Consider the following 576,716-nt stretch of genomic DNA (forward strand, 5'->3'; position numbering starts at 1 on the left):
TCGTGAGGTTGAGCTTTCCATGTCAGACTCTGCACTCAGTGTGCAGTCTGCTTGAGATCCTCTCCCTTGGCCCCCGCCCACTCTGTGCACACATGCGCACTCTCTCTCTCTCAAACAAAAAAAAACAATTTAAGTCAATATAATGGCTTTGAGGTAATTTTTTTTCCTTTTAAAATGTCTGCATATTACTCAAGTTTGAGAAACACTGCTTTATCCCATTCTGGCTTTCATATGCTATTAGCAAATCTCACTTTCAGTGTAATGTGTCTTGTTAAGAAGTGACGCTCCTGCTGAGGGTATTTGGAGTCCAACGGTGTGTATCTAGAGACCAACACTCTAGAACACTCAAAAAGAGGTGTACTGGGGAGAGGGTAGTTTGGGGCCTTCTGCCCTCCCTGACAGCATTTTAAACCACAGAGGAGCAGCACCAGCTTCCTTGTACATTGTTCGCTGGAGTCTTGTGAGGTCTGGTAAATGGAGAATCTTAGGCTGAGCCTGCACATTACCAAAACAACTCTTAGGAAAGATAAAAAGTAGAACCAAAACCATCTAAAGCAGTCTTCTCCAACTTTACTGTGCTGATGAATTACCTGGGGATTTTGTTAAAATGCAGATTCTGACTCAGTAGATCAAGGGTGGGACTGGAGAAGCTACAGTTCTAACCCTCCCAGGTGGTACTGCTAGCCTTTACCCAGTATATTAACTGTTTTGTTTCTATGTCATGGTCATTTTACTTGATTTTTCCATGAGGGAATGCATATGAGGTTCTCAGTACAGTATTTGAGATAGAGCCCAGCATTCAGCAAATGATTCTTGTTATGTTGGTACCACTAGCTTTTGAGGCCTGGAGGGCAGAAATGATGGGAAAGAGGATGGCGATTAGAGGTGGATCGGCTTGAGTCAAGATTCCAGTTCTTCTGTTGACAAGTTTTTTGACTTGGGCGGGTTAGCTTTTCAAGTCTCTGTCCTGTTAAACGTGAAATGGGGAGGAAAAGACTACCTCATGGAATTGAGAGGACTTTAAATGGCTCTGAGAGGGGTGGATGCTCTAAATGGTCATTTTTCTTCCTTTGTCCCTTTTGGACATAGACTTGGGGTTGAGTCTTGGGTCCGGTCATGACACTGTTGTGAGTCTCATTACAATTCTTGCGAAATGCACCTCTTTATTATTATCTCTAACATGGGGATAATAATTATGGTGGTTAAATTAATTGGTGTGTGTCAGGAGTGTTGGCACATAATAGGAACGCAGTCACTGTGAGCCTTTCCCTCCCCTCCCTTCACGTTGCAGTTGGTGAGAATGACTAACCTAGGTCAGTCAGCGTAAGAGAAGGAAGGGCCCGGTACTTCCAACTCTGGCTAACTAGAATCATCTGGAGAGTTTACAAAAGGAAAAAAAAAAAAGAAGGAAGGAAAGAAAGAAAGATTCTCAGGCCTCGCTCCCAGAGATTCTGATTTAATTGGTCTGGATGGGGGGCGGGGAACCAGACACTCTAAGTGTTCTTATGGCTCCCAGATGTTTTGCAGTGTTAGCCATACGGAGAACCACTGCCCTAGTAGACAGTGAAACCTTGATCACTATCACACAGCCCTTAGCATTCCTCCTATTTTTCAAGGCCCTGCCACACCTCATCCACCCCCGCTCCAGCTTTTCTGGTTGTTTCTTCTTATTCACTTGTCTAATTTGCACGCATTCCTTTGCAACTCAACTCCTCGTCCCACTTGATCTTTCAGCTCAGCTCAGCCCAACCCAGCTCAGAACTTCAGCAGTAGAACCTCTGTCCCCACCAACCCAAGCTGAGCCTGAGTGCTCTCTCATTGCTCTGTGTTATTTTATCAGTAGCTGAAATGATCTTGTTTCTTTCTTTTTTTTAAATATATTTAATTGACAGAGAGAGAGAGAGAGAGACACCGAGAGAGGGAACACAAGCAGGGGAAGTGGGAGAGGGAGAAGCAGCCTTCTCCCTTGGCACACTGGGGTTAGCACTTCCGGAGCCCATTACAATCAGGCAGGGCAGGGGAGATTGGGCGCGCAGTGCCTCCCAATTCCACTCTTCACATCCTAGACACACACAGAAGTCACACCCGTGCTAGCCTGAGGAGTTCCCAGAGGGCCCTCTGGAGAGCTTTGAGATATTTATGCAATGCCTACTATGTGGCAGGAATTTTACTAGTACAATGTCAGTTTATCCTCAGCTTTATAAGGTGGTTCTATGAATAGCATCATTCCCATTTTATAGAAGAAACTGAGGCAAAGTTAAATAATATGCTTCAGGTCAAGCACAGAGTGGTGGATCTGGCCTTTGGATGCAAGCAGTTTGATTCTAGAATTTGGGTTCTTAATCCGTTAGGGGGAATTTTATTTTTATTTATTTAATTTTTAAAGATCTATTTATTTATTTTAGAAATAGGGGGAGGGGCAGAGGGAGAAAGGGAGAGAAACCCAAGCAGACTGTGCGGAGCCTCATGACGCCAAGATCAGAGTCCAACCCTCAACATGCTGTGCCAGCCAGGTGCTCTGCCCTATGGGGAATTTTGAGATGTTGATGCCTGTGTTTACCCAGACTAACTAAAGCAGAATCTCTAGGGTTTGCAGCCCAGGCACTGGTTGTTTTTTCAAGGGATTCTATGTACAGCCAGGATCAGAAGTAGACAGCACTACGCTCTTGAGCCTCTCTCAATGACATGGAACCTGAGAGTCTGTTGAAGGCTCCTTCTATTCCTGTTCTCTTCTTCCCCACTGTAAGCGATTTTTAAAAATTTTTATTTCTATGATTGTCAGAAGCCCTTCTTGTGACTGGCATTCCTAAGGGGGTGTGGTAAGCTTTGGCCTCCCAGAGAGGTCCACCCCCTAATCTCTAGAAACCTGGACGATAATTACCTTACGTGTGTCAGGGTAGCAAAAGCTGACCTCTACCCATGTTAGGTTTTCAGCTGGGACTCTTTAACAGAAAGATAGATAACAAGAGAAAAAATAGTTTTTTAAACATGTGCAGTGCACATCACTCAGGAGAAACCTTAATGAAAAGTAACTCCAAGCAGCAGCTTAGAATTCTGGCTCCTAGAGCATTTTTAGCAAAGAACAAGAAATTTGTAGAGAAAGGACAGGACAAAGTCCAGCAGTTTTAAGCTTCCAAGGACAGCAAACTGTAGGAAGATAAATATATGGGAGGGAACTAATGGAGTAAGGTTTGTTTGTAGATTTCTCTGGTGCCATCTCTGGGCTGATAAGGATCTGCCTCCAGTGAAAAGGGCATTTATTTCCTGGGTTAGTCAGTAAAAGGGAGGTTAAAGAAAGCTTTTCCTGCGTTCCTAATTGCCTTCAGCTCAAATTAATTTTTATGTCAAAGAGACGTATTTTGAGGTGACATATTCTGGTTTCCTTCCCATGGTGAAGGATACTTGGAAGATTTGATTAAGTTAAAGATTTAGGAGTGAGGAGACAACTATGGATTATCCAGTCCAGCCCAATGTAATCACAAGGGTCCTTGTAATGGTGAGGCAGGGGAAGCTGAGTTAGAAGGATGAGTGGCAACAGAAGAATGGGGTCATCGTCAGCAAGAGAGAATGAGATCTGAGTGAGACCCATTTCAGACTTCAGACTTCCAGGATGCTAAGATGTTCAATTTGATTGTAACGTGCAGTAATTTGTTAAAGCAACAACAGGAGATGAAAACAGGGGTATTTAGTGTAGTATTAGTATTTAGCAGAAAGGAAATGACCAACTTGTATCACAGAGATCTGGGTTCCTTTTTTGCCTTCTACCACTTACTGGCGGTAGACGTTCAGTCAAGCTGCCGAATATCTAATGCCTCTTCTGTGAAATGGAACCAGTAAAAATGGATGTGTTTGAGGGCAGGACTGGGCCAATGGCCTCATCCACTTCACATGTGTTCCCTGCTGTAGCCTTGATCTTTCAGCTCCGCTCAGCCCAGCCCAGCTCAGAACTTCAGCAGTGGAACCTCTGTCCCCACCATCCCAAGCTGAGCCTGAGCGCGCTCTCATTGCTCTGTGTTATTTTATCAGTAGCTGAAATGATCTTGTTTCTTTCTTTCTTTCTTTTTATTTATTTATTTAATTGACAGAGAGAGAGAGAGAGAGAGAGAGAGAGAGAGACCGAGAGAGGGAACACAAGCAGGGGGAATGGGAGAGGGAGAAGCAGGCTTCCCGCCGAGCAGGGAGCCCGATGCGGGGCTCGATCCCAGGACCCTGGGACCATGCCCTGAGCCGAAGGCAGACGCTTAACCAACTGAGCCACCCAGGTGCCCCTTATTTCTTTCTTTACTTGTCAGAGGCACTTGCCAAAATCAGGAGTCATTATTTCCTAGATTGGGCCTATTTAAAAAAAAAAAAAATTAAACAGTGAGACATAAATTTCTTGACACCAAGAGACAGAAAGACCAAAGAGTGATTCTGCTGACATTTCCTCCCGTAGGCCAACTAAAATTGTACAATATTCAGATAGCGCCATACTGGTTTCAGCTTCGGCTTATTTTATTCATTTATTTTTCCTTAAACTGGATTTGAACATAACTTCTCCTCCTTTGCCACCATTTCCATTATTTGAGGGTGGACACAGAGCATTATGACCACAATAACTGTCTTTTTCAAGATGGGAAGGTGTTCTATACAGACCTTTATTTGTTTATACCTGATCCACATATAATTGGCAGTGATGACATCCAATGCCAAGTCCTTGACCTCATGGATATCGTATTTAATGTCAGGCTCCTCTTTCTCCTTAATAGTACTATTAAACAGCAAACTTGAAAGATTTTTGTCTAAAAAAGTCATGGGAATCTTGCAAACATTATTTTTTCCAAATGATGGTTTTTTGTTTTATTAGTTACAATAAAGTGTACTTTATCTTTCCGAAAAAGGTGTACCTAATCTTGGTTGGACTTATTTTGATACAATAGTTAACAGTTAAATTTGTTATATTTCCCTTTTTCTTAGAGAGAAGAAAAAAAATCCTTTTTATGTTTAAGGGGATTTGACGCAGGGTCTTCTAACCAGTACTTCTTAATTGGGGAAGGGGATATGATTTTGCCCCTCAGGGGACCTTTATTAAAACCTGTAGATATTTTTGACTGTCACAACTGGGGGAAAAGTACTGCCAGGATCTAGTAGGCAGAGGCCAGGAATGTTGCTAAATAAACATCCTACACAGCACAAGATGGCTCCACACACAAAGAATTATCTGGCCTGGAATGTCAGTTAGTGCTGTTGTTGAGAAACACTGCCCTAGACCAGTGTTTCTCAAACTTTAATGTGCATGCGAATCACCTGGGGATCTGATTAACATGAGGGTTCTGATTCCATCACACGTCCCCAATAGATAGAGCTGGACCTGGCACACTGTAGTTGTTCCATAAATATTTGTTGAAAGCATGAGCAAAAAGATGGAGCACTAAGGGAATGAATGGATAAGCAGGTAGCCAAGAAACTAGAGATCATTCTCATACATATATCTGAGCATCCTTAGAGGCGCTTATTCCAAAGAAAACTGAATTTCTTTTCCACAAAGCCAACAATTTATCAAAAGCTCAGGGCATGACAGATTTCCTCAGATTAAAAACTTCTTTTCTCCGATGTCTCACACTGTCCCTTCTGACACAGGGTGAAGGTTACTTGGGTGGTTGCCAAGGCTGAATGTGTGTTGGCTACAATGGAAAAAAACTGGAGGCCCCAGCCTTGGCCCCACACCTGAACCTGCCCTAAGGGAAAAGGATCCAGATCAAATCATATTTATGTGTGTGTTGGCAGCAGGGAGAAAGGAGGAAGTGGATAACTAAAATAGGTTTTTAGAGGAAAATCAGGTTAGAATGAATTTCATAGAATTGCCTGGTGAGGAATGGACATCCACCAGGGGGCAACTCATGGTTGAAGTGTGGAGAATGGGATGACTGTGTAGTTTGTAAGACTGTGAACTTCAAGAACTCAGAGATTCATTAGCCTGAACTGGCAAATCATTTCCTCTTTACATATTCTTGGCTCTCTGGGCTCCTACTGATTACCTTCTGTCTGCTACCCCTCCACACACAGAAATCCAAACCAAGCCAAAATTTGGAATCTGATCCTGGAGTGCCTCTCCTTCTCAAGATGGTTCCCATGCCCTGGAAGGCAATTTGCTTAGAATTCAGACACATCTCTGCTGCCCTTCTGAGAACTGGTTGTGATAGGCAGAAGGGAGAAAAGGAAGGGAAGGGCAGGATGCAGGAAGGTGGGTAAAAAAGAAGTGAGGCAGCCAAGGCCATGAGAATTGGGCGACAAGGTGTTCTCTGTAGATATGCCAAAGATTCATCCAGATGTCATTATCAATAGAGCCTCTGACAACAACAGCAACTCCCCTGGTAGAAGGTGTGATGCAAAGGAATATGTCAACATTGTTGATTCAGGTGTGGTCATTGCATTTTATCCATATATGCTTAATACTGAGTCTCGGCCACTGGGTGCCTGTGCCTCTACCCTGAACCACAGTGTCATAGTTTTCTTTTGTGGGGGGCGGGGTAGCTGAATACTGGGTGTTGGGAGTCATGTCTTTGCTGAAACAGTTCATCAAGACTGGTAAATGTTCTGCATCCTCCTTGAGGCTCCAAGAGATTAAAGTTTGTTACGAAGCAGGGTTAATGGAGACTGAGATTTGTATTTCACCAGAATGGGTTAGTGAAGGAGTTGGAGGAGTCATCTTTTCTGGACATCTTTAAACAAAACTAGAACATCTTTAAATAAAACTTCTAAACCGTTTAATAGTTTTATGTTCTGATGCTCAAAACATTAAAAGTTTAAAAGCTCTGATACTCAAAACATTCAGTTGCTTCTTATTGCCCATAGAATAAATTTTAAACTTTTTAACCTGGCATTTAAAGTCTTGTTTATCTGGCTCTAAACCACCTTCTCAGGTTTTTTGTTGTCATTGTTTTTTTTAAGAAGAAAAAAAATTAAACATGGAAAGCAGCAAAGTAGGAATAGAGGGGAACATCTACAGTTTGATACAGAATATCTACATAAAACTTACAGTTAACATCATGCTTAATGGTGAGACCTTGGGTAGGATGATGAGTTTTTAAATGCAATATCAAGTACACAATTATTCTTTTTTATTATTTATTATTTTATTTTTTTAAAGATTTTTATTTATTTGACAGAGAGAGAAACAGTGAGAGAGGGAACAAAAGTAGGGGGAGTGGGAGAGGGAGAAGCAGGCTTCCCGTTGAGCAGGGAGCCGGATGCGGGGCTCAATGCCAGGACCCTGGGATCATGACCTGAGCCGAAGGGAGACGCTTAACGACTGAGCCACCCAGGCGTCCCCACAATTATTCTTTTTTTTTTTAATTAATTAATTTATTTATTTGAGAGAGCGAGAATGAGAGAGAGAGAGAGAGAGAGAGCACATGAGAGGGGGGAGGGTCAGAGGGAGAAGCAGACTCCCCGCTGAGCAGGGAGCCCATGCGGGACTCCAGGATCATGACCTGAGTTGAAGGCAGTCGCTTAACCAACTGAGCCACCCAGGCGCCCTCCCCACAATTACTCTTGAAAGAAAATATGTGTTAGATCACATGAAAATTAAAAATTTCCGCTCTGTGAAAGCACTTTAAAAAAAAAGATTTATTTATTTTAGAGAGAGAGAGAAAGAGAGAGAGACATAAGCATAAGGGGCAGAGGCAGAAGGACAGAGAGTCTCAAGCAGACTCCGTGCTGACCGCAGAGCCCAACACGGGGCTGGATCTCATGACCCTGGCATCAAGACCTGAGCTGAGATCAAGAGTTCAGTGCTTCACTGACTAAACCACCCAGGCACCCCTGAAAGGCACTTTTAAAAGAAGGAAAAGGCAAGTCACAGACTGGGAGAAAATATTTGCAAACCATACATCTGGCATCTGGTGTAGAACTAATACCTGAAGTATATAAAGAACCCTTAAAAGTCAACAATGAATAAATGAACAATGCAATTACAAAGTGAGCAAAAGATCTGACTGGATTACTCATCAAATAAGATATCCAGATAGCACATTATCATATGAAAATCTCCTCAATATCATATATCATTAGGGAACTGCAAATTAAAATAGCAATAACACTACACACCTATTAGAATGGTCAGAATCCAGAACACTGACAATAGCAAATGCTAGAGACAATATGGAAAAATAAGAACTCTGTCATTCGTTGCTGGTGTCTCTCTCACTGTGTCTCTCTCTGTCAAATAAATAAATAAAAATCTTTAAAAAAATAATTAAAAAAGAATAATTGTGTACTTGATATTGCATTTAGAAGACAATTTGACAGGGGTGCCTGGGTGACTCAGTCGGTTAAGCATCTGACTCTTGATTTTGGGTCAGGTAAAAAAAAAAGACAATTTGGCAGTTTCTTACAAAGCTAAACATAGTCTTACCATATAATCCAGGATTATGGTCCTAGATATTTACTCAAATGAATTGTGACTACTCAGTGTTTATCAGTTATCTTTATTACAAATACCTTCTATGTCTGCCATGTGTAGTTTAATTTTATTTATGATACATTGTGGTAGAGGCACTATAGACCCAGGGCTGGATATCGACCCCAGCTCCATTACTTATCATCTCCATGACCTTGGACATTTTAGTTCATCTCTAACTTTGTCTCAGTTTCTTCCTCTGTAAAATTTAGAGGTGAATTTTACTGCATTTAATTATACTTCAATAAAACTCATTGAAAAGCAGGGCGCCTGGGTGGCTCATTTGGTTAAGTGACTGCCTTTGGCTCAGGTCATGATCCTGGAGTCCCAGGATCAAGTCCCACGTCAGGCTTCCTGCTCGGCAGGGAGTCTGCTTCTCCCTCTGACCCTCTTCCCTCTCGTGCTTTCTATCTCTCATTCTCTCTCTCTCAAATAAATAAATGAAAAATCTTAAAAATAAAAAACTCATTGAAAAGCAGACACAGAGACTCCTTCTGCCCTTTCTCCTGCAGCCTGGAACATGATTGTGATGGCTGGAACTTTGGCAGCTATCTTAGATTATTAAGATAAAGCCCATGTTGAAGGGGAGGAGCAGGGAAACTGAAAGAGGCCTTTACACATGATAGAATTTCATTTCCGTATCACATAAAACAGTTATGAAAATGGAGTATTCAGGGATGGGACAGTAGATCCACAAAGTTGTCAGCAAAAAATATTTAAATCTATTTTGTGTAACAACAGAAAAATCTTAAAACTTCTAGATGTCAAAATAATAGCTAACATTTATTGATTGTTTTTTGTTTACCAGTTTCCATTCATGTACTTTGCATTATACTTATTTAATCTTCACAAAGACCTCTGAAATAGATAATTTTATCACTCTGATTTTACAAATGAAGAAATTTATTTAGGGATGTATCAGTTTGTTCATGCATTCACTAGTTGATGGGCATTTGGGCTGTTTCTGGGTTTTTGGTTATTATGAATAAAGCTACTATAAGCATCCATGTACAAATCTTTGTGTGGACATAATTTTAATTTCTCTTGGGTAAATACCTAGGAGTGGAGTTGTTGAGTCAAATGATAACTGCATGTTTAACTTTATAAAAAGTGACAAACTTCTTTTGAATGGGGCTGTACAATTTTGTGTTCCCACTTAGAGTGCATAAGAGGTCCAGTTGGTCCACATCCTTGCCAATATCATCAGTATTGTCAGTCTTTTTAAATTTAGCCATTCTGGTGGATGAGTATTGGTATTTGTTATTTTAATTAACATTTTCCAATTGACTAGTGATATCGAGCATCTTTTCTTATGCTTTTTTGCAATTCACATATAAAAGCTTTAGTTTTTTTAAAAAAATATTTTATTTATTTATTTGTCAGGGAGAGAGGGAGAGAGAGAGAGCACAAGCAGGGGGAGCGGCAAGCAGAAGGAGAAGCAGGGCCCCGCCCCTACTGAGCAAGGAGCCCGATGTGGGACTCAATTCTAGGACCCTGCGATCATGACCTGAGCCAAGACAGACACTTAACCGACTGAACCACCCAGGCATCCCTAAAAGCTTTACTTTTTGAAGAGGTCAAATTTATCAGTTCTGTCCTTCATTACTTTACTTTTTTTGTATTTTGTTTAAAAAATCTTTTCCTATCCCAAGGTCATAGGGATATTTTCAAATATTTCCTACTAAAAATTTTATTTTCACAATTAAGTCTTCAATCCACCTGGAATTTATTATTTATTTATTTTTTTTTTTTTTAAAGATTTTATTTATTTGAGAGAGAGAGGAGAGACAGTGAGAGAGTACGAGTGGGAAGGAGAGGGAGAAGCAGGTTCCCTGCAGAGCAAGGAGCCCAATACGGGGCTCGATCTCAGGACCCTGGGATCATGACCTGAGCCGAAGGCAGATGCTTAATGACTGAGCCACCCAGGTGCCCCTGGAATTTATTTTTTAATCTGGTGTGAGGTAGGGATCTAGTTTGATTTTTATTCATTACTAGAGACTCAACTGTAAAAACACTATTAATTTTTTTTACTGATTGGTAATTTGTATTGTTACTTTTGCCATTTACCAACTTCCCATATATGTAGGTGTTCCAGGTGCATTTTCTGTTGTGTTCTACTCCTATGGTATAAATGGCTTCAATATCTCCTATAAGTTTCTGCCACAAAGAGTTTATTCATGCTGTTTCTTATGTCTAGAGTGCTCTTCCCTGTCAGCTCCCCCTTTCTTTCCTTTTTCTTTTTATTAACATATAATGTATTATTTGTTTCAAGGTCACAGGTCTGTGATTCATCAGTCTTAGACAATTTGCAGTACTCACCATAGCACATAACCTCCCCAATTCAGCTCCCCTTTCAAAATCCTAATGATTCTTCAAAGTCCAGCTCAAATGGTCCTTATAGTCTTACAGGATCCTGCCGTATGCCTTTCTTACTCCTCTAAATCAAATGAAGGGACTCAGCATACCTTTAGTAATTTATTCCTTTACCACAAATCTTGGCTCATCTCCTTGGTATCATAGTCACATGTTTTTGCCTTCTTTGTTCTGCCAATCTGTAAACGTGTATGTGTTGCTCTTGTAGACAGAATAATGTCCTCATCCCACCACTTTGATTCCTGGAACATGTGAATAAATTACTTTACATGGCAAAAAAGAATTTTGCAGAGGTGATAAAACTAATGACCCTGAAATGAAGAGATATTCGGGCAGGCTCAGTATAATCATCTGGGTCTTTAAAATTGGAGAACATTTGCCAGCTGAGCTGTAGCAGCAATGAAAAATAGGTATATTTGCTCACCATGGAGTTCCCAATAACCTGAAGCAGATTGTTAGATGTGTATGTAGTACTCAGAAATTGTTCATTGACTTGAATTGTGAAGCAGCATGAAGCTGGGAACCATAGAATGATTTCTTTAGGTTCTTACCACATCACTGATACTTATCTCTAGCATCTTCATTTTGTCAAGTGAAGTCATTGTAGATTACTCAGACCAGCTTTCTTTTGGTTGGCATCCCTTTGCAGTCTGACTCTGACTATAACAGTGATAAATAAATATTCAGGTTACATGCAGAGCTTCACTTCCTTTACATGCACAGACAACTCAATGGTAGAAAGTCCTAGAAGAAGGAACTCTTTCCTTACGGTGTTTAACCTAGTCAAAGAACTTGATGAGTACTGTTGGGTTCATCTGCAAACCTCTTCTGGTCTTTGCCCTTTTCTAGGGGAATAGTCTGAGATTTGGAATCATATATAAGGACCTTGAAACCCTGGCTCTGGTCTTAACTAACTCTTTGACTTAAAGTAGGTCAGTAAATCTCTTGGAGTCTCAGTTTCCTCATACCTGTGGTGGAAGTAATAATACTTCCTTGAGTTGTCTCAAAAATAGAATAAACAGATGCATGAGAAGTTATTAGCATGAAGTGGATGTTCCACTACAAACAGAAACAGTCCAGGCCTCTATTTACTTTGAGGAGTTCGTTACAGCAGGTGATTTAACATGACATTTGTTCTTATTTTCTGTTTGTTGGTTTTATGTTTTTAACACATATGTCTTTGGATTGGCTCATCCTGTGTCTTTTTTTTTTTTAAATGTAGAGTTCTATTTGTCATTCTGGATGTTTGGTTAAGAATAGCCCATGTGGGGCGCCTGGGTGGCTCAGTTGGTTAAGCGACTGCCTTCGGCTCAGGTCATGATCCTGGAGTCCCGGGATCGAGTCCCACATCGGGCTCCCTGCTCAGCAGGGAGTCTGCTTCTCCCTCTGACCCTCTTCCTCTCGTGCTCTCTATCTCTCATTCTCTCTCTCTCAAATAAATAAATAAAATCTTTAAAAAAAAAAGAATAGCCCATGTGACATGGGTGGTTTCAGTATTTAAAGATTGATAGGGGTATGGGTGTAAGAGACTGGGGTATAAAAGAGATCAAAATAAAATAAAATATCTTAATAATGTATGATAAAATAAAACAAAACAGAATGGCAGGGCTCTAGTATTGTTGTTGTCTCTTCTGGAGCCGGATTATCATTCTGGCCTCAGGAGCAGTTGTTGAGCCACCCACCTCTGCTCAATATGAAGCCTGATGTGAACAAGCCCATCAGAGTTTATGACACTGATAAGAGACAAATGGCCTCTGGGGTATGGTGATAGGGAAGTCACATTTAAATCTCAGTGTCTTGGTGTCATTCTGCTTGTCTCCACATAGCCTAAGTCTTTGGTTCTCAAAATTTAAGAATATAAAAAAATAACTGATGAGCACTTATTAAAAGTGCAGATTCATGGGTCTCCCCCCTGATGATTGATTCAGTAGATCTGAAGTGGGTCCCAAGAATCTGCATTTAATTAACCACGTCCACTGTTTCTGATACTGGTTGTCAGCCAGGTCAGTGTTTCAGGGGGATGGGGTTCCAGAAAGAAACCCATCATTCATTGGCGATTTATTGAGTGCTAATTAGGTGCAAAGCATGATAGAGGATATGGCCCTTGCTCACCATGGGTTTATCATTGAAAGGGGAAGTAAGACTTGTATACAGACAGGATAACAGCTGCTAGCTCTTCAGGTTAGAGTCAAACTGCTGCTGCTTCTTCCCATTTCACTCTGTGTAAACCTCATGTTGGTTTAGAATGCACTTGTCTCTCTAGTAGTTTGTGTATTCCTTGAGGGCAGGTGAGCTTCACTGATGAACTGCAGCAATTTTGTTTCATCATCTTTTCTTATTCTTATAACTTTGGTTTTGGCTATGACTCCAACCCTAGCCCCTGTGACAATCTCTCCTGAGGCACTGCATAGTAGGAAATGGTTTGTCTTCATAGGACTTATTGGACCTGCTCTGTTATGTTACTGCAGCCATACCATTTTGCTTGTCTTCTGTCCATCTTGATGACCTGGAAGAGATAGCAAAGATCACACATGCTCTACTGGGCTTTGGTTCTCACAGCAGGGAACACAAGTCTGAGGCTAGTGGTCATGTGGGTGGGTGGCAAGGTGAGTCTTCTTGGGAGCTATGGCACAATGTTTGGACATGAAGTAGGGTTTCAAAAGGGTGTGGCCCCAAGATTTACATTTATGAAGGCATTGTGACATATTCTGAAAGTTTATCTGCTGCCTTCATGCTGGAAAAACATAAGCACATTGGTTTAGTCTCTAAGAAGGAGAGTAATTAGATTTAGACCAGTCAGTATCTGCTTTTCCTTCTTGAAGCTGGAACCATTATAAGTTCTTGGGAGAAGAGAACTGAGTTGGACTTGACATTGAGGACCGTGTGAAGGTAAGGATAATTTAACTAAGAAAACTTTTTTGAAATAGTTGAAATTTGGGAGATAACATACTGGTATGGAATGATGGAGAACTTTAAAGCTACAAATGCTTGTATATATTTTGCTTTGAGTGTTCAAGCAAATGGTAAAGTGAAGTTCAAGAAATAGTTAAAATTTGTTTAGTGTATGGGGATTTATAAATGTGCCTTGAAAGGAGTCACTAAGATTTAGGAATACTTTATTTTGGTGGTGGCTCAAGATGAAATTTTAATTTAAGTTTCCCCCATGGCATTCATTTTATACTGAAGTTAGTATTTGGTTGAGATTCCACCAAGAAAACTGTAGGATCTCTTTCTGTGAGCTAGTTTGAGTTCTCTCCTCTTTTTGTGTGCAGATCTGGTCTGTGGTTTATGTGGCTTTTAACACTGGGAATTAACACTTGACACGTAAGTTAGATCTTGGGAGTTGTCCAATATTATCTCTAAGTATTAGAGTGCAAAAATATTTCCCTTTAGGGTGGTGGGTGAGTGTGTAAATTTGGAGGACAGTGAGGAAAAAAAGAGGCCAACAAGGGTATCAGGAGTCATTGCTTGTCATTAGCCCAGAGGATGATGTTTGGTGTCATTAGGAGTAGAGGGTTTATTTATTTATTTTGTTTGGATTGGGGAGGAGTATGAATTTTTAGGATAAATTGCAGCTGGAAGCTGGTGACTGAATCTTGCAGCCCACTATTTCAGGCTTGAATGAACTACTTTCCCCATGAGATTATTTTAAGTGGCAAGATCAGGCAAGGAAGATATTGAAGAAGGACTTTTTTTGTTTCCTATTCTGGTGATTTTTCTGAAGTTTCTGCTGGTTGTCTGACAAGTATGATTTGCTTTGTGGGTGAGAAAAGCCCTGTATTCTTCTTCCAAGGGGAATGTGTCTGCTCTTTGGATTTGGATTGAATCAAACTCTGGACTACTTGACTTTTAAGAGCAGTAAATTGCAACCTCAGGTAATAGTAAAGCAGGGAACAAAAGATAGATTTATGGATAATGGTGTTCTAGGAGATCACAGTGAAGTGACATTTGAAGATCTGAGCAGTTTTTTCTTCCACAATGGAAGTGAAAAAAAAAAAATACCATTTTCATTGCCAGGAGCAACTGGGTCTTTTGGGTCGCTTAGCCAGGCAAATATAGCAAGCCTGCTTTGACTTCGTTTTGTTTGAGTTTTTTAAACAGAGAACAATTGAGCCATCACGTTGTTTCAGATTAAAAGGCTTGAGGCAGAAGTTCTGTAACTGAGGTAGGAGAAATGCCTCATTTCTTTCCCTACTCCGATCTCCTCATATTCCTCTTCAGAAACTTTCATCTACTCCCCATTGCCTCCGTATCATGTCCCAGTGGCTATGCTGAGGTATATTGGTTCACTCAGCTTTTGGGGCAGCAGGAACCTATTATAATGTTGGTCATGGAGGTGGATCAGGAAGATTATTTGGCCAGAGCCGCACATTTCGGAAGGGTCCCAAATTTAAATTTTCATGTTAGCTCCAACATAGGCAGTATGTTTTGCATCTCTGCTGAAGGTATTTATTAGGTAAACCTAAACATTGAAAAGCAACCATGGTTTCTGTAACTCCATTTTGGCATTTTCTTCCTTTCTTAATTTATCAGGGCATAAAAAAATGGAGGATAGCCCAGGCTCCTAACCTCTGAGGCCCCAGTTGACCACTACATAGGCTCTCAATAGTGATGGACATAGAGGCTAATGAAGAGGTCAGACCTTCAATAACTAATCACACAAAGAATTCATTAAAATAAGAACTGGGTACCTTGAGAAGGTATAAGGGGGCCTTCTCTTTGGGCCATCAGGGAGGATTTCCCTAGGCAGATGAAATTGAAAGTGCAAGGGGAGTCAGCCAGATTTGGGGCAGGGGAGTGTTGATATAAGGTCTTAATAATCAATTAGTTTTCAGAGACGAGGTGGCCTCTACAATGATTTTCGTATTTTGAGTTCGGGCAAGTAAGTGAATGGTGGTGGTGGTAACAAAATCAATGACTATGGGAAAATGATTTTCTGGTAGTGGGTGGGTAGATAACATGATTAGTTCAATTTGTGGGTATGTTGAGTATGAGTGAGCTTTGAGACATCAGAGTAGAGATGTTTTATAACTATATGATCTTTTAAGAAGGGCTTAGTTACTCTTGTTAATTTAGAACTTCATAGTGTATAAGATGCTATCCAGGTTCAATGGAGGGGGTAGAAAGAATAGATTTATGGCCCCTGCTTTCAAGAAGTTTATTCTTTAAATGCAGTCAAGGAATTAAATAACTACAGAAGATTCCAGTAACCCTCTAAGACAATAGCAGGAGAAATGTTACACGCAGTACATGAATGATTGCCAAGGGAAGTATATAGATGCTTGTTGCTTTTCAGCAGTAATTGTCCAAGTAGAATTTCTCATTTGATTTTACTTTTGTTCTACTTCGGTAGTTTGAGGTGGGTTGAGGATAACATGAGCTTGCTTAAAACTACTGTGGGTTATTTGCTTTGGACAAAACGCGTTTTGATTTTAGGAGGTAGGTATTTTTCTTTGTCTCATTTTACAGAAGAGGAGAACAGAGGCACTGAGAAGTGAAATAATTTGCCCAAGTCACATAGCTAGTAAATAGTAGAGTTGGGATTCACATCTAGTCCACCTGAATCCAAAGCCCCTTCTCAGGTTTGAAAAATGCTGTTCTTTTCACTAAATATATCCCCTATCACTTAAGTTATTTGAAAACTTTATTTTAAGTGACTGCAAAAAATTTTCAATCATTCTTCTGATTTAAACAATGTATCTTTTTAATTTGGTGCTTGTATTTCCAGTTATAACTTTAGGATGGTTCCTGGAAATGGGTTTCCTGTACCAAGGAATATAAAACCGTTAAGGCTTCTTAAAACATATCAAATTCTTCTCCAGAAATGTACAAATAATTTACAGTCTGGATGTATTTTTCAATCCCACATAAAAGCATTTTCCAATACTATGTGACTTCTTAAGCCAAGACAAACAGAAGAGCTCAGTAACACTGTTACAGATGGTGGTTAGGATGATGAATCACAGAATGAGCAGAGAAGAACTTCAGGTGTCACCTAGGCCACCTCCTTCTTTTATTAAGAACTAAGGCTCAGAGAGGTTAAGGGGCATGTCCCAAATCACAGCACTAATTAGGGTCAGAGTTAGGACAAGAATGGTCACTTAGCACTATGTGATATACAATTGACCCTTGAACAACATGGGAGTTAGGGGCGCCAACCCCCTGCATGGTCGAAAACCCATGTATTATCCTTGACTCCCCCCAAACTAAACAACCAGTAACCTACTGTTGACTGGAAGCCTTACTGATACTATAAACAGTCACTTAACACATATTTTGTATGCTACATATATTATATATAGTATTATTATGACAAAGTAAGCTAGAGGAAAGAATATGTTATAAAGAAAATTGTAAGGAAGAGAAAATACATTTCCAGTACATACTGCAAAAAAATCTGCATCTAAGTGGACCCAAGCAGTTCAACCCTGTGTTGTTCAGAGTCAACTATATTTAGTCAGATTCTATTTGAAGGTTTGGATGATTCAGGGATGTGCCAAAATGTCCACCTGGGGACTCGACTGAAAATTTAAGAGACTCTTACTGTTTGAGTTAACTTCACAGTTCCCCCTTGAAATTTCACCATTGTGAAGGATGTGGAAGTCACCCAAAATGGTCTCCCCTGAACTGAAATGCCCAGTACCCACTCAAGGAGATAAAGTCCTCTGCTGGGCCAGGGGAAACCTGAAATCTCCTTTATCAGTGCTCCTACATCTGGCCTACTGTGAGATTCATAAAGAGGATTCTGCAATTCTCTTTTCATTATTCTGTTGATGGTACAGGACATTTGAACAAAGGGCTGCTCACATAATTCAAGACTGATTTTCTATAGCACTGACCAAAAATGGAAGCTATTTCTTTTTATTATTTATTATTTTATATTGTGTCCCAACTGAAAATGGGTATGTTGTAAAAATTAGGGTAGAGATTGTGTGTAAAACATTTGACATAGTGCCTAGCACAAGCTAAGTTTTCAATGAATATGAATTTTTTTCTTGTTGGTGTTGTTGATATTGCAGTGATTGACAGTAACATCGACTCCTCTTAAATCAATGGTATATCCATAATCATCAGAAAATATCATATTTTATGAGAATGAGTGATATTTTGGCTAAGTTCGGGAAACAAAATGTCTTCATCTTCTGTATGTTCTAATCTTGGTAGACATGGGGAGTTTCAAAGGTCATGCCCTCCCCGGAACCTTCTTCATTATGATGGGTATTTGGTGGACCACCAGGTGCATTCTGAAGTATGCCTGCAAAAAGCACAAACGGACTTCCTACCTTGGCTCCAAAGTATTATTCCATCGAATAGAAATTTTTGAGGGAATCATGATAATCAGCATGGCTATCACTGGTGAGTGGACCATTTCTGTGTTCTGTTTTCTCCTTTTGGGTATTTCTACATGCAAAGAGAAAATTAAATATCAAATCAACAAATCACTAAAGTGAATTTTTATTAAAAAATATCTCTGAACACATATTCTAACTATAATTTTTATCTGATATAATTTGTTAGAAGGTGACACTTCATGTTTATACAAAGGCCTATTCCTTAATGAGTCAGTGATGGATATTAACTTGCCTGCCCACTCAAGGTGAATTTCCTTTATTGAATTAGTTGGAACCTTGAAATAATTTTATGTCATTTATTCTGATGCCTGAACGAGGAAACTCTATCAGAAGCCATTTCTCAAAATGATGCCAAAATAATCAAGTTATTGTGGGAAAGCCTCAGTCATAAGTTGTTGCTGATGGACTGTACAGAGGGGTCAGGCTGCAGAAGACCTTGCTTTATGCATTCATCCTTTTTGCGTGATTCCTAAATTGAAAAGGGAAGTTAGGCCAGATGACTTCTAAGGCCTTTTCATTGACTATAAGATTCTGTGAAAATTTTCTGTGGTTTTAGAATTCCACTGTAGCCTCTCCTTTGTGAAAGGCAGAACTTTTTCATTTCCCTTTGGATTTCCTCCTGCTTTATTCATGGCAATTGATCTTTGCTGTGGACATGAAATTACAGAGCAACCATTTCCAAAGAGAGGGATTGCCTTGCCAAATTCCATAGATTGACACATAAAGCAGCATTTTAAAGAAAGTTTTACTGTTTCTGTAATTGACTAGACCAGGTGCTATAATCTGTGTTTTCTGTAAACTTGACTTGGGGAAAAGCTGAACTCTAGTATTTTGATTCTGAATCAAGCACAACTCGCTACTTCTTGGCAGCCACCCAGAGATGCAGGATGTGTCAGAAGCAAGTAATCAGCCTCTGTAGGATTTATCTAGTCATTAGATGAAAATGGGAACTAAGACCATCAGTGGAACTGATCAGGGAACTATGAAGAACTGAAATGATCAGCTTCAATGATCTGAAATAACTAGATGTTTGACTAAATTGGTTTATCTTTGACTAAAAGTTGATCATCCAAACCAGTATTTGAACTTCTAAAACCAGCCTAAAGCCCCAGTACTTAGCTGTTAGGGAACAGCCCAGAGAGAAAAATCAGCATCGTAGAAGGACATTAGATTAGACTAAGGCCTGGGTTAATCCTGCGTCTTCCTGCTTTCTTCACGAAGTTGTGGGGAGGGTTACTAAAACTGTGATATATTCCTTTGCAGGCATGCTTGGGGAGCAGTTTATCACTGGAGGGCCCCACTTGGCCTTATATAACTATAAAGAGGGCCAGTGGGTCGAACTCCTGAGCTGGCACCATTTCACCATGTATTTCTTCTTTGGGCTGCTGGGTGTGACAAACATCTTAGGCTTTTTCATCAATTCACTTCCCGCCTCCTTAACCAAGTTAATGTTGTCAAATGCCTTATTTGTGGAGGGTAAGTATAAGTGAGTATGTTCCCGTACCTTTCACTATCCTTGGACACTTGTCTAGCCCTGTACAATAATATTCCTTTAGTGTCCTGGTGCTGTCTTGATCAATTGGGCCATCTATTTGGGCCACGGGGAGATAATCAGATGTATTAGGACGCCAAGGATTTTCCCTCCCTACTGACTCGTACAGTAAACTGGGACAAGCAGCATCCTTTGATGTGCTTTATTCACATTTCACATCATTCTTAAATAACCACCTACCCTGGTTATTTATCTCTGGGTTATCCTGGAGAGAATTATGATTTCCATTTTTAACAAGTGAAACTGAGCTCAGGGTAGTGAAGCATGAGTATCCTGAAACAAGGAGACCACTCACAGCAAACTACTAACCTGCTAACTAGCTTTTTTCATATTGATGTAGTGCAACTCCATCATTACGTGAGAAGTAGGGTCAAAAAATCAGTCACTAAAAAGAGGAGATCCTATTTTTGAGAGGTTAATGAAAAACACTTCTTTCCCCCCAAAGATTTTACTTATTTATTTGACAGAGAGAGACACAGCGAGAGAGGGAACATAAGCAGGGGGAATGAGAGAGGGAGAAGCAGGCTTCCCGCGGAGCAGGGAGCTCGATGTGGGGCTCGATCCCAGGACCCTGGGATCATGACCTGAGCCGAAGGCAGACGCTTAATGACTGAGCCACCCAGGTGCCCCAATGAAAAACACTTTTTGTTCAGCTGATGTCCCTGTTACTATGTAGGGAAAACAGGTGTTTAGTAATTTGTTTTCATTTATTGTATTTGTAAGGAATAGATTGATGATAGAACTAAAAAAGCCCCAAAGGATCAGGAGGCAGTCATTTCCTAACTGTCCACCTTCCTTCCCCCATCTGAAGATAAGGACTTTTGCCAACCCCATTCTGAGAACAAAGGCTAGCTAAAAGATGGGCATCAACAACCAAGAGCAAGATTCTCAGTATCTCAGGATGTTAACCATATTTTGAGTGAACATCTTTTCCTCTTCATCTACATGAAAAGGTTGAAGATAAAGCTGGAATCTGCTCATGGGATTAAATAACATAGGTAGTTACTATTTCTTGGGAGCTTCCAGAGCATCTTGTCATAGCCATCAAAGTCTGCTGTTATGATTTGTATATATATATTTCCTTACTCCAATGGACCGAATTCCTTATCTCATTCATCTGTGTATTCATCCTAAGTCTTCCTCCCTTGCCCCCATCACACTTACTATTCATCCTCCTTCATAGAAGACGTTTGAAATATCGTTAGTTGAAAATGTCATGATATGTTAGACAAGAAAATAAAGGTTGGGAAAGGGAAAAGGAGAGATAGATCTCTATTCTTAAGAGGTAGTGATGATGGGACGCCTGGGTGGCTCAGTCGGTGAAGCGTCTGCTTTCGGCTCAGGTCATGATCCCAGGGTGCTGGGATGGAGTTCTGCATCGGGCTCCTTGCTCAGCAGGGAGCCTGCTTCTCCCTCTGCTTGTGCTCACAGTCTCTCTCTCTCTGACAAATAAATAAAATCTAAAAAATAAAAGAGGTAGTGATGACTCCAAAAATGCTAGAAGTTTCCATTATTGTGGGAAGCAGAGAGCACTTGATATTTTGGACAAATTGGTGTGTGTGCGTGTGTGTGTGTGTGTGTGTGTGTGTGTGTGTATAAAATTATGTGGGGTGGGGAAGAGAGAGAGAGAGGGAGGGGGAGAGAGGGAGGGAGAGAAATGGTGGATGTCCCTTGGTTTCACTGAAAAAGAGAAACTATTTTTTCCCTCTCTATCAGCTTTTATCATGTATAATCACACTCATGGCCGGGAAATGCTGGACATCTTTGTGCACCAGCTGCTGGTCTTGGCCATCTTTGTGACAGGCCTGATTGCCTTCTTGGAGCTCTTCATACGGACCAATATCACTGTGGAACTTCTTCGGACAAGCTTTATCCTGCTTCAGGGGAGCTGGTTTTGGCAGGTGAGTCGAGGCCTCCTGTGAAGGGATCTGATGTCTCCATCCGTATCCATCTCTCTTTGGTGGGGTATTTTGATCCAGAATTGGACACTTCCTTCTGATGTGCTGCCTGTAGAGAGAATGTGGGTCTTTTAGAGGTGATGTTGCTTTAAGTAGCCCAGAGGCCCTGGGGGGAGTACTGACAGAGCATCCGGGAAGGAAGTGGGGTGTGTTCATCTTCCTCACACACCTGAATATCCATAATGTAGGAATTCTGAGCCATTGTTTTTGCTAAAGCAGCTTACAACCTAATGAGTGATGAGCTTGAGAAATATATGAAAGGCAGGAAGGAGAGGAAATGATTAATTATTGAGAAACAACAATGTGCCAGCCACTCTACAGGTCTATTACATACATGTTGTTTCATTATGTCCCCACAGCGACTTGGAAGTTAGGTATTATCATCCCAAATTTACTGATAGGACTCAGCGAGACCCCGTGACTATCCCAGACTCACACAGTAATGCAACTAGAATCTAAATGTGGGTCTGTCTGACCACAAGTCCCAGGCTCTTTCCATTTTACTCTCTTGACTACCTAACCTTGGCATGTTGTCAAAAACATGTATTCCAATTAGTGAACTTAGATTTTATAGAGACTGGTAAATCATACTCTAATATGCACATATAGATGTAAGGAAAGTCTGAGATAAAAGGTGAATGTGGTTTAATAGGGGATGACTTCTTAGAGGAGATGTTTCATCACCAGAAAGCAGGAACTTGGGATGAGGTTATTGCAGAGATTTGCAAACTAATTAGTGTTCCATTAATAATTAATGATTAAGAATCTGAGGGAAGAAACATGGGCTGTCACAACTGAGAATAGGTTCACCTAATGTTGTCCCCTCTGGCAGAGAAATAATGTTTTTATATTTTACCAAAAGCTTTTCTAGGAAAGAGCTATGAGGTTAAAAATCGTTGGGCATTGGGGCACCTGGGTGGCTCAGTCGTTAAGCGTCTGCCTTCAGCTCAGGTCATGATCCTGGGGTCCTGGGATCGAGCCCCGCATCTGGCTCCCTGCTCCGCGGGAAGCCTGCTTCCTCCCTCTCCCACACCCCCTGCTTGTGTTCCCTCTCTCGCTGTGTCTCTCTCTGTCAAATAAATAAATAAAATCTAAAAAAAAAAAAAATCTTTGGGCATAAATCTGTGACTATTTAAAAATCTTTTCCATCTATCAGTATGTCTAGACTAGTTTCTTTTTTTACCTGGTGGCTAGACAAAATAACGTTTGGAGGCTTAAAGAAAAATGAACATTTAATACCAATGCAAACACACACACTGGCAGGAAATGAAGGTTTAACTGTAGTACGTCTCTCCACCCTCAGATCCTCTGAAACAAAAATGTCTAGAGACGTAGGTGAATTTATTCCGCTTTTATTTTGGTGCTATGTGTGGTATATGAATGTTTATGGTCAAAACTCTGTCTTAAGTTGATAATATGACATTGTGATTTGCTTTTCATCATATTTTTTCTCTTTCTACTTGTCCATAGGTGGTTAATACTAGTGCATAAAGAATATGTAGACAGATTAGCACACCCAGACTCTTGGAACTATAAATAAGGAGATGCAAAATGAATGAGGCAAATGTTCAGATTGGCCTTTTTTTTATAACTCATATGTAAATGATGGGAAATGAGTGGGGGAAGGGACAGATGGAGAGGGAGAGAGAGAATCTCAAGCAGATTCCCCATTGAGCACAGAGCCCCCACTGGGAGTGGTAAGGGGATGGAAGGCTCAGTCTTACAGCCCTGGGATCATGACCTGAGCCGAAATCAAGAGTCAGATGCTTAACCGACTGAGCCACCCAGTCACCCCTGTAGGAGAATATTTCTAAAGCTCACTTCCGCACTTTGTCATTTCCAAGTTCCCTCCTATCATTGTCAGAGTTGAGGCAGTGACCATCAGGGGAGGAGGAAGACACTTCTGCTGTCTTTGCTTCCCATTACTTTGAACAGTAACTTCTGCTTCATCACCCTCCCCAACTAATTGCTCCCAGGACCCCTCCCATGACTTCCCAGATTGTTGAACCCAAAGTAAAGTGCAGCCTTATTTTGTCTTTATGAAAGATGAAAGTTCATTCAAAGATGTCAAAAAGACCCAACTAAGCAGGAGTGGTCTGAGTCTGATATGGTAGATCAAATACTTGTTTAAGGCTGATAGTGTTGAGATAAGTGATTGGAGAATAAGACATAAAACACTAGGAAATTCAAACTCTAACCTATAGGAAATGAGCCCCTGGCTTGCTGTATATTAGAGAAGATAATTATTTACATTTTAAATGTGATATTAATGAAGCTTAAACTATTCAAAAACAGATGTTCAGGAGTGGCATAGAAGATACAGCAAGAAAAATTCTTTTTCAGACTTTTATTTGGTTGGAATTTTACATTAGGAAGCAAATTAGAATAACTAATGAGAGAGTAGTGGCTGATTCTATATATCAAGGAGGATTTAATGAGTTGTGGCATTTTGTGGCCCTTGGTTTTCAGCTTTCCTAATTCACTTGCTTTTATCCTGAAATGACTTGGAATGTTTCTATGACTTTCACAATAATCACATCAGTTAACGCTGTTCATAGGCTTCACAGTGGCCTTCAGTTAAGTCTTTAGCTTTCAGTGTCAGGCTTGAGGGTCTCAAGGAGATGAGTAGTGAGAGGTGCTCAAAGTTTCTCTTTTCTTGGTATAAAACAGTAAACATTTGGTTGGTAGAATTGGTAACGACCAATGAAGGTGACTTAAGAGATATTTTATTTTGGAAGCTCCAGAAAACGATTGTGACTATGGCATGGAGGGAGAAGTCCATGAGACTCTAGGTCAGGCAGACCTGGATCTGAAGTCTGGTTCTACCATATTAATCACATGAGTGTACACTATTTATTCTATGCTTTACCAGGAGAAGGTAAAGTTAAGTTGGGATTTGAAAGATGGAGAAGAGCCACCAAAGTGTCCAGACTTGAGGTTTAGGATAAGTGATATTCCTTGCTTATTTTGGTCTTAGCTCTTGTATTAGTATCCTAGGGCTCCAATAACAAAGTCCCACAAACTGGATGGCTTAAAACAACGGAAATTTATTCTTTCACTGTTTTGGAGGCCAGAAATCAAGAAATCAAGGTGTCAGCATGTTGGTTCCTTCCTGGGGGCCCAAAGGGAGAATCTGTCCTATGCCACTCTCCTAGAGAGCTGCCAGCAATCCTTGACATTCCTTGGCTTATGGCAGCATAACCTCAACCTCTGCCGCCATAGGTACACCTGTGGGTTTCTGTGTACCTGTGTCTTCACCTGGCCTTCCATAATAAGGACACTAGTCATTGGATTTGGGCCAGGTCTAATCCACTATGACCTCATCTCAAGTTGATGACATCAGCAAAGACATTATTTCCAAATAAGGTCACATTCACAGGCACCAAGTGTTAGGACATCAACATATCCTTTTGGAGGTACACATTATAAGCCACAAAACTCAACAACTAAAAGACAAAAAATAACTATTTTTAAATGAACAACGGAGTTGAAGAGATATTCCTCCAAAGATGGTATACAAATGGTAAATAAACTCATGAAAAGATGAAGAACATTGCTACTTGTTAGAGAAATGCAAATCCAAACCACAGGAGATACCACTTCACACCCACTAGGATGGTAAAAATAATAAATAACAAGTGTTAGTAAGAATAAAGAGAAATTGAGGGCGCCTGGGTGGCTCAGTCGTTAAGCGTCTGCCTTCAGCTCAGGTCACGATCCCGGGCTGCTGGGATCGAGCCCTGCATCAGGTTCCCTGCTCGGCGGGAAGCCTGCTTCTCCCTCTCCCACTCCCCCTGCTTGTGTTCTCTCTCTCTCGCTGTGTCTCTCTCTGTCAAATAAATAAACAAAATCTTAAAAAAAAAAGGAATAAAAAGAAATTGGAATCCTTGTAAATTGCTGGTAGGAATATAAGATGGTGCAGTCACTGTGGAAAACAATTAGACAGTTTTTCAACAAGTTAAATGCAGCTTTAATTATCACATGCCCTGGCAATGTCATTCCTAAGTATATACCCAAAAGAACTGAAAACAAGTATTCAAACAAAAACTTGTAAACAAATTGTTCATAGCAGCATTATTCACAATAGTCAAAAGTTGAAAACAACCCAATGTCTGTCAACTGATGATGAATAAACAAAATGTGGTATATCAATACAATGGACTATTGAACCATAAAGTCATGACGCACTAATGCATGACCATTGGAATTTTTTTAAAATTTAAATTCAATTAGCCAGCATATACTACATCATTAGTTTTTAATTTATTTATTATTTTTTTAAAATTTTTAAAGATTTTATTTATTTATTTGACAGAGAGAGACACAGCGAGAGAGGGAACACAAGCAGGGGAAGTGGGAGAGGGAGAAGCAGGCTTCCCACCGGGCATGGAGCCAGATGTGGGGCTTGATCCCAGGATCCTGGGATCATAACCTGAGCCAAAGGCAGACGCTTAACGCCTGAGCCACCCAGGCGCCCCATACATCATTAGTTTTTGATGTAGTGTTCAATGATTCATCAGTTGCATATAACACCCAGTGCTCATCACATCATGTGCCCTCTGAGGGTTGTGGAAGGGGAGGTGGGTGGGTGGGGTAACTGGGTGATGGGCATTAAGGAGACCATTGGGATTTTGATAGAGATTGCACTGAATTTGTAGATTTCTTTGGGTGTTATTGCCATCTTAACAATATTAAATCATCCAGTCCATGAACATGAGATGTATTTCCATTTATTTAGGTTTTTGATTTCTTTCAACAATGTTTTGTAGTTTTCAGTGTACAAGTCTTGAACCCCTTTGATTCAATTTATTTCTAAGTATTTTATTTTTCTCAATGCTATTGTAAGTAACATTGTTTTCTTAATTCAATTTTTGGATTGTTCATTGCATGAATATAGAAATACAACTGAATTTGTTTGTTGATTTTGTGTCCTGCAAGTATGCTGAATTCATTGATTAGCTCTAATAGTTTTTTTGTGTGTGGATTCTTTAGGATTTTCTATATATAAGATTATATAACCTGTGAATATGGATAGTTTCACTTTTTCCTTTAGAATCTGGATACCCTTTATTTATTTTACTTGACTAATTTTTGGCTAGAAATTCCTGGTGAATAGAAGTGGTGAATCCAACACCCTCCTCTTGTTGCTGATCTTAGGGGCAAAGCTTTCAGTCTTTGATCATTGAATATAATGTTAGCTGTGAACATTTATTTATTTTAAAACCTCTTTGTACTCTAATTTCGAAATAACTGCGTGAAACTGCACAACTTAGAAACCTGGCACATTCTCTGAAAGTCCACTAATCCACAGAGATGATTCCTATTCATATTTTGAAAATTGCTCTTCAATGTCCTTAACATTTTTTTTTAAAAATATGACCTGGTAGATACTATCTGATGTCTTATCTGTAGCATCTCAGATATTTGGAGTTACTTTGGTTAAGATTAATCTTAGAACCAAACATTTTGAAATGTACTATCTTTGGGAATGTGGCTGATTATTTTAATGTGTGCTTTTTGTTTTAAATTACAGATTGGTTTTGTCCTTTATCCCCCCGGTGGAGGTCCTGCGTGGGATGCAATGGATCATGACAACATTATGTTTCTTACCATATGCTTTTGTTGGCATTATGCATTAAGCATTATCGTCGTTGGAATGATTTATGCCTTTGTCACTTGGTAAGTTAGTGATTTTTTGTTCACGTAAGTTCTCTTCCTTGGTATATGATCATCAAGACTCGAAAGTATTGAACTTGAAATTCAAAGGGGAACTTCATTCCTTAGTATTCCACAAGACAGTGTAATGTAGCAGAAAATGATCTGCAAACCCAGAAAGTCCCCCTCGAAAGAATAAATGCTGGCTTACAGTTAGACTCCCTCAACAGTGTCTCAGCTCTGTCTCTAACCTGTGTGTCACCCTTCAACACCCTTTTCTGTGCCTTCATGTCCTTGCATATGCTGTCTCCTTTTCCAGATGGTCCTCTCCATACTCGCAGTGAGCCCTCCATTTGCCCACATGTATATCAGTCATAGCAATTCACAAGCTTGCTGTCATTTTTTGACCAATATTTATATCTCCCATCAAATTTGAGTACATGATTAATTTGACATTTACTTTAATATTTCTAAAAGTAAGATTCAGTTGAAAAATCATGTTTTTAGACCCTGATACAATGTTTCACAGGATTGATAAAGCACATATTCCTAGTTCTGCTACCTATCAGCTGTATGACTTTGGGCAAATTATGTAATCACATTAAGTCTCGGTTTTATTGTTTACAAAATGGGAATAATAATAGTACCTAAATGAGATATGTATTTAAACTGTTTAGGACATAATAAGGGCACAGCGGAAGTTCTTCTTCTCGTTGTTCTTGTTCTTGTTAGTTTTCTTGTTCTCCTTCTCCTCCTTCTGTATCACAAAATGCATAAGGTATAGACCCTAAGGGGGAGAGATAGACAATTGAAATACAATGCAATAGGTGGAAATAGTAGAACAAAGCACTATTGGAGCCCAGAGGAGGCTTCCTCGCAGTTGAGAATTAAGCTTCAGCTTGAAGGATAAAAAGGAATAGAAAGAGCTGAACATGGTTCCTGTCTTTAAGGTAGCTAATACCAAACCACAGTGGGTCTGGCTGGTCCCAACTACTAGGCATGCAGGCTCCCACACTTAATTCTTCAGATTTCAGTACTGACCTAAATGTTCTATATCTGCAGTCTTCATTTTGGTGGCCATGAGCTACTTGACTATATGGTTATTGAGCACTTGACATGTGCCTGGTGCCACAATAATTTTAATTAATTTAAATATCTGTAAATGCATAGCAACTACCATATTGGGCAGTATGCATCTAGCAGGTTCTCTAGATTCCTAAAATGTGGTAACTGCTTCTAGGCCCAGTGGGGTCTCATCCTCTTCAAAAACTAGCTTTCTACTCTTCTCTTTTGCTTTGTGCTTCTCTGAGCTTCACTGCTGAAGCAGCTTTGGTGCTGGGTCTCTAAGTAAGAGAACAATTTCCTTGTCTAGCTCCTGATGTCTCTGCTAGGCTTTGGGTCAGCTTACTTTGATCTGTAGTTACCTCCTTCTAGGGGTCTAAGTGCTTTGGGTACTGGGAGATTCTAGCTTCTCATTGACTGATTTCTATTAGTCCTATTTCATTCCTCCAAAGCATGCACATGGCTGTTAAAACTGGCTCTGCCATTGAGTGAAACTTGGCTTCTTCCTCTGTTGTTCTAGGCTGACATCTGGGCCTCACCTCCTTAGGGGCTGGACAGCCTCCAAGAATAATGGCAACCTTCAAGGAGCCTCTCTAGCTCATGTCGGCTCTCTTCCAGAGCCGAAAGAAGACTACTGTCTCTTCCTGTTTCAAAAAGCTTCAGACCTCTCTTATCCACTTACAGTTTTCTAGAAACCAGAAAGTCCATGTTGTCTTTTTCAACCTTTACCTTTTGGGCCACTTAGTCCACTCTACCTGACATATCCAAATTAAATGCCCATCTCTTCTATGAAAACTTCTGTGACAATTCTAGCCCTCATCTCCCTTCAGGAGTTTGTGTAGTACTTTAGTCACTACTACCCATTTTAGCAATTGTGATCTCTTTACTATTAGCTTACATCAGCCTGATCCGCTAGCTAGATTGTATCACCCTGAGGAAAATACCCTTTTTATATTTGTACAGCTCCTGGCATACCGTCAAACATATAGGGGGTACTCAATAAACACTTATTTACTGTTTTAATAGATCTGCTTCAGAGTTACGTGAATATGGGCTTTGTTTGTTTGGAAATCATGTTTCAGATGCTTTTCAGTCTTGCTCTCATAGTGCTCTTGGAAATATAAGAACAAGAGCTCATGATGTGAGGTATGTTGATATAAACTTAAGCAATAGCTTAAAAAATGTCATGAAGATTCAGTACTGACTTTCAGTGAGGTCACATGGCAGGCTAATTCAGTTCTATAATCATAAGGAGTTTTGACAATCTATTTTTCAGGGTTTGACTGGAGTAGTTTGTAATTCAGTCACAGGTGATGGATTTTCAGGACATTATATCTGAAAGTGCAAAGATCACCATGGAAACAAAACTGGATTATGGAACCACAACCCCCCAAATCTTAGAAAAGTGAAGTTCTACTTCCCAGCTTTCCAGAATAATGGTGCAAAGATTGCCTCATTCAGCCTCATAACTTTCCAGAATAATGGTTCAAAGATTGCCTCTTTCAGACCCATACCTGCAGTTCTGAAATGACAATTCATAGGAGAGACTTAGCTGTTTGGAAATCTTATTAGATGTTCTGTATTACATATTTAAAATACCACTATTCATAGAATTATTTCAAAAGCTCCTCTCTATGGGTCGAGAAATATGTCCACTTTCAGGTTGGTTTCCTAAGCAATAATTCGGGTGACTCATTTCGAAGAACAAAATAGAGATGACCAAATTCCAGGAAAATGATGGTTTGCCTTCTGGAAGTTTGATTTCCAGATGCACTGTGGAAGTACACCCAGAGTCTCAGTTCTGCTCTTTTTCTTATTAATCGAAGAAAATCTATGAGAGCAAAACCTCAGACACATCCTAACCTTAGTATCCTGGACAAACATCATTCCAGGAACTAGCAATTATTTGCACTTCTTTATCATTCCAGCCTTTAATCTGTCTCCAGCGCCCATTTATGCACGTGCCAATACCTAGGGCTACAGGGTGCAGATAGAGCCTGAACATGCCTCATCTTGGTAGCTTGTAGCAACAGCAGACACAGCCCAGGAAAGAGGAGTGGGAACAGGAAGAGTCACTAGGATCTGGGTTAACAATTAATTTGTAATAAGTACCCATGGGTTTGTTTTATTTTCCACATGAGCCACGAAGAATAAATCTAACTAATGAATTAACAGTTAATCCATTTCATTTAGCATGTATTGAAGCTGTGCAATGTAGAGATAATTGTGTGGATCTAAAATATGACACAAACACTGTCCCAGCCTTTAAATTATTTAAGCCTATTAGTCTTTCACAAGAATAGTGCCTTGAAGAGCTGAGGACATTGGGAGCAACATCAATAGTCAATTAATAATCAAGGCAAATTATTTTGATTGGTTTCCTTGATCTTGATGAGTCAATAGTTGTTATTGGTACTACTCAGTTGTTGTATATTGGAGGAGTTAATGCTGAGTTGAAAGTGACCGAAGAATTAACCTCTATGAATAAGTGAGTATTATGGACTCCTGGCAGATTGCTCTGAAGAACATTGATTCATCAGATGTGTGTTGAGCCACTGTTATGCACCAGATGCTGTTCTAGGCTCTGGCTAGCGTTAGGCACTAAATAAGGTAAGGTCTTTGCTTTTATGAAGCTTTTATTCTAGTGGGATCCAGAGCACAAGTAAAGTCATTGCATATTTATGGAGGCAGGCCTTCACTGGAAGAAGAAGAGAGGCAGAAAATAGGGGATGCAGATAGGCTGGTGACGTTTTTCACAAAATGAGAATGATTTTGAAGATTTGGTGTATCAAATTTGTTTGTGTATTCCTATGTATTTTTGGAATTTAACTATGTTTTATTGATATAGTCATAGTACAATGTCTTTATGAATAATCATGCTTTGCTTAGTTTTTATTACATCGGGGAAGTGGAGAGTCTGCTGAGTTTCTGCCACTAAGAACCTTCATATCTTCCAGCATCAAAAATTATATTGCTGCTTACCCCCAGACCTACAGATCTCTTAATCTATGAAAACAATCACAAAGGTGGAGGGCACTTCTTCCAACTTCTTATTTCATCATGGATCACTACATGGACCATCACATGCAGTTGAGCAGTTCATGGCCTGCACAAAAGCACCCCTCTGAAGGCACAAGTTGGGACAGACTTGACATGGGGCTTGACACGGGGAAGGAGATGCCTTTATGCACTTCCTTTACAAGAGAGGGCTCCTTTTTGCAATACATAGCTAGGTGTATACTTGATGGAAAAGCTCTAGGCTGAGCTTGGTTTCATCTGGGCTTGCTGCAGCCCAGAGATTCTCTTGTTTGTTTTAGAAATGATCAAAGCTATGAATAATTAGGCATTCTCTGATGCCTAATTAAACAATCACGTTATACATTTAAAAACTGTATTGTATCTGTTTACTTATACCCTGCTTTAATCCACAAAAATTTTTCAGGTAGCTCCAAAGCCAAATAAAAGTGATTTTCTTTTTTTGGATTGCCTCTCCCATTTGCACAGATAATTCGGAGTTTGTTGAATTATAGATACACGTTGTTCTGGGTTTTTATTAAACAGCATAACGTGAGATGCCTTTCATTCTCCTCAGGTTGGTTAAATCTCGACTTCAGAGGTTCTGCCCCTCAGAAGTTGGACTCCTGAAAAATGCTGAACGAGAACAAGAATCAGAAGAAGAGATGTGATTTTGATGGACATTTAGTCTTTCTGGATGAACTTCTCTTTTTTAGATTATTTTTGTTCATGGCTTTGTTTTTTGACCTTTTGCTTGGAGAACAGGCGGCTGAGGATGATTCTTGGTATATTGTTTGTATTTCCAATTTGGTTAAAGTATTTTAATTCAAATATGTTATTTTTAGGTTTGTAAGTACTTCGGGTGATAAATGCATTTTGCGCATCAGTCATGTTATTTGGGGCCTGGAGCAACTATTCCCAGATCATCTAAAGTTAACATCCATGCTAAGAAAAATGTTTTGTTTGCCTTACTTATGCTCAAGGTGTCTGGGCTTACTACCATTTGTAACTCATTAAACATCGAATTACACTTGTTTATTTTGTTGCTGCAATGAGAAATAAATGAATGCAGGAAACTTGGTACAGACACCTCAAGTCTTTTTTTTGTTTTGTTTTGTTTTGTTTTACATTCTCATTATTTGTTTTCTTTCTTTATTTAAATTCAATTAGCCAACATATAGTACATAATTAGTTTCAGATGTAGCGTTCAATAATGCATCAATTGCATATAACACCCAGTGCTCATCACATCACATGACCTCCTTAATGCCCATCACCCAATTACCCCATCCCCTCACCTAACCCCCCTCCAGCAACCCTCAGTTTGTTTCCTGTAGTTAAGAGTCTCTCATGGTTTGTCTTCCTCTCTGATGACTTCCGATTCAGTTTTCCCTCCCTTCCCCTATGATCCTCTGCACTGTTTTTAGCAGCAATGTCCACAATAGCCAAACTGTGGAAAGAGCCAAGATGTCCATCAACAAATGAATGGATAAAGATGTGGTCCATATATACAATGGATTATTACTCAGCCATCAGGAAGAATGAATACTTACTGTTTACATCAATGTGGATGGAACTGGAGGGTATTATGCTAAGTGAAATAAGTCAATCAGAGAAAGACAATTATCATATGGTTTCACTCATATGTTTTTTTAATTCAACTGCACCTCACCCTTGCATCATGAAGAAGGAGCAGTGTGACAAATTCCTTTTTGTGAGACATCTCCTTCTGTTGTACCTGAGTTGTCCCCTGAGATAAGTAAGCCAGCAGTCGTCCTGAGTTGTGCAGTCTTTTAGAGAAGACAAAGAAATGATCCCTAGGACACATGGATGCAAAGCCATGAGAGATTAGGAAGGGGGAGTTATGATGTCATCTATAGAGTAAAAAGTCATCACCATACCATAGCATGGCCACCATACTGTCCCCTCTTTCACCATACTGCTGAAATAATGGAGGGGTTAAAATAAGGAAAAGTATTTTACAGATTACCTGGGTAAAAAGTCAGAGCTCTTACCTAGTCTTGCACTAAGTAGCCCTTAGTGGGGAGTCAAGAAATCTTATTTCTAATTCTGGCTCTACAATTAACCAGCCTCTAGGACTTTAGCAATCACCGTGTCCTCTCTAAACTAAGGGAATTGAACTGGATGAGGAAGTTTCTGGCTGTCACATTTTATGAATCTAGAATCTCTGAGACAAAGTGAAGCCAATGTCAGCCGATTTAGTACCATGTTAGTTGGAAGGGCCTGTCTCTGTTGTGACAGCAAAGGTAAGGAGGGCTTCAGGAATCCTCGAGGGCTGATTGACTATAGAAGAAAGGAAGCAGCCTCATGGGCAGCTGGAGGTGAAATGTGGGCAATTAAATCTTGAAGCTCCATGGCATCCCAGAAGCACTGACAAATCCAGAAGCCTAACACAGTCTGGTATTATCACGGTGATACTGGAGAGGGAAGTGAGTAGATTCTTTAGGCCAAAGAACTAGACACATTCATTATATATATATGTTGGAAAGAACTGATGTGGGTGCCTAAAGGCCTCTATGTGAATAATACAATAAACCTGAGTGCACTTCTGGCATATGAAATGCCCACATGCATGTGATGTTGGCATGGATTATGGCATTCTGCCCCATGTGTGTCCCATATCTTTTCTAGTCCAGCAAGCTTCTATAACTTTGGCAAGTTTGTGTTTCAAAAGAGTGAGCTGTCAGCTGCAGTTCATGAAAATGGCATTGCTGGTACATAGGCCTGAGACTCAGAATAATAAGCCGAAACCAGATCAGGGTTGGAATTTTGAAAACTGATATAAGTGCAAATATTTTAGCAGTCTTTATGAGAAAGCAGAAACGTCCGTTCCTCCAGTCTCTGGACAGAAAGAATGCAAGTGAGATGCAACTCAGTGAGTTCTCAGTGAAGGAACATTTGGTTCAGGTCTAAAGCCACAGTCTGAGGCTTTCTGCCTCTAGTCCCTGAAATTAACAATACATTTGAACACCATTGTAACTTTATGGAAGCCTTCACGAAGGAAGGAGTGGGAGAGGGTGCCCTTCCTTATTTTTATTTGTATTTTATCTCAACTCTTCCAAAACCCTGGGGTCTCAATTCCTGAGCCTTTGTCAAACTTCCTTTTGTGGGTATCTCATGCTTCATTTGCCATAAACAAAGTAAAGAAACTCTTACATAACTCAGCCCAATATCAACATTGGATGTTGATGGGACACCAACTCTTCAGTGATTTCTGTAACTTCCAGTCTCCTTTGCTTGGGAAATGCGCAGTGCAGCCTCAACTACATTACCTTCCAGCTCATTATTGAAATGGGAGGTTGGTTCCTGACCATTATCCCTGAGATCATGACCTGAGCTGAAATCAAGAGTTGGAGGCCCACCCTGACTGAGCCACCCAGGGGCCCTGAAACATAAGGTGCTCTTAAATGTTCTGCCACAGTGCGTAAACTTAGTGAGATTTCAACTTAAAAATCACAAGCGTAAATCTGTTACTCAATTAAACATTTATAAATCAGACCTACAAGACTAATCAGCATAGACAAAATTATTTTCAAAATTATAGATATCTAAAATGTTACACATGTATAATTTCTTAACACAAAAATATCATTATGAGTTGGATTCTCTTAAACATTACTGTACTTAATTTTAAGTCTTCCCATGATAAAATAGGCTTACTGTTAAGGAATTGATTTATTTATGACAGGCAATGTTGGGAAATACCTAGTCTGCTCCTTGAGCTCTTGGACCCAGATACTGAATGGAACAGGATTCTTGACAGTGACCCTAATGGCACATGCTGAATCCTGTTATTTACGGTCACTCTATCAGACTCTCCACACAAGCTGTCTCCTGGCCTTTTAAAGCACAGGGAAGGCACCATCCTGAGCTGGAGTCCCCCTTAAAATTATCTGTCTTTTCCACGTACTCATGAAAATCTGCCGCCCTCGGCTAGGCTGTTATGCCATTTGATGGAATTTCATTATTCTTTCGCTCTAAAGATATTTAAATATATTTCCTTCTAAGTATAAAGACTTCTGAACTTGATGTTATCCTGCACTTTTTTTTTTCATATATTTCCTATTGGATAAGACTCCTCAATATTTACAGATATTAAGGTGATAGTCTAATGAATTCCAGGTCACTTTCTTTTAAAGGTAATTCCAAGTAACAGCTCTGAGATTAGATGTCAGTATTTCTTTGTGTCTGAAGCTAAAATACATACAGGTTGCAAAATATATAGACATAAGCTCACCTGACTATACAAGGGGCTTAGCAATTTAAAATGGAACTCTCTCCTCTGGTGAGAAACTGCCCCGGGTTCCTTTGCCTCTTAGATCCATTCTAAGTTAATTAGCATTATGTTTTAATTAAATTAATGACTATTTAATCATTTCACTTGAGTGTAATTCACTATGCAGTTATGCTGTCATACTGTCCAATAAAACCCTTGGACCAGTCAGGTTGACTTGTTTTCTGTTCCCCCAAATATGTTTAATTTCCATATCTATGTTGTATTAACTACGCTACCTCCCTGGCTCCTTGCAGCCTAACTTCTGGAGATTCTTTAAGGCTCAGTTCAAAACCTTTCTTTTCTACTACTTCATCCCACTCTTCTCTGCCTGTGAACTCACACAGCACTAAATCCAGAGTGACATCGGATCATATGCCATCCAGTCCTGTAGTTACCTTTTTTTAAAAGATTTTATTTATTTATTTGACAGAGAGAGAGAGAGAGGGAGAGACAGAGAGAGAGCGAGCACAAGTAGGGGGAGCAGCAGAGGGAGAAGCAGGCTTCCGCCGAGCAGGGAGCCTGATGCAGGGCTCAATCCCAGGACCCTGGGATCATGACCTGAGCCGAAGGCAGATGCTTAACTGACTGAGCCACCCAGGCGCCCCAGCTGTAGTTATCTTTATAGATAAATTCTTCCTTCTTAGTATTTACAATCCCCTAAAGACAATTAATTTTTTGTGTATTTAAAAACATGGACATTTATTATTATAAAATCAACTGGCTTAAGAAAAAGCATTATATATCTATTGGGACTTCATCAATATAAAAAGCTTTTGCACAGCAAAAGAAACAGTCCACAAAACCAAAAGACAACAGACAGAATGTGAGAAGATATTTGCAAATGACATATCAGATAAAGGGCTAGTATCCAAAATCTATAAAGAACTTATCAAACTCAACACCCAAAGAACAAATGATCCAATCAAGAAATGGGCAGAAGACATGAACAGACATTTTTCCAAAGAAGACATCCAAATGGCCAACAGACACATGAAAAAGTGCTCAACGTGTCTCGGCATCAGGGAAATCCAAATCAAAACCTCAATGAGATACCACCTCACACCAGTCAGAATGGCTAAAATTAACAAGTCAGGTAACAACAGATGTTAGCGGGGTTGCGGAGAAAGGGGAACCCTCCTACACTGTTGGTGGGAATGCAAGCTGGTGCAGCCACTCTGGAAATCAGTATGAAGGTTCCTCAAAAAGTTGAAAATAGAGCTACCGTACGACCCAGCAATTGCACTACTGGGTATTTACCCCAAAGATACAAATGTAGGGATCCAAAGGGGTACGTGCACCCCAATGTTTATAGCAGCAGTGTCCACAATAGCCAAACTATGGAAAGAGCCAAGATGTCCATCGACAGATGAATGGATAAAGAAGATGTGGTGTATATATATATATATATATATACAATGGAATATTATGCAGCCACCAAAAGGAATGAAATCTTGCCATTTGCAATCACGTGGATGGAACTGGAGGGTATTATGCTGAGTGAAATAAGTCAATCAGAGAAAGACATGTATCATATGACCTCACTGATATGAGGAATTCTTAATCTCAGGAAATAAACTGAGGGTTGCGGGAGTGGTGGGGGGTGGGAGGCATGGGGTGGCTGGGTGATAGACATTGGGAGGGTATGTGCTATGGTGAGCATTGTGAATTGTGTAAGACTGTTGAATCATAGACCTGTACCTCTGAAACAAATGATATACGTTAAAAAAAAAACAACAACAACATAGTAGGAAGGTAAAAATGAAGGGGGGAAATCGGAGGGGGAGATAAACCATGAGAGACTATGGACTCTGAGAAACAAACTGGGGGTTCTAGAGGGGAGGGGGGTGGGGGATGGGTTAGCCTGGTGATGGGTATTAAAGAGGGCACATACTGAATGGAGCACTGGGTGTTATGCACAAACAATGAATCATGGAACACTACATCAAAAACTAATGATGTAATGTATGGTGATTAACATAACATAACAAAATAAAAAATAAAGTAAAAAAAGCATTATATTTACGGATAATTTAATATACATGCATGCTAAAATAAACATAAATTATGATTCTTTTGAGTGCAAACAAGTGGTTACCCAAAGGAGAACAAGACCTCCTTAATAGTTGTAATAAAACCTATCCCTACAAAGTTAGGAGGTATTACACAGAAGTATTTATATTGTGTTCTTCTACTACTCCTCCTGCTTGCTTTTAAAGAATCAGAATTTAAACAGAATATGAAAAAATCAATTATAAATAAATATAAAAATTTGCCTGTATAAGATTTTTATTGAAGGCATGATTATCATTGTATAAATGCCTAAATGTGAGACTATAAATAAAGTAAAATGTTGAAGGACTCTGTTTTCTCAATTTTAGAAAAGGGTAGTTTTCTGAAGACAAATGTTTGAAGTTAAAGTACAAGGACGTCACTAATTTCACACACTGCTATCATCAACAGATTGTGATGAATCCAACAGATTGGATTTCATCACAAGAATCCAGCTTTCTTGATTCCAGGAGACAAACCATACAGAAGGTTTTACTCATTCAATATGTCTGTGAAGATCTGACACCCTGCAACTGGTATATTTCTTCTAACCATAAAGGTGCAGGCAAGGTAGAGATTATGGAGTCAGCCTGACTGATTTGGTGATCTTTACTAAAGGCATCTGAAAACATCTGATTGAGCCTTCAGGTAGGAATGTGAACATTTGCTAGTGTATATAGAGGTGTTAGGCTTGACACAAGATAAGGCACTTCAGGAAAAGAAACTCAATTCATGCGGATTTCATCCATATTAAGGGACCCTTTAAGTCTTGCAGAGCTTCTTAGTTTCAGCAGCAAATTTGCCACAATGGGGTTCATTGCATCCAAGGGCTTCTGGTGCCACTTTTCAAAAAGCCCCGGCACTTGAAGTAACCAGACTCTTTGGCTTTATTGTTGTACTCAGCTTTCCAGAATTCACCATGAGGTCAATCTTGCTAATGATGTCAGATAAAGATTAGTTGTTAGTGGGCACCACACAGTCTGCATGCTCATTAAGTCCCTTCATTGCCGAGATGCTATTATAAGGCAAGGTTATGACATCATCCTCTTCAGAAGGATAAATTGAAGTCATGAATCTGTATAGTTCTGGGAATTCACCCTCAAGCACCTTCAAGAGAAATGTGCCAAGTCCAGATCCTGTTCCTCCTCCCGTGGAATATATAATAAAAAAACACTGCAAACAATCACAGCGCTCTGCCAACTTTCTGAGTTTCTCTAGAATCTGTTCTTCATAAAGACTGCCAAAAACTTGGTGACCCACAGCCCAATTATTCCTTGAGCCAGAAATATCGGTGATGAACTGCTTGCTATCAAACACATCTCTCAATGGGCCCTGCAGCATTTCATTTACTACTCTTTGCTCCATGTCAGTCAAGACAGCTGATGCATTCAAAGAACAAATTTTCCCCTTGGAAATACTGTCACTGTCACCAACCACTCTGATATCCACATTTCTAAGGAAGCTGTTTATTGCCTCATTATAAATTCCTGTCTGGTTGACCTTGGCATGCTCCCTTAGTGCCAGATCCCGGAAGCAGCAGCCCATCTGGTTTCCACACACCGGCTGACCAGTACAACCACCACCGACTGGGTCACACTGCAGCGTGGTGAGATCAGGGCACTGGGGAGCCCACGCCTGGTTTCCTACTTCCAGCCTGGCCCGGCCCACCAGCAGCAACCCTACTTCTTTTGTCTCTACTGTAACTCCGAAGGAATCCTTCTCAACTTGTAGCATTGGAAAGTGAGCCATAGGAACAGAAAAATGAGAGAAAAATCAAAGGAAGATATTATTTAGAGAAAAGAGGTTGTCTATAGGTGAGGACTTGGAGACCAGAGAGTTAGTGATTTGTCCGAGATCATGCAGTCAATTTGTGCTGAGCCCATGACAGAATATAAGTCTTCTGACACCAAAAGTTGGGGCTCTTTCCACTTTAGAGGTGACACTACTGCATAATGAATAGCTCAGTTCCTTCTTAGATGGACCTGCCTCATTCCAAAGACCATCTGCCCCCATCCCTGCTCCCCACACAGCTTCTGTTCAAATATCTGGCCAGACATTGTCTTAGTCAGTTTGGGCTGCTATCACAGAGTACCATAGACTGCGTGGTGTGAACAGCAAATATTTATTTCTTATGGTTCTGGAGGGTGGGAAGTCCAAGATCAAGAAACCAGCAGACCTGGTGTTTGGTGAAGGCCTTTCTGGTTTGCAGACTGTCTTGTATCCTCACGTGCAGAGACAGATTGTCTCCCTCCAGTATCTTCTTTATAAGGAAATTAATCCCAGCATGAGGGCCCTTCTCTGATTACCTGATTACCTTCCAAAGGCCTCACTTCCAAATACAATCACATTGGGGATTAGACTGGATGAATGGCTAAGTACTGAATATAAATGAACAGCAGAAATGACAATAGCAACGATGCTACCTCCTAGTGGCAGAGCGTGGCAACACAACTCATAAGACAAAGTACCAGGGTCACATCCTAGAAGAACGAGTCAGACCACAAACATTGTTAGAGGTAGAGTTTGGGTTATTTTTTAAAATCTTAATTTTTAAAATCTTTAAAATTTTTATTTTTTTTAAAGATTTTATTTATTTATTTGAGAGAGAGAATGAGATAGAGAGAGCACGAGAGGGAAGAGGGTCAGAGGGAGAAGCAGACTCCCTGCTGAGCAGGGAGCCCGATGCGGGACTCGATCCCGGGACTCCAGGATCATGACCTGAGCCAAAGGCAGTTGCTTAACCAACTGAGCCACCCAGGCGCCCCATAAAATCTTAAAATTTTTAAAAAGCTAATATATCCATGACCTTAACTGGCACTTAAGCTGAACATCAGTTTGAAGCTTAATGTTTTAGTTTTCAAAATAAGGCATGTATTTGAACTGGAAAATGTACGCTGAGCATAATATGGCAAATGCCAGGGATGAAAATATTCTCTCTCCCAAGTTCTATTACCAGCTATAAAATATAGTCACCTTATTGAGAAACAAGCTGATAACGTGGCTTAGTTAATACATTTTTGCTGTTTTATGGCCCCACACAGGTTGGCAAGTTTCTGTAACTGGCCTTTTTGTCAAACATTCCAATATTCCTCAGATAGGAATGTAGAGTAAACACTCGTGGAGTAAATCATTTACCAACTAGTGACTTCTGCATTATTATCTTTGATGTGCTTTAACATCTTATATGCCTGTTCTCTAACTAGATCACAAACTCCTTGAGTATCATACACTATTATTAAGCTTTCTGGGGATTATGGGTCTTATCTAGAAAATGCATGGTGTCTGTTGCAAAGTGGTTCCTGTATAATTCAGGATTCTCCAGAAACAAAACAAAAAAAGGTATATCGGCCAATTAATTTAACAATTAATTAGTAATCAATTAAATATTAACAATAAAATAATTATACTAAATGGAGAGATTTAGGATCCAGAATACTATCTTGTCAAGATAAAAATAGTGGGATTTGGGTGCCAGTCAGTTAAGCGTTTGCCTTCGGCTCAGGTCATGATCCCAGAGTCCTGGGACAGAGTCCCACATCAGGTTCCCTGCTCCGCGGTGAGTCTGCTTCTCTTCCCTCTGCCCCTCCCTTGTGCTTTTTCTCTCCCTCTCCCTCTCAAATAAATAAATAAAATCTTTTAAAAAAATAAAAATATTATATGCAAACAATGAATCATGGAACACTACATCAAAAACTAATGATGTAATGTATGGTGATTAACATAACATAAAATTAAAAAAAATAATAATAAAAATAGTGGGATTTTATGTAGGACATCGAAAATACCAAGTCATCTCACCTCAGACAAGCTTATGATTTCATACTACTATTTTCAGAAGGACTAGTGTTCATACGGGACTAGCGTTTCTTGGCTGAGGCTCTTTTTTATTTACTGTAAATTTTGGGTCCTGCATTTCACCTGAATGAGGCTTTTTAGAAAGGAAAGGAGAAAATTAAACTACTTCCTACACTACGTCTCTCAACCGCCCCATAATTGACCAATTCTCTCTTCTTTCAATCTTACTCACACACCTGTGGTTATCAGTTCAGATTCGGGGGATATAAATGGGAAGGAATAGAAGAGGAGAAAATGGAAAAAGAAAGATAAGGGAACAAGTCAGAAGAGATGAAGAGAGGAATTGAAGTTCTCTGGAGCATGATGCAGAAGTAAACTTCAAACGAGAAAAGAATTTGAGGGCTCCTTTTCTTTCACCTCCTGTAGCACAGAGAGATTAATTCAGAGTTACATTAATCAGAGTCCAGCATCTTCTGTGGACACATATTTTAGTTTCATAGGCACCAAACTTCTGCTAGTGTTAAGTGAATTACTTCCGCAAAATGGTGCTGGTTTTTCCTCTCTGGAGCAATCAGTCCTCCAGACCCTCAAGAGCCTCAAGAGATAGAACACCTGCGTCTAGAGAACATAGGAGGCACCTGAAGAACCAAGGCATCTAGAGGAGAGGAAAGTGGAAAGGCACAAAGAAAGGTCAGTGAGTGAGTGACTTCCCCTTGGCCCGGGAAAGCTTTTTCGGTACCTCTCTCCCTGCCCTCCATTGACCACCAGGTAGAAATAGAGGTGGGGGGGGTTGTATAGATAAAAAGGTGAACTCAAGGGTTTCTCTGTTAGCAGTGGCTCAGAGTTTTCACTAACGAAGGGGCAGCAAATGCCATTGGGAGGTTTTCTAATGGAGAAACTCAGGCTCATCGCTAAGGAATAACAGGTGGGAAAGATGAGATTGGCCTTTGTCATTAGTGTCATAGGAGGTAAGGTAAGCAGGTTTCTGTGTAATTAACTCTCTATTGGGGTCATAGTTCAAATGGTAGGGAAAGAAAAGGGATTTCAGAACTTCTTGATGCTTCTGGGTATAAGCTCATTAAGAGTCTGGTTAAATAAATGAATAAGATAAAATGAAGAATAGTGGTTTCACAGATGACAGAAATACAGGCTCCTTGTGAATTTGAGCAGGCTTATTTGAAAATCTGGCAAGACTTCCATAAACATTAACAAAAGAATGTCCTAGGACACAAAAAGGCCATTTAATCTCTTGCCATTTGCTGGTTTACTGCAAGCTTGATTCACTTCCTTTGGGAAAATTACCATTGAACAGTGATTATAAACTTCAGCGGGCATCAAGATGGAGGACTAGTTAAAACACAGATTGCTGGCCCCACCCCCAGAGTTTTGGATTCAGTAATTTCCTATTTTATTTAATGGGTTATAATTAGAACATTATTTTGATGCTCAAATTGCTAGAGGTGTTGGAAGAAAGCTGTCCTCACTTTGGGGGCAAGAGAAAACGGAACTAGACACCTGATTCTCATTTTTATTTTTTTAATTCAATTAGCCAACATATAGTTCACTAATTTTTGACGTAGTATTCAATGATTCATTAGTTGCCTATAACACCCAGTGCCCATCACATCATGTGCCCTTCTTAATGCCCATCACCTGGTTACCCCCCTCCCCCCACCCACCTCCCTTTCCGCAACCCTCAGTTTGTTTCCCGGAGTTAAGAGTCTCTCATGGTTTGTCTCCCGGTCTGATTTTTTTCCATTCAGTTTTCCCTCCCTTCCCCTATGATCCTCTGCACTGTTCCTTATGTTCCACATATGAGTGAAACCATATGATAATTATTTTTCTCTCCTTGACTTATTTCATTTAGCATAATATCCTCCAGTTCCATCCATGTCAATATAAATGGTAGGTATTCATCCTTTCTGACGGCTGAGTAATATTCCATTGTATATATGGACCACATCTTCTTTATCCATTCATCTGTTGAAGGACATCTCAGCTCCTTCCGCAGTCTGGCTATTGCGGACATTGCTGCCATGAACACTGGGATGCATGTGCCCCCTTCTTTTCACTGCATCTGTATCTTTGGGGTAAACACCCAGTAGTGCAATTGCTGGGTCATAGGGCAGTTCTATTTTTTAACTTCTTGAGGAACCTCCATACTGTTTTCCAGAGTGGCTGTTCCAGCTTACATTCCCACCAACACAGTGTAAGAGGGTTCCCCTTTTTCCACAACCTCTCCAACATTTGTTGTTCCCTGACTTGTCAATTTTGGCCATTCTAACTGGTGTAAGGTGGTATGTCATTGTGGTTTTGATTTGTATTTCCCTGATGGCAAGTGATGTGGAGCCTTTTTTCATGTGTCTATTGGCCATTTGTATGTCTTCTTTGGAAAAGTGTCTGTTCATGTCTTTTGCCCATTTATTGACTGGATTATTAGTTTTTTGGGTGTTGAGTTTGTTAAGTTCTTTATAAATTCTGGATACCAGACCTTTATCTGTTACGTCATTTGCAAATATCTTCTCCCATTCCATAGGTTGCCTTTTAGTTTTGTTGACTGTTTTCTTTTCTTTTTTTTTTTTAAGATTTTATTTATTTGACAGAGAGACAGCGAGAGAGGGAACACAAGCAGGGGGAGTGGGAGAGGGAGAAGCAGGCTTCCCGCTGAGCAGGGAGCCTGATGCGGGGCTCGATCCCAGGACCCTGGGATCATGACCTGAGCCGAAGGCAGCCGCTTAACGACTGAGCCACTCAGGTGCCCCTTGACTGTTTTCTTGATACTCAGTTTTATCCAATTCTCATGTGGAGTGAAAAACTTTGGCCTTCAGTGTAGGCATTCCCATCCCCTTGCTGTATTTCTAATTATTTCCAGAGTCCCAGAAAGGGGAGATGGTGCTCTCATTCACACAGAGAAAACCCAGGGATAGGTGGGGAGCTCTGACCATGGTTCTAGTGTTAACCTAGAACCAACAGATTCTGTTACACTGAAGGAATGACTGCAGTCCTGCCACTGAGGGCTTGGTGCCTGGCTTGCTGGAGTAAGCACCGTAATGGTTGGCTAGCTTGCCTCCCTCCCCTGGCTGATTGAGATACCTTCATTCCAAAGGGCAGACTGCTCACGCATGTGCAGTATGCTCCAGGAGCTGGCCTGTATCCAAAGACTACTGCACAACAGCCCTGTTCCAAACACTTGAGCATCAGCCCTGAACCTGTACCAGCTACACCTGAATCATTGCTTCTTCTATCCACTGATGGGAAAGGAAGGAAAAAGAGCCCAAACCAGCAGCTTTCACTCTCTTTCTAAAGGAGGAATTCTAGCTTCTTCCCCCCTACCCCGTTTTTAAAAATTTTAATTCCACTACAGTTAACACACAGTATTATATTTGTTTCAGGTGTACAATATGTGTGTTTAAGACTAATGGGATGTCATTGTTTCAGGGCCTATGAATGGCCAGAACTAGAGAATATATGTATGTTAATGTATGATATATATCATAAACATGCACACATATATATTTGTGTATATATTCACAGTTTTGCATCTATTTATTTTTATATAAAATGTATTTATTAAATATATATTGAAATATATATTATTATTAATATATATAGAAAACCATGAGTTTGTATTGATACATACATCCATTTCCAATCCAACATTCTAAGTTTCTATTTTTTTAAGTCATACTGGAAATTATTTAGTTCAAATATTAGAAATAAGAAGTAATATCACACCCCTTCCTTCCCTTGAAATACTTGACTTTATTGCAGCCATCAGTTTTCCTCTTTTGGATAAGAAGTTCATAACTGCATTCATGCATTTATCTGATAGCCATTTCCTTTAAAGGATATTGCTTCCTCCAGAATTAGCCTCCTGTAGCTTTTCTTTCTCCATTTTTCTCATGACCTGTTTTGAAATTCTTGTGGAATTCAAGTTTTGTTCCTTTCCAAATTTGTAATTCCCTTCTCTTAGAGTAAGGAACTTGGCTCTCCTTATTCTTATATGTTTACCTATTTGACTGGTCATCCTATATATAACTAATCTCTGATCTTCAGCCCCACCTTACCTATGTTTCCATACCTATGATGGAAAAATTCCATCACCCTATGGCGTGGACACTCTTCTTTCTTTGCTTGGGGTCTGACTCCTTATGCTAGGCTGCCACTCCATGTGGACACCCTCCTCAACGCTGGCTCTGAATTCCCACACCAACCAGCCCACGCATGCAGATGCCCTGTGACCTTTTTTGGTCTCTAAAGGAATGCACTCCTCTCCCTGCTCTGGCTTTGATTTCCCACAATTGGGCTGCCTTTTGCCTGAAGGCTTTCCTCACCCCTTCGTTGTGAGGCTGTCCCTCCCCATCACATGAATGCCTTAGTCACTCTGCTTGTAACCTGACATCTCATGCCAGGCTCTCTTGCACCCTTTGCCCTCCCCTAGTCTCATTTCCTCATTCATACAATGGGCTCTGACATCTGCTCTGGTCTATTGCTCATCTCTACTCCCACTATAGACACCTGCCTTGTTCTTCAACTAATAACTTTAGGACTAAAATTTTCAGGAAGGGAAGGCCTCAACTAGGTTGTTTAAAATATGAAAAAATGGAGTTTCAGATGCTTATGTGGCTTGTCTAGGGTCACCAAGCAAACTAGAGACATTGTCAGTACAAATTCAGGTATCCCTGAGTATAAGCTGTGTGAAGGCAGGGACTTTGCCTCTCTTGTTTACTCTATCATCCTCAGCACCTAGCACAATGTTTGCATTGAGTAGAACAAATGAATAAATGAATTATTCCCTGTTTAGTTTTTTTCCTTTTCCTGTTCCTTTTTGTGATCTTGATATGTGTGTGTGTGTGTATAAAATTGATGTCTATATATTTGTCTATAACCAACAGAAATTCATGCTCTAATATAAGTGTCAACATCTAAATATCTGTGCCTAGGAATTTCTTCTATTCCATAAATTTCTAGAGTTCCTAGCTGGATAGTTGGCATATAAATGAAAATATGAAAGTACTAAGAAGCTATAGCCATTATAACATCCCAGGATTCCAGCATTTCCATCGAGTGTGGAGGAGAAAATATCTGAGAACCACCCAAGTCAATTTTTCAGTCACCAGACTACAGCCCCTTCAAAATGTTTGAAATACAACAAGGGAAAAATTCCATCACGCTATGGCAAACATGGGCCCCATGATCAGTTCCTTTAGTCACTCTGCTCAACTAAGTAAGACCTTTCTGCAGATGATCATGCAGGGCAGTGTCTCCAAAGCACATTCTGAAAGTTTGCTATCTCTGAGAAATTCTTCTTGAGAAGAGGATTCTGTGGTCAACACTGGGAACTTGACAATTCACAATGTATGTGACATATTAAAAGCTCTAAGAGGGGTGCCTGGGTGGCTCAGTCTGTTGGGCATCTGCCTTCAGCTTGGGTCATGGTCCCAGGGTCCTGGGATCTAGCCCTGCATTGGGCTTCCCACTCAGCAGGGAGTTTGCTTCTCCCTCCCCGCCCCCACTCATGATTGTGCTCAATCTCTCTCTCTCTCTCTGAAATAAATAAATAAAATCTTTTTTAAAAAATAAAGGCTCTAAGAAATCCTAGAGTTGAAGAAAAGTATTACCTTTGTGTAACCTAATGTCACTCAAAGTTCCTTAACCAGAGAGCTCCTGTTTAGTGTGATACCTGCCCAAGTCTCATCTCCTCATTCATACAATGGGCAAAAAATACCTGTTGCAGAATAAATGAGATAAAGATACATAAAGTGCATAGCACAGTGCTTGGTATATTCTAGGCACTTCGTAAGTGCTACTTCCTTTTCTTAGACATTATTTATTTAAAATGATCCCTTTTATTATTGAAAGAATAATAGATATATTCATTATTGTTATAATTGAAAAAATATTAAATGAGAAAGTTAAAAACTTCAAATCATAAAGGGTGTAAAATGAAAAATGAGTTCCTTAGATCTCTCAGATTCCCAAGAAGAATTATTTTTAATGTACCCTTCCCGACATTTTCTGTGCATATACATGCAGACATCTCAGAAACAGATTTTTAAAAATATATTTACAGCAAATGAAACAGTGGATTCACATTCATTTATGCTGTGCTGCTGCAGCGTTACTTCTAAGTTCTTCCATTTTGGGGTACATCGATGTGTTTTTCTGAAATCCTTGGGTGGGGTAAAGGTTAGAGCCCTATGTTCATGTCCCCTAAAGCTGTATTTTGATAAAGTGAGTATTAGAGAGAATAGGGGAAACATATAGTTGTTTTGGGGGTTGAAAAAGTCAGCTTAAATGTGTCCTCTTTTGTAAAATCTTTCCGAATCCCCCAGGAACAGGACTCTGATTGAGGTGAATATTCATTCCTCCAGTCTTTCAGTTGATGATGGAGTGGGGATGGGGGGAAAGAACATGAGAGCCTGGGCAGGAGAGGGTCAGAGCTGCAGCTGCAGACACCAGCTTACATTGATCCAGATGGTGGCTTCATCTGCTAGGGTTGCTGCAACAAAGTACTACAACTGAGCGGCTTAAAGCAACAAAAATTTATTGTCTCACAGTTCTGGAGGCTAGAAATCCAAAATAAAGGTGCCAGCAGTGTTGGTTCCTTCTGAGGGCTCAGAGGAAGGCTCTGTCCCAGGTCTCTTTCCTTGGTCTGTGGACAACCATCTTCTCCCTGTGTTTCTTCCTAAATTCTTGCCTCTGCATATCTCTGTGCAAATTTCCTCTTATAAGGACACTGGTTTTACTGGTTTAGAGCCCGCTCCAATGACCTCATTTAAGCTTGCTTACCTCTGTGATGACCCTATCTCCAAATAACGTCACATTCTGAGGTACTGGGGGTTAGAACTTCAACATAGGAATTTTTAGGGAGACGCAATTCAGCACATAACAGGTGGGTTGTAGTACTGGGATTTTGTGCTTTGCAAAACTCACCCTGTGCTAATAAAGCCCACTCACCCACTGCAGCTTTCAAAATGTGGGCTCCTTTAAAAAAGTGCAAGGACTAGAATTGTGTGTGTGTGTCACTCCCCCTTGTTGACAAGAGGGAGTCTGTGTGGCCTGAAGCACCTGTTAGTCTACCTCAGCTAGATCCCCCTAAAACCGAAGTGTAAGAAGATGACTTTTATTTTTTTGCTCCCTTCCCCACCTTCTTGCTTATCTGGACATTTATACTTTGACCCTGTTAACTATTCCCTCCTTTTCTTCTTTATGACCCTCAGTTATCTTCTCTTCCCATAATTCCAACCTTTTTTTTCATGCTCTCATTCAGTGAAGGACGAGGAAATTGCAGTGAGAGCATGTACCTTTCATCAGATGATTCAAACTGCGTCCTGTCTGATTAACCTAAAAAGTCCTGAAAAATGAGGACTTCTGCCTGATAGATCACTGAAAGGAGGAATTATTTTTATATTTTAGAATAGTTTCTGAGTAAGCTTCTTGGCTCAAGAAGAAAGACACTAGTTGTTTTTCAGCCAGGAGTGGATTTGTGGCTTGGCTTCTCCATGGCTTCCTGCCGTGCGTGTGACCTCAGGGTGCTGACAGCCATTGTGTGTGGACTGCTGACGACCATCGTTTTGGGACTGGGCATCTGGATGACTGTGCTTAAGATCCAGAGAGGTAATATTGTTTATGGTTAACTATGTTATGTTTATCTTTTAACTTTCTATGTTTAACTCAAATCAGGAGAAGGTATTGAGCCTCTGTCCCTGACACCTAACACACCAGTACTGCAAATAGCCATGTCTGGGCTGAGGTTGCCCACCAAGGTGTCATGTGTGAAATGCAAGAGGCAAGGGTCAGTCGATGGCTAGCATATGGTTGCACACACGTGAATCTGAATATGTGAGTGTGAGTGGGCATGGTGATGAATTACCTAGTTTGATTAGCCTCTTGCTCTTTTTAACTCCTGACTGGGTAACAGCTTAATTAAAATCATTACTAACACACGTTTGGGTCTGTTTAGCTAAATCCACAAAAGATAACTCAGTATGGACACACGCATACATACCCACATAATCAAACATGTGCAGAATGGAATTTCATCTCAAGAAGAAAGTCTAGGGATGTTCTCACCAGGATTGTAAATAAAATCGTACGGTTTGTGCACAAAGTTCTCACTTTCCACGTGTTAACTACTCAAAAATGAAGATTACCTAGAAGATGATTTTTCTGGTTGTTCAGCAAATGTTTGTTAGTAAACTGCTGTGTGCCAGAGCTGACACTGGAAGGTGGGAGGGGGAGCGATGGTGTGTAAAACAATGATGTTAGAGGACCCCCCCCCAAACTCACAACAAAGACTTTCTATAACCCCAGCGCTGGTTCCCTTGGGCTGCCAGACGTTCTCCATAAAGGGATTCAAAGCTGGATGTGCTGAGTATTCCCTTTTGTAACAAACAGAGAAGGATTCTAATAAAATTGAGTAAATAAGTGTAAATAAAACCAGTCCAAAGAGCCGCAGGAGGGGTGATCTGCCCTCTGAGAAGATAGTTAACTGAGGAGGATAGAAGGTTTGGGGAACCGGCAGAAGCACAATGCATGGCTGCAAAGATCCACTGTTGGGAACAAGAGAAATCAAATATATTAGCTGTTGTTGGAGTGGTAGCTGAGAAGGGGTCTGATCGCCCTCCCCTCCTCCCCACCCTTCAGAACATTATCTAGAAAACATGGAACTAACTAACATTTGGATAATCAGCATGAGAAAATTTGCCAGAACAAAAACAATAGAATTTAAACTTGAGAAAAATGTGTTTTTATTTGTTTTGTTTATTTATTTGTTGGTTTAAGTTTTGTTTAAAGTTAGAAAAATTATGAACTATAGGCTTCACCCTATTAAGGCTGCTAAATTTATGAGACTTTATTTAAAGAGTGCACTTTTAAGGTATCGTTCTTTCCTTCCTCCCTCCCTCTTCTCCTTCTTTCCATTACATGACATCTACTTTAAAAGGGAAATTTGTGGTGAGTTATAAAGGACCCAGGCACAATAGAACCATTAAAATGAGGACCAAAGTATAAAACATTATAAGGAAGAAAACAGGGAGTTGCTAAAAATAAATACAAAACATAGTCCCTGAGACATATCCCTGAACTTCCTGAGGGCTAAGACCCCAGATGAAGCATAATAGGCAACAAAAAACCCTTGTTCAACAGTAAAAGCATACCAGCTCCTCAAAAAAAAGAGACAAATGTGTCCTTGCTCTGAATTTTTCTTAAAAAAATGTTTTAATCGAATGCAGTTGACACACAATGTTACATTATTACATTAGCTTCAGGTGTACAAATGATTTGACAAGTTTATGATGTATGCTTATCTCATTTAATCCAAACAACTACCTTTGAGGCAGTTATTATTATATCCATGATACTGATGGGGAAACTCAGGCTCAGAAAATATCAAGCTTACTTACTTAGCTAGAGAGTGTTGGGTCTGGATTTAAATCTAGATTATTCTGACTTTAGTTTCTTTCTCTTCACTCCCACATATTCTGCCTTCTAGAGGGAAGACGAGGTTAACTCAATTAATTCATCTCTCTTTTTTTTTTTTTTTTGAGGCAACCATGCCCCAAATCCCTAACTCACAAAGATAAGCAGTAACCAGTAGAATGTTTTGCTAGGCAAGGTTAGGCACTTTGGTAAGTCACCTTGTTTGTGAGATCTACAATTATTAATTAATTGAGATCGACATTATTAATGCTGCTTATAGAGTGTAGATTAGTATGTTCACTTTTAAGGTTTTCTGAGTCTTCAAATGGTGTTTACAGACTTTTGGAGTAACTGCTATAGCTTTGCCACAGTCTTCTAGGTCTTGCCAAAGTACTTCCTTCAGTTTCACAAAGTTATGTGATTGTCTGCTGTTAAACTTCTAGTCTAGAACAGCTAAAGAGATTACATTCAGACTGCATTGCCTGGAAAACTGCTCATGTTCTATCAGCTTTCCTCCCGGTGACTGCCTTTAATGGAAAGATTTCTCACATTCACATAAGCCCCAATATCTACTGGCCATCAAACAAGCCATGAATGAGCTTATGTCTAATTATTCTAAGTGTAATTATTCATTTTTTTTCAATGAATCATTGGTTTAAATATCAAACAAGTGCTTCAAGGCATGGCTTCTAGAATGCCAGGGATCTGTGTTGTATAGAAAAGCTTTTTATTCTGCTCCTACTGCTTAATAAGGCCTCTTGTAAAAGGTCATGGTTTAAAGCCCTAGTCCAGATGAAGTTGATAGCATTTCATGGAAGTAGACACGACTTCTTTCAGAATTGCTAGAATAGTCTTTGGCATTTTTATGCCACTGATGAAAACATTAAATAATAATAATCTTTTTTTTTCCACCAAAGCATCACAGTGAGATACATTGTTAAGCGTAACATCTTCTCCATCTAGGCTTTCCGGAATAAGATATCCTATGCTTTTGAAGTTTTGTTTGGTAAAGAAATTTTTCAAAACTATTGATGACTCTTGCAATTTCCAAAAGGAGCTCAAGACTTGGAGATCTCCTATGATGATGTCAGTTTACTGGAACACTCTTTATCCAGAATTTCACATGGCTGTCTCTTTGATGACTTAGACCTTTTCTGTCCACTCAGTCTAAGGTTATCATTCTATTTGCTCTCTTTCACGTGTATTTTGCTCATGGCTTTTATCATCTGATAATCTCTCACTTATTGCTGTCTCCCCATTCCAAGAATGAAAGCCCCAAGAGAGCAGGGAACTAACTTATTAATCTGCATTCCCTGCACCTAGAAGAGTAATTGGAATATAGTTGCCAACATAGCTGATGAGCAAATGAAAGAATCACATGAAAACCAGAAACTGGACTAAAAGTTGTCAAATAGTTGTATTCAGAGGTAAAAGAATATAGCTACCAATTCTTTGTAATTTGCCTCAAGATATTAAGATAAATGATATTATGGATTTATTTTCAGCAGTTAAGCAGACACCATTTTAGTTTTCTTCCTCTGCTCCAAGCCATGCAACACTCTAACCATTTCCAGAACTTTGGCTTCATTAGATCTCTCCAGTTGTGTATGGCCTCTTTTGTTTGGCTGTGTGATCAGCAATCTTAAGTGGTTTCATGTTGGAGCAAATCAAAGTTTTGTCAGACCTCTAACCTTTTCACATTAGGAATTTTATCAAATAATATGAACCCTATCGAATGTGTTTTCAGAGTGAATGACAATAAGGTGTTCTATCTCTGTAGGATTTGTGCTCCCAGTAGCAATGAATCTTGTAATACAAGAAGCAGCGTGGCGTTTTGGTCCAATCACATTTGATGAAAGTAAAATGAAATATAACCAAGTTTTATTGTGCATCTTTCCCTTGACATTTTCCAACTTGAGCTAGACCTGATGTAAACATAGACAGATGTCCATAATCATAATAGTAGGGGATGTTTTCTGAACTCTTAGGGAGAATATCTTAACCTTATAACATATTAGCATCAATGATAATGCCTTATTGAACGTTCTTGAATCTTCTAGATTATAAAATTCCTCCTCTCTGCCATCCTGAGTGCCTTTCCCACTCATCTCCAGGTGCTCTGTCCTTCACTTCCTATCATAGGATTCACTTATGCCTCTGGCCAGCAAGAGACTTTAGTAGGTTGCAATATTCCCAACCCCGAGGTCAAATTTCATAGAATTGAAATTCTTGCACAGTAAGAAACGTGGATTGTGGGGAAAGGTCAATGAGAGTTTATTGATTCTCAGAAAATAATTTGTACACGATGCTTGACTTTCATTTTACCCAATTACAGTACTTCCTCAAGAGGCAAACTTGATAATAAATCAAATTCATGGGACTGCTCCTGGAGGACAGGTTGCATTTGGGGGTTCAAAAAAAGGTCCAGATGGAAAAGGTTGGGTTTTAGATAGCTATAGTGTTATTTAGTCTTAATCTCTATTCTGCTCCTTTACCAGTCTCCCTTCTTACTTCCTCATGTAACCACTCTCTAAATCAAGAAAACAATTATTATGAAAGGGAAGGGATTTGTTTGGGAGGAATAAATTTTGTTATGTAATTGGCTGAGGGGTATGAATTATTTTAACATCAGTGATGTTTAAATTGCTGATCCCATTTTCAAAGTCAGTTTCTTTAATTAAGAGGCTAGAACCTTGGCTTAGTGGATTTTTCCTTGATTTCCACGTATTAGATTTACTTAAAATTCTGAATACAACCACTATCCATAGATCTTTTGATATCATATGTTATTGAAGAACGTCAAGTATAAAATATGGTGGTTAGGAGTGTGCACATGAGACTAAGGGGGTGGGGGAAAGTACCTGAGTAGAAAAAAAGAAAAAGTTCTGGAGCCGGACTGCCTTGTTGAAATGCCAATGTCACCACTTACTAACTGAGTAAACTTGAGCAAGTTATTCAACATTTCAGTGCCTCAGTTTTCCTATTATGGGAGTAATAATAAATCTACCTTACAGAGCTGTCATTAAATGATTAAACGAGTTTTAACACACTTACAGGTTTAAGATGACATCTAGGACAATATAAGCATTCAACAAATGCTAAATCCTATTTTTAACTTATGAATTTTTAGATAATTTAGTGCATAGTTTTCTCCACTCCCTGAATTATACCTTGAATAGATGCCATTGACCTAGATTGGATCTTTGGATTGAAATTTAGTTTTTCAAACTGAAGGTCTACTATAGGTATAATCATTAAGTTCAACTGATTAATTTATTTAAAAAATTTTTTTAAAGATTTATTTTTATTTGAGAGATAGAGAGAGTGAGAGAGGGAAAGGGAAAGGGGAAGCAGACTCCCCTTTTAGCATGCCCAGTGTGGAGTCTGAGGTGGGGCTGGATCTCTCCACTCTGAGATCATGACCGGAGCTGGCCTGACCTGAGCCGAAACCAAGAGTCAGATGCTCCACCGAGTGATCCACCCAGGTGCCCCTCAACAGATTAGTTTAAAACAGAAACAGAGGGGCACCTGGGTGGCTCAGTTGTTAAGCCTCTGCCTTTGGCTCAGGTCATGGTCCCAGGGTCCTGGGATTGAGCCCTGCATCAGGCTCCCTGCTGGGTGGGAAGCCTGCTTCTCCCTCTCCCGCTCCCCCTGCTTGTGTTCCCTCTCTCACTGCGTCTCTCTCTATCAAATAAATAAATAAAATCTTTAAAAAAAAATAAAACAGAAACAGAAACCGTTCTAAGAGTTGCTATATCTTCCTGCATTTAAAAAAATATTTGTACTATGCTACACCATCAGGGAAAATTTTATTAAAATATGCAACCAGTTTATTGAAATATGCAACCAGATTTTCTTCTTGAATAACTTTTACCTTAAGAAAAAACTATACCTTATGTATTTTATTTGTTTAAATTTTTTAGGGTTTCTTTTCACAATGGAATAAACTTTTCTCATTTAAAAGGAATCTTCATCCTCATCCAAATATTTCAAATTCCTAGTCTGGGACAAATGACAGATGCCAAGATGTTAAAACCATAAGAATTGGAGCCAGACACTAGAGGCTTCTGATGGAATTTCTTTGACTAAGGAAAGATATTTTTATTCCTGCACTTAATTAAACTAGACTTTTCAAAACAGATTCTAATTTTGCCTAGTTTAGGAGAGGAAATGAAATTCATGTTTTCCATTTGGAAGTTTTAATATTTTATGCTAGTTTCTCAGGCAGCATGAGTGTTTTACATATGCTTTGCATTTAATTGTCCATGTTGTGTGGTAAAGATATTGAAAATAGGGCTACTATTTCTGGAAATATTAATTGTTATAATTTAAGAAAATGTAGGGAAATATACTGGTGTAATTTTTTTTTTGAAGATTTTATTTATTTATTTATTTATTTATTTATTTATTTATTTGACACAGAGAGAGAGAGAGAGAGAGAGAGAGAGAGATCACAAGCTGGCTGGGGCAGAGGGAGAGGGAGAGGGAGAAGCAGGCTTCCCGTGGAGCAGGGAGCCCAATGTGGGGCTGGATCCCAGGACCCTGGGATCATGACCCGAGCCAAAAGCAGATGCTTAACCCACTGAGCCACCCAGGTGCCCCTTATACTGGTGTTATAAAAGAAAACTACTACTGTTAAACATATTCCAGTGTATTAATCCTCAAGTAACTTGAAGCTGATGCTTACCCTCCCTGTTTTCCCTGTGGTAAAGGCAGCACTGTTAGGAGAGGGCAGGAGAACTTGATTAGTAACCAAGAGATCTGAGTTAACTCCACTCAGCTATCAATTAATTACTAATCTGGAACAAGGTACTCTTTATATAGGAGGTACTCTTTATGTAGAATGGGGATGTTGGGCTAATGAATAGCTAATGTCATTTTTATGAGTCCATACGTTTAAAAACCAGTTAAATGAAGAAACAAAGCACTTAATCTTTTTGGGTCTGATTTTCTTTACTTAAAATACGGAGGTTTAAAAATACCAATACTACCTTTATTATATTTTGTGGGTAATTTAGGACAGGGTCTTGAACTGCAGAGCAAAAGGTGTTAAAATTGTGATTATGACAGAGGAGTGGTAGCTCAGCTTCAGCTTGATATCCTCAACCAAAATGCAAATGCCAAAGAGGCAGGTCAGCAAACATTTGTTGCGTACCATTTATGCATTTGTCATTGAGCTGGACCCGGAGATAAAAGAAATTAAAAAAATAAATATAAATAATGGGGCACCTGGGTGGCTCAGTTGTCAAGCCTCTGGCTTCAGCTCAGGTCATGATCCCAGGGTCCTGGGTTCGAGCCCCACATCGGGCTCTGAGCTCGTCGGGAAGGCTGCTTCTCCCTCTCCCACTCCCCCTGCTCGTGTTCCCTCTCTCGTTGTGTCTCTCTGTCAAATAAACAAATAAAATCTTTAAAAATAAATAAATAAATACATAAATACATAAATACATAAATAAAAAAGAAAGTCAATTCTAAGGAAGGTTGTTTGGCAGTAATGAAAAGAACAAAGCAATGGAATGGAAATTAAAAACAAAACAAAACAGGAGCAGATATCAACGAAACCAAAAGCTAGGGACGCCTGGGTGGCTTAGCTGGTTAAGTGTTTGCCTTCAGCTCAGGTCATGGTACTAGGGTCCTGGGATTGAGCCCTGCATCGGGCTCCCTGCTCAGCGGGGAGTCTGCTTCTCCCTCTCCCTCTGACTCTCCCCCTGCTTGTGCTTTTTTTCTCTCTCTGACAAATAAGTAAAATCTTAAAAAAAAAAAAAGAAAAGAAACCAAAAGCTAGTTTTTTGAAAAGATGAATTTAAATAGATAAATATCTGGTGAGATTTGTCAAGACAAAAAGCCATAATTAAGCGATATGTACAAAAATAAAGGGAGCCACAACAAAAGTAGGAAAACAGACAAGATTTAAGCAAAAGTCAAGTGGGAATACCAACTCCATGTTTTTATTTTCCAACCTGTGAATGTATTACCTATTAAAATATATAATAAAGCAGTGATTATAAAAACATAATAAAATCATAACAAATACCATGGAAAACCTTATCCTGGCTAATATAAAAACTTTGGCCAGGTGGCAATTTTCTAAAAAAATATAAATGACCAAATTTACCCCCAAAGGAAGGAAAAAAACCTAAATAGAACTATAACCATTAAAATAATTGAATTAATTGTAAAAAAAAAAACCAAAAAACAAAACAAAACGAAAACTGCCTGCAAATGCTATGCATTCATTACCTTACATATAATAATAGTATAAAATAGGTCGCAGATGTACCATCTCCAGGTGGCCCCGGGAACCTGTTTTTCCCGGGAACAGCTACGAGCAAGCGGAACCAGGTTTCGTACGTGCGGCCGGCCGAACCGGCGTTCCCGGCTCGCTTCAAGGAACGGGTCGGCTACAGGGAAGGGCGTACCGTGAAACTGAGAGAATCCAGCCTCAGCTCCCAGATGAAGATGGTGATCACAGTGACAAAGAAGATGAACAGCCCCAAGTGGTGGTTTTAAAAAAGGGAGACCTGTCAGTTGAAGAAGTCACGAAAATTAAAGCAGAAATAAAGGCTGCGGAAGCAGATGAAGAACCGGCTATAGTTGATGGAAGAATCATGTATCGAAAACCAGTCAAACGTTCCTCGGATGAAATATATTCAGGTTTAAGAGCAAGCTCAAAAAAGAGGAAGGCAAATGAAGATGAAATAAATAAGCAGGACTCAGTTAAAAAGAACTCACAAAAGCAAATCAAAAACAGTTGCCTCCTTTCTTTTGACAATGAAGATGAAACTGAATAAGTGTAAATATTTTGGACTTGGTCTTCCTTAAGAGTATATGGGGTGTTTTTTTAAAGTGACAATTTTTTTTTCTATTTAAAGATAATACAAGTTCATTATAGAAAATTCAGAAAAAATTTAGTATGATAAAAATTTTGTCTATCAATACCCCTTTGATGTGAGGCTAACTCTATAGATATTAACTACTATGAACATTTTGGAACTCCCACATGTAGGGTATGTATGTATGTAAATTATATTTTTTAAACAAAATTGAGATTATATTGTATATGTTTTCTGTGCTGCTTTTCACGTGACATTATATTCTGAGCATTTTTCCAGATCAGTAAAATTAAAAATTCAACATAATTGCTGCAGAGGATTCTGTCATTAAACAGATCGCCTATTGCATCTTCTTCATTAGCAGAAGCCCACTTTGGAGGAAGATGATAATGTGCCTATTTAAGAATACTTCCCTAGCTCCTGCTAAAGGTAGCCATATAATAGCTCTAGCAATTTTAGAGATAAAAGTGGATCTTGTACAAGTGAGCTTCTAATAGAAGAGATCTTGGTAGAAGAGAGGATCTAATGTATAACATGGAGACTGTAGTTAATAACACTATAAAAAAGAGAGATACAAATAGAAGTCTGCTTAATAAAGCTACCAGGTGTTTGATACAAGAAAGCAGATCTGTCAAGCATGAACCATTGTCCTCGTTACATCCTGCTACATCCAGGAGCACATACATGAAACCTAGGAGTATTGGAGCCATTTTTTGGCCTAAGGAAGGCAGATCCTTTCTCTGGGTGGTACCGTGGAAAGACTCAAGGCACTTGGATCCTAGGTAGGATCCTGATAGCATGCCTTGAGAGCTGTTGCACCAGCCACGGACTGCCAACCACTGGACTTCTTGTTACATGAGAAGAATAAACCAAAAGTTGTTGGTCAGTAGTACCACTTGCTGACACCTGAGAATTCAATGTCTCCTGCCCTCCTTTTCCTTTGAGAGGCCCCCTTTAGTGTTGTGTTCCTAGAATTTGTCAACCTTAAAAATAAAAGTCAATTATTTTACCAGCAAAAAAAAAAAAAAAAGTATAAAATAAGATGCAAAAGACAAATGACAATTTCAATATAGAGTTACCTCTGGGTATGGAGGGAAAGGAATGTTGCTAGAAAGGAGTACAAAGAGTTTCAATTCTTTCTGTAAAGTTTTATTATTTTTAAAAAACTCTGAAGCAAATCTGAGAGAAAGTTACTATCTTTTATAACTGGCTTTGGGTAGTGGGGGATGTTTTATCCTCTGTATGTTGAGTATTTGAAGCATTCTACAATTTAAAAAAATTCAGGTATTCCCCTGGTTACACAGAGAAGTTTGTCATATAACAATTACGATTAAATCTCTCTTGGTAGAACCTCGCCCTTTGAGGTCTGGATCTGTTTCTTATTTTTTTACACTAATACATTTTATTTATTTATGTATGTATGTGTGTATGTATGTATTTTGTAAAGATTTTATTTATTTATTTATTTGACAGAGAGAGACAGTGAGAGAGGGAACACAAGCAGCAAGGCAGAGGGAGAGGGAGAAGCAGGCTTCCCGCTGAGCAGGGAGCTCGACGAGGGGCTCGATCCCAGGACCCTGGGATCATGACCTGAGCCGAAGGCGGATGCTTAACGACTGAGCCCCCCAGGCGCCACCATACTAATAGATTTTATTTTTCAAGAAGTTTCAGGCTACAGTAAAATTAAGCAGAAGTATAGAGTTCCCATTAATTCCCTCTTCCATCACCCCTTTTTTTGATATCCTCAAAATAATTTGCTGGGATTTTGATTGGAATTTCATTAAGTTTATAAATCAAGCTGTGAAAAATTGATAATCTAAGCAATAAGTTTTCCTATCTATGAGCATGGAATATCTCTCTACTTATTTAGAATTTCTTTGATTTCTTTTATTAGAAGTTTGTGGTTTTCCTCATACAGATTCTGTACATATTTTGATAGATTTATATTCATGTATTTCTTTTTTTTTTGGTGCTAATGTAAATGGTATTGTGCTTTAAAATCCAAATCCAGTTTACTTTTGCATATTGACCTTTTATCTCAAAATCTTGCTATAACTGTTTATTAGTTCCAGAAGTTTTTTTGGTGAATCTTTGGGATTTTTTACGTAGATAATCATTATCTTCGATATGTGTGTACCTAACAATATAGTGTCAAAATAAGTGAGGCAAAAACTGAGAGAACTGCAAGAAAAATAAATAAATCTGCTATGATAGTTGGAGACTTAAACATCCCTTATTAGTAATTGACAGATCCAGCAAACAGAAAATCAGTAAAGATAAAGTTGAACTGAAAACACCATCAACTAACTAGATCTATTTGACAATAATCTATAGTATACTTCATCCAATGATGTTAGAATACACATTCTTCTCAAGCACCCATGGAGTATTCACTGAGATAAACTACACTCTGGGCCATAGGATACACCTAAACAAATTTAAAAGAATAGAAATCATTCAAAGCATGTTTTTAAACCAAGATGGAATTAAACTAGAAATCAATAACAGAAAGATAGCTGGAAAATCCCCCAAATATTTGGAGATTTAACAACACACTTCTAAATGGCAAGTGGGTTAAAGAAGTCTCAAGAGAGTTTTTTAAATATTTTAAACTAAATTATTGTCTATATAAGAAATCATCGAGATTGTTAGTTCTTAGAGAATGGGTCCATTTATCATTATGAAACGTCCTTTATCTCTAATGACTTTTGTTGCTCTGAAATCTGCTTTGTGTGAAGTTAATATAGCTTCTTTAACTTTCCCTTAATTAGTGTTGTCATGGTATATCTTTCTCCATCACTTTACTTTTGATTTGAGGTGAGTTTCTTATAGACAACATATAGTTGGGTCTTGTTTTTTAATCCACTCTTATAGTATCTGTTTTGTAATTGGTGTAGTTACAGAATTGCCATTTAAAGTGATTATTGATATATTGGAATAATATCTACCATAGTTGTGTTTTTATTGTTCTTTTCTTTGTTTCTTCCATTGCTATTGTATTTTTCTGCCTTATCGGGTTTTAATTGAGCATTTTATATGATTCTGCTTTCTCTCTTCTCTTAGCATATCATTTATACTTAAAAAAACATTTTGGTGGTTAACCTAGAGTTTGCAATATACATTTACAACTAATCTAAGTCTGGGGTGCCTGGGTGGCTCAGTTGGTTGGCTTCCAACTCGATTTCGGTTCAGGTCATGATCTCAGGGTCGTGAGGTTGAGCCCAGCACTGGCCCCGCACTCAGCATGGAGTCTGCTTGAGATTCTCTCTCTTCCTCTGTCCCTCCCCTCACTTCCGTGCTCTCTCTCTTTCAGTAAATAAAAAATAAATAAATCTTTAAAAAGACCCAGCTAATCTAAGTCCACTTTTTAGTAACAATGTACGGCCTAATGAATAGTGCCAGAACATCATTACACAGTATTCCCAATTCCTCCTTCTCTTCCCTTACAACATTTTTTGGTCATTTATTTCATTTTTCCATAAGCTATAATCACCTCATAATCATTGCTATTATTATCTTGAATAAACTTATCTGTTAGGTCAAGAAAAAGATTTTATTTTACTTTCATTTATTCCTTCTCTAATGCTCTTCTTTTCTTATGTACATTCAAGTTTCTAGCCTATATCATTTCCTTCTCTTTGAAGAATTTTAAAATTTCTTGCAAACTCTCTCAATTTTTGTTTGTTTCTGTGTCTTTATTTCTCATTTACTTTTAAAGGATAATTCTTTGGATACAGAATTCTTTATTGGTGGTTTTTTCTTTCAACACTAAATATTTCACTATACTCTTATTGGTTGCATGGCTTCTGAGGAGAATTCCAATGTAATTCTTATACTTGTTTTTCTACAGATAAGGTTTCTCCCCCATCACCCTTCTGGCTTCTTTTGAAATTTTCTCTTTGTCATTGATTTTCTGAAGTTTGGATAGAATGTGCCTAAGTGTAGTTTTTGTTTGGTTTTGTTTGGTTTTGACATTTATACTGGTTGGTGTTCTCTGAGATTCCTAGATCTGTGATTTGGTGTCTGCCATTTATTTTGGAATATTTCCAGACATTAAAACTTCAAATATTCCGGGGCACCTGGGTGGCTCAGTAAGGTACGTGGCTGCCTTTGGCTCAGGTCATGATCTCAGGGTCCTGAGATTGAGCCCCACATCGGGCTCCCTGCTCAGTAGGGAGTCTGCTTCTCCTTCTCCCTCTGCTGCTCCCCTCCTGCTTGTGGTCTCTTGCTCACGTTCATGCTCTCTCTCTCTCAAATAACTAAATAAAATCTTAAAAGAAAAAAAAACAAACCAAACAAACAAACAAAAAAAAACTTCGAATATTTCTTCTATTCTTTCTTCCCTTTCCTGTCCTTCTGGTATTCCCATTAGATGTATGTTACAATTTTTGTCCCATAGTTCTTAGATATTCTGTTATAATTTTCATTCTTTTTTTCTCCTTGTTTTTATTTTTTAAATTTTATTTATTTAAATTCAAGTAGTTAACATATAATGTATTATTAGTTTCAGATGTAGAGGTCAGTGATTCACCAGTCTTATATAACACCCAGTGCTCATTACATCACGTGCCCTCCTTAATGCCCATCACCCAGTTACCCCATTCCCCCACCCCTCCTCCCCTCCAGCAACCCTCAGTTTGTTTCCTGTGATTAAGAATCTCTTATGGTTTGTCTCCCTCTCTGATTTTGTCTTTGTTTTTAGTTTAGAAAGTTTCTACTGACATTTTTTCAAGCTCAGTGATTCTTTTCTTGGATCTGTCCAGTCTACTGATGAACCTGTCAAAGACAATCTTCACTTCTGTTACAGTGTGTTTTGTTTCTAACATTTCTTTTGATTCTTTCTTAGAGTTTGCATCTCTTTTCTTATATCACTCACTTGTTCTTGCATGTTATCTACCTTTTTCATTAGAGCTCTTAGCATATTAATCATCATCATTTCAAATTCCTGGTCTGATAATTCCAAAATATCTGCCATATTTAAGTCTGTTCTGATGCTTGGTTTGTCTCTTCAGGCCATGTTTTTGCCTTTTAGTGTGCTTTGTACTTTTTTGGTTTAAAGTCAGACATTATGTATTAGGCAAAAGGAACTGAGGTACAGGACTTTACTGTGAGGTTTTATGTTTATCTGGCTAAAGTTAGGCTGTATTCACTGTTTACTGTAGCTACAGGTGTTCTTTGCCAATCTCCCCACCTCTACTTCCTCCCTCTTGGGCAAGCACTGTTCTGATTTTATCACCATAGATTAGTTTTGCTATTCTTGAACCTTATATTAAAAATATTATATAGTATTTACTCTTGTATGTCTGAATACTTTTGTTAATGTAATATTTTCCAGATTCATTTATGTTGTTGTGTTTATTTATTGCTAAATAATCAATAATCCATTATATGAATACGCATAATTTGTTTATTCAGTTGATAGACTATTTTTTTAAAGATTTATTTATTTATTTTTAGAGAGAGAGTGTGTGAGAGGGGGGAGTGTCAGAGGGAGAGGGAGAGAGAGGGAGGGAGAGAAGCAAACTCCCCACTGAGGGCAGAGCCCAATGTTGGGCTCAATCCCACGACGCTGAGATCATAACCTGAGCCAAAATCAAGAGTTGGACACTTAACCGACTGAGCCGCCAAGGTGCCCCCACCCTCCTTTTTTGCTAACATGAATAAAACTGCCAGGATTGGGTTCCCTGGAAGACAAATTCTGAATTGAAGATTTATCTGCATGAAAGTTTCAACAAGTGCTCTTGGGATCAATACTTGTGGAGTGGTGGGGGTGGTTAAGGAGTCAGAACTGGGTAGAAGGAGAAATTGAACTACAAGACAGCTGAAGTTGGGATAGCCCTCCAGAGTTGATGTCTGTATTAGTTATCTATTGCTGCAGAACAAATTACCCCAAAGCTTAGTGACTTAAATGATAATCGTTTATTATCTTTCATGGTTTCTCTGGGCCCAGAATTTGGAAGCACCATGCTTGGGTGGTTCTGGATTAGGATCTCTCATAAAGTTGACCTCAGACTGTAGCTGGAGCTGGGGTCATCTTGAAGCTTTCTTCAGTCATGTGTGGTGTCCGGGCAAAGGAGACTCAAAATCTTGGAACAGCTGAAACTCCTTAGTCTTCTCTCTCTCTGTGTAATTTCTCCCCTTGATGTCTCTAGCACAGAGGCTTCAGGGTAGCTGGATTTCTTACATGTTACCTGTAGGTTCAGGTCTCCCAAGGCATATATCCTGAGTGAGAGTTAGGTAGAAGACAAATCATCTTTTGTGATCTAGCCTGGTAGTCACATAATTTCTGCCACTCTGTTAGTCAAGGCAGATACAAAAGTCCACTCAAGTCAAGGAGAGGAAACATAAACTCCACCTTGCAGTGGAGAAGAGTTATCATATTATAAGAAGAGTAAGAGAGATGGGATGTATAGTGTAGCTGTCTTTAGAAAATATACTCTTTGAGGTCTTGAGTCTGAGGGATGAAACTTTATTCCCTGGCTTTGACCGGCCATGGCACATGTCACCAGTATCTTGGATGAACTGATTCTCTTTAGTTGAGAGCAGTTCTAGAAAAGGACTCAGCTAAGTGTTCTCAGTTGCCAACATTCACAAAAGCTAGAGGAATGAGTGCTTCAAACCTGAAGGGAAGGATCCAAGTGACATACAATAGCAATGTTTCTAACACCTGCATTCTTGTATGAATCGGTTTGTGGACATGTATTTCCATTTATTTTGCATATTTATCTAGAAGTAGAATTTCTGTGTCATAGGTAGGTATATCTTTAGCTTTCTTTTCCAATGGAATTGCCTTGGCGTTCTCTTGTTTTTTGTTTTTTTTGTTTGTTTAAAGCTTTTATTTATTTATTTATTTGACAGAGAGAGAAAGAGAGAGAGGGAGAGAGCACAAGCAGGGGGAGCAGCAGGCAGAAGGAGAAGCAGGCTTCCTGCTGAGCAGGTTGCTGATGCAGGGCTGGATCCCAGAACACTTGGGATCATGACCTGAGCTGAAGGCAGATGCTTAACTGACTGAGCCACCCAGGTGCCCCGGCCTTGGTGTTTTTAAAAATCAACTGACTAGGTATGTTCTATCTACAGTTAAGCCTTGAACCACATGAAGGTGGGAGGTGCTAACCCATTGCACTGTTAAAAATCTGTGAATAACTTTTAACTCCTCCCAAACTTAACTACTAACAGCATACTGCAGGCCAGAACCCTTACTAATAACAAATGCGAAGGTTAACACATATTTTATGTGTTATATGTATTATATACTGTGTTCTTACCATAAAGTAATCTAGAGAAAAGAAAATCTTAAGAAAATCATTAGGAAAAGATCAGTTTGTTCTTTATAGTTAAGTCTGTTTCTTGGTTTGCCTTTCTCTCTTTTTTTTTTTTCCCACTTCTCTCATTTCTTTTGTTTCTTTTTTTTTAAGATTTTATTTATTTATTTCAGAGAGAGCAAGAGAGCACAAGCAGGGGGAGTGGTAGAGGGAGCGGCACATGGAGGAGAAGCAGACTCCCTGCTGAGCAGGGAAACTGATGTGGGGCTTGATCCCAGGATCCTGGGATCATGACCCCAGCCGAAGGCAGATGCTTAACTGATTGGGCCACCCAGGCACCCCTTGTTCATCTTGTTTCTTAAATTCCATATATGAGTAAAAAATCTTAAGTGGAGATTAAGGAGGGCATTTTTGTGATGAGCACCAGGTGTTGTATGGAAGTGCTAAATCAATATATTTTACACCTGAAAACTAATATTATACTTTATGTTAAATAACTGGAATTTAAATAAAAACTTAAAAAAATACAAAAACAACAACAATGAAAAACTATAATATGTATAAACCAAAAAAAAAAAAAACAGAAGAAGAAAATCATTAGGAAAAGGAAATACATTTGCTGTATGTACTGTATTCATTGACAAAAATTCATGTGTAAATGAATGTGCACAACAACCTGTGTTATTCGAGGGTCCACTGTATTTCTAAACTCTTTATTCTACTTCACTGATGTATTTGTGTGTCATTATGCAGAGGTCATACTGTCTTGACTGCTCTGGCTGTATAGTAAGTCATAATATTAGTGATATGAATTAGCCAAGTCTCTTCTTTTAAAACTCTGCTTGGGCTTTTCTAGGTCTTTTATTTTTCCATAAAAATTTTAAACCAGTTTGTCAATTTCTACAAAAAATGGTCTTTTGTTTTAGGATTTTGGCTGTATCAATTTGGGGAAAATAGATACTTCAACAACTTTGAGCCTTCCATACATACGTGGTATATAGCTCTACTTATTTAGGTCTTTTAAATTTTCTCTTAATAATGAGCACTTGTACATATTTTATTAAATTTATTTCCACAACAATTTTATGATTTTTTTGCTAATTTAATGGAAATGATTTTCAAATTATTTGCTGCTAATATGTGGAAATGAATTTCATTTTGCGTATCTATTTCGTATCATTCGGTCTTGCTAAATTCACTTTTTTTGAGACATTAAGATTTTCAGTCTTTGGTGATGTCATCTGCAACAAAAAATGAACATTCTATTTCTTCCTTTCTTAACTTTATGCTTTTGTTTTGTTTTGCCTTTAGCACTGACCTCTTCAGTACAATGTTGAATAAAAGTGGTTACAGAAATTAGATCAAACTTTTTTCTATCAATCTTAGGGGGGAAAGCATTCAGTATTACACTATTAAGTATGATGTTATTGATAGGTTCTTCATAGAAGATTTTTATTAGCTTGAGGAAGTTTCCTTTTATTTCTTATTTGCTGAGAGTTAAAAAAAAGTCAGATGCTTTTTGGCCCCTGCACTTGTTGAAATAATCATACAGTCTTCCCCCATTTTTCTGTCATTTGGTGAATTAAATTAATTGATTTTTCTATTGTTAAACCAACTTTGCACTCCTGGTGTAAACCTTACTTGGTCATGATATATTATCAGTTCTATATATTGCTGGATTTGGTATGCTACTTTTAAAGAATTTTTACATCTGTGTAATTGAGGTTTATTGGTCTGTACTTTTCTGTTTTTGTAATGTTTTTGTCAGATTCTGGTATCAGGGTTATCCTGGCCTTTTGTAATATATAAGAAGCTTCTCTCTTTCTCTATTTTCTGAAAGAATTTATATGAGGCTGGTATTATTTCTTCCCTAATTCACCAGTAAAAGTGTCTGGGCTAATAGTTGGTTGCTTTCAAGATTTTTTCCTTATCTTTGAGATTTAGCAGTTTGACCATGATATTATGTCTAAGTGTCATTTTCCTTGTATTTATTTTGCTTGGGTTTTATTGAACTTCTTGGATCTCCAGGTTAAAGTTTGTAGCCAGATTTGAGAAATTTTGACCATAATTTCTTCTGATATATTATATGTCCCATTCCTTCTCTCTTTCTGAGACTCCAGTTGCATACATATTAGACTTCTCTATATTGTCTCACATGCCCCTCAAACTCTATTTTTTTTTTCTATCTTATTTTTCTCCCCAGATTTGAGGGGAATTTACACATAGACTTTGAGCCACCTTTCTATATGGCATCTCTTCTTGGATATCTCCCTTCAATTTCCAGCTGTTGTGGTAGCCCCAAACAAGTTACTTCATACCTTAATCCATTAAGATGGTGGCTTTCTGCTGGAGTTCCAGTCACTCCTGCTATACAGACTAGGTAGTGCCCTTAGGGAAATACTGTGTAAACTTGGAATAGCCTTCAGCTTCTGTCTGCTTTTCATTGCCATCCAATGTCCCCAAGTAGTTTCCTTTCTTCGTTTTCTTCTTCATCTTCTTTTTAACTTTTGTCCAGAATTTAAAAGTGTTATCTGTGGGAGGGTTAAGTTATACAATCTACTCTATCATTATTGGAGCAGGAGATCTGCCTTATGTATTCTTTTTTTGTTTTGTTTTTAGGTAAGTAATCAGGCACTTTATTTCTCCAGAAAGTTCAAGTGTTTGCAAATTGCATCAGGTGGTGACAGGTTAAAAGAAAGAAAAGAAAAGAAAAAACAAACCAACAAAAAAACCAAAAACAAACAAAAAGAATAAAAAAAATAAAGAAAACAGCTTTTCTCAGCCTTTTATGTAAAAGGCACTCTCATAATCTTTGCATAAATTTAGAATTACCATATCTAAGCTCAGCTGAGGAGGATCTTGTGAATGTCCAGAGCCACATAGCTGATGGCTCTGTATTCAGAGTTCCACATTTTACTGCCCAGAGATTTTGCAGATGTTGGCCCTGACAGTGATTCACAAAGAATAATTGCTTCTGGGACCCCTTAGTGTTTGAGTTGCAAAATGGCCCTCTTCCTCTAATGCCCACAGCTCATGAAGAAACAATAGGAGAAGCTGGCATTGTAGTAAGTCAGGAAGAGTAAGTCTTCAGCTAGTTCAGCCATGTATCAGCTGAACCTTTCCTTTATTTATTGATTTTTTCACTTTCTTTTTTCAATTATGTTATTAAAGAGGGCACGTTCTGCATGGAGCACTGGGTGTTATACGCAAACAATGAATCATGGAACACTACATCAAAAACTAATGATGTAATGTATGGTGATTAACATAACATAATAAAATTAAAAAAAAGTGAAAAAAATGCCTTCTGTATTCTTAAGCTTAGTTAATTTGTTCACCATCCACCCTATCTTCAATGTGGAGACCCCATGTGCCCAGCTCAGAATAACTAGTCGCGAGATCCTTACAGTCCTGTTTCAGGCATGCTTCCTGAATCTGTTGACACCTAACTTCCTTAGAGCTACTGCTCTAGATTTGATCCCCATTTAACTGGCCTTCCTTGTCTCCTGGCCTCAGTCACTTCCCGTATCACTTGAGGTATCTTTTTAAAACACATACCTTAACACGTAACTACCTTGTTTTAATATCTCTCTAGACTCTTGCAGGATTAAATCTCCTTAGCTTGGTCTATAAACCCACTCACAATCTAGTCTGTGTCCTGCTGTTCTACGTAGAACCATGTTCCTGATTTGTTAAACTTTGCTATGTTCCTCAGACACATCAGAACTTTCCATGTTTTTGTGGTTTTGCACTTTGTATACTGCCTATTTGGGGCCATCCTTTTTTATCTGGCTTTTCTAGATTTAGTCTTGAAATCTGATTCAAATACCACCTCTTCTGGAAAGTCCTCCCTGAAGAAATTACCTCTGTCCTCAACATCGCTCTTCTATGTTCTTATAGCACTTAAAAATCTGCATATTGACTTAGTTGGCCAGCCTATCTATCTATCTATCCATCCATCCATCTATCTCATCTGTATAATCTCCTATTTTCCCCAGTAGATTCTAATCTCCTTGATTAAGGTATTATGTCTTTTAAATGTAGTTTTTTGGTCTTTATAACCTCTTGTAAGCGTTGTGTATCCTGTGTAGGTTCTCGATGTATATTTTTGTTGAGGATGATATTACAAACCATATTTCTCCAGAGGTACTCAAAGTAATTGTTTTACATATAGAAATTAAAGGCCACAGACCCAAAAGGAGAAATTGATCAGCTAGTTTGTGTACTATTCTATTTTTATTGTTTTTTTTTTTTTTTAGAACAATCAACCTCCTCACCAAGCATCCCTGTAGGGTTCTGCAGGAATGGTGGAACCTGGGAAAATGGCAGATGCATTTGTCCAGAGTTATGGAAAGGACGGAGATGTACAATCGGTAAGTTATTTGGGATGGTACTAGGGTATGAGATTTAGGTGACTTGTGTTAATAAGGACAGCAACAAAGCTTCTTGAAGTTTCTGTTAATGATTTAGTAACAGTGGGTATAGTGATGGTGGCTTTAAGGTGTGTTTGTTAGCTTAATAGCAGAATATTCTTTTGGGGCTATTTACCTATATGTTCAATATACCTACTATGTTTCCCAACTCTCAAGTTTCTCTGTAAACTGACAGATGCTTTTCCTTCCGGTTGCAGTGTCTACTTCAGGGCAGTGGGCAGTATGATTTCCTCAGGTCCTTTTAAGGTGATGATACACTATAGTACCCCATTTCAGAGATCACAAATCTAACATATTCAACTTTTCTGAAATCAAGGTACATCTTCCTATCCAAGTATATATTTAGATGAAGTTTCTGTCTTTTCATCCTTTCTCTGGATGAGATGTTATTAAATTAGTGGTTTGAATTCAGGCTGTGCTCTCTCAGAATCAATGTTCGAAGCTACTCCTTTTTTTAATTGAAGTATAGTTGACACACAATGTTCCATTAGTTTCAGGTGCCCAGCATAGTGATTCAGCAACTCTATCCATTATGCTATGCCCACCACAAGTGTAGCTACCATCTGTCACCAGACAACATTATTATAGTACCATTGACTCCATTCCCTATGCAGTACCTTTCATTCCCATGACATATTCATTCCATAACTAGAAGCCTAAACCTCCCACTCCCCTTCACCCAATTCACGAATTCCCCCACCCTCTTACCTCTGGCAACCACCAATCCGTTCTTTGTATTTATGAAACTGTTTCTGTTTTTTGCTGATTCATTTTGTGTTTTAGATTCCACATGTAAGTGAAATAATATGGTATTTTTCTTTTTCTGTCTGACTTATTTCACTTAGCATAATACCCTCTAAGTCTATCCATGTTGTCGCAAATGGCATGCTTTTTTTATGGCTGAGTAATAATCATATATATATATATATATATATATATATATATATATATATAGGCACTTAGGTTGCTTTCATGTCTTGGATATTATAAATAATGTTCCAAAGCCGCATCTTCATCTGTAGCATGCTTCTCAATACTCTGTACAATGGACACTGCCTGCTTAGGATCCAGAGCCTTAGGAATGCACTCCTATAATTTCCTATACTCCTAAAACCTAGTGTATCTCACATGCTCCATGACTTTGGTTTTTTTGTTTTGACCCACATCCTCATGATGCCCTTTGGTACTACGGTTTCTTTATCTTTAATTTTCAAGATTTCAACTAATCTGATTTCGCTGTCCTTTCTGATGTGTCAGTGACCACATTCTACCTCTACCAGGTTATATACTGTGCACATTTTAACTAGAACCTATTATCTAACATATTAGTTTTTCTAATGGTATTAACCAGATAAAAAAAGTATGAAGTTCCAGGTGGGTCAGTGAGTCCTAAAGTCTTCTATTAGCCTTCAAATTATACTGAATAGGTTTTGAACTTTGATTTTTATCTGGTTTGAAATCTTAAAAAAGAAAATTATAATTTATGATGAAAAAATTTATTTTCTTTTCATTGTAGCTAATTTCTGTGAAAAGAGTACCTATGAGAATTTAACTTTTGATAAAATTCCAGTGGGAAAATATGGATCTTCCCAGCAAAGATGCGATAAGGACACTTTGAATGGTATGTGTTTTTCCAAACATCTCCTGTTTAAGCATATGAATCACTACGCTGGGTCATGCCTATCTTCCCTCCAACTAGTATTAAATCCCTGGAAGAGGCACCAAAGAAGATTTTGTGGAAGGACTTGGCTCCCTTTCATGATGCCCACGTTCAAAGTTTAGGATGTAACCTCACATAATTCTAATTCCCCTAACAACTGTAATATGGGTCAGTTATAAATTCCTTCTAATCCTTCTTCTATTGGTTTATTTTCCCAGGTTCATTTATGTCCTGGAATTTGAACATATTAATATCTGCTCATTGAGTTATATAATTGGTTATATAAATTTTTTTATATATAAAATTCTATAAAATATAATTGGTCTGAATTTTAAACATTAGCTATAGATTTGTACCATATCTACTTTCAGACATCTTCTTTCCAGGTAAAGATGCTCAGTTAAGTCTGTCCACAGTTGGTAGTTCTTCATCTCCTTGGTCATTTTAGTTATCCATCTTGGAACATTCTCCAGCTTCATCATACCTTCCTTGAAGCATGACAACCTTGCTTCCACAGAGACATTCCAAGAATAAAGGAGCAAATAACATTTTTTAACTTCTAATATGCTTCCTGGTGATATCCAGGATTTTGATAACTTATTTCAATGCTGTATTTGGTAATCCCTTCCAAGAGTAGCCCTTAAAAATGCATGGATTCCTTTTATGACAGTTTAGAGCCCATTATGCTGTATGATTTTCCCTTAGTGTTTTATCTGAACTTTGTTTGCATTGACTTTCTTTCTTTTTTTTTTAAGATTTTTTTATTTTATTTATTTGACAGAGAGACAGCGAGAAAGGAAACACAAGCAGGGGGAGTGGGAGAGGGAGAAGTAGGCTTCCCGCCGAGGAGGAAGCTTGATGTGGGCCTCAATCCCAGGACCCTGTGATCATGACCTGAGCCGAAGGCAGATGCTTAGCCAACTGAGCCACCCAGGCGCCCCTGCATTGACTTTCCTTTGACCAGGCCTCATATTTCTCACATTTTCCTGCAGGATATCATCATTTCCTGCAGAACTGGATATCTCAGTAATACTGCCAAGTCTAGATCATTTATGAAAATGTTTGATAGAACTTCTGTCAGTAATAACCCTGGGGAGAATTTCACATTTTATTTAGGTATTTATTTTTGTGTGTGTCAAGGGCTCTTTGAAATATTGTAGTACTTACAGGTACTGGTCTTTCCTGTGTGTTTCTTTATCTTATTTATTCTAAGAGATTATGTAGACCAGTGTTCCATTTGCAGAATTCAAGTTGCTTCTGCCCATATATATCATGCCTACTCAAATATTCATGATCCTATTCTTTACATAGGTCCTTCTAGACTCTTGCTTAAAAGCTCAGAAGGTAAAAGGCATGGGGGCTTCATGTTATTGGTACTTACTTCTTATACTCTATGGTATGTCTATGGATACCTATTGTCTTAATTTTTCATTTTTTGTATATCTTAACTCTTTCATTATAATTTATAAAAGAGATACAGCTACAAAAAATAACTGTGTGCTACCAAATCAGAAACAGTAAAAAAAAAAAAAAGTGTCAGTAATATGTTCATCAAGGGACATCACACTTGTTTGATATATATTACATTTTTGGCTCTTAAGCATTAGTCACAGGAGGACACTGAGGGAGGATGGCTCGGTGATAATTACAGGAAATAAACCCAATGATTCAAAAAGGGTTTATTGAGAGCCAACCAAATATCAAATAAGTGCTACAATACAATGGAACTCTTTGCCTTTCAGGTGTTACTCAGATTTGGATAGAGAACGAAAGTTCAATAGATAATTTAATATCTAGTAGGAATTTTTTTTTAAAGATTTTATTTATTTATTCTTTATTTGACACAGAGAGAGAGACAGCAAGAGAGGGAACACAAGCAGGGGGAGTGGGAGAGGGAGAAGCAGGCTTCCCGCTGAGCAGGGAGCCCAATGTGGAGCTTGATCCCAGGATCCTGGGATCATGACCTGAGCTGAAGGCAGACTGAGCCACCCAGGGGCCTGCTCTAGTAGGAATTTTTCATATTACTTCTGCTCTCTCAACCCTCATCACATCCAATTCAAAGCCCTATGTCCCTAGTTGTTGGAAGGCACATCTTCCTTGTAGACTTCGAAGGTAGGAAATTTCAGATTTAAAAATCAAGACAAGTGACATCTGCCTAAAAGTTTCCCGTAATGACTGCCTGATTCACTTTTTCATTGCCGTATATTAAACCATCCCAAATTTTGTGGCTTCAGTGAAAAATGATTTAGATTTTTCATAGTTCTGTGGGTTGATGGACTGCTTGAATGTCCAAGACACCCTCACTCACATGACGCTTTGGTGCTGGCTGGATGGACTCAGTTCTCTTTCACATAGCCTCTCATCCTCCAGTAGGTCAGAGCCGCTTCCTAGTACAATAGTTTCCGGACAGTGTTCCAAGAGGGCAAAGCCTGAAACTTCAAGTCTTCTGGAGGCCCAAGGTCTGGAACTCTCACAGAACATTCTGTTGGCCAGTGCAAGTTTAAGTCTAGCCCAGATTCAGAAAATGGAGGCATAGACTGTACCCCTCGGTGGGAGGAGCGGGATAGTCCCCCTGAGAAGGGGGTGTGTACCCAAGCAGGCAGTTAGTTGCTAGTGGCCATCTTTGCAAACACTGTCTTTTTTTCTTCTTTTTTTTTAAAGCGGGCAATCCAATAGCAACCCGGCTATGCAATATTACCATATATGGAGAGATAGAATTACAAAATGTGACAAAAGGAAATTGCAATGAAACTCTGGAAACGCTGGAAAAGCAGGTATGCCATGTGGCCCGTGTGCTGGGCAACTGGAAAACGTTCTGACTCTGTGTGAAGTCTCTGTTCTTTAGATACCTAGTAGTCAACTCTAAAATTAGGAATAACAAAAACTGGTAACTGAATCCACTCTTTTTTTTTTTTTAAGTTTACATCTGTTTGTGAAAAAGGACTGTTGGACCTGTTGGTTCAGCAAATTTTAGCAAATGATAGTCTACAACACATTTTAAACGGCCTCATCTTTTTAGAGCAGTGAAAATATATCAGAAAATAGATCACTGACATTTGAGACCAAAAGGAAGGTATTTTGATGGTTGACTGAATCAGAATAAAGAGAAACAACAACAACAAGCATCAAAGACCTTTTGAGGAAGGAACCCTAGGACCTAATGCTGGTCCCAGGGCTGTGTCCATGAGCCAGTGAAGTGGGAAATATATATGACTAGATATTTTTTCATGCAGATTAAATTATTTTATTTTATTATTTTTTAAAGATTTTATTTATTTATTTGACAGAGAGAGAGCGAGGGAGAGCAGGAACACAAGCAGGGGGAGTGGGAGAGGGAGAAGCATGCTCCCCGCCGAGCAGGGAGCCCGATGCGGGGCTCGATCCCAGGACCCTGGGACCAGGGCCTGAGCCGAAGGCAGACGCCTAACAACTGAGCCACCCAGGCGCTCCAAGATTAAAATTATTTTAACCTAGTGTATACCTATATGCAAATGCATAGAATTGCTAATATCTGGGGCCAAGAAAGGGGAGGAAAAGGAAACTTTAAGTGGTCCTTCTAAGTGCAGGGCATGTTAAATATGTTATCTCATTTAGTCTTTATAGAACCTCAGTTATTCTCATAGATAACTAGAGTGAGTATACTAATTATTGAGCCACTTACTGTGTGCCAAATACTGTGCTAACATTTTACATATGTTATTTTATCATATTTAATTCTTAAAACAACTATATAGAGATAGACATTTATGTACCTATTTTATAGATGAGGAAGCTACCTCTGAGAGGTGTAGTGAACCACAGCCAAAAAGTGATGGAGTTACTTTTTATTTTAAAGCCTACACTGTATCACTCCGGGTCCCTAATTGTAGATGGGCAGGGATAGGGGTAGAGATGGGGTTGGGAGTGGAGAGTGGAGATGGCTGCCAACTCCATCATTTGTGCCAACTACACAGACTGGGGGAAAGATCTTATGTTCTGGAGTCTGACTACCCAGTTTCTGGCTGTGAGCTCTGACACTTGTAAGCTGCGTGGACTCCTTTACCTCTCCAAACCTTTAAACAGGGATGAGGATGCTCCACTCACAGTGTTGTTTTTTGTACTAAATGTGATAACTCCGGTAAAACATCCAGCAAAGTGCCTAGCACAGAGCAGGAACCTAGCTATTGAATGAGAGCTTTCGTTGTTTTTATTGATTGAATTACTGTTTTCAACTCTCCCCTAAGTGTGAATGAATGGCCTGTGACCTCGGTTTGATTTTTGAAGTAATGCTGCCATCTAGTGAAAAACAAAGCCACATATACACACGTTAGCACCTGGCTCCACTAAAGGCAATACAGATTAACATGTTTTAGCCTCACAACACCAGAGCCAGGAGGCCAGTTGGTACCTGGAGATATGGCCTAGGTCAGTGTTTCTCAAACTGTGCTGAAAAGCCTGTTTTAAAAATTTCCAATCCCTTGCAGACCTATAATTTTGTAAAATGTAATAACAATGAATTCCTAGGAAAATGGAATAAAAAAAGATAAATCCTTTTTTCCTCTTTAAAAAAGGTTTTAAATTATTTATTATTGACGTGTAGTTGATACCCAGTGTTACATTAGTTTCAGGTGTACAACATAGCGATTAGAACAAGTCCATATGTTATGCTATGTTCACGCAAGTGTAGCTCCCATCCAAATATAAATCACTGAAAAAAATAACTAGATTCAACAGGATACAATTGTTGTGTAAGTTTCTGACCAGTTATAGTCAGTTTCTATGCTTATCTCCCTGAGCCCTGTAACAGTTACAGGGTTCATGGATCCCACGTTGAGTAGCATTGGTCTATATAAGGCAGCCTCAGTTAATGGATCCCAGCAGATGGTAAAGGCTGGAAAAGCCACCAGCCTGCATGTACTTTGTCCTTTACACAACGAAAGAAGCAAACATGAAAAACTGAGTAGATGCAGGAGATCGAGGGTCAGCTAAATTCCAGTTTATTGACCTGCAATTGCTTGCAAAGTGTTTAGACATAGTTGTATACAGTTAGAGTTGTTTTTTTTTTAAACAGATAGTCAATATTTCAACACAGTCTCTGAATATTTCGACTGAAGCTCAGATTTTAACATCTGATGTCGATAGAATAACTCCAGAGGGCATCATTTCTGCCACTAGAGTGGTCGGGCAGATCTTCAACTCAAGCAGAAATGCTCTACCTGAGGTAAAACTCACAAGGTTTTTAAAAAGGGGGAGGGGAAGAAAAAACAGACGCAGAAAGAAAGACAAAACTGGAAACCGCTTTACTTAGTTCAATAGTAAGAATGATAGTTATACTAAGTATTATGGGCTGTAATATTTCCACAATCAGAGCCCTTCAGTCTTATTTTGTTTCTGCTTCTGAATCGAAGCATCTGCTATTGTGTTCTTGGGGGTGGGGTAGAGGTTCTGGGAAAGACCTTGCCTGGAGGCCAGATTCAGAAGCCTAAGCTTTCTGATGGACTGAATTTAAATTTTCCCCATGCCTTATCTTTAGTCTCTCTGCCGTCTAAAACTAAACCTTCAAGTTTGAAAACTACTCGCCTCTAGATTACCATACTCGTGGTGCCACTTGACACCGTAATAATGCATGATAATGATGGCGATGAGGATGTCTGATACATGTCTTCTTTGATGATCATTTGCTGCCTTCTTCCTGGCAGGCAAAAGTAATTGCTGTAACAACAGTGAGTCAACTTCTAGATGCCGGGGAAGAAGTTTTTCAGGAAGCTGCTGCTACTGCTTCTGATAATGATGACACCTTTACGACGTAAGCCCAATTCCAATTGGGAAAGAAAACATTACAAAGTGCTATCTAGTTTCCTAGGTTAAAGCAGGAAGAGAGGTGACTTTACTTCTCTCCTGGCTGCACTAACTGGCTGAGTCCTCTGGAATGCCGACTGAAGTCTTGACTTTCCACCCAATCTTCATTTACTGGACAGAGTGTTGTATGTTAACTCCTGCTTCCTGGGGTGGCCATGGTCTGGGAGATAGAGAGCAACTGGGATGATTTGGACTAGAACTTATTTTCCTAGCCTTCGTTTGGCATGGCCAAGCTTGGGTCAGCCTGCATGCACAAAAGGAGCTCTTCCAACTCTTCTCAATGTACAGAGCTGAAAATAATAGCATAACTTTGCAGGACATGTTGCCCGCTCCCTACGCACAACTCAGCTATCCCCAAGATCCTGGTGTATCTTTGTTAAGCTTTCTTTAGCTTTCCCAAGGCTACACTGAAAAAAAAATCCAACTCTACCTGCTTTCTCTCTTTTTGATTCCTATGTTTTGACATACTTTTGGTTGTATATTTATAATAAGACTTACGTACTTTATTACAGCGGTCTCTTAACTAGGATTCATTGTGCTTTTACCTTATATATAATTTTCTTGATTTTTAAAAAATTTAAGTAAATTTATATGCTCATTATAGAAAAATAAGAAAATATACAGGTGAGCAAAATTTAAAAAATTGTCCCACTTTTATTAACCTGTTGGTATATATTCTTCCAGATCTTTCTCTGTGTTTGTATCATATTACATACTCTACTGATTTATAGCTTATTTTTGTCACTTAGTAATAACTTATGAACATCTTTTCAATATAAATATCTATATATATACAACATAAATTTTAGATACTGCATAATGTGAGTGAACTTTTATTTAAGCAATTCCTGTTGAAAGACATTTAGATTGCTTCAAGTCTTTTAATATTTTGAGCAATCAACATTCTTATACATAATCTCTGTTTGCCTGGCCCATTATTTTTTTAGGAGAAATTCCTAGAAGTAGTTCTCAGTTTTCTCATTTTTACTGTGTTGAGCCCTCAAAGTAGAAAAAGTACAAAAGCATGAAATGGATAAGACATTCAAATATTGTAATTCTGAGAGATGGTGGTAGAGGTTGTTGTTTCAGCAGTTTAACTGGCGTATTTTATGACTTCAGATTTCAATAGGAGTCTGGGCCCTTCTCACTGGGAGTGTGGAGACTCCCATTTTTTTTTTTTTTTAAGATTTTATTTATTTATTTGACAGAGAGAGACACAGTGAGAGAGGGAACACAAGCAGGGGGAGTGGGAGATGGAGAAGCAGGCTTCCTGTGGAGCATGGAGCCGGATGCAGGGCTCGATCCCAGGACCCTAGGATCATGATCTGAGCCGAAGGCAGACGCTTAACGACTGAGCCACCCAGGCACCCCTAGACTCCCATTTTTCTTGAAACTGGAGAAGGAAGTGGCCATGGGATTCAGAGTCTCTGTTCAGTGAACATGGAGCTTGAGAGCCAGAGTGGGCTCCCTTCAGAGCTGGAGGCTCTGTGCTTGCAGTCTTGCTAGAGGGAAGGGAGAAGTGTGGATGTTTTTGGTGAGAAAGCTGAGGAGAGAGCAACTATAAGATTTGGCTGAGAAAGTCACACATCATGATATAGATGAAAATACAGTCCTGACAATAAGCAATTAGGAATTTTACTGGCTTAAGACATGGAGAAAAACTCGATTCTGTGTGATTTATGTGCAATATCCCAATGGCATCGAAATAGGTGATTAGAGGATGAATAAAAATTTTAAATATGGGATACACTGAAATATGAAATGTTACAACCACACTCGTAGTAATTCCTCCCACTGTGGATTTCTAGTCTGCTTACTTTTCTAATCCTGGTCTGTCAGTTGACTCTCCCAGGTGGTCTTATGCATAAGCCCTCGTGGACTCGGAGCCTCATTCACTTAGATAAGGCTGTTGCCTCAGGCTCCCACCCCCCAGATCAGGTCACCAAGCCCTTAGTACTCCTCAGGAACTGCCAGCAGAGGTGATGCTAAAGCTCCTCTCTCCCTGGAGAAGAAAATTAATTGCTGCTCTGGGGAACTCTTCCTTTCCAAACTCTGTCCCCTGAACCTGGGCCTACCTGCAGGGTCTCCTGGCAGACACTGGGCCTTCGTGGCCCATCTCACTTTGGCTTCTCCCTTCTTTCATTCACAATTTCCTGTTTGCATCCCTAAGCTACTGGACTCCCCTTCTCCACTCATGGGGAGAAGTGGAAGTGTGAGAGTAAAACAGGAGGGTGACAGGAAGAAAAAAACCTGCCCAGCTCCAGCTGGCTCAAGTTGTCTTAGTGAAGTTCTCTAGCATCCATTCATCCATTCTCTTGGTCTAAGTTGGGAGGAGCCAGGGGCAAGGTCTCTGCTGTTAAGAGCATCCTACTGCAATCAGTGAATCTAAGACCTCTTTTCTCCATTTTGACCATTTGTCACAAAGACTGAGCTATCACCCTGAGACTTTGCTGTCAAATTCAGGGCTCATAATTGTCCTTGTTTACCTATCCTTGGGAATGCAAAACTGCTTCCCTAATACTGACCACCTTGTACGTTTACATTTCACATTTCTATTTGTATTTTTGTTCCAGCCAGCCTTCTTTGGTTAAAAGATGCCTGCTTAAATTATCTTGACCAGAGATCTATTGTAAAGAGGCTTATGGAATCTCATGGGAACCTAAAAACAGTATCATAATATGGCGGGGCTTTATGGCTTCTGGAGTAGGAAGATGGCAGGGCATCCAAGGCAGCTCTGAAGGTCCCCGTACAGGAGTTTGTGGGCCTTCCTTCTGGGATAATATAATGGTTGCGGCCACAGCCTTTGGAGTCAGACAGTCCTGGGTTCAAATCTTAGCAATGTTATTTAGTCGGTACATGATGTTGGACAAATTCATTTCTCTTGGAAGAGCGTCAGATTATTCAGTATAATATGGGAATAACTTTGAGACTCACTTCAGAAGGACTCTTGTGAGGCTCAACTGAGTTAATATATGTAAATCACTAGCATGATACTTGACTTTTATATATTTGGTCTTGAAAAAAAGTTAGCAGTTGGTCTTTATAATTAACATGACTCAATAAACATGTATGTTTCATCTTCTAGTTTCTGCTCTATCATAAATTAACCCTGTTCATGACATTGGGGAAATATAATTAAAAACAAAATCTTTTCTCGACCCAGAAATGCTCTCCTCAAACATAGTAGAGAAAGAAAACACTTTTTATTGCATAAACGTTAAACCAGAATGTGATGTGTATCACAGGCAAATACTAAGAGATTGCAGACAGAGAGGAATCTCACCTCTTTATATAGCCAAGCAGATATAACTAGTAATCAATAACCAGTCCTCAATTAAGAGAACTTGACAACACCAACACACATAGTTTATCTTACATTAACCCAGTAATTGAGGTGATCATCTGTGTTAGCTAACTGACTTTATCCAGAGGAAGAACAAACTTCTCATATCTTTATGACAAGAGGTAGCTTTGCAACTTGGAGCAAGGTACCCACCCACTAAAATTAGGCTCCTACCCTCACAGGAACTGGGAAATAGGGAATCCCTTGATGTTTACATTTCAAAGAGATGGCTTCTATGTCCTTGAGAAAGACATTCCTAGGTCATAAAGTGGACAAAATGCCAATCTAGTTCTCAAAAGAATTTATATATATATATGTGCACACACACATATATATATAAATTTTTTTTACAATTTTATTTATTTATTTGACAGAGAGAGAGAGACAGTGAGAGAGGGAATACAAGCAGAAGGAGTGAGAGAGGGAGACGCAGGCTCCCTGCTGAGCAGGGAGCCCAATGAGGGACCAGATCCCTGGACCCTGGGATTATGACCTGAGCAGAAGGCAGACACTTAACCTACTGAGCCACCCAGGCATCCCATCTTTTATTTTCAACAGGAAAAATTAAGCCTCTTATTTTAAGTTTGTATTTGTCCTTACAATGACAGAATGACCTCTCTGGTTGCCTCTAAACCATGACTTTCCTGATATAACTATGGCACTAACTTGAAAATTCCTGAGTGAAAATAATCTGATTTCTTCTTCCAGTCACTTATACTGGCCAATGGCAATTCTCTGCATTGGGTAGTCCGAGGCAAGCACTCATCTCTAATCAAATCAGTATGGCAAGAGCAGGGAAGAATCATATGGAAGGAAAAAATGGCCTTAAAAGTGGCTGTGGCTAGAGCAACCCTTTAAAAGTGGTTGTGAGGGGCACCTGGGTGGCTCAGTCAGTTAAGCATCTGCTTTTGCCTCAGGTCATGATCCCAGGGTCCTGGGATCAAGCCCTGCATCGGGCTCCCTCCTCCCCGGGAAGCCTGCTTCTCCTTCTCCCAGTCCCCCCTCTTGCGTTCCCTCTCTTGCTGTGTCTCTCTCTGTCAAATAAATAAAATCTTTAAAAAAAAATAAAAATAAAAAACAAAAGTGGTTGTGAACCCTGCAGTCACTCTCAGATATCTAGTACATCCTTCCCTTTAGACTTCCAATGCCTGAGGGAGTGCCTTTTGCTATCTCCGGTGTTTCATAGGGTATGACCGCTTAGTTGGTGCTCAACAGATATTGTTTGGTTGACAAATGTATGAAATATGTTCTTATAAGATTAAAATTTTGTTATGTAGTCTTCCTGTCGAAAGCAGCTCTGGAGTATGATCGTTATTCATTAAGTGGGAAATGTATAGTGTGAATTGCTAAAAATTCAGAAAATGGTGTTACGAAAGGAAAACATTCAAAACAGAGAAGCCAACTCAAATGTTTCCATATAAATGATTATCATACTCTCTTTATGAAAGCAATTTTTAATTATTTTAAAATTTGTCTATTATGTCAGTTGGGGAAAGGGAAAAATACTTTAATGGCCAAAATAGAGATTTAGAATATGGAACAACTACATTTTAATGAAATCCCTTCGTTTCTGGGAAAACTAGATTGAATCAGTTATCTTAGCTGAAGAGATTTTGTTTTGTCAAGTACAGAAATAGTGCAAGTATTTCTTACAGGAAACAAGGAAAAGAAAAGGTCTTATGACTTTTCTCTGGAAAACACCAAATTGACAGTTTCCCCCACTCCCTCCCACCTTCCATCTAATCTGTCTTTAAAGTCATCCAAAGTAGAAAAGAACATTGTGGAAACCTGCAATGTAGAGTTAATAACCGAGGCAGTGAGCTCAGAGCTCTATTCTTGCATGGTTCCAAATGAACTGTTGCCTCTGGAACCAACAACTAACAAGAGATGCTTTAGACCCCAAGGGGTTTGGGTGAGAGGAGGGAGTTGAATAAGTGGAAATTGGTTCTCATCACTGGAGAAACAAGAAGCACATGTCTGGCCAATGATGGGTAGCAACACCATCCTTTATGTGAAGGGCAACACAGTAAAGACTACTTCTGTGGGAAACTTTGTCATTGTTCAGTTCCAACTTTCTGGCATCTATACATAAGGTATCCTTCAGTGGAAACAGTCCATCAGAACTTTAGAAAAAGTATATACATAACAAAGCAAGATTCTGGTGAAGACAATAAGTTATTTTAAGTAGATTGTGCCAGTGTTCACATGAGTTCTATGGTCGTGCCTTTCTACTGGAATGTGGGAGAGAGCACACACCTTTGATTTTATGACAAATCTCTAGAATATTACGTTGTTATGTTTTATCTTGTACAGACTTATTAAGCAAATGGAGATTTATTCTACGTCTTCGGGTAACCTGTCAGTGGTGAAACCTAATGTGGCGGTAGAGTCTATGGCTTTCTCTTCAGAAAGCACTATGGAGTCTCTAAACGTTCGCTTCTCTGTGAAGAAAGGTGAGTGGTTTGTCTCATGTACTTATAATATCAGACAGCATTCTTCTATCAACCATGAGTAATGCTCTATCTATGAAAATGTAGACTTTTAAAATTCTACTTTTTTCTTTCTGACAGGAACTAGTGATTATCTCCTTCCTGGTTCCACAGCTGTGGAGAGAGATGTGGACAAACTTAATCCAGATGGGGAGACTGAACTTCAAATATTGCTCAGTACCTCAAAAAGTAGGTCTCAAACTTTGTTACACTAAAAAATACACTCAAATTGGGGGCACCTGGGTGGCTCAGTTGGTAAGCCTCTGACTTCCGGCTCATGTCATGATCTCAGGATCTTGGGATTGAGCCCCCATATGCAGCTCCCCACTCAGCGGGGAGTCTACTTCTCCCTCTGCCCCTCACCCCACTCATGCACACCACGTGCTCTCTCTCTCTCTCAAATAAATAAATAAAATCTTAAAATTATGGTAATCTCAACTCTACTGTTCTAGATGATAGAGATGTTTTCTTTTCTTTTTTCCTTTTCAAAAACCTTTGTAGCAGAATTGAAATGCTCTGGTCATGGACACAAGTATGTTTTCTAAGAAAAATCTAGCTAATGCAGGTCAGTTTTACACTTAAAAATATATTTAAAAATATTCAGTCACAAACTTTGCCCATATTTACTCTTGGCATGGCACTCACAGGCTCAGATTCATCCTATGGACCTGCCTTGGGATATTTTATGTAATTGGTACAGTCATCATCTTGTAGCAACAGATTTTAGTTATCTCCGCTAATATGGTGCTCACCACGGTCTCCCTATATCTTGCATATAGCCCTTCAGAAAATTTAACGTCTAACATGAAATGTTTGTACTTTTCAAAGTCTAAAATAATGATTACTTTGACAATAATAATAAGGAAAGCAAGCACACACATTTACTTTTATTCTCCCCCCAGATAAAACAAATCCCATGCGGGGTGCCTGGGTGGCTCAGTTGGTTAAGCATCTGACTCTTGATTTCAGTGTAGGTCATGATCTCAGGGCTGTGAGATCAAGCTCACGTCAGCTCTGTGCTGAATGTGGAGCCTGCTTAAGATTCTCTCTCTCTCCCTCTCCTTCTGCCCCTCCCCCCCAAAAGAATAAAATTTAAAAAGCATCCATTTTTAGAAAGTGCATATTTTAGAATTCATAATAGCCCTGATAAAGAAAAGGGGTATTCATGGATCTGGCATGTTGTGGAATTTTGCTCCCATTTGCTTTGGCTCCATGCTTTGTGAAGGTAGAGATTAAATCTAAGTCTTTTATGTTCTTTTCTGTGTTTTTCTTTTAATTTAAAAAATATTTCATGCATATAGAAAAGAATAGCTAATAACACATGTAGCACTGTGTACCCACCAGCAAGGTAAGCAGATGTCAAATTTTGCTATGTTTGCTTCAGACCTCTTAAAAAAAAAGGGAGTACCTGAAGTCCTGTGTCCTGTTCCCCCCCACAGAACTTATATCTTTCTTTTTTTTTTTAAAGATTTTTAAAAATTTATTTATTTGAGAGAGAGCATGAGAAGGGGGAGGGTCAGAGGGAGAAGCAGGCTCCCTGCTCAGCAGGGAGCCCGATGCAGACTCGATCCCGGGACTCCAGGATCATGACCTGAGCTGAAGGCAGTCGCTTAACCAACTGAGCCACCCAGGCGCCCCAACTTATATCTTTCTTAAGTCGGTGTGTTTCATTTTTATGGTTGCCTTTAAACTTTTGCTACATGTTTATATATCCATATATAAAGTATTCTATTTTGTGGGTTTTAAATATTTACCTAAGTGGTATCATAGTGTATGGAACTTACTTTTTTTAAACTAAGCATCGCTTTTGGGAGATTTATTAATACATTATTGAGCTTATTAACTTTTGTCTATCTGATAAATAGGTTGCAAGTATTGTTATATTCCTTTTGCAGCTTGGAAATTCAATGATATGTTAGATTTTTTTTCTTCCTTTATTTGTGTATCTTTTCATGTATTTATTAGACGTTCTGATATTCTACTCTGTGACCTGCTTATTCAGACACTATGATCATTTCTGTACTGGATTGTTTGTCTTTTTCTTATTGGTCATTAGAAGTTCTTTATGTACTCTGGACACTAATTCTTTATTGGTTATAAAGTTGCAAATATCTTTCCTCCAGTCTGTGGCTTTCTTTTGCTTGGCTTTTGACATCTTTTGTCATACCCAAATTTTAATTTTTAGGGCAGTCCAATGTATCGATATTTTCCTCTATAATTGGTACTTTTTATTTTATTTATTATTTTTAAAGATTTTATTTATTTATTTGACACAGAGAGACAGAGCATGAGAGGGAACACAAGCAGGGGGAGTGAGAGAGTGAGAGGGAGAAGCAGGTTTCCTGCTGAGCAGGGAGCCTGATGTGGGGCTCGATGCGGGGCTTGATCCCAGGACCCTGGGATCATGACCTGAACCGAAGGCAGACGCTCAACGACTGAGCCACCCAGGTGCCCCTATAATCAGTACTTTTTAAAAGAAATCCTTCCCTATGTTTAAGTCACAACAATAGTCTCCTATATTTTCTTCTGCATGTTTTTAGTGTTTGTGTATGCATTTAGGTCTTCAGTGAACCTAGAATTTATGTGTTTGGTGAAAGATAAGGATCTAACTTTTTTTTTAAGATTTTATTTATTTATTTGACAGAGAGAGAGCAAGCACAAGCAGGGGGGGCGGCAGAGGGAGAGGGGAAAGCAGGCTCCCCACTGAGCAGGGAGTCTGACGTGGGGCTTGATCCCAGGACCCTGAGATCAATGACTGGAGCTGAAGGCAGACACTTAACGACTGAGCCACCCAGGCATCCCCGGGATCTAACTTCTTATTCCTTATAAATTATTCTTTTCAAATAAGCTAAAACACACTATTAAGAGACACAGACTCAGGCTGGACTGAAAGCGACTTTTTTTTTTTTTAAGATTTTATTAATTTGACAGAGAGAGACACAGCGAGAGAGGGAACACAAGCAGGGGGAGTGGGAGAGGGAGAAGCAGGCTTCCCGCTGAGCAGAGAGCCTGATGCGGGGCTCGATCCCAGGACCCTGGGATTATGACCTGAGCTGAAGGCAGACGCTTAACCAACTGAGCCACCCAGGCACCCCTGAAAGGGACATATTTTATATGATTTTTAGAAACCAAACCCCCAAATTACCTGTTTTAATTCTTTGTTCTAAAAGGACATCATTGACATATATAAGAAAAAATTATTGACAAACCATTCTTCTAAAGAAAGATTTTAGTGCAACTATTCCAGAAATTAAAGCTCAAGTAGACAAAAAAATTAATAAACTTGACATTTATATACATTTGAGTGTATATATAGTTTTGTTTGTAGGCAGAAAAGGGATAACAAAAGTTCTTTTCATATATCCATCAAGCGGTTCAAAAACTGACCATTTAATTACTCACGACGTGGTCATTTTCTACTGACCATGTAGACAAGCTTATGCATTTTTTAAAAAAAAATTTATTGTTATGTTAATCACCATACATTACATCATTAGTTTTTGATGTAGTGTTCCATGATTCATTGTTTGTGCATAACACCCAGTGCTCCACACAGAACGTGCCCTCCTTAATACCCATCACCAGGCTAACCCATCCCCCCACCCCCTCCCCTCTAGAACCCTCAGTTTGTTTTTCAGAGTCCATCGTCTCTCATGGTTCATCTCCCCCTCCGATTTTCCCCCCTTCATTCTTCCCCTCCTGCTATCTTCTTTTTTTTTTCTTAACATATATTGCATTATTTGTTTCAGAGGTACAGGTCTGTGATTCAACAGTCTTACACAATTCACAGCACTCACCATAGCACATACCCTCCCCAGTGTCTATCACCCAGCCACCCAACCCTCCCACCCCCCCCACCCCAGCAACCCTCAGTTTGTTTCCTGAGATTAAGAATTCCTCATATCAGTGAGGTCATATGATATATGACATGTATCAAAGCTTATGCATTTTGTAAAACAAAAGTTACATAAGACATAGTTCCTGACCACAATGCAATAAAACTAGAAATGTACCATAAAAGCATAGCCAAAATTTTATCCAGTTAGAAATTAAAAATAAACGTTGTTAGAAAGGAAATTAAACTGTACATTACAAAGTACTTGAAAATTAATGGTGATGAGAATACCACATATCAACACCTATGGGTTGTGGACAAAGAGTTATTTGAATTCTTCCCTATGTTAAAGTCATAATGATAGTCTCCTATATTTTCCTCTGCATGTTTTTAGTGTTTAAAGTAAATTATTTAAAGTAAGTTATTTAAATTATTTAAAGTAAAATGTATGTGCTTTAATAAATTTATTAGAAAATAAGTGAAATTGTTAAAAAATGAACTGAGCATTCAACTAAAGAATCATAAAAATAAAGTAAATCTGAAGAAACTAGAAAGAAGGAATTAGTAAATGTAATAGAGAAACTTAATAAAAATAGAAGTTAACAAGATTTGATCAACAAAATAAAATATCAGTTCCCGGAAAAGACTAATAAAATAGGCAAGATTCTAACAAATTTGATTAAGAAAAGGGAGAGAGTGAAAGAATATAAATAAACATCAAGAAGGTATATCTAGAAATATGGAGATTTAACAAAAATTATAACGGTAAATAGAATTTTTTCTGATGAATCTGAATATCTAGATGAAAGTGATTATTTTCTAATAAATGACCAAAATACTGTAGGAATGAGAAGAGGGGTAAGAAGGGACTTTCATTTTTTAACTTTTATTTATTTATTATTTATTTCTTTATATTTTTGAAAAGATTTATTTATTTCTTTGAGAGAGAGAACACATGCCTGTGCGTGCACAAACACGAGCAGGGGGAGAGGCAGGGGGAGAGGCAGGGGGAGAGGGAGAGAGAGAATGTCAAGCCGATCTGCTGAACACAGAGCCTGACATGGGGCTCGGTCTCACAATCCTGAGGTCATGACCTGAGCCAAAGTCAAGAGCCCGGTGCTTAACCAACTGAGCCGCCCAGCCACCCCTGGATTTGACTTTTACATCAAGCATGTCATTCTTTTATAAAAACAAAAACAAAACAAAACAATAATAATGAAAAGAAGCCTTACTGCAATTTTAGGGTTCACTTTGTCATCTAGTGTCCAGAAGGAACAATTTAGCAAGGTTAATGTGCCATGAAAACGCTCCGTAAACCAATGTCTTTCTTTCTAAGTAGAGGCTAGAACATGGCTGGCTGGGGAGGACATTTAGGGGCTGTCAGGGCCTTGTCTGCCTATCTCTCCAATCACACTGAAGAGGCTCGTCTCACTGCCACTGTTTTAGTTTTCTTGATATTACTGGTAAAAGCAGAGTTTAAAAAATTAATTCAGTTCAAACTTGTAATTATTCTGGTTGCTTCTGTCTTAAATACGGCCAACAGTTGTATAAAGTGTTAGGGGCATTCCTTAGGTCATTCTGTTTGACAACTGCTGTGGCCGGCTTCCACGAAAAACCCTCTGCTGTGGCCATGCTTTCCTAGGATCTCTGAGGAACAGCTGACCACTTTTTCCCAATGTTCTGAAGAAATATGTCACAATAGCCTTCCAGCCTTGGGAAAAACCCATGATCATCATGAAGTAGCAGAGACCAGTAGTTCAAGAGATGATGGAAAGTATCTGGCTCCCTTGAAACAGTCCCTGATATGCACAACGTGAACTCCTGGCTCTGTGACTGAGTAGACTGGTTTCTGCTCAGTCCCTCTTAACAGGAAACAGGTCTCATAGAGCACTTTCCTAGGCACTGCCAACCCGCTATTCACCATTTACTCATTGCTGTTTCTTGTCTGATGTCTTATCAGCCGGGGGGAAGAGACATGGCCTTGGGCTACCTGAATGCCATGTTCACTCTGTTTCACTGCCTAGAAAGCAAGATGTTTATTTTATACATGAGATCCTTACAATACCTCCTTGAGGTGGATTAGGCAGAAATTTTTGTTGCCATTTTAGAAGGTAAGGAATCTGAACCTCAGGAAAAAAATTAATGTTAGTGGAACGGCCAGGCACAGGTTATATATGTTAATTACACATTGCAATTAACTAAAGATTCAGTTAGCAAACCATTTTTACTGTACTTTACTCAAATATTAGGCAGACACGGGACTTTGTTTTTTGTTTGCCCTAGGGTTCATTTGTTGATTTTTTTTTTTTTTTTGTCTCATAGGTAACACAACGGCATGCGGCTTTGTAGTGTATCAAAACAACAAGCTTTTCCAATCAAAAAGTTTCAAAGCCAAATCAAATTTTAGTCAAAAAGTTATCTCAAGCAGTACTGATAAAAATAACAGTCAGGGAGCTTCTGTTGACATTGTCCTTAAGCCAAAGGTGAGTTTTTCTAACCAAAAAAACAAAAAAAAATTGTTTTCAGGCCACTTTTGATTACAAAAGCTGGGTTGGTTGGGCAAAAGAAATCCACAGGAAGACTCTATATTTTTTAAGTTTTTATTTAAATTCCAGTTAGTTAACATACAGTGTAATATTCATTTTAGGCATACAATTATTGATTTAACAGTAAAACTCTTTATAAGATTCTTTGAAGATATTCATTGAAACATTCCCCACACCCATTTTTTTTGGTCAGACTAGCTAAATGCAAAATGAACTAATTTGAGTTTTATATCCCTTCCCCCCTCCCTAATCTATAATGAAGATGTTGTACTTAGTACATACCTAATTTTCTCATATGCTTATTTTATCCTATTCAGTTTTTTTCTACCTGATTCAGCATTTAAAAAAAATCAGTTGCAATTGTCTTTTCAATTTCTAGTACGACTTAAAAGAATTCCAGCTCCATTCCTATGCCTGTGTCTATTGGAATCTGTTAACAAAGGATTGGGACACAGATGGGTGTCACAAAAATGGGAGCACGGATGAATTCTTGTACTGCCACTGCAACCATACTACTAATTTTGCTGTATTAATGGTAAGGATGTACATAGTCATCTCTTTCTAGACAAGAATTTCCCTTTTAGGGGCACCTGGGTGGCTCAGTCCTTAAGCATCTGCCTTCGGCTCAGGTCATGATCCCGGAGTCCTGGGATGGAGCCCCACCTCAGGCTTCCTGCTCAGCGGGGAGTCTGCTTCTCCCTCTCCCGCTCCCCCTGCTTGTGTTCCCTCTCTCGCTGTGTCTCTCTGTTAAATAAATGAATAAAATTAAAATAAATAAATAAATAAATCCTTCTTAAAAAAAAAAGAATTTCCCTTATACATAATTCTGGCATGTGCTAATTGGAAATAACTTTGGGGCTTAGTTTGCATATTCAACCTAGATTAAATGGATAAACAGGGAATGGAGTGGTAAGACTAAAAAAGGAAGTGTTGGTGAAAGCAAGTAAATAAGAGCTTTCCACTGTATGGTCTCAGGGTAGATGAGGTGAGCACCGTGTATTTAATGATGAGAAGGGAGCCAGTGTGCAAAAGAGCAGCTGGTAGACTCCATTCAACTAACTCACATGTTGTGAAGCTTGAAGGTGTCATAGCCAGAGGTAAAGCTGTATGGCTGTGTGTTGGGGACAGGTTCAATACACACTTACCTGTGGATGGGCAGTTTGAATCAGTTACCCAAAGCTTTTTCCATTGGAATAATCTAAGTTGCTAAGTTTATGATAGAAGATAAAAGAGGAAAAGCTCTTGAATTCATCCAATTTGTCCCATAGTTCCTTTATGTATTCCTTATATCTTTTTTTTCTAGAGAGGGAAGGGCAAAGGGAGAGGGAGAGAGAGAATCTTAAGCAGGCTCCACACCCAGTGTAGATCTCATGACCCTGAGATCATGATCTGAGCCAAAATCAACTAAGCCACCCAGGTGTCCCTCCTTATATCTTTTAACTCCAAAGCTACCCTGTACAAATAACTGATAACACTTAACTCTGGTGTGTAGCTATATGTGAACCTCTGAAAGTCCTTGGGCTGACTCTTTTAAGAGAGGGACCTGTTTATTCTATTCTATTCCAGAAACGTATTATTCTTGTAAAACTGAAAGCGTTAGTTTTTATGCTTGATGGAATGTTTTTGTATGCAGTAGAATGGGGAGGGATGTAGTATCTTACACTTATTAATATTATGAGTCTTCCTGAGAAAAGCAGATGTTTTCATTCCCTAGTAGCTGTGAGGTAGCCATCTTTGGGAAGCCAATGGAGATCAGAACATACTGGTACAACATATAATATCAAATTATAGCACCTTGGTTTTGTTTGTTTGTTTCATTTTTGTTGTTGTTGTTGTTTTGAGAGGGGTTAGGGAGGGGCAGAAGGAGAGGGAGAGAGAGAATCTGAAGCAGGAGCAGGGTCCACGCCCAGTGTGGAGCATGACACAGGACTTGATCTCACAACCCTGAGATCATGACCTGAGACAAAATCAAAAGTTGTATGCTTAACCGACTGAGACACCCAGGTGCCCCAATATAGAACGATGTTTTATAAAAAATTTTTTTGAAATAACTATAATTTTCTCTCTCTCTTCCTTTCTTTCTTTCTTTCTCTTTCTTTCTTTCTTTTTCTTTCTTTCTTTCTTTTTTCTTTCTTTCTTTCTTTCTTTCTTTCTTTCTTTCTTTCTTTCTTTCATTTATTTCCTTTTCTTACTTTAATGCATTGGATTTAACTTCCAGTACAATTTTTTTGGTTGTTTCAAGTTTGTGTATATATTCTAGTTAGTTAACATATAGTGTCATATTGGTTTCAGGAGTAGAATTTAGTGATTCATCACTTATATATAACACCCAGTGCTCATCACAACTAGTGCCCTCCTTAATGCCCATCATCCGTTTAGCCCATTCCCCCATCCGCCTCTCCTCCAGCAACCCTCAGTTTGTTTCCTGTAGTTAAGAGTCTCCTATGGTTTGTCTCCCTCTCATTTTTTTCCTTCCCCTATTTTCATCTGTTATGTTTCTTAAATCCATGTATGAGTGAAATCATATGGTATTTGTCTTTTTCTGACTGACTTATTTTTCTTAGCATCATACACTCTAGCTCTATCCACATCATTGCACATGGCAAAATTTTATTCTTTTTGATGGCTGAGTAATATTGCATTTTATATATATATATATATATAAGTATATATATACACACCACTTATTCTTTATCCATTCATCAGTGGATGGACATTTGGGCTCTTTCCATAATTTGGCTATTGTTGATAATGCTGTTATAAACATCAGTTTTTATACCCCTTTGAATCAGTATATTTGTATCCTTTAAATACCTAGTAGTGTAATTGCTGGATGGTAGGGTAGTTGTATTTTTAACTTTTTGAGGAACCTCCATACTGTTTTCCAGAGTGGTTGCACCAGTTTGCATTCCCACCAACAATGTAAGAGGGTTCCCCTTTCTTCTCATTGTCGCCAACATCTGTTGTTAATTTTAGCCGTTCTGACAAGTGTGAGGTTATAGTTTTCTTATTTTAATGATTAAAGCCTTTCTTATTTTAATTGATTTTGATTCTTTTCTAACATATTACAGAGAGATCTACTTTTTAAAAAATTTATTTATTTATTTGAGAGAGAGAGTGAGCAGGAGGAGGGGGCAGGGCAGAGGGAGAAGAAGCAGACTCCCTACTGAGTGTGGAGGCTAACGTGGGGCTTGATTCCAGGACCCTGGGATCATGACCTTAACGGAAGGCAGATGCTTAACAGACCAAGCCACCCTGGCGCCCCCAGAGATCTGCTTTCTTAATTAGAAAATAGTAAAGATAAAATTTTAACTTTTTGGTATTTTAAAGATCATTAGTATCATTCACTAGTTGTGTAAAGCTTGGTTGTTATATATATTAAATGATACAGACTACATTGTCATAGTTATTTTTCTTCTTTCCTGAGGTCAAACTTTCAGCTATTCTCATTAATGTATGAGCCTGCCTCTCAATGCCTACCGCTCACATTTGTAATTAGTTTTGGGTTGCCAAAGTTTTTAGAAGACTGATTAGGATTGTACGTAAAGTAGGAGCAGACAAACTCTAAGCGAATAGATGATTTTTAAGGTCTGACGATCTATGTATAGTCTATAATTCTTTGGTATTTACTCAGTATACTGTACATAGGAACTAATGTGAAATCTTTGTTTTTCAAATGAAATTTATTTTATTTTTGTTTTCTTCCTATAAAAGCAATACATACTTATTGTATAAGGTATGGAAGTTTATTTATTAAACAGAAATACACTAATATGGAAAAATATTTATGACATCTTTAAATTAAAATAGCAATTCAAATTAAAATATGTTAACAAACTGCTATGTATTTGTACAAGAGACATAGGTAATATTTGTAGGTACATTAAAAAAAAGGTCACCTCTGGAGAAGAGAGAGGATTTCAAGATGTAGGGTGGTATGATGTGGGGTAGCTGGTAGGTAAGAGAAATCTATGGGTTTTTTTATGCTTCTATATTACTTTCATGTTATGTAAATATTACTTTCTAATTTTTTAAATTATTAAAATAAAGACAGGCAAAAAAATTATATATATCCTGCTCAGTGGCCACCATTATTACCTCTCCAAGTTCTAAGACTACATACTCACATGGAATACGCTTATCTATGAATATACACTAAAATACTGGCATAGATAGAGATACATTAGACAAAACTGAGATCTCCTTTTAAAAATATTTACAGGATCGGGGCGCCTGGGTGGCTCAGTGGTTAAGCCTCTGCCTTCGGCTCAGGTCATGATCCCAGTGTCCTGGGATTGATCCCCGCATTGGGCTCCCTGCTCCACAGGAAGCCTGCTTCTCTCTCTCCCACTCCCCCGCTTGTGTTCTCTCTCTCATTGTGTCTCTCTCTGTCAAATAAATAAATAAAATCCTTAAAAAAAATATTTACAGGATCATATGAACATCTTTTCCATGTCCAAAAAATATGTCTGCAACTTTACTTTTAGAGCATTAGCTTAGATATGCAGATTTCCTCTTGGATTATAATTATACATAAAAATAATGTAAAGGGTAAAATAGCCAATTTAGATCTAATCCAAACAACTTTGATTTTAGACATTGAGGAAAAGTATATATGTTTTCCCTAACTGACAGTTAGATAACCGTTCCCAACACTACTTCATATAAACTGCTTCGAGATAAGGGGTTCATTTATTTCCTTTTAAAACTTATCAACAGTTTTATAAAAAGATATATTTGGCAACTATCTGGCTATTTGGATCAATGTAACTTTTTATGATGTTGACTTTCATAGACATTTCAGGAATGGTTATTTAAAAATATAAGTCTTAACTTATTTTCCAGAGTTTCAAAAAGAAATATAAATATCCTGAATCACTAAACACGTTATCCAGCGTTGGATGTGCGCTATCCATTACCGGTCTGGCTCTCACAATTATATTTCAGATTGTCACCAGGTAAGAAAGCAAGCAGGCTCTTCTTACAAGAGAAATTGCTATTCTCATCAGAATACAGTCTTTTGGAACTACAAGGGAAATCAGATTTAGTTCAATAAGCTCATTTTATAGAAGAGGACACTCAGTTCTGGAGAAGCTAAGAAATACATACAAATAAATATATAATTAAAACTGTGGTAAGTGCCTTGAAAAAAAATAGCCTACCATGTAATTACAAGCTTGTCATGTAAAACTAGTATGGTTCCAAAGCTCATTAATGCTATAGTTCCTTTGTGTTAAACAGAACCATACCTACCAATTTTCATTTGCAAAAGAATAAAACATTGTTAAGCAGCAAGTGTTTGAAAATTAAACTAGTTTAAAACATATATTAAGTTTTCAAATGGTGAAACTTTTTAAAAGTCTTTGAATTCCATAGTTCAAAAAAATCTAATTTAAAAAATTACTTATAAAAACAGATTTCTTTCCACCTTGACCTCCTCACTAAAGGAATGCTTGTGTTTTTTTTATATGCTATATTTTTAATAATCTGTAAATATCAGCTTGTTATTTATTAGATTATTTGTGTACTATCTGTTTTCCCCATCACCATGAAAATTGATGAGGACAGTGACCTTCTCTGATTTTGTTGTTGCTGTTGTTTGTTTTGATCACTGTATCCCCAGGACTGAGCATAGTACCTGGCCCATAGTAGGGTAAGTGGGTCTCTTGTGCATTCCTACCTGGTTCTCTTCTTAAACTCAAGATGTCTCAAGATGAACTCATCTTTCCTTCAGAATTGTTTCTCCCTACTAAATTCCTTCATAAATGTTTTCTGAGATGTATACATTCAGAATTTTTTTTTATTTTAAAGGCATTGCTGTTTAAAAATCTTTCCTGAAGTTTTATTTAAAAAATTAAGAACTGACAGAAAGGTCAAGAGAACACTGAACAATCATACCCTTCACCTGGATTCATTAATTATTAATATTTTGCTTTATCTTTCTATTTTTTGCTGTGAAATTTTGAAAGTAATTTGTAGGCATCATGACTGTCATGTCTAAATTCTTCAAGTATTTCCTAAGAACATGGGTATTCTCCTCTATAGTATAATACCATTCTTCACTCAGGAAATTCAGCTCAAGCAATTGACCATTAATATAATACCATCATGTTAATATATAACCCATATTAAAATTTCTCCAGTTGTCCCAGTAATATTCATTATAGCTGGGTATTTTTTTTCTCCAATTCATTTAGTTGTCATGTCTCTTTAGTTTCATTTAGCCTAAAATAATTCCTCTGCTTTTTTGTTTGTTTTGGTCTGTTAGGACATTAAACCTTTTGAGATGTTGGGGGGGTCAATTATGCTGTAGAAGGTAGAATGTTCTACAGTTTAGGATTTGTCTGAAAAGTTCCTCATGATCAGATACAGATTAAATATTTTTGATGAGAATACTAAAACATTAAGTCTTTTTCAGTGTGATGGAGCAAGAAGCACATAATGTCACTTTGTCCCATTATTGGTTCTATTTCGTTTGATCCTTTGTTTACAGTAGTGTCCACTGGACTTCTACACGGTAGAGGTTCATGTTTCTCCCTTTGTACGTAATAGAAAATCCATGGGATGAGACTTTATGATTGTGTGACTATCCTGTTCCTCAACTCTTACTCAGTGGTTTTGGTGTCCACCAATGATCCTTACTGTATTACATTTCTACATTGATAGTTGAAAATGATGATTTTTCTTATCTGTTATTCTTTCTACATTTAGTTACTGTATTCTTTTGTAAAGACGTGTACTCTCCACTGTAACCAGAGGGAATCTCTCCTGTTGTTTTGGCATGTCCCTATCGGCACTTTTTTAATTCAGATACAGCAAAATGACCCAGGCACATTTATCACTTTCTCTGTCTCATACTTAGAATCAGCCATTTGTTCAAAGAGCCAGAATTCCATTTGATTCCTCTTCTTTACCTATTACACTTAATGAGTCTCGTGCCATTCATTTAAAGTTTTTATACTGAATGCTAACTATAGGCCAAGCACCATGAGCAGACTGAGTACAAAATTATGAATGAGACAAGTAAACTCCATCTCTCGTGGTATTTACATTCTTGGGGGAAGACAGATGTTATATAAATATATACAGAATTAAGTATATAATTACAAATAGTGGTAAGTGCCTTGAAGGAAAATTCTATGCCATGTAATTACAGGTCTGTCATGTAAAAGGAAATGGCTCTTATATTTGTTCTTTCATTTGCATTTCTATCATAATCACTCTTGAACAATTATTTGGTCCCATGTGAATAAGTTGCAGTAGCTGCAAAACTAGTTTCTTTGCCTAAAATTTCAGTCCTTCCAGTCATCATCAGATTTTTTTTTTTTATTCTCTATCAGTATGTTTCTTAGCAGTTTTGCTACCATAGACGTCACTAAAAACTCATCAGGAAACAAAGACAAAACTTTAAAAAATGACATTGATTTTTAAATTGTGAATCAAATAGTTTTCTTTGTTCATACACAGGGTCCCACATAATTATATATAATTTATATATAATGTGTATAAGTTATAATAAATTATACATAATTTAAATATATAAAATATATACATTAATACATAAATTATAATATATGTTATATGTAAAAATAATATAATATAATATTAATGCACAGAAGATAGTAATGTACAGAAGAGCAAGGGTATCTGAAAATAGCCCATTCTCCCTGTGGATTATAATTTATGTTTGAAATTGGAAAAAAATTAGAAACTAACTTTGTTCTTATATAAAAGGATTCTTTTGAGTACTTTTTTCAGTTCTGGTCATTAAAGTTTTCAAAAGACTGAATGAAATTTTGGATTGTCCAGAAAATCTCAACTAAAACATCAAAAGAATGGACAGAGGTCTGTTTAAATATATACTTTTTATGCATTAAATATATGCTTTTTATGTACCTTCCCAAAGACTGAGAAGTTTCATGATGGAAGGTTATAAAATCATAAAGGATATGTAATTAGCAAAAAGAGTTATTCATCAGATTCTGGGACATTAAAAATGGATACTTGAAGACATTAGAATTTTAAGCACAGTAATAAACTTAGGGAAAGAGCTATTCCAAGAGACCTCGTAGTCTGAAAAACCCAGAAGGGCTTGGTACTGAATGGAGATTCTATAACTTTCATTAATATAAAACTGCATCGCATAGTATACAGAGAATTATAATATGTCATTAGAGGGAACTTAAGGATATATCTGCTTTTACCCACTAAGGAAAATAATACATGCACAGAAAAGGGGATATGAAACCTCACATTTGAGATCAACCATATTTAGGGCAACCTTGAATTCTCGCCAATCTGAAAATACACAGGTGGGCCACCAGAGGACACACACATGAGCAGGAGCACACACACATACACTCTCTCTCTCTCTCTCTTTCTCTCTTGTGCTTGCTACCTTCTAAAGACTACTGGTAAACAATGCCATCTTGCAGACAAAATGAGAAAATGCTGTTCTTTTCTAGCAAAGATCTTAGGTAGAGATGAGAAGAAGAAAAAAAACCTCAAAGTTTTAAAGAGCACTTTGTTCTATACCCAGAAATTACATCTTCAAATGAAGGAACAGTGTCCAAGCATGTTTTATATTAACTGGCTCATTAGAACATCTTGACCATTTGACTGTCAGCAAGTATTTCCTGAAGTATGGTCCTTGGGACACTAGTTCCTTGGGAGGTACTCCATGGAAAAAGGGTTATGAAACATCTTATGGAAAAGACACACATGAAATTTTGTTGAGTGTAAGTCTTTCAGAGAGATAGTAATCATCAGTCTGCTCAAAATATCTTTAGTAACAGCAATGGGCCACAAAAGAAATTTTAAATATTTTTACTTAATTGAAAATGTGCATGGGAACCTTACTCTTTAAATATAACATAAGCTAAATATTATACCATTTTGTTTTAAACTTATAAAAGTTGTTTAAAATTATATTTGGCCTATTGTTTTGTAGTAGAGTCCAACTCTACCCACCATCTGATTGCAGCCTCACGGGGGACCCTAAGAGAGATCATACTTGATTTTTTTTTTTTATGTAAAATACTCTTTAAAGTGCAAGAGACTTTTTCTCTACCTTTGAACAGGGATTCATCTACTAATGTGCAATAGTTTCTCATTTTGAAATTTAAAAAAAATCCATTTAGAGCCTTTCTATAGATAGCCTTTGTATATGTTTGCAAATCTAGAGTAGAACCTATTGTCTATTGTGGTAGAAGAGACTGCCCTGAAAGTTAGTGGCTTAAAACATTAATTTCTTATCTCTCACAATTCTGTGGCTTGACTGGGCTCAGCTGTAGGGCTTTTCTATTGGTCTCTCTTAGGGTCTCCTGTGAGGCTGCAGTCAGATGGGGTAGCGTTGGACTCCTTGGGGCTCATCTGGGATGTTGGGACCGCTGGGTCTTTCTCCGACTCTGTATAGTGCCAGAGCATTCCTATGTGGTTTCTTCAGCAGGTTAGCTAAACATTTTACCTGGTGGCTCAGAACTCCCAGGAGAACCAAAGGGAAATCTTATTATGACTTTTATGGGCAAAGTGCCTTTATGGGATCCTTCCTCCATAAAAAAAGATTTAAAAACTGTGTTTTACAACTGTATTGGTATAAAGGTGGATATATTAATATTATATGCTCACATTTGTACTTTGACCTATAAAAGTTCATTCTTTTCCCTTCTGGTTTTAAAAGGAGTTAAAACTTTGCTGCAGGCCATAAAAGTATCATTGGCCCTAAGCACTGCTTTATCTGCTGAATAAGTTGGCCCTAGCTGCCAGGCCTTCTGGTGCATTTCATTAGTTAGATCAAGTCACAGGTTGGCCCTGGGAGGGGACTACATGAGGTATGAATACCAGAAAGTAGCACTCGGTGGGGGTCCTCTCTGAAGAATAGCTGTCACCTTTGATTACAACACCGTTTCAAGGAAGGGATGTATCAACCTGTTTTCTCTAACTCACCCCTTTGTGGAAATGCAACGACAGCTTGCTCTTCTGGTGTACTTGGGAAGGTAGACTTACCAGCTGGCCCACTGGGCTATGAACTGGATTTCCATTGGGTAATAGTATTTCTTTGTTCACTCGCAATTTCACTAGAGTTTATTTCTTGCAGCTGTTTTGATTATTTGTTTAATTATATTTACTTCTTTGTTTTCAGGAACGTCAGAAAAACTTCAGTAACCTGGGTGTTGGTCAGTCTGTGCACATCAATGTTGATTTTTAACCTCCTCTTTGTGTTTGGAATTGAAAACTCCAATAAGAACCTAAAGAAAAGCAATAGTAGCACCAATAAGCCTGACTCTGGTAGAAACGAAATGCTCATGCAAGACACTGTTGACATCCAGAATCCCACGTGCACTGTGGTTGCTGCCTTCTTGCACTACTTCCTGTTAGTGACATTTACCTGGACTGGACTCAGTGCTGCCCAGCTCTATTTCCTTCTTATTAGGACCATGAAGCCTCTTCCTCAACATTTCATTCTGTTCATCTCTTTAATCGGATGGGGTAAGTATCTGCCTTTCCACTTACTCAGAAATTTAGTTTTGTTGAAATAACTTAATTTCAACAACCTAATGGTACAAGGCCTTCAGGTGGGGGAGATGGAAATCCAGCAGTCAATGGAAATGCGCCTTCTGCCTGGTTGCTCACACTCCTGGGAAGGAGGCAGATGTGATCGGGCAGCTGTTCTAGTCACGTCCTGAGCTAAACTCAAGTTGTTAATTTCCTTTAACATCTCTGTTAGTTTCATCTGAAAGTTAGACCACATATGATTAACTTCCTAGCTACCTTAAAAGAAATGTTTTGAGAACATCAAGAGTGACTCTAAGAAAAATAATTTGAAAAATTTATTGGGTTCCAGCAAAGAATTGTGTGAGTGATATCTAAATTTAAATTTATTCAAGGGAAAGAGGAATTAGGCCTTTTAAGAATGGAAATTGTGGTGAGAGTTACAAAGAAATCAGAAATGTGTAAGATTAGTAGGTAGAGCCAACAATAAAAGAAAGAGGCAAGCCGTTACCAAAAAATGATGTCTTCCATTGACCCACATCTGTAGATCGTTTGGTACATTGTCTACAGTAGAAGAACAGTACACAGTCTTGAAAAGGGTCAGACATATAATTCATTCATGTTCTGTTATAATTAATTCCAGTCTTGAGTAAATTATTAATTCAATGCCTCTCTTTTACCACAGGAGTCCCGGCTGTGGTGGTGGTTGTGACAGTGGGAATTATTTTTTCTCAGAGGGGTTCACAATGGGAGTTAGCCTACCGACAAGAAGAAATGTGAGTTTATATATTTTTCTAAATGTCCATTTATTTGATATAAGAGTGTAACTGTTCAGTGATCTTGAGTCCAAGTGTCACCATATATATGCATCTCACTTTATAAGTATCATAAGTGGGTATTTCAAATTCTCAAACCACACATTATATTTTAAATATAGTGACATGAAAGTTGCCTATAATAAATCCTTTTGTAAATCAAGTTATTACCTTCCAAATTTATAATCTAAACTTTGTTAGATTTGTCTCCTTTTATTAAGCCTAAAAATCATAGGACACAATATGTGTGCTCCTTAATAACCCTTTATCTTAGTTTTCTTATCTAGGAAACAGGAATAACAATGACAGTAATACCCACTCTGAGGTGAGGGGTCAAGAAAGTAGGAAGATGTTTTATATTTGAAGAGCATTTTCTGTGTTTATGACCAGTTTTATACTGATATGATTAGAATGAATATTTTATGATGACTTATCACACATAAAAAGTTCTCCCTGAGATTATAGTATGCATAGTTGTTACTAATGGAAATACCTGACTGTGGTGTTTGTTTTTTCTGTGAGCTGGGAGAAAAGAATTTTGAGCCGAGGGGCACCTGGGTGGCTCAGTGGGTTAAGCATCTGCCTTTGGCTCAGGTCATCATCTCAGAGTCCTGGGATCGAGCCCCACATCGGGCTCCCTGCTCAGTGAGGAGTCTGTTTCTCCCTTTCCCTCTGCTCCTTCCCCCTGCTCTCTCTCTCTCTCCTTCTCTCTCAAATAAATAAATAATTAATTAAAAAAAAAAAAGAAATCTGGGCTGTCTTTGTGTGTATTTCTCTCTTTTTTAAACGATTTTATTTATTTGTCAGAGAGAGAGAAAGAGAGAGAGAGAGCGTGCACAAGCTGGGGGAGGGGCAGTCAGAGGGGAAAAGCAGGCTCCCAGCTGTCACGAAGAAGAAATTTGGGGGCTTTTTTGTTGTTCACTGCTAATATCTGATACCTAGAACTAGATATTACATAGCATGTATCCCATAAATACTTATTAAATAAATGAATTCATTTTTGCCACAATGCCAGGAAGTGATTACTATACCTCACAAATGAGGAAAAAAAAAAAAACCCACCAAAACCATTTGCAACAATAACAACAACAAAAACCTCAAAACAGATGCAGTGAGGTTAAATAACTATTAAAATATTTTAAAAAAATAAAATATTTTAAACATCAAACTTTTAGAATGTCCACTAATAAGTGACTATGTAAATAACTCTATTACAAAATAATGGAGTAGTATGCAGCTATAAAAAATGGCAGTCTTTATAATCTCATCTGGAGTGATCTCCAAGATATGTTGTTAAGGAAGTTATAGAGGTACCATGTGTTATTATTTGTTTAAAAATCAGAAAAAAACTTTATTTGCTGACATATGCATAACCTAAATCTGGAAGAATACACAACAAACATTGATTAGCACTGGAGACTAACCTAGGTGACTAAGGATAGTTGTAGGAGGGATAATTGTAGGAACAGTTGTCTCTCCATGATGACTTGTACCTTTAAAATTTTGACCCACCTAGATGTGCTCCATGTTCAAAAATGAACTAAAAGAATAACTTGCCGAAAGTCAGACACCTAGTAAGTGATAGAGTGACTTTTTAATTTGGGACTGCCTGATTTAAAAGCTGTTTCCTTTCCACTGACCCATACATCAAGAAATATGGCAGAACTAATGTTTTTCATTTTTTTTCCTAGTGGTTGAATTCTTGAAAGTCATTTCAAATATGCCAAGGGATATTGGCTTTTAGCAATTCTCTTAGTAAAGTGAATGTCAGTAATGTTAATAGCATAGAGAACCAGTATGTATAACATTTTTAATCTACTAAAATCATTTTTTTCCTCCCCATAGCTGCTGGCTGGCAGTTTCAGAAAACAATAGTCTTATAACAAGTCCGTTGTTGTGGTCATTCATGATACCTATCACCATTATCCTCATCAACAATATTGTTATATTTATTATCATTATAGTCAAAGTGATATGGAATACTAACCAGAATCTGACAAGGTAAGATTACCCATTAGTGGGGTGCTTCCAGGCATGACTCATGTAGTACATAATACAGCTCCACAATACATCCACAGAGCCTAAGAGTTTCAGACTTCTGGGACAATGGCAAGGGTATGTGGTTTGCAGGGCAGATTTTCTTTTAAACTTTGTCTCAGAAAGTAAATCTTCTCCTCCTCTCCCAACAATATGGAACTGCATTACATAACATACTTTCATGCTGTATGAGCCCAACTAAAAACTAAACACAAAGACTTCAAAAAAAGAAAATTTCTCTCCCAACCACAAATATTCAAGAAATCAGATTTGAATCATTAAAGAAATGAGAAGATTGTGAGGAGATGCTAGTAACTGTATTTCATTTTACAAACTAGTATCTACAGGCTATATTTTACATGTGTTTCTTGAATCTGATAGTGGCTTTAAGTTTTTAAAATTAGTTTAAAACATATACAAATTGGGAGATTTCACTTAAAAATTATATTTTCTCTTGAAAAAACTGGAACATCTGGCAACATTGCGTCCACATTTCCTGCAGGCGGCCATGTGCGCTCTGGTTGATCAGTTCCCATGTGTGCCGCTTCTCTCCTTACTGGAACCTTCCTACCTCAATAAGCATTTTCATTGTTGTCCCTGTAAACAAAAAAGCTTTCAGTTGGAGAGGTAAAGAATAGAAACTATTAAGCAGATCTACACTCTCCTTAACCACACCTCCACATCACAACTGGTTAGAAAACAGTGCTAATGAGCCCATGAATTCAGGTTTAATTTTACAAGACAGTGTTTATCCCCAGTATATTTATTATAAGCACATTTGTGAGCTTTGTTGGTCACCAAATGGATCCATTTAGTATGAACAGATGGGTGAAAACAACTGTCATTAGTGGGAATACCATCTTTAATATGTGCTTTACTGATCAAGAGTAAGTATCATCTTTCCTATATGAATGATAATCCATATTGTGGGGAAATGTGGGGGAAAAGACTATCATTGATAATCATTCAAACCTTTGTTTTAATAGCAATGCAGAAACATCTTGGTAAAATTTTCTTAGCTTAATTGCAGAGTAGGTTATATTTCCTTTATACAAAACAGTATCATTTTGGCCACAGACAGCAACAAATTTGACTTTCTAGATTTTGGCTGACAGTTCATGGTTCTTAAATTGGCTTAGTCACAGTGAAAAGCAGGTTACAATTTAATTGTTTAACAAATTATCTTTCATGTATCAGTTAGCTTTTGCAGCATAACAAACCACCCCAGAACTTATTGGCTTAGAGTGACAAATATTTATTATTTGTCATAAGTTTGAATGTTGGTCAGGTACTTGTTCTGGTCTTCTTGAAAACGGATGGATGACCTGAGATGACTTATTTCTGTGCCTGGTGGTGGGTGGGTGGTTGGTTTTGAGTGGGAGCTGCTCAGTTGGGAAAGCTAATCTCTGTTCTGTGTAGTCTTTCATCATCAGTTAGGCCAGTCCAGGCTTCTCAGTATAGTGGTGTCAGGGTTCCAAAGAACAATAAAAAAAGGTCAGCAAAATGCTTTCAAGCTTCTGCTTATGGAATAATTGCTAACATCCCACTGGTAAGTCATATGGCTGAGTTCAGATTCCTTCATTTTTACATTTTAATGACCTTTCATTCTCATATCACCCTACATTGTGGGAAGGTCCCAGATGCCCAGAAAAGGAATTTCTCACCGGCTGATCCACAAAATAATCACCAAGATAAAATTCCTTTCCAAAGAAAACATTTATTTTTGTGTGTGTGTGTGGTACTTGCCTGCAGTAGTATATAAAGGACTGTTTATTCCTAAGCTTTTAGGCAAGTTTCACTGTATTCCTTAATGAAGCTTGCTAAATCAGATTTTACCCAGATATAGGTCTAACATGGTTTTCTACCTAATGCATAATATTGTTAAATAGTATATATGGGCACCTGAATATGTATTCTCAATTAGAGGGTAACAATGATATTAATAAGTAAAATGGTATTAAGAAATAAAATCATGTTTTCTTTCTTGCTTTCTCTTACCTAGCACAAAAAAGGTTTCATCCCTAAAGAAGATTCTTAGTACATTATCTATCACAGTTGTTTTTGGAGTTACCTGGATTCTGGCGTACTTTATGCTAATTGGTAATGATGACATCAGGCATATCTTCAACTACATGTTCTGCCTTTTCAACACTACTCAGGTATGGTGTGGATTACTCTGAAGGTAGCAGATCATGCAGTGGTGGGGATGATATCACTCTGGACTAAACTAAAGGTGACCTTGAAAGTCATTGCTTAGTTACCTTTAGGAGACTCTATTTTCAATACATTTTGAAGGAAGAGGGAAGAAAGCTCTTTATGACTTACCTACTATGTCCTTTCCTGGGCACAGTTCATAGAATATAATTGCAGTAAGGTTAGACCACATTAATCCCTCTTCTCTTAGCAGAAGAGATTGTGTCCAGCAACTGGCTTGGCAAACACCCCCTGATTCCTTTTCTCCCATGTAATAGGTTCACGGCAGCTCCTCACCAGGGTTCATATGGTTGATATGGTTGATATGGACAATGTTACAGTTACTATTGGAGCTTAGACCACAGTGGGGTTGGCTGAATTTTGTCTTTCTTTTCCTTTTTAAAATTTCTATCCTTACCAATATTTTTGTCTGGTTCTCTCCATTGCTGAAAGAGGAGTATTAAGATCTCCAACTGTAATTGTGAATTTGTTTATTTTCCCTATAATTCTGTCAATTTTTGCTTCACACATTTTGAAATTCTGCTATTCGATGCATATACATTTATGATTGTGATATCTTCTGAGTCAATTAACTATTTATCCTTTGGAAATGTCCCTCTTTAACTTTTATAGTACTCTTTGTCATGAAGTCTGTTTTATCTGATCTCCAGCCTTCTTGTGTATATTGGTTGAATGGTATGTATTTTTTAATCCATTCACTTTCAACCTATCTGTGCTTTTACATTTAAAGTATGTATCTTGTATGTAACAAGTAGATACATACATTTAAAGTATGTATCTTGTACATAGCAAACAAAAGGGTAAGACCTTTTATTCATTCTGACAATCTCCATCTTTTAATTAGTGTTTAGTCCATTTAGAGCTGATGTAATTATTAATAGGGGTGAATTTATATCTACCATTTTACTATTTGTTTTCTGTTGCCATTCCAGTTCTTTATTCCTCTGTTTACTTTCATTTTTGAAGGATATCATCCTTGAATATAGAATAATGGGTTGATAGATTTTTTTCCCCTTTTAGTATTATGAAGAAGTCATTTCACAAACTTGCTCCAGTTTCTAATGAGACATCCTCAGTGTTTCATATTCTTCCCCCCCCCCCCCGTATGTACTGTATTATTTACTTTGGTTGCTTTCAGGAACTTCTCTTTATCTTTGATTTTTAGCATTTTCACCAAGATATGCCCAGATATTATTTTTTTTGCATTTATTCGGCTTGGGATTACTGAGCTCCCAGAATCTGTTTATTTATATCTTTCACCAAATTAGAGGAATTTTTTATCTTTGTTTTTTCAAATAGTTTTTCTATCCTGTTCTTTTACCTTTCTTTTTTGGGGGAATTTAATTATATGTAGGTTGGACCATTTGATATTGTTCCACAGGTCCCTGAGCTGTTTATTCTTTCTCATTCCTTCTTCTTGCTATTCATCAGATTCTTTCTCATTCCTTCTTCTTGCTTTTCATCACATTCATCTTAGCGATCCATCTTCAAGGACTTTGATTTTACCTTTAATCATTTCCAGTCTGCTGTTTACTCTCTAGTGATTTTTTTTTCAGATATTGTACTTTTTTTAGTTTCAGAGTTTTTTTCTTATCATTTTTCAGAGATTTTATTTTGCTGATATTTCCTAATTTCGGGTTCATTATGAGTACATTTTCTTTTACCACCCTATGCATATCATAGTAACATTTAAAATCCTTGTCTGCTCACTCTAGTAATTTTGGTTGTCTCCTGGACATTGTAGATAATACAGGTAGCAACTCTTCATTCTGTATTATTCCTACCAAGAATGGAGTTAGCGTATAATTAACTTAGCTGGACTAAAACTGAAAACTATCTCCTCTAGGGAGGACAACATTGGAAACCTCTGTTTAGTCTTTTTAGCTTCAGACAGGCTTCTTAGAGTTCACTCCATGCATTTATAGTTCAGAGGTCAATTAGAGATTTGGGCAGAATTTATAAACAGAATCTGGACCTCCCGCTCTCTGTTTCCTCCTGGATAGTCTGAATATTCTTCCTTATTTTTCAGATTCTGTAGTTGCCCTAAACCCTGTCTTCCAGTTTTTCAACCTAGTAAGACTGCCTATTTAAACTCCAGGTTTAGTCACCCTGTGTGGGCTAATCAGACTGTGCCTTCTGGCTAAAAGATATTAAAAACAAAACAAAACAGGAATCCTACCCAGTTACAGTTCCCTTTTTCCCAACTGTAGATTCTCCTTCCAGTTTCAGACTGCTTTTAGTTGTCATTCAGTATCTTCAGGTAGGTTTTTAAAAACTATTTGGTCCAGAGTTAATAGTTGCTATATGCAAGAGTTTGGTTTGAAGAGCAGAACCTTATGAAGTTGTTTTTATAACATAATTATACATAAGACTGAAGGTGCTTTTTATTCCTTGAGTCTTATCTCAAGATATTTAATTATAAATCTTTAAAAAATATTCCATTCATATTTTGTTTTAAAATTGGCAATGAAGACTTATATTCTTTTTCATTTTTGTAACCCATTCTATTAATATATTGGGGGCATCTACTCTAAGAAGCAGAACATTTAGACTAAGGATTATAGTCACCTTTTAATTTTTATCATGGCAAAAATAGTGACATGAATGAACAAAAATGTTAGATTAAAAATGAAGATAATTCTGTTTGACCTTAGAGGATTTTTGTTTGTGTATATGCATGGAGAATGTCAACCTCTAAGATAAAACAAATATGCATTATTGAAAGACTTATCTTGAAATTGGAATTTCTCTCTGTGCTTAACTCTGTGCCTCCTCTCATAGTGAACAGTGGCTTTTACTCTGATGAAAAATACTACAAAGACTTTTCCCTCTGTATATGGAGTCTTACTATTTGTCTCTATACAATTTAATGCTGTATTATCATGTTCCTAGAAATTTATGGATATTGCATATTTCTGGTACATTGTATCTTTCATCATTATAACAAGTCACTCTCAGTTCCATTTTGTCTTAAATTTGATTTTCCATATATTAATGTAGCAACTTCTAATTTGTTTTTCTTTGATCTTATCTATTTATACAGTTTTTTTTATCTTTAAGCTTTCTGTGGCACTGTGATTTTGACTTACCTCATTTTAGATCCCATATATTTAGATTTGTGTTTTTTAATTTTTTATTTATTTTTTAATTTTTATTATTATTTTTAAGATTTTATTTATTTATTTGAGAGAGAGACAGAGACAGAGACAGAGAGAGCACGAGCAGGGGGAGAGGCAGAGGAAGGGGAAGAAGCAGACTCCCTGCTGAGCTGGGAGCCCAACATGGGGCTCCATCCCAGGACCTGAGCTGAAGGCAGATGCTTAACCATCTGAGCCACCCAGGTGCTCCTAGATTTGTTTTTTTTTGAATCATTTTCTCATTGTTTTTCCATTTTATTAAAAAAGTTAACCTTTTAGCTATTTAGCTGAATGTTAGCTGTCAAACTAATATGTTTGATCTTATTCTGTCATCTTATTCTTTTTTCACATCAATCCATTTCTTCCTAAGTTTTATATATATTGTGCTCAAAAATTATGCATTCTTTTACTTAGCCTTCTTTAATTATTGGGACATTTTCATTCTGTTAATTATTATCTTTGTTTATTAAACATTACTACAGCTTTGTAAGATACAATTTTCAATTTCCAGAATAAAACAATATATATTGACTCCTCCCTTTTTGAGGTAAAAACATTAACACAGTGTAGCTGTTGCTTCTGGTCTCTCGGTTTATTGGTACAACTTAAAATTTACTCTGCAATTATTGTTGTTAAATTAGAGTGTCTACGTTATTTTCTTTCAAGAGATTGGATTATATTTGATAATTATCTCAATTGCATTTTCTTTTCTTTAAAAAATTCTTTTTATTGAAGTATAGTTGACATGCCTACAATTTCTTATGCTTAAATAGTCTCAATGCCTTTTGCTAGTCCTTTTATATTGAAATGTCCTGTTATTTTGACTTTTTAATTTTAATGAATCTCTCATTAGTATATTTTTGAGTAATTGTTTAATAGGTAGCTGATAAATATGAATGAGGACTTTCCTACCTGGTAATTTTTCTTTAGGTATCATGACACATGAACCACCAATTAGCTTGGCATTTAATTCTTGGCAGTAATCTTTTTTTTAATTGAAATTCTATAGACTTACTAAGATTTTGTGTTGTGCAAAAAGGTCAAAATTCTCCTTTTGTTTTTTATGCCCATTCTTATGCAATTCCTTAAAATTAAAAAAAATAGTTTTGGACTCCTAGGAAGTTACAAAAATAGTACAGAGAGTTCTTATGTACCCTTCACCCAGCTATTTCAATGATAACATCTTATGTAACTATAATACATTGTCAAACCTAGGAAACTGACATTGGTATAATCCACATAGATTATTTACTTAGAGGCTTTAAACTCTTGAAGTGATGACTTTAATTCTAACTTTATTAATTTTACTATGAATTAAATTAATAAATATAATTTATCAAATTAAGTAGAATTATTGTAATTTTCTAAGTTCATTTGTCCCTTTTCTTCTTGTACTCAAAAATTAACTTTTTATACATTCAAGTCTCATCTCCTTAACTAGATTTCCAGTTTTCTCATGCAAGAAACATGCTCATGTGTATCTTTCATTGTAGATAATCAGGATGTTTGATATCAGGATGGGCTATACTTGTCTAATATTTTGTGAAGCAACTGCAGTGTTTGATGATTGTCTTGTTGTCACTGGGAGTAGTAACCACTGTGGGAAGTTGGTATCATGTTGGTTGTTTTGGGCTCTGGTCAAATATCACTGAGGAGACAAGTCTTTGATACAAAATGGAAACTATTGGAAAGAGCATTAGATGAATTTGGACCACAAATGTCGAGGAGTCTGTATAGTGCAGCACGGGGAGCTGCTTGGCTGTTTAAATTGAAACTACCAGGGTGCCTGGGTGGCTCAGTTGCTTAAGCGACTGCCTTCGGCTCAGGTCATGATCCTGGAGTCCCACATTAGGCTCCCTGCTCAGCAGGGAGTCTGCTTCTCCCTCTGACCCAACCCCCTCTCATGCTCTCTCTCTCTCTCTCTCAAATAAATAAATAAAATCTTTAAAAAAAAAAAAGAAATAGTTTATAAAAAAAATAAATTGTAACTACCACATTTAATGTTTGTAAGCACCTCACCCTCTATTCCTGGTGGCCCTCTCCAGTGTCTTTTGAGAATTATTGCCTCAAGCAATGGAAATGTGCCTGCCACTAAATTTAAATGAATATAAGGCAGTTTTTCACTGTTGTTAACACCCAACTGAAACTCCCCAGAAGGGAAATAAATAGGATAATCTTAGTCTGGATTGCCAGTTGACCCATGAGTTTGTTGCCTAGAGTGATGAGGAATATGGAAAAGTACCTGGAGGAGGTATAATCAAGGATACTCTCTCCTCTATGCATGTGAGGGGCACATTATAAAATAGAGGCTCATTACAAAATGTTAATACTATCTGGTAAAATTGAGGGTGGCCAAATGGCAAGAGCACTGGGCTAAAAGGAGATTTAGGCTGTCTTCCAGCTTTACCATTAATGATCATATGATTTTAGAAAAGTCATACAATCTGTCTGAGTGAGGTATGTAAAATATAAAATGGAGGGGGGGGGTGTTAAAATTGGTGCTGTGTTTTTCAAAGTGGGTCTGACTATTATTGCCTATGTGAGAATTTACATAGTATTTTAAAATGCTTATTCCTGGGTTTCATCCCTTTCCTACTCAGTCAGAATCTATGTGGTAAGAGCTAGAAATCTTCACTTTAAACAAGGATTTGATTTTCATGTACACTAAAGTGACTAGTTTACACATAAGGCTCCTTCTAGATTTAGAATGCTATAATTCTAACAGACATTTACTAAATGCTATAGATATTACTTAAAAAGCAAAATTTGATATTTGTACTAGTGAGAATTAGTTTGATCCATACATTTTGTGTTTTTCAATAACATCTTTGGGATTTTAGGGAGTATAGAAGTACACAGTTTCACAGGATGGTGTCTTTATGAATTCTCCATGGTCTAGGTCTTTTCCTAATAGTCGCACAACCGGAGATTTTATCCAGTCTGTCTTTGCCATAGAATTAAATATGAAAGAGTGTACTCCACAAAGAGGACCAGATTTCTCACGTCCTCAAAATAAATCTCTCTCCTTTGAACATCAGGATGGCCAGTGACCAGTTTTGCCCTTCTGAAACCTATGTCCCTATGCATCCTTCCTTGTGTCATCAAGGCCTTCATCAGAGGAGTAAATACCACCTGTTGGATAATGATCAAGTTAATCTTCCTGTTTTTGGTCAGAGAACTGGTCCGTCTCTTGCCAATATGTATTGATTTTATTAGTTAAAGTCTCAGGGTCTTTGGGTGATCTTACCAGAGCACCAGAGTATCCTACAATAGTATTCATAGGATATGATTCTAGAAATAGATCCTTATAAGGCTTGGGCCCTAGAGATGCTAATCTGGAGATATCATGGATTTTTTAAAGTAACTTTTTATTTCTAAATAGTTTAAAACAAGAAGTTGCAAAAATAGTATAGAGTTCCCAGGTAGTCTTTTCCCAGCTCTCCCAATGATAATATCTTTTTAAAAAAATTTTATTTATTTATTTATTTTTAAAGATTTTATTTATTTATTTGAGAGAGAAAGAGAGCGAGCACAAGTAGGGGGAGCAGCAGGCAGAGAGAGAGGGAGAAGCAGGCTCCCCACTGAGCAAGGAGCCTGATGGGGACTCGATCCTCAGACCCTGGGATCATGACCTAAGCCAAAGGCAACTGCTTAACCGTCTGAGCCACCCAGGCACACCCCTAATGATAGTATCTTCTATAACCCTTGTACATCATCAAAATCAAGAAGTGAACATTGGCGGGGCGCCTGGGTGTCTCAGTTGGTTAAGCGACTGCCTTCAGCTCAGGTCATGATCCTGGAGTCCCGGGATCGAGTCCCGCATCAGGCTCCCTGCTCGGCGGGGAGTCTGCTTCTCCCTCTGCCCCTCTTCCCTCTCGTGCTCTCTGTCTCTCATTCTCTCTCTCGCAAATAAGTAAATAAAATCTTAAAAAAAAAAAAAAGAAGTGAACATTGGCACAATACTGTTACTCAACTACAGATGTCATTTAGTCTGTTATTTCCAACAAAGGATGTTAATGAGAAATTAATGGGGGACTCTTAGATGCTGTCATATACTTTATAATATCCTTCTATTGCAGTTCAAGCAAGAGGCAGAGTAGGATGTTGGCTGGAAGAGTTTTGGAACCAAATGGAGTTGAGTCCAACTCCAGACTCCGGTGATTCCTGGTTGGGTAATCTTAGGCAAGTTACTTAATTTAGCTGAGCTATAGTTTTCTCATTTGTAACATGGGGATAGTAAGGCTTATTATAGGGTTGGTGTTAGGATCAAATGATGAGGATTAAATGAAAAGCAGTGTCTGATACCAACAGGACTTCATTAAGGGGCAGTTTTCATTTTAAAAGTGTACAGAAAATGTATTCAGTCTTTTGTGGATTAATTTCTCATGCACATCTGATCTTTGTATCAGAATCAAAAGGACAGAAAAGCAATGAATAGAAGTGCTTACAATTTTTTTTTCTTAAATGCACGAAATTTTTAGTTATGTTACTAAAATGCCAAGAACTGTACAATCAGAGAATGTTAGAACTGGAAGAAGAATTAAGTGACCCACAGTGCATCTACCTCTTTCAGAAACTGAAGAAAGGAAGGGGAGAGGGGCAAGAGATTGAGTCAGTCACCAATGGCTAATGATATAATTACCAAACCCATATAATGGAACCTCCGTAAAAACCCCTAAATGAAGGGGTTTGGAGAGCTTCCAGGTTGGTGAACATATTGAAGAGCCAGGAAGGTGGTGCACCTTCCTCCATACGTTGTTCCAGGATCTCTTCCATTTGGCAGTCCCTGAGTTGTATCCTCTATAATAAACAGGTAACAGTAGGTAAAGATAAAGATCTTTTCTGAGTTCTGTTAGTAGTTCTAGCAAATTATCAAACCTGAAGCAGGGAGGTGGGTTGTGGGAACTCCCGACTTTGCTGTCAAGTCAAACAGAAGTAGGGGTAATGTGGGGACCCAATATTTCTGACTAGCATCTGAAGTGAAGGCAGTCATAGGACTGAGACTTAACCTGTGGAATCTGACACTAACTCTCGGGTTGTTAGTATCAGAATTCAGTTGAATTGTAGGGACACCCCATTGGTGTCAGCAAGAGAGAGCGCCTCTCGGTGATAACAGCCAACATGTGGTGAACTGGGATCTGAATTCAGGTCTTCAAACTCTACTGCTTACATGTAGCACTTTCCATAGTAGAATAACGTCACCTCAGCCCTCTGAGACAACAAAGTGCTCAGCTGCTGCAGATGTAAACTCGAGTTGGGGAGTTGTTGTGCATGATGAGAAGGGTGGGTGGCAAAGTAAAATAAATCTCTTCCCTGATTCTGTATCTCAATGCTGATCTAACATTAAACTTTTATTCTATCTGCCAGGGATTACAAATTTTTATCCTCTACACTGTCAAAACAAAAATCTTCCAGAGAGAAGTTTCCAAAATGTTGAAGTCGCTGTCGCAGTCCAAGGGGAGAGTGAGGTTGCTGCCCTCAGTGGCTTGCCTGAGGCTGCGTGTAAGGATGTATAACATGCTCAGGTCGTTTCCAGCCCTAAGTGAACGCTTCAGGCTGCTGGAGACATCTGTAATTGTAGAAGAGACGACATTCTCTGAAAGTGACCAAGCAGACTCAAGCATCTAGACAGTGAAACCATTACCTTTTGTAATCCTCTTTTTGTACAACTCACGTTAAGTTTTGCTTATTCTGTTTCTTTCCTCTATTACTCAGTCCTCCCAGAAAGTCTCCCTCACTATATTTTGCTCAAGACTAAGAATCAGGTAAAACCTGTTGTTTATCATCATCAGGGGTAATGGATTTGATAGTTTTTCTATGATTCAATAGATTCTCACCTGAATGAAGTGAAGAATTCCACCCAGCATTCAAGATAACTCAAGATATCATTGTTACTTATATCATAAATGTGACAAACTTTGGTAAAACAAATTCTTTTACAATTTACTAAAAAGAACATGAGGAGAAAAATGTATCTTCCAGAACAAAATGGCTCCTAATGAACCCTGCAGGGAATTGCTTATATATAATAATACTTTTGATCTGTAAATATTTTCATTTGTATGTGCTTATACTTTTATTTCTACTTCAGGATTTTGCACCAGTTTAACCTCTGGAAAGGGATTTTTTTTTTTTTTTTCTGTTCAAAAAAAGAGCATGTTTTAGTGACCGGAGGATTTAGCTGTATAAGAAATGGGCAGTGAGACACAAAAGGATGAGCTGGTTACTGAAGCCTCTGTATATTTCCTTCTGGTTCTTGATACATCTCTCCTTTTATTGATGAAGTGACATCGAGACTCTTTAAAGTGAAAAGAAAGATCACCAAAGAGCCTCCTTTAGCCTGAGAGTGGAGTATATATGTGTTCCCTTGGTGATTTTAGTTTTCTTTGCACTTTTTCAATCTTCTTGGGAGTACAGCCACCAAAATTCCCTATAATTTTCCTGGAATGGCTATACCAAAATGTGCAAACTTTACATACATATTGTGGGGGATAAGAAAGCAGACGTTGATGCTTGTCTGCCTACCCTGAAATTCTACCACTTAGGAAGTAATTCTTATTGATTGAAACCTTTGCCTCATGCAGTGGTCAAGAAGTTTAGTGATAGAGATCAACTCAAAGTAGGTTAAGGGTCAAAGAGAATTTAATGGCTCAATTAATTATAAAGTCCAAAGGCTGAGTTGATTTTACATAGGGTAACTATATGTTCTAGTTCGCCTGAACCAGTTCTAATTTGTACCTGTTATCCTGACTTATGTATTACTAGCAGCCCCTTTTACTCTCAAGTGTCCTAGTTTAGGACATAAAATATAGGATAATAATACTAATATGATAATATATGATAATACATAAGATATATGATAATAAAAATTGGTTCTCATGATATTACATGGAGCGAACTTTAGGTCTAGAATTCAAAAGCAAGGAATTCAAAGAATGTGTTAGGATTCTTTATCTCTCCCTGTATCCTGGGTCTTTGTCCTTCTGTGTTTGGCTCCATCCTCAAATTGGATTACATGGCTGAATATTGGCCATTGACATCCCCTTTCTCCTGCCCTGCAACCTCCTTTCAGTGAAGGCCAGCTGAGCCTGGAAACTGTGGGGCTCAGTTCCTTGTGATAAAGGGTAAAGCAGGGGCAGGAAGAGCAAAGAACCAAAGAACTGGCCACCTTCCTTGGTCATGTGCCCACATGTGCCCACATGTGGCCACATGTGCCCACAGGCTTTGTGTTCAGGGAATACTGGGTCAGCCTGAGTCCCATGCCCACTCTGAAGTGGAGGATGGGGAATGGCCTCGTTGACAAGATATCTTAGAGTGGAGCTTGGACGGTTACATTGAAGATGGGCTCATCAATCATTTCCCTTACTCTGAATAAGCCAGTTAGATCCTTGTCTGAGCAGAGTTTGAATGGGGTGGGTAAGGAAAGCAGTAATTAATTATTTGGTGCTTTGGAAGTTGAAGAGCAGGTACAGGGGTGATAGGAGCCAAACAGTGACTTAAAAAGAAAATTTCAGGAAAGGGAGACTCAGAGTATTGGTTCTCATGATATTACATGGAGCCAATTTTCCATGTTTCTGATTTATTCTGTATGGTAACAGTGCCCTGTAGCCTTTCTGCTTGTGGCAGTGCATGAAGTTTCTTTGGGGGAACAAACTATCCTGACCTTTACGTTTTTCTTTCCTGGGTCTAAACTGACAGTTCAGAGCTGCTTGTTTAATTGTTGGAGTTTTGGATTGCTTTTTCTCTTACCCTTCCCATTTTGAAGTTTACCTTTCCTCTTTTTTTTTTTTTCTGTTACCAACCAAGGGAGATTATTCTCAAACTCATTGCCTTATTCAAAAGAACTTGGCATTCTTTGCAAATGTTTGGGAAACCTGGACCAAAAGTGCCAATTTTATCATACCCACCTGACAGTCACTAGAGCTCTCTGGCTCTGTGGAACCCCCTTAATATGTCTCCCTGGGACCTCTGGTACCTGGCTCCTCAGATGAGGTCCAAGACGGAGATACCAGGATTAGGTTTCATTCCTGGGGCAAGCATGGGGGGTGGGGGGACAGTTACTGAGAAAGGAAATGGCTTCCTCCTTGATTTTTAAAACATTGCTGACTATGTAATGACAATTTTGGAAGATATTTATAAAGTATATTTTTCAAAAAAAGCAAAATTCATAATTACCTAAACTATCAAAGATGGCTGTTTTTCCATGTTTTCTTATGCTTTTTTTTGAAACATAAGAATTTAAATAACTGTAATTACAGTAAGTGAAATTTTATCCTGATTTTCATTTAAATTACCCAGTAATGCTGTCCTTACGATAACTGGTTGCATAATATAGCATAAGTTACTAAGTTCTATTGGATTTCCAGCTTATTTAAATTTTTAATATTGTAGTGACACATGATTAATAAACTGGTATATATACATATTTTTTCCTTTCTTTTTTATTATTTCCTTAAGGTAAACTCTAATGATTAGGATAAATGTGTTAAAAGTTATGGACATTTGTTTACATTCCTTGTATTTATTATTATATTGCCTTGAAAATGTTGCACTAATTGATAATGTCACCAACATTTGGAGTACCATAAACATTTTTTATATACTTGTTTACTTTGGTATTTTATTTTTTAGTTATTTGTGTTGTCCATTTATCAATTGAACTATTGTTATTTTTCTTATAAATTTGTATGAATTCATTATAGTTATTAGCCTTTCAATGATTACATTTGGTGAAAATATTTTCCCCTAGTTTATCATTGTTCTCTCTTTTTAATATAATGAAATGCTCACTCTGCATTTGATTCAAAATGTGCAAAAGATTTATGGAGCATTTAGCAATTTTTGAGTTTATATGTCCTCATACAGGCAGAGTATTTTTCATTTTGTGTTAAGGGATATGTTAGGGACAATGTAGAAACTTTTAAAATGAAGAACAGGGACATAAATATGTCAACCAAGGCCAAATGAATCATGTATGACAGACACATGACGTCTTTAACTCTTCATTATATTGTACAGCAGGCAGGTGGCCTTCCATGACAACATTATTTTTTCCTCTCAAACATATTATCTGTCTCTGTGTCCATCCACCTTTTCTTAAAGGTAAAACACTAAATCTTGGGAGAGGAGTTTTATTAGCAATTAATTATTAAAACACACATACAAAACTCAGATTCAAAGTAGTGTTACATATGCATCATCTATTACTTCATTTACATATATGTAATCTATTAAATGTGTATTTGGAAAAAGATATACAAAAGCTGCTGAAAAACTGATTAAGTAAGGAGATCAGTGGGAAGGGAAAATAATCACAGGAGCAAAGAAGGTAATCCCCAAGTAACAAGTCAGATGGTCTTGTATTTTTGCTAGGAGTGGGTCTCAGATTAGACCATAAGCTTCCTGACACCCAGCATAAATAGGGAAACATGATCACACAAGTCACATACTTCTTAACAAACAAACCAATAAACCTATCTTGGCCAAAACACAGCTATTCTGACACTACTTGAAATTGGCATTGCATTTTCTTTAAAGTGTCCACCTGGGTATATTACCAAATGAGAGGGCATACTATTTTGAATGAACAAAAGGCCTATTGCATTTGGAAATGCAGCATGTTCACATCCATGCCAGTTTGCTACAGGCACACACTAAAGAGTCATGTGTAATGTTCAGTGTTGCTCCACAGTTATACAATGCTGTGTATATGTAAAGACATGCACTGGACCACAGGAAACTTCAGTATCACCAGTGGATCACTAAAGATGGTGAGCATGGAACCAGAAGTGGGCCCAATTCCAGGACCCTGAGATCACGACCAAGAGCCAGTCACTTAACTGACTGCACCACCCAGATGTCCCCAAAACTGATATAAATATTTTTATATAAGTCTCTGTGTTGTCTTTTCTCTTGAAATACCTAGTAGTGGAATTGCTGAGTCATAGAATAAGTGTATATTTAACATTATAAGAAACCAGTAAACAGTTTTCTGAAGTGGTTGTACCATTTTATAGCCCCCAGAGCAATATATGAACTTGGAAATTAGTTTTTAAAGTCCTTATTTGTGAAGTATTTTCAAAGTAGAAATAGGATATAAATCTTTGTTTGCAAGCAACTGATCATGTTTCTGAAAAGTCCCATTGCTTAATATGTTAACCCCCTATTTTAACAAAGAAGAAAAAAAATAAAAGCAAAGCAGAGTGGTATGATTTAATGCTGTTATCGCTTACAAAACTACATTTCCCAGAGAACTGTAGTCCACTTCTTATCTTCTTCCAGTACAGCTCTTGTTACACGTGGAAGTATGACTTTGATAATTTGCTGAACTTTGATAGAAGCTGCTATGCAACCATGTTGTAACAGTTGAGACTTCTGGACTTTGCAATAACAAAGAAAGAAGACTGGCTCTTCTGGCCACAATACTTACCAAGCAGGTGCAGATTAGGGAAGCATTCTGGACTGGGAGTTGTGGTCCCAGCTACAAGCTATGTGACTCAAGGCAATATGTGCCTCTCAGGGTAAAAGCCCGAGGCTCTACATTTTTAAAGGTATGGTTAGGACTAGGTGAACTCTAAAGTCCCCACCAGCTCTAAAATTTTGTGACCCTGCATGCAGGCTGAAATTATTTTTAAATTAACTTAAAAATATTTTCCCATCTAGGTATTGCATGAATATATTTTTCTCAAAAAAAGGAAATAAAATATAGCACGCCGGATAGAGCCAAAGTGCCCTTTGACTAATTTCTGTCAAACCCAGGCCCCTGTTCTCTTCCTTCCCTGTCTCTTCACACTTAACCACTGTAATAAGTTTGGTGTGTACCTTCCAGGTTTCGAGAAATATGTATACATAAAATTATATACCCGCAGAAATTCACAGTCTCGTGCTTCTTTTTCTTTTTTTTTTTTTTATATAAATGGTTTAGGGAACTAATTCAGTAGTCCCCAAGACCACCCCAAGTTTCAGTGATTCAGCAGGAGCACTCACAGGATTCAGCATAGAATTGTATTCATGGCTCTGATTTATTATAGCAGAACACTATATAGTGAAATTAGCAAAGAGAAAAGTCACATGGGCTGAAATCAGGAGGACATCAGGTACAAGCTCCCAAAAGATCTCTTCCAGTGCAATCACATGGCATGTGTTTAATTCCTCCACAGTGATTTGGGACAACACTTGTGAAATGTTGAGACTCAGTGCCCAGGGTGTTTATTCGGAGCTGGTCACAAAGGCACCCTCTGACTGGCATATCCCCAAATTCCAGACTCCCAGAAAGCAAGCAGGTGTTCAACATAAACCACATTGGTTGTACAGTTTAGGTTCAGTGCACCATTCTTATCAAAGAATAGTGGGACTGCTCCTGAAATCCAAGTTCCTAGACACTAGTCATAGGCCAACCTTACAAGCTGTTCTTTCTAAGGATAGCAGTTTCAGTTAGTACGTTAACTCTTTCCTACACAGTAACATAACTTTCTGAAACTTGCTCTTTTCGTTTAATGTTTTTGAGATCTAACTGTACGTGTATATTTCTTTTTATTGCTGTATAGTCTTTTATCTGAAAATAACACAGTAGGGGATATCTGTGTTCTCACGTGCAAGGGTTTCTCTGGTACCCTAGAAATAGAATTGCTGGGTCATATAGGGTTGGCTATTCTGGATGTTGATAAATGTTACCATACCACTCTTTAAATAGTTTGTATCAATTTATGCCCCCACAACAAAGGGTGAATGTCTATGTTGCTATACCGTATTCTCTAAAGTGTTATGAAACTTCTTTTAATCGAACTAATATGTGAAAATTGGCATCTCATTGTTGTATTTTGCACCTTTTATAGTAAGTGGGTTTTTATTGAAATGACTTTTTAAAAATGCCCTGTTTAATTATACATTTATATGGAGGGACTGAAAGCAAGATTGTTGGCATAAATGTTAGATTAGAGATGTGAGAGCCTCTCAGCACCCAGACTATGGGTATTTGACAATGCATGATTTCTGGAATCTGACATCTGGGTTTCTTAATGGAGCTGAAAAAAAACAAAAACAAAAACAAAAAACCTACTCTTTGTCAAATGAAAAGTTGTGAGATCTCCTTGTAGGTCTTGAGGCATTAGTCTTTCAACCAAAGCTCTGACAGAATGCACAGATGTAACTCAGCTCTGTCTCCGGGAGACATAAATGAAGAAAAGTGAACACTTCCAAATTTCTCAGAGATAAAATCCTATACTGCTAGGGAGCTAGGAACTCACCAGTGATGGCTGCTCTGTGTTTCTGGAAGCTTACCCCTTAGAATGATGGGGAACTTAGTATTCTTTTATTCAATAATATACATTGAATACCTAGGAGGTGCCAGCCTCTAGGTATATAAAATCTAGGAAGAACTGCCTACAAGGAAGCAATTTCTCTAAATAGGGGTTGGATATAGAACCCCATGATAAGGACAAACATTTTAAGGTCTCACTGGATTATGCAGCTGGTAGGACAGACTAAAGTATTTTCCTTAGCTAGTGCTAAGAATGATTCCCTCAAAGTTACAGAGTAAAAATATCATTCTTTTCTCCTTCATCATCTCTGCATGGAGTGGTAGCTTCATTTGTGCACACAAACAGATCTTTATGTTTGGTCAATGGAAGGGAGGCTGACCTGACCAATTGGCTCCCATTTGGTCGTCATGAGTCTTCCCTTCTGTTTGGAGTCCTTTATTTAGCAAATGCTGCTACAACACAGCTGATTCTCAGGGAGGGACCGAACTTCTCTTTTGAAATTCTCACCCAAGGAGGAACTTATATCCTTTCTTTTGTTCCCCTGAGGGTAGCAGAGATGACTGAAACTTTCAAAATGATTTGTACTACTAAAGGACAACATGATGAAACACAGGCTTTATCCAACTTGCTTCAAGGCTCATTGTCTCTGTCCCATTTCCCGTCCAGTCTGAGAATCTACCTTTTTCATTCGTGGGATTTTCCCTTCTCATTGAAGCATTCTAGCCACAGACTTTCAGGGAGAAAGAGAAGGTGGTATGTAAGTGAGTGGACTCTCAAAACCACGGTTCAAATCTAACCCTTCTTCAGAAGTCCATGAACAAGGAAAGTAACCTTTGAACTAGTGCCTCAATTCTCCCCTTGCTACAGGTGGGTCAAAGGTATTTCCTTACACTGCTTTGCCTTTCTTCACGTTTCCAGCATTTCTGATTCAAGACTATTCTTGGTATTCTTTTAAGACCAGATTCATCTGCACAGCTGAGCATGAAATTCAATTTTCTGACTCAGAACCTTTCTAAACTCTCCACTAAAAAAGGGGGTAAGATGTTTTCTAATAGCATTTTTAAGGTGTAAATACTTATAGAATCCCTAGAACAATATTCTTAATGTTTTGATTAATGCCTATACCAATAAATGTGACCATAAGTGTTTAAAACATGATAATTATATGATAACTTAGCCTTTTTGGCTTCACTAATGAAAGGCAGCAGTGACTAAAATCAGTGTCTACACATACAGTGGGAGAAGCCATGTTCTTGGTAAATGTGGTAACTAGTTCAATTCAGGTTATCATTCCCTGGCCAGTTATCACCTGCATTTATTGGGAGCCTAAGTACAGAGAACTGTATCATCAGGAACTGTGGTAACAGTAATAACTATTTCACTGACTCAACAGTTACTCATCGAGTGCCTCTTATTCACTCAGGCAATCAATGCCAGATACTGGGAAGGATAGAGAGAATATAATCAACAACCTTCAAGTTGGGGGGAGGCAGGGATGGTGGTGAACAATATACTCAAAGGCAGAATTATAAGTAAGGATACAGAACAATCACGTGAGATTTCAAAAGGGACCAAAAGTCTAACTGTCAAATGTTTGGTACAAAAAGTCAGGGTTATAATGTAATCTTTATGGTCTTCAATAAGACCACAAAAAGATACCATTTACACTCCCTCCCCCCCAAAAAGTCTTCGTCATACCAAGAGTTGGCATTATTTATACAACTAAATATTTGCATAATCTACTATTCAATAATCCATGTAACAAGAGATACTCTTGTACAAGAAACACACTAAAGGATGTTTATGGAGGCACACAGCAGAAACTGGAAACAATCTAAATACATTTTGATAGAACAGATTTTAAAAATTGGTGGTATACTCTCCCAAAGGAATATTATTCAGCAATGAAAATAAACGAATTCCAGCTACATGTAGCAATATGGATATCTTAGTAACATAACATTTAGTGCAAAAATTGTTCCAGAAAACCACAGAGATGATACTCTACATAATGCCTATAAAAGGTAAAACTGACAACACATCCCATAGGCATATATATACATATACATATATATGTATATGGTTAAACTATATAGAAGATTTAAAAACAAACAAAGCAATGTTTAAAAATTCAGGAGAGAGGCACAGGGACCACCTCCGGGAGAAGCACACAGGGCGACATAATTTATTGGTAATTTTTTTTAGAAAATTTTATTTATTTATTTATTTGAAAGAGCGAAAGAGGGAACACAAGCAGCAGGGCAGGGGGAGAGGGAGAAGCGGGCTTCCCACTGAGCAGGGAGCTCGATGTGGGGCTTGATCCCAGGACCCTGGGATCATGACCTGAGCCGAAGGCAGATGCTTAACAACTGAGCTACCCAGGTGCCCCTTTATTGGTAATGTTTTAATACTTGGGTTAGGTAATGAGTTCCAGCTGTTCATTATGCTCTTATTTTTAAAAATGTAATTGTTCTATAGGATCAGGAAGAGGAAAGGTTACTGAAGTATTGTGGACAATTTAGTATTAAGCTGAAACAAGAAAATGAACAGGATATGGTTTTGGTTATTAAGGTGTTTATAACTTAAAGGGGCAATTTGACACACTCAACTGATAATTTTGTGTGCTTCTCTAAACCTGCTCTATGACATAAATAAACTCAAATGTCCTTGATTTCATGCTTAATCACATTGTAGGCCTGCAACCGGGATAGCAGGAGGTGAAATCCTTCATAAAGTTCATTATTAAAAATTTAAAAAATGTGTATTTCTGGAGAATCTTGGCTAAATGCTTTAATGTTGCATACACATCCTTCTTGCCTCATGTCACCCGAGTCTCTGATCTGGCTTCCAAATGATGCTTTACTCTCCCATTTCTCACTTCTTGCCTTGTGCAGATCCTACTGTTGCTTTGACCTGAGGAAACATCACTACCTCATCTCTCAATTTCCACAGTGGTAGCTGGGAATAGGTTTTAACATTTAAAAAGATTTCTAATTGTTTGGGGATGAAGCATGAAATAACTATAAAGAACCTCAAGCTGCTTTCAGAGTCCAAATGCACCAACCCCTCCACAAGACCACACCATGGGTGCCTCTTTTCCTAGCTTCTAGCTGGTCCCAGTGCAACAAGGATCGGTGTATTTCTCCTCAATGGCAGGACTCAAGTGAGTGCCTCTTTCCTGGGAGCCTAAAGAGAGGAAATTGTTTCCCCTTATTCCAGGATAAAGTTCATCTCCTTATCTCATGCCCCAGGATCTATCCTCCTTTTAGGAAAATTGACAGTGGTATAATTCACTTCCTTCAGGAATATTTTACCTCTGTTCATATTTGTGTGGTTTTACCCAATCTCAAACCATCTCAATGACATTAGAATATTATTACTGGACAGTTGTGCATTTCCCCAAATCTGGATTACTCAGTTCTAAATAACAAGTAATGAAGAACAGTCTTGGAGGAAGTCGGGAACTTTTTTTCACTCCTTTATTCCTCTGCTCCTCAATCTCTGCAAAAAATTGATCAAAGAGCAATACACGCAGTGTTGGAAAATACAATTCAGAGGCAAAAAGCATTCTAAAGTCACATATTTCACTCTCAAATGGAATTTTTCAGACTTCTACCTGCAGAAAGATCACACTATTTACAGTACTAAAAGAACATACCTTCTCACCCTGAATTCACCTTACCCCAGGTCCTTCAGGAATATCTGGTGAACTGGGGACCACGTGAGTTCGACTTGCATTTTGCTTAGTCTCCGCCATTTAAGGCAAAAGTTGCTTGCAACTTTTTAAAATAGCACTCCCTCATCCCTAGATTTCAACACTTCCCTCCACAAAATGTTGAGTTCAGTCTGAGCCAGGGCATTTATTACATAAAAACGCTTATTTAAAACCAATGCTTTAGGTAAGAGAGAAGGAAAGAGTATATAGGGCAACGCTACCTTATCCCCCAAAAAGGCTTCCGGAATTTAGTAGCCTTTTCCTTTTACACACTCTCAGGTTCGTCCTGTCTCATAAACGCTATTAGGAACTCCTTGCTCACAAACTGATCCATCCCCATTCCCAGCACAGTGCTTGGAAGAAGCGTAGGCTCCCAATAATGAATGAATGAGTTTGTGGAAGGAAGGCGGGAAAAAAGGATTCGTTTCTTCGAGACACGGCTAGGAGAATTACAATGGTCGCAAAACACCCAAAATTGGACAAATGCCCACTTTCGACCGGCTCTCAAGAGTCCACAGCAGCAAACCACGCCCCGCCCACGGGCGACAGACACAAATCTCAAGCTTTCAGGAAAACCGGAAGTGCCTGGTCACGCCTTGCGCATGCGTGCATCCGTTCGGCTCACACTGCTACACTCCGTCATCCAGTGAGAAAGCAGAGACTTCGGCCCACGCAGGCCCGGGCACAGTCAGCCCCGTGCCCTTGCCGCTGCGCATGCGTCGTGGGTTGGCCTCCCGCTGTGAGGCGGAGCGAAAGGACAGATTTTTTTTTTTTCTTGTTCCCGCCCCTCTTCTTCCCCCACCTGCCACGTACTGGCCCCGAGATCTCGCTAGGCTTGGTGGGTCCGTGCGATTGGCCGGGGCCCGCGCGAGCTTACTAGCGAGGTGCGGCAGCGCCGGCGGAGGGCACCGGAGTGGGCCGTGACCGCAGCCACCCCACGACGCCCCGGAGCCAGCCCGGCGTCGGCCTCGCACCGGTCAGGTCAGCGGAGATCCGCGGGGAGGCGGCCGCGGCAGCCTCGGCAAGCCGGTATGGCGGCTGGGGACGGGGGCGCGGCCGCTCTCTCGGCAAGGCGGGCCGGCAGACGAGGAAGCGCTGGGAGGGCCTTGTTCGAACCGGCGGGTACCGGGCGGGGGGCCGTGGGAAGGGACTGGGGCCCGGGAGGGCCGTCGAGGGGGAAAGGGAAGCTGTGGAGGGGGAGGGGATGGGAGTCCCGCAGGCCACGGTGGCAGGGAGGGGGGTCTCTTGGGGTTGTTTGGGCCAGCAAGTGCTCTCTCCGAGTGCCTGGCTCCATGGGGTTGGACTGCCAGATGGAGAGGAGAGGAGAGGTGCTTTGTGAGGCCTGGGGGGGTCGAGCACTTAGCCCCCCAGAGGGGCTTGAGAGGTGAGAAGGTTGAAGAATAGCGCCTATGGGAATAAGTTTATTGGGGTCACCTAAGAGGAACCTTGTTCCTTAGCTCTGTCAGGGCTTAAGCGCCGTCTGGAGGCCCAACCCAGTTTTATAGTGATGATGATAGCGAACTTTGTTTACTTTACTATGAACCGTACTAAGTATTTTAGGTGCATAATATCATTTACTCATCACAAAGATCCTTTAAGTTTAGATACTCTTATTTTGCATATGATGAAAGTGAGGCTTGGAGAGGTACTTGCCTAAGGTCACAGGGCTGGTAGTGGGAATCTTCCATCTTACTAGTCAGGCAGGATTTATGACTCCTTTGATTCTTTGGAATAATCAAGGGTTGATTTTGCTTGAATTTCTTAAAATTGCTACGCTGTGAAGGTGCCTAAGCAGGCCCCTCTGAATTCGTGCGGGACTTTACCCACAGGGTTAGTGGAACTGGAGGTTTGGCCACTGAACCTAGATTCTGGTTCCGGAGACAGGCTTTTTATGTGCCTCTGGGCATGTCGCTTTATTCTTCAGTGCTAAAAACAGTGTTCCTGTTGGAGGGTTTGGTAAATTAGTGGCTGTGTCATTTCTGGACTTCAGAGGGAGTGGGATATGGACAAGATGGGAGAAGAAAATGCTCTAAGGATCTCCCCAGCAGTCCTGGCAACTAGTAGTTCATACCAGTCTCTACCTGGTGACTGGAGTTAGAGAAAAAGGGGACCTGAATTCTGTTACATAAGAAAATGTGGGAATGGGATTTCTCCAGGAAAGGAAATTTTGTGGTGTCCTTAGTTTTGTGATGATTGCGTGCATGTCTTGAGGAGATGTCTCTACAAACTGGGGACAGCCTTCTCAAAGAAGCCCTGGTTTCTGGCCACAGGGAGTTTACAGTGCATGGGAAACACCAAGGAACAAGTGAATTTGCAGGCAAATGTGGCAGATTCAAAGTAAAACAGACTAATGTTTTCAGATCCATTGGAACTGAGCAGTGAACAGTCCTCCCACAATCAAAAGGACGTACTATTCATTACATCTGATGTTGGAAATTTCTCTTAATTAGGAGTGTGTTTGTTGGGGATCACTTCTGGCTACATAAAAAAGGTACAATGTGAAGGTCTGACTTAGAAACTGACCCTAACAGTACAGCTTTCTTCTCCCAGTCCCTTATCAGAACTTTATTATTTCTCATTCATCTTTTGTTCAGGGAACAAAAACAAGTCTTTAAATACCTACTATATGCCAGGCACTATTCTAGGTGCTTTTAAGAGTAGATAATAACATCTTGCTGAAGCTAAGCTGTGGTCCTTAACTATGTTATTGCTGGTTTACACATCCTGTGGGTAGGAGGAATAACATATTGATTTACTGAAGTTCTTTATTTCTTTCAGACTGGAAGGTAAACAAGGTGGAATCTTTACCATTTTGTTGAAGTGATTATACTTCAGAGCTTGGCGCATAGTAGGTATTAAGTAAATGTTTTCTGAATGAAGAGGGTAGTTTGGCTAACAGGTGAAGAGGTTTTATGGAGGTTTCAGTTAATCACAGTGTTCATGAGAAGTCCATTGTGAGCATTGGCAGGTAAAAAACTTCTATTTTACTTTAAGACAAGCTTAACATCGCTGTGTAGGAACACAATCCACTTTGCTCTGAACTGACCTTAGAGTGTTAGATATAGTATTTAATGCCCCATTTTAAAATATATTATTACCAAAGCTCTGAAATACAAGTATTAAAAAAAAAGGAAGAGTAGAAAGAAGCAAGGGGAAGGACAAATTGTGGAGGGTATTTAATATTAGGCTAAAGGGAGCTTGAATTTCATCCTGCTGAAAAAGGGAAAATCTGAGGATATAGGCCTTCAGGTTTGACTTTGGATCCTCACTAAATGTCAAAATTTTTAAAAATCTGTTATAACAACTGGGAAGTTTATTTCCAAGCTATCAGTATGTGATTTGTGGGTCAGTGCATCATGGAAAAAGAGTATACTTTTCTAAGATAAAAAGGAAAGAAAAATATTATTAATAAATGTAATCTCTTCAAAATAATGGCAAGGAGGACTAGAGACATTCATTTAAGGAATAGTTAGAAGGACATAAATATGGAATCTAATCTTATACACCCACTAAGGTTTGGGGAGGGGTGAGTTACAGAATATTAAGAGACAATAGTGCGCAGTCTTACTAGAAAGCTCAGGAGGCTGTCACTCATTTGCCTTTTCTCCTTAAGTTCCCCAAATAGGAAAACTAGGGAAAATATTAGTGTAGTCTTTTTTACTTTAGAGAGAAAAATGTGAGACTCTATTTTAGTGTTCACACATGCTTTTCAGGGTTGTCATTTAGTTATAGGCTAATAGAGTGTGGAAGCCAGTGTTTATTTGTCCTTCATGTAACAAAATTGAATGACTACCATGTGCTAGGTACAGTTCTAGACTCAGGAATACAGTGAACAAAACCATTTACTTTTTTATTTTTTAGTAGGAAAGGCAATACAAAATTAATAAATTCTTAATGTCTGGTAGTGATAAGTGCTTTGAAGAAAATAGAAGCAGGGTAAGAAAGTGAAAGAGGATCCATTTTAGTTTAGGTGGTCAGGACAAACCTCTGAGAAGTAAACATTTGATCAGAGATCTGAATCATATGGGAGTTGTGAAAAAGGCTCGTGACAAAGGGAACAGCAAGTGCAAAGCCTTGAGTTGAGAAGGATAACTTAAAAGTATGGGTGCAGCAGTGTAACCGGGGAGAAAAGTAGGAAATGAGGTGAAATACTTGCCTAGGGGCCAGAGGCCAGATCCTGACCTTGTAGTTCTGTCCTTTACTAAAAGTGAGCTGTGACTCTATTGGAAGATTTTAAGCAGAGTGACATTAGATTTTATTTTAACAGGATAACCCTGATGTTACCAGAGTGGATTAAAAGTAGGCAAAGGTAAAAAAGCAGGCAGACCAGTTAGGAGTCTTTTGCAGTAATGCAGGCGAGAAATGATAGTGGCTTGGATCAAGTTGGTAGAGGTAAAGGTACTGAAGGGATTGGAATATAGAGATATTTTAAAAGTAGTGGCAACTAGATTTTTGGCTATTTGATGGACTTTTTTTTTTAAAAATCATGAATAGCTAGAAGGAAGAAATTGTTACTGAGATAGAGACTACAGGAGAAGCAGATTTTGCAGGGAAGATCAGGAGTTTGTTTTTGGACATCTTAAGTTAGAAATCTAAATGGTAATGTCAGATAAGCAGTTAGGTATGTGGGTAAAATAATAATAGGCAAAAACAATAAAACTTGTTTTTTTAGGCACATAATAGAGTTATCTCTGGACCGTTTTAACCTGGTAATGTTCGAACGGTGACTCTATTTTGAAGGGCAGAATTTCTTAGATTCTAATAGTAGTGTTGCTTTTCAGCTTTTAAGATAAGTTTGTATAGCTGTTTAATCATCAAAACGATTTTATCAGTCTTTCCGTAGAGTTGTATGTACAGAACATCCTGGAGTCCACCATGAATGGACAGTTGGACCTAAGTGGGAAGCTAATCATCAAAGCTCAACTTGGGGAGGATATTCGACGAATTCCAATTCATAATGAAGATATTACTTACGATGAATTAGTGCTAATGATGCAGCGAGTTTTCAGAGGAAAACTCCTGAGTAATGATGAAGTTACAATAAAGTATAAAGATGAAGGTAAGATTGTTTCTAAAATTAGTCATTAGAAGTCTAGGTATGTGGGGGTTTTTTTTCCCTATCTTTTATTGAACTATCTCAATAAAAATTTTCTTCCCTTCTGTAGTAATTGAGTACCACTTAACTTAATTGGATGTTTATGTAGTTAATTATAATTCTTTTATAAGTTAAATAGGTAAGTGATTTATTATTAGAAATGGGGTTTTAAGTGATAGAACTTTCATATATATTTTTACAAGCATTTTTTTTTTTCTTTTTTGCTCATGCAATTCTGGTTTCCTTTTTGCTTTTAAAACCAAACTTTAACTCATCAGTAGGTATTGAATGAAAAAGATTTTCATGACCCACTAAGTGTGGGAAAGCTGGTTGAAACAGAAATGTGTTTCTTTACTGCAGGAATTTTCAGAACATATAATATGCTGACGTACATTGTCAGTTTATGGTATGCAATGTCCCTAGACTCATCTTAACCACAAAACCATTTTTATGGTAATGGATTTTACATGACAAATGTTGCATGAAACACACAGAATTTTAATAGGAGATTATCTTTATTTCATTTTCTTTAAACCTGTTTTCTTTATAAACACCTTTACTGAAATTGTGCTTTAGGTGGTTACTAGTTTCTTTCTTACCACTGAATTTATTTTCAGTCTGTTTCACCTCGATCTCAGTACTTGGCACTGCTACCCATACCATCTTTTTAAAAGTACTCTTATCCCTTAACATCTCTGCCACTGCTGCCCTAGTTTTCTTATCACTTACAGCTGCTTCCCTGTGTCTCTGTGTGCTGGCTTAAAGTAATACCAGCTGTTGATAATAGAAATGTTAAAATTTCAGTGGTTTAACACTCAAGGAATCATTTAGAGACCCAGGTTGCCAGAAGCTCTCTAGTGTTCAGCACATGGCTTACAAGCTCACCTTGAGCATTAACATCCAGCAGGCAGATGGAGGAAGACAAAGTGTAGAGGATTACATGGGGGATTGTAGTCTCTCGGCCTTAAGGTAATGTATATCATTTCTGCTCACATCACATTGGCCAGACCCTAGTCACATGGCTCTGCTGAGAGGTCAGTGGCTTTGGGTATGTCTCTGGTTGGCCCACTTTCCAACAACCTACACTGTGGAAGGAGAGTATAAATCACTGAGGATCAGCTAAACTGGCCATTTAGCTGCAGGTATAATTCTTTTTTTATAAAGTATGATCAAACGGTACCCAAAACTCATTTTTAGTTAACCTGTTTTAAAGGATGGAAAAGGAGAGCAATTTCTTCCTCTTCTCTTCCCTAGTATAATCTCATCTACTTAAAATACATTGGCTTTCACTTCTGACTTCCAAATGTGTGTCTTAATTTACCTCAAACTTGGTATAACTTAAACTGACCTCATTATTTATCTGGCTTTCTCTTAACTCCCTTATTTTTGTTTAGGGCAAAGGTTGGCAAACTTTGCTTTAAAAGATCAGGTAATATCTTAGCACTGTGGGTCATTGAAGGCCTCTATTTTTCTTTAAAACCTTTTAAAAAATGTAAAAACCATGCTTGGTTCACAGTCCTATAAACAAGGATTTTGACCATTGTTCTCAGTTTATGGACCCCTCGCTGAGGGTGTTCTCATTGTTGAAAGTTTGTCGTCCATCCACATCCAGTTACCACATTGAATTTCTTTTTCCATGGTGTTTCTAAGTGTTTTGAATTGCACAGATTTGTGTTCCATAGACTGTTGGGTACTAGGGTGGAGGACTGGCTTAGGTAAAGTTTTTGCTATATATATTCTAGTTCTGTTGTGAAATTCAGAAAATAAAAAAGGTAGTTAGAGAAGGTTTCCTTTTACATATATACTTTATTAAAAATAATGTTTAGAATTCCTGAAGTTGAACATTAGATATGTTCTAAGAAGTGGGTCTGGTTATAAAGATCTAAAAACAATGGTAAAATTCTCAGTTATGGCTTTTGTTGCCACCTTTGTTCAAAATAAATCTGTCTAATCAGTGTTAAAATTGGTGTAGCAGAGCAGCCTGGGAGCAGCCTCCCCAGGACAGAACTGTCATCCTCACGCCCCGAACCCACCTGTGTCTGTGAAGATACCTGGCAGAGGCCCCTGATCAACTCCTTGCATGTGGCTGCTTTTCTGTTCTTGTTCTCTCTAGAGAACATTTTCCCCCTAGCCTTTGAAAGCTTTTGAAACAGGCAGCTGATTATAATATTCTTTAACCTTGATCTAGGAGATTACAGAATCTTGTGTATATGAATATTTTTTCTAAGGAGAGTTAATAGTTTTCATCTTAGTATCAAAATGGTCAGTAATCCTTTTAGTTACTGTTATAATAGCTTCCCCTCCCTTTGTATCAGTGGTGTTTTACCGTACTTAGGATTAAAATTTGAATCTTGAGAATCTGTATTTCTTTAACTTTTGATAAATATATTTAAATTTTTTGGAATGGAAAGATTTTAGTCTAAACCAGTAATTTATTATATTGCTACCATGAATATCCTGGTGACTTGTTAAAGGTCACTTAATACAGCAGTCTTAGTCATGTTTTGGTTCTTCTTATGAGAATATGACAAATAACCTTGATATAAAAGTGATAAGCAAAATTGATAGAGTATTCTTTTGAACAAATACATCTTTCCTAGATCCTTTAATGTTTGCCTAAAGTTTTTATGGGAGATTCTAATTATGCTCTGTGATCTACATTTAGATTTTAAGTTAATGTATATCCTGGTTTACTACTGACACACAAATCTGAAACTTCTTTTTTTTGAATTCCAGATGGAGATCTTATAACAATTTTTGATAGTTCTGACCTTTCTTTTGCAATTCAGTGTAGTAGAATACTGAAACTGACATTATTTGGTAAGTGGTAAACCTTCTAATAAATTTACTATATTGTCCATTGTATTTTTCTTGAAGACTTTTTAGCTTTTCTCCTTTTATTTTTTTAAAGATTTTATTTATTTGAAAGAGAGAGCACGAGTGGTGGGGAGGAGCCGAGGGAGAGGGAGAAGCAGACTCCCCTATGAGCAGGGAGCCCAATGTGGGGCACTGTCTCTGGACTCCAGGATCATGACCTGAGCTGAAGGCAGATGCTTAACTGGCTGAGCCACCCAGGCACCCAGCTTTACTCCTTTTAAAGACTCAGAATTAAGTAATAACTTTTTCAGCTATATCTGAAATTTTGAGTTATCAGGCCTAATTATATATATATATTTTTGAAGATTAATAGGAAGTAGGCATGTTTAAATTCTCCATCTGCTCAGTGCCTTATGTAGCAATGGATGCCACATATAGAAGTATTTCCAGGATTGGAAATAATTACAGGGTTAAAACTACTTTTATTAAATTTTAGTTTTAAGTTTATTCATTTTGTTAAGTTCTTAGTATATATAATTATCTTCTATAACATGTTTTTATTTCTCAGAGCTTAACATATAGGCCTCATACTGTAGACATTATTTTTTGAGGAGTACTTAAAGACTAAATTAGAGGTAGATTTGATAAAAAAATGAATATAAGCTTAAGTATAATCTTTAGATTTTGTTTTCTTATTGACATTAACAAATTTGTGAGGTGTAACTCTTAAGGGATAAAATAGAAATGATTACAGAGTTAAAGTGGTAGTATGATTATGTAAAAGATAAAACCTGGGCTTTTTTTCTGGATGTTTTGTTTAACATTTTTAAAAAGTTACATGGCACTGAACCTTACAGTTCCGTGAAACATGATGTTGGCCAGTTGGTTTAATTTGTATTTATTTCATGTCCATCTAGGAAGGATGAATGTGAATCAGATTTTAAAATGCTAATAACAAATAAAAACTGCTTAAAGTTTTTTTAGATAAAAGATACTGTTTTACAATAATTAATCTGAGATACTTAACCACTATTGCCCTGAAGGTTTGATAAACTGAAAACCTTCCTTCCAGAAATACTGAGGACAAGCTAGATCAACTATTACAAATGTATTTTTTGATATATATACCTGAACTTGCTCAGGAGAGTAAGAGAAATGTCCAGGGACCAAAAGATAGGTGAAATTAAAAACCAGGACTAGAAGGACCAAGGGCTGAGACTTGGTATACTTTTGGTGGTGATGGTCAAGGTTTTATTCTGCATAATCTAAGGACTAATGATCTGGTGTTTACATGGTAGAGACCTTGGGTCCTAGACCCTCAGTGAACTATACTCTAAAAAAGAATATTATAAAAGGAAAATACCTCTTCATTGATACAGGAAAAGTCAAGGAATTGATACAGGAAACTCTTGTACCCTGGGGCTGTTGGGTTTGTGAAGGCTTCTTTAAGGATTTATAACTGTGGCCCCTAGGTGGGCTGGGTTTAAGTTTAAACTATCTGCATAGTTTGGGAGCTTGCAAGCCCAGATACTACCATAAAAAAATGCTAAGAAACAGAGGCAGAAAACTCTTAGAAGGAGTGTGTTCTCAATCCAGGTCACAGGCTTCTCCTAGACAGAATCCTGTTGGTAAATTTAGAGTTCAAGTAAGACATGTGAAACAGTCCATGTAAGCAAGAAACAATGGCCACAACTAGTAGTAGGAGGAGACTTCTAAGAACTTTAGTTTATAGAAGTGTTCATCTATAAAATATGCACTAAAAGTTATTAGATATAAAAGAAAAAAGAAATGTAAGAATAAGGCACTATGAAAAAAGAAACAGATTTTAAAAACAAATCAAGGTAACTTTTGGAAATGAAAAATATTAAAATTAAATACAAAGTGGAAAGGTAGAACAACAGATTAGTCACAGTTGAAGAGAGAATTAGTGAACTGGAAGGTAAGCTAAAGAAATTACAGAATCAAGCACAAAAACAGAGATGAAGAATATGAGATAGAATTTGAGAATGAGAAAGTCCAGCCTATTTCCATTAAGACTTTAAAGAAGGAGATAATAGGGAATGGAAATATTTGAGGAGGTAATGGCTAAAGAAATTTTCAGAATTATATAAAAGAAATAAGCTACCAGATTCAGGAGGCACAGTGAGTCCTGAGCAGGATAAGTAAAAATTCCACTGGACATGCTGTCTTGAAAGTGGGAAATATGTAAGGCAAAGAGATCTTAAAAAGTAGCCTGAGAGAATAAGAATGATCACCTACAAAGCAATTAGGGTAGACTTCTTCATAGTAATAATAGAAGCTAGAGATAGTAAAGTAACATATTCAGACTGTTCAGAAAAAAAATAACTGGGAAAGTACCTTTCTGTATTCTGCTAAGCTCGAGGAATAAGGGGAGATAAAAAACATTCTCCGGGCACTTGGGTGGCTCAGTTGGTTAAGTGTCTGACTCGATTTTGGCTCAGGTCATGAACTCAGGGTCATGAGATCAGCCCCTCATTGGGCTCTGTGCTGGGCGTGGAGCCTGCTTAAGATTCTCTCTCTCCCTCTCCCCTGCTTCTGCACCCCTTGTGTGGTCGCTGTCAAAAAAATAAAAATAAAAATTTAAAAAATTTTTCAAATAAAGACTGAGATTTACCACTCATGGGCCCTGTTAAAAGAATTTTTTAAAAATAGTTCTTCCGCAAGAAGGAAATTGAGTCCAGAAGAATGGTGAAACATGCAAGAGATTGTGAGCAAATAAACTTGTTAACATGTACATTTAAATGAGCACTGATATAAAAAAATAGCTTTAGGAATATAAAAACAAGATGGGACAAAAATGCTGATTATATGCAAGACAGGAGGGGATGATAGGAATTAAAATATTTTAAAAACTTGTATTGTTTGGGAAGAGGATACTAATTAACTTTAGATTTTAAAAAATTGAAGTATACATGTCTGAAATGTAAGAGTGATTTGAAAAAGACTAGAAATAACCACTAGAGGGAAAAGGAGGAAACAAAGAGTACCTACGTGGTTCACTAGACGTTGAGGAAAAGAAGCAGAGAGAAAGTTTGATAAGTAGAAAGCACAAAGTACTAACTACAATACACATAAATGGACAAAATGTACATGTTAAAAGATAGCCTCTCCCTGGAGTTAAACAAAATCTAGTTACACGCTGATTATAACTGGGTGATGGACATTAAAGAGGGCATGTGCTTTTATGAGCAGTGGGTGTTATATGCAGTTGATGAATTACTGAACACTACATCTGAAACTAATGCACTATATGTTGGCTAATTGAATTTAAATAAAAAAAAAGAGACGTAGTAAAATATTATGCAAAGTTTGAAAACGGCTAAAAAATATACTAGACAAACTCAAAGCTAGCTGGTAATACTAATAGAATGGACTCTAAGTGAAAAATTCATTAATAATAGTCACTTCATAATGATAAAAAGTATAATTCACTGGGAATATGTAACAATTCTGAACACTAATGCAACATAGCCTTAGATTTTCCCCTAAGGAAAAATAAATTCACAATCATGGGAGAGCTTTTAAGACTCTTCTTAGAAACTGGTAGATCAAGCAGGTTCCAAATTAGTAGGGATAGAGAAATTTTGAACAAATCAAATACTGGCTTGGTCTTACACATCTAGCAATCAGGAAGGAGTATAGTTTTTTGGAGTACATATGGGCATTTGTAAAAGTTGACCATATAGTGGTTTTTCCAACAAATTTCAATAAATATCGGAGAAGAGATATCCTAGAGGTTATATTCTCTGGCCTCATTAGAAACCACTGGACAAAAATAACACACATTATGGACTTCTTAAGATAAAAATACACTTTTAATTAACAAGTCAAAGAAGAAATTATAATGGGAATTAGAAGTAATTAGTTACGACTTTATATAACAAAATTTTTAGAGTGTGCAAAGGTAAACTTGATTATTTGTAGCATTCAATACAAGGACAAATAACTTAGAAGGAAAAAATAATAAAGAGCAGAAGTGAGCTAGAAGTCAGGGAATTGATAGGATCAACAATTTTGAGAAGATACAAAGCAGCAAACCTCTATTAAGGTTAAAGTGAAGAAAGAAGAAGACACTAAGCAATGTGAGGGATGAAAAGGGGCATACCACAAATACATTGCAGTGAGGCAGAATGAACACCATGAACAATGGGATGTCTCAGGAAAAGTATTAGAAAGGATTTTTCATAGGCTTGTGTTTATGTTAGATAATTTTTGGATAAAATTCAAGGAAGTGGGACTTGCCCTAGATTGGATGCTGTTGGGAGGTGGGGATGGTCCTATGATTTGAGTATCTTACTAAGTCTTAGGCAGAAGGTGGAGGAATTAATTGAGGCTAAAGCTTCAGTTGGTAAAACAGCAGTAGTCACTCATTTTAGCCAGGGATGTTGGTCATTTTTGTGGTTTGGTCATTGTTCTTGTTTTGTCTGAGTTCTCACATGATTATGCAGTGGCTCTGTTTTTGTCTTCCTCTATCACACAGAGTGATCTTTCATTGTTGGTGTTGTTTGAAGTTGTTCATGTTGACCAAGAGAACACCACAGCTTACTTGTGAGTGCCAGCCAGGCCAGCTTCTGGCAGCACTAAGGCCTGTCTTACAGGACTAGGCCAGTTCCTGCTTGTCAGGAGCTGCTTTTCTCCTTTTTAGATAGAGAAAACCCAGTAGTACCCTAAAAAGTGAGTAATTAATTAATGTAGGTAGGAGATTGTATTGAACTTCCTCATAACTATATAGGGAGTGCGTAAAATAGGGTCGTCTTCACAAAACTTATATCGATGGTTTGATATTTGCAACTTACCTAACAACTTACCTAACAAAAAACTTCCTGAGCCTTTATCTTCAAATGGATTTCCTTTTTTAATTTGTTTCCTTGGGAATTTGTATATATGTGTACCAGCAATGCAAAAAGCCTTTTAGTTGAGTTCAATTTTTGGACTCCTATCTTGAAGCTTGCACTCAGAGCCTTGTCGTACTTTTTTTTTTTTTTTTTAAGTAACCTTAGTGATGATAGTCTTTGTTGCTGGATGAAGGATTTCTTTTATTTTTTTCCTTTTTTTATTTTTAAGTCAGCTGAAAGTCATTTCCACAAAATATTTAAATGAGGTAATGTTACCTTCATTAAAAAAAACCCAATGATTATTAAATAATCTCTGACTTTTTGTGGTTAATATACTGCTTTTGGAAGTAACTACTTTGAAGGACAGTGGTGATTTGGATTCATGAATTCTGCATTTTTTTTTTAATAGGTTACTTTTTAGGTCAGTTATTTTAGGTGGCTGTTTTTTTCCTTTTTTAGGTCAAAAGGCAAGAGGGATAACAGCTGTCAGTCATGTTGCACATTTTAACACATGTATAGAATAAGGTGTTTAGGTGTTTATAATACTACTTAATATAAAAGAATAGTGTGAAAAAATGAGCTTTTGAAGGTACATAGTTTCTGTTAAAAATACATTAAAACCTTAATTTAGTTTACTGTAGTTTATCCTAATAAAACTTTTTTTTAATCATTATGATCATGGGTCATAGATGTGCATCAACCAAGACTGAGGAATATTTATTTTTTCCAAAAAATAAATTATTAGTAATAAAGAATCCTTAAAAAGTTATTTAAATGACATCATTAGGTATCTTGTTTGATTTTGTTTCACTTTTTAAAGAAATCACATTTGTTTTTCCTTATTGCTGTTATTGTGTTGCTATATTATTTAAGAACATTGCCTAATTTTAAGCAAATTAATGCTTTTATTGCAGTTAATGGCCAACCAAGACCCCTTGAATCGAGTCAAGTGAAATATCTCCGTCGAGAGCTAATAGAACTGCGAAATAAAGTGAATCGCTTGTTGGATAGTTTGGAACCACCTGGAGAACCAGGACCTTCCACCAGTATTCCTGAAAATGGTAGACTGTGAATCCATTTTATTCTGCTTTTTCTTATGTCTTTTTAACAAAATTTATTAAGTTATTATTTTAATTCCAGTATAGTTTACAGTATTATATTAGTGTCTGGTGTACAATATAGTGATTCAGCAATTCCATATATCACCCAGTGCTCATGAGACAAGTACACTCCTTAATCTCCATCACCTTAAGAATCTTTGTCTTGTCTTTTTTTTTTCCCCTTTGCTCATTTGTGTTCTTTCTTAAATTCCAAATATGAGTGAAATCATATGGTATTGTCACTTTGACTTTTTTTTGCCTAGCATTATACTCTCTATATACTCATACCTTTTTGCAGATTTTTTTTTTTAACTTTTTAAGTAGGAGTAGGTTGGCACTCCTGTTGTTACCTTTTCTTATTCTTGTCTCTGCTAGTATTCAAACCTGCCGTCCTTTAGGATTACCAGGAAATTTTATTTTACCAGTTCCTGGATCTCATTATAGACCTATTAGAAGGCAGGGATCAGGAATCCCATTTTTAAAGTGCGCTCTGGTTGATTCTTTACAACTAGTCTTAAACCCCTGGATTTATGAATAGGTTAGTTTTCAAACCCCTTTGACTCTTTTGGACCCATTTCATTTTAATAATTAATGCACCTTAGGAATTGCAATTATTTCATGAGTTTTATGTGGCATATGAAGTAGTTTTAAATAAAATAAGATTACTACGTTCAAATGGTATATTGTAAAGTTTATCTTAAACACAATTTTTAATCATATGCAAAGAGAAACTTATTTTTTTTCCATTTTATAGATGACATGTACTGTTTATATTAAAGCAAGGTTTATTGACAAATTTGGAACTGATGTAAAGTTTTTGGACCAAATATATTTAACAGTGTAGACTGAGGTTTATGTATTAGGGCTTGAAAGTAGATTTTAAAAAAACTGCTTTCTTCAACTTTTTTTTTTTTTTTTAAGATTTTATTTATTTGTCAGAGAGTGTGCACACAAGCAGGGAGAGGGGCAGGCAGAGGGAGAAGCAGGCTCCCCATGGAGCAAGGCACCTGGGTCGCAGGATGCTGGGATCTGAAGCTGAAGGCAGATACTTAACTGACTGAGCCACCCAGGTTTCCCAAGCTCTCTTCAATTTTTAATATTCTTAGATCTGGCACTTAAAAAACTTACGTGGTTTCTTTCTTTTTTTTTTTTTTTTTTTTTTTACAATTTTTGTGTTTGCATTTAAATTACATGCTTAAAACCGTCTATATTATGAAATAGTAATCTTTTTATAGAGTTATCCAGACTATAACGGGCTTAATAGAAGATGATTTTGTGGGAGGAGCGTCTCGGTGGCTCAGTCGTTAAGCATCTGCCTTCGGCTCAGGTCATGATCCCAGGGTCCTGGGATCGAGCCTCTGCTCGGCGGGAAGCCTGCTTCTCCCTCTCCCTCTGCTGCTCCCCCTGCTTGTGTTCCCTCTCTTGCTGTGTCTCTCTCTGTCAAATAAATAAATAAAATCTTAAAAAAAAAAGATTTTGTAGGGAAGTGGCATTTTATAATCCCTTGCAGCCATTAGAGTCTCAGAAATTGTATTTTTGGCTCCATTTAAAGTTTGGAGTTTTCTTTCTTTAGTTTAGATATAGTGTAAATAAAACTGCATTTTCTTTAATTTGCCTCTTCCTCTCTTCCTCCAGCTATGTGGAATTTTATTAATAGTAGATTCTCAATAAATATTTGCTGATTAGTAATTTCTAGTTCCACCTCTGTATTTCAGAACATATTGGAGATTGGCTGAACTACTATAATAAGATCTAACTGGCCTTTTTAAGATGAAACTTTTTATATTTCAGGTCAAAGCAAATGGCCTGGCAAAAAGCTCCAACTTTAGGTCAAGAATCTGAAAAAAACTTTTGACCATTTTGTCAGAAGAATTCATAGATGCTGACACAACAATATTTGCTGATAATTTCAGGGGATTTAAGCATCTGTAGAATGTTACGAAAATTCAGCAAGTGTAGCCAGTACTGTGCAGAAATAACCTATAGTAGCCTGTGTTCTGCTATAAGGAATAGAATTACAAGCTTTCAGGTTTGGTGAAACAACCTTTCTGTTCTATTTCTTGCCACTATATTTACTACATCTCTTTATTAACCTTTTATTTTCATATGTTTTATTATTGACTTCTCACCGATGTTAATGTAGAAGATGTTAAAACTGGTTTCTTCTCTGCATCTTGGAAATTAAATCACATATTGTTTCTTTGTGTGGCCTCCCTTCTTGTCAGGTACCCTATCCCAGTTATCTAATGAGTTGAATAATACATTCTGTGCTTTAGTTTTACAGACGGTTGTAATTTATTTTTTGTTTCCTCTCCTGTACTTAGCAAGATCACTTACCTCTTGACCACCTGCCTTCTATGAAATTGCCTAAGCTTCTAAGCTTTTAGAACATATCCGGACTTAATAATCAGGAAAATAGCATAAAATAAACCAAAAATATCCTACACCAGAAACTGAAAGTCTGGTCTACAAAACAGTGTTGCCAGTCAGCTGTCAATACTCTTTAGAACAATATGGCTTGCCCTCACCCAGAAATATGTGGTTACCTATGTTCTTCAGTGGTCTACCTCTGCAGTCAATTCTTGGTTCTTGGACACTTGCTTCCTCTCTGAGGAACATGATATAGGCTATCTTGGATACTGGATTGACCTGTTGCAGTAGCTGTAGCAGCTAATGGGCTAGTAGGAGCAACTAGCAGGCTAGTGGGCATATAGTATTGTGTTTCCTGATGGATTTAGTTTGTAGTAAGTAGAAGGATGCACAGGTAGTGGAAGGTAGTAGTGTGAGAGGGAATAACTTACAAGATTGGTGTGATATGCTTTTGGGGTGTAGCCTTGGAATTAGGAATTAGGAAGAAAATTGGTGGGGAATATGAATACCTTATTTTAAAGGAGTACCTGTAGGAGTTTTCTTCCAGAAATGGAGGAAATATTAGTGTAACCAGAGGAATGATAGGGATGAATAGGAGCTGCAAGCCCATGTGTGCTTATATTCTATTTAGTACTTCCTGTTTTTCACAAGATACATTTTGTCTTGATCACAGAGATAATCTAATAACTGGGGTTTATTCTGTTACCAAGTAAATGTTCATTTACTTGGTAACAGAAAAAAGTAATTGTTAATTGAGTAAATGGTTAGCAGCATTCTTTTTTGTTTACTTATTTTGTTTTTGATATCTTTTTTTAATTTTTGTTAGCTTTTTGGTTTCAGGTTCCTATTTGTAAAATGTGGGTTATTTTTGAATCCCTTTTCTTTCACAGTGTAGTGGTAAAATGCCTGTTGAGTACTTTAGTATCCTTAGAAGAAAAGCATGGTTTTAAATTTACATGCTCATATTTAAAATTTTATTTTTCTATTTAAAAAAAATAATTCATTATGGAAAGATATACAAAAGTAGACATAGTACTCTAATGAATCTTGTGAACCCACCCCAATTTCAGTAATTATCAACTCATAGTATCATATCATCTAGACTCCCATACATTTCCACCCCTATTATTTTGAGCAAATCTCAGACGCATCATGATTTTCAACTGTAATAAAGTATTTTAAGGGAGACATAGCAAATTAAAAGGATGTGTTTCATGTATTAGTTGGTTTGAGATTTCTATGTAATTAATAATAAACAAATAGACAAGTAGAAATAAAACATAAGAGTTGATCTCGTAACTTCAGTTAAGCTTCTTTATCCTTTTGTAAAATGAAGCGTTAGTGTTCAGTAAATATCTGATTGTAGGCTATATGTCGGTCATGGGGCTCCAGAAAAGGGGGCAAAGTGTTTTTCTCTGTTAAGGAGCTCGTATTTTTTTTTTCCTTATGTAATAATTCTTAGGGAAGGAGATAGACAAAACTTTTTTGAAAAAGTTGGTTTTTAAAATTTCTTTTTAATCCTTTTTTCTGATTTTAAAAAATCCAAGTATAAAGAGGAAAGTAGAATTAACAGTTATCCTGTGTTCAGAGATACTTCTGAACATTTCAGACTATATGCACATATATTTTTCCCTATTTTGTATTTTTTAGGCCTCACTAAGTATAGATAAAATGGAAACAAGTTTTTGTTTATTCCTCTCATAGATACTGTGGATGGTAGGGATGAAAAGCCTGCTGCTTCTGATTCTTCTGGAAAACAGTCTACTCAGGTTATGGCAGCAAGTATGTCAGCTTTTGATCCTTTAAAAAACCAAGATGAAATCAATAAAAATGTCATGTCAGCGTTTGGCTTAACAGATGATCAGGTTTCAGGTAAGTGAATTCCCCCCTCCCATCCTTCATTCCCTCTCTCCTTCCTTCCTTCTCCTTTCCTTCTTTAATAGAAGAATAACAGATACAGTGATGTGCACAAATCTTAAAGGTTCAGTTTAATAAATTTTTACTTTTGTATATACCTGTATAAAACACAAAGATCTAGATGATTTCCAGCACCTGGAAAGCTTTCTTAAGCACTCTTCCTGTCGTAGAACCCTACCCTATAAAGAATAACCACTGTTTGGTGTAGGTAAATTTTATCAAAAGTGGAATTCAGAAAGTTTATATTTTTTAAAAGAATCTGAACCATTTTATAATCTTATTTCAGATTTGTTGTAGGATTTAAATTATATTTGATGTCTTCTCTCTTTGGATGTTAAACTAGAGAAATTGAAATTTAAATGTAGATTTTTGGTTAAAGTGCTTTTGTGTGGAAACTGCTGTTGTATGAATGGTTTTAACCTTAAAACAGCACCTATACTATGATTTCTTCTTTTTACTTTTGGCTATCATTTCTTCAATATTTTTTTCTGCTTTCTCTCTCTTTGTATTCTAATTACACATACAGCTCTAGAATTTTCATTTGATTCTTTGTATAGTTTATTTTTTTCTTTTGAGATTCCTTACCTTTGCATTAAGACTGTATTTTCCTTTAACTCATTGATGCATTTTTAATTCTTTAAAAATACTTATAATTTTTAAAAATAAAAATATAATAGCTGCTCAATGTTTGTCTGCTTCATCCAACATCTGGGCCTATTTGGAGTCCACTTTCTTTTGCCTGCCTTTTTACTCTGAGTGTGGGTCACATTTTCCTGTTTCTTTGCATATCTGATAATTTTTTATTGAAAACTGGACATTACAGTTAATGTGTTGTAGTGACTGGCTTTTTGTTACTATTTCTCTGGCAAGGAGTTAACTTGTTTGGATTCAGACTATTCATTCTTTGTTCCCATGGAATATAGCAGCTAATATCTCTGCTCGGCCCTTTGAACTCTTGGTGCTGCTTTTTTTCCTGAGCCCTCTTACGTGTCCGCCTCTTAATTCTGTGGCCCACTGAGGATTTTAGGCAGAGCTTATACTTAGTTTTTAGGTCTCATTCCTTTGGTAGCTCTCTTAATGCAGGGATTTTCCCCTTCAGATTTCCAGCTAGTTGGCCAGCCATGAAGTTCACACTATGGCTTTCTTCTGTTGGGGCTGCAGAGGTCAGGGCTTGCAATTCTTAGCCACTGTAATTCCATTGGGGGTAAACTTTTCTGGTTTCTTGCTGATATTTGGTTGGCTTCCAGTGATTTCAAATAGTTGTTTTCTACTATTTTGTCCAGGGTTTTGGTTGTTACCTCTGACCATTTACTTTGCCATCATTCATAACTGGAAATATAGGATTCAGTCTATTGATTTTATTTTTCTTTGAGACTTCTATGGGACTATTCACTAAGGAGAATTGTGTGAAATTCTGGAAAGACAAATATGTGTATATGATGTATGTTCTTGGCAAACGAAGACATCACACAAGTGATACATCTGAAAAACCCTTTGTAGAGCAACTGAAATTTGAGTTAATAGTACAGCTTCTTCATATTTAAGACTTCAAGAAATGGCAGATAGAGGAGTCAATAGTTATATATAGGGGTCAGGCTTAAAATTTTGATTAGAATATAGTATATGCCACACCAGAATAACATGATTAATATGATTCACGTTATTTGAAGGCCATTTTTCTGTTAGCCTTGTATGTTGAAGAAAAACTGTACATATAGAAAATGCCAGGATACTTTGTAATTATTCAGGTCTGCTGTTGTGAAAGCTTGACTGCAATAGTGAATGTGGACATGGGAAGGAGGAATAGAATATTACAAAGATAGGATGGACAACATTAATAGGTTACATACAAGAGGAAGAGAGGGATCAAAATAACACTATTTTAGGTCAGTAACAGTGTCTTTTGTAGGAGAGTAGATGTATTTATCTACATTATGTAAATATCAGTAACATGAGCACTTGACCATTTTACTCTGGTAACCATCCATTTCTCTTTCATTACCACTATGTTATCCTAGTTTAGTTCTCATCAGTACCTGGACTACCGTTTGGTCAGCTACAAAGTTGCCTAATAACAGTGCTGAGTTCTGGGATGCACCAGTGCAGAGGATAGAGGTTTGCCCTCAGGGAACTTAGCTAGTAATAGCAAGTCCCTATGTGGAACTTTCTAAATGATTATCACTTTCATAAGCTCTTAGGATATAAGACTTTTATAAGTATTTGCTATAAGCTCTTGTTAACTCCTGATCCTTACAGTAACCTTAATGAAGTAGAAGTTATTTCTTTTGTACAGATGAGGAAACTGAGGCACAGAAGGAGATGAAGTAGTGTGTCCAGGATTAGAGAGCTACTAAGTGGCAACACTGGCATTTGAACCTAGGCAGTCTGGCTACATAATTTGTGCTTTTAAGCACTCTTCTGTATTGCCCAACAGAAAGAACTTAAAGGAGTAAACCTATCTATAGTTGTCTTTGGAGTGTCTTTTTTGACTGTCACAGGATTGGAACTGTAGCGAATTTTTTCCATTTACTTCTTCATTACTTTAGAAGAATTTGAGTGGCTCCAAGAATTTGAGAGGTAGTCTTTGAAAGGCAGACAAAAAGAAACAGAAAGGAGCCTGGCCCAGAGAGCTTGTATAACCTAAGAGGAAGATGGGAACTGTTCAGAAATGCAAAGTAGAAGTGGGTAAGGGTCATAATAAAAGTATACTTTATAGAAGTTCACAAATGGAAGAAAGGATTCATGGGTGAAGAAGCCTCCCTGGAAATGTGGAGTAGTACCTGGGATTTAAAGAATATTATATTTAGATACATGAAAGTGGGACTGGAGGGAACAGTGATACATGCAGAGAGAAAAAATATTAGATACATTGTGGCACTAGGAAATAGGTTAGTTTCGGCTGAAGGGGGCTTGTGGGAGGAGGAATTGTGAGAAAATAATGTTTGGACCCTTGAACACCAAACTAGAGGGTTGAACTTGATTTATGGGCAGTGGAAACCCAATGAAGAATGAAATATTTTTGGTTGATCTACAACATAAATTAGATAGCATGAGGTAGAGGATAGTGGTATTGCAGAGATGAGTTTTGATTTTTGCAGGGGGAGGTTAGGACTTAGGAATATAACAGTGTACACTTTATAGGGAAGGATTTCCAGTCGTCGCTTTGGATTCTTAAGAGAGTGCTTGCAAAGGGAAAAATGAAGTAGACACATTCACTGTAAAAGACTGCTTTTGTGGTTATGCTTATTCTGTAGTATTTTTCATTTTTAGGATCTTTTTAAGCAGACTTACTAACTGAGCTTGCTGGGGAAAGGGCTTGTATTAGAGACTGAACTGACTTGTCATGACCATTTAGGGCCACCCAGTGCTCCTGCAGAAGACCGTTCAGGAACCCCCGACAGCATTGCTTCCTCCTCCTCTGCAGCTCATCCGCCAGGAGTTCAGCCACAGCAGCCCCCGTATACAGGAGCTCAGACACAAGCAGGTCAGAGTGAAGGTAAAATAGAAATAAGAGCACCTATTTGGGGAGGTAAATGTGCAGAGATGTTTATGGCAGCATTGTTGGTGATGGTAAAGAGCTTACATAAGCATTCATGCTATGAATACAGTTGCAGAAATTTTTGATCTGGTACGGTATGCTTTTGGGTTAGAAGTCAGGTATGCTTCTGATTATTGAAAAGAAAAAAAAACGCTGAAAAAGTGCTTATGGGAATATAAATACATGGTAAAAGATCAGGAAGGATTCATATCAGTCACCAGTCAGTGGTAACCAGGGGGGCAGAGGTGACCCACTGAGGTGGCATTTCATTTTGCATTACACTTAAGGTGCCATTCTGTTTCCGTCTCCTTTCCCTTCTTGCATCTATGTATTATTTTTGTAATTGGAAAGATTTTTAAAATAGAGGTAAAGCATAACTTTAGTTTTTTGAAAGATAAATAGCCCTTTAAATTTTTGCGCAGTTAGCGGTATGTCTTTTGTGGAAAAAAGCAGTGTGTTTTAAATCAAACTTCTCTTCTCTAAATGATGTGTCCTTGGATGAACAATTTAATCTCTCTGGGTTTTGATATTCTGTCACTGTAAATTATGAAAATTGGACAAAACTAGTGGTTTTAAAAGAATGTCTCTAGTGCCGAATAAAACATAACTTGAATGCTGAGTATTTAAACAGATAAAAGGCTCATTACCTGGTTGAAGGGGATTGAGAGGCCACAAGCTCGGGACAGCAGGCACTGAAGTTTAAGAACTATACACATTCCACTTTAAAACAAACACCAGGTGGTGCTCTGACTTTTTATAAAGGGGCCGAGTGGTGGTATGGTGCATTTTCAGCACCAGAAGTAAGTGACTGAGTTTATCAATCATACTTAAAAAAAAAAAAAAATTCATAGCCTCAAAGGAATGGAGCACTTAGGTAATAGAGTCCTATTCGTCTTGTGGCTTTATTTTAGAGTCGTCCTTTTGGATGAATTCTAGGCCTTAGGGTCTAGCAGGTGGCAGTTTGCTGATGAGTGGGTAGTTTGGGAAGAATTTCTTACCGCTTCAGCCTCTTCTCAGCCAACTTTAGTTATAGTTTAACTTCACTTTGTATTAAGCTGAAACTGCCCAAACTGGAACAAACTGGAACAGAAGCGGGTGTGGTCTGAAACAGGGAGGCAAACGCCAGCGTTTGGATATGATGGGAGTTTAGTGGTTACTTAAATTCCATAGAAGGGGCCTTGGAATTGTAAATAGTTTTCCTAAGGATTTTAGGTTTTTTTTTTTAAGATTTTATTTATTTATTTGACAGAGAGATCACAAGTGGGCAGACGGGCAGGCAGAGGTAGAGGGAGAAGCAGACTCCCTGCTGAGCAGGGAGCCCGATGTGCGGCTCGATCCCAGGACCCTGGGATCATGACCTGAGCCGAAGGCAGACGCTTAACCAACTGTGCCACCTAGGCGCCACAAGGATTTTAGTCTTAATATGTTCTTCAGTTCAGGTGAACTGACATCGGCTTTTTTTTTTTTTTTTTTTTAATCCCATCTTAAGCAGTGTATACTGTTGTAGAACAACAGTTGGAAGGATAATTGTACCAAATAATGTTCGCTTGTTCACTTATAAAGGAATGAGATTTAATGCTCTCTTAATGTCTCTCACATTATTTTATGTTTATTTTAATTGAAAAATTGTAAGTAGGTAAAAATTTTAAAATATAAAAAGATAAACAGTGAAAATTCAAATATTCTCTCCCACCTCTGACCCCTAGCAACCAAGTTCCTTTTTCCAGAGGCATCAGGTTAACACTGTTTGATATGCACTGAATTCCTTTAGGGTGGCATTGACTGTGTGCCTTACTGAAACTGTTTTGTTTGTTTTGTTTTTTTTTTAGTTTACATTAAAACATATACTATAAAAATTGTACAGTTGTTAGTATGTGACATCAATCACTAGTATTCTGGAGGTGAATCTCTAGATCAGTGCTGTCCAGAAGAAATACAGTGGAAGTCATAAGTAATTTTTTTTAATTCATCACATTTAAGAAAGTTTTTAAAAAGGTAAAGCTAATGTTAATTATACATTTTATTTAATGCAGTATCTGGTGTATCAACATGTAATTATCATTAAGTTACTAATGTTTTATATTCTGTTTTTTTGTATTGCACATTGGAAATCTAGGGTGTGACACCACTTAGAAACACTTCAAAAACACTTACAGGATGTTTAGTTAAGACTAGCTGCATTTCAGGGCGCCTGGGTGGCTCAGTTGGTTAAGCGACTGCCTTCGGCTCAGGTCATGATCCTGGAGTCCCGGGATCAAGTCCCGCATCAGGCTCCCTGCTCAGCAGGGAGTCTGCTTCTCCCTCTGACCCTCCCCCCTCTCATGCTCGCTCGCTCTCTATCTCATTCTGTCAAATAAATAAATAAATCTTAAAAAAAAAAATTGTCTTTAAAAAAAAAAAAAAAGACTAGCTGCATTTCAGGTGCTTTAGTAGCCTGGCTACTGCCTGTTTTATTGGATAGCACAGCTCTGGGTTAAGATGTCAGTTATTTATAGGATAAATTGTAGGCTATTTTAATGAACACTTTTTGACATGTTGATGTACAATAAGTCCCTGACATCACCAGTTAGTTAGATCAGCTGCTGGTTAGAATTTGAATAGAATATTCATCAAAAATCTATTACTAATAATAGGTTAACATAGCAGTCTCTTATAATAGAATATGAAATAATCTAAAAACAAATCTGAGTTGTTTTACTTAAGTACCTTAAAAGGGATCTTGGAATTGTAACTTTTACCCCCAAGGATTTCAGTCTTAGTATGTTTGATTAAAAAGATCAACAAAATGTTGAGCGTCATGAAAAGAAATGAAGTGGACAGTATTATCCTTTTTCATATAAAGCAGGTGCCTCTGTTATTGGAAAACTATGCAGTTGAGTAGTTGCCAAAAATATGGAGATAAGTGGTGAGGTTACAGAGAAGAGCATTAAAAATCATCAGAGACCAGGAGGTATTGCTGTTTGACAAACCAAAAAGGTGAAAAGAATATAATTAAAATATATAAAATCCTGTGATGAGATAATATGACCTAAATAGTCTTTTAAAATCACTTTTATTATAAAATTTTGAAACCTAAACAGTAGAGCTAGAATAATGGACTCCTCATGGATCCATCATGCAGCCTCAACACTTACCAGTGTTTTAAATTTCTTTTTTCATCTATCCTTCCTGCCCCTCCCTCCTTTTTTAATTTGCTGGGGTATTTTAAATCTAATCCTACCTGTTATTTCACTCAATTATTTCAGTATGCATGTCTACTGATAAGCTTTTCTTTTAACATAACAACTATGCTGTTACACCTAACAAAATTAAGTGATTCTTAATGTCATTACATACTAGTCTATATTTGAATTTCCTTAATTGTCTCATAATTATCTATTACAGCAGTGGCTTGTTCAAATTAGAAGTATAACTAGATTCACATTTTTCATTTGAGTATGTGTCTTATTTTTCAATAGCTGTCACCCCTACATGTTTCCAAAGTTAAAAACTACGTATTTTAATTATCAGCTGCTGTGTAACAATTTATCCCAAAACAGGTGCTTAAAACCACAAACATTTATTATCTCATGCAGTTTGAAAGAGTCAGGGATCTAGGAGCAGCTTAGGTAGGTGGTTTGTCTCTGAGTCTTTCGTGAGGTTGTGGTCCTTGGAAGCTTAATCTGAGCTAGAGGATCCTCTTCTAAGATGACTCTCATGTAGTTGTTGCCAGGAGGCTTCGGTTCCTCACATGGACCTCTCCTAGGCTGCTTAGGTGACCTCATGCCACGGCAGCTCCCAGCAGAGAGTGAATGAATGATCAGGAGAAAGTTAAGGTAGAAAGTGGCTGTCTTTTATAACCTGTCCTCAGAAATGTCGTGATTTCTGCGCTCTTCTTTTGATATATACAGGTCAGCCCTATTGAGTGTGAGAAGGGGACTGCACAGGAGAGTAAATACTCATGTGTTTATGGCTTACTCTTTGCTCTTTTTGTATTGTGAAGTTAATCTTATTTCTAAAAATGTAAAGGATACGAGGAGCTCATGGACAGGAGTCCCATGTGAGTGCTCTGTGTGCAGGGGCTAGTCCCGGAGGCTGGCTACCACTCTGTGTAACAAAGTGCAGTCCCAGGAGGTTCACAGTGACACTCTACTTCATCCTCATCTCTTTCTTCCCCGCGGTAGTAGATTTTATGACGTTTACTTTAATCTGGTGATTCTTCCTGAAAATATAATTCACAAAACTTATATATATATATATGTATTTTACTCAAAACACAGCTTACTCTAAACTCTGTCTCTACCTTGCGTTCTCACTTAGTAATATATCCCATAGTTCTCTTCTTAATGAGTATGTGAAGTTATTCCTCATTTTTTACAACTAAACACAGACTCCTTAATTACATTTTTAGGATATTGTAACAGTCTGTTTTGGACTTGAATGAAGTAAGTAAAAGGAATACTTTGTGTGGAGATAGTAATAAACCTCTGAAACTTTTAACTCCAGAGGTGACATTTTCATAATGGGTTTATAGCAGCTTAGGGAAAAAATAGAATATGTGCTTGCTTTAAGAATAGTTATTATACCTGTCAGTTTTTATTGAGGAAAACAATTATGCTGTAAAATCACTGATGGCAACAGCCTATTTTTTTTTTTTAAGATTTTATTTGTTTGACAGAGAGCGCAAGCAGGGGGAGTGGCAGGCAGAGGGAGAGGGAGAAGCAGGCCCTCCCGCTGAGCAGGGAACCCAGTGTGGGGCTTGATCCCAGGACCTGGGAACATGACCTGAGCTGAAGGCAGTTGCTTAACCTACTGAGCCACCCAGGTGCCCCGATGGCAACAGCCTGTTACATGGAGTCTTAATCTCCGCTTTTTTGATGATACCTAAGCTAATATTTATATTAAATGAGGTAATGTATACAGAACTTCTTTTAAACTAAAGCTCTAGAGTTTTGCCTGCATTCCAGTGATGGTTCATATTAGCTGTATTGACCTCAGGTAAATTGCTTAATTTTTCTGTATCTGAAATAGGGATTGCTAATAAGGTTTACTCCCCCTGCCATGTATTTATTGCCTCTTTTTTTTGTATTGTAGAGTTAATTATTCTAATTTCTCAGAATTAGAACCTATTATCATAATGCTGTACATATTTTTCTCTTTTGATTATATTTCTGTACCAGATTCTGATTACTTCTGTTCTGAAATTTAGTTATGAAATACAATCTGGGATTAAGGTGGTATCTTCCAGGGTAGTTAACTCCTGTACTACCTTTTGTACTACCTGTAAGTCTTAAACCATTAGGAAAGCATTTAAGAAACTTTTGTCAGGTTTTTTTGTTTTATTTGGGAAGAGGATTAATAGTTTAAAAATAGTTAAGTAGATTTTATTTCTATCATAAAATGCAGATGACTGCTTGCTAGGAAATAAGCTGGCTGTAAATACAGGCATATCTCATTCAGTGCTGCAGTACATAGGGCTGAGTGGGGAGCCCAGTGGAGTGGGCTCTATTCCTCGATTTCAGGCTGTGAGTGCTAGCTGCCAATTGTACCTCAGTTTGAGTGGTGGCACTAAGATAATGTGACTTTTTCACTTGTCCCTTTCTGCCAGAAATATGCTAATACTCATAATCTTTTGATTAACAGCAGGTAGTTTGAATATTTTTGAAAGACTTAGCCAGTATATAATTAAAGATTTAAATATTAACTAGATATTAAAATGCACATTTTATTGCTACTCTAGGTATTAGAGTCTATAATACCAATAATACCACCATTAGAACAAGAGTAGAGATGAGAAAGATGTGAACCAGTAAATCCTCATTTAGAAATCAATAGTATTAAGTGTGTCCAAAAGGTTTTTCTGTAGGAACTGTGATCTCCTGACCCGAAACAGGACTCTCATTTCCCAGTATACATCCCCAATGTTAAACAGGTCTGCCATTTTCAAAAAAGTGTGCAGTGAGGGACCATTTAGGCTTTATCAGATTGCGCATGATGGGTGAGGATATTCGTAAGATGGAAAAACAAACTGTTGGAAGATGCCACAGGTGTCTTTGAGGTCTGCCATGAAAGGTGTCGCATAGTTCCTTGTTACCAGAGAGTCCATTCAGATGGTAACAAAGGTTCAGACCGTTAGAATAAATACAGTGCTTTGGGAGAGATTTAGGAGCTGCCGGTTGTATTTGTTCCTTTTCTCAGATTTTTATTTCTTGATTTTTGACTTGGTTGATTTTTTACTGAGCATTAGCAGTACCTATCTGTTGGTAGTTGGGTTCGAAAGCATTTGTTTTTCCAGAATTTATGAAGTGACCGCACTAGTGGTGTTTGCTGCAGCTGAGAGTTCTCTGCCGCTAATCCACAGCAGAGCAGCTACATTTGTTCAGTTGTTCATGCTTCTCTATTTCGCAGCACTTAAAGGGGAACAAACACATTCTTGTGTCTTGTTACTAAGTGTACTTATGTGTTTGGGTGGGGAGAGAATTAAATTGTGCTTTGAAAGTATTTCTCTCTGCCAAATTAAACCTGCCTCTTTTCCTTGTCTTGTATTTTTTAGGTCAGATGTACCAGCAGTACCCGCAGCAGGCCGGCTATGGTGCTCAGCAGCCACCCCAGCCGCCCCAGCCACCCCAGCCACCCCAGCAGTACGGTATCCAGTATTCAGGTGAGCGCGTGTCCAGAGGGAGGTGACTTATTGATTGTGAGCTGTTCCTGTACTCATTAAACTTGAATCCTTTCCTCTTAACTCCTTGGTTTGTAATACTTACTTACATTGTCATAGGAGGTGTTAAGTATTTATTTGTGGGAGGAAATAATATTTGCTTATTTTTAAGTATTTTGCATGAATATTTTATTATAAATCAACATTTCAGTCAACAGTCATAGATGATTTTGTAATAACTTATAGTTTGAAAACATTTTTAACGCAAGCTATCTCATACTGATATGATCTCCTTATCTCTCGGGTGATTTAGAACAGCAAAAATGCAAGATTTTTTCACCCATTATATGTCACATATAATTCCAGTGTACTGTAAAAATATTAACATTTTCCTCCTACATGAAAAGGCAGTCTTAATAAATAACCAAATTAAGCTACTTAGGTGTTTAAATCTCCCAGAGTATGTAGGAATACCAAAAATAGGCCAAAAAAATAGACGTGTGTCAAATGTAATCCAGGCAGCTAAGAACATTGAATATAGTTGTTTTAAATAGGCATTCTGGGTATTTTCTTTTACCTTCTGTCCACTGAAGATTATCCATATTTAAATATGAAATCTCTCTAATGTAGCTTTGACCATGATGATTATAAATCACGTAATTTTACATTTGTTAGAGAGTTTACGTTTAACTTACGTTTCACAGCCAAAGATTTAAGTATCAAAAGTTCATGTAATTAAAAATAATTTATCTAAGTTGAATCTTGCCAGAATTTTGTTTTACAGAGTTTTATAGTTCAACTGGAGCAGGAATTAGCAAACTGTAGCCACGGGCCAAATGTGGCACGTCACCAGTTTTTGTGAATTAAGTTTTATTGGAGCACATCTACACCTGTTCATTTTTGTGCTGTCTGTTGCTCTGTTGTGGCAGAGCTGAGTAGTTGCAGCAGAGACTGGCCCACAAAACCTAGAATATTTACTCTCAGGCTCTTCACAGAAAAAAGTAGGTCATGACTCCTGCACTAGACCATAAAATTCTATCTTTAGTTGGAGTTTTGACATACTTTCACGCATATGGCAATTTTTATTTGGATTATATTTGCTATAGAGTGATTTAACCTATAGCTGCTAGTTTATGTAAAGTAAGTGGGATGAATTTAAACTTGGATTATAATATTAGGATTATTTTAGGTTTGCAGTCCTTTAAGGTCAGAGTGTTATAAATTATATAATTTATAGAAATAATATCAGAACTGAAAAGGCCTAGTCATCATTCTAATCCAGGGGATTTCAACTCCCTCTGTGCTTCAGAATCACCTGGAGAGTTTTTTTTTTTTTTTTTTTTTTAATGAAAGTTACAGGTGCCTAGGCTCTACTCCCAGAAATTTTGTTTGATTTGATTAGAAGTGGGACTCAGGCTTTGATATTTTAAAAGCATTGCAGGTCATTCTAAAGTGCAGGCAGGGTTGGAAACCATTTGTCTTTGTGTCACCCACTCATTTTATAAATGAGGCAGTTAGGGTTCAAAGAGGTTGTGACACTTGGAAGGACACAACAGCCATTCAGTGGGGGAACTCAGTCAGAGCCAGTGTACTTGACTTTGCTGTTAATTATTTATATCATTCTGCATTCTCCAGCCTAGACCAGTGGTAGCAGACTTACCTGCCATAAAAGGCTAGGTAGTAAATATTTTAGACTTTGTGGATCATAACGATCCCTTGTCCTACACTACTCATTAATTTTTTTAAAAAGCCCGTAATTTCCATTTCTTGAGATTTTTGTTCACCAAAGTTTTTCAAGGGAGAGGGTGGGGCTATACACATAATAGAAGCATTGCCACATTATGATCAAAGACTAATAGGTTGCTAATGAAATGGCATTAGGCCCATAGGAGTTATTCCCTCTGTTGAGAAATAATTAAGGATCTGGTTGTTCCCAGACTTAGTTAAAAATCCAGTCTAGATTTCAGCTGCCAGGATGAAAAGGCAGCAGCATTTTGCTCATAGTCTTAACTTGTATAGACATTTTCAGTGTAAGAGCTGAGTCCTTCTGTTTCTCCAAAAACTTACAGTAAAAAAATGAAGCGGATAAATTTTATGTAGAAGATAGAAGTTGTATGACATTCAAGATTTTATCATGAATTGACTTCAATATTTGGATGCTACCATAAGTAAAATGCCTTAGATACTTGATTTACTTATTAAAAGTTAAGCTTGTTAATGATTTTAGTCAGTCTTCACTGGAGTAAAATTTAGTTTTCAAATCATCATCTTTGTATTTCTGATCCCACTAGTCCTATTAACTTGAATTTGATTGGGAGATGTGGAAATAGTCAACTAAATACTCTGCTTGGAGACTGTAAGTGGTGGTGGTAACATTGGACCATTTTTGACACTGTTGGTTTGGCAGTTTCCCTCTGACCTTTTCCAGTTTTACTCATGGACTATGTCAAAAAGGTTTCTTTCATGAGTAAATTTTGAACCCAGGTTCAAGGTGAGTTCAGAATATACTCAAATTCATTCAATCCTTTTTTTGTTTTTTAAATGCAGGGTTGTACATATTTTAATTATTTTCTTATGTATCTGGTATTTAATGCTGACAGGATTCCAGTCATTGGAGAGGTTTCATTGCAAGTAGCTGCAGGTGTGTTTCATGGTAGAGATAAAAGTTTTCAGTGAAGCCGACTTGTTCTTTTAAAAAAATTGAAAAAAAAAAATCCTAGTTAATAATGAATGTAGATGTTGATATTGTGGGGCAATATCATATGCTTTTTATGTGTTATGCTGTTACTTCTAAGTCAGAATTCTGAGCTGTAAAGGCAAAAGATCAGATACCGAATCTAAAAGATTTTAAGGATTGTGAAAATGGGTACTTAATATTTATTCTTAAGTGGCTTAGTTTTTATAGAAAGTGAACCTTAAAGCATCTCATTAGCACAGTAAGATGTATTTGTTAGCACCATTGCTTCATTTAAAAATATTGTCTCAGTGTGTTTTTACTTGGTACAGTTGTTAAATAGGCCTCTCCTCCACACCAGGTTAATGACTAGCTTTATGTTAATTCCTGCATTTATCATTTGAGCATCTGTTCTGTACTAGGAATTATGCTACAACAGGTATTTGCTCTTAGGGATTATGTAGTATAGAAGCATTTGTAATGAAATATAGAGTGGTTTCAGTTTAGATTAGAGGGTTTAAAAGAACTATTTAGAAAATATCTTTTTTTGATACTATTTGGTTTTGAAGTGATATTATAGGATGGACTATACTACTCTATTTGTTATATAAATACTTAGGAATAAGTTTAAATTTCTCATCTTTTTTGGTCCATAACAGTAAGACTAATTCTCTGGAAAGCCTTTCACCAAAAGAAAAATAAGATCTATATGTACTTTATTTTGCCTTTTCAGCAGGCTATAGTCAGCAGACTGGACCCCAACAACCTCAGCAGTTCCAGGGATATGGCCAGCAACCAGCTTCCCAGGCACCGGCTCCTGCCTTTGCTGGCCAGCCTCAACAGCTGCCTGCTCAACCACCACAGCAGTACCAGGCGAGCAGTTACCCTCCACAAACTTACACTACCCAAACTTCTCAGCCTACCAGTTATACTGTGGCCCCTGCCTCACAACCTGGAATGGCTCCAAGCCAACCCGGGGCCTATCAACCGAGACCAGGTTTTACTCCACCTCCTGGAAGTACTATGACTCCACCTCCAAGTGGGCCTAACCCTTATGCACGCACCCGCCCTCCCTTTGGTCAGGGCTATACCCAGCCTGGACCTGGTTATCGATAAAGAGGCTCAGCTACACTGATGAATGTAGCTGATAGCGGTTTGCCTCCCAAAAGACTCCAGTACTACTATTTTAATTTGTATTGAAGTTCAGAAATTTAAAAAGCAGAGCATTTTTTATGGTATCATTGTTGCTGTTAATTGAAAGTATAATTTGCTGGAACACAAAAAGAGCAAAATGAGAGTTTTTTTCTTCCCTTGCTTAAAAGTGTAGCAGCTGCCTAGTTATTTTGGAACACTACTCTGATGTGCGTAAAGTGATTGACTTTCTAGCTTGCCTTGTCCGGAGGATATTAAAACGCTAGGCTGAAGTTTAGCCATCTGAACTTGGCTTTTTATTATTAACATGATGTACTAAAATATAGATCCCTTTGAGAAAACAACTAGGTATTATGTATAAAATGTAACATTGATAGGTTAATAAAGATAATTGAATCCATTAGTGGTCTTGTATATGTTAATGACTAAATTACATGAGAAAAAAAATTTTTTGCTGTTTGGTCTCAAAATGAAGTATAGGCGTTTTAACTTACAGTTTTCTGTTCCAAGAAACATGGTGCCATTTGATTTTTTGTCCTGACTTTGAAAGAAATGCATTTAATCTATCATTGGTTTAAAACAATGAAACTTTTTAAAAATAGATTTCAGAGGAAGACAAATTAACATTACATAAAAACACAACAGATATGGGGGGGGTTGGGTAGATCCTAATAACTTAGAGATGAATCATTGAGAAATGAAGAACTCAGTCTTAAAAAAACTACATCTCTTTATTGCAGAGTTTATACTTGCTTGAAAAATACAAAATGTAGCATCGATAAACTTGAAGCATGTTGAAGCAGAGGAAAGGTCCTTTCAGAAAGAGGGCAACAATGCAGCATTCCCATGTCCCTCCGCAAATGAAGGACTTTTTTTTAAAAAATAAATGAGATTTTCATTACAAGTTGAGTTAGACAGAATTATGAAAACATTCTCTGATACATTCATTCCTAGAGGTCTAAAAACAGTACATGGCCTGTAAAGTGGTAGGGATGTCATGCATTACTTCTTGTGCTCAGACTTCACATTCAGTCTCTATGTACAGCTTCATTAGAATTCTATTAACAACAGTATGAAGACAAATCCCTGCTTAAAGGGATAGTTTGATAAAGTACATTCAGACATTGTAACATATTTATGGGTAGAGAAAGAACAAAATGTGTATTTTGAAATTGAGTAGATCAGATATTCTAACAGTTTTCAGTAATTTGCAAAGATTTAAGGAAATGTGTATCGGCATGAATGGTTAACTATTGATTGAAATGCGTCAGGAAAGCTATTTAGCTATTGCTAAAAATTTGAAGTTTATATAAACATGAATATTAGGACCTTTTTTCCCCCAGATACAAATGCTCAGATAATTTGATCTAATAAGTTAAACCAAGTTGAGATTTATGGAATTAACTCACCAGTAAGAATACACTTTAATAAAATATTTTTTTAAAAGTATATTAGTTTTTGATGTTAAATTTGTTATAAAAGTATCTCAAAACATCATTACAACAGTGATAAATAATATACAAATGATCTCTTAAAATACCATGGATAGGGAGCCAGCTTCCCTAAAAATGTTATCCTGTTAATGTCAATATCTTGTTTTCTTAAAAGGATTTTGTAAAACCTGATAAATATTCTCAGCAACATTTCTAATAAACATCTACTATGGCTATTAAACTTTAATACATAGTAAACATAACAGCTTTAAATGAATGTGACAAATACTATAGTGCTTCCAATTATTTTTTTTGCCATGATAAACAGAAGGCACTTTTGATCCTGATTGCAGCATCTACCATTTTCCAGGAATTGTGGTCCCACATTCATACCACTGGACATAATTGATTTGGGTGTGACCACCTATTTCTCCAAATTGGACAGGTTCCTGACGAACTGCTCTGAAATAGCCTAAGAAGGGAAATAATTTTATTTTAATAGCTGCTATATTTTTGCCCTCACCACTCACAGATTGAAGGGTGTCCTTGAATGGCTGAATGTTACTCTAGGTGAAGTGTTTTAGAAAATGGATAGCAACAGAGAGCCTGGTGTCTTCCCTGAGGTTGTAATGGCTGGCTAAACATGAGGGGCACCTGAAACTCCTCTGACCTGCGCTTTAACAAGGTGGGATGAGCCGGTTGGTAGTGTCTGAGAGACAAAGCTGAAAAGGGGCAGAGTCGGAGGGGTTTTGTGTTTCGAGTGTGATTGAGCACATTCATTATAGTCTACACACAGTACGGACTGGTCGTGGTCTATGAAGGTGCTATTTACTAGTGTTAGGAAACAAAAGGGTAGTTCTAAGAACGCTAAATTTCTAAAAATTAAACAGGTGAAATCTTCCTTCGAGGACTCTACACTAAATGATTAAAATTTTTGTGCGAATGTAAAATGTTTTGGCAATATACACAATTTTACAGTATGTTTTATATCCAATTCCTGAGAAGCAGCAGTTGCAACTTCCTGTTAATGGGTTCACAGATAAAAACACCAACATAGTAAAGAGGACTTAAATGCCATTGAACAAAATGTGTTGCTGAAAAGACGAGTCAAATAATGCAGAAACCTCTTAGTGACTGCTGAGTAATATGGACAATAATTTACTCCTGCCCTGCCTAAGGATTAAATTTCAGTCTTTTAAATCCTCATGGAGCAGCTTAGTGCTAATAATGTCTTTAGCAAGTTACAGTGGTTATTCATTACTCACCAGAATTGCTCAGTTTTAATTATATTTATGTGGCAAATAATAAGGGAATAAAAAATGCCTGTGTGCTCTGTATAACTATAAGGTAATACAGGAATGATTAAAGTTGGGAAACACTACTCTTCTATAGCTGTTTTTGCAAATTGAAGTGTTCCTGAAGTAGAATGTCTTTATAGATGTCTGTGTGTAATTTCCCTTAGCTCTAAAATAGAGTCTTAAGGACTGGGAGGAAAGTTGAAACACTTCTATTAAGGTCTTAACATGAAAGTCTTTTTTTCTAGTCAGATAATTAGAGCAGTAGTCCTGCAGAATTATTTTTAAAGTGATTGCTTTCTAAGCTTAGCTTGAATTCTGTGTTAATTTGTAAAATCCTCTTGCTTAAGAGGAGGCTCAGAAGACATACCTTCTTTGGTGGGTAACTGGTCAGAACTGAGTTGCTGTCCTGTGCGTCCATCTAAAAACGAGTCCACAAACTGGCAGTGGTCTTCTCCATGGCCTCTCTGATCGCCTATGTTATAAAATTTTCCTAAGGAACGAGAAATTAAAAGGATCATGAAGTATTACTTTTTGATAGAGGACAATTCTGAAATATTCAAAGTTTTTCAGATGGAGTCTTTTCCGTTTTTGTACTCCCCCCCGCCCCCTTCACCGTAGCTCCAGCCACCAGTGTCTCGACTGAACTATGGAAGTCTTCCAGCTGCCACCACTGCTTTTATTCCTTCCTCTCTCTAACTCCTTCCCTCCCCCCGCTCCCAGAGATCAGTCATCTTTTTATTTTCTATTTTTGTATTTTATTTCATTTTTTTAAAAAGATTTTATTTATTTATTAGAGAGAATGAGATAGAGAGCATGAGAGGGGAGAGGGTCAGAGGGAGCCCGATGCGGGACCCGATCCCGGGACTCCGGGATCATGACCTGAGCGAAGGCAGTCGCTTAACCAACTGAGCCACCCAGGCGCCCCAAAATCAGTCATCTTTTTAAAATGCAGCTCAGATAATGTTACTCTTCATAAATCTCTCCTGCAGTCTCCTATTATAGTCAAAAGAAAACCCCAAATCCTTACCTGGTGTCAGAGCTCCTCATGATTCAACGCCTGCCTGCCTGACCTTCTGCTTACTAAGCCTCAGCCACACTAGTAGCACTCGCCGGGCACGTGCCGGCAGGGACCTTTGCCTTTCTCTGTCTACCTCTAATGCTTCATCCCTGGATTTTTGCTGGGGTGGTTCCTTCTCAGTTTTCTTCTTAGCACAAACCTTAGCTGTTCAGAGAGGCCATTCTAACTAAAGCTTCCACTCGGCCATTTTCTCTCACCCTTTCTAATTTTTCTTCAAAGCACTACATGCAATTTTTATTTACATATTTGTGGTCTGTCTCTACTAAAATATAAGCTGCAAGAAAGCAGAATATGTTTTGTGTACTGCTTTGTCCTTAGCACCTAGAAAACCTCTGAACAGAGCAGCTGTTTGAATGACTGACCAAATGTCTACCTTTCCATGTTGGGGCCAGCCTTGTTTAAAATTTTTACTGCATGAATGCAAAAGAAAAAATAACAGCGCCACTGAGTCTGGAGCAAGGAGTTATCACTCTTTGGTCAGGTGTTTTGATCTTGTCTCTGGGAGACTTGAAATCTTAAGTATGCCCTATTCCTTCCGTGATGATTGTTACATACACTCATTTTATTATCAGTAGGTTCTCTGTCCCTGACGGCTGTAACAAAATTGAGCTTCAGTGGGGCAAGTGCCTTTACATTCAAGTTTTCCTTGATTTTGTTTCATATTGCATTTTCATTATTTACATTCTAATAGCATGCCTCAAATCCCAGGCTAAGTATTTCAGTAACATCTTGCTCAGAAGGAAGAACGGTGTTTGTATCACACCCTTAGTGTCTGGAGCTAGCCACAGAAAAGGCCATGTTACAGAATGCTGTAAAGCATTCCCAGAAGGCTTGAAACAGAGCTGGTAGTGTTACTTACCTGTGAGGGAGTCACTCAGATAAATCTTGTATCGGAGAGAGTTGCACAGCTGCACCCCTACAAATTTTTTATACCACGTCCGTTTGACATACTGTTTGCCCTTACATTCTGAGTAAGAGTCTGAGTTAAAGGGTCTTTCAGTCCAGATGGCATCTCTCCCTGCTGCATAAGGAAAACACATGCTTTGAGTTTAGCATTCAACTTTGGGTATTGAAGAGCTGTCCTAAATGTTTTATAAAAAGCTGTTTGCAAAGTTCATTGTCAACCTGCTGATACCTTGTTTTCTCCAGTGCTGAATATTGGAGCCAAAATAATGTATGAGTTTGAACATAAACTCCCACCTAAGTTCCTGTCAATAGTGAAATAAGCAGTATGTTTAGGTTTCAAATAACCTATGCAGGGCTAGATGTAGATAGCATCCCCTTATGAGCAAATTTAATTTTTTGTTTTTGTTTTTGCTTTTGTTTTTTTTGGTGGGTTTTTTTGGTAGCATAGTATATAATTTAAACAGATGCTTTAATGTGACTTGTCATTAAAAATGGACATGAGGATGTTATATCTTGACTTCAATTTTGAGCTGCCCTGGCATATGAATGAAAGCAAGTTTCAAAATACCCAACTTGTTCCCCAAACATTATAGGTTCCTCAATGTTAGGGAATGTTTTAGGTAAGCATTCCCACCTGGCTGATAGTCTAAGACTAAATGGACTAAAATGAAATCATGACCAAAATTCTGCCATGCTTATTTAGTTGAATCAGTTTAGAAAAGCATGTAGTTGTGTTCATGCTGAGACAGGTACTTACCAGAAACTGGCTCGCTCACTCTTGGGTCCGCTAAGAGAAATAGCAAACAGAGAGATGTTACTTTAGGTAAGTAAGCCCAGTGTGCCAATGGCATAGGGAAGAAGATGGATGCTTACGGTTAAGTCTGACTTGCAGAGTGGTACACTCTTGCTAAAGACTGAATTTGAAAGTGTATTTTGTTTTAGAATTATTTTCCATTGAACAGTCTCCTGCCAGGTACTCAGCTTTATCTTTTGGAATCTTTGTTGCTCTTCAGGCTCTCACTCCATTTTAAGGCTTCCTCTTTCAGACTCAGAAACTATTGGTGGTAAAATCACCAATATGCCATGAAGTACAGTTGGTTTAAAAATGACACAAATAATGCTGTGAGTACAGATGTCTCTTTTAAAGGAATTGGAGTGTACAAGGTCAGCAAATTGCACAGCTGCTCATCAAAAACCTACCAAATGAATTCCCTTTCTGGACGTCCTATGACTGTGTCTGATATTTTGATTCTAGGCATTGATTCTAAGCATACAGAGAAGCATTCATTCACTAGTTTTTTGAGTATACTGATAAGTTTTTATCTTTTAAACTGATATGCCTTTTTTTCTGACATCAAAAGAAATGAGAAAAGATGTATGTAGTTTCCTTAAGGCTACCTTTACCAATTTGCTTTTTCAAAATTCAAGAAACGCTTTATTTATAAACTGTTTATTTAGCTGGGTTTCAAAGAAGCTTGTTAGGCAAAACATTGTTGCCCTTTACATTACTGTTGATGTGATTACCTGATTCAGTACTGAATGCCACTGTGTTGCTGGGTGGGCCTTCTCCAAGTGGGTTTTTGGGTTTCACCTGGAATTCATAGCTGTGTAGGAGAGAAATTTTTTTTGTTTTAAATTGTAATATATTCTCCAGGAGTAGGAAACAACCTTCCTTTGTTATACTGAAATCCTTCCTAATTCTATTTTGAAATCATGAGGACAGTGAGTACACATATATTTGAGAAGCAGCATGGGGAAATAAACTCTTTACTTTCCAAACACCTTGTCTAATGTTTTGTATAAGGATTAAGTTAATAAAAAAGATTGGAGTTTTTAAAAAGACAGCTAACTAGTAGAAACAACTAGGCAAGTTGGTAAGGAACATACAGGAAAGAGGTATGTGGTGGACCCAGGCTAATTCCAGCAACAAGGAGTCTTTCCTTCAAATGTTTTAGCTACTTAGCTTCTTAATGGAAAGGTTGCCTTTTATTTATTATCCCAACCCTGGGCATGGTGTCAGTCTTAGGCACTATTTTTCCTTGTGGGGCTTGAACTACCTATGTCAGGATCACATGACAGAGGGGCATTTGGGAAAGTTTGTTTAACACGCAGATTTCTTGCTTCATCTTGGCTACTGAATCAATTTTTTGAGGGGGTCTAAGTAGGCATTTATAACAAGTTCCTGAGGTGAATCATATACCCACTGACATTTGAGAACCGCTAGGCTAAGCTAGGGGAACAGATGCACATGAAAGTATTTCTTTGCAAGGACTTCCTGTTTCTGTCTCCTGGAATTCTGGTGTTCTGTCCATCACAGGAAGCCACATCTCCACAATAGGGAAATGGTAGTATCACCATGAAGAGCATGGGCAAATACTGACTTTTCCTGTATAAAGCAGATTCATATAGGCTAGGCCTTAACTCTTTACATTAAAAAACAAAACACAAAATAAACCTAGATGCCTTGGCATTCTAAGTATGTTTGAGTCTTAAGAATTATGCATTAACTCGCTATGCAATATGACACATTTCATTCATAGAATACTTAAACAGAGCAAATCCTCTTAAGAAATTCAGGAAATGGGGCACCTGGGTGGCTCAGTCATTAAGCGTCTGCCTTCGGCTCAGGTCATGATCTCAAGGTCCTGGGATCAAGCCCTGCATTGGGCTCCCTGCCTGGCAGGAAGCCTGCTTCTCCCTCTCCCACTCCCCCTGCTTGTGTTCCCTCTCTCACTGTGTCTCTCTCTGTCAAATAAATAAATAAAATCTTAAAAGAAAAAAAAAAAAGGAAAATTCAGGCATTAAAGCTGTTTGCATTTGCCTGAAACTAATGAGTTCTTTTCAACAGCAGACTTAGCAGGAAAATATTTTGAGTGTAAAATCAACTTGAGTCAGCTGATAGTATTTCGAGTCTCAAATTTGTACAAGGCTTTTGGGAGATAATTCCCATTTTTGAGAAGTTTGTAATTGAATAAGAATGCAGAACACATAAAAGATGGAAATACGTTTTATAAATGAGTGAAAAACAGAAGGAAGACAGCTCCATTTGAAGTAACAGCTTTCTGGAGCTCCAGGAAATCAGATTCTTGACTACTGAAGCATTGCATTACAATACAGCTAGAATCTAAGATGACAGATTCTGGCATTACAACAAAGGCAACCACTGTTTGCTATATATCAGACACATTAATTGTACATATATAAAGTAATACACACATAAATGCTACAAGATCAGAATTACCCTATTTTTTGGTTAAGAACAATGAGACTCTTAATCATTGTACTATTACTGTCTGCTTTTGCAAACTGCAATGAGGATTAAAGCTTCCAGGGTTTTTAGTGAGACTACACATCAAAGCATTTTGTAAACTTAATCAACTGATATTAGGTGCCATTATCACTTGCAATAACAATGCTGATAGAAAACCATGTCACTCATTTAAATAAATTGCATGCACATAAGATATTTGGGCATGGAACATTTTCTAAAGATTAAATTCTTGCTCAGAGGCCTGAGGACCTTAAAAAAACACACACACCATTATGGTGAATGGAAACTGGAAAAAAGAAATTACAAGCATCTGGACCTTGATTTAAGCGGGCAGTGCATTCCACATTCCAGGCCATTGCCAAAAACCCTGTGCTTGGGCCAAGTCTGATTGCTGGAATCATCTCTATGTCTTTTCATTTCACTGTTTAATTTAGACTTCAGCTCCCCAGATGTTCATATGCTACTTTTAATGTTTTCTTGCCAACACTTTATGATAGTTGACAAGTTTTGAAGAAACCATTTAAAACTAAGTCTAATTAACAGTAGGGAAACTAAAAGGCCTACATTGTTGGGTGATCAAACCCTACACAAAGGAAATATTTGAAGTGGCAAAATCTTTCTCAGCACATTCTATCACGAGATTTAGAACACTCAAGGTCTAAGAGTAATGTCTCAGAAAATACTGATTTCACATAGGGAATAAGCATAGGATGCTATTAAAAGTTTTCATAAAAGATGTTTTTAATATTTTATTTATTTATTTGAGAGAGAGAGCACAAGAGGGGGGAGGGCCAGAGGGAGAAGCAGACTCCCTGCTGAGCAGGGAGCCCAATGCGGGACTCGATCCCGGGACTCCAGGATCATGACCTGAGCTGAAGGCAGTCGCCTAACCAACTGAGCCACCCAGGCGCCCCAAAGATGTTATTTTTGAATGTAGAACAAAACATTGAATAGAAGTTTTGGAAGATCAAGTTATACAAATACTAGGACAAAAACTCAGATGAAAAATAAGCAAAAATAAGGAAATCTGATTGTTCTAGGGAATATAACACCTAACTAGTAGATTCCAGAAGGGAGAGATGGGGAAAAGGGGCACAATTATCCCAGAAAGTAATTTCTCAGAGTTGAAAAACATGGGTTTCCAGATTTAAAAGGTCTATATCCTCAGCAAATGTTAAAAAAAGAAAAAAGACTAACCAAAGCAGACAAGTTGAAAAATTTTAGAGCACTGGGATAAAGACAAGATCTTAAAAGTTTGAGAAGAAAATTGGTCCCATTGAAAGGATCCAGACTCAGAATAACATTTGACTTCTTAGCGCTGGAAGTTAGAAAACAATGAACAGGGGCACCTGGGTGGCTCAGTCGGTTAAGCAAGCGTCTTTTGATTTCAGCTCAGGTCATGATCTCAGGGTTGTGAGACTGAGCCCCACGTTAGGCTCTGCACTCAGTGTGGAGTCTGCTTGTCCCTCTCCCTCTGGTCCTCCCCCTGGCTTCCCCCTATCTATCTCTAAAATAAATACTCAAAACAAAACAAAACAAAAAAACCAAAACAAAACAGTCGAACAATACCTTCAAAAGTCTTCATTTTATTCTAAAATCTGCCTAAACAACAGTATCAGGAAAACAAGGATATTTCTGGACATATAAGAACTCAAAAATATTATCTTCCATATAATAATCTATTCTAAAGATGTATTTCTCAAGGAATGCCACAAAGGAAGGGAGTAAAATTAGACAAAGGTTATAGGAGATAGGGGCAAAAGGATGGTGACGGAGTCTAGGAGATAGTGCCATAAACAAACACATGGAACAAAGAAATGATGTATTTTGCCTTCTTGAGAAATGGTCAGTCTAGAAATATGGATTTAATTAACAGAAGGAATAGTGAAAATAATTGAAAATGCAAGAGAGTTGACTAAGATGGTGAAATAGAAGGCTCCTGAGCACCTCTCCTCCCACAGGCAAATCATATATACAGCTGCACATGGAGTAGTTCTCTCTGAAAGATCTAGAAACTAGCCAAGCAGCTCATACACATTGGGCAAATGAAAGAATTCCCACATTGAAACGGGTAGGAAGGGCTGAGACACACTCTTGCCATAAACCCTGCTCCTGGCACAGTATCGTATAATTGGGAGCAAATTCCCAACTCCTAGCTTCTCCATGAGGAGCAAAGGGTTTGGACCTCACATCTAGTACCCCAACTTTTAAGACTCCCACCTGAGGGATGAGGCCCATAAACACCTAGTTCTAAAAGCCAATAGGGCTTCCATTCACAAGTCCCACAGGACTGTAGCCAAGAAGCAGTTCTTAACCAGCTAAACCACCAGGACTCAGGACAGAGGGAATAGGCAAAACTATCCATATACCAGTCGTCCCCAAAAGAGGTTTATTTGCATACTTTAAAAGCTGCTGATGAACATAGGGGAAGGGAAGGAAAAATAAAATAAGATAAAAACAGAGAGGGAGGCAAGCCATAAGAGACTCTTAACTATAGGGAAACAAACTCAGGTTTGCTGGAGGGGAGGTGGGGGGGGGATGGGGTAATTGGGTGATGGACATTAGAAGGGGACTTGATGTAATGAGCAGTGGGTGTAATATGCAATTGATGAATCACTAAATTCTACTCCTGAGACTAAGAATACACTTTATGTTAACTAAATAGAACTTATATTAAAAAAAATTTTAAAAACCTGCTATCTGAGGGTGAGCCTTCTAATTATAACATATATGTACTGGCTGGCTGCAATCTTCACCAGAGACTGGGAAACTGGTGGACGCCTTTCTTGTCCCCTCCCTCCAGCCTGCTGCAACAGTAAAACTAAGTCACCAGTGTCTCCCTGCAAGGAGTGTACAAATGTCTGGCACCCCAGCTTTTGGAGCTGCTGTTCAAGGGATGTCCCCTGTTGCCTGGCTCTGAGAACCAATGGGGCTTGCATCCTTGAGTCCCATAATCCTGTAGCACACAAAGCAGTTTTTAACAGGTACAGGAGCACTCCTACTGGCTATATCCTGGGCCTAGCACAGAGAGAGCAGGCAAAAATGCCCATCTTCCAGTGTCTCTCTGGAGGGGGGATTAAGTACATAGTATCCTAGCTGCTCTCTGAGGGTCCAGTTTATATTAGCCTGCATCCAGGTGCTGATTGCAATTCTCACCTTTGGGACAATGATGGGTTTTGGAGCACCCTCAGCTATGGGGAGCCACTAACAATGAAGCAGGTGGCTGGAACAACCTCAGAGGTTTGAGGGACAACTAGGAACTTGGGCTGGCCTGATTCAAGAGATCCATTTCCTACACAAGACCATTCTATCAAGACTGGGAGAGGTGGCTGTTTTATCTAATGTGCAGAAATGAACAAAGAATCGAGGAAATTGAAGAAACAGAGGAATATGTTCTAAACAAAACAAGGAAAATCTACAGAAACAGATCTCAATGAAATAGATAGTGCTTTACCTGTGAATTCAAAGTAATAGTCATAAAGATGCTTACCAAGGTCAAGAGACAAATGCATGAACACAGCGAGAATTTCAACAAAGAGAAACTATTTAAAAAATACCAAACAGAGGGCACCTGGGTGGCTCAGTTGGTGCCTTCGGCTCAGGTCATGATCCTGGAGTCCTGGATTGAGTCCCGCATTGGGCTCCCTGCTGAGCGAGGAGCCTGCTTCTCCCTCTAACCCTCCCCCCTCTCATGTACTCTCTCTTTCTCACTCTCTCAAATAAATAAATAAATCTTAAAAAAAAAAAATACCAAACAGAGATCACTTAGCTGAAGAATACAATAACTGAACTGAAAAATTCATTAGCGGAGTTCAACAGCAGACTAGGTGAAGCGGGCCAAAGGATCAACAAACTTGAAGACAGGGCAGAGGAAGCCAAATCTAATCATCTAATCAGAGGAACCAAAAGATAAAAGAATGAAAATGAGTGAAAATAGCTAAGAGACATATGGGACACCATCAAATAGACCAAGATAGGCATTACAGGGATCCCAGAAGGAGGAGAGAGAAAAGGGCAGAAAGCGCATGTAAAGAAATTTACTGGCTAAAAACTTCCTTAACCTGGGGGAAAGAAACAGATATCCAGATCCAGGAAGTCCAAGGAGTTCCATATAGGATAATCTAAAGATATCCACACTGAGACACATTATAATTAAACTGTCAAAAGTCCAAGACAAAGAATCTAAAAGAAGCAAGAGAAAAGCACCTTATTTCATACAAAGGAATTTCCATAATACTACCAGCAGATTTTTCAGCAGGAACATTCAGGCCAGAAGAGAGTGGACCTGATATATTCAACATGCTAAAGTTAAAACAAACAAACTACCCAGCAAAAATGTCCTTCAGAATTGAAGGAGAGGTAAAGAGTTTCCCAAACAAAAGCTGAGAATTCATCACCACTACACTGGCCTTACAAGAAATGTTAAGAGAGTTCTGGCTGAAACTAAAGGATACCAATTAGTCACAAGAAAACATATAAAAGTATAAAACTCACTGGTAAAGACAAATGCATATTTATATTCAGAATATTCTAATGTGATCATGGTGGGGCAAATCACTTATAACTCTCATGTGAAGGTTAAAATAGGAAAGTATTAAAAATAACTATGCTGCAACAATTTGTTAATGATAACAACAATGTAAAAAAAGTAAATTGTGATATCAAAAACAATGTGGAGGGGAGAGTGTAAAAATGTAGAGCTTTTGTATGTGTTTGAAGTTGTTGTTATTAGCTTAAAATAGACTCATAAATGGTCTAAGCCTCATGGTAACAAAAACAATAACCTATAGTAGATACACAGAAGATAAAGAGAAAGCAATCAAAGCAAACCTCTACAGAAAATCATCAAATCACAAGGGAAGAGAGCAAAAGAGGAAATAAAGGAACAAAAGAATTACAAAACAACCAGAAAACAATGAACAAAATAGCCATACTAAGTCCAAACCTACCAATAATGACTTTAAATGTCAATAGGCGAAATTCTCCAATCCAAGTACAGAGAGTGGCTTAATGGACAAAAAACAAGAACCGAGTAAATGCTGCTTATAAGAGACTCACTTCAGCTTTAAGGACACACATAGACAAAGTGAAGGGGTGGAAAAAGACACACCATTCAGATGGAAAGCAAAGGAAGCAGGGGTACCATCCACACAGAAAATAATAATGAAACATTGGACTTAAACAATACCTTGGACTGGAAAGATCTAACAGACATTTACAGAACATTCCATCTGAATACATATTCTCAAGCACACATGTAACATTCTTTGGGATGGATATATTTTAGGCCACAAAACAAGTCTTGAAAAACTAAAGAAAACAAATCATATCAAGCATTTTTTTTCTAACCCTCATGGTGAGAAACTAGAAACTACACGAAGAAAACTGGAAAATTCACAAATATGTGGAGTTTAAACAACATGCTCCTGAACAACCAATAGGTCCAAGAAGAAACCAAAAGAGTAATCAAAAATATCTTGAGACAAATGAAAATGGAAATATATCAAAACTTATGAGATTGCTTATCAAAAGCAATATGAAAAGGGAAATAATGATAAATACATAAAGAAAAAAAGATATCAAATAAACAACCTAACTTTACAGCTCAAAGAACTACAAAAAGAACAAACTAAGCCCAAAGTTGTTAGAAGAAAGGGAATAACAAAGATCAGAATAGAAATAAATGAAATAATAGACCAGAAAAACAACAGAAAGATCAATGAGGCTAAGAGCTGGTTTTCCAAAAGATAAACAAAATTGACAAAACTGTAGAGTAGTTAAGAAAAAAGACTCAAATAAAATCAGAAATGAAAGAAAAGACATTACAACTGATTCCCCCCAAGAGACTACTATAATATAGTTATGTTATATATAATATATAGTTTATATATAGTATATAGTATATATAATATAATAATATAGTTATATTCCAACAAATTGCATAATGTAAAAAAAATGGATACATTCCTAGAAACATACAACCTACCAAGACTGAATGATAAAGAAATAGATAATCCAAACAGAACATGATCAAGTGGGATTCAGTCCAGGGATACGAAGATGGTTCAACATCCACAAATCAATCAATGTGATATACCACCTCAACAAGATGAGGTATAATCTATGCGATCTCAGTAGATGCAGAAAAGCATTAGATGAAATTCAACATACTTTCATGACAAAAACTCTCAACAAAGTGGTATGGAAGCAACATATCTACATAATAAAGGCCATAAATGACAAGCCCACAGCTAACATATTCAACAGTGAAATGCTGAAATTTTACCCTCTCAATCAGGAAAAAGACAAGGATGCCCACTCTCACCACTTTTATTTGACATAATACTGGAAATCCTAGCCAGAACAATTAGGCAAAAAAACAAATACTGGCATCCAAATCAGAAAGGAACAAGTACAAATATCTCTATTTGTGGATGACATGGTATTATATATGGAGAACCCTAAAGACTCTACCAAAACACTGTTAGAATAAACAAATTTGGTCAAGTTGCAGGGTACAAAATCCGTATACAAAAATCAGTTGTGTTTTTATATACCAACAATGAACTTTCAGAAAGAGAAATTAAGAAAACAACCCCATTTATAATAGCATCAAAAAGCATAAAATACTTAGGAATAAATTTATCCAAGGAGGTAAGAGATCTGCACACTGAAAACTCTAAGAAATATGAAAGGAATTGAGGAAAACACACATGGAAAGACATTCCATGTTAATGGATTAGAAGAATTAATATTGTTAAAATTTCCCTGCTTTCCAAAGAAATCTATAGTTTCAGTGCATTTTTCTATCAAAATTTCAAAGGCATCACAAAAATACAAGAATGAATCCTGTAATTTGTATGGAACCACAGAAGACCCACAATGGCCCAAGCAATCTTGAAAAAGAACAGAGCTGAAGGCATCATGATCCTGGATTTCCAACTATATTACAAAGCTTTAGTAACCAAAAAAAGAGTATGGTGTTGGCATAAAAACAGATACATAAATCCCAATGGAACATAAAAGCACAGAAATAAACTCACCCATATACGGTGAATTTATGACAAAGGAGACAATTGGGGAAAAGGACAGTCTCTTCAAATAAATGGTGTTGGGAAAACTGGACAGCTACGTGCAAGAGAAAGAAACTGGACCACTGTCTAATACCATACACAAAATTAACTCAAAATGGATTATATACTTGAATATAAGATCTGCAACCACAAAACTAATGGAAGAACACATAGGGGGTAATCTCCTTGGCCTCAGACTCGGCAATAATTTTTTTTGATTTGATACCAAAAATAAAGGCAACAGAAGGTAAAATAAGTGGGACTACATAAAACTAAAAGGCTTCTGCACAGCAAAGGAAACCATCAACACAAAGAAAAGACAACCTATAGAATGGGAGAAAATATTTGTAAAACATGTATGTGTTAAGGGTCTAATATAAAAATATATAGGGAACATATGCAACTCAATAGCAAAAAAGTACCTGAATTAAAAAATGGGCAACAGACTTAAATAGACATTTTTTCCAAAGAAGATATACAGATGGCCAACAGATACATGAAGGACATCACTAGTTGTCTGGGAGAGGCAATTCAAAAGCACAACGAAGTATCATCTCACACCTGTTAGGCTATCTATTAACAAAAAGACAAGAGGCTAACAGATGCTGGTGAGGATGTGGAGTAATGGGAATGCTTGCATGGTATCCCTTATATGTTCAATCTCAAAAAAAGTCAAACTCACAGAAATAGAGTAGAAAAGTGGTTTCCAGGGCCTGGGGGAAAATAGATCTTGGTCAAAGGGAACAAACTTTCAGTTATAAGATGAATGAGATCTGAGGATCTAATGTGTAATATGGTGACTACAGTTGATAACATTGCATTGTATGATTGAAATGTGCTGAGAGTAGACTTTAAAATTTCTCACCCTCAACCCCCATATATGTAAATATACAAGGTGGATGGTTCTGTTAATTAACCGTTGGGGGGGGATCATTTCACAATGTGTATGTTTATCAAATCATCATGTTGTATATACTTTAAATATCTTACAGTTTGGTCAATTATAGCATGATAAAGCTGAAAAAATTGAAAATGGTTGCTTCTGGGAAGCAGAATTTCGGAAGAGGAATGAACGCCTTTGTAGCATGTGACTTTTAAAGCCATATACATATATTTCAGATAAAAATGAAAATTAAATTTGGGGCAGCTGGCTGGCTCAGTCGATTAAGTGCTGACTCTTGATTTGGGCTCAGGTCATGATTTCAGGGTTGTGAGGTCAGGCTCTGCACTAAGCATGGAGTCTGCTTAAGATTCTCTCTCCCCGACTCTCTCTGCCCCTCCCCTCTCTCGTGCTCTCTCTCTCTCTCAAAAAAAAAAAAAGGAAAATTAAATTTTAAAAAGCCATTTATAAAGACCCATTTCATCAAAACCAGTATCTAAATGGAGTACAGTCCGGATGATGACTGTAATCAAGCCTCTGGATCTCCAAGGACAAGCCAAGTGAATAACAGCACTGGCAGAATGCCATGTCAGGTTCTGCCCCGGTGGGAATAGATCCAAACAAAACCAATCGTCCTGAGCCTCCCTCTCAGGAGGCAGCAAGGTGCTGTGGCTAAGTTCATGGGCTATGGAGCCACAAAGACCTGGGTTCACAGCTCACTAATATGTGACTTTAAGGTAAGTTCCTTAAACTCTGTGAGCCTCAATTTTTTCATATATAAAAAGGAGGATAATGTTATTTAAGGGTATAAAAATACCTTTTGAGTTTTTTTGTGAGGAAGAAATGAGATAACACATATAAAAGCAAGGTGCCTGGTACATAGTAAGTGATTATAAATATTCTCCAGTATTAAACTTATATCTCTAGAAAATTTTTTAAAAGGTGATTTTATTATTGGGGAACTTTACAAACACTGCCATAGAACTCGGAAGGCAGAACTCTTCTATATCTACATACTTGCTTTTGGGGTTGTAAAGTTTATAATAAGGATATAGCCAGTGAGTTATTGGGAGGAACAAAAATTCAGCAGATGAATCTTTCTGCCTGCCATCAAAATAGCTTCATAGGTTAAGAAAAACAGGATCAAAAAGTTCTAAAATTTCAATAAAGAGCCTAGAAAGTGCTAAAACATTATTCCAGAAGAGTGGGATAATAAAGGGTAGAGTTTGAGAACAACTGTGAAAATCAGCATAAGAATTAAATACCAAATCATAGAAAAGTGAAAAACCAGGGTTACAAACAGTAAGATCTGTAGTTCATGGTCAAAACTGTCAGAGATGGGGACACTCCAACCTGTAGGATCAAATCTGAACTAACCTTCAGGTTTGGTTAGGGTGGAGACTTTTTTCTGTTATTTCCTGCCTTCCCTTCCTTTGTTTCTCTCTATAACTGTTTCCCTCTATTTTTGCCGATAATAGAGCTAAATTATAGTGTTCATTATTTGATGAATTTTTACTTATATACTCCCATTGATTTTAAAAATGTTGGTTTTCACCAACAGAAGTCTCAAACTTCAAGCAACCTGCTTTTATATAGAAAGGCCACCCTGTAACTGCTTGTTGGTCTGACTGGTTTGGTTAGCTAATTTTACCCTGATGTAGTCTTGAAATATTTGAACCCTATTCAGGTAGGGCTTCAATCAGGGGGAGAGAAACGGAAGAGGAGGATATGAAAAATGAGTAATGGGCCCTCCAAGAGGGAAAGAGAAATCCAATCAATCAGTTCTCCAGGCATTTCTGGATACCTGCCACATGTAGACCTTGTATTGACCTGGGAATACAGATAAGGAGCAAAAGGGCAGAGCTGCAGGGACACTTATTAGAGGATAAAATAAGTCCTGATCAGGGCCAGAGGGCAGAGGAGCAGGGCAACAACAGGTGCCCGGTATCATCAACCAGCTGCCCAGCATGTCCTCAGGGACCTTCTTGTATCTCCCATTTCTATGGGGACAAGAAATTCCAGATCTGGGCGGCACTCCAAGTCTATAGTGATGCTATGTGTTTCTGGCACCCCCCCCCCATACTAGGGAATTCTAAGTGAAAAGTGATGAAAAGGATATATTCATGTGAAAGAATAATTGCTCTTTTTATAGACTAGTGGAGTTCCATGCTCTTAGCTATACTTTCGCCAGAAGAAAAGTTGCAAAACTGAGCAATCCCCTAAATTTCTTTCTTCTTTAATGATCAAGCAATTGCCCTGCTACCCACACCTACAAGGAAACTCAATAAAGTGCCTAATGCTCTGGTAGCTTATTTCACTCCTTTCTACAAAGCCCATGAGAAAAGATGTTGAAAAGTTAATACAGAATCTGCAGAGACCAGACTTTCACAAAAACACTATGAATAAGGGAATAATGGCTATTCCACATGCCTGCTTTGTTCAGCTAGAATTATAGTTTATGAGAAGTTGCTGCCTCTATTCCAGTGTACTTTTAGTGCCAAGATTTTATTAAATCAAACAACATAAACAATAGTCCCAAACTGTCTTTGCTGTCAGCTATAGGAAACTTCAGTTTGTATTAGTTTTAGAGGAAGAACTGTTCTCCAGAAACCTGCCAGGTTACAGAGGACAGTGGAAGTACTTGAATATGTTAAGTGAACTTGATTTATATCTTAATTACCAGACAGAATACATTTTCCATAGGAAATTGCTGGGCCACATGTATATCTGGCACACACAACGGATTCTTCAGTTTTTTAGGCAAGTTAGGAGAGAAGGGCTCATGTGCAGGGATTATGGGGCTTCTTGTTTTTTTTTTTCTACATAGCAATTGTGTGTGTCCAGCTATATAGTCCAACCTGTTCATCAGGAAGAACCTAGCCTATCAATGGATTATCCAAATGTGTGCTAGAAATAGTCTGAAAACAAATTGTAGACCACAGATATAGATTCAAAGAAAAATGGTTTATCAGGACAATTCTACCTGCTGTAAGACTTAACCCAGATTTGGGGTTTATTTTCAGTTCCAGTTTCCCACTGATTCTGTGATGTCTTTGGATATCATAAGACTGTATCATTTTAGAAGTGGGACAGACTTTGAGATCAATTCGTTACTCCAAACTGCCTGTCCCCTTAAGCAGCGGTACAAGACTTATTATTTGACAGATACTTTATCAGTTCTTCTGTTCACAGAACTAAAAATCATCATAGTGGTCTTTGCACACAAAGTGGTTGGCTGCAGATAAGAGAGGCTCTTCTTAGTATTTTTCTTTTTCTTTCAGCTCAAGAGCCACACACTGAGGTTTCATGGGGGAAATAAATGGAAAATAAATATTGGGGAGTGGGCTAGTTGGGTACTGATTCAACATATCGATATTTTCTTTGTATTTTAGGGGTAGGGGGTGAGAGAGGGGTCATGGAAAGAAAGAGATGGAGTTGTGGCATAGTGTGCCTCTGTTAGCTCATCTTTCCTGCTTCATCTGACTAAAACAGTTATGACTCCACACCATAGCCCCTCTTCCCCGAGCAGAGATATGAATGACCAAAGCCCACCGTAGCTGCAAGCATTTGTTGGCAAGGCTGGGGTAGTCCCTACTGTGTCACCTTTGGTACTGCAGCCAGGTGCCCCAGAGCAGCCATGGGGCTCCACTCTCTATAGACGGAAACATCTCACACTGTAGCCAAACTCTCCTGCAGCAAGACAGCTGCTGGCTGGTCCCTCCCTGTGGGCATTTTTTTTGAGCTTCTGCAGAGGAAATAAAAACCTGGCAACATCATAACAACAGGCAGGGAGAAAGTTAACACAGTCCACTGTGCTTTTGGTTCTAGGCTATTTGGAATTTTTAACCTACAAAGCTCTGGAGATTTATTTTCTCTGCATTGATTCTTTTGGGTTAAATGTCACCAAACTCTACTCCTCCCATTCCGGTGTGTAACAAATGGTCAGTAATTATCACCTTTTCTCAGATCTCATGTTTTTCAGTCGAGAGGAACGATGGAAAATGCTACTAAAATAAATTATACACATGTGTCTTCTGAAATTGGAACACAGCTACAGTAATTCTTTCAAAAGTTATTATCTCCTAGGTTTTCAGATAGGGAATTCCAGAACCTCACGGAGGGGTGGTGGTGGTGGTGTGGCGGTGGTGGTAGATTTTAACAACTATAATTCAAAGTTTGCCTATTGGGAATACAATTTTCCCCAGGCACTGAAATGTGACTAAAGTCATTCTTTATAGGTAATAAAAACAACCTGGTGGCTGCATCCTGTACATACTTCCTCTTTATTTTATAATGTGTCTTTTATTAGCAATTAATGGTTGGGGCAGAAAAGATATAATGGAAAGAAATCTTGCCTTAACAACATAAGATAGTATGGAAAAAGCTTGCATAAAAAAAAAAAAAAAACAAGAAAAAGCCAACAAACCTATACTTGGCACTTATAATTTTATTATTCTGACTGTAACCCTGTCAGTAGTAACTCAGAGGACTACTTGTAATTCACCCAAGTCACACACGTGGCCTTAATCTGAAAGAACAATACTGTTTGTTGTTGCTCATTCTTTTCTTGCCAATCTGTTCCGTTCAATTATAGCCTTTACCATCAACATGTAGTCTCATTCTGTGAGGTTTTCTCTCCTCTTTTAAACTGCAAGACTTCAGTGTAGGTCCACGTGATCTTGTACGCTGTCTTTCCATGCTTTCCAGCTGTTTCATGGGTATTACTTTTGTTTCCCCAGGTGTTTCTAGGCTTCAGAAATCTCAAATTCAATGAAATAATTCAACTTCACTTTGTTCTTCCTTAATTCATTATTTTGATTAATAGGGGTTTCAGCACATAATATTTCAGCCTAAAAACATTTTTTTTTGCCTATTAAGTGAGCAAATTAATCTCTAGCATACTTTTAAGAGAGCAGAGAATGCATTCCCACTTACTGGGGACTGGGCTCTACTGAACTACTTGACCACCAGAAAGTCCGACAAACTGTAGACTAGACAATTCTCATTAGAGCCCCTTTATATCCAGTGTATCGTATCTGTCACCAATGAGGAAATGTTTTCAAACTGCTGATATACAACTTTTACATCATGACCCATCAGAGACTATCAGCATAGTCCTGGTCAAATCATAGATACGAATATTAACAGTCCTTTCTTTCTTTTGTTAACAGTCTTTCCATCTGAATGGATTTCATTCAGTTATACCAAACTCTAAAAATAACATAAAATAAGCCAAATAGAAACACTGGATGGCCCCAAATTTATGCCAAGTTGCAAAACTTGGCATGGGATTCTGATTTCAGGGATTCCTAAATTTAATATTACTTTTTCCCAAAGACAAATCCAGAAAGAGCCTCCTTTGGGCTTTGCTCATCTTCAGATTTGGGTAGTTGTAGGGGTCCCTCCTTAGATGGTCCATCAGGCCTTCATCAGGACAGGAGTGACAAGCAAGGCACATGCCTTGGGGCAGGACAAAAGGGACAAGGCTATGAACTCCAGAAACGATTACCATAAGTCCTACAACAACTACGACTGGAAGCTAGACATGAACTCCACGACTAAGTATTCCTGTGATTCCAGAATGAAATGCAGCTTAGCCCAGAGGTACTTTTCTCTTATGCACCTATTTGGCCAATTAGGCAAGATGCCAAAATGGCACTCTTGCAAGACATTAACAAAAAGTTTCTGGGCGCCTGGGTGGCTCCGTTGGTTAAGGGTCTGCCTTCGACTCAGGTCATGACTGGGATCAAGCCCCGCATCGGGCTCCCTGCTCAGCCGGAAGCCTGCTTCTCCCTCTCCCACTCCCCCTGCTTGTGTTCCTGCTCTCGCTTTGTCTCTCTCTGTCAAATAAATAAATAAAATCTTAAAAAGATAAAAAAAGGTTTTGTTCGATTTATTCTACCAACCGTTACTCATTATAAGTGACTCTAGTATCACAAGTGATTGTTCCAACTAAATCAAAGTCATAACAATACTAAAATGAAACTTGGAGCAAGTCATTCCCAGTTACCATCTTTCTGGGTCTCCCCCTCTATTGACCAAGTTCCCTGATCTAGCACAGAAGGCCCTCCACAGCCTCGCCTCCACCTCTTGCTTTCACTGTCTCTGTCCACTTTTCACCCCTTTCACTGGTGAAAGTAGCTGACTCTTACCTGCACACAACCATGCCATTTGGGACTCTGTGTGGACATGGACTATTCTCTCTGGTATTTCTTTCCCCTACTACAGTTACCCAGCTAGCTCCTTCCTATGCATTCTTCAAGCCTCAGCCCAGTTATCATCTCCTCCAGGAAGTCTTCCCAACTTCCCCAGACTTTGTAAAGTGCCACCCAATCTGGGCTCCCCTTGCAACTTGTATATATTTTTACCAGAGCTCTCACCACTTTGTGTAGAATAATTGGTTACTAACTGCATATCCCCCTACCTCAAGCTCCTCAAGGGCAGGCACCACATTTATTCATGTTTGCAGTCACAACATCAACCACACTGTTGGCACTTAACAAATGTTAGCTGAATGGAAACACAAATCTTTTATAAGCAAATCAGGCTTAAAAATGTCACTGAAATAATTATTTTCTACTTCTGATCATGACTAAGAGGTGAACTCTGAGAAGATTTGAGGATCGCCTAATTCAGAAAAGGAACATAATCAACATTTAGAAATTAGATGCTTTTAAATATCACCTTCAATGTATTAAATGGAATAAAAAGCAAGAAACTGTAAACCATCCACATTCTGTAAGCCCAAATCCACCTACTAAAAAGTCCAAATTAAATAACTTTTTCTTTTTTACTCTTTCCTTAAAATAATTATGTTAAAAATAGTCTCTCTCTCCCTGTTAATCTCACTAAGGAAACAGAATCAAAATCATCAAATGGGCTTTTACTGAAATACATGCTTATTTTGGCTAACTTAAATCCTTTAAAAAAATTAGCAGTTGTAAAATTTTCCATATTACAGCTCACAATAGAGAACTTTAAAGAAAAAAATGCTTGTGGAAAGTATATTTGCAGTATAGGACTACAGTTTATACACAGCAAACCTTCTAGAATGAACTAGATGCTTCCATTTTCCTGAAAACATTAGAAGAGGTTCTTTGCTATCAGAACTAAAATAGGCTCTTTTGATATTCAATATCTGATTCAATTCAATCAATTGATGACAATGAAAGATGTAAGTAAAACTTATGAAAAAAAAATTTCTAATGCTGGAGTTCCAGTCTTTGCCTCTGCTGATCTTTTTCAATACCAAGAAACTTTACCAAGTTATGAAATATTCAATCTGGAAAAACTCCTGATTGTGTCTTTCTGAAAATTGATCTATGTTGCTTGGTGTATTATAACTTAAGATGTGAAGATGTTTTCATTTTAACTGAAAGCATAGACAGCTTATCAAACAGTGTTCTGGAGTTTGAGAAAAGAAATTGATTTTCCATAGAGAGTAATATTTAGTCCCCAAATGAATTTAGTACACTGGCTTTACTAAGGAAATGCTTGGCTGTATCCATTCGAGAATCTCCTTGAGCAATAAATTTGATGATTTAGCCACGTAAAGCAAAACAAAACAAAAAAACCTTCTCTATTACATTTATAGAAATGTATAAGGCCCTTATTTTTCTTGCAGTACAATGAGCTGATAAAATATTGGGTATTTTAGATTTAAAAAGAAATGACAAAACCACACAGTAACATAAACAACCTGGTACCAATGTGTAATAAGAGATGCCAAGGAAAGTTTTTTATTGTAGAGCATTGCTCTTCGCATATATTTCTATTTTCAAAAATTGATTCTCATTTGTTTGTGATAAAAAGACCCCAAAAGCAAAGGACTGCTATGCCTGGGAATGGTCTGTAGTTATTTGAAGCCTTAACTATCACAAATTGTCATCTGTATCTGTTACATAGTTTGTATTTCCTTGCCCTCCTCTTGCCAGCAAGCCAGCCAAATTCTTCTGTTTTCAAAATGAGTTTACATCATACACACTCCAGTTGTGTCTGGTCTACAGACCTTTCCTTCTCTAAATTTTGGTACTTAACATCAACATTTGGTATTAACGACCTTCTATTGTTCAATGTTCTCCCCTACAGTGCTAACTTACAAGATCACCTTGTCCGCTCTTGTGTCCCCACCAATAACTTGCATATTTGCAAAACATGACCTAGAGGTATCCATTGCTATGTCCGGTAAGCCAAAGAATGAAATGCAGACTACACCGTCCCTTAAGACAAAGACAGATGATGTCATTTCATGCCTTTGTTAAGACTTTTGCACTCTGAGAATTCACCTGTAATAGCACAGGTGGCTTACCTTGTATCTGGTTTTAGATTTTCTACTGTGGAGAAGGTTTGATTTGTAATTTGTATGGACTTGTTCTTCCCACTGAATGACCCATTTTCTCTGGATATAACTTCATATTCTGAAAAGCGAAAAAGCCAACAAATACTTGTCTTTACCTCTCAGCTGATTTAATTGTTCTTAAGGTTAACAGCATCATAAAGTCACTCTCATAAAAGTGAGCAATTTAGATTGCAGTTCTGGAAGTATACTGATCTTACACATTAGCAATTCCCAGATGGGGATGGTCAGTGGATGACGAAGGTCCCAAAGCATTTTGGGAGTTGCTCATTGACCATTTCTGCTTTCCCTTTACTGGAATACGGAAGGCCTGGTAACTGTGAAGACTGATGGTGCTCCTGTGGTAGCTTTGGACTGGTAACCAAAGATTCTGCTAGGCAAGTCAGATAGTCTGCTCTTGTTGGAATGCTCAGTATGGGGAAAGCACCGTGTGAGAAGTGGTACTTGAGTAGAAGCCATGTTTCTTTCTCCATGGAGCTTCATTATATAGCTGGGGAAAAGGCCACCGCATTCATGGTGCTGCTCCAAAAATCTTTGGGTTTAAAATCATGCTGCAAATAACAGTTAACCAAATAGTGAATGACAGTTCATTATTTTGAACTATAGAATTATGGGATTTTTGTCTCTACTGCTTATGTAAGTTACGAAAGTTTTGTACCTATTGCTTACATGTGCCTTCTTGATAATTATCCTTTTTAAAAAAATTATGACCTTAAAGTTTGCATAGAGATCTCCATAAATTTCACTTAAAGGCATGTTTCTTTGAATTTGCAGGACTAATCAAGAGAAAGTCTTTCAGATTAAGAACATAATTTATAAATTTGTTAGTTGGTTTTCCCTGCTGTCAATTGGGGTTCAGTTTAATGTATGTCCCAAGATCATGCAGAGGATTAAAAACTCAAAAAACAAGAAACAACAACAAACCCCATTCAAACTCATTGACTGTAATATTCTTTTTAATATTACCCCAGGCTCTTAGTACTAGAAACTCTTACTGCATATCTTCTCTAATTTTCCTTTGAGTCAATGCTCATTTAATACGATTTTTATCCTAAATGACTCAAGTTTTCAAAATGGATATAGAAGTTACCTTCATAAATAAAAAAATTCAGAGAAACAAACTGAGGGTTCTAGAGGGGAGGGGGTAGGGGGATGGGCTAGCCTGGTGATGGGTATTAAAGAGGGCACATACTGAATGGAGCACTGGGTGTTACAGGCAAACAATGAATCATGGAACACTACATCAAAAACTAATGATGTAATTTATGGTGATTAGCATAACAATAAAAATTAGAATTTCTCTCAGAATTCTAGCTTTTGAATGTATATTTTTGGGCTCTGTAAATATATCTTTCATTTGTAGTGCTTTAAAGCAATCATAGCTTTTTCATAAGTCCACCAACACCATAAAAATAGAATATTAATGTCTGGAATGAACATCTATAGATACATTCTGAGTATATTTCAGAAGGCAAAGACAGCCACTTAGTATGTGTCCATATTTCTTACTTTAAAATATGGAAAAAAATTAAAATATGGGATTTATAAATTCCTTAACAGTAAAGATATAAGGAATCTATAAAGAACTAACACTGAATAATTGGTATTTTCCCCCCTCAGAGGGTATTGCCCTATTAAGAGAAAATTTACTTAACAAAACAAAACCTATTTATTAGAAAGATTGGAAAATTAGAATCTGGTCATGAAAACAGAGCACAGTACATGTATTGGGAGTTTGGGACTTTTTAATCCATGTAGATAATCAATGCTTAGAGATTGTTTTTTAGATATTGGGATGGTAGCACCTACTGGCATAGTCCCAAGTAAAGAAGCAGGACTAGGCAAATCCCCAAGGAATATGAGCAATGGCTGGTTCTTTCTTAAAACAAAAGCAAGGTCTGCATGAAAAATGAAATTCACAAAATATGGGTAAATAAAAAAAGGCTAGCTAAGCAAAAATAAGCTGTTTATAGCAGAAGTTGCCCAGACCAAACAGTTCTGTCTGAGGAGAAATAACTGCTGTTTTCCTCTTTATTCACAGAAAATCTTTTTGTCAGATGCTGAATCTCCCACTCCCCACTTCCCCTGTGTACTTCCCTCTTTCCATCCTGACAGCCTCTCAGTGGGTCCCTCTAGACCCTGTCTACCTGTCCCAGGCATAGCAGGACATGGATAGCAGGGGCTTTGTGTAATCACCCTATTTGCTGTATTCCTGTAGCTGATTCAGCCTCGTAGTCATTTCTCCCTCCTCTCTAGTTTGAATAACCTGTTCATTATGAATAAATAAATTCCCATATAATAAACTCAAAGAATGACTCATTTCTTATTTTTCACAGTCATTTTTAGAGGGATTAGGTGAGTGATAGCAGAATTAAAATTTCCTGAGATGAGCAGAAAATTGACCAGGATTAGAATTCTAAAAAAATTTCTCCAAAAAAATAATTGAATACCTTTCAGCCTAGGTCAATCTAGAAATTGGGTTGGTGAAATGACACTGGTTTAAATATCATCAGTACTGCCAACTGCTCCTATGTTATCTGTAATTTTCTTGATAAGGAAAAGATCAGATCTATCTTTATACCGTGAAAAAGAATTCTGAGAGGACATGGAAGGGATGCAACCTAAAGTGATCTGTTAAATTAACAGGAAGCCCATCACTGGGACACAGATGAACTTTTCTCATCATATGACACTTTTGGCAATACCGCTCTGCTAGGACTTTCTACCCGAGATATACCTCATAGGACATAGTTTGACCCAGGTACCACACTTACATATCAATGCTTCCCACCAGAGTATCAGTCCTTATGCCATGATCTTACCAGTGACGGTATCATTTAGTGGCTTATCCCAGTCCAGGATGACAAATGAGGGACATCCTTCCACAGTGACCACAGTGAGGTTGGTAGGTGGGTTCTGCGGTGGGCTGGTGGCATTCCCCTCGGTGGCATCCTCTTTGGGGAACCGTTTGACAGAATCAGTGATGGAGCAGGGTCTGTTGTCAGGTTTTTGGATGTATCGCACATGAGGACCTAAGAGAGAAAGGACTCTGACATTTAGCCTTGTTTGAGCTTGTACAGAAGGTGGAGGTAAACTCAAATATATTTATCTGTATTAAGACATTTGGTCTCACATTATAAACAGATAGATGAAAGCAGTGATGTGGGTTGTTCAAACTTGTGAAAATCTAGAATTCCTGTCTCTGAGATACCTGATATGGATGTTGTAGCTGGCTTACTTTTCTAAATAGGTTTAACTTATGCTAATATCCAAAAGTAATTTGGTTCCCTGAGCATGTTTTAAACTGCATAATTTATGGGGCAGTGGAAAGAGTACTCAAGAGGGTGTTGCATTAGAAGTGGGGAATAATTAGCCCTGTACTAAACACAGTTCTGGTCTCACCTAATAAATTTTAAAAGCCAGACTCAAAAGGGTCAAGTGGTTTCAAGTAAATTAACTACATCCAGGACAAAATTCAAGAATATTTTAGATTAAAAAAACATATCCAGCAACAAGGTGAAATTACAGAAAAATATGTATGTCTCCCCATAATGAGGAGAAAATAAATCCTTTGAAATCAATCTAGAACTTGCATGGATGTTAGTCATCAGACAAGGACAATAAAACCATTATTATCACTATAACCCATGTAGTAAAAAAATTAAGATTTAAGAGATATAAAAAAGACTGAAATCAAATTTCTAGAGGTGAAAACTAAAACGTGTAAGATGAAAAACATACAGGGTGATAGTGGTACAGAGATGATATTGCAGAAAAAGATTAGTGAACTTGAAGACATAGGAATAAAAACTACCCAAAATAAAAGTGGAAAGAAAAAAAGAATAAAAAATAATGAACAGAGCATCAGTGAGTTGTGGGACAATTTCAGGCAGTATAATATACGTGTAATTGTAGTATCTGAGTAGAAAACAGGCAGAAAAAATATGTGAAGAAATAATGGTCAAAAATTTCCAAATTTGATAAAATCTCTAACCCACAGATCCAAAAAATTTCAAAGAAACCTAAGCACAGCAAACACAAAGAAACTATACCAATACAATTGTTTTGCAAAACCCATGATAAAGAGAAAAGCTTTTAAAGGAGGCAGAAAAAACACATCGTATGTAGAACAATAGAGATAAGGATTATGGCAGATCTCTCATTGGAAAGAATGAGTGTGAGAAGGCAGTGGAGCAACATCTTTAAATATTGGGAAAAAAACCTTATCATCTAGGATTTTATAACTAGTGAAAATATCCCTTTTTAATAAAAGTGAAATACCTTTTAGACATACAAAGATAGACAGAATTCATAACCAGCAGACCCACACTACAAGAAAGATTAAAGGATATTCAGGCAGAAGGAAAATGATGCCATATGGAAATATGAATCCACTCTCTTTGTTCCAGGACAAAGAGCACTGGAAATGGTCAATATATGTGTAAATATGAACAATATTTTTATTATTTCTTTCTAAAAGATAATTTACTATTTAAACATAAAAAAATTGCAATTTAGTGTGATGTATTAACATGTAAAAGTAAAATGTATAACAACGATAGGCCAGGAGGAGAGAAAAGTTGCTATACTAATATAAAGTTCTTGCACATTTGTGAAGTTGTAGAAGCAAGAATACACAATAGGGAAGACAGTCTCTTCAATAAATAGTGTTGGGCAAACTAGACAGCTACATGCAAAAGAATGAAACTGGACCACTTGCTTACACCATACACACACAAAAAAAAAACTCAAAGTGGATTAAAGATCTAAATGTGAGATCTGAAACCATAAAACTCCTAGAAGTAAACATAGGCAGTAATTTCTTTGACATCAGCCTTAGCAACATTTTTCTAGACATGTGTCCTCAGGCAACTTAAACAAAAATAATCAGGACTACATCAAAGTAAAAAACTTTTGCAGAGCAAAAGAAATTATCAATAAAATAAAAAGACAACCTACTGAATGGGAGAAGATACTTGCAAATGATATATCTGATAAGGGTTTAATATCCAAAATATATAAAGAATTTATACATCATGACACCAAAACCCACAAATACTCCAATTAAAAAATGGACTCAAGACCTAAATAGACGTTTTTCCAAAGGAAGATATTCAAATGGCCAACAGACACATGAAAAGATGCTCAACAACACTAATCATCAGGGAAATGCAAATCTAAACTACAATGAGATGTCACCTTACACCTGTCAGAATAGCTAGAGTAAACAAACAAACAAACAAACAAACAAGAAATAATAAATGTTGGAGAGAATATGGAGAAAACCCTTGTGCCCTACTGCTGGGAATGTAAATTTGTGCAGCCACTGTGGAAAAGAGTATGAAGTTTCCTCAAAAAATTAAAAACAGAAAACAGAAATATGTATGATCCAGTAATTCCACTACTAGGTATTCACCCAATGAAGATGAAAGCACTAATTTGAAAAGATACATGCAACCCCATATTTATTGCAGCATTATTTACAATAGCTAAGATATGGGGACAACCCCAGTGTCCATTGACAAATGAATGGATAAAGAAAAATGGTACACATATATAATGGAATATTCCTCAGCCATAAAAAAGAATGAGATCTTGCCATTTGCAACAACATAGATAGACCTAGAGGGTATTATGCTAAGTGAAATAAGTCAGACTGAGAAAGATAAGTACTGTATGATTTCACTTCTATGTAGAATCTAAAAAACAAAACAAAAAAACCCCTCACAAATGAACAAACAAAAAGCAGAAACAAATCTATAAATACAGAAAACAAACTGATGGTTGCCAAAGGAGAGGGGGTGAGAGGATGGGCAAAATGGATGAAGGGGAGTGGGAGATACAGGCCTCCAGTTATGGAATCAATACAACATGAGGATAAAAGGTCCAGCATTGGGAATATAGTCAATGGTATTGTCATAATATTGTATGGTGACAGATGGCAACTACATTTGTAGTGAACATAGCATAATGTATAGAAAAGTTGAATCACTATGTTGGCACACCTGAAACTAATGTTACATTGTGTGTCAACTATACTTCAACTAAAAAAAAAAAATTCAAATTTTTTTTGGAAAAAAAAATTTTTTTGGAAAAAAATCCAAAAGGAGGCTGGAAAAGAGGAAAAAGGGGACAAAGGGTAGAGGGGACAAATAGAAAACAAATAGCAAGATGAGATAGATTTAAACCTAACTATATCATTGGTCATGTTAAATATAAGGTTCTAAACACCCAAAATAAAATGAAGAGATTATTAGATAGGATAACAAAGCAAGAACCAACTATATGCTTTATGATGCTGATGAGAAGCACACTTTAAATATACAGAGACTAATAGATTCAGACTAAAAGGATGAAAAGAAGAGATACATGGTAACATTTACCAAAAGAAAGCTTGAGTGTATATTTAATATTAACAAAGTAGATTTCAGAGCAAATAGTATTACCATAAACAGAAAAGATAATTTTATAATGAAAAAGGATCCATTTATCAATTTATTAGAATCCTAAGCAGTTTAAGTCTATATCTAAATATAGACCTTTAATATAAATGTAGCAAAAACTGATAGAAATGTAAGTAGAAATAAATCCACAATTATAGTCAGAGATTTCAATTTCTTCTGTCTTTAATTGATAGAATAGAAAATCACTAAGGATATAAAAGAATTGCACAATACAACCAAACAATTGGACCCGACACCTATATAATACTTGTTATGTAAATTGTTTCCCAAAAATTCCTGTGTTGAAGCCCTAATTCCCAATGTGACTCTATTTGGAGTTAGAGTCTTTAGAAATGTAAATGAAATTAAATGAGGTAATTCGGGTGGGATTCTAATTCGTGGTGCCTGGTGTCCTTTATAAGAGGAAGAGACACCAAGGATGTGTGCACCCAGAGGGAAAGGCCATAGGAGGACATAGTGAGAAGGTGGCCATCTGCAGTCAAGGAAAGAGGCCTCAAAAGAACCCAAATCTGATGATACCTTGATTTCAGACTTCTGGCTTCCAGAACTGTGAGAAAATAAACTTTTGTTGGGTAAACCACCACATTTGTGGCATTTTGTAATGGAAGCCCTAGCAAACAAATACAACATTACTCTTAAGAATAGCAGAATACACATTCTTTTCAAGTACACACAGAACATACCCCAAATAGACCATATTCTGGGCCATAAAAAAGTCTCAATAAATTTAAAAGGATTTAAGTATCTGAGAGCATGTGATAACAATGGAGTTACATTGGAAATCAGTAACAGAATAATCTCTAGAAAAATCTCAAAATATTTAGAAATTAAATTACATACTTCTAAATAATCAATGAGTCAAAGAACAAATCAAAAGGGAAATTAAAAAGTATTCTGAATAGAGTAAAAACGAATATAGAGCATAACAAAAATTTTTGGATGCTGCTTAAATAATATGTAGGGGAAAATCTGTAGCAGTAAATGCCATATTCAAGAAGAGAGGAATCAAATCAATGAAGAAATATTTTACTTTCAGGAATTAGAAGAGTAAATTAAACCACAATTAAGCAGAAGAAAAAATGATAAAGATCAGAGTAAGTAGATAAAATCAATGAAACAAAAAGTTGACTTTTTCAGAAGTCAAAAAAATTAATAAACCTACAGCCAGACTTATTAGGCAAAAGAGAAAACTTACACATTATCAATAACAGGAATGAGAGAGGTGACATCACTACAGATTCTACAGATATTAAAATAATAAGAGAATATTAAGGACAACTTTATGTCAATAAATTTGACAACTTGGATGAAATGGACCAATAAATTGAAGACAAAAATTACCAAAACTCACTAGGGAAGAAAAATACTCTTCTTCCCTACTAAACGTTTAAGGAAGAAGCAATACCAATTCTAAACTCTGAAACTGAGGGAGGAGAGTTCAGCATTATTCTGAGACTAAAACTTGACTTAGATGTTACAGAAAAAGAAAACTATAGACCAATATCCTTCACTGAATACAATTCTAAACAAAATTTTACCAAATTAAACCCAACAACATATTAAAATGAGAATATATTGTGACCTAGTGGAGTTTGTCCCTGGAATGAAAAGTTGAAAATTCAAAAACAATTACCTCATTACATTAAGAAACTAGTAAAAACATTATCATCTTCATAAAGGCAGAAAAATCATTAAACATAATCTAGCACTCATTTCTGATAACAGTTACCACCAAAGCAGACACAGAAGGGAATTTTCTCAATCCAATAAAGGGCATCTATGAAAAACCTATGAGGTAACATCATACTTAATTACATTTAGGTGAGAGGATGAATGCTTCTTCCATAAAGTCAGGAATAAGAAAAGGATATCCAGCCTCACTGTAACTATTCAGTATTTTACTGGATGGTCTTGCTAGTACAATAAGGCAAGAAAAAAGCCACCCAAGTTAGAAAGGAAGAAGTAAAACTTTACTCTCAGATGACATGATTCTGCATGTAGAAACTCCAATGGATCTACAGAAAAGGTACAGAGTTTTACAAGGTTTTGGGAATTTAAAAATTAATTTTTCTATATATTAGCAATGAATAATTAGAAATTGAAATAAAAATACTATTTTTATGGTTTTCTGTACACTGAAAACTAAAAACATTGGTGAGAAAAATTGAAGAGCCAAATAAATGGTAAAATACACCACTGTTCATAGGTAGGAAGACTTAACTGTTGTATAGCTGTCAATTTTTCCCAATTCACCCATACCTTCAATGCAATTCTAATAAAAATATAACCAGGCTATTTTTTAGACATTGATAAGCTGATTCTAAAATTCAGATGTAGATACAGAGGACCCAGAATCATCAATACAATACCAATACCACAATAATACAAACATGGTGGTACTGATGTAAAGGCAGATAAATAGATCCATAGAACAGACTAGAGAGCTAAAACAGTTCCACAAATATATGGACAACTCATTTTTGACAAAGGTACAAATGAAATTCCATGGAAAGAATAGTTTTTTTCAACAAATGATGCTGGAACAATTTTATACACACAAGCAAGGAAACTGATTTGTTTCACACCTTGTATCATATACAAAATTTGACACAATATGGATCATAGACCTAAATGTAAAAGCAGAAAACGTCTAGAAGGAAACAGCAGATAAACTTCTAGAAGGAAATGGAAGAGGTCTCTATGACCTCTGATTGGTCAATGATTTCTTAAATACAACACCAAAAATATAGTATATAAAAAAACCAAATTAATAAACTGAGATTTATTAAAATTAAAAAACAGAAGCCACACACTGGGAGAAAATATTTGTAAAGCATGTATCTGAAAAAGGTCTTCTACCAAAAAATACAAAGAATCTCAGGTAGCCTGGGTGGCTCAGTCAGTTAAGTGTCTTACTCTTGATTTGCACTCAGGTCATGATCTCAGGATCCTGGGATCAAGTGTTGGCAAAGATGTGGAGGAATTGGAACTCTCATACACTGCTGACAGAAAGGTTAACAGCACAACTACTGTGAAAATCAGTTTGTAGTTTCTTAAAATGTTAAATATACACTCAAATGATCTAGTCACTGCTCTTGTAGGCATTTACATCCAAATGGAATGAAGGCATATGACTATACAAACACTTGTACATGAATGGTCATAGTAGCTTTATTGGTAATGTAAAAAAATTAGAAAAAACCCAAATGTCATAAACAGGTTTAATAAATAATTATATATTCATATAATAGGATACCAGTCAGCAATAAAAGAAATGAACTATTGATACATGTTGCAACATGGATGAATCTCAAAATAATTATGCTGAATGAAAGAAACCAGACCAAAAAAAGTTCATACTGTATTTTTTCATGTGCATAAAAATCCACAAAATGCATACACATTTATAGTAAAGCAGATCTGTGATTATCTAGGAACTAAAGATTTGGTGGGAGGAGTGAGATGGAGGAATTATAAAAGTACATGATGACACTTTTGGAGGTGGTGCATGTATTTATTATCTTGATTGTGATGATGGGTTCATGGGTGTACACATATGTTAAGATTTATCAAATTCTACACTTCAGAAAAAAATATTACAAAAAGGAAATACTGGGCTCTATATCATAGCTCTCTTACTGTGGTAGACTTGATACTGTTCAAAAATATTCTCTATATACATGGAAGGAGTATACTTCCCCAATCTTTGATTTGAGGTGGGCTATGGGACTTTCTTTGGCCAATGGATATTGGCAGATATAAAACAAGGAGGAGCTTGAAATGCTGTTGTGTTTCTGAACTCCCCACTCTTGACTTTGTATTGTCATTAAAATGGCTCCTGAGTCACTGTTGGTCCTTCATCCTTAGGACCAGAGTGAAAAAATGTGGAGCGTAGCTGAACCCAAGCCACGGGAGGTCCAGCTGTACCTGCTGCTGGAAGCAGAACCATCTAGTAAAGCACAACCTACTGACCCTCAGGTGACTTGGAAACACATGAGAAATAAATCCTTATTAGACTATGCTACTAAGATTTCGCAGTTATTACACAGCAAAAGCTAATGGATAGTTCAATCTAAGACAGCCTGGCTAAAATTCAGATTTGGAGCCAATCATACCTACCTTTGAATCTGGGCTTCCCAAGAGGATCAGTTTCTCTTGTTGGACTTGAGCTAAAGTCAGTTATATTACCTGAGAATAGAAGATAATAAATGATTTTAGCAAAATATAAAAAAGCTTCTCAAGAAAATGAAGTATTAAAAACTATAAATATTTAATATGCCTCCTGGTCAACTGCTTGCGTATAATTATAATATCTGTCCACAATAAAAGGCCTTTAATTGTGTCCTGCTGCAGGTGTGCTGAGTATACCAAATAATGACTTAAAGATTAAAGTAGGCAATACTCATTAATAAATTAATATATAATTTATTTTTTAATTAGGTTCCACACCCAACGTGGGGCTTGAACTCATGACCTTGAGATCAAGAGTGGCATGCTCTACTGACCGAGCCAGCCAGGCACCCCAAGATATGTATGATTAATAATGACATCTGATTTAGTGAGAAACTTTGGGTAATCTAGATCTTTTCAGGAAGACTTCTCTAAAAAACTTGGGTACCTTCTTCTCTGTCTATGAAGGGAAGGACTATTCTATCTCAAAGCTTTAAACATGAGTATAGTTTTAAAATTTCAAAGGACTGATATTAATCACAAAATTGAATAAAACAGATAATCCAGAACTGAGACTCTATTCCCCTTAACTTGAAATCTTTTAGTACTTCATAGCTAGGCATCCAGTGTGAAGTGACTGACATACTAACCAAGATCTTCTCCTGAGGCAGGAGCTGTTGGTTGCTTTTCATCTGTCTCTGTTCTTTCTGAAGGGGCTTCAGTAGGCCTAAGTGTGGCCCTCAGGGGTGGAGAAGTTACTCGGCCTGATGAAATGATTCCTGTAATGGAGAGCCAAAGCAGTCAGGCTTTATAGGAGCACTGGCAAGTTCCCCATTTATTTATTCCATAAATATTTATTCAGCACTTATACTATATGACAGGCTTGGAGAGAAGACAAAACCTGTGTCTTTGATCAAAATAGATGTGTGAGCCAAATATGTTGAAGCGCTGTAGATATTGTGAAAGAACTGGATAAGGTCACAGAGAAAGTAAGCAGACAGAGTAGTAATGTCTCTGGGGAAAGATGAAGGGTGGGTGAGGGGAGGGTATGAATGTCTTCACAGAGGTTGTGCCAATAAAGAAGTGAAATAATCAGCAGGTAGGTATGAGAGCTATATTGGGGCAGAGGCTGCAGGAAGAGACAAGCCAGGGAAGCACAAGACTACTTGTGGTGTGAGAGCCAAGAGTACTCTGGGGTACTGTGAGAGCTGACTGTGGAAGGACAGGAAAGGCCAGATCATGAAAGGCCTTCCATACCATAGATTTGGACATTGTTTTTAGGTGACAAGGACCCACTGAAAGATTTTCACTAGGAAAGTAATGAGATGAGAAGGGGATGAATGGTCAGGTTGCAAGTCTGGTGGCCAAGAAGGACGTCAAAAGACAAAAGCAGCTGTTGTGGGCAAAGGCAGAGCAGGTGAAGTACGTAGGGGGCAGTGGGATTAGATGGAAGGTGTTTTACAGGAAAGATATCAAGGAGGTGGAATGGCTTGACCTGGAGAGTAACTGGCAGGCATGGATCATGGCTGAAGAAGAAGGAAAAAGTTGCTTAATATAACATCTGTTCTGTTGCCTTCTACAGTATATATTCTTGCCCTGTTGCACAGGCTAGAGCTGCTCATGTTTTAGCCCTCAGTCTCTCCGCTAGTACTGTAATACGGGGGCCAGCATGAAGGCTGGTGAACAGGGGAGATTTCAGTGAGATGTACAGGATTTCATTTCAGGAGATAATGGTAAAGAGACGACGGGATATCACATTTTCCGTTACCCCCTATAGGTTGGCAATGTACAGTACTTCATCCAAAATAATGCGCTTGCTGCAAGGCCTGAGTGAGCTTCTGTCTCACAATGTTTAAAAAGCAAACTGGCCTAGATAGATACACAGGGATAGTTTCCGGGACCACACCCACCCAGAATCAGGAGAGAAGCCCAGTGTCCAGTGGACTCACAGGGTCCGGTTTTGGGGGCCAACACAGGCACATGTCGCATGCACCAAGGACTTGTCTATCGCCTGAGCTAGCATGCCAAGAAGGGCTTGTGGTTGTCTAGGCAAATGAGCATCATGGAGGGAGAAGGTACATGACCGACATACCTGCACTTCCTGGCTTGCCAGTGACATTATTTGGTGGTAAAGGTTTTCTTCGTGGGGGCACAGGTCTAGGTGGCAAGGGTGGGCGGCGAGTGCCTGGGACTGCAGCTACGAGATTATATTACAGATAAAGTTGCCATAAGGATTCATGCCATAAACATGTCAGGTTTTAAAAAATATAACATTTGATAAGTACTGAGTGGATGACAGAGGACAGATTCCATAGAAGAGTATCTATGAGTAATAAATTCTGATATTCCTCTAAATTAATGTTGGTAATATACCCAGGAATAATGAAGTCCATTAACATATGGAAAAAATATCCTCTAATTATAGGTCTATCTGCCTTTTAAAACTGTACAGATATAGAGAATTTAACATCTTTAGTTTGTTATATAGGCACGACAGTATTTCTGAGTTTCACTGTCCCCCATTGCCTTTGATTTTCAGACTACAATTTCTTAGGTCATTTTAGCTTTAAATTGTTAAAGGATATAATTTCTCCTTTAGTGGATGCTCCACCCCACCACCCAAATCTATTATATAATTATAATTGAATAAACGCTTTCAGAACTTCTCAAAAGATTACAACAAAGCAGCCTTGATGGCAGAAGCAATAAGCCTGTGCCTGTGGAGAGCAGGGTCAGTATGAACAGTTGTGCACTGCACAAGGGCCCTGGCAAGGGATATGTGAGTGGGCGGTGAAGTTTAACACGCACTCTGCTCACCCATCTGTGAGCCCTGGTGCAAGCCTGCCCACCCAGAGGAAGGGCACATTTTACTAAGGAGTCTGCCTAAAGGGCAGAGGGAAGAGATACCTGTTTATACCATGCACAAATTATCTTTTCATACTTTGCACAAATGCTGGCGAGGCTAGAGGTGCCTAGAGCAATCCACCTTAACCTAAATTTTAAGTCTTGTGTTCTAGCTTAAAAATTCACCTCTTTCTTTGCATGATATATGTTGGTTAAAAAAATCTTCAAGTAGAAGTGGCAACCTAGGAAAATGCCCTGTGACTTTAAGTGCTTCTTGGGAGACTAGCGAGTGTGCACTTGTGCACGTGCAGGGGAGTGAGTGTGATAACAGAATATGGCTCTGTAGCCCAGGCATTAATACACTAGAGTAGGTTTCATAGCAACCTTTGAAAGAATAGAATTCTTACTCAACGCAAACCTTTCCAAGTCACCAGCTTCATAATTTTGGCCTAGTAAATAGAGCACAGTCTTAAATTAGGAACATAAATCCTATCAGGCTAAAGGATATTACAGTAAATCACACAAGAACAAAACTTGAACATGATGAAAACTAGAACCCACAGTGACTCTTCAGCATTTGTCGCCTGAGACCCGTCAGAACATTATACAAAGTGATTCTTGAATTAGTACCCCATTGGAGGTTCTTATTAATATTTGATGTGTGCACAGAGCACTATTTATTCCCCCAAAGATAATATTTTATTTTTAAATTTTTGGGGGGGGCGGAGATCGAGAGTGAGCATGCACAGGGTGGGGGAGGGGCAGAGGGAGAGGAAAATCTTAAGCAGACTCCACCCCTGACGCTTGACGCAGGGCTCCATCTCACCACCCTGAGATCATGACCTGAGCTGAAATCCAGAGTCGGATGCTTGACCAACTGAGCCACCCAGGCGCCCCAAAGATAATATTTTAGAATGTTTCTTTAGCAGTACCCATGTACTGTTGGCATGGTTCTTTGAGAGCTGTGAGGATGCTGTTTTTTCTACAACATTTGACACTGCAGTTACTGCCCAAGTAGCAGAGAAGAGCAAAGTAAGGGAGTTAGTATCTTATTCCTTACCTGGTTTTTTGGTGGAGTGGGTAGAGTCCACTGACATATTTTTACCAGCACTTGATGGCTTTGGTGCTTGCTTGACCCCTATGAGCAGACATAATGAAAGGGAGTAAGTAGACAGCAAAAACGTGTTGGATGTTTTTTTCACAGAAACTTGGTAATCAGTGATAATGCGCATTCAATGAGGAACAGTGGCACTGGTGTTTTTGTGCCCAGGCCATTTTAATTGGCTTCTCCTGTCTGCATATAGAAAATATTCAAAGCCCTATATTCATTAGCTGTAATAGTTTTTCTGAAGAGTTAGTGTTTGATTATGGATCATGGTTTTGTCTTAGTTTTCCATGATGCCCACACTGTACTGCCTTTCTGGGTGGTATGGTCTCACTAGGCAGAGTTCACCTTCAGTGATTGGCCATTTTTTGCCAATATTCATGAGTACATTCTGTGGTTTTAAAAAAAGTTTTCCTCCAACCCTTTCAATACCCCCTAAAACCTCTTAAAATTCCAATGTGTTTGGATTTATCCTTGGTAAATTGACTTTAAAAATATTCCTGAAGAAGCCTTGGCTATTACGCTGATTTGGCCACAAACTGGATCTGTACCTTTGAGACTTGTAAATTAGTCCTGGGCAGGCACAGAGCTCCAAATTGCTATTTGGAAGAAATTGATCTGAAAATTGTTTTGTGTGATATTTTATCTCCTAAGTCTCTCAAATATAATCTGGTGGTTATTAGTCATTCACCTAAATACCCATGCTTGGAGTTTGAATATCTATCCTAAGGATACGGGAACCAATTTAGATTTTGTCTTATTTTTTGAATTATTATGCTTTTACATTACAAAATGATCTTCCCCGATGTGGCTGACAGTCATCATTAAGAAAGAATAGAAACAGATGTTATTCATATAAACAGACAAGAATCTATGGACTCTGGGAAACAAACAGAGGGTTTCAGAGGGGAGAGGGTTGGGGGAATGGATTAGCCCGGTGATAGGTATTAAGGAGGGACATATTGCAATGAGCAATGGGTATTATATGCAAACAATTAATCATGGAACACTACATCAAAAACTAATGAAGTACTTTATGGTGACCAACATAAAAAAAAAATCCATACTCTGAGGACCTGACTATAATTCACATACCTAAAAAATAAGAATATTTAGTATACTAGTCTGTACATTAACAAGGACAACCAAAATCACAAGTTTATTCACTGTGTTCTAGGGACCATGTAGTGACATTACACACTCGATCTTGTTTAATGTGCAGGCAGATACATTAAAATAATATTGATTAAAATACAGGAGAAGCTTTACTTGCCAAAAATCAGGTATTAGCACATTAAATGATGAAATTAAATTATTATTATAAATCAACATTTTAAACAACACAGTAATAACATTATAATTATTATTATAATTATTATTAATACTATAATTATAATTAACATTAATTTATAAACCCCGGTATTGCAATCCCATACTCTGTGCTGCTTGGTTAAGAGAGAATATATAAAATCATGGAGAATGTTTGTATGGAGCCATGAATTAAATGTTGCTTATTTGTAGTAGGAAGAATATGTTTTGGGGGTCAATGACTATTTTGTGGCTAATCCCACAGGCATGGTGAAAACAAAGGGCTCATTAGTCTTCTTCCTGTGCTCACTCTCAGTGTAATGTGGTCAGAGAAAGGACTCACTTGGGTGTTTTGGTTGGAAAAGGACTCATTTGTTCATGGCACAGAGGAAGGAAGTACTTCCATTTGTGTCACTGGGATAACCTGGCATAGTAAGCCTGATTTACCACTACTCCTTTGAGAGTAAAAAATGTATTGTGTATTCTAGAAGGCTCCAGATGGCTAGTAGACTGTGTGTGCCTTTAGTGATTCTTCTTCATAGCATTTTCCCAAATCTTTTTAACTGGAAAACAAAAACAAAGTATTTTGGTTCAAAGCACCTTCCATATTCATTGCCTTATTTGATCCATACAACCCTTCTGTGTGGGAGATACCATTCAGGTCCCACAGATGAAGAAACCCAAGGCAAGGGAAGAGTAAGCAACCCACAGCTAGGAAGTGTTGGGACTTAGACCGACATGTGCCCAGCTTAAAGCCTAGCTCTTAACCACGAAGTGACATAGCAGAGTGTACTGTCTTCCTCTTGTCAGCTTCTTGCTTCTGCTATTCCTCACAAAGACGCTAAGTGACTTTAGCTTTAGAGTCCTACCTTCTGCATTTTGGGTGGTTTGAGGCATCACCACTGTGTGTGGTCTAAATGGCCCTGGCTGGTAAACATATGTCATCCAACCATGCCACTAATATGTGGGACTCAGAGAATAGCAGATCCTGACAGTGGACAAGTCCTCCAAGCCACAGGGGCTAGTCAATTGGAGATACGGGAGAGAATCCAGAATTCTGCAAGCCTACTTTATGAGTAAGACCAAAGATACAATTTCCCTGGCTTCTTTTCTAATTAAGAGAAAAATCAGAAACCAGCTATTGTGTCACTTTCTTTATAGATAGAGACAGAAGCATCTTACTATTATGATCCTTAAATGTATGTACCCAAATCAATCAGCAGCTAACCTGGACTTTCTTCAGCCTTCAGAAACAGATAAAAGTTGACAGGGTAGATAAATGTTGGTAAGAACCCTGCCAAAGTTATCCATGGGACAGGGCATTGAACTGGGACAGGGGGATGAACTCTGGTTCTGGCCATGCCTACACCATGCTGTGGTCTGCATGTCAGCCAGGCAGCAATGTGAGCACCAGAGCCCAGACACCAGTGAACTTCTTTTGCTCTGAATCAGAGAGCAAGTGAAGGCCAGAGGTAGCAGAGAGGCAATGGGAAGGCAAAGGACAAAGCCAGGAAGAGAGGTGCTCTGGAGAAAGAATTCTCAGGAATTGGCATTTAATCAGCCAATCTGGCCCAGGCTGTGACCTGAATTCTTTTTCCCTCAGGCAGGATTAATCAACATATTTTTGAAAGGGCAGTGTTGGCTCTGGAAGCACCTAGTGGAGCTTTAGTATGAGCCTCCCAATTGCCATATGGGAGTTCTCCAAAAATCTCTGGATTTTCATAGTTTATCCCTTAGCAATTTATTTTCAAAAGTGAAGTAATGATTTGGGTATTTTTAACCATGGTAACAAAAATGTTGCAAACAAACACAGTAAACTGAAAATCCATTTCCAAATGTATTAGACACTATTCCCTGGGACCAAAAAGAGGTGGTATTTATGCATGATTGGTCTCTGTGTCTTTGTCTCCAAATCTTAACACCTTGCTACAAAGCCAGGAGTGATGAGCCAGCAGACTGGAAGGTTTAGCCACAGCCCAGAAAAACACATTCCTCATCTTGGAGGAGTCTGGTTTCTGGTTGTCAAGCACACTCTGTGGGGGCAGGCAAGTGTGGATTCCTCATTAGGAGGCAGGGAGAGGAGTCTCAGGTTCAAGTATTTAACGTATGTGCTAAACCACATGTGTCAGGTTGGTTTCCAGACTACATTTTGCCTGAAACCTAATGGGCCTTCAATAAATGTTGGTTGGATGGAAGAGTACCTGTACAACTCAGGAGCTTCCTTCTACAAGGAAAAGTTGGAGACTGACCATTGATGGAAGAATTTAGCCTCCTCTGTGCTGGGCAGACAGTAAACATTTTCAGCTTTGTGGACCATACTCTCTCTGTCACAATTGTTCCACTCTACCATTCTATTTTGAAAGCAGGCTATGTTTCAACAAAACTTTATTCATGAAAATATGCCGTGAGCCAGATTTGGCCTGTGTGATCTCCTGGTCTAGTGCATGCCTCTTGCCTCTCTGCAGTGTAGATCTCAAGTTGGCTGTAATTTTTAGAACACATCAGTGAAGTCTAAACACATCTCTGGAAAACCTCTAAAAGCAGAGCACTGGAAAAATGACCTACGTACAACCTCAAACTTTGTAGGCTAATTTCAGACTTTGAAATGGAGGCATATTTACAAATATAGCTAAGAAATGCATATAAAGCTGGGCAAATATCTGTAATGATGACATGAAATAAGAAACTTGGCTCAAGATGGTTTAAAGATTCCTGGGGTTTATGAAATCATTGCAAGATTTTTATAGAGGTCTAAATAATCAAAGGTCCACTGTTTTGAGGCCTCAGAATCTCTTTTTGACTCTTCCAAAGGCACAATCTTAAGTGGCCTAAAACCATGAAGAATATGTCCTATAAATCCTAAACACTTCCTTTATCAACTGATTTTTCTTTTTAATGTAAAATATCTGGGCTAAAAATTTTAGCAAGAAAAACTGCAGGAAAATGTCTGTGAGATGGATGAATAATAAAGATAAATACAAGACGTCAAAGTTGATTAGGAATCAGGTGACACAAAAATTAAGTCTCATTAAGACTCGATAGAAGTGAGAAGTAAGTGTGGATGAGATAGTGGGACTGGGTCAGAGGAGAAAATAAACTTTATGTAAATACCTGCATTTCTGGTAAACAAGCCAGAACAAAACTATGAAGAGTCAAAGTAAGGTGGACTCATGTAAGTCAGTAATCTGGAGAGAATAGATTTTAAGACACTCTTTTTCTCATGAATTCCTAAAGACCTTATTCCCTAAGCAAATAGTCTGAGAGCTATTAAATTTTCCATTCATTATATCCTACATGTCATCTATGATTCCCAATTTTTATACCACCTACTTCCTTTTTTGCCTTATTGCATTGGCTGAATACCCCACTACTCTTTTCAGCACAAGTGGCAAAAATAGGAATCCTTGTGTTCTTGATGTGAAGAGAAAAACATTCAGACTGTCATTATTAAGTATGATGTTCGTTGCAGGTTTTTCACAGATATCCTTTATCAGAGTGAGGAAAATTCCTTCTATTCCTAGTTTTCTGAGAGTTTTCATCATGAATGGATTTTGAATTTTGTCTAACGATGGTTTTTTGTATTTATTCAGGTGATGGTATGATTTTTCTCCTTTTCTCTGTTAATGTGGTGAATTATACAAATCTGTTTGAATGTTGAGCCAACCTTGCATTCTTGAAGCAAATACCATTTCGTTGTTATGTGATCTGTAGTAGACCTGGAGATGTATCACCCTGACCCCCAGTCAAAGCTCTCTCAGCTGAGGCTGATTCTGAAGGAGCTGAAAGAGGATGCTGTCTGCTGACTTCATTCCCCACAGATGGGCAGCATTCCCCAAAGGGGAATCTCGACAGACAATAGAATGGGTACAATGCATTTTGGTTGGGGGATGGAAGTAGAGCAAAGGAGGCAGAAACTGAGCTCTGCTTTGTCTGCCTGTGCTCACCAGCCCATTTCTACTAGCCACCAACTAATTAAAATGAAGCTCCATTAAGAGGACTTTCTTCCACAGTTTAACTAGATGAGTTAATGCTACAAAGTTGATTTCATTTACACAAAAGGGTCATAGATGTCAGTTGGTGTTACAAGGGGCTCTGGAAAAAAATGTTTATATTGCAGATAAACTTATAATAATGCTGTTTTCCTTCTGGAAGACAATTAGCATTTTCCTAGTGAGAATCAGTACTTGGTTACACTGAAAGTTAATCACTTTCAAGTTTGATCATAGCTACCTGTTCTTTCATTTGCTTTGTTGACACAAATGCTTTCTTCTATTTTTACTTGGACAAACTCCAGGGAAGTGCTTTGACTATTAACAAGGTGGTTCTGTTTAGAGCCAGACTGTTTATGTCAATCCAAGAAACTATGCATTGCCTAATCCCACAGTTGGGAATAATAAAAAGAATAGCTAAGCACAAATAAATATTGGAATGCTTTCTTACTTTTCATGAGTCAGGGATTTATAGTAATTGCCACATTAATTGGTTTGAAGGAAAATGGATTCCTAGGACTTCACACACTGTAAAAACCTAGTAGAAAAAACATTTTAAAACAAATCTAAATGATTTTTAGACCAAATATCTTCAGGTATTATTCACATCTCACTCTCATTAGGGAACCATCATGGATTAAATATGCATTAACGAAATTCTAATTTCCATGCTCTTTTCATAAGCAAGCACATGATTTGTATTATTTAAAAAAATATTGCAGGGTGCCTGAGTGGCTCAGTTGGTTAAGTGTCCAACTCTTGATTTTGGCTCAAGTCATGATCTCAGGGTCATGAGATCGAGACCTGCATGGGGCTCCATACTGGGCATTAAGCCTGCTTAAGATTCTCTCTCTCTCTCCCTCTGTCCCTCCCCTCTTCTCCTTCTCTCATAAATAAATAAATAAATAAATAAATAAAGCAAGGAAATGATGCAATCCCATATTAGGGCATCTCATAACTACCATTTATCCACTTAGTAAGTGAGATGTTTGAACTTTTGTCAGATGATTGTCTTAGTTATCTGTATGATTCCTACTCCCACTGATCTGGCAGGATTAAGGCAATGTCATTTAATTCCTGAATTAAGCTGAATGATTTGGAAATGTTACTATGCCTGTAGCCAGTATGATCAACTGCTAGCTTCTCTTGTTAGAATATCATGTTCCACATTGCCAACAAATTCAGGTCTTATAAAAAAACTGTAATGGTACTCGCGAAATTACCAACTTAAAGTGATTACAGTCTTGAAGACTGAGCCTATGTATGGAAAGTGTTTCTGAAATTAGAGAAAACAGCTATTTTGATATTTTCATTCAATAATGCATATTATACATTATATAGTTAATATATTTATAATAAATATATACCAAAATATATATTTAATCAGGATGTTTTCAAGAATCAAGACTATATATGATTTAGTGGACTGAGTTTAGAAAAGAAAAATTCTTTTTCAGTGTTTTCAGAGACACTGCAAATTTTGGTTTTGGAATGAGTTACAATTTCCAATTCCAGTTCTATTAAGAACTTCCAAAACTGGTAAAAAGAAATTGAAGTGTGAATTCAACAAACGTACAAATTTTGAATGAAAACACTTATAGTTTGGAGAGGATCAAAAGGAAATAAATTTGTGATCATTACCTGTTCCCATTCCATTCTCTTTGGGAGTCCTACTGGGTTTGAGTCTACTAGGTCTTATAGTTGTCTTATTCAGAACTACAATAAAGTGGGAAATAAATAGGTTAGAAATGTTCTTGTTAAAACTTTGTAGCCAAGGCAAACAAAAGTTCCCAAAGAATTGGAAGTCATTTAAGTAGGCAACAGAAAAATTATCACTCATCAAAAACTACTGTTTAGAATATGGAAACCACAATTTTGGTTTAAAAATCATAGACTTGATTTTGGGAAGAGAGACCTGATTTTTTACTCTGAGGTGATCACTGGCTTGAAGAACCAACTGGCAAGGGGATTTATATGTCTAAATGGGAAATCCCTCACTTAATTTCTAAGCACTAGATACATTCCAAAACAGAACTGAAGAAAGATCAGGACTACCTATACACCCAATGAAAAACCAAAACTTGAAGTGTCTTTATGTGCCAAGCTCTTAATTCATAACTCATAAGTTGGTGGGTCTTTTGCAGGGGTCTCCACATAAGGGTGTTCCCTCTTAACCTGGTACAAGTCCATTGTTGAACATAGAGTATGATGAAATCATTTTAATTTCTCTCCCACTCTATGGAGAGCCAGAGCATTACTAGCACTTTAAGAGGTCACCTGCCTTAGCCTCTGGAAGACTCTTCCAGAAAAAGCACGAAGTATATTGTGGTTGAGAGAGCAAGCTCTGGACCAGATTGCTTGCCTTCAAATCTACTTCCTAGCTGTTCTCATGCCTTGGCTTCCTTAACTGTACCCCACAAGACACATGGCAAGCCCTCAATGTTAGCCATTGTTGTTACGGTTTCATTATTTTGTAGAAACCTTTAATATAACCAGCCACACATTAAGCTCTCAACAGCTATCATGGTACAGAGGGCACATGGAGATACATTTGTTTATAAAAGATGTCTGTGCCTAATTACCTTTAGGTCTTGGAAAAATTACTGCAAAAAGCCTCCAAAAACAAAAGACAAAAAACACATGGACTATCCATAAACCAAAGGATAAAAACAATTATTTGTTTCTTTTCCCACATGCCTGGAGAGATGGTACACAAAGAACATTAATTTATAATGCAGCTTCATTATTTAGAACTTTAAGAAGACTTAGAACTGCAGCAACAAAAGGACAGGAAACGTCAGTGTCTTTGGTCCAACTTGTGCTTTAGCATAGGAGCAATTTACATGAACCAAATCAACCTGTCCAAGTTAACTTTTCACTAACAAGCTCCAGTGAGGGAGATGCTAGAATTTTTGGAGAATCCAATAAACGTAAAGTATTTTCCACTTCTTAATTATCATTTTTACTGTATATGACCTGTAAAATGTGTGTATGTGTGTGTGTTTTATCATCTGAAGGAATCAAGGAAAAAGTTCTCCCAGAACAAGGGTCTTTTATACTAGAAGAGACCATCTCTTCTTCAATAACATTTGAGAGCTAGTAGTATCTAAATAGCTAACTCTAATGCTATTCCTATAACTGCCATGGAAAACTGAAGGAGTATGTGTGAGATTTACACACAAATGCTATTCTAAAAATACTTTCTCTATTGATAAAGTTCCAAGGGAGTCTTTATATCTGGTCACATCTTATCATTACTATGGATTCATCATTTCCTCTCCACTTATCCACAAGGATCTGAATTTCTGCACATCCTTTATTGCCATTTAGAGATATATATCCCTCCCTTGGTGTATGTTGCTGTTTCAACACATTTTATACCTTCTCAGGTGTGCTGATTATTTAGGTCGCCAGAAAGAGAAACAACTTACTGGGTCTGATGTGTGCTTTGTCCGGTATTCTGGGCCTCACAGGAGTAGTATACAATCTGTGTGGTGCTGAAACAGAGGAAAGGCTTCATATTTAATAACCAACATTCCATTAAATGGGATTTAGCATCCCAGGGACCAGCAACTCATACATATTGCATGGAAGTGGAAAGGATGTTCTGAAACCTGTAATTATGCATTACAGCATTGCTGCTGAAGGAAAATAAAACAAGCAAACACATTCATGACTGGAAATAAAGGCACACAGAGTGGGATGTCATTTGTAATGTATGTCAAGGATTAGTCTCCATTTAGTCCATGTTTCTCAAGGGCATTTATTTTACCGAACGGTTGCTTAACATGGTAAACATATAAGCCAACTAGCCATCCATCCATCCACATCTCTCAATTAGGAAGTCAGAGTGGAACATTATTTTGCCAAAGAAGACAGGTAATCTCAAAGATTAAAAAAAAAAAGTATATATTTTTAGGTAGTTTGAAAGAGTGGGAACATGTGGTCTCTATCAAACTGTCCCAGCTCATGAACCCTGAAATGAATACTCGATTAGTCCTATCCATTAAAGCTTTAGGAGTGGGAGACAATGACTTCTGTTGCCCTGCCTATCAAGAGAGGGAGAGCAAAGAGCAAGAACTGGGACAGGCCCTGGGAGCAACATACCACCTTGTCATTTCCTGCTCCTGTTACTCAGCGCCTGGCACAGTGAGGACACCTAATGAAGACTTGCTAAATAAATTTAAAAAATGAGCGACCATTGTAGGCAGGCAAATTCGTGAGAAACTAAGGTGAAATACTTTTGCTTCCTAAGATTTTAAAGTGTGTGTTCATCCTGGAATTCCTCCATCTTTCCCTTCCCTCTTCTCTGCGCCGCACCCCCCCAACATACCATACTCACTGCCTCCTTACCACTAACTCTCCTGGTAATGCTTTAGCTAAGACTGGAAAAAATTTTTCTTGCAAAGTCTGTAAGTAGATTACATCATTTTGATGATTTTGTTCACATCCTGAGTATTTATATAATCATAAGTCAGCAATGCTTTGCCTACCAAGTTAAAAAAAATACACCTGTGAAACAGATTATAACGTAGCTCATTTATAAGCTTCCAATGTGAAGACTGATGAGCAGAATTTTGCCATACTTCAGGCCAAAAACAGCAGATGCATACTGAAATTCTCTGTAGGTTCAGTGTGGACCTTTCAAAGTGTAGCAGCTAGAGTGAACAGAGGTACTGATGTTATAAAAAATTAATTCTCATTATACCCTCAAATGGTGTAATGATGATTTGCAAATGTTTTTCTTCAAAATTCTCTTTGACGGTGGTAGGAGTCCCTGTGAATTGAATCTATTTCAGTTTTTCATCTTAATTTCTTCAATGTTTGATTGTTTTAGCTTAAAGAAATACAAGGGTCATGGTTCTTATTAGTCTCCTTCTAGGACAAATATGAATTTTAAAACTTTGGACAGGAAAGGGATATAAAGCAGAACAGAGAAAATAAATAACACAGAAATAATCAGGACTATACTCAGTATTTCAAAGCCATAGGATAAGAATTTTTGCTTTATTTTTCCCCACAATCTTTACTTAAATCTAGACAGAATTTTTCATACAAGCACTGGAGTATAACTTAAGTTTAGACTATGAGGTACTCATATAGTTCATCACTGAATAACACATGGCCTTGAGAAAACTGCCCTAGGGCTTTAATTTTAAACTGAAAGAAAAAAAAAGAAAAGGAGCTTTGTGAACATATGTCTACATAGTTTTTATTGACTAGTAATTTTAAAAGATGCTTTTGTACCTAGTTTTATAAAAATCTGTTTAAGAGCATTAAAAAATACTATGAAGTATTAACTTGTATGAAGCATGAAGATAACTCCAAAACGAAACAAACAGGGTTATAGGAGAAACACCTTGAAGTTGTCATGTTCTACCCAGCACAGGGAGAGGGTAAGAAAGATATAACTTTCCCTGGGGTGGGGCAGGGATAAGGGAGCAGAAATAAGTAAAATAAACAGTGTCCCCATAGTATGTCTAGTCAAGTGGATTTCTATTACAGTGTGAGAAAGGCAAAGAAGAGTTTGACTATTTCAGGTTTTGGGTTATGGCGTGCTGCAGGGAATTGTCTTAGTAGACAACGGAGCAAGGCTGTCCCTGAGAACAGGGGTTGGAGATTCTACTACCAGGCTCTATGTCGGAGGTTTTAGGCACAAAATTTCTTTGGAGCACTTGGCTCCCATCGTGGAGGGTTTAGAGATCAAAAAGCCACACAGGTCATGGTCCATGCATGGGGAGAATGCAAAGACCAAGAGGAGTCATTTCACCCCCTAGCACCTCTCTCAAATTGCTGTGTGCTGTCTTAGGCCTCTGATGCCTGATGCTAAAAACACAACAAAACAGATGACCGACTTCCTCTTCCACAGAGCTCAGGCACACATTCATGAGGGTTTGATGAGGGTGATCCTAGGGACGCACAGCATGCCTTTGTGAAAGTGGACCCTCTTGGTAATGAAGGCCCATTGGGCCGGACCAGATGGCTAATGCTAACCCCACCCTTAAGAAAGGTTCTTTCCTAGGGTGTTCTTTGTCGCCTCATACCAGCGAATCCCTGGTAAGCTCACTCTAAAGATCCTTGGTCCAAGCCTAGAAAAGTATGAATCCTAGGGCAGCACAGTTCAGGCTCAAGCTAACAATCCTCAGAACATAGAGTATGTTGTATAGATATATTAAGACATTTCATATAATGAAATCAGATCCTGGATATACACCCCACCAACTATAAAATTCATATCTAGTAGAACCATATTCTAGAAAGAATTTGATAAAAATTCCACATACACTAATAATGGTGACACAGTACTGACATTCCCATTATAGTAAGAAAAAGCAAAGCAAGGAAAAAACAGGCCTCTAATCTTTTATTCTCAATTCTGAAATCTATAAAGCTTTAAAAAGTTGAAATCTTTTCTTCATCTGGCAACACAACCTGAACTGAATAGTCTTTTTTATGTTGCTTGTTATAAATGTTTATATATTTTGCTGCAAAAACAATGTATTTCATTATGAGAATCAACTATCTTCTGTTAAGACATTAATTGCTTCTATTAAGCAAAAACATAAAAAAAAAAAACCATACAAAAATTAGGGTGTGTTATGGATGTAACATGATTGACCATCTGTTGTTAATGGTTGAAGCTGGTCATGAAGACATGGGAGCGCTGCCATTATGTTGGGTTTCTTCTGTGTGGATTCATAAAGAAATAAAAAGTTAATAAATAGAAAGGTAACAATGTAAGTAATAAACATTTAACACATAATAAAAAATGAAACCAAACAAGTAAAAAAAGATTGAGAAAATTTACAAGAACTATCCTATGCCATGAAGTGTTCTAGTCATGTTTATTTAGAATATGTACTGTTTTACTTATTATAAAATACCTTAAAATTATATTTTTTAAACAATTTTCTTATTATTTCAAATTTCTTACACCAGATTTTCTCTACAAATTATAACTGACAATAAGTAAAATAAATGTGTCTTCCAACTCCTTAAAAAAATGTTTACTTTTGTGTTTTAGACTTCCTACCATATGAAAGATGTAGAGATGAACAAAAGGGATCATTTAGAACAGAAAGAAAAAAAAATCCACAAAAATCCCGGAAATCCACAAATGGTTATAACCTAAGTAGGATAGAAAAATACAAAAAGGATAGACTATTGAGAACATGGAGATAGAGCTTTGTGTAAGCAAGTTCATTTCCCAAGAAGTAGGAAGAAAGAAATAAAAGGAAATCTCCCCCAAACCCTCCCTCGATGTTTAAATATTAAGTCATCTTTAAAAATTGATTCTTCTCCTTACAAGTTTCCTTCCTCAGGCTACAGTATCAATGTCGTTGTGGAGTAGAGGAGATGGGACAGAGGGAGGCAGAGAGGGAGTGCGAGGGGGTAGGAGAGAGGGAGGAGAATGGGGAGGAGAAAAAGGCTAACACAGATTCTTATTTATCAGATGTGGAAAATGAGGCAAATGAAGGTTAAACAAACTAAAAAAGCATGGTGAGAGGAGGCTTTCATTCTTAGTTCTCAGCATCAAATGGTCAACCCTACATTCAAAAGCAAAGTTCTAACTAAAGAACCGGTCTTCCCTACATTCAAGTGATGTACACATAAATATTCCTATTCGGCGGATGTCCTGCACCTATAAAGTGAAGAAAACTATTTCACTGTGATGAAAACTGACATTCTGAAAAGAAAATTTCTTTCATGATTAAAAATGAAAATAAATGGTTTAAACATAATAATAATAATAAAAAAAAAGAAATGGTTTACTACGCAGAAGTGGGGAAGCAGCATTACCCTGAGTTGTCTTTGCCAATTCAGTTGTTAGCGGAATCTTAGTTGTGAAGAATCCTTGGGTGGATTGGTCTGTTTCTGCTGGGGAAAAACACAGTAAGATGGCTGGCTTTCAGTAATTATCATCATGAACATGTCAAAAAAACCTCACATTTTTTTTCCACCTCATGGGAAACTGCATTTATAAGTAATCCTTGTCATCACAAAATTTCAAAGTTAAAGGTACATTTTAATAACTCATTTATTATATTTGCTATCTTCTTGCTCTATTATTTTCATGATTATCATAAGGATTTCCAAAAGCTTTTAGTTCACGATTACTGTTTCATGATCCTGGACATGGCTGTTCTCAAACTCTGTCTCTTAACTGTTTTCATACATTACTGTCTTCATGCTTCCCTTCTATTCCATAAACTCAAGTTATTTATAGGAGCTGGAAAAGAAATACATTGTATGAAGACAGGTGCATTTAGACTGTATAAGGATAAATATTCTTCTATTTATGTGATGTGAGAGTCAAAGTTTATTGACATAGACACATTTTTCCTGGCAAAATAAAAAAAAAATAAGTGTGGCACTACTTCTACTCCCATATTATCTCGAAGTCATCACAGCATCATATAAACATAGCAAATTATACTTTGCCACTTTACCATACCCTGTAGCCAAGAAAATACTTGGGGCATAGAATACACTGTCACCTTTTTTTTCTGCCCTGCTTTATAATCAGGATTTTGCTCATAACAGACATACTTGTTTTTTTTAAGATTTTATTTATTTCTTTGACAGAGAGAGACACAGTGAGAGAGGGAACACAAGCAGAGGGAGAAGCAGGCTCCCCGCCGAGCAGGGAGCCCGATGTGGGGCTCGATCCCAGGACCCTGGGATCATGACCTGAGCCGAAGGCAGACGCTTAACGACTGAGCCACCCAGGCGCCCAACAGACATACTTGTGACCGTTGGCAGGCGATGGTTCTTGCTTCAATAAACCAAGGTACATTAAAATAAATAGGGAGTAGAAGTTAGTATATCTAGCAGTGGTTCTTGAAAAGTACTTTTGACTTCGCTGTCATGGGTGATGTTCACTTGGTGGAGAATGGCTAGAATAGATGAATATTTGGAAATTAGGGTGTACTTGCTCAGTTTTAAATTTGTCCCTTTAAAGAGGATTTCATTTTGAAATGTGATCAGTAACTGCATCTCAGTAGACACACACAAAGCATAGATTTATTTGAAAAGGGATGAAAGGAGGAAAATAAGGCCACTGATTTAAACACAGCCATGGGAGATGCATTGTGGACAGGGCAAAGGAACCAAGGAACCAACAAACACAAGCTGGAAATTCTTGTTTTCTGATTCATTTTCAATCGAGGGTCAGGCAAACTGAGGTTTTCCAGGCTGTGAATGTATCGGTACTGAACTCCTGAAAGCATGGACCACTCATCCCCACCAACCTTCCTGATGCATCTAGCCATCCTCGTTTTTCCAGGCAAGTCATGTGCTCATCAGGTTAGCCTGACCACCATTCTCTGAACTGCCTCTCTCCCAACTGTCTTTAACCTGAAAGAACCTTTCACATCTTTAACTTCAACTCTCACTCCAGCTTGAAAATTCAGGGTAAATATCACCTCCTCTGTAAAGCGTCCCCTGATATACCCAGTAGTTGGCTTCTTTAACAAATTGCTCATTTCTCTATCACACTCGTTTGTTCAACACTGAGGTGAATCCCAGGAGCTCAGGTGACTGAATACGTGGGTTCCAATCCAGCTTTGACATTAACTGTGTGACTTGGCCCAATTTTTAAACCTCTTTATGCCTCAATTTTCTAATCTGTAAAATGGGCAATTGTTGTGTGGCTTAAATGAAACATCACACATAGCACACTGGGGGGCACTGAGGAAGCACTACTATCACTGATCCTGTTTCTTTATATTAGATGCTGAGCTCTCCAGAGTCAGGACTCACCCTTAAAACAGTTTCTTTTCTGGAACTCCCATTGCTTAGCATTTCACTTAGCACCCATAAAATATTCAATGAATTCAAAATGAAATTTTTCTTCCCAAAGGCAGTTTCAAATATGGAAAAAAAAACAACCAAAAAGTATAGCGCTGATACACTTTGGGAATATTCTTCTTTTGAGAAAAGTTAAAATTTTGTCAAGATGTTTTAAAATATTCTCATTTTCTATTGAAAACCAGCATAAATATTAGAAGGACAAATATACAGTTAATGTAAAAGAATCAAGTGAAATGGATGTCTTTTAGTAACGGTAAAAAGAGACCCTCTATTGTTTGGAAACATTCCATAAACACAATGCACGCATAGCTACCTCAAGAGCAATCCCTAAAAGGTAGGTCCTCATTGGACTGAAACATGAAAACAAAATACCCAGAGTGGCTTGCAGTTCCTCTTCACTAGTAGTACTTGGTGGAATCATGGGTATGAAAGGGCTGCCTCGTGTCTCTAAAGGAGCTGCAAAAGAAAAGCACCAGCATTGTCAATCTTCAGATGCAAAAGCCAGCACCCGGCCAGAATAATATTACACGAGATTCCTTCATTTGAAACAGGAAAAGGTAAACATTAGGTGGGTCATGAAGAAGAAAGTTAGATGTACACAGAACCTTCAGGAAAATGACTGTGGATTATAAGAATAATGGTTCTCAACTGTTTTTTTTTTTTTCCCCCACCAGGACAGATAAAAAATGATTCAGGGCTTGACACTCTTCATGACCATCCCTGGTTAAGATGGGGTATGAGTTAGAAACAGTCCTGGTCTGTCAGCTGTAGCTCTGTCTCTCTCTCTCCCATCCACAAGGACACACAGAATTACAAAGTGAGTGAAAATATTGATTCTTGTAGCGGTCATCTGGAGTCTCCTCAAGTTTATTTTTAAAAATAAACCATGGGCAAAGTTCAGTATTTTGACCAATATTGATAATAATTACTTGCTAGAACCTTTCATAACTTGTCACATGCTAGTGTGTTGTAACACTACAGCTGAGAACCACTAAACTTGCAGAAGATGTTAACTAGATGGGCATGAGCGCATGGAATTGTTCTGAACACGGAAGTAATGAGGTAGGTAATGAGTTGTCTTAAGTTGGTCTTCAGAGCAAAGCCTTTACAACAGTGAAGCCATTGCTTTTCTATTTTGGAAAGAGTAAGAGTAATGAGAATGAGATGATGAGGTGGACTGAGAAGAGATGATGTTTCAATATGGTAAGGTGAGAAAGACCTGCAATTGGACTGTAGCAAAGAAAACTATTAGAGTTGGTTGGTAGGGGAAAACCATTACCTATTGTTGTCTCTGGTGGATCAATTCTAAAGGTAACAGGTTGCAGAACTAGGCCAAAAGCAAATCAAGGAAATATATTTATGAAAATTACTACCTGGTGAAGTAAACATCATTTGTGTGTTTCTATATGCTTCTATTTGAACATTTAAACATTATCGAAGAATCATAATAAATATGAGAAAATTCTATATATTAGATGCCACTTAGGAAACTTAGTTTAGCTAAAACTTTAAAGATCTCATTCACTGTGACTTTGAGGAAAATTTTTGAGTAGGCATGCACATTTTTGACTTAAAGTACACCCACAGTTGGAATGTAGTTCTATTTACATTCTGAAAGAAGGTAAAAATGGTTGGCTCAGTTAATAAGCATGTCTTATAATTTTAGCATGATCTCCTTTTCGATGGAAACACTTCCATGGAAAACTAATTCTATACTATTCCTCCATTCTAACCAGAGAAAAAAAATTCAAGCAGATGATAAGGTTAAATCTTCACAAAAAGGAAATACACATTCAATATCTATAATTTTCTCCAAACTTCTTCCATATCACAATGATTACAAAATGTATTTATCTCAAGAACACTTTTTGAAAAACACACTTCCTAACTGGGAAAATAAAATTATTTATTTACCAGGCTCGCTCTGGGAGACTTCAGGGTCTGGTTTAGGGGGAAGGAGCACATCTCTTGGAACTGAAAGAAAAAAGATTATAAAACATTGTACTCCAAATGCCACATCTGGCGTGAAACCTAACTCACAGATAAAATATCCTGGAAAACATGAATAAAGCAAAGGTATTTTCACAATGGCTAAAGAGTAAATCCAAGAAGATGACTGTTTTCTTCAAAATGGAAAAAGTCACTGTGTAAGGAAGGTTCTGTGGCAGTTAAACAAAATTGGTGACGGTTCTTTATGAAGCCTCCCTTGAGAGGGAAAAAAGAGGAAATAACTAATGTCATTAAACACAAGAAGGTGGCTCAAGTCAGTAGCGCATGCAACTCTTGATCTCAGGGTTGTGCCAAGCCCCATACTAGGTGTAGAGGTTACTTAAAAATAAAATCTTAAAAAAAAAAAAAAAAAAACGAAAAAGAAAGAAAACCAGAAAATCAGTTTTTTCCTGAGGTGGTTAGCTGCCATTTGATATTCAGACTAAAAGTCCATTGAGAGCAATGGAAAATATATTATCCCAGATAATGTAGGCATAAATGGCCTATAAATTAAGGGAGACCACAAGAAAGGCTAATTCTTGAATATCTAAGAGGAGAACAAAGTTATAGTCTAAAAGGCACTCATAGTTATTCTGGGGGGGAAAATGGAGCAAGAATAATCTACCCATCATTAGAAGTTACCACATGTAAAGTTTATGAGAGTGCTTGTTACTAGTAAATGCTAGATAAATGCTACCATTTTGTCATTCTTAGTGATGTGGCTTCCGGTAGATTAGGTTTCAGGGCCTCCTGACATATAAGAGCATGAAAACTAGGGACAAAAATGTCAGCTAAAAGAGACCTACTTACAGTCGGTCCCTGATACCCAGTACATTTTTAGAATTTATTTTGGCAAAATAAAACAGTAGGCTGCAAATCTGACACCTCATTTCTCACTGAGGAAAATACCAAGGTAATTCGCTTATTATTAGCACCAGATTTCTATGACAAAGTCTCCTTGCAGGAGCAAGGTAAAGTGCTTCTTTGGCTCAGTTTCCCCATAAAGAGGTCCTTCTCAGTCCTACTGTCTTGCTGAAAGGTTTTCCTAGCACAATGAAGGTGTGGTAAGTACCAGAATCCCTTTGATAGACACTGTAATTTTCTTGCATCTTAAATGATGCTGGGGAAAAAAATTAGGATTCAGGCTAGAGTTCTACCTCAGAAAAAGACAAGGAAAGCTTTTGCTTTTGACCAAGCATTACTTTCCCATTAGTGTATAGTTTATATAGAACTGACACTCTCTTTGTACTGCTTTTGGAGATCAGATTTAACTTGCATATCACATGTGTTCTTAGTCTAGACCTCTAAGTCCCAATGAAGTTATAGTTGTGGAATTTGGTACAGAGAGTAGGATCTTGACTCAATTTGAACTTTTATGAGCTAAAAGGTAACATCCACAGGAACTTGAACATTTGAATTTTTATAAGAAAAAAAAAAAAACTTCGGGGCACCTGGGTGGCTCAGTCATTGAGTGTCTGTCTTCCGCTCAGGTCATGATCCCAGGGTCCTGGGATGGAGCCCCGCATCGGGCTCCCTGCTCTGCGGGAAGCCTGCTTCTCCCTCTCCCACTCCCCCTGCTTGTGTTCCCTCTCTCGCTGTGTCTCTTTCTGCCAAATAAATAAAATCTTAAAAAAAAAAAAACTCAAAAAGATCAGTGGTCCACAAAAATTAGAGAAAACTTAACCTAATAGTGAACATTTGCCCTTTGCTATGTAGTGTTTTGGGGGATTCGAAGGGTAAAATACAAGAAATTTCCAGTTGTAAATCAAACTAAACGTTTATCTGGAGGGTGAAAAACTTTGATTTGGCTGTGTGAAGATCATGGCCATACAAAGCAGCCTGTAGTTTTAAATACCCTAAAAGGCTGCAGTTCTCAACTATACAGACAGGAGCTGGGATTAAGGAGAGGCAGAGAAAAAATGTGCTACCCATAAATCTGCCATGCTGTCAATACATTACTTGTTGCCTGTTTTCGTTTACTGTGGCATGTAGGCCAGGGTAATGTGGATTCCTGCTGCTTCAATTGGCACTTTTTAACCATGAAGTGATGATTTAATAAACTGTCACTGCAGACTTTCTAAAGCAGGTAAAATCAGTGGAAAGGAAAGAAACAGAAATATTCACAGGAAAGGGATATGAATCATTCTCTTACTTCGTCAAGAGCAGCTCCAAGAAATGAAACTTTTTTTTCTTTTTCCCTGTGTAGCATTCCTCCATATATTAAATTGAATAAAAGCATGATTCCTAAACTCTAAATCTTCCATGTGGGGAGAGACTTTGTGTATTAATAATGACAATTTATATGAGAAGGCAGTTTTGATTTCCTTATAAGAATATCTTTATAATAAATATATGTAATTAATATATAATATTGGTATATTTTTAGACTCAATTATATTAGCCAACTTACCATTTATATTAACCAACCAATTATATTACTGTCTTTTTGAATAAAGTGCACCAAGCCAAAGAAAAATTCAACTAAGACAATTATGAATGGAAATGTCTAATATGGACCAATGTAAATGCATGAACATGAATGTTTTGCTAGAGTAAATGAGAGAAATTAATCTGTTATTCTATGATAAAGATGGTGGAATATGAAGTTTTCAATGAGGTTTACTCCTGCAATAACCTACAAAGAGACCGATTATCTTGGAAAAGTAATACACATGGACTATACACAATTTTCATCTCTGAATTCCCTGTTTCTTTATTCTAACCTTGTACCTTTAGGTCCAGTCTAGGACGAAGCATGTCTCCCACCTGTTTGGAGGCCACATTCCAAGCTTTACCTGTGTCATTGGGCCACCCTCTCTTCTAGAGTCTTTTACCTTCCATTATTTCTATTACATGTTTCTCCATTAGTCCGTATTTCCATTTATCCATGATTTCCTTCCTCTTCACCTATAGAACAGTTCAAATGCTCCAACACCCTAAAAATAATCATCATTTCCTCGATGTGGCTTCCCCTTCAAACCATCCTTCCCTTGCTCTCATTCCTATAATCAAAAAACATTATCTGCCTTTGCTTCTGGTCTCTCAATTGTATCTTCATCTGCTGTGGTCTGGCTTCCTCTTCATTGACCTCCTGCAACAGTGGATCCGCAATGCTTTATCCATAGCTCTCAAGTCCAAATGCTCCGAAAACTTAGCTTTTTTTCTTCACTTATTAGGCAGCAAAACCTGACTAGACCTGACCTAAGTCTAATTACAATTTTTATTCATCTGGTATGGTACAACTATTCATACTTCTTACTGCAGACGTATTAATATATTTGGTATATGTTCTGTTTTACCTTTCTAACATCTAGAAACTGCTGGATTTTGAAGCATGGGCCCATAGGATTCAGATATGGCTTTCTGGGTCTACACTGTCAAGTCCAGCAGCTCCTCTGATCCCGCTCTACTGGTCATTGTTGACCACACTTCCCTGCCTTACCTCCGGAGGCCCTCCTTCCTGGTTCTCTCTTAATTTTTGACAGCAACTTCTTCTGGTTCCTCATCTCCTATCCATTTCCTAAATGTAGCTGTGTCCCCCAAGTTTTTGACCTCTAACCTCTTATTTTTCTCAGTCTATACTTTCTATTGGATGATTTCATTCACACATGAGATTTAATAACCTGCTAGATGTGGACAGGTGACTCCCAAATCTATATCCCATATTTTCAGTTTAGAAATCCTGAAATACATTTTGACCACCAGTTCGACATTCCCACTTGGAAATCCTACTGGCCCTCCAAACCCAGTGTGCACAAACACGGTGCTTATTACCACCCCCCTCACCCCTGTGTTCCCTGCCTTAGTGGCATTGTCATCCACCACTTGCCCAAGCTAGAAACAATGGTGTCATCCTCCTCTCCATAGCAAGAGTCATTGCCTACATCCTAGTGATTCTATTTCCAAAGGCATTTCAGCATTCTTCCCTCATTTCCTAACTGCAAAAATGCTTACATGTGCCTGCAAATTGGAATTTACCAAAGACAGTAGTCACAAAGAACATTTGTGAGGATTGTATAACTTGCCAAAATCTAGATTTTCTTTCTGGTTCACTTCCAATGACAGGTCTATCCAGATACCCACGGGCCAGAAGAGTCACCACAAAGCCAGGACAGCTCTTGGTTTAGAAATACATCTACTGGGGCGCCTGGCTGGCTCAGTCATTAAGCGTCTGCCTTTGGCTCAGGTCATGATTGGGATTGAGCCCTGCATCGGGCTCCCCGCTCTGCGGGAAGCCTGCTTCTCCCTCTCCCCCTGCTGTGTTCCCTCTCTGTGTGTCAAATAAATAAATAATTAAAAAAAAATAGAAATACATCTACAAAGAAAGCACAGCTCTGTTGAGCCAGGTATCAGGGCAAGTCCTTTTCTCTGAATTTGAAATCATTCCTCTGAGGCAGATCTGAAGAAAAATCACTTCTGTGTTGGTTCTGGACATGGCGTGTGGGCTCAATTTGTCTAGATTCCTTATTAAATGGTATAGAGAGAACTCAACTGAGTGGCTGGAAGATACTTTTTAAAAGCCTAGGTGGATGAGACCTGTGTTATATCTAGGAATCTACAGAATGGAAGAGCTGTGTGGCCAATCCCAGACTGACTTATTTGATACAGATCAAAAAATTCAAGTTCGTTACTTCTGATATCTCTCAGAATAAAATTTGAGATAAATCTTGTAACTCTGTCTTGATTTCAGCACTACATTTTACATTTTCAGATTTGGCAGAGCATCTACTTCTCTAGGACACCAGTACATATTAAACCTATGTGTAAGTTCCCCTCTGCTTTCTGAGATAGAACCTATAGGAGCTGGTAAACAAGGTCTTGGGTTCATTAGGACGCAAACCTGTGCCTAGTTATGACCCGGAAACTAAACCTAAGAGAACCTAGTCTGTTTGAACACTCATGAGAAAATTGAAGATTATTCCCACAGGCACCACACCCCTGGAGCAACAGGGGAGCCCCTGATGAATAAATGGTGGGACCAGCACCAGGTTTAGAGATTGAACTCTAATCGAACATGTGGAACTGGAGAGTCAATAGAATAAGCCCAGTGGAGGTGCCAGGGGGCAGTTTGGGCTGTTGTTACCGTGCTCAAACTTAAGGTTCGAGTTTCTGTGAAAAAATAAGGCGGAATTAAGGCAAATATTAGATATTTAAAAAGAAAAAAATACTTAATTATTAGATATAGTTTAGTATTAGATATGGTTTAAGGAGATTAAGTCACCTTAGGACCAACAGTATTACTTTCTCTAACAAAAAGGAAAAGCACACAAAATCACTCAAACCTACTGTTGTTATCATTAATGACTCAATTTTTGTGACATTTTTTTCCTGCAACTGAAAAATGAGAAACTGACCTTTTGCAAGTGAAAAGATCAACTTTTTTTCTTGTTGGTGGCTATTATACTGGCTGTTGTGTTTAGTGGTACAAATTGACATTCTAGATTTCAGAGCTAAGGAGCTTCTCTCTGGCCTACTGCTACCTGCAGCAACCAGACTATCCCACAGCAGCAGTAATACACCCCTCCACCCCCCACTTACAAATCTGGAAAACATTTATAGCAAGTGAATTCAGGCTTGCTTCCAAAATGCCATCATTTCATGCTACAACTTAGAAATCCTTTCGTTCTGGGAATGTTCCATAGGCTTCTAGGAGCATCTAGAAATTTATAATAATTAGACCATTTAAAAGAAATAAAAAATATCATTTTCCAGATACTCTAGTTAAAAATTAGCTTTGTTTGGTTTATTAGAGAACTGTTCCTCTTACAGTGGATTCTTAAGGTCACTTGAGCATCTAGAGCACTGGTGGCAAGATTCAGGAAATGTCTGGGTCCTTGCGGTTCCCATACCAACCACTCCCACAGATATAAAATTATTCCCCCCATAAATGGACAAAAGGCCTTCTCAGATGATAGGTAAGAGATAGATTTGTAGCTAAAGAAATCCTTTGTGTATGGGAAATTTCTTATTTCTCTACCTAAGCTGTTGCTCCATGAACTGGTAAAGTAGAAATTGACTGAGAAAAACCCTCAGTGCTAGGTAGTGTAAAATTACTGAACCAAAGATAATGGGTAAAGATCATTTCCTCTGTTTGCAAAACATTTTATCACTTTTGTGGAGAAAAAAACCCCATCAAATTCTTTATTTTATCTTATTTTGGTGAACAATTTGAACATAATCTAGTTAGCAATGACAGGTTTATTTTATTTTTTTATAAGTCAGAATATATGAGAACTTTAGTTCTAAAGGAAAGGTCTACCCTTGGCATAATTCTTTACCTTTTGATTGAATCAATAGCTTACTATATGGGCAACTAGATAACCTATGGAACCTCAGAGATGATCATACCATGGATGATTCAACATGGTGTCGGAACATGAGTGAAATATTGCCCTCTTATCTATCAGTTCTCAGGTGTCATTGCAGCAGAATGTAACAGGAGAATGCATTTGGCTTAAACATGAAATAAATTATTTACCAGGTGGAGTATATGATACTTCTGGACTTGGTAATGCTTTTGGCTTTGAAGTAACATGCTGGGACACCTTGAGGGCTGAAAGAGAGAACTCAGATCGTGAGTCATTTTGTTTCAGCATCTCCCAGTCCTGCTAAACATGGATGATATGACAAAGTGTAAGCCTGATCACTGATTTAAAAAGAAAAGCATTGAAATGGGAATTAGATAGAAAAATAAACTTTAAGCTCTGAACATTTATCAGAATTCCAGATGCTTTTAGAAAAATGATGTCTGAGAAACCACAAAATATGACTAAGCATAAGGGTAGGAGGGAGAATTTTTTTTTTTTTTGAAATCTTCTTTTCAGAAGAGATAACTATTTTATTTTCTTTTTTTGAAGAGATAACAATTAAATTAATGCAGAAGTGTTCGTCCTTTCTGGATGTTTGCTTGACTCCTCAAACCCAGCTTTATGTCTTTCTGTGAAGATGAATTTAGCAAAGTCAGAGTAGAAGGCAATGAAGCATGAATAAGACAAGCTTAAAGTCAGCTCAGGCAACAGCAGAAAGGGAAGCAGGAGGGACTAGAGCATGTAGGCTCACATTCTACACCCCCTGAAATTCTTAGGCCCCACCTAAATCTTTAAATGAGCATGTTCATAAACTAAAATGGTCTTCCCACAACTGTTCCTTTGGAGTAATGAGTTGTTAATGAAACAGATACCAGAAAAAAAAAGGTCTAATTTATTTATAGCTCATTTTACAATTTCAAAAGTGGTTTTGTAAGGAGTGTGCTCTTTGATTCTCACCATAATGATGGAAGGAAGGAATTATGAGCTTTACTTTAATGGCCTGGGTTAGTGACTGTCTGCCTGAAGTTACATAGTAATTAAGTACTGGAGATGAGACTTGAACTGAATGCTGAGGTCTAGACATGGGCACTAGGTCCTAAAACTTGGGCTTTCTAGATCCCAGCACTGAGGTCACATTTTAACTTGTTTCTTATTTTTTTAGTTGGAAATAATAAACCTGCCCTAACCCAAAGGGTGGTTATGAGAATTAAATGTGTAATGTCAAATTGATGTGAAAACTATACAACTGTAATAAAAATTACTTCTAGAAGATTTTTACAAATTTGACATTGATTTTTACAAATTTTACAAATTTTACAAATTTAACACCCGAGTATATTCTGATTCTCATGTTGTTTGCCCCCACATGAGCCAGAGGCACCCACAGTTTTGATAGTTATAAGATTTCTAGATATGAAATTAATTGGGTTGTTGACTATTACCTATGAACACAGGAATCTAAAAATCAAGCCTTTATGCAATGACAAAGTATTCCTGATGATTTGTTCCAAACTTTTTATTCCACTTTGCCCCTTAAATGCCGAATACAGATTTAAATCTTGCTATCTAAGTTAAATAGGAAGAAAGTTGGTATGCCCGATTACGGAATTTCATTCTGAGAAAAGTAGTGGATGGGCACACTGTGTTGCACTTGAAATTGTACACACTACTCTCAGGGATCCCCCTAAAGTCTAACAATAATAATTTGCATTTGGTATTGTATGTATGCATAGGACATTCTCTCACCCAGATGGCCTTTTGAAATTACAAGAGCTAGCCAAATTTGAAATGTAGAATATACTATAATAATGGGAAATTAGAGTAAGATCCTGATGGATGATAAATATTTTTATAAGTACAGAATATATAGCTGAAAAAGAAAATGATGAATGTTTTTTTTTGTTATCTCATATCTCCTTTACTTTAAAAATTTTACTAACCAGGAATTTATTTTTTTATTATGTTATATTAATCACCATACATTACATCATTAGTTTTTGATGTGGTGTTCCATGATTCATTGTTTGCATATAACACACAGTGCTCCCTTCAATACGTGCCCTCTTTAATACCCATCACCAGGCTAACCCATCCCCCCACCCCCTCCCCTCTAGAACCCTTAGTTTGTTTCTCAAGAGTCCATAGTCTCTCATGGTTCGTCTCCCCCTCCAATTTCCCCCCCTTCATTTTTCCCTTCCTGCTATCTTTTTTTTTTTTAACATATAATGTATTATTTGTTTCAGAGGTACAGGTCTGTGATTCAACAGTCTTACACAATTCACAGGCAAGAATTTATATTCCCAATGTCTTAATTCTCACCACTTCATTTCTTATTTTCTGAACATTCAACAAGTTTTCATGCTTTCTTACTTCTCTCGATTTCTCCTTTCTCTGCTACTTATGTTTTATGCCTTATATTTAAATAAAAAGCTGAGAGATTTTATCTGTTGAGTTTCTAAAATCAGATTTTAATTTTCTATCAACTTAATATACTTGCTTTGCTTTTTTAATTCCTATTCATTAATCATTACTTATTCTCTAATAATTGTTTTTCAAACCATTTCTTAAGGATTAATGTTTCAAGTGTATTTATTGTTATTTTAACTTTCTTATTCTTTCAGGGGATTTTTGCCTTGGTACCTTTATATACTAGGTATCATACCCATATTATTTTCATAGCAAAGCCTTACTAATTAAATAAAACACATTTAAAAATACATTAAAGCAGATTTAAAATCATTAGCTAGATGTGGAACATAGAACTGTCTTTTAAGGAATTTTCCTTTAAAGAAAAAAATGACAGGCAAAATTTCTCTCAGAATCAGATATTAAAGACTATGCCCAAATCTTCAGTTTTTTCTTTCAGTAGGAATACTGAGATATGATTAAAGAATTAGTGGTAGGAATTCAGAACTACTACCTTGATCGAGCATAATTTTGATGCTCCTAACATTTTTCTTTTTCCAGACTGTAAGCAGTAGTAAAGGCTCCTTTTCTACCAAACTGGGGAGGTGTACCCTTATCCTTTTTGGAAGCAGACCATGTATAAATGATATTTTTTTAATTTATGTAGTAGGGCTAGCCTGTAAATTCCTTGACCATGGAAAGATACAATTTTGTCTCACATCCCCAATGTCTGGCACATAGTCAGCATGCAATAAATATTTGTTGAGTGACTACCTTATGAAATGAATTAATTGCTTAAACATTGAGGGGTGATATAATTTGGAATTAGAGAAGAGAGTTAAGAGATCAATGACAACAGACAAGGCATGACCAAGTACATGCTTGGCATAGGCACCAATGCTAGAAATGTTTGGAAGAACTGAATGCATCATACTTATTAGCAAATGGACTGCAGAGGCTGGATGAGGAAGAGGAGTAAAAGTTAGTTGTAAAATACTGAGAAACTGCCAGAGATGTAAATGAGAAATTGAAAGGAGCAAAAGATGATGAACTTTTTTTGGGACATGTCAAATTCATGATATCCCCCAACAGAGATCCTCCAAGGCAGTTGGAGAAATTGGACAAGATCTTGGTTGAGAAGTTAGGGTTCAATTTAATCATTCAAATAAAAGCCTCTTGAAAAGAATGCAAAATAGTTTATAATGACTCTTGTTTGGTCCTTACCAAAATTTTACAGCAAAACCACCAGAGCCATATTATATAATCATTGTTATAGGAGAGAATAGATATACATATAAAACAGATTTCCATGACATACTGTTAAATAAAATCTACTGAAAGTTAAAAAAAAAAGAAGTGATTGGCAGGAGGAGGCACATTCAAGGACCATGGAAGGGACAGGTATTCTCAAGCTCAGAGAGGCAATGGGGGTAGGCAGTCTACTCTTTTAAGAAATTCCATTCTTCTCCAGCTCCCTCTTCAAATAATGTAACCATAGGGAAGCTTTCTGGAATAAGCTATTCCAATAACATACTTCTTAATAAAGTTCAAAAATAAACAAATATTTTTAAGGTTTCAAAGGAAGACTCATTTTACAAGAGTTAAAAACCCGACTCGCTACAATTCAGTAGAATAATTCCACTAATATCAAACTCTTCAGAATATAAAATATGTATTTACCTGGCTGTGTTTGTGGGATTCTTGGACGTGGAGATGTTTTTGGTTTGGGAGGAGCACGCGGTGTCTGCTTGGGAGCTAAAAGAAAGAACATAGATTTGGAGGGCTTGGAGCTCTTGAGTGCTTCAAGAATCACAGTATCTAAGCTTCTAGGATCTCAAAGATGAAGACCTAAATACACAGCAATTAATGCAATTAAAGCTCCTAAAGAACCACAAAATATAGGAAGATAAATTTATTATTATTGGAAAACAAAACAAGAAAGTACATTAAATGATGTCTAAGATATTCAGCTGGCAAATGAAACTGTTGGAATTTCAGAAATATCTACTTCAAATACCTTGTAAATAGATTTAAAATAAATTTCATAATAACAAGAATTCATCCTTATTACAAGTTTACACTATTTTACCAGAATATCCCAGTATAATATTTTAAGTGCAGAGGAGTACAATTTCTTCTAAAAACAGAGTTAGCATGTTACATTCCAAATATACCTAGAAAATAAGTGCATTTTAATAGCAGTGCTAATGGAAAAATCTTATTAAACAAAACACAGTTTTCATTGGTCATACTGGGGAAGAAAAACTGAACAGAAATTGAAAGGATACATTCCTGAGAAAGTTATTCCTTTCTTGGGCAATTCCTAAAGTAGTTCTAGGACATTCACTGTAAAAACCCAATTGCATCTTTACCAAGAAAATTTGAAGTATATCCTGCTGGAGGAAAGGAATAATCAAACGTGATGTTGCAGCTTGTAGAAACACCTCATTTGGACTGTCTCAAGTGTGTTTGGTATAAACAGCTTAGGAGAAACAAAATGGTTTTCAAGTCCACCAAGTTTCAGGCACGTTAAGGAAAGCTTGCTGAAAATAAGAGTTTTTAGATACTAGAAGTTTCTAAAGAGTCTGCATGCAGAGTGGTTTCAGTGGACTCTTCAGTGGAATCGCCTGTAGAGAAATGAACACCAAGATATGCAGGAGATTGTACTAGTCTAGGAACCTGAATATTTAGAACTCCCTTTGCTAATCACTCAGTCTATTGCCTCATGTTCTCCATCAAAAGTAACAGGACTCTTAAGGGCCCTTCCAATCCTGAAATTCTGATTCTAGAGTTTCTTTCAATCTTGCAATTTTTTTCACTCTCAACTTCCTTGCTTGCTGAAGTTCCTGATAGGCTATTTTCTTCTCCCAGGGTATGAGGTAGGTATCACTAAGAGTACTTTCAATTAAACATTTCCATCATATCCATTAATACAGCTATTTAAGAAACTTGGGAAAGTTAGAGATAACTGGCAGATTCAGTTAATGCAGTTAGTGTGAAATTTCAGTAAAAATAAACTGTAGAGTTTAAAAGGCAAAATTTAATAAGAGATTTTAGAGGATAATGTATAAAGTTAATATTCATATCTCCTTTGGAAATAGACCCATGTGAAATAGTTTAATGATAATCAAAACACCAGTTTGGGTTTATTTTTGATAAACTATCAGTCCAAGAAAACCTATAGATATTGAGAGGATTTTTCCTCGTAAGAAGCAGCACATTTAGTTATTCATGTTGGTGATTTATTTTCCTGTATTTCAAATTCCACCATTAAGTAAGCCAACTAGCTGGTTTGACTCAGTTTCTCTTATTTACATGCAGAAAGGCCAAACTGCTGCAAGAAGAGGAGTAAAAAGAAGTAAAGGACTTGAGTTATGATAATGTGATTGGCCAGTTGTACCCTTTTATGTGTTTCGCACAGTGAAATCTGTTTCTGGAGGTTTCTGTTAATCTCAAACACAACTTAAATACCTTAAGATATTTTGTACATGACCACAGAACTTGTAAAAGTTCTAGTCAAGATGATAAAATATTTTAAATTAGGATATTTATATTTTAAAATGGAATATAAATGTTCTTCCCCAGAAACATTACTATGTCCTGTTTGAAACACTTGCCAAGTAGCTGAGAATGGTTTTTCAGCCAGAATACTCACAACGCTGTCATGTGAATGGCTGTAGCTTATGGATAGAAGTGGGGCATCAGAAAAGTAGGATTGCCCAGCAAAGAATGTAAGCAGAGTGATTAACTTAGGCTTTCTGATGTCTATAGTGCCCATACTGTCTTTCCATTCTTATGAAGTCTGCAAACACTCACCTTCTACATGAAATACAAAATAATATTTACCCGGCTCGGTCGAAGGCTCATCTGGGCTGGGTAGGATTATAGTTTGGGAAGGCAGAGGAGATGTCTCTATGGCAATTGAAGGAAAGTATCTGGGGTTACGATAGTGCTTCACAAATTTTGAGTACAGATAGATGACAGAAAGGATGGTTGCAATTAAAAAAAAAAAGGAAAGAAAATTACAGCTCTGCAGCAAAATAGCATTCCTACTTCTTCATAATGCATTTAGTTTAAAAAATCCTTAGATGCCAGATTCCAAAATACTTTCAAAGTAAGCAATATCCTTACTTTTTAAATCCTCACTTCAAACTAATACCTCCTCAACAATCCTAGAAAGATATATTTAGTAGTAACCTTAAGGGGAAAACCAAAGTAATAAAAAATGTTAAAGCATGAGCCAGTGAAGAAACATTGGATTTCACTTAAAATTAGAGCAAAAAAAAAAAAATCAAACATGTAAATGAATGTGATGGAATGACTATTAATGGAAAATATGTTGCTAGAGCAGAAAGTAAAAATGGATCACCATACAAAAAGAAAATTGAAATATTCAACACAATACAAGCTGGCAGAATGTTCAATGTTAGGAAAAAGATGCTTTAGGTTTGACAGTTTCATTGACTTAAGTAGAGAAAGAGACCAACATCTAGGTACAAAACAGAAGAGACTTTTTGGACAATGGTTATGAATAGAAGCACCTAGAAAGAAAATTAACTGCCATGACGAAGAATGAATGATGTTGCAACATGAATTCACAATGAAAGAGAACCTGAGGTTCTCAGGTGACGGTGGCAATGAGGACAAAAGCTGCTGAGGTGTGTCATTACCTAGCGTGGTCTCGGGTGGTTCAGACACATTTGTAATAGATTCCACAACTGTATCAAAACAAAGGAGAACAATTTTAGAAAACTTTAAGATGATAAGCTATAGTCAACCCTTTCCTTCTTGAATATCAACACCCCTCATTCTCAGAAATTTGCATCATATTTTTACAGATAGGACAATGGGTTTAGAGAAGAAGAGAGAGAGAACCAAGGGGGAAATCCTCTTCTGTCATACTAATTCTCCAACTAATTTTAATATTTTAACTGTCATTAACTGGCTGTCTAATGCTATTATGCCTCAATATTTTGATACCATAGAGAAACCAAAATTTCTGTATTCAGAGATCAATTATCATTGTAGTTTGAAGACCCCAAGGATTTGGGAAGCTACTGCTCTTCAAATGAATTCCATTGTAGAACAAGTACTACAGCTTGAACTTTCACATTCCATGGACATAACAGATGTTAATTAAAAATTTGTTGAATGAATGAATCAAAGCATGAAAACCTTTACCACCTCCAGTCTTTGGTTCCTCTGGACTGAGTGGTGCTTTGGCAGAGGGGTACAGATAATCTGTTACAGTTGGTGCTATGGAATAAACAGGGAGTGGCTGGTTAGTGGTGGGCAGGGCATCACACACTGTCATAGGACACTGTATTTAATTTGAAAACAGCGGTTTGTTATCTTAAGTTGGTACATTCATCAGAATACATAACATTTAGGTAGATTAGGAAGATGACTGCAATTTAAGAGGGCAGAGATGAAGGTGGAAAATCAAGGCAAGTGTTCAGTGTGGGCATGTGTACACACACCACAACCAGCAGTGTCTTCAGCAACTTCTACCTGGAGCAAAGCAGGTAATGTCACTTCCTTACATGTTTTAAGGATTCTAGTAAGAAAAAGACAAAGAGTGAGTCCTTGAAAAGCATAAGGATGAATACTAAAAACAATAGAAACATGAAAACTAGGATGTGCATATTCATATTTAAAGAATGATCAGAATATTAAAAAATTAAATCTCACATTCAGAGTGAAAGGGAGCTAAGGCAATTGTGAAACTTGCATAGCAATATACCAGGCACCAGCACAATGTGCTGTATGTAACATGTGACTTTTAAGATTCACTGGACGAACACAGACAAGATGTGAGGAGCTACGAAATGTCACAAAGCGTGAGGACATCCAAAGATGACTTCGGAAATGAGATGGAAATGCACATATATCTGTGCATTGGGAAACATTTTTACCTAGAGCTTCCTTTGATGACTCAGTGCTTAATGTAACTGATTCCAGGACTTCAGAAACTAGCAAAGAACACAAAATGATATAGTTGATCAAGGATGGGTTGTCGGCAGCATCAAATGAATGCATACAAACTAAGTATTTAGAAAAGCATCTTGTGGGGTGCCTGGGTGGCTCAGTTGGTTAAGTAACTGCCTTCGGCTCAGGTCATGATCCTGGAGTCCTGGGATCGAGTCCCGCATTGGGCTCCCTGCTGAGCAGGGAGTCTGCTTCTCCCTCTGACCCTCTCATGCTCTCTCTATCTCATTCTCTCTCTCAAATAAATAAATAAAATCTTTAAAAAAAGTGTCTTGCACCTATAGAAGCTCAATGTTGGCTGTTAGGATAACAACAATATTATTAATGACACTAAGGGAAGCTCCAATAACTGAATTGAAGTCACAATTTTCTAACTGTTGTAAGTAACTATTAACAAGTAGACGTTTACCGTCATGAGCACCAAAATGTCATTTAGCTAATTACAAGATGCACAAAGGAGATGAAAAGAAATTATAATCCTAAACTAGAAAAAAAGTAAGATCTTGTGTTTCAAAATATATGTCAGGGTTAGCAACCACAATGCTAACTTAAAATATTTGTTTTCAATTTTGAAGGGCAATACTGTATAGGGTGGTTTTGTTATCTTTACTGAAGTGAGCACTTTCTCCTTCCTTGATGGTCACAACTGAACTAGCATTCTTTTCACATAGCAGAGCACAAATTTAACTTATTACTAAAGAGAACTACAAGCTTGTAGTGAAAAATAAGAATAATGAATAAAATCAGTTCTTCTAAGTGGTTTTATTGACTACTTAATCACATACTTGATTATTCTCTATGTGATACAGAGTAAACACAATGAAATGAAGTATGTTTATCAGTGAATAGCAATTACTATGAATAAATTACCAAGTTAATACCAGTATGCAATCATGGAAAGAGCATGTACATATATAGAGTTATTAAATGTGTATTATTTGCTTTTTTTATATTTAGAAATCAACACTTGGAATAATTGGAATATGTCCCTTGAAGCTCACATTGTACCCAGACAGTTAAAACAGTCTAATTACCAGGTTGACTCTGTGTCATTTCTAGGCTTGGTGATGTCACTGGTTTCAAAATAAGAGTTTGCAGTTCAGTGGGAGCTGAAAGAAGAGCATCTAAGTTGTCAAAGTAATTATGGATATTTCACAGATTTTAGATAAAGGTAGCAATGAACTGAAATGCATAGATCTTCAAAATCACAGGGCTATGGAGAGCCATGCAGAGTATACATTATTTAAAGCAGCCATTGGCAAACTATGGTCCTCGCAATCCAGCCCTTTGCCTGACCTGTGAGCTAAGAATGGCTTTTGTATTTTTCTGTGATGGAAAAAAATTAAAAGTAATATTTTATGACATGTGAAAATGGTATAAAATCCAAGTAACGCTTTATTGGAACACAACCACACCCACAAACTAAGATGATTCAAGGCATATTTACATATCATTTACATGTTGGTTTTGGTTGCCTTCAATTGAGATACTACATTAGAATCAAGTATTTGTACTTCTGAAACAAATAACGCAACATACTTTAAGAAAAAAGAAAAAGAAGAAGATAGCAGGAGAGGAAGAATGAAGGGGAGTAAGTCAGAAGGGGAGACGAACCATGAGAGACTATGGATTCTGAGAAAAAACTGAGGGTTCTAGAGGGGAGGAGGGTAGGGGGATGGGTTAGCCTGGTGATGGGTATTAAAGAGGGCACATTCTGCATGGAGCACTTGGTGTTATGAACAAACAATGAATCATGGAACACTACATCAAAAACAAATGATGTAATATATGGTGATTAACATAACAATAAAAAATTTTAAAAAAAGAATCAAGTATTTGTGACAGAGACTGAATGGCCTACAAAGTATAAAATATTTACCATCTGACATTGTTATATAAAAAATTTGGGAAAAAAAATAGGTTCTCACTGACTTTTATATCTGAATCTGAATTCCCACAAGGGCTTTCTAAGAGCTTCCTACCACTGATTTTATGAGCTTATCATTACCAAAATGTTTAGTACCATCTAGGAGTGCTTTGTTCTGTGTTCTAGTTTGAGTTTTCATTTTATTTTTGCTATTCCTACCCTTCCATCTACTAATAGGTATTGAGTTTTTGTTTTATTTTTGCTATTCCTACCCTTCCATCTACTCAATAGGTACTAAGTTTTCATTTTATTTTTGCTATTCCTACCCTTCCATCTACTAATGCAAAAAACTGAAGTTATTTCAAAGTCCAACTGTTATCTATCAGTCCACATAAATCTTTGACTTGTTTAAATATTTTCTCTACATATTTTTAACCACTCAATAAGCTGCTTCTATATGAGCAAATTGCCTTATATCTAAAACAACAACAAAAACCCCTTGAAAACAGGGTTTCCTCACAATTCTATTGTACTCTTTTCAAGAAGTAAAACATGTTCTTACTTTTGATCTCTACCTCTGTTCCTCACCTCACCCCATCCACTCAACTGTTAATATGGGGCTGGGAACACAGAAGGCAAGGAAATTTTTATTTACTAAGCCAAAGAAGTACTGCTAACTTTTAAAAAGATAAATGGAATGGTAAGAGAGCTGAATAAGATGCAACTTTTGTTGGAGACAATCCTTATGCAGGACACATGATGACTTTGGCTACCCTAGATCTCTCCCAACCATGAACCTTCTGGTCAATATGCGATTGTAAAGATGCCAACCACAATTTGTGCCTCCTCTCTCTTAGAGGGCATAGAGGTGGGAAGTGAAAGTTAACAAGCCACATCATTGTCACTCCTGGGACCCAACTGCAATAAGCCAGAAGGACTCAAACTAGGAAATCATTGAGTTTCTTGGTTTCAACTGTGAAACTTTGGGAAGTTTAAAGTTTGGGAGGAGAATGGATTTTTTCCCACATGTTTTTGAAACTCCAGGAAGAAAATCTTGGGTTGCTATTGTGTTTATAGGTCTAGAAACCTCAAAAGCATTGTACATAGACCTATGTTTTCTAAGACATATTAGGTTTTCTTGAGTTTATTACCTAAGTTTGAAAATTTTTACTTTATGAATCTAATTTGCTTATCACCACTAAGGGTGTTTTGAAAATGAAAATAACAAAATTTATTAATTAAAGGAATAGGAAGAGATATCAATATAATTAGATGCTCAGAGATTCTTACTTGGCAAAGATTAAGAACCAATACTAAACTGTGGTGGAAGATAAAGAATAACCAAATTCATCCATGGTGAGGAAATCCTGTAACTTAGATTTACTAGGATTGGCACACGCAGGAAGCAATTTTTTTTGGTATTTAATAATTTAAAGGGGGGAAATCATCTTTTAAATTAGGAAGAGAATAATGAGAATGTCTCAAAAATCTTATAGAAAGTAAGTTGCTCAGAAAAATTTCATGGTATTTAATTATCATCATTTTATAGCTCTAAATACCAAATAGATGGGTTGTAATTTGGACTTTAGACACTTCCCTGCATCAGATAATGAAATTTTAAATGGGGTTTCATGGCAGATAGATTTCCTCACCTGGGTCCAGGGACATCTGTTAAAAACAAGAGGTAGCACTTCAATTAAGAATCTTGACTAAGATTCTTAATCTTAAGATGAAGATTAAGATGAAGTATGAAACAAAACAACAGCAGTCTAAGGAAGCAGGGGCAACTCTGGCCGTGACAGTGATCGACTATCATATGAATAAAAAAGCATATGATGAGGTCACAAAAATCATTACCTAATGTTGTTTCTGGAGCCTCAGAACTATGAATAACAGGTTCAAAGCTTGTAGCAGGAACTAACCAAAAGCAACAACATGAACATGAGAAAGTTTAAACACATGTAGAAAATCTTAATTTTTCTTTCAAAACTTTAGCTTCAAATGACAAGTTTTTTAAACTTTTGAATTGACAGGAAGCAGTTTCTTTTTGAGGATTTGGTCACACTAGTTAGGAACTATTCATTGTAGAAGGTAGTCACAAACTTTAAATTCTGCATGAGGTTTTTCTAGGTGTTTGATTTTCTGATTCTAACCAATATAAAAGTTTGCTTTGGAAATTCTGTTTAGGCAATAGATATATGAAAATATGTATGAAAGTAACTTGTTGCAGTTTTTGAAAGCTGAAAAAAACCCCCTATGTTTATGTAATCATGACCACAATAAATAGACCATGTGTTTAAATGCAGATATAGCAATAAATAGCTATGAGTAACTATGCCAATCTTGCTTTAAACACATCTTTAAAGAGACCAAAAATTTCACTCAAAAATTACTTGCTAACCATACCTCATGCTTTGACTTTTAGAGAACATGAAGGCTGTTACTTCCCATCAGAGGCATTTCCCTGAGACCCCACTGGGACGGACTGCTAGGGTTCACCCCTCAAACCATGGAATAACATATTTACCCTGTTTGGTCTGAGGTGTCTCAGGGCTTGATGTGGTTTTAGGTCTGGGACGTGGACGACGGGTTCGTTGTACTGTTTTAGGAGCTGAAGGATGAAACTTCGGATTACTCCAGTGAAGGTGGTTTTGGAAATAAGGCCCTAGATTTTCTAAAATGCATCATATTGCCTTGAAGTTCAAGGCATATGTATCTCAAGATTGAAATATTTTCTCCTATTTTGTTAACTATTTTTTTTAATCACCAAAGATTCTTGAGAGAGAAAACTCACACATAAAGTTAAGTCAAGGAGTGAGGAAACTCATAAATCTCTAGCTTTAAAAGAAGGTAATTACGGACTCTAGCCATGCTGTAGGTAGCGGGGTTATAGGTTTCACACCAAGAAATAGAACTTTTCCAAAGAATCTATGATACCATGCGAATTGTTATCATTTGCTTGGTCAAGAGAAGATACAGACATTACCGACTTTAAAACTCAGCTTTAAATTTGAGCCCTGTTTAGACAAAAATAAATAAAACAGGTTCAAGATTACATAGTTGACAGATATTCCTAGGTCCATGCATAGCTTTTAAAAACAATAGATAACTTCTTTTAAGAGTTTTCAGTGCCCTTGGGGCACCTGGGTGGCTCAGTCGTTAAGTATCTGCCTTTGGCTCAGGTCATGATCCCAGGATCCTGGGATCCAGCCCCGCATCAGGCTCCCTCCTTGGCATGAAGCCTGCTTCTCCCTCTCCCACTCTCCCTGCTTGTGTTCCCTCTCTCGCTGTGTCTCTGTCAAATAAATAAATAAAATCTTAAAAAAAAAAAAAAGTTTTCAATGCCCTTAAGAAGAAAAAAAAAAATGAAGTTGAAGGACAGCAGATTACAAAACAGTTTTATAAAGCTGGTGACGAAGTGATTATGATTATGATAGAATGGGTTGATGATGAGCAGGAAAAAACTGTTGAGGAATGCAGAATATCATTACCTAATGTTTCTGGAGCCTTGGTTCTAAGAGTGACAGGTTCAAGGGCTGTAGGAAGAACTGGTAAAAAATAATAAACCAAAGAGATTTTAAAAATTCACTTGAAGACTAACCACGCAAAAGTCAATTTTTAAGCTTTAGGACTGACAGAAAAGAAACACTTACTCTGAAGATTTGACCATACTCTGGCAAAGTACCCATTAATCTCATAAAATAGATACAGCATTGTACTCTGTGAAATATCACTGTGATCCATAAGAAGTTCTCCTAGATGTTTGAATATCTGATCATTGCTAATATGTAAAACTTCGCTAGACTAACTTTTTTACACATTTATATATATTTATACTTTGCTAACTCTACTGGAAAAAGCATTTGTCATTCTACTAGTACTTCTGTACAAGTTGAGACAAATGCTTATTACTTAAATAATCATGGGTATAATAATGAGCTTATTTATTTGAAAGCATGAGGATCAATACATAAAGCAGTGTGCTCATCAATGTTTCAGAGTAGTCTTTGACTCAAGAAAAGTTAAGAAACACTGTTAAATTCTCTTAGCAAAGAAGAAAGAATCATCCTACTCTATCACGAAAGCCTATTATTTAAACTTTCAAGACTTAGACACATTTAAAATTTTGACAATTAACTAAAAACATTGTTTTTTGAAACAATAGATCCATCAGTATAATCACACAGATCCTAATGCAATAAAAAATGATTCAAGAACATGGTATTTCTGCAATCGATGAAGGGTAAGCAGTGCAAATAAGGGATGGAAATTCATGTTTGAAACAAAGCTTGAAGTAGTCAGTGCTGTTTTGGCACATACACATGATCACATGAAACAACAATGAACAAGTTACATGGCACTTTGATGCCTTGAAATTAGCATATTCACAGTTTTCTTAAGTTTAACAGATGATATAGAGCTTAGCATAATTTCAAGGTGAAGACTGCAATGGAAGACAACAGAGGGTGTTAAAATGGTTTTAAGGTGCCACAGGACCTGTGGCCACACTGGTATGACAATGGGCAGGAAAAGCACTATCTGAAGGACACACATTCTCATTACCCACGATTTCTGGAGCTTTAGTTCTAAGAGGGCCAGGTTCAAAATCTGTAGTAGGAACTAATGAAAAGCAATGAAATAAACACTTGTGAAAAGTCAGCAAATTAAATCTAACCAGTATAACATTGCTTCAATAAATGTATAGCAACTAAATTTTTTTCTGAAATTAAATACTTAAAGATTTGGCCATCCTATAACCAGGTAAACATTCTTTTAGGAAATAGTCAGTGATAGCCTACATAGTCTGCTAAGCATCTCAAAGTCAACACAATATTCTCTTAGGTGTTTAAGTACCCAATTCCAACTATTGCCCTAGGAAACTTGTTTAAACATTTTACCAGATATATACTAATAAAAGTGTTCTGGCAATTGTTGCTTTTTCTGTGGAAGCTTTAAGAAGATAGGATGTCTAAATAAGATGGACACAGTAAATGGCCTTTATGTTTGAAAGGAGGCATAGAAAAGAACAAAGCAAAGCTAACCATGCTCATCTTGTTGAGAACTCATGAGTAGAAATGGGCTGAGAACTCACATGATGCAAAGGCATTCAACTAATTAGGATAAGGAACAACCACTCAGTGTGTGGTGCCCAGTAGAGCAGCTCTCTGCTCTAAACACAAAAATGTGGTACCTATACATGTGGAAGAGGTTGCAGGAAAGACCATGAATGCTTCTAGGTTCAGATCCAAACTTCTGAGTCATACCTTCAAGAACTTTCTTCAACTGCCCTTAGGGACCCTTCCAAACTCACTACTATCATTACCACTTAAAAGCAGTACTTCCCTTGTTCCAGGAGGCCTGTGCCCTCAGGCTGGCCTCAATACCTACTTTTTGCCTCTGTTCAATTCTAAGATTTCCTGCTTTCTTCCTAACTCCTCATTCCTGGCCTTCACAAACTTCTCTCTAATTGCATAGGGGTTTATAACACTTGCAAAAAAATAATCTTGATTGGCACGACACATTGCCTTGGTTCAATCTTTGAATGTTTCCTATTGGGGCAGGTTTTGACTTTGACTATAGTATAGACTGAGAAGTAAAAACAAGCTACCTACATCTGTGATATCCTCACAGCTGTTGATGTAGCTCTGGGGGGAAATAAAAGGCACTTAATGTTTCTTAAAATAAAGATAATTGGTTCTATTTAAGACATTTTGTCTTCTAGAGAAGTATGGAATGAAATAAGCAAGAGTAACAAAATACATATTAAAATAGACGATCTTTATGCACAAAGCATGAGGAACCCAGTTGCCATAGATATCTCCCCAAACAATGTTTTCCTTTGCTAAGTCAATGGTGGGATCAGTGTACATCATCTTGTGCCTTCACCAGTTACTGGGCTCACATGGGCTATCACTCCTCCCACCAGCATCAATCCCAGACTCCCAAGAGCTGGTAAGATTCACTCCTTTAACCAGAAACCCACAATTACCCAGTTTTGTTTGAGGTGCTTCAGAAGTTGGTGTAGTTTTATGTTTGGGATGTGGACGACGGGTCCGTTTTGATGTTTTAGGAGCTGAAGAAAGAAAACCTTTGGTTACTACAGAGTCCATAGTTTAGAAGCTAAGGGTAGCATGACACATGACTCCAGATTTTCTAAAGTTACATTAGTAAATTTGTCTTATCAACCTTTTAATTTGAAACTTTCACCCTTAATATAGTAATATATATTCTTTTATAAATGCAAGTTCATTGAGAATGAGTCATACAGCATTAAGTTATTAATTCAAGAAGTGAAATAGTGTTCATAGTTCTCTTCTATTGAACAAAAGGGGTAAGTCCCACTGCAGAAATATTATGGGGCAGCCATAGTCAGATACAAACTCTGACAGCTTACTAAGATAAGGCCATATAATTAAAATATTTATCAAAGGACAGATATTAGAGAGTTAAAAAAAAAAAAAGAACTTCAGAGGCACAAAGAAATTTCCTGATACCATAACAGTCAGTAGCATCAAAGGAACTGCTTTTTAAACCCAGCTTTAACAAAACATGGTTAAAAAGCACATGAGATGACAGAACAATTTCAGGTGGTTACTTGTACAACAGATGACCTGAGTTAGGTTTACGCATGACTCTCTTAAAAACAAGGGATAACTTGTTTTAAGAGTCAGAGTCCTCAAAATTTTAGGATGAAGAATTTCATGGAGTGACAACAGAGGATGATGTAGTCCTTATGAAGTAAAAGAACCTGTAGCTATGATGTTGATGGAATGAGTGTGACAATCAGAAGGGAAGGTACTTACTGAGGAGCATGTGTTATTACCTTGTGTTGTTACCCATGTCTCAGTTCTGAACACAACAGGTTCAAGGTCTGCAGTAGGAACTGACCAAAAGTATTAAAAATAAACAAAATGATTGCTTAAAAATTTAAAAACCCTCAAAACATTTACTTCAAAATGAATCTTATTCATATACTTTCTAGAACTATGTAGCAACTTCTAAAAACTGTTCAACTAAAAAAGTAGACCACCGATTTCCTAAAATTTGGCCATACCTAAGTGAGGTAACTATTTCCTTATTCCTCCTTTGATGATCTGATTCTAACTAATGAGTCAAAGCGGGATGTGTGGGTATTACTAACAACTTAACTTTGGAAAGAATGGGAGGCTGCAGCATGATGAACTGAGCAGGTTATCCCTTCATTCTAAGCAAAGAAGGAACATGCCTTCATGTGCAACAAAGAGCTTACTAATGTCCACTTGATCAAATCTCAATGGCTCCATCAAATGCCTAAGAATCTCTATCATGAGAATCCATGGACCAATCAAGATTCAGAAAGATTTGACTATCACTGTCTAGTGAGACATCTTTTATACTAGTACTACAGTTAGACTTTCTCCTTTGGTTGGTCTCACTTATATCCACTCTTTCTGATTTTATTCCTACCTCTCTACTTATCTGTGTACTACGGTGGTTTCAAGGCTCCACTGTTTATCTTTTCCAGATCTACATATTTATGTACCTAGCACATTTTGTTGATAGCACCCAGAAATCAATCTTGATCTTGTCTTTGCATACATGCTGTCTAATGCCATCTATCTTATCTTTTGTTCTCACCTTTCTTGCAGGTTTGAGGACTAAAACATGTCTCCCACACCTAATTTATACCCCCAAAGGTGCTAATATGACCTGGGGATACTGAAGATACTATTTGTTAATTTGAACTGAATATGCCTAATTTTTCTAAAGAAGTTTTATTTTCAAGACATAAATGGAAATTAATAAAATGTACAGTGACAGAATAAGATTTCACTCAAGAAGCATGAGGCATTCAGTTGCCCCACAGATTTCCCCATACTGTGTTCCTCTTGCCATCTCTATAGTGGGAACTGCTGTTTAACACAAGTTATATCTTTACTTTTATGGGGCCTATTCATTACTTCCAAACACTGGAATTACTCTTGAGACCCTGCTGGGTTAGGCTGCTGAAACTCTAAACCAGGAACACTTGTTTACCTGGTTTGAACTCAGAAGCTTCAAGACTTGGTGTGGTTTTTGGTCTGGGACGTGGACGACGTGTCTGTTGTGATGTTTCAGAGGCTGAAGGAAGAAATTGTAGGGTTACTACACAACCACATTACTTCGGTTCTGGAAGCAATGAGAGGTGAAAATATGATTCTAGATTTTCTACAACTTGTTAGACATGTGCCTTTTTAGTTTGAGATTTTTGTCATGTATACTTCTTATATAATTTCTTTTACCATAGAAGATTCTTTGAAAAAAAAATCCCTCTTTAATTCAAGAAATAAAGATTAGTAATTATAATCGAGGTGTCATAGAGTGGGTTGATTGGGCAACATAAAGGTTAAGAACCATTGCTAAATTTTAATGTATTATGAAGGATGGTCATATTATATCTGAGATTTATAATTCCAATTTTTTCATCTTTCCACACTTTCTATGTAACTACTAAAACAAGAACAAACATCATTACCTAAATAGAAATAAAACAAAACAATATCACACAAATAGAAAAATAAAAGGTAGAAACATAGATGTGAGATAAATGGATCCTCTTGGCCCCATGATAGCTATTATTTGGCTTTATCTGCCTTTATAGATAAGAGGTAGAAACCCATAGTATGTTTGAAAATGAGTTTTTGTTTTTTTTTTTACCACCAAGATGGCTTAAATAAAACACAAAATAACGTGAAAAAATTTCAAATAGGTTACATGGCAAATAAATGTCCTGAAGTACGTTCATGTATGACTGGTTCTCTTAAAAATGGCAGATAGTTTTAAGAGTTTTCATAATTTTAAGAATGTAAATGAATGTCCAAAAAGAATGACATATGGTCACATAAAACAAGATGAAACTCTAGGTTTGACAAAAGCAGAGTAAGTCTTGTTGAAAAGATAATATATTATTACCTAATGTTGTTCCTGGGGCCTCAGGTTCAAGAACTGTAGCAGGAACTGCCCCCAAAATACAGTAAATTAAAGAAATTTTAAAACACATGAAAAGTCAGAACATTCACATCTAAGCAAATCTACTTGTGTATCAATCCTTCTACAAAAACAAACAAAAAAAATTAACCTCCTAACTGAAGGAAAGAGTAGGTGATTATTCTTTGAAGATTTGGCCAAACTATAGTCATTGTCTTAGGCTTAGCCTTTGAACTATCTTGGTTGTCTTAAAGAAGTCAACATGAAATTCTGCTAGGTTTTAGCTAATGGATTCTGATAAACTCTGCACTAGAACATATTCTTATTCATTGACCTAACATACAGTTAGAAAAGAAATTGTCTTTTAAAAAATCTGATCAATCTGTATTTCTATGGAAGCTGAAAATGTACACTTACTATGTTTAAGTAAACATGGATACAATAAACAGTTTATAAGTTTGAAACAGATATAAAAGCTAATCATTGAAGTGGACTATGTTGATCATTCTGAGAACTCATCCAAACCATGGCACATAAGAGAGAATAAAGATGGTCACTCAGTCTGTAATACTCAGGAGAGCATCTGTCTGGCTTTATCTGAAGCCCAGATAAAGCAGAAATCAAAGACAGTTGATGTCTCTGTATCAAAACTAAGCTCCTGAATTAGGTCCTCAAAATTCTCTTTCAGTTGGCTGTCTGGACTCTTCCAAATGCAGCATCATCAATAACCTTGTTTTGGCCATCTGGAAGTAGGACAGTCTGTTTTAGGCACACTGGACTGCCATTGTGGCTAACCCTCTACCACCTTACATGTCTAGCCCTTCTGCCTTGGTTCACTTTTCCCTCCATTTATTGAAATCCTTTAGTAGGCCCAACGTCCAAGTCTAGTCAACCTTGATCTTTTCCTCTTTGCAACGTCAATATTTAATGTATCATGCAAACATATACCCAACTCTACTGTTTTAGAAAGTCTCCCACTGCTGGCATATCACCCACAATTGTCAATATTGGTCCAAAAATATACAAGGGACTTATAATTTTTTGTTTACTTGAACTGAATATATTAGCTCTGCTAAGGAAGATGTATAATAAAATTTGAATGGAAGTTGATAGCAAGAAATATACTAAATGCATATCAAAGAAGACTCTCACATAGAGTAAGATATTCTGGTACCAAATATATTGCACCCAGCCACATTCTCTGACACCCAGGCAAAGCAGACATTACTGATCATGGCTCATGACCTCACACTTAGAGCCACTAACAGCTTGGCACTGTTTTGGGTTCCTACTGGGACTACTTGGGCTCACCCTTAAACCAAGGAATCACACATTTACCGGATTTGGTCTGAGGTACTTGAAGGCTTGGTGTGGTTTTAGGTCTGGGACGTGGACGACGGGGTCTTTGTGATGTTTTAGTAGCTGAAGAAAGAAAAGCTTTGCGTTACTCTAGGTCTTAAGGCTCTGGATTCTGAGGAGAGGTTTTTCCAAGAGCTGTTAAGATTTTCAAAAGTTACAGGACATTTTCTGTAATTTAATATTTTTAATCCTTTTATGGCAATGTGTCTTCTTTTTATCATTGGTGGTATTTTGCCCGCAAGCTCATGTATGTAGCTCAGTTTCTCATTCAAGGCATAAAGATTAGCACTTGTAATTAAACACTCACAGAATTTCCTCATTGGGGAAAAAATGGGAAGGAGGGCTCAACTCTGGTGCTAGGGAGGGGAGGTTAGGGTCACACTGAGGGCTTGTAATTTAAAATTTTGGGTTTAGGTAATTTCCTATTTGTCAAGTTAGTAATAAAACATGTCATTACTTAAAGCACCAACAAAGAAACAAACATATCATGCAAATAATTTTTTAAAAACTTAGCAACCTAGACAGGCAAAGGAGCGTAAGAATAGCTATTACTGTTGATCAGCCTAGATAAGAAACAGATCCCAATTTGTTTTAAATTTGACTTTAACACAGAACACTGTTCAGTGAAGCACGAGATAACATGACAATGACAAACATACCAAATGGAACCAATGTTTTGGATTAAGCTAATGTCTGCTCTCATAAAAACAATAGGAAACTTGTTTTTAAGAGGCTTCAGGATTCTTCAGATGAAGTGACTGAATGGTAACAGAGGATGATGGTGGCTGTCTCATGAAGGAGGAAAAGCCAGGAAATGGAGACTGAACGGAATGTACAATGAGCAGCAAAAGCATTTGGGAATTGCACAGAATCGTTACCTAATTTTGTCCCAGATGTCTCAGTTCTAAGAGTAATAGGTTCAAGGTCTGTAACAGGAACTGAAGTAATAAAATAAGCAAAAGAGGTTTTTAAAAAATGTATAAGGAGCTATGAAATTCACTTCAAAATGTATTTGGTCAGTATAGTATTTCATCTAGAATTATTACTTTATTTCTAGATGAAGTAGACTGTGGAGTGAACTGTATCTCCCCCAAATTCCTATGTTGAAGCCTTAACTCCCAAATGTGACTGTATTTGAAGATAGGAGCTTTGAAGAGGCAATTAAGATTAGATGGGGTTTTAAGAGTAGGTCCCTAATCCAGTATGACTGATGACTTTATAAGAATAGAGAGACACATAAGGGATGCTCACACATAGAGGAAAGGCCATGTGAGGACACAGCAAATGAGGCCATCTACAAGCCAAGGAGAAAGGCCTCAGGAGCCATTAAAACTGCTAATACCATCATCTTAAATTTCCAGCCTCCAGAGCTGTGAGAAATCGATTTCTATTGTTTAAGCCAACCGGTCTATGTTGTTATGGCAGCCTTAGCAAGCTAATACAAAAGGAAGTCAATTGTTTTGTCCAGACTTTGCTAAACTACAGTTCAGGACTTCTTCATCTCATGAGATAGTCATTACTTGTAGTCTCTGTTTAGCACCACAAGAGGGAAACAGTTCTACTAGTTAGTACTAGACTCTAGGACATTTTTAGGCTTTTACCTAATACATTCCTAACCATCTTGAAAAGCATGTAAAAGACTAACTTGCACTTTAGTGGGTGCTGAATAAAGAAGACATCTACTATGTTTATCAAATTATGGTTGCAGAAAGAATTCCTACAGATCCAAGCAGCCATCACACAAATAACCAAAAATGGCTACGATGATCTTGCTGAGAACTCAACTTTGGAAAGATCTTGTGACTTGTGTCCAAAGAAGGGTATTCAAGAGGACCAAGTCAGGGGCACCACTCGGTCTTTGGCATCCAGTAAAGCAGCCATCCACTCTCGGTACAGGGAAAACTTCATCCAGTGTGGAAAGAAAATGTTTCTGATGCTTGTGACAACAACATCAGACTCCTGAATGGAACATTCAAGCCCTCCTTCAATTTCTTGTGGTTTTATCCAAATGTGGAATCACCAATGAGAAGTTTTGACTGACTCTCCAAAGAAGAACCTCTGCCCCTCTGGTTCCCGCTAGATATATCCTTTTTTTTTTTTTTTTTTTTGTCTTTGTTCACTCTCACCTGTCCACTTGTACAAATTCTGATGTGACTTCAAGACTTAAACTCCTTTCCTGACCTACTGAGGTCCAAAATGATGCTTTACTTCTTTAAGACCTTATATGATGAGCCTAACACTTAATGTTGAAATACCCCCCAAAATCTTCAATTTGCAAAAACACCCTGCCTTATTTTCCTTCTGTAGGCTTTGTATGCAGAAAAAGGTTCTGTGTTCAGCTAGCCTGAAGATGAAGTAAAACGTGTTTCCTACTACCCTGAGCTAGAGGAAACATTATGTATCTTCCGAACATGTACTACTCGCCAACCCTGAAGGCAGAAGGACTCTTCATGATTCCCTCACTAGAGGGTATGTGGGTTTACACTTTCAGCCAGTAACAGGCTCTCAGGCTCCGAAACCAAGGACTGAGGTTTCATCTGGTGTAGTCCCAGGTTCATCTGGACTTGGGGTGGTTTTAAGTTTGGTTTGTGAATGAAGTGTCCATTGGGATGTTTTTGGAAGTGGAAAAAGATAAGGTTTATGGTTCTGCAAATTATGAGGTTTAAAAAAATTCTTTGTTTTCTACGGCTTGACAGATTTTTCTTGAGTTTCATAAAATTTATGTTTCTAGTGTGAAAAATTTGCCCCTACTATGCTACTGTATCTTCTTCTGTTATTGATACTTTGGGGGGCAAAATTGACATAAAAATGAAGTTATTAATTCAGAGAGTCAAGATTGGTATTTTTTATCATTTTTTTAAAGATTTTATTTTTTAAAGTAATCTCTACACTCAGCGTGGGGCTCAAACCTGTGACCCCAAGATCAAGAGTCACATACTCCACTGACTGAGCTAGGCAAGCACCCCTTTATCATATCATCATACCATATCATGCAGTCCCCCCACTGTATTAAAAAGGTTAAAAATCATTTCTAAACTATGGTGGAGAGTAAGGGGTAGTCAGATTTACCCTAAGGATGGGGCTTACTATTTAAACTTACTATGTTTGACTACAGTATCTGTTAGACAATTTACTAAAAACATGTTACTCAAAAGTTAACAAAAAAACAGGTAGATAAAAAAGATATATGTACAAAGGATATATTAAGAAACTTCCCTGTCACAGCTTGGTTAGCATAGATCAGGATCAGGTGCTCACATGAATATATGAAATTTGCCTTAACAGAGAATTCAGATTAAGCTGAAAATAGAAGGTGGCATGAAAAAAATTTAAAGTAAGTTACAGGGCGGGAAGATATCCCAAACTAGATTCAGGCATGGATTTCTTAAGAATAAGAAGTAATTTGTTTTATGCATGTTCAACTCAAAAGATAAAGAATGTAAGTGAATGGCAATGAGTGGAATGGGTTTGACAATGAGCAGGAAAAGCTCTTCCTGAAGGTTAGAAAGTGGCATTACCAAATGCAGTCCCTGGAGCCCCTTTCTTAGGAGTGACTGGTTTAAGGACTATAGCAGGAACTGACCGAAAATAGTAAAAAAAAAAAAAAAGAAAAGAAATGTTAAACATTTACACAATCTCAGAACTGCAAAAATAATTGCACCTAAGTAATAATTCATCTGGAGTACAAAGCAAAATCTATTAACTTTCTGAGTTGAGGGATATGGAGTCTCTCTGCACTTGGGTACCAATTTATCACTTAGTAGGGGTTATCTTTGTAGTAGACAATTGTCCCTGTGAAGTGCCCGTGAAGTGTCTCACTCTTTCATGATCCTAGTGTCAGTGTACCAAATACCTAGTGTACCAAAATAGACCATACCAGTCTTGCTGGAAACTCATCTTTGGAAAGAGACAACAAACTTTGCCTCATAGGATTAGGCTTTTAGGATTAGGATTAGGCTCTTAAGAGAGCAGGATAAGGGGCAGGCTCTCAGTCTAAGCTTTAGCAGGGTAAGCGGGGAAAGCATGACCATATACAGATACTGATGATTCTCACATGAAATTCAAACTCCTAAGTCCAACATTCAAAATACCTTTTCAGCTGGTCCTTTGGGCCCATTTAGCTGCAGCAGCCTCAGTGAAATGTTCTGATCAACACTTAGAAACCTGACAGCCTCAACTGCTCAGAGAAGCCTCTGTCCCTCCTCACTGGCCCTGCCCACGTGTCCGTCTCTTGCGTACTTCTCCATCCTCCTACTCCCCAGTCATCCAGATCTACGGTGATTTCAACGCTCAATCCTTCCCTTATTGTTTCTTTAAATCAAGGGTTGACAAATGATGGCCCATAGGCCAAATCTCACCCATGGCTTATTTTCATATAGCCCATGAGAGCTAAGGATGATTTTTTTCCATTCTTTAAGTGGTTGTAAAAAAAAAAAAAGGAAAAATATGCAAAATATGCTCACAAAGCCCCAAATATTGACTATCTAGCCCTTTATAGAAAATGTTTGCCAACTTCTGCCCTAGACCTTCATTATGCCTTAACTTTGTAGTTAACAAGAAATAATCTCTACCTCTTAAACCAATAATTCATTATATGTTAATTGAATTCAAGTTAAAAAAAATGGAAAAAATGGAAAAAAATGAAGTACTAACAATAGTGCCTGGCACATAACAACAACAACTTCTTATTTACCCAAACATACATTCGTTCTGTAGCTATTTCATTCTACCACATATGTTCAATATTTAAAGGATGAATAGAATTGAATGAGAAATCAAACATTTAGAGAGAAGATTCTAATTCACAAGCGTAAGTAATTCAGCTACCACCTAAAGCCCCCCAACCACGTTCTCACTGGCTACTCTAGAGTAGAAAAAGCTGCTAACCCTGACTTGCTCCCTCATTTTCTCTGGACCCCACGGGATGGGCTTAGTCAGGATTTACACATTTACACAGTTCAGTCTGAAGGGCTTCAGGACTCCCTGTGGTTTCAGGTTTGGGACGCAGATGATGAGTTTGTTGAGGCACTTTGGGAGCTGAAGGAAGTAAACCTCAGGTTAACAGAGTGTTCTGAGGGCTAGAAGCTGTGAATAGGAGTATACTAGTTCTAATTACTGAAGTGTCAGAAAATTTTTCCTCTGAGCTTAAGATATTTGCTTCCACTTCAATAACTGTCTCTTTATGTCATTCACACTACTCTGGAAGACAAAAGTCACGCAGAAACATGAGTTTATATGTCAAGGATATTTTCATAAGGATCTCTAAATGAAAAAAAGTTCCAAAACTTCAGAGTTATGGCGGTGGCAGTGAAGGTGTAGGGTAAATTTAAACTAATGATGGCACTTTAAATTAGCATTGAGCATATTTTCTATTTCGGCCTTTACTGAAAGAAGACCACATCATTACCTAAAATGGCAAAACAAAACCAAAATCATGCACAAAATAAAAATGTAGGAATTTAGATCTGCTCAAGAATTATGTCACACTGTAACAGCTGTGACAATACTCAGCCTAGATCAAGGATAGATATCTTCACCCCCAACCCCCATATGTTTGAAACTCAGAAAAATAGGTTACATGGAGGTGAGATGCCATAAATTCACACGAATTACGTTGCAGACGCATAATCTAGACTAAGTTTGTATTTGGCTCTTTTGAAAACAAATGAGTGATTTTCATACTCTCCAATAGATTAAGGAGTAACTGAATGACAATAGAGGATGACATGCGAGTCTTGTGAAGCAGAAGCAGCTATGGTTATGACGGTGATGGAATGGGTTTCAAATGAGCAGGGAAAGCAGATGCTGATGGACATAATGTGTCATTACCTAGTGTGGTCACTGGAGCCTCCGTTCTAAGTATAACTGGTTCAAAGATTGTGGTAGGAACGGATCAAAATCAATGAGAGAAACCAAAGAGATTTTTATGAACACATGAAATGTCAGAAACTTCATTTTACCAGTAAAAATAATGCTTCTATGCCTTCTAAGGGGGAAAGAGCAGGGGAAAGATGGCTTACACTCTGTTTAATACCAAGAAGCAGGAAGCATGGGAATGGGACGAAGCAGGGGTGGGGAGAAGGGGGTCACCCTAAGGTCTGTTTACCGCACATACTACAGATAGCCAAAAGGAAGCTGATACCACACTCACTGAGAGACTAAACCCTTAGCAAAAAGAGTGGCATTTGATATAAAAAGATAAGGAAGAACCTCTGTTTGTGATACTATATTACACTAGGTATCCTCAGAATTTAGGGTCCCAACTGGGGTAGACTGCTTGAATTCCTTAAACTGGAAACCACATATTTACCCAGTTTGGTCTGAGGTACTTCTGGATGGGATGTGGTTTTAGCTTTGGGGCGTGGACGACGAGGTCTCTTTGTTGTTGTAGCTGAAGGAAGAAAATTTAGGATTAATATAGTGTTGATGGCTCCATAAACTCTAAATAAGATGATATCACATAGTTAAGCTTTCTAAAATTTGTCAGTTTGAGTGGTGAGAGCTTTGCTACTTTGGTTTGATATTTTCTCCTTTAGTATATTAATAAGTTTCCTTTTAAAATTGAGAGTTCGCCAAAGATTAAAAATTATAATACAATTATGTTTAAGAAATGAAGATGGGGAATTGTCATTTCTTTGAAAGTGTCCCTAATCCAAAATTGGTTACAAATTGCTCCTAAAATATGATGACGTGAGAGAAGTTCAAACCACCCTAGGGTATTCACTTCTAACTGTGATTTAAAGTGACAAGGCTTGGGCAAATTTTCCACTTGGTAATTTACTAGAATAAGCATAAAAAATTTGCTGAAACATCCACGAAGTGAAAAAAAGTTAGGGAGAACTTCAAATATAGAAAGTAAGATGGCCTAAAGAAAATTCATGGTATCGTAATCGATACTGTATTGGTGGTCTAAGGAGGGGATATATGGAGAATCATATTCGGACCTTAGCTCTAACAACAGTACTGTTTAAACAGAGACTCAGATTGACATGATGCAGTCTGAAGCTGGGATGTGGGGCAGATAGTGGTCTTTATTAAGTCCATACACATTTCTGTTAGAAAGAAAGCCTTTACACTGTAAGCTGAATACTGTAATAGGATGATGACAAATTATGACATCATCATCTATATAGCACCACAGAGAACCTTGATAATAAGAAAAAGCACTTGCTAACGGACATAAATGATCATTACCTAAATATGTCCCAGGAGTAATAGGCTTAGAGTCTGTAGCAAGCAATGATCAAAAGTAATTGAAAAAAGAAATGTCAGACACATGAGAAAAGTCATCAAACTCTCTTGAAAATGAACTTCACCTGGTGGCACAGGTTCTACAACTAAAAAGCAAAAATTTTAAAGTTCTGAGGTGAGGGTACAAAGATATTTGTTCTTATGAAACGGTTATATCCTTAGTATCTCCACATGGCTCCAAGTTTTGCTTGTTTTTATATTATCTGATAACACAACAACAATAAAAAAAAATGCTGCTTAGAAAAATCTCTAGGCATCTGTCTAGGAACATTAAGATTAAAAATTATGAGAAAAGAATGTGAAACTATAATTTATTGGAAAACAAGGCCCTAGGTCATGACAGATGAAACAGTTGATATATTTAAGCAGATACTGTAATGAATAACCAAAACAGATTTGTTGTTGTTGTTGAGAGTCCACTTTGGAAGAAGACCAAGACTTCTGTCCAAACAAAGTCATATAAAAGAACAAGATACAGAGGAGCAGTGTCAAAACTTGTCAGTGCATTTCTCTGTTACCAGGACAGAAAAGGCCTGACCCCAGGAGGAAAAGAGAGTGTGCTGTAGCCAACTGGCTTAAATCCTATCATTGAAATTAGGCATTCAAGGTCCTCTTCATGGACCCATCTCAAAGTGGCATCACGGACCAAAATTTCTTGGCAGAAGCTAGGCGAACATTGTCTTTCCCCTTTCTCCCAATCAGGTTGCCCTTCTAATTCCTACCCTTCTACTCTCACCCACACATATGGTACCTCCCCGCCTCCGTTGATTCCTGCCTATCCCTGCAACCCATCTACAAGCTCTATACATTTCAAGGTCCACATCACATTTACCGGCTTGCGGACCTTTTACTTCTCTAAGAATTAACTGTGTGCCTGACAGTTGGTCAAACTCAATAAATATGTTGCTTCTGCCCATATTCTTTTATATCTATTTATGAACAGTGTCTACATAAGAAATTTCTTTCCTCAACCAAGTGAAGTCATTTGTTATTTCTAAACTATTTTTCACAGATGCTAATGTAGCCCTTAAAATGTGTGACTAAGTGAGCTAAATACGCTAGTTAGATCCTTAACTAGGTAAGTTTTTGATAAACCAGAATCAAAGAGGAAAAATATAATTTTTCAGAGAAAGCAAATAAAATACAAAGGTTCCAAGAAGATACCAAGCAGCACAAGGAAATCAGTTATTTAAATAGAGCTCTTGTTACTTAGGCTTTCACACCGAAGGGTCCCGAGAGCTATTAGGTGGCAAGTTAAACTGCCACACAAGAATCACATCCACAGGGTTCCACAGGTACCAGGAACCACATATTTACCTAGTTTGCTCTGAGATGCAGCTGGGCTCGGTGTGGTTTTATGTTTGGGACGTGGACGGCGTGTTCTTGGTCGTTGTGATGTTTTTGGAGCTGAAGAAAGGAAACTGGTTAATGTTGTCTTATAACTCCAGAAACTCAAGAAGGATGATACGTGGGTCTAGGTTTTCTAAAATTTTGCTAGATTCTTTTAAGCCTTAATAATTTATCTCTTTGGTTTTGGAATTTTATCATCTATATGCAAGAAATTTTGGGGCGTCCACTGACGGTTCTTTTGATAAAGAGTGTATAACACTATTCTAATAATCCAAAAAGTTTATTATTATTGGTGTCAGATTTTCAAAAGGGATCCTGACCCCAGAAACACAGCACGTCCATATCAGAGAGGGACCCAGGCTCACCTGCTTTTGGGAGATCGTACTTAGAAATTATTTACCTTAGACATACCTCCCATTAAACATTAGAATAAGCACATTTCTTTTCTTAAAATCATTGGTAGACAATAAAAATGCCCTGCCTATCTTAACACAACCTTCTATCCGTGTCCATAGAATTAAAATTGATGTTTTAGAGTAGCGACTCCTAATTGTATTTGAAATTTAGCTTTGCCACAGAACACTGAGCAGAATCACAGGCTCTGTAAAGCACCAATAAAGCTGGATAATATGGAAGATAGATGCTCTATACTAGCTGCATACAGGCTTAACCAAGTAACTAACTGAATAACTTCTTTTAAACATCCTCAACATTCAAAATGAAGAATAGAGTTGAGTGACAAGAGAGGGAGATGAGAAAATCTTAGAAAAAGAAAACCGCTTAACCAAAATAGCAACAAGACTAGACAATGGGCAGAAAATGCACTTGCTTAGAGATAAAAAGTCATTACCTAACGTTGTCGTGGGAGTCTCAGTTCTCAGAGTTACAGGTTCAAGGTCTGTGGCAGGAACTGACCAAAAGCAATAAACAACAGAGATTTAAGAAATATACAAAAAGAAGGAAAATATCTTGAAAATGAATCTTCTTTACCCTGTAATATTTAAAACGCATTTCTGAACACTGTAAAATAGTATTTGGTCTCTAATAACAGGCTGTACTCTGGTATCCATTTATCTCATAAAATAGACAAACCTTTTGTATTTTGCATCCCTATGAGGCCAATGAAAAGCTTTTTTCTGTATTTAATTATCCGATTCCAACTACATTGGAAACTTGGTTCTAAAAACATCTCAGTTGTCTAATATGTATTTTAAATTACTCTGAAAAACTGCAAAAGCTTCTGTTAGTATTTGGAAGGCTTTCACCACCATTGTTACTTGTTTTGAGCAACTGTGGTAGTGAGGAGAATCTTTAAAAATGTTCTCAATTAGCCTGTTTATTGGAGATGTGTGACAGTTATGCAAAAGATAAACTTGTGCCTTTTCTCCATAATAAATGGGGTACTCTTTCTTATTATTTTTTTATTTCAAATGAAAAATTTGGGGATAATTCTTCAAGTGGGCAATAGAGATGATTAAGAAAAAAGTCTGAAGAGTAATAATTCAACTTTTTGTCTATATAAACAGGATTCCTGTAATTCTATAATATTCTGAAATGATTGAATTATGCATAGATATTAAACTAATCGTGATGTGTAATTCCTCGGATTTAAAAACTGGCGTCTCTATTTTTCATTAAGTCCAGAAGACTAAATGTAACATTTAACATCTTATCATGAAAACACTGTGAGCATTTGTATGGAGATTGCCTTTCACTGACTAATATGTCACAGCAGTTGGTTTAAGCCACATCTGACAACATCTTATAGGGAATTAATGGAAAACATGGCCCACAGAAGAGATGGAAAAAGCGAGCGCAACAGGATGCAACGATATCCAAAACTGATTGCCTTCAAACAAAAAAGAGGATACCTGTTTTGCTTGGAAATCAGTGTCACAAGATGAATTTGTCAGCAGAAACGTCCTGGTGCATTTGAATAGTACAGAATCAAAGAGGAATGGACTTTTGCGAGAAAGGGACAATTAGGTATTGTCTCAAGCCCCAACCAGCTTTTTAACTGCTTCTCTCCCATAACCATATACTATAGACACATAAAAGCAGAAATCTCAAAGATTTCCTGGATTGCAGGATGGATGTGCTCTCAGCCCCTGCGACTCTTGACAGCGTCAGTTGCTGCAAGCAATCTGAATCCTCTGAACGTGATCAAAGGAAGAATGTCATTCAGGGGTTATAAACTGAGCAGCAGAAGTAAGAATGTCTTTTGATGTTGAAAAGTTCCCTGTTGAAAATAATGAATGAAAAAGATGATGAATGACCATCGTATACATAAGAGAATGCAGTTCATGACAGAGATGAGAGGGGCGAGCTCAGAGAAACGTCAACCAAGAAGGAAGACATCATTACCTATGGTTGGAGAGGGAGCTTCCGTCTCAAATGTAACAGGCTTAAAGACTGCATCATAAAAAATAAACAGATACAAGTAAGCAAAATAAAGAGGTCTAAACTTTCAGGTGCTCACTGATGCTTAATTCATAGGATACAGAACCTGGTTTATTCTAAGTTGATATAAATTGCCTTCTTCATAAGCTTATTATGAGAGATACTCTTACTAAATCAGAATTTTGTACTAATTGGAACCTTAGGAGAAAATTTCAATTGCAAAACAGTTGAATTTTTAGAACTGTTATATAAATATCTTATTTCAAAGGAAATCACTTAGGTAATAGCTGCTGTTTAAAATGTCATTAAGGTATTTTAGAGAAAGTCAGTCTCTGATTATGTGCCTATAAAGCATGAACACAGTGTCAGCCTTCCCAGTCTTACCTAGTGGTGAATGCTAAAATCACTTTCAAATATGTTTCAGGTACAGAAAAATCAGGTTTCTATTACATACCCAAATTCAGAAAACAAAGTCTAAAAATGTTAAGAAAGTGGAACCTGTCAGACTATCAGATGTGAAATTCACTAACTTCCTACACATTGGTTTGTTCATTTAACAATTGATGTAGTTACTTTGAAAAGATAATGAACAAAATAATATTTTGTTTTCTATGCTTTATATAGTATGGCAAATTGTAAACATTTTCAACAACATTCCCAAAGAAAAAGCTTCTTAAACTAAAGCACTGGAAATCGTGTTTACCAGGTTTAGTTGGTGGCGTATCTGGTTGTACTGGGGTTTGGGGTTTAGGAAGTAATTGCTTTGGTGGTTTTGAATCTGAAGGAAGTTCCTATAATTAGTGTCATAGCAGAGCTGTGAATGTCGAGATTAGTGTTACTTACACACCATTTTCCTAGTTATAGATCAAGGCAATGAAAGTAGTGATTACCAGGCTGGATTTGAGATGCATCTGGTCTATGTGTGGTTTTAGGTCTTTTGGATGGTTTTGATGCTAAAGAGAAAGGTATTAAAAATTAGCATAATGATCATAGCCGTAACTGTCATAATTAAAGACACATATGCTTGAGCAAAGATCCTATATAAATTCACTGGATATACAACAAAATTGATTCCTGGGGTATGGGAAGGATGGGAAATGTGTCCATTTCTCCTGCTTTTTCAGAAAGGAAAATCTTTAGGAAATGCTCAAAATGTGCCTTTGAGCAAAGTAACAGAACGATAATAAGACTTTTTTTCTATAAAAGTAATTTCAGAGATGACAAGTGCAATAGTTTTCTTTCTTAATTCTAAGGTTTTATAGCATAAAAATATTAAGTAGAAATTTGAAACTTGCTTATTAGTAGGAGACCTGGAAAATAATCCACAAACACTTTAAATTATACAGAAGGTGACATGGCTACAGATTTCTGGAATTTTCCAAAGTAAAGCAGATTTATTGTGAATGCTGAGAAATTATAATGAAATAATAACAGTCAAATAGCATTAGTACCCAAAACAATAAAACAAGTTTGGGACTTCTAATGTTCTCAAGTTACAAAGACCACACTATTTTCATATTTGACCCCAGAACAAGAACGGTGTTTATGTCTCTAGTTATCAAAATATACTCAAAAACATTCTTCAAAGAAACAGAAAGCTGAAGAAGCCATTATTTCATGCAGCTTTTTAAGAGGGAAAAGATCTTACAAGTTGAATGAGTAAAGCAATGAAATGATAATCATGGCACTGGAATAAAATTTTACCCTTTGTCAAGTCCAGGATGAGCACAGAAGTCCCTGCCTGAGAAAGAGTAGAAGGTTTTCCCGACAGAAGGACATGGAAGGAGAAAGGGTTTGTGGGGAACCAAGAAGTTGCATCTAAGACCACAGACCTTCCTTAAAGGAGCACACAGGTAGGATTCTTCTAGAAGTCTCCTATCTTCAGGCTCTTCAGACCCAGATAGGAAACGTGAGGAAAAGCATGGAATGAAATTGTGATGGAGTGGTGGAACTGCAGTCATGCCTGGGTGGAGAGTAGGAAAAGCAAAAGTGACATTCCGTGAAAGCAACTGGAGGAGAGTAGAATTACCGATTGTGGGCACCAAGAGCTCCAGAGGTACTGTAGCAGGTTCCAGAGCTAGGGAAGCAAAAAGCAAGAACACTAATTATATCAAGCAGCAGCATCTTGAGGAAGGAAATATTACTCCTCATTCTTAAGCCCTATGTTTTCTGAATGTGATTTTCCCTTCTACTTTTCCCATTTACCCCCTCTTCCTCTTGCTTTCCCACACCCCATTTGCCATAAACCCGCATCCTATGTGAGATTTTTAGGGTGCCCTACTTTAATAATCCACTTGGTGGGCAGCCTACTCCTGTGTGTACCTAATAGTTGCAAGTAAAAAATAACAATATATCATAAACATAGGAAGGATATATGCTTAAATATAAAAATCAACTATACTGGTTCTTAAAGCCCAGCTATTTCGGTAATAGGAAGCTAACATATCAAAAACTACCATGTTCCATTTTCTATGCTAACTGGAACCCTGAACGTCACATTTACCAGGTTTGGACTTGGGCACATCTGGACTAGGTGTGGTTTTAGGGCGGGGGCGACGACCTGGTCGTTTGGTCTTTGGTGGAGCTGAAGAAAGAAAATTAGCTAGTTAGTACAAGAGCAGTAGCTCTAAAAACTGACAACAATACTACATATACCTTAGAAGCGCATTTAAGTCCTTTGGCTTATTGTGGGTATATACCCTTCTGTTTTGCAACTTCCTATCCTCATTTACCCAGTTAAATGAGGTCTTTAACGTACGTAAGTACGTACGTACGTTAAAGAGCTCCCTATTCTTCCATTTTGAGATGGAAAACTCAAAACTTTGTAGACCTTAGAGAAGACAGTCTCCTGAAAGTTTTGATGGTGTATGTTTAACAGGAACATGAGAAAGGCACCTTTAAGGAGCCACTAGGGATACAAATTAAAATTTATTTGTCCTAAGATTCAAAAGGAGAAGTTTTTCATTTAGCATTAAAAAGTTTACAAGTTAACACAGCATGTATAAAAAGGCTTTGAATTCAGAAGTTATTTCAGGCAAGACAACTTTTTAAAGATGAGATACAGTTTATAAAACTAAAGAATTAAAATGTTTTTTCTCTGCAAGTCAGAACAAAGAACACACGCACACAAATGGATATCAATGGATGATTCCATTGATGTGAGCCTGGTCCTAAGATACCAGCAGACAGGAAAAGAGGAAACAAAGCTCACTGAATAACTGTATTATCGAATGTTGAAGGTTTGGTTTCCAGAGTTCCAGGTCCTAAGAGTGCATGAAAACCATCAGGGAAAGAATCAAAATCAAAGGAAAAATGATAAAACCTATTTAGATATGAAAAATCCTTGATTTCTCATTACAAAGTTGAGCGATTATAAATGGTGAAACTTTTACCCATGTGAGATAGTCCTTTTTTATTTAAATAGATTCCTGTGTTATTAGACGAAATGAACAAAAATGTAGTCTTGTCAGTTAAGTTTGGAAGGAGAAATGGAGAAAACAAACAAACGAAAGCATGATTCTCATTTGGAGGACATGAATGCAATAAAGTGACCAAAAGTTTGTGTTATGAAGGAAAATATGGGTAATTGGCTGAGATGGCACCAGCAGAACACATTTTTTGCTCTCTTGAAGAAAAAGAAGCTATAAATATTGGGGTTAGGTTTTCTATTTCTCTTAATGAATTGTCTAGTGACACATCAGGATGTTTAGATCTGGAAAGATCCTACTACTTTTCAAGAAAATCTGCGAATGTTAGTTTTGAAAGTAAGATAAACACCTCTGAATGTGAAAACACAAAAATGTCTACAAAAAGAAGTAAGCCAAGGTCCTCCCCTGGAAACAGCTAGGTTAAGATAAGCTCAGGACACAGTACTCAAATACAAGAAGGATGACACAGAATGTGTCCGATCAAAATCAGTACGGTTTTCAGAACCTCTGCTTAGTAAAGCACAAGCGAAGATTGTATCTTCTGACCAAAATGGCTTAAATAAAGACCTGAAGGACAATTAAGAAATTTTTAAAAAGCCCAAGCTAAGGACAAAATTGAACATAAAGGGTACTAAAGGAAGAGGTTTCTTTTTCACTCATCAAAGGCAATTTGATTCATTGCCTCGAGTTGACTGTGATGGTGGTAGAGTCTGAGGTTCTGAGGCTGCAATAAAACAGTTATTATCAAAGGCCATGCTGAAGATCACCATTTAAGACAGAAATTAAATGTCCTTTACTCTAAAAGCTGTTCTTTCACTGGTGAACAATCAGATGCTATGGCTTATTACACTAACGATCAATCAACCCACATCCTTTCCACAAACCACAATAAAACTAAGAAATGAGAATTCGGTTTTTTGTTGATTTTTAGCTATTTTCTCCACTACCCAACATTCTGAAGTTTCCTCCTAGTGCCTGAGGAGATATTGCTCTAAGGGGAGCTCAGGATAGCCTCTCCAAGGTTGGCCAGAGTGTCCAATTACCTGCCATTTTGTTTTCACGTAGGATGGTGAGGTTCATCCAAGGAAGTGGGAAGAGGCAACAAAAACATCAGACCTATAAGCAGGTCTGAGATCTGTTAGTTTTGGATGATTTTCAACCTGGCTGGACCTGATACTCTTTCACACACACACACACACACACACACACACACACACACACACACACACACACAAAGGAATTGAACATGTGGTTTAAAAAGGTATAAAGGGCCTCAAGTATTCCTATGTTGTTCCTCATATTAACTAGCACTTATTGCTGGTGAACAAATTGGTTTACATATGAAAATTAGTCCATTCTAGTTAGCAAATCAAAGTCAAAAAGTAATCTCAGATTTCGTCACTTAATAAAATAACAATATTATTTAAATATTCTGAAAGATAACAATCCTTCCAAAGTTTTTCAAATTGGCAGTAATTAAATGATACTTCATGCTAAATACAGTTTGGTTACAATATCTGTTTGTGCTTTTAAAATGATCATCTAATAGATTTCTTATTCTACAGAAAAGAATTCTTCTCTTTCAAGAAGAATATAAAAAAGGAATTCAATTTTTGAAAAAGAAAAAGTGAAGATTCTTCGCCGTTTTTTTCTTACAGAAGGAATTAACATAGCACCCACCAACAAGCTTAAAAGAACTTAAATCATTTTGTCACTTATTTTTTTTTTTAAAGATTTATTTATTTGTCAGAGAGAGACACAGCGAGAGCAGGAACACAAGCAGGGAGAGTGGGAGAGGGAGAAGCAGGCTTCCCGCGGAGCAGGGAGCCTGATGTGGGGCTCGATCCCAGGACCCTGGGATCATGACCTGAGCCGAAGGCAGACGCTTAACAACTGAGCCACCCAGGCGCCCCACTTATATTTTTTATACTACATTTACCAGGATGATGTTTCTGGACTAGGGGCTGTGGAAAGATTTGGGGAAGTAAGTAGAGACTCTTTAGTATCTAGAAAATAGAAAATATACCAACAAATATTGCAGGTAGAGAATTTTCGTTTATTCTGAAAGCAATGTATAATAGGTACAAGGTGTTACTGAAAGGTGGCATTAGCATGTCTGTGGCCAAAAATAAATTTTTTTTATTTCTCAAGAATTTATCCAGAAATAGATTAAAATAGATAAATGGCAAAGCCGAAGTGATATATCAGATTGAAGTACACATAGCAAGGCAAAAATCGTGTGTGTGTGTGTGTGTGTGTGTGTGTGTGTGTGTGTGTGTGTGTTGTGTGTAAGAGAAAAAGAGAAAAAGAGAGAGGGTGGAAGGAGTCTGGGTGTCTCAGATTCTACAGGAGATAGGGTAAATAAATAGTAAGTGTCAATACATTAAATATAATAACTATCAAAAAAGTCCATATCTGAAAATAGCAACAAAAATTCTTTTTGAAATTTTGAGGCTGTAATTCATGTCTTAATTTCTACCAAGTTGCCTTCTAAAACTGTGAAAAAGTAAGATTTGCTACTTGTAGCATCTTTTAGAATTTCCAGAGATTAAAGAATGTGGTCTTATGAATTTTCTAAAGAAAAATCTGCATTTTTGAGCTCCTGACTGAAACGGAGATCAAATAGGTATGGGGCCCTCAGTTAAGCTTCCAATTCACCTGTACAGAGAAATACTAAAGTCAGCGTTTATTAAAAGCAAATACATCTTCTGACAAGATTTCCTCTATTTTATAATTTTAAGGTATTGTGGATAAAGGAATAAAAATGTTAAGCGGCAAGCAAATAACTACACCACTCACCTCAGCACAAAAGAAAAATACACCTGGCTCATGATTTGTGACTAGCAATGAGAAAAATTTACAATTCTATCCACTGTGTCAGAGAACTGTGTAAAAAAAAACATCTATAATTGGAAGTCTCTCCTTTTTTTTTTTCCTAGTCTGTTAAAAGCCTGAAGAGCTGAATGTCCCTGCCATCTTAAAGGTTAACTATGAAGGAAGCAGTTTTCATTGGAGGCAGACAAGTTGGGACATGGTAGATGGTGGGATTTTCAAGAAAGGGGTGGATTATGTTATAAAACAAGCCAAACCCAATGTGGGTTTTTACTTGTTAGTTTAACCACAAAGGAAAACCAAAGGAAAAGCAATCTGCATGGAAAGTGAGATGGAAAAATAACAGCGTGTGAGGAGAGGGCGGGGAAAAACAATGAATCACTCAAGTGAAAAAAGCTTCTGGTGGTTTCTTTGCTCTCCTGAACCTTGGCTAGCAACAGAAATCTTCCACAGAGCTATAATGGTGGCCTGCCTTAAAGTAAAAATAAATACATTTTAAAGAGCTAGAACCCAAGTACTGGTTTGCAGAGATTAGTTACTCTGTGTTGCCTCAGACCACCAGAGGTCAACTAAAGTGGATGTAAATTTAGGTGCAGATTTGAAGTCATAATACTTCATGCGAGGGGGAAAAGCGAGGCTTTTCTTAGGTGATCAGAAGGTAGAAATCAGAGGAATATAAACTCATTAGCTTTCAAATGATTTGCCACATGGTAAAAGGAAATGTCAAATTAAGAAGTCTCTTTGCTCAAACAGCTTAGAATGATAAGAACACATCCTCTCCCCTTATTTGTATGAATGAATTTCTTCTAAACATTTCTTTAGAAACCAGTGAAATTACTAATGTAACTAATCATGTTTAAACTGTTAGGAATATCTGAAGGCTTTTTTTTTTTTTTTTTTTTTCTCTTTTCAAATTTTATCTTGGTGTAATAACAGAAATACTTAGATTGGAGAGACATTTATTTATATTTGGTGGTCTAAACACTCGGTAATAGGTCTCAATCTGCTTGGTAATAGCCCTCTCTTCAAAGTACAGCCTAAGTATAACAGTTATGACCTTTTTCCAAAGCCCTCTAAGCATTATTTTTAAATAAACATACATTAAACCCTTCTCTCATACAGCTGTTAAAGTTCTTTGATTTAAACTGTTAAGGTTCTTGAGTTTCATTAGCTATGCTTCTTTCTCCAAATAACCCCTCTGAGTAAGAATACTTCATTCCATTTCTCTGACTTGTAGACCTCACCCATGGTCACAGAGTCAACTACACTCCCTTTGCCTAATCCCCAATTTCCTCCAGTCTGACACCTACACCTGGAAATCTCACTGCCTCTTTAAAAGGAGTCTTGAGATTTCTTTTTCTGAGCAGTTACATTCTTCTTCCTTACCCATTTCACTGCAAAAAAAATAAATCATACCCATTTAAGTAGAAAATCTTTTGTTTTAATGATCCAACTTTGTAAACACCCACTAATGAAAAATCCATAGAATGTGATAGTGAGAAAAACCCTGGAGATAAGGGTTTAAAATTTGGAGGAAAATGATTTGTATTGACAGAGTTCTTGTATATAAGGGGATACTTAGAAGTCAATATTTAAACTGCTGTATAGATTCTGAATAGATAGAAAAAAATGAAAAGTTTTGTCATTCAATATGTCCGGCCATCTATATGCAGGGGACTGTCTCTGTTATTAATTACGTAAATGAAATAACCTCTCCCTGCGAAAGAGCCTTCTTTTCTTCAGCAAAACATCATTATCTCCTGAGAAGTAAACAAAAGTCAGTGTTCAGAAATCAGCTTCATCTCAGAAAGAAGTCATGGAGCATTAGGAGAATCCGACTTTTTCTAATCTTGCAGCTAGAGAACTGAGAAGCCCTAAAACAAAGGCAGAGTTTTTAGGGGATGGAAACACTTCTCCCCTTTCATGCTGAAAGGCTATTGTTCAGTGTGATCGGAATTCCAGTCCACTCTGGTATTGGAAACTATTTCTTGGTCCTAGACAATGGAGTCCTCAATCACTCACATCCCTCTATTTCTATATTTTCTGTGATAGTCATGAACAGAAAGATCCACCCAACAGCTCAGAACAACACTGTGATAATATCAGAGGGGCTGGTTATAATGAGATCATTTCAATGCATTTTTGCACTTTCCACGGAAAAATTGTATCAAATAACAAAATACAAATCAGAAGTCATTGCTCCAAAGAGTGGCATGAAACAATTTTTCAACCCTACTTTTGGAATTAAAAAAAAAAAGTTCAGGGTAATTACCAGGTTTGGTGGGTGTCCCTTCTGGGGTGAGAGGAATTTTAGGTTTCAAAGAAATAAATTGTGTTTTACTGGGAGCTGGAAAAGTAAAGAAAATAATCAACAAATCAATATTTAAGCATTTCAGTGTCTAAAACCACAAAAGGAAAACCTATACTTTAAATGGAATGAACCCATCATCTTGGAAGGTTTTTGGAAATATTCCATTTGAAAGACTATTTCACAGACCAGCATTTAATGGAAAAACAGTGATAAATTTTCATCTGGTTTGGAAAAAAACATTTCAAGAATATATTTGAACTGACAGAAACAGCATTGCTATAAATAGCCACAGTAACTACACAAAAAAAATTATTCTATTGCATTATTTTAAAAAAAATCAATATAATCATCTTGTACCCTTACTTCACATTTCTCAGCCACATCCAAATCTTTAGGCATGTTTTAAAATGAATAATCACTGGTAGGTAAAATGCCATGGTCTGCGGTATAAAGAAATTCTACTAACATCATAATAGAATACTGTTCCTCCAAAGGAAGTCTGAGGTTGAACTTGAGGGCCTCCCTCAAAAAAAGTGGAGGACTGTGTTTAAGACTCCGCTTCACATACAATGGTGGATGGAAGAGGAGGCGGCCATGGTGGTTTGCCAGCGTTCCAAGGAACGGGATGATAGCTGGATGCGGAGTTCACATGTACTGACTGTGGGGCCACCTACCGAAAACCATGAAAGCCACCAAGCTGCTGTAATTTATGAGATTCTCAATATTGTTAAAATGAATCAATTAGAACAGAGACTGAGACATTACACAAAAGCTAAAGCACTGGATTTTCATGGTCAAATGAAGTAACGCATCTACCAAGGACATATCATTACCCAGCGTTGTCCATGTAGGTTCAGGGCTTTTAGGAATTTTAGGTGTAATTGTTCCAGGACTTGTGGTTCTTTCTGGTGATGGAAAGGAAAAAAAAAATTAAGATATCCTAGAGACAATAAAAAGCTATCATGCCAAGAAGAACTAAATGACCCTTTCGAAATCCTGTCATATTTAGCTGTCAGGGTTTACAAATGCAGTGAGTATAAGTTTTGGCAAATAATTTATAAGTTCAGTCATAGTAGTAAAGGCTATAAAAAACTGTATTTATCCTACCATGGAATAAGCAAAACTTGATTTGTTGAGCATGATTCTGAGTGTACTATTTGACAATGAAAAATATTACTTCCAGAGAAGCTAGCTGTCCCATGCAAATTCTGTGCCATAATGTATGTTTATGTTGTTCCCTCTGCCTTCTAATTTGTCTGAACCCTACACATATTTTGAGACTTACATCCTCAACTCTTTTTTTCTCTGAGCTTCCATACAAGTATTATAGTCTCATAAGAAGATTGTATAGTTTTATGTTGATCTCATTCTTTATGCCATAAGATCTTTCTGAGATTATAAGCAATTGGACAGAGGGAGTCATGGTCTCTCCTGTTAGCCACTGCCCCTGTTCGAAGCTGAAAACATAGCAGGCACCCAAAACAAGGACTGTCAACCTAATAAACACCTAAATATACACACATACCAAGGAAATGAATTTCACTATATATCTTACTCTCTAGCACTGTGACATTAGGACTTGTTTCTGGGTTTATACCAAAATTCACACGCAAGAACATCACTGACATAATTTTCAATAAAGTCTTCTTGAAAAATTGACTTCTGTTATTTTGAATTATTCATCTTCAGTAATTTTCAAATTTTGTAAAGAAAATTTGACCTATAGAATCATATAACCTCTTCCTATGATAAGGAGATGGACATTCTCTACTTGGATTTAAATACCCTGAGAGGTTAAAGAGGCAGTTATTTACCAGGTTTGGTTCTTGGTGGTTTGGGCCTGATGCGTCGTTTAGGTGTAGAAGGGATAGATGTAGTTTGCTGGGCAGCTGAAAGAAGATTTAATATAGCTTTGATAAGAAATATTTTTCAGGGGCCAATCAGGTTATAACTGTAAATTTGTAAACTTCTTGAATACAAGAACTACTTTTTATTTCTTTGTATCCCCAAAATGCCCAGCACTGTGCTTTATACACAGTAGATGCTCAATAAATGTGTGTGGGGCCAAAATGAATTGTCTATATAAAAACTGAAGGTACATTGTTGAGCTACAAGTACTGGGAAGTGGGCACTCTTAAGGGATTTAAGAACACAAGGTAGAATTAAGAATGCAAAAGATAATTTACTGAACAACTGGGGAGAAGCACAAATATGTGGAATTTGAGAATGGAACTTCCGAACTGCTTTAATTCTGTAGCTCATGACTAGCCTCTGCAGGAGTTAATGGACTTCATTATTCAAATAATTTTCTATTAGAGAATATAGGCTGTGTTAGTTCTTTTACCCATATTTCCTCATTGCAGAACCTACTTGGTGCTCTTTATATTTAGACGACTTTGAGAAAAATACTCTGACCAGGTGGTATCTAATTGTGCTAAAGAGAAGGGACTATATCCCAAAATAATTATCGTCTGTAATTCCATTGCAATTTTCTGGTGAGCAAAGTTGAAAGGATTACAGAAAGAAAATATCTCTTTAAATATATGGACACCAAGATTATGGGAATTCTTTGAGAATTATCCCAAGGCAAAGTTTGACAGATAACCCAGTTCTTGGAAGAATTTCATGGTAGAGAATGAAGGGAAATGTTTACTATTGAAAATATTCTGGAGGTCCAACAACACTTTCTCTGTTCTTTCAAAGTACACAACCATAAAAATGTCATTAGTTACCAGATGTTGTAGGTGGCATTGCAGGACTGGTAAAGATTTCCAGTTTTTGAGGGACAAATGGTGTTTCACTTGGAGCTGAAAACACAAACACCCCACCCACCAAGTAATTCCAGTTACAATGAGGTATTTTAGGAGTTTTAACATGCTTTTAGATGGTATTACAAAGCACATGCTACACGTACATGATTAAGTATGAAAAATGCATGTAGTCTTAAAAGCTGGTGGATGAAATCATGATTTAAAGAAGAAAAAAAGGTCAGAATGACAACTGTTCAGTGGCTGACTCCAGGCAGGCTCAGTGCATGGAAGAGAGATGATACAGGCCACAAACACATGAATGAAATGAGATGATATGGATGACGAAGAGGTCCATGCAGTTTTCAAAGCTTTTCATTCCTTTAAAGATGGAAAAAATGATCATCTATTACAGTTCAAAAGAGAGAGAGAGAGAATGCCCAAAATGGAACGTAAGTTGCCTGCATTACAGCAAAAAAAAAAAAAAAAAAAAATACATTCAGAAGTAAGAACAAAATAAATGATTAGATGTGATGGAATGAAATGGTCATTTGGAAGAATGGCATTCACATGGATTTTCTTTTGATGGAAAATAAAGTAGGGTTTTTCTGTTAAAAACATTACCCAGTGTTGCCCTTGGCTGTTCAAGAGTTCTAGAAGTTTTAGGTGGGACAGAGTCCAGAAATGGATCACTTGTTGCTGTTGGAATAAATGTCAACATTTATAAAAGCAGAAGGCCCCAAGAATAAAACACAAATTCATGAGTAATAAATTATGCCTCAGATGGGGAAAAGTATCATGAAGACTTGAAGGAGAGGTGACCAACATTTTTAAACTAGTGATTCATTAGGAGCTGAAGATGAACTCACTTTTCAAAACATACATACTTTAAACATTAAAAACCATGATAAAAACAATGTTGCATATATTTAACTTGTTTTCAACTGGTTTTTCTGGTTTCTCACTTTTGTTTCTTAACTACTAGCCAAACCCACTGTTAGCATTCTATTTCATTTTTTCCCCTTATTTTCTGCTGCTATTTAAAATTATTTGCCTTTATCAGGGCACAAATAATGCCAAGATAAGGATAAATATACAAAAAATATAAGATATATATGTCTAGCAGAGACCAGTCATATTTTTTTTAAAGATTTTATTTACTTACTTACTTGAGAGAGCAAGAATGAGAGAGAGAGAGAGAGCACATGGAGGGGGGAGGGTCAGAGGGAGAAGCAGACTCCCCGCTGAGCAGGGAGCCTGATGTGGGACCCGATCCCAGGACTCCAGGATCATGACCTGAGCCGAAGGCAGTCGCTTAACCAATTGAGCCACCCAGGTGCCCGAGACCAGTCATATTTACTCTGAATCTCTCACGGTACCTAGTTTAGTAGGTGCTTAATAAATTCTTGCCAAAAGGAACTATTAGATTGAGTTAAACTCATTTGTAGAAGGATCAGTGAGTGAATGTTAAAGATTAGACCCAACTGGACTTCAGTAGACAAATGAATGACATGATTGCTCTAGGGCAGGATTTTTCACCTCAGTACCACTGCCATTTAGGGATGGATAATTCCTTGTTGGGTAGGGGGAGAGGGCCTGTCCTGTATATTTGCAGGGGTTTGGCAGTATCCCTGGTCTCTACCCACTTGATGTCATTACCACCTTCCCCAGTTGTGACAATCGAAAATGTCTCTAGGCATTGAGACATTTGAGAACCACTGCTCTACAGAAAACTCTCTAAGAACCTAAAACCTTCTTCGAATGCTATTGATAATAGAGCAATAGGCCATTACATGACTTTGGCTCAGTGGCAACCAAATCTATCTGCATCTCGCACATGTGGCAGAGATTATTACTGATGGATATAAAGAAATAACCACTCAACAGAGAAATGGGTGGAATTCATCTCCCTGACACAGACAACCATTTCCCTCCCGCAGAGCTCTAAAGGCTGTGCTTTCTCACTCTGCAAAGATCAAAGCGAGAAGTAGGTGCAGTGCTGTCAGAATTATCTGGCATCCAAAGAAAGCCTTGAGAAGCTGGATGTACCTGTGTGGGGTTCTGACATTTCAGGCTCATCTGATGTCGCAGGGCTTGAGAAAACATCGTAAGCGGCTTTTAAAAAGAAAAGGTAAAACAAAAGAGAAGATGTTAATTTTGATTAATTTTAAAAGGTTTCATGACATAATTTAATGCTAGTTACAAGAGAATCTTGTGTAGGTGCCTAGTGAATGTCGGCTCTGGGCTACTGGTCTTGTCACTAACGCGTGAGCAATCACTAAGACTTGCCTCCAGTCTTTTTCTCCTGAACTAAAGCTTTTTCTACAGTGAGCTGGACACTGGCCTCGAGGGTGATGTGCACATAGTGCTATATATTTACAATGAAGTGGTTCCAGCTCTAAATCAAAGAGCTTCGAAGACTATAAACATATATGAGTCAGACGCAGTTTGAGGAGAGATTTCCAAAGAAGGAAAGAGTGGTCGCACTGAAGCTTTTTGCACAGAGTCTACTGCTTAGTCTTCCTACCTGGTAAAAAGTTACCACCGTGGAATCTGATGTTTGGACCGCACTTTTCAGTTTGCACAGCACTTTCTCACCTATTGGCTTATTTAACCCTCTCAACATCCCTGAGAAATAGGTGAGGTAGACATCCTCCCCATTTTCCAGATAATGGGGTATTATCTCCGTTTTCTAGGCAACAAAGTTGAGATTCACAGCGGTGAAGACAGTTGCCAGTGGTCCCACACTGGGATTGTCAAGTTCAGCGTATTTTCCATCCCATTAACAGGGCCAGGAAGAGCCGAGTTAAGACCAGTGCTCTCCTCTTGCACCACAGCTCCTGCCTCTTTACCTAGAAGCAGCTTTCTTTTCTATATTCCCTGTAGCCCTTTTACAGACTAGGTGGATTTCAGGATCAATTTCATATACTACCTAAAATAAAGAAAGCAGGGCAACCTTAAAAATAACGGTTGATTTCAACACAGGGATACATTTCATGTCCATGTAAGAGTTGAATCTGTAAGCAAGAACAGCATCAAAATAAAAATGTTCTGTTTTCCGCACAAAGAGCGGTCACTACGGTAATGGGAGGTGTAGACAAGGCATTGTTATGAGGTAGATGTTACTTTCCATACCCATTCAAAATGGCTGTACAGAAATAAACTAAAAAGGCAGGAATTCACAGGAAAATTTACTTAGCAATTACTTGTAGTCCAGTGACACTGTCGTGATTTTGAGCCCGTGCTAGGTGAAGGTGGAAGAAAGAGAATATCGCACCGCGAGACACAGAGAGGCAGTTCATAGTGCACCACACACGAAAGAAGCAGGAAATAGATTTCAATTCCCATGAAGGGGAATCTACTGCTTTGCAAAATCTTCAAAAACAGAAAGAACATCATGAGTCATGCAAATGTTCTAAGAGTAGATCCATTACATTGTGATGCAAAGTTTTCTTGAGCCTTGCTACAATTTTAAAGGATCAGATAAGAATGCTTAACTTTTTTTTTTTTTAAGATTTTATTTATTTGAGAGAGAGGACATGAGCCGGGCAGGGCGGGGGGGGGGGGGGGGGGTGCTGTTGCAGAGGGAGAGGGAGAAGCAGGCTCTCCAGGACCCCAGGACTGTGACCTCAGCCAAAGGCAGACGCTTAACCAACTGAGTCACCCAGGCGCCCCAGTGACTGACCTTTTAAAGTACAAAAATGCTGACAGTTGTTGATCTGAGGCTTGTGTTAAGCCAACTTCAAGTCATGGATGTTGCAGAGTCAGCTCTATCTGATTCTAAACAAGTTAGGAAAACTTTACCAACTTGTATTTAAACTTCTCATACCAGAAATTATAAAATGTTTGACTTTTATTTATATCGCTGTTTGCTTTTGAAAAATGCCACAACTGTCTCTTACCCTAAGTCCCACATTTCCCTTTTATCTAGTAATGTTGAACCATCTTTCCTAGATTCTGTACTTTTTGTCCCAAGAGATATTTATTTACCCTCTTTCTACTTTTATTCTGGAGGTTCCAAGCTAGGCTGCCTTCTTCCCTCATGTTATTCCTAGAAGGCATATACTGGAGAAAGAAGCCCTCCTTGCATCATCCAATGGCCACTGTGGCTCATGTCAGGGACCTCTAACTTCCAAACATTTTCTCAAATATACTTAAGATTAGGGGCACCTGGGGGCTCGGTCATTAAGCGTCTACCTTCGGCTTGGGTGACGATCCCAGGGTCCTGGGATGGAGCCCCGCCTCAGGTTCCCTACTCGGCAGGAGGCCTGCTTCTCCCTCTCCCGCTCCCCTGCTTGTGTTCCCTCTCTCATTGTCTGTCTAATAAATAAATCTTTAAAAAAAAAAAAAGATTAAAATAACACATCTGCCAGGAGGCTTGGTCCCTGCTATTTCTGTTTCTGGAGTTTCTGAGAGTTGAGTGAGTTAAGAACAAGAGGGCTAACAACTCACAAACCCCTCTTGTTAGCAGTTTTATGTTGTTTGGGCAGCTTTGAGAGACACCCCACCACCTTGCTTGGCTCATAGGTTAAACATGCTTTTTTGACTTTGAAGTAATAGATGTTGGAGGAAAAAAGAGTGTCAGAAATGGACTTCTCTAAAAATCAACAGCTCTTGATTTCTTTACAAAATTCCAGAGTATTTCTATACCAGAGTAAAATGTGTGAAATGGTTAGACATCCCTGGCTTTTTAAAAGGCTACTCCAGCTATGAAAGTGATAGCTAAGAGTTTAGAGCAAACCCTTATATTTGTTAGACACTCTACATGCTATGATGCATTATTGTTTAGAGGCAAACATCTTCTATCACCAATGTTTACTTCAGTGGATGAAATGCTCCCATGTGACGTTAAGCACATTCTCTAATCTTGCATTCACAGAACATAAATGGGACCAAAAGTTGCAGAACCAATCTAATGTAAGTAAAGTAGGTAGTTCAATTCAAAGGTTAGAAAAAGCAATTATTAACTTTCTTTCAAAAAACAGTAATGACTAATAACCAAGTTTTACTTTTGTATTTTTCAGAAAAAGTATTAGTATGAAATAAGGCATACTACCATTTGCTCATTTGCTCACAACTTCCTAAAACCACATTGTTAGAGTACATGTTGTTGGCTGTATATTTCTAGTTTGTAAAAACTGATTAGATGCAAATTCCATCATAAAAATGCTCTGGTATTGCTCTGGAAACATATGATGGCACACAGATAAGGCATTTCCAATTACCAAGAATTTATCAACTTATTTTCGTCAAATTCCATGAATATTGGTAACCATGTGAAAGACTTTCCTTTTTAAACAAATTCTTAGATGAACAATCTCATTAGGACAGAAATTGCATCAGTCATGCTCATTAAACACCCCAAGCTTTATTTTACCCCAGAGTCTGGTACATGGTAGAAACACGATAAAATTAATAAAAATAATTATTTTATTAATTAATAGAATTAATAGAGTTGATCTGCAAGATGGCCATTATAGTGAACAAATAACAGTGGGTTTGACAGCTGGGTAGTTTATGCTCTTAGGACAAATGGAAAATAAATGAATAGGTCCCTTTAATTATCTTACGATACACATATGTATGCACACAGATCTCTTCCTCCGCTACACAATTAATCACCTGCCACATGCTTATGTGGCCATCCCCTGCCATGGAAATAGAATCCTAAAAACATATATGAAGGAGCAATGGGAAAATACCACAGGACTATCAATAAATAGGTAGATGAGAAAAGCATTTATGAACACCACACACAGAGTTCTCAGTACCACTGAAATAAATAAATAATGCTTTCTTCAGTTCGTGGAAAAATAAAATACCTCTCTGGTTGGCCTTGAAATTTGTGAAAACAGTGCCTACAAGAAAATGCTCCTGAAGCAAAACCAAAGGCTGAGGCTGTAAATCTCAAAGTGAATCTGTAAACCATCTGCTGCCCTTGAATCCTATTTTCCGACTCTCAAAGCATCAACAACACAACTCATCCCTACTTCTTCTCCTCTCTAGGGCTTCATCCAGTTGGGTGGGCCAGATCTGCACTCATCAACACCTCACAAGGAGGCAGTAAGATCCAGATGCAGATAGAGTTCAATCTCTTTTCAACCACTCCGAGCAAACCACCTGTGGCCACAACTTTCCAACCAGTATACCACTCCTCGGGTGTGCTGGTCATTCAGCTTTCAGCTCTTTAAATGATGTAGAGAGCTTATGTGCATATTGTAATTTACTGAAGATCTACAAAGTACTGAAAATAATTAGTGGATTCCCAAAGTGGATTCGAATGAGGAGACTGAGGCGGACCGTTCTCAGTTCAGACTCCCTTGTTAAGGGCAAGCCTCTAAAGAGAACTGTTTATCGTTCAAGGGGAAGGAATTATGTCAGAAGAAGGAGTCTTCTTAGTAATAAGTCACAGTGCATTTGGAGGGAAAAATCGGTTATTCTGGACACACTGGGGAAAGAACAGGCAGGAGAGTTTTCTAAGGATGAAAGTAAACATGTCGAATCATCTTGGGTTATAAAAAGAAACCATTTTCTTTGCTTGAATTGGACTTTAAATCTTCCTGGGACTAAGTGATGGTCTTTTTAAGGGGATGATCAAGGAAGTCAAGGAGGCTTAACACCAATGACATTATGAAACCAGAAACAAAATGCTGATTTCCATCCCCCCCCCCGCCATGATATAAAGGGAGTTAGAAATCATGCATGTGCCCCAGCTATGGGATGATATAGACGCAGCATTTATGCTGCTTCTCCCTCCTCTGATGTCCATGGAAAAACACAGCCCATTGGTCACGCATCATTTTACTTCCTGAGCCTAGAAAGGGTCTCAGAGTTTATAGAATGATTAAGGCTGCCACTCTAACTCCACAGTGTGGCTGTGTGATACATTCGTGCCATGGGGTGAATAGGACATCAGACCATTCCATGGGGGGCAGGGTCTCTTTAAATAACAATGCACATACCCTTTCCATTCTTCATAAAAAAATGTTTAAATAAGTCAAATGAAGACCCAAGAATCATTTGATACACTCATATATATGTGAGCTTAGTCTTTTTATTTTCTCTCTTCCTTCTTTCTTCCTTCCTTTCTTTTTAGTAATTTGTTGTTATACTATATATTATAAATAATATATTATTTCCATTTTATAGGTGGGGAGACTGGGGCTCTAAGAGGTTAAATCACTTGTCTACATCACATAACTGCTAAATAGTTGAGTTGGTTATTAGCCCAGCTTTGTCTCACTCTATAGTTCACAGATTAGTGATCACATTTGCAATAAGATTGAACTTCAGAAACTGGCCAGCCTTTCTCATAGACCACTTAATATTTCTTAAAAATCTAGAAAGTACCTGACCCTAATAACATTTAATTAACTGTTGGGAAGCTGTTCAACAAAAAATTTCAAAGCAAGCTGTATGATATTGTTTCACTCTAGGAGTGGTTTGTTAGAGAGAAGCTTAGGAAAGAAATGAATGCGGATCTAGTTTTTGCTCCTCTGCCCATTCACGGGCAAGCAACTTACTTATCTCCTTAAAAGAAAATGATAGCTCTCTTTACTTCCAGGGACTTCTGGAGGATCAATATGATGGCATATATACAACCCTTTGAATCTCTTAATAGAAAAAAAATACAAATTTGTCCAAATACAAAACTGTATTATTCCGGTAAAGAGGTAATCCAACCAGTACATGTACATGCATGCAAATGCAGAATTCTTTGTGGGGAGTGGAAGGTACTGAGAGCTCTTCCAGAACTCACTCTATAGTAACACAGAAATCAGTCAACTGGCTACTTACCAATAGAACTTAAGACCAATTCTATTGCATCATCAGAAAAATGTACTTTTCTTAACGATTGTTAAAAGCACTTAAGTATTTCTAAAATGTGGGCAACTTTCTTTTAATATAGAACTTATTTTAGGAAGTATGGGGTCTTTGTCTGGTTTTGGGATCAAGGTAATGGTGGCCTCATAAAACGAGTTTGGAAGTTTTCCTTCCATTTCTATTTTTTGGAACAGTTTCAAAAGAATAGATATTAGTTCCTCTTTAAATGTTTGGTAGAATTCCCCTGGGAAGCCATCTGGCCCTGGGCTTTTGTTTGTTGGGAGATTTTTGATTACTGCTTCAGTTTCCTTAGTGGTTATAGGTCTACTCAGGTTTTCTATTTCTTCCTGGTTCAGTTTTGGTAGTTTATACATCTCTAGGAATGCAGCCATTTCTTCCAGATTATCTAATTTGCTGGCATATAGTTGCTCATAATATGTTCTTATAATTGTATTTCTTTGGTGTTAGTTGTAATCTCTCCTCTTTCATTTATGATTTTATTTATTTGGGTCATTTCTCTTTTCTTTTTGATAAGTCTGGCCAGGGGTTTATCAATCTTGTTAATTCTTTCAAAGAACCAGTTCCTAGTTTCATTGATCTGTTCTACTGTTCTTTTGGTTTCTATTTCATTGATATCTGCTCTGATCTTTATTATTTCTCTTCTCCTGCTGGGTTTAGCCTTTATTTGATGTTCTTTCAGAAAAAGACCTCATCAAAAAGGAGAATTACAGACCAATATCCTTGATGAACATGGATGCAAAAATTCTCACCAAAATACTAGCCAATAAGATCCAACAGTACATTAAAAGGATTATTCACCATGACCAAGTGGGATTTATCTCTGGGCTGCAAGGTTGGTTCAACATCCACAAATCAATGTGATACAATACATTAATAAAAGAAAGAACAAGAACCATATGATCCTCTCAATAGATGCAGAAAAAGCATTTGACAAAGTACAGCATCCTTTCTTGATCAAAACTCTTCAGAGTATAGGGATAGAGGGTACATACCGCAATATCATAAAAGCCATCTATGAAAAACCTACAGCGAATATCATTCTCAATGGGGAAAAACTGAGAGCTTTCCTCCTAATATCAGGAACATGGCAGGGATGTCCACTATCACCACTGCTATTCAACATAGTATTAGAAGTCCTAGCCACAGCAATCAGACAATAAAAAGAAATAAAAGGCATCCAAATCAGCAAAGAAGTCAAACTCTCACTCTTTGCAGATGATATGATACTTTATGTGGAAAACCCAGAAGACTCCACCCCAAAACTGCTAGAACTCATACAGGAATTCAGTAAAGTGGCAGGATATAAAATCAATGCCCAGAAATCAGTGGCATTCCTATACACCAACAACAAGACAGGAGAGAGAGCAATTAAGGAGTCGATCCCATTTACAATTGCACCCAAAACCATAAGATACCTAGGAATAAATGTAACCAAAGAGGCAAAGAACCTGTACTCAGAAAACTATAAAATACTCATGAAAGAAATTGAGGAAGACACAAAGAAACGTTCCATGCTCATGGATTGAAAGAACAAATATTGTGAAGATGTCAATGCTACCTAGAACAATCCACACACTTAATGCAATCCCTATCAAAATATCATCCACTTTTTTCAAAGAAATGGAACAAATAATCCTAAAATTTGTATGGAACCAGAAGAGACCCCAAATAGCCAGAGGAATATTGAAAAAGAAAAGCAAAGCTGGTGGCATCACAATTCCAGACTTCAAGCTCTATTACAAAGCTGTAATCATCAAGACAGTATGGTACTGGCACAAAAACCGACACATAGATCAATGGAACAGAATAGAGAGCCCAGAAATGGACCCTCAACTCTATGGTCAACTAATCTTCGACAAAGCAGGAAAGAATGTCCAATGGAAAAAAGGCAGTCTCTTCCACAAATGGTGTTGGGAAAATTGGACAGCCACAGGTAGAAGAAGGAAACTGGACCATTTCCTTACACCACACACAAAAATAGACTCCAAATGGTTGAAAGACCTCAATGTGAGACAGGAGTCCATCAAAATCCTAAAGGAGAACACAGGCAGCAACCTCTTTGACCTCAGCTGTAGCAACTTCTTCCTAGAAACATCGCCAAGGGCAAAAATGAACTATTGGCACTTCATCAAGATCAAAAGCTTTTGCACAGCAAAAGAAACAGTCAACAAAAGACAACCTACAAAATGGGAGAAGATATTTGCAAATGACATATCAGATAAAGGGCTAGTATCCAAAATGTATAAAGAATTTATCAAACTCAACACCCAAAGAACAAATAATCCAATCAAGAAATAGGCAGAAGACATGAACAGACATTTTTCCAAAGAAGACATCCAAATGGCCAACAGACACATGAAAAAGTGCACAACATAGCTTGGCATCAGGGAAATCCAAATCAAATCCTCAATGAGATACCACCTCACACCAGCCAGAATGGCTAAAATTAACAAGTCAGGAAATGACAGATGTTGGCAGGGATGTGGAGAAAGGGGAACCCTCCTATACTGTTGGTGGGACTGCAAGCTGGTGCAGCCACTCTGCAAAACAGTATGAAGGTTCCTCAAAAAGTTGAAAATAGAGCTACCATATGATCCAGCAATTGCACTACTGGGTATTTACCCCAAAGATACATATGGAGGGATCCGAAGGGATACGTGCACCCCTATGTTTATAGCAGCAATGTCCACCATAGCCAAACTATGGAAAGAGCCAAGATGTCCTTCAACAGATGAATGGGTAAAGAAAATGTGGTTATATATATACAATGGAATATTATTCAGCCATCAAAAGGAATGAGATCTTGCCATTTGCAACAATGTGGATGGAACTGGAGGGTATTATGCTGAGCGAAATAAGTCAATCAGAGAAAGACATGTATCATATGATCTCACTGATATGAGGAATTCTTAACCTCAGGAAAAAAAACTGAGGATTGCTGGAGTGGTGGGGAGTTGGAGGGATGAGGTGGCTGGGTGATAGACATTGGGGAGGGTATGTGCTATCATGAGTGCTGTGAATTGTGTGAGACTGTTGAATCACAGACCTGTACCTCTGAAACAAGTAATACATTATATGTAAAAAAAAAAAAAAAAAAAAAAGATAGCAGGAAGGGAAAAATGAAGGGGGGGTGGAAATCGGAGGGGGAGACAAACCATGAGAGACTATGGACTCTGAGAAACAAACTGAGGGTTCTAGAGGGGAGGGGGTGGGGGGATGGGTTAGCCTGGTGATGGGTATTAAGGAGGGCACGTACTGCATAGAGCACTGGGTGTTATATGCAAACAATGAATCATGGAACACTACATCAAAAACTAATGATGTAATGTATGATGATTAACATAACATAAAATAAAATAAAATAAAATAAAAAAAAGAAGAAGTGTATATATATATTCCAGGGGCACTTGGGTGGCTCTGTTGGTTAAGTGTCCGACTCTTCATTTTGGCTCAGGTCATGATCTCAGGGTTGTGGGATCCACACTCAGCACGGAATCTGCTTATCCCTCTTCTTCTGCTCCTCCCCCCACTCATGCTCAATCTCTCTCTCTCTCAAATAAACAAAATCTTTTTAAAAAATCTTTAAAGTAGTATATATTCTGGTATATAATTATAGAGCAGATTTTTATGATCTCCTTTCTAAACTTTAAGAAAAATTTGATTTGCTAAGGGAATAAAAAAATCAATCGATCCTACTTAAACATACTTTAGAGAAGGCTTAATACAAAATATAATATCAAATAATGAGATCACAAAATGCAGCACTAATGAAAGATTAGGGCAAGTAGGCTAAAAGTGGGGAAGAGTATTTTTGATGGCTACACTTCTCAGATTTTCTGGGATATTCCAAATTCCAAATACCCTGTCCCACTCTTTCATCAACTGTTGAGATGACCTAGGGATTTCAATAATCAGCATGCAAGTTAGAATTTCCATATAGCTTTTTATAACCCAAAGTAACACAGACATCTTTTTGAGAGCATGAATTCTGATGATTTGATACAAAATATGAAGTAAATGTGGAAAACACAAATCCAGCAGTGCTGAAGCAAAATGAGTTTTACAAGAGGTATTGATAAATCGCACTTAATGGTTGACAAAGAAAAGCAGTCCCTGGCATCCAGGAGCTGGCCTGGCATCCACAGCTAGGTTGTGGTGTTCTCCTGCTGAGCATTAACAATTTGAAAGAACACCAACATCAGACAAGACCACTTAGTGACCAAGATGGATCAAGACAAAAACAATACCATTCTGTAATTGTGTGGAACACAAATGCATGAACACAAAAATTACTGTCCCCACATTCTGGCTAATATGAATTTACCAATCACAACTTTGCTTCACTCTGTTCTTCTTCACTTCTAGTTAAGAATTACGATATTCAGTTATAGAATTACTCCTACTTTCTGGGAGCAGCCATTCCAGAGCAAAGCACCACTTCCTTGGACCCTCCCCAGAATCACCTAAAACAGGGCCACATCCCACAATAAGTCCTCTCCAGCACCCTTTTACCAAGAGATCCCACAGTTTCTCATGCTCTGCATTCTCTCTTGTTGCAATAAGTAAATACTAACTTTGTTCAAAAACAGGTGTGGTTCTAGAGGTCTTTGGCTGAAGGGAATTGATATAATAAGTCTAGATACACTGTATCCCAACAGAGAAAACAAAATGTGTTCATTTTGTTCATTCATACCAGCTAAATATATCATTTCTTCAAAGGATACAACAACTAAAAATGGGACCAATAGTTTTATGGAACAGCTTTCCAGACTATCTCTACCTCTCTCTCTTCTTAATTTCTAAAAACAGTTGCATTAGGAAACCATGGTAAGTGGAAAGTAAAATAATCATACACACTAAAACTAGGAAATAGAAACTTAGTCCATGTATAAATTCACACAAAATCAATCACAAGAAACAGGAAAGGCTGAAATGAATGAAAGGATGGCATGAACATATCAATTTATCAAACCACAGTATATAGGATAAGTTTTAATTTGAAATTTAACAAGTAAGAAGAGGCCACAGAACACTTATGTAAGAGATAGAAGCATTGTGTGTATTAGTAGAAACAAGAGATACTTAATCACCCACTTTGAGAAACTAATCTTATATTGACTTGAGGCCTCTCATCCTATAATTGACCACATTTGATGATTCTTACCTACACCATGTGAACTATTATAGACTAAAGTAGTGCTTCTCAAACTTTACTGTTCATAGCAATTACCTGGAAATCTTGTTTAAAAAGCAGATCCTGATTCAATAGATTTGGAGTAGAGCCCAAGATTCTGCCTTTTTAACAAGTTCCCCAGGGATACCAATGCTTCTGGTCTAAGGGATCATACTTAGTAGCAGAAGTATAAAATTTAAATGTTTGTGAAGGAAGGCTAGGAAGTTTCTAGGGCCAATGTTCATGCCTGAAATCATTACCTCCTGAACTGTTACAGCCCATAACAAGCCCCAATGCTTCATCCTGAGGGGGTTGGCAGTCAATAGTTGCAAGTTCTCTGGAAGCCTAAGTTTGCTCCGGCAGTAGTGAGGTAACTGAATAATGCAAGTGCTTCCTGCTGTATGAGCCACTATTCATACTCCATCAGAGCAAGACAAGAATATTCCTTTTCTGGAATTGGAGGCAAAAGGAACCTTCCCTTTATGAAGATCTTTAATCTCCTCCAACTTTGTCTCTTTGTAACCCTACAGTCCTCACTTCCCAACATATTCTCACTCCCCAAAGCTTGGTTCAACTCAGCCATTAACATTTCATAAATGGTTTCCTTGAGGTTTTGGTCAGTTCACTCTTGAATAATCATAGACATCAAAAAACTATAGGCTGCTCAGGGGAAACCTAGCTGACCCTATGCCCCCAAGGTTAATAACCCAAAAGCTAAGAGATGAAAGGGACCTAAGAGTTCATCTAGTTTAGTTTGGAGAGCTGTAACCCTCACGAATGATATGGGAGTCAGGCCAGGCACGCCACAGTGCAGCAGATAAGCCATCACACAGGTCCACAGACGAGTTGTTGCCCTGTAATCACATCCCACGCTGTGCCTGTGGGATGGCTCAGTATGAAACTCTACCCCAAACCCAGATTTTACATTCAGGTGACCTGGAATGCTGAAGATATTTTTGCACCCACATTAAGTAATTGCATTTGGGTTTCAGGGTCAGTGACTAGGGGAATGGAGCCTTAGAAAGACCCAATTTGAGACTTCTCTGGATTGGTTGACAACCACAGCCAACTTTCAAGTGTTTTCCCACTTGAGAGGAGAGACTCTAATAGACATGCTTACTTCATGGGGTGCCACCCTTTTATCTTTTGCTGAGATCTGAGCCCATCACATGTAACAGAGAAAGAAAAATTTGACTAAAATCTGAAGGCACATTCTCACTCTTTCTCAAACCAGTTCTCTGCTGGAATCCATTCTGGGGAATACCACCAAATGTCAGTGTTCTTAACTTCATTACATGAACTTCCAACCACATTACATACTACATAATTTTTATTCAAAACATCACAACTAGAAGTTCACAAAAATTAAAATGCAAACAAGTAAAACAAAAGTCATAGAAGTAATCACCCGAAGTGGTTTCTGAGGTTTTCTTATAATTCTCACATGCTGATCATTCTTTTTAGTTGTCTGCTAGACAGCAAAGATGTATAAAAGAGGGCTTTTTAAGTAAGGAAATAGGTTTCAGGGGAAGTTGTCTCCCTCATCAGTTTTAGTGGTGGAACATGGAATTCTCAGGAGAAAAAAAGCCAATTGCCACAGTTTACAAAAGAACAAACTAAGACCCAGGACAGTAGAGAAAAAGAGCTCAAATATATTGTTAATGGGAAAGCCAGAACTAGAATGAAGGTCCATTATTAATGCCAGGACCTGTGGTCTTTCCTCTGTATCACAATATGCTTACAGATTTTAGGATTTAGCAATAACTTGCACATAGTGAGCTCTCAAATGTTCACTGAATATTTTTGTTGGAGAAAAATCAAATATCTATCTACAAGGGAGACATTAAGCTGATACCGCTAAGTCAGACACATGGTATGTTATTTTTGTTGCTGTTCTCAATGTCATAAAAGAGGTCTCTAGAAAACCCATGAAACAATTCACAGTTTATCTTCTAGCCACACTTCCAATTATCTATCCAGACATTAAAACACAGATTTTTGAAACAAATACAAAACCATTTTGCTTTTGCATTGAGAAAAACATGATATTCCCCTAAGTATCAAGAATGGATTATAGCTTAACCATTTACTACAATTATTTTGATAATCAACTAGGGAAACTATAAAAATAAAAACAAGTTATTCAATACTGTTGGTCCAATCTATTTTTAAAAAAGAATGAAATTACCAGTTTGAGGTGGGAGAAGTTTGGAATCTTCAGATGTTTTACTTGTAGGCACAATCCATGGCTTTTCACTCGAAGCTACAGCAAAAAGAAATGGAATTCATTGAAGGTTTTTGTTTTGTTTTTTGCTCTGTTTTGCTTTTTTGAAGAAAAGGACAGAAATAGGTTGCCGGTATGGTTAAATGGCTACCAGAAGCTTGCAATAAAAAAGCACATGCTAATCCAATCCAAAGTCATTTTATATCAAGAAATCAATATGCATCTATCCAGAGAGCATTTGATTAGTGATCAGAACGAGACCAGATTTTGGGGGTGCCTGGGTGGTGAAGTCGGTTAAGTGCCTAACTCCTGGTTTCGGTTGAGGCCTGATTTCTTTTAAAAAAAGAGAAACCAGAGTTCAGTGTCATACTTCCAACATTTTTCAGGATAAACCCCAAACCTGTATAAAATTAACATACTTATGATTGTTACATAAGTATAAAAATCAAATAGGTTTTTTCTGTTTGTTTTTAAATCAACCCCTTGTTTGGCTGAAGTTAATGGAATTCATCAGTTCATTGAGGTTTGCTAAGATAGGGTCCAGTAAGCGTTTCCTACAGAATTAAGCCATCACCCCTGCTATCTTAACGCCAGCTTTAAGGTGTTACTATTACCCAGAGTGCCCTCAGGCTTCTCAAAGGGAAAGGGTGTGTTTGCCTGAGGAAATTCTGGAAGCCTTTTTGGAGCTGTAATGAAACACATAACAAATGTTATAACCTGAGGTACAAGTAACGGAAAAGATTTTTCAAAATCTCAAGCTTGCAAAAACAAAAAACAAACACAAAAAGGCAAATTACTTATGTCAAGTAAGGTATTGTTAGTAGTATTTCTTACTCTTGTGGTTTTGACGCTGGATACTATAATAAACTTCTTTTTCTATTTTTTATAATCAAGCTACTAAATTTGAAGAATTTGGATTGTTCTTTTCACCCTTACTACTTTCCTAATTTCTTTAGTCATGTGTATGTGTGCCCTTACATATATTTTCTTTGAACTTAAATCAAGCACCAAACACATCTGAACTAAAAAATGTCCATCTAATGGAAAATAGAATTTCAGTAATTACATACCATTATACTTAAGCTCCCACTCCAACAATTTTTGATATTGCACTCAAATTCTAATAAACAGTCTGCCAAAATAACATAGACATATCTTCTCCATCTGGAGAAACAACTGAGTAAAAAGATATTTAGGAAAAGTATAGAAAATAGTTTATTCAGTGACACAATGATTTTGAATAAAAAGAATCAAATATAATATCAAAATACAATCACCAAAAAGAAAACCCCCCAAAAGATTTGTGTTAAGGACTCTTTAGGATTCTAAATTATAAAATATTTAAAAACAGTTAAGGCCTTAGTGTTGGGGAGCTTATTGTTCTATAAACCATGTGTCCCTTCTTTCCTATAAGGAGATCAATTTGAATGAATTAGCCTAAGGATTTCTTTAAAGCATGCATAAAATTTCCAAGGTAATAACACACTGTAATGTTTAATAATTTTTACCTAGAGTGCTCAGTGGCAATTCAAACCTAGGTATTAGAATAGTTTGCAGGGTTTCCGGGGTCCTTTCGCTGAGAACTAAAATAAAGAAGAATTCGGTCAGCAACTCCCCAAGGCAGGATTTGACATTGTGGCTCACACTTAATCATGGGAAGCATGCTCATAACACAGTGTGCACAGGGTAGCTGATGCCTTCATGGAAGTAGCTGGCTTCCCCGGGGAAAAGCTTCACATAGCTGTTAAAATGTGAAGGTATAGTTTCAAAGTGCGTGATGTGGCATGGAGGATCAACATCACGAGTACACAACAAAACGCATGCTACTTTTTTTTTTTTTCAACAGAAGACAACAAAGCAAGACTCTTTTGGGCCAAGATGCAGTTAACTTGCATGACATGAAATTCTTATTAAAAAGCAGGATACTTTGGGGTATTCTCCTCAAGTTCAGTGCACACAAGACTTGGGAAGCCTACTGCAATAAACAGAAAGCACAAACACAGTCCAGACTTCCAGGTTTCCCCCACCCCTCCAAGATTTGTGGGTTAAAAGGCTGGCATTCTGAGTTTTTTCTATACATCCCAAGAGACTAGTAAAAGCTGTGCGTAGTCAGCATCTAGCATCCCGGCTGCCTAGAATATCAGTCACCAGGATCAAGGCCTGTTGTTAACTCTGTAATGGAATTGGTCCAAGAAATAGGAAAGTTAACGACTGCTAGTAAAGGGGGGAAATAAAAGGTAGGGGGGAACTAAGGCATTGGGGTTACTTTTTGTTTCTATGAGCATTGGGAGTTATTTAAGAAAAAAGAAAAAGAATTACCCAGTGTTTTTTCTGAAAATTCTAATGCGCTAGACACAGTGGGTTTCGTGGTCCTTGGCACTGACTCAGCAGTCACTGGAAGGTAAAAAAAGACAACTTTACAAATTCAGGTACAAATAATGAAGGAACCAAAGATCATAAGGTGTTTCTGTTGCCCTTTAGAATTAGGAACTGACGCTTAAATTGACCAATTCTTTTCAAGTTAATTCAGGACTCCCTGGCTTGCCCCAGATGCCTGAGCCGACACTTCCTCCAACCCTTCCTCGATGAGCTTGGTCCACTTCCCATGTGTTCCAAAAAGCACAGTGAGCTGATCTTGGTGAGAAAGCCCTTATTAATCATAATTTTTTCCTTGCCTGCCTTTTTCTTCCTTATTATCTCCAGGACTCAGCACAATGTCTGAGGTATAGTAAGCAAGCATATGACAAATATTAAATGAACTAATAAATGGGCAGATAAAATAATGACCCAAGGCAAAAAGGTTTATTTAGAATGATTTACATAAAAGATTTCTCTCTTCCAAACTGCAGTCAACATACAAAGCTTGGAACTGGATTGTAATTATGGTAAGGACTCAAATGCTCAGCTGTGAGACACAAACACAACACTGAATAATAAGGCATGGAGTTTGCCTAAGTGTTTCTGTATAGGAAAATTCTGAAGAAGCTTTGGCAGAGAATGAAGAGATCTGTAGACTCTCCCGTCAGATGCTGTGCCAAGAGAGGAAAGTATAAACGGGAAAAATGGGTAGGATCTTTGGGGCAGAAAATAACTTGGAATCTACTGGATCATGCCTATGCTTTTCTTGGTATTGACAAATTATACTGAAATTAGAAAAATTACCTAGGAATTTTATTTGAATAAAGTATTCCAGTATCTTAGTTTGTTCCTTTGTCCCAACACCCATGAAGGTGGGGGATGGAAGGTCCATCTCCCATGTAGGTAGGAGCCTATATGTCTTACTCTGTCAGAAATATTCCTACTTGAATAGGTTTCTTGAAATCAAGTTATTTTATTTCCCTGCCAATCTTTAGCTCTTCTGGACTGGCTATGAATCCAAGAGTTTAGTGCAAGGTAAATATCACTGATATTTCAATTTGTGGAAATTTTGTGGATTACAAAATTCACTTTAGATTGGAGATATTTTGCTAAATGAAGATTTGGGGAAATTCTTGCCAGATGTTTGTTTTACTGGGTTCTGGATGAGGTGGTACTGCTCTGGCAAAAACTCTGTTGTTCATAGGGTAATATGTCCCCGGTAGGCAGGACTTAGGCAGTTCATTCAGACAAGAAATCCTGAATGTTTGTTAGTAAAGGCTAATAAACTATGGGGAAAATGTATCCCGCAACTATTCTTTAAAGGATTTTCAACAAACTATTATATATTTCTTTGTACTAGGATTATTAATCTTCCATAGAACAATTAATTCTAATTGTTCTAAATGATTCTAGGGGACTTTCATAGTTATCAAGCTGTGGATTTGGGAGGGAATATTGGCATTTTGCTAAAATGACCACTTGTGAAAGAAATGAAAAATGAGCTCATATCTTCATATAAAAGGAAAGCACATAAACCATAGTATTATATTTTAGTATAAAAATATCTCAGAATGTTGAGATGACAACTTTCACTTAGCATGAAAAATACAGCTTTTCCATATTACACATCAGGTCATATGAGTCCATAGTTCTTCTGCATTAGCTGTTTTTCTGAATGTTAAATTAAGGATCTACAATGTCTTATTGTTTGTGCTTATGATGAAAATTAATCTCCTAGTGGCCCTTCACTGAAAACAAGTACAAACTCATCAATCATTTACCATTTCAAAAAATATTTATTCTCTCGAAGTTAACGACATATGGATCTCATTACCTGTTACGGGTTGTGCTGGGATTTTTTCTACCTCTGGTGTTTTAGATTCAGCAGGTAATGCCAACGTTTCATTCTTAGCTAAAAAGTCAGAGAACAAACAATTCACCTTACTTCTTCATAACACAGTGCCCAAATATAATTCATTCAAACATCATCAAGTAACAGATTATTTCAAGAAATCTATTTTGCTCTTAATTCTTCCCACCAGGCAGTCAACAAATTTATTGTGCATTTCCACCAGGGATTCTTCAGAATTCCATCTCATGAACCCTAGGTAATTCTTTAAGATTTAAATTGGCATTGGAATGAAGAAAAAAGTCACAACTCAATACTTGGAAAACTCTCAAATCATTCTCACTCATAAATAAGAGTTTCTGGAAAGCAGAGGTTGTATTGCAAATATTCCCTAGAATTTTGTATTCAAGTGCTCCTAATTAAAAATAACAACAACAATGCATAGAGATTTTTCCATTATTATACACAGTAAAAAAAAAAAAAACAAACAATAGGTTATGACAGTGAACCTTTAGAAAAACAAATAACTCACATAGGAAACTAAGATACTTAAAAACATTTGTGGCCAAAAAATAGCAACAGCTATTCATTTGAGCCACACATTAACACTGATCTTTTCTTTTGGTCTCTGTGTGAATTCGGCATAGTGAATGAAATTGATTTTTTTCCATATTTTTTAACCTCTTCAGAAAACTACTTAGGAAACTTTCTTCTAAAATTTAGGTATTCTTTTCAAAGAAAGTACATTCCTATACTGGAAATCCCCAATGATTAAGATATTTCCCATTTCAAAAACACACTCAGGATGAACTTGGTTCAGCTAGTTAGCCACTTGTAATATTTTGAAAGTCTAGGGGCATGAAAGAATTCATTCATCTTTAAGATACCCTGATCATGTCAACTTGAAATAATTATAATCAGATGGGATTTTTTTAGAGTCCTAGAACTATACGGGACTTCTTGGGTTTCTCAACTTTGGCACTAGGGACATTTTGGGCTGGATTTTTTTTTTTGTTTTTTTGTTAGGTTGGAGGTCGGGGGACTTTCCTGTGTACTACAGAACACTTAGCAGGATTTCTGGTCTTTATCCACAGGATTCCATTAGCACTTCCACAGCTGTGACAACCAAAAATGTCTCCAGATACTGTCGCATATCCCCCCGGGGACAAAGCTGCCCTCTGCTGAGATTAGATCAATATCTAATCAATTCTCTCAAAGTTCTTAAAGGATGAACATCTTTTAACTTCCTTCTGTAGTTCACATCACTGTTGTAAAGACCATTTTCTTATCAGTTAACATGGGCTACAAAATATTTATTTACTTCTGAAGGATGTAAAGACAACTATAAAGTCATCCCTTTCACAATGATAATAGAAGCAAATCAGTTTTCCGTCTGTTTATGGAAGTCTACAATAGATTCTTCCATAGAGCTAATTATTTTCAAGAGTGTTTTAAGATGCTAGACACAGGTGTCAGAAGTGCTACTGTGCTTGCCATATCTAATGGTCAAGTGCGTGTTTTGGATTCATGTGTACATGATGTTGCACAGCATTTTTACACAACAGAAATGTTAAATACCAGTGTTCAAATTAATTTAGCAGGGCATAAAGAGAAGGGACTCTCTGAAATAACTACACAGCAGTCCAGTAGAAATTTATGGTAACTTCCATTCTTAAAATTTCTAAATTTAATCAACATTTTTCTGTTGCAGTCACAGCTTTAGTTTAGAACCACTGTGATTGTTAGCATAGGAAAAAAGACATGTAGATTACAGATTTTTATGAACTCTGGGCTTCTTATTTTCAAGGTGTACCATGAGAAACTTTTTTTTTTTTTAAGTGTGAGATTATAAAGTTTTTCTTTAGTGCTCTTTTCTTTTTCAGGGTCCTCTTCTCCCTCAAGACACCCTTGCTAATCCTCTCCTTCCTGTGTAATAGCCTACATTCTCAGTGGTTTCCTCTGCTGACTAGGACTGTTTATTTATTTTAACATACAGATCCTATACTTTCAAACAATGCTCTGAATTACTTTGCTTTAGCTCCTTATATTAAAAACATGCCCTCAGCTGGCAATCACATTAACCTAAAATTAGGCTGTTAATGGGGGGGGGGGAAACGGTAAACCACCTTCCCAAGAGACATTTGTATTCTTCACACATCACTAATTCCTTACAAAGGCATACTGTATTTCTAAACATGGCATTTCAGATGTCAGAAAAAACGGTAGACAGGGAAGATAATTTGCTTGAGAGCACCTTTATGTCTCTTACCAACCCACGAGCACTCACCTACACTATCTATGGACAACTGCAGTCTTGGCAAGAGCAGAGTAAAATGTCACCAGAACATGGCCTAAAACCCAGGAAATTTCCTTTCCTCTTGGATTCTTCTGTACCTTTTTTCAACACAGTTGTTTCCTTTCATTTTTGGCAGGCTAAGTCTTGGCTTTGGCCAACCCTTTGTATGCCCCAGGGAGGGGTGTAATACTAGCTTTCTTGTTTATTTCTTTCATTATTCACACCATGTGTTCTTAGAACAAAAGCTATTAATTTCTTGATGTCCCATGATGGGCCCCACTGGAATGAGGATATTATTTTTAGGATTCGCCCCCTCAAAAAAATAGTACTTTTCTGAATTGCGGTGTTAACTTCAGGAAAGTTTATTTCTCCCTTGCTAGTATAAAGAACTATTAAAGCAGTATCTCGGGGCCCCTGGGTGGCTTAGTTGTTAAGCGGCTGCCTTCGGCTCAGGTCATGGTCCCAGGGTCCTGGGATCGAGCCCCGCATCGGGCTCCCTGCTCTGCGGGGGAGCCTGTTTCTCCCTCTACAAACCCCCCCCCCCCCGCTTGTATTCCCTCTCTCGCTGTCTCTCTCTCTCTGTCAAATAAATAAATAAAATCTTAAAAAAAAAGCAGTATCTCCATTAAAAACAGTAAACTTAAAATGTAATTTTGAAATACAGTCTGCCAAGGTGGTATATTTGATGGATTTGCTGGGCATTTTCAAAGATACTAGCTATCAAGCTCTTCAATGCATAAGAAATTTGTCACGTGTTGAATTTAAGATAGTGTTTCGTCAAAAAAGATACTTACTGTTTGCATACAACTTTTCTTTATTGAAATCACACTCAATCCTGAAAGCTTTTAGTGAATCATATCAGAAAGATAAAAGCAAAAACAAAACAAATGCACTGTTTTATTCTCTAAAGAAAACAAAGATTGAATGGGTATTAAGATAGTGTGGAGAACTTTGCAAAAACCAAAAAGTTTAGGAAATATCACTCAAGACTAAAGAACAAAACATGCTTCAGTTCAAAACTGACAGTAGTGGTCTGGGGAAAACTGCTCATTTTCAACCTCCTTCACAAATTCTGTATTTTGTAGTTTCGCTGGATGGATTAGGGATCACATCAGTAAGAGAATGGCCAGTTCCTTTTATTTCCCTCCTTCCAAACAAGGTTTACCCAAGGGCAGGGGGAGGCACATAGGCTCTGGGCAGAGAAGAGGTGAGCACAAGAAAAGGGAGCACTGGATTCCAAACAGGTTCGGTGAGGAAAGTTAATTTGGAAGGTTCCTGGATTTTAGCACAGCATTTAGATGTTGCAGGGTTTAGTCACAGTTTTATAGCTAAAAAAGAGGTGATCGAGTCTGATGTACAAATTAAAGAAATGATGTCTACAGTCACTTGTCTACATTCTCGGAGGAACTCACTCTGGGACTAAGAGGTATGAATATTTCATAATAAAAATGGAAGGATGCACAAAATCACAAAGACTGGCAAATATTTGCACATCTTAATAAAATGATGTGTAAGTTCTGAGAATTTTTCTACAATTGGTGGGACTGTTAAGTCTATCCATTAAGTGCTCTTCTACTTGCTTAAGGTTTTGTTCCTCTTTCTTCCAGTAAATTCTCAAATTAACAGCTAAAGAGAACTTAAGAGTTCACATTTTGAAACTGCTCCAATCTGATTGCCAAGGAGTGAGTCACAACAAGTGTACTCCTTAATCCCTATCACCCATGTAACCCATCCCCCCCCCCACCCACATCTCGTAACCATCAAACAAGCAAACAGGTAGGAGAAATTAAGTCTGATGTCCCGGTATGGGCAGGTCCTGTGCCTGTGTAACTCACCTGTACAGTACCAGCGACTTGCAGTTATGCCAGAGAGTAACACTTGGTAATTACATGTTGACTGAATGTTGCCACATAGGGGCCCAGGGGTCCATTTCTGCACCCACACAAGGTGAACATTCATTTATGTAAGTGTGAAAGTTCTTTGCTAGTGCCTAATTCGGAGAAAACATTCTGCAGTTTTTAGTTTTGTTCAATTTCTACCACATCATGCCATCTCCTTCCATATTTATCAATAGCTCAAGACTATCTCCGGAGACTGTGGAGGGGTGGTTCTCAAAGTAGGGTGCCCAGGCAAGTGGCTTCAGTATCTCCTGGGTGCTAGTTAAAAAGGCAAATTCTCAGGTCCCTCACCTCATCTACTGAATCAGGAACTCTGCGGGTGGGTCCAGCAGTCTGGGCTCACAAGCCCACCAGGCTTCTCATGCTCCATCAAGCTGGAGATGCTGTGCTATACAGAGGGTCCTGACTGATATGATACTCAAATGCAGCAACTAATTTATCCCAGTGAGCACTGCAATTTTTCCCTGGGCTCCTTTTAAAGGGTTTTGTTGGGATTGTCTCCCCATAAATTGTTATGTTTTTAAAACACTGAAATTATATCAAGTTCTTTCTACAAGTAGGAGGCAGTATCAATCTCAAGTAAATAATAATTCTAACACATCTGACCTCTACATCAGCTCTCACTGAAAACATCTCATGGCCCCTCGACAGTATAACAATTTTCTAACAATCACTCTATTTGAAAATTTTACCTAAATAAATGTATGTATCTTGGATAATTTGATAAATGTTCACTTTTTAAAATAAATATATGTTTTATATAATATATAATAACTATTTACCTATAGAATGTAATTTATATAAATACTTCCAACTCTCCAATCTCTCTGGCCCTCACTGCTTTTTTTCCAATTTTTTTTATCATGGTAAAATATACATAACATAAAATGTATGATCTTAATTAACCTTTTTAAGTATACATTTCAGTAATATTAAATACATTCATAATGTTGTGCAACCATCGCCACCATCCATCTCCAAAACTGTCATCTTATAAAAGTAAAATTATATCATTAAACCCTAACTCCCCATTTCCCTCCTCCCTCCAGTCCCTAGCAACCACCATTATACTTTTTGTGTATAAATTTGACGGCTTCAGGTACCTCACGTAAGTGGAATCATACAGTATTTGTCTTTTTGTGACTGGCTTATTTCACTCAGCTAATGTCCTCAAGGTTCATCCATCTTGTAGCATGTATCAGAATTTCCTTCCTTCTCAAGCCTGAATAATATCCTATTGCACATATAGACACATTTTGCTTACCCCTTCATTTCACTTTTACTTTTTAATTTTTTTAAACCAGAGTTTAAAAAATTTAAGTTTTTACTTAAATTCTGGTTAACATACAGTATAATATTAGTTTCAGATGTACAATATAGTGATTTAATACTCCACACATCACATGGTGCTAGTCACAACAAGTGTACTCCTTAATCCCTATCCACCCATGTAACCCATCCCTCTCACCCACCTCTGGTAACCATTAGTTTGTTCTCTATAGTTAAGAGTCTGTTTCTTGGTTTGCCTCTCTCTCTCTCTCTTTTCCCCCTTTGCTCATGTGTGCTGTTTCTTAAATTCCACATCTGAGTGAAATCATACTATCTTTCTCTTAGTTCACTTAGCTCCATCCATGTTGCTGCAAATGGCAAGATTTCATTCTTTTTTATAGCCAAGGAATGTTTCATTGTGTACGGCTATCACATCTTTATCCATTCATCAGTTGATGGACACTTGGGCTGTTTCCATAATTTGGTTATTGTAGATAATGCTGCTATCAACATTGGGGTGCCTACCCATTCATTTGTTGATGGACACATGAGTTGCTTCCATGCTTTAGCTACTGTGAATAATGCTAGTGTGAACACAGATGTCCAAATACCTCTTTGATAACTTTTTTCCAGTTCTTCTGGTTATATACACAGAAGTGGAATTGCTGGATCATGTCATAGTTCTATGCTTGAGTTTTTGAGGAATGGTCATACTGTTTGCCTCGGCAGGTGTACCATTTTCATTTCCATCAACAGTGCACATGCCTGTCCCTTATTTTTTACTTTGAGATGTCCAAACAGCTGATATGCTAGATTCCTCGGGGATCCTAGGATTATCAGTGCTAGTACTCAGTCACCACAAAGTTCAAATATGGAACACTCCTGCTTACCTAACTGTGTCTTGATTGCATCCGAAATCTCAAGCATAATGGACGTAGGAAGTTTCACAGTGGTTTCATTAAGGCCTGGAATAATAAGATGGACTGCAAGGAAATAGAATAGAGTAAGAGAAAGAAAATGCATCATGACATAAAATAAACTTCAGAGCATCAGATAATAGAAACTATGAAATTTTGCACGTATTTGGCTTCATCAATTTTAACTCAAACCTAAAGTTTTGGCAAAAAGTGTGATCATACTTTAAACAGATTTTTTTTTTTTTAACGTTCAGAACTGAACTACAAAATCCTCTGGCTTTTAATCCATAGAATCAAAAATAGTAAAATGGCTGTTTAACATATATATTGAACAAAATACATTATTAATAATTTTTAAAAGAGCAGTTCAATACAACAAGGACTCCCTCCTAACTGCAACAACACTATGGGGCAAGTAGGATGGGTGCCATCTTTCCTACTAGGCGTGGGCTAGAGTTGTTTCTCTAACACACACTCCTAGAGGTAATACCTCTTGGCTCCTAGCCTGGCATGGACACAAGCCAGAATGCTCAGTACTGAAAGGAAATGAACCAACATCAATTTAATAGACCTGCTAACAGTGTAAAATTCCATTAAGGGCCCTATTATCAAAAAATAGCCTAACGTGCTTACTGTAAGTATAGATACCAAGATCCACTCACCTAATATTGTTCCTCCAAAAGGAGTCTTATCTGGGGATTTAGTTGAAGCCCTGTGAGTAACATTCTGAATCACTGTTGAAATACAAAAGGAAACAGTGTGTTGGAAGAAAATAGGAAGCAGCAAATAGCTGTAATGTGAAGACTTCTGCGCTGAGGAAGCCCTAATATAACTTTTTAATTAATATAAAAAGTAACTCTCTGGGCTGGTACATAGCCAAGGAAAGGACTGGGAGGCACATCTCACCTTCACACTTAACACCTTTAAGTAACGAAAGGTTATTACTTTATGATAAGGTGTTCCATTCAAATGAGCTGAAAATTTCCTTCCTAATCTCCATTCCCTGCAGCCTTCCCAAGCTAAAGAAATAGCACAAAGCGAGGCAATTACTACAGTAAATTTTAAAAAGTGAAAATGTATATTCTCAAAGCAAAGAATCTGGATTATTCTAATACTGACACTGTTTTGAGAATACACTTGAGGCATTATGTTTTCTTAAAATGAATAATTACTTTAGGTGTCTAATCTCTTCTACCAAGAAACTTTCTGGAAATAATGGAGTCATTTTAATAACTTAAAAAACAAAGTCAAAACAAAAACAACTGGATACTGAGATAAGACATTATAATTCTTGAAAACTGTATGTCTTTACCTAAAAGGAGCACTAAATCATAGTTTTTTATTTCACTAATCCAAATATCCTCTTAATGTTTTTCTTCATGTATGCCAACTTAATCCTGAACAGAGCCACACATATTCATATGGCTTTTTAAAATTTAGTACTTATTGTAGTTGCTTTGTACAAAAAGTTCTATTTTGGTAAAACACAACCAGTGTGACTTGCCAAGACTTGGCCTATTGGTACATGAGCCAAAATAATCTATTAACTTCTAATATGCTAGACCATACTGATTTCTTCACACTTTTGCTTTAAAACAATCAGAAAAATTGAGAAAAAAAAGCATTGTTTAATTATCTCAGTGAAAAGTGTATGAAAAATAATTCTAAACTGTTAACTGTACTGGAATTAAAATAAAAAAAATAGTTCTAAACATACATCCAGAGCAGACTCGTACAAATTACCTTGTTTGATGATGGTTATTGGGATTAGCTTCCTTGGGACATACGCTGGCTGAAAAGAGAAGAGAGTCAGTTTTTTAGTTAGTTTTAACTTAAAAAAGAAAAAAAAAAAGCAAAGAACTGGAAGTAGCCCTGTGTTATTACAGTTGCTGGAAAGACCTTTAGTGCATATATCTACCTCTATTTTATTGGACTCATTTGGTTTTCCCCATAAATGTCCAAAGGCTTGAAAGAAGCAGTTTCTGCAGAACTCCCATTATTTTAGTTAACCTTGAAACTGCAATGAAAGGAACTAAATCATGTGGATTGACTACTAGTTGATTTATCACTTCATTTGAGATGTGACCCAACCAAATTCTGTCTTTACATTTCCTCTCAAAAAGATGCTAAGCTACATATTATCTTTTAAAACTGATCAGCATCCATGGTTTGAGTATACCCAGCTGCAGCCACAGATCACCCGCTCAGACAACAGATCTGCCGCTAGATAACCCGACTACCATCAACTCCTGAGACCAAGCAGCTCCTTGCCCAAGAAGGCAGAGCTGGGACTCAGATCCAGACATTTCTACCTCCAAATCCCATACTCTAAACCATTCTGCACATATTTATGCACAAAGGACCTCAAACCAGAAAGGCATCCTAGGGCACTATGCATTCTCCCTTCTCCCAAATTGCCTCAGACATCCCACAGGAAGGTTTGATGTCATGGAGTGGCTTGAACTAGGGACAGGTTTAGTGTTAACTTTAAAGTGGAGTCATGACTGGAGGGAACTGTGAGCCAAGGACAAGACAGCTCAGAGAGAGAGACATAGGAACAAAATAAGGGAAGCAAATATATAAGGAGAAATTAGACTGCGTTAAAGAGGGGGGCATGACATTGATTTGTTGATGCCTGATTGAACCTGTATCCATGATAAAGGAACCTCGTGAACCAGATCTGTTAATAACCCAGGATGTGCTGGCTGAGATACTTACCACATGGGTGTTTAGAGTTGTGAGCAACAGAGACTTGTTAACATGCTCCCATTTTAGTGAATAACGTGCCCATAATAAAGAAGGGCCACAATACCAACCTTACTGTTGGCTATTTGTCTTCTTGTATTAAGGTCCTTATGTTTAAAAAACCACAAAAAACAGAAGTTTACTATTATCAGGTTTTTAAAACTATTTATAGCTATAGACTCAGTGCTATAGACTGAATGCATATGTCCCCCCAAAATTTATATGTTAAAACTGAACTCCCAAGAGTGATGGTATTTATAGGTTGGGCTTTTGAGAAATGACTAAGTCCTGAGGGGTCCACCCTCTGAAGGAGATTAGTGCTCTTATAAAAGAGGCCCCAGAGAGACCCCTCCACCTTTCCACCCCGTGAGGACACAGCAAGAAGAGGGCTGTCTGTGAACCAGGAAGCAGGCTCTCACCCGGACACCAAGTCTGCCAGCACCTTGATCTTGGACTGCCCAGGCTCCAGAACTGTGACAAATAAATGTTTGTTGTTTAAGCCACTCAGTCTATGGTATTTTGTTCCAGCGGCCCTAATGGACTAACACACCCAGTAATTTCCTCCATAACAATCTAGCCCAACCTAATCGAATCCTAAACTAAGGAATTAATCAAAGATAAACACCCTTATATATAAATTATTACCACTATGCAAAACAACTACATCATCCAAAAGCAGAGCTTTTATTAAATAAACTGTTTCAAATTTTTGACATCTATTTAACAAAGTGGAAAATATGCATAATATAAATACAAAGATTACAATTATATGCACACTATAACCTAATTTTATAACAAGTATGTATACACAAATTATCAGAAATAGATCATAGGTTTTCTTTAACAGTGATTATTTCTTATAAACAGATTAATTTTTTAGACTTTTCTATATTTCCTGATTCCTTACAAGCATGAATTACATTTTAATTAGGAAAAGCTTTTTTGATCAACAGTCTGTTCAGTTACTACACATGCTTGTGTACTGCATAGCTTATATGCTATTGGAAAATAGGAGAATACATAAGTATAATTTATACCCATTTTTCCCAGGCAAAGGGGGAGGGAATAGTAGAAATAGTATAACCTTCAGTGGGAGAGAAAAAAAAAAAAATCTCAGCTTTGATGTCACCCTGGCAGCAGGATCTCTTTCAGCTTCATCATAAGAAAATTCAACAGGAGCCCTTGTACACAGGATGCTTTCCCAGAAAGGCTCTGCCTCAGGTGTCTACCTCACTCCTACCCGTCCTGCTCTAGCCAGAGTCGCCAGCACATGGCCTTTATCATTTGAGAATTTTAAATACCAGCTGTGCCAACCTCCAGCCACATGGGAGCCACATTATCTTTCCAGGTACTAGTAACCATTTTTGTTACAGCTGTTGCTACAGTTCCAAAGACTTTTGAATGGCTTGTTCTCTATCCCTAGGAGTCCTGCCATTTAGTGCACATTTTGCAGAATGGGAAGTTTTTCAGACACATCACAGTTTAGCAGAAACACCTGCATGTTGCTGTGTTGATTGCTTTGGAATTTCATTATTTTAATTTTTAGTTCCTTTACTGTGATGATTTGTTTTAAACAATTTTTGACAAGGACAAATGGATAATAGTCCACTCTTCACATGAACGGCACGAAGTTTCTCTTTGAACTCTAACTTGAGTATCTAACAATGTTCTATTAAGATGATGACAAGACTATATGTACGGTGTGTGCTGCCAAAAAACAAGGAAATAATTTAGCTGCAGAATCCAATTCTTTCTAGACCCATAATTACACTCTTGCCTAATCTGCAATCCAAAGATGCATCAAGACTGGACTCCTAAGCAAGTAGCTGCCTCTCTGTAAGTAGGGTTTTTAGGAGCATCAGGAAAATAGTCCTGCCTAAAATGTCTATGCTGAAGGCTCTAAATTGCCAATAAGAAGTTGACACTGTGAATCCTTTCCCTATGTCTTCTTATAAAAGTGTAGGGAAATGTCTGTTACTGGGATCCACTGAGAAATGAAATACTGTGATAATTTCCAAGTTAACACTGTTTAACCAATTGCAACCCAATTTTAATCAAACAGTTCCATGTACGGTGTTTTTTAAAAAGGTACCAGTAACCCTTCCTCGTCGTCCCAGTTTTGCTCCTAGGCCATGTCCCTGCCGGCTCTATTTTCTGTGGAACTCTTGCTCACCTTCCATTCCTGTTGCAAGCTTTCATCACCACTTCCTTCCACAACTCTTGTCCTCCCTTCATTTAGTAACTATTATCTATGTGTTTACTGTATGCCAGGAAGAAAGTGTTATTTCCCTCCTGCCCCAGAAGAAATGTGGTATTTTATTTTCCCGACTTTTAAGATATCCTGTTCCTTAAGAACCTAGGTTGTACTATATCCTGAGCTGGGGGACTAGTTAAGGGAATTCACTTCTACCATTTTTCCAGGGACGTTGTGGCTGAGTATCCAGTGGGGAGATTCTATGGGGAGAGGATGCTGATATGGTAAACAGCAATGAACTGATGACCAATTCAGCTGATTTTAGTCCTGGTTAGGGAAAGCCTATGCTTATCTAGAAATAACCAGAACAGTAGTAGCCATAGAGGACGAGGGACTTTCTATTCACTCTGCATTATATTTACTTCCTCCTGATATTATTTTTGAAAGTCAGCCTTAATACATGTAGTGTTGGGGCCCCTGGGTGGCTCAGTTGGTTAAGTGACTGCCTTCGGCTCAGGTCATGATCCCAGGGGCCTGGGATCGAGCCCCACATTGGGCTCCCTGCTCGGCGGGAAGCCTGCTTCTCCCTCTCCCACTCCCTCTGCTTGTGTTCCCTCTCTCGCTGTCTCTCTCTCTGTCAATTAAATAAATAAAATCTTAAAAAAAAAATACATGTAGTGTTAACACTACTTTTTGTAGGCTCTTCCTTACAGGCTTGTCTATTTGGTATTTTTGTGGTGTCAGAATGTTCACTATAGATTTAACTTTATTTTCAGGTCCTGAGATAAAAAAGCTGTCCATTTGGGGAGTGGCAAGGGTTGCTCAAAATCAGACTTCAGTGGTTCAAGAGCCAAACCACATGAGAAGAACTTGGGCCTGTCACACTGTGGTTTTAATTCATTTTTAAGATGTTCTAATGAAAGTTACAAAACATATTGATTTAATCCAGTGTCCTACTTGCAAAACTCTTCATATTTCTGGTCGTTTAGGGAAGAGTGAGACATACACCTTTGATAATATTATTGGCCTAGATATAAACTTTTCAAGTTTTTGTTTTAAGACAACAAGTGCTAAGAACAGAAGGATACCTGATATATTCATTGTACACAATCTTAAGGTATGGGTGGTGACCACATGGCATTGTTCCCTATTCACCTCACTCATCTGGTAACTGTTACACTTGAAAAATTGGCACCAGGGCCCCTGGGTGGCTCAGTCGGTTAAGCGACTGCCTTCGGCTCAGGTCATGATCCTGGAGTCCCAGGATCAAGTCCCGCATCGGGCTCCCTGCTCAGCAGGGAGTCTGCTTCTCCCTCTGACCCTCTTCCCTCTTGTGCTCTCTATCTCTCATTCTCTCTCTCTCAAATGAATAAATAAAATCTTAAAAAAAAATAAAAAATAAAAATTGGTACCACTTCTCTTTTTGCCAATAAGAGACATACTTTTAAAAAGATGGGTGGATCTCTGATGGAAAAAAATAAGATGGAAGGGTGAAAACAGATGTCATGTATTAGGGGAGCGCTCACTCCAAGGAGATTGGAATTAAATAATTAAACTTATATTTTAAAATCTCTGTTAAATGCTATGTACTTCAAAAATTGATTGTTTAGGGGTGCCTGGGTGGCTCAGTCAGTGAAGTGTCTGCCTTCGGCTCAGGTCATGGTCCCAGGGTCCGGGGATTCAGCCCCGCACTGGGCTCCCTGCTCGGCAGGGAGCCTGCTTCTCCCTCTCCCTCTGCTGCTCTCCCTGCTGGTGTGTTCCTCTCTCTCTCTCTCAAATAAATAAATAAACACAATCATTAAAAAATGATTGTTTAGCTAGTGAACTAGTAAGATAATTAAGTTTTTTTAGAAAAATAGACATAATGTATTAAAAGTAGGTCCTTTCACATGTATTAAAATTAGGTCCTTTCAGCCATTGTTCTTGATTGAATCAGTTTATATATATATATATAAATATATATATATATATATATATAAAGGGGAATTCACTTCTACCATTTTTATTATATCATATATATAAAATAAAACCCAATAGTAAACATTAGGTTTCACCTCCATAAAAAGAGTGTTCTAGATTCTCAACAAGAACGAAAGAGCAAAATTATGATAAATGTGTTTTTCCTTTCACAAGATCATGGATCTCAAGTAACGCAATTTATATAGAAGGAATCACCATTTTGTTTATGCACCTTTTCCCTATTTTTCTGGAGGTATAGGCAGGTAGGGGTGATACTGAAACTATTTAACAAGTGGTAGAACAAAGGCACCAACCGATCAGAAGAGATCTCTGCTATACGTTGCACACCCGGGCTTGCCAGCCCAACACATCCTTAGATACATGAATTACATATATAATGTAACCAGATGCTTAAGATGGGGCTTAACATCCGCTAAGTTTTTGCTGCATATAAGTTTTAGGTGTAAGCATGTACAGGTGAATGAAAGCATTTCTCAATGTATCTTTTGCTTAAAACTCTAAAAGTAAATTTATTTCATAACTCTTAAAATATTGCCTTCTCAAAGCAGTTTCAGAGGTGTCTGTCTGAATATTTGGACTGATATTGACTTTATTTGGATGAAAATATACCTCTAAAATATTTTCAGAATCAATTCTAAGTGGCCATGTCAGATGCTCAAAGGCTATCCCAAGTGGTTCCTTTTCAAATTTCCTGTGTTCCAGAGTTACCCAGGACCACAGATGGCTTTCCAGAAGGTGACAATGGAGAAAGTCTCAGAGAGAAGCCTTAAAATAGCTTTTCAGTTAATTTGGGTTTTCCTTTGGAAATAGCCAAGAGTTTCAAACCACAGCTTGTCACAGCTGGCTGGAGTTGGGGGTACTCCACCTCACAGCTTGAAGTGATAAAATATCTGGCTCTGGGTCACAGATGCAGGAAGTTTCTTCCTGGGCCTTCTCATCATGGCTATTTATGATATGAAAAAGAAATTAAATTCCTTGGGAGTAAACATCAACCATCCTTCCCCATTTTGCTGAGTAACTCACTAGATGAAATATTCTGCCACAAGACATTATTGGGATATGATTGCTGATTAAAAGGAATGAAAGAAATGACATCACTGAGTCACATGTAAAACACAGCAGGACAGCCAAGAGGGTGAGAGATAAGATACGGCTCCTAGGTAACCATTCACAACATGAGTGGGGATTGTTCTAGAAGAAAAATAAAGACCAACTCTATTCCCTGTGATTGGATTTAAGAGAGACAAAGCCAGAGGGACCTTAATAAGGAATGGCACAACTCAATACTTTAGTACTAGGCCAAACGGTTGTTTGCAAAAAAAAAAAAAAAAAAAAAATGCAGAACCAAATCAATATATAACCTTACTACCTGTAATATAGTGAAATAAAACTCATATAGAGTTTAATTATCACAAAATCAAACCACTTATAAAACTAAAAGCAAAATAGGGAAATATTTGCTCTCTGGATAGGGAAGGGCTTTCTAAAATAGAATGCAATTGAAAATGTGACAATGGAAAAGACAAATAATTTGATTAAGCAAATTTTAAGACTTGCCTATTTCAAAAATTCCCATAAACAAAATTGGTAACAAATGTGAGAATAATGTTCCTCGATGATATCACAAAGAGTTGATGTTCTTTAATCTATAGTCTTTAAACTATTTAATAAAACCCATGAGATTCCCAATAAAGAACTAAATTTTAGAACTAAACTATTCAATAAAACCCATAAGACTCCCAATAAAGAACTAAATTTAAGAACTAAAACTAAAGGTCATTAAATGGAAAAGACAAATGGCGAATAAACAAGTGAAGAAAGTACTGCCATTTTAGAAATCAGAGAAAGAGAGATTTAAAAACTATTTTACACTATTACATTAGCTGAAAATTTAGTGATGGAAATACAGAATGTTGATAACCAGGCTAATAATAAGGGTGATAATAGCAAGGTAACTCTGATACATTGATAGCAAGATTGTAAAGTGGCACAACCTTTCTAGAAAGAAATTTGATCATATGTATTAGGAAGTTTTCAAAATGTTGATGCCTCCTTTACCTGCTCAGGACATAATGGCCTTCACTTTATAATTGGCTATATGATTTAAGATGCAAATATCTCTGTGGTTGTTATAACAATGGCTTACATTTATAACAAGTAGTACATAACTCGGATGGGGCTTCCTGAGAAGAGATTTTGACAAGTGGAGGGAAAGAAAGAACAAGGGACTGAGTTTCTATAGTGAGAGAGAAGCGGGAGAGGTCTAGATAGGGGGGGTGGATTGTCAGGCACGTAAGATGTGCAGATATTTACTGCACTCGAGAGGCTAGGCACAGTAAAAAAAAAACAAAACCAAGCCAGTTGCTTCGTTGTTTTGGAAAAGGTTGGCTTTTTTTTTTTTTTTTAAGGTTGGCTTTTTTAAGTAGGAAGTGAGAGAAGAGAGGGAAGATGACCGAGATCAGAAATGAATAATACCAATGAAAACAGAGCATGTCCAAATTCACTCTGGAAATGGGTTATTCTAAAAAACAATCCACTGCAAAGATAATAAGCATCACCTCAAGACACCTGGAATATGGAAATACTTGAGTAACTACATTGATTATCTTTAGAGCTTTAAACATACTTTAGAGCTCTAAACATAGCAAATGCCTAAAGCATTAAGTACTTTACACAAAACCCCAGAGCCAGTTAATCCCATTTCAACACTTCCTAACAGACGGATTTCCTTATAAAAACAAAACAAAACAACAACAACAACAAAAACATAATGCAGACAAAATTGCTAAAAAACATTCCTGAGAAAAACCTGGTACCTACCACTGTGTGGACTTGGTCATAAGTGCTTTGGATTTTCCCATTTACTTTTTTACCTGACAGAAACAAGGAGAAAATAACATTATTTTCATTCTTTGTGTTCCTAAATTAATTCTTCCTACTCATTATGAAGAACTGTAACTCCTGTTCTAACTCTGGCACTGTTAATCATCTTATTTGTTTGCTATCATTTCAAACACTGATTCCAATGAAGTTTGAATGAAGGGATCACAGGAAGAGAGCTCAGGGCCCCCTGAAGTCTTTTTATGTTCACTTTTACTGGTCCAGGTTTCAATTCCAAACACCTGCACACATTACTGCTGTTTTCACTCAGTTGATGCTCACAGATCTGAGACTGATTTAAAATACTACAATGGCCAAAGAACTGTTATCAATAGAGGCATCAAATATCAGCTTATTTTTTGTTGTTGTTTAAAAAAACCATGCATTAATATAAAGGGTTCTGAAATACCAATACTCAAATTCTGTTCGCTTTTGTATTTTTTTTTTAAGTACTAGAGGATGGGAATTAACTCATCTCATATTTAAGAATTAAATAATTAAAAATTCGGTACTTAGGAAAATAAGAATTACAGAAAGCTCACTGAAGGAATTCCAGGTACTTACTGCCAACAACAGTCTTGTGATTGAAAATCTTACTCCAAATTCCACCTTCTCCATTGTCTTTCACTCCAAATTCATAAACTGTGTTGGGTTTTAGATTTTCCACAATTGTCTCAGTGGCCGGACAGAGTTGAAAAACCCATTTCTTTTCCTTATCCTTTTCTCTATAGCGAATTGTATAGTATCTGTTGAATAACCAAAATACAAAACTTGAAATTCACAGGGAGGTTCAGGCTATTTCAAGTTTCTTAATACACCACAGACTCCCATCTACTTCAAAGACTGTGTTTAATGCTGGCTTCTGTTTTTATTTTTTTAGAAATTGTAGAGAACATGAAAAAAATAGCTCAGTGTGTACTTACTTTAATTTCTAATTCCAAGTTGGAGAGCATGCAGCAGTGCACTTACAGACTTACAGAATTCAGACCTCTCAGTTCTATTATTCGCTACTTTGCAAAAGGAAAGTTGGAAAATGCTGGATGTTCATTTTTTTCCAATTATGCATAGAGCAGAGCATAGACATAATTTTGTAAGTGCATCATATTGTAGTTTTATAGCTGGATGGGCTTAAGCCTGGAACTGCATGGGTTTATTCCACGGAATGTCCACCAAGGTAGTATGGTTCAGTTTTGTAAAAGGGGGACCTGAAACTCTTAGGTTGTATCGAGGACTGCATTCTAAGGGTAACATTTTCTTATCATTATAAAAATAGAATCAAGACCAAAGCCAAGCTAAGGGTACAATGAAAAAAAATGAAGCAATGCAAATTCAAGATCATGGTTATGTATATGCCTAGGGCCTCGTAATATTCAGCCATATATATGGTAAAGTCATGATAAACCTCATCCCTTTTTTTGCGCTTGTATCACATGCAACGTTTTATATATATTATCTCATTTCATTGTCCTAGAGTCGCCTTAAGTGGTAGAAGTTACTAACCCCATTTTATAAATGTGAAAATAGAGATTCAGAAAGATCACTTAATTTGCCCATTGTTGCCCACCTAGTGACTTTAACCAGTGGCAGAACCAGAATACAAAGACTCCTCTTGACAATGCTCTAAACAGCCTCCCTAAGTGGGACAGCAGATCAGGCGGGGATTTCATTAGTACGGTATACGGTAACAAGAATGAATGAGCTAGAGCTACTTGTATCAGTATGAACAGATTTTACAAGCAAAATATTGAATGAAAATAGCAAATCACAAGATAAAACATATTGTCTCATATGATTTACATAAGTACTGAAACACTCACAAAAAAACTACGTTACCATATATTATTGCTGGCAGTGTAAAGGGATAACAAATACCCTAAGGATCTAATATTTGTGTTGGAACTTTAGTTCCCAGTGAGATAAATGAGATTAGAGGTGGGGCCAACAGGTAAATTTCATCTGCTTTTTATTTGTAAATAAACATTTTCAGTAAATGAAATAATACCTGTCAGGTAGGATGATAGACACATAGGTATTTGTTGTATTATTTTCAGTTCTTTATTTTAAATTTTCTCCAAAAAATTTAGTACCTCTCTCCCACTCCCCACCCTAGCATAATTTAATGGGCTAGGATTCAGGCTAGCTGCTTTTATTTAAAGCCTTATAAAGTCACTCATATACTCATGCTAAAAACGTTTAACTGCCATCTCTAAGTGTCAGGCACAAGTTGTTGATGCTACACAAACACAATTACCCAGAGTCTCTGGAAAAGAGTGCCAGGACTGGCTACACGATTTATGAGGCTCATTTCAAAATGAAAACATGGGACCCCTTATTAAAAAATGATTAAGAATTTCAAGACAAAGACAGTAGAGCATTAAACCAAGCATGGGCCCTTCGAAGTAGGGGACCCTGTGCAAATGCACACATCAAATGCTTGTGAAGTCAGCGGGGGGCGGAGGGGGTGGCGGGGTACTGTTTAACAAATACAGAGAGGGGATGATTTTCTATGTTTCTGTATATTTGTATCTTGAATGTATTTGTATATTCGGACTATTTTCCTACTAGTTACAAGCTACTGATATACTTTCCTCTTTCTAGTAAAACTACTGTCAGGGCTCCAGTCTCCGATTTCAAAGGAGCAAAAGCCAGAATGAGTGAAGGAGGCTGGCTGTTCAGCCAAAATATTAACTGCTACTGGGAACGAACAGTATAGAATAGTAATCCTCTGTGTCTTGTGAGTTGAAACATCAGCAGAAATCTATGAAACATTTATTGACAAGTATGCTGCATGGAATTTTTCTTGTTTTTTCCTTGCCTTGGATACCACGCAATGTCAGAGAAGTGCAGAGAAGCTAAAATCAGACCAGATGGGCTACCACAATTAGACAGCTCTCCTTTGGCTACATGTCTCAATTCCTCATATGATTGGGGGGGGGGGGGGGCGGCGCTGCTAACATAATGACCAAAGGCCAGATTCCAGGGTTACACATAAGTTTGATTTTATATAATCTTTCTAGGAATGAAATGGTATAAAAATGCTCTACGAACTTACCCACATGTTAAAAAAAATAATCCATCTTGCAATTTTTTTTTAAATCTTGATCACAAAGCATTTGAAATACCCTCTCTGATACAAGTTTGTCAGGAAAAATAAACGTACAGGCAGCTAACTTTTCTGCTTCAGAGAGGTTATCCTTGTCAACAGTGGCTTAATTGATAACTGTATAATATAGGCAAGTTCTAAGTGTTAAAAGAGTCAATAAGTCTATTTGGCGTAAAGTAATAAGTCACATTTCCTTGATTTTAAAGCTAGATTTAGGCCTTATGATAATAAGCAAAGCTGAAACCTAGCACACAGAAGGTATTCCATAAATATCTGTGGAATGAATAAAACGGATACTTGGGTGCTCATGGGGTCATTCTAAAATTAGAATATAATCACTCTAAATGGACAATAGCTCCATCACCAAAAAAACACTGATCTAAGCAATCAAGTTTAGACACATCTTTTTCAGTGTGTCATTGTGTAAGGTTTCACTTACCAAACTCAACATTCCTATAGAATCAATGCAAACTGCAGGAAAATACAATAAATGTCTACCTTGAACATTTGCAGAAGGCTTAAGATTTTAAAGTGTGTTTCAGTTTATTCATACAATAAACTCTGAAGAGAACAAGAATTATTATAGAAGAAAATGAGAGATGATAAGTGTCTAGGTTCTGATAATCAGTGACAGAGCCAGGCAAATGGCTGTTTTCTGACTCCTAAGCTAATAGCTTCAGCATTGCACTGGACCGTCTTTCTACTATGGTGCTTAGCAAAAGGAGATGAAAAAAGACAGGTAAAATGACCTCGAAAGGAAGAGGGCAATTCCAATTCCTTTTAACATTACATAAGGTTTATTATTTCATTGTATATTTACCATCACATAGAGTCACAGACTTCCCATTATTGTCTGAGGATACTCAGGATCAAATGTTGATTGCACCCTTTTCTGTGGATGATTAAATTTGGACACAAGTGGAACAAGTCTAGTAAAGATACAGGTAGCAGTCAGTGAAGGTCATCAGATCAGACCTCTGGAAAGCCTGCCTCTAGCGACTTGGAGTTTAAGAACAAGAACATCTCGTGTCCTAAGTGGTAAGGAACTATTGAAGGTAGTGTTTGGTTCAAATACCATTATCTCTGCTTACATATCCCTAATAGTACGAATATTGACAATAATGGTTATTGTAGCTTAAACAAAATCCTTAGCTCCTCAAAATGTGGAGAAGGCAGGTAGTGGCTTGGCTTGGATATTTGTCAGCTGCAAACTAGTAGCCTGCCTTCATGGGAGTCTTTGCCCACTTATTCATCACTTTTCTTCCTCAAAAGAGAACGGGGGTGGACTAGACAGTCTTTGAGATCCTTTCTGTTCCTAAAAGATGACTGTAGCTGCATATTAGACATTTTATTCCAATAAAACACAGAGGCAGAACACAGGATAGAAACCCCATAAACAAAATTTATGAAATAACTGGCAATAAATTACCAAGAGCAGAAATTGAGTAATATCAAGATAAATTTAGTCCTTTCACAAACGAGCCTGGCTTGATGCATGTGGTTGGCTATCATTTGGGCTTTCTATGCTTTTTTCGGCAATGTTTTTGTTTCTATGTAATTAGCTACCATTATATTTCCTAAAACATCTATTCCACACATGGTTTGCTCTCTTCATATCAAAGGACACTTCCTGACACCCCCTTTGTCAATATTTTTGCTTCTTGCCTTGTGGAGACTGGTGACTGCTGATAGAAATTCTGTCCTCACTCCATTCTTCTCAAAGTGTCTCTCCCTATCATGCTCTCCCTTCCCCGCCCCCCGCCCCTGATTCCAGCGTTCTCCCTTCTGCCCACACATAGCATCTAGGTAATTTTATACCATTTCCTTATTCCATTCACTCACTCTCTGAGTTGAATAACTGTTTAAATATTTTTCATTCTAAAAAAAATAAAATGAATATTCCCTTTTTATCCCTGCTATCTTTTAACACAGTATTTCTTTTTCTAAAGATTTATTTGAGCAAGAGCACTCGTGAGCATGCACAAGCAAGGAAGAGGGGCAGAGGCAGAGGGAGGAGCAGACTCCCAGCTGAGCAGGGAACCCAATGCGGGGCTTAAATCCAGGACCCTGGGATCATGACCTAAGCTGAAGGCAGATGCTTAACCGACTGAGCCACCCAGGTGGCACCAACACAAAATTTCTTCAAAGTAATCTACCTTATCCTACTTTCTCATGACTCATGATGCCTAAATCTCTTTGTAATCTGGTGTCTGACCTGTTAATAAAACCTTTGATCAAATCTAATGATTTAATCCTCTGTGAATTTCCTAACTACCTTAACATCTACTCATATTCTTCCCCAAATCTGCTCCTATTCCTGTTGACTTCGGGTGCCTTCTCCCCTCATGTCTAATCGGTTCTCAAGCCCAATTAGGTTTCCTGCATGATTCCTCTTTTACTCGTCTCTTCTCTATTTCTAAGCACTTATGGGACCAGTTTAGGTCTTTATTATCTTTGGACTCTTAAAATAATTTTCAAGATGATCAAAAATTTCCAAAATCTCTCTTCTTTATCACCTACTAGTGCCTGGCTTAAAAATCAACAGAAGGAAAAGTTTCTATTGATTTTAGTGCTATCTAAAATGGAATAGCTTGCCTGAAATGGCAGTTATAAAATAAAGCAAATAATATCAAAATTAAGAGGACTAGCAAACACAGGTCCATTTATTGAGTGTTGTGTGCCAGACACTGTGTTGGCAATTTTACATGTATCATCTCATTAAATTCTGACAACTCTATGAGATATTACTATTATTAACCCATTTTACAGATTTAAAAAAACCCCAAGGCTTAAAGCATTTAAGTAACTGTCTAAGGCCATTCAGCTAACAATAGAACAGGATTTTGAACTTAGGTCAATCTGACCAGAATTTTACCCTCCATATCTGTGCTGTTACCATTCCTGGAAATACTCACTGTGGACTCTGGATGGGAGATGTTGCAGAAGAGGTTCAAGAGCTAGATGGCCTGACCAGATTTTTTATTTCCTGAAGATTATTTATTTGAGGTGGGGGAGGGGCAGAGGAAGAGAGGAGAGAGAATCTTAAGCAGACACTGTGCTGAGCATGAGCCCCACACAGGGCTCGATCCCATCACCCTGAGATCATGACCTGAGCCGAAACAAAGAGTTGGTCGCTTAACCGACTGTGCCACCCAGGGGCCCCTGACCAGATGATTTTTAAGCCTTGCTCTGAACATTCCACCTAATTACTTACTTGTACCTTTGTTGAGACCTACTATTATAAAGCATGATGCTAGGATCCACATGCACTGGAAGAGGAGCAGGGCATCATGAAAACTTCACAAATGAGCTCACAGTAGAGTGAGGGGAGGAGGTAGGTGTACAAATGGATAGAACTAAAGAAGTCGGGGTGAAAAGCACAGGGTCCTGAGGGTGGCTAGGTATAGCACTAGGTGGCCTGAACTGTTGAAATGGACAGACCGCATTTTAAATCCCATCTTAGGGGGTGTGATTTAAAGCAGGACATCCTACGTAGGTCCAGGAAAACAAAGTGGTCCAGATTTAAAACTCATGGCAAGAGCAGGACTCATATATTCTGAGAGATAGACTGCAGGAGAGATTCTACGATTTCTTTTACCGGGCAGTAGGGAGCTGGTGGAGATTCTTCAGCTGGTGAACAAAGTTGAGCAGTGATGAAGGAGGCTAGACTTATCAGCAGTGGAAGAATTAGGGAGAAATTGGAAGGAGGAATCTCAATTAATGCACTATAGTCCATATAGGAGAGAACAAAGAAATGAACCGTGGAAGAAACGAAATGAAGAGAAGAAAATAGATCAAAGTGATATTTCTACAGAAGAATTGATGAGACTAGATTCCTTGTGGGATATGGGTGCTAAGAAAAGTGTAAATACAAATCCAAACTGAATTTCTAAACTTGAAGAAAATTAAAGTAATGGAAAGGAGTTCTTTTGGTAGTATAGAAAATATGAATTTAATTGGAGTTTGAGGTACTAACCACCATTATTTGGCCCCTGTAATGCAGAGAATTCCATCAACTAAAAATACAGTCTTAGAAACTTGGAAATGAGTCAAGGTCAGAAGTCAGCCCCGGAAGTCATTTACATCCTTGTAAGTCATTTACATCCTTGTCACTCCCGCTGCTCTCAGGACAGCAGCACCATCAGCATTTCCTGTTACCTTTTAGAAATGCAAAATCTCAGGCTCCTGGGGCCTTTGGAGTCAGAATCTGCATTGTAACAAGGTCTTTTATGTGATTTGTGTGCACAAACTTTGAGAAGCACTGTTCAGCACGGAAGTGATAAAGACAGCACAGATGAGATAAGGGGGAAACAAAGATGAGAGATCCAAAGATAAAACTCTGTTCCATTTGGGGAGGTAGGATGACAAATTAACACAAGAGAGGAGGAAAAGGCTAAGAGGGAAACCTAAATAGAAATGTCAAAAAGGGGTGCCTGGGTGGCTCAGTCGGTTAAGCATCTGACTCTTGATTTCAGGTCAGGTCTTAATCTCAGGGTCATGAGTTCAAGCCCCACATTGGGCTCCACACTGGGCATGGAGCCTGCTTAAATAGATGTATAATGTCAAAAAAGGAAGATGGCCACCAATTCCACAGAGAGGTTAGAAAGGGTAAGAATGGAGAAAACTCTTCTGGATTTAGCAATTAATTGATCATTGGTGACCATAAAGAGATATTTCAGCAGAGTGTTAGAAAGGGAAGGGAAGGCACTGAAAAGGAATAAAGCCTGGGGGCGGGTATGGAAACTGGGAATAAGAGAGCAGACCACTCTGAGACGTTCTGGAATTAAGAGATTGAAAAATCCCTTGGAAGAGAGAACCGGATTGAAAGAAGATGTTTTGGGACGGGGAAATCACGAACATGTTGGCAAGCAGGGGGGCAGGGTCCCAAGGGCAGTGAGGGCACCAGTGTGAGTGCAGGCTTACAGAGCATGGACAGCATGGGATGGTGAGCACTCTCTGAAGTCAGAAATGGGTTCCTTGGAAAGAAGAGAAGAAAGAGAAATCTGAGGTGAAGAAAGAGTGAGCTGATGGTGGATAATCTAAATTTCTTTGGCATCGCAGAAGCCAGGATGGATTGGGGTAGGAAAGGAGCCAGGGAAAGTAACCTGGATGTGATCCCCAGGAACCACGGTACGGTGACAAGTGTCTGAATGAGAATCATTGGCATGGACATGGAGAGATAGAAGACATTGATATACTTGCCCAAGGCAGAACTCAGAGAACCTGGGGGCTCATTAGCTATAGGAGAGGACAAATAAAAAAATGAATAAATGAATCAAGTTTCAAGTAGGAATGAACAGAAGAATTAAGGTATTTTGGAAAGTACTAAGAAATGGAGCTGATTATCAAGAAGAAAAAGTAGGTGTTTGATTTTGTCACCTTAAGTTTGAAGTAATGGTGAGACATCAATGTGAAAATGCTGGCATTTGACTCTTTATTCATTGAGTATAAATATTTACTGAAGGCCTACTATGTGCCAGACGCTGACCCAGGGACTGGGAAGATTAAGCCGGTTAAGATACACATGGTCCCGGTCCTCACAGAGCTTAGAATTTACACGGAAAGACAAATGGATAACAAGGCAATGGGTTCAATCAAGTGAAAATGCAGACATCAAAAATATTCTCTTCTTAAAAACAAGGGGGGAACAAATAGAAAGGCAAGGGCCTGCTCTGGATCGGCTGAAAAGGCCTCGTTCTACATTAACTGTAAATAAGTACACATGAAAGTGTTAGAAAATGTGAAAATGATTTCTAAACAAATCATAATGCTTTAATAGGTTGGCAAAGGAGTGAGAACTAAAGCAATCTTGAACACTTTAACAAGCTGGAAACATGGGAAGGAAAAAGTAAGCTATTAATGAGGAAATAAATTTTGGTTAAAAACATGTTTTACTCTTCATTTGCGCCAATTTGGAAAGCTTTCTTTGGTCCTTAGATATATTGAGCACAAATGTGTACATTCTTCCATTCAAAGCCTATTAAGAATAAACACTGTAAATTAAGCACATCTACTTTCCAATGTGAATGCAGAAAAGGATTTAAGAACATGGGTACCCATATGGACCCTGTGCAAACAGGTATAGAGCCACGTGTCACGAAGGATAAAGTGATACTCTATTAATACTTCCAAACTTAAAAGCATAGCAGTTTTCTCCCTGGAAACTTACTACACAGGACTTGGATACAGAAAGTCCAAAATCAAAGTATAAAGAAAAAAAAATTCCCAATAAATTATTTGCTTTTCATAGGATAAATGGGGCTGTATGAATCAATGAGAACTGATTTTTTTTTTTTTTTATATCAGAGACTTTACACAGGGTGCCAATATAGAATCTGATGGACTACAATGACACCAGTAGGTGTTCCTGTAGCAAGCCAAGGGCATTCGGATTCTGATGATTTTTTAAAAAGGTACTCCTGAAGGAAAAATTCAGCATATTAATCTCCCAGTTTTCAAGAAGTGATCATTCCCTATAGCTACTGCTCCTTATTCTAACCTACTGGCTTAGCTGAAATTCTAAAACAAAACAAAACAAGACAAACAAACAAAAAACCCACCATCACGTAGGGGTAGATTTCTCCAAGTCTGCTTCTAATTACATTGATTTAGAATCCTGGTGGATTTATCTGGGTGTTTATAACATGCACAGGAGTTCCAGAGCTTTTAAACAAGGACTACTATTTTTTCTCAGATTCCACCAAGACTTTAAATGTCAGCTCTTTATTAACAGTACTAACTAGGAAGAAAGGAGGCATGTGTAAATGAAATCCACAAGTACTCCAAGTGCTTTGATTCAGGCATCACCATTGAATTCTTCCCTTTTACTTTTGTCCTAAGAGCCCCCTATTTCTGTCAAGGGTACCTTGCTTGTCCCACTCATTCACATTTGAAAGTTTCCAAGCATCTCGATATGCTACTACTGAATCTTTGAAAAAATTTTATTCTAAGTAGAATTATTGATTTTGACTAGTGTGATTTGATGGGCATGACTCCCTCTATTTGATGAGAAGAGCAAAGCCAGAGTGTGTGAGCAAGGGGGTGAGGGAGAGGTACATGCATGGTTTGAGTAGCTTGGGTCTTCTAATCAACTGCCTTGTTAATAGCCTAGCTTTACCAGATCATCTGCTCCTCTCCTTATGCTACAAAACTATGGCAACATCCATCAATTAAAATCGTCATCAGATAAATGCTTTCAAGAAGGGGTAGGACCAAGTGAAATTGGAGGGAAAGTCTGAGGACAGGAGAAGAAATCACATCCAAAGCTTTTTCTGTGAATTTGCACGTCACCAAACTTCATGAATTTATCAAGCAAGGCAAAAAACTATTAAAATCAGCTGTATTTTGCTGCAAGAGCACCAAATTTCCTTTCTTCTTTCCCACCCCGCTTTGGTCTTTTTTAATTAGAGACTAAAGAAAATGAAAAGGAATAAGAAAGCAACCCATAAATGTTAATTTTCTCAGCCCTGACATCCTGGACCAATCCTGTAAAGCTGGAATTATCACAAGAAAGCATGTTCTTTTAAGAGTCCATTTTCCAAACAAAATAAGTTACAGACTTAGTGGTGGGTGATAAAGGAACATTTCAGATTCTTTGAAACATCTCAAGCTTATTTTTTTTTTTAATTGGTTTTGGCAATATCCTCTACATGGCTTTTTCCAATAATTTCTTCCTTCAGAACTATGAACATGTGAAAGAAAATCTATTATTGTTCTTAGTCTAGATTTCCTAATCAAAGTCATATGAAAGGTACTTTTGAGAACTTACAAACATTTTTAAAGGTCCTTCTTTTGAATTCAATTTAGACAAATAAAAATAAAACACCACACAGGAGAGAACAAGCCAAAAAATGTATGAAAAAGTGCTCAGTATTGTTAGTACAAGAGAAGTGCGTATTAAAACTCTAACAAGATGTTGCTGTGCTAGAACAGAGAAAATGCAAAATGTTCACAGCATGAAATGCTGGTGAGGATATGTGGAACAATCTGAACTCTCATATTGCCTATAGGAGTGTAAATGGAAAAGTCAGGCAGAAAAAAAAATTAAATATACATTTTCCCCATGACCCAGCAATTCCACTCCTAGGTATTTATCTAAGAAAAATTAAAAGATATGTCTACAAAGTCTCATACAAAAATGTTTATAAAGTCTAAATTCATAATAATCCAAAACAAAACATAATTAGGTGTCCAACGACAAGAGAGTAGATAATAAATGCTGGAATATTCACATAATGGAATACTCCTCAAGAATAAAAAAAAGGAATGAACTATTAATACCTGCAATGTTATCAATGAAACCCAAAAACATGCTGAATGCAAACAAATGGACAAAAAAACCAACATAGTATATGATTCCATTTATGTGTAACTATAGATTAGGCAACCTAATCTACAGGGAAAGAAATCACATCAGTGGTTGCTTCTTGAGGAAAGTTCTGTCTGGAGGGATGACAGTGTTCTATTTCCTGATGGAGCATAGGATACTGATTAAGCTGTGCATTGTACTGGATTTAAATTATACCTCAACAACATATTTTTTTATTTAGAAAGGAAATCAAACTTTTACAATTTAAAAATCACTTTGAGTCTTGGGCGCCTGGGTGGCTCAGTTGGTTAAGCGACTGCCTTCGGCTCAGCTCATGATCCTGGAGTCCCAGGATCGAGTCCCACATCGGGCTCCCTGCTCAGCAGGGAGTCTGCTTCTCCCTCTGACCCTCTTCCCTCTCGTGCTCTCTATCTCTCATTCTCTCCCTCTCAAATAAATAAATAAAATCTTTAAAAAAAATCACTTTGAGTCTTTTTAAAATTAAAAAAATTAATGAAATGCCTTGGTTGAGGCTTGAAAGTTTGGAATGCTTGTCAGATGCAAAGTTCTGAATTTTAAAGATAATGTAGTAAATATTTATGATAAACAACCATTTTATTTCCCAGCTTCAGCATGTTGTACACTGCCCAGCACATAGACCATGCCGAATATATGTGCTGGGTGGATGAATGGCCTTCATTTAAAAATATACTTAGATTTTTTTATTTTGTCCTGCTAAGGAATAGGAGCTCCACCTCCAAACCTGTGATTTTCCTCTGTCTACATCTCGCCCTGTGTGTTACTCTCCAGTTCTCTAAACCAGTGATGCTCAAATGTAAGAGGGCATCAGAATCTTCCAGAGGGCTTGTTAAGCCACAGATTACTGGGCCCCACCTTCAGAGCTTCTCACTCAGTAGATCCGGAGGGGGGCCTTGAGAAATGAACCCAACCGCTTTTGATGTTGCTTGGTTTGGGGCCACCCTTTGAGAACTACTGCTTCTAACACTTCTTCAACTGTCAAACCAAGGGTCAGCATTTCCAACTTTTAACCATGTTTCCTAACTGCCTTGCGCCTCATCCTCTGAACTTTTATTACTCTTCTCACTGATGGTCCCCGCTTGCTGTTTGGCTCATTCTCCCTTGTACTTTATTCTTTGGGAAGAAAAAAACACTTGCATGTGTTTTCTATTCAGGTAGACGATAACTCTCTCAAGGGTAGGGACGCTCACTTTGTATCTTCCTTCGTCTCACACCCAGAACAAGCTGTATAGCTAATGGGTGATCCATACGTGCTGATGCCCCTGATATTTATACATTCTTCCAAAGCATGTACAGACACTACTAAAAGAAAGAGCGAATTTTCAGGTTAAAAAAAAAAAAAATCCTTTGTTAGGATGAATTACCTGTCATTGGGACAGTGACTTGGTAACGTCCAGTCATGGTGTGGGTTAATGAGGAAACCCCAAGACAGGAACACGGAGCTTGGTGTCAGAGTGCCAACCACCAGCTGCAGAGGTTTGCGGGAGCGTGCTTTACCTGTGGAGGTGACGTGCAGGTTAGTTCTGGTAACACAGTATATTTTTATGATTGGCGTAGAACGCGTAAAAATGACTTAGGATGATGATAAAGAGCACGAAAGCATCAAGTTCCTTTTCTTCTCATGGAGTGCACAAATATTACCAATTTTTTGCCCGTGAATTTAAGCATAAACCAAACAAAATATCATTTTGAGATTTATGTGTGTACGTATATGCATATGTATATGAAAGCATATATGGGTAATGTAGGCATATAAACTATATGTAATCATACTTAGGTATTATTTTCTTATGGGTTAGGGATGAATATGAGAGCCGTGGCTATTACCAGTGAAATAAATAATGCAAATGCTTTGCTCACTTCATTTCTTTTACACATACAATAAAAGCGTGTTGGTTTTCCCCCTTCTCCCAAGACTATGAATTAGTGTGAAAGAACATCAAAGATGAGACAACAAAGCTTAATGGCTGGCTTATAAGTTATATTCCTTTTTACAACCAATTTAGAAGTGTAAAATCCCTGTCCTACTATTACAACAAGGCTTTTTTTACAGTGTCTAAATGGAAAATGTATACGCATTCTTTTTTACTCATTCTTAATACTGCTGGAAGAGTAGGGATGACATAGGAAGTGCAGTCGTTCGGATGGGCCGAACTGGATTTGGGCAGTGCCAAGTGATGGCGATAAACCGTTTTAGATTCTTTTCTCGTATATGGGGGTATTTGCATTTTCAAAAATATTTGGAACTTCAGGAATAGGGTCAGTGAAAAAAAGCAATGAAGATCCTTTGCCATGGAACTCAACATTGGCTCATTAAAAAATCTGTAAAACACATAAAAATGCAATAAGATATCTAATAAAACTATGCAGAACATAAAGCATTCTTTTTATTTCCATTGTATTTCCCCTTTCATTTCATGAGACCACGCCTGTTGTATTTGCTATGGGAAGAACTTGTGTTATTTTGATCTAATGCAGTAGGAACTAATAGGGTAGGAAGGTACGAGCTTGTACGAGCTTAGTGAAAGTTATCTGAACCACATGCCCTTTAAAATTGTGCCATCCTTGCTGCCTCTGATAGATTTAAGTTCTGTGAGTTGTTATTCTGGTGAAAAACCTTCTCAGCCCAGAATATATGTAAGCCTAGTGGTGGCCAACTGTTTCATGGTAACATAGCTGAATTTTGAAAAAGTTATACGCAAACAATGAATCATGGCACACTACATCAAAAACTAATGATGTAATGTATGGTGATTAACATAACATAATAAAAAAAGATATTTGAAATAATTGTCAAGGATAGCTGTTTATTTATTTGCAAACACGCTTTTATCCTTCTCCATAAAATTTTCTACCTCTTGTGATTCCAAGAACCCAAGTCTGACTCCCAAAGGGGGTAGATTAGAACCTGGCGAGGGGCAGGGGTTTATGTAGTTTGAAAAAGGCCTGAAGGGATTCTGCTATCCCTTCCCCCCCCCGCCCAAGTTGGTTTTCACTAATGTAATACAACTATCTCATTCTACAAATGAAAAATAAGGCCCAGAGAAGTTTCAAGGGTATCCAAGGCCACACCAAGAGCAAGGTCAAGACTCAAATTTCCATCTTCTGAATCGTTATCTAGGTTTCTTTTCTTTTTTCTTTACTACATCATTGGCATAGCTCACACTGTATGATTATGCCCTTTAGAGACAAAAAGATACATTTTCCTTTCTCCAAGGGAACCTAAGACCTACATGACCATAAAATAATTATTTCACTAAGTTTGGATCTTAATATAAAAATGATTAAAATTTATGTGGCAGATGCAAATATAAAATGAATCAAAGTTAATGCCTCAGTCATTGTATCATTCTCAAATGCAGATTACAAAAACAAATACATTTGTTGCCTGAGAGGAAAGGTGGGGTATTATATCCTGAGCAAGATGAAACAATTTCCTGAGCTGGTCATTCACAAAGGGAAAAATAATTTCAAGACCAGTGTCATAGAAGTTCCCAAATGAAGTTATAAAGTGTAACTAAGGTGTGAGCACTCTTTTGACGTCCCTTGCACATTTTTGTGTTTGTACTGAGAAATAGTTTGATGAACATGAAGCCAGAATCCTATGGATCCATACTAATTACTTCTTGACTTTATTAAATATTTTGAAATAGAGTCTTGAAATGTTGACTATCATTATAAATTATAAGGAGTCACTGGAATTTCCTTCATGCTTTGGGAGAATGTAGGAGGCCAAGAAAAGGAATTTGTATTTTTCAAAATGCTTGACTATTTACTGCTGTTTTAAAAAGAAGTAAAAACCAACAAAAGGAGGGGAGGGCACTGTGGCAACAAATTTCTGGTATCAGGCTTGGCTGATGCATCCAGAAGATACAAAATACACAACTGCAAAGGGCCTGTTTGCTCAGGGTATTTGAAGATCTGTATGCTCCCCCAACCCATTTCATGCCGCTAGAAACATAGAACAAACAAAAGACATCCTTTTTGCTTGACAGCTAGTGTACTATAAAAGATAAACATGATTAGGAAATACTAAGAACAGTTTGCATTAGTAAATGAAAAGGAAAAACAAAACATTTTTATCAGTAATCTACAGTCAGGGAGATGTGATATCAGACGGTAAAGGCAGGCATATTCCCAGCTTTTTTAGGTTCTGACAGCAAAGTCCTGCCTATTTGATCTGAGAAGGATAGTAGTGAAACTGGGACAGTGTAAGATTTTAAGCTTTCTTTAATCACATAGAACATGTTTCTACTCATTTATTCATAGGTTATTTACATTCCTGTTCCCAGTCTCCCTCACCCTGGGAGTCTTGGCGTTGTGCTGCTGTTCTAGGAAAGCAGTCCTTGCTCTCATGTTTGACTAAATAGAAGAGGGTCTGAAGAGAGAGAGAGGAGTAAAGTAGAACCCCACGTTCCAACCCACTGACCGTACATATAAAGGAGTGATGCTTTTGAACGTGAACAGTCTCCCTCAACAAAAGTTAGACATTAGATTTTGCCCTTAGAATCTGGAAAGCACCAGAGCGGGCCTGAGTTGACACAATGCAAAGTAGATTCAGGCTAACAGGAGCTAAGTCTAAGCAAGCACGTGATATGGGCCAGGCCCTGGGCTACGAGGCCACACATGCATGAACTCATCTAACCTTCACGATGACCCTGGTATGCAGGAGAAAGGAGGGACCGAGAAGTTCAGTGATTTGCCTAAATTCCTCAGGTTTGTAGGTAGTGGTGCTGGGATAAGATCCCAAGCAGTCTACAACCAGAATGTAATACTTGCAAGCAGGGTTATCTGCTGACATGGGGCCTGCTGTGTTATGTATTTTTATCAACATTCCTAAGGCATCCCCAAGGCACTTGATCTCCACGGGTAGAAATGAAGAGGCATGGCTTAAAGTTAGTAAAATCTGAAAAATGAACAAAATATACCTGAGCATGACTTCTTTCGACTTGGAGGAGGAGCAGGCCGCACAACAATCAGATATTTAGGCTCCGCATCTGGAAATGATAACATTATTTATCAGTAAAATTCTCTAAGAGGGAGCAACATTCACGACAGCAAACCCATGTCCTGACTCAATGTTCCCCGGGCCTTAGTCACTGTAACCACAGCACCACTGGATGAGAGGACCCAGGAATGTGGAAAGCTAATACTTCCTGAAACGGTTCAGTCCATTAAGTTTTTAAAATGAAAATTAAATCCAGATTTTCAAAACCAAATGGACAGGAGGCAGGGAGAGAAGTCTTGAATCTTGCTAGACACAGATTCTGTGCCACATTTCCATCAATCCTTCCCTCTGCAAAGAGATTTTTTTAAAAATCCAATCATATCCATTTTGTTATCCTACTCTTCACGGGAGTCAGCCTGATGCTTCAGAATCAGAGAAGGAAAATCATACTTGCATAAGACACCTGAGACACAACAGGATCTCACTTGCTGTGGGATCTGAAACTGCTCACTTCCATAGTAATATGAATGTTCATAATGTTCTCTTTATTTTTATCCTATTTGCATAATTTCTCAGCCTGTTATCATATTCAACCAATCATTTTTGTGAGCAATGTTTAAACAAAGTCACAGTTTCAGGTTGGTATACCTTTCATCTAATATGCCGATGGAAAATAAATTAAAAGAGAATCTCTTAAAAATATTTAGGCTTTGGGGCACCTGGGTGGCTCAGTCGGTTAAGCATCTGCCTTCGGTTCAGGTCATGATCTCAGGGTCCTGGGATCGAGCCCCACGTCAGGCTCTCTGCTCAGCAGGGAGTCTGCTTCTCTCTCTCCCTCTGCCTCTCCAGCCCTCTTGTGTTCACGCTTTTGCCCACTTTCTCTCAAATAAATAAATAAAATCTTAAAAAGAATATTTAGGCTTTAGGGGAGCCTCAGTGGTGCCATTGGTTAAGTGTCCAACCCCTGGTTTTGGCTCAGGTTGTGATCTCAGGGTCGTGAGATCGAGCCCTGTAGCTCTGTGCTCAGGGTGGAGTCAGCTTGAGAGTCTCTCTCCCTCTCCCTGCCCCTCCTGCTTGTGTGCTCTGTCTCTGTAAAAATAAATAAGTTAAATCTTTAAAAAAAATTTAGGTTTTAAATAAAATGATGTTTAAACAATCAGTATGCACTAAATCAGGAGCTAATAATTTATCAAATCCTCTTTTTTTGAACTGATGTTTCCAAGATGGTTTTGATGCCCTTAAAATCTGGAAAGCACCAGAGCAGGCTTGAGTTGTGTATGTCAATTTAAATATACATAAATAAGCCAAATATACATTGGGCATACTAAATAGCATTTCATAAGCACTTCTACTGAACTGATGGATGACTATTATCTACAATAGTTCTTCAGTAACTTTGGATCATGAAATTCATTCTACACCTAATTTCATTTGGATGCTGCAGTCAACAAGAGTTCACCCCTGCTCACTCAGACAGAACTCACATCTTTGTTTTGTTTTCATTCTGGGTTAAATGTCTCCCCTCTGTGAGTTTGGAACAGAGGCCTTCTCTACCCAAGGCTTTACAGAACTGACCTCATTCTCAGCTAGAGACAACCTGGCAATTCAGCCACTTTTAATGACTTGAGCGTTTGTTTTTTTCTGGACACCACACACAGCCTTATTTGCTATAACCTGCTACAGTAATTACACTACACAAAGGAAACCAGGTAACCTCTCAAGCCGACCTTAGAGCTTTGCCTGCTTACTGATAATTGCCTCATGACCACAACACAGATAAGGGAACATTCATTATGTTTCAGAGTCTTGTGTTTGAAGGCATATCTTGCTTAGTGGAGCTTATACAAGGAATGCTTAACCTAAATCTAAGGTCCCTAGTAGGAATATAATACATTTCCTGATTTTATTTGGGATATAAATCAATGTAAGTATTAAGAAAGTATCACATATTCAGTAGTTTCTATGTGTAGGGTACTTATTAAGCACTTTACATTTGTGACTTCATTACTGCTCATGGCAATCCTACTTGATACATACTATTATCACCACAATTTGTAGAGGAGGTCACCAAGGTAGGGTCAGCTTCAATGGGCAGGCAACATGCCCCGTCACACAGGGCCCCATGCTCAGAAGGGTCTCATGCTTGGTTTAATGCCCTGCTGTCACCATCTTGAAATTCTTAATAGTTTTCTCTTTGCATCTGGGTTTCGTAAGGGCAGTATGAAGGGCTGATAAAGCCTGTGTGTGAGCAGAGGAGACAGGAACAATAGGCAGGCCTACAGTTTCTTCCACTCCCACACAGTGGTTGAGATGCCCTCTCAGCATAGCGTTCGGAGGGACCCAGGACACAAGGGGGTTTAGCAAGACTCTAAGGTCAAACAAGGCAAGCAGACTGCATCTCTGGCTGAGGAAGAGGGCATGGTGCAGATCTGTGAGGACACACTGTTCAAGCAAACCCAAACTCGCTTCCATGCAGATTGCAACACAAACGACCAAGCAATCCTATAGTATCTTCTCTTACTCATGTTAGTTCTCCGTATTTGCCAACCACTTATGCTGAAAAGGGCCACCTAGAAGGAAAGGGGAAGCTTGGAGCAACCCCCAGTTCCCATGTTTCTCCCTTCTTCCTCACTCGTACGGAAGCCTGAGGCAGAGTTATAGAATGTCCATGTGTCAAGAAGTGAAGGAAAAAGAGGAGTTAGTTTTGTGCATTTCCACTCTTCTGTCAAGAATGAAATACACGTGCTGTCTCACCAACAAAGTATGAATTGTGTGATCTGTGATTCTGCTTAGGAGTTGAAGGCCCGTATTTGCATTTAAAACTAGCATTGCACAATGTAAAGATAAATGGCAAAATTCATGTTAATAATTTAAAATTTTAATTTACTTCATCACATTAAATAACAAATAACACCATCACAAGTTGAGAATCTGTGGAAGAAAGGAAATATTTTAGTAACTTTAATAGACAATCTTCTCCTGCTTTTTGAAACAAGGTCCCTGCATTTAACTTGGCCGTGCAATTATATGGCTAAACTAACTCTGGCTAATTCACTTCTAGAAAACAAAGCTATATCTCTATTTTTCTTAAGTTACTCTCACTGTGGCAAAGTCTCTTAGACCGTTTTTTATTCCCTTCCTTGATGCACATTAATTCTTCTAGAAAACAAAGCTAAATCTCTATTTTTCTTAAGTTACTCTCACTGTGGCAAAGTCTCTTAGACCCAGTTTTTTATTCCCTTCCTTGATGCACATTAATTCAATTCTACCTCAGTGGTTTAAAAAAAAGCCCTGAAATACTAGAAAAATAACATACGCAGAAGCCAAAGACAGTGCATGATCCAAGACATATGGTTACATGAGCAATTTAAAAGTAATTTTTGTTATGAGCATTTTGCATAAAGCCTCGGCTGTGACAGCCAATTACAAATTGGAACAGATGTCGGGAACTGGGTGCAGATAGGCGGCCTCTCACTACTGATTAGACACTTCCAACATTCATGTATTTCAGCAGTGCTTGCGCTCCATTTGGAATACAAACATGGGAAAATAAAACACCTAAAAAAACAAAATTTCTAATTCAGTTCTGTACTCTGAAATTGTTTGCGGATTTGTAGCAGCCTGGAAATATATACGCTGTAGCTTGATCAGCAATTCTGATAACAACATGCCAAAACACACTACTTCATTTAGAAAATGTATATGATTAAAATGTCATTTTAAGCAAATTTGTGGGGAATGCAGTTACTTTAACTAACTCTCCATTCCTAATCATTAAGCCTATACCGTGTTGTAGGCTAATTACATCTCATTTGCTTAATACTTCAAATGCCCTGAGGTGAAGGATCAGGACAGCTTATTGTTTAAGGAAATCTATTATCGAAATCCTTTATAAAGTACTAGATTTTTTGGTAGTGCAAATAATTCTTCCATAATCGCTCTGTTTGATAAATCCCCATTCTCACATTTTTTATTAGAGGACCTCCACCTTGCAAGCCACACAGAGTCATAGGTTAATTTCTGCCGTGCAAGTTCCCACAAAATAAACATCTAATAAGCCAGGATGATCCTACAGGAAATCATATAAGGGGCTTGAATAAAAATAATAATTTACCCCTGCCATCTTTTTAACAATTTGGTTTCATATCAAACTAAGTTTCTAGACATAAAAGCATGTACTTTAGATCCTGGAATCAAATCCTGCTTGCTAGTTGCTCCTATAAGGTGAGTGCTTAATGTATGCACATCTGTTTTCTCACCTACAAAATGGGGGGAAAAAAATCACAGTACCTAGCTGCACAGGGGTCTTAGGGATGATTAACCTGTAACAGTGCCTAACACACAGAAATGTGAATTTATGGTAGTTGTTAGGGTAACAACAATAACCCAATGAGGATTTCTTGAAAGCAGAAATTTGGGTCTTAAGAGGCCCTGAGGACTTATAAAAAGGAAGGAAAATGTTTAAAGCTTTTTTTTTTTCTTAAAGCAATCACCACAGGCTCCAAAATGCAAAAATTTCACAAAAATAAAATTACACACCATACAAAGATCGTCTGTCCTGACCAGACTCTAAGTAGGCTCTTACGAGCTCTTTTTCAACAAGGCCCTGACTTTGGTCTTCTTTTGTGTTCATCTCTCTGTGATCCAGTTTGATCAAGTGTTTTGCTAAAATGTTTTAACCAGAATCCCCTCTCCTCCGGGCCTGATCGCCTACCTGATCACAAGTGAGGATCCTCTACCTGATCACAAGTGAGGATCGTCATCTTCCACCATGCCCTGATCACCCTGGCCTGCCTTCAGCAAAAATCCTGTCTGGTTAGTTTAGCCAGAGTCCTCATGTTTTTTAGTCATTTTCCATTCATGCACTCCCACCTCCTCGGCTATAAATTCCCACTTTTCCTGGTTTGTATTCAGAATGAAGTTCAATCTCTCTCCCACACTGCAAGATCCCCCTATGCCTATTGCAATAGTCCCCACCCTTAAATAAGTCTTCCCAACCATCTTTAACAAATGCCACTGAATAAATTTTCCTTCACAATTACTCACATCAATGCAAAAAAATCCTAGAAAATTTATTGGTATGCAGAATCTGGCAGCACATAATACAATAATATATTATGGCCAAATATAGTTTATTTCAGAAATGTATCATAAAAAGAAAAAAAATAAGCCCACTTCAATGGGTACTAAAAGTCATTTAAATTCAACACTAATTCTTAAGTGATAAATAAGGAGTCAATGGAATCTTTCCTTAATGTGATAAAATAGATCTTAAGACATCTTACCCAACTTTCTGTAATGTGTAGCACCCTCACATACATTCCTGTTGAGTAGCTCTTCCTGGCTTGTAAGAACATTCAATTCTCATTTTGCTTTCCCTTTTATTAATTTATTTTTAAAAATGCTACCCTAGGATTCTATTTGTAACCTGCTTCAGCTTTTCTATTGAGTATCTGAGACCACAGATTAGGAAAACAAACAAGAGTAATATAACCAACTATAGCATGTGTTCTTTTGGGGACTAAAATGAGGTGGTGGGTTTGAAGCATTACTGGAATATTTACACACAAGATCAGCTTACCAGAATTGCAAGTTAGAACAAACTTGCTCACAAAGACCCAGATTTAAGTTTCTATGTCCATTTCCCTTTTTGAGGTACCTCCTTGCTTTCCTGAGTATGGCTGTCCTCTGCAAGCTTATTTTCACTTGTTCTCAGGGAGGATCATAAGAGCAGCCGTTTGCAAGTCACCATGAGTGAATTCATGTTAACACAGTGCCCCTGCTCATGTCTCATTCTCTTTCAGTGACATAAAGCAAAGCATATATCCTCTACTAAATACATACAGAGCAACGTGCAGGTTTACTCTGGCAGGAGAGGGGCCAGGCACTGAAGGGTTAACATGACAGGGCTCTAATGGTCTGGGGCAGGGAAAGTGAACATCATCTCAGACACCCTTCAAGGTTCAGAGAAGGGATTCAAGATGAAAATGAATGTAGAGGTGACTCTGAGTCTGTTAAAGACAGTCCATAAACATCTTTTGTCAGTAACTAGATTTCTATTGTTTAAAAAAAAAAAAAAAAGGTCAAATAGGTAGAATTATCCCTCCTGTTATTTGGAGATCTGAAAAGAACAGTGATGCTTAATCTTTGGTTCACCCCCAGAGAGGGGGAGAGAGCTGCCTCTGGGTCCCCCCGCAGAAGAAGCTGAAATCTCTTGCTCTCTGGAGGTAACTGGAGCTGTAGAAAGGCTTCTGGGATGCAGAATGTGGGCCCTAGAAACCCAGCAAGGAGAACACTGGGCACTGAGCTAGAGCCCTGTTCACACAAGGAGCTTCCTCTGAGCAGCTGTACTGTCCTCGCTGGGATTTTGGCCAGTAGGCACCTGATCAGAGGGCAGAGGAACAGAAAACCAGGGTCTTGGGGCAGGCAGGGGCAAGGGCTGTGAATGGAATGGAGCCCCGGGCTCTTCCACTATGTGCAGAAGTTGGGTGGGCTTCCAAATGAACTCCACCAGCTCTTCGGGGTTTTCAAGATTGGGGAGAAAAGAGAGTCCTTAAGAGAAGAAATCTGATTTCCTTCTAATGTAGCAGGTGAGAGTTTACTAGTTTTAATTTGATTTGGAGACATAAAAGCAATATAGTCTTATCTGAATCCCAAATGATAATTAAACAATACTGAATATAAAACTGTTTTAGGAGAAATGGTATATTAAAAACTCAGAGTACCCTATTTCAATGGCTCTAAAACATACCATTCCCCAGCTTTTAAGATTTCTCAAATGCATCCTACTATCGTTGGTATCTTACATGGTTCAGGGGCAGTTGTGACCTTGCTGTCATTACCAGAGACCTTTCTTGGGAAGGTCAAGAAAATGACAGTTTCTAAGTTGGCTGAAGAGGGTCAGTGATTTGGAAGAAAACCCAGTAGAGAAGGGTTTCAAAGCTGCTGCGTTACTAGCATTCTTGCTGGCCCAGTAAGTGGTGTGGTGTGGGAAAACAAGGCTATTGAGAATCAGAGTCAAAGGTGGAAGAGAAGGTTCAGACTCTCAAGGTGAAGAATATTTAGCAGTTACTGAACTTTTTTTTTTTGGGTTGTTTATTTTACTTTTAAATTTTGTTTAAGTAATATCTTCCTTGCTCAAGCTCCCAACCCCAGTCTAACCATGAGAAAAACATCAGATAAAACTGAATTGAAGGACATTCTACAAAATATCTAACCAGAACCTTTCATCAAAAATAAGGAAAGTCGAGAAAACGGACACTGTCCACCAGAGCCAAAGAAGACATGACAAAACATAACGTGGTATCCTGCATGGAATCCAGGATGAGAAAATGGATCTTAAGTAAAAACTAAGGAAATCAAATAGTTTAACTTCAGTTAATAACATATCAATATTGGTTCATTAGTTGTGACAAATGTACAATGTTAACATAATATGTTAAGAATAGAAGTTGAATGTAAAGTATATAGGAACTGTCTATATGATAGAACAAATTTTCTGTAAATCTAAAGCTATTCTAACACAGAGTCTACTAAAAAAAATCATATCTCTTTACAAAAAAATAGATATTTTCATATTATATATCATTATGTATCAACGAGGTCAAGGAAGTTGTTTCAATAAATATAAAATAAAAGTGCTAGGTGATGCAAAAGCAGCATCATTAATCAACAGCTTTATTGTTTTTAGTTTTATATGAAAGAGTGATGTGATTTACAGTTAAAGGTGTGTTTTAGAATTTGATAAAATAAGGTACCTGGGTGGCTCAGATGGTTAAGCATCTGCCTTTGGCTCGGGTCATGATCCCAGGGTCCTGGGATCGAGTCCCGCATCGGGCTCCCTGCTCCTTGGGAGCGTGCTTCTCCCTCTGCTTCTCTCTCTCTCTCTCTCCCCTCCTCTGTCTCTCATGAATAAATAAAATCTTAAAAAAATATATTTAAAAAAAATAAGGTAACCATTTTTATGAGATGTCAATGTAGCACACAAGACTACTAACAAATTAAGAATAAAATTACCGACAAAACCTAAAACAAAAGAAAACTATGGCCAGGGAAGTATCCATGCATAAATATTATCAACCCTCCTTTGCATCCACAAGTGTCCATGCCACACCTGGCTGTAATCTGTCCTGAATGGGCACACTCCAAATTAAGTACTCCCTTTAGCTTTTAGCATTTGGCAGACAGCTCCTGTGTCTTATTTCATCAACACTAACACTGAGTCATGTCTGTTTGAAAAATCCCCTTGAAAAGCCTCCTTGTGTTTGAAGCCCAGGCAGAGAGTTCCACTTACCCGTCAGTCGGTTCTGAAAAAAAAAAAAAGAATCTCCGGGAATGTGGCCAGCGGAGGGGATATGGAAACAGAGCTCCAGCTGGGGCCCTGGGCTCTGCAGTCCAACCTTAGCTGCCTTTGCCTAAACCTGCAGACACTGTCCCTGGCGGGCTGGTCCATGAAGGGGAGCCTCACTGAGAAAGGGAGGTGTGCAACCTGGTGGGGAGTTGGAATATAAGAAGACAGTAAATGCTAATTGTCTACTCATTTCTTGAAAGGCCACTCATCATGACTTCTAAATTTCAGTGGGATAACCAAACTTACTCCCTACCTGCTCCACCCATTCTCACCGTCCAGTGATAAAATAATAATAATAATAATAATAACACATGGATACCACTCCACCGAATCCATTTCAGCAATGAGGTATAAAGGATTCATATTTGAACTGCAGTCCACATCCATTCTGAAACCCAGTTATTAGAAAAGGAGAAGCTCAAGTATGGTTGATGCATCCCTCCAGAGGGTAGTATCAACAACAACAAAAATAAAACCTCACCACAAAATACCATCAAGGGACCCTAAAGTAATGACATATTAAAAAGTCAGAAAAGCAGCAATTGACAGACGCTACCAACTCAGGAACATCACCGATACCCTTTCAGAAAGTTCAGTGTCCCTTCCGGAAAAACTCCGATGGGGCATTTTTCTAGAAAATTGGGGAAAGAGCAATGTCTGCTTAGGTACGTGCAAACTCGTGGTTTTGCAAAGCTTCATGGCAGCCAGAAGTCCAAATAGAAGACAGAGTAGTTACAAGTCATGTCAGGAGTGCACAAAATTTACTAATTTAACTATGAAAAGTTTAGTAATTTTTAATAAATCAGTTAGATTACTAACACTTTGTCCTTAGTTGCACATAAAAATGAAAGTCTGTAGAATTATGAATCATCACAAATTACTAAAAGCCCTCTGACTTTTGGAGTGTTTCTAAGCCCCTGTGGATGATGTGGTAGGCTGAGCATGACATTGAATCTAGCCCAGACTCAGTCCATGTTTTGTTCATTTCTGTACTTTTAAACATGGAAACAGTAATTACACCACAAATGTTTTCTGAAAGAATAATGAGTATGTTCCTCCATGCCATTATAGCCTGGGGTGAGAGTAAAGACGGAGGAACAGAGGCTTTTCAAGAAGAAAGGAAAACATGATTAGAGGTTTGGGATATAGCAAAAGCAAATCATCTTTTTTCTTAAAGCTAGTAAACCGTAATCACTGAATTACTCTCTGATAAACCTATCTGTAGAACTATTTTCTTTGAAGTTTTTGCTTATAATTAATATGTGGTTTGTATGTAAGAATTATCCTTCTTCCACCTGAAAAATTTAAAGCAAATCCTACACTGTTCAGTAATTATTTCCATTACAAAATCAGTTGAATACTGAACCAATCCCCATTTTGACAGGACGTTCTGCTATGCCCCTGGGTCTCAGAGGTCTGGCTACTCTCAGGCCCTACCCCCCAAACAGGCTAGAGCAACAGTAAGGGCTGAATGGCACCACAGCACAACTGCTAATGCAAAAAAGGACTAGGAACAGCCTCCAGCGGCGGGTTTCTAGAATATTCAGTCAAAGATTCGTTCTGAAGGGAGCTGACAGCTTCCACTGGGGCGTTTGCTCCAGGAGCTGTTGTTCAGACTTGTTTGATGGCAGCAAGGAGAAGCAGCCCCTTACGAGAGTAGTGCACAGAGCATGGTGGGAAAGGAGAATGGAGCTGTGGTTGGAAGGGAGGATGTAGGGAAGGAAGGGGTGGACTGAAGGAGTAGGAGGGGGAAAGAGGCCTTTTCCTAAACACAATAATGTGTACTCCTAGAGTCTCCGCTACAGTCCTGCACTCCTCACAGCTTACTGAAACAGTCTTGTAGGAAAAATGCATCCTTTTTCCAGACTGACATTTCAAAGGCCCATTCCATGGAAGAAGACATTGCTGGAAACTTTTTCTGAGAGTTTTAATTTCAGTGAGGATCAGGCAGGCGATGTGTGGAAAACACACGTCAGCCAGCGCCAGCTACATTCTCCGCAGGCCCAGTCAATGCAAATAATAAAAACAATAACAATCAGAAGATGAAACCCCTATTTTTATAAGCTGGGGGTAAAGTGACATTAAGGACAAAGTATAAAACATTTTCCTTCTTCCACAGTCTCTGTCTCAACTTGTCACGGTATGTATTGTGTATTTAATGTTGCACCTGCAGGTGAGTGCAGACTCTCCCTTCTCCAGAAGCCTGACTGCATGGAACCCTCTCCCATCAGGGTCAGCAGCAGGATCGAAGCCAATTACTTCCCACCTCACCCCGCCCCCGCCCCCAGGGCTGAAAAGTCAATCTCCCCTTCCCACAGGCCTACCATCCCAACCCACGGACACCACAGGATTGCAATCTCTGAACGGAGACGGACTGTGTATCTCAACAGGGGTAGGAGAGGGGCTTGCACCTGCCGAAGAGCCCCATGAATGCACGAGGCAGTGCCAGCTCGTGCAAAGACTGCTGCAGCCACGTCCTGCCAGACATCACCAAGGGGGTGTGCACACCAAAACCTCCCTGCTTTCACCCCCAAGTCTCTCCTGAAGGCAAAGGGCAGCAGTAGGCCCTGAGTCTGGGTGGGGAGAGGAAGGCCTAGCAGCAGGAGCACGAGGAGACCAGGCTTCGAACCAAACCAGAGGAGGGGCTGGGAGATGGGCACACAGGAACCCAGGCACCTCCGGCTCATCTGACCTCACAAAGAAAGCACAACAGCAAAGCATTCAACTTCTAATGCAGGGCCCTTCTGAGTGCACTGCTCACATGCCCACAAAGCCAGTCCTGACCTGACCTCAACTATCCCCACATACTGACCCCAACTGTGATGTACCAGGTCGCTCTTAATTTCCTGCGGTCCTGGCATCCAGTCTGCAGTAACTCATTCAGCCACCATCCCAAGATAACCCTGCCTTACTTTCCAGCTCTGACAAATTATCTCCCAGACACTGGAAACAAGTATTTAATAAACGATTTCTCTTACCCACTTGCCCCCACAGCCAGTCCACATCCTTTTCCAGTTTAGCAGACCTGTTAGACATTAAAATTGTTGACTTTATTGCCTGTGGTTTTTTTCCTTGCCTGTGTTTTGTATGTGCACCCCACAGAGAAATTCAGTATAGGGTGTTGTCTGCAAACCGGTCTAAGGTTTGGCAAGGGCTTGCTTTTGAAGGGGAGCCTGTAGTGCGCACATTTTCCAGTGAGTTTATCACTCCGTTATTATCTCTACAGGAAGTACTATAAAAAAATCAGGACTTCGTTTGGATAGTTTTCATCTAAATAATAAAAGCTAGGTCACATTAGCTATCAGGTAAAAAGCCAAAGCCTTCAAATCCAGCAGGCCTGTTTCTCTCTTTTTAAACCCTTTAGTCGACATCACATCACCACGTAGGGGGAGGGGGTCAAGAATAATCCCCACAAGAGGGGTTTTTACATAGGGTTCAAAGGACACAATACTCATGTGCCATGGGGAAAGTATGACGGCATGGTGATCAAATAAAGGCACAGGCTCTGGAGCCAGGCTGCCACTTAGAGATTTCTCAACTCCTCTGGGATTTACTGTCTTCATTGGGAAGATGAGGATTTTAATAACTTGTGCTTCCCACGGTAGCTGTGAAGATGTAACCTCTGTGAAGCTCTTGGCCCAGCACATTATAGGTGCTCAACAACATTAAATCATCAGTAGACAGGTTGGTGAGAAAGTCTACTCTGGCATTTGATGAGCAACCTCTCTGCGCCCAGCCTTCTGAATGGAATTCATCAGAGCCAAACCTGTAGTGAACTTCTTGATTTTCTTCCTCTTTTCTCATTGAGGAGTGTCCCCAGTTGCAGGAGAAAAGGCGAGGCTACCAGCTTGGAATCAGATGGTGAAAGACTTGGGGTCCATTCTAAGAGTTCAAGGCTTTCTCTCAAGTATATATTAAGCATATAATTTTTAACTGAACTGGGACACTTGAGAGAAAGGGGAGGAGTATTAATTGTGTCAGAACAACAGGTGTAAGCAATAACTGTGCCTAATAAATAGTGTAGGGCCAATGCATTAACCCAGTTGGATACTTGCTTTTATTTTTTCCTCCCAGAGATTACCACTATGGACAAATAGAGATGTTTTATTTTGTTGACGAAGCCTCTCCCGTAAACCTGCAATCAAACTCTGGGTAGTCAGCTCCTATACCCAGAGATCTATTGATGCTGATTTTGGAGTACATGAGGGAAGGTAAGACTCAGCTCTGGCCCCAAGGAATTCGCTATGTAGCTGGTCAAAGAGGACACAAATGAAGACAAAACAAAACAAACAAAAACAGGGAACAATCCAAAACAATATAACCAAACGCTGGCCTACACGACATAACACTTCAAGTATGATTGTTAAGTGCCAGGCATTAAATGCCCAGGGAAAGGAAAACTTGTAAGGAAATAAGTGGGCCATTAGGAGACTGGGATTCAATTGTATTCCTTAACTGTGAGATGTATTCCTAAAACTAAAGGAAATTTTGAAGTCTACACATGATCTTGTATACCTATTCCCACATAACCCTCCAATTAATCCTTCTCCCAGCAGCTGTCTTTCCTTTGAAGGTATTCTAACAGCAAGCCTCTGGCAACAAATCTGGGATAGAGTATACTTTTGTTTTGGTCCATGACCAAAGGGTCATAAGCTATGTTGGGGAACCCCTTTCGATATAATTAGGAATGAATTTTTTTAAAGTTAGATTTTGGTCTCAGTGAGCTGTGCAATACATATGAAAAAAACTGTCATGCTTTATATTGAAATATTATAAATTTATTTTATTTCCAAGAGAAGATAAATTTGGAAACAGTTTATTATTTGGTGAGGTCAGGAAGACCATGAAAACATTATAGTTGAATCCAAGAGAAAAATAGAACTTTGAAAAGATGTTATCTGTATCAAAACACGGTGAGATGGTCATCTATTATGAAACCAGGCCTTTCTGGTGTCAACTCATGGTGAATTATTTAAATAATGGCATAATCATTTATTAAGAAATTGATACCCGCTAGGCCAATTTCTTTAAAAATCTCTTTTGAAGCTTACTTAAGCTCTGCTAAATTTTGAACCTCGGAAGAAAATCAAGTGATTGTGAGATTCCTATTTTTTTAATGAAAATTTTGGATTAATCTTGAAGATTCAAAGCCAAATGGTCCCCAAGTGGGAAAACGATTTACAGAGAAGGAATTAAGAGGACATTCTGAAAACAGTTCTAAACAAAAGAGGAAAATCCATCTTAAATGTGACCTACCACTGCTTCAGACTTCCTGGGTCTCTCTCCCTTGCCTCTCTGCCATTCATTCCTTCATTCACTGTGACAACACTGGAGGTAAAAACGGAAACCCTCTAGGGTGTCCTTAGCTCGTAGGGGTTTTCTATCTGGATAGAGCATAGGAGAACACAAGACCCACAAAAATAAGAACAAATAGCCATTTATTAAGAATGATGGTAAAAGAAAATACTCAGCTTTAGGATATACATAGAGAGGGACATAATTGTTGACTGCCTTGGCCAGAAATGGCCAAGCAGGGAGCAGAGGAGGTAGGGCTTAACAGACGGGGAGCTCATAACAAACAGAGATGGTGATGGTGGTGGAACGGGTGGGGGAGAACAAGTTTTAAGGACACAGTAGGTGCTTTATGTATTTTAACTCATTTAATTTATTTAACTTAATTCGTTAGGTGGCCGATGGCTCCTTCCAGAACATATGACCTTTTTTCTCTGTTTGGAAAGACATTATAGAAGCAACATATCAGGGGCTTATGAACTGTCTATTGTAGAAGAACAGATAAAGTGCCCAAAGTTTTAGAGCCAGTAGAGTGTTTCAGAGCTCAGTTTCTAGAGCCAGACTTCCTGGGTTCAAACCTTGGACCTGCCACTTACTAGCTGAGTAAGGAACTTCACAAAGTTTACTTAAAACTCTTGGAGATCCAGTTCCTTATGTGTAAAAGTGAACTAATAAGACTACTCTGGCATAATTAGCGTCCCCAATATGCATTTGGGGACTGCCTTGTATTCATTGCTGGCTGCTATCTTGCTGTCTCCCCTCACACCCTCTTGTTAAAGATCATTAATCCTTGAATATTCTGTCAAGGGAGAGAGGGACTGAGCTGGTTGCCATGGCTGCCACTTCATCTTTTCCTGCCTTTAGTTTATCCTGCTCCTCTTTCACGACTTGTCAAGCTAATTAATTCCCTCTATAATTCTTCAATTATTCCCAACCTCCACTTCCAGCTATTTTTTTTCAGTGAATCCACTACCACCTTCCTTGGGACACTTACAATAAAAATTCATTTCTTTTTGTCATTAGGGTGATATATTTACTCTTCAATGTAATAAATGGCAATCCCCATTACCTTACATTTCATCCCACTTCCATAAAAATGAGTAGAGCAGGCTTAGACATTTTTATGAAAAAGCTGCTGAAGAAAACCACTGAAATTCGGAAGTTTGCAATGCTGAAAGAAAAAAATTATGCATTTCCTCTCACTTTCTATACAAATGTAAAAACTAAGGGTAAACGTGTAGGGGGGTAGAACAATTGTAAAATTTGTGTGGAACCACAGAAGACCCCAAATAGCTAAAACAATCTTGAGAAAGAAGAACAAAGCTAGAGGTATCATGCATGCTTATTTCAAACTACATTACAAAGCTATAGTAAGCAAAACAGTATGGTAGTGGCATAAATACACACATAAATCAGTGCAACAAAATCACAACCCCAAAATAAACCCACACATACACAGTCAATTAATTTATGACAGAGGAGTGAAGAATACATAATGGAGAAGGGATAACCTCTTCAATAAGTGGTGTTGAGAAAACTGGAGAGCCACATGCAAAAAAGAATGAAACTTGCACACTATCTCACAAAAATTAACTCAAATGGATTAAAGACTTGAACATAAACCCTGAAACCATAAAACTCCTAGAAGTAAATATAGGCAGTAAGCTCTATGACTTTTGTCTTGGCAATGATTTTTTGGATTTGATGCCAAAAGCAAAGGCAACAAAAGCAAAAGTAAACAAATGGACTATCTCAAACTAAAAACAAAGGAAACCATCAACAAAATGAAAGGGCAACCTACTAAATGGGAGAAAATATTTGTAAGTCATGTATCTGATAAGAGGTTAATAACCAAAATATATAAATAGCTCCTAACACAGCAGCAAAAACAGACAACCCAATTAAAAATGGCAGAGGACATCAACGGGTATTTTTCAAAAAAAGATAAACAGAAGGCCAACAGACACATGATTAGATGCTCAGCATCACCAATCAGGAGGGAAATGCAAATCCAAACTATAATGAGAGATCACCTCACACCAGTCAGAATGGCTAGCATCAAAAAGGTGAGAAATAACAAGTATTGGTGAGGATATGGAGAAAAAGGAACCCTCGTGCACCATTGGTGAGAACATAAATCAGTGCAGTCACTGTGGAAAATAAGATGGAGGTTCCTCAAAACATTAAAAATAGAACTACCATATGATCCAGCAATTCCACTTCTGGGTATTCATCTGAAGAAAATGAAAACACTAACTCAAAAAGATCTGTGCATCCCTACACTCACTGCAGCATTCTTTACAGGATCTAAAACATGGCATAAGTCTAAGTGTCCATCAGTGGATGGATACACACACACACTCTCATAAGAATATTATCCAGCCATAAAAAAGAATGAAATTTTGCCATTTCCAACAATGTGGATGGACCTTGGAGGCATTATGTGAAGTTACACAGAAAAAACAAACACTGTATGATCTCATTTATATGTTTAGATATATCTCAAACAAAAACAAAACCAAGTTCATAGATACAGAGAGGTGGTGGCTGGGGGGACAAAGGGGGACCAAGTGAGTGAAAGGGGTCAAAGGGTACAACAAACTTCCAGTTATAAAATAAACAAGTCATGGGAATACAATGTCCAGCATGGTGACTATAGTTAATAATAATGTACTGCATATTTGAAAGTTGATTGAGATCTTAAAAATCTTCACAAGAAAAAAAAATTTTGTAAGTATGTATGGTGACAGATGTTAACTAGACTTCTTGTGATAATTTCTCAGTATATACAATACCAAATCATTATGTTTTACACCTGAAACTAATTTGTCAATTACATCTAAATTTAAAAAAACAGTCTTTAGGGGATACTCATAATCTACGGGAATATAAATTGCATTTTTTTTTTTAAAGATTTTACTTATTTATTCATGAGAGACAGAGGGAGAGAGAGAGGGAGAGGGAAAGAGGGAGAGGGAGAGGGAGAGGGAGAGAGAGAGAGAGAGAGAGAGAGAGAGAGAGAGAGAGCAGAGGGAGAAGCAGGCTCCCAAGGAGCAGGGAGCCTGATGCGGGACTCGATCCCAGGACCCCGGGATCATGACCTGAGCCGAAAGCAGTCACTTAACCAACTGAGCCACCCAGGCGCCCTATAAATTGCATTTTAGACATACAATATATATTGTTCTGGATCATTATAAATAATTTATTCAAATTTTTAGAATCAATTTTCCCCATGATATAAAAGTGAGACATTTCAGAATAAGAAACTGATGATTAAATTTTGACTTAAACTCGCTGAGAAAATTACCATGTTTAGTAACTGAAACAGTGTCATGCTTTTATTTTTATCTATATTTAATAGGTCAAAATTCTTACCATGCTCTTGTTAAGAATTGCTTCACTAGATTAAGACAGTGGAAAACTGAAATTTAGTGATGAAAAATCCTTTCAGCTCTATCTTTTCAGGATTCAGCTCATTCTCCTTTAGAGGCCACAGCTATGGAATTCTTTGAGTCATGTGAAAACTCAATTCCGCAATGGACACAAAACAGGAAATGCCCCTTAATGATTAAAAGATGATCATGACTATGGGAGAGAAATGTGTGTATTGAGGGTACTGTGTCATAGTCTTAAAATTTTGCTGCTTCTTTAGTTTATGTTGGGAATTGTCCCTTCTAAGGAAACATTAGGTATGATAAAGAGATGAGTTTGGTAACATCTTTTTAGTTACTGACAGCTTTGTCAAAAAATTATACCTCTACAATTTTCCTGACTGCCCCCGCCCCCAAATAAAACAAAACAGAAAACAAAACCACAGGACCCACACTTAGACCAAGGTTTTCAACCTAGCACTAAATCTTAGAGCAGACCAGAACTTTAGTGGTGATTGAGCCCCATTTGTTATTAGCAACTGAGACAAACCTCAGAAAGGTTAGATAAATTATCCAAGACCACTCAGCATACTATAAAAGCAATTGACAAAATTTATAAAACCTACTACTCTGTACTAGGGTTTATATTAGATTTTATTCATAATCTTCACAACCCTCCTGAAAGATTATTCTGTATTTTACATGAAAGAAATGAAGCAGAGAAGTTACATGACTTACCCAAAAATTTCCGTCGTTAGTTGTATTGAATTTGAACCCAGGTCTGACTGGCTCAAAAGTACATACATACTCTTAACCCACATCATGCTGCTTCTGTGGGTAGAGGTGGATCTGTCCTAGAATGCACATGTTAGCATTCTGGGCCAGGCTCCTTCCAGTGCAGGCCATCTACAGAGCAGTTAGTACCGTGCCCTCCTCCTAGCAAGCTCAGAAATCACTCTAAGGAACCAGCAGGAAGATGGCGACTCGGGAGAGCGGCCGAGGGACCCCTGGCTTCGGGCGAGGAGCTCGCCCTATTAGAGCAGTAAGTGTGAGAGTTAGCAGTTGTGAGAACAGGACAAGAAATTTGCCCTCTTAAATCCCTTTGAGTCCTAACACCTGCTAGGAAGACTAACTCTTTAGTCAGATTTTGTGGTAGTGATAACTATATGATTTATCTTCAATTCAAGCTTTTCTTGCAGTAAGGATACTAAAATAACTCCTTAACTTGCACTACATAATTGATGGACTATAACTCTTTCCTGCCCAGGTGATACTGATTAAAGTCTTTTTAGATGTCAAGTGAACATCATAAGGTGTGAGTCTATAAAGATTCAAAGTCAAAAAATTCTGTTTTACTTTATTGGACATTTGCAAAATTACCAACAGCTGAATTTAAAAGTAACAAAGCAATGGCTGGATGCATAAACCAGAAATGAGAATATTCATGGTATGGGTTTAAAAAAATGATATAGGAACCTAGATCTACTAAATAGGAATCATGTTTTATCACATCATTGCAAGACTCTCATGGCCATTAATAATCATTCATAGTCACCTGGGATAATAGTACTTTTTCTACTGCTCCAATTAATCTACTAAAATTTTAGAAGATAGCTGAAATAAGTTTTTTGCAGAAATTCTATATGAATCATATTTTCCAAAATAGCAAGAGGGAATATTTTTTTCAGTTTTATATGTAAGACCAGTATGTAACTTTTGAAAATGCCTCTTTCAATAGATAAACCAATATTAAAATAAATACAGAAATACTTAACAAGTGATTACTCAGGAAGAAAGTTTTAGTCCACCAGTCACTAAATGCTAACTTGAATATTTCTGAATGATCAACAGCTTCTCATTTCAATGGTGGAAATCTTTTAAACATATCATACAGGTGAAATGTGTCACAATGTGGCATTTAATATTGTTTAGAAAATGAAAATAAGTTACTCTGTCTGGGTCTACTTTAGTGCAACTGAACAACTACTATCTTATTACAGAAGAAAGTAAGAGGAGAGGCTTTAAGTGATGATTTTTTTTCAAAAAGGAATAATTCTTTGCTATCGTAGAGTAGCTTGCACTCAAGGGATTTCAACTCATCACTTCATAATCATGAATTCACAAATGCACCCACAGCACATCTGTGAAAAATAGACATTATTGCTATTTTACAGATGAACAGAATTGAGACTTGAGATCATACTGGTAAACTGGGAGAGAGAATTGAGACACAAATTTCAAGTGTATAGTTTGTGGCACTCAGTATAATGGTTCCTCAAAGATAGCTCAAATCCTAATCCCAAGAACCTATAAATATGTTTGGTACCATGACAAAGGATAATTAAAGTTACAGATATAAATACGGTTGCTAATCAGCTGATCTTAAAATAGGGAGAGCATCCTGGATTATCCAGCTGGGTTCAATATAGTCACGAGGATCTTTTGAAGTAGAAGGGGGAGGCAGAAGATGAATTCAGAACGATGTGTAATGAGAAACACTTGACTCACTCTTGTTGGCTTGAATGTGGAAGGGGAATGTGGCAGCCTCTAGAAGCTGCAAAAAGCAAGGAAACAGATTTTTCTCTCAGAGCCTCCAGGGGAGTATGTAACCCTGCCCACACCTTGATGTTAGCCCAGAGAGAGCCGGTTGGGCCTCTGACATACAGAACTGTAAGATAATAAATCTGTGATGTTTTAAGCCACCAAATTCGTGGTAATTTGTTATAGCAACAATCAAAAATTAATAGCTGCTTAATCAATTAGGAGCAATTAATATAAAACAGTCATTAAGAAAGACTATAAATAATAAACTAAAGCAACCGAAGAATAATTTAACTTGGAAATGCAAGTCCATTTTGAAGTAATAAAAGTAGAAACACACAGATTCTTTGGCATAAAGAAAGATGGAAAAGGAAAGATGTGAGAGGAATTTTTTTTCCTCTTCCACTGGAATACTAGAAGAGAAAGGAAATTATAAAAAGAACACATTTATCTAAAGGATGAGGTAAGAGTTTTTAAAAGTCTACTTGGAATAGCCTTCCAGGAGAAGTTTTGGAATCTCTGTCCCTAGAAATAACTTTAAGATACACAGCGATGTATTTTATCTACCCTGGATGGCTTAGATATATACTTGCCTGATGACAAGGGCCTAGAAAAGACAATCTCTCCTGGCCTCCTTCAGCCAAAATATTCTACACAGACTTGAGTCAATTTAATTCAGCGCCACAATTATTTACTGCCTATTTACTCAATGTAAATCATTTGCTATGAATAAACAAAGAATAACATAAACCCTGACTTCAAGAAATTCAGGTTAATAGCGAACCAAGGTAAACAGTCAACCCTATGCAGGCTAGACAGTGAGAAGAATCATAAGGGTTGGGTACATGAAATATTGATTAAGCCTCATTAGATATGTAAAAATCAATGCACTCTTATTGATCATAAAACAATATTATAGGTCACCACCAGAGACTATCAGAGCACCAATTTATTACAATGAGAATTTATCCCAACCTTCCTAAAATTCTATGTAAGGAAAATTTTAAAAAATAAACTCTTTATTGTAGAATTTCAGCTAAAAAAGGCAGAATGATAGAATTAGATTATATCTAGACTGTGTCTAGAATGTATCTAGAATATAAAAATTACCATTTTAGAAGCCCTGTATAAAATAATGGATCTGGGAAATAATCAGCAGTGGATCTGGGCAATAATCAGCAATAGATGCGTAAGCTATTAAGTGATAATTTGATGGTGAATTTTATCATGGAGGGATCTGCCCGAGATCACCTAAACACACCAAACAGTCTTAACATCACTGAGCATGACATCAGCCATTTATGTGTCTCTTTTCGTGAGTTGTTAGGAAATACATAGTGCCATCTATAAAGTATTCTTTCCCCCAATAAGCTGAATCCAAATTTAGCACAGCTTCCAAATCTACGTATTTTTTCATGGGTAATAGAGGACAGAGAGGAACCAGTTAAAAATTACAGAATGGAAGCAACCAGTCAAATGCAGAATGTGGACCAGAATGTATGAGCCAAGTATTCCAGCAAATCAGTGACATTTAAGAAGGGAGGAAAGAGAGAATTGTTATAGGACAAAAGAGACTTGAGACATAATAACCAAATGTAACATGGATACCTTGTTTGGATCCTGATGCAAGAAAGAAACAACTCGAAGAAAGCATTTTTAAGATCAGCAGAGAAACTTAAATATGGACTAGGTATCAAATGATATGGTAGGATTATTATTATAACGTGATAAAGGCATGGCATTACTCAAAATATTTCTCATCTGTTAGAGATGCATACTGAAGTGTTCGCAGACTTAAAAATACGGTATCCAGTTATGCTTTAAAATCCTGTAATAAAAAATTGTGTGTATGAAGAATACATGGAACAGGATCAGCAAAACAGTGATCTGTTTTCAAGTTGCATGATGAAACATGAGGGTCATTGGAATATTTTCTCTCCTTAGACATTTGAACTTTCCATAATAAAAAAAATTAAAGGATAACAACAGTAAGTAAATAAAAGTGTGCTGGGTCCATCTGATTATCCCTCATCACTGAGCTACTGAAACCTTGGTATATTTATACCAGAATTTTTCTTTCCTTTTCTGCACACATTTTTCACTAGCAATATGACTTCTAGCCCTTTAAGATTGAACACTTTTCACCTCCGATGGAAAGGAAGTTTACAATTGACTAAATTCTCAATCGAAATAACCAAGGGGAAAAACTTATCATAAATAAAGTATTACTTCTGATGCTCAATAAATAAAGGAGCAGTGGACCTGCCTCTGTGTGTGGGGTGAGTATATAGCTTCCAGGCACTTTTTGTAGTAAAGAGTGAATGTGGTGGGGGAATATTTGCAAAATTTCAAATTCTTTGGTTTACATGGTTAGGGTTGGTGTTTTAACATTGGTCAAAAGTGCGTAATTCTCAAAATTTTTTTGGCAACAAACTGTAATGTGTTTGTTTTAAAACAATTATCTTAGGTAAAATCTAGTCTAGATGTTTAATTAATAATGTTAGTCTCCTGTCTGATTTTAGAGTACAACAGACTTCTCTATGAGGAGCAAGGGGCTGCAGGACAAAATATATTTCTCTTCAAATGTTCCCTGCTTATATGCATGAATGCTGGATGTGATCTACGATAGTGCAAGTAATGGGGTTAAACATGGCAACTTCATGGAAAGGCTCTTCAGCAATAATCCTAGCAGTGGAGCAAAATACAAATCTCATCTGAGACATCAGAAAGCCTTTGAAGGCATTCATAATAGATGATCCCCTTTTCAAAAATATTATCCTTAAAAAAAAAAAAGTTTTATTTTTGCAAATAATTTTTCTGAACAAGGCCTAAAGATGCTTACATCCTCAAATTACATTGTTAATGGGATTAAAACCATTTCCAAAGAAATGTAAAATTTTATCATACCTGCAAAAGCTTTTAATTTTTTAATCTTTTTAAATTTTAAAAAATGTAATATATTTTCTTTTCTTTTTTAAAGGTAGCTTCTCATGAAGTTATTTTCCACCAGAAGAATGTAAAGACAGAACAGGGATGGGGTGCCTGGGTGGTTCAGTCAGTTAAGTCTGCCTTGGGCTCAGGTCACCAAGCCCCTCATCCAGCCCTGCATCAGGCTCCCAGCTCCGCGGGAAGCCTGCTTCTCCCTCTCCCACTCTCGCTGTCTCTCTCTCTGTCAAATAAACAAATAAAATCTTAAAAAAAAAAAAAAAAACAGGGAGAAAAAGTAATCCAAATAAACAGGCTATGTTACAGAGATCTAAAGCAGGCACTTTAGCTTACTTTTCCTTAGGCAATTTAAATTCTCTGGTCAAGGATTGTAAGGATAATGGCAACGAAGGTGATTATCTCTGTGGTACCTGCGAGTTTGCATTCTGTATTGTTTCCACACAAAGCACTGCGCTATCTAGGTTACAACAGTTATGTAAATGATTTGTAACTTTGGCATTTGGTTTGGCTGAGATGTAGAAGACAGCGTGCTTGCCTTCAAGATTTATAGTTCACGAGGTACCCATTACTTGTTACCTCTCTTCTTCCCACGCCTGAAACCCAAACATCTTACCGACCACAGCCTCCGTGAATTTCCCTTCCGCTGGAAGAGGGAAGTACTGGTTTGGTGACAAGTTGCTGCCATATCCCAGGAGAAAACCTTCTAGTTTTACATTTGGATTTGGACGTAGGAACTTCAAGAGGATAGAGTCGCTTGTGGTATTGATGTGGACTTTCAGGCTTGGCCTTTTACCTAAAGATGGGAACACAAAATACAGGGCTGTTATTTTACCACTTTAGCATCCCAGGGCAAATTTGGGGCGAAGGTTAGTTGCTAGAGGTATTGTTATTAGAAAGCATGGTATCTACTTCACTACTCAATATTCCAACACATACACCCAAACTGCTAAAGCACGGGTAATTTTGAGATCTGAAAACCCAAACTACATAACACAGAAAGCAGTATAGAACACAAAGTAAAATCTCAGGGCTTAATATTTGGTAATTTATTATTGAGCAGGTAGATGGGATTTAAGGCTATTTTGGTTATCCAATAGTCAAAACCTTCATTGAATATATATTGTCTGGGAATGTTCAAAGGATCTGAAATTCTTATTAGTAAATTTAACTACTGCACTTTGAAAACCCCAGCCTCATCAATGCTGCCCTCCAGCTGTATCCCCAAAAGACAGAAATTGATATGTAGAGTTGGAAACAAAGGGACACGGGTTGGGGGGGGTCAGCTTAGGGAGAATAGGGAGTTCTGAGAGAGTTGATAAATGGAGGAGAAAGATCTTTAGATCTATTTGGGGCCCGCAGGGTCAATGAGACAACTACATGGAGATGACCCATGGGAAGTTGAATAATCAAGTGTGATGCTCAGGACTAGAACACAGATCCATCTGGACGTCATCAGTGTCTAGATAACCATTGAATGAACTTTCCTAGAGAGACTGTGCAGAATGAGGAGAGAAAACATAAATTTTCAAGGCTTTTTTTTTTTTTTAACTATGTAGGCAACAGGGGCAGATTATCACCCTAACCAGAAGTCTTGACCAAACAGTGAGTAAACAACATTGTCTTTTGTCTTTGGGACCAGAAGGAGCGGAGTTCAAATGCCAGCTCTGTAACTTAATTATCAGTGGGGCCTCTGGCTACTCACTGAACATACTACACCCTGAATTTCTTGATTTGTAAATTATGAATACTGGATAACCATGCCCACTTTGATGGGTTGTTTACAAAGATTATGCAAATGGCACTGCCTTAAAGCTGGCACATAGTAATTGCTCAATGATTGGTTACTTAATGAAGGCCATCCATTACATTTTAGCCACAAGACAGAAATCCAAGACGGCTTTGTAAGATTTTTTGTAAATTCATATTAAACTAATTTGGTAACAAAACCCAATCTGAACCATATGAGGCCACTAAGTATTTCTCAAATCTCACTGAATAGTCTGTGTAATTATTCACAGTTTAATTGTAGGAATATTAACGTTTAATTAAGGGGTGCTAGCCACGCCTCCACTGAAGAGGTCTAGACAACCTAATACATTTCTAAAATCCAAAGATTTTCTGAATTCTAAAACATGTCTGACCCCAAGAGTTTTAGATACGAGATTGTAGATCTCAATTGTTTTCTTTCTTTATTCTAAAGAGATTTAATATTTTTAGAATATTTTACCCATTGGAAAGATGGCATTTATTAATTTAGTAATCCACATTTGATTTCTCATGATTCAAAGATTTATATTGCATTAATACCAGTCAGTACCTCTGAAAAGCATGGCTTTCCGAAGTCATCACACTAAATTTATACTATTCCAGTCCAAATTAGCCTGGCCTGCCTGAATATTGCTACATAAAAGGATTCCAATAGGCCTTTAAAAAAGTACAGATAGCCCCTTCTTGGATACCAAGTTGTGGGAACCACTGTCTTACCTCAGGTGCCAGTACTACTATTTCCAGGTATGTACACAGTTCTTTATACTTCCAAGAATTTGATGAAATTTCCATAAACTTCTAGATTCTCAAATTGCTATTCCTACGTTTCTGGCAAAATTGAAATCCAGAGATATTGGGTGGTTTATCCAAGTCCAAGGAAGATTCATCTAGTCTAGCTCACCTAGTGCAATTCTCTCATATCACAAACAATGAACCTGAGGGCAGCCAGTTCTCTCTGTCACTCTGCAAGTTAAGTGCAAGGTCAAAACTGGATCTCAGTTCACACCAAGCTGTACTTCTTGCTCTGTTTTTATTTATTTTTTTAAAAACTGTTTTAAAGATTTTATTTATTTATTTGAGAGAGAGAGAGCGTGTGTGCACACAAGCATGGGGAGCGGCAGGCAGAGGGAGAGCGAGAAGCAGGCTCCCTGCTAAGCAAGGAGCCCAATGTGGGGCTCGATCCCACGACCCTGGGATCGTGACCTGAGCTGAAGGAATATGCTTAACCAACTGAGCCACCCAGGCACACCCCTGCTCTGTTTTTATTGAGAACGTCATCATTAGCCAGTAGAGTAAGGTGTAGCCAACCCCCCAGACCCTAACGCTCAAATTGATGCCAGCTGCTAATGTTTTGTCCCAACTTCATTAGCTTTTGATGAGGGGGTTTATACTTTAGCTATAACATAGATTTTGTCTAATTTTTCCCTTCTTAGTTAGGTGCCTAGATTAACCCTAGAGTCACTCCACTACCTTTGAATGTTATTAGGTCCCAGAGTAAATTAAAACACAGCTGGCCTGTTTCCAACCCCTTCTTGGGAAGCAGAGAATAAGGAATCTTAGTCAAACATGAGTGCAGCCTAAGTACCCTAAGAGCCAAGAGTCACAGCATCATCATATTAGACCTTTGCTCATAGATTTTGGCCTGATGTACCACATTACTCTTCCACTTAGAAAGTGGAAAGGATCGTGGCACCAAGTGAGGAAAAAGGAAGGCTGTAAACAGAATTACTGACCAACAAAAGCAGAAGTGTTCTCATTTCCTCCACATGGGAATTTTCATGACTCCAGTCTTTGTCCCTTTCGTTCATGATTTATGTCAGCAAATACATCAACATCATGTAACTTTTTGAATGAATTGGCATCTAGCTGACCTACTTTCTCCAAAATTCTAATTCATACTACCCTCTGGAGCTAAACTTTTAAAAGTCTTGAAAAAGAGAGAAAGATGTACACAGACAAATCATACCTCAAAGCAGCATCACAAACTTCATATTCTGAGACTATCATCCCAATTGCTTATTTGAAGCTCGAAATTCAAGTCCCTTCATTATCCTGGCACACAATACTTCTTCCTTTATTACTTCTCAACATGTCTTACTTCTTTTTGGCCAGTATAACTTTCTCACATCCTGCAGTGCACTTTGACCCATGCTCACATTGTCACCCGGTATGGATTCCCTCTATCTTCTGTTTGTCTTCTCTACACCCCTCCACCCACTCAATTATTACACCATTGGTCTTTTCAGTGCTCAGCAAAAAGGTTAAGCAATTTTTGCCCTTTCAATCTGATTAAGTTTGTCAAGCATTCCTTCAAATGAATGTTTGGACTAGTATTCAATTTTACATGACTGGATAATTTCCCCTGATATTTTAGGGTATATCTCCATGCATCCTATAATAATTTTTAATCTTTGATAAGTTATTCTTCATCCTAATTCTAGTTTAATGGTTTGGAACACTAGTCATGTGATGACAGTTCTCTTTCAATGTTAGTATGAAAACTTCTGGTGAATGCCATAAGTTAGAGTTAACAGAAAAATAATATAGCATGATATGAGCTTAACTAGGAAAACATTTATAAGCAAAATGGCAGATATGTGGCCCAGAAAAGTCCAGGAGTACGGAGTAATAAAACTACTAGAAAAACATTTTATTGTATCTTGTAAGAAATAAAGCCTAGACCAATCAAGAGTGAGACAAAATAAAAAATGTGATCGTTCCAGGAAAACACCACCATTATGGCTGAGGAAAAGATTGCACATTGGTAAAGTAGAACTTTGGATCTAGGACAGTTGTTTCTAATTCTCTTTTTGTAACATCCTAGGGTATCTCTAAATAGTTCAAAAGGGTGTTGTGAAATACTAAAAGAAAAAAAAGTCTTTCAAAATCAAATTAGGATTAATCCTCTTTTAATTTTTAAAAGTAAATACATGCCCAGTAGCATTAAATCACATGTCTGTGTTTCAATAAAACTATATAGTTGACCCTTGAACAATGTGGGGGTTGGGACATTGGCCCGCCATACAGACAAAAGTCTGCATATAACTTTTGACTCCCCAAAACTTAACTACTTATAGCCTACTACTGACTGGAAGCTTTACTGATAACAGAGTCAATTAACACGTATTTTGTCTGTGATATGTATTCTATATTTGTATTCTTACAATAAAGTTAGCTAGAGAAAAGAAAATGTTAAGAAAATCATAAGGAAGAGAAAATACATTTACAGTACTGTATTTATCAAAAAAAAAAAAAATCTGTGTATAAGTGGACCAGTGCAGTTTAAACCCATATTGCTCAAGGGTCAACTATACTTGTAAAAATTGGCAGTTGGCTGGATTTGTCCACCAGGTCATAATTTACCAACTCCTAGTCAACATCATTAGTCTTCTAGGAAATGCAAGTTAAAATCACAGTAAGATACCACATACCCAAGAATGGATAAAATTAAGACTGTCAATAACAAGTGTTAGGCAGGGTTTGAAATAATTGGAGCCCTCATACATATTTAATGTGAATGTTAAGTGGTGTGACCACTTGTGAAAACTGTTGGACAGCTACCAAATAACCTATCAGTTTCATTCCTAGGTATTTTTTGAGAAAACATGAAAAATAATGCCATGCTAAGACTTGTATGCAGATACTCAAAGCAGCACCAAACTGGAAATAGCCCAAATGTCCGTCAATAGTTAAAGGGATAAACACATTATGGCTAACCCATACAATGAGGTAGGACCAGCTACAAAACAAGACAAATTACTTATGTAATTCAACATGGCTGAATCTCTTGTCTGGTATGAGATCATGCCACTTAGCATGGGCAGGACCTTCCTCATCGCTGAGTAGTAGGCCTTTCTCAGAGATGAAAGGCTTTCCTCCGATGGATGGTCATTCAATCCTCTTGCCATTACAGCAACTGGTGAAATTAGTTTTAATAGTACCTGATATTATGATTCACATTCAACAAATGGTACATATATAAAATTAGCAAGTCCTTTTTAGGCATTATTATCTTCCCAGAACTGACAGTTCAAAGTTTCAAATGTTTTCTATATTCCTCTTACACAATGGATTGCAGGTGGAAAATATTCCGATGCCTTTATGGTCACATCTTCAGTTTATGTATTAAGCAGGGCAGTTACTATCCAGCAACGCATTCAAAAGCTTCCAAAAACCATGTTTGATGGCATAAATTGTATTTAATTGAACTGTGATGTTAAGTTATACAAACCATAATTTTAACATAGGACTTGGCAATAATTTAACATATGCTTTAATTCTTAGAGAGCCAAAAGAGACCATATAACAGGCCTAGTACTCAAAGGACTCCCTGTCCTGGTACCATGATCCAAGGAAATGTGTTAGAAGGGGAAAAATAACCATATGGAGATTCATTAATTTTCCTGTGGCAGCCACAGTATGAAGGGAGTGGCCAGAGTCAATTATACAAGAATCTTCAGTTGTTTCTGATCCTTAAATAGAAATGTGTTGTCTGTAGTCGATATAGCATGGCTTTTCTTACCAAAAACAACAACAAACTGAAAGCCAGTGATATGAGTGGAAACTTTCCATAGCAGAAAGAGCATGAGAGTTTTAGTTAAATATTTTAAGGAGAATAAAGACTAAATGTTTCAATCAATTAAAAACAATTAGACATTATAAAAACTACTTCCACCGGTGCTGTAACAGCAAGATGCTTGTACAACATTCCATTAGAAGAGAGTCTGTGCAAAGTGGTTATGAAGATAAAGAAAGGAATGGCCCATTCTGCAGTGACATGATGGCATGCCAGACAATTGCTTTGTCATGGTGGTATATATACAGAATTATAATTAAAAGCACTCACAAAGTAATTCCTAGAAAAATCCTTTTTAAAATTCCAATTTATTGTATTCCATCTATTATTAATCCCATATATCTCATGGTATCCAGGCTCTCTGGCTCCCAGACGGGAATTCCTTCTCAAAATCCACAGATTCTCTGTCACTCTCTTCCCAATTCTTTGGGAATGAAGTTCTACCAAGGCCCAACGGAGAATTAATGACAGCTTGCAAAGAGTTAGTGTGCAGTAAACATGTAGTAGCTCTACCACATGTCTTCCAGAAACAGGGACGCCACTGACAGTTGTTTGAATTGGGCATTGCAAAACTCTAAATGGCATCATTCAAACCATCTTTTATTTATAGCCCTATACATTAACCACACTCACAAAGACCATGCGGAAATAGTTGCTACTTATGAAAATGGGTGATTTGATAAGGGTAACTAACTTGAAATTCTCTAAACTCTCCCCATAGGCCTCAGGCTGCTCCTGCCCACCCTTCTTACTTCATGCCTTTGATTTCTATCTTCCCTGCCTTCTGATCCTGCTGACACTGGTAATAAGGGATATGGGTGGCAGGATGCCTTATGTAAAGATGGGAACTCAGCCACAAATATTTTGGACATTGTGCTTTCTAATGTACAAATGAAATTGCTTCACTCAATATACACAATTCAGGTGATGAATCAGAAATCTAAATAAGAACAACAGTTTAAAAGATTTGGGGCATTCGGGAAATGGTGAATTAATAGCACCCAGCTTTAGAGATGAACAGAAGGCATCCCCACTTGTGTTTTAACTCAAATCTAAAAACAGACGGGGAAAATCCTGACGAAAACAGGTTAGATTATATATAAAATGAGACTTTTATAAATCTACAGAAAAAATGTCATTTTTTAAAAAGTGCAGAAAAAAGTTGGGTAAAAGTCCCATAAGCCACATGAACAGCTGCCAGAGTGGGAATGGGGGCCCTTAAAGAAACTCTGAACTTGACTTTACACATACACGATCAACGTGAGCAGAAACCTCAACCTACAGCATTTTGTGATCGCTGCTCTAGTGCAAGCAGAACAGCATGTTCTCTCTCCAATGCCTCGTGGGGAGTTTGCACTGGAAGACATGTTCCTGCATGCAACACGTGCTTTCAGAGGTCAGGAAATAAAAAGTCCCAGTTTACCTGAAGAGCTCCCTTTATAAAGCCACACCCAAACAATTGCCATTGAGCCATAACTCCCAGGTGTCAACTAGCTAACTTTTTATTAGGATATTATGGTTACCAAATACCTGGAGAATGTTTGCCATTGAATTTAGAAAGAAATGACATTTTGCTAGAAATCCGAGAGGGAAAATGTTTTCTTCCTAATGGAGCACTTTATTTCTGTTTGCCCAGCTGTTTGTGTAAGTGAGTTCCATTTCAGCTAAAACAACCACAGTTTCCACCGTGGTCACAATTCCCAGTGCCCTGATTCCTCAGGCCAATACTTCACCATCTGGTGACTTTGGATGACTGAATGAGACAGACTGAACCTGCTGATGTTGACATTTCAGCACCACTTGGCAGGACTAATACTTTTACCAAAGGAGCAATAATTTCATTACCTACCTTGTAACCCAACCAACAGCCAAGCAGGAAAATTACTTTTCATAGATTACCCTCTAAGTCAACAGCCTTTCATTCTTTGGGAAAAATCTCATCCTGAGACATACCTTCAATCTAATTCTCCTAAAATTACGCTTTAAAGACCGGAGCATGTTGAGGGTGGGGGACAACCACATGCAACCAAAAACTACATATTTGCTAGAAGGGAAGGGGGGCAGTGACATGGTTAACTTCAAACAACAAAATCTAAATAAATTCTGCATTTGCCTTGGGAAATGTGTATATCCATTCATCTGCTTTCACTTTATTCATTCGCTACTAGATACTAGGCATTAGTTATACCAATTCAAATATGATCTGTTACATCACAAAGATTAGGCAGTCTAGTAAATTAGGCAGATGGGTAAGTCAATGATTTCAGTACAGCATCATTCCTACAATTAGTACCATGTGGCTATAACAGAGGAACTCTAAATCTGATAGAAGATAATAAAGGATGTACAAAGAAAGTGTCCCCTTAGCTTTGTTAAGCTAGTCACAAAAATTGTTTTTACTACATGAAAATATGCCAAATGCAAGTAGGGAAGTAGATCTCAAAGTACTTTGTAATACTTCTACCACTTTAGATAATTGGTATATTCTTATTATTTTTAAATATATATAAAATAAAAAGAAGAAATCATACAGGCTAAGAGACTTAACAAAACCCATTTCTCTTCTTTTTGTTCTTTTTCTGATTTTTCGTGAAAACACTGGAGTTGATCTGCTTACATTCCCTTGCTATGTAAAGTAAGGAGCGATGGTAATTGATGCTCCTGATGGAAGGTAGAATAGGCTCCAGGCCAGGATTCTTCAAAGACTCACCCCCTCCCCCCTTAGAGCATCAGCATCACCTTGGGAACTTGTTAGAAGTACAATTTCTCAGACCCCACTCCAGACCTCTTGAATCAGAAACTTTGGGATGGAGGCAACAATCTGTATTTTAGCAAACTGGGTAATTCCAATGCATACTCAGCTTTAAGAACCATTACTCTTTGAAAATTCAGTGCATCAAAAATAAAATTTATAGGCCCAATTTCTTTTGAAAGAGATTTACAGATATACAGTATCAGAGAAAAAAAAGACCTCAGTCACCAAGTTATTAAATTTCCTATGACGAGAATTTTACATATATTTTGATCTGTGAACAAACTGTGAATTAGAGTTTTCCAGAATAAATTCTGGAGACTCGTAAGGTAAGATGTTTAATAATATTTGGAAAATTTCTCTGACTTCTAGCATCAGTTATAGGTCTTTATAGGCCTTTAACCAATCTATTTAAAGACTTAGAAGTACGATGAGCTAACGTTTTATTACAAAAAATTTCAAACAGAGAAATATTTCAAGAATTGTGCAGTGCACATCCAAGAGTCACCACCCAGAGACAATGATGTAAATCTTACTATATTTCTTTCATCATATTTATCTACCTCTCTATCTGTCCATCAATCCATCTTATTTTTAAGTGGATTTCAAAATAAATTATATTTCAGTATTCTTCACTACTCAACACTTCAGTAGGTATATCATTAACTAGAATTCAGTATATTTTTCTTTTGAGGTAAAACTTATATATAAGAAAATACATAAATCTTAACTCTACATGGCTGAGTTTTTCAAATGCCATATATCTATGTAACCCAAACCTAGACAAGATTTAGAATATTACCTTCACCTAGAAAGTCTCCTCATGCCTCTTGTCAGTCCATTTCCACCCCATCCTCCCAGAAACAAGTTTTGTTCTGATTTTTACCAAACCATAGATTAATTTTACCTGTTCTAGACTTCAGTGAAATTGAATCATATGATACGCACTCTTATGTAAGGCTTCTTGCACTCACCATAATGTTTTGGAAATTTGTCAGTTTTATTGCATACATCAGTAGTAGTTTTGCTGTTATTTTCATTGAGCACTATTCAGGTAATTATTAAAATCAACATTTTTCCATATTCCCATGTCTTCAGAGTATCCACCTCTCTTAAATTACTATATTTTAAAATGTTGATTGTATTGTAATAAAGTTTTCTCTGAGAACAAGGGAAAATTATATTATACATATTTTTCTTTCCAGTTATTTATTTACCTTATACTATTTGCCAGAAAAATAAAACAATACACTGTTATTTACAATAGGTGCTTAATTTTTCAGACTTAAATAAATGATTAATAGTAAATGCAGACAAAACTATATAATGATTTCATCTTCACTGGAATGCTGAATACTAGTCACTGATACTCAAGATCTTGCATATCTTTCCTTCTCACTCCCAGCTAATGGAACACTAGGCACCTTTTGACAACGAAGTGTAATATAGACTTTCCCTATGTCTAAGAGTGATTTTCACTGATACAAAAGTGGTTAAGTTTAAACATGTGCCATTTAAAAAATTGCTTGTCCTAACAATCTCAAAATGATCTGGTACCAAAAAACAGATCAATTGTCATTTGGATTATTATCACTCTACTGGTCAATTTCCCAAAAGGACCAATACTCCTTTTTTTCCACCTCCTCTCAGTAACTCTAATTTCAATATACATTAAATTTCACTAACCAAGTAGAAGTCAAGTTTAATCAAAGTACTACTTTATCGGACAAAGCAGAAAATGCACAACTTCCATCAGCACTGTAGGAAATCCTCCACATACAAGATTACATATTTCCATTGTGAAATCATTGTCCCAGGGAGTAAATCAGAAATACTCTTGATAAAAATGAAAATTTTGCCATCTTATAAAAAACTGTGAAGCACTAACAAAACTTTCTTAAATAAATCTGGCTTTTACTTATTTATTTTTGCAGTCTCACAAATAAAAACAAGAGATATAGCTAGAACAAATGGTTTCATCTGCCATCATTGTTTAGATGTTTGAAATCTTCATGAATTTTAGTTTGTTCGGTTAATAAATACCCAGTGCTGATGATATACAGCTGCTTATTTTGAGATTTCACAGCATCAAAAGCCTTCCATAAGCTAGAAGAAAATGGCTAAACCATCATGACAGTTTGATCAGGTGGCCTCATGAACAAGGCAGAGTAGTAGGTCACGAGACTTACAAGGCTCTAGGAAGAGCCACCTGCTAACAACCCCATAGTAAGTCATCCCATTTTAATATGTTGTAGAACAAACAGAGGGGTTCTGACATCAACTTTGCCTTTCACTGTGTTTGACCTGAGTCACTTGTCCTCTCTGAGGATTACTTTTCTCCTCTGTAGAATAAATTAGAGAATCCCAAATCCATTTTAAATCTCATATTCAAGGATATCTCTAACACTTCATCCAGACAAAATACTATATTGTTATTAAAATAAAGGAAAATAAATCAGAAAATGAATTTGTTTATAGAAATACTACCCTAATAATTTCCAGATAATATTTATTTTTTATACAACTCCCAAAATTTACCTCAAATATGAAAAAGAGAACATATGGAAAAAATGTTTGTGACTGTCACAAATATTTTTTACAGCTTTTGTGAGGTATATATACTCACACAACATAAAATTCACCTATTTTTAAAAATTCAGCAACTTTTGGCAGACTTTTAGAATTTACTAAATCTATCACAATCCAGTTTGAAAATATTTCCATCACTCTAAAATATTCCCCTGTATCCATTTGTAGTCAATGGGCATACCCTTAACTCCCACACTTAGCTCTAAGCAACCACTTGTCTGCTTTCTGCTTTTCTGGTAATTTAATATAAATGAGTTCATACAACATGTAGTCTTTGTGTCTGGCTTCTTTCACGTGGTATAGTGTTTATGAGATTCATTCATCCATGGTGTATCATTAGTTCATTCCTCTTGATTGCTTGATAACATTTCACTTTGTGGATCACATTTTGTTTATCCATTTTCTCAGCTGATGAATAGTTGGATTACTTCCAGTTTGGGGTTATTATGAATAATGCTGCTATTATGAATAATGCTACAAGTATTTGTGTGGGCATATGTTTTCATTTTTCTTGGATAAATACCTAGGTGTAAAATAGCTGGGCGGTATGGTAACTTTATGTTTAAATTTTTAATAAACTGGGGAAAACTTTTCCATTTTTATATTATTTTTCAAGATTATAAATATAACTCTTGCTTGAGGACAACACCAAGTTGTAAACATCCAGAAAATGAGCTATATTGTTTTTTACTATCACTAAATATGTTATATAATAAAATCGGTAATTTTAAACTGAGATTTCTATCTTTAGTCATTAATGAAACAAGACCACTTACCTTGTTACAATAATTATTTGGAATGGAGTGGGAGCAATTTGTCACAGCAACTCCACTTTATGCCAAATGCAAGAAATGAGCTTTTTGCAAAATAGTAAGATGGTTACTGACATTCATAGCAATGACTATGATACAGGATAAGTTACTGAGTTGTCTTCTGTCTCTAGTCATTTCCATAATAAGAATTTTTTACCTTATACAAATTATGCAAATATTTGTCCACCAGAGAATTAACCAGCTCCGGAGAGATTGACTTTATTATTATTTATACCTAAAATTAAAGTGAAATTAGATATAAACTCTGGCCTTGTGAAGCAAATGACTTAGCTATTTATCCAGGTAGTCAGAAGAACCTGACAAACTATAGTAACTTGGGATATATTTTTATTTTAATCATATTTGTCATTGTTTCTTTTCCAATGAATTAAAATCCAAACAGAATTAAAACATTTTGAATTTCTAAAACGTTTTTCAGTATTAATAAAGTATGCCTTGTTGTTACCTTTTCTGGTAGTTTGTGATTCATGTAGCATTTTCTAGGTGAGAAAAAGAAAGTCAACATGGCTTGAAATCATTGCCTTTCAGTCTGACATTATTAAAATATCCCAGCCTGCATGGTGGATGGGACTCAAGTTTAAGTCTAGACACTTAAAATAGACTTTTATAATATTTATCAAATGTTAACAAAATCTAACTGAATGAACTATTTGGGGTAAAATCTTCTTGACTTAAAATTGTAGAAATAAAAAGAAAGGCTGCCTCATAACTCTTTTTTATGTGACTTTTTTTTCTTTTTCTTGCATTTAGAACTTTAGAGCTGTGACAAATTGCTCCCACTCCATTCCAAATTCTAAACTGGGAGACAAAGAAGTGAGCTTGTTCTTTGAGTATTCCAAGTACTATGCAGAGGAGATTGTCCCTTAGACATTGAAAATGGGAATAAGTCAATTCCCACTGGTCACACCATTTCCTAGTGTGGGATGAATCCGTTTGGTTGTAAGTAGAGGAAAAGAGGCCAGGAGACAGGATCAAGGACCAAAGTAAGTTGAAGTTGAGATAGTAAACTGTGAGGTAACAGCAGCTCTGAAGCTGAGAAAAGAGAAAAAAATACCTGACAAGACAGCTTATTGGTACCAGAAAATAGACAAAAGGGATACTAGAATAAAAATCCAGGGGTTGCACTGCAGAGATGCCCAGCCCTTCGAGAGATCCACAACTCCTATGACCCGAGGAAGTGACAAATGTAAAGGGTGGGTAGGAATTAGTTAGTCAAAGTGTCTGTGTACATCTGGGGTGAGGACAGAGGACAGAAACAGTAATTGGTACACTTAGAAATACTAAAGGTCAGTGTAGTTGGGGTGTAATGGGGCAAGGGGGGCACAGTGATGCTTCAAAGGATAGAAGGGGTCCCTGTAGGCCACATTAAAAGACCTATCATTGTTTTAAAAGCAGATCTAAAGTATTTTCCTCCACTAAGCTACACACACACACACACACACACACACACACACACACACACACACACATACACACAGTTTGAGAAATGAATAATATAAAATTTAAAATCTTAGACAGTTCTAAAATTTATCCACATGATAGAAATCTTGTCTCACATGCCCTTAGCAACAAGCAACTCAAGTAAAATGCTCAGAGCAAAATTTGTTTTGAGTAGGAAAAAATATGCTATTTTTAATAAAAGAAATCAAGATATTTTATACATAGATTACAGTTTAAATGGAGTACAATTAATACAGATCCCTCCTGCAAACATCAGATGTATTATTAAAATCAATTGTTATTGCAACCAACTCAGCCAGATTTATTTGTGAGTCAAGGAAATAAAAGCTTACTTCTCTTAAGCAAACAAAAAAGGCAATTGTTATTAATTCTATTCTTTAGCCAAAAGCTAAATGAAAACAAAACTGGCTCTAATTGACTCTATTGGTAGGAACAGCCTGAGAAGTATGCTGCTTACAACTTACTGTAATTCTGTGTTTCCCAAATTATTCCTTTATTGCACTCCATCCCAGGCTGGTAGCATATTTCCTATTCTGCTGCCTGGCATAGTTTCACCTCCTTCCTACCTACCCCCATAATAATCCCTGCATGGACTTTTTAACTTAAAACTTACACAAATAATTCACACTTATTCTAGTTAACAAAATTAAAGAATTGCAGAGATAAAATTTGTTTTAAAAATTACCCATTATCTAATACATGGTGATGACTTTGGTGAAGATTTTTAATATCTCCTTCCAGATATTTTTTTCCTGGGTATGATAAATATGACAGCTTACAAAGATAGGATTATATTTTAAGTGACGTTTTATAACCTGCACTTCCCTTAACATAAATATATTTCTGTCTACTCATTTTTACTGACCACACTATCTTTTAATTATTCATAGGAACCTTCCTTTGATAGTAAATAAACATGCCATTTCACCTCCATGAGTTAGTAGAGTTTATCATTTCAATAATTTCACAATTGACTTTATTTTGGCAAACTCTGGTATTCGTTTTAGAGATGAGGACTTGATCTTATAAAGTTTGTATAATTAGTTTGAGCCTAGTTTTTTTTAAATCACTTTTGAGATCTGTCATATTTAATCCATTGACAATTGGATAAACTCATTGTATTGTTCATGAGATTATTCCTAACAAATTTTCGGGCTGTGGGGGTGACAACATTTCTATGTCCCCGAGAATCTCTGCTTGTTCCTATAAGGAGTCGCATTTTCGGGAGAGGGGACTGTATAGTGGGAAAACACAGGGTTTGGAGCCAGAAAACCTGTGTCCAAGTCCCAAGTTAAACCCACAATTGCCCTAATTATTTAAATAGTTAATGGCTGAATGCCACATTTTTCCCTATAAAATAGGATTAATCCTACATAGCTACCATCTCAGAGTAGCTGGTAAGATTAAATGAAATACTTTATGAAAACAGTACAACTGTACAACTCAGTGATAGTTGTTACTGATATGACCTTATTTGTGTTTTCCTTTCAATTTGGCTATACTTTGAATTTTTAAAGTTCTTTGCATTTCAACCAAATATTCATGCTGTAAATATAGACATAACTTACATGTGATTATAAACTATACAAGGACAGGGTCACTGGCACAGAGAGAATATTTAATAAATATTTTTTGAATGAACAAATATATACTTTTCTTAAATGAGTAATATTGTGCTTGATAGGAATCATTGCTTATACACAAATGACTCTCCTCAAAGAAAATGTATTGTATTGGAGGATATAAACTTGTAAGAGTTATTACTCAATACACTCAATAAATTCTACATAGAGGAATAAGCCTCAGGCTGAGGTAATTCAGAGGAATGCCGACTAATTAGAAAGGGATGGGTCAGGAGTGGCATCATAGAAAAAGTGACATGTGAGCCAGGTCTTGAATGCCAAGAAGGACTTGTCCAGAAAACAGGAGGAAGAGAATGTCAGACTGAGAAAAAGTAAAGAGGTGTGTTTGTATGCTGATGTCTGTGATAATCTGTTCTACAAGACATTGTATAGAGCATGTGTTACCAAAACTTCTCATTCAAAACAGTCTTTCCATCCACCCTCCAATTTAAAATTAATATAAGATCATAAACATCTGATGCCATTTCATAACATTTCCACATTTGTTCTAAGGACATGGAAATCTTTCTTCTGAGTGGGAAGTTATTTTTAAGAGTTCCAAACATCAAAAAATATATTCACTTAATTTCCATTCCATTCCAGGCATCTTGTACTAGTCATTCAGGGTAACCTGACACCCAGTTTCATGAAGCTGGGACAGCATGGCCAGGGGCCATGATGCTAAACCAAGCATGCTAAATTCCACCCACTGAGGATGAAGAGATGAACTTCAGTTCTCTCTAATGAGCAATGGTGGACTAACTCCTAACATTTACCTGTGATAACCACTGTTCACGGAACAGCAGCTAAAAATCTGTTATTTTCCACAGTAGCATTAGAACAATTTCAATGGTTTCAGTGATTCTAGAAATGTCTGGGACAAGTCTAGTACAGATTGGAGAATTCCATGCTTCAGACATTTAAGTTTTCATTCTCCATAATTTCTCCGTAACATTCAACACATTTGACTACCTCAATGCATGTGCTTTCACATTTGCATCCATGCGTACACACACCCAGCCACCCATACCCACCTTGGTTTCACTCTTTGACACAACCTTATCCTCAATCTGATTTTCCCTTACTTTTCTTCCTCTTCTAGCCCTTATAACTTGGCAATTCATTAAGATTTAATCTTATGCTCTTTCAGAGAACTCCTTTCACCCAAGTCTTCAATAAGAACAGCTGCTAACTACTATGTAACTTAGCTTACTCTGAAATCTGCAACTCTATTTCTGAATACTCACTCAGCTCTAGTCCTCCAGACCTCCTGAACTACTGATACGGTCATTGATGACACTAAAACCCAACCATCACAATCTTCAAAAACCAATTTACTTTTCTGCCTTTCCTACCTGCCCCCCTTCTTCTGCCATAGTCTCAGGCACCGGCATCATCTTTTTCTCACTCTTCAGATAGAGTTCTCCCAAACCCCCATGTAGGATGGCCTCATCATAATATTCATAGAGTTAGCCAGAAAACACCAGCCAATAGTACCCATTTCTGTGATCACCCAACTCACCACCTCTCCAATCTATCCTTCCTAATATTTCCAAATTAATAATCATACAATCCTACTTTGTTACGCTACCCCTTCCCCCTTCTACCACTAGCACCAAAACAGTAGATGACTCCTGAATGCTCACAGCATAAAGGTTAAAATAATACTATCATCATAAACGGGAAAGAAGATAGACTTCCACAAAATAGCATCCCAGGCACAAGCTGAATAGTGTGCGTACAAAGATGAGTAAGACATGTCTCACCTTGCACTTCAGAAATGGGGGATTCTCAGTAACGAAGGATACTGATCTCTAAGTGCTAACTCTAAAGCATGATAAAGGCTATGTCCAGAGTGTTACATTTGCAAAGGAAGAAGAGAGTTTTCTGAGGCATGAAGGAAGGCACTTTTAGGAACACATCTTAGAGAAAGTAATACTATTTTTGCCCTTGAGGAGATTACCAGACAGTTGGAGAGACTATTGATATACAAAGCAATGTTTGCCATATATTGAATTTACAGGAAGTAGAGATTACTCTCCAGGGAAATGTCCATGAGGAAGGTGGGACTTCAACTGAGCCTCAAAAATAAGAATCAAATGAAAAGTAGAATTTAGAAGAGCATTTCAGGTTGGAAAATGATAGAAACAGAAACCCACATTAAACTACAAACCCTGCCTATAGTTACAAAAAGTAAATAGGCCAGTTTGGTTGAAAGAGAACGATGATGTTCACAGTTACTTGGAATCTTGGAGCTGGAAGGGGCTTAAAAGCAGCTGTGTCAGTTCTCTCTCTCTCTCTCTCTCTCTCTCTCTCTCTCTCTCTCACAATGACACTAGACAGATACAGTGGAGCCAGACTGTGGTTTACCCCTTAATGAACTGAGAATCTTTCTCCCTCCTCAACACTAGTTTGTCTAATAAAGGCCCAGAGACAGTGATCCAAGGCATTGCATTTCTGGTTTTCATCAGAATATTTTCCTCTCAAACACAGTATTAAGATATGCAGGTGATATTTGCCTTTTAGAAACTATGCAGTGATCATTTCAAAACTTATTGTTATTTTCTATTGTGACATATTTAAACAAACCTTGGAATTGGCAATACAAACAGGAAACATTAACTTCAAGCCAAAAAGGCAACAACTCTGATTTTTTGGCAAAATTATAAAAAGGCTCAAGAGAGCTGGGAATCATGAAATGTTGGACTTACCCTTTGGATAGAATGTCACTGGCTAGCTGTTAGTCACAGAATCACTTCTAATCAATTTAAGGATCATTTTCACTTACATGCTCTTCCTAAATTCCCTCCATTACATTTATTTTTAGAATGGACGTTCCTTGGGAACCAAATTTATTTGACAGAAAGGGAGAGAGAGCCAGAGAACACAAGTGGGGGAAACATCAGAAGGAGCAGGAGATGCAGACTCCCCGCTGAGCAGGGAGCCTGATGCAGGCTCAGGACCCTGGGATCATGACCTGAGCTGAAGGCTGCTGCTTAACTGACTGAGCCACCCAGGTGCCCTGCACTGGATAATCTTAGCATGAAAATTTTAATCTATTTAGGGGGCAAAAAAATATTAGTTCATCTGCAATACTGCTCAAGGCACAGTGAACTATCTTCTTCCACACTTCTGGGCCCCAGTTAAAGTGCCAGATAAATTGTCATAAAAATCTGCAAGACACAACAGCACACATGGAAATGCCTATCAGCAGCTCTCAATGTTTTCAGAAATGGCACATTTCCACGAAGCCCAGGGCAAAAGTAAAATGTGTTTGTCATTCCTTCCATTTTTTTTAAACTTTGGTTTTATTTTTATAAAATTGTACAACTTGTCTGGCAAGTGACTGGGCAGGTAAACCGGGGCATGTCTCCCTTATAAACTCAGTAAAGGTTCTCCATAAGCACACAGAGCAATAAACATGTGTGTCATCAGGCAGAGAGCGGTGACAGTTTCGATGTGGAGAATCCCTGCTGCATAGTTCTAGCTCAAAGAGCTTGCTGTCTGCCCAGGAAAACAACAGATTCAGTCCAAGAAAGAAACAAGGTTCCAGCCCTGAGAAAAGGCCAAGCAGTACACTCATTGCTCAGACGAGTGTCACAGTGGCATCATCTGAGCAGGGTGGGGCCCAGGACTGGCCCTAGAGAATCTCCTTCCTTGAAGATGATGAGTGGACTTTTTAAAAAATGAAGATAAACTTTACTATCACGAATGACTGTGCTGATGCAGCTCCCCTTTGCAACACGTTCACTGTGTGACCTCACCTCCACCCTTCCTATAAATAATATTAGATTTCCATTACATTGATCAACTTATTGGGAGCCATATTTGGTCAGATGCTTGACCTATTTCTCTTTTATAAAGAGAAATTTTAATTTTAATTAAAATTTTAAATTAGACTGTTTTCTGCTTGAATCCTCCATCATTTTCATAATTTTTCAATACTTTCGTTTTCACAAATGTCTTCTAATTAGAATTATACAACAGTAATAAGTAATAATATTGACAATACTTCAGACATGGGATCTTTTGCACCTATTGGCATATCTATATGGTAGGTTTTTTTAACATTATATAAACTCATTCATTCACTCATTCATTCAACAAATGTTTTAAGCATCTAGAATATGCCAAGCTGTCTTCTATGAGCTGAGAATATGACCATGAACAAAACAAACGAAAAGCTATGTTTTCATTAAGCTTACATTCTAGTGAGAAGAGATAAACAAATCATAAATAAGATATATGGTATGTCAGATGATGGGCAAATACTACTGCTGTTTCTTGGTGATCCAATTCCGTTAATATTCTGGGCACATGAAAGGAGTGTATGTTTCCATCTCATTGAAATTAGTCATAATCATGTAATTAATTCTCCCCAGGAGGTTGTGGGCAACAGGGACACAAGCCACATTCAGGCCAACATATTAGACTGTTGGTGTGATATCCTTTAAGTCTGTTCTTCCCTTATGATAGGGAAACAAATAACCAAATGGTGCCTGGGTCCTCAAAGACTACAAAGAACAGAGGCACCTGGCCATAATCAGTAGATACATACTTGACCAAGAGGTATGTTTTGTCATTTTAAAGCCCTTTAGATTTGGGAGATGTTTGTTACTGAGGCATAATCTAGCCTATGCTGACTAATACAGATGGTGATAAATGCTGTGGAAGATAGTAAAGTAGGGAAGCCCTTAGGAAGTTTCAAGGTGGGGAAAGAGTACAATCTTAGATAGAGGAGAGAGAAGCTTTTCCTTTAGGAGAAAGACCTGAAGAAAGGGAGATGGCAAGTCACTCAGAAATCTGGGGGAAGAACATTACTAGTTTAAGGAACTCCAAGTGTTAAGGCCCAGAGAAAGGGACATGTGTGGCTATTGTGGCTGTAGGACGATGAGCAGACAGGAAACAGTAAAAGATGAAGCCAGAGATAAGTGAAGCAGATCAATAAGCCCTTCTAGAGAGAATCTGGGTGCTTACTCTGAGACAGTAAGCATTTGGAGGTTTTTCAGCAGAGGAATTAAGGACTTACTTGATTTCTATTTTTAAAGGATGACTCTGAGTGTTTTGTTGAGAATATTCTAAGAGGTGAAAGTAGGAGATCAGTTAGGGCACTATAGCAACAATCCAAATGAGAGATCTGATGCTGGCTTAAATCCAGATGAGAGTAAATGTGACAGAGAAAAATAGAGACATAAAAATTCTTCATAAATTTTGAACATAGAGCTGAAAATATTTGCTGATGAACCAAATGTGAGATTTAAGAGAAAAAAAGGAGTTACAAATTTCTCCACAGTTTTTTTGACCTGAGTGAAAACATGGAGTTGTCTTTAACGGAGTTGAGAAAGACCTAAAGGAGCAAGTTTGGGACAGAAGGCACTTAGGAGCTTAGTTTTGGACAGGCTAAAACCTAGGCGTCTTTCAGAAAGTCAAGCGGATTTACTGAGTTGAGACTTAAATAAATGGGTCTGAAGTTGAGAGGTGTGGAAAGGGCTGGAGATAAAATTTTTTAACTTGTTAGTATATAGATGTTATTTAAAGACATTAGACTATGAGATCACCTAGGGAGGGAGAAGAAATAGAAGTTATCCAAGGACTCACTCCTGAGACACTCCAATTTAGAGATTGGTGAGATGAGGACGAATCAGCCAAGGAGACTGCGGAGCAGCCAGTGAGAAAAGAGGAAAACCAGACATAAGAAGAAACTAAACCCAAAAACTGTTAAGTTACTTGCCAAGGGAGAATCAAGCCTTCACTGTGATCCTGGGCCCCATTGTTCACAGCTCAGCTCATGGTGTAGGGAGACTGTGCTAGAACTCAGCATAACTGCATATTAATTTTTTGTGGAATATCTTGCAAAAAATAGTCCAAATGGGAAAACATGTGATCGGTGCTACAAACAATAAGTTGCCTAAGAAATGAAACAGAAAACAAAGAAGAGATTATATGAGTGAGAAAGAGACAGAGCAACAGTTGGAATAAGCATTTTCTTTGCAGCTTCACTCCATTAGAGAGAATGTAATTTGAGGATACACTTCACCAGAAGGACAAGCAATACAGTGTTTTTATCCAGGATAATTCTGTCATATGATGAACATCCTCTAATGTACTATATTGGAAAACTAATGAAAGGAGTATGCATACCTGTAGTTTTAAAAGAAGAATATAGTATAAAAGTATAAAAGTGTTACAAAATTTCTTTAACACACTGAATTTTTTTTAAGATTTATTTATTTTTAGAGAGAGAGAGAGAGAGCTAGCAGGGGAAGGGGCAGAGGGAAAGAATCTCAAGCGGACTCTTCACTGAGTGGGGTGCCCCAGCTGCCCCAAAGCGATTTTTTTAGAGAGGGAGAGGGAGCCATGGAGCAGAGGAACAAGGAAAGAGAGAATCTTGCTGAGAAAGGGGAACCCACCTACACTGTTGGTGGGAATGCAAGCTGGTGCAACCACTCTGGAGAACAGTATAGAGGTTCCTCAAAAAGTTGAAAATAGAGCTACCATACAACCCAGCAATTGCACTACTGGGTATTTACCACAAAGATAAAAATGTAGGGATCCAAAAGGGTATGTACACCCCGATGTTTATAGCAGCAATGTCCACAATAGCCAAACTGTGGAAAGAGCCAAGATGTCCATCGACAGATGAATGGATAAAGAAGAGGTGGTATATATACACAATGGAATATTATGCAGCCATCAAAAGGAATGAGATCTTGCCATTTGCAACAACGTGGATGGAACCGGAGGATGTTATGCTGAGTGAAATAAGTCAATCATAGAAAGACATGTATCATATGACCTCACTGATATGAGAAATTCTTAATCTCAGGAAACAAACTGAGGGTTGCTGGAGTGGGGGTGGGGTGGGAGGGATGGGGTGGCTGGGTGATAGACACTGGGGAGGGTATGTGCTATGGTGAGCACTGTGAATTGTGTAAGACTGTTGAATCACACACAGTCCTGTACCTCTGAAACAAATAATACATTATATTAAAAACAAAAAGACAGTAGGAAGGGAAAAATGAAGGGGGGGAATCGGAGGGAGAGATGAACCATGAGAAACTATGGACTCTGAGAAACAAACTGAGGGTTCTAGAGGGGAGGGGGTGGGGGGATGGGTTAGCCTGGTGATGGGTATTAAAGAGGGCACGTTCTGCGTGGAGCACTGGGTGTTATACACAAACAATGAATCATGGAACACTACATCAGAAACTAATGATGTAATGTATGGTGATTAACATAACAATAAAAAATTTAAAAAAAAGGGACACCCCTTGAAAAACAAAATCAGAAACAAAAAAACAAAAAAAAGAGAATCTTAAGCAGGCTCCATACCTTGCATGGAGCCCAACACCAATCTTGATCTCACAACACTGAGATCATGACCTGAGCCCAAATCAAGAGTTGGACACTTAACCGACTAAGCCACCCGGGTGCCCCTAGCATACTTAACTTCTGATTTCCACTTAGGATATAGCATAACAGAAAAACATCTCTCCTACCCTATAATAACCAAAAAAGAACCCCAAATAATCTTCAAATTTTCACGTTTTCTTAAACTAATCAAAACCTTGAGGTTTCAGGGAAGTCTGAAATCTAAGAAAAAACAAGCACAGCCAAAGAGAGATGCTACTGGACGTCATTGAAACTAATAAGAATTTGATTGAAAAAGTTTTTTAATTTTAATTTTTTTTTATTTGGGGGAGAAGGGCAGAGAGCTAGGGAGAGAGAGAATCTCAGGCAGACTCCCCACTGAGTGCAGAGCCTGACACAGGGCTTGATCTCATGACCCTGAGATCATGACTTGAGCTGAAATCAAGAGTCAAATGCTTAACTGACTGAGCCATCCAGGTGTCCCTGATTGAAAATTTTAAGGCCTAGTGTGGACTATCATGAGAATATAAAACCCCTGGAGCCATAGACATGAGAATTTGCACCCACTTGCTAGCTCTTCCTCAGGAATCTCATTGTTACTTACAAGAAAGGATTGGAAGCAGCAAGAGAGTCCTGAGAAAGCCTGCTTTGTGGAACAAGCACCAGATAAACAGCAGCCACTGTAAGAAAGTCATAAACACCACCCAGATCCTTCTCTCTTATCTTTCCTATGGAACACAAGCCTAACCCCTCAGGGGACATGACAAACTTGATACCCTAGAGCATAGGTGAAGAGCCATTTGCAGCTGGTAGAAGGGAACAGGAAAACATGCTTTATCCCTGGAGGAAGGAGAAAAATACCTCCTAGGCCCAGACCATTAAAGACTTCCACTGGGGATGAGGCAGGACCACTGAGAAGACACTCCTCCTAAGACCAAGGGAAGAATGCTTTTCTAAGACTGAGTCTGGATCAGAACAGAGGGAACCCTTTCAAGCCCCCTAGCAGCAGGCTAACAAGAATTGAATAACAAATAACAGTATTTTAATGCTAAGGAAGCATCAAGAACACGGGGCAAAACCTTCCCTCAGGTGTAGGCTCAAAGGGAAGACATTAAGAAATACCCTCTCAAACATCAGTTCTTTTTTTTTTTTTTTTTTAAGATTTTATTTATTTGACAGAGACACAGCGAGAGAGGGAACACAAGCAGGGGAAGTGGGAGAGGGAGAAGCAGGCTTCCCGCTGAGCAGACAGCCCAATGTGGGGCTCGATCCCAAGACCCTGGGACCATGACCTGAGCTGAAGGCAGACGCTAAATGACTGAGCCACCCAGGCGCCCCTCACACATCATTTCTGACTTTACAAGAGCAGCTAGAGGAATATGAAGCCTGTGGTACACTGGAATAACCATGGCAACCAAAAAAACACAAGCCCAGCTCAACTTATTACATGATTGTTCAACCTAAAAGCCTAACAAAAGAAAATGCATGCTAATTTTTCAGCATAAAAAGTATTTTCTTCAAGCATTGTATTTAACAGGTGGTAGCTACACTTACGGTGAGCATAACATATGAACGTATTGAATCACTATGTTGTACACCTGAAACCAACATTACATTGTGTGTAAAATATACTGAAATTTTTAAAAAACCTATTTTCCTCAGGCTCTATTATTCTACAAAGATGTTAACTTTAAAACAGAAAAAAATGTAAGACACGCAAAGAAACAAGAAAAAAACAACACACTGACAATATACAGAGCAATCTACAGATCCAGCCTTTGATATCCACAGATGTTGGAATTATCAGACAGAAAAATGTACAATAAATGTATAACATATAATAAAATGTAATATATGACAAATATGTTTAAGGCATTAGATTCCCATCCCTGCAATAATATTCTTGTCACACGCCAAAGAGCTTTAGGCCACATTTTCTCCCCAACATATTCTTCTGGTGATCTCTTGACCCTGGATGAACCTAATAACCTGCTTTTATGGCCCTTGTCTCCATGTACAGGGTAGATGGCATCACTATACATCCATGGTCACTAATTTCAAGGGGGTTCTTATTCCTCTGGCCAGGTTATTTTTCCTTTCTCCCTAATGACTTTGTCAAACTTTCAACCTTTTACTCCAACTTGTCTCCTCACTGAGCACATCATCTCTTCACAGGAAAATCGACACCATTGGACAGGAACAATCGCAAATTCCCACTTCTAAATCTACACACCTGTCTATATCAGCATCCATCATCTTTCCTTTCCTGTATAATAGGAATTATCTTTCCCCTTATCTAAAGGTAATTTTTCCACTTATACTCTGCATGTTTTCCATTCTCCCTTTTTTCAAAGAAATTACACAATTAAATCTATTTCTTTCAACTCAGTCTTTATCTTGAACAGATAAAATATGCAAACTCTCATCTTAAAAACAGCAGCAAATTATGGGGTGCCTGGGTGGCTCAGTGGGTTAAACATCTGACTTTGGCTCAGGTCATGATCTCAGGGTCCTGGAATCGAGCCCCATGTTGGGCTCCACACTCAGTGGGGAGTCTGCTTGTCCCTCTGCACCTCCCCCTGCTCATACTCTCTCTTTCTTTAAAACCAAAGATGACAGCTGATGCCTGGATGGCTCAGTCCACTAAGTGTCTGCCTTCAGCTCAGGTCATGATCCCAGGGTCCTGGGATCAAGTCTCATGTCGGGCTCCCAGCCAGGAGGCTCCTTCTCCCTCTGCCTGCCATTCCCTCTGCTTCTGTTCTCTCTCTCTCTCTCTCTCTCTCTCTCTCTCTGTCAAATAAATAAATAAATAATTTTTTAAGTTTTTTTTTTTTTTTTTAATTTGACAGAGAGACACAGTGAGAGAGGGAACACAAGCAGGGGGAGTGGGAGAGGGAGAAGCAGGCTTCCCGCTAAGCAGGGAGCCTGATATGGGGCTCGATCCCAGGTCATGGTCAGATCCCATGACATGAGCCAAAGGCAGATGCTTAATGACTGAGCCACCCAGGCGCCCCTAAATAAATAAAATCTTAAAAAAAAAAGAAAATGACAGCAAATTATGATTTCCTATTCCCTATGTAAGGAGCTCAGCACTTATTCTAACAGTAAGTAACAATCTGGTCAGACTGAAAAATCAATAGCTCTTCTTGGATATGTAAGACAGGGGAAGACATAAGGCAAACAGCTGTCCCCAAGATTGGAGAGACAGACAAGTGAAAACAGAAACTCATGGCTTACCTGAGCAGAGTCTCATGATCAGGAACTGCAGCAGTAACCAATGTTGTAGTTGACAAATTGCTGAAGGCTTAGCGTAGACAACTCTGAGAGTTAAAAAATCCTGGAGAACCCCGTCGTAGTCCCCCCACCACCAAAAATTTTATGAGATTTACCTCCAGAAGCTCAACCAACCAAATTCTAATTGGAAATGCCAGAGAAAATCCCCTCCATCCTTCAGGCAAAAGGAGGGAAAAAGAACCATTTTGAAATACAGCAGAACATTCTGTTCTTAATAAGGCCTGCCCACAGGGGAAACTAGTTAGCTAGAGCCTAACAAGCTGGGGGTATTATCAGAGCCTAACCAACCTGGAGAAGGCAAATACCCAACTGCAGCCCACACTAGCCATCCTGTCTCTCCTAAGGGAAGAGAAAAATATTGAGAACCACTTTTGAAGCTCACAATCTAGAGCCATAGGGTCACTACAAGACTGTAGTCCTAATCAGGAGACTATAAAATGCTTCTCCTCCTTCCACAGCTCACCACCACATTACTGCAGGCCTATTTACAGCAGTTTCTTTCATCTGGTGTTTCATATTCTATCAAGAAAAAATTACATGGAATACTAAAAGAAAAAAACCCCACACAATTAGAAGAGACAGACAAGCATCAGAACCAGACAGGGTAGGGATGTTGAAATTCTCCGAATGGGAATTTAAAACAACTATAATTCATATGCCAAGGGATCTAATGCATAAGGTAGACAGCATGCAAGAACAGATGGGCAATGTAGAGACTTGGAAGTTCTGAGGAAGAACCATAGAGAAATGCTAGTGCTAGAAAAGATAAGAAAACACTAATGGATTTTTAAAAAGATAACAGAAATGAAGAATAATTCTGACTTATTAGTGGGCTTATTAATAGACTGGCCATAGCTGAAGAATGAATCTCTGAGCTAGAGAGTATAATAATAGAAACCTCCCAAACTGAAAAGCAAAAAGATTAGACTAAAAATTAAACGGAACAGAATATCCAAGGACTATTGGACAATTACAAAAGGTGTAATGTACACATAATGGGAAGAAAGAGAAAAAAGAACAGAAGAACTATTTGAAACAATAATGACTTAGAATTTCCCTCAAATTAATGTCAGATAGCAAACCACAGATCCAGACAGCTCAGAGAATACCAAGTTGGATAAATGTCAAGAAACAAACATATATTTAAGCATATCATTTCAAATTAAAGAAAATCAAAGATAAAAAAAATCCTGAAAAAAATCCCAAAAGATAAAACAGCTTACCTATAGAAGAACAAAGAATCACATCTGACTTCTTAGAAACAATGCCACCAAGAAGAGAGTAGATAAAATATTTATAGTGTTGAGAAAAGAAAAAAGATAACCCACCAACATAGAATTCTATGGCCTGCAAAATTATTTTTCAAAAGTGAAGGGAAAATAAAAACTTCCTCAGACAAACAAAAATTGAGGGAATTTGTTGCCCATAGACCTGATGTGGAAGAAATGTTAAAAGAAGTCCTTTAGAGAAAAGAAAAATAATATAGTCAGAAACTTGGATCTACATAAAGAAAGGAAGGACATTAAAGAAGAAATAAGTGAAGGTAAAATAAAAATTTTTATTTTTCTTATTTTTAACTGATCTAACAGATAATACTTTGTTCAAAATAATAGCAACAATGTATTTAATCATGTATATATCACATATGCTTATGTATATGTCACATATGTATGTTTATATAAGTGAAATGAATGACAGAAATGATACAAGGGATGAAAGGGAGGGATTAAGATTGTTTGGTTATTTTAAGGTACTCATAATATCCATGAAGTGATATAGTGTTATTTGAAAGTGGACTTAGAGGTCAGTTGTAAATTTATATTGTAAACTCTAGGGCAACCACTAGAATAAAGATAAATAATATTCTAAGAAAGGAGAGAAAGTTGAATTATATAAAATGCTCAGTTAAAATGACAAAAATAGAGAAAGAGTAGAAGACAAAAATAGTAACACAGCAAGAGCAACAACTAGAAAAAGTAACACATATGGTAGAAAAAAATCCAACTATATCAATAGTCACTTTGAATGTCAGTAGTCTAAATGAGCCAATTAAAAGATATACTGTCACAGTGGAGCAAAAAACCAGACCCAACTATTTGTTGTCTACAAGAAGTATAAAGGCACATATAGATTAAAAGTAAATAGAGAAAGCTATACCATGCTAACACTAATTAAAAGAAAGCAGGGTAGCTATATTAATTTCAGACTAGAGCAGACATCAGAGAAAGGAAAGGTATTAGTAATAAAAAAGGGCATTATAATGATAAAAGTGTCAGTTCCCCAAGAAGACATAACAATCCTTACTATATATGTGCCTAACCACAGAGGTTCAAATTATGTGAGGCAAAATCCAATAGTATGGCAAGGAGAAACAGGTGAATCCAATATCATAGTTAGAGACTTCAACATCCCTTTACCAGAAATGAACAGATCCAACAGGCAGGAAATTAGTGAGGACAATAGTTGAAAACAATTCCATGAATCAACTGGATATAACTGACATATATATAGTACTCCATACACATTATTCTCAAGCTCACACTGAACATTCAACAACATAAACCACATTCTAGATTATAAAAACACCTTAATAAATTTATACAATGTCTTCTCTCAGACCACAGTGGAACTGAACTTGAAATCAATAACAGAAAGATTAATCAAAAGTCCCAAAATACATGGAGATTAAACCATACACTTTTAAATAACATATGACTCAAAGAAGAAATCTCATGAGAAACTGAAAAATATTTTTAACTAAATGGAAATGAAAACATAATTTATCAAAACTTGTGGTATGCAGCAAATGTGGTGCTTATGGAAAAATTTATAGCATTGACTGCATATCAGAAGAAAGATCTAAAATCAAGTCTAAGTTTCACTTTAGTAAACTAAAAAGAGAAGAGAAAATTAAATCATTAAAACCAAAGTAAAAAGAAGAAAAGAAATAATAAGAATTATAGCAGAAATCAATGAAATTGAGAAGAGGAAATCAATAGTGAAAATCAATAAAACTAAAACCTGGTTTTTAAAAAGATCAATAAAGTTGATAAACTGGTAGCCAGGTTAATTAAGAAAAAAGAGAAAGGACACATAAATAATATCAGAAATGAAAAAAGGGACATCACTACAGATCTTATGGACATTAATATGATAATCAAGGAATACTGTGAACAACTCTATACCCACAAATTTCATAACCTAGATGAATTGAGCCAATTCTCTGAAAGATGCAATTTGCCAGAAATCACACAAAAAGAAGTAATCTGAATAGTCCTATTAAAGGCATTAAATTAGTAATTAATAACCTTTCCAAACAGAAACACCAGGCCCAAATGGGCTCACTGATGAATCTTACCAAACATTTAAGGAAGAAATTATATGAATTCTCTATAATCTCTTTTGGAAAATAGAAGCAGAGGAAATATTTTCTGACTTACTCTATGAGGCCAGTATGATCCTAATACCAAAACAAGAAATGGCATACAAAAAAAGAAAGTTTCAGACCATTGTCTTTCATGAACATAGATGCAAAAATCCTCAATAAAATATTAGCAAATCAAATCTACAATGTATCAAAAAATCATATACCATGACAAAGTGGGATTTATTCCAAATGTACAAGGCTAGCTCAATATTTGAAAATCAGTTAATATAATTCATCATATCAATGGACTGAAAAAGAAAAATCATATGATCATATCAATAGATACAAAAAAAGCATTTGACAAAATCCAACAACCATTCATGATAAACAAAACAAAACAAAACAAAATAAACCCTCAAAAAACCTGGAATGCAGTAAACTTCCTCAACTTCATAAAGATTATCTACCAAAAAACCTACAGCTCATATCATATTTAATGGTGAAAAACTTGAATCTTTTCCATTAAGACCTGGTATAAGTCAAGAATGTCCCCCTTACTACTTTTCAATATTATACTGGAAGTCTTAGGCTAATTCAATGACAAGAAAAGGAAATAGGGCGCCTGGGTGGCTCAGTTGTTAAGCGGCTGCCTTTGGCTCAGGTCATGATCCCAGAGTCCTGGGATCGAGTCCCACATCGGGCTCCCTGCTCAGCGGGAAGCCTGCTTCTCCCTCTCCCACTCCCCCTGCTTGTGTTCCCTCTCTTGCTGTCTCTGTCTCTGTCAAAAAAAAAAAATCTTTAAAAAAAGAAAAGGAAATAAAAGTTGTTTAGATTGGGGGGAAAAATAAAGCTGTCTTTGTTCACAGATGATATGAATCCAAAAGAACAAACAAATAAACTCCTAGAACTAAAAAGCAATTATAGCACGTTTGGAAGATACAAGTTTAATACACAAAAATCAATTACTTTCTTATATATGAGCAATAAATAAGTGCAATTGGAAGTTAAAAACACAAAGCCATTAGCACTCCACAAAAATGAAATACTTAAGTGTAATTTTAACAAAATATGTATAAGATGTATTTGAGGAAAATTATACAACTCTGATGAACTAAATCAGAGAACTAAATAAATGGAGAGATATTCCACACTCATGCACAGGAGTAGTCAATATTGTCAAGATGTCAATTCTTCTCAACTTGATTTATAGATTCAATGCAATCCCATTCAAAATCCCAGAAAGTTATTCTGTGGATATGAACAAATTGGTTGTAAAGTTATATGGAAAAGCTAATGGTCCAGAATAGTCAACAAAAGATCGAACAAGAAGAACAAGGTTGGAGGACCGATGCTACCCGACTTTAAGACTTACAGCGAAGCTACAGTAATCAATACAGCAAAAGAGTAGACAAATAGATCACCCTAACAGAATAGAGAACTCAGAAATAGATCCACACACATAATGTCAACTTATCTTTGGCAAAGAAGCAAAAGCAATACAATGGAGCAAGGATGGTCTTTTCAGCAAATGTAGACATTACACCCTTCACAAAAATTAACTCAAAATGAATCACAGACCTAAATGTAAAGCACGAAACTATAAAACTCCTAGAAGATAACATAGGAGAAAACCTAGATGATCTTGGGTAAGGTGATGACTTTTTAGATACAACACCAAAGGCACAATCCATCAAAGGAAGAATTGATAAGCTACATTTTATTAAAATAAGAACCTCCAGTCAGTAGAAGACAATGTCAAAGGAGTAAAATGACAAGCCACAGGCAGGGAGAAGATATTTGCAACCCCGTAAGAAGATACACAGGGGCAAATAAGCATATGAAAGATGCTATGCATCATAAGTTATCAGGAAACTGTAAATGAAAACAACAACGAACTACCACTACATACCTATCAGAATGGCGAAAATCCAGAACACTGACACCAAATGCTGGCAAGAATGTGAAACAATAGGAACTCTCATACATTGCTGGTTGGAATACAAAATGGTAGAACCATCTTCAAGGACAGTTTGGTGGTTTCTTAACAAACTAATCATACTCTTATCATTTGATCCAGCAAGCTAGCTCCTTGGCATTTACTCAAAGGAGTTGAAAATTCATTTCCATACAAAAACCTCTACATGGATGTTTATAGCAGCTTTTATTCATAATCGTCAACTTGGAAGTGACTAAGATGTGTTTAAGTAGGCAAATGGATAAATTATGGACGATGGAATAATACTCAATGCTAATAAGAAATGAACTATCAAGCATTGAAAAGATAGGGACAAACTTTAAATGCATATTACTAAGTGAAAGAAGCCAGTCCAAAAAGCCTATGGAGAGTAGAAAGTTTAATGGTTGCCAGAGTTTGGGCAGCTGGAGGGATGACTAGGTAAAGTACAGAGGATTTGTGGGGCAGTGAAAATGCTCTGTATGATACTATAATGACAGGTACATGTCATTATACACTTGTCTGAACCCATCCCATGTACCATACAAAGAATGAACTGTAAATGTAAACTATGAAATTAGGGTTAGTATGATGTGTCAATGCCCGTTCATCAAGTGTAACAAAGGTACCACTCTGGTGGGGGATGTTGATAACAGGGGAGGCTATTCATGTGCAGATGCAGGGGATATATGGGAATCTCTTACTTTCCTCTCAGTTTTGCTGTGAACTGCTTTTAAAAAAAGTCTTATAAAAAAATGGCAACAAAACATCCTCAGCTGACCTCTTATTTTTCAGTGCCTGCTCCTTCCCCTCTCCTTCATAGCCAAACTTCTCAACTTTCTTTTTACTTCCTCTATTTTCCTCACCATTCAGCTCAATATGATGTAGCTTCTGTGTCAATTACATAGATGAAAATTCTCCCCTCAAGGTCAGCAGTTACTGCATTTTCTCAATCATTAGTTTCCATAGACACTTACTCTGCACCCTACTTGACCTTTTGGCAGCATCAGACACTACTGACCACACTCCTTCAAACATTCTCCTACTTCTCTGACTGCTCCTTTGTGTTTCTATAATCTCAGACTCTTCTACATGGAGGTCCTTAAAGCTCATTCTGAAGACTTTTCAGGGTGATTTTGTTTAATTCTATAACTTCAACTGTCACTTACACACTGGTGACTCCTGAATTATAACTGTAGTCCAGACCTTGTCACTGAATTCTAGTTTTATATGAAACTCCCTATTCAATACTGTTCACCAAGAAGTCTCAAAGATACCTCAGACTCAACATGTCTAAGACTGAACCCAGATTCTTTAGCCCTATAACTGACCCTTTTCTAGTATTTCTTTTCCCAAGGAATGACCATTACCTTTTTAGTGACGCTGATCGGGTGTTGTTTAAATATACTAACGCATTTAATTCTCGTTACAACTCTGTGATGTGGCTACTATATTATCTCCATCTCAAAGATGAGAAAGAGTAGTTAAGAGTCATCTTAAGATCACATCATTAGTAAGTGGCAGACTTGATATTTGAACATAGGCAGGGTGAGGGTACACATTCTCAATCATTATGTTTTTTTGTGTTTACTGTAGGTATAGGCTAGAAACCTAGGAGTCATTTTTGGTGCTTTCTTTTCTCTCCAAATATCTGTTTATCAAATCTGTATATTTTCACCTCTCACAAACTCATTCCTTTTCATTCATCATAAGTAAACTATCACATATATTCAAACTACTACCATCTCCTACTTCAGCTGCTAAAACAGACTCCACTCTCCAAACAGAGATGTCTTCTTAAAACATATTTCTGCTTATATCCCATGTGCATGGAACACTGCAAAGTTTCCATTGCTCTTGAGATGATGACCAACAACTGTAATGTAGTTGTTCACCCAATGTGTGATTTAGCCTTCACCCCTCTCTCTCTCCAGCTTCATCTGTCAGAACTCTCCCCATGCTAGCTGCACTCCCATCAAACTGGCCAGCTTTTATTTCCTCCAACTTACTTGCTCCATCCACAACATTTTTATATCATCCCGTCTCCTGAGTTCTCAGCTTCACTCTTCTCCTTACCTGGATAGCTCTTATCCATCCTTCAGACTTGGCTTAAGAGTTCCTTCCTTATGGAACCTTCCCTGACAACCTAGCCTAGACTATGTTTCTCTGTTTTGGGCTCTCCTTCATGAAGAACATTCATCTCTATTTGTATTATTCATTTAGTATACTATTATACAACTAACATTTTTTTACCAGCCAGAATATAAGCTACATGAAAGCACAACTATCTTATTTTTGTTCACTTTAATAGCCCCAATGCCTGGGTACTGGGTACTGACACACAAGAAGCATTCAATAACTTAGAAATGTTAGTTAACTAGATATCATCCCCCAAGCTTTCTGGGAAGAGATTTCTCTATCTCTTTTCTTTTCTTTTCTTCTCTTCTCTTTTTTCTCTTTTCTTTCTTTCTTTCTTTCTTTCTTTCTTTCTTTCTTTCTTTCTTTCTTTCTTTCTTTCTTTCTTTTTTCTTTCTTTCTTTCTTTCTTTCCTGTTGATTTATTTTTAATAAGAAAGAACTTGAGACATTTAAATCATTTTAAAAGGATAAGTTTGCAGCAAGCTTCCACATCATTGGTTCTGGGTGCGTGTGGGAGAGAACTCCTATAGACAAAAATTTCAGCCTCCTTCTATCTCCAGTTTCAACATGTTTACCCTAACTCTGGTTTCTGCTAGCCTTTACACACTCACTGGTTGTGCCAGCCTCCCTTTTTTAAAACTCTAGTTGGTTAACTGTCACACTGGAGGAGATCTGAAGAGCTCATTTCTATTAAGGTGGAAAGACTGATAAAGAATTAAAGTGTTTCTTATCTCATGGTAAATATTCATGTCAGTAAAGGGAACAAAACTGCATTACCTAAGTTCTAATACTCTAAGTAAAGTGATAGGGTGTGGAGGTTTCTTGCTGGTCATTTGCAGCTTCTTTTCCACACCTACCTCTTCTTCCACACATGGGCAACCCTTCTCAGTATGAAAATAAAGCTAAACCTCAGACATCTGAACTAGCAGAATCATAAATGTAAGGTAAATCCACATTAGGGTCTATGATAAACAGATAAACTCTAGAATTTGTAAGGCTTTTTTTAAAAAACAATACTAAAGATTATTCAGGTATGGGAAAGTTACTCTAGCAGACCTAATTCTGTTCTTGGCTAGCCGTGATATCATGGTTAAACCTAGGAACCATGTTCCTATACTCATTTCAAGTCCCACCAATCTCTCTTGCTTCAAGGCCTAAGAGTATTCCAAACCTTAATGGATATCGTGACAGAATTCTGGGCAGTTCAAACCATTAAGTGCTCTAATTTCTTTAAATAGCAGAGTTCATGAAAGAAATACAACTCTACAGTTTTAGCAAATATCTTTCAAAATGGCCAATTATTGTTGGACCAGAATACATTCTAGGACATTTGCAATAGTAATGACATGAAAACATGGAAAGCCTTTACTCTAAAGGAAATAAAGCAAAAGAGCAGAGAAGGTATTCAATTTACCACCAGAACAATGATAAAGCCACTCTTTGAGTTTAAAACTGAGTTTCTATGTTATTTGTTTGTAAAAAAAGTCTATTGAGTAATTTCTGTGTGCCAGGCATTAATCTGGGTGCTCTGCAGAATGGAATCATGATGTGTTAGTGATGGAAGAGCCTTAGGGATCTAACAGGTGAAGTTAGCAGAAGCCCTGATCAGTGACATGACTCTGCCAAAACACCACAGGTGGGAAACATAGTCCCTGTCCTCAGTGTGCTCAATTTTGTGTTCTAAATTATCTTTACAAATGGTAAATGCTACCATTATTGTAGAGGTGTCTCAAATGCATGAATGCATGCATCTGTCATGTCTCTAGGTTAAAGGAGGACTTCCCCAAAGGCCAAAGGTGGGCCAAAAAATGTCCATGAACCAAGTCTAGTTTTGTGACTAGCTTAGTATTCCTTCTAATTTAATCCTAAAAGAGCGACATCAAAAAAGCAGGATCAACTTTATAAGCCTGAGAATGCTTCTGTTCTCCAACCTTAAGTGGTCACATTGGACTCACAACACTGATTTTTTCCATCATGCACAGCTGTTATCACAAATGGAGAACCATGACTTCATGTGTGGACTATGAGTACAGGCAAGAGATCTGCTATCAATAAACTTCAGTATCTCTAACTTCATCATCTAGAAAACCAGGCAAGACTTTCATCTAACAGCATAGCTTTTCCCAACTTCTCTCTGGTGAAGTGAAACAAATAAGGCAACATTAATTTCATGCTTTAAATGGCAAGCTGTGGCCCATGGACCAAATCCAGTCTGCCACCTGTTTTTGTGAAAATAGCAGAATTGAGTATGAGAAATACTATATGGCTCATAAAGCCTAAAGTGTTTACTATCTGGTCTTCCCCTGAAAAGTTTGCTGATCCCTGCTCTAAAGTAAAATAATTAAATAAAAACAAAAATGTAGGCAGATTCTTCATTATCACAAAGTTGGATTACAAATGAAAAGTTGGTAATTTGTTAATACAGTTCCTTAGTTAAATGTATGAAACTACAATACAGATGAAGCTATAGGAATTTTATGAATGGAAAGACTCAAATAAATTTCCCTTAACCCATCATACATAGAATAGATTGTTCTAAGAATGCTGTTCTTCTTTCAAGACATAAACTATTATTTTAGACATCAGGTTTGAGGACTTCATATTCATGATTACCTTCCTATAAAACCATATGCTATGTCTTTGTCCACCTACCCCCACCAGGATGAGCACAAGGTTTTACACTAAGGAACTCAAGTGTTGCATGTGCAGTGAATTTTAAAGCTCTAGAATTTGTAAGGCTTTTTTTTTTTTTTTTTAACAATACTAAAGATTACTCAGGTATGGGAAAGTTACTTTAGCAGATGTAGTTCTGTTCTTGACTAGCAGTGTTATCATGGTTAAACCTAGGAACCATATTCCTACACCCCAATCTTCTCATCTGTGAAAAGAAAGGCTTGAACTGTGTAACTTCTGGGGTTTTGGGCTCTGAACTCTATGACCAGTAGGGGCAAATCCTATTTGATTCCCATCAATTCCAAGGGACAGATTAAATTATTGCTATATTGGAATTTTGTTAAACCAAATGTTATTTGAGATTAATGCTGCCTCAGATATGTTGGACTTCTTCACCTCTTGGAGCACCAATATGACAAAGGACAATTTATCCTGTGAATGTACAATAAAAATAATCAATTCTAATTTTTTGGTTCTATACTCAAGTCCATATGCAATTTTCTGATTTCAATCATTGCAAAAACAGTTCAGTAAAGTTGAATGATTACAACTAGGTTGACATTTAAATTTTATTTATACTAGTCTAGGAATACAAATGTCTCGGTGAACATTTAATAAGGTAATATTTTAATCTGCAATTAGCCAATAGTTTTCAGTTTAGCCTAGTATTCATAAGTATGTACATTCACACATGTGAAAAAAAGCTGTAGTTATCTAGGTTAGTAGCCGTATAACTTTTTGAATTCTACTAAAATGAATGAGATTGGAAAGGGGCTAAGTATCAGATGGCTGGGGCTAGTATCAAAATAGGACAAGGTTGTGGTGAAAGATAGAGGCAAAGGGTCCCATGGATGAGCTCAGAGAGTTCTAATAGGACAATCTGACCATACCTGACCCAGATAGAAGACATTGCCAGCCTATTATTCTATTTGTAAAATATACAGCTTTGAATTACAGAATCCCATTTGAAAAAAATCCTGAATGATCTATTTGGGGATCTCAGATTTGCTGCTCTAAAAGAAATACAGATTATCCTTTGTGAGTTTTCCTGCAGACATGGGCTGCAGGCATAATTCCCTTTGGGATTTGCTGAGCTTTTTAAAACTCACAGGAGTAATCTATTTATTCTCAGTTCGCCAGCAGAGTCACTCGTACCTCATGTTACGCAGATCAGCGTTTGACACAAAGGGCAGGGAGAGACAGACATAGCCTTAGTGATGCAAACCATGAAGCAAGAAAGTCACAGACTAGAGTGAGCGCCAAGCCGCCCACACATGCAGCCGCAATGAGCCACGCAGGCAATTCCCTATCTTACTTATAGAGTGCACCACCCTGAATTTTAGAGACAGAAAGGAGTTTTGAGATTGTAGAACATATTCATTTAAAAACTGAGATAACTGAGGCCAAGTAAGGTTAGATGACTAATGTAGGGCTCTAGAGCTAACAAGTGGCTCTGCCAGAACTGAAACCCTCCTGACTACCAATCAGCCCCACAGCACACTCCCCCCACTGCCCCATGCACAGAGAACAAGAGCCGAGTACCAAAGAGACGGGCGCACTCCATAAACATGGCCAGCAGCAGATCCTTGACTCTGGATTTTACTATAAACTTAAAAAAAAAATCTCCAACCATCACAATATATAATAAAAGTTGTACTCAGAACAGCAACTTGTCCCAAGAATGTGCATTTGAAAAGAAAGGCAGAGAAACTCTAGGCTCTTCAAATCTCAAGGCATAGCTTAAAACCGAGAAGTAGATATATGTCATCAAGAAGAGAAAAACAAAACAAAACATGCTTTTTAGAAAAAGAAGAATGGATTTTGCTGGAATACACTCAGGGTGGAGTAGGAAGTTTCTACATTTGAGGGTGTTAACTCATTTTTATAAACCATTTGCCAAACGTCAGAGGAAATCCCTAATAATCTCAGCAAAGGAAATATTTTTTAAAGATTAAAAAAAGTATCTTCTTTTTAAAAAAGGATGTATTGTTCCCCCTGCTCATGTAAAGTTAGCCTCAAACAAAAAGCTGTATTACAAATATTCCTCAAATTAAATGATTATTAACTGGTCTTTATTTACAAACCAGATTACATAAGGATTTACTGCATTTCTTTCAATAGAGTACTCACATGGGGGTATTCCATCGGGTACAGATCTAGCCAAATCTTGTCCATTTCTCTAAAGTCTTGCTGAATTCCCTTATGGTCACACACCTGGATGGCCAATAGCCTCTGGAGCTGTTTAAGTCTATGTTATAAAAAAGGCAAAGGCACTCTTAACCATACCCATTCTCCAATAGCACTTAGGCTATTGAAGGAAATTAAGTATTTGTTGAATGAATTCTTATTGATTTGAAGCAGAAATTGGGCTTCTTATTCCATAACAATGCTCAGTGTCAAAATTAGAATTAATTTGGCTTTGACATATGTTGGTTTTGGCTTCTGTCAAAAGTGGCATGTCTAGTTGGACATCCAGGGAAGTAGTTATAGTTCCTTCCAAAGCAAACCCACTAAAAAAAACGACCAGCACATGAAGCCTGACTCAGGTATCCACTTGCAGAGTAGTGTCACATTTAGAGATATATGGACCCAGATTAGCAGGTCTTTATATTGCCTCTCTCAACTGTTTAAAAGAACTTAAGAACTTGGAGTCCAGAAACTTTTATTAAATTCACTTGTTCTCACTCACTCTAGAGGGAGTGCCCAGACTTTCACTTGACTAGACCTCTCTTGTCTGTGCCATCCAGGTGCTGCTACATGGCCCCTCTGGTCTCCCTCTCCTAGGGCTGAGGGCTCCTGAGCTCCTAGCTTGTTATCCCACCCTCCTAGAGCAGTGCCTTTCAGCAGTTTGTGCTGGAAGCTTTCCTCTGTACCTGTAATATTGCTTCCCCTCCATAGGGAGTGGGGGAGGTGGATGATGACATGTAGGCAAAGGAGATTGGGAGAACTGTGAAGTCCCTGCTGTCATTAAGTAACTCTCCATCTCAGTACCCAAACAAAACGACTGGGAGGTGGCCCATCACAGGTGCTCATGTCATATGCTCCATGCCAAGAATTTTTCTTTTGAATCATAATTTAAAGAGTGAGTTACTCCAAGGAGTTCATCAAGGAAAGAGACCTTAAAGCTGCTTTCTTGGTAATTATAACTGCTTCAAGAAATTTTGGTGGTTGCTGATACCATTTTGTGGGTTAAATATACAGCCTTCTCCCAACATGCCTGGCAAGTTCCCTGCAAACATTGTAGTACATTCAGGACTTTCTATAGTGAAGGTATTACTTGGTGCCTTTTCCGGGACACATTGAACATGTAAACAGAATAGGTTGCTGCTTATCTGACACGATTTAAGAGACGTAAGGAGGGCTTTCTTGCTTTAATAAATTCTTCCCCTCAAATCCTACTTGGTGGAAATCTTCCCATTAAAGAAGATAGCTTCTCTTGCATTAAAGCTTTATTCACACAAGCATCTTTAGATAAAGCCAAATGTTTCAGAGAACTAAGACATTTAGCTGTTACCAGCTATTAATACCTTACTACGAATGAGAATATGAGATTATTTTCAAAGAGTAGGCTAGCAGGAATAGGGCAATACTAGAGAAATTTGACAGATGAGATAGTCTGGAGCTGAAAGCATTGCAAAGAGAAGACAAGTTTTCAGTGGGGCAATAGAAGTCTTTAGGTGTTAAGCTCCGGAGAGGAGAAAAGGAATGTGGGTGGGCCCCAAAGGCATGTTGATGCCTACCACCCATTCTGGATTTTCCTCCCAGTTTTTAAAACATAGGATTGTATAACACAATAAAAATGGAAATAACTGACAAGTACAGAGCTTGATATATGGTAGAAGTTTAACAGATGTCAATGGAAGTTGAATTTCAGTCATCTGCTTATCAACATGTTTGTCTTTCTTCCTCCTGACAAAACCACAGGTTTTTTTTAAATGAGTAAATCAAGAACAAGGTCACTAAAAATAGATTTTTAAAATGGAAATTAAAACAGAAAAGAGGTGTGAGGGTTCTTGCCAGTCAACTCAGCTAGCACTTTGTCAGTGAAGGAATCATAGAAATGTGGGCTGAGAAGGGCGTGCCTTCCAAAAAAGAGGTAGAAAGGAGGGCAACTGGGAATGGAATGTCATCCCCTTAAGCACCAGATTCCCACAAAAACATTTCTGCAAGCCAGTAATTTCACCCCAATAGCTCAAAGCATCCATGTAGTTAGTTTCCTTGATTTAATAGAGCTAGCATTGCCATTAAAACATCTGTATTATATTTTAGAAAATGAAACTTACACCATAGAAATTAAAGCAAGCAAAATCAAATTTTTGTGTGAAAAAAAAATCTATCTGTACTGAAAGGAATCCACAAATAAACTGCAAATATGTATAAAGCACCTTTGAGATGTGAAAACTACTTTCTTGGCCAAGACAAATGACAGATGACCACGTAGTTTAAAAAGGATCCCACAAGGCAGCTGCAAATGTGCACAAAAGCAATCAGGTTCCAACAAGCCTTCACCCACCTTAAAGAAATCAGACAATGGAGTTATTATTTTTGCCAGTCAAGGCTCTTCAACATGATGTTATCTTCATATGTTAATGCATATTTTTAAGTTTCATTAAGTTCTATGGCTTCCTAATCTGTTTATGGTGTTTGAGGGCCAGTGAGACTTTAGTATTAAGATTTCCTTTTTTTCCTTATAAATACTAGATTTCTTAGGCCTTGGCTGGAGGAAACACTCATGCTCAACTATCATAACAGCATCGCCATGTCCATTCACTGAAACAATATACTCCCTATGGAACAGGAGTAGAGAATATAGTCAATCAACCTTTATTATTAGCAGACTCGATGAATTTTCCCTACTCACTAAAATTTATTTATGACCCCAAAATCAATACCTGCAGCACTTTTGTGGTCATTTGTAGACATGCAGAGAGAGGCAAAAAATTTGAGCTACCTGATGTGCATATTTCTAGCTGAAGCTGAACAGGGCAACACTCTGCCTCCTTGTTTCAGCTCTCAGACTGTAAACATGCGTCCTTTACACAGTCTGTTTAGTGCTATATTTTTTCCATGTTTGTGCTTTTTGTTGGTGATTTCACTGTTTAAAATGGCCCCCAGGCATAGTGCTGAAGGGCTGTCCTGTGGCCTTACAGAGTATAAAATATGGGAATCAGGTAAGTTCTGTTCAGGCATGAGCTATAGTGTGGTTGGCTTGAGTTCAATGCTAATGAATCAACAACATATATCATATTAGTTGTCTTTAAACAGAAACATATGAAAAACAAGGTTATATATTGATTGGCTGACAAAAATGTGATCAGAGACTCTCAGGAACCTAACCCTGTATTTCCCCTAAAAGGAATAGCTCAATCTTTGCTAATAAAGTGTTTGTAGCAACTTTATACAACATAACTATTGTAAGTAATGAGGATCAATTGTATTGTGGTCCATGGTTTATCGTGAGAAAAATGAGATCCAGAGAGACTAAATTATTTCCTTCACTGTCACCCACCCGGTTAGAAGCAGGGTAAAGACTAAAATTGAGGTGTTTTATTTCCAAGTCTAGTGATCATTTTTCTGCCTAATACCCCCTTCTCCAATCTCACCTAGTTATGGATCTAGAGAAGGCTTTCCTTTACCCATTACATGGGATGCCCAGATTTACTCAGCATTTTCCAGTCCAGAGCACTCTCTTTCAAAGTGTGTCTTTTAAAATATGAAAGGGGCACCTGGGTGGCTCAGTTGGTTAAGCATACAACCAAGGAACGGAATGTCTTCCCTTCAGGTCATGATCTCTTGTCTTCCCTTCAGGTCATGATCTCAGGGTCATGAGATCAAGCCCTGTGTTGGGCACTGTGCTCAGTGCAGAGTCTACTTGAAATTCTTTCCCCCTCTTTCTCCCTCCCCCTCTGCCTCTCCACTGCTCACACTCTGTCTCTCTAAAATGAATAAATACATACAGTCGTTAAATAAAACATGAAAAACAGCTGAAATCGAATTTTGAAGCTGAAAGGGGCAAAGACTACACGACAATTCAACTTAGGTTTTTTGAGTTTGAGTTATGATGATTCATGAATAGAAGGTATAGAGAGGGAAGGAGATAAGATTGGACTTCATTGAATGTTCCTTCTGTGCCAGGCAAATATAGTCAATTCCAATATTTTACCTTATCTAATAAGAAATTAGTGGGTTCAGCAAATTTATTTACCTATTATCTTTTAGAAAAGATGGTGGTTTCTAAGAAAATTGATCTCATACTTTTTTAAAGAAAGATGCCTAGTAGTATGAACAAGTTTCTAAGGAGTTGAGGTATAAATTCCAAACTTACCTGACTCATTCCTATTAGAACAGCTAAAATTAAAGAAGAAAAAAAAATGGCAATACCAAGCTATGGCAAGGATATGGAACAACTGAAATCTTCACAGTTTGCTATAAAAAGTGTATAGCTACTTTGAAAACAGTTTGGCATTTCTTATAAAGCTAAATATATACTAAATATCTGACAAAGCAATCCTACTTCTAGATATTTACACAGGAGAAATGAAAGTATATGTTCACATAAAGATGTATAAGCAAATGTTTATAGCTGTTTTATTCATAATTGCCCCAAACTAGAAACAACCCAGAAGTCCATCAATTGGTGAGTGAACAAATAGTGGTACAGCCATATAATGGAATCCTATTCAACCAATAAAAAGAACTACTAATACCTGCAACAATGTGCATATATCACAAGAGCACTATGCTAAGTGAAAAACTCCAGAAAAAAAGTCTACAAAATACATGCTTCTATTATAGGACATTCCGAAAGGGCAAAAATGTAGAGACAGAATCAGATAAGTGATTGTCAGAGGCTTGGAGTAGGCGGAAGAGATTGACTACAAAGGAGCATGATGGAATTTTCCGGTGTGATAAAAATGCTTTATATCTTGACTGAAATTGACAAAATATAAAAGTTTATCAGATTGGATGAAACAAGGGTAGACAAATAGGAAACAGAGACAACTTCCATGGTGTGTTTAAATTTTGAAGGAAAGAGGAAAGTTGCCTATCCTCTAGATTAAGCTATAACTACTAAAGAATATTTTATTTTTTTTAAGACTTTATTTATTTATTTGAGAGAGAGAGCAAGTGAGTCTGTGCAAGGAGGGAGAGGGAGAAGGAGAGGGAGAGGGAGAGAGAGAATCCCAAGCAGACTTCACACTGAGTGCAGAGCCCGACACAGGGCTCCATCTCACGACCCTGAAAACCTGTCCAAGATGCTGCTTGAGATTCTCTTTCTCTAAGATACAACAGGCAAGTTGTTTGCAGACAGTCTAGGCAAACTATTTCTTCTGTTTTATGAGAAGTTTGTTACTTTTAACATATTGATCCCAAGATTATTTAACAATTAGATATATTAAAAACAGTATAGAGAATTTCTTAAAGAATATGGTTATAATCATGTTATCTTAGAAAAAAGGGAAAGATACTGAGAAAGAAAAATGTTTACATTTGAATGTAGATAAAAGCCTTTAATCATTGGAAGTTTCTTCCCTTTTGTGTTATACTGTAATAAAACAGTAAACCAAGATGACAAAATAGAACCTAAAGCAATATGTGAGTCCAAGGAGCAAAGTCACTTAGGAGTGAATGCCACCTGCCACCTTGGAAAAGAAGAGCCAGTGAGGACGTGGGGTCCTTCACTTCCGAGGACAGAGTGAGAAAAGGATTCTAAAACAGTTGATCTCTAGTCACAGTTGTGACTCTTCTAGTGGCACACTGCCTGTTTGGATGATGGTTTCAGATTTGACTCAATTTTTTGGCTTTCCCTGACTTTTTTCTTTGCCACAGCATCTCTCACAATTCAAGTCTGCTTCAAAACCCTGAATGTTTTACCTAATTAGGTATGTTCATCAACAGTGGATAAAGGAGTGGTAGGAAATGAGCTATTTTTACTGCTAAAACAGCCCTTCCTTGGCAACTCTGATAAGGCACTCTGGGAAGATCAAGTCCATGGTGCCTTGAACCTGCATGAAAGCAAGAGCTTTCATGGAGCCTTGTGATTCCTTGAATGATGATACACATTAGTAAAAAAGACGGGATCTAGACTGGAATTTGGTCTGGAGAGAGGGACTAAGCAGGAAGACTCCTCATCTCTTGTGACCTATATCATCCAAGAGACCCAGGTATTGACTGGCCAAGGAACAGGCCAACTGGATGGAAACTGCTTACCCAATTTTATGGTTTGTTACTTGCTTTGTTAATAAGGTCTTAGCAGCTGAGAAGTGTCTGATTTTTCTTTGTAATCATTTTATAAACAATGGTATTTTTGAAGGGAGCAAATGAGTTCAGCTTAAAGCACTAATCACATTCATTAATGAAGTCACACTAGAGGTCAGATATAGCTAAGAGCATTTATTACAATGTAGTATCCTGTTTAGTTCATCTATTTCTTTTGCTAGGATACAAACTCCTCAGGAATGGTAACTGTTATTCTTCTTTATATCTTTATTCCTCCTAACATTAGTTAGGTGCTTATAAAATGTTTTTCTATAAGAGACAAGAAATTTCACAAATGCCTACCCTGAAAATATAATTAATGAAGAATGCCATGACATAAACTTTAGCATGAGGTCAAAGCCAAGGCCAAAGGCTAAGGAGATAAAAGCCTGGCCTGATCCAACTTTGTCCCAGGAGGCCCATTTGTTCCTCAGGGGAATCCAGGGTGTAGGTCAGCTACAGGGTGGATCTTGATCTGGTTCTCTTTAGGCTCTCTTGGGCACAGGTCAACTTTCCTAAATGATAGCATGTCCAGTACAGACTCACCCTTGGCTTTGGGCCAGTCCTGAAATGGCCTCTGGAATGAAAGTCAAGGCCATCTATTAAGTCTTCAGAAGACATGGTCTTTAAACTGCTCTAAACTATCAAACATTTTCTGTGATTACTTTAGAAGGATATTTGTTCACATATTGTTTTCAATCACTCTTTGGTCAACATTTATGCCCAGTATTTTTGTAATGGATCTAAAAATTATCCTCCAGAATTTATTTCCACTTATCTTTTGCCTATCAAAGCCATATGCCAATAAATAAAATGATCTGTATTTCTCATTCTATTTTTACTCCACTTAAATCATCCTTTAAATTACAGTAAAAAGGTACTCTCTGTATTAATTATCTATTGCTACATAATAAATTAACCCAAAGCTTAGAGACTTCAACAATAAACATTTATTATCGACACAGTTGCTGTGGGTCAGGAAGGATAGGTCCTGGATAGCCAGGTCAGTTTGGCTAGGTAGTTACAATTCAGAATCTCTATGAGATGCAGTCAAGGTATTGACCAGAGCTGCAGTCATCTGAAGGCTTGACTGGGGCTGGAGGATGCACTTCGAAAATGGTGCATTCATATGGCTAGCAAATCAGTGCTGGCTATGAGGAGAAAGAAGTCTCAGTTTCTCATGTGGTCCTCTCCACAAGCCTTCTCCAGTTTGAGTGATCCAAGATCAAGAGCAAGATGTGAACTGCAATGTCTTTTATTACCTAGCCTCAGAAGTCACACATCTTCATTTCACTTCCTCTGTATGCTAATGGACAATAGGCCAGCCATGTTTCAGTATGCAAGGGGACTCTACAAAGGCATGAATACCAAAAGAGGAAGACCATTGAGGGTCAGTCATTTGAATACTATACTCCCACATTTAAATTTTTTGCACCACAACAAAACCAAGAGCCTAAAACAAACTGTGTTCACATCTTAGTTGTGAAGTTTGAGATTTTTCAGAACCATCTCAAAGCCCTTTCTGCATGTTCTATGCACAGAGGTAATCCTTCTAGCCACTTACCTGATACATCCTAATTCTAACCTAATAAAAGGCATCTGTTTAGACATATGGCTCTTAACAGAGATCAAAGAGGGCTAATATTAAGCATTAACTTTGAGATAGATAGATAGATAGATAGATAGATAGATAGATAGATAGATATATACACAAGCGAATGACTCTCACTAGTATCTCATGTCACCAAAAACTTTGAAGCCCCAGTTTTAAACATTACTCATTACCAAACAAGGTTACATTAATGGTGAATGCTGCTCAAAGCTCCAGCCAGGTATGGAAAAAGGTGGTTTCTAGGTATAAAGGGAGACAGAAGTTCATCACAAGAACTAGTGGTGAACTTACTGTCTCAAGCTAATTTTTTTTCTGCAGACCTGCATCCTATACTGAACAATGGAAACCATGGGTTCTCCAAGTTTATAGAGCTATAATAAGCTAGCTAAGTTGCTCTTAACCACTTTCTTTGAATTAGTGTCTCAGTACTTGGTGTTGATTATATAAAAAGATCACTATTATTTCTCTATACACAATTAATCTCACCAGAATCAGCAGTGATAGTTGCTAAACATGCAAATTATTAGACCTACTAAATCAGAATCTTGTGTGAGTGTAGTAAGGGGTAGTGGGCATGAAGGGAGGGGATGGGGAAGGTAGGGCTCTGTATACTTAAGAGATTGACTAAGTCAGTGGTTTGCAAAAATGTGGTCCCAGGGCCAGTGGCACCAGCGGCCCCTGGAAACTTGTGAGAAATGCAGATTCTCTGGGCCACTTCACCTCTGATCCACTGAGTCAGAAACTCTGGGGATGGTGTCCAGCACGCTGAGGTTTAATAAGCCCTCCAGATGATTCTGATACTCATTCAGGCTTGAAAACCACTGCTCTTAGTGATTCCTTGCTCTTCAGTATAGTCTGAGAATTATTATCCCCAGGTTTGTTAAACAGCTGTGTCTCAATAAAACAAAATTCATAGGTTTATTTTCCTATTCACATCTTCCACAACCAGAGCTTGTGGATGGATATAGGATGCAAGTACCATAAAGGAGGAAGAGTAAGTGGGAGAGAGACTTTAGTTTCAAAGCAGTTAAATGGAGGTACATGGTCTCCCCCTTTAAAAAAAAAAGGAAGAAACAAACACTCTCACAAAATAAGAAAGTGCCTAGAAAGAAATATCCCTAAAAAGATCTTGCCTTTGCTAATGCTTATCCTTTAATGCCTTTTAAATTATTTGATAATATAATTTACAGGAAGTTTATTTAGTGTTAACGCCTGTGGTCCCTTTGTGGCCTATGAAACTCTGGCCATGAAAAAGAATGTTTGAAATGGATGTTTCTGGGATACCACAAAACCTTACAGATGACATGTGAGCATGGGTTATGACGACTTTGGAAAACGCTACAGTAAATACTTGTTGTCTTAATTTTCTGACATAAGTGAAAACAGATGCTTAGAATGAATGGCCGATTAAGAACAAGTGTCATATAATGCAATTCAGCTGACAAATTTAGTGGATTATAAAATTAAATTGTGTTCTTTGTAAAGAGCTGAAAAAGGCACCTGAAAGTATTTGAAAAAGCACTGACACGTTGGTGAAAAATTGTGAAAATGAGATTTCTTGCCAAGAGCATGTGGAGAAGGAATTTTGACTAACCAGGAGTATGAAGTATTTTTACTTCCTTAAGTGACTTCTGGATATTTTTATCAGTCTTTCTGGAGATTGAGTTGTAATATCAATATTTAAAATTTGAGTTACTGTTTTCCAAAACAGGATTAAAAAAATAATCACTGCTCCAGTGAAAGACTGTTCATAAAGATTTTTCAACTAGATGGTTCCATATAAGAGCAAAACCTAAACCACAGTAATACTGGTATGTTAATCAATCAAAAATCAGTGGTGCACCACACCAAGTTTAACCCATTTCTAGGTCTTTCATCTATTTCATATTTATTGGTTTTTGGTTAGCATCTCAAGGAGAACCAGCACAATAATGCAGAATGGCACACATGTGTAAGCACCCACACCTGAACCTGGAAACCTAATTTTATATATATTTTTTCACTAGTCATTATTACTGTAGGTCATGGTTGAAAAGGTCTAGAAGCCAATAGAATATATAAAGTTTCTGTGACAGAGAAACTGGAGTTCTTCCAGCACAAGGGTTAGAACTTGAAAAAGACATGAAAGCGGAAAAGAGGAGCCTGGAAAGAGAGAAAGATTTGGAAGGCATCTGTTGAGTATAGCAAAGCAAAGGGGGAGCCAGAGAAACAGAGACCAAAGAGGGAGACTGGCACATTGAAATGGCATTAAATGCCTGCAACTGTGATCCAGTTGCCAATTTGGGGATCTCATTTTATGGGGACATTTGAGACAAAAACTCGGGTTTCAAGGAACTGTTGGCTACCAGTGAAATGAAGAGAAACATGGTTATGAACTTAACCTCTAACTCAACGAGCCCCTGCAAAACAGCAAAGTTTTCTTCAAGTTCTTCAAAACATTAAACCCCAACAACTACAAAGGAACAAAAATCCAGGAATAAATAGAAAAGTGACCTTACAAAATATCACCGTGGTATCTGGCTTTTATCATGCATTGGTTGTTGCCATAATTCAAGAGATGTAATAACTTAGGCCTTCTTTAAAACCATTTAAGAATGAACTGTGGTGTTAATATACAGTTATGGTTTGTCCAACCTGATAGGCACAGAGTTTATCAGATGAATGTAAATCTGTGTTTTTTGCAAGCTTGCTGGTGCCAAGATAAATGAGTGGGAAACCATATTTTCAGTCAGGTGGAACATTTAGCATGACACAGAAACACCCACTGTCCCCTCAAAAAAATTATGAAGTGTGCATTGTCTTCCAAAAGGATGATTCCTGCTGTATCTGAACAAATAGAGTCAGCTGTGAGGTGAAAATGAGCATCCAAGTGGCCAGCAGAAAAGGCTGGGGGTGGAAGCCAGCAGAATGTTCTGAGGATTCCTTTGGCGTTGACAGAGGGAGAAAGAGGAAAGGAGGGTAGTAGGAGGAAAAGGGAGAGAGAAGGAGAATGAAAGGAAAGGAAGATTGGGAACAAAAAAAAGAGGGCAGGAAAAAAAATCTCATTAAGTGGTTGATCAGACCAGCACAGTACCTGAGAGTCGGCTAGACAGAGGGTAGCAGCACCCAGGGGAAATTCAAGTCACCCAGAACTGCATCCCAAGGATATGTGGGGATAAAACTGACCAAGGACCACAATCATGCTCCCAAATCTTTCACAATAATAGGTAAATCTGCTCTGATCTGGGCCTTCCAAACCCCTGCAGAGTGTTGGACAAAGGAACAGGAGCAGGATGCTGATGACAAGAATTATGCTTAAAAAATCCACAGTGCCGTGGTTCCTCTCCTCAGGCCCTGTGTCACTGTGCAGCTGACCCACTACAGGCCCAGGCCCAGGAAACTCTGCCATCCAGCAGTGGAGGACTCTGGTAGCTCAGCATCCTTTCAGGAAGGGTCTGGGAGACCAGAGCATCCAGGCGGTCTTCCTCTAGCTGCCATGGCTAGAGGATTTTCCAAAAATGCATCTGGTCTTCACATCTCCTCTTTTCTTTTCTTTTCTTTTCTTTTTTTTTTTTGAGAGAGAGAAAGAGAGAGATCACACCAGAAACAGGGGGAGTGGCAGGTAGGGGGAGAAGTCCTGAGCAGGGAGCCCAAGGCAGGACTAGATCCCAGGATCCCAGGATCATGACCTGAGCCGAAGGCAGACGTTTAACTGACTGATCCCCTTCACATCCCCTCTTACTTAGGTTAAGAAAGTTACTACCAAGACAACAACAACAACAAACCGTTAAAGCCACCCTACTATTATTGATCAGTGGAAGCTAAAAAGAGAACTGTTGTTTTTCTTATACCCTTGCCTCAGGGAAGCAGATCTGATTTCAGCAAGGTCAGGTCACTTGACCAGACTCGCATTTACTCCTGTACTTTGCCCACTAGCCCCTGTTGCCATTTTCCAGTATTTGCCATTTCAATTCAGGATGAAACTCCAGACTAAACCTCAATGGAATAACATGGCCAGCATCATTTCCTTCTAATTCTGGTAAAAATATGAGTAATTAGGGAATTTTTCTGTGACAACAGGATCACTGGGTGTTTGAAGAGGATGAGCCCGCAGAGGGAAGGAGGGGCTGTTCTTCAGATCATCTGATACCTTGTCCTACACTTACTACCTAGAGAGGCTTTAACTCCATCTGGGAAAGGGAAAGGAGAAGAAAACTCTGACCTGTATCCCCTGCTGGCATATCTGTAACAGGACTGAATTCCAGAGTTCTCTGCCAGCATGACATTGGCAGCTGCCCCAAACTCCTCCTTCAACGACAGAATCTGCTGCTCTCAGAAAAGGAAGGCCTGTTAGGGCTTGCATGCACACACGCGCACAGCGGACTCTCAGCAGGGCCCTTGGAAAACCAAAATGTTTTCTTATCAGTTATCAGAATGGAAAAATCAAAGAATGGCATTTAAGGAGAAAGGAAATCTTCAACTGTTTGGGCATCTTGTCGGAAGCAAAATACCCCAAGCTTTGCTAGCAAGGGTTTATTCTCCACTCAGAGAGGAGAGACCCTTTGTTTTATTAGAAATCCAGTGGAATACATTTCAAAGACGTTTCAGATTATAAGCCATCCTATGTGCTCACAAATTATCCTTAACATAAAACAGAAAGAAGATGAGCTGGAACGTATATGGTAAACATGAAAAATCACCATTTCCAAAGGTGATTTATATAACTTGGACCTTTAATCTAATAGGGAAATTCATTGTACCTTTGCTTAACTTCATTTTGCATTAACTAGGATCATGGAGTGCTTTGTTTTTCTTAATATATTACATTAATTCATTTTTGTCACATATATATCTCTGAAAGCTAGTGCATGGCAACACAATGGGATAGCATAACTCTTGCAGATTTTTGCTAAATAAGGATAAAGAATTAAGACATCAACAGTTTCACCTAGAAGAAAATTACTTTTCTGTGGCCAAATTTTAAATACAACTTTCTCAAACTCCTTGAAGGCAGGAAATGTCTTACTCATCTTTGTAATCCTAATATTGATTTTTTTAAAAATGCTAACTGAATAACAGAATGAATAAATTTAGTCCAGTCCCGAAAAACACAATCAACCGTAGTTTCTCAGATCTAGTTTCTAAGATTTTATAAAAGTAGAGGTTAGCACTTATTTTCTAATAGCAAAAACAAATATTAATCTCAATTTTAAACATTTCCTTGTTCTATGTAGTTTGAGAAGGGAGTCTCAAAAATTTTCCAAATAAGGCTTTAAAATTCTAGAACAAGCAGAAAAAAAAATAAAAATCATCTTTGAATTGATGTTAAAACCTCAATAGCAAAATGCTTTACTTCTAACTTTTAAATTTTACTCTGCCCTCATCCAGGAAGATTTATCAAGCACTTACACATATAAATTTTCAAAACTGTAGATCGGTGGTTCTGAACTCTGGTCGTATTGGAACCACCTGAGGAATTTTTAAAACTCTTCCACCCCAGGCCAATCAAATCATAACTGAGTAGGGAAGCACAGCTCTGCTGATACTTTTGAAAACTTTCAATTACTCTAATGTGCAGCGAGGGTTACAACTATCAGGATAGATGTTACAGTATTTGTACTCAGAGCTAAATACCTTTTTTTAATTTATTTTGAGAGAGGGAGCATGAGTGGGGAGAGAAGCAGAGGGAGGGCAGCAGCAGGAGAGAATCTCAAGCAGACTCCATGCTTAGTGCAGACCTGGACATGGGGCTTGATCTCACAACCCTGAGATCATGACCTGAGCTGAAAGCAAGAGTTAGCCGTTCAACTGACCGAGCCACCCAGATGCCCCAAGAGCTAAACTTACTTTCAAAGAAAACATTGTATTGTTACATCATCAGTGAAGCTTGAACTGGATCTCAACTTTATCTAAAATTAATTTCTAATCTGACCGGCAGGTGCTTGGAATGGGTGGACTTGGTTTGGTTTTCTAATGTGTAGACTTTAGTTGTATAGTCTGTGACTAGAGAATAATAATAAACTTTCTATGAAGGCATCACATCTTTCACCTCCTTTTCAGAATTCCACAGGGAGGAACATTAGCTGACAGTGCCAAAAGAGACTAAAAACCTCAGGCTAGCTTTAATGTTCCCAAATTTCTATCAAAATCACTGGGAATACAAGTCAGGGTTTTATTAGAGCAGGGGACCTACAACACACTGTAAAATTCTCACTGTGGAAGGTTCTTGGTGGGGATCCCAAGCTAACATGAGTGGCAGAGTGAGCCCTGATTCAGTCTTCCTGCCCACAGAATTTCAACAAAGTAGATGGAAACCACAAAGTTTACCCTTCTTACCATGTACCTCCTAGTCCTTTGGGAAAATCCCAACACAAGATGAGACCGTGGGCTAGAGAAAAACACACACATAGGATACTCTAGTATTAAACATTCTACAGGGTTCTAGATATGTTAAGAATATATCCTGTGTACAACCTAAATTTTGTTTTGATTCTTAGAGCATATGGAAGAATTGTTTTATTAACAGCAAAAAGGATCTGAAAGAACCTCCTTTAGTTCATCCAGTTGTCTCCATCACATCTACTAATACAACTATACTTTCTTCCTCCAAATGCAAATTTAATTTGACCTTATAACAATCCCTCTATTTACTGGAGAAACCACCCACTGATGCTTCAGAAGCATATTTTATGGGGACTGTGTCATCAACTCAATAGGGGCTACTTTCTTAATATTTATTTATTTTGTTAAAGAAAATTTTTGCTTTGTCTTATGTTTTCTCTTTCTGTTTGAGAGATGGTGGCATCTAATTTTTACAATGAAAAACAGAGCTTCTATTTGGGAGAATTTACTTTGCATATCCCTCTACATGGGACTGACCACATATGATGTGCCACGGAGGAAATCAGCAGAGGAGTCTAGGCATTGACTGGATTCTTGCATACAGAAAATTGTGTCCTCGGGGGGCGCCTGGGTGGCTCAGATGATAGGGCGTCTGCCTTCGGCTCAGGTCATGTTCCCAGGGTCCTGGGATTGAGCCCCATATCGGGCTCCCTGCTCCGCGTGAAGCCTGCTTCTCCCTCTCCCACTCCCTCTGCTTGTGTTCCCTCTCTCGCTGCCTCTTTTTCTGTCAAATAAATAAAATCTTAAAAAAAAAAAGAAAGAAAATTGTGTCCTCAATATTTCTCTTAAGTCTTTGCACTTATCTCTATTCTCAGCAATTTCCTAGAATTGACCCTAACCATGTAGGGAGACAAATTGGCAGTGTGCCTAATGGGCATCTGCCACTAAAGGCTAAATTCTATGGGAAGTGGATGGGTACTAATGCTCAAACCAGTATATTCTCTGGAGTTAGATTTTCTATATTCATAGTTCCACTATATCACTTACTAGCTATATGACCCTAACAGCCATCGACCATTTTGTGGTGGGTAGGCTTTAAGACAACCCCCAATAATCCCCTTTCTCCTGGTAGTCATTCTCTGGTGTAATCACCTTATATGACAGGAAATGAGTTGCTTCTAACCAATAGAATATGGAAAAGGTGATAGGCTTTCCCTTCCATGATTAGGGTACGTAAGATTATAATTTTCATCTTGCCTGCAGATTCATCTGGGCTTGCACACTTTGATGAAGCAAGCAGCCATAATAGAAAGGCCCATGTGGCAAAGAAAACTGACGTGACCTCTGGTCAACAGCCAGTGTTCCTCAAGAAACTCAATTCTACCAACAAGCACAAGAACTTCCAACTCTCTGTTCAGCCTTCATATGAGGTCCCAGCCCTGGCCAACTCTCTGTTCAGTCTGTGAAAGACACCCAAGGAGAAGCCTCAGCTAAGCCAGACTCATTCTCCTAACCCACAGCAACCATGAGATAATAAATGTGGGTTATTTTAAGCTGATGAGTTTGTGGTATTTTGTTAGGCATCAACAGGTAACTAACAAACTCTTTAAGCTTAGTTTCTCATCTGTGGAATGGGAGAAATAATAACATATCTTTCATAGGCATGAGGACAAAATGAGATAATTTATCTAAACACTTAGCATTAAACACCATGCCTGTTATAGAGTAATACAGTTGTTATCATATTCTTTTTATTTATTAAACAGGTTTTTTAAAAAATATTTATTTATTTATTTATTTATTTGAGAGAGAAAGAGTGCATGAGTGGCGAGAGGGGCAGAGAGAGAGAGAGAGAGGGTAAGCAGACTCCCCGTTGAGTGTGGAGCCCAATGCAGGACTCGACCCTGAGATCACGACCTCAGCTGAAACCAAGAGTTGGATGCTTAACCGACTGAGCCACCTGGATGCCCATTATCATATTCTTTAAATGTGATTTTAACAGAATGTATGTATTGAAACCCTTGTTTTTCTATTTTTAGCATGTTCCTTCTTTAGCTGATGCTATTTATTTTTACATTTTTATTTTACTATTCTAATATCTCTCACTCTGGGTATCCTATTTATATTTTTATTTTACATGTATTCTTAAATCACTTTAAGTTTATATATTTCAACATTCTTCCTTTTATAATGATAATCAGGAAACAAGCAAAAGGAAAATCTTTCTGAGGATGGTGTCCCAGTGGATCACATCTCCTGAATGACCCTCTCTTTATTAGACAACTTACTTTTGTCTTAGACAAACTTTCTGTCAACTCACATGAACCTACAAAAACATTTTAGCTGTCTTTTCTGTGACACAGTATAGATAAATTCTTCTATTCTCAATTGTTCCCCTGTGCCCCATTACCTTGAAAGAGGGAGAGAAGCTAAGATTCCTTACTGTCTAGTGTCTCATAGTCTGATATAGCTGTCTACAAAACTAAACTAAACCAGTGAATGTATAATGAACACAGAGGAACTTTATTTTTAAACCTTGGGTTCTAAACATGATAGTCTCAGCATAAAAACAAATTATATTTAATCAATTTTTACATCCTTAATATAAGTTACTTTTATAGCAAGGGCTGGATCTCATTCAGTTCTACCTAGTAGACGCTTAAGAAACACCACTTGAATAGACAAACATTTCAATAAAACTGCCAAGAAACTGTAGACCTGTCAAAGATGTGAAAATAATTCTCCCATGGTTTTCAAACTTTTTTGGTTTCCTTTTAGCAGGGGAGCCATTGTCCCCAGTGTACCCTTCCACAGTGACACCAGCACATAAATATATATCACTTATTAAAAGCAGAGTCCTACCCACTAGGCTTCTTTGGCACTCTGCACTATTCCCCCCCCCCAACATCCCTACGCTAAGATTAAAGAGATCCTCTCCAGTCCCTCGCAAGTATCAATCACCTTTTGGAGAAATGGACTAGGCCACTGGAGTGATACATGAAATTTTATCAAAGTGAGATTGGGAGGTATCCATGGAGAGTGAGAGCCAGACCCCAGGTAAGTGTCTGGGAAAGTTTACAGAACAAGACATAGTTGTCCTCCTGTCCAAAGACAGGCTTCTACTCCCTCACTGTTGTCAATTTTGGGGAGTTCAGGGCAGATAGAGACCAGGAAGACACACTTGCATCCTGTGCGGACTTCCCAATCCTGGCTTCTTCTCTGAGTACTTTAATACCTGCTGAGCACAGGCACCTGGGGCAGGGGGTGGCCTGGGGTCTGGGCATGCAGCTGCCTCTGTTGGGAAGGCCCCTCACCTCTCAGCCCTCCTCTTGCTTGCCCCAATTTATATTTGTCTTCTAGGCCTCTACTTAAGTACTTTATCCTCTCCTAAATCTTGATCCCTCCAGGCTAGATTGGGTCCTTCTGGCTGTTCTTAAAGTTCTTTGTGCTTCACCCAAATTGGAGGATAATCTCACTCTATTGTAATTGTTTCTTTACATCCCCATCTCCGCCATTAACTGGTCAGCTTCTTGAAGACAGGTGCCAAGCTGTGCCCTCCTAGCCTCAGTGCTCTGCATATACATGGAATATGATTTGTTACTTGAATAAATTAGCATATCTTCACATAAAGCAGGGAACTGATATTACACAGAAATTAAGGGTATAGTCTTTTGCCATTTGCTGACTGTGTTACTTGGGGCAAATCACTTAAGCACTCTGAAAACAATTTTATGCTCTGGAAAACAAGAATAGTAGAATACCTGCTTAATAGGGAGCTTTGAGAATTTAGATTTTCCACATTAAAGATATTTAGCCCTGAATTACCACAGGCAATCTGAGCTCAAAAATGTTGAGAAGAGTTATTAGTAACTATGGAGTTATTGTTATTACTACCATCCGCCCCTGTTTTCTGTCCTTGGAATCAGTGACTTCTACCCTGTCAGGTAAGAACCTGAGGCAAAAAGCCAGCAGCCTCCTCGCTCAGCCACATGCCAAGAGTCGCGCCCAAGAGCCTTATGCCTTCAGGCTATCTGATTACACTTGTATCTTGGATGTTCCTCTGTGATTTTCCTCACACATGCCTCAGGACTGATAGTGTTAGCTAGAAATAGTAGCCTTCGCCTGCTGGCTGATCACGGTCTTCCGCACACAGGAGTTTCTGCAGAGAGGTATGTCAAGCCCCTCATGTCCCACTATGAGCTTTTGTTGGCTTCCTTCACTACGTATTGTTCTCTGTGGTTTTTATCTTAGCCTGGTATGCAATGAGGGAAGAAAAGTTCTGTGGTGCCAAGAATAAAGATTCCAAGAGGTAGCTGGAGCACAGGAGCTTTCAAAAGTGTAAAACAATGTGGTGATTCTTCTCAGGGCCTGTATGTTATGGCTTTAATTCTCTTCCTGAAAGACAAGTACAAGGCGATCTCTCCAGGAAGCTCTGTGAGGCCTTACCAACACCCAGGGAAAGCTGATCCTGAGGCAAAAGTGCAGCTTTCCACAGATAAGAGCAATGTTTGATCTTGACAATCAAACATTGGTTGATGACAGTCAGGCTGGAGTCCAGGAGATGTCTTCTCTCATTGTCTGTAGAGCAACACTCAACTCCTTCGCCCCACCTTTCTGCCAAGAACATGACACCTACATTTATTGCCCTTCAAGAGATCTGTCAGTGTGGACACAAGATCACAAATTACAGTGTACATATTTTTAAATATTGATCCATTTTTCTATGACCCAATTAACATTATATCTCATCTCATTTAATTCTAAAACACTATGAGATAGTTATCATTATTCCTCTTTTGAAGATGAGAAAAATGAGGCTTAGCCAAGGTAAATGATTTGCCAAAACACATACTCATTAACTGGTAGAGAGGAGAAGAGATCCATTAGTAATAGTTTCTAACTTTACTCTAAGCTTTTGAAAAGTAAGAAAGACTCCCAAAATCTTATTTTCTATAACAAAGTATGTGACTAGGTATGCAAATAGGCATAAGGCAAGGGGAAAATGATATCTTATTTAACAAATAATTTTTCTTATAAATAGCCAACTATATATATATGTATATATATATATATATATATCAACTACATGTGACAACTTTACAGATATATAAATATAGTAATTTGTGTATGTGTGTATAGGATATGTTCTTGGGAAAATGTGAAGATTAAGATAATGGATATGATATTTGCAGGAAAAATTGTATTCATGAGAAGGGTAGCATTCACACATACACTGCATAATGTAACTCGTAAGGTCTGGGGTAGAGAAGCCTGCTCACAGGGCGGGACATGAATTTCTGACTGGAATCCAGTCCTGGTTCCGCCATCGATGGGGGAAAGTTACTAACCCTCCTGCCTTTGGGTGTCTTCATTTGTAAAATAAATAGTTAAGCTAGGACAGTGGCTCCCAAATAGTGGCCTGTGATGAAATTTTCATTAGTTCATGGTGAAAAGAGAAAAATAAAAACAATAGACTTATTTGTATAAATTCATTTATTTTATAAATATGTTAAAATGGCTTGCTTTGATGAACAATGGGGATTTTGTTTCCTCTTTGAACATCCTCACACAATTCAAGTATGTCCTCTATAATGGAACCCTAATAGTGAAAGTATATCTGTCTTTTTACTAGTTCATAAATCAAAAGGTCTGGCAACCACTCAACCACTAATGTCCTGTCCAGCTGCAAAATCCTATCCTCTTCTTAAATCACAGATGATATAAAACTAACTCTAAAGTGGGAAGGAAAAGAATAGAAACCCCTTTTATTCCCCTCCCCACCTTGTTCTTGTTTAGCTCAGCATTTCCCCAAAGGTGTCCTGTGAAAGACAAGCCCCCAGCAAGATATTAGAGCTATTTCACTAGAGAAAGGATTCTTAGTCAAATGAGTTTGAGAAACAATGGGTTAAAAATGTTGGGCAGGTTTTTTTACTGAGTAATTCTCAGACGTTGTGAAATTCTCACATCTGTTGGGACTCCCCAAAAGACGACAAAGCACGAACACTCCTGAAGTTATGGGTGGAGAGCAGATGCCTGCCCAACCCCCTTTTGAGGTCAGTACACCTATTCTAGGAACACAGTTTGAGAAAGGTGACTTCAGCTAAAAGAAATTTCCTTAGTAGCTTCCATTATAAAGAAAAACATAGCACCAGAGACAAGGGGACTGCCAATTATTTTATAATACAATTATTCTAATTTGACAGGGCTTTTTAACAACAAAGCTACAGATATTTCTTAAAATTACAAAGAAAACCTGGATGAAAATTCTTCAAATTAAAGTGCAAAGAACTAGACAAAGTTTTGTGGCCATTTTGGGCAACTTTTCTTTTAACCACAACAAATAAAGGAAAACTGTGTCAAGAGATTTGTATCCAGTGATTGCAACATGATAATTAAAGCATTTGGAATTTGCAGAAGCCTGCAGTAACAAAACTATGGCTATCATCCCTACACAGTGAATATGAGGTAAAATAAAACCATCTGTAGGTACTGAGCCTGAAAAAACCCATTTTCTCTCAAATGATGTGTCCTTGTTAAATATTTCAGCAGGAGGAACAATTAATTCTAAATGCTTGTGCCTCCTAAATGATTTACTTAAACACTTTCACCTTGATCAAGAAACAAACTTCTTAATAGAAGAAAAAGGTCTAATAGTATGTGTTTGTATTTATTTATTTGCTTGTTTGTTTATTTATTTATTTCTGCATAATTATCTGATGAGAGTTAAGAAGGTTTACTCAGCCCCTTTTATTGCTTTTTACATCACAAGCGAAATATCAACTAGCTAAATCCTCCAGCCCTCACATTCTAGATTCAAGTTTCACTTACCACACTGAGGAGAGAACAGTTTTCACTTGGGACAAGATGATTTTGGAACAAACGATCCAAAGGGAGGACCTAGGAAGGATCTTTTGGATATTCTGACACTAACAACCTTTCTTTCTGATTCTGTGCACACCAGGTTTTTGACAAGCCTGTGGCTCTGCATTACTTCTAATATTTTCCATCATAACTGTATAGTAAGTTCAGCCTGTTTTTCATAACCCTGCTGACTACAACAGTCTGCAGCCATAAAAAGCCTTCACTGACCTGGAGTTGGCTTAGAAAGTGCCTCTGCAGACAAACAAAAAAGTACATGCAATGTTTATGTTCAAAGATAGGAGAGAGGCAAGCTCTTGTGGTGGTGCTGATAGGCGCAAAAGATTTTTAGGGTCTAAATTTAGAATGTTTAATTTTCTTTTGATGGGATTTGTAAACAAAATACCAACACTAAAATGAGAGCAATTTAGCCAGGAAAAGGGGGAGTGTCCAGTCCAGCAGATCAAACCCGCTTCCAAACTCCCCTGGAGAGAAGGGTCTACAAATTAGCACATGACCCTACCTTGGTGTGCCCTGCCTAGCGTCCCTCAACCCCCAAGTTAGCAAGTACGCGTGAGGTTTACACCATCCAAAGTTTCAGAATTAGCTTCTTTTAAACCTCAAGCCAGTACTGGTTTAGTCTCTGGGAAGGGCAAAAAAAACACCAAACGAGTCTTTTTAATAGACTGCCATACCCATCTACATATGACTCAATATACAAATACAATAGTTTGAATCTATAGCATTCAAGCTACTGTGAACAGCTGTGAAACCTAAGAAGTTGGTCTTCATTTTTGCATTAAAGAGATTCAATAGAAAACTAAGTAACAGAGGGGGAAAAAAAAGTAAAAGTTTAAGCACTCCTTCACACATCTGAACTTTTGACTCTCCACAGAAGAACTGTATTCCCCTCCCCCAATCTGGTAAAGTAGATCACATTTAATATCAACATTTAAAAACTAGTATCTCTTAAAAAATTATTTTTAAAACACAAAACAGCAGAGCTACTTGCCTTTTGGCAATTTCTGTGCATTTCCCAGGGCTAGTGCAATACTTCCACAGAGAAGTAGACACCCCAAGCTGGAGAGCATGTTGTATTTGCCACCTCGCACGGGGAGTGATGCTGGTGGGCGTCCTGCAACCCTGGAACTGCATTTAAGTGGACTGTCTCCCAGTGACAGAGGCGGGCGGCTGCACTTAGCTCTGCTGTGGGCTTACTCACAGGGGGTGGAGACAAAATGACATCACACCCTTTCCCACACACACCAAAAAAAAAAAAAAAAAAAAAGGCACAACAGCAAAAACATACCATCACATTTCTGTCTGCTATGTTGTAACTGTCTCTTCTCTCTGTGATATAAAAATTGAAATTTTGGTCAATCTATATTTGTGAAAGAAAAAGTATTTAGGCAATTCTTAACCATTCGATTAACTCCTTTTAAAAATCCAGAAAAGGCATACCCCAAACCATCGGAACAGAGTAAGACCTTATTAAGAAGGAAACTGTTTTTAATTATCTAGTAAAACAATCCAATTCTTCTTTTAAATGGGAGTAAACTCGTAAAAGTACACTTTGAGCCATTCCGAAGTTCCAATATCATGAGAAACTTTAAAGAGTAAGTCATTTTACATAGCAACTCATTATACATAACAGGCATATATATATAAGCGTATATACACACACAGATACATACATACATATATTCTAGAGATCTGGATGTAGAAATGGAGAAATCACTATTATTAATTGATCCCTAGCTCTGGGCTGGGCTCTGGAATAGTGCCCTTACCTATATGATTGCATTTTAATCTTCACAGCAGCTATAAAGGAGATACAGCATTATTCCCATTTTACCAGTGAGAAAAACTGAGGCTCAGAGAGGTAAAGTCTCCTGGCCACACTAGGGTATTCTAATGGTTAATCATTTGGGTGGGCTCTGGAATAGAACTGACTGCAGTTTAAATCTGGATGCTCTGGGCGCCTGGATGGCTCAGTCGTTAAGCGTCTGCCTTCGGCTCAGGTCATGATCCCAGGGTCCTGGGATCGAGTCCCACATCGGGCTCCCTGCTCGGCGGAAAGCCTGCTTCTTCCTTTCCCATTCCCCCTGCTTGTGTTTCCTCTCTCGCTGTGTCTCTCTCTGTCAAATAAATAAATAAAATCTTTAAAAAAAAAATAAATCTGGATGCTCTGTGACTTTGAGCAAATTTCTCCATCTACCTCTCATCAACATTGTGTAAATTCAAGGGCTTGCTCCTTGCGAGGCACTGATCTGATTAATTCACATTTATTAACCCATTTCTTCCCCAAAATAACCTAGCAGGCATGGTCATCACCCACATTTTCCAGATGGAGAAACGGGGCATAGAGAGGTTAAGTGAAAGGCTTGAGGTCACAGTGCTCATCAGCAACTGAGCTGGCATTTTAATCTGGCAATTTAACTCCAGAGCCTCCACTCTTAACTGCTAAACTTTCCATTCTAAACCAGAGATGATAGTACCAATTTCATAAATTTGCTAGCAGGAAGGACTTTGGGACAGTACTTACCATAGCACCTGGCATACAGAAAGCATTTAATAAAGGCCAGATACTGAAAACAACAATCATGATAATAACAAACCCCCAATTAAGGAGAACTATGATTCTAACTGCACTTGTCTGTCTCTAAAGCCCACACAGGTCCTCTCTCCCTCTCCCACAATCTAGACACACTACGGGAATGACTGGGTTAATAAAGTACTTGAAATGTCATCCAAACATTTACATTGACTCTGAAAATAGCTCGTTTCATGGGTTTGCTGTAGCTGAACCATAACACTAAGTGGGAAGTGGTATGCTGGTCTAAAAAAATTCTAGTCAAAAAAGTTACCAAAAGAAAAATTGAAGAGACAGCCCCATCTTCCAAAAAAAGCGTGAGAAGGCACATTGTTAAAGTCATTTGGAGCCGGCCAGGTCTAAGCTCTCACCAGAGGAATGCTCTGGCACCGGCTACGGAAGGGATTGGGTTATTTAACAGGTCTTTTTCATCTCTAATTTTTTACTTGGCTAGGCAGCTCTCGCAAACCCAAGTTTGGACGTTCATCCAGCTGGCACGGCGGTCTCGGCTTCTATATGCCAGTGCCATCAAATTAAGCCAGTGAGACCACTGTGCTAGCAGGAAATAACAGGTTTTCTGAGAGGGGGGAAAGAAAAACCCCAGCAGAAATATTGAGAAGGCTGGTTCTCCCAACAGTGTGAGGGGCCGGTCCCAGGGTTAAGTAATGGAATTCAAGAGTCAGCTTCTACTTGGCCCACAGGCTAAGTCCGATCGACGTTAGCAATCAGTATTTGCAGTCTGGAACTGACTGGGGAATAATTAAATAGAGGGCAATCGCCAATTATTTTGTCAGAAAAAGATGGCTGCACTAACTTAGCTAGTAAGACAAGGAGCATTCAATGCAGATGTTAAAGTATTAGAGGTCTCCTCAGACCAGGGAGGAGAAACATCCTAAAGAAACGGACCATGATTCACCTTCTCAGAGAACAGGAAGTTTTCAGTTATGACAGAGTCCCCACCTAAAGAAGAGGTACAAATGCTCCAGAAGAACACGAAGTGCCTTGTTACATGAGATAAAACTTCAGGGCCATGGTCATGTAATCAGTGGAGAGTTAAGGCCATTTTGAAGGAAGAATTACCCTCTGACAATAGGTGATATCAGATAATGTCTGTGGAGTACTTTGTGCATCTCTGTTAGGTTTCTCAGTTGTCACAGAAGAATGCTGACATTAAGCCCTGGTTCAAATGCCTCTGCAGGCACTTGTGTCCATATTTATCTGTAAATATAAAACTGTGAAGCTCCATGGGGCACCTAGGTGGCTCAGTCAGTTAAGCGTCTGCCTTCGGCTCAGGTCATGATCCCAGGGTCCTGGGATCAAGCCCCGCATCGGGCTCCCTGCTCCGCGGGCAGCCTGCTTCTCCCTCTGCCCCCTGCTCGTGCTCTCTCTCTCTCAAATAAATAAATAAAATCTTTATAAAAAAATGTGAAACTCCATTACTTGTGAGATTGTAGAATATTGAATTGTCACCAATATTCGTGGAAAGCCTTTTTTTATACATTTGTTCAAACCCACAGAATATACAACACCAAGAGTAAACACTGATGTCAAATACAATTTCCTGATGATAATGATGTATCAGTGTGAGCCCATCAATTGTGACAAATGTAACTGATTTGTAACAAACTCCGGTGTGGGATGTTGGTAATGAGGAGGGCAAAGGGTATATGGTATATCTCTGCATGTGTGCGGTAGGTATATGAGACTGCACATTCCACTCAATTTTGCTGTGATCTTAAATCTACTCTACAAAAATAAAATCTATTACCAAAAAAAAATAAAAATCCTTGTTGAGAGGACATTTAGGAATAACTGCTGGAAAAACACATAAAATATATTTGTATTTTCTCTATGTTCTGTGAAGGGATGAACCAATTCTGTTTGTTTATCACTGTAGCCAGTGCCTAGAATATAATAAGGATACAGTATGATGAGTGTCAAATGAAACAGAATCCATCAATTCCTCCAAATAATCTAAAGGGATCAAGCTAGAGAAAGTTAGACTGCCTTGGAATGCACAGTTGTCGGGGGACAATTCTCCAAGGGACCCTCATGTTTCTGTGTATCTTATAAGCAAAGGTACTGATTTCCTGTGCTCCAGACTATCTTTCCAAAGATGTTTATATAGGAAACAGGCTTGGAAGATAGAAGTTTGTTTACTGTCCCATAGAATAAAAGGTAATGTCTTCCCTCTGGGGCAAAAAGGGAACACTTGCTCATATCCTATTAGCAAAGAGCCAAGTTCCCTAAGCTCAGGGTTTCTGCGGCATGTGTAGGTATTACCCATACCTCTTTGCATTGCCCTTTGGGAATCTGAGCTCCTAGAATGGGAACAAATGTGATATTCAGGCTAATGCTATTGCTGTGAGTAAATAAACTGTCCTTTGTCTTTGACCCTGGAGTCTGGTGTCTCCTGCCAGCATTAGTGAACCATGCATGCTAGTGTGCACATAGGGTAAAATCTCAACCCTTCACAATTCTTGACAATAAGATTGGCACACTCCAAAATACCTTTTTAGATAAACTTTGGTATAATGCCATGATCAACATTCAAGTCTACTGTAAGAATCAACAATGAAACTTTCTGCTGTGCATAGTAAGAGCATTGTTAGACATTGCTTATTAAATCATAGAGTATCCTCTTAATTAAAACTCTGGGGGAAAAATTCTGTTCTTTATGTAAAAAAAAAAAAGACTAGTTTTTTTCCTGAGCAACTGTATTTATTTTGTGACATTGTAACCAGGTTTTTCTTACTGTGTTGACGGATAGAAAACCAGGGCCAAATGTGTCCCCCACCCATACTAAGTGTATAGGTCTTTGTGGTGTGCATGTTTTGGCATCATTCCTGGCTTTGTTTTTCATCCCACCCTTATTTGTTGCTTATCTTACTTGGAATCTTAATTTATGTGATTTCATAAATTGCTTTCATTGTTGTTTTGGAACCTAGTGAGGGATATGCAAACTCGACACACAAGAGTTGTGTCAAAAGTATATATCAAAATATGTGAAGTGAGAATCTGGGAACTTGTTCTCTGCTTTCTTTTTCACACAACAGTAAACCCTGATGGAATTCTGGTCCGATGATCATATAGCATCACCTCTTTATATATATTTTCTCTTTGCAAAGTAGACAAAAGACAGGAGGAAATCCAGAACACTACACTAAACACATGTCAGATTTTTCAGTCATTTCACATTTGGATTTTGAAGCATTCAATATTAATTCCATTGTTTCAAATGAGCCTTCCACGAAAACTCATAAATCTTTCTAATCTTGGACGTAAACTCAGTGCAGTCATTTTACCTATCAGTTCACAGTTTGTAGTCTCTCCTTCTTAAGGTCCTGTGCTAGGACATTTTAAAAGGCTTATATATCTACAATTAATAATATGCAAAAGTATGCTGTGGCTTTCTATGGGATAATAATAAAAATAACATTTTATTATGACTCATATTTGAAAGAGGTACCCCAATATTCCATATTTTTAGCCCAAATGTTGTTTCTATAATTACTGGCTGAATGAGACCCATGATTCAATTGTACAAGTATCCTGTTCCATTGGGGGTACATTTGACCAGAGTGTAAAGTTCTCTTCCATGATGCTCTTTATATCAGAGGGAAGTACTGCTCCTTAAATGCCTAAGTTTGTAGGTCATTTTTCAGTCTGTCTAAAGGCATCTAGACATCTAGATTTTTGGCTTCACAATCTTGAGGTAATAAGCAACTTGTATTTGGGACACCTGGGTGGCTCAGTCGGTTAAGTGTCTGCCTTTGGCTCAGATCGTGATCCCAGGGTCCTGGGATCAAGTCCCGCATCACACTCCTTGCTCAGCAGGGAGCCTGCTTCTCTCTCTGCCTGCCATCCGCCCCCCCCCCACTTGTGCTCTCTCGCTCTCTCTGACGAATAAATAAATAAAATCTTTTAAAAAAAAGCAACTTGTATTTACAAAAGAATATAAAGAATCCTTTCTTTCTATTAAGGTTTGCCTTCCTTGTTTTGTCTAAATTCTACTTTTTTTGTTTTTGAAATATAGTGGACATATATTAGTTTCAGGTACATAACATAGGGATTTGACAGTTCTATACATTATTCAAGGCTTACCATGATAAGTGTAGTCACCATCCATCACCAAAGATATTATTACAGTATCATTGACATATTTTTCATCTCCGTGACTTATTTATTTTATAACTGGAAGTTTGTACCTCTTAATCCCCTTTACCAATTCATCCATCCCTCCACACACCTGCCCTCTGGCAACCACTAGTTTCTTCTCTGTTTTTTAAGAGTCTGGTTTTTTGTTTGTTTTGTTTTTTAGATTCCACATATCAAAAAAATCATACAGTATTTATCTTTCTTTGACTTATTTCACTTAGCATAATACCCTCTATGTCTATCCATGTCACAAATAGCAAGATCTTATTCTTTTTATGGTTGACTAATATTCCATTGTATATATACACATCTTTTTTATCCTTTCAACTATCGATGAATACTTGGGTTGCTTCCATATTTTAGCAATTGTAAATAATTCTGCAATAAATATAGAGGTGCATAATTCTTTTCTAATTAGTGTTTTTTATTGGGGGGGGGCAAATACCCAGTAGTGGAATTACTGTATCATATGGAATTTCTATTTTTAATTTTTTGAGGAACCTCCATACTGTTTTCCTCATTAGTTGCATCAATTTACATTCCCAACAAGAGTATACAAGGGCTCTCTTTTCTCTACATCCTCACTGACATTTTTTTGGTTTCTTGTCTTTTTGATAATGGCCAAAACAAGAGAAGGAATTTTAAGCCAGAGAATGTGTCAGAAGTGGGTCCTGAAAGTTAGAGTATAGCATCAGGGAGTCCAAGAGAGCATGGGGAATGTCAGGGGGTGGCAGGAGATGGGACAAGTCAGAGGCTAGTGGTCCTGGGAACATACCCTAGACAGGAGATTTTGCCAGCAGGCTGACTTCTACACTTTATTGAATGTGGTATATGGAAGGCCTGATATGTTATAAAGCCTGGGATGGAATAGTCATGATCATCATCTCTTAAACAATAGATCCCAGATCTTTTCAGTTTATTATTTAATGGAAGTGACACTTCTCTGGACACTTGCCAGCATTGTTTGCATTGGTTTTGGGTGTGACAACCAGACTGCAAGCAGAGGACATCCAATGCTTTGTTATATTGTAAAATTGAGGTTGAGAATTACATCATGTAATAATGTCTCTAATGAGAGAATAAAAAGAAATAAGGAAATAAAAAGGAACTTTTTGAAACAAATTTGAAGGCACTTCTCCCTAACAGGATAGATATTTGTGGGCCCTTCTGGCTATAGCTACCCACTGAAATAAAGTGCAGAACAATAATATGAAGGAAAGGACACATTTCAAGTTCAATTAGAAAAATAAATCCCGATATGAAAGGGAAAGAGGTAGGGAATGAGGCTAACTGAGAATAATAAATTGTTCTTAGAAAGTGACAGCTTCTTGCCTTGTCAATTTTTGCCATTCTAACTGGTGTAAGGTGGTATCTCAATGTGGTTTTGATTAGAATTTCCCTGATGGCAAGTGATGATGAACATTTTTTCATGTGTCCATTAGCCATTTGTATCTCTTCTTTGGAGAAGTGTCTGTTCATGTCCTCTGCCCGTTTTTTGACTTGATTATTTATTTTTTGGGTGTTGAGTTTGAGAAGTTCTTTATAGACCTTGGATACCAGCCCTTTATCTCTAGTGTCATTTGCAAATATCTTCTCTCATTCTGTGGGTTGCCTCTTTGTTTTGTTGGAGAGGTTGTGGAGAAAGGGGAACCCTCTTACACTGTTGGTGAGAATGCAAGTTGGTACAGCCACTTTGGAAAACAGTGTGGAGGTTCCTCAAAAAATTAAAAATAGAGCTACCCTTTGACCCAGCAATTGCAGTACTGGGTATTTACCCCAAAGACACAGATGTAGTGAAAAGAAGGGCCATATGCACCCCAATGTTCATAGCAGCGATGTCCACAATAGCCAAACTGTGGAAGGAGCCAAGATGTCCATCGACAGATGAATGGATAAAGAAGATGTGGTCCATATATACAATGGAATATTACTCAGCCATCAGAAAGGATGAATAGCCAACTTTTGCAACAATGTGGATGGGACTGGAGGAGATGATGCTAAGTGAAATAAGTCAAGCAGAGAAAGTCAATTATCATATGATTTCACTTATTTGTGGAACATAAGGAATAGCATGGAGGACATTAGGAGAAGGAAGGGAAAAATGAAGGGGGGGGAATTGAAGGGAGAGATGAACCATGAGAGACTATGGACTCTGAGAAACAAACTGAGGGTGTTAGAGGGGAGGGGGTGGGGGGATGGGTTAGCCCAGTGATGGGTATTAAGGAGGGCCCATACTGCATGGAGCACTGGGTGTTATATGCAAACAATGAATCGTGGATCACTACATCAAAAACTAATGACATAGTATATGGTGATTAACATAACATACATAATAAAATTAAATTAAAAAAACAGAAAGTGACAGCTTTTAATGGTTGAATAATTTGAGTATTTAAAGTAACAATCACTGATAAGGACAAAAGTACACAGAATTTTAATTTGTGATGTTCTGTGTTTTGACTTTGTGACACTCTAATTTTCTAATCTCTATCTCTATTCCAGCTTAAAAACAATTGTGTTTGAGGTTAAGGAAAAAAATAATAATATGATGTAATAATTAAATACTTAAAGGATATTGAAAATTGAGGTTGAGAATTACATCATGTAATAATGTCTCTAATGAAAGAATAAACAGAAACAAGAAAATGAAAAGAAAATATTTCCTTGCTTTATACTTACACTGTTAATATGGTGGCCATTAGCCATATGTGGCTATTTAAATTTAAATTAATTAAAGCTAAAAATTCAGTTCCTCAATCATTCTAGCCACATTTCAAATGCTGTCATATGTGGCTACTGGTTATCAGACATATCAGACAACCCAGATGTGAAAGATTTCTATCATTGCAGTTCTGTAGCACAGCACTGAGCTTGACCATGTTAGCTAGCATCAAACTCTACTCATGGACAATGACCAACATTCATATTTTGAATTGTCATTTAATTAATGAATGAAAGACTGAATGAATGAATCACTCTCTTCTGATCCTTTGTTTCTCTTTTCAAAATAAATATAGCATGCTTTTATTATTCTTTGTTATTAAACTTCAACTAATATAGGAAGTTTTCAAACTGAGAAAGTAACAAAGGACAAAGAAAAAAAACAGAAAGTAACAAAGGACAAAGGAATTTCATCTACAAATTTCCAGCTCCTAAAGTGTCAGGAAACCATCACTGAGAGAATGTAATCTTGGGTTTCTGGCAGTACACATATTAAAGTGGTCCAGCCATTGTTGGTTGCTAACCCAACAACCATTCTTTGTACTTCTTTCTCTCTCACGGCACTTGCCTCCCAACACAGAAGATACCTTGGGAGTCTCATGTGAATAAGTTCTGGCCCATAAATTTTTTAAAGATTCATTTATTTATTTTAGAGAGAGAGAGAACATGTGTGCAAGTGGGGGAAGGGGCAGAAGGAGATAATCCTCAAGCAGACTCCCCGCTGAGTGGGGAGCACAACTTGGGGCTCAATTCCACAACTCTGAGATCATGACCTGAGCAGAAATCAAGAGTTGGATGCTCAACTGACTGAGCCACCCAGACGCCCCAGTTCTGGACCATAAATTAAGGGGATTTTGCCAAAGTGCTTACAGCAATGATTTATTTCTCTGATAAAAAGAAACTCACAAGAAGATGGCTCTTTCCTACTCCCTTTTCCTGCTTTATTATATTGTTACTATTACTATTATTAATTATTAAATCAATTGTTATCAAATGAGAAAGGAATGCTTAGAGGTATGGCAGCCAACTTGTGGCCGTAGGAGAAGGACCTAGAAAAGCCTGAAAAAACTCACCTAGGGCCCTTATGCTGTTGACCTTAGGACCAATCCTGGAATGCTCTATCTATGGATTTGTTACAGAGAAGTTATACAGTAAATAAACAACAATGTATTATTTAAGCCATGTCTGGCCAGATAATTTGATCTTTGCACCTCTTTGTGCTTAAATTTACTCTATAAATAGGCATAGCAGTCTCTACCTTATCGGGTTATTGTGAGGAGTAAATGGTTTAATATACGTAAAATGCTTAGAACAGTGCCTGACCCAGGGCAAGCCCTCAGTTACTATTGGCTATTGGTGCTATGGTTGTTGTTCTTGTTGTAATTATTGCAGCTGGAATTATATGGACACAACATTTAATGAAGAGTATTCCACGATATAGGCCTGCTCTTCAGCAAAGACACCAATCAAAAGATGTGAAGTGTATAGAAAAGATTTAACCAACTTCTCTGAAAGTTCCTTTTCTAAGCACTTAATTTGCTACCAAAGACTGGGGCATTAAATGAAACTATTATTCAAATGGTCACATTTTCAGGGCGGAGCAAGATGGCAGAGGAGTAGGAGACCTGGATTTCGTCTGGTCTCAGGAATTCAGCTGAATAGGGATCAAACCATTCTGAACACCTACGAACTCAACAGGAGATTGAAGAGGAGAGTAGCAAAAACTCTCTGAACAGAGAAGCGACCACTTACTGGAAGGTAGGACGTGCAGAGAAGGGAATCCGAGGTGATATTTGGGAGGATAGACGGCGGGGGAGGGGGCCTCCGTCAGCCGCTTCTGGCAAGTGATAGAGCCGCGCAGCACAAAATCGGAACTTTTAGAAGTCGGCTCTGCTGAGGGACGTCGCTCCAGTGGCTAAGCAGGGGGTGGAACCCTCGCGGGATAGTGTGGTCACAGTACCCTCGGGGTCACAGAAAGACTGGGGGTGCCTGAGTGCAGCAGAGCTCCCAGGTATCGGAGCGGGGAAGCCGGCTGCAGAGACGGAGCCGAGGCGTGGGCTCTCAGCTCGGGGTTGCCATAAACTGTGATCCGTGGCCCAGTCGGGCCACTGCTCCTCCAGCAGGGACCCAACAAGCAGCAGAGCCGGGGAGACTCCCCTTCCTCCCCCCGGGAGGAGGGGTGCGGGAGCACACCGCAGGGATCTGCTGGGTTTGGAGACTCCACATGGGGTCCAGGGCCAGAGATACAAACGCTCAGTCACAGGCCGGGAGAGCACGGAGTGCGGGGAACCGGGGACACGGGAATGACTGCTTTTCTCTGGGGGCGCACTGAGGAGCGGGGCCCGAGTTCTCAGCTCCTCCGGGTGGAGATTGGGAGGCCACCATTTTTGCCCTGGTCCTCCAAAGCTGTACCAGAGCTTGCAGAGAACTAAAACTCCTGAGAGCAAACCCGAGCAGCTTGCTTAGACCAGACCGACAAGGGCAGGGCAATTCAACCTCAGGCAAAGATATTTGGGAACCATGGCAACAGGCCCCTCCCCCAGAAGATCAGCGCGAACAGCCAGCAAGCCAAGACCAAGTTTACCGATCAAGGAGAACGGGAGAACTCCAGCGCTAGGGGAATACTGCACATAGAATTCATGGCTTTTTTTTACCATGATTCATTAGTTCATCAAAATTAATTTTTTTAACTGTTTTTTTTTTATTTTTTCTTTTTCCCTTTTTCAACCAACATCTTATCAATCCCTTTTTAAAAAAAAACATTTTTTATTTTTCATTTTTAGAGTCATATTTTATCCCTTCATAGTAGTTACCCTTATTTTTGGCATATATACATATATATATATATATATATATATATATATATATAAGTTGTTCTCTCTTTAAAATTTTGAGATACAGTTTCTTCTAACAGATCAAAATATACCCTAAATCACTAGTGTATGGCTTTGTTCTAGTCTCCTGCCTGACCACATTCTCTCCCTTTTATTTTTTTAATCTTCTTCTTTCTTTTTTCAAACAACTTACCTTATCAATTCCTTTTATAAAATCTTTTATAATTTTCATCTTTACAATCATCTTCCATCCCTTCATTGTATCAACCCTTATTTTGTACATATATGTCTTTCTTCCTTTAAAATTTTAGGAGGCACTTTTTTCTAACAGACCAAAATACAGCCAAAATCTAGTGTGTGGCACTGATCTATGCACTAGCCTGATCATATTTGATCATATTCTGCTTTTTTTGTATTGTTCTGTTTTTGTTTTTATCTTTTTTTTTTTCTCTTTCTTTCCCTTTCTTTTCCCCTGGTTTCAGGTCTTTTCTGATTTGTATAGAGTATATTTGCTGGGGACGTTGTTAACCTGTTAGCATTTTGTTCTCTCATTCATCTATTCTCCTCTGGACAAAATGACAAGATGAAAAAAATCACCTCAGCAAAAAGAACAATAGGTAGTACCGTCAGCCAGGGACCTACTCAATACGGACATTAGTACGATGTCAGACCTAGAGTTCAGAATCATGACTTTAAAGATACTAGCTTGGCTTGAAAAAAGCGTGGAAGTTATTAGAGAAACCCTTCCTGGAGAAATAAAAGAACTAAAATCTAACCAAGTCAAAATCAAAAAGGCTATTGATGAGGTGCACTCAAAAATGGGGGCACTAACTGCTAGGATAAATGAGGCAGAAGAGAGAATCAGCGATATAGAAGACCAAATGATGGAAAATAAAGAGGCTAAGAAAAAGAGAGATAAACAACTACAGGATCACGAGGGCAGAATTAGAGAGATAAGTGATACAATAAGATGAAACAACATTAGAATAATTGGGATCCCAGACGAAGAAGAAAGAGAGAGAGGGGCAGAAGGTATATTGGAGCAATAATAGCAGAGAACTTCCCTAATGTGAGGAAGGAAACAGGCATCAAAATCCAGGAGGCACAGAGAACCCCTCTAAAAATCAATAATAATAGGTCAACACCCCGACATCTAATAGGAAAACTTACGAGTCTCAGAGACAAAGAGAATCCTGAAAGCACCTCGGGAGAAGAGATATGTAACCTACAATGATAGAAATATTAGATTGGCAACAGACCTATCCACAGAGACCTGGCAGGCCAGAAAGGACTGGCAAGATATCTTCAGAGCACTAAACGAGAAAAATATGCAGCCAAGAATACTATATCCAGCTAGGCTGTCATTGAAAATAGAAGGAGAGATCAAAAGCTTCCAGGACAAACAAAAACTAAAGGAATTTGCAAACACGAAACCAGCCCTCCAAGAAATATTGAAAAGGGTCCTCGAAGGAAAGACAGAGCCTAAAAGCAGCATAGATCAGAAAGGAACAGACACAATATACAGTAACAGTCACCTTACAGCAATACAATGGCACTAAATTCATACCTTTCAATAGTTACCCTGAATGTAAATGGGCTCAATGCCCCAATCAAAAGACACAGGCTATCAGATTGGATTAAAAAACAAGACCCATCCATATGCTGTCTGCAAGAGACTCATTTTAGACCCAAAGACACCCCCAGATTGAAAGTGAGGGGGTGGAAAACCATTTACCATGCTGATGGACACCAAAAGAAAGCTGGGGTGGCAATCCTTATATCAGACAAATTAGATTTTAAAACAAAGACTGTAATAAGAGATGAAGAAGGACACTATATCCTACGTAAAGGGTCTACCCAACAAGAAGATCTAACAATTGTAAATATCTAGGCCCCTAACATGGGAGCAGCCAATTATATAAGGCAATTAATAACAAAAGCAAAGAAACACATTGACAAAAATACAATAATAGTGGGGGACTTTAACACCCCCCTGACTGAAATGGACAGATCATCTAAGCAAAAGATCAACAAGGAAATAAAGACTTTAAATGACACACTGGACCAAATGGACTTCACAGACATATTCAGAACATTCCATCCCAAAGCAACGGAATACACATTCTTCTCTAGTGCCCATGGAACATTCTCCAGAATTGATTACATCCTAGGTCACAAATCAGGTCTCAACCAGTACCAAAAGATTGGGATCATTCTCTGCATGTTTTCAGACCACAATGCATTGAAACTAGAACTCAATCACAAGAGGAAAGTCGGAAAGAACTCAAATACATGGAGGCTAAAGAGCATCCTACTAAAGAATGAATGGGTCAACCAGGAAATTAAAGAAGAATTAAAAAAATTCATGGAAACCAATGAAAATGAAAACACAACTGTTCAAAATCTTTGGGATACAGCAAAGGCAATCCTGAGAGGAAAGTATATAGCAATACAAGCCTTTCTCAAGAAACAAGAAAGGTCTCAAATACACAACCTAACCCTACACCTAAAGGAGCTGGAGAAAGAACAGCAAATAAAGCCTAAACCCAGCAGGAGAAGAGAAATAATAAAGATCAGAGCAGAAATCAATGAACTAGAAACCAAAAGAACAGTAGAACAGATCAACGAAATTAGGAGCTGGTTCTTTGAAAGAATTAACAAGATTGATAAACCCCTGGCCAGACTTATCAAAAAGAAAAGAGAAATGACCCAAATCAACAAAATTATGAATGAAAGAGGAGAGATCACAACCAACACCAAAGAAATACAAACAATTATAAGACCATATTATGAGCAACTCAATGCCAGCAAATTAGATAACCTGGAAGAAATGGGTGCATTCCTAGAGATGTATCAACTACCAAAATTGAACCAGGAAGAAATAGAAAACCTGAACAGACCTATAGCCACTAAGGAAATTGAAGCAGTCATCAAAAATCTCCCAAGAAACAAAAGCCCAGGGCCAGATGGCTTCCCAGGGGAATTCTACCAGACATTTAAAGAAGAATTAATACCTATTCTCCTGAAACTGTTCCAAAAAATAGAAATGGAAGGAAAACTTCCAAACTCATTTTATGAGGCCACCATTACCTTGATCCCAAAACCAGACAAAGACCCCATCAAAAAGGAGAATTACAGACCAATATCCTTGATGAACATGGATGCAAAAATTCTCACCAAAATACCAGCCAATAGGATCCAACAGTACATTAAAAGGATTATTCACCATGACCAAGTGGGATTTATCCCTGGGCTGCAAGGTTGGTTCAACATCTGCAAATCAATCAACGTGATACAATACATTAACAAAAGAAAGAACAAGAATCATATGATCCTCTCAATAGACGCAGAAAAAGCATTTGACAAAGTACAGCATCCTTTCTTGATCAAAACTCTTCAGAGTATAGGGATAGAGGGTACATACCTCAATATCATAAAAGCCATCTATGAAAAACCTACAGCGAATATCATTCTCAATGGGGAAAAGCTGAGACCTTTTCCCCTAAGGTCAGGAACGCAGCAGGGATGTCCACTCTCACCACTGCTATTCAACATAGTATTAGAAGTCCTAGCCACAACAATCAGACAACAAAAAGAAATCAAAGGCATCCAAATTGGCAAAGAGGAAGTCAAAGTCTCACTCTTTGCAGATGATATGATACTGTATGTGGAAAACCCAAAAGACTCCACCCCAAAACTGCTAGAACTCATACAGGAATTCAGGAAAGGAGAAGGATATAAAATCAATGCACAGAAATCAGTGGCATTCCTATAAACCAACAACAAGACAGAAGAGAGACAAATCAAGGAGTCGATCCCATTTACAATTGCACCCAAAACCATAAGATACCTAGGAATAAATTTAACCAAAGAAGCAAAGGATCTGTACTCAGAAAACTATAAAATACTCATGAAAGAAATTGAAGAAGACACAAAGAAATGGAAAAATGTTCCATGCTTATGGATTGGGAGAACCAACATTGTGAAGATGTCAATGCTACCTAGAGCAATCTACACATTCAATGCAATCCCCATCAAAATACCATCCACTTTTTTCAAAGAAATGGAACAAAGAATCCTAAAATTTGTATGGAACCAGAAGAGACCCCGAATAGGCAGAGGAATATTGAAAAAGAAAAGCAAAGCTGGCGGCATCACAATTCCGGACTTCCAGCTCTATTACAAAGCTGTCATCATCAAGACAGTATGATACTGGCACAAAAACAGACACATGGATCAATGGAACAGAATAGAGAGCCCAGAAATGGACCCTCACCTGTATGGTCAACTTATCTTTGACAAAGCAGGAAAGAGTGTCCAATGGCAAAAAGACAGTCTCTTCAACAAATGGTGTTGGGAAAATTGGACAGCCACATGCAGAAGAATGAATCTGGACCATTTCCTTACACCACACACAAAAATAGACTCCAAATGGTTGAAAGACCTAAACGTGAGACAGGAGTCCATCCAAATCCTAAAGGAGAACACAGGTAGCAACCTCTTCGACCTCAGCCGCAGCAACTTCTTCCTAGAAACATCGCCAAAGGCAAGGGAAGCAAGGGCAAAAATGAACTATTGGGATTTCATCAAGATCAAAAGCTTTTGCACAGCAAAAGAAACAGTCCACAAAACCAAAAGACAACCGACAGAATGGGAGAAAATATTTGCAAATGACATATCTGATAAAGGGCTAGTATCCAAAATCTATAAAGAACTTATCAAACACCCAAAGAACAAATAATCCAATCAAGAAATGGGCAGAAGACATGAACAGACATTTTTCCAAAGAAGACATCCAAATGGCCAACAGACACATGAAAAAGTGCTCAACATCGCTCAGCATCAGGGAAATCCAAATCAAAACCTCAATGAGATACCACCTCACACCAGTCAGAATGGCTAAAATTAACAAGTCAGGAAACGACAGATGTTGGCGAGGATGTGGAGAAAGGGGAACCCTCCTACACTGTTGGTGGGAATGCAAGTTGGTGCAACCCCTCCGGAAAACAGTATGGAGGTTCCTCAAACAGTTGAAAATAGAGCTACCCTATGATCCAGCAATTTCACTACTGGGTATTTACCACAAAGATACAAATGTAAGGATCCGAGGGGGTACGTGCACCCCAATGTTTATAGCAGCAATGTCCACAATAGCCAAACTGTGGAAAGACCCAAGATGTCCATCGACAGATGAATGGATAAAGAAGAGGTGGTATATATACACAATGGAATATTATGCAGCCATCAAAAGGAATGAGATCTTGCCATTTGCAACGACGTGGATAGAACTGGAGGGTGTTATGCTGAGTGAAATATGTCAATCAGAGAAAGACATGTATCATATGACCTCACTGATATGAGGAATTCTTAATCTCAGGAAACAAACTGAGGGTTGCTGGAGTGGTGGGGGGTGGGAGGGATAGGGTGGCTGGGTGATAGACATTGAGGAAGGTATGTGCTATGGTGAGCGCTGTGAATTGTGCAAGACTGTTGAGTCACAGATCTGTACTTCTGCAACAATGCAACATACGTTAAAAAAAAAAGAAAAAGAAGAAAATAGCAGGAGGGGAAGAATGAGGTGGAGTAAGTCAGAGGGGGAGACGAACCATGAGAGACGATGGACTTTGAAAAACAAACTGAGGGTTCTAGAGGGGACGGGGGTGGGGGGATGGGTTAGCCTGGTGATGGGTATTCAAGGGGGCATGTTCTGCATGGAGCACTGGGTGTTATGCACAAACAATTTATCATGGAACACTACATCAAACACTAATGATGTAATATATGGTGATTAACATAACAATAAAAAATAAAAAATAAAAAATAAATAAAAAGAGCAAACTGATGGTTACCAGAAGGGAGGTTGGTGGTGCAATGGATAAAATAGGTGATGGAGATTAAAGAGTATACTTATGATGAGCATTGAGTAATGTATAAAATTGTTGAATCACTATATTGTACACCTGAAACCAATATAACACTATATGTTAAGTATACTGAAATTAAAATAAAAAACATAACCAATGGTCACATTTTCAAAAGTTGTATTTTGAACAGAATCTTATGTGTTAGCCCCCCCCACCAAAAGCTTAGTTTCACTCCCCTAAATCTAGTAACTTGAAAATATTTAAATAGTTCAGAATAGCATGTCAGTGTCTAAAATAACCTTAAAAAAGAGTCAAATGTACGTGGGTATACTATTCCTCAAACCAAGCCCTTCTCTACTATATTTTATTATATTTTTAATTTTCTTTTCAATAGCTTTTATTAAAGTACAATTGACATAAAATAAACTGCACATAATTATACAATTTGATGAATTTTGACATGTTTTCACCTGGAAAACTCTCACCATAATAAAGATAATGAACATACTCATTACCTCCAAAAAAATCCTTGTGCTTCTTTTCAATCTCACCCTCTTTCCTCTCCACACCTCCCACCCCATTCCTCGCATCCACATATTGGTTTTCTATTACAATACTTCAGATTGCAGTTTTGAGAGTTTCACATAAATCAAATCATACAGTATACACTCTATTTTTGGATGGATTCTTTCACCCAGCATTATTACAATGAGAGTCAACCAGGTTGTAACATGTATCAGTTGTTCATCCCTTTTTATTGCTGAGTAGTAATCCATTGTATAGATATACCACAGTTGGTTTATCCATTTACCAGTTGATGGATATTGGGTTGTTGCCAGTTTGGGCTATTACAGATAATTTTGCTAGGAATAATTGCATTTATGTCTTTGTAGGGATGCATGATTTCATTTCTCTTGGACAAATACCTAGGAGTGGAATAGCTAGATCATAAGGTGGGTTTTCATTTAAATTCTTAAGAAACTGCCAAACTCTTCCAAAATGGATGTACAATTTTCATTCACACCAACAATGTATGCGTGTTCCACTTCCCCACATCCTTGTTGACACATGCTGTCAAATTTCTTAATTTTAACCATTCTAATAGGCATACAGTAGTATCTCATTTTGATTTTAAGTTATATTTCCCTAATAATAAATGATGCTATACATATATTTTTTCATGTGCTTATTTACCATCTGGGTTTTTTGTTTTTTTTTTTTTTTTTTTTTGGTGTTGGTTTTTGGTAGTGTCTGTCCAAAACCTTTAGCCCACTTTTTTGTGGTGGTGGGGATTGTTTGTTTTCTTATTATAGAGTTTTGGGAGTTCTTATAAATCCTTTATCAGATATATGCTTTGTGAATATTTTCTCCCTAACTGTAGTTTGACTTTTCATTCTCTCAGTGGTGTCTTTTGTAGTGCAAAAGTTTTTGATTTGTACAAATTTCTGTTAAGGATTTTATTATTGGTGTCATAGCTAAAAATCATTTGCCAAGTCAAAGGTCATGAAGATTTCATAGTTTTAGGTTTTACATTTAAATCTGTGATCCATTTTGAGTTGATTTTTTGCATATGATGAATGGTATGGATTAATGTTCATTTTTTTTTGCATACAGACATCCAATTATTCTAGTGCCATTTGTTGAAAAGACACTTGTTTTTCTATTGAATTGAACTTACGCCTTCATCAAAATCATTTGTCCATATTTATATAGGTTCATTCTGAAGTCTCTGTTCCATTGCTCTGTCCTATTTATACCAATGAAACATTGTATTGAATACTTCAGCTTATAAGTCTTAAAATCAAGTAGTATTACTTTGCCTATGAAGCCATCTGGACCTGGAGTTTTCTCTGTAAAAGGTTTTGGGCTTGGAGGGTATTTTTTTGTTTGTTTGCTTTACTAAAAATTCAATTCCTTCAATAGATACAGAAATATTCAGATTATCTATTTCTTCTTGAGTGAGGCTTACTAGTTTGTGTCTTTCAAGGAATTTGAACTTTTACATAAGTGGTCAAATGTGTTGACATAAAGTTGTTCATAATATTCTCATATTATCTTTTTAATATCTGTAGAATCTGCAGTGATGCTGCCTCTTTCATTCCTGATACTGATCTGTGTCTTCTCTGTCCTACTCAGACTAAATTTAAGCATATTTTGCATTTTTATTTTCATTTAGTTAAAAAGATTTCTATTTTACTTTTGTTTCTTCTTTGCTCATGGGTTATTTAGAAGTATGCCATTTTGTTTCCAATATTTGGGGGATTTTTCCAGGAATCTTTCTGTTTTTAATTCTAATTTAATCCTATTGTAGTTGATGACTTGAATCCTCTTGTATTTATTGAGAATTGTTTTATGGTCTAGAATATGGTCTATCTTTGTGCCTTTGAAAAGAACATATATTCTGATATTGTTCGTGGAATACCTTCTAACTAGGATTTCTGATGTAATTCAAGTAGGAAACTAACAGGAAAATATTGGCCAGAATGAGACTATCAAAGCAGAATTTAGCATCTCTTTAACTGGAATGATGATGATGATAGTGATGATAGTGACAGTGACCTTGGTAAATAGCAGCTATTGTTTATTGAATGTTCAACACTTTAAATTTTTCTTCCCAGTTTATTTCTAGAAAAGCTAGTCTCCTTCCCATCACCACTTGCAAAATTCATTTACAAATAAGCAAACAAAAAAAAACCCAAAACCAAAAACCCTGAATGATCTACTTATTCCTCTATCATTCCCCTGGGGATGCTCAATTTTTAAATTATTTCCCAATCCACACTTTTTTTTTTTACACTGTCTCATCCTCATTAACAACTCTGTGAACTTTTGAGGTGGGGAAGGCATAACTCAAACAACTTAAGAGACTTGCTCAAGAAACAGAGTGAGTCAATGGTGTAACTCAGGGAGTTCACGAACTTTAGTGTGTATCATAATCAGAGGGCTTAAGACATAAAATTTCTTCTCTCATTTGCTGTCTTATATCTGAAATTATATTGTAGAGATTTATCTTGGCTGATGGTAAAATGTGAGAATCGCTGAGAGGGGTAACATTGTAAGATAGTATATTACTAGCCATTAAGCCTTAGAGCTCATGAAGACATTTAGGACAGATTGAAGGATAGTGAAAAAGAAGACTGGGTTCTTGAGAGGAATGGGAAGAAGTTGGAAAGGTATGCAGGAAGGGAAAACCAGAATCATTCTAAGGATTTGAGTGGAATCCAGGCCTACTTGAATCCAAAGGACATTAAAATGTGAAGAGGACCTTGTTTTCCCACCCCTTCCTCTTTTAAATTCATCTATTCATTGAACCATCAATTCCTTCTAGCTTGTTTTTAGTTCTATATTCTTCTTCTAGACTTAACCACAAGAACTTAAGCTACCAGGGAATAGCAGCAAGGAACCATCGAGGCATCCCTAAGTTATCTTCAATTCAAGAACACCTGTGAGCCAAGACAAACTTTCTGAAGTTCAGCTTTTCAAGGTCCCACCTGATAAAGTGAAATCAGTTGTCTTTAGGCCACAGGCTATTCATTCATCACAGGCAGAATCTCAGGTCTAGTGAAGGAAGAGAATAGAAACACTCAGAGAATTTCTTCTTGATTACTAGCCCAGGCCAATACTGAGAACATCTATTCCCGACTTCTCTTCACTAAAGTGAAAGAAAACAGCCTTCCTTGAAATTATATGATTCACAAACATCTGACATTAATTCCAGGAACAAGGGATTGAAATACAAAGACACAGAGAAAGCAACAGGGAGGGTCTGATAGAGAGTCAATGGGATGAGATGTGGCAACTTACTCTATATATCATCAGCCGTCACTGCCTGAACATAAAATTGGTGCCCTTTGACTTGTGAAATGCCTCATTCCTAGCACCAGTGCTCAGGCAGGACATTAAATTATGTCAAAGCATGCCAATCACATGAGATGATGCTGACAGGGCTCTGAATTATTCCCAGAAGACCAGAATTTCTTACTCTAAATGACCCAACCCATTTGCCAGCACAGGATGTGCTGTAATTGACCAACCCCCTAAAATCAATCTGGTCACCAATCTAAGACCTGGGGCGCCATTACCAGACTCCAAGCCTCTAGAGTCTTGCTCTGTTACCCAAATTGTCATTTCTAGTCATATAAAGAAGAGAAGTCTCCAATGGACATTGAAAAAATAATAAAGGGATACTATGAACAACTCTATGCCCATAAATTTGATAACCTAGATGAAATGGACAAATTCTTGGAAAGACACAATTGGCCAAACTCATGCAAGAAGAAACAAACAACCTGAATAAGCCTATCTCTATTACAGAAATTGAACCAATAATTAATAAGCTTCCAAAATGGAAAGCACAAGGCCCAGATAGATTCACTGGTGAATTTTCCAAACATTTAAAGAAGAAATTATACTAGTTCTCTACAATCTCTTGCAGATAATAGAAGCAGAGGGAGTACTTCCTAACTCATTCTATGAAGCCAGAATTACCCTAATACCAAAGCCAGACAAAGATGTTACATGAAAGGAAAGCTACAAACCAATACCTCTCATGAATTTAGATGAAAAAATCCTCAACAAAATAGTAGCAAATCAAATTCAACAATGTATAAAAAGAACGACACACCCCAACAAAGTGGGATTTATCCCAGGTAGGCAAGCCTGGCTCAATATTTGAAAATCAATTAATGTAAACCATCACATCAACAGACTAAAAGAAAAAAATCACATGATCATAGCAATAGATGCAGAAAAACATTTGACAAAATCCAAAACCATTCATGATCTAAAACTCACAGTAAATTAGGAATAGAGAGGAACTACCTTAAATTGATTTTAAAAAAAGTGTTTATAAAAAATCCTGCAGCTCACAACATACTTAACGGTGAAAAACTTGAAGCTTTCCCATTCTGCAGGTAGAGACAATGATGTTCTCTCTTACAACTCTGTTTCAACATCATATTGGAAGCACTAGCTTACACATTAAAACACAAAAAGAAAATAAAAGGTGTACAGATTGGGAAGGAAAAAGCCAAACTATATTTATTTATAGATGACTTGATTATCTATGTAGAAAATCTGAAAGAGGGACACCTGGCTGGCTCAGTTGGTTAAGCATTTCCCTTCGGCTCAGGTCATGATCCTGGGGTCCTGGGATCGAACCCCACATCAGGCTCCCTGCTCAGTGGGGAGCCTGCTTCTCTCTCTCTCTGCCTGCTGCTCCCCCTACTTGTACTCTTTCTCTCTTTCTGACAAATAAATAAATAAAATCTTTAAAAAAAAAAGAAAATCTGAAAGAATCGCCCAAAAATTCCTAGAGCGAATTAGTAATTATAAGTTTGCAGGATACAAGGCTAAAATACAAAGTCAATCACATTCCTATATACCAGGATTGAACAACTGAAATTTGAAATTAAAAACATAATACCATTTACATTAGTAGCCACCCACAGGATAGGTAATATCTATGTGAGGAAAACTATAAAACTCTGATGAACAAAATCAAATAATTAAATAAATGGAGAGATATTCCATGTTCATGATAGAATATTCATTACTGTCAAGATGTCAGTTTTTACCAACTTGATCTAAAGATTCAGTGCAATTCTAATCAAAATCCCACCAACAAACTGGTTCTAAATTTATGTGAAAAAGTAAAAACCAAGAATAGTCAACACTAAATTGAAAGAAGAAACAAAGTTGGAAGACTGATACTACTTGACTTTAAAAATTACTATAAAATATTTACAAAAGACACATCTGATAAAAGACTGTTATCCAAAACAGAGATCTTAAAATTCAACAATAAGAAAACAAACAACTTTATTTTAAAAATGGGCCAAAGACTTTAACACACAAACACTTGAGAGATCATGAGATTGAGCCGCCCATCAGGATCCTAGCTCAGTGGGGAGTCTGCTTGAAGATTCTCTGCCCTTCTCCTTACTTGCACATGTGCTTTTACTCTCTATCTTTCTCGCTCTCAAATAAATAAATAAATAAAACTTAAAAAAAAAAGTTCATAGGCTAGAAGGATAGAAACCAAAAGCAGTTGTCCCTGTGTGATAGAATTATGGAGATACTTTTTCTTGTATTTTTTTACAATTTCAAATATTTATCTATGATAAGCAAGTACATCGTGTGCAATGACTGCTATGGTCTGAGTGTAACCCCCCAAATTCAAATGTTGAAATCCTAACCTCCAAAGATCATGGTATTAGGAGCTGGGGCCTTTGGGAGGTGCCTAAGCTCTGAGGATGGAGCCATTATGAATAGGATTACTGCCTTATAAAAGAAGTTCCAGAAAGAGCCCTAGCTCCTTCTACCATGTAAGGACTCAGTGAGAAGTCTGTGATCCAGAAGAGGACCCTCACCCAACCATGCTGACACCTTGATCTTGGACTTCTAACTTCCAAAACTTCGAGAAATAAATTCTTATTTTTTATAAGCTGCCCAATCGTAGGTATTTTGTTACAGCGGCCTAAATGGACTAAGATAATGACAAATGTTCTAGAAATAACTTTTTATTTTTAACCATCCCAATAGTCAGTAGCAGTAGGTGGATCTAGGAGGGGTTAGATGTGAACCCAGGAGATAATCAGGTCCCCTACTGTTTCTGCTGTGTTATGTACAACACATAGGCCACATCGTAACAAATAATGTTATCTCACATACCCAACACAGCAAGATAAAAGAAATCACTAACCAAGGGTGCCTTGGTGGCTCAGTCAGTTAAGCATCTGCCTTTGGCTCAGGACATGATCCCAGGGTCCTGGTATTGATCCCCGCATCAGGCTCCCTGCTCGGTAGGGGGTTTGCTTCTTCCCCTCCCTTTCCCTCTGCCCCTCTCCACCCCTGCTCCTATGCTTTCTCTCGCTCCGCTCTCTCTCAAATAAATAAATTTTGGAAAAAAAAAAAAAGAAAGAAATCACCAACCAGTCTTGGTGTCCACATCAATCACATAAGCTGAGGCATTACTATATTGTCCTAGGTTTAGGTGAAAATGATGGGCTTCAGACACTGCCCTGAGGTGCCTAAGAAGGCCTCATTCAGGACAGAGGGGCTGATGGTGACCATTCTAGGAAAGCCCAGCACCAAGTCCACTGCAGACTTTCATAATCATCTTTGTTATATTGCATTGCCCACAATACAATTACTGAGAAATGGGATTCAGTGGTCCCCCCAACTTCCAACTGTCACACGGAAAAGACATGTATGTGCGAGCAGGGGGCAGGGCTGAGGGGCAGAGGGAGAGGGAGAGAGACAGGATCTTAAGCAGGCTCCACGGTCAGCACAGAGCCCGATGTGGGGCTCCATCTCACAAACCTGAGATCATGACCTGAGCCAAAATCAAGAGTTGTATGCTTAACTGACTGAGCCACCCATGTGCCCCGAGACTTGCATTTTAATGCAGCATCCCAACTTGGTGATCAGGAAATCACAGTCCAGCTGGAAAAAAAAATGAGAATTCCAAAACATATATTCCATAGACTGGAAGTGTCAGGAGGAAATGTGCTTTCCTTCTCTATCCCCAAAGCATGAAACCTGAGGCATCTTAAACTAAGAGTGATTACAGAGCACATGACTCTTTGCTCATAAAACCTCTTGGAAGAAACTGGGGCTACACTTTGGCTCTAAGTTGTAGATGAAGCAGGAAATGTCAAAATATTCTGGACGCTTTCACAAAGGCTCTCAGTCTAATACTGAATAAGAAACTCTTTTGGAAAAGATGGGGGATTAACAGGTGTGGGTTTTAAGTGTGTGCATTCTCCTTAACTGACTCTTGGAAGTGTCCCCATGGCCCTGTCTTTGAGCGACGGAAGGAGATGAAGCCTTAGGCAGGCTGATGCACAGATACAAAGATACTTATGTTGTCAGAAGCAAAAAGGAAACTGTGAGTCACATAGAAAAGAAGGATTAAGTGTTTTAGCAAGTTTTTTGCTTTTCCTAGGGTTCTTACTAGGAAAAAAAGAGCAGCTTTGCCTTTCTTAATGCAACAAATATTATTTTTTCAGTTTGGAGATGAAGAACATGTTTATATATACAAAGCTAAGAGATTTTTTTTTTCCAATTTATACTTCTGTTTCATTAAGGTCAAACAACATGCCTCCTGAGAGACAAATTGCTACATCTTCAGACTTAAAAAACCTAGAGTACTTAAGTTTACACAACTAAATCTTATAATATTTCTGTGCCTTTAGATGCAAGGGTATGCTTCTGTTAAACACTAGTTATAATGGTTCTATACTACTGAAAATATAGCAGTTTAAAAGAAAAAATTCTCACCTTGGTTTCCCTTAAATTTACCAAATTTACTGAATTTTATCCACTATCAGCAAATTATATGGAAGATGGTGAGAGAAAAGAAGCAAAAAAAAAAAAATCTCATAATAGGGGCTCCTGTGTGGCTCAGTCATTAAGCGTCTGCCTTCGGCTCAGGTCATGATCCCAAGGTCCTGGGATTGAGCCCTGCATCAGGCTCCCTGCTCAGCAGGAGGCCTGCTTCTTCCACTCTCCCTGCTTGTGTTCCCTCTCTTGCTGTGTCTCTCTCTGTCAAATAAATACATAAAATCTTTAAAAAAAAATCTCATAACAACTCTTATACATCTTCCAGCTTAAAGTACTTCACTTATTGTTTTTACTGGAAGATAGACAGTGGTGCTTAAACCAATGTTCATTAATGCATACCTCAAGGAACTTGTTTCTGTTACTTCACTGGATTTTCAAAACATAGATGATGAGGTTGGTGGATATGATGTCAAGCCCACACAAAAGGAATTAAACTATTATATATGAAACCAAGGCTTTTGTTTAATCTTCAAGCTCATCTGCTAGTTTGCTAGAGACTAAACCATGTATTCTGAAATCTTTCAGTCCTGAGGTTTCCCCAACTTAGTGGTCTTCATAGTTTTAAGTTATCAGGAAAATGATGTCTCTCTGGTGGTGGCTAATGGTGGGAGTGGCCACCGCTTCTGTATTAACACATTGAGCATCTCTGTGACTTGTACATTTTGTCAGATTTGAAGGCTGGCCAACAAGAGATAAATTTACCCAAACAGAATAGTTATTAAAGAGGTGGAGCTGGAATCATGCTTTCCTGAAAATAAAGATGAAACTTCAAGTTTTGAGGGGAAACAGGGGGAAAGTTTAATTTGAAAGAGTGACTGAGTGGTTTCCACATTCCTCCCTCAATAATGATGAAGAATATATCATGTTATATGAATTATATCAACTGTACTTGTTATTTTAATGACTGAAGCCCTTCCTCCATTCCCCCATGGAACTGTAAGCTCTTTATGAGTAGAAAATGTCTTCTCATCTTTGTATTCCCGCTACCTACCATGGTGCCTATAGACTGGAGACCTTTGATACCTATAATTGGATATCACAACTATGAGAATAACTGGAATTAAGGGCAGAATGTAACAAAGGAGAGTTTGAGGATGAGCATTTGTCTACATTCCCAAGACTGTCCTGGGAAGAGGACACTCCTCAATGCAACCATTCTAGATCTCTGGAAAGAAACACTAAATACCTAATATCTTGTAGAAGTTAAAAAAGAAACAAAAGAGCTATCTAATAATTATAGACTACAAAATGTCATGAGCTTCCTTTTCAGAGTTGTTTAACAGAGGTGTCATAACCAATGAGAGATGATGTCATAAATGTAGTCAGTGAACATTGGGCTTTCAGTTTCCTTCCAAATCAAGAGTTAATTCTTGATCCCTAAAACAGAGCTGGCTTACTCATTTGGCCACAATAACTTTGTGAGTACATCCCATAATGATGGTCAGTATCCTTGCTCTGGCTCTATAGTCACAGTTGAGAATGCTTTTAGGTGGTTTTGTTTTCTAAGATAATTTTCCTTGTAGAAGGAAACAAATGTTACAAGACAACTTACCTTGACTGTAAGATCAGGCACATCTTTAATAAATTACAGATTGACTTGATGGCACTAATTAGTCTTTTGTAGATTTGGTTAACATTACATGAATTTTATGAGAATGTAGTAATGCCCAGCAACCTGACTATCATTGTCAAGATGTACCAGTCAAAATGTTGGGAACTGGGTCTTCTTATTGGCCTCCCTGCCTCCATTCTTGTTCTGCCTCACTCATTTTCTTCTCTCATGCAAAAATGACCATTCTCAAATATAAAACTAAACATAAAACCACACCCATCTCTGTAAGACCCTTTAATGGCATCCAGTTGCCTTCAAAAGGAAGTCTAAATGGCCCTGAATGATTTCTCTTTGACTACCTCTTGGCCTTAATCCCTCACACCCCCTCTTTTGCTCTATGTTCAGACAGTTTAACAATTTACAGTCTCCGATTGTGACCTGTCAGTCTCATCACTTCAGATCAGTGATTCTCCACAGGGAGTAATTTTAACCTCAGGAGACATTTAACAATGTCTGGAGACATTTTTGGTGATCACAACTCACGAGATGCTACTGGCATCAAGTGGGTAGAGGCCAGAGAGGCTGCTAAACATCCTACGATGCAAAGAACAATCCCTCTTATCAAAGAATTAACCAGCCCAAAACGTCTATGGTACCCTTGTTGAGAAACTCTGCTTTAGATAAATGAATGATAGGAAACTATGTGTAACAAACCTTGAGAGAAGTCCCTTTAAAAGAGTGTCTCTAAAAAAAGTTGGCAAACTATGGCCCACTGTCCAAATCTGGCCCCCTGCCTGTTTTTGTAAGTAAAATTGTATTGGCACCCAGCCATGTGTATTCTTTACGCACTGCCATCTTGTCTCCAGTGCTTTTGCAGCAGAGATGAGTAGTTGTGGCAGAGACCATATGCCCCACAAACTAAAATATTTTCTATCTGGCTCTTTACAGAACAATTTGTCAACTCCTGCTTTAAAACACCTCTTTTGTTCCATTCCTAAGATTGCAGCAAATGTAGTATACAATTAAGACTATAGGAAAGAATTTTTTTTTTCAAATGGCACACTATTTCTGCTTTAGAAGAGGAAATATAGGCATAAGTTAACAACTGGATTTCAAACTAGTCTTCTGAGAAAAGCATTTCCTGTGAACTAGTAATGAGCTTTTCCGGCAAGATATCATTAAAAAGAGAAGTTTAGGGCTAGCCAAGAGGTAGTTGGGGGTGGGAGAGGTGAAGTGGGGTGTGAAAAACTTAGTCACCAGATCTTACTATTTCCTCCTTAGAAATCTCTCAACCCAGTATAACCTGAACATAGCCTAACATGCTTTTTGAGGCAGACAGATCCTATCACTTCTCAGCTTCAGGCACTTGCTAAAATTTGCAAGGAAGAGATGGTTAGGGGCAGAGATGCATGTGGCTATTATGAGGAAAATAGCTAATCAAACAAGCCTTTGGCAACCTCACTCAACTCCTCAAAGGCGAGAACTTGTTTTGTTGTTGAATCTTCCTTTAACTTCTGCAGATTGCAAATAAAATGAAAAGCGAGTTAAAGCCGTAAAAGATATGTGACACTTGAAATATTTGCTAGGGTTTCCCCACATGGTTATTGTTGGCACGTGTAACAGTTAAAAACACTGGTATGTTTCAGATGCATGAAATGTCAGTTTAATGCATAAGCTCTTTTTTAATAATAAACATCAACTTATTGTGTTTATAGTGAAGGAAACTGATTCCTTATAACTACTGTGTAACCACATGCACATATATGCCACTCACTGCTTCTTACTTCATGAGTTATTTATAGTTAGGGCAGCTTCCCAGGAGTTAGAGGAGAGGCAGATGAGTTTTCAGGGTTCCCCAAGTGAGGCATATTTTCCCTGGGGGTGGACTGGGGAGGGTGCTACTCCTGTCATGGGGACATACACAAATTAGGCAAACCAAAATCAGAATCTTCCCAGATATCTCTGAAAAAAAATAATGTGTGCAAGCATAGAGATTGCCCTAAGGCCAAATGCCTACATCAGCAATATGATATATATACAAGGACTATTTGGGTTTACATCATCATAAAACCAAAGAGTGCTTTTGCGAAAATTATTTTAAAAAGTGCTTTCTATGAGGGATGTAGCTCTGAAAACATGATATGAAGTCTTACAAGACTGGGAAACTGAACCTGAGATTCCTATTAAGCCTGAGATCCTACAAGAAAGCTTTTCCTAGGGAAAAAAAAGAAAGAAAGAAAATTTAAAACTGCATCAAGTAATTATAAAAAAAAACCCTAAATATACGATGACCGTGAAAGAAATTCAATTATTAGTTGAAAATCTTCACCAGTTAAAAAAAAAAAGACAAATAAGATTTTTTAAGGTGCATTCTATGAAACTTCCAAAGTACAAATCATCTCAAGCTCTTCTAGAGAAGAGAAAAGAAGAATATTCCCCAATGCATTCGGAGGCAAACATAATTTTAATGCCAAAACTAGTAAAGGATAGCTTATAAAGAGACTGTCACAGGCAAATTTCACTCAGAAACAAAGTTTCAAAAATTACAAACAAAATCTTAACAAACTAAACCCAGTTATATGTATTAAAAAAATACATATAACATCATGACTGAGTTGAGACTGTCATAGGAAATCAAGTGTGGTTTAATAGAGACTCTATAGATGTCCTTTACCACATTAACAGATTACTGGAGAAAAACAATGGGTTCTCAACTTCCAGGGAAAAAATACTTGTTAAAATTAAGTGCAAATTCATAACTAAAGATTTTGTGTGTTTGTTTTTAAACATTTTTTTTCCAAACGGAATGAAGAGTCCCAAAGTAGGTAGACACGAACATAGAAATCTGAAATACTTGTTACTTTGAAGATCACTGGGAAAGAAGGAAACTACTAAATAAATAGTGATGACTGATGTGATTCTCCCTCAGGAAAAGAAAATGAAACTAAACCTCTCACATCCTACCATACACAAAATCAAATCAATCCTAGATGGATTAAGGACATCAAATAGGTGGCAAAATTTTAAGATGTTTAATTTGGGAGAACATAGCCTCAGGGTAGGGGAGGTCATCTGAAGACATAGAAAGCACTAGCCATGAAAAAAAGTTATAACAAATTTATCCCTGTTAAAATTAAGAACTTCTATTCATCAAAAGATAGCAGAAGCAAAGTGAAAAGACAAGTCACGTACCAGAAGGACTTTAACTGCAACACATACAACTGACAAAGGCCAAGTAACTATATAAAAACTCTTACATGTCAGGGAAAGACAAGCAACCCATTAGAAAAAGGAACATCACATCAACAGATGAATGAATAAAGAAGATGTGGCATATATATACAATGGAATATTATGCAGCCATCAGAAAAACGAAATCTTGCCATTTGCAACAACGTGGATAGAACTGGAGGGTATTATGCTGAGCAAAATAAGTCAATCAGAGAAAGACATGTATCATATGACCTCACTGATATGAGGAATTCTTAATCTCGGGAAACAAACTGAGGGTTGCTGGAGTGGTGGGGGGTGGGAGGGATGGGGTGGCTGGGTGATGGACATTGGGGAGGGTATGTGCTATGGTGAGCACTGTGAATTGTGTAAGACTGATGAATCACAGACCTGTACCCCTGAAACAAATAATACATTATATGTTAAAAAAAAAAAAAGGGAGAAGATAGTAGGAAGGGAAAAATGAAGGGGGGGAATTGGAGGGGGAGACAAACCATGACAGACTGTGGACTCTGAGAAAAAAACTGAGGGCTCTAGAGGGGAGGGGGTGGGGGGGTGGGTTAGCCTGGTGATGGGTATTAAAGAGGGCACGTACTGCACGGAGCACTGGGTGTTATACGCAAACAATGAATCATGGAACACTACATCAAAAACTAATGATGTAATGTATGTTGATTAACATAACATAATAAAATAAAATTTAAAAAAAAGAAAAAGGGACATCAGTCTTGAACAGTTATTTCACAAAGAGAAAGGAGAAATGGCCAATTTATATACCATAAATGCCTAACCTCTTTGGCATCTCAATTTGTATTGTCTTAGTTACTAATAAAATGCTGTTTTATGCCCATTAGATTAGCAAAAATTACAAAGCCTGGAAATAAAAGTACTGGCAATGACAGGGATCAAAAGGAATTTACATATGTGCTGAGATGTGGAAACTGAACAGTCACTTGGGAAAACAATTGGGCATTATTTTCTCATGTGGAATATTAGCAGACACTGTGACCTAGCAATTCTGCATGCATCCCCAAAGCCAAGTGTAAGAATGTACATGGTAGCAAAACCATAATTTAAAAAAAGAAACAGTCTAAAAATTCTTCAACAGGAAATAGATACATTTTGTATAGCCTCACAAGGGTATATTATGCAACAGGGAATATGAGTGAATTATAATTATATGTAACAACACCGAGGAACTGTAAAGTTGAGCAACAAAAGCAAGTTGAAAAATATTGAAAATGGTAGCATTTGAATAAAGCTCAAGCAACAAAACTCAACAAAATATTCTTAAGGGTTACATACGTATAAAAATTGCCTCCAAAAAAGTAAGGATGAGATTGATAAACATAAACTTCGGGATAGTAGTTACCACATATTGGAGGCAAGAGAGAACAGTATGGTAATGTTCCAGTTCTCAATTTCACTGTAAATTCGTGAATGTTCATGATTTTTCTTCAGAACTTATGTATGTTACCTGTTGTTTTGTATGTATAAACATAATACAATAAATACTTTAATGCAAACACTGTTGATATAGAGAAACTTCAGAAAGTGAAGTCTGGAAACAGGTCTAGCAGAAAACACATGTGTTAACTCAAGGTTAATCAATTAAAGATGAGATTGCTTCCACTAATAATAATAATAGCAAGCTGCCTTGCCTAACGTACTGATCAGGGAATACCTAGTCTGGAGAATATGGGTCAGTAAGATTAAGGTGCTTCCTTAGATATTTACACAAATCACTAAGATAATGTGTCTGAAACAAGTTGAGATTGTGTTACAAATCTGTGTAGAAATGAAAAAAAAAAGGAGGTCATGAAGAGCAAATATTTTTTAGTCTCATAGTCAAAATAGGAGTGAATGAGAACATGGACCAACTACATTGGGCCCACCTGCCTATCCTCACAGGGAAATGAAGTGTCAATCCTTTGTAGGGAAGGGGTCTCCTGATCGGGGAAAGTGTGTCACCAAGTCACATCCACGCAAAGATGCCAAGCTTCTCCTTTACTCAGATCCCCTGTTCATCAAGAATCATTCTCATCAAAAAACCAATGATGTAAGTATGGTGATTAACATAACATTAAAAAAAAAAAAAAGAACCATTATGACTGAAATTTCGTTTTCTTTTTCCAAGTAGTTTTTCCTCCCATGTTCCATCAAGTGAGGGATAGAATTATGAGGCTAGTTCAGTCTTTTTCATTATATATGTGTATCTGCATGTGTGTTTAAATCACACACACACACACACACACACACACACACACAGACTTGCTGGTAGCAAAAGCCAGTCCTGTGTGGGTCTGGGCATCATGAGTCAGCTATTTCTGCATACCAACACCCCTTCCCCAAGCTGAGGAGACCATACAAAAAAGCCTTGCAACAACACCTTCTACAAAGCAACTAAAGGACTGCAGACAATCCAAGACAATGCCTGTCTAAAGTTTCCCTGAAATGGAGTGCAAATCGGAAGTCAGTTTGGGCATCAAATGCCTATTTGACTAAGGGAAAAGGTTCTGAGCAACTGTCACCTACACAAGCACACTCTCTCTAGCTGATATGGAAGCTGCTTTCAAATGAATAATGGGACCAGGCAGCTTCTCCCCTTGCTTTCCCATGGAAACAGATTTGTGACGGTATAATCTGGAGGCAGGGGGGGGCTTCCGCTACAAGATCAGCCCTGATTTATATCAAGTTCTATATGCCATCGCCATGTGGTTGGGGCCTTTCTTAGGACACTCACTCTGCTGGCACAGGATCAATCTCATTTACAGATCAAACCACCAAATCCGTGGATCTCAAAGAGTAGCTCCTGGTATGGCCTATCTTCTCATTTCAGAAAGTTAGTCAGTCATCAATAACAGACAACACTGCTGAAAAGAGCACTGAAAAAAACACATGAAACAACAGTGCAATATAAAATACTGATATTTGCTTTTATTGATTGCTGGACATCATGGTTACCAACAGGTGATTTTAGAACACAGAGAGTTTTAAAAGTATACCGGAAGAAATTATTTTAGAATGGAGTAAGTAGGGCAGCTCACCCACTTGGATAATGGAAGGAATGACTTTTATACGGCCCTAAAAATTGATACCTGTATGTTTCATTCCTAGCAAAATGCATATAACTATTTATAAAGGGGGAGCGAATGGGAGAGAACGAGCAAGGCCAAATGAGCAAACAGAGACAAGTAAAAACAATAAATTCTGCAGCTAGAATTTGGGATATCAATTTTTAGGGCAGTATAAAAGCTTGTTGAGACTGAGAAAACATGGTAAAGCTTTCTTTACACTTCACTGAAGAAAACTAAAGGCCCAGAATAATGAACTGGAAGCCTGGCCTTAGCCAGAAGCACCCTGCAACACACTCAGAATTTTCTAGTTTTGCATTTTATCTTAAAAATCTAAATTTTTTTTTTCCTATTTGGTCTGTAATATATCCAAAGGAAAGCAGAAAGGCAGGATTCATTGGTTTTTACCTCTACGTGTAGTTTATAAAACTTTTAGGAATGTAAAAATTCAACACCCCCCCACCTCCTCCATATCTTAGAATATAATTAGGAAAATGTGCCATGGTCATTGGGGGTTTTGTGTACTCCCAGGCAGAGAGTAGGAGCTTAATCAATTAGCACAATAGACAAATATGAAAAGAGAAAGAATAAAGTGTAACTAGATTTAACAGGGAAGAAAATCACTCTAACTTTAACTTGTAGATTGTTTTATGCAACTAATGGACGTCTTCCTACAGATGCTGCCAGACTGAGGAGGGAAGTAGTGTCACATGACTTCATGGAAAAATAGCTCTCTGTCTTTAACTATCAGAGATCCAGCATTCAGCTTTCAAAGAAGAATATTCTTCCCGAACCCTTGGGGATCAATGTCTCAGAAACCAAAGACAGAAAACCACAGGGCAATGACGTAGGATGAAATAAAAGAAATATTCCATTTTAGAACACACCGAGTGAGAAAGATACAGTTATGACAAACTTTTTCCTTAAAAAAATGAGGAACAGCAGTGCCTGGGTAGCTCAGTCTGTTAAGCATCTGCCTTCAGCTCAGGTCATGATCCCAGGGTTCTGGGATCGAGCCCCACAATCAGGATCCCTGCTCAGCGGGAAGCCTGCTTCTCCCTCTCCCTCTGCCCTGCTGCTCCCCCTGCTTGTGCTCGCTTGCTCTCTCTATCTGTCAAATAAATAAATATATAATTTTTTTTTAATGAGAAATATCAGGTATTAGTCAATGGGTACAGAACTGAGTGGGTCCCTAAATTTTAGTAATGTCTAGATTCATTGAACTTGGAAATCAAGTTGGATGTTATGCTTAGATATCCAGCATAATAGCTAAAACAATGAGAAACTTTTACCAAAAGGCTGGACTGTCCCATTCTACTTGATTTTACAGATACACACACACACACACACACACACACACACACGCACGCACACACACACACACACAGAAGCTGAGAATGTGACTGCAATTTGTATGAGCACTGACCATTGTTGACATGGGGGTATAACAACTTTGTAGTAATCAGAGATGATCTTGGCCCTACAGAGGAGCTATTCACAAACTTTCCCCTGGATTTTCAAAGTATTTGAATAGAAACGAACAAACCAATCTCAGTTTCTCAGGGGCTAACTACTCATATCGTCTTTCCTTCTTTCCACAATAGTCCACGTTGAACCTTTCCTACCCCTTAGCACCTCCTTTGATATTCTAAGAAAGATGGCTGAAATTCAGATCAAGCCATTTTGCTTTCACCTGCCAGTTTGATAAAGCAAGGAAATTTAAATACTACAAACTTATTTTTACGGTAGTTACATGTAAATGAATTTCAATTATCCACATGCATGGTTTACTATCATTCACTACACACTATTTTTTTCCAATCATTTTGCTGACAATCCATGATGTCTATTTTCTTCTATCCCCAGCGGAAAGCAAGGACTATTATGACTGTTCTTTACTTGCCTAGACCAGGAAACCCAGCCAGCTTCAGTTTCCGTATCAGGGTAAAGCCAGGGGATTCAGAGTAGCATAATGAAGGCTTCATGATTTCCAGCCTCCCTAGAATAAAGGGTGATTTGCTCCAAGTCAGTGCATAGCTGGGACTGCCATGTTCCCTCCAGCACAGCAAGAAAAGTACTGCCCTGGGAGTGAGGGACCCAGGGTCTGGTCCTTTCTCCACCGCCCTCACATCCCCACAGAAGTTATATAACCGCACAGAGTCTCATGCCTCTCTGAGTCATGTCACTCTGAGTTAGTCGTTAGCTAACATCCCTTCCAGCTACAACCTTCTTTGAGTCTTCCCTCTTCTAGCTCTATGCTTTCACTGACAAAAACTTGGAAACGTTCAACATTCATTGTTTGGAGATTTAATGGCTTTTGCAACCTCTGCCAAGCTGGGAATCACCTCCAGCTGTTCCTCCAGCTTCGGCCCTCCAGGGAGACAGTTGGAACGTGTTTTAATAAACAGGGCTAGCCCTTGGCTAAGCAGCACATAGGTGCAATCCTTGTCTTACGCTCCTCCCGACTTCCTTTACGGAATACCCTTCATGCCAGACAAGTCCCTTGTATCCCACAGAACTCAGCCCTCAGCAGTCAACAAAGCCAAAGGCAGACAATGGCTGACAGGTGTTAAGATCGGATTCCAGAAACTGTGTGGGAATAGAAGATGCTTAGACAATAAAAAAGACCTTAAAGCATCCCCCGCATCTGTCCCTCTCTTAATCATCCCCGTGTCTTCCACTTACTCGGACTCAAGTTTTAAGTGCTGTCCTTGATTCCTCTTTCTTTTATACCCTTCATCTGATCCATCAGCAAATCCTGTCAGCTCTACCTTGATGTGGATCCAAAATCCAACTATACTCCACCAACCCTTTTATTATTCCTCTAGTTTAAATATTTAAGGGATAGTACATAGAGGGAAATAAAATAATAAATGAAGAGAAACAGGCTGCCTTTAATGTGGTAGTCAGTAGACAGTAGAAAGAACATTTTTTGGTGAAAGAACACCGTATGGAGGTATATTTTATTAATATAACTTTACAGCTAGTACTTAGGGGAACGTACTTCTGATCTAGCTGTGGTAACAGTCTCCTAAGCAGTCTCCCTGCTTCTGCCCATGCCGTCCAACAGTCCATTCCCCCCGTAGCAGCCAGAATAATCCAGTTAAAAGGTAAACAAAATCATGCTCAAACCCCATGCCCCCATGGCTTCCTAGCTCTCTAGAATTCAAAGCCAAAAATCTCAGCATGGGATTACTGGACCCTACCACCTCACTGATCTCCCTCCCTCTCACCCTTACTTGCTCTGGCCCCACCACCCTTGCCATTTTTTAGATACACCAGGCATGCTGCTTGGGACCTTCATTCTTGTTGTCACCCCTGCTTGGAAATCCATCCCCTCAGGGCCCCCCAAGACCTCCTCCCTCTGTATCTTCAAGCCTCTGTTCTAATCTGCCTTTTAGAGGCTTTTCCACCCAGACCATCCTGTATTAAGGACTGAGCACACACACACACATCCTCCCTCTCCCCTTGTTCTTTTTTATGTGTTATTCTATTTAACACCACCTGATAGCGTACATATTTGCTTATTATCTTTCACTTTTCCTTCTCCCTGCCCTACACCAGAGCAGAACTGTGTCTTGTTTACTGTTGGACTTCTACTGCAGGCACCGTGCCTGCCATATCCTGAGCACTCAAATATTTGTGAGATAAATGGGCTGAAGGATGGATGAATCACTCTCCAATGCAGGAGGATACATGTTGGTCCCTCCAGCTACTCTTCACAACACACCTACTACTATATTCTAGGAAGGCCACAACTAAATGACATCCAGCCCTGGTGAGACAGACTTGCTTTCTTGCCTTCTATATATAGCCACTATATTGCTAGAAATCTTTTTTCCTTGCTTCATTATCTGTTTCTCCAAATATATAAAAGTACCTTGAGTGTTATGTTACTACGATCACACAATATTTCATTCAGTCTATCAAAATAGTTTCCTAGAATAAGCTCTAAGAAGGGGAGGATTTCAAGTGTTCAAACTCTGACTTCAATTATCTGAGGCCCTCGATGCCAATTCAAGGACAGATAAACTAGTTTGTGGGAGTCTCTACGAGGAGCAAGCACTATGCTAAGAGCTTGATTAATGTTATCTCAATAAAGCTATGGTATTTACATAAATGTTCACATGAAGGTTACGCAGAATCAATTATATAAGTTAAGAAACTAAAGCTGGGGGCAGTTAAAATTTTTAGCCAAAGTTTAAGTGAAAGATGAGATTCTGACTCAAATCTGAATCCAAAATCCATTCTCTTTCAAAACCAGAGACAAGACATTCATACCATTTGTGGGAAAAATCATTCTTTCTTCTTCTCCTCACTCACCAGCCCACACTTAAGACTCTTTGACTAAGGATTATTTGCGGGTTTACTCTAGAGAGTGTTCTAAAGAGTCATTCCCAAGCGTAAACACCACAGCCTCTGAAACCAAGCCTATCCAACATGCAAAGGTGACTTATCACTTTTTTCAAGGAAATGCACTTCAGCTTAGGAAAACACTCAAAAACTGATGAAGACATAGCTACATATTTAATGCCATATAAGTTTAAAAACCTTTAAAACTACTATTCCAGACTAGTTTTCTGAAATAATAAACAGAACTGATTTCCAAATATTGTGTAGTCCCCTGCAGTTCCTTCTCTCTGTAGACATTCCAGAAACCAGCCTTTCACTCAGGCACTACTTGGCGGTGCACTGGGCTATAAACAGGGAACACAACAGTGAACAGTAAGCACTGTACTGCTCTTGTTAAACTTAGTATTTAGTGTGGTGGGTAGACAACTATGCAATTGAGTGTTTAATTACTTTTTGATAAAATGCTACTAAGAAGTGCAGAGTTGGGTAATTCTAAAACTAATAATCCCCTCTATGGTGGTCATGGAAGGCTTCCTGGGAAAGTCATGTCTGAGCTGAGAGCTGAAGAATGAAGTGACATCTCTTCCAGGTGGAGGAATTGGGAAGTAGTGGCTGGGGTCAGTTTTACAGCAGAGGGAGCAGAATGGGACAAAGCTGTGAACTGGGAAGGAGCTTGACCACTTCAGGAATCAAAAGAGAGACAGTATGATTGGAAGCTGGATTTAAGAAGAGTGAGAAGAGAAAGCTGCAATGAGATGAGCTTCCAGCATGGGGAGAGACCACGTCCCGTAGAGCCTGTGAAAGATTCCGGGAAGGACCTCCAAAACAATGGCAAACTGTTTTAGGCAGGGGTGATACATTCAGATTTGCATTTTGAAGAGATCACCACTGATATAGTGTGGAGAGTGACTTAGTGGGGTGGAGGCTCATCAAATATGGGAGAGGGGGTGCTGACACATATAAGTGGGCCAGTGAGGATGCAAAACCCAGGAAAAACTATGAGTAGTAAAGAATTTGTAGAAAAGTTGATGTGTGTGAAGGTATATTTATAAGGTAGGGTTAACAGAACTTTGTGATGGGTTGTATATAAAGGATAGGAGAGAGGGAGATGTCAAAAATGACTCCCAGTTTTCTGGTAGGTGCAGTTGGGTAGATGGTGATATTCTATTTGGGGAAGGAAACACAGCAGGAATATGTTTGGGGGAGGTGGGTAAAGAGAATGAATTCAGTATTAGATTTGGACTCTCAGTCAGCCATAAGACTCCCAGCGGGATGTTGAGTGAGTAGTTGGCTATTTGAGGTCTAGAGTTTAGATGAGCTAGCTGAACTTGACATTTAAATGTAGAAGTGGTTGCAATCACTTGGTGAGAGAACACAGAGTGTTAAGGGAATGGAGTTATGCCGAACTAAAACATTTAAAGGTCAGGTAGAAAAGGAATGGAACTAGCAAGGAAACATAACAGAATTTCTATCACATGATGCCTTCATATTACAACTCCCCTTGAAAATGCCAGTGAGGTTGTTTACATGGCATCACTAAAGCAGGGCATATCCAGAAAGTCAGAGTAGACAATGTTTTCAACACTTCTCTGACAGAGTCAAGACAGGTCTCTGTGAATTGGCCAAAATAAAAAATTGTTTATGACCCACCCACAATTACATAAGGTATTGAGTTTATTTTGATCCTTATTCCTTCCCAAAACACATTTTTATTTTTTAATACTTCAACCCCAATTTTACTATTTCTACTCTTTTTTATACTATTAAAGTTCTGGCTAATTGGTATAACTTGGCAAAGTCACTAAGCCTCTTAATAAATGAAACAATACAGATACTTTCCCTAATCTCATTCTCCTCTTCTACCCAGAGAGAACACCTATTCAGAATTTTTTCTCCTCTCCTATTGAACATTCACGTTGTTTACATATTTTTGCTATTGCACATAGCTGCAGTCATTATCTCCAAACATTTCTTCTTGTGTACATGTGCTATGGTTTCTCTAGAGTATGGACCTTTAAGTTCCAATTGCTGGCCAAAGGACACATATGTCTTTGAGTTTACTAGTTATTGTTAAGTGCCCATCCAAAAAACCACCAGCAATGTTGGAATTCCCATGTCTCCATATCATCACCAACACTTAAAGCATCGCATTTTTCATCTTTGCCCCTCTGATGAGCATAAAATTGTTTCATTGTAAACCTAAGCATCATTTCATATTCACTTGGTTTCTCCTATATTGCTAGATTTTTAAAAATACATATTTTTAGGGGCACCTTGGTGGCTCAGTCAGTTAAGTGTCCAACTTGATTTCAGCTCAGGTCATGATGGTCAGGGTCATGAAATCAAGCCCTACATTGGGGAGGAAAGGAATTAAACAGGTAAAAAAATTGTTCAAAAGAATATGAGAATGAATCAAAAATTAACCTTGGGTTTGAGGAGTCTAAGCATCATGGTACCAAGAAAAATGAGGAATAGAAGAGGAAGCGATTTGGGGACACAGTGTCAAGGTAGAGAAATGATGATAATTTCAGTTTTGTGTTTATTGAGTTTAAGGCTCACATGGAACAGCCAAGTGGAGACATTCAAGAGGCTTCTGGAATAAGGGCCTGGAATCCAGGAGACAGATCTTAGCTTGAGATGTGTGTAGGAATTCTCAACTTACAAACAAAAAGTAAAGTCATGGCAGGAGATCAGACTGCTCAGAAAGACTATGAGGAGTATAAGAATAGGAAGGATGGACAGGGGGCGCCTGGGTGGCTCAGTTGGTTAAGCACCTGCTGTCAGCTCAGGTCATGATCCCAGGGTCGTGGGATCGAGCCCCACATCAGGCTCCCTGGTCAGTGGGGAGTCTGCTTCTCCCTCCCACTCTACCTGCCGCTTCCCCTGCTCATGCTCTCTTTCTCTCCCTATGTCAAATAAATAAATAAAATCTTAAAAAAAAAAAAAAAGGAAGGATGGACAGAACCCCAGGAAACAGGATCAGGATGTAGAGATTAGCCAAAGAAGAGAAACTAAAAAGGAGACCTAAGGAAGACTGGTCAGAAAAAATAGGAGAAAATCCAGGAAGATAGGATGCCACAAAAGGAGTCAAAAGTTTTAAATAGCAAAGAGTGACCAGTGTCAAATGGTCATGAGATCACTTAGACAAAAATCAGTGAAAAGCATTGGGTAAATTTAGACACAATGTAATCATTGGTGATCTTGGAGAGATCTGTGAAGTTACCAGCCTATGGATTATCCCTAAAATAAAATATGGGTATCCCTATAAAATATGGATATTTTAGGAGTATCTATGCCACAAAAAAAGGCTAATTGTTCTCTTTAAAGCATATCTTTTCAGCCCATAGGCTCCACTTTGTTGAGCTGAAAGAGGAATGAGTTAATAGATGACAGGTCAGGTCCCCTACAGCTCTCACAGGCTATTAAACAACTCTAAACTATCCTGTGCTTCATCCTTCCTGGACATAGCCAGCACTAACTCTAATCCTTCCTTTCCATCCCCTTAACTTCTGCTTTGTGGAAACTGTGGGTCAAAGGCCCCTTATATAAGGACTGTTTTTTCTGAGATGTGCACTCATCTTTTGACTTTAGTCCCTACCTACTGATAGTGAGAACATCAATGATCACCACTGAACATTGTACACACCATTGAACAGGTAGAACTGTGCACTGAGGGCAGGAATTGTGCATTTACTGATTTGGGGAATTTAGGATTCTTGAGGGCAGGAATTGTATACTTACTAATCTTGGGAAGCTAGGTCTTAGATGGTACCCAGCAAACAATAATCACTCAAACCATTTATTTGGGGGGCACTTGAGTGGTGCAGGCAGTTAAGTGTCCAACTCTTGGTTTCAGTTCAAGAAGTGATCTCAGGGTTGTGAGATTGGGCTCCATCTCAGGCTCTGCACTCAGTACAGAGTCTGCTTCAGATTCTCTCTCCCTCTCCCTCTGCCCCTCCTGCTTGTGTTCGTACTCTCTCTCTAAAATAAATAAATAGATAAATCTTAAAAAAAAACATTTATTTTTGGATAAATGGAGGAAGTGTGACTTCACGATACTACATGGGACCCCAACAACAATAGATCTAATACTTGAAACTTTCTTACAATAAAGTGATTGCAATGCTGCCAGCCCCCTGCTATTAGTCTCACCCCTAATACCTGGCACCACATCTTCTTCTGAAGATAATAAGCACCAAAAGGCTTGACTTAATACCTTCAGCTACTGCCTGGTTTCAAAGTCCACCACGTCAAGGTAGGTGATGGACTCTACTCAAGTAATGATAGACTCAAAGACCCTAGAACTTTCTCTTACCCCAACACTATATAGGATTCACTGAATCTGGGATCATCTGTTGCTTGCCTTAGCCCTGTTTTCACTCCTATCCTGTAAGACTGAAATTCTCTTCCCGCTTTGAGAAGATGACACTCAAACTCCCAGGGCTCTTCAGAACACTTCTTAGGTTCCTCAACTTGCTCGGCAAACATGTTATGCTAAACATTCACACACAATAAAAATCCAATAATGACCATGATCTATATTTGTGTGAGCTTGTTTTTGCAAAAGCAAAACATTTTATAAATCTAACCTAATTTTCTGATTCAATAGTTAAAAGAACTTCAAAATAAATAAGCTCATGTATGTTTACCCATTTTACTACTAGCTAATGTCACATTGAATCATGATGTTGAAATGCTATTTTACATTCTTTTATGTGTGGAATTTTAAAAAGCAAGTATCATTTATATCCATCTGTCACCTCTACCAAGTTTCTTTTATTCTACATTATTTTTCTTCCTCAAAGTTCAAGTCATTCTCTTAATTTTTTTCCTCTCAAAACAAAATAATCATTAAGCTTAATTTTTCCAAGATCTAAAATCACAAATTCTCTCTGTATACTTTTCCAAATATTTAAAAATACATTTTTGCTGACATTTTGAAGTAATATTTATACCACTGAATTGAGTTTAAGTAAACAGACCATTACTGGCATAGTCACTATACTGTAATGTTCTTTAAGGTGTACCACACAGAAGCATTTATGTCAATGACATTCCCCAAAGGGAATGAAATCAAACACTTGCTGCCAACATAAGCATGTAAAGGTCTTATTTTCTTTATTAGATCAGGGTCAAATAAGTGGACCCAAAAGAGTTAGGCATCAGGGAACATATGTGGGTCAAATTTGGCATACCCTGAAAGTTTGTGTTGAATTGAATTCAAATATCTAAAATGGCTTTTGAAAAAAGAGAAATACTATTTCCTGGTTTTAAATAAGAAAGGCCCCTTAGATCATAAGGCTTCTTGGATAGGTCAGTCCTTCTTCAAAAGAACCCTGAAACTCTAAGGAGTGTTTCCTTAGTTAAGCAAGGTCGGCCCAACTCTTCTAGGATCCCTGGAGGACATTTGTTTTTTTTTAAGTATTAATGCTCAAGCCAACTTTGGGCCTCATGGATATGTTTGTGGCTCTCCTTGTAATAAAACAAGAATAAAAGGAGATATTTGTAGGTGATCAGAGGAGAAATGGCACATTTGAAGGAAAGGGGGAAATGAATTTATTGAACTTTTACAATATAACAAACATGGTTTAATTTATTTTTTAATTTTATTATTATGTTAGTCATCATACAATACATTAGTTTTTGATGTAGTGATCCATCTTTCATTGTTTTCATATAACACCCAGTAATCCATATAGTACGGGCCCTCCTTAATACCCATCACCTGGTTAGCCCATCCCCCACCCCCCTCCCCTCTAACACCCTTAGTTTGTTTCTCAGAGTCCATAGTCTCTCATGGTTTATCTCTCCCTTCAATTCCCCCCTGCTTCATTTTTCCCTTCCTTCTCCTAATGTCCTCCATACTATTCCTGATGTTCCACAAATAAGTGAAACCATATGATAATTTCTCTGCTTGACTTATTTCACTTAGCATCATCTCCTCCAGTCCCATCCATGTGGATGTAAAAGTTGGGTATTCATCCTTTCTGATGGCTGAGTAATATTCCATTGTATATATGGACCACATCTTCTTTTTTTTTAATTTTTTTTAAATTTTTTATTGTTATGTTAATCACCATATATTACATCATTTGTTTCGGTGTAGTGTTCCATGATTCATTGTTTGTTCATAACACCCAGTGCTCCATGCAGAATGTGCCCTCTTTAATACCCATCACCAGGCTAACCCATCCCCCTACCCTCCTCCCCTCTAGAAACCTCAGTTTGTTTTTCAGAGTCCATCATCTCTCCTGGTTCGTCTCCCCCTCTGACTTACTCCCCTTCATTCTTCCTCTCCTGCTATCTTCTTCTTTTTCTTTTTTTCTTAAAATATGTTGCGTTATTTGTTTCAGAAGTACAGATCTGTGATTCAACAGTCTTACACAATTCACAGCGCTCACCGTAGCACATACCCTCCCCAATGTCTATCACCCAGCCACCCCATCCTTCCCACCCCCGACCACTCCAGCAACCCTCAGTTTGTTCCTGAGATTAAGAATTCCTCATATCAGTGAGGTCATATGATACATGTCTTTCTCTGATTGACTTATTTCACTAAGCATAACACCCTCCAGTTCCATCCATGTCGTTGCAAATGGCAAGATCTCATTCCTTTTGATGGCTGCATAATATTCCATTGTGTATATATACCACATATTCTTTATCCATTCATCTGTTGAAGGGCATCTCGGCTCTTTCCACAGTTTGGCTACTGCAGACATTGCTGCTATGAACATTGAAATGCATGTGGCCCTTCTTTTCACTACATCTGTCTTTGGGGCAAATACCCAGGAGTGCAATTGCTGGGTCAAAGGGTAGCTCTATTTTTAATTTTCTGAGTCACATCCACATGTTTTCCAAAGTGGCTATATTCCCACCAACAGTGTAAGAGGGTTCCCCTTTCTCCACAACCTCTCCAACATTTCTTGTTTCTTGCCTTGTCAATTTTTGCCATTCTAACTGGTGTAAGGTGGTATCTCAATGTGGTTTTGATTTGAATTTCCCTGATGGCTAATGATGATGAACACTTTTTCATGTGTCTGTTAGCCATTTGTATGTCTTCTTTGGAGAAGTGTCTGTTCACGTCTTCTGCCCATTTTTTGACTTGATTATTTGTTTTTTGGGTGTTGAGTTTGAGAAGTTCTTTATAGATCTTGGATATCAGCCCTTTACCTGTAGTGTCATTTGCAAATATCTTCTCCCATTCTGTGTGTTGCCTCTTTGTTTTGTTGACTATTTCCTTTGCTGTGCAGAAACTTTTTATCTTGATGAAGTCCCAAAAGTTCATTTTTGCTTTCATTTCACCAGCTTTTGGAGATGAATCTTGAAAGAAGTTGTTGTGGCTGATGTCAAAGAGGTTACTGCCTATGTTCTCCTCTAGGATTTTGATGGATTCCTGTCTCACATTGAGGTCTTTCATCCATTTTGAATTTATCTTTGTATATGGTATTAGAGAATGATCGAGTTTCATCCTTCTGCGTGTGGCTGTCCAATTTTCCCAGCACCATTTATTGAAGAGACTCTTTTTTCCATTGCATATTTTTTTCTTGCTTTGTCGAAGATTATTTGACCATAGAGTTGAAGGTCCATATCTGAACTCTCTATTCTGTTCCATTGGTCTATATGTCTGTTTTTGTGCCAGTACCATGCTGTCTTGGTGATCACTGCTTTGTAATACAGCTTGAAATCAGGCAACACAATGTCCCCAGCTTTGTTTTCTTTTTCAACATTTCCTTGGCAATTCAGGGTCTTTTCTGATTCCATACAAATTTCAGGATTGTTTGTTCCAGCACTTTGAAAAATGTCATTGGAATTTTGATCGGGATGGCACTGAAGGTATAGATTGCTCTGGGTAGCATAGACATTTTAACAATGTTTATTCTTCTGATCCATGAGCATGGAATGTTTTTCCATCTTTTTGTGTCTTCTTCAATTTCTTTCATGAGTGTTCCATAGTTCCTAGAGTATAGATCCTTTACCTCTTTGGTTAGGTTTATTCTGAGGTATCTTATGGTTTTTGGTGCTATTATAAATGGATGCATTGTTAGTGTATAAGAAAGCAACTGAAATATGTGCATTGATTTTGTATCCTGCCACATTACTGAATTGTTGTATGAGTTTTAGTAAATTGGGGGTGGAGTCTTTGGGATTTTCCACATAAAGTATCATGTCATCTGCGAAGAGAGAGAGTTTGACTTCTTCTTTGCCAATTTGAATACTTTTATTTCTTTTTGTTGTCTGATTGCTGTTGCTAGGACTCTTAGTACTATGTTGAACAATATTGGTGAGAGTGGGCACACTTTCCTGATCTTAAGGGAAAGGCTCTCAGCTTTTCCCCATTGAGGATGATGTTCGCTGTGGGTCTTTCACTGATGGATTTTATGAACTTGAGGAATGTTCCCTCTATCCCTGTACTCTGAAGAGTTTTAATCAGGAAAGGATGCTGTATTTTGTCCAGTGCTTTTTCTGAATCAATTGAGAGGACCATATGGTTCTTTTCTCTCCTCTTATTAATGTGTTCTATCACATTGATTGATTTGTGGGTTTAATTTAACTCCTAAAAGAAGTCTGTGTTTAAATATCACTGTTCCTTTATTACAGACAATGAAACAAGCTCAGAGAACTTAAGTAACTTGTCCAAGATTGCAGAGCTGGTAAGGAGTGAACCTTCGTGTAATCCCAGTCTGCCTGGTTTAGAGAACAACCTTCTTCTAATATTCTGGGAAGCAAGGGGGCCAGGGAGCCAAGGAAGCCACACCACAGAAGAATTTCATAAAGATACCTGCCTGTTGTGCCCCATGTCCATAGCAGCATATTCACAACAGCCAAAATGTGAAAGCAACCCATGTGTCCATCAGTGGATAAATGGATAAACAAAATGTGGTAAATACATAAAATTCAATATTATTCAGCCTGAAAAAGGAAGGAAGTTCTGACACATGCTACAACATGGATGAAATTTGAAGACATTATATTAAGTGAGATAAATCAGCCAAAGAAAGGCAAATACTGTATGATTACACTTACATGGGGTATCCAGAGGAGTGAAACTCATAGAAACAGAGAGTAGAATGGTGGTCACCAGAAGCTGGGGGGAGGGGAGAATAAAGAGTTCTTTAATGAGTATAGAGGTTCAGTTTTACAAGATGAAAGAGTTCTGGAGATTAGTTGTACAACAATGTGAATCTACTGAGCACTACTCAGTAGTACATTTAAAATGGTTATGATGATAAATTTTATGTTACATATTTTTTACCACAGTTTTAAAACAAACACACAAAAACACCTGCCTGAGTTGAGTTTCCCCCACCTTTACCAACCCTTTCACTTTCTTTTCTGCCCAGTATTATGCTCTTTTGCAGGCAGGAATTTGGGTCAGTGAGATGCAACTCCCACACAGACACTATTTTACAATCTGTTCAAAGGAAAAATAAATCCATAAAACAAGTCCTCATTCCTCTGATACACTAAACAGCCATCTATTTAAAGGACATGAATTCTTTAATACCATTTACATAGTCTGTCAGAAAGAGGTACCCACATGAATCGACATTTTGAGATCATATCCAAAGTTTGCATTTAGTTCATCTTATAGCCAGGGCAAGTCAAATGCTGAGAGAGAGGGAGGCCTCTGTATTTCATGGACTCCTAGAGCACCCATTGTGTCAGGTGCACCTGTAAGCACTTCATGAATGTAAGCCCATTAGTCCTTTCAACAACCCTGGGGCGTGCTATTATTATGATCTTCATTTTGGAGGTGAGTGTCAGGAGATAGAGAGGTTGAGTAACTTGTCCAAGTCACACAGCTAGTAAATGGCAGAGCCAAAATTTGAACAAAAATAGCCTGGCTACAAAGTTTATGCTACAGGGCTTGTCACTTGTATTTTCCATGGCTTCCTAGATTCATACACACGCACACACACACACACACACACACGGTCAAATTTTTTTAAAGTTTAAATATCATTGCCTTCTTTCAAACCTGCCAGTGTTGCTAATTGATGTTATATATAACCCCTTTCAGAGGTAAAATAAAAAATGTAAATGTGAGCCTCAAGTTAATGGGCTCTCCGGACCTCTCTGCCTCTACTATATTCAGCTTCTATCTACGTCAGAGTATCCTCAGTCTTAGTTCAAACCTAATCTCCTTATGACCATTTCACTCCTGAATGGGCTTCTGCAGAAACTGTCTGTAGAGTTTTTCTGACTTCATTTTTCCTTCTTGGGCATAGCTGTCAGATTCAGTTTCCCAACAGTTGATCTAAAGGCATTCTTTGTCATTGAACACTACGTCAAAAACTAATGATGTACTATATGCTGGCTAACTAAACATATAAATCAATCAATAATAAAGGCACAAAAAAGTTAAAAAAATTTTAATTAAAAAAAAAGACAACCAACAGAATGGGAGAAGATATCTGCAAATGACCTATCAGATAAAAGGCTAGTATCCAAAATCCATAAAGATTTTATCAAACTCAACACCCGAAGAACAAATAATCCAATCAAGAAATGGGAAGAAGACATGAACAGACATTTCTCCAATGAAGACATCCAAATGGCCAACAGACACATGAAAAAGTGCTCAACATCACTCAACATCAGGGAAATACTAATCAAAACCTCAATGAGATACAACCTCCCACCAGGCAGAATGGCTAAAATTAACAAGTCAGGAAACGACAGATGCTGGTGAGGATGCGGAGAAAGGGGAACCCTCCTACACTGTTGGTGGGAATGCAAGCTGGTGCAGCCACTCTGGAAAACAGTATGGAGGTTCCTCAAACAGTTGAAAATAGAGCTACCCTATAACCCAGCAATTGTACTACTGGGTATTTACCCAAAAGATACAAATGTAGTGATCCGAAGGGGTATCTGCACCCCATTGTTTTAGCAGCAATGTCCACAATAGTCAAACTATGGGAAAAGGCAAGATGTCCATCAACAGATGAATGGATGAAGAAGATGTGGTATATATATTCAATGGAATATTACTCAGCCATCAACAAATGAAATTTTGCTTTTGCAACAACATGGATGGAACTAGAGGTATTATGCTAAGTGAAATAAGTCAATCAGAGAAAGACAATTATATGATTTCACTCATATGTGGAATTTGAGAAACAAAACAAAAGAGCATAGAGGAAGGGAGACAAAAATAAAACAAGACAAAATCAGAGAGGGAGATAAACCGTAAGAGACTCTTAATCACAGGAAACAAACTGAGGGTTGCTGGAGTGGAGGCGAATGGGGGGATGAGGTAACTGAGAGATGGACATTAAGGAGAGCATGTGATGTAATGAGCACTGAGTATTATATAAGACTGATGAATCATGGACCTTTACCTCTGAAACTAATAATACATTATATGTTATTTGATTGAATTTAAATAAAAAAATATTAAAAAAAAAAGAATTAAAGGTCCATGACACAGAATCCTTCTAATTTTGGTGAAAGCCAGGAACCACCAGCATCAGTTCTTGAAAGGCTTCTTTTTGGAGACTTCCACTTGTTCAGAGTAACTAAGAAAAATTAATCACACTTGGTGTCACATAGGTAGGTGAATACACATATGATAATTCAACAAGTTATATACCCTTACAATTTGTGTATATTACTACCTGAAAATTAGACACTGATTTTTTTTTCAGGTAGGCTCCACACCCAGCATGGAGCCCATTGCTGGACCTGAACTCATGGCCCAAAGATCAACACCTAAGCTGAGATCAAGGCTTGGGATGGTTAACTGATTGAGCCACCCAGGAACCCCAGACAGTGATTTTAAAAAGAGAATTAATGACCCTTGTTTATAATAGCAGAATAAAAAAATTCATAAATTACCTCAATGTCCAATAAAAAGGGATTGGTCACATAAAATATATGATATAGCTCTATGACGAAAATACTCTGCAGCTAATTAAAGATCTTGTTAATACTTTGGTATATGGGAAAATTTTTCATATTGTAACATGAGATAACCCAAGTGATATAGTTATATATTCAGTTTGATCTGTTTATATAAAAAAATAGAAGTAGAAAAATATATCAAAATATTGATATTGTTTAACTCTGAAAAAAAAATAAAGGTGTTCTCTGCTTCTAATTTGCTTTTTAGGACCCACATTCTTTCAAAGCCTACCCACATGTGCCTCACTTCTACAGCCTCTCATTTTCCAGCATTCATCTCTCATTGGCATATTTCCTAATCCATTATCTTTTTTCAGGCCAACCTCCCATTTCTCCCACACCAACATCTAAAGGGTATCAATCTACACAGCATGGCAAGGGGCAGCTTACTTCATACCTGCTGTCCATGATTTCATCCTCATGGCCCCCCAGAAAGAAACTTTTGCTACAATAGGAGTTAAAACAGAGGTAGGCAAACTTTTTCTGTAAAGGGCTAGGTAGTAAATATTTTAGACTTTTTGGGCTACCTGGTCTCTGTCCCAACTACTCAATATTGCCATAGTGAAAATAGCAATAGATGAACAAATGAATGGGTTGGGCTTTGTTCCAATAACACTTTGTTTACAAAAACAGGCGAGGTGCTGGATTTGGCGCATGGGCCTTAATTAGCTTCTCCCTCAATTATTTTTTTAAAGATTTTATTTATTTATTAGAGAGAGAGAGAGAGAGAGAGCATGAGTGAGGGAGGGGCATAGGAAGAGGGAGAGGGGCAAACAGACGCCCCCATGAGCATGGGGCTCAAATTGGGCTCAGCAGAGGGCCCGGAGATCATGACCTGAGCTGAAGTCAGACACTTAACCGACTGAGCCACCCAGGCACCCCTGCTTTTCCCTCAATTAAAGCACTAGACCCTTTTGTGATGTTTTGCAGCTTTAACATAGGTTTCAGTGAAACCAGAGCCCCTCCTTACTGTGTTTTAGACTATACTTCATTAACTCCCCCCTTCACAAATGGTAAAATTAAACTGAAATAAAACAAAGTAAAATAAGAAATTTTGCATATTGCTGTAGGCTTAAGAACTCGTCTCAGACATGACAATTATTCACTGCTAAAAACTGATAAACATCTGTGAGCATGTATACTGCCTCAATTGGATACTTTTTTATTTCCACAAGGAACTCTCTCTCACAAAATGTTCATGAAGGATCTCCAGACCATGTTTGCCAAGTAAAATCTGAGACAGCAAAACAAAGCTTTGTGTAGACATGTCACTAAGTGAGCACATGACAAGCATAAAGTCCTAAGGCCTCAGGAAGCAAAGGTGCGCAAATTACCAGCCTCCAAGAACATTTTCACAGTGTAGAACATTCTTGACTGCTCTACTTTGTCCTCACAAGGCTCTAAGGTGCTCATTCATTATCTCATTTTTTCATTTGCTTAAAAAATGTTTTGGAAGGTCTTCTATGGGCCAGACATGTTGCTAGGCACTAGGAATACATGCAAAGACAAAGATAGAAAGGTGACAGAATAAAAAAGAATAAAGAGTGTCTGCCTAGAAGAACTTAGAGTGTAGTGTCTGCTGTCCTATCCTGCGATGATAGAAATGTTCTTCATTCTGCACTGCCCAATAGAGTAGCTACTAGCTGCCTATGACTCTTGAGCACTTGAAATGTAGCTGGTGGGACTAAGAAACAATTTTTAATTTCATTTAATTTTAATTAATTAGGCTAGTGGCTAATGTATGGACAGTGTGGGTCTATTGGAAAAAAAATACTTGAATCAAGTGAATGTAATATTACCACTGTGCTAGGTGCTAAGAAACATTAGGTCCTGAGTGCTCTGAAAACTAGTAATAGGAGGATTTGACCAATTCAGGAAGGTCAGGAAAAACTTCTCTAAGGAAGTGGCAAGAGAGAAGAAATCTGAAAGAGGAGTAGGGGTCAACCATATAGAGTGGGATATGACAGAAGGCACTGAGAATAAAAAGGAAATGATATTATGTAATAGTTTGGGAGAAGCAGAGGGTGTTAGGGGTAACTGGGGCCAGACCTTACGGGGCATTATAGGTCACATAAGGGATTTTGCTGTTTAGCCTAGGGACAGGGTTATTAGCAATCAGAGGTTGAGGGTTTGAATGTATGTGAAGTGATTGCATTGGCATCTTTGAAAAGTTCCCTCTGGTTACAGTGTACAGAACACAATGAAGGATGCAAGAGAAAGAGCTGAGAGATCAGTAAATTATCTACGGAATGGTCCAGATGGCTAGTGAGAGTAAGTGGCTTGAATCCAGGTGGATTTGTGGGATACGTAGAAAGCAAAATTGACATATCCTGGAAGAAAACTGGATATGAGAAATAAGATCTTGGAACTGGGTGACAGTCCAACTTGCACATCCTAGCAGATGGAGATGCCACTGACTAAACAGAAAAGACGGTGGGAGGAGTAGTTCTAGAGGGAATGTTGTTAAGTTTGATTTACTCAGAGACATCCAAATGGTCTGTTGAATAGGCAGCAACTCAGAGGGAGGTAAGGGTTAAAGATTGAAACTGATGGTCCATTAGTGAATAGTGTATTAGTACTAGTACTTCTGTCCCCCTGATAATGTCATGTATTTTTGGCAAGTTGCCACAGTGCTCGTTAATTAATCCAGAAAAGGCAGTGTGTGCAAATAGAATACATCCAATGCAATGCAATAATTATAGCAGTAGTGTAAATGGAGTAGTCAAATGGGGAAAAAATGCTGGCAGGGTTCATTTATTACAACTTCATAAGAAAGTAAAACTATCTAAGGAGATGGGGAATAGGAAGTGAGAAATTCACACACAGTGGATGCTCCATACAACTACAAAGGAACAGAAGAATAGAAGGATTCAATTCAAATAGAGCTCTCAGAGAACCCAACTGAACTAGAAGAGAACACTGTAGTTCAGGCATAACAGATGGAAACAGATATACGGGGAAATGGGGACAAGAGTGAGTGACACATAATTAACAGCTGTGGACATTTTAAAATTAATTAATTTGTTCAGTTTCGGCTTATGGGTGATAATTTTATTTGAATACAGGTAAATTGAATATTTAATCAAAAATAATGTCACAATATAATTGACAATACAAATTGGGAAGTTGGTCAAGTCTTTCATGTTCTTCCTATACACTGTTGTCATCTTAGAAGCATGTCACCTCTTAAATTGGTAAAAAGAAGACTCATCAATTTTAAACAATCTGCTCTCAGCTAACCATATGGACAATTGCATTTGTCTTCCTGCTACTCCATTAGCTGAGATCAATTTCTTCCATTTAAAATTCTTCCTATTGGACTATAGGCTAGTGGAGAAATAAATTATAGAAAATGATTATAACTGTTCCAATCAACAGTTTTATAACTTGCCCAGAAAATCACAGCACTAAGAACACAAATCTCCATTTGCCTCCAAATAATAAAAACCATGTTGACTGTAGCTATGATTCTTGGAAATGTGTTCAGACTGTTTCAGGACATAAAAGAAACAGAGTCTAAATCTAATCTGAATACAAACAAACATGCAGGTATTTCAAGCCAAAGCATTGTACACTTTCATGCTACCAACACCTGTCCAGTCCCTTCCTTCCCACCCTTCCTACCCAGAGCCAGATGCTAAGAGGAGTGTGGGATATACCCCTTCCAATATAAGTTTTTATACTACATCTATGAATACAAAAACAACATATAGCATTACTTTGGGCTTAATCTATGTAAATGCTATTCTATAATATGAATCATTCTAAAACTTGCTTTTTCATCCACCTTTGATTTTAAGATTTCTCTATGTTGATATGTATAACTCTAGTTTGTTTTAATTGCTATTAATTGTCCAATATATAAATAAGCTACATTTTTTTCATTTCTCTTTGAGTGGTTTTTCACTATTACAAAAATATCACAATGAATATATTTTGCATATTTTCCTACTTTCATGAGCAAGAGGTTCTAGATCAACCTAGATCTTTCTAGATCTAGGTCAAGAGAGTCTTAGGCTGTCATTTCACTGGACATTGACAAGTGTCTCAAAAAGTGACGGGAATTATTAACACTCTTAGCAGGAGTGGGCAAGATCTTTTTCACACACGTTTGACTTGATGTTTGCCAAATAGGGTGTGAAATGGTATCTCATTTTAATCTTTTTCCCTGATTAATAGTATCCCTGATTAAGTTAAGCATCTTTTTTATGTCTATTGTCTATTTCGCTTATCTCTTCTTTGAACTGCTGGTTCATATCTTTTGTCCATTTTTATACTCACCTATCACTTTCTCCATAGCTCTTTACATACCATATGGGTCTGGCTATCTCTCCCAGTGTTCCAAATGAGAAAATACAAAAAGTTTTGTACAACTTCAATACAAAAATATTTATGTATAAAGATAAAATCATAAAATGTCTGTGTCACATTTCATATTAATGTCATTTCAAATGCATATTTTAAATCATACATTACATAATAAAATATTTTTAAAATATTGCTTTCTCCTTCACATTTCTTAAACAATTTTATTCAAATTTCTAATAAGCATGTCCAACATCAGCGTTTGCCATCTTTGAGCCACTTTGTGCATCACTTACAGTTTTCTCAAGCAGATATCTTCACTTCTATTCAGATAAATTTTGAATCTGTGTTTAATACACTCACAAGACTTTGTTCCAAGCTACCAAATACCATTTGCTATTCATGATCTTCACAATATGATCATGGACAATACTGCTTCTTGTGCCAGTTATCTTTCATTTCTACCTTCAGATCCACTCCCTTTCCTACTCCAGCCTACTTTCTGCCCTGGAAAGCTGACTTCTGTGGACCAGACACCCAGAATTCCTTGGTCTCAGACTTCCTGCTAGGGTCAGCCTATGGCAAGTCTAACAGGATGTGAGAGGGAGGATAGAGACTGAGGTTGGGGCATTTATTCTGTGTCTCTTTCTCTTAAACATCAGCCCAGTCTGGCTGCATCACTGGACAGAAGGCCATTGCTCCTCTCAAGGCTCCCAGCCCCTCAAGACTTTCTTCTTCCATGTCCAGAAACCTGTCCCTTCCTTTGCTTTACTTTTGCAGACCTAGGAGGGGGCAGAGTTCTGAGTCTGCTAGCCCTGGTTCCTGCACTTTTCCTTGCCACCTTCCTTATTTCCCACCACACTTTATAATTAGTCTTTTGATTAATAAATCATCCTTGAATTGTCCTAACTTGAATATGCCATTAATTTCCCATTGAGGAAACTGACTGATTTCAACATTTTAAAAATAATCTTTAGAAGGCTTGTATTTTATAATACCCAACACTTGCAATTTCAGGTCATTTCCCAGGAATACATAATCTATATTAAACTACATCATTTCATTTATTTTGTTGTTTTAACCAACTCCAACCTGAGTCTTTTACAAAATGCAAAAATATCACTGACTAGGTGGTTTTAGGCTGCCCATATATTTTAGATAAGCTCTGTTTTCTGAGCAGCCATTTTCAAGAAATAAACATTGCCTTAGATCTCATCATTTATTTTCATCATTTATTTGTATTTATTTTATTTTTTTTATTCATTGTCCATCATTCTGGATCCTAATCTTCTTCGTGTTGCAAATCTCTTCTTCTCATCTATCACTTGACTTTTAAATTTGTTTGTGTTGTGTTTTGTTGAAAGGAATTTGTTTTAATTTAGACAAATTCATCTTTTAATTCATAACTTTTGGGTTTTATCTCTTCTTTAAGAAATTCTTCCTTACCCCAGTTTCACAAAGATATTCTTTAGGTTTACTTCTGAATTGTTTCTTTTTTTACATTCTGATATGCAATATGAGATAGAGATCTACTTTTATATTTTTCCATATGGAGAGCCAATTGGCATGCCCATCTACTCGATAATGATTTCTCCAATGATTTGAATGCCACCTCTGTTAGCAGGGTCCAGTATATGCATGGTTTGGTATATGCAGCTCTGTCTTCTGCTCCACTGTGCATTCCTGCACCAATTCTAAACCATGGTTCTATAATGAGTCATGATATCTAGCAGAACAGATGTACTCATTATGTCTTTGTTCAAAATTCTTGATTATTTTTGGCCTTTGTACTGCTAAAATAGATGACTTCTCCATAAAACAAAATATGAACAGTATCCCTTGGAGGTGGCCACTATTCTTCCATCTGAGTTTTGGAATCTGTCTCGTTACATAAAAAATCCTGCTGGAATTGTGAGTGAGATTACATTAACTTTGTAAATTAATTTGAGAAAGAGAATTATTGTTTTCCTTTAAATTCTCCCAAATATTCTATAGTTGAGGGCTGGGGGAGGCACTTTCCTTATCAGCTTCAGTTTAGAAGACATCTCCAAGATGGCATTCGGAAAGGTATCATCGGTCCAACAGAGTAAAAATACTGAAGTCATTGGTCATTTATTGATCCACTTGCTCAGCATATTTTGTGAGTGCCAGGTGTGTTCATATTTTTTGTCCCCAGAAATACAAAGATTTTTCTCCTAAGAGATCCCATAGGAACACATGTGAGCATGTTAAAAACAAATTGTATCACATTTCCTTCAGATTTACAATAGGAAGAAAAAACAAACAAGGACAAAATTGCTTCAGTAGTTAAATTTTGATCCTTATCCTTCCTATAAACTAGCTTTGGAAAGAATACCTTAATTTATTGGAAATTGTTCGCATTTCCCATAACTTGATGCAACACTTTTCTTTTTAGTGTGATTCTCTACAGCTGTAATGAATGAAGCCTCTAAATTTGACTACTAGGTAGAACTAGTAAAGGAAACTTACTGTGCTTAGGTGTTTTTTATCTGATTGCATGAAGAAAATATAATATTTAGTTGCTATTTTTAAAATGTTGACATCCCTAAAAATCACACATTTAAAAAGTATTCAAAGATTCCACATTTAATCAGAGTTCAAAGTATCTCACAGGAATTACTATTTGTTTTTAAGCTTCATGATATTTTTCAAATATGTAGAACAAATAAATTAAAACATTTTAAATACATTACATTAAATACATTTAAATACATTAGAAAGGTTAAGCACAGACAAACTATCTTCTTTGGACTTATATAAATTCACAGAAGGATCTCAAATTATAATGAACAGCAACAAATTAGAAATTTAAATCAGAGTGAAATATTCTTAGCACCTGTCTTTAACAATCTCCGGAAATCAGCTGCATACTTTATTAATGTATCTATGAGAATTTAGTTGGTTCATTCAATTATTTATTAATACCAACAGTCATGGAGGGTACACACTATCTGAAACTCTGTTACCATTCAGAAAATGTAACAGAGTAGCTAATAATAAACATAATAATAAACACTGTGGTAGTGTGTCTCTCTTTATTAAATTAAATGGTGGTTTATTGATGCTAAATTGATTAATATGTCTTTAGCTGAGTTCTCTCCACTTGTAATTATTCTCGGATCCTTAAATGTATTAAGAAAATTGGTATCACTGTTCTCCATACATGTTCGGATCAATGTATTATGTATCCAAAACTATGTTTGGAAAAATTCTGGTCAAGCTAAGCTCCATGGGGCAGATTTATCCACCTTAATATATCGTATGTTCTAGACTCATCACAGAAGCATCAAATGAATTCAAAGAGCAAAAGTCAAACAAAAGATGTGACAAGCAGTTGCCACTTTAACAAAATCTGAAATCTAAAATCCCATCTCAAAATTTAGGACTATGAAGCTATTTTACATATTTAGTCCAACTCTGATATCAGCTTCTTATAATTTTTCCCACATCTAGTGTTCATTTAGGGAACTTTTTTGTTTGTTTGTTAAAGAACAACAGATGGGAGTAATCATAGCTGAAACCCTCACCCCTCCTCCCCTGTTGCTGTCCCAATCCTTCCCAAGGACACATCTGGGCTTGGGATGGGACCTTTTTATAGTTTTCTCAAGAGCATGTGACTAATACATTTCATGTGTTTAATTAAAAGCCTTTTTGTGTGCACCGTGTACAGTGAGGACCCCCATGTGTTTCCGAGATCTCATGTCTAAACTCTCACACTGTGAACCTTTAATGTCTCACTCTCAAATCAAATACATTAAATCAGAATGAGTGGGTGGTTAGAAATGAATAGTTATAAATTAAGAATGTGTCCTGGAACATTACCATTGGCAGATCTGCTCAAATCAGTGTATAAACCTCCCCACCTAGAATTGTCATCCTTTAGAGAAGGAAGGTCTCCACACAACATCAGGTCCAATCTCCTTACTGTACAGATGAGGAAACCAAAGTACAAAGAGATGATATGATACGCCCAAGATTATACAGCTTGTTAATAATTGACCCAGGACTAGAACTCAGTTCTCCTAATTTGCATCTAGGGTCCTTTTCATTATACCTTAAACATGTGGCTAAAATTTTAGAGCCAGAGTTAAGGAAAGCAATTTGTATCCCTACCATTATTAGGCACTGTGCAATCCCTGGAGTTATAAAGATAAGTAATTTAGGAATCCTGCTCTCTCAGGGTTTACCACTCCAGGGAGACAAAGATAACAAATAAATAACTACCCACTGCAGTAACTACTAAAGGTACATTAGCAAAGGGCTGAGAAACCCCAAGGACAAAGCAACTCCTTACCTGGGAATTAATATTTTATTAGATCTTGAAGGGGGAGTAGGCAATTGCCAGCAAAGAAGGGTTGCTCTAGGCAGAGAATAAGCAAAGGAGGACAACAGAGTCTTAAATGCTTTGGTGTGTTCTTGGAATTGAACTACACAAAAAGGAATAGTACAAGATGAGGTTGACAAGATCCACTGAGTCAAAGCTGAGAAGTTTCAACTAAGTAATTTTAGCCACTTAAATTTACTAGATTTTCAGATCACATAGTTGTATTACTGAATAATCATTTTGAAAACTGGCATTGATTAAATGCTTAACTATTTTTAGACCAGAGTGCAAAGAGATTAAGGTCAGGGACATAAGTTGGGAATTGTTATGACTCACTCCAAGAAGGAAAAGATAATGACAAAATAGAAGAGCTGTGTCTTATTTTGAAATTTAAATGAATTGGTAGATTTAGATAGAGCTTACAAATAGAATAGAGGAAAGAAAAGACTGGATAAAACACTACAGTTTCTGACTTGGAAAGCTCAGTGATACCATTCACCAAGATCAAGAATAAAAAGTATTAACTCTGAGAGTAAGAGAATGAGTACTTCACTTAAGACTTTGGCAAATAGGGCATAAAAATCTAGAAAAAGCTTACTTGATCCTATGAAGGAAATTTAGAGATGTTCTGTGCAGTATGAAGTACCCAGTCTTTTATAATTAATAACAGAGTACTTCTCTGACTCAGGGATTACAGCTGGGACCATAGAAATGAAAGCAATATTAGTTTAAATAATTATTTACTCACATTGACTATACACGCAAATATAATTATAACAAACAGATTTTGAAAGTAGCCATTTCCTGTTTGTCTAAGTACAATCTTTTACCACTGGCATCTAAATAAAAACAGTATCATTAATTAAGATACTGGAGTTCAGTTTTAAATGGCCTTTACTGAATGCCTACCAGGTATAAAAATTGTACCTCATTGCCAGGAAATGTAGAGAAAAATAAGACACATTTCAAAAGATTTACAGCTTGGAGGGTGAAGAATAGCAAATATAAGTTTCCAAAATGCAGAATAAAATACCCGGAAGAGTGGTGAGGAGTAAGGGAAGAGCTCTTGGGAAAAAGATACTTTTGTTGACTCATGAAGCAGGAAGAGTTTAAGAATTAGTGTTGACAATAACAAATGAGAAAAGGCATTCAAGCCTGGTCAGTCTGGGAGAATAGTACAAAAAACTGCATGGATGAGGAAAAGGGTTAAAAGATTCAAGGAATATCACAGTTGACTGGTATGATTGTAACTTGGAGTATCTGAAAGTGAATGGATTGAGTTCCCATTGGAATGATAAATTGAAGTCAGCTTGTGAAGGCCTTCAAAATGAAATGAGGTCTAGACATGGCAGAGACAACAGAACTTTGGGAGACATAGGGAAGTATAATAGGGCAATGCAGAGGCTCTGATGTGGAAACCCTTGCCTCCTAGATGACTGGGCTGCATCATTCATATTGCAAAGACTGGCCTAAGACTAAGCTTCCCACAAGACTGCTTTTTACCTTGCCACACCCTAGTTTTCATTTGACCCTGTCCCCCACCTCACCAAATTAGAAATATTACAAAACCTTGCTTAATGTACAAAATACATGGATTTCTCAAAGAGTCTTACATCCAAATTGAAATTAGCAATGATTATTAAAATAATGATAATAATAAAATTAGTAACAATAGCTAGTATTTGGAGCACTCTCTTTTTACCAAGAGTGTGCTAATTGTGTTATGTTTGTTAGCTGGTCCCTAGATCATCTTTTCAGGAGGGTACATTGTCATACCAATTTTACCACTGAGAAAAGTTTAGATCTTTCCACTCTGGAGTAGCTTGAGAGTGGGGTAATTAGTATTAAAGCCCAGCACTGCTGGACATAAAAGCTTTCCTCTTTCCCTTATCCCACACTTGGCAGCCACTCCTCTACAATCCAAGAACAATTTTTAAGACATTCTCCTTCCAAAAGTCTCATTTTTTATAACCCTCTGTAATCCAAGGTAATTGTAACTTATAAAGACACATAAGTGGAGTTACATTGCATCTTTTAATGTGAAATCTCTAAAAGGAAGGGGTGAAATAAAGGAAGAGGCAAGGAAACCAGAATATTTGGGATTGTCATTTCTCAAGGACTACTCTGGTAAAAGAACCATGGTTATTCTCTAAGGACTCAGAAATAAACTCCCTCTGAGTCAGTGAATTTAGCTGTAAAGCAGATGATCTATCAGAGCCATTCTAAACCAATGATTCATTGACCTTGGAAATCTGGCTAGTTGGATATCTAATAAGAACACCCCCTTCAGTTTAATATATGAGAAACTTACTCCACACCCAAGTGAAGAGTACAGGGGACTTCGAGAAATTTTAAATTGTTTTTTCCAAACACAGAACCTGGGGAGATTTCTTCTCTTTCAAGAATGAGTAAAGCAATACTAAATAACATAAAGAAAGGAGGTCCCTTAGGGACACAGAGCACACACATAAAATGATTTACCTTAAGAAACCAAAGATATTTTTAGAAATTATCAACTTCATATTTTTTATTTTATTTTATTATGTTATGTTACATTACATCACCATACATTACATCACTAGTTTTTGATGTAGTATTCCATGATTCACTGTTTTCATATAACACCCAGTGCTCCATTCAATATGTGCTCTCTTTAATACCCATCACCAGGCTAACCCATTCCCCAAACCCCCTCCCCTCTAGAACCCTCAGTCTGTTTCTCAGAGTCCATAGTCTCTCATGGTTGGTCTCCCCCTCCGATTTCCCCCTGTTCATTTTTCCCTTCACTACTATCTTCTTCTTTTTTTTAACATATAATGTATTACTTGTTTCAGAGGTACAGGTCTGTGATTCAACAATCTTACACACTTCACAGCGCTCACCATAGCACATACCCTCCCCAATGTCCATCACCCAGCCACCCCATCCCTCCCACCCCCCACCACTCCAGCAACCCTCAATTTGTTTCCTGAGATTAAGAATTCTTCATATCAGTGAGATCATATGATACATCTTTCTCTGACTGACTTATTTCACTCAGCATAATACCCTCCAGTTCCATCCACGTCATTGCAAATGGCAAGATCTCATTCCTTGTGATGGCTGAATAATATTCCATTGTAGATATATACCACATCTTCTTTATCCATTCATCTGTCGATGGACATCTTGGCTCTTTCCACAGTTTGGCTATTGTGGACATTGCTGCTATAAACATTGGGGTGCACGTACCCCTTCAGATCACTACATTTGTATCTTTGGGGTAAATACCCAGTTATCAACTTTGTATTTTTTAATAAAATTAAAAGAAAACAGGCTTTTTGAAACATAAGTCAAGAAATAAGTTTAAAGTAGAATAAACTAGAATAAATGCTAAGCTTTAAATTAAGAAGGACTTGAACATTATAAGAAAAGAATGTAGTAAGGGGAAAATCTTGTATTCTCATTACCAATTCGCTTGCCAAAAACAATTATAAAAGCTGAATCAAACACATTTTTGAAAGTTTGAAAGCATCAACGAAGGCATTAGAGAACAACCAAGACAATCAGGAGTTGAGGGGCAAAGGCCCCACAGAAAAGAGGGGCAGATTAAGATGAACCCACTTTGATGACTAGCTTTTCCCTCAGAGACATTGGTAATTTGGACCATCATTTTTAAACACAAGTGGTAGATTGTGGCTTAAAGCAGTTTCATCAGGCTGGGGAGAACAGACCAAGGGTGACAAAACATAACAAGGAGAAAGGAACAACAGGATAATCCAAATTGCAGCAGCATTTTGCCCTTGAGGAATTTCCAACTCCTAAGCCTTTCCAATGAAGAGCGAGACTTGAAATCCCAACCAAAAAACCCTAGCTGAGATGCCAAAGTGTAAAGCCAAGACTCCAGGAGTCTATCAGTACTAGAGAGACAGAAGTTGGAATTTGTGACCCACCCATGAGGAGACATAATAAACATCCCAGGATTCCAGTTGAGATATAAAATGGAAGAAAGTCATATTTTTTAAAATTCCCTATATAATTTAAATATCAATAATAAAAATCAAATATACAAGAGATTAGTTAGGCAAAGTAAAATTTGGATCCCTATAGGCCAAAATTTCTGGGTTATTGTTTTAGATGTTGTTAAAAATATTGACCTTGAAAAGTGAGAATAAATGAATAAATCACTCAAAATTAGATAGACACAAATAAAGCCATGAAGTTATTTTTAAAAAAGTAGAATTGAGGGGCACTTGGGTGGCTCAGTCGTTAAGCATCTACCTTGGGCCCGGGTCGTGATCCCAGGCTCCTGGCATCCAGCCCCGCATTGGGCTCCCTGCTTCGCGGGAAGACTGCTTCCCCCCTCCCCCTCCCCCTGCTTGTGTTCCCTCCCTTGCTGTGTCTCTCTCTGTCAAATAAATAAACAAAATCTTTAAAAAAAAAAGAAGAAGGGAGAATTGACAGATTTATCTGACACACAACTAAAAAATTAGTTATTAACTACCACGTGGACCTCGCTGACCCCCTGTTGTCCCAGGTGGTCAGCTGCCCCCTGTCTAAAGAACACAGCCCTCCTTGGTCCAGGGGTATTGCAGGCAACAAGGATCCTTCACACAGGGCAGCCAAGTCTTGCCCCTGTACCACCTCTTCCTGGATTTAGAGGAAATGTTCATTTGGGGCTGATCCCCAAGCAATTCTTCCAGTTCCTTTTTCCCAAAACTGGGGTAACAGAACCTTAATGTGCTTGGAACTGGGCTTATCTTATATTTTCTGCCCATAGAAATATATGTGATTACTGCAGAGACCTTCTCTGCTATATCAACAATAGGGTTACAAATTTATGTAGTTAAAAAATATGGTATCTCAAAAAAAAAAATAGTACCTCTATTGAAGAATTTGCTGATAAACTCAATGAGCAAAAAGTTGCCCAACTAGAAGTGAAAGAGGCTTCCATCAAACAGATCAGATGCAAATGATACGCGGAAGTCACAGCAGGCACTGGTTCAAAAGTGCCATTACCTTTTTGATGTCTAGATGAATAACATTACGCTGACACTGGAGTTTACTTACCAGGAACAGCTACATAGAGTAAACAAGGAGGTGAAGAATTGCCTGGACTATCATATCTCTGGGCACAACATGAAGCATCGAAAGGAACAAGAGTACATGATAAACTGGGTGGAGAAGCAACATGGTGCAGAGCATCTCTACACAGCAGGAAAAGGAGACAATTGCCAAGTGCATTGCAGATCTAAAGCTGCTTGCAAAGAAGGCTCAAGCACAGGTAGTTCTGTAAATGCATCTATCCCAATGGAGACAGCTAGAAGTAACTAAGAAAACTAGTCTATGTGATAAAATCGTTCTGTATTGCTGTCTACTGAAGTTACACTTAACCTTTCCTAAAAATGAAAAGTTTGAATTTCATATAGTGAGAAAATTAAAACAACTTATTTTGTTTATCCTTCTTGCTCTGTATTTTGAGTTGTTCCTTGATCACTTTTGAATGAGCAGTTTGCTTTTAATAAATTTGTTGCCTGACTAAAAAAAATAAAAATTAAATTAAATTAAAAATTAGTTCTTTTCACTATTAAGAATGATATTAGCTGTGGGTTTGTTGTATTTGCCCTTATCTGTGGAAGTACATTTCTTCTATACCTTATTTATGAGCGTTTTTATCATAAAAGGATGTTGAATGTTGTCAAATGCTTTTTCTGTATCTATTGAGATGATCATATAATTTTTATTATTTATTCTGTTAATGTTGTATTTCACAGTTACTGATCTGTGTATGTTGAACTTCTTTGCACTCAAGGATAGATCTCACTTGATCATACTGTATGATCATTTTAATATGCTGTTGAATTTGGTTTGCTAGTATTTTGTTCAGAATTTTTGCATCTATGTTCACAGGGATATATTGGCCTGAAATTTTGTTTTCTTGTAGCGTCCTTGCTTGGCTTTCATATGAGGGTATTGCTGGTCTCATAAAATGAGTTTGGAGGTGTTCCCTCTTCTTCCATTTTTGGAAGAGTTTGAAAATTAGCATTAATTCTTTAAATGTTTGTAAAATTCAGCTGTGAGGCCATCTGGTCCTGGGCTTTTCTTTGTTGGAAAGTTTTCAGTTACTGATTCAATCTCTTTACCCATTGTTGGCCCATTCATATTTTCTATTTCTATTTCTTCAGGATTCAGTCTTGGTAGGTTGTATGTTTCTAGGAATTTATCCATTTCTTCTAGGTTGTCCAATTTGTAGGTGTATACTTGTTCATGGTAGTCTCTTAAGATACTCTGTATTTCTGTGGTGTCAGTTGTAATGTCTCCTATCTCATTTATAATTTTATCTATTTGAGTCCTCTCTCCTTTTATCTTGGTAACTCTACTTAAATGTTTACCAAATTTACATTTCTTAAAAATTTTTTTATGTTAATCACCATACATTACATCATTAGTTTCTGATGTAGTGTTCCATGATTCATTGTTTGTGCATAACGCCCAGTGTTCCACGCAGAACGTGCCCTCTTTAATACCCATCACCAGGCTAACCCATTCCCCCCCCCTTGGAACTCTCAGTTTGTTTTTGAGAGTCCATCGTCTCTCATGGTTCATCTCCCCCTCTGACTTACTCCCCTTCATCCTTCCCCTTCTGCTATCTTCTTCTTTTTTTTTCTTAACATATATTGCATTATTTGTTTCAGAAGTACAGATCTGTGATTCAACAGTCTTGCACAATTCACAGCACTCACCATAGCACATACCCTCCCCAATGTCTATCGCACAGCCACCCCATCCCTCCCCCCCACCACTCCAGCCTACCCTCAGTTTGTTTCCTGAGATTAAGAATTCCTCGTATCAGTGAGATCATATGATACATGTCTTTCTCTGATTGACTTATTTCACTCAGCATAACACCCTCCAGTTCCATCCACATTGTTGCAAAAGGCAAGATCTCATTCCTTTTGATGTCTGCATAATATTCCATTGTGTATATACACCACCTCTTCTTTATCCATTCATCTGTCGATGGACATCTTGGGTCTTTCCACAGTTTGGCTATTGTGGACATTGCTGCTATAAACATTGGGGTGCACGTACCCCTTCGGATCCCTACATTTGTAAGTTTGTGGTAAATACCCAGTAGTGCAATTGCTGGATCGTAAGGTAGCTCTATTTTCAACTGTTTGAGGAACCTCCATACTGTTTTCCAGAGGGGTTGCACCAGCTTGCATTCCCACCAACAGTGCAGGAGGGTTCCCCTTTCTCCACATCCCCGCCAACATCTGTCGTTTCCTGACTTGTTAATTTTAGCCATTTTGACTGGTGTGAGGTGGTATCTCATTGAGGTTTTGATTTGGATTTCCCTGATGCCGAGCGATGTTGAGGACTTTTTCATGTGTCTGTTGGCCATTTGGATGTCTTCTTTGGAAAAATGTCTGTTCATGTCTTCTGCCCATTTCTTGATTGGATTATTTGTTCTTTGGGTGTTGAGTTTGATAAGTTCTTTATAGATTTTGGATACTAGCCCTTTATCTGATATGTCATTTGCAAATATTTTCTCCCATTCTGTCGGTTGTCTTTTGGTTTTGTGGACTGTTTCTTTTGCTGTGCAAAAGCTTTTTATCTTGATGAAATCCTAATAGTTCATTTTTGCCCTTGCTTCCCTTGCCTTTGGCGATGTGTCTAGGAAGAAGTTGCTGCGGCTGAGGTCGAAGAGGTTGCTACCTGTGTTCTCCTTTAAGATTTGGATGGACTCCTGTCTCATGTTTAGGTCTTTCAACCATTTTGAGGCTATTTTTGTGTGTGGTGTAAGGAAATGGTCCAGTTTCATTCTTCTGCATGTGGCTGTCCAATTTTCCCAACACCATTTGTTGAAGAGACTGTCTTTTTGCCATTGGACATTCTTTCCTGCTTTGTCAAAGATTAGTTGACCATACAGGTGAGGGTCCATTTCTGGGCTCTCTATTCTGTTCCATTGATCTATGTGTCTGTTTTTGTGCCAGTACCATACTGTCTTGATGATGACAGCTTTGTAATAGAGCTGGAAGTCCGGAATTGTGATGCCGCCAGCTTTGCTTTTCTTTTTCAATATTCCTCTGCCTATTCGGGGTCTCTTCTGGTTCCATACAAATTTTAGGATTCTTTGTTCCATTTCTTTGAAAAAAGTGGATGGTATTTTGATAGGGATTGCTTTGAATGTGTAGATTGCTCTAGGTAGCATTGACATCTTCACAATGTTTGTTCTTCCAATCCATGAGCATGGAACGTTTTTCCATTTCTTCGTGTCTTCTTCGATTTCTTTCATGAGTATTTTATAGTTTTCTGAGTACAGATCCTTTGCGTCTTTGGTTAAATTTATTCCTAGGTATCTTATGGTTTTGGGTGCAATTGTAAATGGGATCGACTCCTTGATTTGTCTCTCTTCTGTCTTGTTGTTGGTGTATAGGAATGCCACTGATCTCTGTGCATTGATTTTATATCCTGCTACTTTACTGAATCCCAGTATGAGTTCTAGCAGTTTTGGGGTGGAGTCTTTTGGGTTTTCCACATACACTATCATATCATCTGCAAAGAGTGAGACTTTGACTTCCTCTTTGCCGATTGGGATGCCTTTGATTTCTTTTTGTTGTCTGATTGCTGTGGCTAGGACTTCTAATACTATGTTGAATAGCAGTGGTGAGAGTGGACATCCCTGCCGCGTTCCTGACCTTAGGGAGAAAGCTCTCAGCTTTTCCCCATTGAGAATGATATTCGCTGTAGGTTTTTCATAGATGGCTTTTATGATATTGAGGTATGTACCCTCTATCCCTATACTCTGAAGAGTTTTGATCAAGAAAGGATGCTGTACTTTGTCAAATGCTTTTTCTGCGTCTATTGAGAGGATCATATGATTCTTGTTCTTTCTTTTGTTAATGTATTGTATCACGTTGATTGATTTGCAGATGTTGAACCAACCTTGCAGCCCAGGGATAAATCCCACTTGGTCATGGTGAATAATCCTTTTAATGTACTGTTGGATCCTATTGGCTGGTATTTTGGTGAGAATTTTTGCATCCATGTTCATCAAGGATATTGGTCTGTAATTTTCCTTTTTGATGGGGTCTTTGTCTGGTTTTGGGATCAAGGTAATGGTGGCCTTATAAAATGAGTATGGAAGTTCTCCTTCCATTTCTATTTTTTGGAACATTTTCAGGAGAATAGGTATTAATTCTTCTTTAAATGTCTGATAGAATTCCCCTGGGAAGCCATTCGGCCCCGGGCTTTTGTTTGTTGGGAGATTTTTGATGATTGCTTCAATTTCCTTAGTGGTTATAGGTCTGTTCAGGATTTCTATTTCTTCCTGGTTCAATTTTGGTAGTTGATATATCTCTAGGAATGCACCCATTTCTTCCAGGTTATCTAATTTGCTGGCATAGAGTTGCTCATAATATGTTCTTATAATTGTTTGTATTTCTTTGGTGTTGGTTGTGATCTCTCCTCTTTCATTCATAATTTTGTTGATTTGGGTCATTTCTCTTTTCTTTTTGATCAGTCTGGCCAGGGGTTTATCAATCTTGTTAATTCTTTCAAAGAACCAGCTCCTAGTTTCGTTGATCTGTTCTACTGTTCTTTTGGTTTCTAGTTCATTGATTTCTGCTCTGATCTTTATTATTTCTCTTCTCCTGCTGAGTTTAGGCTTTCTTTGCTGTTTTTTCTCCAGCTCCTTTAGGTGTAGGGTTAGATTGTGTATTTGAGACCTTTCTTTTTTCTTGAGAAAGGCTTGTATTGCTATATACTTTCCTCTCAGGGCTGCCTTTGCTGCATCCCAAAGATTTTGAACAGTTGTGTTTTCATTTTCATTGGTTTCCATGAATTTTTTTAATTCTTCTTTAATTTCCTGGTTGACCCATTCATTCTTTAGTAGGATGCTCTTTAACCTCCATGTATTTGAGTTCTTTCCGACTTTCCTCTTGTGATTGGGTTCTAGTTTCAATGCATTGTGGTCTGAAAATATGCAGGGAATAATCCCAATCTTTTGGTACCAGTTGAGACCTGATTTGTGACCTAGGATGTGATCTATTCTGGAGAATGTTCCATGGGCACTAGAGAAGAATGTGTATTCTGTTGATTTGGGATGGAATGTTCTGAATATATCTGTGAAGTCCATTTGGTCCAGTGTTTCATTTAAAGTCTTTATTTCCTTGTTGATCTTTTTTTAGATGATCTGTCCATTTCAGTCAGGGGGGTATTAAAGTCCCCCACTATTATTGTATTGTTGTCAATGTGTTTCTTCGCTTTTGTTATTAATTGCCTTATATAATTGGCTGCTCCCGTGTTAGGGGCCTAGATATTTACAATTGTTAGATCTTCTTGTTGGGTAGACCCTTTACGTAGGATATAGTGTCCTTCTTCATCTCTTATTACAGTCTTTGTTTTAAAATCTAATTTGTCTGATATAAGGATTGCCACCCCAGCTTTCTTTTGGTGTCCATCAGCATGGTAAATGGTTTTCCACCCCCTCACTTTCAATCTGGGGGTGTCTTTGGGTCTAAAATGAGTCTCTTGCAGACAGCATATGGATGGGTCTTGTTTTTTAATCCAATCTGATAGCCTGTGTCTTTTGATTGGGGCATTGAGCCCATTTACATTCAGGGTAACTATTGAAAGGTATGAATTTAGTGCCATTGTATTGCCTGTAAGGTGACTGTTACTGTATATTGTCTCTGTTCCTTTCTGATCTATGCTGCTTTTAGGTTCTCTCTTTGCTTAGAGGACCCCTTTCGATATTCTTGGAGAGCTGGTTTCGTGTTTGTAAATTCCTTTAGTTTTTGTTTGTCCTGGAAGCTTTTGATCTCTCCTTCTATTTTCAATGACAGCCTAGCTGGATATAGTATTCTTGGCTGCATATTTTTCTCATTTAGTGCTCTGAAGATATCATGCCAGTCCTTTCTGGCCTGCCAGGTCTCTGTGGATAGGTCTGTTGCCAACCTAATGTTTCTACCATTGTAGGTTACATATCTCTTCTCCCGAGCTGCTTTCGAGATTTTCTCTTTGTCTCTGAGACTCGTAAGTTTTCCTATTAGATGTTGGGGTGTTGACCTATTTTTACTGATTTTGAGAGGGGTTCTCTGTGCCTCCTGGATTTTGATGGCTGTTTCCTTCCCCACATTAGGGAAGTTCTCTGCTATAATTTGCTCCAATATACCTTCTGCCCCTCTCTCTCTTTCTTCTTCTTCTGGGATCCCAATTATTCTAATGTTGTTTCATCTTATTGTATCACTTCTCTCTCAAATTCTGCCCTCGTGATCCAGTAGTTGTTTACCTCTCTTTTTCTTAGCCTCTTTATTTTCCATCATTTGGTCTTCTATATCACTGATTCTCTCTTCTGCCTCATTTATCCTAGCAGTTAGTGCCCCCATTTTTGAGTGCACCTCATTAATAGCCTCTTTAATTTCGACTTGGTTAGATTTTAGTTCTTTTATTTCTCCAGAACGGGTTTCTCTAATAACTTCCACGCTTTTTTCAAGCCCAGCTAGTATCTTTAAAGTCATGATTCTGAACTCTAGGTCCGACATTGTACTAATGTCCGTATTGAGTAGGTCCCTGGCTGACGGTACTACCTCTTGTTCTTTTTGCTTAGGTGATTTTTTTCGTCTTGTCATTTTGTCCAGAGGAGAATAGATGAATGAGAGAACAAAATGCTAACAGGTTAACAACGTCCCCAGCAAATATACTCTATACAAATCAGAAAAGACCTGAAACCAGGGGAAAAGAAAGGGAAAGAAAGATAAAGAGGAAAAAAAAGAAAGATAAAGATAAAAACAAACAAAAACAGACCAAAACAAAAAAAAACAGGATATGATCAAATATGATCAGGCTAGTGCATAGATCAGTGCCACACACTAGATTTTGGGCGTATTTTGGTCTGTTAGAAGAAAGTACCTCCTAAAATTTTAAAGAAAGAAAGACTTATATGTGTACAAAATAAGGGTTGATACAATGAAGGGATGGAAGATGACTGTAAAGATGAAAATTATAAAAGATTTTATAAAAGGAATTGGTAAGAAGTTGTTTGAAAAAGAAAGAAGAAGATTAAAAAAAAGAAAAAAAAAGGGAGAGAATGTGGTCAGGCAGGAGACTAGAACAAAGCCATACACTAGTGATTTAGGGTATATTTTGATCTGTTAGAAGAAACTGTATCTCAAAATTTTAAAGAGAGAACAACTTATATATATATATATATATATATGTATATATGCCAAAAATAAGGGTAACTACTATGAAGGGATAAAATATGACTCTAAAAATGAAAAATAAAAAATGTTTTTTTTTAAAAAGGGATTGATAAGATGTTGGTTGAAAAAGGGAAAAAGAAAAATTCAAAAAAAAAGTTAAAAAAATTAACTTTGAAAAACTAATGAATCATGGGAAAAAAGCCATGAATTCTATGTGCAGTATTCCCCTAGCGCTGGAGTTCTCCCATTCTCCTTGATCGGTAAACTTGGTCTTGGCTTGCTGGATGTTCGTGCTGATCTTCGGGGGGGGAGGGGCCTGTTGCCGTGGTTTCCAAATGTCTTTGCCGGAGGCATAATTGCCCCGCCCTTGTCGGTCCAGGCTAAGCAATCTGCTCGGGTTTGCTCTCAGGAGCTTTTGTTCCCTGCAAGCTCTCGGTACAGTTTTGGAGGACCAGAGTGAAAATGGTGGCCTCCCAATCTCCACCCGGAGGAGCTGAGAACTCAGGGCCCCGCTCCTCAGTGTGCCCCCAGAGAAAAGCAGTCTCTCCCGTCTCCCCAGTCTCGGGCCGCACTCCGTGCTCACCCAGCCTGTGACTGAGTGTTTCTATCTCTGGCTCCCGACCCTGTGTGGAGTCTCCAAACCCAGCAGATCTCTGCGGTGCGCTCCCACGCCACTCCTCCCCAGGGAAGGAAGAGGAGTCTCCCCAGCTCTGCCACTTGTTGGGTCCCTGCCGGAGGAGCAGTGGCCCGACTGGGCCGCGGATCACAGTTTATGGCAACCCCGAGCTGAGAGCCCACTCCTCGGCTCCGTCTCTGCAGCCGGCTTCCCTGCTCCGATACCTGGGAGCTCTGCTGCACTCAGGCACCCCCGGTCTTTCTGTGACCCCGAGGGTCCTGAGACCACACTGTCCCGCAGGGTTCCACCTCCCGCTTAGCCACTGGAGCAACGTCCCTCAGCGGAGCCAACTTCTAAAAGTTCCGATTTTGTGCTCCACGGCTCTAGCACTTGCCAGAAGCGGCCGACGGAGGCCCCCTCCCCCGCCATCTATCCTCCCGAATATCGCCTCACATTCACTTCTCCGCATGTCCTACCTTCCTGAAAGTGGTTGCTTTTCTGTTCAGAGAGGTGTTGCTATTCTTTTCTTTGATCTCCTGTTGAGTTCATAGGTGTTCAGAATGGTTTGATCCCTATTCAGCTGAATTCCTGAGACCAGACGAAATCCAGGTCTCCTACTCCTCCACCACCTTGCTCCACCCCCTCCCAAATTTACTTTTTAAAAAACCAACCCTGGGATGCCTGGGTGGCTCAGTCGGTTAAATGTCTGCCTTCCACTCAGGTCATGATCCCAGGGTCCTGGGATTGAGTTCCCCATTGGGCTCCTTGCTTGGCTGGGAGCCTGCTTCTCCCTCTGCCTGCTGCTTCCCCTGCTTGTGATCTCTCTCTCACTCTCTCTCTCTCTCTCTCCCTCTCCCTCTCTCTGGCATATAAGTAAATAAACTCTTTTTAAAAATTTTCTAAAATAAAAAATAAAAATACCATAAACATTTATGTCATTAAGTTTGAAAATTTAGATGAAATGTCAAATTCCCAGAAAACAAAAATATAACTTACTGATATTGACCCAAGAATAGAAACCCTGAATCAATAACCTCCTTTAATATGTGTATCTAATTTGCCATTTTAAATGTCTCTCTTCCTCCCACAAAATTTCCAGACCCAGATAGCTTTACTAATGAATTCTACCAACAATTTTAAAGAAATAACATCTATTTTATGCAAATTCTTCCTAAGAATAGAAAGAGAAGAAATGCTTCCCCTCTTTCTATGAAGTCAGTATAACCTTGATATAGGCCAATTTTGCTCAAAACCACAGATGCAAAAAACTCTAAATAAAATTTAGCTGATATAGAAAAAGAATAACATATCATGACTAAATTGGGTTATTCCACAAATACAAGGTTAACTTAATATTCAAAAATCAAATCATTACAATAGTAGAAAAAAGGAGAAAACATAATGGATCATCTCAATAGGTGCAAAAGAGCATTTGGTAAAATTCTATATACAACTCCTCGCAAACAAGATACAACTTCTTAGAAAATATCTAGAGGAGAAAAAAATCACACTAGATGGCATATCCAAAATGGTACAACACCAAAAGCTTTCTCCCTGAGATCAGGAACAAGACAACAATGTTCACTGTCTTTTTACTATCTAACTTTGTACTGGAAGTCCTAGCTAGTGCAATAGGCAGTGAAAAGAAGTAAGAGTTTTGAAATTCAGAAAAGGAAGAAATAAAGCAGTCATTATTTGCTTATGACCTGCTTATAGAATATACAAGAGAATCTAAAATAAATTATTAGAATAAATGAGTTTAGCAAGATTGCCAAATACAAGACAAATATAACAAAAAATCAATCGCATTTCTATACCAACAACAAACAGAAAATGAATATTTAGAGATACCATTTATAAGAGTATCAAAAATATTAAATCTCTATAAATAAATCCAGTAAAAGATGTAAAAAATTGCCACATGTTTGACCAAAAAAAAAGACCATGTAAGGGGTATGACACTTCTTAGAAAACTCAATAGTGTAAAGATGTCAGTTCTCTCCCAAACTGGCCTATAGAGTAGTCAATAAAATCCATATCAAAACCCAACAGAATTTTGTATGTCTGTATAACTTGACAAGCTGATTCTAAAATTTATATGGAAATACAAACTCTTAAAAATAAAGTAGAAAAACTTATAAATATTATAAATATTAATAAAGCTTAATTCAATTAAAATCATATGGAATCAACACAAAAATATACAAATAGATGACAATAAAGAGCTCAAAGACAAACACATGTCTATGTACCTAACTATGATATGATAATTTATGATAAAAGTGGTACTACAGAGGAGTGAAGAAAGCAATCACTTTAACATATTATTCTAGGCAACTGGATAAGGGAAAAAATATTAAGCCTGGACCTTACCTCACACCATACAAATACACAAAATGATTGCCAGCTGGCCTGTAGATCTAAATGTAAAAGACAATACAATAAAGCTTGTAAAGTTGCTCTGACATAGTAGCTTAAGTAGCTATAAGTAGCTATTTAAATTAATTAAAATTAAATAAAACTTAAAATTCAGTTCCTCAGTCACACTAGCCACATTGCAAGTGCTCAACAGCACTTAAAAATAGTATTTGACAGTGCAGATACAGAACATTTTCATCATTGCAGAAAGTTCTATTGGACAATGCTGCTAATAAGAATATCTTTATAACCTTAGCATTGAAAGATTATTTATTTTTTTATTTGTTTTTTTTTTTTGAGAGAGAGAGAGAGCGAGAGAGCATGTGTGCACAAAGAGGGGAGGGGTAAAGGGGGAGGGAGAGAGAGAATCTTAAGCAAGCTCCTCACCCAGCTCAGAGCCCCACATGGGACTCAATCTCACAACACTGAGATCATGACTTAGCTGAAATCAAGAGTTGGATGCTTAACCAACTGAGCCACCCAGTCACCCTTGGAAAGATTGTTTAAACAGAACTTACACATGTACAGAAACATACACACACACAGAACCTAATCATAAAGGGAAAAACTGATCAACAGCCTACATTAAATGTAAGAAGTTCTATTCATCAAAAGACACCACTAAGAGAATGAAGAAGCAAGCTGCAGGTGGGGGCAGTCATTTGTAATACATATCATAAACAGAGGGCTTATATTCAGATTAGACAATGAACTCACAAAAACCAATAAAGAGACATCCAATAGTAAAACAAACAGACAATCCGTTAGTATAATGAGCAAGAAATTGAAGGTGCTTCAAAAAGAAAATATCCAAATGGCTTACTTTTCAGTAGCTGAGGAAATTAAAATTAAAACCATAATGAGTTACACTATATATCCAATAGGATGGCTAAAAGTAAAGAGAAAGAAAATACCAAGTATTGGTGTGAAGAAGGAATAATGGGAAAGGAACACTCATATATTGCTGGTGAGATTGTAAGTTGAAATAATTACTTTGGAAAACTGTTTGGCAGTATCAGATAAAACTGTTTATTTAAATCCACTCATATCCTATAACCAGCACTTCCACTCCTCATTATGAACTGAACAAAAATGCATGCACATGTACCTCAAAATAGGTACAAGAATATTTAAAGCAGCAACATTATTCATAGTAGCCCAAACTACAAACAATCCAAATGATCAATCAGAAGTAAAATAAATCATGGTCTATTCATATAATAGAATAACACATACTACTTTTAGGGGGGGCAGCAGGCAAAACCAGAGGGTTAGAAATCAGGATAGTAGTTTCTTTGAGGGGAAGGAGGAGGTGTTTGAGTGGGGACATGAAAGAGCCTTCTGGGATGCTGGCAGTCTTCTACTTGTTGCACGTGGTGTTTATGTGGTATTTGTTTAGTGTCACAAATACAGTACCTATGTTTTGAACACTTTCATATACGCGTGTTACACTACATAATTACAAGGTTAAAATGTTTGTTTTTCTCTTTAAAATAAACCTCTAGGGACATAATATTTTAAGGGAATGTCCCTGTGAAATAGTGCTTTAGTGTCTCAAGCTTTTTAAAAATAAAATGAGAAAGCCCAAGGAATCAAAGTTGCTCTATAGTTGAAGTGACCATGGACAGAGTTTAGCGCAATTGCTTAGTCTCTCTCTTTCCCTTATATACCACTCCCATCCCCAAAGCTTGGGGCAAATCTAAAGAGCCCTAATCTCCTTGGAATGCAGTTAAAAATGCATAATCTTCTCTTTTTACAAATATTTGTGATCTTACTATTGGGGGCATAGAAGACAGAGCAACAAACAAAGCTGTCCTTACCCTTATGGACCTTATATTTTTACATGACACTGAAACGTGAAAAATCAGTAGCTTAGCACATTTTCTTAACTGGAAGTTTAGTTACACAGAATTAGAGCTTTGAATTTAAAAATTAAAGGCATGAAAAAGTGCTCAACATCGCTCAGCATCAGGGAAATCCAAATCAAAACCTCAATGAGATACCACCTCATACCAGTCAGAATGGCTAAAATTAACAAGTCAGGAAATGACAGATGTTGGCGGGGATGTGGAGAAAGGGGAACCCTCCTACACTGTTGGTGGGAATGCAAGCTGGTGCAGCCACTCTGGAAAACAGTATGGAGGTTCCTCAAAAAGTTGAAAATAGAGCTACCCTACGATCCAGCAATTGCACCACTGGGTATTTACCCCAAAGATACAAATGTAGGGATCCGAAGGGGTACGTGCACCCCAATGTTTATAGCAGCAATGTCCACAATAGCCAAACTGCGGAAAAAGCCAAGATGTCCATCGACAGATGAATGGATAAAGAAGAGGTGGTATATATACACAATGGAATATTATGCAGACATCAAAAGGAATGAGATCTTGCCATTTGGAATGACGTGGATGGAACTGGAGGGTGTAATGCTGAGTGAAATAAGTCAATCAGAGAAAGACATGTATCATATGACCTCACTGATATGAGGAATTCTTAATCTCAGGAAACAAACTGAGGGTTGCTGGAGTGGTGGGGGGTGGGAGGGATGGGGTGGCTGGGTGATAGACATTGGGGAGGGTATGTGCTATGGTGAGTGCTGTGAATTGTGCAAGACTGTTGAATCACAGATCTGTACTTCTGAAACAAATAATGCAATATATGTTAAGAAAAAAAAAGGAAGAAGATAGCAGGAGGAGAAGAATGAAGGGGGTAAATCGGAGGGGGAGACGAACCATGAGAGATGATAGACTCTGAAAAACAAACTGAGGGCTCTAGAGGGGAGGGGGGTGGGGGGATGGGTTAGCCTGGTGATGGGTATTAAAGAGGGCACGTTCTGTGTGGAGCACTGGGTGTTATGCACAAACAATGAATCATGGAACACTACATCAAAAACTAATGATGTAATGTATGGTGATTAACATAACAATAAAAAATTTTAAAGAAAAAAATTTAAAAAATAAAAATTAAAGGCAATTTGTGTCCATAAAAGAAATTTTGGCATGACATTAGCTTGATTTGATTCTTTCCAAAGAGTATTTATACGTATTTCTTTTTATGTATTTCTCTATTCATTCTCTAATATTTGAGGGCCAGCCATATGCTCCTCACTAAATAGAGCCTTGAGAATACACCAGAGAAAATTACACAAGGATGTTCCTTGACCACAGAGAGTTTATAGTCTAGAGGGTGTGACAGACATTAAACAAAGTACACAATCTCTAGTTAAATTTAAGTAGAGAACCAGGGTTAGATACTATGCTGCTTCCTACCGACCAATGACTATACTTGATCTGATATTGTTTAGTGTGAATTTATGAAACTCCTGGATCACATCAATCAATTCTAATATATTCCCGTCTGTCAAACAGTTTTACATATGCCAGCTTTTTAAAATCCTGATAGCTTGGGCACACACACAAGATAAGTCAGCCTGTGGTGGGACCAAAACTTCAGCAATTCTTTTTTTAGTATATGTGCTGCCAAAGAGAGCACGACATCAGCGATTCTTAAAAACTCCTCATGTGATTCCAGTGTGCGGCCAAGAATGAGAATCTCTGATTTAACGATGAGTTTATATGTTTTAAATTTCTTTTATATTAACTTATAAACCTATTTTCCATCATATTTAATATTTTAGAGACTTAAATCATATATCCTCTTAGTCACAGAAAATATTTATGCTTAAATACCAGATGCAAAATTTCAGAATAAGCACATATCCTGAGATAAGTAGCTGAAAGGTAACACTAGCCATTTCAGATAATCTCATGAAAACAGGAAGTGGTTTACTTATTATTTACTTCAGGTATTGTTTAACTCCATGCCTCAAACTTCAACATAATTATATGTGAAGCTAAACAAGAATCATCTGGTTCTGATGCACCCTTTTTGCTTTGGAGAAGTGTGGCAGCAGTGAGGGTAACTGTCACACTCTCCTATGACGAGAGCTTAATGTCACTACCCAAAAGCAAAATATTGGGCTATCTAAAATATTACACTGGTCCTCTATAGTCCTTTTTATAAGATTTATCTGATATGTATATGGACAAGGGACAAATGTTAGGGTTTAAAAAACCACTCCAAGTACCATGGAAAAATGTAAAAAGTCCTATTATTACCAGGTAGACAAAGGAACAAACATAAACGGAGATGAGTGGCTTTCCAAAGTTTTCCTCAGTTATTTTCTCTTTGATTGTAAGGCTGTCTGAGGCTGTGATGTTTGGAGATCAGCCTGCCGGCCTCCAAGGCCAAGGGCAAGCCGTCTGGCTCCAAGTACACTGGGCTCCAATTATTATGCCCTAAAGATTTCTTTTTCAGGATAAAACAAAGTCCTGCCATTTTGCTCCCAAGTTTCTAAGATTTATTTAGCTTCAGGATTCTTCCTAAAGCAGTTCTTGCAGAACTCACAAGTAAATTCTTCAAAAGACTCTCATATCCCCATGCAATCACTCAAAAATAAAACCACAAGGAACAAGTCTGTAGTAGCAAAGAGTTCTCTGCAAAGGAAAAGATACATGAAGGGATTCCTTAAGATTCCATGAAAAATAACAGTCTATTTTCTAATTAGGGAATGATTTTACAGCATTTAGAAAGAAATAAACCGAAGATACATCATTCTTTGAAACTATTTTGGCTACTCATTTCTAAGAGGCAGGAAACTGCAGAACCAGGAAAATGGACTCAATAAATCCTGTAGCAACTCTTCTTTGCCAAGCCCCATGCTAGAACCAGAGGTTACAAGAGAATGCAAGAGAAGAAAGACCCTGTAGCCTGTAGATAAAAGAGGACATTAATGACTCTATGAGCAACGTGGTCAAGCAGTCTTGTATCACCAGATTCCTTTGCTTTTTGCCCTGCTCAATGCTCATGAGTTTTCACACAGAAACATGTTCTTCCCTCCTCCTCCGAGGGTGTTCTTGGCCTTGAAAACTCTGTAGTTTAAAAGCTCAATTTAATTCAGCTCTCTAAACACCATCAAGTTTTCTTCTTCAGGGACTAAATGGGAAAATGTTTTGTGATTCCCTTGTGTATTATAAATCAGTTGCAAAATGGAAACCAACTCTACTTGATTTAAGCAGAAAAAAATAATACTAAAGGATGTTGGAATCTCACACGTACTGAGGATTCTGGAAAATCAGGTTCAGAATAGGTGGGAACAAAGAAAAGCTCCGCAGCCATAGCCACTAGCCAGAGTTGTGGCACAGACTGCCCTGTGAGGACCTGCAGCCCCTACCCTGCCCCTCTCTACTGGATGCCATTCCCAACACACTCCTGCTGCTGCCCTCAGGGAGCCCCTTTCTATCTGTGTCTCCAACTTTGCCTCTGGGACTCCAGGGGGAACATTCCCGGCCACTATTTCCAATTGACCTAGTATGGAGCTAGAGAAACAATTTCTGAGAATTTTCTGTTTCTATGGTGATAAGGAATTTTCTGCTTCTATCATGGGCAATGGGCTCTCCTTTCCATCAAGACATTTGTGGCAGGGAATTTGCAACCTATAGGAAAGGAGGTAAAATGCTGGAGAGCTGGAAAAAAAATGTAACAGGCACTCTTCCACAAATTTCTCAGGGAATTCTTTCAGGGAATGTTTCCTGGGCATATTCTCTTCTCCCAATACTCTAAGGAAAACTGGATTTTGATGGTCATTTATAAGTAAATAACATGTCTAATTTCAAATGGAAGTCCAAACTTCTGTTACCCAAACACCACTCTCTAGAAGTCCTTCACCAAGGCTGAAATGACAGAATATTTTTGTGGGTGATCTTTCCCATACAACGCTATCCATTATGACCTGCTTCATGCTCACTTGCCTTCATTATTTTGAAATCTAGCTCACAATTTACAGCCTCCTAGCTCAAGGAGAAGTTACACTAGGTTTCGCTGCTTTGTGAGATACCATTATCTTCTTTCCCTCCTTCCATAGACAAGAGCCATGTCTAATGTACTTTGAGTCCTCCTTTCCCAGTCAAACATCTGGCCAATTTCCTTTTCTGTAAGTACTCTTCCTGGTTGCCATGATTTTACATTTAAGTAGATTTATCAAACAGAGAAAGGCCGCATAAAACAAAGTCCACCACTTTATCAAGTAAGCAGCAATGGCCTTAGTTAAATCAAAAACTAGTTGAAGTATGTCTCAGAGAATGCTCCCTAGTATCCCTTGCCAACTACTTTCCTCCTATATCCAGTATAATTCTTCTTGCTTAATACCTTCCAGGAAGAATCTAGAACTCAATCACACTAACATGTGAATGACTCATACTAAGAGAAATCTGTCTGGGTTCAAACATTTGCATCACACAGCAACTGAAGGGCATTCTTGGGCTCTGCCCAGGTGTTTCAGGGTTTTTCTGAAAAGAATCTTCAGACAACTGTGAAGACTTAAAACTAACCAAGAATCCCTGCTTTTCCTTATTATATATTCTAAGCTGCTACATGTATTTCTTTTCTTTTTTAAGATTTTATTTATTTATTTGACAGAGAGAGACATAGCGAGAGAGGGAACACAAACAGGCGGAGTGGGAGAGAGAGAAGCAGGCTTCCTGCGGAGCGGGGAGCTCGATGCGGGGCTCGATGCGGGGCTCGATCCCAGGATCCTGGGATCATGACCTGAGCCGAAGGCAGATGCTTAACAGCTGAGCCACCCAGACACCCCTGCTACATGTATTTCTAATACAGGGTCCAGTACAAAGGTCAAACACTAATGCCAAATATTTTGAGGGAAATCTGTAATTCTACTTTAAGATGTTGAAATTCTGATTTACTTTTTCCCCATTTATAATTTTATTAGATACTTTCCCTCAAAAAGTTATTATAGTCCCTATAATTAAGAATCAGATACCAAGTTTTCTTTTTTCTTTTTTTTAAAAAAAGGTTTTATTTATTTATTTGAGAGGGAGGGAAAGAGCACAAGTGGGGAGAGGGGCAGAGGGAGAGGGAGAAGCGGACTCTCCACTGAGCGAGGAGCCACACTCAGGGGGAGAGGGGGCAATCCCAGCACCCTGAGATCACTACCTGAGCCAAAGTCAGACGCTTAATCGACTAAGACACCCAGGTGCCCCAATACCAAGTTTTCTTTAACCAAAAATTCTGGAACAAAAGTCACTGTGCTTCCTGGCTAATTTTATCAGTTTGGTCTGGGATGGTTGACAACCTAATCCCTGACTTGATACAATAATGTTCTTAAAAATACAAGTTCATATTCAGGTTAGTACTTATTCTGATAATGATATTAAAGTATCTGATCAAAAGAAACCCCACTGCTCTCATTTAGCATCATATGTACAAAAATCTAGAGCCATTTATCAGTATCATTTTTCTAAAGCAAAACATCAAAGCTAGGTTTCTGTGGTAAAAAGGCATACTCCAGTTATTTATATAACACGCCTTGGCATCTTGTTTAATAAAGAAACTGTATGATGAGCCAACGAGAACAGGGTGATGGAGTGGTAAGTATAATTCATTAGCTAGACATTTTTTACAGCTAGAAGGAACCTAGATGTCCTGTACTCCAGAGGTTACAATCTCGCAGCTGGTTTTGCAGTTGTGTTTTCTTTGGTCTGCAATGTTTTGATTTAGTTCATTGCAAATGTTAAACAATAGTACACTTCATATAAAAGATTCAGACTTCCATTTCTTCTTAAAAATTTAGAATGCCTGGCCCAATTTCTCACATTTACATAGGGCAAGTGTCTTCTAATATGCAAAAGTTATTCACTTAAATTACCTGTGCAGTTTTAATTTTGAGATTATTGACACACTCTCAACCATCACTGCTCCATCCTGGTACAGATGAGTATTCTAAACAAGATGTTAAAAAACAAACCAACCAACAAACTACTACCAAAAAGAATCATTGTTCTTGGTTTCATCAGGGCCTGAAACCTAGCTGATAAAACAGAGTATTGCTCAGTATGGCTTCTTAATCTCACAGCAATATACTTTACTTCTAAAGCTCGAGGAGAGAATCGTCTTTTATTTAATATTGTAAGATTACGGAGACAGAAACAGACAGGTGAGGAAAGTGTACTAATAGTCAAATTGGATACAACTCTTAAATTTTCATTACAGACAGAAAAAGTAATCTTTTCAGTGGCATGTGCTTACTATATGTTGTATCAAAGCAAAAGATATATATTTTCTTTATTCATTCATCGGTGGACACTTAGGTCATTTCCATATCTTTTTTGACATATAATTGACATACAATATTATATCAGTTTCAGGTGTACAATATGCATATTGATATAATTATGTATTATATCTGACAATTCTGTAATTACTGAATGCTCACCACAGTAAGTGTAGTTACTACTGTTGTTTCCATATCTTCACTGTTATGAATAATGCCACAATGAACATAGAGGTGTAGCTATCCCTTTGAGATACTAATTTTGTTTCTTTCAGATATATACCCAGAAGTAGGATTGCTCTTCTGTTTTTAATTTTTTAAGGAACCATCCTACTGTTTTCCACAGTGTCTGCACCAATTTAAATTTCCTCAAACAGAGAACAACAGCTCACTTTTCTCCACATCCTTGCCCAAATTTGTTATCTTTGGCGTTTTGTTTATATATTGGTCATCTTAACAGGTGTGAGGGGATATCTCACTGTGGTTTTGATTTGCATCTCCCTGATCATTAACGATGGTGAGCACCTTTTCATTTACCTGTTGTCCATTTGTATGTGTTTGGGAAATGTCTATTCAAATCCTTTTAAAATCTATTTTAATTAATTTAATTCAATTTATTTAAACATTTTTAATTGGATTTTTTGTCATTGAGTTTTGAGTTCCTGTTACATTCTTGATATATTGTGGATATTAACCTCTTTTTTAAAAAAATTTTATTATTTGTCAGAGATATAAAGAAAGAAAGAGAGACAGGGAGATGGCAGGCAGAGGGAGAAGTAGGCTCCCCGCTGAGCAAGGAGCCCGATGCGGGACTCGATCCCAGCACCCTGGGATCATGACCTGAGCCGAAGGCAAATGCTTAACAACTGAGCCACCCAGGTGTCCCTGGATGTTTACCTCTTATCAGATGTATGACTTGCAAATATTTTCTCCCATTCCATAGGTTGCCCCTTTACTGATTTTTTTCTTTTGTACTGCAGAAGCCTTTTACTTTAATGTAGTCCCACTTATGATTTTTGCTTTTGTTGCTTGTATTTTTGGTGTTATATATATAAAAAAGTCATTGCTAAGACCAATGTCAAGGAGTTTTTTCCTGTTTTCTCCTTGAAGGTCTATGGTTTCAGGTCTTACATTTAAAGCTTTGATCCAGTTTGAGTTGATTTTTGTGAGTGCTGTAAGAGAGGGATCCAGGTTCATTCTTTTGCATGTGGCTGTCCAGTTTTCCCAACACCATTTATTGAAGAAGCTATTCTTCCCCCATTGTGTATTCTTAGCACCCTTGTCAAAGATTACTTGAACATATACGTGGATTTATATCTGGGCTTTCTATTCCTTCTCACTAATCTTTGTGTCTGTTTTTATGCCAGTGCCATACTCTTTTGATCACAATAGCTTTGTAATATAGTTTGAAATCAGGAAGTGTGATGCCTCCAGATTTGTTCTTTCTCTAGATTGCTTTGGCTATTCAGATACTGTGGTTCCATATGAATTTTAGTATTATTTTTCATTTCTGTGAAAAATGTGTTTGGGATTTTCATAGAGATTGCACTGAATCTGTAGAGTGCTTTGGGTGGTATAGACAATTTAACAATATTAATTCTTCCAATCCCTGAACACAAAATATCCTTCCATTTATTTGTGTCTTCTTCAATTACTTTTATCAATGTTTTATGGTTTTCAGTATATAGATCTTTTACTTCCTTTGTTAAATTTATTCATAGGTATTTCATCCTTTTTGATGCCTTTGTAAATGGGATTGTTTTCTCAATTTCTCTTGCAGATAGTTGCTAGTGCAAACACAACTGATTTTTGTATATTAATTTTGTATCCTGAAACTTTAGTTTATTGGTGAGGTTTTTGTTGTTTTGGGGGGTTGGGTTTTTTTAGGGGAGTTTTTTGTGGAGCTTTTGATGGAGGCCTTTCTATGTATGAAATCATGTCATCTTCAAATAAAGACAATTTCACTTGGATGCTTTTTTTTTCTTGCCTAATTGCTCTGGCTAGGACTTAAAGTACTATGTTGAATAGAAGACAGAAGAGTGGGTATCTTTGTCTTGCTCCTGATCTTAGAGGAAAAGCTTTCAGTTTTTCACCATTGAGTATGATATTAGCTGTGGTCTATTATATATGGACTTTACTATAGAAATTACAGTACATTATGTATATTATTTATCTTTTTGCTTATTATGGTACATTCCTTCTGTTCTTAATTTGTTGAAAGTTTTTACCATGAAAGGATGTTGAATTTTGCAAAATGCTTTTTCTGCATCTATTGAAATAACCATGTGATTTTTATCCTTTATTCTGTGAATGTGTATATTACATTTACTGATTGGTACATGTTGAATAATCCTTGCTTCCCAAGGATAAGTCCCACTTGATCACAGTATATGAAACACTTAATGTGCTGTTGAATTTAGTTTGCTGGTAGTTTGTCAAGGATTTTTGCACCTATGTTCATCAGGGATATCGGTCTATAATTTTCTTTTCTTGTAGTGTCTTTGTCTGCCTTTGGTATAAAAGCCATAAGAAATAAAGAAATTCTGCCATCTGTGACAACATGGATAAATCTTTAGAACATTATGCTAGGCGAAATAAGCCAGACAGAGAAAGACAAATACTATATATCTCACATATACGTTGAATCTTTTCCTTTAACAAGTCCAATTCAGAGAAACAAAGTAGAATGGTAGTTTCCTGGAACTGGGGAGTGGGGGAAATGGAAAGATGCTTGTCAAATGTATAAACTTTCAGTTATAAAATGAGTAAGTTCTGGGGATGTAATTTATAGCATAGTAACTACAGTTAATAATACTCTATTGTCAAGTTGAAATTTGCTACAAGAGTAAATCTTAAACATTCTCACCACACAGAAAGAAAAATGGTAACCATGTCAAGTGACAGATATGTTACCTTGATTGTGGTCATCATTTCACTATGTATGTGTATTTTAAATCATCACATTGTATAATTTAAATATATACAATTTTACTTGTCAATTATATGTTAATAAATCAAGGGGGAGCAATAATTACCTTGAAAATGAGCACAAGGTGCTAGGAACCAACCCTGTGCATTTCCTCTAGATAAACTTGTGGTTAGAGATATGTTAGTTACTTTATCGTAAGAAAGCCAAGACTATAGAGAATATAATCAAGTTGTTTGCCTTTGACATAGAAATTCCTTAATTTTCCCACCTACCCAGGGTGATGAAGCTATTTTAAATTCCTTAATAGCCCAGTCTGATATGTCAAATTCATAATCTTGAGCAATTGTCAGAAAGCAGCATGTTAGAGCTCAAAATAATCTAAGAAAAATACTCCCTTAGAATGTTTATCTAATAGCAAGTAATTTGTATAAAAATTTATGAAACCTTAAGTAACCTTCTTTTTAGAAACTTCTAAATTCTTCTTCCAAATTATTACTTGTTTTAGTTTCATGGAAATACATATCTAAGACTACCACTATAGAAATGAAGAATAAAGAAGCAATATTTTCCTCACAAAATAAAAAAGTTTGTAATAAAAGTGTGTTGTTAGGCTTAAACAAAACATAGGTTTGCCTTAACAGTAGTTCCTTAATAAAACAAAATCAATCCTGGAACATGGAATAATCTAAACCCGTCTTTTACACAACCATAGGCAGACTAAAAACATTTAACAACAAAGCCTATAGAAATAAGTCCCACCAGAGGTGAATGCAGCAGTCACCTGTGGGAATATCAAGTCTGTTTCCCCACAAAACATCATTTTTTAAAAGTACAGTCCATAAAAGCTTAAGTTCTTCTGAAAGCTTTCTGGTCAGTCATCTATTATTTATCTCTTTGAACCAGTAGTCCACAGTTAACCAACCTTACAATGTATCACCCTGAAGAGGTGGCTAAGAGAGGTTCTGTTATGGTCAAACTTCCTGAGTCAGTTGCACCAAATCTATAATCCAGTGACAGATGTCTCAGAACAGAAACCCAGACAAAAGCTTCAAGAGCTGTAGTGCAATAAAGTAAAAAAAAAAAAAAAAAAAGTCAATAAACAAAACAAAGAAAAAAGAATAAAGTCATAGGTGCACCCTAAAACAAACAAGCAAACTAACAAACAAAAAAACTCTTAATGAAGTGTGGAACCAGTACAGTTTATTAAGACATGACCATGAAAATAGATTCCAGGTAACATCTAGGACTTAGCGTCTATAAGCAGACCTGAAGGTGACAAGTCAGGTTGTAATTGTGGCCCCAAAGCTAAATACCATTTTGTAGCCAAGGATTTTCCTAATACCATAAAGTAAAGAGCATCAGTGCAGAGTGGTGTGCCTTCCTTAGAACGTAGCAATGATCAGGATTCAACAGCTCTTAGACATTAGGAAAGTCATGTTTGTGCCAGCCCATGACTGCCTTTAATGGAGCAAAACTCCATGCCTTAAGAAGTCCAGAGTTCCTTGCATTGTCTCTGAACTGAATGTTTTTTGGGGTTTTTTGTTTGGTTGGTTGGTTTTGGTTTTTTAAATTGGGTAGTCAGTCACTGAGGCAGTAATCTGAGAAGATGACACAGTTTCAAATTTAGAGCTCTCCTCTCACCAGACCGTCTGATACTCATTGAAGTTAAGAGGAGTTCTTCCCTTCTTATGGTCATCAGATCATTGTCTAAAAATGGCACCACAGAAGGCTTTCTGAAAGCCAAGAAAAACTCACTCATAACCCAAGTTGTCAATGGAAAATGCCCTGCAGTAGAATAATAGGGAGAGCTATTGACAATTTTTATAATTAGTCTTCTCATGATATAAATGCCTAGAATGCCAATGCCTAAAGGTGAACCAGTTCTTTTCTAAGAACATTTGGCTACTTACCTAAATGACTTCTGAAATCCACCCTCATCCTCCACACTAGGTTAGGAACTCCATTTATACTCTCCCCTCATTCCTAGCATTGCTATCTGTAATCACATCAATCACTACAGGTCATAACTTCATAAATAGCTATCTTCCTCCTCCATCGTAAGCTTCTACGAGGGCAGGACCTGACACATAGTTCATTGTAATTATTAACCAATAAACATATATACATGTGAGTAAATGAATCCCCGTGAAGAAAGTAAAAACACATTATGATCTCACTGGAATGGTCTTACAAAGTCTACTTTGTACTTTTTAACTACTTTGTGAAGGGGCCTTAGAACTTCAATCAGAAAAGGCATAATTATCCAATTATTGATACGTCATAATAGCATCAGCTTTTGTTGTAAGCTCCTGGTTAATTATGGGCATTATTGTAAGTACTGTAGCTTCTTGTATTTACTATAGATCTTGTCATGTGCTACTGTGACAGGCAGAAATAATAACGCCCCCCCCAAGATGTCCACATTCTAATCCCTAAAACCTGTGCATATGTTGCCTTACATGCCAAAAGGTACTTTACAGATATAATTAGGTAAAGCATCTTTAGATGGGAAGGTTACCCTGGGTTACCTGGGTGAGTCCAGTATAATCTCCAAGAAGACATAACAACAGAAGCCGAGGTCAGCCTGATGTAGCAATGAGCCAAGAAAGGCAGGCAACTGGAAAGGGCATGGAAATAAAATCTCCCCTAGAGCCCTGCAGACTCATTTTAGACTCTGACCTCTAGAACTATAAAATAGTACATTTGTATTCTTTTAAGCTTCTAATTTTGTGATAATTTGTTACAGCAACAATAGGAAATTAAGATAGTTATGTACGGGGCATATGTAAAGAAAAGTGATTGATCGTGAAAAATGGTGATAAGAGGAACGAAGCACACCTAGCCAAACTGAGATGGAAATGCTAATGAAGGGCACTTCATAAGAGACACAACTGTGAGCAACCTCACAGTTATAGGGAAATATCCAAATCTGGAGTATCCATAAGCAACTGAAAAGAAAATCCACAAGCAACTGAAAAGTTGGCTCACTACCAACTCATCCACATCTTGCCCAAGTAAAGGAAAACAATTTGTTGTTTCTGAAGGATCCACAATCTTCTTCTCCTCTTTTCCTCATAAAAGTCCCATCTTTTCCTTTAATAGATTACATCAATATATTATTAGTTCTCTTATCAACAGAGTACTAAGAATTCTTTGTATGCTGTTGAATTATATTCCAAAGTCTTTGTGAAGTTTCAAACAGATTTAAAACAATAGGCGATGGAGATTAAGGAGTACATTCGTCATGATGAGCACAAGGTGATATGGAAGTGTTGAATCACTATATTGTACACCTGAAACTAATATAACACTGTATGTTAATTAACTGGAATTAAAATAAAAACTCTAAAAAAATAAATAAAACAGAAGGTACATTTTGAAATATTTGTGAAGAAAAACCTATAACAGGTTTGGTTAAATAACACTCATCTAAGGAAAACTAGAAAAAGTAACTTAAGGTAAAAAAAATTTTTTAAGGGGTGCCTGGGTGGCTCAGTCGTTAAGCGTCTGCCTTCAGCTCAGGTCATGATTCCAAGGTCCTGGGATCGAGCCCTGCATCAGGCTCCCTGCTCCAAGGGAAGCTTGCTTCTCCCTTTCCCACTCCCCCTGCTTGTGTTCCCTCTCTCGCTGTCTCTCTCTGTCAAATAAATAAAAATTTTTTTTAAAAAATTATAAAAAAAAATTTTTTTTAAGTCAATATACAACAGTCGGAGTTCCTCATCCCAAACTGAAACCAATCTTGGCTAACTAGAACAGAAAAACAATCATATTAATGATAAAAAATGCCAGTCATTGAGTAAATCTATTAGATATTTCATAACCACTAAATATACACATACACACTAATTAAAAGATTCCTCAAAGAATTATAAATGTACTGTGTTCTATCAAAAAAATGCACAATTCTTTATACTCTAAGGGCATTTAATTTATGGATACAATAATTTTTAAAAATAAAGCTTAGTATGTTTTGTTGCCATGGAAATTTTTAACAGCATCACCACCTAAGCCAACTTCTTCAATGTTGATGTCTTAATTCTATTTGAGTTTTATAGAAATATATGACTGAAAACACAGTATGCTCTTATCCAGTTTTTGCCCCAGCAAAGACAGTTTCCCCTCTTCTATTCTTCAATAGAAATTGAGGCACAGGGGTGCTTGGGTGGCTCACTCGTTAAGCATCTGCCTTCGGCTCAGGTCATGATCCCAGCGTTCTGGGATCGAGCACCCACATCGAGCTCTCTGCTCAGTGGGAAGCCTGCTTCTCCCTCTCCCACTACCCCTGCTTGTGTTCCCTCTCTTACTGTCTCTCTGTCAAATAAATAAATAAAATCTTTTTAAAAAACAAAGAAAAGAAATTGAGGCATAGAGAATTTAAATAGCATGTCCATGTCGTACAACTAGTTAATTGCAAATTCAAACTCCTGACTCCTAATCTAGGACTCTCTATATACCATCATAGCCCAAAACTACAAAATAAAGCACCATAAAAATGCCACATACTATCAAATTCCACCAAGAATTCAGGTTTTGGAGGTTTCAGGTAGAGCCTCTCAGGTTAGTCCTGTTAAGCTTTTGTGTATTTAACACTATGTTTCACTATACTTGGGAGAGGAGGTGAGATGTATTCCCAATTTCCACAAAGAATAAATACATTTTTCCTTGTTTAAAGGTATACGTATGTAAATAAAGACCCTTGTTAAGATCCTCTTTGGTTTCATTCACATGTAAAACTAACCCATTTTTACAACGAGTAGAGATGAGGATATGATCTCTACATTAAAGAGCCAATAGAGATTTTTAAATAAAATTCTCCCACAATTCACACCAGCAACTGTGTAGTTAACATCTCTTCTCACTTTGTGTATTTACACGACCATTTTCTCCACGTCCTACTGAAAAATGTCCAAGAACTTATTTCCAGACTGTTTAAGTTAGATGAATTTAAACAAAGGTTAATCAGTCTCAATTGTTTAAAAGTGGGTCACAGATTTTGTTTCCCCTTAAATTAAAATGCCTTGTGGCTGTTGATGTGAGAATACAGAAAGGTCACCAGCTTCCTTCCCTTGCCTCTGAAAATAAACAAGACACTGCGGAAATCTTTTGACCAATTAATTTTTAGAAAAAAATATTTATTATGTCTAGGATAATAAATATTAAGAATCCTTCCCACATACCATTTTTTCCCTAAATCATTGCATAGTCATAGAACTCCATGGAAAACCCTGCTAAGGATTGGTGTAACATCCTCATGGGCACCAACCTGGTGTTGTACACAGGTAGAGGCTGCCAACGCCAATAGCATGAGCCTACCTGGGGGTTAATCATCTACATGTTAACAAGGGGTTTCATGAGAGGTTTTACTATAATTTTCAGTGTGAACCTAATGTATTGTCTTCAACTTAGGAATTGCATATCATGGGATCACCTATGTCACCCTTAAACCTAGCACATTTCCACTATCCTATTGGGATGCTATACTATTTATAAAATGTTTTAAAAATTTTAAATTAGCTTGGTACCTCAACTTTCCAGTTCAATTCTCCTAATTCAAGAACTGATAGATGCATTCCACTTATACTTTTTTTCCTTTTTTCACAAAAACAAATATAACAAAGAAAACCTGGAGATACAAGATTTATAGATTTTGATAAGCAGTGATATTTCATGTACTGCAAGTAATTAGGAAGAAATTCAACATTTTTCCTATGGTCACAGAAGGTTAATATAATAAGGACCACTGTGCATGTGCACATATTAGCACACTCTCAGAGTTCATACACACATTTGAAGATAGAGAGGCTCCTGTCTCTCAGAAAACATTCTCCATTCTAACATTTGGCTCCTACTCCGTGTCTGGGCCACACAGTGTGCTAAGCATTGAAGAAAGAGAGGGTAAAGAAGTAAAGGGTCTAATTTTCTGGGGCCAGCTTAACTAGATGCTAAACCCACAGCCATGATATAATGTAACTAATAGAATAAGAGGTGGGAGGAGGGATTAGTTTTGGGAATGAGATGTGAAGAGGAGAAAGTGGGGGAGACAACAGGGTGAAGTAGGGGTGCTTACAAATTTTGTAGAGATTCAAGATAGACAAATTACATTGCAAAGTATTTATTTAAAGGAACAGTAGTATCATAGGACAAGGTAACCAAAGATGTAACCCTATTTGGGAGGAAGTACAAGGGATGAGACAAATGCCATCACTCACACATGCAAAAATATACATTTGTTTTCCATTTTTCTAAAGGAAAAAAGCTCATAAATAACTGTGTTTTCAGAATTATCTACTTACCTTGTGAAACAATACCATATTTCTTCCGTTTTGCAACAATGCATAAAATAAGTTGTAGGGAGATCTACCATTGGTCCAAGAAATGGATCTCCTCTACCCCATCCCACCAACTAGTTCACACACATTAGACATGTACCTAAATTGTACTCACAGCCAGGTTGAGAATCTCAAGTCCCTAGATTTTGACAGCACAACAGCTAAGCAACACCTGGCTTGAGGGCAAATAAGAATTTGTTTCCAAGGTTATCGATAAATAAGCCAAGGTTAGAAAAGATATAAGCTTCAAGAACTACTGTTTGCCTCCCAACTAGTACTTGAACTAGTGGGGAACTCACCTACTTTGGGATGTCTGGCCGTTTGAGAATAGAATGGGTACTAGCACTAAACATCCCTTTCTAGCTCATTCTTCCAATATTATACTTATGATTCATTAATATGTCATAGTAATCATCAAATTTTTTTCTTTTGTCTATAAAAGTTACTTTTTTTTCCTTTTGAATGTAAATTCCACTTAACTAACATATAGGGTAATACTAATTTGAGGAGTAGAATTTAGTGATTCATCACTTACATATAACACCCAATGTTCATCACAAAAAGTCCCCTTCTTAACGCCCATCCCCCATTTAACCCGTGCCCCCCCACCTCCCCTCCAGCAAACCTCAGTTTCTTCTCTATAGTTAAAAGTCTATTTTGTGATTTACCTGTTTCTTTTTCTCCCCCATGTTCATCTATTTTGTTTCTTAAATTCCACATATGAGTGAAATCATATTTATCTGACTGACTTATTTCACTTTGTATAAATACACTCTAGCTCCATCCACATCATTGCAAATGGCAAGATTTTGTTCTTTTTCATAGCTGAGTAATATTCTTATACACACACACACACACACACACACACACACACACACCACATCTTTATCCATTCATCAGTCAATAGACAACTGGTAAATACCCTTTGAATCAATATTTTTGCATCCTTTGGGTAAATACCTAGTAGTGCAATTACTGGATCATAGGGTAGTTCTATTTTTAACTTTTTGAGGTGCCTTCATACTTTTCCACAGTGGCTGCCCCAGTTTGTATTCCCATCAACAGTGTAAGAGGGTTCCCCTTTCTCCACATCCTTGCCAAATCTATTGCTTCCTGTGTTGTTAATTTTAGCCATTCTGACAGGTGTGCAGTGTTATCTCACTGTAGTTTTTATTTGTATTTCCCTGATGATGCATGATGTTGAGTATCTTTTCATGTGTCTGTTGGCCTTTTGTACATCTTCTTTGGGAAAATGTCTATTCATGTCTTCTGCCCATTTCTTAACTTGATTATTTGTTTTTTGGGTGTTGAATTTGATAAGTTCTTTATAGGTTTTGGATATTAACCTTTTATCAGATATGCCATTTGCAAATATCTTTTCCCATTCCAAAGCTGCCTTTTAGTTTTATTGTTTCCTTCATTGTGCAGAAGGTTTTTATCTTGATGAAGTCCCAATAGTTCACTTTTGCTTTTGTTTCCCTTGCCTCCAGAGACATACCTAGTAAGAAGCTGCTATGGCCAATGTCAAAGAAGTTGCTCCCGTGTTATCCTTTAGGATTTTTTTCTGGGATTTTGATGGTTTCCTACCTCACATTTAGGTTTTTCATCCATTTCAAACTTATTTTTGTTTATGGTGTAAGAAAGTGGTCCAGTTTCATTCTTCTGCATGTTGCTGTCCGGTTTTCCCAACACCATTTGTTAAAGAGACTGTCTTTTTTCCATTGGATATTCTTCCCTGCTTTGGTGAAGATGAGTTGACCATAGAGTTGGGTTCCATTATTGGGTTTTCTATTCTGTTCCATTGATCTATGTGTCTGTTTTTGTGCCAGTACCATACTCTCTTGATCACTACAGCTTTGTAATATAACTTGAGATCTGGAATTGTGATGCCTCCAGGTTTGCTTTTCTTTTTCAGGATTGCTTTGGCTATTTGGGGTCTGTTGTGGTTCCATACAAATTTTAGGACTGCTTCTCCCAGCTCTGTGAAAAATGCTGGTGGCATTTTGATAGGGATTTGTGTAGATTGCTTTGGATAGTATAGACATTTTAACAATATTTGTTCTGATCCATGAGTATGGAATGTCTTTCCATTTCTTTGTGTCATCTTCAATTTCTTTCATACTTTTCACAGTATAAATCTTTTACCTCTTTGGCTAGGTTCATTCCTAGTTAACAAGGTTTTTGGTACAACTGTAAACAGCATCAATTCCTTGATTTCTCTTTCTGCTGCTTCCTTATTGGTGGTGGAAATGCAACAGATTTCTGTACATTGATTTTATATCATGCAACTTTGCTGAATTCATTTATCATTGCTAATAGTTTATTGATGGAGTCTTTTGGGTTTTCTACATAGAGTATCATGTTGTCTGCGAGTAGTCAAATTTTGACTTCTTCCTTGCTGATTTGGATACCTTTTATTTATTTTTGTTGTCTGATTGCTAAAGCTAAGACTTCCAGTACTATGTTAAATAGTAATGATGAGAGTGGACATTCCTGTCTTGTTCCTGACCATAGAGGAAAAGCTCTCAGTTTTTCTCCAGTGAGGATGATATTAGCTGTGGGTGTTTCATATATGACCTTTATTATGTTGAAGTATGTTCCCTCTATCCCTACTTAGTTGAGGATTTTTATCAAAAATGGATGCCGTACTTTGTCAAGTGCTTTTTCTACATCTATTGAGGAGATCAAATGGTTCTTATCTTTTTTTTTTAATGTGGTGAATCACATTGATTGATCTTTGAATATTGAGCCACATTTGCAACCCAGGAATAAATCCCACTTGATTGTGGTATATGATTCTTTTAATGTATTGTTGGATTCAATTTGCTAGTATCTTGTTGAGAATTTTTGCATCCATATTCATCAGAGATATTGGCTTGTAATTCACTTTTTTAGTGGGGTCCTTGTCTGGTTTTGGAATAAGGGTAATGCTGGTCTTGTAGAATGAGTTTGGAAGTTTTCCTTCCATTTCTACTTTTTTTTAAATTGAATTTTATTATGTTATGTTAATCACCATACATTACATCATTAGTTTTTGATGTAGTGTTCCATGATTCATTGTGCATAACACCCAGTGCTCTACGCAGAACGTGCCCTCTTTAATACCCATCACCAGGCTAACCCATCCCCCCACCCCCTCCCCTCTAGAACCCTCAGTTTGTTTCTCAGAGTCCATAGTCCCTCATGGTTCGTCTCCCCCTCTGACTTCCCTGTCTTCATTTTTCACTTCCTACTATCTTCTTTTTTTTTTTTTTTAACATATAATGTATTATTTGTTTCAGAGGTACAGGTCCATTTCTACTTTTTGGAACAGTTTGAGAAGAATAGGTATTAACTTTTCTTTAATGTTTGGTAGAATTCCCTTGAGAAGCCATTTGGCCCTGGACTTTCATTTGTTGGGAGATTTTTGATTACTGATTCAATTTCTTTGCTGGTTATTGGTCTGTTCAAGTTTTCTATTTCTTCCTGTTTTAGTTTTGGTATTTATATGTTTCTAGGGATTTATCTATTTCTTCCAGATTGCCCAGTTTTTTAGCATATAATTTTTCTTATAATTGTTTGTATTTCTGTGATGTTGGTTGTGATCTCTCCTCTCTCAGTCATGATTTTATTTATTTGGGTTCTTTCTCTCTTCTTTTTGATACGTCTGGCTAGGGGTTTATCAGTTTTATTAATTCTTTCAGAGAACCACCTCCTGTTTTCATTGATCTGTTCTACTGGTTTTTTGTTTCAGTATCATTTATTTCTACTCCAATCTTTATTATTTCCTCCTGCTGCTTTGAAGCTTCATTTGTTGTTCTTTTTCTAGCTCCTTAAGTGTAAGATTAAGTTGTGTATTTGAGACTTTTCTTCCTTCTTGAGGTAGGCCTGTATTGCTATATACTTCCCTCTTAGGACTGCCTTTGCTGCATCCCAAAGGCTTTGGACCGTCATGTTTTCATTATCATTTGCTTCCATGTACTTTTTTATTTCTTCTTTAATTTCCTGGTTCACCCACTCATTCTTTAGTAGGATGTTCTTTCATTTCCATGTATTTATGGTCTTTCCATTTTTTTTTCTTGTGGTTGACTTCAAGTTTCATAGCCTTGTGGTTGGAAAATAGGCATGGCATGATCTCAATCTTTTTGTAATTGTTGAGGCCTGATTTGTGACCCTGTATGTGATCTATTCTGGAGAATGTTCCATGTGTACTTGAAAAGAATGTGTATTCTGCTGCTTTAAGATGAAATATTCTGAATATATCTGTGAAGTCCATCTGGTCCAGTGTGTCATTCAAAGCCATTGTTTCCTTGCTGATTTTCTGCTTAGACTATCTGTCCATTGCTGTAAGTGGGGTGTTAAAGTCCCCTACTATTATTGTATTGTATTGTATCAGTGAGTTCCTCTATGTTTGTTATTAATTGTTTTCTATATTTGGGTGCTGTCAAGTTTGGGGCTTAAATATTTATAATTGTTAGATCTTCTTGATGGATAGATTCCTTTATTACAATATAGTGCCCTTCTTCATCTCTTGTTACAGTTTTTGGTTTAAAATCTAGTTTGTCTATTATAAATATGGCTACTCCAGTTTTCTTTTGACATCCATTAACATGATAGATGGTTCTCCATTCCCTCACTTTCAATCTGCAGGTGTCTTTAGGTCTAAAATGAGTCTCTTGTGGGCAGCATATAGATGAGTCTTGTTTTTTTCAATTCTGATACCCTATGTCTTTTGATTGGAACACTTAGTCTATTTAAATTCAGAGTGATTATTGTTAGATATAAATTTAATGCCATTGTATTACCTATTAAATCATTTTCTATAGATTTACTCTGATCCTTTCCAGTCTTTGTCACTTTGGGGCTTTCTTTTCCACTCAAAGAGTCCCCTTTAATATTTCTTTCAGGGCTGGTTTAGTGGTCACAAACTCCTTGACTTTTTGTTTGTCTGGGAAACTCTTTATCTCTCCTTCTATTCTGAATGGTAGCCTTTCTGGGGAGAGTATTCTTGGCTGCATATTTTTCCCATTCAGCATGTTAAAATATATCATACCACTGCCCTCTTCCCTGGCAAGGTTCTGTGAAGAGATCTGCTTCTAACCTGATTTGTCTTCTCTTATAAGTTAGGAATTTCTTTTCTCTTGCTGCTTTTGGGATTTTTTCTTTATATCTACATTTTGTAAATGTAACTATGATATGTCTCAGTGTTGCTCTGCTTTTGTTGATTTTGATGGGAGTTCTCTGCACCTCCTGAATTTGGATCTCTATTTCCTTCCCCAGATTAGGGAAATTTTCAGCTAGAATTTCCTCTAATAAACCTTCCCCCCTTTTTCCCTCTATTCTTCTTCTGGGACTCCTATGATATGAATGTTATTATACTTCTTGGAGTCACTGAGTTCCCTAAGCCTACATTCATGACTCAATACTTTTGTTTCCCTCTTCTTTTCAGCTTCATTATTTTCTATAAATTTATCCTCTATTTATTATTTATTATTTATTCATTCCTCTGCTTCTTCTAACCTTGCGGCCATTACATCCAGTCAGGTTTTCATCTCAGTTATAGCACATTTTATTTTGACCCGACTTGTTTTAGATCTTTTATCTCTGCATTAAAGGACTCCCTTGTGTCTTGTATGCTTTTCTCCAGCCCAGAAAGTACCCTTATGATTATTGCTTTAAATTCTGGATCAGGCATAGTATTTAGATCCCTGGCTGTGACTTTTTCTTTTTATTTCTTTTGAGATGAATTCCTCCATCTTGGCATTTTGTCTAGGTCTCAGTCTTCTTCTGTGTGTTAGTTAAGAAAGCCTGTTATGTTTCCTGCTCCTGAGGGTAATGGCTATATTAAGAAGAGGTCATGTACTATCCAGAGCTTGGCACTTCAGGAAGTGTCTCTGGTGTATGCTGTGTGTACTCTGTTGCTGTGTTTTGGCTGGTTTTTCCCTCAGGTCAATCCTCTGCAGAGTTTCTCCTTGCCTGCTGTGGGGAGATTTTGGACTTCAACCAGAGTTTGGCAAGTTTTAACTAGGTGTGCTCTGGTCTGCTTGTTAAAAGAGACCTGATGTTATTTCCACTAGAGCTGAAGCTTTGTAGAACTCTATGATCAGTTAGTGGTACATGCAGGCTGTGTGTGTGTGTGTGTGTGTGTGTGTGTGTGTTGTGTGTGTGCTGGTCTTCTGGGGGGAGGGGCCTGCTGCACTCGTTCTCAGGAACACTGGCCAAGAAAAGCAGCACTTGCAGAGCTCAGTGGGGGCAGAGCCTGGTGTAAGTGGTTTTTGCTGCCACTGTTAGCAATGTGCTGATACTGAAGTTAGTTTATGCTGAGTGGCTGCAGAGGGAAATGGCACCTGCTGGCTCCTTAGTCCCTGGAGAGGCAATGCCACCTCTCTCAGATGTGCCCCCAAGAAGGGGGAATCACCTTTCCCAGTGCATCCCGGGGGATCCTCAGATCATGCCATCTGCCCCTGGGCTCTCTGCCCTCCTTCTCCACAGGAGCACTGTAGTGCCCTCTGGGCTCCACACCTATCACACCACAGAGCTCTAAAACCCCAGTCTTTGAGCCCTGTGGTTATAAAAACTCACAAAAATCAGCCCCTCTTGTTTTCCTAGTCAGTGGCTTTGGGGAAGTGCTTTCCTTATATGATCCCATGTGCTCCTTTCTCTCTCGCACCTCTCTCTGTGACCAGGGCTCCCTCGCCTCCACAGCACCTGTGATCTGCTTCTCCCCCAAATCATGTCTCCACACCTCCTACCTTCCATAATGTGGCCTCTTCTCTCCCCCTAGTTGTGCAGTTTATTCTGTCAGTCCTCAAATCGATATCTTGGGTATTCAGAATGATTTGCTACTTATCTAGCTGAGTTTGAGGGACCAGGCAAGCCTAGGGTCCTCCTACTACTCTGCCATCTTAGCTCCTCCTCTGTAAAAGTTACTTTTAAGTGATACTTACCATCATCATTATTAAAGTTCTTTTCCATAATTTATTCAGAATCCTAATGTGCTGATCAAATGCCATGTGGTAGAAATCCACTGGCTTGGAGGACATAGAACTGAAACATAGGGTTTGAGAAAAAAATTGGTGTAGGATTTTTCTGAGATTCAATAATCCAAGTGATCAATCATAGCAGAATACATTTTATGGGAGGAATATGATGCTATATATAGTTGAGGATATAAAGCGTGAAAATTAAAGTAAGAAACTATTGAAGCAAAGCCCATTGGCAAGAAGGAAAATATTGAAGGCATAATTAGTGGTTAAGGAACAGATGGGAAGTTATATCATTTTCCTGTGAGTTTAATGTTCACTCTGCAGGGTTGCAATAGGGCTAAGTAAGCTACACACCGTGCCACATACTTTCAGTCACATGCAGCCTTGCCCAAAGTAGATGACCAATAAATATTTGTTGAACCTGAATGTGAGGAGCAGAGAGCAATAGAAAAGCAAAATTGGGAAGATGAAAGTTTGGTCCTTATTTAAGCACTAGCTGCATGGGAAGAGTTCTAGATAAATGGAACAATCTTTTGTGGCAGCTAGAATAAATTTTCTTAGTTTTTATGACATATACACTGAAAACCTTCCTGTCTGACTTTCTCATTTTAACACATTCAAGTTTTTCAAGTTATTCAGATCTGGATTTATCTGTTAATTGAATAATATATAACCAAAAAGAGCAACACTTTGTTTAAAAAAAAACAAATTTAACAAGACTTTTAAAAATAAAAGGCAATATAATGTAACAAGACAATACCATAAGCAACATATGAAAAATCAATCTTACCACTACTAAGATCCAAAGTCAAGAGAACTTTGGACAAATTTGGCTCTACCATTAATTAGCTAGTCACCATGTACATACCACTTTAGCAAGCTAGACCTCAGTTTCAACATATACAGAGCCAGTACATGGAAATTCTGATTCTATTTCAAGATTATTTAGAAAAAATAGATCAAATTGATGGATTTATAAATGTTTTATGTGTTTCATCATAGCTTATATTTAGGGGAAGCAATATGGCGAAGAAATACAAACTTTAGAACCAGAATAGACTTCAGACTAGTTTCTTAGCTACAGGATAATCAGTCTTCTTAATCACTTCTGTATATTAACCTCATTAATACCCATATTACAAGATTGTTATAAATTTGAAATAAATGTATTTAAAAATACATCTCACCAGGAACTCTCATTCACTGCTAATAGAAAATAAAATGGTACAGCCACCATGGAAGATAGTTCAACAGTTTCTTATAAAGGAAATATATTCATACCATATGATCCAGCAATTTCTTTCCCTGATATTTACCCAAAGGAGTTGAAAACATGTCCATGTAAAAACCTGCACATGTATGTTTATAGCAGCTTTGTTTATCATTGCCAAAACTTTAAAACAACCAAGATGTTCTTCAGTAGGTGAATCAATAAATAAACTGCAGTCCATTCTAACAATGGAATATTATTCAATGCTAAAAATAAATAAGCTATCAGGCCATGAAAAGACACGGAAGAACCTTAAATGCATATTACTAAGTGAAAGAAGACACTCTACAAAGGCTACATATCATATGATTCCAGCTATATGACATTCTGTAAAGGCAAAACTATGGAGACAGTACAAAAAAAATCAATAGTCACTGAGAATAGGGGAGGGGAGATGGAGGGATGAATAAACAGCACATATGATTTTTAGAGCAGTGAAACTACTCTATATGATCCTTCGATGTGTCAATGTAGGTTCATCATTTGTAACATATGTTCCATCTGTTGCAGAATGTTGATAGTAAGGAAGACTGGGCCTCTATAGGGCAGGAGATATACGGGAACTCTGTACTTTCTGCTCGGTTTTCTGTGAACCTAAAACTACTCCAAAAAATAAAGTGTTTTGTTTTGTTTTGTTTTCAAAATCTACAATGCACAAAAGGTGCTTTAAGAAAATTCTAACTCAGGCTATTTTCAGAGGTAAACAAGATGACTTATCTATATATATACAACAAAATGGTTATGGTGATTGCAAAGGGATATGCCTCTGGTTGCTTCAATTTATTCATAAGGAATAAGGGATAGAGAGAAAAAGTCTATTTGTCCAGTTAAGTATTCAAATATGTTTATTTTTACTTTAACCAAGTCATAATTAACAAATGAGTCATCTAATAAAAATATTAGGCTGCATATAGAGGAGACAGCTTTATCTTTGACTAAGCTCTTCCTTTTGTCAAATAACCACAAACATCTTTTCAAATAAGCATAGCAAGATCCACCCAACTCAGGCAGCTGCTTTCCGAACAGCGCAGCTGTGCTGTCATCTGGGTTATTGGAAATTCTCAAAAATATGATATTATAGCTGATGAAAAGTAAATTAAAGCACTGGAGAAACTCCACTGATTTCCAACATGAGGAAAAAGTACCTTAGCTTTTGCCCATAGTGAGTCATATATGTATTTGTTTTTCAAAGATACAGTCTTTCCAGCATTGTTTCGGAATCATTAAGAGGTTTTAACTATGAGTCTGCAGAACTTTCTGTTACTTAAGTAAGCAGATCACAGGTCAGCACATTTTCAAATACCTACATAGGTGTTAGTTAGAACTGCATGGAGAATAGGAGAAAAGTGGCATTATGGACTCCTATGCATCACATAATCATTTCTTTTAAGGCCCAGTCCTTAGCAAAGAGCATCTTCAATCTCTCTGGACCATAAGAATATAACCAGATTAACCCTTGCTCAGCAGGTCACTCCAGCACAAACCAGAAAATATGAGGAGATGAGAATATAAATATTCAAAGAGCAGTCTCAAAAAGAGATATGGAGAATTCTTAAACATTTTTAAACCTTAAAACAAATATCTTGGCTCTACTCATTTGCAACCGAGTGCTCTGTGCATCTACTCTAAGTAAAGAACAATGGCACATCTACAACATTTTTGGATAATTGCAGTAGAGTCTTTTCTAATTTCTTCCCTTCCCTTTTCGAGGACTAAATAGTTATATATTATTTTCTTTAAAATAAACAAACACTAGGACTGGTGTTATAAAAACTTATCTAAGAAAAATGAATAACTCAGTATCACTGTTTATTTTCCAGCTAGGACTAAAGGTTTAAGTAATGAGACTGGTTGAAAATACACTAGAATCGCTCTCTTTTTTTAAAGATTTTATTTATTTATTTGACAGAGAGAGAGAGACAGCGAGAGAGGGAACACAAGCAGGGGGAGTACGGGAGGGAGAAGCAGGCTCTCCGCCGAGCAGGGAGCCCGATGCAGGGCTCCATCCCAGGACCCTGGGATCATGACCTGAGCCAAAGGCAGCCCCTTAATAATTGAGCCACCCAGGCGCCCCTAGAATTTCTCTTATATGATATACTCAGAACCATTAGTTAACTGTTTTAAGTAAAATTTGGTTAATGTGGACAATCAAAAATTGATTAGTACTTCAAATATTTTAATTAAAATATTAAATATACATGTATTTGCCCATTTTCAGACAGAAGGAAAATAATCACAATATCACATTCAAATTTCTAATTAGTCTCAGGTCAGGAAAAAACAGAGGGTCCTTTGTCAGGCAGTTTAAATGAAAACACTTTCTAGAGTAGTGTGATTCCTCCCTCCAATCTCACTTATCTCATTCACGCCAATTAAGCAGCAAGTACAGTGTCATGTTTTTATCACCATCCAAAGCATTCAACCTTAGTTTTCACAGAAGTAATACCATTTCGATATTTATGTCACTGATTTATATAGTATCTAATTTGATTATATAATTATAACACATAATAAATATATATTAGATTGCATAATAAAATACAACTGAAATAAGCAGATTTTTGGAACAATTTAATTGGTGGTAGCAGAAGCACGTGGATGTACTAGAAAGTAGGCTACAGCTGTGTGAACTACAGGCTTAGTGTCCTGTGAGTACTGGAAGCAGCCTTTGAGAGGGAAAGAAAAACTTCAGCAAATCCAGAATGCTGGTGAATAAAGGTCAGTGGGAAGTGCTTCTGTCAAATTAATTAGGGATCTGGATTATGCCTATGAGAAAAGAGGCCTAATTAACACTCTTCCCAAACATAACTCCAAATCCTTATCACTTGATATTCCCCAAGAGTCTTACTGCAGTGTGGGGGGGGGGGGATGGAGTGGTCTGTGTAGTGGAGGATGTTGTGGGCTGTCTATAAGCACTCTAAGAATGTTTTTAAGCCTTATATTTTTATTCAACAATTTAAAAAATGTATGTGAATATATTTCACATCATCCAGAAAGCTACCTCAAGGCTGAATGCTGCCTCCCCAAGTATTAGGATCATGGGACCAGTGACCACCTAAAGTCACAGAATTTAACTGTATGTGTAGATAAGCATGACTAACTGCTATTAGATTAGTACCACCTAACATTAAGCTAATTGTACTGCAGTATTTGTATTGAATAATTTTTACCAGTTATAAGACAATTTCCCTTTTATCAAGAGAATCTGTAGTTGAAAGACATAGACCTCAGTTTAAGGTATTAACATTTAAGAAAATTTGAGATAAGAAATATGGCACAGTAAAGAAATATACTACATTAATTGTCACAAATCATGAGAAATAGCATAAATCTGGACTTTAATATACAAATGTACCCACATCAAGCCAAGGACAAATCACAGCCAATTTACTAGAAAAAGAGTTCAAAATTTCTAGTTAAGAATCAAGAGAAGGAATAAGGAAACCTGAGTTGTGGTCGTGTCATTTTTAAATGAGGTACACAAATCACATCAAGTGTTTATGGATTGATCTCAGTCTGAATCAGGCTCAGTGTTTAAAATATTACTATTTTTCAACACCTGCTAAAGTTGTAAACTTCAGATATTTTTCTTCAGCAGCAATTGGATTTAGGTGCCACCGTAATGTAGAATTCAATGACAACATGATAATCTTACCTGGAATGAACATGGAAGCTTTATAGTTAAAGTGGTATGTTATCAAGAATGGCATCTAGGATTATTCCTTGGTTGATTTTTGTTTAAGCATGAAATCTAAATGTAGTGAGCTAGCCAACAAAGCCTTGAAATGATTAATGATACTTTATACAACATACACAGGCATTCTCTGCATTTGCAGAATTAAATTTCTAATACACGAACTACATCACATCTTTTTAAAAGGTAAGTTTGTTCCAACAAAATTAAAACAGTTCATTTGAATTGTATTTCTTTTATTATGTATTTATTTGTAAATTTGTTTTGCTTATATAGGTGTACAAGAGCCACAGGTACAAGGAGTTGACAAATATGTGCAAATATAACATGTCTAAGTAATAGTAAGATAAAAAATAGTTGAAGTCCAATGGGAGCCCCTTCAAGCAGCTCTCACACTTTGGGGGTTCTACCTGTCACTGGGCACACACCGTTTTGCTTGTTGGCACAGGTGTTAGAGGCTCTCCTGTGCCCGCCTTCCCCAGGATTGTAATCAGGCCTTTCTCCAAAGAAGAAATCAGAATGCAAGATCTGGGCACTAGATAAGCCCATTGTTAACTGTGGTGTCATTGCTTCTATACCCTTCTATTGAACAGAATTAAGAAATATTTTTTAAAAGCATCACAAATTCATACTGATTAGTTAGTACTTATATTTCCAATTCAAACCTGTTAACACAAGATTCTTCCTCACATTCCCTATTCCCTATTTGTTTTCCCCTTTTTCTACAGTGAGAACCCTCATTCCCAACATTAATAATTTTTACTCATATCCTCTCTCACACAATGTGCATAAAACAATTTCAGAATTAACTCACCAATAGCACAACCAACCTCAATGCTTATAAGTAAAGTTCAAGATTTCTATACTTCCCTACTCTGATTTCTTCCCAAACACTTTGGTCCTAAAGCCATTAGATGGGGCAGAGCAAGGCAAGCATCCCTGTGTGATGCGGGAGACACGGTAGTTCGGTGTTAAGAGCAGAAAATCACCCAGGGTCCCTGAGACCTGTTGAAATGCTGTGTGAGGTCAAAACTATTTTTTAATAACTAAGATATTACTTGCCTTTTGCACTTTTATTATCTATGTGTTCTGTGGAGTTCTTCAAAAGCTACAGGACTTTATAACTGTATGAGGCTGGATTTTCTTCATATATTTCAACCAAAACAACCTAAAACAATAGTTTGAATGCAGAAACAAATACGGAATATAGCTGCCTTATACTAACCCAAACATTAGAGATTTGCAAAACTGTAAAATAATGCTACACTTCTCACTCAATCAATTTTGTTTTTGAAAATACGTTTTTCATAAAACATTTTACTTAGTTAACATGAAGTGAGTTTACTATTATTTTAAATGAAATGATTTTTATTTAAAAGGTTTTTAATAAAGATTTTAACTTCTTAGTTTTATTTTATAATATGGTAAATATCAATAGCTATAATTCACATAAATTAAAGAAATTACATCAATAAATAGCCCATATGTTTTAAAGTTCTTTGGAGTCCTCCACAATTTTTAAGAGTATAAAGAAATCCTGAGGCAAAAAAAAAAAATTGAGAACCAGTACTCTAACACATCAGTGACAAGGGGAAAAAAGGGAAGAAGAACTCTAACAGATAAGAAACTTACATAATAACCAAATGCAATGAATGTGTCATTTTTGAATCCTAATTCTTAAAAGTCAAAAAAGACATATGTAAGATACCAAGAAAATTTAATTACATACTGTTAGATGAAATTAAGGAGTTTTAATTTTGTTAAGTTTGATAATGACAAAGTGATTATGGGAAAAAAAAATACATGTGAAATGAAATGATGACTAAAATTTGCTTTAAAATACTCCAGAAGAAAAATAGTGGCAGAGCAGAGATGGAATGTAACTGGGAATGGTTGATAATTCTAGGTGATGGAAATATAAGTTAATGATAATATTCTACGTGTATTATTAAAATTTTCCAAAATAAAATTTATGAAAAAGAGAAACAACTTAGAAAATACTGATTTTAAGATTTCCATGGCTACATATCATTTAGGGATTCAAACTTAATTTTTTAATCCATAAAATTCAACTTCTGCTTTCTCAAATCCCATGTCTAGCTAAAAGGAAGCACAATACATCAGTAAGCTAAGCACAGTTTAAAATAATGAGAATTTCATTAGAATTCATACGCATCATCTTCTACTTGACTTCAAATATTTTCCCAGATGATCCTGTAGATATCTATGGCTGTATGGGAAATCTCAGTAAACTCTGAAGTTACAAAATAAATTGTTATTGGAATGGGAAGTGTCTAAACACTCAGGAAACTCTGAAGTTACAAAATAAATTGTTATTGGAATGGGAAGTGTCTCAACTATGGGATCCTAGTAAAGAAAAGAATTTAGAACAAACAGGAAGAGAGCTTTTTTATAAAATATTTTATTTAGTTTATTAACTATTCACCAATAGCACAACCAACCTCAATGCTTATAAGTAAAGTTCAAGATTTCTATACTTCCCTACTCTGATTTCTTCCCAAACACTTTGGTCCTAAAGCCATTAGATGGGGCAGAGCAAGGCAAGCATCCCTGTGTTATGGGGGAGACATGGTAGTTCAAGTAAGATAAGTAACATTTTTATTATTAGCCAACTAAGATAAGTAACATTTTATAGCAGAAAAAGGAAACTTGCTCAAATAATAAAGTCTTCTGAAAACAGGTTAATCAATGTTATTAAGCAACTCCCTTGTGCAAAGTAGGATTTTCTGAGGTAAAATATGTATATAATAGAGTTCCTACCATGGAATCAAGTTAGAGATTTAATAGACAGGAAGATTCAACTATACAAAGGAGTAAAGTGCCCAAATGTGCACTAGGGATGGTAAGTTTACTATGTGCTTGAGTAGGGGCTATTCCATCCTATAGCACTATCCTTACCCTATCCTCTGATTTTAAGCAAGGCTGTTCAGGAAAACTAGTCACTCTGCATAGACTCGTGGTAAGAATTTTCCTTCAGGAAAGACACTTAACTAGGAAATAAAGTCATTCATAAAATAATAAAGAAGGTACATGCCAGTTATCTTATACTTTAATCGTGAATGTAAATGAACAATCAAGAACTACCAGGACTATATGTATGAGGAGAACCAACATTACACAAGACAAAGATCCCTTCCTCCCAAAAAATAAATAAATAAAAATAAGTAACAAAAGACCTTGGTGGTGGGGCGCCTGGGAGGCTCAGATGGTTAAGCGTCTGCCTTCGGCTCAGGTCATGATCCCAGGGTCCTGGGATCGAGTCCCGCATCGGGCTTCCTGCTCCTTGGGAGCCTGTTTCTCCCTCTGCTTCTCTCTCTCTCTCTCTCTCTGTCTCTCATGAATAAATAAATAAAATCTTTAAAAAAAAAAAAAAGACCTTGGTGGAAACAAAGAGCAAGGTGTAGAGGAAAAGTTTTTAAGAGACAAAAGAAATTTATAACTTACTTGAGTTAGAAATTAAATCCATAATGCTAAAACAGAAAGCAATGAAAAAAGAAGATAATAAGAAAGAGCTTTTAGGAATTTAAAAATTTTTTATTGTTATGTTAATCACCATACATTACATCATTAGTTTTTGTTAGGAATTTTTTAATAGCCAAATAAAATAAATGTTTAATAGGATGACTGGAAAATAAATTTAGTAATCTCCCAGAATAAGAAGACAGACATGGATTATATTAAAAATAAGAAAAATGGAGAGCTGATCCAGAAGATTCAATTAACAGAAACCACAAAGAGTAAAAAGAAAATGGCAAGAAAAATTTATCAAAGGGGATAATTTCAGGGTTTAAGGACAAATCCTCAGATTGAAAGATCCACCAACTATACATTAAAATTATTTCCTAAAAATATAAAAATATATACTTTAGTTACACCATTATGAAATGTCAGGCCAAGGATAAAGAGTAAATCTTAAACAAAAGGAATAAGAATTAGACTTGCACAGACTTCTCATCAGCAACATTACAGAACACTGGTAAATCAAGTGTATTAATGACCCAAAATAATGATCTCACTGTATTGAACCCTTTGCCTTGTAACTTTGTTGTCTTCTCTCATCTGACTCTGAGTTTAGCCATATGACTTGCTTTGACCAGCGTGTGTTAGTAAAAGAGAAGTGAAAAGGAGCTTGTGTATTTCCAGTCTTTCTTCCAGTCTTTCCCTGGGATCCCTGCCATTATAATGAGAACAGATTCAGGCTACCCTACTGGGAGGATAAGAGAGCAACCTGGAAAACAGCTGAGTCATTCTACATGAAGTCATCCTAGATCGGCCTACAGCTAGCCAATTTCCAAATATATGTGATCCCAGTTAAAATAAGCAGCTGCATTACTGCTCTCAGCTGACCACAGACTCATCTGGGGCCCTAACGAGTGCCCAGACAACTCACAGAATTGGGAGCAACAATAAATGGTTGGATTTGTTTAAGCTACTACATTTAAGATACTTCAAGATACTTTGGCAATAGATAACAGATAGAAAACAAAAGATCAATGCCCTCAAAACTCTGAGGGAAAGTTTGAAACGTAAAAGTCAATAGCTAACCAAACCATCAATCAAGAGTGAAAGGCAAAAACCCCTAAAGCTTTCACCAAAAAACAAAAACAAAAACCCACAAAAAAATTAGAACTAATGAATTCAATAAAGTTGCAAGATACAAAAATAATGTACAGAAACTTGTTGTGTTTCTATACACTAATAATAAACTATCAGAAAGAGTAACTAAGAAAAGAATTCTACTTATAATTGCATCAAAAAGAACAAAATACCTAGGAATAAATTTAACCAAGTAGTTAAAAGATCTGTATTTTGAAAACTCTAAGACACTGATGAAAGAAATTAAAGACAAATAAATGGAAAGATACTGTACTTATGGACTGGAAAAATTAATATTGTTAAAATGTCCATACTACCCAAAGCAATCTACAGATTCAAGGCAATATCTATCCAAATACCAATAGAATGTTTCACATAACTAGAACAAATAACCTTAAAATGTTTATGGAACCACAAAAGACCTTGAATAGCTAAAACAATCTTGAGAAAGAAGAACAAAGCTGGAGATACCACAATCCACATTTCAAGATATACTACAAAATGGTATGGTTCTGGCACAAAAATAGTCATATAGATCAACAGAACAAGATAGAGAGCCCAGAAATAAACCCACAATTATATGGTCAATTAATCTATAACAAAGGAGGCAAGAATATATAATGAGGAAAAGACAGTCTCTTCAATAAATAGTGCTGGGAAAACTGAACAGCTATATGCAAAAGAATGAAACTAGACCACTTCCTTAGAACACTGTACACAAAAATAAAATCAAAATGGATTAAAGACTTAAATGTGAGACCTGAAACCATGAAACTCCTAGAAGAAAACATTGGCAGTAAGCTCTTTGACATTGGCCTTCGCAATGTTTCTGGGTCTGTCTCCTTAGGCAAAGACAATAAAAGCAAAAAGACATATACGGGACTATATCCAACTAAAATGCCTTTGCACAGTGAAGGAAACATCAACACAATGAAAAGGCAACATACCATATGGGAGAAGATATTTGCAAATCTTCTATCTGATAAGAGGCTAAGATCCAAAATATTTAAAGAATGTATACAACTCAATAGCAAAAACAAAACAAAACAAAAAAACAACAACAAAAAAAACCCAACCCCAAACAATCCAATTTAAAAATGGAGAGAAGATCTTAATAGTCATTCTTCCAAAGAAAACATATAGATGGCCAACAGGCACATGAAAAGGTGCTCAACATCATTAAGTATCAGAGAAATGCAAACCAAAACCACAATAAGGTATCACCTCACACATGTTAAAGTGACTATTATTAAAAAAATCAAGATATAAGTATTGGCAAGGATATGGAAAAAAGGGAACCCTCATGCACTGTTGGAGGGAAGGTAAAGTGTTATGACCACTGCAGAAAACAGCATGGAGTTGTCTCAAAAAGTTAAAAATGGCACTACCATACAATCTAGCAATTCCACTTCTGGGTATTTATGCAAAGAAAATGAAAACATTCATTCAAAAAGACACATGCATTCCTGTGTTCATTGCACCATTACTTACAATAGCCAAGATATGGAAGCAACCTCAATGTCCATCTATAGATGAATATATTTCTAGAAAAGATGTGATATATAGATATATCACATTTATAGATGTGATATATAAAGATGTGATATATGTGTGTGTATGTATATATGTTTGTGTGTTTACATATATATATATATGCAATGAAATGTTATTCAGCCATTGAAAAGAATGAAGTCTTGCCATTTGTGATAACATGGATGGACCTAGAGGACATTAGGCAAAATGAGAAGGTCAGACAGAGAAAGACAAATACCATATGATTTCACTTATATGTGGAATCCAAAAAACAGAAACAGACTCATAAATATGAAGAATAAACTGGTGGTTGCCACAGGGGAGGGGAGTGAAGGGATGAGTGAAATAGGTGAAGGGGATTGAGAGGTACAATCTTCAGTTATAAAATAAATAAGACACAAGGTAAAGTACAGCATGGGAAATATAACCAATAATATTGTAACAATTGTTAACTAGCCTTATTGTAGTGATCATTTCATAATGTATATAAATAGTGAGTCACTATGATCACTATTTGTACACCTGAAACTAATACAATATTATTGTCAATTATGCAATTTAAAAAAAGTAAAGGCAAGAACAAGACATTTCACAAATGCAAGAATACATACCTATTCTCTTCTCCCATATCATTTTCTCAATAAATTTCTTGAAAATGTTTTCCAGAAAAACAAAGGACAAAGTAAGATAGAACAAGGCACTCTATCTAGAAAACAGTGAATCTAGTCAAGAATATTCTAGGATAAAAGTCATGCTGTAGACCCAGGGAGAATGTAAAAAAGTTGGATAAGGAGCACAAGTGTCTGATCTGGGTGAAGGGTATGGTGGGTGACTCAATAAAACCAATATGACTGAGAAATTAGAAAATACTGAGAAAGTGATAAAAAATAGTAATAGTTCAAGAGTAATATCAGTGAAAATGGCAGAGTAAGAACATTTGAAAAACCTCTTCTCCATAAAAGCAATGAGAACACTGGTAAAACTTGCCAGAATAACTTTTTAGAACTCTGGAAATTAACCAAAGGATTGCAGTAATCCAGGGAGCACCTGCTCAAGACAAATAGCTGGATCTCAGTAAGTACAGTGAGTTTTGTGGCATTTTTATCTGCCCTATTCCCATTCCCTGCTCTTCAGCTCTATAGTAGCTTTGAAAATGAGCAACCTATGATCATGGTAAAAACCAGCAGTGTGGAAGCCAAGAATTGTCATTGTTTGACCTGACCGGTAATCCCTTTTAAGACCCCACTCATAAGATGTCTTTATTTCACCTCTCTCAGAGCTCACCCAGGGTGACAATTGAAGGCCCACATGCAAAGGAATGAAGTTGAATATGTATCTCACACCATATGCCAAAATTAATAAAAATGAATCAAAGGCCTAAAAGTAAGAAATAAAATTATAAAACTTTAGACAAAAACATGTGTAATTTCTGTGACCTTGGATTAGACAATGGTTCCATAGATATGACACCAAAATCACAACAAACAATGGAAAAAATGGATAAATTGGACTTCATTAAAATTAGACAATTTTGTTCTTCAAAAGACATTATCAAGAAAGTGCAAAGACAACCCACAAAAGAGAAAATCACATATCTGATAAGAGTCTAATATCAAAATATATTTTTTTCTAGAATATGTTTAAAAAAAAAACTCTTAAAATTCATCATTAGGACAACCCATTTAAAAAAATGGACAAAGAATCTGAATAGATATTTCTTCTAAGATCTAAAAATGTCTGAATAGGGCACCTGGGAGGCTCAGTCGGTTAATCGTCTGACTTCAGCTCAGGTCATGATCCCAGAGTCCTGGGATCGAGTCCCACATCCTGCTCCTTGCTTGGCAGAGACGCTGCTTCTCCCTCTGCTTCTTCCTCGCTCTCTCAAACTCTCGCTCTCTCTCAAATAAATAAAATCTTTAAAACAAATAAAATAAAAATAAATAAAAATAAAAATGTCCAAATAAGTTAAAAAAAGTTCAATGTCACTGGTTATTACAGAAATTCTTACACAATAAGATATTACTTTACACCCAATAGGATGGCTATAACTGAAAAGAGAGAAAATAACAAGTATTGGTGAGGATGCAAAGAAATTGGAACCTTCATACATTGCTGGTGGGAATGTAAAATGATGCAGCTGTTTTGGAAAACATTTACCATTATTCAAAGTTTAAAAATAGAGTTATTATATTCTCAGCAATTCCATTCCTGGGTACATACCCAAAAGAAACTAAAACCTATATACACACCAAAACTTGTACAAATATTTATAGCAGCAATATTCAAATAGCCAAAAGACAAACCAAATTTCCATAAACCTATGAACATAACAACTAAATATGGTATTCCATCTATACGATGGAATATTATTTAGTCACAAAAAAATGAGTGATACATGCTACAACATGGATGAACATGTTACAGCATGTATGAAAGATAATGCTAAGTCAAAGAATCCAAACACAAAAGCACACATATTGTATGATTCTATTTATATGAAAAGTTCAAAAATAGATAAATCCAAAACAAAGCAGATTAATTGTTGTCAGGGTCTGAAGTAGAGAGCAATGTGGAATGACTGCTAATGGGGTTTCTTTTTGGTGTGATAAAAATATCACAAGACTCCCTCCCCCAAAAAATGTTACATTCTAAATATACAGAAACCTGAAATGGGAAATTATGTTAAGCAATTGGTAAAGTAAAAGAAGAAAGAATTCAAGATTTCTGTTTTTCAGTTCAATATGTAAGGAGCTTGGAAGTCACCACTCCATCTAACAAGTAAAAAGCAGAACAATTTGCATAAGACTGTTGAATCACCAGACCTGTACCTCTGAAACAAATGATACATTATATGTTTAAAAAAAAAAAAAAGGAAGAAGAAGATAGCAGGAAGGGAAGAATGAAAAGGGGGAAATCAGAGGGGGAGACGAACCATGAGAGACTATGGACTCTGAGAAACAAACTGAGCATTCTAGAGGGGACGGGGTGGGGGGATGGGTTAGCCTGGTGATGGGTATTATGGATGGACTCTGAGAAACAAACTGAGCATTCTAGAGGGGACGGGGTGGGGGGATGGGTTAGCCTGGTGATGGGTATTATGGAGGACACATACTGCGTGGAGCACTGGGTGTTATACGCAAACAATGAATCATGGAACACTACATCAAAAACTAATGATGTAATGTATGGTGATTAACATAACATAATAATAATAAATAAATAAAAATCAGAACAATTTGAAAAATCAACTAGGCTTCTTAGATCCACAAGAGAACTGAGGACACAGAGCAAACTGCTTCCCCCCCAAAATTACAGAGATCAACAAATGAATTCAGAAAGTCACAACTTACTGGAGGGCCTCCTGGGTGGCTCAGACGGTTAAGCGTCTGCCTTCAGCTCAGGTCATGATCCCAGCATCCTGCTTAGCTGGAAGCCTGCTTCTCCCTCTCCTACTCCCCCTGCTTGTGTTCCCTCTCTCTGTGTCTCTATGTCAAATAAATAAAATTAAAAAAAAAAAGAAAAAGAAAATCACAACTTACTGGAGCAGACACAAGCTGAAATCTCTACAGGTACCATTACTGGGGTTAGAAAATCAGAACTGTAATGAAGTGCTGGAATGATGAACTGCTGGAAACTCAGAGTGGACAAATTTGAGAGTAAAAAAATTCCAGGAGGAGCCAGTCATAGGCTCATAGTTTTATGAGTTTTAACTCTAGACATTGACCAGGTTCTTACAGTAAATATATGCCAGAATACTCTGTTCTTCTCAACAAGGTCTGCCCTCCGGAAAGACTATCATTCAGAATAGAAGGAGAGACAGACAAAAACTAAAGGAGTTTCTGACCACTAAGCCAGCCCTACAAGAAATATTAAAGGGGGCTCTTGGACTACAAAGGAGAGACCAAAAGTCACAAAGAAAAGAAAGAATCAAAGAAAATCTTCAGAAGCAACAAAACAAGTAATAAAATGGCAACAAATATATATCTATCAATAATTGCTTTGAATGTAAATGAACTAATCAAAAGACATAGGGTGTCAGAACGGATTAAAAAAATAAGAACTATCTATATGCTGCCCACAAGAGACTTATTTTAGACCTAAAGATATCTTCAGACCGAAAGTGAGGGGATGGAGAAACTTTATCATGCAACTGGATGCCAAAAGAAAGCCAGAGTAGTAATACTTATATCAGACAAAGTAGACTTTAAAACAAAGACTGTAATAAGAGACAAAGAAAGGCATTATGTACTCATAAAGGGGACAATCCAACAAAAAGATATAACAATTATAAATATTTATGCACCCAAAGTGGGAGTACCCAAATATATATTTTTAAAAAAATAACAAATATGAAGGAATTAGTTGATAATAACACAATAATATTAGGACTTTAAGACCCTACTTCATCAATGGACAGATCATCTAAACAGGAAATAAACAAGGAAACAATGGTTTTGAATGACACATGGGACCAGATGGACTTAATAGATATATTTAGAACATTCCATCCTAAAACAGCAGGATACACATTCTTCTCAAGGGCACATGGGACATTCTCCAGAACAGATCACATATTAGGTCACGAAACAGGCCTCAACAAATACAAAAAGATTGAAGTCATACCATGAACATTTTCTGACCACAACGCTATGAACTAGAAATCAACCACAAGAAAAAAATTGGAAAGACCACAAATACATGGAGGTTAAACAACATCCCACTAAAGAATGAATTTGCCAGAGTCCAGCTCCAGCGGGGGAAGGGTCCTTGAAGGAAAGGTTGGCGTCGGCGAGTGAGGAGACACGGACACAAGATCAGGTTGCAAGCATCTCCCTCCCGATAGCCTCAGAGGGACTCTTTTTATTCATTAGTGTTTTCTTGTTTTTCCATTCTTCCATGTGTTATTATTTTTTTTACATTTTATCGCAATCATTTCGGATTTAGAAAACAGAGCGTGACCTATGAAGGTTATCTACTTTCTCCAAAGGCAGCTTACAATGGGTACACCCTATCTTATCAAAGTACTTATTCCATTACTATGTGTCTCTTGTCCTTGCTCCATAGACACCACGGAGGATCACTCCTTTCCCAGAGGCTGTCAGATGATGCCCGCACCCTTTTTTCCTTTAATTTTATACCATTTGTTTATGTCCTCATTATCAACTCCAGTATAAGGAATGGGAGGAGTAGGGGCAAGGAAGTTATCCTACACCAAGGGCTTACCTCGAGGAGCAATACCAAAGGTGGCCTCCTAGTTTGTATACAACATAGGGAGGTTCCTGTACTGTGGAATGTCATGAGATTTTTCTTTCCTAGAATCCTAATGTTTCAGAGGTGCCTGAGGAATCTCATCAATAGGAATTTTTATTGGGCCTGGATCCAACAGTTCCCTTACAGATTGGAGGACATTGGGTATTTTTACTTCTTGGCCCATCATCGGCCTTTTTGGAATCAGTTTCATTATGATTGCTTGCATAGGCATAACTAAATTTATAAATCATTTTATCATGAAACCCTAGAATTGATTATAAAGATTGCCGCAAATAAAATGAAAGGAAGTAGCAGGAGCCAGCTGTGGAGTCTCCTGATTTTTCAGGATTGTCCCTCGTACTTGGACTTTGTCAAACAGCATGAGTAGCTTGGCTCGTGCCATGAATTGGTCAACCAGGAAATCAAAGAAGAAATAAAAAAAAAAAAATACATGGAAGCAAATGAAAACACAACCATCCAAAACCTTTGGGAGCAGCAAAAGTGGTCCTAAGAGGGAAGTATATAGCAATACAGGCCTGCCTCAAGAAGCAAGAAAAATCTCAAATATACAACCTAGCCTTATTCCTGAAGGAGGTAGAAAAAGAACAAGAAATGAAGCCTATAGCCAGCAGAAAGAAGGAAATGATAAAGATTAGAACAGAAATAAATGATATAGAAATTTAAAAACAAAGGAACATCAATGAAACTAGCAGGTGATTCTTTGAAAAAATTAATAAAATTGATACACCTCTAGAGGCACCTGGGTGGTTTGGTGGGTTAAGTGTCTGATTTTGGCTCAGGTCATGATCCTACAGTTATGAGATGGGCCCACATTGGGCTTCACACTGGGCATGGACCATACTTAAGATTCTTTCTCTCCTCTCTCTCTGCCCATCCCTACCCCTCCTCTTCCTCTCTTAAAAAAAAAAAATGATAAGCCTCTAGCCAGATTTACCAAAAAGAGAAAGGACCCAAATAAATAAAATCACAAAGGAGAGAGGTGAAATAACAACCCACACCCATAAACACAGTAATAAGAGAATATTCTGGAAAACTATATGCCAACCAATTGGACAACCTGGAAGAAATGGATAAATTTATAGACACATATAAACCACCAAAACTGAAACAGGAAGAAATAGAAAACTTGAACAGACTGATAACTAGCAAAGAAATTGAATCAGTAATCAAAAATTCTCAACAAACAAAAGTCCAGGGCCAGATGGCTTCCCAGGGGAATTCTACTAAACATTTAAAGAAGAGTTAATACCTATTCTTTTCAAACTTTCCAAAACACAGAAAAGGAAAGAAAACTTCCAGATTCACTTTTGAGGCCAGCATTACCCTGATACCAAAACCAGATAAAGACCACACTAAAAGAGAGAATTACAAGCCATATCCCTGATGAACATGGAAGCAAAAATTCTCAATAAAATACTAGCAAACCAAATCCAACAGTACATTTTAAAAAATCATTCACCACGATCAAGTGGGGTTTATTCCTGGGTTGCAAGTGTGGTTCAATATTCACTAATCAATCAATGTAATATACCATGTTAATAAAAGAAAGGATATGAGCCATATGATCATTTAAACAGATGCAGAAAATGCATTTGACGAAGTACAACATTGATTCATGATAAAAACCCTCAACAAAGTAGATTTATAAGGAACATACTTCAACATCATAAAGGCCATATATGAAAAACCCACAGCTAATATCATCCTCAATGGGCAAAAACTGAGAGCCTTTCCTCTATGGTCAGGAACACAACAGGGATGTCCATTCTCACCACTGTTATTTAACATAGTACTGGAAGTCCTAGACACAGCCATCAGACAACACAAAGAAACAAAAGGCATCCAAATCAACAAGGAAAAAGTCAAAGTTTCACTATTTGCAGACAACATGATATTCTATCTAGAAAACCCAAAAGACTCCACCAAAAAATTGCTAGAACGGATACATGAATTCAGCAAAGTCACAGGCTATAAATCAATGTAGAGAAATCTGTTGCATCTCTCTACACTGATAATGAAGAAGCAGGAAGAAAATTAAGGAATCAATCCCATTTACAATTGCACCAAAAACCATAAGATACCTAAGAATAAACCTAACCAAAGAGGTAAAATATCTGTACTCTGAAAACTATGAAACACTTATGAAAGAAATTGAAGATGACACAAAGAGATGGAAAGAGATTCCATACTCATGGATCAGAAGAACAAATATTTTTAAAATGTCTATACTACCCAAAGTAATCTACACATTTAATGCAATCCTTATCAAAATACCACCAGCATTTTTCACAGAGCTAGAACAAGCAACCCGAAAATTTCTATGGAACAACAAAAGACCCCAAATAGCCAAAGGAATCTTGAAAAAGAAAAGCAAAGCTGGAGGCATCATGATTCCAGATTTCAAGCTATATTACAAAGCTATAGTCATCAAGACAATGTGGTACTGGTGCAAAAACAGACACACAGATCAATAGAAGAGAATAGAAAACCCAGAAATGAATCCACAGCTATATGGTCAATTAATCTTCAATAAAGTAGGAAAGAATATCCAATGGAGAAGACAGTCTCTTCAACAAGTTGTGTTAGAAAAACTGGACAGCAACATGCAGAAGAATAAAACTGGACCACTTTCTTACACCATACACAAAAATAAATTCAAAATGGATGAAAGATGTAAATGTGAGACAGGAAACCATCAAAATCCTAGAGGAAAACACTGGTAGTAACCTTTTTGAGATCAGCTGTAGCAACTTCCTTTTAGATAAGTCTCCTGAGGCAAGGGAAACCAAAGTGAAAATAAATTACTGGGACTTGATCAAAACAAAAAGCTTATTCACAGCAAAGGAAACAATCAACAAAATGAGGAGGCAACCTATGGAATGGCAGAAGATACTTGCAAATGACATATCTGATAACGGGTAGGTATCCAAAAATCTATAAAGAACTTATCAAAATCAACACCCAAAAAGCAAATAATCCAATTAAATAATGGGCAGAAGAAATGAATAGACATTTTTCCAAAGAAGACATACAGATGGCCAACAGACACATGAAGAGATGCTCAACATCAGTGATCATCAGGGAAATGCAGATCAAAACTACAATGAGATATCACCTCACACGTGTCAGAATAACTAAAATTAACAACATAAGAAACAACAGGTGTTGGTGAGAATGGAGAGAAAGGGGAACACTTCTGCATGGTTGGTGGGAATGTAAACTGGTGCAGCCACTCTGAAAAACAGTATGGAGCTTCCTCAAAAAGTTAAAAATAGAACTACCCTATGATCCAGCAATAGCACTAGGTATTTACCTAAAAAATACAAAAATATTAAATCAAAGAGATACATGCACTTCAATGTTTATAGCAGCACTATCTACAATAGCCAAATTATGGAAGCAACCCAAGTGTTCATCAATTGTTGAATGGATAAAGAAGATGTGGTATTTATATAAGAATATATATATATATATATATATATATACACACACATATATAATGAAATATTACTCAGCCTTCAAAAAGGATGAAATCTTGCCCTTTGCAACTGTGTGGATGTAACTAGTAAGTATTAATCTAAGTGAAATAAGTCAGAGAAAGACAAATACCATATGATTTCACTCATATGTGGAATTTAAGAAACAAAACAAGTGAGCAAAGAGAAAAAGAGAGAGGCAAACCAGAAAAACAGACACTTAACTATAGAGAACAAACTGATGGTTACCAGAGGAAAGGTGGGTGGGGGGATGGGTTAAATGGGTGATGGGGATTAAGGAGTACACATGTTGTGATGACCATCAGGTGTTGTATGGAAGTGTTGAATCACTATATTCTACATCTGAAACTAATATTACACTGTATGTTAACTAACTGGAATTTAAATAACCTTTATTAATAAAGGTTAAATAATAATTGGAGAAGGGAAATACCCATCACCAGACTACTCAAGCCATCCTGTTCTACCTAAGGTAGGGAGAAAAGAGAGAGACACATTTGTAAAGTTCACATTCCAGAAGCACAGTCTCTATAAAAGACTGAAATCTAATCATAGGACTATAGAATGACTTCCCCTGACCCCATACCTTATTACTAGAAGCCTATTTATAGCAAATCCTTTTACCTGGTACATCATGTCTGGCTAAAAATACAGTTTGAAGAGACAGAGCCAACATTAGAAACAGACATGGTTTGCAAGATGTTGGAATTATTAAACCAGGAATTTAAAACAACTATAATTACTATGCTAAGGACTCTAATAGATAAAATAGTATGCAAGATGGGCAATGTAAGCAGAGACATGGAATTTTAAGAAGGAACCAAAAGAAATGCTAAAGATCAAAAACACTGTAACAGAAATAAAGAATGTATTTGATGGCCTCATTAGTAGACTGGACATGGCTGAGAAAAGAATCTCTGAGCTTGAACATATACCAATAGAAACTTTCAAAACTAAAAGGCAAAGAAAACAAAGACTGAAAAAATCAGAACAGAATATCCAAGGACTATGGTGCAACTACAAAAGGTGTATGTATGCATAATGGGAATAACAGAAAAAGAAAGGAGAAAGAAATGAAAGAAATACTTGAAACAGAATGAGAATTTCCCGCAAATTAATGTCAGACATCAAACCACAGATCCAAGAAGATTAGAAAACTACAAGGAGGACAAATACCAAACGGCAAAAACAAAACAAGATATACACAGGCATATCATATTCAAACAACAGAAAATCAAAGAGGAAAAAGTTCTGAAACAATCCAGAGGAAAAAAAGCCTTACCTATAGAGAAACAAAGATAAGGATTATATCCAACTTCTCAGAAACCATGCAAGCAAGAAAAGAGAAATATTTAAAGGGAAATATTTAAAGTGTTGAAAGAAAAGAACAACCAATCTAGAATTCTGTACTTTGTGAAATTATCCTTCAAAAATGAAGGATAAATAAAGACTTTCTCAAACAAAATATAAGGTCATTTGTTGGTAGTGGGCCTGCCTTACAAGAAATGTTTTAATAAAAATTTCTTTGGAGAGAAAGAAAATTGTATGTCAGAAATTCAGGTCCACATAAAAAAGGAAGAGCATCAGAGAAGGAATAAATAAAAGTAAAATACAAATTCTTATTCTTAATTTATCTAACAGACGATAGTTTCCTCAAAAAAACAATAGCAACAATGTATTCAATGTATATATTTTATGTCTGCTTATAAACAAGTGAAATGAATGGCAGCAATGATACAAGGGATGGGAGGGAGGTATTAGGATTATTTTGTTATTATAAAATACACTATCTATGAAGCAATAGAGTGTTATTTGAGACTTGGATTAATTGTAAATGTTTATTACAAACTGTAGGGCAACTACTAAAAAAGAAAGGGAAAAGAAAGGAAGAAAGAAAGAAATGTGATATACTAAGAAAGGAGAGAAAATGGAATTTTATAAAATGCTCAGTAAAAATGACAAAAGGCAAAAAAAGAGTGGAAGACAAAAATGAGAATAAAGAGCAAGAGCAATTAAAGTAATTCAAAGAGCTAGCTAATATGGTACATATCAATACAAATGCATATAATCGCTTTGAACATCAATGGCCTAAATAAACCAATTTGAAGATAGAGATCATCACAGTGGATCAAAAAACAAGACCCAACTATATACTGTCTACAAAAAAGAACTCCTTTAAATATAAAGACATATATAGATTAAAAGTAAACAGATGGAGAAAAATACACCATGCTAACACCAATCAAGAGAAAGCAAAACTATTAATTTCAGACAGAGCAGACTTTAAAACAAGAAAATTTATAAGGGATAAAGAGGGGCATAATGACGAAAGGGTCAATTCTCTAAAAAGATGTAATTCTTAAAATGATAAGCCTAACAACAGAATGTCAAACTACATGAGGCAAAAACTCATAGAACTTCAAAGAGAAATAGATGAATCCACTATTCTAGTTGGAGACTTAAACACCTCTCCATCAGAAATGGATAGATCCAGCAGGCAAAAAAAAAAAAAAAAAAATCAGTAAGGTCATAGTTGAACTCAACACATCCTCAATCATCTAGATCCAGTCAACAGGAGCAGAATACACATTCTTGTCAGTCTCATATGGAACATTCACCAAGAATTCTGGGTCATGAAATATACTTAACTAATTTAGAAGAATAAAAATCACATAATGTCTGCTCTTAGAAAACAATGGAATTAAACTAGAATTTTTTTTTTTTTAAGAAAATCAAAGCCTGCTTTTATTGATGCACCCACAGACAGACCGGGGATTTGGAAGGGATGGCGACACTAACATGACACTCATGGTTAATGCAACTCAAACACAGGGGGCAGGAGATGACTTTACAGGGACATGATGCCTTTATAAGTTAGGGAAACAGACTGCTCGCTGGCTGCCCCTCTCATTTCATGTTCTTCACAAACTCCTCTCCCTTCTTGATGGAGGCCTTCAGCTCAGGGATGGCTTCCACTATCATCTTCTCTTCGAAAGGGGAGATCTTGCTGATGCCTAAATTCTTCTCAACGCCCTTTTTCCGCAGCAGTAATGGAGTGGAGAAATAGGCACAGTCTGCTTCTTGGGACTTAACGAAGGAACACTCCACAACTCCTTCCTTTCCGTTCATCGCATCCACAAGGGAGAAGACAAACTGGGCTCCGGCGTACGCCATGGACAGGGTGGCTGAGCCTGCTCCAGCTTTGGCCTTCACCACCTCTGTGCTGGCCTCCTGGATCCGCCCAGTGATGGCTGTTAGCTGGTCCTGGGGAAGGTCCACCTCAGGAGTGCACTGCGAGATCAGGGGGATGATGGTCTTCCCAGCATGGCCGCCAATGACAGGAACATTGACTCAAGCGGGATCCAACCCTTCAGTTCCACAATGAGTGTTGGCTCTGACAATGTCCAGGGTCGTCACCCCGAAGATTTTACTGGGGTTGTAGACTCCGTGTTTCTTGAAAACTTCCGTTGCGTTTGGGATGGTAGAGTTCACTGGATTGGAAATGATGCAGATCATGGCCTCAGGGCAGTGCTGGGCGCAGGCAGCAGACAAGGTGGCCACAATGGAGGCATTCGTGTTAAACAGGTCATCCCGGGTCATGGGGTTTTAACAGGTCATGGGGAATAACCACATCGCAGCCTTTCAGGCAATCCGGCAGCGGCTCAGGTCCGAGGTAGCCTTTCACGGTTGCTCTGGTCTCGATGTGGCTCAGATCCGCGGCCACTCCGGGCATACGAGCAATATCGTTGAGGATTAAGCGGCTCACCAAGGGACTGTTCTTGAGGAGAAGTGCAAGGGGCTGCCCGATTCCCTCAAAATGCCTAAAGATTAAACAACATAGTTCTAAATAACACATGAATCAAAGGAGAAATCTCAAAAAAATTTTTTAAATATTTTGAGCTAAATGAAAATGAAAACACAATTTAATATAGAATGCAGCAAAAGCAGTACCTAGAAATTTACAGCATTCAATGCATATATTAGAATAGAAGAACCTTCTAAAGTCAATAATCCAAGCTTCCACCTTAAAAATAATTACAAGAGCAAATTAAATCCAAAGTAAAAAGAAGAAAAGAAATAAGAATTAGAGCAGAAGTAAATAAAATTGAAAACAGGAAATCAAGAGAGAAAAATCAATAAAAGCAAAAGTTGGTTCTTTGGAAAGATCGATTAATTGACAAACCTGAAACCAAGCCAGGCTGAGAAAAAAAGAGAGGACACAAATTACTAATATCAGAAATGAATGAGGGGACATCACTATATATCATACGAACATTAAAAGAATAATAAAGGGATAGTATGAACAACTCTATGTCCACAAATTTGATAACCTAGGTGAGATGGACCAATTATTTGAAGGGCATAATTTGCCACAAATTTGATAACCTAGGTGAGATGGACCAATTATTTGAAGGGCATAATTTGCCAAAACTCGGACAAGAAGAAATAAACAATCTTAATAGGCCCTGTATCTATTACAGAAATTGAATCAATAATTAATAACTTCCCAAAACAGAAAATACCAGGCCCAGATGGGCTCACTGGTAAATTCTAATAAATATTTAAGGAAGAAATTATATCAGTTCTCTATAATCTCTTTCAGAGGAAGAAAAAAAAAACAGAGGAAATACTTTCTAACTTAATAATCACTTTTCCTTAACAACAACAACAAAAAAACAGAATTCAAAAGACCTGAAAACAAAGCACATGGTTTTCCAGGGCCTGGGGATAATGACATTGAATCTAGGGAGAAAGAAATGCAATGGGGGCCAACCTCTGGATATATATATGTAAGGTTATAATAATGTAGGCAATATTTATTGATTATAAACTTTCAGAGATAATCAAACACAGAAAACTTGGAAGTGGTTGCAGATCAAAGGTAACTGAAGACTATAATAAAGACAGAGGGAAGGGATATTCTCATTTTACAAAGAGGAGATCAAGAAATAATATAAAGAGTTAAAGGACAAAAAACAGATGCTTAGATAGGTTAAAGAAACAAAAACAAAAGAATTAGTTACAAATATAAATATCAGAACATCAGAAGAAGAGGAAGGGTAAAGAATCAAAAGATTCATCTTTTATATTGGGAGTCAGTAGACATGAAGTTGCTAGATCAATAAATAAATTCAAGTATAAGTACATTATCTACAATTTTTGAAGTGACCACCAGGAGAACAAAATACAATTAAAGTGTATTTCCTTTGAGAATGGAAGTGCAGGTGGGAAAGGGCGAAGCAGAAAACTATTGCTTCTCAGAAGTTGTTCTCTATTGATGTGATGCCACGTACTTGAATTAGTCTCTTTAAAAGGAGTTGATTAGGAACTTTACAACTCATTGGATTGGTGGCAAAGGAAAAGGAATGAAGGCTGACCTTGTTTGAGCCCAAATAATTGGGAAAGTGGGGACGCCTGGGTGGCTCAGTTGGTTAAGTGTCTGCCTTTGGCTCAGGTCATGATCCCAGAGTCCTGGGATGGAGTCCCACGTTGGGCTCCTTGCTCAGTGGGGAGTCTGCTTCTCCCTCTGCCTGCTGCTCCCCCCACTTGTGCTCTCTCTCTCTCTCACAAATAAATAAAATCTTATTAAAAATTAAATAATAGTAATAATTGGGAAAGTGATCTCACGGGGGAGGGAAAGAAACACCCAAGACAGGAAATTGGTAACTGGTCTGAAGGAGGAAGATAAGGACACTGGGAAATACACAGTTAAGTAAGTGAATATAATCTGAGGTAAAATATGAACATTTACATAAATCTAAGAAGTGAACTGATACCAACAAATTTTGAAAACAAAAAGAAAGAAAAAAAGTTTCGAATCATCCCAGTTAAACTTGGAGCACCTGTAGAGAAAGTGCAGCAAGGGGAAAAGGGAAAATATCATTGTGTAATGGGGTCCAAGGAATGAGAAAGTTCACCAAAATGTGTTGACAATTATAAACACAGACTCATCAATTATAATAATAAGAGAAGAAAGTACAAAGATGCCTGTGGTATTCACAGATAATATTCAAAATAGGCACATGGAAATTGAAAGCTGATCCATGGCTTTCCTCACTATTTATAATTGCCTCTTTACTAACATAATTGGAAAAAATACTGCTATTTATGATTTTAACTACAGAACACATGTAAAAAAACGTTCTGCCAACTCTATTCTATTCTAAATCTTACTCAACTTACTCATTTGTGATCTACTCCAAAAATATGTCATTTGGGAGAAAGAATACATGCAATCACAAAAAGCTTAAAGCCAATTTTTCTTCAAACTCAGCAATGTAACCTTTGGGAATTACATCAGACAGCATTGTTATGAAAACAATTTGGCAATAGTCACATTTTGCTTATTTGTAAATGACACTTTGTGCATCGTTCACCTTGGATCTCCAGAGAGAAGGTATGCAATTACAAGTGTCATGGAGTTAGTATTAAAAGAATGCTTACTAGGGGAAAGATCTCAAGTTACAATGTAGTTTGAAGGAAATGTACATTTGAAAAGGAAACCAATGGGCCTTATGCATAAATTATAAACAGATATATTTTTGTTTCTCAGTGATAGTATCAAAACCTCCACATTTGCTTCATCAATCTAAGCTGCTTCAGTTTAAAACTCTACCATGTTCATCCCCCTCCAGCCATTGTTTTCTTTCTTCTGTCTATAATGGTCACACATATTCAGAGATGCTTAAAGTGATCTTCATTTTCATACTTCCAAATTTTCCAATGTTTTTCCATCACTCTGTGCAAGAAGCTCTTGCCAAAGTCAAGACTGTGATGTTTCAGTGCTCTTATTTCATCTGTTAGGCTACATTCAATATCTTGAATCAGTTCCTTCATTCTTGAAACACTTTCTTTCCCTTGTTTTCAAGATACAGCTCTCTTTCTGTTCCCCTTGCAGGAACATAATCATCTACCAGGTTTCAATTACCCATTTATAAGCCCCATACTGTAAAAGCTCACTCATATGTACAAATAGCTCCTCAACACTTACACTTGAATGCCTGGGGCATCTCAATCGACCTCATGATATTTATCTCTGAACCTCATTTTTTTTTGTTTCCTATCTCAATGAATAGACTCACAATCAAAATATGCAAGCCAACAAAACTTGAAATTTTCTTTGATACCTCCTATATTCAATTCATCATTGATTTGTTCTCTAAATGTCTCTTGAATCCATATGACTCTCTGTGTCTGCTATCACCCACTAGTCCAGGCTGCCTGTTACCTAACTATGGCACCAGCCTCCTAACAGGACTTTCTGCATTCACCTAAGACTCCTTCCAAAATATTTTTCCCTATTGCAGGCAAAGTCATCTTTAACAAATCATAAATCTGATCTTGCACAAACCCTAATTCTACCAACCTCATTCCTAAACACCTTCAATGTCTTCTCTTTGTTCCTAGGCTGCAGATCAAAGTCTTTAGCATGGTCCACCAGCCTCTGCATGGTCTGGTCCCTGTCTACTCCTTAGGCTCACTTGACACAACTCTCCTCTCTCTCACTAATTAAGCTCTGCCAATGACATTGTAATTCTTCAAACAGGTCATGCTCCCCTCACTCCCACCCTACTTTGGTGCCTTTGCAAATGTCTCCTCTCCCCAGCCCTGTTCACCCAATTACCTACTGATTCTTCAGCTTTCCTCAACCTTTATAGAAAAGTGTTTCTTGACTTCCAAAGCTAGGTTAGGTTCTTTTCTTATCTGCTCCTATAGTCTGTTCCTTTCTTTCAGAGCATTTATCTCAGTTTGTAATTGCACATTCAATCATGCAGTTATGTTATGAATGCCATTCTTGAGCATTAGTCTGTGAGCTCTCTGAAGTCAGGAGCCACATCATTTTTGCTTGCCATCCTATCTCCAGACTCTAGCTATATTCTATATTCTGGTTGGTACTTAATAAATGAATACATAAATGAATAAACAGCATATTTGGTTTAAAAATAAGCATATGGCTCATAAGTCACTTCCTCATGACAATTCATACCTAATTTTCCCTATTTTTTTAGCTTAAATATGTTGGGTTTTTTTCCTTACGCATCTATGGTTATAAAGATTGCTGACAAAACTGAAATGTTACAGTCCTTATGAAATATTATCTTAATTTCAGATCAACAGAGAATAGTAAAGACATGAATACAGATTTTTTTCATACCAAATAATTTTAGATAATGCCAAATAGATCCTAGACTAAGGGCCTGTTAATGCCCTTAGATAATACCAAAGAGCTAGACCAAGGGCCTGTTTGGATGACATTCAGAGACATGTGGGTAATTTTACTGGTCCTTGTTCTGGTTCTACCTCATAGTATTCAGGCAAGTATTTGGGATCAGATCTTTTTAGCCTGGGATGGAAGGAGGGATAAAAATTTTTCCCTCCTTCTTCATTCTCTCAATTGACCTGTCATGGTGGTTCTTTGTTGTTTTTATTTTGCTACTTAATGTTATTCTCCCTTGAACAAAAAGATACTTGTGGGGTGTCACTGGTGCCTGGTCCCTGCCTAGGACTGAGTGGAACACAAGTGCCCCAAACTGACCTTTCCCATGCCCAGGCTCCCACCAGGAGTGATGGGCAACAGTAATTGCTGAATGGGGCAGGGAAGCAAGTGGCTGAGAACCCATTATGGTGATGCAGGCAAGGAAGGGAGGTCAAAGCTCCAAGCCCTCAGTGCAAGTTCCATTCTGCTAGCAGACTTTACTTATACAACACAAATTCAAACATAAATTATTAAGAATTTGGGGATGGTAATAACTGAGCATTAAACTCCAAGTACAGAGTCCCCTTTGGAGTATGGGTGCCATGCAGCTGCACTGGTCACACAGCCATGAAGCTGACCTTGTCCAGATGAGATGGTGTGTAGCCTAATTCAACATTATAAATTAGGTTGTCACACAAAGGGGAGAGTAATGCTCCCAGACAGTACAGTGGATCCTCACACAATCAAACATTACCATCTGCTGTTGTATGCTTACTAGTGCTTTCTGTCGTGGGACAAGATTTGTGCCTTCTTTGGCAAATGTTGTGAATCTCTGCTGAGTAGTCTAATTGTAGTAACTTCATTTTGTATCACTCAGACAAGTGCATCTTGTGTAATTTACCTAAGTGGTGTTAATGCCAGTACTTCCTCAAGTTCAACAGACATGCAGCCAAGAACCCATTTATTTAAGAATTCATCTAGAGCGTATGCTCTCTTAGGGCAGGAATGATCATCTTCTGATCTATAGCAGTGTACAGTACTTTGATAAGTTGGTGCTCAGTAAGTGCTTCTTCAGTTGAAATAATAACCCCATACTGTTCTTCAAGTTACTGTTTCTAAAATAAAAGTCAACTTTTTAAAGTAGATGTAGCTAGAACTGTCAAACAAATCAATCCCTTTGGTGTGTGTGTGTGTGTACCACACAGTCTTAATTCCATACATTTGTTCTCACAAATTCAATGTGGCCAGGACCAATCCAACAAATAAACAGATTGAAAATTCACACATGGAGAAAGGGGAACCCTCTTACACTGTTGGTGGGACTGCATGCTGGTGCAGCCACTCTGGAAAACAGTATGGAGGTTCCTCAAAAAGTTGAAAATAGAGCTACCTTATGACCCAGCAATTGCACTACTGGGTATTTACCCCAAAGATACAAATGTAACGATCTGAAGGGGCACATGCCCCCCAATGTTTATAGCAGCAATATCAACAATAGCCAAACTATGGAAAGAGCCTAGATGTCCATCAACAGATGAATGGATAAAGAAGATGTGGGGGGGGTGTGTGTGTGTGTGTGTGTGTGTGTGTGTGTGTGCGTGCGTGTGTATACATATATATATGTATATATATATACACATATGTACATATATATAATGGAATATTATGCAGCCATCAAAAAGAATGAACTCTTGCCATTTGCAACGACATGGATGGATCTAGAGGGTATTATGCTAAGCAAAATAAGTCAATCAGAGAAAGACAAGTATCATTTGATCTCACTGATATGAGGAATTTGAGAAACAACAAAGGATCATAGGGGAAGGGAGGGAAAAATGAAACAAGATAAAACCAGAGAGGGAGACAAATCATAAAAGACTCTTAATCTCAGGAATAAACTGAAGGTTCCTGGAGTGGAGGGGGGTGGGAGGGATGGGGTAACTGGGTGATGGACTTTAGGGAGGGTATGTGCTATGGTGAGGACTGAGAATTGTGTAAGACTGATAAATCACAGACCTGTACCCCTGAAACAAATAATACATTATATGTTAATTAAAAAAAAGAAAATTCACACAAAGTTATTGTCTTAACCAAAAGCTAATCTATTTCAAGGAAGCCCTAGTTAAAATGCAAGAAACAAACAAACAAACAAAAAACCTAAAACAAAATTTACAAGGAGTATTTAAATAATGTGGAGAAGACCTTGAGCTTGTGTTATAAATAAATGTAAAACCAAGAAGAAACAATATAATACTTGTGAATCTTCAAAATAAGAACATGTACTTACATAAAGTAACAAGATTGAAAGGAAACATTACCCAACAATATTAATATTTAAATCTTGGTATTTAAGATTATGAGAGATTCAGGGCATTTTTCTATTTAGTTTGTATATTTATTAAAATTTTTCTCCCACAGTGAGCATATGCTCATTTTACAATCAGAAAAACATGTATGAAAAGCAAATCTTTGGAAAAAATAACTTCAATTATTTAACCAATAGTTAAAATTACTTTTTAATAACAGAAGTTTTTGGTATCAATATTATAGAACCACAATATATTAAAAAAATTAGTGGAGAAAGGATTCCTTAGGCAATTTAAATCTTCATCACAGGCAGAAAATACTTCATTCTTTGGAAGTACTCAATGCCTCAAATGCCACTCAGAAGCTCACTAATTTAAATCAAAACCCCATTCAGTGGTTGTAAAATAGGCATGTGAGGTGGCCTTTTATCCCATGTCTCTGATTCATATTGCATTCATTATTTAAGTAATTCTCAGTTATGCCTCAATAACAAATAAATCCTGAAATCTCAGCAGCTTAACTACAGTGGTTTATATTCCACTCATGTGTGAAAATAGCTGGCCAAGCAGTGACTCAGGGGTCCAGGCTTCTCAGTGTTACAACTCCACCATCTTACATTTCTTCACTTTCAGTTACATAGATAAAAGAGAGAAAGAGATGGTAGAGATACTTGGTCCTTAACTGCCCTGGCCCAGAAACTATATATATGTCTGGAATATTTATAAGGCTCCAACCTAAATGCAGAGGAGACTGAGAAATGTTAACAAGTACAAGAATATTTGGCTATTATTGTCTGTCACAAAATTTTATTTTAAAATTTCAAGTAACATTAAAGAAAGACATAAGATTCATCACAATGGGACAAAGGTTAAGAAAGGTTATTAAACGCTATATTAGCAGAAACTAATTTTTTCAAAAGATTAATGTACTTGAAAGCATTCTAAGAAGATATGACAAGACAAATCATTGATATGAAGTGAGGTTGAGGATGAGATTAAATAGAGTTGAAACAACACCCTAATATGTACTGTAATTCTACTCACCACCCTCTGATTTCCAGAGGTTCTATATTGAGACAGGCAAGTGGAGCCTTTAAAATGTCCCAGAAGTAGAAAGCTGCCATAACTTAATAAAATTTGATTTGATTTATGCTGCTTACAACAAACTTCAAAGAGATACATGCCAATGGTTTCTAAATGTCATATAAACACAAGTTCATGTAAACATCAATCTGGAACTCTACCAACCTATACAGCGCTAGTAGATATTCAGCAGAGCAAAACAGCAAAGGCCTTTATCCTCAAGTCTTCACAATTGAGCATCACTTTGCTCATTTTTGTACTTATTTAGTAGGGTACTCATTATTTCTACTTCCAGGCAGCAACATATGTTCTCCATGGTTTTGCACGTCAGTTTAGATTTCTCAAGAACATTGTAAATTTAAGGGAAAGACTATTTTCCATTCATGTACAACATGCCTAGGATTGTGCTCTGTATACTCATCTGTCCTTTATAAATGTGGTGATACATTTATAAATATAGTTACTCAAATCAATGGGATATACACTTGAAATGTGATTCTACTAATATATGTGCAGGAGATAATATTTTTAAATGTGGCCTCATGCCTATCACTTGGATTAAGTGTATTAGTAGTACCAAAAAGTAAGATTAGTTGGTTCCATACCATATTTTCCTATAAATGGCCAAGAAAGCTTTGAGGTTAAACCAATGCTCAGAAATTTATGAAGGATAATTCTTGTTCTTCCACTTTAACAATAAGAAATGAAGGAGGGAGGGAGGGAGGGAGGGAGGGAGGGAAGGAAGGAAGGAAGGAAGGAAGGAAGGAAGGAAGGAAGGAAAAATACCTGTTTTGAAGTATTTAAAAAACATTTTGTACTCTCTTTATATTATGGATATTCAATTTTGTTTATTATTCTCAATGGTTTTATATCATATAGATGGCAAACTACAAAATTCTTATTTGTTGTTAAATGGACAATATAAAATCAGTAGTTACATTCATTAAGGCATAGAACCTCTGACTAAATAATTTGTTTGGCTCTTCTTATCTTACCTGCTTCTTCTCTGAGAAAGAATGAATCATCAGTTTAATTCATCAAGAAATCTCTAGGAAAGTGACTTCGGTGAATGTTTTAACAATCTTATCTTGGTTCAACGTGACTCTTAAATTATCATATGAATGAATGACTTGATACCTCATTTCAACTCCCTTTTCTGGGACACATTGCTAACACAAATTAAACTTCCTGTCAGGGAAATTAAATGGGCATGATTTGCTAAGAGCTTGCTTCTATTGTTTCTTCTTGTAGAATAAATCAATAAGATTTGCCACTAAAAACAATCTCAGGGACTTTTGACCCTGCCATTTTCCCAGCACCAACAGTCCTGCCGCTCTTGTTCTACTCTTGCAGAACAAATGATGTGCCACTCACAACAGTCTTTACACTGCTGAATTTTTCACACATGTGTAGCAGACTTAAGAGCTTCTCTGACATCCAAAAAGCAGGGGGGCTTGGGTCATTTACATTATTATTATATTTTAATGGTCTGTTTACTAGTCTGTCTCCTATGTTAAACAGTGAGCAACAAGAGAGTTCCTGTTAAATACTGAGTTGTGTTTCCAGCATATATCTCCACATTGGCAAATGTTCAATTCAGTTTTTTTTTTTAAAGATGTTCATGGAACACTAAATTTTAGCTAAATCAATATATTCAGGAGTGATGGGGCAGATTCTAATTTATGTAATTAGGTTATTTGGAGACTTTCTTCCTTCTTTCCAAATTCTTTCCAAATGCCAATAATCCAACAAAAGGACCTCCTAGTATCCTTGGCTTTAGCTAATGAAAAGTAGAAAAAGAGATTATCTCAAATAAACCATTGCCATGAATTCTAACTGCATGAAGAAAGCTAAAAGGAACTTAAAAGGCTTAGAAATTTTATGTAAATTTTCCTTTAAAAAAAAAACAACAGCTAATACTAGTGGCAAGCCTCAGCAACACCAGACACAGCCTGTCACTCAAAACAGGAAAGAAAAACTAGAAGTCCATTAATCAATTCTAGATATCTATTTACCTTAAACATGTCCTTCAGGCAAGTTTCCACATATTTCATACATGTGAAATACATAGTGCTATAAGATGTGAAATAAGATTAACAGACAGGATAGGAATTTTAAAAGAAAACAATTGTCCATAAGATATTTGACTGAAAATAAGGAGATTCACCTAGTAAGAAGCTGTTGGGCTAATCTAAGTATGAAGCAATGCCAATCTGGACTAGACTATAAAACAGTGGTTATTGAATGCCACCCAAATCAGAATCAACTGAAGAGCTTGCTAAACCACAGTTAAAATACAGATTATAATTTAGAAGATCTGGGATAAGACCTAGAATTTGCATTTCTAACAGATTTCCATGCTCTTGACCCACGGACCACTCTGAGTAGCACTGCTCCAGACTACTGAGCTAAAAACAACGAAACCAAAAACTATTTTCACCAAGATTCAAAAAGTTATAACAAAGCCTACTTGTAAGGAATACGATAGCAAAATTTCTAACATAATGGTGGGGTCGCTGACCTTCATGGAAATTGGAAAAACAGAAACAAAAAACTGGTGGGAGGAATGAGAGATGAATTTTGTTTTTAGAAATGGTAGGTTGGAGGGACGCCTGGGTGGCTCAGTCTGTTAAGCATCTGCCTTCGTCTCAGGTCATGATCCCAGGGTCCTGGGATCGAGTCCCACATCGGGCTCCTTGCTTGGCGGGGGGCCTGCTTCTCCCTCTGCCTGCCACTCCCCCTGCTTGTACTCTCACACTCTCTCTCTCTCTAGTAAATAAATAAATAAAATCTTAAAAAAAAAAAAAGAAAAGAAAAGAAATGGTAGGTTGGAGATGATACCAGGATATCTGAGCCCATGACCTGTAAAAGAGCAGGAAATAGATGGCTGTCCCAGGCATTTAGTTAGAATTCACATTTAAAGATAGAGATCTGCAAGTCTCATTAACCCAGGATCTAAACCCAACAGACAATAAAGGGAAACAAACAGAGCCATGCATAGAACCTCAAAGAATTTCTATTTCATGGGTTAGGAGAATGAAAGACACCCAAGAAGAAAAAAGGATTCCTTACGATGATTTTGATGGAAGAAGAGGAACCAGTAGGTGAGTGTCATAGGCATTTAAAGAAGGGAAGATTTCATTTATTAAAAAGTGATCTGTGCTGAACATTTCAAAGAGAATGAAGAGGATGAAAACCAAAGAGAGATGCTCCAGGATTTGGCTCCATAGTCACTGATAAACTTTTGAAAGCATTTATCAGTAGCATGGGGCAGAAACCAAACTGCAAGAGGTTAAGAAAAAAAGAAAAAGTGAGGAGTTAGCATGATTAAAACAGGTGAATTGGGGCGCCTGGGTGGCTCAGTTGTTAAGTGTCTGCCTTCAGCTCAGGTCAGGATCCCAGGGTCCTGGGATCGAGTCCCACATCGGGCTCCCTGCTCCGCCGGAAGCCTGCTTCTCCCTCTCCCACTCCCCCTGCTTGTGTTCCTGCTCTCGCTCTCTCTCTGTCAAATAAATAAATAAAATATTTTTTTAATAAAATAAATAAATAAAACAGGTGAATTGCATTAAACTTTAAACTGTTTACAGAACTAGGATTCAGTAACATCTATGATGTTTACAGCTTCCTTTTTTTTTAATTTTATTATGTTATGTTAATCACCATACATTACATCATTAGTTTTTGATGTAGTGTTCCATGATTCATTGTTTGCGTACAACACCCAGTGCTCCATGTAATATCTGCCCTCCTTAATACCCATCACCAGGCTAACCCAACCCCCCACCCTCCTCCCTTCTAGAACCTCAGTTTGTTTCTCAGAGTCCATAGTCTCTCATTTTTTTTCTTTTTAAATTTCCAAAGAGCCTTATATGGTTTGTGGAAGACCAGAAAAATGGTCCCTCAAAAGATGTCCACATTCTAATCCCTGAAACCTGTGGATGTGACTGTATATAGGGAAAAAAGCTGGGAGGGTCTTTACAGATATGATTAACTTCAGGATGATTAACTTGAGACGGGAAAAATAGCCTGTACTACCTAGGTGTCCCCTAAATGCAATCACAAGTATTCTCTTTTCAAAAAACTTTTTTGAGTATGGTTGACACACCATGTTACATTAGTTTCAGGTGTATGACATAGTGATTCAACATCTCTGTACACTATGCTTTGCTCACCACAAGTCTGACCGTCTGTCACCATACAATCCTATTACAATATCACTGATTATTTTCCCTATGCTATGCCTTTTACTGCCATTATTTATTCATTCCATAACTGGAAACCTGTATCTCCCACTTCCCTTCACCCAGTTCACGAATTCCCCCACCCTCTTACCTCTGGCAACCATCAGTTTGTTCTCTATAATTATAGGTCTGATTCTGTTTTTTGTTTATTCGTTTTTTTTTAGATTCCATATATGAGTGAAACCACATGGTATCTGTCTTCCTCAGTCTGATAATACTCTCCGAGTCCATCCATGTTGTCACAAATGGCAAGTACTCATCCGTTTTTATGGCTGCACAACATTCCATTGTAGATATACACCACATCTCTTTATTGTTTCATCTATCAATGAATACTTAGGTTGATTCCATATTGGATATTGTAAATTATGCTGCAATAAACATGGGGGTGCATATATCTTTTCAAATTAGTATTTTTATTTTCTTTGGGTAAATACCCAGCAATGGAATTATTGATTTATATGGTATTTATATTTTTAATTTTTTGAGGAACCGCTATACTATTTTAAATCCCAGAAATTCTTATAAGAGGTAATTAGAAGGAAATTTCACACACTCAGAATAAGAAAGCATCACAACACCGGAAACAAGAGGCTATGTTGCTGGCTTTGAAGATGGAAAAGAGGACACACAAGGAATCCAAGAAATACTCCTCTGGGTGCTGGAAAAGGCAAGGAAACAGATTCTTCCCCTGAGCCTCCAGATGGAACAGGGCCCTGGTGGCACATTGATTTCAGTGCAGTGAACCTGATTTCGGGCTTCTGAGCCTTCAGTACTGTAAGAGAATAAATTTGTGTTTCTTTAAGCTACCAGGTTGTTATAACTTCTTATAACAGCCATAGGAAACTAATCCATAGGTCAATTCATAATCTTGTCTTGGCAATAAATTTAGTTATTATGTCATCTATTCTTAGACAAAAAAAATTCTAAGTGATTATGAGATATTTCTCAGTTGAGGGTCATAATATTTTGTTACAGAAGAGTAATTTGGTAAAAAAACAGATTTGCTGTGTTATGAGAACTTGGAGGACATCATTTAAATAATTTGAAAAATTAGGAAGAAAATATGAATTTGAACTGCTAAAATGTAAATTTTTTAAAGTATGATTTGGCCAACTTACCACAGTGGTTTATCCAACTAGCAACTAAATTAGAATACATACCAGAAAGTACAGTCATCAATATTTCACAACACAGATGCTAAGATGAAAATCCAAATTTCCCAGTAAACATGAAAAAATTTTAACAGGAAAATATGAAATTTGAGCATAGCAAAGAAATTCCCAAAAGTCAGTATTATATGGAAACTGGAAGCTTCGTCTAAAAAGATGCTTTGTTTTTAATATGATTCTTTTCAAAATGACTTAGAGCAACTCAACAAAAAAACAAACAAGCCAATTAAAAATGGGCAAAGTATTTAAATAGCCATCTCTCCCAAGGTGTACTAATGGCCAATAAGCACAGAAAAGATGATTGATAGCACTAACCAATAGGGAAAGGCAAATCAAAAACCATAATGAAATATCATTTCATGTGCATTAGGATAGCTATTTGTAAAAGGGAAGGGAAGGGAAGGGAAGGGAAGGGAAGGGAAGGGAAGGGAAGGGAGGGGAAGGGAAGGGATAGAGAAAGAAAAGGAAAAAGGAAAGGAAAGAGATAGAGAAAGAAAAGAAAGGAAAAAGAAAAGTAAAGGGGAGGGGAGGGAGGGGAGGGGAGGGAAGGGAGGGCAGGGGACAGGAGGGGAGGGGAGGGAAGGGAAGGGAAGAAAAGAAAGGGAAAGAGTTGGCAAGATGTGAGGAAATCAAAACAATTGTGTATTGCTGGTGGAAATATAAAAATGGTGCAGCTCCTATGGAAAACAGTATGTTGGCTCCTCCAAAAATTAAACTTAGAGCTACCACATGATCTAGCAATTCCACTTCTGAGTATATACCCAAAAGAATTAAAAGCAGGCTGTCTTAGTTAGCTCAGGTTGCCATAACAAAATGTCATAGATGGTGTGGCTTAAGCAGAAGAATCTATTTTCTCAGTTTGGAGGCTGGAAATCCCAGATCAAGGTCCAGTGGGGTTGAGTTCCCAATGAGAACTCTCTTCCTGTTGCAAATGGCCACCTTCTTGCTGCCTCACATGACAGGGTGAGGGCTTTCTTCCTCTTTTTACAAAACCACAGTCCTAATGGATTGAGGCCACACCTTTATGACCTCATTTAACCTTACTTACTTCCTAAAGACTCAGTCTCCAAATACTGTCACATTTTGGATTAGGGCTTCAACATATGAATTTGGGGGGACATAATTCAGTCCCCAACACAAGGACTAAATCAGTACACACATGTTCATAGTGCATTATTCACAAGGCCAAAATGTAAAACAGCACAAATGTCTATGGACAGATGAATGAATAAACAAAATGTGGTATATACATTCAATTGAATTTTATTCAGCCTGAAAAATGAATGAAATTCTAATACAGGCTACATCATGGATGAATCTTGACAACATGATGCTAGGAGAAGTAAGTCAGACCTAAAAGGACAAATATTTTGATTCCACTTATATGAGGTACCTAGAGTAGTCAAATTAGTAGAGACAGAAAGTAGAATTATGGTTACCAGGAGCTGAGGAGACAAGTAATAGGGAGTTATTGCTTAATGGGTTCAGGGTTTCAGTTTAAAATGGTGAAAAAGTTCTGGAAATGGATAGTGGTGATGGTTGCACAGCATTATGAATGTACTTAATGCCACTGAATTGACCACTTAAAAATTGAAATAGTAAATTTTATGTATGTTTTACCATAACAAAAAATGACTTATAGTAATGTTAGACTTAGAGCTGATCCACCAAACATTTCTAATGTTGTCCTGTCAAGGAGAATCCCAGACATAATGGAGCATATGACAACATAGCAACACAAATATGAAAATATCCCCATTTGACCGATGAACAAGAGGATGGGTCTTTTTTTTTTTTAACATTCAACATTTTTATTTTTATTTTTTTTCCTTTCCAAATTTTTTAAAAAATTCTAGTTAGTTAACATACAGGGCAATATTGGTTTCAGGAGTAGAATCAGTGACTTATCACTTACATACAATACCCAGTCCTCATCATAACAAGTACCCTCCTTAATACCCATCACCCATCTAGCCCATCCTCCACCCACCTCCCTCAATCAACCCTGTTTGTTCTCTATTGTTAAGAGTCACTTATGGTTTGTTCCCTCTCTTTTTTTCCCCTTCCTATATGTTCTTCTGTTTTATTTCTTAAATTCCACATATGAGTGAAATCATATGGTATTTGTCTTTCTCTGACTGGCTTATTTTGCTTAGCATAATACACTCTAGCTCCATCCATGACCTTGCAAATGGCAAGATTTCATTCTTTTTGATGGCTGAGTAATATTCCTGTGTGTGTGTGTGTGTGTGTGTGTGTGTGTGTGTGTGTGTGTGTACCACATCTTCTTTATTCATTCATCAGTCAATGGGCACTTGGGCTCTCTCTCCCTTATTGATAATGCTGCTATAAACATCAGGGTACATGTACCACTTTGAATCAGTATTTTTGTATCCTTTAGATAAATACCTAGTAGTGCAATTGCTGGGTCATAGGGTAGTTCTATTTTTAACTTTTTGAGGAACCTCCATACTGTATTTCAGAGTGGCTGTACCAGTTTGCATTCCCACCAACTGTGCAGAAGTGTTCCCCTTTCTCTGCATTCTCACCAACATCTATTGTTTCTTGTGTTGTTAATTTTAGCAATTCTGACAGGTGTGAGGTGCTATGTCATCATGGTTTTGATTGGGATTTCCCTGATGATGAATGATGATCAGCATCTTCTCATGTGTCTGTTAGCCATCTCTATGCCTTTTTGGAAAAATGTCTATTCATGTTTCCTGCCCATTATTTAATTGGATTATTTGTTTTCTGGGTGTTGAGTTTGATAAGTTCTTTATAGATTTTGGATAATAACCCTTTATCAGATATGTCACTTGCAAGTATCCTCTCCCATTCCATAAGCTGCTTTTTAGTTTTCTTGATTGTTTTCTTTGCTGTGCAGAAGTTTTTATCTTGATGAAGTCCCAATAGTTTATTTTTGCTTTTGTTTCCCTCGCCTCCAGCGACATGTCCAGTAAGAAGCTAGTACACTCAATGTCAAAGAGGTTCCTGCCTGTGCTCTCCTCTAGGATTTTTTTGGTTTCCCATCTCACATCTAAGTCTTTCATCCGTTCTAAATTTATTTTTGTATATGGTGTAAGAAAGTGATCCAGTTTTATTCTTCTGCATGATGCTGTGCAGTTTTCCAACATCATTTGTTGAAGAGACTATCTTTTTTCCATTGGATATTCTTTCCGGCTTTGTTAAAGATTAGTTACCACATAGTTGTGGGTCCATTTCTGGGTTTTCTATTCTGTTGTGTTGATTTATGTGTCTGTTTTTGCACCAGTACTATATTGTTTTGATGACAGCTTTGTAATAGAGCTTGAAGTCTGGAATCATGGTGCCTCCAGCTTTGCTTTTCTTTTTCAAGATTGTTTTGGTTATTCAGGGTCTTTTGCGGTTCCATACAAATTTTAGGGCTGCTTCTTCTAGCTATGTGAAAAATACTGGTTGTTTTTTGATAGGGATTTATGTAGATTGCTTTGGGTAGTATAGATATTTTAACAGTATTTGTTCTTCTGATCCATGAATATGAAATGTCTTTCCATTTCTTTGTGTTATCCTCAGTTTCTTCCTTAAGTGTTTCATAGTTTTCAGAGTACAAATTTTTTACCTCTTTGGTTAGGCTTATTCCTAGGTATCTTATGGTTTTTGGTGCAACTGTAAATGGGATTGATTCCTTAATTTTCTTCCTGCTGCTTCATTATCAGTGTAGAGAAATGCAACAGCTTTCTCTCCATCAATTTTATACCTTGATTTTGTTGAATTCATGTATCAGTTTCAGCAATTTTTTGGTGGAGTCTTGGGTTTCCTCCATAGAGTATCATGTTGTCTGCAAATAGTGAAACTTTGACTTCTTCCTTGCCGATTTGGATGCTGTTTATTTCTTTGTGTTGTCTGATGGCTGTGTCTAGGCCTTCCAGTACTATGTTAAATAACAGTTGTGAGAGTGGACATCCTGTCGTGTTCCTGACCATAGGAGAAAAGCTCTCAGTTTTTGCCCATTGAGGATGATATTAGCTGTGGGTTTTTCATATATGGCCTTTATGATGTTGAAGTATGTTCCTTGTAAATCTACTTTGTTGAGGGTTTTTATCATGAATCAATGTTGTACTTTGTCAAATGCATTTTCTGCATCTATTGAAATGATCATATGGTTCATATCCTTCCTTTTATTAATGTGGTATAAAGTATTCTTTGCTACATATTTGTCACATTCAGCACATTGAACGTATCATGCTACTCTGTTCTGGCCTGCCAACTTTCTGTGGACAGATCTGCTGCAAACCTGATCTATCTTTCCTTGTAGGTTAAGGACTTTTTTCCCCTTGCTGCTTTTGGAATTTTTTCCTTGTCTGTGTATTTTGTGAATTTGACTATGATATGTTTTGGTGATGGCCAGCTTTTGTTGAATATAATAGGAGCTCTCTATGCTTCTTGGATTTTTATGTCTGTTTCCTTCCTCAGATTAGGGAAGTTTTCAGGTATAATTTGCTCAAATAAACCTCCTGCTCCTTTTTCTCTATTCATCTTCTGGGACTCCTATGATACGAACATTATTATGCTATAAGGAGTTGCTGAGTTCCCTAAGTCTACATTTTGATCCAATACATTTCTTTCCCTCTTCTTTTAAGCATCATTATTTTCCATAATTTTATCTTCTATATCACTGATTCATTCCTCTGCTTCATCCATTCTCATTGTCATGGCATCCCTTTGGCTTTGCATCTTGATTATAGCATTTTTAATTTCAGCCTGACTGGATTTTAGTGTTTTTAACTCTGCAGTAAGGAATTCTCTGGTGTCTTCTATGCTTTTTTCAAGCCCAGCTAGTATCTTTATAATTGTTGTTTTAAATTCTAGTTCAGACATCTTATTTATATCTGTATTAATTAAATCCCTGGCTATTACTTTTTCCTGTGAGTTCCTCTGCTTTGTCATCTTGTCAAAGTTGCTGGGTTTTTTTGTGTATGATTGTTAGGAAAGCCTGTTATATTCCTGCTCCTGAGAGTAATGGCTATATTAAGAAGAGGTCCAAGGGGCACCTGGGTGGCTCAGTCGTTAAGTGTCTGCCTTCGGCTCAGGTCATGATCCCACGGTCCTGGGATCGAGCCCCCTACTGGGCTCCCTGTTCCGCGGGAAGCCTGCTTCTCCCTCTCCCACTCTCCCTGCTGTGTTCCCTCTCTCGCTGTCTCACTCTGTCAAATAAATAAATAAAATCTTTAAAAAAAAAAAAAGAGGTCCAAAAGACATTTTTTGTCTATTCCTGGGTCTCTGCCCTCCTTCCCAACTGGTGCACCACCAGGCCTGCCAGTCACAACCCTGGCAATGGCGGGGACCTCTAAAATTTCAGATTTTGTGCTTCACTGCTTATAAAAACTTGTGGTATTCAGCCCCTCTCCTTTTCCAAATCAATGGTTTTGGGAAAGAGTTTTTCTTGTGCAATCACCTGTGCATGTTTTTACTCTTTTTTCACTCTTTCTCTCTCTTTCTCTCTCCCTCCTCTCTATGTGATCAGGCCTCCCTCCCCTCCACAGTGCCCTCAGCTCTTTTCTCCCCCAAATCAACTCTCCACAGTTCCTACCTTCCATGAGGTAGTTGTTTTTCTACTTGTAGACATGCAGCTTTGCTCTCTCAGTCCTTGGACCAATTTCTTAGGTGTCCAGAATGATTTGATATTTATCTAGCTGTGTTCAAGGGAGGAGGCAAACCCAGGGTTCCCCTACTCCTCCACCATCTTAACTCCTCCCCAGGATGGGTCTTACATGAACAGAATTCACCCATCTTCCCATGATATTACAGCTATTTTAGGGGCCATGTCTAAACTTTGTCTGAAGGTCCCAGGTCATAGCCAAGGTTCCCCACTACCTATAAACATGATGATTCTCATCCTGGTCAGAACTTTTTTTTTTTTTTCCTTCTCTGGTAATTGGTAGGAAGGCACAGTATCTTTAAAGGTTATTCTGTATAACACTTTGGGATGACTTAATTTCTAGTTATAAATCTGCTATCTAATATAACCTTTTTATATTTTTAGTCTGTACTTACTCAGGGTTTACAGCACATTGTGCAAAAAATTTTCATCTTCCTTCAAGGGGTATTCTATAGGGTCCATTCATTCATTCATTGATCTATTTTGGTGATTTATTCTATTTACATGTTCATTCTGTGACAAAGACCTAACAGAACCTCATTGCACATGAGGCATGGAGCCAGATGGAAGGTAAAAGAAAAGACTATTTGGCTGCTCACAACATTTCTGACACCAATTGTATGGGTTTTCCACACCAAGCAATTCTCCAATTCTTTCCAGACACCAACTGTGTATCCTACAGTTTACTTCATTTCTGACAGTACTCAGAGTTTGCTTAGATCCCACAGGTTAAGGGCTCCGTCCCACAAGACTGCCACCACTTTGGATACCAATTCCATGTCTGAGTCTCTTCTACTTTTGACCAACTGGCTATAAAGCAGAGGTCCCCACAACCCCTTCCTTGGGTTTAATAATCTGCTAGATTGGCTCACAGAACTCATGAAAACACTTAACTTACATTATTGGCTTATTATAAAAAATATAACTCAGAAACAGCCAGATGGAAGAGATGCCTAGGGCAAAGTATAGGGGGTGGGTGGTACAGAGCTTCCAAGTCCTCTCCAGGCACTCCACCCTCCCAGCACCTAAATGTGTTCACTAACACAAAAGTTCTTCCTTTGTTTAGGGCTTTTATGGTGGTTTATTACATGAGCATGATTGATTAAATCATTGGCCTTTGGTGATGAAGTCAATCCTCACTGCTCCCCCCCACCCCCAGAGGTCAGAGCAGGAGCTCAAAGTTTCAACCATGTAATCACATGATTGGTTCCTCTGGCAACCAACCCCCATCCTTCAATTGTCACCTCATTAGATAAAGTCAGGTATGATGAAAAGGGCTTATGAATAACAAAAGATGCTTCTCTCACCACTAACACTCAGGAAGTAAAGGCTTTAGATCTGTGCCAGGAACTGGGAACAAAACCAAATATATATTTATTGTATCATAACATTACAGGAGGCAACTAGAATCCAGACATCAACACTATTGTCATTTATTCCCATGACTAAAGCAATAACTCTCATGCTAGAATTCTTCCTGATGAGCATGATATTGTCTGTCATTGACAGTGAAAACACTTAAAGGAGTACCTGTTCTCTGTATGTCTGAGCAAAATAAAGTTAATGATTCTTTGGTAATTGACCAGGAAAAAACATGACATATAGTTAGAACTTAAAGGCATTCAGTAAATTATCTATATGTATGAATTGGGTATTTAATTGGACATTTTCTGTGTGCAATTAATCCCCCAATAAGCCTCTAAGAAAGTTTTATCTTAATTATACTGATAAATGGAGGTTTGGAAAGGTTAACTAAATTATCCTAAGTCACACAGAACTGATTTTATCCCAAATCTGTGGAATTCCTTTACCAAAGAGCTAACAACAGGAGAAAGATAACACTTTTGGAAGTACTGGATATGCATTAAAACTGAAACCCGTTAAAATATGTTAATACTATTTAAATGGGATAGTAATTGGTTTGCCTTCTACAAAGGTTATTTTAGTAATACACAGCAAAAGACTGAGTTTTGTGCATCCTTTTTATCTAAAAGTCTATTAATTACAATTAATGGAACCCGAGGAAATAATGAAAGATGTTTGGTGAAGATTTTTTTGCCTAAACCCCCACAGAGTTGTCAGTAATTGAAAGATTAGAAAGCAATCCAACATACCTAAGTAGGGAACCAATTAAATTAGAAAATCTATTAGAATGTTATGCCATTATAAAAGTTTTAGAGATGTCTATTTGACACAGACATATGTACATTAAAATAATAGGTACAGAGTGGACTTCTATCTCTGCATACACAGAAAATAATCTACAAATATATATCCCAAAAGGTAAACAGTTATCTCTAGGTCAGATGAGGTTATGCGTGATCATTTTCCCTTTTGCTTATCTGTATTTTCTTTGTTTTCTTTTATCCTTTTCCTTTTTTAATTTTTTTTTTTTAAATAGGCTCTATGCCCAATGTGGGGCTTGAACTCATGACTCCGAGATCAAGAATTGCATGTTCCACCAACTGAGCCAGCCAGGTGCCCCACTTATCTGTATTTTCTAATTTTTCTGAAATAAATACATATTACATATCTACTAAAAGCATGATTAAAAGTGTCTTTCCTAAAAGAATGAGTACTAAGGTATTGAATAAAGGAAAAATTGGGGAAATTATTCTGATAATGCCATTGGAAATATATATGGAAATTTCTATGATTCATAAAACTCTAAAATGGGAACTATGAAAGAAGATTATAAGGAAAAATCAATAGAGTGTGATTTAAAAGAAAGCTCAGATATCCAAAGGGGATAAATTGACAAGAAGGTATGGTCACTCAATCTTCCCTGACTTCTGTTTGAGTTCACATGTAACACAAGACAAGGCCATAACAAAGCCGTAAGCAATAAAGTGGTAGAGTATAAATCAGCATTTCCAAAGTATATTCTAGGAAGAACACAAGTCTCTTCAGATGAAAATGTGAGTGATGTATCAGTCTATAGTCAAATAAGTTTGTGAAGTGCTTGGCTTTAAAGATGAAAATGATTTCTGCACTGCAGGACTTCTCAAACCCTTTGATATGATTTATGCCTTATCAGTCACCAAAATACAGATTTAGCATGTATGCAACATTCACCAAATCAATGAGATTACATAACATTGTTTTTTTTTTAATTTTTTTATTGTTATGTTAATCACCATATATTACATCATTAGTTTTTGGTGCAGTGTTCCATGATTCATTGTTTGTTCATAACACCCAGTGCTCCATGCAGAACGTGCCCTCCTCAATGCCCATCACCAGGCTAACCCATCCCCCTACCCCCCTCCCCTCTAGAACCCTCAGTTTGTTTTTCAGAGTCCATCATCTCTCATGGTTCGTCTCCCCCTCCGACATACTCCCCTTTTCTTCCTCTCCTGTTATCTTCTTCTTTTTCTTTTTTCTCAAAATATGTTGCATTATTTGTTTCAGAAGTACAGATCTGTGATTCAACAGTCTTGCACAATTCACAGCGCTCACCGTAGCACATACCCTCCCCAATATCTATCACCCAGCCACCCCATCCCTCCCACCCCCAACCACTCCAGTAACACTCAGTTTCTTTCCTGAGATTAAGAATTCCTCATATCAGTGAGGTCATGTGATACATGTCTTTCTCTGATTGACTTATTTCACTCAGCATAACACCCTCCAGTTCCATCCACGTCGTTGCAAATGGCAAGATCTCATTCCTTTTGATGGCTGCATAATATTCCATTGTGTATATATACCACCTCTTCTTTATCCATTCGTCTGTCGATGGGCATCTTGGCTCTTTCCACAGTTTGGCTATGGTGGACATTGCTGCTATAAACATTGGGGTACACGTACCCCTTCGGGTCCCTACATTTGTATCTTTGTGGTAAATACCCAGTAGTGCAATTGCTGGATCGAACGGTAGCTCTAATTTCAACTGTTTGAGGAACCTCCATACTGTTTTCCAGAGGGGTTGCACCAGCTTGCATTCCCACCAACAGTGTAGGAGGGTTCCCCTTTCTCCACATCCCCGCCAACATCTGTCGTTCCCTGACTTGTTAATTTTAGCCATTCTGACGGGTGTGAGGTGGTATCTCATTGAGGTTTTGATTTGGATTTCCCTGATGCCAAGCGATGTTGAGCACTTTTTCATGTGCCTGTTGGCCATTTGGATGTCTTCTTTGGAGAAATGTCTGTTCATGTCTTCTGCCCATTTCTTGATTGGATTATTTGTTCTTTGGGTGTTGAGTTTGATAAGTTCTTCATAGATTTTGGATACTAGCCCTTTATCTGATATGTCATTTGCAAATATTTTCTCCCATTCTGTCGGTTGTCTTTTGGTTTTGTGGACTGTTTCTTTTGCTGTGCAGAAGCTTTTTATCTTGATGAAATCCCAATAGTTCATTTTTGCCCTGGCTTCCCGTGCCTTTGGCGATGTTTCTAGGAAGAAGTTGCTGCGGCTAAGGTCGAAAAGGTTGCTACCTGTGTTCTCCTTTAGGATTTGGATGGACTCCTGTCTCACGTTTAGGTCTTTCAACCATTTGGAGTCTATTTTTGTGTGTGGTGTAAGGAAATGGTCCAGTTTCATTCTTCTGCATGTGGCTGTCCAATTTTCCCAACACCATTTGTTGAAGAGACTGTCTTTTTGCCATTGGACATTCTTTCCTGCTTTGTCAAAAATAAGTTGACCATAGAGTTGAGGGTCCATTTCTGGGCTCTCAATTCTGTTCCATTGATCTATGTGTCTGTTTTTGTGCCAGTACCATACTGTCTTCATGATGACAGCTTTGTAATAGAGCTGGAAGTCCGGAATTGTGATGCCGCCAGCTTTGCTTTTCTTTTTCAGTATTCCTCTGGCTATTCTGGGTCTCTTCTGGTTCCATACAAATTTTAGGATTATTTGTTCCATTTCTTTGAAAAAAGTGGATGGTATTTTGATGGGGATTGCATTGAATGTGTAGATTGCTCTAGGTAGCATTGACATCTTCACAATGTTGATTCTCCCAATCCATGAGCATGGAACGTTTTTCCATTTCTTTGTGTCTTCTTCAATTTCTTTCCTGAGTATTTTATAGTTTTCTGAGTACAGATCCTTTGCGTCTTTGGTTAGATTTATTCCTAGGTATCTAATGGTTTTGGGTGCAATTGTAAATGGGATAGACTCCTTGATTTGTCTCTCTTCTGTCTTGTTGTTGGTGTATAGGAATGCCACTGATTTCTGTGCATTGATTTTATATCCTGCTACTTTACTGAATTCCTGTATGAGTTCTAGCAGTTTTGGGGTGGAGTCTTTTGGGTTTTCCACATACAGTATCATATCATCTGCAAAGAGTGAGAGTTTGACTTCCTCTTTGCCGATTTGGATGCCTTTGATTTCTTTTTGTTGTCTGATTGCTGTGGCTAGGACTTCTAATACTATGTTGAATAGCAGTGGTGAGAGTGGACATCCCTGCCGCGTTCCTGACCTTAGGGGAAAAGCTCTCAGCCTTTCCCCATTGAGAATGATATTCGCTGTAGGTTTTTCGTAGATGGCTTTTATGATATTGAGGTATGTACCCTCTATCCCTATACTCTGAAGAGTTTTGATCAAGAAAGGATGTTGTACTTTGTCAAATGCTTTTTCTGCATCTATTGAGAGGATCATATGATTCTTGTTCTTTCTTTTGTTAATGTATTGTATCACGTTGATTGATTTGCGGATGTTGAACCAGCCTTGCAGCCCAGGGATAAATCCCACTTGGTCGTGGTGAATAATCCTTTTAATGTACTGTTGGATCCTATTGGCTAGTATTTTGGTGAGAATTTTTGCATCCATGTTCATCAAGGATATTGGTCTGTAATTCTCTTTTTTGATGGGGACTTTGTCTGGTTTTGGGATCAAGGTAATGCTGGCCTCATAAAATGAGTTTGGAAGTTTCCCTTCCATTTCTATTTTTTGGAACAGTTTCAGGAGAATAGGTATTAATTCTTCTTGAAATGTCTGATAGAATTCCCCTGGGAAGCCATCTGGCCCTGGGCTTTTGTTTCTTGGGAGATTTTTGATGACTGTTTCAATTTCCTTAGTGGTTATAGGTCTGTTCAGGTTTTCTATTTCTTCCTGGTTCAATTTTGGTAGTTGATACATCTCTAGGAATGCACCCATTTCTTCCAGGTTATCTAATTTGCTGGCATAGAGTTGCTCATAATTTGTTCTTATAATTGTTTGTATTTCTTTGGTGTTGGTTGTGATCTCTCGTCTTTCATTCATGATTTTGTTGATTTGGGTCATTTCTCTTTTCTTTTTGATCAGTCTGGCCAGGGGTTTATCAATCTTGTTAATTCTTTCAAAGAACCAGCTCCTAGTTTCGTTGATCTGTTCTACTGTTCTTTTGGTTTCTAGTTCATTGATTTCTGCTCTGATCTTTATGATTTCTCTTCTCCTGCTGGGTTTAGGCTTTCTTTGCTGTTCTTTCTCCAGCTCCTTTAGGTGTAGGGTTAGGTTGTGTATTTGAGACCTTTCTTTTTTCTTGAGAAAGGCTTGTATTGCTATATACTTTCCTCTCAGGACTGCCTTTGCTGTATCCCAAAGATTTTGAACAGTTGTGTTTTCATTTTCATTGGTTTCCATGAATTTTTTTAATTCTTCTTTAATTTCTTGGTTGACCCATTCATTCTTTAGTAGGATGCTCTTTAGCCTCCATGTATTTGAGTTCTTTCCGACTTTCCTCTTGTGGTTGAGTTCTAGTTTCAAAGCATTGTGGTCTGAAAATATGCAGGGAATGATCCCAATCTTTTGGTACCGATTGATACCTAACATTGTTTTTATGGCTTCTCTCTCAGGAATAGTAATCTAGAAAGCACATGGAAAACCTGGATTTAGATAACAGGTAAAATGGGATACATTAATAGGCAGAAAACTCACCAGAAGGAAAGTGAACTGGATATATGAATTTTAGAGGGAGTTCCAAAAAATTTCAGACGAAAACTAATAGAAGAAATGAGAACACTGTGGCTGGTTAAAAAGAAAGAAAAAAGAAAAGAAAACAGATTCAGGGCAGGCTGAAACCATCAGATTTTGATGCGGTCCAGATAAGATTACACTGAACTAGGCAGAGCTTCAAAGCTTATGTCCTAACTGACTGGTCCTTCTTTTGTCTCTAGGCTATCCTTACTCCAACACCTAATACAAAGTAATAGAACAAATATTCTTTTGTGTAACAGGATGTTAAAATAGGATTCTTATATCTGTTTTGACTGAGACCTCAGGGAGACAGGTAACTATTATTGTCACACCCAAGCAATATTCAGGCTGTACAAGGCTTCTCAAAGAGGTAACAAAAAACCAGTTTTGTAACCCTTGGCTTACCAAACATCTTCAGACTTTAGAAAAGAATGGGAAGCTAAATGGTGAGAAAACTTCTTTGGCAAGGACTATTGGTGGTTTATGACCCTGGGGAAGTGGGTCCTTCACTCTCCTCAACCCTCTTGAGGGAGTCTTCAAGAAGATTTGTTATCCAACCCTTGGGTTTGGGGACACACAGTAGAGTCGCTGGATAAGTGTCAGACACCAGGCTAAAAGTGAGAGGCTGTGGCTGGAGCCCCTGCTCTGAAGACAGAGCAGCCATGATAGTTGCATTTGGAACAGTCTGTGTCTCAGTCAGCTTGTGCTGTGATAACAAAATGCCATAAATTGGGTGGCTTCAACAACAGACATGAACTTCTTGCAGCTCTGGGGGCCGGGAATTCCAAGCCTGAGGTGCCAGAATGGCCCAGTTCTGGTGAGAGCCCTCTTTCTGGCTTGTAGATGGCACCTTCATTCTCACATGCTGAAGAGAAGAGGAAGCAAGCTCTCTGGTGTTTCCTCTTATAAGGGCTCTAATCCCATCATGGGGGTTCCACTCTTATGACCTCATTTAAACCTAATTACCTCCCAAAGGCTCCACGACCACATTGAGTAGGTAGGGTTTCAACATGCAAATTTCGAAGGGACACAAACATTCATTCTGTAATCCCGGTATTAGTGCTTCTCCTGGACAAGAGATGATCAGCTATTAGAACCTGTCCAGGAGGGCTGCCTGGAGGAGGGAGGACCTCAGCACAAAAAAGCTAAATTTGTACTGCCAGAAGTTTAAAGACTAAAGGAGGAATTTTCAATAACTGTCTGAAGAAAGTGTATTAGTTACTGGACTACAGATATGGTGTTGCTAGTGTTTGGTGGGGACGAGGTCCCTGAAGACCCACAAAGCCTCCTGTGAGTGTTAGTTTTAAATATTCACCAAGGCGATGGGTATTAAGGAAGGCACATGCTGTGATAAGCACTGGGTGTTATACCTAACTAATGAATCATTGAACACTACATCAAAAACTAATGACGTACTATACGTTGGCTAACTGAACATAATAATAATATATATATAATATGTAATGTATATGTATTTATATATATATATATATATATATATATATATATATATATATATATATTCACCAAGGCTATAAGAAGCCAAGGTCTCATAAATTGTGGACAATCAAGTAAAATCTTTTCTCCTTTTCTTCTTTCTCTGTATTCCAAACCCAGTGGGATCAGAAGCTGAGGGTAGGAAGCAAAGACTAGGGAAAAGGAGCTGGTGAAGAGGAAAAAAAAAAAAAATCCCACCAGATCCCACCCCTCTGACTAAAGGCTGGAACTGAGGTAGGAGAGAAGTTTAACTTAGTTTTGACTAGTTCATGATCCTTTTTTTTTTAAGATTTTTTTTTTATTTATCTATTCATGAGAGACGGAGAGAGAGAGGGAGAGAGAGAGGGGGAGAGAGAGAGAGAGAGAGAAGCAGAGGGAGAAGCAGGCTCCCAAGGAGCAGGGAGCCCGATATGGGACTCGATCCCAGGACCCTGGGATCATGACCTGAGCTGAAGGCAGACACTTAACGACTGAGCCACCCAGGCGCCCTAGTTCATGATTCTTGATATTTAATTCACTGAAATGAGACTGAATAGGAGTAAATAGGAGTAGAAGACAATACCTGGGCACAAGATTTCAGTCAGAAAGAGGAAACTATCTTCACAGAATGGATTTGAATGAGGGACGATACTTGAATAAAAGTACTTCTGATTACACCTTAAATATTTTGCTCCTTCAAAATACAAGCTAAATTTATAAGCTTTGAGAAGGATTAAACTAGAAATTCATTTTTATTCTTCACTTTTTTAAGGCCAACGGCCTTTGTTTCCTTACTACCCACTTATTCCTGATAACCTTAAAACACATTTTCTACAGAAATTGCCAATATCAGTTATTGGTGGGCCTTGTCAAATAATTTTTTAAATTCCATCATATGGTAAAATGTTTCAGAAAAATAAAATCCAGCCCAATGTTAGAAGAATGATACATAATGACATAGTTGGATTTATTCCAAAAATGCAAGAATGGTTTCCTATTAGGGCATTATAATTTAATTCATCACATCAGTTGATCAAATGAGAAAAACTATGTATCATTACAAAATTCACAAAATCATTAGGATTTTACCAAATCTTAGGAAATGAAAAAATGAATACCTCCTTGTGATAATGATCTCAGGTTTTCCATGTCAACAACTTATTTAATGATTGAACACAAAAGACACTGTCTTCAAATTCAGAAACAACAACATGGGAATCAAGAAAAGATCAAGAATATAGAATAGAAAGCCTGAAAGAAAAATTCATATATAAACCAAAAAATATGGCCAGTGTCATTTCAAATCAATGAGAAATGGACAGAGATGTCAATAAATGACAGTGAACATTGGCCAACTTTTCAGGGAAGAAAATAGAAGACTAAAACTATTTCAAATATTTTCCACATGGATTTAAGATATAGATTTAAAAAATGATGAGAAGTGCCACTAGAAAGTATAGGTCAATATTATCTTGGGGGCAAAGAAAGCTCAATTATAATAAAAAGGTCAAAGCAACACACAGAGAAAGACATATTTGACTATCAAAATGGTTTCTATACAACAGAAATGCCCACCAGAGTCACTCCTATGAATGAGGCTCAGGGACAAGGTAAATCAGACTTATTCTCTATCACCAGGTAGAATGCAATTGTTTCAGAGTCTATAACTTGAAGTAAAGGATTCGACATTCATCAGAATTGTGTGTGTGGACCTTGTTATTTGACTCTACCACCCACCTATGATAAAGGACTAATGTCTGGGTCACACAACCATGAGATGCTATGATAAAGACCCGGCAATACCCCAATTATTTCCAAGACAATTAAGTAACTTTAGTGTCATCTCATGGTGTAGTTGGGGTAGGAAAGTGATTCTTTACCCTAGCTGCGCATTAAAATCAGACTAACATTTTCCAAACTGTTTGGATGTCAGAACCTACATTGAGTATACAGTACTTTTAAAATTCCTACTTCTTTTTTAAGTCCTGTTCTTAATTTTTTTTCATGTTCTTCAGTGCACTGAAATATATTTTCCTACTTAACAGCCTCTTCATGAATAGCAATTAAAAAGCTTCTCAAGGATATACTTCTCATAATTTGCTTTTATTTTTTTTTCAACTTGCTGCTTTAATTTCTCCAAGATCTCTTCTGCAGTTGTGGACACTAATAGCTTCACCACTTTCTCACGAGATTTACCACCCTTATCCAAAACCACCTCACTCTTCCTGAGCTCCAAGACCTTGGAAAGGTACCGACAGAGCTCGGCATTAGCCTCTCCTTCCGATTGGACCCGTGTTTGGCATGGATGGCTGTGGTGACACAGCCTTTAGGATCAACCGCCACAGGACCTAAGAGAGGAAGTGGTGTCTCTGGTTCCTTGCCTCTGGTTCTTACCCTTGTTCGTCACACCAGCTTTCTTGGGCATCTTGGCGCCTACGGGAGCCAGGCAGAGGCTCTGGCCCGGCGTCCCCACACGAGCTGCCTCAGCCCGCGGCTCAGCCTATACTTGTATTTTTGAAGACAGGAGGAAAAGACTGACAAGATCAGACAGGGCACACGGCACACATTCATGCTGGTACAATGAAAGCTTGAATTGTTTTTCCAAGTCAACATGTTTGCCAGGCAAAACACAAAACAAAAAAATAAAAATAAAAACTGCCAGGGAGGCAGGGAGATTTCAGCATGAACCCCTAGATATTTCGTACATAAGCACAAAAACCATCTTCACACTGAGTATATAAACCGTAGTCAAATTCTCTCCCTGGGGAGAAAAACATCCTTAAATTTGGGTGTGGTCTCTAATGACAGGAATGTGATCCCTACTCACCTCTGAAATCTTCACAACAAAAAATGCCTTGGGCTGCTGGCTTTACATCCCCCAATCACTTATTTTTTGCAAAATTATTTGACCTTTTAGTGTGTTTATCCTACTTAAACTAGATAGTTTGAACTAGATCTTAAGGGCCAGGAATGTTCCTTTGTATCTTTACCCATAGTAATTGGTACCAATTAGCCCTCAAATAGCAACTGAATAATAGTTGTTTAAGGGGCGACTGGGTGGCTCAGTGGATTAGTGTCTGCCTTGGGCTCAGGTCATGATCCTGGAGTCCTGGGATCCGGCATCCGGCTCCCTGCTCAGAGGGGAGTCTGCTTCTCCCTCAGACTCTACCCCATCTTGTTATGTCTCTCTCACTCTCTCTCTCTCTCAAATAAATAAAATCTTTTTAAAAATTTTTAAAAAATAAAATAAAATATTCTCCTTCACACTAAAGCAAGAGCTCACATGCATATGATTCCAGGTACATTTTCCTTAGGTGAAAGAAATCTCCCCAAACTCTTTTGTCAGAAGACCTGCCCTGTTAAGATACTCGGTTATAGGAGGAAAGGAGGGCAAGCAGCTGGAAGTGGTAGAAAAGGCAGCTTACTAGTTTTGGGAACATCAGAAGAAAGTTCCCTTGGTTTCTACATTCTCCAACATTCTTCATGGCCATGAGGGGCTCCAAAGGATATCAGAAATAGAAAACACCACAAAGGGAGGAGAATAGGTTGGGGTAATTGTGGCTGTATATTGATTTGTGACCAAACTGGCATCCCTTTTTGGGAAACCCAGAAATATTAGAGGGGAGGGTCTCTCTGTAAGGGTATGGAAAGTCCTACATGGGCAGTTGAAGGCAAAAACAGGAACTTTGGCTTGCTGGTGTCCTTGTGACCCCATTTGTAGCCTTAGGCTGCTGAAATATGGTCATACTGAGCTGTTACCATATGAGAATGCCAGAGATGTGCCAACTGTGCTTTCTCCTGATGCTCCCAAGCCCTACATCTATTTTTATTATGCATCCCAGCTGTCCCAAACCCCTTCCCCAACAGCACAAACCATATATGGGTAAAGGATGGGCTTGCAGAGTCAAGATTCAAACCTTACATTGTATAACATATTCAAAACCCATGCATTTCCCCCTACACCATGCTACCATAGGTCAGACATACAAATAATTGAAACATCAAGTACTACTTACTACTGTTAAGAAAAAAGGATCCAAAACAGAAATTTGGCAAAAGGAAGCCTTTCAATGTCAGAGTTGAACATGATCTCACAGACCCACCCAAGGATTATTTATTTCACTGGGAGAATGTACCTTTCTTTGACTTGCTATTTAATATTAATTCTACGAAGTTAGGTAAAAACTTGTAGATTTTTTTCCAGCAGAGATGCAAGTGATTTCTGTTCAGCGGAAAAAATAACACTAAATAACATGACTTCATTGCCCTTTAGGGTATTGACCATTTTATCTCTAACTTAGCCAATTTATTTAGTTTGCCATCGTCAACAAACTATAGAATTCTCTGTTCTTTAAAAGCCCTGTGAATCAATTTATTATCCTGCCGACTCCTTCATTAATGAGTTATATAAATCTTCGACAAAGGCTCACCATATATTTATGTAAGTGTCATGTTAAGTTTTTGAAAATTATGTTTTGACACCACAACATGTTGCAAAGTTTTGACATAAGTGATTTCATGGGGCGCCTGGGTGGCTCAATCATTAAGCATCTGCCTTCGGTTCGGGTCATGATCTCAGGGTCCTGGGATTTAGCCCCACATCAGGCTCCCTCCTGCACGGGAAGCCTGCTTCTCCCTCTCCCACTCCCCCTGCTTGTGTTCCCTCTCTCACTGTGTCTCTCTCTGTCAAATAAATAAATAATATCTTAAAAAAAAGAAAAGTGATTTCATGCAGTAGGGACCAAGACAAAGGAGAGGTTTAACAGGTGAAATGCCACTGAGGTGAGCCTCAAGGAACAGATAGGATTTCACCAGCAGCAGTGGGAAGGAAAGCCATTGCAGACACAACTTCAAATACTTACACATTTACATGTAAAGCTGACAAAGAGGTTCTAACTTGGATTGCTTCAAAATACTTATTTTAGACCTATTTTATGTGATCTTCTTAATACAATACTATGAAATAGGATCCATCAATGCATGCAAAGAAAATACATAATAACCAAATAGAACTTATTCCAGAAAGTGATGGGAGATTCAACAACTGAAAATCTATTGACATAATAAAGTATATCAAGAAATTACAGGAGAAACACCATGTGGTATCAATAAATTTGGAAAAAGATACTCAGAATCAGACCATTTCTAATACAGACAGTAAGCAAAATGGAAACAACTTAAAACTAATAAAAGCTATTTATTAGACTTCAACAGTAGACATCATTGCAAACAATAAAACACTGAAATCATTTTCCTTAATACAAGACTCAGACAGGGATGATCACTATTATTCACTGTCTTGCAGATGCTCACAAATGCCATACACATTTTAGAAAAATTAAATACCATGTAAAAATCATTGGAAAACAAGGTTAATCCCTTATTGATAAGACTGTATTAAAAAAAGAGAGAGAGAGAATTTATGTGACTTTGTCAGGTGGCTATGTACAAGATAATTTTTTTTAATCAACAAATTTTCCCTGTTTCACAATAGTCACTGAGAAATGGAAAAGAGAATATCTATTCTTAAGGACAACAACAAGAAAAAAATACCTAGGAGTAAGTTTAACAGGAATTGTCTATGAACATCTATATGACAAAAATTTTGTATCTTATTTAAAGACATAAAATAGGATATGAAGAAATGGAAAGATGCATATTATGTTCTTGGATTGGAAAAAACAGTATTATAGAAATACAAATTTCTCCAAAATTAATATATAAATCTATTCAATATCAATTAAAAACCTACCATAGATAGTTAAATTATATATTAAAGTTTTTATAGAATCTTAATTTTCCTAGGTCCTATCTTGTGTTTTGAAATTTTCACAGCCTCATTGATAGCCTTTTTTTTTCCACAAAATTTCCACCAAGGGAAGGGGTATGCTATAGTCTCAAGTTTTCAGCTATCTCTTCTATGTGGTTCATTTCCAACAGAATACTCTATTATGCACTAAAATAGGCTGAAGAAGGATCATTTCTCTAATTTGATGGATGGAGGAAGGTGGGTGACAGAAAGAGATAATGTAGGAGGAGAATGGTTTCCACTTGGTGCTAGAGCTTACTTATTTCCTCTAAAGCATCTGAAGGCAATTTTACTCTTTACCACCCTCCCCACTACATAGTAAATGTACACTCCCATTGACATAACGTAGACCTCATTTCTTGTGAACAGACAACCAGCCTAAAAGAGCATCTGCCTATCCCTGACCCGGGAGCTTCTTTACATCATACAGTTTCCCCCCTTCAATTGACAGTGAAGAACATCTTGCTCAAATGCCTCTTTCTAATTCCTATTTTTCTTTCCTTTGTCCATCTACTGGTTTGCGGCATGACAAGGGTGTGGCAGCACCTCAGTTCATGCAGCCTTAGTAAAATCAGCCAAGGAGAATGGATATTTGTAGGTCAAGCTGCCTACAGAGGTGCTTAGAAGGTGATTAGAAGCTCTGTGAGGTCTGACACTGACTTCTTCATACCCGACTCTGACGCATTTTGCCCACAATTCCCGGAGACTCAGGACCTCCTGGAAAGTTTCCAGATGAGATCAGTGACAACATGTACTTTTTTTGCTTAGCTAAAATACTATTGTGTTATCTCTATTTCCTTTCGCAAACACATTTTTCAAAACAAAATTGAAACCTTCACCGTGTTAAAACTTCAATTTAAAGTTTTGTAGAAAGGCAGCTAGAATTGATTTATCATCATAAATTTCAACTTCATAAATCACAAATAATATACTCCCCCTAGACATAATTTTCTTTAAATAGCAGGGGTTTATTTGTTGTTTTTTAATAAAAGAGTTTTAGTAGCCTCAAGAATCTCTGTTGAAAGTTAGCTTTGGAAAATCAGCCATCCATACAGAGTAGTTAGAAAAAAGTCAGACAGCTTAGTTTGCCTAATCAACAACTTTAAACCTTCATCCTCAATCTCATAACATTTTCAAACTCATTAAAAGAGGAATTGCTTCTGTTTGTCATCTATGAACAGCACCAGCTGATACCATAAAAGATAGCAATCTAAGCAAAGCATCCTTTTTGGGAATAAAACCACAGCTGCCGTCCAGCAACAACACTATTTATTATATTCAATTACTAAAGCAAAACAAAATATAAAGTGTTTAAAGTGAGTCAACTAATAAACAACCATTACTTACCACTTAAGTACCATCAGGAAATATTTTACATCATAAATATCAGCTGATAAAAAAGACATTTTTATTCTCAACACAAAACTGTTTCTCAATCAAGGGATATTCAATTCATCCTTCAAATCCCACTCCTCTTTCAGCAATTATCATTATGAGTGCCTACTATGTGCCTAGCTGTAATCCTTCCTGAAGGATCCCTATGATAGTTTTTTATATTCCAAAATGTACCTTTCACATCTAACAGCTCTACGTAAAATGGAACTCCTTGTTATGTGAAGTAGTGGTTATATCCTTAAGTTAATGGTCACGTCTTAAATCCAATCCCCTGAAGGGAATTCATTTTAAGCAAGTATGAATTAGCTCCTGCAACACAGATTTCCAACTGCAATAACTGTCTCTTAAAGTCTTTTATTAAAACCAACCCCAAAGCTTAAGGCAAGAAAAAAACTCAGAAAATCTCTTTACAGTTCCAAAATCAACTTTGAAGTCCCAATGACTGAAATGGAATTTGAATAGTTAATTACAGTGCTCGCTTCGGCAGCACATATACTGAATAGTTAATTACATTCTATTAAACCTTCCAATAGCGTTATCAAAAAATATATATATTTGCCAGCACAGGAAAGCAGGTTGCTTACCTGCTTCCTGACTTTGACTTGCTCTGCCAGAAAGGTTATTTTAAAGGTTAGGACATTTAGAGATGACTCAGACAGTGCTGGGAACAAGTGGGTTCAGAATGGTTTCCTGCTTCTACTTGAAGCATTGTGGAAAACCATTAAATCTGTAGGAAATGACTGGGGTAAGATGAGTGTGGCTGACATAATGATTATCACTCACCTCACCCCACAGTAGCACGTCAAGCCAGTTCCACTTCGGAGCGGCTTCACCAAATCCTTGAAATGTTTTGAGAGCGTAATTTATCTGTTTGAAGACAAACCTGACCCAGGCCAAGTTCTAAATCCCTTGAAGGCACAGGTTTTCAAACACTCTGTAGTGTAATAAGAATCATCTGGAGTGCCTCATTCTTGCTCTTCTGCATCAGTATCTGTGGGGCTGGGGGCTGGGAACGTGCTTGTTTATATGCTGCCCAGGTGTTTCTGAAGGAGTTGATGCTGTTTTAAAAACACTGGTTTGAGACCAAAAAAACAAAAAAACTACTCCCTAATGGACAAGTATCAGAAATGACTGCTTTACAGTGAAATAGGTCAGACTGGTGTTTAAAGACTCCTAGGAGAGAAAGCTACCAGAAGTAGATGATTGATAAGAGGTAGATAGATAATAGATAGATATATAGATGATAGATAGATGATAGATAGATAATAGATAGGTACATACATAGATAGATGATAGATAGATAGATAGATAGATAGATAATGATAGATGATAGATAGATAATATAGAGGATAGATAATAGATACATAGATAAATAGATGATAGATAGATGACAGATAATGATAGATGATAGATAGATAATGATAGATGATAGATAGATAATAGATAGATACATAGATAGATGATAGATGCATAGATAGATAGATAGATAATGATAGATAGATAATATAGAGGATAGATAATAGATACATAGATAAATAGATGATAGATGACAGATAATGATAGATGATAGATAGATAGATAATGATAGATGATAGATAGATAATAGATAGATACATAGATAGATGATAGATGCATAGATAGATAGATAGATAATGATAGATGATAGATAGATAATATAGAGGATAGATAATAGATACATAGATAAATAGATGATAGATAAATAGATGATAGATAGATGACAGATAGATAATGATAGATGATAGATAGATAATGATAGATAATAGATACATAGATAGGTGATAGATAGATAGATAGATAATGATAGATGATAGATAGATAGATGATAGATAATGATAGATGATAGATAGATAGTGATAGATGATAGATAATGATAGATGATAAATAGATGATAGATAGATAATGATAGATGATAGATAATAGATAGATGGATAGATGATAGATGATAGATAGATAAAAGATGATAGATGATAAATAGATAGATGATAGATGATAGATAAAAGAATTGAAGTCTGGCTGAAGCTGACAGCTAGATCACATCCCATTTAAATCTCGACCAAGATACACCAATGTTTCTTCAAAAGTGATACCATCCACTCTGCTCAGTTAAATTAGGGATAGGAAGACAGAGAGGAAGAGATGTCACTGGCATAAGATTGATCCTATGGTATTGAGCTTTTGGTACAGAAAGAACCTGAACTAAGAGCAAGATTATGAGAAGAATAAAGTAACCTGTGTTCCCCAGAAGCAGGGAGCTGAAGTATTTAAAAGCAAAGACACAGAGTCCCAAATGAGGGGGACAAAGGCAGAGCTATGCATAATGCCAGTTGCGTCTTTCATTCCTCAGACCTCAGGTGAGTCCTTCTTTTATTGGGAGAAAGTCCCATGCAGCAGGAGACCACACCATCACACCCCTTCTGTCAACCAGGGTGACAAGCTCTCACTCTGAAACCCACCTTCACCCTTCTCACCTGTCTTCCCTTTGATTAGCTCCCTTTTGGAAAGACCTAGTGTAAGCCTGTGCCGTTTTGCTGGATGGTAATTAACTGGAAATGTATTGAAATAGACACAGGCATTAACTTCACTTTTGGGAATTCAATTTGAACTCCAAACCGGCCTCTAGCAAGAATCTTAGGGAAGAAGGAAAGACCATCTTTACCCTTTCAATGGTCTGTCCAGGAATTCCCTTGAAGCCACCCCAATACTGAGCCAGTCATTTTGGGATCTGGCCCATTTTCCTTCCTCAGTGGAGTTCCAATCCAAAATGTTTTTGGGGGGGTTTTGTTTACTCGTTTCTTTGTTTGGTGCACTTATTGTTAATACCAAACAATTAGCCCATACTATAGAGCTTAATCACTAACTTTCATATGTGTGTCTGTTTTCTCTATCTACACTGAAAATTCCTTTTGGACAAAGACTGTCATTTCTCCTTTTATAGTCATCTCACAATGACACTCAATAAATTAACTTTGTACTAACCATTATATCTTGAGAATTTCATAGGCACGATTTCAGCTCCTTACAACCCCACAATCCAAAACTAATCACAGTGGAGAAATACAGATATCAACTTTTAAAAAAAACATTCTCTTGAAACAAGAAGAGAAAGTTTTTTAAAAGGTGTTTTTGCTTATTGCTAACTGCACATACTTCCTGAGAAGGATTTCCTCTGATACGTCTTAGAATAACATACCATCAAACAAACAAGGAAGACTGATGATACAGATGTAGAAAGTAGTTCCAAACACTGTGCACACAAGGGGACTTGACTATGGGAAGAAATGAGTGAGATGTGTGGTCAGCAGTTTAGCCCTACTGTACAACCCAGAATATAATCAACATCATTCAATGACTGCTTGGAGGATATGTGGCCACACATCTCCAAAAGCTACCACTCCCTACAACAACAACCAACAACAAACCAAATAAACAAACAAAACAAGAAGATTCTCTTTTTCTACCTGTGAGTCCTTCTCTAGCTCAGGTTCATCTTAGGAAAGAAGCAGAGAATCTGGCTCCAGGCCAGTGGTCCAGGAAACAGGTCACACTTTTGCCTCTCTTCTCAATTTCCAACCTCCTTTCAAGTCCGCACTGGAAATTCTTTTGCCCACACATTGGGGATTGGACTGTACTGAGAATATCATTGTTTACTCCCTGCAAAAGCATTGTTATCTATGTGAACTAGTTCCTTGAATCTAGTATGTGTCTGGCCCCAGTATATTTCCAGCTGCTGGTATTTCCATTCAATAGAAAAAATAGACAGTTGAAGCCAGGTCTCTGTCTGTCCATCTGTCTGCCTGTCTCTCTCCCTCTCTTCCTCTCCCCAAGACTAAAATGCTTACACTAGCTTTTCCAATAGTACATTTTGTTAAGCAATAAAAACAAGCTCTTAAATTGGTGAGAGGTCACAAGAAATCCTAGGGTCTAATAGCTAAGTTACTCAGATGGTAGATATAGATCCCATACCCTGTTGCACCTCCTTGATCTCCTTGGCATCTTGAAAATACTATTGGTTTTAATGTACTGAGTTGCTTTCCTAAGTGTTAATAATGATAGATATGGACTCAAATTGCAAGTTGAGAAATGAAACCTTTGGAGATTGAAAAATAAAGAAGAATGATCTCAGATGTATCATTCAGCAAATATTTACTAAATTCCTGCTGTGTGTTAGGCCTTGTGATAAGAGCTTGGGGTACAACAGAAAACCAATCAGACATGATGGGTTGCTCAGGTAGTAAATGTTTTATCCAGAGAACTCTAAACACAGGATACAATCTTCCACTCCCAGTGTGGACTTTAGCAAGGTAACCCTTCAGATTCTTGCTAGACCTATGATTCTGAAGTGCCCACATACTCCCATGCCCAGATCCACCACGGCACTGGTTTAAAGAAACTCCTCTGATGCTATAATGCATCAATGACTGAGGCCTCTTTACAAGCTCCAAGAGTGACATCTTCAGTTTCAAATCAGTGTCATCCTCCAGTGGGACATTTACTACCAGGAGTTTCATTTGTCAGACTACAATTTTCCTAATGACTTACCTCACTGTTAAGAATAATTATCTGGTTAGCATGTTAGTATCTTTAGAGGAAAAATACAATATAAATGCCAAAATTCTGGTGCGGTTATTTTCTCAATCCCTATATTCTAACTCTTTGAATTGCCATTCTTAGACTCTTGATTTGCAGGAGCCTGCAGTCTTGCCATTGGTATTTAATCTGTCTGCAGAGCTGGGGGCGGGGGAAGGCATATTTTGCCATAAGACGGATCTGAATGCTCTAAGCTTCAGAATTCCTTGAGTTTCGTGGTCTCATGAGGGGCAGACTGGAATCACATGCAGTTAAAGTGTTCTCTTGTGACTTCTAATTTTCCCTCAGGATGGGTAGCACAGGCCCAGCATAATACCAGTGGGATTCTGGGGTCTAGGCCTTTATCTTGCCAATGGGTACACAAAGTGACAAAGCACAAGGTAGTTCAAATCCCACCTGAGGAGATGAATCAAAACCAGTAAAGCATCACAAAAAAGATAATACCCTATGATTCCACTTACATGAGATACCTAGAGGTGTCAAATTCATAAAGACAGAAAGTAGATAGGTGATTGCCAGGAGCTAGGGGGAAAAGGGGAATGGAGAGTTATTGTTTAATGGGTACTAAGTTTCAGTTCTGCAAGATTTAAAGAGTTCTATAGAACTCTTTAAGTAATGTTGGTTACACAACAATGTGAAAAGACTTATCACTGTTGAGCAGTACACTTAAAAATGGTTAAGATGGTAACTTTATGTCATATTTTTTTGCCACAGTTTAAAAACAAAACAGAACAGGAAAGCTAAGTATGTGAAAGATCAAAAATGTTTTAGTGAGGACAAAATGGAAAGCAAAGCTTTCAACAGTCAGGTTTAGGGCAGAGGATGGCTCAGATAAATGCTGCAGTGAAGGAACAGAGCCCGTGACTGTTTTTGAAATCAAGGTTTTATACTCAAAATATCCTTTTGTTGGAAGCTAACTATGCAATACTGTCTGGCTGTCCCAGTTTGGAGGCACCAGTCACAGTGGTCATATAACGCCTCTCAGACTGCATTAGAGAGCAGAAGCAGAGAATTCAGAGATGCATGGTCCTGAACCTGTAGATTCAGCTTCAGAACAGAGCAAAACTTTTCAAATTGTACTTAACATATTGTTTGTTTGGATCTTACCAAACTGGGCAGAAGCCTCAGAAAGAAAAGCATTCTTTCCTTGGTTAATGGCCTTTGGGAAGCAGAAAGAAGAGAAGGAAAGGACTAAAATGGCATGACAAAAGAGAATCAAAGAAAAAGATGGAGTGTTATACGGTATCATAAAAAGTTTACTGCTTGCTGAGAGAGTCTTTGTAATGTTCACGATTTTGCCACTCAGAAATAATCTGGTCACTCCAAATTTAGAACAGGCAAGATTTTCAAGCTGCAACCCATTATAACATTCTCTTCGAAGTGCCAGACTCAAATTGCCAACTGCCTAACGGCTATTGCCACATAGATATGCCTTCTAAACTTCAAGCTCAACATTTGCAAAACTGAAAAAAACAGACAGCCTTTTCCTCCTGAGTTCCCTTCCCAGTAATCCACCAGCTTCCTCACAGCCACCCAGGCTTGAACTGTTGGAGTCAAAGAAATTCTCCCTAACCCAAACTAATTTGGTTGCCAAAGCCCTTCAGCTAGGCTTCAGGGATATTTGCCACACCCATCTCCCCTCCTGGGCCCCTACCACTGCCCTAATCCAGCTTTTAACACTAATCATTTGCTTGGTGTGTTGCTCGCACCTCCTAACTGGTCCTAGCTTAACATTCTTGTTTTTAACTCCAGCTTTTCAAAAAAAAAATTTTTTTAATTTTAATTACAGTGTAGTTGACATACGGTATTGTATTAGTTTCAGGTATACAATATAGCAATTCAACAATTCCATATATTTCTCAGTGCTCATCAAAATAAGTGTGCTCTTACTCCTCTTCACTTATTTCACCCATCCTGCCACCCACCTCCCCTCTGGTAACCCTCTGTTTTGTTCTCTGTAGTTAAGATTCTGTTTTTTGGTTTGTTTCTGTTGGTTTGTTTTGTTTCTGAAATTCCACATATAAGTGAAATCATATAGTATTTATCTTTCTCTCTGACTGGCTTATTTTGCTTAGCATTATACTCTCTAGATCCATCTATGTTGTTGTAAATGGCAATATTTCATTCTTTTTATGGCTGAGTAATATTCCATAATATATAAATACACACACACATAACACATCTTCTTTATCCATTCATCTCTCAATGAATACTCTGGCTATATCTTGGCCATTGTAAATAATGCTTCAATAAACATAGGGGTGTATATATCTTTTTGAATTAGTATTTTTGTTTTCTTTGGATAAATACCCAGTAGTGGAATTACTAGATAGATGGTAATTATATTTTTAAGTTTTTTATTTTTTTATGCTATCAATGCTTTCATTAAGAAAAAAAGTTCAAATAAACAACTTAACATTACACCACAAGGAACTAGAAAAAGAAGCTTACCTGAAATTTAGTATAGGAAGGAAATAACAAAGGAAAATCAATATAAATAAAATAGACACCAAAATAAACAATAAGATAATATTGAAAGTAGTGACTAGTTTTTCCAAAAAAATAAAAATTGGCAATGCTTTAACTACATTAACTGAGAAAAAAAGAGAAAGACTCAAAAACCAAAACAAGAAATGGAAAACAATACAACAGATACCAGAAATACATAGTGTGATAACAGATTACTATAAGTAATTATATACTAACAAGTCAGATAACTTAGAAAAAATAAGATAGTTCCTAAAAATGCACAAGTTACCAAGATTCAGTCATGGATCTTGAATCCAAGAAATAGAAAATCTTCTTAGACCAAAAATAAGAACAAAAGTTGAATTAGGAATCAAAAATCTCCCAGAACAGAAAAGCCATGGGTCCTTTTCTTAAAGACCTTACAGTGAACTATAAAAATAGTCTTTATGTTATTCTTCCCTATAATCTCCCCAGCGAGATTATAAATTTCTTGATAGTAGAAATTATATTTCATTAATGTCTTTTTTTAGCTACAGAACTTTTTTAAATTTTTTTAATTTACAAACAAAATCTGTGTTTATTTTTTTATTTTTTTTTATTATGTTCAGTTAGCCAATATATAGTTAATCTCTTTAACCACCATTGTTTGACCTCATAATAGTGGTTTGAATTTGGTAGTGTGTTCAATAAAATTCACCTGATTGAATTATAAAAATAAGTGAATAAATGAATGGAATAATTCATCTTTTCATGCCAATTTATTATACATTCTAGCCTTTAAAAGCAACAAAACTTCAAATATTTTCACTTGTTTCATTCTCAACCTGAAACTCAGTTACTCACTTACAAATTTTTAAAATTCAGTGGATTTGCCAAGTTATATTTGAAATCAAGCCACATATGCATCCCAAAAATATCGTATACCTTCGTAAAAGATTCTTTTTATTTTTTTAACATCACTGCTAGTAAGCCTATTTGCCAGCTATAGAATATTATATGCATCAATGTGGCATGGACATTTCCAAGAATAATGCAGAAAAAATTACTCTCCTCCCTAGCATTGAATTATATTTTAATTTAGGTTCTATGGAGATGCTGAATTTGCATGAATTAGCCAGAATCTACTGCTAATACATTCCAAATTTTTTTAGGTGGATAATTATATAGCTTTGAGGAGAGATAGTAATAGAGAAAATTCTGCAAGATCCATTAGAGAATCCTCTTTCCTTTGTCAACATGTCCTTAACTAATATTCAAAAGGTAACAGGAGGAAAGATGCAGGAGCATCTTTGGTGGGTATTATACATTATTGTTCAGAAATAGTCTCAAATTCTCCCCAACCCAAACTTGGCCATGTGACTCGTGCCGGCTAAGAGAACAACATGGCATGTGAAATGCCCAAAAGCTTGAAAAGCACATGCACAAATGGCTTTACTCCCTCGCACTTTTACCATGTCTGTGAGAAAAGCATTCATGATGACTTGGATGGTCCCATAGGAAGAGGCACATGGAAAAAGCTGCTCCAGCCAGACAACCTCAAGTGGGCCCGACCTGGAAAATATACAAACATATAAGCTAAATAAATGCTATTTCTGTATGTCACTTACATTTTGTGGTTGTTTGCAATGAAGCAATGACATACTGAGCTAATAACGCCCTCCCCCATATCCCTCCAATCTGGCAACAACCTTAATCCTCATTTTTAGACTCAGTCTCACACCCAGTATTTTATGCTGGACACCTTTGATTTGTCCTCCAGATCTACCCTCTATCCTTCTCCACCCTGCTTTCCACCCTGGGACACTGACCTGGATAAACTCCAACAGACTCCCTTCTCTCAGACTTCCAGATGGGATCTAGTCTGACTTAACACCTCTGAAATTGGACATGATCAATGAAAACAACTTTGAGTGCATACTGTTACTAGGCCCTGGAGATACAGAAGTCCCTATCTTCATCATCTAGTGGGAGAGACAGACAAATCAAATTAAAATTTAATGTGGCAAGAATATTTATAAGGATATGCATAGAATGCTAATGAAGCCACAGAAGGAGGAGTATTTAACACAGGACATTTCCCCCAAAGTAGGAACTGTGCCAGTAATGATGAGACAGAATATAATAACGTAAGGGAATAGCAGAATCAACTAACAGGTAATGGCAGGGCTACATATTTCTAGTTGTGTATCTTTGACCGGGAGAGTTCAGCTTTGATTGTTTTACATTTCATAAAACAATTCTTTTGAATAAGAATTCAAGGGCTTTGAAATTTGAAAGCCTCTAAGTCAGGGACTAAGTGAAGACAAGTTGGAAAACTGAACCTGCTAAAACTTATGAACAAGAGATAATAAAATCAGATATGCAACAGAATGGAACAGGGAATGGTAAATACTTGTGTTGCTTGAAACCAAAAGCATTAACTGAACTAGCTGCAGGAACTGAAAAGTAGCTTTCAGCAACTTATACCCCATCGGGCAGAGGCAGAGGCAAAGGCAGAGAGAGGTTCTGTTGTGGTTATTTTTTTTTGTTTTTTGTTTTTTTTAATTGAGGATACACGTGGTTTGATAAAATATCTGCTCTAACTATATCTGACAAGATGTACTACAAAAATGCTTTCTTTGCATGAAGTGCTGAATTTGAAAGAATATACTGTGCCTACAAGCATAACTAAAGCACAATTTAAAAAAAAAACTATTCAAAAGACTAATTAGGAGTTTATTGCTCCTGTCATTTGGAAATGACTGGGGAGGGAGTATATTGAAGCAGTGGAGGGTTTGAGGAAAGCGTGTAAAAATACCTCTGACCGAGGAAGAATCGGTACTCAGCAAGGAGGGGAAAAGTTTGTAGGGAGATAAAAAGGACTCAGTAATTATCAGCTATCACTAACTGAGCACCTGTTCTTTTGGGTTTGATGCTATACACTGATTCTTATTCGCAATCAGAGCTAACATTTATTGATTCCCAGTAATTATGCTATGTATTTTAATTACAATGATTAATAAAAATAATATAAAACTAATGATTTTTCTAATAAAAATAAACAAAAATTATTATTAATTTTAAAAGATAATCATTATTGAGAACCCGCTATGTGCCAGGTATTGTGGTAAGGATTTTATATACTTATTTCATCCTTACAATAATCATAGGGGGTAATCATGCATCCATTCAACAAATATTTTACTTTTTCTCTATACACATCTATATTGTGTGAATTGTTTAAAAAAAAACTGTAAATTTTGTAGATGAAAAAGAAACAGATACACATGAGTGTTCTCTATATTCCAGTTCCTGTGCTGAAATTGGAGACACAGCCGTGAACAGATAAAGAAGTAAATACATAATATGTGTGATGGCAATAAATCATCAAGTGTGAAAAAATGAAAGAGAGGAAGAAAGATGGTGAAGCTATAGTGAGTGAGGGTGCTGGAGAAGCTCTTTCATACGAGGTAGTAGGAAAGACCACTCTGAAAAGGAGAAATTTTAGCAGAGACCTGAAAGAGGTAAAGGTGGAATTATTCCAAACAGACATCACAGGGAGAGATACCATTATTAGACCCATCTTACGAATTAGAAATGGAGACCAAGACTGTGGCACAAGAAGTCACGTTTACCAACCATTCCATTTGCTCCCCTATATTTCCTTGTCTCCCTTCAGTTAAGCAGCATAATGACAAGATTAACTGGGAAAAGGCCCCAATACAATATATATAGAATTTGAGTCATTTGTGTTATTTACAGAATTATATGTCCTTTATTACATAATCAATTACGGTTTTGAAACCACTCAAACAATATAAAAATATGTTTGGAAAAAGTGAAAGTCCCTCTTAATCCTATAGTTTCCTAGAAGGTTACCATAATTAATAAGTGTATGTCCTTCCAAACATTTGTTATACTAGCATATTGTTATATAGAAATAAGGAGAGCAATTTCACAATATCTATTAAAACTAAGTATGAATACCATTTGACTAGCCAATACCGCTAGTCTGGATGACAAAATGTAAGTGAAAATGACATATGTCACTTTCAGGGGAAAGCAATAAAAAGCCTCTAGTTTCTCTCTCGCCCAGCTACTGCAAGTGTAGAGCCTCCATGTCCTGATGCAGATGGCAGAGACTTCATCACCCTGACTGACTGAATGGAAAAGAGCCCTACCCTCCTCCATCCCTGGTTTGCATTATGAATGAGAAATAAAGTCTGTTATGTCAAGTCTCTGAGTTTTGGAGAGTGCTGGTTATTGCAGCATAGCTCAGTCAATCCTGACTAATACAGAGAAGGTAAGGAAATTGCCCAAGTTTTCCCAACTACTAAGTAGAAAATTTAGACTCAAACTTCAGTTTGAATGCAGAGTCCCCACTCTGTTATACTGCTCTCAGTAAAATGTCATATTTGATCTTAATAAACTATCTGGGAAGATATATATTACTAGCCTCATTTTACAGAGGAGGAAACTGAGATTTAGAGATAATGTCACTTGTTGAAGATTGTACAGCTGATAAGTAGCAGATTTAAGGTGCAAATTGCCTAAACCCACAGCTCATACCCTCCTTTCTTCCACCCTGGAAATGCATTCATTTCCTATTTATAGGAAATTTATATTATATCCTATAACTCATTCTATCTAATAATTCACAGCTGCTGTTAGTATGCTTATTTATTTTAATCATCAAGATAGTCGAGAATTTTAAAATCTTTTGGACTCTTTCCCCATTTACCTAATGGGAGGGAGTATTTCAGAAAAAGGCTTTTGGCAATATTTTCAATACTACCAAGAATCAATGTTGGGTAGTATACCTGCATTTCAATTTATATGTGATTAATTTATACAATTTTGGAATAAAGTAGTGAAAACATTATCTCATTTAAAATCTACCTACACACCACTTTCAAAATTGTCCGTGTTAAACCAACTGCTCAAACATCCCCCATCTCCCGCGACAATGCAGTTGAGGAGCACTGTGAGCTGGCTATGGGGGCCATCATGCAACAACACTCCCAACGTGATCCAAGGCCATTTCCTAGCCAATTTCCACCCACCCAATCTCCACCCGATGCAGAAGCAGTAAAGGCAATTGGCTAGAGATTCAAAAAGGCAAGAATAGGAAAAGGCAAGAGGATCACATTTCTTAGGAAAAGCACAGTCAATAAAAGCATTTTCATCAGAATCAAAAGAGTACTAAGCTTGGAACATGAGAGAAGAGGACAGAAAAGGCCCTCTGCAAGCATGCCTACATGGGAAGAGATGCAGATGATGGAGACTGTTTGCTCACAGGTCACGACAATAAGCTATGATTTTACCTCAAAGCAATAATCTATTATTTTCTCTCGATGTCCATTGGGTTGCCAGACTCAAAATTCGGCATGCATCAGAATTACCTGAAGAGTTTGTTAAAACACAAATTCCTGGGCCCCATCCCTAAAAATTCTGATTCAGCAGGTCTCTGGGATGTCAAGAATTCCTATGTCTCACAAATCCCAAGTGTACTTGGAGGGACCATACTTTGAGAACCACATCTTAGGGACTCCAGGGAGGACTGAGTGGATGGAAGAGAAACACTTGCAAAGGAAATCACAGAAAAAAATAGTTCTCTTCCTGAGCTGAAGAAACACTTCCGAGTAAAAGAGTACCCTGATAATTAGCAGATATATTGAAAGAAAATATAACTAAAATATGTTCTGGTGAGATTTCTGAAATCAAAAGTGAAGAGATAAATCTAACAAATGGAAAGACAAAATAAATATATTACTGACAGGAAAAATAAACCAAGAGCAGTTATCTATAAACTTAATCCTGAGCAAAAATGGTATAATCTCCAAAATACTCATTCAAGGATTGTGACCCCAGAATTCAATATAGAACCAAATTCTTGTTTAAATATGAGGGCAAGTGACCCTGGGTGGTGCAGTCAGTTGAGTAACCAACTCTTGGTTTTGGCTTAGGTCATGGTCTCAGGGCCATGAGAGGGAGTGCCGAGTAGGGCTCTGCACTCTGTGTGGAGTCTGCTTGAGACTCTCTCTCCCTCTCTTTCTCTCTGACCCTCCCCCCTGCTCTCTCTCTTTCTCTCTCTCTCTCTAAAATAAATAAATAAATCTTAAATAAATAGATAAATGTGAGGGCAAAGGAGAAACACTTTCAAAGGTGCAAAAAAATTACTACTTGCTCATTCTTACTGAAAAATATTACTTAAGGGTGTCTACCAGAAAAATGACTTAAAATTACCAAAACGTTTAAGAAAGGCAAAATGGTATATAAGAAATAGCAGACTGCAATGAGACCAGTGGGGGAAAAATATTTAATTCTATGTAATTGTTGATGTATGGTTATAGTTCTAATAAAATTAAGAAAGGATTTCCAGAAAATATTTTTTTAAAAATTCAAACTGAAATTCCAAATGATTTCAACAAAACATTTAATGAGTACTGAGGGGTAAAGGGATGGGGGGACTTCTTTTAGCTAAAGGTTAGCTGCATTCTACAAATTAGATGCACTTACTCTGGACTTGGAATCAAGAGCTAGTGACACAAGGAAATAAGATCTACCAGGAACTTTTCCTGGTGGAGTGGCAGTTGAAGTAAGATCGACTTTCTGGGGTAGGAGAAATAGTAGTACTGATTTTAATATCCAGTCAGCACCTTTGGTGCTACTAATACAGATTCTGTGTTAGAAGTTGGTTCTCATGATGGTGGAGCAATATTCTCACAGGGCCTCTTTCTGGGACATTATATTTGGGCATTGTTCTTGGCTGCTTAGCCTCCAAGCCTGGTTCTTCAATCCTCATTACAATTCTGGAAGATGCTGAATTTCTTTGTAAATTGGATGTTAAATTGGAAGTAGAGACTGAAAAGCACCTGAACACAATTGTCAAAACATTCCTAAGTGAGGAACCAAACCAAATGCAGAAATTCCCAAGCAAGCGACTGAGAAATGATTCCTCTGCTTAAATTAACCAGAGTTAATTTCTACCCTTTGCAGTTGATACCTGACCTTAATCCCTGGCCAAAGTTGATTTGTCAAAGGATGGAAACCTCATTCCAGCTTGACTGTATGATTATGCAGTTTTGTGTAACAAAACATAATGGCCTGAAACAATAATTTATCTCTCAATGTTTAGTGGGTTGCTGGACTCAGCTGGGAAATATCACTTGGCATCTCTCATGCATTCACAATTACATATCAGCTGGGCCTGTACTCATCTTATAAAGGGCATTACAATAAGCAGGAAAATGGTCCTCCAGGGATGTTAATATTGTCACATCTGGAACCTGTGACTTTGTTACCTTACATGGCAAAAGGGACTTTGCAAATGTGGTTAAAACTATCGACACACGGGACACCTGGGTGGCTCAGTTGGCTAAGCGTCTGACTCTTGATCTCAGCTCAAGTCTTGATCTCAGGGTCATGAGTTCAAGCCCCATGTTGGGCTCTAAACTGAGCATAGAGCCTACTTTAAAAAAAAAAAAAGCATGGACCTTCATATACAGAAATTATCCTGTTTTATCCAGGTGTGCTTAATGCAATCATATGAGTACTTCAAAATGGAGAAACTTTCCCAGCTCCAGAGAACCAGGATGATGGCAGTGTGAGAAGGACTTAGTCTGTCATTGCTAGCCTAAAGATAAAGGAAGGGGTCATGAACTTGGAAATGGCAAGAAATGGATTCTCTTCTACAGCCTCCAGAAAGGAATGCAGTCCTACTGACATTGATTTTAGCCTCTTGACACCCATGTTGGACTTATGACCAACAGAACACCAAGCTAATAAATTGGCATTGTTTAAGCCACAAAATCTGTGGCAATTTGTTACAACAGCAGTAAGAAATTATTACAGGCATGAATACCAGGAGGCATGGCTCAGTGGGAGATCATCTTTAGACACCATGTACCATACCTGATCTATAAGAGTCCTCTCTTAGGAATTTAGAATTAGAACTCAAAGATCATTCACTCTGTTAGATGAAAGACATTAAACCCAGAAACTGCTGATAGTAGCCCATTTTCTAACATGTACTCTATAAAATCAGAATACACCACTTATAATTTTAAAAATAAATTAATGATAGCAGCACTAATTGAAAAGTGAAAATTCTCAGACACTTAATATGTTGCATTTCTTGTGTTGGACAAAGAGGCTTTACTGATTTACTTAAACCATTAGTCTATTTCCTTCGATAATGACATCATTTAAGCCTAGAAAAGTCATTTTGCCTTAATAAATTCCTTGGGTAAGAAAGAAATGTATACATATGACTTGGTAGTTATGAAATAATATTCAAATATAGCTGGAACTAGAATGTGTGAAGCTAAGTATCTTGAGAGGAGAGTTTAAGAAACTAAGAATGTAAGCATGTGAGTTACCTGCCTCACTGGAAGGCAACTAATCTGTGCCAACAAACTGGAGATAACTACAGGAACTCTAGTTCTAGTTATCTAGTTATCTAGTCTATAACCAGATAATAGACTAGTTACCTCTATTAGTTAAATCTAGTTAAATCTCTATTTAAACTAGAGATTAAATATTTAGAAGTATCTTATACACATCTTTATATGACTATACATCAAGTTTGGTTATAGGACAATGAGGTGAAAATTAGCTGAATTCTCAATAATATTCATTTGCTTCACCTTCTTCAATGGTTCTGTTATTTCTACAAGCAAAACATTGAAATCTAAATTTAAAAGAGTTTCAACTACCACTTATTCTTCTTTCTACTCACCAGCACTTCCTTTCCCAACAAATCTGTAATGAGATGCTTGGCCAAGTTTGTGTTTAATGGAAAGCTGCATTTTTAACCTGTTTAGAACAAACATAATGTTTAACATAAAGATAGAAAAGAACTGACCTAGAATCTTCCTTTAATACCAGAAAAATTTTGGTGAATGAAGGAAAACCCTTGCTTTTAACTATGCATATCTCTGTCCTTCTCGTTTAGACAGGGGACAGATACAAGAGCACTGAGAAAATGTCAGAAAGTGCCTTCAACAAAATAGACCCAAACTATTTTTATGGGCAAGATTAAATTAATGAAACTTCTGGGTGATCCAAGGAGATAAAGGAGTTCAAACATTATAAATTTACCCACAGTACTATTTATTATACTTATTACACAATTGAACTTGTTGGTTTTTTTTAATCTTCATAAGAAAAACAAATACATCCCAAGAATTCTTCCATCTATATCACACTCTACTAATTTTATTATTCTAATAACAAATGTTTTACAGATTGCTTTTCTACTTGACTCCTTTAAAAATATTCTATTGAGAGGGGCACTGGGTGGCTCCGTCGGTTAAGCGTCTGCCTTCAGCTCAGGTCATGATCCCAGGGTCCTGGGATCGAGCTCCACGTTGGGCTCCCTGCAGGGAGCCTGCTTCTCCCTCTCACTCTGCCTGCCACTCCCCCTGCTTCTGCTCTCCCTCTCTCTCACTGTCAAATAAATAAATAAAATCTTTAAAAAATTTTTAAAAATATTCTATAGATATTTTTCAGATATAGATATCTGAAAAACATATAATCAAATTATTTCAAGAAATAATCTCTTTCCTATAATCCCTATGACCAATCACTGCAAGAAAAGGGCAGATAGGGGGAGGGCAAAATAAGTTGGTCCCTGTTGGTTTCTGTTTCAATCAGTTGCATCGGAGAATCTCATTTATCAGAACTGGAAGTCTCAGAGGCAAAAAACATGGATGACTCTCCTTCCTTCACCCTCTCAGTCCCCAGCACAGCCAATTGCGCTCATTCAGTTGACCTCCACTCATGCCTTCTCATTGTACTCCGGATTTCAGGTCCTTGTTATCTCTCCCCACTGAACTATCTTAAAAGCCTCACTAATTTACCTTCCAGTAGAGCCATCTTTCACACAGAGTTAGACTCCTAAAATCCAGCCTTGAGGGCTGGGTTAGTCAGATTTCTAAAACCCTTCCTTGCTGACCCCCTGCAATGGTGTCTGTTGCCAACAGAATCAAATCCAAACTCTACATACTAGTAAGGACCCAAATAATTTAGACTGAAGTTTCCCTGTCTTAATCCCCTATGTCATTCTTTAGTTCTTCCTTCTCCTTCTCATCTCTAGCCTCATCCCTACCACCACCTGAACCTGCCCTGCAGTTTCCACCTTTGCTTATCCTATTTCCTCTACATAAAATACCTTTCTTCTTCATCTCAGTGCTTCCAAATTCTGCCCTCTCCCTGAAAAGCTTTGGTCCCCTGCTCCCAAGTTAGAAATAATCTCTCCTTTATCTGTGTACTGTGTTACTTCATTTTTATGTTTACTATATCCCCCATCATAGGCTGCCCTGTAATATGGTTATTTGTGCCCATGAGGACAGGGATTATGCCTCACCCTTCATAACACAGAGCTTTGCTTATATTGAACCTTGGTATAATAACCTCTTGCTGAATTGAACTCAAAAGGTCCAAGCTAGAGAAAAAGGGGGTCAAGAGTAGGGGGAGTGATATTCTATTTAAATGAAAGGTTATCATTCTTAACTAAACAAATTCTAAATTCATTTACACCACAAAGAATTTACCCAAGAACTATTGCTTGGACAAAAGAAAAGTGAATCTCTACGCAAAAAAAAAAGGTTAATGACAAAACCAAATCCATCCTTTTCACAATTTTTATTTCAAAATCTTTGTTCTACCCTCCTGGGACTTTTCCAAGTAAAAGCCGGAGGACTGGCTGGAACTGAGTCATGGATCCCACATGTTTTATCTTTCGCACACTGTCCAGAGCAGTGGGGACCAGAACTATCCACACACATGCCATTAGCCACAGAGGTCTTACCTGTGACTCACCTGCCATGAGCAGATAGTCTGCGTGAGGATAGGAGGAGCTGGAGTCACCATATGACCATCGTGACAGTTTTTACCACCTCCACTCCAAGAATATCATGCCGGAAATTGACTCTATTTATTGGCATCTCCCTGCCAACGTCTGCGGTGAATCCACAGTATGCCAGCCGACAATACACACAGCCGCTGGGGGTAACAAACACTGTGTGCTTTGCCCGTGAGTGAATGGCTATGTAACATAGTGGTGAAGGGAACACATTCTGGATTTAAACCCTGACAATACCCCTCACTAGCTGTATGATCTTGGGAAAATTACTAAGCCTATCTGGGCCTCTGTTTCTTCACCTCTTCGAAAGGGGTAATATAGTAACTACCTTTTTTTTCTCCCCACTGTTGGAAATATCTTAAGTTTATTATTTAATTTATATATGGAAAATATGAAAATTACTAGCCAGAGTTAGCCCACTCAATAAATATTAGTTTTCCCTATTACCATTATTTTTTTAATGTCTAAAGACCTATTTTACTAAGAATATATTATAACTTGGTCCATATATTTTAAAAGTGGTATTACAATGCCCCATATATTTTCTTTTTTTTAATTTTTTTTATTAACATATAATGTATTATTTGTTTCAGGGGTACAGGTCTGTGATTCATCAGTCTTACACAATTCCCAGCACTCACCATAGCACATACCCTCCCCAGTGCCCATCACCCAGCCACCCCATCCCTCCCACCCCCCTCCACTCCAGCAACCCTCAGGTTGTTTCCTGAGATTAAGAGTCTCTGATAGTTCGTTTCCCTCTTTGGTTTTGTCTTGTTTCGTTTTTCCCTCCCCCTTATTACCATTATTATTATTTTAATTAATGAAAAGATGTAGAAAAGACAGCATAGCTGAAATCAACAATATAAAGAAGAAAATAGCTATTATAATTCTTACTTTCACTGGGAACATCTGCACACATAATCCTGAAATCCCAAACAAAAGTAATAAAATCCAGACCTGTAGTCATCGGATTTATCTGGCAAAAGTTCCAAATATCTTTATCAATAAATGCTAATATATGACTTCTCATCTCACACCCCAACAAGAGCTCTTTAACATTTAATTTATCTAGTATTTTCATCTTCTTCTCCATCAAGCCCTGAGTGGGCTAATTAATACAGGACCTAAATGTCTTGCTGGCATTTTCTCCTCCTTCCACCAATAGTCTCTTCAGGGAGAATGAAGAGGTGAGAGGGGGTATGGAGGCTTGAAAACACGGGTGGTAAATATACACAAAAGATGGACCCTCAAACCCAGGCAAAACACCAGATGAACGAACTGTCCTCTGACCACCGCTTTCTGAACAGTCGTGCATGGGTTTTGGTGCACAACAAAATGAAGATGTATTTGAAAGTATACGTTTGCAGCAGCTCAGCATCAGAAGTGGTGATTTGAATTTGGTAGAGTTGAATTTCTACAGCTCTTGAGATTATATCTCCATCCCCAAATGGTAAAATAATCAGCAGACTCCATAAAATAGTATTACAAGAAGTCATTTGATTTCTAGAAAAAAAAAAATCTTGGCTTTCATAGTGGTATTTGGAAGGCTGTTTTAGAAAATTTTATTAGCCTGAAAAAGACAGTAAATGAGCATCCCAGCTGTTATTCCATGAAATAAAGCAATGTGATTGTCTTTCTTGGGGTTTTTTCCTGTGTCATTATATATATTCAATGTCAAGTGCCAACTAGTCATTCCCAAAATTCAATTTTTAAACTATATTAACTTTAAAATGCTGTACTTGAGGGGAAAGTGGCAGTGTTTCTAAAGGACAAGATGTACTAATATATCTTATTGACTGTCTTTACATGTTTGACTCCCAGACCTATTATTTTTCCACTTCTGGAGTTCACATCAGAAATGTGTCTACCCTCTTAAGAAAACCATTTTTGAAAGTACAATCAAGAAGATGCCTAATGGTTCTCTAAGTGTCTCACACTCATGTCGTGGCCTCTGCAGAGAAATGAACAGTAAAGTAGGCTTGTTGGGGCCATACAATTTGACATGGTGGTAATATTCATGTGCCAAGGGTTTAGAGATGAACAACCTTGGGTCAAGAGAACACTTGAGAGCACATAGCCCATATCTGATTCATTGTCAGGCCTTTACGCCTTCCACCCCAGCAAGCCACAAGAATATGAAGAGTCAAGGAAGTTGTGCTCAATAATTTCATTATTACCCAAACAAGTATTAATTATATTTTATCCTCATAAGTATAAAATCAGATGATACCAGAAGTGTTAAGGTGTGTGCTAGGACATAGATTTCCTCCATGCTACTCATACTTGGGACTGCATCATACTCTGTACGCTGAACCCCACTGTTAGAAGAAACTAAATTTCTGGGGTCTTTGAACATGGTAAAAATTAAGCAGTTTAAAAACAGTACAAACTGAAAGCTCATTAACTTCTGTTAATGTCTGACAATATGAAGTGAGCATTTTATTTAAATTTGTCTGAGTGCTTGACTTTCTAGGAGAGAGAGATTAGGAAAAGTTGTGAGAGCTAATAAAATCATGATGCTCTACTTGGGAATGTTTAAGAACCATCTCTTTTCATAAACACAAAAATTATAGTCACACATCAGACTCTACTTGTATATTGCACAAAACAATGAAAATTTCTCAAAATTAGTATCAATTTCAGGTCTGTGAATATTTTCTTAAAAACAAGCAGCTCACACAAAACTGTAATAGTGGCCAAATGACTGTTATTTTGAATTTTGTCAGCAAACACTTCAGAATAATCTGGTACCAGAATGTTTATCACAAATGACCTCATAACCTCTTCTCTATTTTTAGGAATAGGCCATGCATGTGTATACGTGTTCGGGGCTGCAATGCAGTATTATTAGCACATGGAACAGTCTGAGATTTCTTTTTTTTTTTAATTTGATTTATTTATGGGGTGCCTGGGTGGCTCAGTCGTTTAAGCGTCTGCCTTCTGCTCAGGTCGTGATCCCGGGGTCCTGGGATCCAGCCCCGCATCGGGCTCCCTGCTCGGCGGGAAGCCTGCTTCTCCCTCTCCCACTCCCCCTGCTTGTGTTCCCTCTCTCGCTATCTCTCTCTCTCTCTGTCAAATAAATAAATCAAATTCCCTCTCTCGCTGTCTCTCTCCCTCTGTCAATTAAACAAATAAATCAAATCAATTGACAGAGGGAGAGAGACAGCGAGAGAGGGAACACAAGCAGTGGAAGTGGGAGAGGGAGAAGCAGGCTTCCCGCCGAGCAGGGAGCCCGATGCGGGGCTGGATCCCAGGACCCCGGGATCACGACCTGAGCAGAAGGCAGACGCTTAAACGACTAAGCCACCCAAGTGCCCCCAGTCTGAGATTTCTTAATTTTGCTAAGCATGATGATCGTTACAAAAAAGAGTGAGGAAGAGAACATGGCGTTCAATTTTACCATCATCTACTTGTTAAACATCAAAGCAGTTCTGTATTAGAACTTTACAGTTCTCTCATGAGCTCCTCCTAAGATGTGGCAATTGTTCTGCAAACATACTATGAAATACTTTCCAAGACAAAGTAGTTAAGATGTTTCAGTAACTCAACATCTTCAGACAATTCTAGTGGGAAAAATAATTGGAAAAGTTAAGCTCCAGTATTGCCAGACTTTACACATGGACTTAAACCTTTGTTCTAATGTCAGAGATATTTATTGAAGTTATGGAATGAAAATGAAACAAATTTCTTTTTTTTTTTTTAAAGATTTTATTTATTTATTCGACAGAGAGAGTGAGAGAGTACAAGCAGGGAGGAGTAGTAGAGGGAGAGAGAGAAGCAGGCTTCCCGCTGAGCAGGGAGCCTGACGCGGGGCTCGATCCCCAAGACCCTGGGATCATGACCTGAGCCGAAGGCAGACGCTTAACCATCTGAGCCACCCAGGTGCCCCACAAATTTCTTATTATATGCAATGAATGGTGTACATGTACCCAAGGGTGAAAATTCTAAATATTGTGAAATGCAAACTTTTACAATTTAAAAGAGGTATATTAAAAACTATCTTGTTTGATATGTATGCTTTCATGTATGATCAGTTCATATAGCAAGTCTATATAAAACAGTATTAAGTAGTAATAGATATGAAGTAAAATACATATTTTTAAATATATTTTTCCTCAATTGCTAGGTTTTATTTTACTGAAATTTTATTTGTACCTATTCTACAACATTTCTAAAATGAAAAAATATTTTTTGGAAAAAATCCTCCAGCCCTTACTTAATACTTTGTAAATAAATGAATGAATGAATAAAATCTATACATAAAACCTAAAAAATAATAAAACCTAAAATTTTAAAATAAACAAAATCCTTGTATTTGTTAAACTAGTTAAGACAGAAGATGTTACAATAATCTATTAATATGTCTCAAACTTTCCTCAGTCTTTCTCCAGAGGTTCTAGAGGAACAGTAATTAGGTTACAATCCAGAAAAGTATATCAATTCATAATCCACTCCAGCCTTTATGAAATGAACTACATCCCTGAAAACTCACTTTAAGCTTACAACTGATATAGAGCAAGTTATAGAGAAATTTAGACGGGCTTGGAAACAGTATTTCAATTAAGATACTGCCAAAATTCCATGAACAGCCACTAAATAAAGATAGAGTACCTAGGATTCATCTTTAGGGCATTCTTTTACTCAATTACAAAAAAAGAGGAGAAGGAACATCTTGTGCATTTTAGAGATCTGTGACTCGATTTAAAGGAAATCTTCCTCTAAATTTAAATAGAAATACTCTTCTAGACAAGCACATCTTCCATTTTAATGTGCTTACAAATCACTCAGGGATTTTGTTAAAATGCAAATTCTTCTTCCTGCACGTCTGGAGAAGGACCTGAGGTTTTTCCTTTCTATCAAGTTCCCAGGGAAAGTGATGCTGCTGGTCCCAGCCACAGTGTGACTTGCAAAATCCTAGAGGACTTACAGTCACTGACAAACAACTTTAGAGTCTCTTAAAAATCACCAGTATCTCTAGAAACTCTGACTTCAACTCAAGATCTTAGTGGCTCAAGTGAGGAATCTAAATACCATTACATTTATCTTATAAAACTGGCTACTTACATAAAATGCCAAAAAACCCTAAGATCTTTGGCAATCTTTCTATTAAAAAAAAAAAGATAACTTAAACAAAGGACAGATTATATTCAGCTTCTTCTAACTGATAATATTTAGAGGTTTCTATAGCCCTCAGTACATCACAGAAGAATCAAAATGAATGTTGTATATGTGTGTATTTTATATAGCAGGGAGTTAGGGTCATATTCATCCCCTGGATGATATCTGTTGCCAGTTGTCAAAGCTTAAGAAATCCTGAACACGAGTCTTGCCAGCATTCTGCCCCACAACCTGGCTGACAGCTTTATCAACAACCTGCAAGGGAGAACAGGCCCCAGCCTGGCCTCCGTCTCTGTAGTGCCGACTGTAGTCTGAATGTTTAGGCTTCATCAGTAACAGAAGCAGATAGGCCCTAAAGATCTAGAGGGAGCAGATGTTACTTTTACTAACAAAACAACCGAAAAACAATCTGTGATATTCAGAATACGCATGCACTTTTAAAGCAATGATGGCTCAAGCAATTAGTAATATAAATTCCTCAGTGATAATTTACGATTATATTCAAAGTATCAATAATCACATTAGCAAATGAAAATCACTTTTGGGACACCGGGGTGGCTCAATTGATTAAGTGTCTGACTTTTGATTTCGGCTCAGGTCATGATCTCAGGGTAGTGAGATTGAGCCCCACATCGGGCTCTGAGGTGGGTATAGAGCCTGCTTAAGATTCTATCTCTCCCTCTCCCTCTGCCCCTCCCCCCACTTATGCTCTCCCTCTCTCTCTCAAAAAAAAGAAAAGTCACTTATATTAAACAAATATACCGTTCAACTGTCTAGAAGGCAAATCATACCAAAAAGATCAGAGCAATGAACAGAGCAGTGGGTCAGGCAAAATGTGTGAAATCCTTCTTTACCAGCATGGATAGTCAAAGCTGAATAAGATGACACACAAGAGAAAGAGCCTGTAAAGAATGTTGATGTGAATTTATAGTTCCTTTACTATTTTGATTGAATGAAGTTATGCTAGTGGTTCAACATTGCCCTGCAAGCTTCTCTATTATCCACCCATCAATTTCCCAAAGAGGTTGGCTGGAGGTAACAAAAGGGGAATGACATCAACAAAGAACTCCAAAGAGATAAACAGCTCAGTCTTGGAAGTTTTGCTCTAGGGACAAAGCTGTTCCAGAGGCAAGGCTGGCCAGAAAGATGCAACTAGCTGCTCATAGGGACAAGCTATTGTTATTTAATAATGAGACTTAGCTAAAAAGTAGCTAAGATACCCATTAGGGTGGCAATCATCAAAAAAAGAAGAGAAGGAAGGAAGGAAGGAAGGAAGGAAGGAAGGAAGGAAGGAAAGAAGGAAGGAAGGAAGGAAGAAAAGAAAGGAGAGATGGAGAGAGAGAGGGAGAGAGCGAAAGGAAGGGAAGGAGGGAGAATGGAAGGAAGAAAGAAAGAAAGAGAAAGAACAGAACAGAACAAGTGTTGGCAAGCATGTGAAGAAATTGGAATCCTGGTGCATTGCACTGCTAATGCAAATGTGAAAATGGTGTAGTCACTGTGGAAAACAGTATGATGATTCCTCAAAAAGTTAAATATAGAAGTATCAT

The 576,716-nt window shown here is 37.6% G+C and overlaps 4 protein-coding genes and 5 pseudogenes across 21 annotated transcripts; 5 read left to right on the forward strand and 4 right to left on the reverse strand.

Annotated features, from left to right (window-relative positions):
- Positions 1–17,979: 17,979 nt before the first annotated feature.
- On the forward strand, positions 17,980–32,078 carry TMEM45A (transmembrane protein 45A). Its single transcript, XM_028119146.1, has 5 exons — positions 17,980–18,169; positions 19,429–19,641; positions 21,434–21,618; positions 27,209–27,354; positions 31,985–32,078. The coding sequence occupies exons 1-5, from the start codon at positions 17,980–17,982 to the stop codon at positions 32,076–32,078; spliced, it is 828 nt and encodes a 275-aa protein (XP_027974947.1).
- A 6,063-nt stretch (positions 32,079–38,141) lies between these two features.
- Positions 38,142–44,672, reverse strand: LOC114221085 (tubulin epsilon chain pseudogene; annotated as a pseudogene).
- Positions 44,673–49,053: 4,381 nt separating this feature from the next.
- On the forward strand, positions 49,054–113,529 carry ADGRG7 (adhesion G protein-coupled receptor G7). Of its 2 annotated transcripts, none has more exons than XM_028119242.2 (16): positions 49,054–49,171; positions 69,326–69,436; positions 71,013–71,117; positions 73,818–73,930; positions 76,207–76,356; positions 76,835–76,941; positions 82,651–82,790; positions 82,908–83,015; positions 88,984–89,144; positions 89,587–89,742; positions 94,053–94,165; positions 99,349–99,695; positions 100,384–100,474; positions 102,359–102,514; positions 104,553–104,709; positions 113,269–113,529. In XM_028119242.2, exons 1-16 carry the CDS (start codon positions 49,054–49,056, stop codon positions 113,527–113,529), a joined length of 2,394 nt encoding a protein of 797 aa, XP_027975043.1. The 2 variants fall into 2 exon arrangements, with proteins under 2 accessions (XP_027975043.1, XP_027975044.1); XM_028119243.2 differs by having other exon boundaries at positions 49,054–49,168; positions 69,323–69,436.
- LOC114221075 (uncharacterized protein KIAA1143 homolog pseudogene) lies at positions 57,243–57,759 on the forward strand (annotated as a pseudogene).
- An 11,229-nt stretch (positions 113,530–124,758) lies between the features above and the next one.
- TFG (trafficking from ER to golgi regulator) lies at positions 124,759–157,483 on the forward strand. Of its 8 annotated transcripts, none has more exons than XM_028119190.2 (9): positions 124,769–124,857; positions 126,655–126,724; positions 128,709–128,935; positions 131,708–131,791; positions 137,559–137,705; positions 141,819–141,986; positions 145,387–145,527; positions 152,102–152,209; positions 155,614–157,483. In XM_028119190.2, the coding sequence occupies exons 3-9, from the start codon at positions 128,752–128,754 to the stop codon at positions 155,994–155,996; spliced, it is 1,215 nt and encodes a 404-aa protein (XP_027974991.1). In that variant the 5' UTR covers positions 124,769–124,857; positions 126,655–126,724; positions 128,709–128,751; the 3' UTR covers positions 155,997–157,483. The 8 variants fall into 8 exon arrangements, with proteins under 8 accessions (XP_027974989.1, XP_087880472.1, XP_027974991.1 ...); XM_028119189.2 differs by having other exon boundaries at positions 124,820–124,905; XM_028119191.2 differs by lacking the exon at positions 124,769–124,857 and adding an exon at positions 126,122–126,367.
- Positions 157,484–157,821: 338 nt separating this feature from the next.
- ABI3BP (ABI family member 3 binding protein) lies at positions 157,822–396,266 on the reverse strand. Of its 10 annotated transcripts, XM_088025921.1 has the most exons (68): positions 396,188–396,266; positions 336,342–336,521; positions 313,209–313,277; positions 309,645–309,777; positions 297,395–297,576; positions 296,771–296,823; positions 288,775–288,823; positions 287,694–287,765; positions 287,005–287,097; positions 280,637–280,714; positions 278,764–278,838; positions 277,953–278,027; positions 277,059–277,130; positions 276,409–276,483; positions 263,252–263,317; positions 261,827–261,901; positions 261,188–261,262; positions 260,270–260,344; positions 259,289–259,360; positions 258,417–258,491; positions 253,995–254,036; positions 253,117–253,147; positions 252,388–252,476; positions 251,914–251,961; positions 250,775–250,837; positions 250,588–250,662; positions 249,849–249,896; positions 248,335–248,394; positions 247,452–247,541; positions 246,078–246,110; positions 245,196–245,274; positions 244,713–244,774; positions 243,837–243,920; positions 242,402–242,461; positions 239,762–239,821; positions 238,863–238,946; positions 237,510–237,554; positions 236,595–236,678; positions 235,402–235,461; positions 234,568–234,651; positions 233,142–233,198; positions 232,070–232,126; positions 231,106–231,189; positions 230,436–230,495; positions 227,746–227,820; positions 226,639–226,695; positions 225,908–225,979; positions 225,394–225,441; positions 224,570–224,635; positions 222,404–222,478; positions 218,488–218,562; positions 211,935–211,994; positions 211,300–211,347; positions 210,393–210,476; positions 208,008–208,085; positions 203,639–203,704; positions 201,849–201,923; positions 194,866–194,943; positions 193,054–193,146; positions 191,612–191,740; positions 190,911–190,979; positions 183,150–183,359; positions 180,280–180,388; positions 162,272–162,351; positions 161,505–161,534; positions 160,701–160,862; positions 159,131–159,253; positions 157,822–157,937 (listed from the first exon to the last, which is right to left on the reverse strand). In XM_088025921.1, the coding sequence occupies exons 1-68, from the start codon at positions 396,264–396,266 to the stop codon at positions 157,822–157,824; spliced, it is 5,340 nt and encodes a 1,779-aa protein (XP_087882047.1). The 10 variants fall into 10 exon arrangements, with proteins under 10 accessions (XP_087882047.1, XP_087882067.1, XP_087882117.1 ...); XM_088025941.1 differs by lacking the exon at positions 253,995–254,036; XM_088025991.1 differs by lacking the exon at positions 211,300–211,347.
- Positions 396,267–423,752: 27,486 nt separating this feature from the next.
- LOC114221087 (ATP synthase peripheral stalk subunit b, mitochondrial pseudogene) lies at positions 423,753–459,733 on the forward strand (annotated as a pseudogene).
- Positions 459,734–516,809: 57,076 nt separating this feature from the next.
- LOC114221088 (malate dehydrogenase, mitochondrial pseudogene) lies at positions 516,810–517,513 on the reverse strand (annotated as a pseudogene).
- Positions 517,514–546,971: 29,458 nt separating this feature from the next.
- On the reverse strand, positions 546,972–547,492 carry LOC114221090 (UPF0235 protein C15orf40 homolog pseudogene; annotated as a pseudogene).
- Positions 547,493–576,716: the final 29,224 nt, after the last annotated feature.

The sequence above is a fragment of the Eumetopias jubatus genome, unplaced genomic scaffold (assembly GCF_037043125.1).
Source record: "Eumetopias jubatus isolate StellerSeaLion01/CBP00866 unplaced genomic scaffold, mEumJub1_p1.0 scaffold_1, whole genome shotgun sequence".
In the NCBI taxonomy this organism is placed as follows: Eukaryota; Metazoa; Chordata; class Mammalia; order Carnivora; family Otariidae; genus Eumetopias; species Eumetopias jubatus.

Bases quoted from the DNA above. Each gene is read 5' to 3' on its own strand.
- TFG (XM_028119188.2), top strand. From the start codon at position 128,752: ATGAATGGACAGTTGGACCTAAGTGGGAAGCTAATCATCAAAGCTCAA. The intron at 131,792-137,558 runs GTAAGTGGTAAA...CTTTTATTGCAG, and splicing joins ACTGAAACTGACATTATTTG to TTAATGGCCAACCAAGACCC. The intron at 152,210-155,613 runs GTGAGCGCGTGT...TTGCCTTTTCAG, and splicing joins GTACGGTATCCAGTATTCAG to CAGGCTATAGTCAGCAGACT.
- ABI3BP (XM_088025921.1), bottom strand. From the start codon at position 396,266: ATGCTCTCCAGCTTGGGGTGTCTACTTCTCTGTGGAAGTATTGCACTA. The intron at 259,361-260,269 runs GTAAATAACTGC...TTCCATCACCAG, and splicing joins ACCACCAAGAACCAAACCTG to AAAGAACCACAAGTCCTGGA. The intron at 161,535-162,271 runs GTAATCACATCA...TATTTCTCTTAG, and splicing joins GGCATTCAGTACTGAATCAG to CGGACCCAAGAGTGAGCGAG.
- TMEM45A (XM_028119146.1), top strand. From the start codon at position 17,980: ATGGGGAGTTTCAAAGGTCATGCCCTCCCCGGAACCTTCTTCATTATG. The intron at 18,170-19,428 runs GTGAGTGGACCA...ATTCCTTTGCAG, and splicing joins AATCAGCATGGCTATCACTG to GCATGCTTGGGGAGCAGTTT. The intron at 19,642-21,433 runs GTAAGTATAAGT...CCTCTCTATCAG, and splicing joins AAATGCCTTATTTGTGGAGG to CTTTTATCATGTATAATCAC.
- ADGRG7 (XM_028119242.2), top strand. From the start codon at position 49,054: ATGGCTTCCTGCCGTGCGTGTGACCTCAGGGTGCTGACAGCCATTGTG. The intron at 83,016-88,983 runs GTAGGTCTCAAA...TTTGTCTCATAG, and splicing joins ATTGCTCAGTACCTCAAAAA to GTAACACAACGGCATGCGGC. The intron at 100,475-102,358 runs GTGAGTTTATAT...TCCTCCCCATAG, and splicing joins GCCTACCGACAAGAAGAAAT to CTGCTGGCTGGCAGTTTCAG.